At 44.7% G+C, this 576,716-nt stretch overlaps 1 protein-coding gene across 1 annotated transcript; it reads right to left on the bottom strand.

The window, feature by feature from the left end:
• Positions 1–41,136: 41,136 nt before the first annotated feature.
• On the bottom strand, positions 41,137–450,423 carry LOC141087857 (fibroblast growth factor 18-like). Its single transcript, XM_073573681.1, has 4 exons — positions 449,722–450,423; positions 137,863–138,043; positions 42,547–42,653; positions 41,137–41,145 (listed from the first exon to the last, which is right to left on the bottom strand). Exons 1-4 carry the CDS (start codon positions 449,797–449,799, stop codon positions 41,137–41,139), a joined length of 375 nt encoding a protein of 124 aa, XP_073429782.1. The 5' UTR covers positions 449,800–450,423.
• Positions 450,424–576,716: the final 126,293 nt, after the last annotated feature.

The raw sequence follows: 576,716 nt of genomic DNA on the forward strand, positions 1-576,716 counted from the left end.
AGAATACATAGAGGAGGTATATGGAGGTAAGTAAAGTGATGAATGCATATAGTGCCAAAGACCAACCTTGCTGAAATGTGGACAGTGGGACCCCAATGAGCGTTTCGCTTCTTTGCTTCTTCGGGGGGCACGAACCTAGTCTGAATGTGGCATCTAGGTGTCGCTGATTCCCTTTTTCATATTGTTATATATCATATATTACTTATTCTATTAAATTTTTGTAAACAATAAAATTTACGTATTTTATTTATTGTTCTTTGGTCCTATGTTTTCTTTTTGGATTTTTGCTGTACTCTTATGGATGAGCTTTTACGCATTTAGCCTTTTTTGGGATTATTACTCCCATCAGCCTACACCTGCTGCCAGCAATAACAGTAAGGGCAGGAGCCACTGATGGGAGCATTCATCACCCGAGGTCTGCGTTATAAATAAGTAAATAAAAAATCCAGCGTGGGTTCCACTGTATTTTCGATAACCAGCCAGGGAAAACTCACAGCTGGGAACTGCAACCCTCAGCTGTCAGTTTCAGCAAGGCTTGTTGTCTATAATAGAGGGGTTCCCCAGATTGTTTTTTAAAAATATTTAAATCAAAAAATTTTTTTTAAAATACCACATGGGGTCCCATTTTTGACAACCAACCTTGCTAAAGCAATCTGGGGCTGGTATTCTCAGGCTGGAAAGGGGCCATTGATTCAGACACCACTATTACACAGTACACAGCAGGGGCACATTTATAAGATTATCTCAGCACAGGGACATTTTATTTAAATCCATCCAATTGTGGAAGATATTATAATTCTTATTATATAGGGGAAAACCCCTTTAATTCCAGTTTCTTCTCTGCTTTTAACATTGAGTGTTAGAGAAGGTGTTTGACAAAAAAAATGGGAAAGATAAAGACCAACCTCCCTCATCAAATTTTGAATTTCAAAGCCTAAGCTAGAGCGGCATAATGGCGTATACTTAAACCTGTCTGCTAAAATATTAACAAATAATCATTTTTCAAACTCGTTTTTTATTACTAACAGGGCCAGGCAGGGCTCTCTTGGGTCACCTTATATTCCCTAGAAATAGAACCTTTATGAAAAAGATCAGGAGTAATCAAACGATTCAAGGTATATATACTAACGTAAGACAATATAAAATTAATGTGTTTACTGATTACATTCTTGTATCAATACCAGATCCAATAAATTGTATTAGAGCTATATTTGACACTATTGAAACCTTTTCAGAAATTTCTTATTATTAGACTAACTCAGATAACTTCCAAGCACTTAACTTTTTCAATGATGAGACTGAAAGAAAACATTAGGAAAAAATTTAATTTAGGATGGACGAAGAAATCATTGCTTATCTATGTATACAATTACCAAAACCAGGAAATGTCATGATAGAGAATAACCTACAAAAAACTTTTAATAATATTCATGTGGATATTATACATTTTTCAAAACAAGACAAAAGCCAGGTGGGAAGAATTATCACATGCAATATTATTTATCAGTCAAAACTCCCAAGATACCTTCAGTCTAATACCATTACCCGTTTCTAAAATTTAGCTTATGAAATTTCAGACATGGATCTTCAATTTTGTGTGGAACTCAAAACATTCTAAAATGACAACAAATATTTTACAAAAACATTAAGAGAGAGTAAGTCTAAATGTACCAAAGGTTTTAGGATATTGTTAATATAAATTTATTAATTTAATAAAGCAAAGTCAAAACTGGTTAATTCACATCATAAGTACAAGCTGGGAAGATTTGGAAAAATCATTAAATAATAACCTTCCTTTACAATCACTTATTATGGCTCCTTTATTAGACACTTCACTTCCAGCTCCTTCCTTTCCATCATTGGAAGCAACCACATGGAAATACAGTATATATCAATTTCCATAAAAAAAATCAACAATCAATGAACGATTAAAAAGCATTCCAATCTCAGTCAGAGAAGTGGTTAATTCCAGAATTTAATTGAATCTGTCTAAAATATGTGTAAAACAATTAGATATTTTCAAAAATGTTGACACTATTTCCTTTCAATTACTATAAAAGTAAACAATCTCCCAGAAAAGAACTTTTGAAAATGTTGGATTTATGAAAATATATGTAAATAAAAAATGAAAACATAACACACATGTTGTCAAACCAATACTCATCCTTTTATGTAATCCTACTAACAATATAACATGGAAAACCAGAAACATTAATGTCTATTATATGAATGATCTAAACTGTACCAAAACTGCTATTATTGTAAACTGGAAAAAGATTTTAAGAAGTCATTTTCATTAGACCAATGGTTTAAAGCATAACAAAACACGCATTCCTGTATATATGCTACGCTGCAAGAAACACTTTGCAAAATAGAGCTTAAACCCTCAACTTGCAATCATTGCCATAGGATTAGAAGGATTGCCACCTGACATCAGGTTTATTGTGTCACATCACTCCTAGTAACGAAACATCTTTGTTACCAAATGCAAAAACTGAAATCCACCAAATTTTTCAGAAAACACTGTGAGACTCTCATCTCATAATATACTGTACAGTGCTCAGTATAACTAAGTACACCCTAAGAGATGTGTCAGAAAACCTCTAGCTTCTTTTCAGAATCAACATACTCCTATGGGAAATCAAACTGCAAAATACTCCCACGAATGTGCGGCATTAATTGCAGACAAGATTTGTTATTTTGCACACCCAACAACAAAGCACTTTTCAGAGCAAATTCATTCAAGACCATGTTGTAAATATGAGTAGACCCAATTAAGGCGTTAGGAGCAACACTAAAGTTTAGACTACTAAATTCTAATTAGCAAGAATTCAACTGCAGGTAAATCTAATTAAACATGTATCCAGAAATCAGTTAAGTATAAAACTCCTTCCCGTTTCATGCTCTCAGCAACGGCACTACATGAAATAGAAAGATCACAAGACCTGAGAAAGAAAATAATTTCTTTACACAAGCAAGGTAAAGGCTACAAGATGATCAGCAAAGCTTTGCTTATCAGTAAGAATACTGTGCAAAAGTGATACAAAAATTTAACAAAGATGGAACTGCAAACATGACACAGTTGTCCATGCCAACTATGGAAGTTAGATATTAAACAAGAGCATATTTTGATGAGAATGGTTGAAGAAAATCAACCTGCAAGTTCACTGCAGTTAGCTAAAGAAGTAGAAAGCCAAAATGAGGCGAGTATTTCCAGTGACACAATACAGAGCACACTGCAGAGGAATGACGTGAGTGCCGTCTATGAATGAAGACTCTACTAAAGCCAATGCACAAAAATAACATTGACAATTTGCCAGGGTCCATGCTGAAACATATGAATACTGCTGGGACTGTATACTCTAGAGGAGTCATGCGACCAACAGAAATGTTTTTGTATCTGTCATTGGCTTCAAAATTGTATGGTGTTCTAAAGGTAAAGAAAACAAAGAAAAATACATGGTACCAACAGTGAAATAAATGGTGGCAGTGTCCTGCATGATTCCTGCTGGTGTCGGTGAGCTATATTTTATTGATGGTATCATGAATTTGTGGATGTACTGCGCTACTGTATATTGAAAGAAAAGATGCTACTACCATTTGTTGGGAGAAAAGCATCCAGCCCTATTTTAAATATGTCTGCCATTACTACCTCTTGGGCATTCTGCAGTCTCACTACTAACTTCAAAGAGCCCTCTCCTATTTAGCTGCCAGAATCGCATTTCCTCCACACATCATACATGTTCCTTTGTAAGGAAAAAATCATGTGCCAGTCCTTTGTATTTACTACACATATACATATAAATGAGATATACTCTGAGGCATCTTTTAGATAAAGGGAACCTGTCACTCCCCCCAGACGGTTTTAATTACAAGAGCCACCTTGTGCAGCACTAATGCTGCATTCTGTCAAGGTGGCTCTTTTATTTCGCGTCCCTTCCACCGCAGAAATAAGCGTTTTTAAAATTTGTTCGTCATACCTTTAGTTTGTCCAGGGGGCAGGTCTTTCCCCCCCCGGACACAGACGCCTCACATCCGTCACTCATTTCCTCCTTCTTTGTTGGCGCCGCCTCCTCAGTGGTCATTTCTTTTCCTGGTGCCTGCGCTGTAATATTTTTTCTTGGGCATGCACAGTTAGCGCTGCCCATCCTATGACATCACATGATGTCTTGCTTATCGCGCCTGCGTTGATGCGCGGCCCGCTTCCACGCAGGTGTGATAAGACATCATGTGATGTCATAGAACGGTCAGCGCTAACTGCGCATGCCCAAGAAAAAATATTATAGCGCAGGCACCAGGAAAAGAAATAACCACTGACGAGGTGGCGCCAACAAAGAAGGAGGAAATGAGTGATGGATGTGAGGCGTCTGTGTCCGGGGGGAAAGACCTGCCCCCCGGACAAACTAAAGGTATGACAGACAAATTTTAAAATCGTTTATTTCTGCGGTGGAAGGGACGCCAAATAAAAGAGTCACCTTGAGAGAAAGCAGCATTAGTGCTGCACAAGGTGGCTCTTTTACTTAAAACCGCCTGGGGGGTGACAGGTTCCCTTTAAGTTAAACAAGCCCAACTTTTCTAACCACTGGTTATAGGAGAGACATCCAATCCCATATAATAATCTAGTGGCTCGTCTTTGAACTGACTCGAATGTTCCAATATCTTTATTAAAATGTGACGCCCAAAACTGGATCCCGTATTCAAGATGTGGCCTTACAAGTGAGTTACAGAGTAGTAATAAAGTGAGAACACAGCATTTTTTCTATGTATGCATCTTAATATCTTATTTGCTTTTGCATCTGCTGTTCGGCATTGAGTACTGCTGCTCAGCATACTTCTAGCCAGAATACACAAGTCCTTCTCCTGTTCTGTAATCCTTAGTATATTTTCATTTAATGTATATATAACAATATGACACTGCAGCCTATTTTCATTATTTTACATTTATCAACATTTAAAGAGGTGGTCCGAAAATAAAACGCATGTTAATAACAAATCTCTATCTGATGTCATAATCTAATTTTTTTCTAATATACTTTAAGTAAAAAGTCCCTATTGATCCCTCACTACACTGTTTTATTTTTCTTTGTATTACTTCCTGTGTGATGATACTTTGTTTGAAAACCACCAGTACATGTTGGGACACAAACGAGTCATCATTAGGGGCAGAGGCTGCGGTCACTGCCGCAACCTTAGCCCCCACCTTACAACAAATTGTTAAGAGTGACATCTGTTTCATTAGCTGGAGTAGTCCCTGATCTACTGAGCATGCATTGGGTGTCAAGTCCAAGGGATGCTCAGTAGGATCCTGTCATTGTGCACTATTCTTCTCAGCGTGCAATGACAATACACTCTCTCGCCAGCACTGATGAGAAGGGATGAGCTGCCTAAGAGAGGACTCGGTCAGAGTGCGATGTAAGGAGAAAATGAGTGACCGGCGTGGACCCTGCATGTAAAGCTAGTTGTCAGTTATTATGTTGTTCTCTGCAATATAATTTTTCTGGTCATTTCCTATAAATGCTCTTAAAAATTTTGCACACCACTATTGTCAAACTTACTGGATATTAATTACACAGATCCACCTTCTTACCCTTCTTAAATATCGGTACCACATCAGCTATCCTCCAATCCCGTGGAACTGATCCTGTTACAAGAAAGTTTAAGGCAATGACACACAGCAGTCTGTCAATTACTGAGCTTAACCTCCTTAGAAAAGCACTCTCATGAAAATTGCAGTCAATTTTATTATGTAAATACTTGTTGCACATCACTTTATTTACCAATCATACATATCTCCATTCAACAACTGTTTATCACTTGATTACATTTACCTATAACAATTTGTTTTGGCCATCATATGGATATTGTATTTATATATTGCTAGGTAACCCATATGTATTTTTTTCTATTATCACAACCTTATTATTAACTGTTAGGATTACTTTCATCTGTATGGTTTTACACCAGCGGCTATCTCTGGTCTCATCTCCACATCTTATATTAATTTATTTTAAATATCTCTTTTTGATTATTACTAATAAACATTATAAATTTTACTTGGGCTCAGCACGTCTAGCTTTATTTAGGTATTTCTGCAGTAGTATTTTTTTTAGTTGCCCTATTATATTTATAGCCTATCCCTTTTTGGAATTACACCATCAATCCTGGTCAAGTACCCAATGCATTTGGCTGTGAAACTCCATATCATCATGCTTTCTCCACCAAACTTGAAAGTTCTTTCAATTTCACAATCCATTAGCCCCTTTTTCAGTAGTTTCTCCCAGATTAATTTGCACCCATCAGAGCCTAGTCTATTGACTTTTGTCTACTAGCTCAAAATCAACCGTTTTGAATCTTCTACTGTCCACTTTTCATACTTTTTTTTTTTTGCAAATATGAGCTGATGGTTTTTATGACAATATTGGGGTTGAGGCTTCTTCACCTGTTTTCGGGCCACCATTCCAGACTTGTGTAATGTGCGTCGAACTGTGCTTGCTGTGATTTCACTATTAAGAAAAATAAGATCCACCTCCACAACTGTGTTTGTTGTGCCAGAACTGATAGATATTGTGATGAGCCGACTATTTTAATGTGGTATTTTGCCTTGATGTCCTCCTTTTGGCTTTTGAATGGATGAACGCACTTCATTTTGTATTCTTCCAACTGTCACGGCACTCACATGATGCAGTTTGGCTTGCTTGGCAAAGAGACCGCTATTGATGAGTTGGATGATGCTGTTTCTAATTTCTTGGAAAATTTTCTTCATGGCTGATCCTCGATTCAAACCAGTGACCTTTAGCTTGGGAATCAATCTAATAACACACTGAGCTGTTAGGGAATGTGACAACAGGTTGTAATTTGCCATATGCAGGAAGAAAAAGATTTTTCCATCACCAGGAAGAAAACAGTAACAAAGCAGGGACATGATACAAATATGCATTACTAATCATATGCAAAATAGTTGAAAGACAATTTTGTGTATGAGCTAGCTAAGATTATTGTCTATAAAATGATGGTAATCTCACAATTGAAGCAGTAGTGAATGGTGAGCTATAGAGCCTGAAAGTCAAAGTTCAAAACATTGTTACCCTTAGGCTCAGTCAGTGTAAGTCCCCAAGGTGCCAAGGGTTGGTGATGTAAAACCTAGACAGAAGGCTCCAGCACTGATAGTGCTAAGAGGTTTATTTAATGAAGCACAAATTTTTGATTCAGTTTTTAGGAGCAGCAAGGAGAAGTGGGTGGCTGCTCCCATATCTTCAATCTTGGCCTGGCAGCTGAGCTACTGCAAAGTTGCTTGGGAGTAGAGGTGGAAACATCTTTGGTATCCTAGCTAGACTGCCAAGTGTAGAGCTATATTGCTGGTGAGTCTCAGCCAGCGGCAAAAGGTGATTTTGGTTTATAACAGAAAGGGGCTTATCTTCTTTTGCTGAAAAGGTTATGGAATTTTTGTTTGATAAACCTTCATGAGTGAATAAGAGGCTACATGTCTGCGTGAATGCTACTGCTTGCTGAAGCGCAAGTAAATACCTACAACTGGTGTAGAATTCAGGCCCAAATCCTAAAGCGTACAGGCGACTGCCATATAAAGACTGTATGTCCTGGGTAAAGGCAGCTACAGTGTTGCAAACACTGGCAGACAAAATGGAACAGCTTGTTAAATAGCTGGTCCAGACGAATATTCAACAGCAGCAACAGCAGACTCAGCAGGAGACCAACAAACTCCAGATGTAGCAGTTCTTGTTGTGGCAAAAACAATCACAACAGCAGTAGCAACAACAGCAGCAGCACCTGCAGCAGATAGAGCTCCTGGCAGAAGCTGTTTGTGACAGGGAAATCACAGCAATACCAAACTGAGTTACAACATTGAGACATTTCTGATTGTTTCTAAGAGGTTGGCGGATTGGGGGAAGTGGCCTCCGGAACAGTGGGTGGAGGTTCTGGCACCATATTTGACTGGAAATATCGGTACCCTTCAGGATACCAAGAAGTATGTCAAAATCAAGACAGAGATCGTGACTCGTCTAAGCATAACTTTGGCAGTCAGGGCACAATTGGTGCACCACTGGGGCAACTGCAGGGACAAACCTCCCTGGTCACAAAAGTTTGACTTCCTGCAGCCAGACTTATTCCCCAGCTTAGAAAGTGGAGAGAGTGGTAATGGATAGTTTTTCCAGTCTCTACTGAGGCTGGTTCAATACAGGGTTGCCTAAGGAGATCACCAGAACCTCAGATGACCTGGTGGAACTGGAGGAGAGGTACCGGGCAGTCAAGCCTTCTATAGATGATGAAGGGAGCCTTAGAATCCTTTTCAGGGATATCTAAAATAAGGACCAAGGACACTCGGTGACCCAGGAGGAGTCAGGGGAGGATCGAGGGGTACATCTTCAGTCATTATCTGTTGGAAGTGTCATGCCCCAGGGCATATATAAGAATATTTTCCCATGACCTCAGAGCCCATGGACTGCATCCTAGGCCGGTGCTGCAAGTCCCACGCATACCCTGCCTGCAGTGCTATCCTCATCTTGGCGAGGGGCCTCAGGAATGCTGGGTGACTGTGAACAGTGTCCAAGTGACTAGACTTCTGGTCTCTAGGAGTTTAATGAATATGGTAGGGGCCATACTTCCACATGTGCTAGTCTCTTGGAAGGTGGTGTCAGGTGTGTTTATAGAGATGCCAAAAACATTCCTGTGGCCTTAGTCGACATCGGCACAGAATATGATTCTGTATCTAGCAAAGTGGTGGTGGTAAAAAAACTTGTCACACCCTGACGTTCCTTTATTTTTAACAAGTCTGAGAAACCAGACCTGCTTGGTAGCACGGCTGTCAACTAGGGTACACTGATGAAAGGTTGACGAGCTTCCATTGTCGACACTGGTTGGAGACAAGGAGGAGGAAGCATCTCTTGAAACCAATATCACTGAACTGGAAGTGTCCAGGCGAAACTTTGGAAATGCTCAACTCAGGGACTTCATAAAAAAAATACTCTGGGTGTCACGCTGGTGAAACAGAGTACACCAACTCCACTAGATGGCAGCAGAGATGAGATCAAGTTGAATATCCAGCTCACAATCAGACCAGCAGTAACATAGTGCAACAACCACTAGGCGGCAAAAGAATAGTCAGAGAGCCAAATAGTAATCAGAGATTAACGTAGTGCAAAGGGGGAATCCAAAACACTGTGTCAGGGGAGAGCAACAGGTCAGTACTGGTCAGTAGAAGAGGTATCAGAAGGGTGAGACAAATCAAGTCAGGGCCGAGCCAAAGTCAAATACTGGGGAATCCAAACACACAGAGAGATAAGGAGCAGAGGTGGGCAGAAGGAAGGTAAACAGACACGGGTATAGTCAGAGGTACGCAGCAGGATAAATCAGGAACTCACCAGAGCCAGCAACACACGCCAAAGGCAAGCAATATAAATGGCACTGCACACAGGTTGCAGCACAGATATATAGTAGGCCTGACACCGGAACGAGGCAGGGAAAATTAACCCCTGACATGATCAGACTGGGATAGGAGAGACCAAACAAAACCCGGCCTGGATCATGATGACACTGGGAATAGTAAATATGCTAAATGTTGCTCCACAGGAGTCAGGAACTCGCGTTCAGGTTCTGCATTTTGCTAGGCAAAATGATCGGTAATGTCAAGAGACCAAGGTGAAGGGCCAGGCAAAAGAACGCCTCCTCAAGGTGTGAAACAATTTAAGCTTAGAGATTGTGTGCGGGTGTTGGTGACAACAAGTGGCAAGGACTCTATGAAATGATGACAACTATAAAGTTTACCAATCCATGAAAAGGAAGCCCCACCAGGTATGTCATATCAACTTGGTCAAGCTGTGGCTTGACGGAGTTCACTGTTGGATGGTTGAAGATGCCCAACACCTGACTTTAGGCAGAAGGGGGTATGAAATATGGCAACCAGACAAGTCCTGGATGGAATACATATGTCACAGAGGTGCCTAGCTTTGGTGATGTAAAACCCATAAAGTAGACTCCAGTACTGATGCACTGATGGTGCTGAGAGATTTATTTAAAAGACCCGGATTTTTAGTCTGGCTTTTAGGAGCAGCTGAGAGAGCTGTGGCTCTGGCTGCTCCCATAACTCCAATCTAGGCCTGGCAGGTGATATAAAAGGACAGCTGAGCTGCTCCATAGTTGCTTAGGAGTAGAGGTGGAAACACCTTTGTTATGTAAGACTGTCACAAGCTGACCAAGTGTAGACCTGTGTTGCTGGTGAGTCTCAGTTGCAAAATGTGTGTGCATCGTTTAGGAAGGACTCTGTCATTGTTGTCGTTACTATGTCATCTTATATGTTAAGTGTATTAAGGCTGCTGGAGTGCATTGCAGTCACAGATATACAGTGGGGAAAAAAAGTATTTAGTCAGTCAGCAATAGTGCAAGTTCCACCACTTAAAAAGATGAGAGGCGTCTGTAATTTACATCATAGGTAGACCTCAACTATGGGAGACAAACTGAGAAAAAAAAATCCAGAAAATCACATTGTCTGTTTTTTTTTTCATTTTATTTGCATATTATGGTGGAAAATAAGTATTTGGTCAGAAACAAAATTTCATCTCAATACTTTGTGATATATCCTTTGTTGGCAATGACAGAGGTCAAACGTTTTCTGTAAGTCTTCACAAGGTTGCCACACACTGTTGTTGGTATGTTGGCCCATTCCTCCATGCAGATCTCCTCTAGAGCAGTGATGTTTTTGGCTTTTCGCTTGGCAACACGGACTTTCAACTCCCTCCAAAGGTTTTCTATAGGGTTGAGATCTGGAGACTGGCTAGGCCACTCCAGGACCTTGAAATGCTTCTTACGAAGACACTCCTTCGTTGCCCTGGCGGTGTGCTTTGGATCATTGTCATGTTGAAAGACCCAGTCACGTTTCATCTTCAATGCCCTTGCTGATGGAAGGAGGTTTGCACTCAAAATCTCACGATACATGGCCCCATTCATTCTTTCATGTACCCGGATCAGTCGTCCTGGCCCCTTTGCAGAGAAACAGCTCCAAAGCATGATGTTTCCACCACCATGCTTTACAGTAGGTATGGTGTTTGATGGATGCAACTCAGTATTCTTTTTCCTCCAAACACGACAAGTTGTGTTTCTACCAAACAGTTCCAGTTTGGTTTCATCAGACCATAGGACATTCTCCCAAAACTCCTCTGGATCATCCAAATGCTCTCTAGCAAACTTCAGACGGGCCCGGACATGTACAGGCTTAAGCAGTGGGACACGTCTGGCACTGCAGGATCTGAGTCCATGGTGGCGTAGTGTGTTACTTATGGTAGGCCTTGTTACATTGGTCCCAGCTCTCTGCAGTTCATTCACTAGGTCCCCCCGCGTGGTTCTGGGATTTTTGCTCACCGTTCTTGTGATCATTCTGACCCCACGGGGTGGGATTTTGCGTGGAGCACCAGATCGAGGGAGATTATCAGTGGTCTTGTATGTCTTCCATTTTCTAATTATTGCTCCCACAGTTGATTTCTTCACTCCAAGCTGGTTGGCTATTGCAGATTCAGTCTTCCCAGCCTGGTGCAGGGCTACAATTTTGTATCTGGTGTCCTTTGACAGCTCTTTGGTCTTCACCATAGTGGAGTTTGGAGTCAGACTGTTTGAGTGTGTGAACAGGTGTCTTTTTATACTGATAACAAGTTTAAACAGGTGCCATTACTACAGGTAATGAGTGGAGGAAAGAGGAGACTCTTAAAGAAGAAGTTACAGGTCTGTGAGAGCCAGAAATCTTGATTGCTTGTTTCTGACCAAATACTTATTTTCCACCATAATATGCAAATAAAATGAAAAAAAAAAAGACAATGTGATTTTCTGGATTTTTTTTTCTCAGTTTGTCTCCCATAGTTGAGGTCTACCTATGATGTAAATTACAGACGCCTCTCATCTTTTTAAGTGGTGGAACTTGCACTATTGCTGACTGACTAAATACTTTTTTTCCCCACTGTAGCTGTGTCACGTGGACCCATCCTGTGTGACGCGAACAGCAGGTCGGTAACTAAAACAACAGGACGCGGCACGTGATACTGTCTTGTGTGACATGGCTCGCAGGCCGGTAACTAAAGCAAGAAGACAAGGGGTAGGGAAAGGGGACGTGGAGACCTCCTGCTCTCCCCTGAGTCAGTGTCCCTAACGCTCCTAACGCTCCCTATGCCGATTCCGCACCGGGCGCCGATCAGGATACCTAATAACCCTACCACACCCTACACCTATCCCTTGCTAGGGAGCTGGGTGGCGCAGGCACTGGCCCACCGCTGTACTAATTCACACTAAGGAAAAACACAAACAAGGAAACACCACTTCGCTTTACTCTGTTGCACTTGCTCTTTGCAACAGAGTCCACCACCAGAATGCAGCTCTCCTCCTGAAACGCTGCCACCAAGCTATGTCAGAGCTACAAGGAAATCCCCTATGACTCCTTCCACACCAGGGCTAAGACAGTGCTGCAAGGAACGTTCTCCAGCTCCTTCCTACCAGTGACTCTTTTATACCAGAGCCAGCAATCACACCTGCATTATAATCATGTGCACTTAACTAAAGACTAGAGTGCAATGACGCTCACCACCACCGGGGGCGAACTTAGAACAAAAGACACCACAGTGCAATAATCCTACTGGCCACCAGGGGCAAAAACCAAACCCTAAGCACAGCTTAGAAAAAAAAAGGTTACCTGTCCTTTTTATCTGTCCTGATCCCGCATGGATCATGACAGTACCCTCCCCCTAATGAGGGGACTCTGGACCCTCAAGACCGCTCCCCATCAGGGAACCACCAACACCAGGGATGCCCAGACCCAGAGTTCACCCCAGCAACTACCTGCATGTCAGGTTGGTGACAAACGTGCCGGCTGGTATTGGCGTCGTATGTTCTGGAGGCAACGCACATCTCCGGAGTGCTGACCTGGGGAACGGGTTGTGTATATGTATGTTTGGTATGAGCTGGTAACACTCCACAACCCACTTCCACTGGATGTTTTTTGGTGGCCACCCATACACGCTCGTTCACACACAGGTCCGGACCTGAACGTTTATTGCCACTCGTTCGTTTGTCACCACTTGGAGAACTCTTTCTGGGATTGACAACAGAGGTGTCCCCCTGTGTCACCACACTCAGACCCCCGCACTTCACCAAGGGGTACACCCCCCTCAAACCCCTTCCACCAAGAGGTCTGCGCCTCCCAGGGTTGGCCAATGGCGAGGGTTGAGACTTGCCCCTACTCTCCTGCAGCCCATCTGCTGCCCTCACCAGAGAGGAAGGGGTCCATTGAAGAGAGACGGCAGAGACAGTAGTTGCTAGGCAGCAGCCCTCACATGAGTGCCCCCAGCTGACCACTTCCCTCGCCCGCCAATCTATTACCGGGTTGTGTCTTTTCAGCCAAGGGAGGCCTAAAACAATAGGTAATGGCATTGCCTCCAAGACTTAGCATGACAAGGACTCCTCATGATGTCCTATACGCAGATGGATATTCTCTACGACCTTGGTCAAGCTCCCCTGGCTCAGTGGAACAGAGTTTAAGGCCTGGACGCTTATAGGCTGGGCTAGCGTCCTACACCTCAGACCATGAGTCTGGACAAAGCGAGCATCCACCAGGCTGACTCCTGCTCCACTGTCCACAAACACCGGTATCACCTCCGGTAACCCGCCAGCCAAGATCTCTGCTGACATAGTACCTTGGGAGGGCAAATTGGAGGAAATGTATACTCCCTGGTCGCCTCCCTCCAAGCGACCAGGGGAATGCGGCTTCTCAGATGGCACAGATAATTGGGCGTGCAATGGGCAAGCCTTCAGTATATGACCAGTCTGCCCACAGAACAAACATGCCGACACCACTCCCCGAACTGTAGGCAGGCCTGAACACACACTAGCACCTCCTACTGTTAGGAGTGGCGGAAGGCACTAAATAAAAATTATAAATAAAGTGCCTTCGCCACCCGGGGTCCACCGTGCGGCAGATGGTAAGACCGCTGCTAGGAGATGGCAGAATATGAGGCGGTAAAGTGCACGGGGTTAACGTCACCCTGGTGCACTGGGCAAGCTCAGTTTAGCTCACAGAGCTGCCAGGATAAACAGAAATGCAAAAGTGCTGAGTCTGTTTAACTCACAGAGGCTCAGCTACACAGACGCGGTAACTGGTCACAGGAGAGGCGTGAGCTGACGGCACCAACTCCGTCTAGACCTACCGTATATGTCTGTGACAGAGACGTCGCAACTGCGAACGTACACTGTGCTGCTACAGCAGCGCGGCAGGAACGCAACCGCTAAGAAAACGCTGCTATCAGGCAAGCGCAATATGGACGCTAGGCTGCTGAGGCAAGGATGCAAATGGCACGCTGGCACTGTAACTGACTAAGACCGACACACTGTCACCATTCGTAATAACCGAGGGAAGGGGTTTCATAATAAGTCAGTCACCAGTCCATGCATCCATCACCATACACACACAGCATAATATGCTACACTAGCGCATGGCGGAACGGCCATGCACACTTTTTATAGCGCACAGGACCTTCCGGAAATCTCCAGGAGTCCAGGAAGAGCCAATAGGATCCGGAGCGGGACCTGAGCACCTGACTCCCGAAGTCCAATAGGAACTCGTCCCGTGAGCATGCCCAATAGATGGAATAAAGGACTTAGCCTCTGGAGACAGTTGTTGTGAGACAATCTCCTCAGCAATCCCTTCTGCTGCAGCAGATGGGCAAGAGACTGCAGCATGTGAGAATCTGGGTTTCTGTATAGACGTGTCAGAAACCAGATTCCTAACACCTACTTGCATAGGTTAGTCTGGAGACTTGGCACGCACTGGGCAGGCTCTCATGAAATGGCCCAGCTTCCCACAGCAAAAGCATACCCCCTCACGACGACGAGCCACAGACACCCCTTTTTTTGTACCAACAACACCGGGCTGTCTGGGTTCCTCCGTCCGCACTGGTGGGTCCTCCTCCTTAGCGAAGAAATCAGGGGGCATATTTTATGTACAGTGGACCGCTCCCCATCAGGGAACCACCAACACCAGGGATGCCCAGACCCAGAGTTCACCCCAGCAACTACCTGCATGTCAGGTTGGTGACAAACGTGCCGGCTGGTATTGGCGTCGTATGTTCTGGAGGCAACGCACATCTCCGGAGTGCTGACCTGGGGAACGGGTTGTGTATATGTATGTTTGGTATGAGCTGGTAACACTCCACAACCCACTTCCACTGGATGTTTTTTGGTGGCCACCCATACACGCTCGTTCACACACAGGTCCGGACCTGAACGTTTATTGCCACTCGTTCGTTTGTCACCACTTGGAGAACTCTTTCTGGGATTGACAACAGAGGTGTCCCCCTGTGTCACCACACTCAGACCCCCGCACTTCACCAAGGGGTACACCCCCCTCAAACCCCTTCCACCAAGAGGTCTGCGCCTCCCAGGGTTGGCCAATGGCGAGGGTTGAGACTTGCCCCTACTCTCCTGCAGCCCATCTGCTGCCCTCACCAGAGAGGAAGGGGTCCATTGAAGAGAGACGGCAGAGACAGTAGTTGCTAGGCAGCAGCCCTCACACGAGTGCCGCCAGCTGACCACTTCCCTCGCCCGCCAATCTATTACCGGGTTGTGTCTTTTCAGCCAAGGGAGGCCTAAAACAATAGGTAATGGCATTGCCTCCAAGACTTAGCATGACAAGGACTCCTCATGATGTCCTATACGCAGATGGATATTCTCTACGACCTTGGTCAAGCTCCCCTGGCTCAGTGGAACAGAGTTTAAGGCCTGGACGCTTATAGGCTGGGCTAGCGTCCTACACCTCAGACCATGAGTCTGGACAAAGCGAGAATCCACCAGGCTGACTCCTGCTCCACTGTCCACAAACACCGGTATCACCTCCGGTAACCCGCCAGCCAAGATCTCTGCTGACATAGTACCTTGGGAGGGCAAATTGGAGGAAATGTATACTCCCTGGTCGCCTCCCTCCAAGCGACCAGGGGAATGCGGCTTCTCAGATGGCACAGATAATTGGGCGTGCAATGGGCAAGCCTTCAGTATATGACCAGTCTGCCCACAGAACAAACATGCCGACACCACTCCCCGAACTGTAGGCAGGCCTGAACACACACTAGCACCTCCTACTGTTAGGAGTGGCGGAAGGCACTAAATAAAAATTATAAATAAAGTGCCTTCGCCACCCGGGGTCCACCGTGCGGCAGATGGTAAGACCGCTGCTAGGAGATGGCAGAATATGAGGCGGTAAAGTGCACGGGGTTAACGTCACCCTGGTGCACTGGGCAAGCTCAGTTTAGCTCACAGAGCTGCCAGGATAAACAGAAATGCAAAAGTGCTGAGTCTGTTTAACTCACAGAGGCTCAGCTACACAGACGCGGTAACTGGTCACAGGAGAGGCGTGAGCTGACGGCACCAACTCCGTCTAGACCTACCGTATATGTCTGTGACAGAGACGTCGCAACTGCGAACGTACACTGTGCTGCTACAGCAGCGCGGCAGGAACGCAACCGCTAAGAAAACGCTGCTATCAGGCAAGCGCAATATGGACGCTAGGCTGCTGAGGCAAGGATGCAAATGGCACGCTGGCACTGTAACTGACTAAGACCGACACACTGTCACCATTCGTAATAACCGAGGGAAGGGGTTTCATAATAAGTCAGTCACCAGTCCATGCATCCATCACCATACACACACAGCATAATATGCTACACTAGCGCATGGCGGAACGGCCATGCACACTTTTTATAGCGCACAGGACCTTCCGGAAATCTCCAGGAGTCCAGGAAGAGCCAATAGGATCCGGAGCGGGACCTGAGAACCTGACTCCCGAAGTCCAATAGGAACTCGTCCCGTGAGCATGCCCAATAGATGGAATAAAGGACTTAGCCTCTGGAGACAGTTGTTGTGAGACAATCTCCTCAGCAATCCCTTCTGCTGCAGCAGATGGGCAAGAGACTGCAGCATGTGAGAATCTGGGTTTCTGTATAGACGTGTCAGAAACCAGATTCCTAACACCTACTTGCATAGGTTAGTCTGGAGACTTGGCACGCACTGGGCAGGCTCTCATGAAATGGCCCAGCTTCCCACAGCAAAAGCATACCCCCTCACGACGACGAGCCACAGACACCCCTTTTTTTGTACCAACAACACCGGGCTGTCTGGGTTCCTCCGTCCGCACTGGTGGGTCCTCCTCCTTAGCGAAGAAATCAGGGGGCATATTTTATGTACAGTGGGGAAAAAAAGTATTTAGTCAGTCAGCAATAGTGCAAGTTCCACCACTTAAAAAGATGAGAGGCGTCTGTAATTTACATCATAGGTAGACCTCAACTATGGGAGACAAACTGAGAAAAAAAATCCAGAAAATCACATTGTCTGTTTTTTTTTTCATTTTATTTGCATATTATGGTGGAAAATAAGTATTTGGTCAGAAACAAAATTTCATCTCAATACTTTGTGATATATCCTTTGTTGGCAATGACAGAGGTCAAACGTTTTCTGTAAGTCTTCACAAGGTTGCCACACACTGTTGTTGGTATGTTGGCCCATTCCTCCATGCAGATCTCCTCTAGAGCAGTGATGTTTTTGGCTTTTCACTTGGCAACACAGACTTTCAACTCCCTCCAAAGGTTTTCTATAGGGTTGAGATCTGGAGATTGGCTAGGCCACTCCAGGACCTTGAAATGCTTCTTACGAAGCCACTCCTTCGTTGCCCTGGTGGTGTGCTTTGGATCATTGTCATGTTGAAAGACCCAGTCACGTTTCATCTTCAATGCCCTTGCTGATGGAAGGAGGTTTGCACTCAAAATCTCACGATACAAGGTCCCATTCATTCTTTCATGTACCCGGATCAGTCGTCCTGGCCCCTTTGCAGAGAAACAGCCCCAAAGCATGATGTTTCCACCACCATGCTTTACAGTAGGTATGGTGTTTTATGGATGCAACTCAGTATTCTTTTTCCTCCAAACACGACAAGTTGTGTTTCTACCAAACAGTTCCAGTTTGGTTTCATCAGGCCATAGGACATTACCCCAAAACTCCTCTGGATCATCCAAATGCTCTCTAGCAAACTTCAGACGGGCCCGGATATGTACAGGCTTAAGCAGTGGGACACGTCTGGCACTGCAGGATCTGAGTCCATGGTGGCGTAGTGTGTTACTTATGGTAGGCCTTGTTACATTAGTCCCAGCTCTCTGCAGTTCATTCACTAGGTCCCCCCGCGTGGTTCTGGGATTTTTGCTCACCGTTCTTGTGATCATTCTGACCCCACGGGGTGGGATTTTGCGTGGAGCACCAGATCGAGGGAGATTATCAGTGGTCTTGTATGTCTTCCATTTTCTAATTATTGCTCCCACAGTTGATTTCTTCACTCCAAGCTGGTTGGCTATTGCAGATTCAGTCTTCCCAGCCTGGTGCAGGGCTACAATTTTGTTTCTGGTGTCCTTTGACAGCTCTTTGGTCTTCACCATAGTGGAGTTTGGAGTCAGACTGTTTGAGGGTGTGCACAGGTGTCTTTTTATACTGATAACAAGTTTAAACAGGTGCCATTACTACAGGTAATGAGTGGAGGAAAGAGGAGACTCTTAAAGAAGAAGTTACAGGTCTGTGAGAGCCAGAAATCTCGATTGCTTGTTTCTGACCAAATACTTATTTTCCACCATAATATGCAAATAAAATGAAAAAAAAAACAGACAATGTGATTTTCTGGATTTTTTTTTCTCAGTTTGTCTCCCATAGTTGAGGTCTACCTATGATGTAAATTACAGACGCCTCTCATCTTTTTAAGTGGTGGAACTTGCACTATTGCTGACTGACTAAATACTTTTTTGCCCCACTGTATGTCTCTCCCTAAGGTGTCTATCCACCCAGATGGCAAGGGACATGGCGGCCTCCAGCGACCTGGGGGCGGCGTACTGCACCAGAGTATCCTGCAACTTTGGAGACAGACCATGCACAAATTGACTCCTAAGTGCAGGGTCATTCCACTGAGTGTTAGTGGCTCACCTCCTAAACTCTGAGCAGTACTCCTCAGCAACCCGGGCTCCCTGTTTACACCTACGGAGTCGGGATTCCGCCAGGGCGACGCCATCAGGATCCCCATACACTAGCGCCTAAGCCGCAAAAACTCATCCATGGACACCAATGATGGAGAATCGTCCGGTAATGAGAAGGCCCAGGATTGGGGATCCCCTTTAAGAAGGGACATAATGATTCCCACCCGTTGCTCTTCACTCCCTGAGGAACGAGGGTGCAGCCTGAAATATGTTGAATCTATTTTTATTGAAAGAAAAATCAAATAGATAGACAGAGTAAACAAAATAAACATACAAAATGGTAAAGATTGTACATCATCTGAACAATTTCACATTATAACAATCCCTTATAACTTTATCACATCTGCTTAAGGTAAAGTTTCGCATTTTCTGAATAGAATGCATGTTGAGTATACCCAGATCCACTGTCGCTACCTAAGTTCCACCCGAATGATTGGCCCTTAGTATTAATTAACCTCACCATATGGGTTGCATTAAACATTCTGCTTACATAAAATGGTGCAGCCAGGGGAGTAAACCTTCCTCTCATTATCTTAATTCTTAATACAATAGATGGACAGGAACAGTGCAGTAGCGATGGTTCGAAATATCTTTTACATTCCTCAGTGGGGGTGTGTTATAGAAAGAAGGAGAGAGAAGGAAAAAAGAGGGGGAAGAAAGAACACAAAAATTATAATTGGAACGTTTAGGGGTAGTAAAGAAGGGAGAATGTGGGGGGAAGGGGAGAAAGAGGGGAATTGGGCGCTAGACTCCCGATCCGGCCCCTAAGAAGCCTCCTCGACCAGTCGAGGCAGCCCAGCAGTTTCTTTGAACAAGATCCACGGACGCCAAGTACGAATCAAGCGGAAGTTGTCCCCCTCCATCTCGGCCATCAGCTCTTCCATTCGGAAAATTTCTGCAAATTCTGACACCCATTCCGCCATGGTTGGCGGTGATGTTGCCCTCCAATGGCGTGGGATTACCATACATGCTGCAGTTATACAAAATCTGAGAATGCTCCGTTTCTGAGCTGATATGGAGCCTGGGAGGATCGAGAGGATGGTGACTTGTGGGGAAGGGGGGACATCATCACCAGTAATTGTTTGATAAGCCAGAAACACTCTCTTCCAGAAGGGCTGTATCGCGGAGCACAGCCACCATATATGGTATAGTGTGCCCCTCTCAGTTCCACACCGCCAACAAGTGTCCTCCACCGACGGAAAGATAGACTTTAATCTAACGGGGGACAAATACCATCTGGTCAGTATCTTAAAATTTTTCTCCTGTGCGTCCCCGGCCGGGGACATTTTATGTGTAAATAGGTAGGCTTTGTTAAGATCCTCTACCGAGAATCTACATCCCATCTCCTCCTCCCATGCCCGGATATAGCTCGGGATCGTCTCCGAGTTCTCAACATGGAGCTCTCTATATAATAGAGAGATCAAGTGGGAAGGGGATTCTTGTTGCTGTAATAAGTTTTCCAGTCTTGTCTCGGGGAGGCGAGATGTATGACCAGCTATGTGGCTCTGAACAAACGATCTCAACTGATTATATTCCATCCAAGAGAGCCTCTCAGTGGGAAACTGATCTTGTAGAGACCCCAAAGATGGAATATCTCCTCCCACCAGTACTTGCCCCAAGAGTAAATCAGAACTAATATGCCAGCCCAAGAAGCGGTCCCTGAAACGTCCTGGAGGAAAGTCTGGGTTGCCAAAAATTGGTGTCAACGGGTTCAGGGCACTGATTAATCCCTTCTTAATTTTTATGCGATTCCATAGTTGTAATGTCTCCTGTACCAAAAAACCGGTCGATCCCTCAGAGCCGCTTGCCGCAAAATCACAGCATAGGATCCAAGGGAGGTGTCTTAAGGGAATGTCAAAGGATGTCTGTTCCAGTTGGACCCATTGTTTAGAGCGATGGCTGTATCGCCAGTCAAACAGACGTACTAATGTGGATGCCCTATGATAAAGTTCTAAGTCAGGGAGGCCTGCACCGCCTCTGGACTTTGGAGCAGTCAGACTGGCATATTTTAAACGGGGCCTAGAAGCCTGCCAAACAAATTGGATCAGTGCGGATCTGATGGTCTGGAAGAATGCCTTCGGCGGAGTGATCGGGACCGCCTGAAACAAATACAGAAATCTGGGAAGAACATCCATCTTGAAAGAATTCATCCTCCCAAACCATGAGATATTTTTTTGTCCGTATTCCCTCAAACGCCTCAGGGTCGATTCCAGAAGGGGTAAATAATTGAGTTTATAAAGGTCGGTCATGTCAGTAGGAATTTGAACGCCCAAATATTGAATAGCTCCGTTCTTACATCTAAAGGGGAAATTCCCCATTGTTCTCGTAAGTTCTGCTTGTCCCAAGGATATGTTAAGGGCTTCAGTTTTCTGAAGATTTATTTTAAAAGTACTGACTGCACCATATTTTCTAAACTCCATCATTAGCGATGGGAGGGAAATGTGTGGCTGAGATATATACAATAAAAGGTCATCCGCATAAAGAGAAACCTTATAATGGACACGGTCCACCCATAGACTGTGTACACTGGGGTTCTTCCTAATTGCTACTGCCAAATGTTCCATGACCACCGTGTATAAGAGGGGTGACAAAGGGCATCCCTGTCATGTGTCGTTTCCGATAACTATAGGGTCTGACAATGCGCCATTGACCCTAACTCTCGCCAAAGGGCTGGAATATAGAGCCGCAATTCTTTGTAGGAAGCGGCTCCCCAGGCCTATCTGTCGTAAGGCCGAAAACATGAACCCCCAGTGTACCCGGTCAAAGGCTTTCTCTGCGTCAATCGACAGTAGTGCCATTGGTTTATTTTTTATTTTAGCATGTGCAGTCAGGATGAGGGTCTTGTTTATCCCGTCTCTCGCCTCCCTTCCTCGTACAAACCCCACCTGATCCGAGTGTACAGCCAAAGGCAGAAGGGGAGCCAGTCTGTTGGCCAAAATTTTTGCGTAAAGTTTCACATCCACTTTAATGAGTGATATCGGACAGTAATTGGTCACCACCGTAGGGTCCTTACCCGGTTTCGGTATCACTGTGATGAAAGCCTCTAAAGATTGTGGAACAAATGGGGCCTCGCCGGTAATGGAATTAAAGACCTGTGTCATAGTGGGGCTAAGTTGTTCCCGAAACATTTTGTAAAAATGAGGGGAAAAGCAGTCCGGTCCCGGGCTCTTACCGGCCGTAGTGCTCTGAATAACCTCATCAATCTCCTCCATGGTGAAATCAGTTTCTAATGGTTCTGTTAGGTCTGTAGTCAGTGTCGGAAGTGCGGTATCGTGTATGTAAGACTCGATTTGCGGTTGGGGGTCCAGGGGTGACCGAGAGAGGTCACCTCCGTTTATGTTGTACAATGCGTGGTAATATCGTCTCATTATGTCTAGGATTTCGGTTGGCTTCGACGTCGCCTGTCCATGTTGCTTCTGAAGGGATGGAATATATGAGGTCTGACAACGTGGATGTAAAAATCTAGCCAGCATATGTCCACATTTATTAGCTTGGCCATATAAGAGACTTTTAAAACGATTTCTATGAATAAAGGACTTCACATTTAACAGGGTCTTCAGGTCGTCTCTACATTTGATCAAGTCACTTTGTGTCTCTGCTCTTAAGTAATTCTTGTGATTCGTCTCCAGCATTAGAATTTTTTCCGTAAGATCCCTAATTTCCTTATTTTTCATTTGTTTCAGACGGGAACCATGTTTAATAAGTACTCCTCTAAGGACACATTTAAGAGTTTCCCATTTGATGGGCATAGCGGTGTCGTCATGTGTGTGATCTTGTAAAAATGTTGTTATGGTAGTTTTAACGTCAGCTACACATGTAGGATCTTTTCAAAGATTATCGTTCAGTCTCCACGTCCACTGCCTCGTCCCTGAATCAGGGGGGCTGATGTCCAGAAAGACTGGGGCATGATCCGACCACAGAAAACTACCAATAGTCGGTTTTGGATGCCAAGCCAGCGCACAGTGGCTAAGAAGAAAAAAATCTATTCTACTATACGAGTCATGCGGTGTGGAGAAGAACGTGTAATCCTTCACATTGGGGTTAAGGAGTCTCCATACATCGGTGAGGTGCAGGTCATGAAGGTCTTTCTTCAAAGAGGCCATCTGTCGGGGAGAGAGGTAGGACCTCGCCGTCGTAGAGTCTAGTGTCGGGTTAAGAGTCAAATTAAAGTCCCCCCCCAGGATAATAACCCCGTCAGCAAAATCAGCTAAAGTCTTTAAAAAAGACAGCTCGAATTTGATCCCTGCCGGGGGCGTACCATCCCGCTATGGTATACTTTGTTGAAAAAATCTGGATCTTCAAGATCACATACCTCCCCTCCGTGTCAACCAGTGTGTCTAGTATAGTATGTTGGAGGGACTTGTGGAGTGAAATAGAAACCCCTCGCGATCGTGAATCCGGGTTGGCGCTGTGGAACCATGATGTGTAATAGCGGTTGGATATATTAGGAACATGTCCGATCTTAAAATGTGTTTCTTGTAATATCAATACATTAACTTTTTTTTTGTGCATACCGTACAGAACTTGTGACCGTTTGTGGCGTGTTAAAGCCCCTGACATTTAAGGAGCCCAATGTGATCTTTGGTGTGGTAGTCTTACCAGGCATCTTATCTGTAGTCTAGGGTCGAGAGAATCAGGCCTCCTCCAAAGGGGTGGGTCCGTTCCGGGGTCCAGCGCCCGCTGTGGGAGGGGGAAAGGCTAGTGGGGCGAGGTTAGGGTAAACACAAAGGGTAGACAAGGAGTCAGAAACTAGAAAAGCAAAAAGTAACGGTAAAGTTAACAAGTTAACAATGCGGGTGTGATTAAGCACACGCCCACTAATAACATGAAACCAGGTGGAGGTATGTGCTAATTGCTGTACGCCTCGATGGCAAGACAGCACCTCCAAGGGGGTGAGTGTACGGCAAAAAGAGAAATGGAGACCCGTCTCCTCCGGTCCCCAACCTTATAATGAAGTAATATTCGCTTGACCCTGAAGCAAGAAGATCAACCCCTTAAACTTATATTTACCATTTTCAACAGCCCCCTAAATCTTGATATATCGCATCTCGCATTCGTCTTCAGTACCATTAAAACTGAAAGTGATGACAACTTTACAACCAAAAAACCCCATGATACCGGAAACTTCCATTAGTCATATTTCCCGTTAAATTAAACTCTATAAGATGGTGGTCCCACCACGTATCCGTAAATATTCAGCACAAAGACACGTCCATCCAGGAACAATGGGAGGGGGGCTAGGGGAGGGCGGGCAAGAGAGGAAAGAGGGAAAGGAGGAAAGGAAAAAGGAAAAAAGGAAAAAGGAAAGGGGGAGACTGACCACTCACATCATCTGGTGTAGTCCTCTCTCTTACATTGCCAATAAAGCCTATCCCCCATTCCGTCCCCCACCCGCCCACGTAGAGAACCCCTCAAAGTCACAAGAACCCGTTATCAGTTATTTTCTCCCTCCAGCTGTGCTCGTCCACGTCTATTGGGCTGTCTTCCGGGTTGACGCTGTCTCTGGGGAAGCTGTCCTCCTCGAGCGTCATCCATTCTGTAAAGGGATGGTAGGGGTGGCCAGTCGAGGACGTCCACCTCGTGTAGGTCCAGGGCAGCCAACAATGCTGGGATTCCGCTGGGGTGGCTCTGACGGTGCACTCTGCCCCTTTTCTGTACTCGAAGGCAGAACGGGAACCCCCAGGTATAGGGAAGATCCTGCTGTCTCAGCTCCTCCAATAGTGGGCGAAGGGCTCTACGTCTCTGTAAGGTCCATCTGGATAAATCTGGTAGGAGCTGTATGTGGGTATCCAAGTACCTAATGGGTCCTGCTCTCCTCGCCGCTCCCATGACTGCGTCCTTAAGCTTGTACTTATGCACCCGACAGATCACATCTCTCGGTGGGTCCTGTGCATTAGGACGCGGGCCCAAGGCCCTATGGGCACGGTCTAATTCCAGTGGGGTATCCTGGGGTCTATCCAATACCGAATTGAAAATGTCTCTCAAGGTGGTTTTCAGCTCCTGAGGGGGGGACTGATTCGGGTAATCCCCGTATTCTTATGTTATTCCTGCGTCCCGTTTTCAGAATCGTCCAGCATCTCTGCCAGAGTCTGTAGCTGTCTAGCCTGAGCAGCCATGGCAGCTTCCTGAGCCTCTACTCTTTCATTCAGGGAGGTCAGGAGTTGGTTATGAGATTCAACTTTCTCTCCGCATTGCTGGATGTCATCCTTAAGTATAGAAAGCTCCGTTTTATAAGAAGATTCCAAGCGAACAACGTATTGTTCCATATCCTGTTTCGTTGGGATATCCTTTATCTTATTATACCGTAATGCAAGATCGATTCCTGTAGGTAATATAGGCTGTCCCATCGGGAGGGGGGTCGTGGGCCCGCATTGTGAAGTTATAGGTGTAACTAGCTGAGGAGCAGGTGGGGGAGACATGTCAGACGGTAAGTTCTCCTGATGAGCGTTTGTTGTGGAGTAATTAGGCCGCCCTCCTGTTTTGGGGTCCGCTCTCTCCTGAATTGTCTCCTCTCCTATAGTGACAGGATTGCTGCCCGGAGGGTTGGAGCCACGTCCCTGGGAGTATGATGTAGGGTATAGCAGGTGGGCCCTTTCTAGGCCTGTGCTGGCCGCATTGTTGGCTGCATCAGCGTCAGACCTCTCCTGCCTGTCTGCGGGGTCTCCCTGTGGAGCGCATGGTGACAGGGGCTCAGTGGCGCTTCCCTCGCCGCGAGAAATCTGCCCCGCTCCCTTCACAGCCGCCAAGGCCGCCTTACCAGTTCCCGGGGAGGTCCCCCCGCTGTCTCCTCTCCCTCCACTCCGCTCCCTCACCTCCGCTACCTTGCTCCCTGCTGTCGGCGGGCCCGTCTGTCCTCTGCGCGCCGGTTCCAACATGGCGCCTGCGCCTGCAGTCCTCCTCTTCCCCGCTCCTGCAAAGTAGCGGGAGATGCTGTGGGGAGCTTTATCAGATGCCACGGGGCCTGTAGGCACACTCCCCCGGCTTCTCCTTGTGGGCATTGGGGTGCCAAACATCAGGGTGAGTCTCTTTTATCGTTGGTTCTCAGAATAGGAGCGGGAGCTCTCCGGTGTGCGTCCTCACTCCTCGCCCGCCATACCACGCCCCCCGCAGCCTGAAATATAATTTGCAGGCTTGTTGAAGCACCAAGAATTGATCTCTCCCTCCAGAAAATCTGTCAGGGAGGGATATCTTGGGTTCTGGCTGAGCCTGTTCCTGAACCAAGCCCCCAGAGCCTACCAACAGCCGCAGCTGCCGCACCAACCCTCCGCGCAGCCCCCTCATCTCATTAGTAAGGATCTGCAGCATTTGGGCAAAGGGCTGAACTGGGTCCATGGCTCAGCAGGGAAAAAAAAAGTTGTGGCTGGTGATAATGTCACGTGGACACGTCCTGTGTGACGCGACCAGCAGGCCGGTAACTAAAACAACAGGACGTGGCATGTGATACTGTCCTGTGTGACACGGCTCACAGGCCGGTAATTAAAACAACAATACAAGGGGTAGGGAAACAGTTACAACGGTGGGCCCCGCGAGAGGGAAAGTGGATGTGGAGACCTCCTGCACTACCCTGAGTCAGTGTCCCTAAGGCTCCTTACGTTCCCTATGCCGGTTCCGCACCGGGCGCCGATCAGGATACCTAATAACCCTAGCACACCCTACACCTATCCCTTGCTAGGGAGTTGGGTGGTGCAGGCACTGGCCCCACCACTGTGCTAATTCACACTAAGGAAAAACACAAACAGGGAACCACCACTTCGCTTCACTCTGTTGCACTTGCTCTTTGCAACAGAGTCCACCACCAGAATGCAGCTCTCCTCCTGAAACGCTGCCACCAAGCTCTGTCAGAGCTACAAGGAAATCCCCTATGACTCCTTCCACACCAGGGCTAAGACAGTGCTGCAAGGAACGTTCTCCAGCTCCTTCCTTCACCAAGGATGGTTGAAATGAACACTATCACCAACGCTGATTGCAACACCAGTGACTCTTTTATACCAGAGCCAGCAATCACACCTGCATTATAATCATATGCACTTAACTAAAGACTAGAGTGCAATGACGCTCACCACCACCGGGGGCGAATTTAGAACAAAAGACACCACAGTGCAATAATCCTACTGGCCACCGGGGGCAAAAATCAAACCCTAAGCACAGCTTAGAAAAAAAAAAGGTTACCTGTGCTTTTTATCTGTTCTGATCCCGCATGGATCATGACAAGCTGTATTTGCAATGCAGAATAAAAGTAAGTGTGGTCTAAGACAAGTTATTTGCCCTAGGCAGATTTAAGAAAACCCACCATGGGATTTTATTTTTGAAGCGAACTACAGGATAGTAGTGGAGCGGTTCGCTCCCTCCAGGCTGAGTCTTACAAATGGCCCATAGTCACAGATTCCATTCAAAAACCCTGCAGTAAATGGTTGGGTGGGAGTGTCAATCTTGGTTTGCAAACTGGAGAGCAGGTGGCTCTGCCAGGCTCAGCCTGTGTGAAGTAACACGAAAACAAGCAAAGCCAAAAGGCCTGGCACCCTTCAGCATGACACAGTGGTGCAGTTGCCCATGGCAAGTGGTCTCGGATAAGGACTGTCTTGATTCCCAGCTGCAATCTAGAGGATACCATTTGTTTCCCATTTGTGAGTATGTTGGACATTAAATACACTTTGTTTTGAACTTTTCTGTGGTCACTACCTGTCTGTCACACTGCACCAACCCCGCTGCACTACATATGGTTCGAGAATGTGGGCTGTGTGAACTGAGGCATGCCCCAAAGTCTGCTGCATGTCTGTGAGTAAACCTGCGCGCTGCAGCTCAGGCCTGGAAGAACATCCACACCAGCGACCACGTTCCTTTCGGAGGCCCGATACAAAGTCCGGTCAGCACTGAGAAAGATGAGTCCTGAGGATGATTTGGAGGCTTACCTCACTGTGTTTGAGTGCATAGAAGAGCGGGGGCTGAAGTGGTGGCCCCATTCCTGACGGGAGATGCCCAGAAGGCCAACCTGGACCTCAGTTGGAACGATGTACTGGACTATGAGAAGCTGAGAGGTGAGACACTTGACTAACTGGGGGTTAATACATATGTACGAGCTCAGCGGGTGTAGCTGTAACAAAGTGGCACAGGGTGGTAGTCGTGGGCGAGTCCACTAAGTCACAGCCAGTGAGCACCCAGGCCCCTTGCACATAGAAAGACAGATGAAGTCCAGATCCTGCAGCACAGTCAGTTACCTCTATCGCAGGGTTGCGCTCCACACTGGAAAAATGTCCTCAGATACACCACAGGTCACGATTCTGTCCAAATGTTAGAAACTTTTAATGAACATGAGGTAACATGAGGAAAATAAAGTAATGCTTCCTGCGCTTTCCCTGCGTCTACACAAATTATGCAGTATCAACGGCTCCCATCTGGACTCCGGGAACCAATAGTCCTGCTGCAGTCGCTTCACACTGGCCATCAGTCCTTGTCAGTCCTTTATTTCCCCTCCTGATATGTCCTCTGCTTCTGGCAGTGAAGCATGTCCTGCCTCGGGCAAGCCTGCCCAGGCTCTGCTCCAGAAGCAGGCACTTCCTGTCCAGACAGCCTGCTGGACCGGCACCTCTTTTTAACCCTTTCTATACCTAATCTCAATATATGCAACAGATAACATATTCAGCATAGTTTGCACAATACAAACATACACAGCACATTACATTGGTAAAAGATCAGTACATGACATTATACATTAACACAGGGTGAACCATCAGGGTCCTGCATGGGACATACAAACCTGACACATAGATGGGAGAAGGCAGCTGAGGGTCCCCGCCACCTCCTTACATAAGAGTGGTCCTTTGCGGAGTCTCGCCCCGCCAGGTGTCAGGCATATGACTTGCTGCAGCAGGTAAAAAAATGGATTCAGCCAGAGACCATAACTCCTTTCCAGATGGTAGAGAGGGTGGTGGTCGACTGGCTGGTGAGGGCTCTGCCAACTACCATACAGCGTTGGGTGTGGCAAGGAAACCCGGGCACTCTGGATCAGGTGGTGTGACTGGTTGAGCGGTATACGGCCACTCAGGACTTTGTATGGGACACGGCTCCACTTCGGCTGTCACGTCCGGCACTGCCAGCCCAGGAGCCTGTAAAAAGTCCATGACCCTCTGTTGGTGCTAATTAGAACCGAGCCTGTACTGAGGGGGTACCCCTAAGTGAGGGTGACAAAAGTCCTGTTTCCCCCAAACTGATCCCCAGGTCCAGTCGTGCCACCACTATTAGGTGTTGTTGGTGCCAAATGCCCAGACATATGGCTGCCAACAACCCCCTGATGGCTGAACCTATGGACTGCGGGTTTATGCGCAGACTCTCTATGTATATCCAGCCAGTCTGCACTGCACCTACAGGCACTGCCGGCAGCGAACCCCAACTGTGCAAGGTACTGGTCAACGGGTACCAAACGGAGGCTCTCTTGGACTTGGGGACCTTAGTGACTCTGGTCCATGGGTCACTCGTTGCCGGAGACAACCCCAATAAGTGGGGGTGGTGTGTATACATGGGGAACTTCGAGACTACCCAACCGCAGAAATAAAACATGTGTTGGGAGTGGTGAAGACCCTTCTATATGGGACTGTATTGGGAAGAGACTTGCCCCTATTTCGGTCACTGTGGGAGATCAGGGTTAACCTTCCCAGGGTAAATGTTATTCTGGGCATGGAACCCAAAGATCCCGAGTCAAGGATACCTGCCGTTGGGGTAGCCAAACTAGGGACAGAGTGTAACCCTGATAGGTTTCCCCTAGAGGTATTGGCAGGAGAGGTTGAGGAGACACCACCGATCCCCGAGCTGGAAATGTCCCCTGGTAAGTTTGGAACAGCTCAGCTCCAGGATCCCACACATGGCTATCCACCAGGATTTGTTATACAGGGTGGATAAAATCCAGGATGAAGTAGTGGAACAACTGGTAGTACCCCAATCCTATCATCAGTCGGTGATCGAAATGGATTGCTATGGATCTGGTAGGGCCAATAGTAAAATCCCCCCGGGGCTACCATTACATATTAGTGGTCGTAGACTACGCCACCTGGTACCTGGAGGACATTCCGCTTCAGCACACCTCGGCTAACCTTATAGCCCGGGAGTTTGCCATGTTCTGTCACCTTGGGCTACCAAAGGAGATCCTTACTGATCAGGGGACTCCTTTTATGTCCAATGTGACAAAGGAACTGTGCAAGCTCCTCAAGATATAGCAGTTCTGCACGTCGGTGTATCACCCCCAGACCGACGGTTAAGCTGAGCGCTTCAACAAAACTCTCATGTCCATGCACAAAAAGGTAGTCTCCAAGGACGGGAGGGATTGGGACTTGTAATTGCCCTATCTGATTTTCACTATCTGCGATGTACCACAGGCTTCCATGGGTTTCTCTCCTTTTGAGCTATTGTATGGTAAGCATCCGAGGGGGTTGCTGGACGTAGCTAAGGAGATGTGGGAACACTAGCCAACACACCACATACGAGTGTAATCGAGCATGTGGGAATTATGCAGGACCGGATTGCGGCAGTCAGGCCCATAGTAATGGAGCATCTGATGGATGCCCAGGCTGCACAGAGCCACACATATAATAAAAGGGCCACGGTCAGATCCTTTAAAGAAGGGGATCGGGTGTTAGTGATAGTGCCCACCACGGAAGCAAATATATGGCCAAGTGGCAAGGTCAATATGAGGTTCGGGGAAATGAACTACCGAGTTTACCAGCCCGGGAAAAGAAAACCCGAACAGCTATATTATGTGAACCTACTAAAAGTCTGGAAGGACCATGAATTTTTGGTGGCAGAGTCGACCTTGGTCGTACCAGCAGGGAACCCTATTTCACCGGCTAAGGATGAGGCTGAAAGAGAGGTGAAAATAGGAGACACTATCTCGAAACAGTAACGTCGAGAGGTTCGGAAATTAGTACAAGAAAATGTAGATGTATTCTCGGAACTACCCGGTCGTACCTCAGAACCTCCCACTCCTGTCTCCAAGACTTTTCACATGCTGCGTCAATTCTTTGGAATGCACTACCCAGGTTAATACGAATAATCCCCAATCCCCAGTTTTAAGGCTACTTTCACATTAGCGTTTTTTAGTGCTGCGCTTCGTGCGCAATAGAAGTTCCCATAGACTGTAATGTGTTATTTTGGCGCATTCCGTGCGCATGCAATTTTTTGACACAGGTTGGACGGACCAAAAATGCAACAGATGGCGTCCGGCACGCCTAGGCGCACACTACAAAAAAATTCCTGCGCACGAAAACGCATACAAACGCGTGCAAACGCTAGACCATGCGCCCCCATGTTAATCATAGGGGCGCTTGGCGCATCCGCATGGATGCGCACGATGCGATGCGCTAAAAAACGCTAATGTGAAACCAGCCTAAGCGTGCCCTAAAAACGCATTTTTTCAGACTGGCCTATCGCCTCAACGCATTAACCTAAATATCCCTGTGTGGCTCATTCAAAATTTTTTACCATAACCAGGTTCCTCACATCATGTTCTCACATACTTTATGCATTTAATAGCCCTCTGTGTCTGTACTGTTACATATTTAGAATGTTAAGTGTTAACTGGTTCATGCAGCAACAGGAACACCTGATTCTTACACTTTGGCTGGTCCAAACAATAAAAGCAATTGTTACCAACCACCTTTCATATCTCCCCTTTTTCATTATAGATTGTAAGCTTGTGAGCAGGGCCCTCACTCCTCTTGGTAACTGTTTTGATCTATGTGTTTATTGGTATGCTGTAATGTCTATTGTCTGTAGAAGTCCCCTCTATAATGTAAAGTGCTGTGGAATATGTTGGCACTATAGAAATATAATTATTATTATTATTATTATTATTATTATTACCTCTGTTTATTATTACCTCTGTCATCCAGTAAAACATTGTCACCGAGCCTCACGTAAGGGTGCAAATTAAATCATACCGGGTGCCTGAAGTCCAGAGACAAGCCATCGCGAGTGAGGTAAGACAAATGCTTCAGCTGGGAGTAATTGAGGAATCCCGGAGTGACTGGGCTAGCCCGAATGTGCTAATCCCGAAGTCGGACGGATCATTACGGTTCTGTAATGACGTCTGTAAATTAAATGAGGTGTCGAAGTTTGGCCTTTATCCAATGCCCGGGGTGTACGAGCTGATCGAGCCACTGGGTCAGGCCCATTACTTTATCATGCTTGATCTGACCAAGGGTTATTGGCAGGTGCCTCTTACGGAGTCAGCAAAGGAAAAGACCACCTTCATAACACCGGAGGGTATGTACCACTATGTCGTCTTGCCCTTTGGACTACATGGGGCCCCAGCCACGTTTCAGAGGCTGATAGACATAGTGCTAGAACCCCATCGGAAGTATGCGTCAGAGTACTTGGATGACATCATCATCTTTAGTACTGACTGGCATACCTACTTGTCCCGGGTACAAGCCATAGTAGATTCGGTCAGAGCCGCTGGCTTGATGGCAAATCCCAAGAAATGTGCGCTAGGGCTCGAGGAAACCCGGTACTTAGGATACATGATCGGCCATGGGGTTATCAAACCCCAAATAAATAAAATCGAGGCCATTCAGAACTGGCCCAGACCTGTTATCACCAAACATGTGTGAGCGTTTCTCAGAATCGTCGGGTATTACTGGAGGCTTATACCTAATTTTTCAGGGAGAACAACACTCTTAACCGATCTCCTTAAGGGGAAGAAGTCAGTCATGGTTCGGTGGAACCCACAGGTGGAGGGAGCATACCAATCCATGAAGATGGCACACTGCATACAGCCCATCCTCATTAGCCCCAACTTACAGAAATGCTTCATCGTACAGACAGATGCCTCTAACATGGGTCTAGGAGTGGTCCTGTCGCAGGAGGTGAACGGAGAGGAACATCCGGTTACTTACCTAAGCAGGAAACTCACCCCAGTCAAGAAAAATTATAGCGTAGTGGAGGAGTGCCTCACCATTAAGTGGGCCTGAGAGTCCCTACGATGTTTTGCTTGGTGACAGATCAGTCATCTTTGGTATGGATGAGAAATGCCAAGGAGGGGAATGCTCGGGTCACCAGATGGTTTCTCTCTCTGCAGAATTTTAATTTCATTGTGGAACTTCGGGCGGGGTAGTCGCAGAGAAATGTGGATGCTCTATCACAGGCCCCCTGTATGGTGACAAATGTTCATCCCCACAAGTTTGAACAGAGGGGAGGTTTGTGAGGCAGTGACAAGTATTACATGTGAGTGCATTGAAGTCACAGATACAGCAGTGGTTGGAATGCAGAATAAAAGTAAGTGTGGTCTTGGACAAGCTATTTGCCCAAGGCAGATTTCAGAAAGCCCAGCATGGGCTTTTATTTTTGGAGCGAACTACAGGATGGTGGTGGGGTGGTTTGCTCCCTCCAGACCGGGTCATACAAGTGGCCCATGGCCACAGATTCCATTCAAAACCCTGCAGGAAAGGGTTGGGGGAGTCATTTTTAGTTTGCAAACTGCAGAGCAGATGGCTCTATAATGGCTTAACCAAAAGGCCTGGCACCCCTCAGCGTGACACGGTGGTGCAGTTGCCCACGGGAACCGGTCTCAGATATGGACTGTTTTGATTCCCACCTGCGAGTCGGCAGATACCATTTATTTTCCGTTTTTGAGTGTGTTGGACATTAAAGACACTTTGGTTTGAACTTTTCTGTGGTCACTACCTGTCTGTCACACTGCACCAACCCCGCTGCACTACATACGGTTCAAGAATGTGGGCGGTGTGAGCTGAGGCATACCCCAAAGCCTGCTGCATGTCTGTGAGTAAACCTGCAGCGCTACAGCTCAGGCTTGGAAGAACATCCACACCAGCGACCACGTTCCTTTTGGAGGTCCGATACAAAGTCCGGTCCTGACACACTGCACCAAACATGTCTAGTGCTAGGTTATTTGAACAGTTGTAAAGTGGGAGGAGTCCAGAGGATGAATACCTTCTAGAGCATTCAGTGTGGGGTGAGCCTGGAAGTGAAAGTCCTGCAGCTGGATGAATTAGGAGTCTGTTTGCATGGAGCAAGACAACTACAGGACACAGTTTATAGGTGGTAAAGTCTATATTATATCACATGGTGTTTCAAACAGGTGCAGGAAAAACATCAAAGTCTATAAACATACAGTGTAGATATTTAATGCAACTTAGCAAAGTCTGTAGGTAATATATATGCCAGTCCAAATAATATATTAACTCATCCAGGGAGGCCTGGGTAGGAAGTCTCAGGTATTGCAGAGCAAAGCAGCAATCAGCTTACGTGTCACAACAAATGAAGGTGAGAGAGCAACTCGAACAGCCAGAAGCATGAGGAATACTGGAAACCGGAGTATGCAGCAGAAACTCACAGAGCGGAGAAATAGAATATCCACACAGGTTCACAGGAGCAGGTAGAGAGCCAGGAAGCCACCAGGATCAGGAGCTGGACACAGGCTGAATACTCTAGCACAGACTAAAGGTTGGGTTGGAGTTATAAAGCAGGAAGACATGGGGCACATGAGACAAAAGACGCCATCTTGAAAGAAGGCAGGAATGCCCAAAAGGTAATCAGAAATGTTCAAAGCCCTGAAAGCTGAACCTTTTGTTGTTTGTTCCTAAAGCAGACAGATTCCTGTAGCAACAAGGATAGTGCTCTACATTCTTTTTGCTTGCCTGTTAGGCCAGCTTAAACTATATTGCACATATTACTCGCCTGAGTTTTGTAGCTATGTCACCAGAGTTTCCACTTTTATAACCTCACGCCCATAATTTGTATCAGCACACATATCACATCGAGTCCCACTCACATATTGTATTAATCCATGCCCCCTATTTACCACTACTATTACTAAAACTACAATGCAGGAAAAATATATCTTTGAATCGTGTTAGCTAGTAGATAGAAAAATATTACTATTTTAGAGTCACTATAATAAAATCACAAAAAATACCAAATATCCCCCAGCATTCCACATTGACCCCTCTCATTATTTCTTTCTGTCTATAAGACAGGAGAAACTTTGGCTGAGCAGAAGTGACTAGGTCAAAAGGACGATTAGTCCAAGAGGCAGGTCCCTAGATGCTTCTCTTCACTGTGGTGGTCTCCCTATGTGTGTATATATAGGAAAATTTTTGTTATTCAAGGTGACCATGGCAGGGAAAAGCCAACATCGACTTCATTCTTGGAGTAGTAGTCATCCTAGTTGCTCATCCTAGCGGATTATAAAAGTAACAAGCTATGAACCCGTTCTATGCCCGGGTGGCGAGAATTTTTATTGGTGTATGGTCTCCCATCCTGGTATGTGCTGCCCCCCTCCTATCCTGGTATGTATGGCACCCCTCATCACTATCCTGCTATGCATGGCCCCCTTATCCCTATTCTGGTATGTATGCTCCCCCCAATCCTAGTATGCATGGCACCCCCTCATCCATATCCTGGTATTCATGATTAACTCACCCCCCAATCCTGGTATGCATGGTACACCCTCATACCTATCATGGTATGCATGGTTCCCTCACCCCCCAATCTTGGTATGCATGGTCCCCTCACCCAACAATCCTGCTATGCATGGTCCCCTCACCCCCCAATCATGGTATGCATGGTCCCCTCACCCCCAATCCTGGAATGCATGGTCCCCTCACCCCCAAATCCTGGAATGCATGGTCCCCTCACCCCCAATCCTAGAATGCATTGTCCCCTCACTCACCAATCCTGGTATGCCTGGTCCCCTCACCCCCAACCCTGGTATGCATGGTCCTCCCTCATCCCTATCGTAGGATGTATGGTCCTCCTTCACCCGCTAATCCTGGTGTGCATGGTCCCCTCATCCCCAATCCTGGTCTACATGGCACCCCTTACCTCTCAATTCTGGTATACAAGATCCCCTCATCCCCAATTCCGGTATGCATGGTAGCCCTCACCCCCTTATCCTGGTATGCATGTTACCCCTCACCCCCAATCCTGGTATGCATGGTCCCCTCACCCCCCAATACTGGAATGCATGGTCCCCTCATCCCCAATCCTGGTATACATGGCACCCCTTACCTCCCAATTCTGGTATACATGGTCCCCTCAACCCCCCAATCCTGGTATGCATGGTCCTTTCACACCCCTATCCTGGTATGCATGGTCCCCTCACTCCCAATCCTGTTATGCATGGTCCCCTCACCCCCCAATACTGGAATGCATGGTCCTCTCACCCCCAATTCAGGAATGCATGGTCCCCTCACCCCCCAATCCGGGTATGCATGGTCCCCTCACCCACCAATCCTGGAATGCATGGTCCCCTCACCCCCCAATCCTGGTATGCATGCTACCCCTCACCCCCAATCCGGGAATGCATGCTACCCCTCACCCCCCAATCCTGGAATGCATGGTTTCCTCTTCCCCCAATCCTGGTATGCATGATACCCCTCACCCCCCCAATCTCGGAATGCATGCTCCCCTCACTCCCAATCCTGGTATGCATGGTCCTCTAACCCCCCTATCCTGGAATGCATGGTCCCCTCACCCCCCAATCCTTGAATGCATTGACCCCTCACCCCCCAATCCTGGTAAGCATGCTACCCCTCACCCCCCCAATCCAGGAATGCATGGTCCCCTCACTCCCAATCTTGGTATGCATGGTTCTCTCACCCCCCAATCCTGTTATGCATGGTCCCCTCACTCCTCAATCCTGGTTTCATGCTCCTCTCACCCCCCTATCCTGGAATGCATGGTCCCCTCACCCCCCTATCCTTGTATGCATGCTACCCCTCACCCCCCCTCCTCGTATGCATGGTCCCCTCACTCCCAATCGTGGTATGCATGGTTCCCTCACCCCCCTATCCTGGTATGCATGGTCGTCGCACCCCCCAATCCTGGTATGCATGGTCCTCTCACCCCCCCATCCTGGTATGTATGGTCCCCTCACCCTCCACCCTGTGCCGTGATGTCTGGAGAGGGGTGTGTTTTGGTGCCGAACTCGGCACCTGCACAGTCCTCGTTTTCCAGTGCCATTTTCTTGAAGACACACTGTAGTCTTCTTCAACATGGCGGCGGAAAGCGAGGACTGCGCAAGCGCCGAGTCCGCCAACACAATACGCCCACTGCAGACATCATGGCCCAACAACGTAATGATTGGGTATTGAAGCGGGGTCTCGCCATGATGTCAGGAGAGGGCACGCGTCAATACCCGATCGTTAAGTTGTTGTTCCATGATGTCTGGAAAAGGCGTGTTGTGGTGCCGGACTCGGCGCTTGCACAGTCCTCGCTTTCCGGCACCATTTTCTTGAAGACACACTGCAGTGTGTCTTCTACAAAATGGCGGCGGTAAGCTCGTACTGCGCAAGCACCGATTCCGGCGCCACAACCCGCCCTCTCCTGACATCACATCAAGACGCAAGACCCCGTGGCAACAGCAACACGGGATCGGTAAGGTGTTGCTGAGATCGCGGTATGCGTTCAGTGCTTACTCATACCGTGATCTCCTGGGGGGATGCGTCACTCTGTCTGGAGCCAGACTGCGCAGGCGCGTCGCGCTTGTGCAGTCTATAAAGGCTTTGGACAGAGTGACGCTTACAGCGTTAGATTATAGATGTTTTCTATGAATTTCATTTTAGAGTGAAACATACATGGTTGCAATTTATTTATTTTACATAACAATCCAATTGTAAGCCATTTGTTTACTGAACAACCTAGAATTATACACAAATGGTGGTTGGTCTGAAATATAGAAGAAAAAAGGATATCCTATTAAGAATTTTAGCACGTGAACACTGCAGGGGATTTACTTTTAGAATACCCATGTGCAGGGCTGCCACCAGGAATTTCTGGGCCCCATAGTTACAAAATTTTCAGGCCCCCTTGAGACTCTGCCCAGGCTTCTCCCCAGCTCTGTCTCCACCCTGCAAACCTACCCATAGTTCCACTGCCTTCCTTGGAAAACTCCACTTCTGTACCAAGACCTCACCAATCCCAGTTTCCATCAAACACCATATCACATACATAGACATCTGCTTTTGTTTTGGCCAAAAGATTTTTTAAGCTGCCACCATAACAAGATAGAGTCATTTGGCTGGGCCCTACTCTAACCTATTAAACATCTGTTAAAATTCCCAATACTCTTTTTAGGTATATTTTTCTTTTTTTTAAGCGACTGTGTCACATACATTTTTTAAAATGATCAACAATACCACATACAAGGAACAAATATTGTCACACCATGACCAAACCCCATATTACCACCACATAGCGACCAAAAAAAGCCTCATACAAGGAATAGATACCTTCACATCATGACCAGACCACCACATAGTGACCGAATAATACCACATACAGGGACAAATACCACCAAACCATGACCAGACTACATATTACAACCACATAGTGACTGAATACTACAATACTGATCATTAAAAAAACACAATACTAATATTACCATAAGTGCCATAATACACAGGAGCTCAGTACATAATACCTCTTAATCAGCCCATACAGTAATAATGTCCTACATCCTGACACCTTCCTGTAATAATGTCCACAATCCTGATCGCCATATATCTCATTCCTAGCCCCATGTGTCTCCATCCTACTCCCATATATCCTCGCATTATAGCATTATGTGATTCCACCCTGGCCCCATATGTCCTCCCATCCTGGTCCTATATATGTCCTCCCATCCTGGTCCCATATGTCCCCCCAACATGACCCCATGGGTCTCCATCCTACCCCCAAATGTTCTCCCACCCTGGCCCCATATGTCCTTTCATCCAGGTCCCATATATGTCCTCACATCTTAGCCCCTATACAGTATGTTTCCATCCTGACCCCCATATGTCTCCATCCTGACCCCATAGGTCTTCCTCCTGACCCCCATATGTCTTCATCCTGACCCCCACAGGTCTCCATCCTTCCCCCATGTCTTCATCCTACCCCATATAATCTCTATCCTGTCCCCCATATGTGCTCCCAACCTGCCCCCCATATATCTCCAGCCTGCCCCAACCCACATGTTTCCATCCTCCCATATGTCTCCATCCTGCCCCATGTGTTTCCATCTTGCCCCCATTTATGTCTTTTCATTCTGGACCCATATGTCTCCATCCTGACTCCCTTATGTCTCCATCCTTACCCCTAATACATCTCCATCCTGACCCCCATGCCTTCATCCTGTCCCCCTGTATGTCTCCATCCTTCCCCCATATATGCCCTCTCATCCTGGCCCCATATGTCCCCATCCTGCCCTTTATGTCTCCATCCTGCCCCCTATATGTCTTTTTCATCCTACCCCATATGTATCCATCCAGTCTCACCATATGTCTTCGTCCTGCACCCCCACGTTTCCATCCCCCAAATGTCTCCATACTGCCCATATGTCTCCATCCTGCTCTCATATGTGTCCATTCTGCCCCCACATATCTTCAACCTGATCCCCATATGTCTCCAGCCTGCCCCCCAAATGTCTCCATCCTACCCCGCATATGCCTCGATTCTGTCCACTATATGTCTCCATCCTGCCCTCTCATATGTCTCCCCATATTGTGAATTTCAGTGCAAAAAAAAAAGTTTCTCCTTACCTGGCCACAGTCCAGTGGTGTCCTCTTCCTCAACCAACTGAGGTGAATATGTCCTGGTACATGACAGTGACTTCATATGCCGGCAACGTGAGTGCCAAAGTTAGCTGTTGGTCTCTGATTGGCTGGAAGCTCCTATTGCAGGGCAGGAAGTGAGTCCTGCATGGCAGTAGATGGCAACTGAATGTGAGTCCGAGGATGTACGTTCAGTTATTGAGCGAACAGCCAAATCCTGCCTCTGGGGCCCGATGAGGAAGGGGGACAGGAATAGGCCCCCCTCCTCACCGGGCCCCATACGCTAGCAAGGGCAGTAATGCCCTGATGGTGGCCCTGCTCATGTGATAACAAATATGTGTTGTGGTGTAGTGACCACTGTGTCCGCTAGGGGGCACTGTGTGGGTGTCCCAGGATGAATGGATAGCCTTGTCCAGAGTGGTAACAGGACCAGGGTGCTAAAGGATCGTTATGTATCTCAAGGTGGGTGGCCTTGGGATGGAGGCTTGCTTATATGGAGGCTTGCTTATGTGCTGATCAGCAGAGCTGATCTTTCGTTCCAATGTGTCAGGGAGAAGTCTCCAGGTAGCTGGTGAGACGGGCGGACCAGTTACCTACAAACCCTCCCAGGGGGTGTGTTTAAGAACGCTATTGTAAAGTGTGTATGAGTGGTTGAAGGACCTGTGATGAGGTCATAGCCATGTGACCCGGTGGGCATGGCTACGGACCATATAAGGTGGCCAGGGTAGGTCACATGGAGTGAATGCTGGGACCTGGTTGGTCCGTTTTGGAAGGTCACGTCTGAGAGAGATGGGGCTGTCTTCCTGACAGCAAGTGAACGCTGTGTTTAATGGCTGCACGTGCCTGATAGTTCCCTGGAGGGAATGGACGTCTGCAGTGTGGTGAAGCAGCCATGAGGTAAACCCAGAGAGGGGATATAACTGTGAGGCTAAGGGTATATGCACACACTGCGGATTGGGGTGCGGATTTGGCCGCACGGATTTTTTAAAATCTGCAGATAAATCTGCAGGTCAAAAGACCTGCGGTTTTACCTGCGGATTAGCCTGCGGTTTTGCACTAAGGTTTTTCATCTCCACAATGGAGGAGATGGCAAACCGCAGCGGAATCCGCAGAAAGAATTGACATATCAATTCTTTCTGCGGTTTAGAAACCGCAGGAAAACCGCGCGGAAAAATCTGCACCATCTGCACTGCGTTTTTTAATATCCATGGGATATTATGGTACTGTACACCGCAGCAAAAACTGCTGCGGATCCGCAGCGGCCAAATCTGCTGCGGAACTGCAGCAGAATCCGCAGCATGTGCACACACCCAAAGAGAGACTGTGTGCTGGACATGGCACAACCTGTGTGAGTGAAGCTCTGTCATGGACGCTATGCTGTTAATATGAACTTTATGCTGCTGGTCATGGTTTATGATGCCTAAATAAACCGCATGGACTGTGATTATTTTATGGAAAACCCGTGCTGGATGTGGTTATTTGGCTGCCAAGCGAGTGTCCCCTACCCGAATGACAGTGCTACCTTACAATGTATAGAATAGATAGGATGTTTAATAAACCTAAGAAAAAACACAAAATTGAGCTTGGTTTGAGTTGGTACACATGCAGCATATAAATGCATGTTCACATGGCCAAAAAGCATACAAAACCTACAAAAGACAAAATGAAAAAAACCCTGCTATAATTAAATAAGTAAAAAGCAAAAGTGCATTTAAATCATACAGAGTTCTTAGTAATACTGTATTTGATCAAACATAGCATAAAAGCCGTCGATGGTGGGACGGCTTTTATGCTATGTTTGATCAAATACAGTATTACTAAGAACTCTGTATGATTTAAATACACTTTTGCTTTTAACTTATTTAATTATAGCAGGGTTTTTTTCATTTTGTCTTTTGTAGGTTTTGTATGTTTAATAAACCTGTAGCAAAACACATTATTTATATTAGGAAAGGTAAGTTAGATCTTAGTGTTTCTGCCATTATACAGTGCTGCAATAAAGTTCAAAGGCTACAATGTTTTGTATCACAGAAGTGGTTATATTTAAAGGGAAAATTGAAATTCTAATTAGAAAAAGTGCACCAGTCTAAATTATATAGAAAAATGAAATGTAACTATAGCATACATGGCTTAATAAAAATATATAAAAAGTGAGTCCCCCAAAAAGAACGTTGATACACACCTCAGGCGTTGTGACAATAAAGAGAAGGCATATAATATGCTATAAATAATACACAATGGATGGACATAACAAGAAATTGCTGATTGGGTACACCAATTAGACCATGTGGCTGACTGAACAACGCAGCAGGTTGTTTACATGTACAAAAATACAAATAATGACGTAATAAAGGTACTAATATACAGATAAATTGAACTGTATTGCAAAGTACACTACACACAGGGATGCACTAGCCGTGCCAAACACTGGACATGAGCACGCCAGCATGAGGATACCAAAATTACAAGAGGTCGCAAGGAGAGAGAACAAGACTAGAGTGAACCATAGAATCAGTAGCACTAAAGTGCAACATCATATTGTGAATCAAACATGGAGAACATCCAATGAAAAATTCAACAATCATAATAAGGAAATAATAATGAACAAATATAAGATTTTTACAACAAAGGTATGCAGTTACATTATAGCGACTTTGTACATAAGATTAGTGTTGACAAAACGACTGACAGGTTCCCTTTCTTAATTGAAATATAATAATTTACAAAAATTCAAGTACTGTTAGAGTCTATCATTGTGGTTAGGATTCAAGGCTAGAGGATATGATTATGAATTATTCCAAGGATTGATAATACTGGTTACTCTTGGGTAATAAAACATTTTGCTGCTGCAATAATACTTTACTTATAGATTTATCAAGTATAATATATGTTTACACCATAGAAGAAGTTTGGGTCTGAACAAAGTTCAAGATAATATTATAAAAAAGTACAAAACTCACCTTTCCTATAAGCTTCCCTTTTCTATTCATACAAAGGTAAAAATCAGTTTCTTTTCCTTTTATCCGGACTTGACTTCCAAAAGTGTCAGTTTCCACTAGCAGCTGGGCTTGGAAAGAAAGAAAAATATTGATCAATTCACTTATAATATTATAGTGCATTGTAGGATCACAAGCCGAAACTTACGTTTAATGTCCTGTACATGACACTCAGTAAGAGTTTTCACCAGAAATTCTATTGAACTCTGCATTGCCCATAACAACATGTTTGGCGTCAGCCATGCGCTTTTTATGAACTTTGTTATATAAGATAAATACCATACTCGAGGGCTCACTCACATGAGCGTATACATCAGACGAGTGCTAGCCAATATTTTATCGGATAGCTCTCGGACCAATATTATTCTATGGCGCAGTGCTTAGCTGTGGGTTTCTCATGCAATTTGGCCTGAGTAAAAAAACACAGCATGCTGATCACACTCACCCATTCAAGTCTGTGGGTGCGTGGAAAACTTCAGACTGCACTTGGATGACTTCCGCAGACTCACAGAATGGAGAAGATGGAGAAATCTTGTTCTCCATCTTCTGATCACTTAGACTCCAAGATAATCGGATCACACTAAGCTGACACTTGGCTCAAACTATGTATTTACATAATCGATACACTTCTCTCACATGACAGAATCTACTCTCATGTGACCCTCTTTATTGTTGAGGTATAGCATTAGAAACATGGAAAAATAAGTAACAATACAATTAAATGCATTACACTGAAAAAAACAATGATCAGTTTAATGAACTATCTGCTGTCTCAAGAAGACCACCCATATCACATAACTAACTAGCCCACAGGTGTGGAATCTGTACAGTGCCTGAGGGCAGTAACCATGGGAGAGCTGCTGCTCAGTGATGCCTTGGCACTTTACAGAAAAATCATGCATCAGTCCCAATATGCTGACATGTTTGGGGTACGTTACACTCACTGTCTGTAGCTCCGCTATCTCCAGGCCTCAATCTTCAGTAGACACTATACATAACTCAGAGGTCACCCAGTTTCAACACACAGAAGTTTACTGGACAGTTCAAGTTCATCAGATTGTAAAATCGGGCAAAACACTTCTAATTTCTTTCTTCCTTAATATCCTTTCTTCCCAGACTATCCTTACACTCACTGATCATGTCAGCCCCAGAAATTCCCAGTCCAGTTCCAGAGTACACCCGAGACCCGTTACATTCCCTATGATATAGAAGGGTTAATGGTATGCCTTTATATCCCTTTAACTCCCTTTAATACTTCAATTGCCTTTTGCCTTTCATTGCTATGTTTTCTTATTCTTATGACACTGCAGTTTTGGCTGTCTCCTCTTCAAGGGAAATACGCTTCTTATCATGTATGTTCTCAATAATCAGCCACAACGTGTTCTGGGTACATTATAAACAATGTTTGACCCTGAAGTGATGGTGGGGGCCACATGAGCTCCATAGAGTTACATATTGTTGTAAATGGTATAAAAGATTGCCTTGTGTTTCATTACGTCAGATAAAGTGATTTGCCCACAGCCCGTGTGCAGTCTCTTTTGTCTCCAAGCGCTTGTAAATAAAGGGTGTAAAACTCCTAATTCGGCCTCACTGGTGATCTGGCAGAACTGACATAGGTCAGAACGAAAACAGCTACGACAGTTTGGCGCCCAACATTGGGGGTGGAAACCAGCCTATTCGGAATTCGTATGTGGGAGCTTCCTGTTAGGTTGAAACATGCAAAATCCAGCTGCAGCAGGTGAGGAGATTTTATTCTTACATTGATTTTGCATTTTGCAATCTCTCTCTGGATCTCAAAAGAACCCACATCACCAGTGAGCAGTGAGTATGTCCGTATGAAAGTTGATTAATAGAGTAATAAGATAATAATTGTCATCTGTATTATCTGTCAATCTGTTCTGGCAATATACTAATATACTAACTGGTTGTGTACTGGTGTACTGTGCAGCACAGAGCCTGGGATAGACTCCGTGCAGTGTTTATTTTGGATTGGCAGTAAACCATATGAGGCTGTATTTTGTATAGGGCTGTGGTTTTTGGTTGTTTTGGTTTTTGTTGTTCTTGTTGTTTAAGAAGTTGGCTTTGGTGTTCTCAGAGTGTCAGTGGATACTGCTGTAGTTTAAGGTGTTAATTCCAAAGTGCAAAATATGTATGTCTATGAGAACCTCTGAATGAGAGGAGAGATGAGTAATTGAGTATAAGGGATTTTTGTTATCTTCTCTTTGTAAAATCAAATGACCACTGAAAAGTGAAAGGAAAAAGAAAAATCCCTGAATGAGCACGTATGAATGAATCATCACACATCATTTTGTGTCAAGAGATTGTTACCTTTCTAGTTCTTGTGGGAGATCCCGGACAGATGCGTTATAAATATTTCAAATCTACATCTGAGACTGAATGAATTGAGTAATGATATAGCTCGTGTTATATGTGGCATTACATTGTAAAGTTTCCTGGATGCATTTGGCCAGAAAAGGGCAAGGCTCGGTTACTCACATTATACAGTTACCTGCTCTTATAGTGAAATCCCGTGATTTTGAGAGTTGCAGAGATTGATTTTGATTAAGGCTAAAAGAACTACTGCCTTCTGTTACTGTGTGAAGGACGCTACATTTCTAAAATTCTGATGGGAGGGGGGAATGAAATCGCTGCGCGATTGTTTGTGTTTCTCCTCTCCTCTCTGTTATCTCTGCTGAGTGTCTAACGGGAGGATTCACGGAGCTGCGCTCAAGATTCTCTGTGTTTCTGTCCTTGGCGTAAATACTTGCTAGGAGATTTGTGCATTTTAAAGCAACAGTACTTAATTGAAGTGGAATGAAATTTTGTAAGTTGAAGATGGAAGTTGAAAGTAAAATATGGTGCATAATTTAGAAGGAGATTGTAATTGATTGTTTGGTCATTAATGTGTTTGAACCTGCTTCTAGTTGTGTGATTGATTTTTATAGCAAATTGTGGATCAACAAAGGAGGTAGCCGACTGTATGGCTAATAAAGTAGGTTAGTGGCCTATCACACCTGGGCCTTCTTACTTTAGTCAGCGAGTTTTTTTGTTGTGGGTGAGAGGCGAGGGCAAGGAGCCTTCTGGATACACCTTGGCAGGCTCATTCTGACTTGCTATGTGTAGCCTGTAAGACAAAGGTCCCGGCACACAGAAGGCCATTTCAGAACAGAGGTGAGCTGTCTAAGTTGAAGCAGCCTTCCCACATTCCATGGAGCTGGACTGGAAGGAAAAAGGCCTTTTCCTATTCTAGCCAGCTGATCTGACGGGTGAGAGACAGAGAGCCTTCTCGTTACATCCTGTAGGTCTACCGGGTGAAAGGCAAGGAGCCTTCCCGCTACACCTTGGCAGGCTCTCTCTGACTTGCTATGTGTGGCCTGTAAGACAAAGGTCCAGGCACACAGAGGGGCATTTCAGAAGAAAGGTGAGCTGTCGGGAGAAAAGGTTGAAGCCATGGGCAACTTTTTCTGTGTACAGTCGGTGCCCCCAATGGGATCCAAGACAGCTATGCAAATAGTAAAAGATAGAGAAGAAAGGAAGCAGTGAAACAAGTGGGACCAATATTGAAAAGGCCAAAAATACCAGAGTGTGAATATTTAGATGTACAAAAAGGCACAGACAAGGGAAGAAAATAGCAAGTGAATAAATGATGTTTGAGAACATGCAGCAGTATGGAAGGTGTATTATGAATGTTTTGATTGACAAAGTTTAACCAGAGACCCAGACAAAACAGATGGACTTGTAAACACTGTGGTCAGACTCAGACAAACCCAGACTGAATAGCTACTTGTGTGACCTGTGCTACTGACCTAAGCGAGTTGTGCTAAATCCTGTCCAGACAAGATCATATGTAGTGACATAAGAAGCTGACATAATAGTGTGGTTAGTGGGTAGTGGGGACATTGACCTTTGAGGAGTAAGCTAACAGTAGACATCAGATGACCAACCACATCAGGACCTAGAAGGGCGACTAGAATAAGAAAGATGCAGGTGTATTTTCCCTGGAGCCCCTCTGATCAGCTAGCTTTGTTGAAGCAGTTGCCTGACCCTGAAAACCAACCATTCCCGTTTTACAGACACATAAAGGAAATACAGGAGACATATAAGTGTACCTGGGCAGACCTAGAGAGGTTGGTGAGTTTAAAGGCAGGTGACGCACTAGGACATATAATTAAGACACACACAGATGTGGCAAAGAATCAGGCTTGGGGAATGGATGATAAATCTGCACGGTCTGGGGAGACATACTGTGAGTCACTAAAACAGTGGGCTACAGTGGAACAAACAGAGCAGTCTGTACTCCTTGACTAATGTGACACAGCAAAAAGAAGAGAGGGTAGAGATGTACTTTGGATGGTTACAGCTGAAATGGGCAGACATGGGGTAGATCTGCATAAACCCACTTGATGTTAGAATACTAGTGAATGCATTCATTGATGGTATGAACAAAGACTTACGAGACGCAGTACAGCCAGCCAGACCTGAATGGAGATATGTAGATCCGAAAGACCTCCTTAAGGTAGCTAAAGGAGTTGAGCAAACAAGGACGATAAGACAACCTGTCATGTATGCTGGAGCACAAAGAAAACAGTGGAGACGTAATAGGGGACCTAGGGACCTAGAAACAGTGAGGTGCTGGAATTGTGGTGCTTACAAAAGTTATTGTTAGTGACAATACCCCTATGAATTTACTGTCATGATTAAATTGAAAAAAATAAATAAAAGAGGAACCACTCCTCCTTGTTTAAAGCAATACCCCTTGAGCCTAGCCAAATCAATGGCCCTGAGCAGGGGTATTAAAGAGCATGATAAGGCAGGGGTTCTGGTGCAAAGATCTTCCTCCTGCAACACCCCTTTGTATCCCATTATGAAAAAAGGACACAGAATGGTTCATGACTTAAGGGCTATTAATGATGTTACAGAGAGTATAACCTCAATTGTCCCTGACCCACACACATCTGTCACAGATCCCAGTGATGTCAACATGTTTCACAGTCACTGATTTAGCGGGTGCATTTTTCTCTGTTCCCCTGCACCCTGGCTGACAGTATCTTTTTCCTTTACTCATGAAGGTAAACAATATTGTTGGACAGTCCTCCCACAAAGAGGAAAGAAATCCCCTACCATCTAATCAGCAGCGATGGCAGGGATCCTTAAGTAGTGGCAATCACCTCATCCGCAGATTGTGCTGTTACAGTACGTGGATGACCTCTTGCTCTTCTGCCCGGACCAGAGGTCCTGCAGGGAAGCTACAGGTTTCTTGCTATGTTTTTTTTAGCAGAAAAGGGTTGCAAGGTCTCACGTGACAAATTACAGCATTGCAAACAAAAGGTGACATTTTTGGGACATTGTATTGCCGAAGGGACAAGACACCTGACTGAAGACAGGAAACAGGCAATTCAAAATCTCCCTTTACCCAGGTCACATCAGCATCTATGCACCTTCCTAGCTTTGATGACCTACTGCAGGCCTTGGATAAGGTCTGCTTCAAAAATGATGCAACCACTTTATGACTGTTTGCCATCAGACCCCTAATGATCTCACTCAAGAAGCAATTGATTCCTTCCACTCCCTAAAACTGCTCATCGTGTCAGCCCCAGCCGTAGGCATGCCAAACTATGACCAGCCATTTTTCTTGTTTTGCACAGAGCAGGGAGGACATGCTACCGCAGTACTGACGCAACAACATGGAGGGAAACAGAGACCAATAGCCTACTACTCAGCACATTAGACCCAGTGATCAGATGGTCACCTACGTGTGTCTGTGCGGTAGGAGCAGCTGCACTACTACTAGGAAAGGCATGTGAGATCACACTGATGCCTCCTATGACAATTTATTCCCCACATGTCATCCATTCCATACTCGTACAAGTTCAACCAAAACATCTGGCCAGACAGCTCCGACTTGAATGTGCTCTACTCAGAGGCGTAGCTAGGGTTTTGGTTCAGGGGGGCAAAACTTCTGAGTGGGCCCCTAACTAGTTAACTTTGAATACAACTCGGTGACGCACCCTAATAGTGGATGTAGGAGATGACAGCGCTGTTACTGAAAATAATCCCTATATAAACACCAATATTGATATTACCGCTATATGGTCAGTGGTAAATACCAGTCCTACAAAACATATAAGTGATTATTGCACAGTTATAGTTGGTGTCTTACCGCTGACGTTCTTTTTGATGGAATTGTTCACATTTCATGTCTTTTCCATCTGGCCCAGACCGACATGACAGCTCCTCCAGCCATGACTCTGCTACAGAGAATACAACAACGACATCTTTCACTTCTCATATTCCAGCCCCATCTCCATCTATCTCCAACCTGCACAAACCCCTCATCATACTGATACCCCAATGCTGAGCCGCTGCCGCCGTATGTGTCCCTATTACTGAACTTGATAGCCCAATGATGAGCCGCTGCTGACGCATGTGTCCCTATTACTGCACTTGATACCCCAATGCTGAGCTGCTGCTGCCGCATGTGTCCCTATTACTGCACTTGATACCCCAATGCTGAGCCGCTACTGCCGCATGTGTCCCTATTACTGCACTTGATACCCCAATACTGAGCAGCTGCTGCCGTATGTGTCCCTATTACTGCACCTGATACCCCCTATACACACACTGCTCTGCTTCGCACCCCCTATACACACACGGCTCCGCTCCATACACCTTGTACACACTCACCTCTGCTACGTACACGCTGTACACACTCGGCTCCGCTCCGTACACCTTGTACACACCTGGCTCCACTCCGTGCACTTGTACACATGTGGCTCTGCTCCGTACACCTTGTACACACGAGGCTCTGCTCCGTACACCCCGTACACACGCGGCTCTGCTCAGTACACGCTGTACACACGCGGCTCCGCTCCGTACACCTTGTACACACCTGGCTCCGCTCTGTACACCTTGTACACACACGGCTCTGCTCCGCACACCCCGTACACACGCGGCTCTGCTCCATACACCTCGTACACATACGGCTCCGCTCCGTACACCTTGAACACACGGCTCCGCTCCATTCACCCCTGTTATGAATGAGTCACCGTAGGAGGCAAAAACAGAAATACTAGCTATGTCCCGAAAACCAGAGAAGTTGGCAGCTATCAGATTGCAGACCCCTGAACCTAACAACAACAACTAGCAGTAGCCGTGGGGGGTTCCTACGGTGCCCTAGACCCCTCGATCAAAGCCGGAGAACTACATAGCCTAAAGACAGAAAGTGAAATCTAAACTGCCCCAGAGCAGACCCCAAAGCAATAGGCAGCCCCCAACATATAATGACGGTGAAGCAAGATGAAAAAACACTCACACAGATAGAAAGATAGGCTGAGCAAATGATGGGGCCCAAGCTAACTAAATAGGACAGGACAGGAAAGCTGCTGTCTGCAATCCGCCAAAACCCTCTCAAAAACAAGAGCCAACAGACTGATAGGGAAAAAAGCCCTGAAGACGCTAGGCTTCAAAAAGACTATATCAGTACTCAGGTATTATCTGAAGACAGAGCAAAAAGGAATTCAGCTCACCCAGCAGGGAAAGGCAGAAATCCAGAAAAACAAGGCAAAACAAAACCAAAACACAAATGAAAAAAGTAGAGCAGAAAAACTTAGCTTTTGAGGAGCAGAAATCAGACTGGTCTCCAAGAATCCCTCAGAGTAATCACCCGCAAGGCAGAAGGGCGTCGGCTGCCTTATATCCAGTCAGTAATCCCAGTCACCCAGTCTTCATCATTCTGCTCAGGTGCTTTGTAATCAGCCTCACTACCTTCCTTCATCAGAAGAGGGAGTTCATCAGGCCTCAATGGTGAAGGGGAAAATGAACTCACAACAGTACCTCCCCCTTGAGGAGGGGTCACCGAACCCTCATCCATGCCACCAGGGCGATCAGGGTGAGCCCGATGAAAGGCACGCACCAATCTTTTGGTATGAATATCAGAGGCAGAGACCCACGAATTATCCTCCTGACCATAACCCTTCCACTTAACCAAATACTGGAGTCTCCGTCTAGCCAGATGGGAATCCAGTATCCATCATCATTCTGCTCAGGTTCTTTGTAATCAGCCTCACTACCTTCCTTCACCAGAAGAGGGAGTTCATCAGACCTCAATGGTGAAGGGGAAAATGAACTCACAACACACCCCGCACACACACGGCTATGCTCCGTACACACATGGCTCTGCTCCGTACACCCCGTACACACATGGCTCTGCTCCGTCCACCCCGTACACACACGGCTCCACTCCATACACAAACGGCTCTGCTCACCCCATACACACGCCGCTCCGCTCCTCTTTACACCTCATACATGCATATCTCCGCTCCATACACCTTCTACACACACGGTTCCGCTCTGTACACCTTATATACACACGGCTCTGCTACATCCACCCTGTAAAACCCCTCCTGACCCCACACAGAAACTTATTTCACCTCATCCAGCACCATGACAACCAGCACAGCAGAGTCCTGCAGCCACTGATGCCCCTGATCATGTGACTCCGTCCCTCCTGTGACCTCATCACAGGTCCTGTGCGCACAGAATAGCCCAGGACGACATTGCTGGCTGTGAGGTGGGGGCCCACTGCTGGCATCGGGCCCCCCCAACTGCCCTTTCAGGGTCCATATCGGCTGGGCGGCAGAGTAAGGAGATCGATTCTCCCTGCTCTGCCGCAGACTGTAACTGTATGGGCGCGCTGTGCATGCCGATACAGTTACAGTAGCATAGCTCGGTGGGCCCCCTCAGAGCGCGGGGCCCGGGGCCACTGCCCCCTCTGCCCCCCTGGTAGTGACGCTACTGGCTCTACTAATTCCTGAGTATGTCACCCTCAAAAGATGTAACGTTCTGAATCCCGCCACCCTCCTGCCTGTGGATTCAGAAAAGGAGGAATTGGTGACCATATTAGCAAGTGAGGAAGAATACTTTGACATGACGCATGAACATGACTGCATAGAACTGATGAGTCAGGAGATAGTGGGTTTTGCACACGTTCATGAAAAACCTGTTCCTAATGCAGATTTGAGTTTTCTTTTTTGTAGACGGCTCCAGATACCACCACGATGGACGATCCTACACTGGATATGCAGTAGTATCCTCGCATGAGGTAATCCGAGCTGAACCACTCTCTCCTCACATGTCGGCACAGGAGGCAGAGTTGAAGGCACTCACTGAGGCGTGTAGAGCAGCTGCAGGTAAAGTCGCTAATCAGCCGGTAAGCCCATTAAGAATGCAGAGCTGGTGAAACAATTGATGGAGGCATTGATGTTACCAGTCCAGGTTGGCATTGTCAAGGTAAAAGCACACACAAAAGGTGACTCAGTGGAGGTAGAGGGCAACAGAAGGGCGGACGCGGCTGCTAAAGTAGCAGCAAGGCGGCCTAGGGAGCAGTGGATGGTGGCGGGGAGTCAGCGTATTCCATCCACACTGAAATCCCTCCAGCAAAAGGCTGCCCAAACAGAGAAGGTACACCGGGGGAACTGGGAGATGAACTGAACTCAAATGGAGTATGGCAGAATAAGGATAAATTGTGCCTACGGAAGTCCCTGTTCGCAATCATGGCGCAAGCAACACATGGCCCCACTCACGCCTCAAAAAGTCACATGTGTGCCATGGTTGATGCCTTCTGGATCGCTCCTGGTTTCAGTTACGCAGCCGCGAACCTTGTACAATCATGCCTCATCTGTGCACAGCACAACCCAGGTAAAACAGTAAAAGTCCCTAAGAAAGCGACACCTAGGCCTCTCTACCCGTTTCAGAGACTGCAGATTGACTACATACAGCTACCAAGGTAGGAGTGTATGCAAATGTCCCAGTATGTGTAGATCTCTTCTTTGGTTGGCCGGAAGCCTATTCGGTAAAATGTGCAAATGCTAAAACGACTGCAGACAAACTGATGAAAGTACTGATCTGCAGGTATGGTAAAAAAAGAAAATTTTTTCAGCTCACCCCAAAGAAGACAGCTATAAGTCCGATCGGTGCACGGAATGTGGAAACAGGATCCCTCTGCAGCAAAGCGTAATATGGAAAAAATTCCAGCATCCAGATCAGTAATTAGATTAAAAAATTTTTTATTCCTTTATTCCAAAATTTAAAAAAATCATAAGATTCTCCATCATGATAAGAGACGCATCAGGACGTGTAGTTGGACGCGTTTCGGACAAAAAACAGTCCTTATTCTAAGACAACACATAATACATCTGAACACATGCTTATAAAGGGAAACAAAGGAAGTCAAGGAACAATCAAGACTAAACATAGCCAGCTGATTAATAGGAGGTAGTAAGTCAAAATCACACTTACAAACCACTCAAAATCTCACTCCTAATATTCATACCCGTTGGAACTCTGCTTTGTAACAATAACATCCATTTTGCCTCTCGGCGTAATAATAAATCATTTAAATTTCCACCTACCCTTTTTGTCTGCACCTTCTCTATGGCATTAACCCTAAAGTTGCTGAGATCTCCTTTATGTATATGCAAAAAATGTCGAGAAGCAGCAGACAAACTGCGCGTGGTAGTGTGACCTACGTCATAAACGTGCTCGGAAATACGACGTCTCAAGGTGCGTGAAGTATTTCCCACATACTGAATATTACAATCCACGCATGTTATGACATAGATCACACCAGTAGAACCACAGTTCAAAAAAGATTTTATTTTAAATTCCTTTCCATTAACAGAAGATACTATTTTTTCTGTGTTCCACATAAACCTACATAGCCCACAGTTTTTCTGAGCACATTTAAAAGATCCACAAGTGGGTAACCAATTAGTTATACTTGCTGAACTGTCTGAAAAATATTTGTTAGCATGTCTATTGACACTAGTATGATCACTTGGAGATACCTTATTAGCAATAGTTTTATTCCTCCTTGAAACAAATCTAATCCCATCCTTCAGTATATTCTTTAATGTATCATCAACATACAAAATAGGGAGGAATTTTTTAATAATATGAACAATCCTGTAGTAGTCAGTACTAAAATTAGTTGAAAAAACAATAGGTGACCGACCCTCCACAGAATTTGGTGTTTTTCTGCTTTCCTTCTGCAAATAATCCTCTCTACTTTTTTCATCCGTTCTATGTTTAGCTTTCTGAATGTCTACCTTAGTATAACCCCTCTTTATAAAACGTTTACCAATGATCTCACATTGTTTATCGTATAAATTAGGCGTGGTACATGTTCTTTTTGCTCTTACAAACTTCCCTGTAGGTATATTAGCTATAACATGCCGTGGATGGCAGCTAGATGCGTGTAACAGTGAATTGCCTGCCGTAGGTTTTCTAAAAATATCACAATCAATCTTTCTTTCTTCCAAATTTGCCGACAAAAGAATATCCAAAAACGAAATTGTCTTGGCATCAAATTGATATGTGAAACGTATATTGCATGGATTATTATTAATATAGAACATGAAATTCTCAATATTAAATACATCACCATCCCACACAATTATAACATCATCAATAAATCTCAGAAAAAGAAAAATATCAGAAGAAAAAGGATTTTTTTCAGAAAAAATATACTCCTCCTCCCACCAGGCCATAAAAATATTAGCAAGAGACGTTTTTTTTTTGCAGAAGATGTGGAACGTGAAAAAACTTCCAATATCAATGATGAATATGTTGATAAAGTTCCTGAGGAATTTAAGCCTACTTCTTTCCAGGAGCAAGTTACCCTAAAGAATTTGAGGGACTTGTCTGAATCTGGTTCTAGGTTAATGTATTTAACTGATGTTAATTTTTCCTCTAGAGTTTCTAATCCTAGATATTATCCTGAGCAGTCAAAATTGCAAGTTATGGATGATTTTCAATTTCTTGTTGAGGATGAACTTATGAAAATCTATAATGCTAATCAGAATGGTCGTTCTAACATTTCTCGTACTGAGAAACAGGCACTTGATTTGTTATCTGCTAATGTCAATATCGTGGTAAGAAATTCTGACAAGGGGGGATCTGTGACCATATTAGATACTGGGCTGTATGAAAGAGAGGTGAGGGCTATGCTTTTTAATAGTGAGGTATACAAGGGAATTAATTATAACCCTACAGATAACATCAGAATGGAATTACAGGAATTGTTACATAGGGGTTTTAGTTTGGGAATTATTAATCAAAAACAATGTGAATTTTTCTGTCCTTTATATCCCAGAGTTCCTTTGTTACATGCACTTCCAAAAGTTCATAAGGAGGTTTTTCCACCTTTGTTTCATCCTATCATTTCGGGCATAGGATCTCTTAATGAAAATTTGTCAGAATGGTTGGATGCAAGATTAAAACCTCTAGCCACTATTTCACCTAGCTATGTGCAGGATTCCAAGCATGTTCTTAGTATTTTTTCTCAGGTGGAATGGCGAAGTTCCTTTTGTTGGCTCACTTGTGATGTACAAAGTTTGTACACTTCCATCCCACACGATTTGGCTATTTTGGCTCTTACTACTTATTTACAGAAATACAGTAATTTTTCAGAAGATTTACAGATGTATTTGATTGAAGTGACTTATTTTTTGTTAAAAAACAATTTTTTTTCTTTTTTGGATGATCTTTATTTACAGGTGCAAGGCTGTTCCATGGGTTCCAAGTTTTCACCGTCTCTTGCTAATATTTTTATGGCCTGGTGGGAGGAGGAGTATATTTTTTCTGAAAAAAATCCTTTTTCTTCTATTTTTCTTTTTCTGAGATTTATTGATGATGTTATAATTGTGTGGGATGGTGATGTATTTAATATTGAGAATTTCATGTTCTATATTAATAATAATCCATGCAATATACGTTTCACATATCAATTTGATGCCAAGACAATTTCGTTTTTGGATATTCTTTTGTCGGCAAATTTGGAAGAAAGAAAGATTGATTGTGATATTTTTAGAAAACCTACGGCAGGTAATTCACTGTTACACGCATCTAGCTGCCATCCACGGCATGTTATAGCCAATATACCTACAGGGGAGTTTGTAAGAGCAAAAAGAACATGTACCACGCCTAATTTATACGATAAACAATGTGAGATCATTGGTAAACGTTTTATAAAGAGGGGTTATACTAAGGTAGACATTCAGAAAGCTAAACATAGAACGGATGAAAAAAGTAGAGAGGATTATTTGCAGAAGGAAAGCAGAAAAACACCAAATTCTGTGGAGGGTCGGTCACCTATTGTTTTTTCAACTAATTTTAGTACTGACTACTACAGGATTGTTCATATTATTAAAAAATTCCTCCCTATTTTGTATGTTGATGATACATTAAAGAATATACTGAAGGATGGGATTAGATTTGTTTCAAGGAGGAATAAAACTATTGCTAATAAGGTATCTCCAAGTGATCATACTAGTGCCAATAGACATGCTAATAAATTTTTTTCAGACAGTTCAGCAAGTATAACTAATTGGTTACCCACTTGTGGATCTTTTAAATGTGCTCAGAAAAACTGTGGGCTATGTAGGTTTATGTGGAACACAGAAAAAATAGTATCTTCTGTTAATGGAAAGGAATTTAAAATAAAATCTTTTTTGAACTGTGGTTCTACTGGTGTGATCTATGTCATAACATGCGTGGATTGTAATATTCAGTATGTGGGAAATACTTCACGCACCTTGAGACGTCGTATTTCCGAGCACGTTTATGACGTAGGTCTCACTACCACACGCAGTTTGTCTGCTGCTTCTCGACATTTTTTGCATATAGATAAAGGAGATCTCAGCAACTTTAGGGTTAATGCCATAGAGAAGGTGCAGACAAAAAGGGTAGGTGGAAATTTAAATGATTTATTATTACGCCGAGAGGCAAAATGGATGTTATTGTTACAAAGCAGAGTTCCAACGGGTATGAACATTAGGAGTGAGATTTTGAGTGGTTTGTAAGTGTGATTTTGACTTACTACCTCCTATTAATCAGCTGGCTATGTTTAGTCTTGATTGTTCCTTGACTTCCTTTGTTTCCCTTTATAAGCATGTGTTCAGATGTATTATGTGTTGTCTTAGAATAAGGACTGTTTTTTGTCTGAAACGCGTCCAACTACACGTCCTGATGCGTCTCTTATCATGATGGAGAATCTTATAATTTTTTTAAATTTTGGAATAAAGGAATAAAAAATTTTTTAATCTAATTACTGATCTGGATGCTGGAATTTTTTCCATATTATGATCTGCAGGTATGGTATTGTTCATTATTTCTCCCAGAAACCGTAAAAACCGATAGGGGCACACACTTCATGGGAGAAATAATGAGGGAAGTCATGCAGGCCCTGGTTGTACAGCAAGCATTTCATACACCATATAGACCACAAGGTAGTGGGAAAGTGTAAAGACTAAATGGGACACTTAAACTGAAAATTCAAAAGGCTATGGCAGACACAGGAAAGAGCTGGGTAGAGTGCTTGTCTCTTGCACTCTTTTCAGTCAGACACACTCCAAATAGAAACACAGGCTTGTCTCTGTTTGAAGTCCTGTTTGGTAGTGCACCAAAGACTGGTCTGTACTTCCCACAGGTGCTACAAATGCAACACGGTTCTAGAACAGCCTATGTCCAGGCCTTGCAGAAAAGACTTAATGAGGTGCATAAACGTGTTTTCATCCATTCCAGATCCTAATGCCAGTGCAGATGTGCATCAGCTGAATCCAGGTGATTGGTTGGTTATACGCAGACGCGTGAGAAAGAACCTGGACCCATGATTTGACGGCCCCTTGCAAATCCAGCTGACCACATCCACCTCAGTAAAACTTGAGGTAAAGTCCACCTGGATCCACGCCAGTCACTGCAAGAAGGTCCTTTCAACAGCAGAATGATTGTTCTCCTAATCACCTTTCTGGCAGTGGCAGGGTTACTGCACTCTACAGAGACACAGGACAAACTCTTAAATGCTGACTGGGACAACAAACTTATCCGGCATCATGCTCTTCTCATAAAGGACATGGAAGGACAGAAACCGAAAGACTGTTGGATCTGTACACACAGCCCAGTATCTGCAAGGACTATGCCGTCCTTAGCCTTACCTCTGGAGCCATGGAAGGTATTAACCCCACACTGCATACACAATGAGACTTGGACTCAATAAAGGTTTTGGGGAAAAGATGTGCCCCGTGATATACAGTCATATGTAAAAGTTTGGGCACCCCTATTAATGTTAACCTTTTTTCTTTATAACAATTTTGGTTTTTGCAACAGCTATTTCAGTTTTATATATCTAATAACTGATGGACTTATATTTCTGGATTCAAATGAGGTTTATTGTACTAACAGAAAATGTGCAATCTGCATTTAAACAAAATTTGACTGGTGCAAAAGTATGGGCACCCTTATCATTTTCTTGATTTGAACACTCCTAACTACTTTTTACTGACTTCCTGAAGCACTAAATTGGTTTTGTAACCTCATTGAGCTTTGAACTTCATAGCCAGGTGTATCAAATCATGAGAAAAGGTATTTAAAGTGGCCACTTGCAAGTAGTTCTCCTATTTGATTCTCCTATGAAGAGTGGCATCATGGGCTCCTCAAAACAACTCTCAAATGATCTGAAAACAAAGATTATTCAACATAGCTTTTCAGGGGAAGGATACAAAAAGTTGTCTCAGAGATTTAACCTGTCAGTTTCCACTGTGAGGAACATAGTAAGGAAATGGAAGAACACAGGTACAGTTCTTGTTAAGCCCAGAAGTGGCAGGCCAAGAAAAATATCAGAAAGGCAGAGAAGAAGAATGGTGAGAACAGTCAAGGACAATCCACAGACCACCTCCAAAGACCTGCAGCATCATCTTGCTGCAGATGGTGTCACTGTGCATCGGTCAACAATACAGCGCATGCATAATGCCTTTTTGTATGACCAAACAACTCAATCTTTGTTTCATCAGTCCACAGGACCTTCTTCCAAAATGTAACTGGCTTGTCCCAATGTGCTTTTGCATACCTCAGGCGACTCTGTTTGTGGCGTGCTTGCAGAAACGGCTTCTTTCGCATCACTCTCCGATACAGCTTCTCCTTGTGCAAAGTGCACTGTATTGTTGACCGATGACTGTTGACTGTTCTCACCATTCTTCTTCTCTGCCTTTCTGATATTTTTCTTGGCCTGCCACTTCTGGGCTTAACAAGAACTGTACCTGTGTTCTTCCATTTCCTTACTATGTTCCTCACAGTGGAAACTGACAGGTTAAATCTCTGAGACAACTTTTTGTATCCTTCCCCTGAAAAGCTATGTTGAATAATCTTTGTTTTCAGATCATTTGAGAGTTGTTTTGAGGAGCCCATGATGCCACTCTTCATAGGAGAATCAAATAGGAGAACTACTTGCAAGTGGCCACTTTAAATACCTTTTCTCATGATTTGATACACCTGGCTATGAAGATCAAAGCTCAATGAGGTTACAAAACCAATTTAGTGCTTCAGGAAGTCAGTAAAAAGTAGTTAGAAGTGTTCAAATCAAGAAAATGATAAGGGTGCCCATACTTTTGCACCAGTCAAATTTTGTTTAAATGCAGATTGCACATTTTCTGTTTGTACAATAAACCTCATTTGAATCCAGAAATATAACTGAGTTCATCAGTTATTAGATATATGAAACTGAAATACCTGTTGCAAAAACCAAAATTGTTATAAAGAAAAAAGGTTAACATTAATAGGGGTGCCCAAACTTTTACATATGACTGTATCTGTCTCATTGGCAATAATCGGATGGGCCGCTAATCCCTGGTTTCAGTTTAATATAACGCGGCCTAAGGTACAAATGTGAAGGAGGAATGTGTCAAATAATTGGTCCCACCTGTTGTAATTATATCGACCTTGCTGGCAATCTCCAGATCAGGGCCAGTATAGACAAAATTGGTGAACTTAGAGACCAATGGTTAAAACAACACAGTGCAAACAGAGACTCCTGGTGAGGTAACACATTCTTTTTTTTAAATCCAGCAAACTGGTTTAATGGCGTAGCAGGATGGATTTTTGGCATTGTACAGACTTGTATGCAAATTTAGTTGTTTTGCTTATTGTTTTATGTAGCTATAAAAGTGCTAATATATGTATTACTTAAGCTACTGAATAATGTATGCATAAAAAAAGAATCTAAGGCTGAACCTTCTGTAGTGTATCATAGACCCCAGATAGCCATTGCTGATGGGGAAAGTGAGTGTCCACACTGAGGGTGGATGGGCGAAGCAGGTAGGAGGCCACCATATGGGTACTAGACCCATGAGACAGTAGCTCCTTTGTGGACATCAGCTGACCCTGTGGCAAAGGTTATACCATGTACAAAAGGGGGAAATTGATATAGAAGGGTTAATGGTATGCCTTTATATCCCTTTAACTCCCTTTAATACTTCAATTGCCTTTTGCCTTTCATTGCTATGTTTTCTTATTCTTAGGACACTGCAATTTTGGCTGTCTCCTCTTCAAGGGAAATACGCTTCTTATCATGTATGTTCTCAATAGTCAGCCACAACGTGTTCTGGGTACATCATAAACATTGTTTGACCCTGAAGTGATGGTGGGGGCCACATGAGCTCCATAGAATTACATATTGTTGTAAATGGTATAAAAGATTGCCTTGTGTTTCATTAGTCAGATAAAGTGATTTGCCCACGTGCCATGAGCAGTCTCTTTTGTCTCCAAGCGCTTGTAAATGAAGGGCGTAACAGTCCTAATTCGGCCTCACTGGTGATCTGGCAGGCCTGACGTTGGTCAGAGCGAAAACAGCTACGACACCTATATGCAGGTCCAATCCACATCCATCTTCCTGTGTACGCAAGGGGATGACATGCTCTTCATAGCACCATTTTCAAGCCTTTGGCTCCGGACATTGCAGGAATGTTCGCAGGGATTGTATAAGGCTTCGTGCTGACCAGAACATTAAGTTCTCACTTTTGCCGTCAGCCCATTGCACCTTGAACTTAATCCCGTCACCTCATTAAATGAATTCCCTATCCGAAAGCAGTCTCTTTTTACTGGGACTTCCCCCTCTCACTATGGGCTAATCCTCAACTTGAACTATATCTGCTCCCACAGTCTGTAGCTGGGCTGATCCCGCTACACTAACATTATGCATTACATTTCTATACACTTAGAATGCTTATCACACTCTCTTACCCTATACTTATTCTGTAGTGTACAATACCTTATTTACTGAATCTTAACCTATGTCTTATTCTATACTTTATACATTACTATATCGCAATTTATATAAAAAGATGTATAACACTATTCATACATTGCAGACTTTTCCTATAGGATATATTATGATGGCTCTGTTAGTCTTGATATATACTGTTCATTTTTAGGTACCCGTATTTTTCGCTTTATAAGACGCACCTGATTATAAGACGCACCTAGGTTTTAGAGGAGGAAAATAAGAAAAAAAATATTTTGAGTCAAATAATGTGCAAAAACCTTTAATTAAATAACAAAATATTATTTTAACATAGTAGACTCAACAGCAGTCAACAGCAGCATTGTGGGTAACATGTAAGAACAGTCCCATGGTACTGTAAGTAACAGCAAAAACCATGTTCTGGCAATTGGGGAGAAACGTTAATTGTCAGACAGCACAATCTTCTAGTCAGAGAATCCCAGGAATTCCTCATCACTGCTGTCAGAGTCTAGGAAGCTCAGGTCCTCACAATCATTGGTTTCACTTTCTTCACTGTCCTCATATAGCGCACCATCTTCGGTGCCATCTAAGGCATTGCTAATCCCACATTTTTTGAATGAATGTATAACTGTTTCATCCTTCACTGATTGCCATGATGTTTTCACCCACTCACAAACTTGAGTGATACTGGGCCTCTTCATGCGTCCAGTTGGTGTCAGGTCATGATTGCCAGCAGCCATCCATTTATTCCACTCTTCTCGCATGTAGACTTTAAACGGCTTGTTTATAGAAACATCGAGAGGTTGTAGCTGGCTGGTAAGCCCCCCTGGAATTACCGCGAGATGGGTCTTCACTTCTTTAAACACTTTTTTTGTGTTTTCACTAATATGTGCTCTGAACTGGTCTAGCACTAACAGGGATGTTTTTTTCAGAAGCCCTCCAGGACGTTTCGACCACACTTTGTCAACCCACAATCTCATTCCGTTCTCGTCCATCCATCCTTTCTCGTGAACGTGCACAACAACTCCTCGTGGGATAGCTTCTTTGGGCATGTTCTTTCTTTTAAAGATTAACATTGGTGGCAGTTTCGTGCCATCGGCACAGCAGGACAACACAACTGTGTAGTGGTTTTTTTTCGTGTCCTGCAGTTTTTACCGTGATGGTTTTGGCACCCTTTGCATCAACAGTCCTGTTGGATGGCACGTCAAAGGTTAGAGGGACTTCATCCATATTCCCAATCTGGCCTAATTCATAACCATGTTTCTTTCTGCTGTCAATTACAAACTTGTGGAATGACAGAATCTTGGCTTCATATTCTTGTGGCATTTTTTGGGCAATTCTAGTTTTGGTGCGCATAGCAAGGCCACATCTCTTCATGAATCTGAAACACCATGCTGGTGATCCAGTGAAGTCATTGATGCCTTTCTCAGCAGCAATCCGCTTGGCTTCGAATAGGATCATTTTTGTTGAGACAGAAAGGCCATTATTTCTGTGGCGTATGATCCACTCTTTTACGTCCACGTCTAACTCTGGCCACTTTGCACCACGCCTACGTAGACCAGATCTGCTTTTTCCTGCTTTTTGCAGCTCATCCTCCTGCTTCCTCCACTCTCTTATCATTTTTTCAGTTGGAGGCGGTCCAAAATGTCTCTCCGCTGCTCTGTTCCCATGCTCTTTAGCGTATTTTACAACCTCCAGTTTAAAGGGAATTTTGTATGCAAGCCTTTTCTGCTTTGACATGCTTGAAATATGCAGCAGCCAACTGTACGGTATTTTTCTGCAACAAAATACAGTATTGAAACAACTGTCAGCTCTGTCATTCATAGTTATGGGGCAACTGAGAGCATGAATGAATACGGTACTCTTGCTGTAGAAAAGACATGGGCCGCACATCCAAAAATACGGTAACAAGTTGATCTAGTGGTGTTAAGCAAAATGTACTGTATTCATCTGAACAAGAAGTTTTTAGTTTACGGTAACATTATGATCAGACATATAAAGCCTACTGCCAAGTGACGGTGAATGTGTCCATAGCTTTAAATACAGTAACCATAAAGCTGTGGAGTAATGTGCCGACCACCACAACGACAACGAGCAGATGGGTACCTGGTGCCCTACAGTACCCATGCTGCAAGGCAAGGGGTTCCGCCTATTTTTGCTCACTAAGGCCGGATCACACATGCGAGTTAAACAGCCGAGTCTCGCATGGTAATACCCGGCGCTGGCGCGGGGACTCAAGAGCGGGGCGTGCGGCTGCATAGCAATACATGGAGCTGCACGTCCCACTCCTGAGTCCCGGCGGCAGCGCCGGGTATTACCATGCGAGACTCGTCCGTTTAACTCGCATGTGTGATCCCAGCCTAAGAAGTTCGCCGTCATGTGCTAGCGGCTTCATACAGTCTAATCAGAATGTTAAACTAAGAACCTCATGTTTAGTTTCATTTTGCCTAGTGTCATTAGATCAAGTTATGATTTTAGATGTGTGGCCCATGTCTTTTTCTACACCTATGATGAATGAAAAACATTGTTATGGGAGATGTGTTGGGACGCACTGTTATGGGAGATCTGTGGTGATGCACTCCTATGAGGGATCTGTGAGACACTGTTATGGGAGATCTGTGGAGACACACTGTTATGGGAGATCTGTGGTGACGCACTGTTATGGGGATCTGTGGATGACGCACTGTTATGGGGGATCTGTGGTGACGCACTGTTATGGGGATCTGTGGTGATGCACTGTTATGGGAGATCTGTGGTGATGCACTGTTATGGGAGATCTGTGGAGACACACTGTTATGGGAGATCTGTGGTGACGCACTGTTATGGGGATCTGTGGATGACGCACTGTTATGGGGGATCTGTGGTGACGCACTGTTATGGGGATCTGTGGATGACGCACTGTTATGGGAGATCTGTGGAGACACTGTTATGGGAGATCTGTGGTGACGCACTGTTATGGGAGATGTGTGGAGACACAGTTATGGGGTATCTGTGGTGACACACTGTTATGGGAGATGTGTGGAGACACACTGTTATGGGAGATGTGTGGATGACGCACTGTTATGGGGATCAGTGGATGATGCACTGTTATGGGAGATGTGTGGAGACACACTGTTATGGGGGTATCTGTGGATGACGCACTGTTATGGGAGATCTGTGGTGACACACTGTTATGGGGGATCTGTGGTGACACACTGTTATGGGGGATCTGTGGTGACACACTGTTATGGGGGATCTGTGGTGACACACTGTTATGGGAGATGTGTGGAGACACACTGTTATGGGAGATGTGTGGATGACGCACTGTTATGGGGATCAGTGGATGATGCACTGTTATGGGAGATCAGTGGATGATGCACTGTTATGGGAGATCTGTGGTGATGCACTGTTATGGGAGATCTGTGGAGACACACTGTTATGGGAGATCTGTGGTGACGCATTGTTATGGGGGTCTGTGGATGACGCACTGTTATGGGGATCTGTGACGCACTGTTATGGGAGATCTGTGGAGACACACTGTTATGGGGATCTGTGGTGACGCCCTGGTTTGGGGATCTGTGGATGACGTACTGTTATGGGGATCTCTGGATGACACACTGTTATGGGGATCTGTGAATCACAGTACAATGTGTGTAGTAGTGACTACCACCCCCCCTCATCATTAGGAATACACCCATGTACTGTATACATGGGTGTATTCTGAAAGATGAGGAAGGTGGTAGTCACAGTTGCAATAAACACTTTGGGCACTATCCCTAATATGGCTACAACCCCCATCATCCATCAGAATACACCCATTGATACGGTATGAAGGATGATGGGGGTTGTGTTTCCCATCAATGTGTCCACTGCCTCACCTCTCCCAAGGATCTCAGAATAATGTGAGGTAAAATGAAAGTGCTACACTATACATTTTGCAGGGATAGATACCTGATTGGTGGAGGCAGCCCAGCAACAGATCCCTCCACCAATCAATATCCATCCCTGCAAACGAGGAGGAGGAGAAACATGCTTCTCTCCCTCCTCTGCCTTAGGTATCTGTGTGCAGCGGAGCCTCCTGATCCTTCTGCCAGCTTTTAGCCACAGCGCATGCGCAGATCGAGTTCAGTGACCGAGCTCCATCTGCGCATGTGCCGGGTCGGCGGCCATTTTCTTGTAGTCCTGCAGACACAGGCTGTGATACCGGTATTCCATCGGAAACCGGAAACTCACAGCCTGTTCCCGGAACTGTCATGGCGCCGACCAGCACTATCCCGCCCGCGTAACCGCCGGTTAACCCGCAGCGATACCCCCAGCTCCTGGCCTGCTGCATTGCCCACCCGGAGACCCTGAGATGTACCAGGCTGCTCAGCAGCCGCTGCGGCCATCGCTAACGCCGCCATCACTACCGCAGCCGCCACTGCCACGGCAAAAGTAAGTTTTTCCCCCCGATTTTTTCACTATACGATTGTAAGACGCACCCCCATTTCCCCCACAATTTGGGGGAAACAAAAGTGCGTCTTACAATCCGAAAAATACGGTATATGTTATATGGCTCATTTGTTTCCCTGCGTCTGTGCGCCCCTTTTCTTTGCAAATTGTCTCTTCAGAGAGGAAGAGGACTAGAACTCTTGTGCCACCTATTGGAAGTAGCAATCCTAAAAGTCAATGTCAACCCTTTAACGAGCCTTGTCCCATGACTTAGGATAAGAAGTCATGCACTTGTGCAGTTAAGTTGTACTTCATGGTACATGTTTTTCCCCACCTGTGTTGTTCACGGTTTTCAATAAAATTGTAATTTTTTAATAATATTCTACGGACTCATTGGTTGTTTTTTAGGTATTGACAAGTAACCTGTAGAGGTCACTAGCCCATACACAAATTGAGGGGGGAAGGGGTTGTAACAGCGTGTCCCTCCACTGGCTTGTGTTCCTGGACTGTAATGTAATCAGGCCTAGGTCCACTTCACTTGTACTGCATCTAGTGGTGGATTCTGTCTTTGTTCCCCACTGCAGGGGGCATCTTCAACACACAAACCTGTAGACAGACTGCAGACAGGGTTTCTGGAACATTCTTAATCCTAGGAGCTATGTTTAAGGGGGTGGGTGTTAGTATCTCTGCCCAACAAGGGGGCTGACCCCAGGAGTGGTAGGACAATAAGCCACATGTTGAGTTAGTTGATGCTGTGTGCTTTGAAGGACAAGGATCTGCAACTGTGGCTGAATCCTGGTATCATGTATGGAGATTGGAGATCATTTTGCCACATGGAATTGTGATGTCTCACCACCTTACTGGATTTGAGGACTCAATCTAAAAACTGTTGTTGTGTGGTGACTAGCGAAGGGCTGAGATCTTATGCTGATGCGAGATCCCAGTGACCCATTGAATTCACCCAAAGACTATATTTCTATTTTCTTGGCGTCAGATTGCCAGGTGGCGCCACCGGATCTGCTTCCTTTGTGTGGAATCATTGTGGACTCATTACGGACGCTGCAGAATTACTTTCATTTGTGTTTCTCCAGTTCACTGTTCCAATAAATCTTGTTGGATTGTTTATCGGCCTGGTGTCTCTTCCTGCTCTGTCGCATACCCCATCACAGAAAGTATTAAATACATTTCAGTAACTGTGTCCAATACATGTGTAATTTCTCATTAATATACATACAGGTGCTTCTCACAAAATTAGAATATCATCAAAAAGTTAATTTATTTCAGTTCTTCAATACAAAAAGTGAAACTCATATATTATATACAGTAGAGTCATTACAAACAGAGTGATCAATTTGAAGTGTTTATTTCTGCTAATGTTGATGATTATGGCTTACAACCAATGAAAACACAAAAGTCATTATCTCAGTAAATTAGAATAATTGACAAAAAACACCTGCAAAGGCTTCCTAAGTGTTTAAGAATGTCCCTTAGTCTGTTTCTGTAGGCTCCACAATTATGGGAAAAACTGCTGACTTGACAGATGTCCAGAAGGCAGTCATTGACACACTCCACAAGGAGGGGAAGCCTCAAAAGGTCAAAGCTAAAGCAGCTGACTGGTCACAAAGTGATGTATCCAAGCATACAGTTAAGTCCATATATATTTGGACAGAGACAACATTATTCTAATTTTAGTTCTAGACATTACAATGGATTTTAAACAAAACAATTCAGATGCAGTTGAAGTTCAGACTTTCAGCTTTTATTTGAGGGTATCCACATTAAAATTGGATGAAGGGTTTAGGAGTTTCAGCTCCTTAACAAATGCCACCCTGTTTTTAAAGGGACCAAAAATAATTGGACAGATTAAATAATTGTAAATAAAATGTTCATTTCTAGTACTTGGTTGAAAACCCTTTGTTGGCAATGACTGCCTGAAGTATTGAACTCATGGACATCACCAGACTCTGTGTTTCCTCCTTTTTGATGCTCTGCCGGGCCTTCACTGCGGTGGTTTTCAGTTGCTGTTTGTTTGTGGGCCTTTCTGTCTGAAGTTTAGTCTTTAACAAGTGAAATGCATGCTCAGTTGGGTTGAGATCAGGTGACTGACTTGGCCATTCAAGAATATTCCACTTCTTTGCGTTAATAAACTCCTGGGAACTGAAATAACAAATTAACTTATTCTAATTTTGAGAGAAGCACCTGTACTTCTAACTGCATAGTTATCCACTAGCCAGCTTCTCCTGCTTTGGCTGAGCATGATATTTGTAGTTAGTGAAGTCAGAGAGTGGAAATAGGCAGAAGCGTAGTCCTCAGACCCGGAGTGGAGGAGACCAGGGCCCTGTTAAAGGCAGCACTCATGACTATGGGCCAGTGACAGCGCTCATACATTGCAGACACATAGCGTTGTTCTATGCAGCTGTCTCCCTGTATTATGGCTGAGTGCACTCATCTTCACATTTCTTTATGAAACGTGTGTTGCATTCCCAATAGCTTTTAGATAGGATAAATCTTTTTCTTGTGGTAAAATGCCTGTAATAATGAGAATAAACAGCTATTTAATTCTTATCGTGTCATCTTGGAGAAGTCTCAACAGTACCACAAGGTGAAGGTCACAAACTCTTATATTTAGTGAAAGATATTTGCAGTAAGTTTTTCCCTATCTTGTGTCCGAAATATTACCGAGAACAGGAATAAACTGCACAAGAAGAATGAGATTTCTTTTTTCTCTATTCCCAAAATATTTACTATTTTCCTAAAAATGAGTAATACATTTCTTACTTTGCGTAAAACGTGTTGTATTTATAATTGCTTTGCACATAGTTCTGGTTTACTGAAAATGCAAAGTCAAATCTTGTATAACATTTTCTGTTTGCTTTTTTTCACCTACGATTTTTTTTTTGTACAATTGCTATAGTCTAGACATAAGCAGTCTACATTGCACACATTCCTTAAAACTAGATATCTGAACAGTTTCCCTAATGATATATTTTTAAAAGCGAAATCTTCCATTGCATGCTTTACACTTATTGGACCGTTTACTTTAAAACTTCCTGAGAACTCCCACTGGAAGAGGGAATTCCTTAAAATGTCTAAGTAAAGACGCTTCTGCATATTGTGCAATATCTTGCACCTAACATAATACTAAACTTGCACGTTTGAAGTATAAAATCAAAGAGAAAAAGACAAATCAGAAAAGGCAGGAATTCAATCATTTATACAAAATCAGACAGCTTTTACATTCTGCCAAAAAGCTTGCTACGTTTTTAAACATTCCATTAAATCACTTTGTAATTTGGATCTCAGACCCATATGCATATTTCAAAGGCATTCTGGAATCATAAAACCTCACTAGTTGGCGAGGGTTGACTTGAGCAGCTCGACATTTTCTGTAGCAGAAGTTTCCTAGTACACTTAACTAAACATTCTTCGCTTAAAAACCTGGGAAAGAATTTTTCAGTATCAGACATAACGTACCGAGTCTAGCCTCTATTTGTGCCAATTGCAAAGGTCATATTATGCAGAAATAACTTAGTGCATCAGCACCGCAACATTGTTTGAAATCCTAAAGCACATCTACCAAAGAGACTATATTACAGAATGTAACATTAAAAAGTAAAAAAAAAAAAAGAAATACAATGCAATATATAGGATGGAGTCACAAAAAAAACTGTTGGATAACTAAAACTCTGTTAACATTGTTCTAGAAGCAGAGAGAAAATTAATTCATGTGAAACACATTTCTGACATTTGCAAGAAGGGCTCCATAACAAAGTCTGTCAGGTGTCTGTTAACTTTGAGCTTTTCAAGATTTATTTTAATGTTAAAAAAGCATCATGGTTAAAGTTTAGGTTGATTTCATTTGATACGTTTGGTGATGATCATTGCTTCATTATTTTAGTTTTAATATATATGTAAACAATGAAGGAAACCAAACAGCACAGTTCTATTCACTATGCAGTCACTGTGCACAAATACTGCAGTTCAGCTCCTACTGATATACAGCATATAGGAACTGAGCTGGGAACAGTCATTATACAGTGCACTGAGCTGGGAACAGTCATTACACAGTGCACTGAGCTGGGAACAGTCATTACACAGTGCACTGAGCTGGGAGGAGTCATTACACAGTGCACTGAGCTGGGAGGAGTCATTACACAGTGCACTGAGCTGGGAACAGTCATTACACAGTGTACTGAGCTGGGAGGAGTCATTACACAGTGCACTGAGCTTTGAACAGTCATTACACAGTGCACTGAGCTGGGAGGAGTCATTACACAGTGCACTGAGCTGGGAACAGTCATTATACAGTGCACTGAGCTGGGAACAGTCATTACACAGTGCACTGAGCTGGGAACAGTCATTACACAGTGCACTGAGCTGGGAGGAGTCATTACACAGTGCACTGAGCTGGGAGGAGTCATTACACAGTGCACTGAGCTGGGAACAGTCATTACACAGTGCATTGAGCTGGGAGGAGTCATTATACAGTGTACTGAGCTGGGAGGAGTCATTATACAGTGCACTGAGCTGGGAATATTTGGGGGGGTCAACGTCACCTTTGTATTGTCAGGTGACATCAAGCCACGAGGTTAGTCAATAAGACGCCCCCATTACTAACTCCATAGTCATATCATATAAAATCACACCAATCCAGAAAAAAGTCCTTTATACTTATGACATTGCCCATTCCACAGATGTCATTGTCTTCTGCAAAAGAGTTAAAATAACAAACAACAATATTCCTCACATGCCCGCTGAGAATATAATAATCCATTTGTCCCACGACAGGTCTAGCTCTGCTACATCTAGATGGCAGGCTGCATGGTTGCATGATGCAACCATACAGCCTGTCATCCAGCAGAGACACTGAGCAGTGCCTGCTACCGCTGCCCAGTATATCTCCTGTGAACTCCTATTACCTGTCTGTGACATATATGTCAGCGGCATCTTTATATCTATTCTATTCTTTCCTGTCACTCTGTGATTTTACCGTATGCGGCAGATGAACTTCTGGCTTTTATTCTATCTATCTATCAATTTAATATATAGTTCTGGCAAAAATTAAGAGATCACTGTAACATTTTCAGTTTGCGTGATTTTTCTCTTTATAGGTATATTTTCAAGTAAAATGTAAATTGCTCTTTTATTCTATAAACTACTGGCAACATGTCTCCGAATTTCCAAGCACTAAATTTTGTATATATTTTCAGAAAATGAGAAATGGTCAAAATAGCAGTGCTTGCAGACCTCAAATAATGCTATGAGAACAAGTTCATAATCATTTAGAAACAACAATACTAATGTTTTAACTCAGTTAGTTAAAAATCAATATTTTGTGGCATAACCATGATTTTTAATGACAGCTTTCATGAGTCTTGGCATGTTTTCCACCAGTCTTTCACACTGCTTTTGGGTGACCTTATGCCACTCCTGGTACTAAAATTTTAGCAGTTCTTTTTTGTTTGATGGCTTGTGATTGTACATCTTCCCCCTAATTTTGCCACAAAAACTGGGAAAACTTATTGACGCCTAGGGTGGAAAATGCAGCAGCTACTGGTAAATTTCAAAAATAAAAATAGATACCAATAAAAGTAAAATTAATTGAGACATCAGTAGGTTAAATGTTTTTGAATATCCATATTGAATCAGGAGCCCCATATAAAGCTCCATACAGTTCATGATGGCCCCTTAAGATGCGCCATACAAAATATGCCCCATATAATGCTGCACAAGGTTAATAATGGCCCAATAAGATGCTCCATAGAATATGCCGCATATGCTGCTCCATAAAGGTTTTGGCCCCATAAAATACTCCATAGATTATGCCCCATATGCTGCCCCATAAGATGCTCCTTAGATTATGCCCCCATATGCTGCCCCCAGAAGATGCTCCATAGATTATGCCCCCATAAGATGCTCTAAAGATTATGCCCCCATATGCTGCCCCAAAGATGTTCCATATATTATGCCCCCATATGCTGCTCGATAAGATGCTCCATATATTATGCCCCTATATGCTGCCCCCATAAGATGCTCCATAGAATATGCCCCACATGCTGCCCCCATAAGATGCTCCATAGATTATGCCCCCATATGGTGCCCTCATAAGATGCTCCATAGATTATGCCCCATATGTTGCCCCCATAAAATGCTCCATACATTATGCCCCCTTATACTGCCCATAAGATGCTCCATAGATTATGCCCCCATATGCTGCTGCTGCAAATAAAAAAAAATGACATACTCACCTCTTGTCGCTGGGGGCCAGGTGCCGGTGTCCTGAGCAGGCGGTGACACCGGCATGCTATGGGGGACAGGTGCCGGTGTTGCCGCTGGCTTAGGACCCAGCACCTGAGATATTCACCTGTCCCTGGTCCATTACTGCTCGCCGCTGTCTGCCGCATCCTCTGTCAGTGACGTTCAGGCAGCAGAGGGCGCGGCGCACACTAACTACGTCACCGTGCCCTCTGCTGCCTGAATGTCACTTACAGAGGACGTGGCAGACAGCGGTGAGCAGCGATGGTTCGGGGACAGGTGAATATTGCATATACTTACCCCCCTGGCGTGGTCTCTGCAGCCCCGCTTCTTCCATGGTCTCCCTTCCTTCAGCGGTCACGTGGTACTGCTCATTAAAATCATGAATATGCACATATTCATGTCTTTAATGAGCGGTACCACGTGACCGCTGAAGGAAGAGAAACCGTGTGACAAGCAGGGGGGGCTGCAGAAATGTGCCAGGGCGGCAGTATGATCTGACACCCCTGCTCCCCCTCCCCCACCGACCCCCTGGCGTATATGACTCGTGTATAAGCCAAGAGAGGGACTTTCAGCCCAAAAAAATGGGCTGAAAATCTCGGCTTATAAGAGAGTATATATGGTACATTCCAGAGGCCTTCAATGTGGTTCAGGTCTGGAGATTGGGCTGGCCATGACAGGGATTTGATATGGTGGTCCTTCATCCACACATTGATTGACATAGCTGTGTGGCATGGCACATTGTCCTGCTGGAAAAAACAAAACAGTCCTCACAGTTGGAGAGCATTGCCTGAGCAGAAGGAATCAACTGTTTTTCCAGGCTAACCTTGTATGTGGCTTGATTCATACATCCTTTGCAAAGATTAACCTGTCTTAGAAATTTTAAGGATGGAGGCAACTTGACGCTCACTGTATCCCTCTGCTAGTAAAGCCAGAATTGAGCCCTTCTTTTCCTCACTCAAGACTTTTATTTTCAACTCCTTTGGCATGGTTAAAAGATATTTTTTTCATTCTTATTACTTTTGGGATATTACTAGCACTTGTTTTGCCATTCAGCTTGTCCTATTGCAAGAGGATTGTGAACACCACAGCAGAGTTTTTTTTATACTTTCCTTCATTAAATAAGATTTGGTTCAGGTGATCACCTAATCAGAAGCACATTAAGCAGAATGAGGTGTACTCTGATTAGAATTCAACTGACACTGGAATGGAATGTCTGCTCAACATGTAGAGAAGCTGATTTTTATAAAACTGTGAAGTGGTCTCTTAATTTTTACCAGAGCTGTATATATGTGTGTGTGTTGAAGAATATTTCCTTTGAAAATGAAGTGTAAATGACATAGAGAATTGCTCTGCACTCCTGACAGAAGTTATGTCGCTTATCCATGTTATGCAAATAAAAGCTTATAACCTGACGTTAAATTCATCCATTGGTTGTGATTACCGTATTCTTTTGAAAGCTGAAACCCTCCAAAATGTGGTTTAGGTTAAGAAAAGAAATTGCCATCAATGCAGAAATATTGATCATTTAATGGACACAGAATGGTGAGATTTTGGCAAGACAAAAGTTTTGTCGGCCACAGAAAGTAATGTGATATTCAAACAAATAATTAACTTAACCCCTTAGCGACAGAGCCATTTTGCAGCTTAATGACCAGGCCAATTTTTACAATTCTGACCACTGTCACTTTATGAAGTTATAAGTCTGAAATGCTGATTCTGAGACTGTTTTTTCGTGACATATTATACTTCATGTTAGTGGTAAAATTTCTTCTATAAGTCATGTATTTATTTATGAAAAAAACGGAAATATGGCAAAAATTTTGAAAATTTTGCAATTTTAAAACTTTAAATTTTTATGCCCTTAAATCCTCTGATGTGTCACACAAATTTCTTAATAAATAACATTTCCCTCATGTCTCCTTTACATCAGCACAATTTTGGAAGCAAAATTGTTTTTTGTTAGGAAGTTATAAGGGTTAAAAGTTGATCAGCGATTTCTCATTTTTACAGCAAAATTTACAAAACCATATTTTTAAGGGACCACATCATGGTTAAAGTAATTTTGAGGGGTGTACATGACAGAAAATACCCAAAAATGACACCGTTCTAAAAACTAGACCCCTCAAGGTGCTCAAAACCACATTCAAGAAGTTTATTTACCCTTTACTTGCTTCACAGGAACTAAAGCAATGTGGAAGGAAAAAATTAACATTTATCTTTTTTTTGCAAAAAATTTACTTCAGAACCAATTTTTTTTATTTTCACAAGTGTTAAAAGAGAAAATGAACCACAAAATTTGTTGTGCAATTTCTCCTGAATATGCTGATATCCCATATGTGTGGGTAAACCACTTTTTCAGTGCACGGCAGAGCTCGCAAGGGAAGGAGCCCATTTGACGTTTTCAACACAGAATTGGCTGGAATTGAGATCGGATACCATGTTGTGTGTCATGATCCAAGGTGGGTCTGACAAGTAAATGGACAAAGTGAACTTTTTTCCTTTGGCTTGGTGCCAAAGTGGGTTGATTGCCCCCAGTGGCCATTAGAATTATTACATGTGGTGTCGTTTGTTCTAAGTTGCCCCGATGGTGGTGAGTGGTATTACACTTTAGTTTTAATTTGCACGTATTACAAATCAGGTGTGAGGCTCTATAAAAGAGTTTCAGGTGTGTTTGATGATCGTTGGTGATATTGATAGTTCGTCATTTGGGAAGCAAGCCTGGGTGATGAAGGAGCTGAATGAGAGTCCTGGGCAGCCCAGTCAGAGGGGACGAGTCAGCTATGGAGTCTGCAAGGAGTGCTGGCATGGATTGGTGGAGTCCAATGATGAGGTCTGCAAGAAGGGTTGGTGATGGCTTGGTGGAGTCGCAGTTTATGGTGACAGTGGGAAGTGCTTGCATGGCTTGGTGGAGTGGCGACTATGGTGAGAGTTGCACTTGGCATGCTGGACTTGGTTGCTGAAAGCTGGACTCAAGCATGCTTGACTTCTTGGCAGAAAAGTTGGACTCGAGCATGCTGGACTTTTTGGCAGAAGCTGGACTCATCTTTGGGACTCTGTTTACTGGGCAGCTGCAACTGGTGGTGGACTCTGCTCCAAGGCTGCACTAGGGTGATGGATCCGGTTATGGTGATGGATCCGGTTGGAGGAGAAGATGCACGCAGGTGGTGGGCTCTGTTGCTAGGAGCATACGCAACAGAGCAAAGCTAAGTGGTGTTCCCCCTGTATTGTCATTTTCCCTTATGTGTGTTTAGTGTAGTGGTGGGATTAGTTTCCACACCGACCAATTCCCTAGTGAGGGTTTAGGTGCAGGGCAAGTCAGGGTTTGAGGTACGCGTGCGTCGCCCGGTGCGGAACCAGCATAGGGAACGTTAGGAGTGCAGGGACACTGGCTCAGGGGAGTACAGGAGATCTCCACGTCCCTATTCCCTATCGCAGGGCCCACCATTGTTATTGTTACCCAGGTTTCCCCTTTATTATTTAAATTCGCCTTACTGGAGGCGGGGTTTCCAGACTACTGTATATATAACGTGTATTACCTAAATTCGCCAGTTGGAGGCGGTGTATCCAGCTGCACGTTTTATTATTTAAATTCGCCCTACTGGAGGCGGTGTATACAGGGTCACCCGTGTCATGGGTTCGCCTTGCGGTACTCGCTGCGTCCAGACACACGTGGCCGTGACATTGCGTTTGGAGAGCCCCTGATGTTCCTAAACAGTGGAAACCCCCAGCAAGTGACCCCATTTTGAAAACTAGACCCCTTAAAGAACTTATCTAGATGTGTGGTGATCACTTTGAACCTTCAAGTGCTTCACAGAAGTTTATAACGTAGAGCCGTGAAAGTTAAAAATCATTTTTTTCCTCAAAAATGATTTTTTAGCCCGCTATTTTTTATTTTCACAAGGCTAACAGGAGAAATTGGACCATAAAAGGTTTTGTGCAAATTGTCTTGAGTACGCTGATACCCCATATGTGGGGGGAACCACTGTTTGGGTGCATGGGAGAGCTTGGAAGGGAAGGAGTGCTATTTTGGAATGCAGACTTTGATGGAATGGTCTGCGGGCGTCATGTTGCGTTTTCAGAGCCCCTGATGTGACTAAACAGTATAAACCCCTCAAAAGTGATCCCATCTTGGAAACTAGACCTTCGAAGGAGCTTATCTAGATATGTGGTGTGCACTTTGAACCCCCAAGTGCTTCACAGACGTTTATAACGCAGACTCGTGAAAATAAAAAATCATTTTTTTTCCTCAAAAATGATATTTTAGCCCTCTATTTTTTAATTTCCTAAAGGCAACAGGAGAAATTGGATCACAAAAGTTGTTGTGCAATTTGTCCTGAGTATGCTGATACCCCATATGTGGGGGGGGAACCACTGTTTGGGCGCATGGGAGAGCTCGGAAGGCAAGGAGTGCCATTTTGGAATTAAGACTTTGATGGAATGGTCTGCGGGCATCATGTACGTTTGCAGAGCCCCTGATGTACCTAAACAGTGGAAACCCCCACAAGTGACCCCATTTTGAAAACTAGACCACCCCAAGGAGCTTATCTAGATGTGTGGTGAGCACTTTGAATCCCCAAGTGCTTCACAGAAGTTTATAATGCAGAGCAGTGAAAATAAAGTCTTTTTTATTTCCACAAAAGTGATTTTTTTAGCCACCAATTTTTAGACCCCCAAAGTTGGTAAATATTGGAAATCCCTCAATTATTGATCCAACCCTAACCCCAACACACCCCTAACCCTAATCCCAACCCTAACCCTAATTCCAACCCTAATCCCTAATCCTAATTCAAACCTTGTCCTAATTCACCCTAACCCTAATTCTAACCCTAGCCCTAGCCCTAACCCTAGCCCTAACCCTAGCCATAACCCTAGCTCTAACCCTAACCCTAACCCTAGCCCTAGCCCTAACCCTAGCCCTAGCCCTACCCCTAGCCCTAATGGAAAAATGAAAAAAAATATATGTTTGCCTAACTAAGGGGGTGATAAACGGAGGGAGTTATTTACTATTTTTTTATTTTGATCACTATGATAGTTTATCATAGCGATCAAAATGAATGAATGGAATCTGCCAGCCAGAGCCAGCAGATTCCTGGCGGGCGCACTGCGCATGCGCCCGCCAGGAATCTGCAGGCTCTGGCTGGCAGATTCCATTCATTCATTTTGATCGCTATGATAAACTATCTCCGGATCCAAGATGGCGGCACCCACCAGAGGACGCCGGCGGGACGCAGGACCACCGGGAGGGGACCCTGGAGCACGGAGAGATACCGGGGGGATCGGGGACCCTATTTCTCTCTCCTCTGATGTGCGATCACACCAGAGGAAAGAGAATTTAAATGCAAAATCGCAGCTTTTTTTGCGATCACCGCAAAAGCGGGTCGGTAAAAACCAACCTGATTCATGTTCTCTGGGGTCTTGGCTACCCCCTGCAGCCGAGACCCCGGAGAAAATCCGACACTGGGGGGCGCTATTTACTTACTCCACAGCACCGTGAATTCACTGCGCTGTGGTTTAAGCACCCTTAATTACCGCCGTTAAAAGGCATATCGGCGGTCGTTAAGGGGTTAAAATACAAATATATGTTTCATAACATTGGTGAATTGTGGTGCTATTAGAGTCATATTTAATATTTTATATGACTTCCATAAGCTTGAAGGACTGCATCCATGCGGTTCAACAATGATTCATACAATTTATTAATGAAGTCATCAAGAATAGCAAAGAATGCAGTCTTACATGCCTCACAGAGTTCAACTAGATTCTTTGGTTTTGTCTTCCAAGTTTCCGCTTTCATCCTACGCCAAACATGCTCAATGATGTTCATGTCTGGTGACTGGGCTGGCCAGTCCTTGAGCACCTTGATCTTTTTTGCCTGGAGGAACTTTGTTGTAGAGATGGATGTATGAGATGGAGCACCATCCTGCTGCAGAATTTGACCCCTTTTATGATTTGGAATATAAGAGGTAGCTAATACGTCTTGATATTTTAGGCTATTTACATTGCCTTCCACCTTGCATATGTTTCGCACACCCCCATACTGAATGTAACCCCAGACCATTATCTTTCCACCACCAAATTTAACTGTTTTCTGGGTGTATTTTGGATCCTTACGGGCTCCAGTAGGTCTCCTGCAGTATTTGCGGTGGCTGTGCTGTAATTCTACTGAAGACTCATCAGAGAAATCCACCTTCTGCCACTTTTCCAGCGTCCATTTGTTGGGGACTTTGCAAATGCCACACGGTTTTTTATTTGCATTTTGTTTAGTGCTGGCTTCTGGGCACTGATTCGACCATGGAGGCCATTTCGAGACAGAATCCTACACACTGTTCTAGTTGACACAGGGACTTGAGGTGACCAGGCCTGTTGAAGCTCTGCTGCAGTGCAGTGGAAGAGGGGCTTGCTTTGGATTTTCTAACCAACAAACGTTCCTCCTGAGCAGTTGTCTTGCGGGGTTTGCCGGACCTGGGCTTGTCAAATACATCTCCAGTCTCTTCGACTCTTTTTTTAATTCTTTGTACTTGACGCTGAGACACATTAAAGGTGCCAGCCACTTCTGCAGTGGATCTGGTCTTCAGCCTCTTGATAATCCAGGCTTTGGTCGCAGGGTGGATTTTTGGCATGTTGTCAGAGCTCAAGTTGCAGGTCAAGTGAAGGTCTGGGGTGCTGGGTTTCTTTTTATACACACCCACTAATTAACCAATCATTTACTGAGTACAGGTGAGGATGTAAACTAGGATTGGGTGGATTATATGACCAGGTGACAAAACTTTTGTCTTGCCAAAATCTGACCATTCTGTGTCCATTAAATGATCAATATTTCTGTATTGATGGTAATTTATTTTCTTAACCTAAACCACATTTTGGAGGGTTTCAGCTTCCAAAAGAATAATTTATACAACCAATGGATGAATTTAACGTCAGGTTATAAGCTTTTATTTACATAACATGGATAAGCGACATAACTCCTGTCAGGGAGTGTATTAAAAGCTCATGTTAAAATCACATTGCAATTGAACAGCAATCATACTGCACTCACATGTATATCGGATGCTGGGTGTGAAAAATCAGATTGTACTCCAATGACACTCGCATGACACTTGTGCGACTCTCAGTCGTGAGATATTTTTATACGTTTAGTGTGACTACAACCTTAAAGAAAAACAGGTCTGTGAGAGCCAGAATTCTTGCTCATTGGTAGGTGATCAAATAATTATTTAATGCAATAAAATGCAAATTATGTAAAAATCATACAATGTGATTTTCTGTTTTTTTTCCTTCAAATTCTGTCTCTCACAGTTGAAGTGTACCTATGATAAAAATTATAGACCTCTACATTCTTTGTAGGTGGGAAAACTTATTTTCCCCACAGAAGGTATTAAAGCAATTAAATAAATGCTTTACCCACAATATATCAATTGTGGGTCATGTTTGTTTCCATAACATTGCATCACTCAGATTTTATCTCCTATTATTTTATGATTACTTTGCCAGCTGGATGTTACCACTCTTCTAAAAGAAAGCACAAAAAAATATATCATAAAAAATAACTGCAGTTGATTTAATTTGTAAGATAATCTTTAGATGATTCCATTTTTATATGGAAATCATACAGATTAGCCAAATCTTTATCTTTTTTGTGAACATCTAACTTTATTGCAACTTGAATCAAGTATGCACAAATGCGTAGAAAAAATATCACTACTTTAACCACTTAGAAATGTCACTACTTTAACCCTTAAGTGACAGAGCTAATTTTGACCTTAATGACCTGGCCAATTTATTTAAATCTGACCAGTGTCATTTTAAGAGGTAATATCTCTGTAACGCATCAACAGAACCCAGAACCCTATTTTACTTCATGATAGTGGTAAGTAACATTTGGTTGAAATGATTTGCATATATTTATGAAGATATTAATAATGTTTAAAAAAAAATATAAATTTTCAAACTTAAAATTCTTGTGCCCTTAGATCAGAAAGTTATTCCACTCAAAATAATAAATAACATTTTCCATATTCCTACTTTACATGCGCATCATTTTTGTTTGGAAGATAGAAGGGTTAAAAGTTGACCAGCAATTTCTAATTTTTCCAACAAAATGTATAAAACCATATTTGTAGGGACCACATCATATTGGAAGTGACTTTGAGGAGTCTATTTGACAGAAAACTACCAAAAGTGACACTATTCTAAAAACTTCACTCCTCAAAGTCCTCAAAACCACATTCAAGAAGTTTACTAACAATTCTGGTACTTCACAGTAATTAATGGCATATGTTAGAAAAAAATGAACATTATACTTTTTTTCACAAAAAATTTTACATTAGACCCAAATTTTTTCACTATCGCAAGGGTAACAAGAGAAAATAAACTCCAAAATTTGTTGTGCAATTTCATCTGAGTATGTCGATACCTTATATGTGGGGGAAAACTACTATTTGGGACATGGTAGAGCTCGGAATGAAAGATTAAGCAACACTGTTTGACTTTTTAAATGCAAAAAAAGCTGGAATCAAAAGCGGACGCCAAGTCACGTTTGAAGAGCCCCTGATGTGCCTAAACAGTGGAAACCCTCTACAAGTAACCCAATTTTGGAAACTACACCCCTCAAGGATTTTATCCAGATATGGCACAGAATTTGATAACATTAGTAAAGATGAGCGAACATGTTCGGAAAAAGATTCACCAATCTCAAATTCGGCACGAACACAGCACATTCGGATACGTGTTCACTTTCACGAGCATTTGTACTCAAAGTCGGCAAAATTCGGTCACAGCTCTGTAAATCATCACATTTCCACTAATACTTTTGTTTGACTTTGGCTAGGATAATGGTGCTGTATGATAAGCAGGGTAGATGGGCAGATGTATTTGATGAGGGGAGGGAGTGTGGAGTGGTTAAATGAGTGTCTGAAGAGATTACAGGGCGTCACTTTTTTTCCCTCTTAACGTTATGTGTGTTGATTCCGGAAACAAATCAGGGTGCAGAAACCATCCACAACATCATGACACAAGGTCTTCTGTGATTGGTTGCCGAAGTCACATGTCCCTGGCCGTATAAAAAGCGGACATCTTGCTTTGCTGGCACCATCTTGCTTTGCTGGCACCATCTTGCTTTGCTGGCACCATTTGCTCAGTGTCACAGTGCCGAGAGGTCACTCCTGCACTAGTGCTGGTGCTCAAAGTTAACTTGTCAGTGAAATGGACAGCATCCTGTCCTATTTGAAATCGACCTTCCAGCATTGTAGTAGATTGTGCAAATATTGTGCGGCAGTCTCTGGAAGCCCCATTTGCTACTCCAAATTGTTTGTGCTAAAACTGTGCTTCAGTGGCAAGTTAGAAGGCCAGATTTCCACTTAAAAATTGTTAGGCCTAATACAGTGTTAAACCCATGAGGCCCAATTAGCTACTCCTAATCGTTTGTGCTAAAATTGCATTGCAGTGGCAAATTAGAAGGACAGATTTCCACTTAAAAATTGTTAGGCCTAATATAGTGTTGCAGCCACGATGCTCAATTAGCTACTGCAAATTGTTTGTGCTAAAAACTGTGTTTCAGTGACAAATCAGAAGGTTATATTTCCTCTTAAAAATCATTAAGCATAACAGTGTTGTTCACTGTTATTATTCATTTAGTGACAGGTGACTGACAACTGCCAGTCTAAGTATGTGTAATAGCATGGTACAAGCAGGGAAGGCTACTTACAACATGAATGGACAAAAGCAATGTCGTGGTGGAAGGGGTTGGGGGCTTGGTGTTCAACATGTACGTGGGTTAGGTGTTAATGTGAATGAAAGCTCAACTGAACAAACACCATGTCATCATATCCAAAGACCACTGACAACATCTGTTACTGGCCGGCCTACTCAACTCCCTTTCTTTGGCAGCGGCACAGCAGTATGCCTTGTAGATGAGGCTCAGAAAGAGATCCTCTTCTTCCACCTCAGCACCACACAAAGTACAATCCTCAGTGATGGCATCCCAATCACCCTTGTTTCCCCCGCATCAAATATATCCAAATGCTCAACTAACTGTGGGGAACCTCAGATGGGCCATTCTGGGAATTCTGTGACTCTGGTGGCTATAGGGGCATGCGGTTAAGGGGCTGCTCCATAAGTCTTTGAATCTCCAAGGACAAACTTCTGTATCAAACAGTTTCTCCACTGCTTCTGTCTCCTCCACCTACTCTAACGCCTCCATCTGTGCTCTCAACTGCTCCCTTAATCAGACATGCGTTCCAACAGTGCAGATAGAATGTCCCCCTCCTCCCTACTATGCAGCCATGGCTCACTGCAATCTGGCAGTGTTAAGATTAATATTCCTTGGAGATCACAGTCACACAGCTCAAGAGATGTGGACAGGTATACAGGCCAAGTTAGAGCAATGGCTGTCTCTACTAAACCTGGAGCCAGGGAGGGCTGTGTGCATTAAAGGTGCAAACCTGGTGGCGGCCCTGTGCCGTGGCAACCTCACCCATGTGCCTTGCATGGTTCACATCCTCAACCTGGTGGTACAGCAATTTCTCTGCCTTTATCCTGGCCTGGATGTGCTGCTGCAGAAAGCACAGTTGCTGGGTGCTCACATCAGACGATCGCACCTCGCAGGTCATCGACTTGCATCGCTACAGAGATCTTTCAGCCTACCGGTTAACCGTTTGATTAGTGATGTTTCGACACTGTGAAATTCCACTCTGCACATGTTGCAGCGGCTGTGGCAGCAGCAATGAGCTTTGGCGAAGTATGTTCTTTTGCATAGCCTGGGGCAATGCAGTCCGGACGTGGAGCAAATCACATTTGTGGAGAGGGCATAGGTGAAGGACCTCTGCACCCTTCTGCAGAGTTTTGAAATGGCTACAAAGATGGTTAGCGTTGACTCTGCCGTCATCAGCATCACTATTCTGGTCATCTACATGCTGAAGCACAGTTTAAATAGTCTGCATGAGGAGGTGATGGGGCAGATGAAGAGTTGGAAACAGAGGAGGATGCGTAGGGATAACAATATTATAAATTTAAGGACTGTCGTTGCACAACGATCAAGGGTGGGTTATTGATACCAGACAAACTGTTAATGAAGATGAAGGAGACGAGGAACAAATTGAGGACAAGATGATAGATACAGTCAGGAGTCTGTTTTTCATGGTTGGAGGGTGGGGGTGGAGGAAGCAACCTTGAGTATTACCCCACCATCAACACAGCATGGACTTGGACCTCATGGAAGCGCCCAACACATGAGCACCTTCTTGCTGCAACACGATGCTCATGTTCTTAGGGTTAGAAATAGTGCTGACTACAGAGTTGCCACTCTGTTAGATCCACGGTATAAGAGTAAATTTAGCCAGATGCTCCCCCATGGAAAGGGATGCGCACATTCTGAAGTATCAAAATATGCTTGCAGACAATCTTAAGAGTGGTTTTCCCCAAGACAGCAATGAGGCACACAGTGTGCATAGTTGTAGACGTCAAACCCCGGAAATGTCAAGGCGTCATTGCAAAACATTAGCAGCAGGAGCCACTTTCTGGCCCTTTGCGTCTATTTACATGCACATGTATGTTTCGTTTCCAAACAGGTTCTTGTTAATTTAGGGTATCATTATTCCCCATTTTTTAGTATGACTGGGTATGTGTATGGGTCACCTCCCAGGGCTGTGGGGTACTCGGTACCGGGCCGGTCTCTCAAAGGGGAATGTCACAGCAGTGGTGACCCGGTCCGTGGCCCTGGGCGCCCATGTAAAAGGGGTTAAGTGATGGAATAAAGTTTATGAGTGAATGATTCGTGACGCCACCTGTGGTGTTCGGCAATGAAGATGTTAAGCCGACGCTGCAGACAGATCCCCTGGGACAGATGGTGTGGTGCAGCTATGATGTTGTTGCCCTCCACAGGTAGGGCAGTAATCCCAGGGCAGTGAGGATAGGTGTTGAGGAAGAGGGTGTAGAGTCTGGCACAGAGATGTAGCAGTGCTGGAGAGTTTGCAGGAAGGAGGCAAGGACACAATAGGGTGCAGTTTCTTTACCTTTACTTTGCTTTGCAAATGCAGTCCGGGGTCCAGATTACAGATGGCACAGGAGCTGGCTAGCCTGGAAGCAACTTAGGAATCTCTCTATGCAGATGGCTTGTGTAGTCTCCTACCTAGCGCCTATTTTTAGGTACTTGCAGTACTGTGTTACACTGAAGTTCCACTTGCTTATTCTCTTTAGAACTCCCTCGTATGGCAGACAGCTGTAGCCTTCCTCTTCTGGCTCACACGTCGCTGTTGTGCCTCCGAGTCTTATGTGGGAATAGAGCATTTACAGCTTCCTATTCCTCCGGTTTCTGCTGCAGGACCATCAGTGTCCGTACAGCCTTGGAGACTGGGCTCCAGATCATGCGCTATAGCTGGGAATGAGCCTGAACTCTCTGCTCAATCTCCCAGTTCTTCTCCTCCACGTCCACACACATTGCCCTCCTCACACAAACTCCTAATTTTCCTTCCTGGCCCCCAGAGAGTAGCTCCTCCCCCAGGTTTGGTTCAGAGCTCCCTCTGCTAACCTGGAATGGAAACTGTGTTGTGTGTTGTGGTTAACTGCTAGAGAGATTCTTTATTGCTTCCAAGCATGACATCACACTCCCTAGGAGGAAGGCAATGCCACTGTGGCGACCATACTCCTGGGGGCACCACTTTCCCCCCTAGTGCCATTCTGTACTCCCGGACTGAAGAGAAAACATGTAAACATATAAACAATTATAAATATAACAAGATTTCCAAAAATGAAAAAATACAAAAACACAAAGAAAAGAAAAGCCCAAAGCTCAAAAATAGTCCTGATGACGATTAGTCCAAGCGTCAATGTCCATGGTCCAATTCCTGAGTAAGTTGGTAAACTATCTACAAGTAGAGTTTTGACCACACATAGTCCTGTGGTCCAACTGTCCATTAATACAAATAAAATATCCAAAAAGTCTTACAGAGTCTCTGTAGGCACAAAAATTGAAACGTTGCATATTTGCAGATTAACATTTACAAAACTTATCTATATGCAGAACCTTAGGGGTGGAATACCTTGGGTACTACGGACAGACCTACATAGCACTGGTGTGGGTAAACTGGGTAGTAGCCGTCTGCGAACTCTTAGACTCACTATTGGCATGACAGATTCACCACTGGCAGGGTGAGAATTCTCTTGTTCCACTACTGGTGTAGCATCCGCTGCCTGAACTTCCTGATTTTCAGAGTTGTCTTGAGTCTCTGCTACTTCAGTTGCAGTAGGCTGGGGAAAGATTAGGACAGGAACTACGATGGCTTGATCCATTCTTGTCCAGTTTGCAGGAAATTCTCCGAGTACAGTGTTGACCTTTTCTTCTTCTATGGGTTGAAGGTTGTTTTATTCTTTCATTCTGTCCTTTAGTTGGTCAGGGCACAGTTTCAGATGATCCCTCGACACTGCTGATGAAGTTTCCCCTCCATCCTTACTGATAAGGCACACTTTGGTGTTGTCGAAGTTTGATGGTAGGACGGTGTAGGGTTCAGCTTCCCATTGGTCATCCAATTTATGCATCCTTCTTTTCCTCTTTAGGACTTGTTCTCCTGGTGACAAGGGGACTGCAGGTGCATGTGGATTGTAGTTCTTTTCCTGCTTTTGTCTCGCCTGAGCTAGACTTTTTCTACGCACTCTTGTACTCTACGGTACTGCTGCTGCCGTTCTGTATCCCAGCCAGCATCTGGTGATGTTACCTCAGGTGTAAGGACTCCCATATCCATATCAATAGGCAACTTGCCAGGCCTCGCTCTCATTAGGTAGGCTGGAGTGCAGTTGGTGGAATTCACAGGATTGTGATTGTAGAGGTCTACCAGATCTGGCAACTTCTCTGGCCACAGATTCCTCTCTTCCAAAGGCAAGGTCTTCAGTAGATCGATCACCACCTGATTAATCTTTTCACACATGTCATTGGTCTGTGGATGGCACGGTGCTGTCCTGATCTTCTTGCAACCATACAAGTTACAGAATTCCTGCCTCAAAGGCTGGACCTTGATCTGTAAGCACTCGTTCGGGATATCTGTGTGGTCTACAAAAGTGCTGTTGGAATGCTCTGGCTGCTGTCCTGGCTGTTTGATCCTTGACAGGCATGACTACCAGGAATCTCGAGTAGTGGTCAATGATGGTAAGAGCATAAATGTAGCCTGAACGGCTTGGAACCAGCTTCACATGGTCCAGGGCTACCAACTCAAGTGGTTGTTTGGTTATTATTGGCTGCAAAAGAGCTCGCTGGCTGTTACGGTCCTTCCTGCGCAGGTTGCATTGTCCACACTCCCGGCACCAATTTTCAGTGGCCCTCCTCATACCAGCCCAGTAGAATCTTTCCTGGAGAAAGGCCTCCATCTTCTTCCATCCGAAGTGTCCAGCTCCATTGTGGTATGCTTCCAAGACCAATGATGCCTCCCTCTTTGGGACTACCACCTGCCAGACCAACTCATGAGTGCGGGCATTGATACTCCTCCGGCACAGCTTTCCTTCATAGATGAACAGCCGGCCTCTCTCCTTCCACAACTGCTGGGTTTCTTCAGGAGCATCTGGATCTGGGCGTGAGTCAGCTTGTGACAGTAGCTCCTTTACCAGGCGGACTGCGGGATCGCTATCCTGCCTTTCTGCCCAGTCATGATGAGGCAATGGATTTAGGGTGACCAAGGGCTCTGCTGCCCGTATTGCATTGTTACTGACAGTAAGCAGCTTAGCAACTGTGGCATACCGAGGTATTGTGGCCTCCTCCTCCCCACAATTCAAGAGGCGTACAGGTACTCTCCCTTTGCGAACATCAACTACCCCTCTGGCTGTCTGGACAGTGGGCCGGTTATCAGAGTACACTGGCTCTACCAATGCTTAGTAATCTTTTCATCTGAGGCCGATGGCTGCCCGACACCAAGTCAACATTTCACATCTGGGGGGTATCGCAATGGGGAAAGAATCACTCACTCTGACGCTGCCAATTTCTCCGCCAGACAGTTCTACCTGCTGTCTTTGCATCAGGGCCTTGATCTCCTTCTGCAGGACTCGTTGTTCACTGGAACCAGCACTCTCAGCCACCTGTTGCAACAAAACAATAACCTCGGCAAGACAATTTTCAATCACATTAGTACCAAGGGTTATCATTGGGTTACATTCTTGTCGATCAATGTCTACAACTATCAGACCTTGAGATTTTAACTCTACTCACCCCTCTTTAATGGTAATCTCTTTACATCCTACTTGTGGCAAAGACTGACCATTGCTGGCAACTACTGTCAGTTCATCACTTGGGCCGCAAGTAAGTTCAGAGTCAGCCCAATACCGCTTGTAAAGGATATATGGCATAGCTGTCACCTGAGAGCCAGTGTCCAGCAAAGCATTCATGGGGATGCCGTCAATCACCACTGGGAGGATCGGTCGCTCTCCAACATACTTGGCTCACCAGTTCTTGGGCCATGTGGTCCTACTCCTGGGGGTTGGCCCTCTGCCCCAGGGGTTGATCGTTTAAATAACAGAACCTTGCAATGTGTCATGTGGGGCTTAGTCCCACTAAGGCTGTAATACCCGGGGGCCCTGTGATGTCCCTATAACTAGTGGAAACCCTGTCTGACCCTCAACCCAGGGTTTTTGCTGATGGTGCAAACGCCTGAGCCTCCAACCTTTCCTTGTCTCCTGCTCAGCCCTGCACTTAACCCTCCACCCTCCACCCACTGAGGAGACACACCACCAAAGCCCCCACACAAATAAAGACAGACAGGGACAACTTAAACTGCACTGCGCCGCACACACACAGGAATATACAGTAATGTGAACAGGGCACAACTAAACACAAATATGGGAAGGAGAAATGATAACGACGGATCATACGACACCAGATACGAATCTCTCTCTCTGCAACACCTCCACTCCAGACCGGAACCACTTGGTATGAAACACAAGCTATAATCGGCCAGCATGACTATTTAAAGACCGTGGGCGTGACTAACCATCCAACCTGGTCTCCAGCAGGATTAACCCCCGAGAGCCTGAAGATCAGGCCGGCGCCACTGAGGCTATAGTGGCTGGAGGTGGAACTACCTCTGCCTGCCAGACGCTGTGGTGTGAACAGCGTCCGACATGACATTACCCCGTCTTCTACGAGGGACCTCCGGACCCTCAAGACTCATAGGACCCGGCTTGTCTGGATGACGACGGTGAAAAGAACTGACCAGCCGATCCGCATGTATGTCTGAGGCTGGAACCCAAGACCTCTCCTCCGGACCATACCCCCGCCAGTGCACCAAATACTGAAGAGTACGGCGTACTACTCGAGAGTCCACTACCTTAGCGACCTCAAATTCTAAATCGCCATCCACCATGACTGGAGGTGGCATCGGCGTCACGTCCACAGAGCCTACCACCTTTTTCAATAAAGCTCTGTGAAACACGTTGTGTATCTTGTACACCGCAGGAAGTTCCAACCGATACGCCACTGGGTTAATGATGGCAGAAATCCTAAAAGGCCCAATAAACCTTGGACCCAGTTTTAAAGATGGAACTTTGAGTCTTATGTTCTTTGTAGCTAACCACACCCATTCACCCACACACAGGTCCGGACCTGGCACACGTCTACTGTCAGCCACCCGTTTGCACCTGGCACTCATGCTCAACAAACGCTGTTTCACCCGCCTCCAGACTGATGACAATAGGGCTCCTAGCTGATCCTCCTCCGGGACACCCCCCGAGTCACCCTAACGTAAGGTACAAAACTGAGGATGTTGACCGTACACACAAAAGAATGGAGACTCTCCCGATGACTCTTGGCGGTGATTATTTAACGCGAATTCGGCCAGAGGAAGGAAAGTAGACCACTCCTCCTGGTTGTCGGACACAAAGCATCGTAAATATTGTTCTAGATTTTGGTTCATGCGCTCAGTTTGTCCATTAGACTGTGGATGAAACGCCGATGAATGTGACAACTTGATCCCCAAACATGAGCGAAAAGCTTTCCAAAACCTCGCTACAAATTGCGTACCCCTATCAGATACTATGTCCGACGGTACTCCGTGGAGTCTGACCACCTCCTTCACAAATACCTGAGCCAACGTCTTAGCATTGGGCAACGAAGACAATGCCACAAAATGCGCCATCTTTGAAAAACGGTCAACCACCACCAGGATGACCGTGTTCCCCGCCGAGGCTGGCAAGTCAGTGATGAAATCCATGGAGATTTCTGTCCATGGCCTATTGGGTACCCCCAGAGGCTGTAGCATGCCAGCAGGACGGGTACGGGGTGACTTAGCCCTAGCGCACGTGATGCAAGCTGCCACGTATGAGACCACGTCCTGCCGGATTTTGGGCCACCAGAAACGACGCGATACCAGCTCTAAGGTGCCCCTCACCCCTGGATGACCAGCCAGTACCGAGTCGTGGTGTTCCTTCAACACCTTAAGCCGAAGATGCAGGGGTACAAATGATTTGTTGGCGGGAAGTCCTGGTGGTACCTCCTCTTGGGCCTCGGCAATCTCCGCCTCTACCTCCGTCGTGAGAGCCGAGACCACTACCCCTTTCTGGAGGATGGGTACCGGCTCTTCCCGAGGATCTCCCCCCCAGAAAACACCTAGACAAAGCATCCGCCTTGGTATTTTTAGCCCCGGGACGGTAAGTCACCAGAAAATTGAAACGAGTAAAAAACAATGCCCAGCGAGCCTGCCTAGGAGACAGACGCTTGGCCGACTCCAGATAGAGCAGATTCTTATGGTCGGTGATGACTGTGACCTGGTGAGCCGCCCCCTCCAAGAAGTGTCGCCATTCCTCAAAAGCCAGTTTGATGGCCAACAACTCCCTGTTGCCGATATCATAATTCCGTTCGGCCGGCGACAGCTTCTTGGAGAAGCAGGCGCATGGATGCATCTCGCTCAAGGACGAGCCTTGAGACAGTACTGCCCCCACTCCCACCTCCGACGCATCAACCTCCACCACAAAAGGTTTAGACACGTCTGGTTGCACCAGAATGGGGGCTGAAGCAAAACTATTCTTCAGACGCTCAAAGGCACGCATAGCCACCTCAGGCCAGTTCGCCAGATCGGCACCCTTTTTTGTCATGTCCGTGAGCGGTTTGGCGATAGTCGAAAAGTGTTTTATAAACTTCCTATAATAATTTGCAAACCCAAGGAACCGCTGGAGTGCTTTCAGACTCTCCGGCCTCTCCCACTGCAGCACCGCTTGTACCTTAGCGGTGTCCATTTTAAACCCGGCTGCGGACACAATATATCCCAAAAAGGGCAACTCCTGGACAAAAAATAAACATTTTTCCAGCTTAGCATAGAGCTGGTTCTCCCGGAGCAACTGTAACACCTGCCTGACATGCTCCAAATGAGTGTCCCGATCGCTAGAATAAATGAGGATATCATCCAGGTATACAATCACAAATCTCCCCAGGACATGAGCAAATACATCATTAATAAAATGTTGGAAAAAGGCAGGCGCGGTGGTCAACCCAAACGGCATAACCAGACTCTCAAAATGACCCTCAGGAGTGTTAAACGCCGTCTTCCACTCATCCCCCTGACGGACCCTTATGAGGTTATACGCCCCCCTGAGGTCCAGCTTGGAAAACAATTTCGCCCCCGCTACCTGGTTGAACAAATCCGGGATTAACGGCATAGGGTAAGGATCACGGATAGTAATCTGGTTTAACTCTCGGAAATCCAGACACGGGCGTAACCCCCCATCTTTCTTCTTAATGAAGAAAAACCCCGCGGCTACAGGCGAGGACGAAGGCCGGATGTGTCCTTTGCTCAGACTCTCCGCGATGTAGTCTTTCAGAGCTTGTCTCTCAGGACCAGAAATATTAAACATCCTGGCCTTAGGTAATTTGGCCCTGGGTTTTAACCTGATCGCACAGTCATAGGCTCTATGTGGAGGCAGTTCTGAGCAACCCTTCTCAGAGAAAACATCTGCGAAATCCTGCAAAGCCTCCAGCAGGCTAGGCGTCACGGCGGACACACATGTGGCCAAGCAATTGTTTTGGCAAAAACCACTCCATTGTGCTATGTCCTGAGTTTTCCAATCAATTACCGGGTTGTGTCTGGACAACCATGGAAAACCCAGGACCATTTGTGCTGGGAGATTACGGAGGACCCTACATGTAACCGACTCAGAATGTAGGACCCCAATGTGGAGTTTCACCTCTGCCACAAACTCCGTAATCTCCCCTTGAGGGAGGGGAACAGCATTAATGGTCACCACCTGTATGGGGTGAGGAAGTTTTTCAATCTTAAACCCGGCGGTGTGTGCAAACTCCTCATCTATGAGATTGGTGGTGGAACCGCTATCCACAAACACTGATATTGGTAGCTCTCTGCCCGCGATAATAACCTTGGCAGGGAGCATACATTGAGATACCATCATGGAGGATATGCATACGCTCAGTTGGGTCTCCTCCATACCCTCTGAGCTTAACAGTTTTCCGCCGATGTGACCCTCTTAGGTAGTACCGGGCAAACGTTAATATAATGACCTCTTTTACCACAGTAGAAACATGCCCCGGGCTTCCGGAATCCCGGAGCGCGACGCTTAACCTGTGCCACGCCAGCAATCTGCATAAGTTCAGGGGACTCATCTACTTCAACCACACTTGCACCTCTGCTTTCCCCCAGAGGTAGCGTCTCCTGTGCCCCCTGACGAAAACGGCGATCTATACGTATCACCAAACTCATGGCAGACTCCAACGATGCCGGAGTCTCATACATCAGGAGGGCCTGTTTAACCCTCCCTGACACCCCATGCATAAACTGGCTCCGCAGCGCTGGGTCATTCCACTATGTGTCTATGGCCCAGCGGCGAAATTCCGAACAATAGTCCTCTGCCAAGCGCTCCCCCTGACGGAGGGCGCGGATTTTAGATTCCGCTAGAGCCAGTCGGTCAGGATCATCATAAATGAGTCCGAGGGCAGAAAAAACATTATGAACAGAAAGAAATGTAGCAGAGTCAGCTGGTAAGGAAAATGCCCATGCTTGGGGGTCACCACTCAGTAATGACAATACCAGCCCTACCCGCTGGGCCTCATTACCTGAGGAGATAGGGCGCATGCGGAAGTATAACTTGCAGGCCTCCCGAAATACGACAAATTTGCTGCGATCCCCTGAAAAACGTTCTGGCAGCGGAAACTTCGGCTCTGCACCGATACCTGCAGATGCCGTTTGCACCTTCGCTACTACCAGGCCCTGCTGCTGAACTGCCACTTTCAACTCGGAGACCTGTAAGGACAGCGCCGCCAACTGGCGGGTTATGGAATCTAATGGATCCATGGACTCCTGAAAAAATGTGGGCCGATTATAATGTCACATGGGGCTTAGTCCCACTAAGGCTGTAATACCCGGGGGCCCTGTGATGTCCCTATAACTAGGGGAAACCCTGTCTGACCCTCAACCCAGGGTTTTTGCTGATGGTGCAAATGCCTGAGCCTCCAACCTTTCCTTGTCTCCTGCTCAGCCCTGCACTTAACCCTCCACCCTCCACCCACTGAGGAGACACACCACCAAAGCCCCCACACAAATAAAGACAGACAGGGACAACTTAAACTGCACTGCGCCGCACACACACAGGAATATACAGTAATGTGAACAGGGCACAACTAAACACAAATATGGGAAGGAGAAAGGATAACGACGGATCATACGACACCAGATACGAATCTCTCTCTCTGCAACACCTCCACTCCAGACCGGAACCACTTGGTATGAAACACAAACTATAATCGGCGACGCCCATAGGCCAGCATGACTATTTAAAGACCGTGGGCGTGACTAACCATCCAACCTGGTCTCCAGCAGGATTAACCCCCGAGAGCCTGAAGATCAGGCCGGCGCCACTGAGGCTATAGTGGCTGGAGGTGGAACTACCTCTGCCTGCTGGACGCTGTGGTGTGAACAGCGTCCGACATGACACAATGTGGCTTGCCTTGTGGCAGTGACGACAGATGGGATATCCGTCCAGGTCATAGCGATCGTTGTCTCCCACTGGGCGTGGCAGGATCCTCTTCTTCCATAGCCATGGGACATCCTCTGGACTGGAGGCCAGCTGGATCTTCTCCCTTGATGACACCTGAAGGGACTGCACAGTTTCGGCAAGTGCAGCCATATTTTTGGTCAGCTCCTGGACCTGAAGACACAGTTCGACAGATGGGTCTTTGTCCAGAGTCTGTGCATCAGCCTCCACAGGGCTGAGAGGGAAAGATGCTGCTTCTTGATGGTATGTGATCGCTGGGTGCCTAGGGGGCGCTGGACGGCTGACATTTGGTTCATGCAGCACCCGAATAGCCCTGTCTTTGATGTCTGCAAAGTCTAAGTCAGGGTTTTGTAGGGCTATGATGCGCAGCTGTGCTCTGTGGGTACTGGATAGGAGTCCCTCAATAAATTGCTCCTTTAACAGTCTGTCTCCATCTTTCACATTGTCTGGGTCAATCTGCTTTAGGGCTCGCAGCGCCTCCTGTAGGTTAAGTGCATAGTCCCGTATACCGTCCTGCACTCTCTGCTTACACCCAAAGAATCTCATCTTTATTTCAGCTGCAGTGCGGGTGTCAAAGGTGCTTTTTAGCTTAGCTAGGATCTTTTTAACAGTCTCTTTATCAGTGTCCTGCCAGGCTTTTACTTCCCTCTGTGCTGCACCAGTTAGCTGCCCAATAAGGATGTTCACGTTTTGGTTTTCAGACAGAGGATACACCTCAAACAAACTGCACAGTCTCTCTTTGAATTCACTCAGGGTATGTGACTCACCTGAGTACTGCGGTAACCAGGCCGCTCCCGGTATATAGGGCATGGACAGGGGCATTATGGGGACTGCTGCGGTGGGCGCTGATTCTTGTGGCGCTGTTGAGACAGCGCTGGCTGCTGGATGCAGCGGCGCTATGGGAGCCCCTGCAGCTTGTGGCGCTGTGGGGTTTGCAGTGGCGTCCGCCGCTGCGTCTGCTCTTGCTTCAGACATTCTCTTCCCCCCTAGTTAACGTTGGCCAGGCCCTGGGTTGCGCTGGTGATATAGAAGAGTTAATGGTTTGCTTTTATATCCGGCCACCATACAGTACTCTCCTGAGGGTATTACAGTCACAAGTCCCCTCTCAGATAAACATTTGTGTAAGATTGCGGCAATGGTGTATATGACAAAAGCGGTGAAACTAACACCTGACACCAAAATGCCTGAGGATGAGGAAATGGGACAGGTGCCAGACACTGTTTGGGCAAGGGGGGAAAAACTGATGTGGGTCGGCTGCCCATTCCCCCTGTCATGATTAAAATGAAAGAAGGAAACATTCCTTGTTTAAAAGCAATACCCCTTGAGCCTAGCCAAATCAATTGCCCCGAGCAGAGATATTAGAGAGTATGTTAAGGCAGGGGTTCTGGTGCAAAGAAACCCCCCCCTGGACTGCAAAGATCTTCCCCCTGCGACACCACTTTGTATCCCATTAGGAAAAAAAAAAAAAAAAAAAAGGACTCAAGGGTTTGCTGACACTTACAGAAAGGTTCATGACTTAAGGGCTATTAATGATGATACAGTGAGTGTGACCTCAATCGTCCCTAACACACACACACAATACTGTCACAGATCCCAGTAATGTCAGAATGTTTCACAGTCATTGATTTAGCAGGTGCATTCTTCTCTGTACCCCTGCACCCTGACTGTCAGTATCTTTCTCCTTTACTCATAGAGGTGAACAATATTGTTGGACAGTCCTCCCACAAAGGGGGAAAGAAATCCCCTGCCATCTATTCAGCAGCAATCCGGGACCTCTCGCAGGGATCCTTGAGTAGTGGCAATCACCTCATCCGCTGATTGTACTATTACAGTACGTGGATGACCCTAAGGGTTGCAAGGTCTCACGTGACAAATTACAGTATTAGAAACAAAAGGTGACATTTGTTGGGACATTATATTGCCGAAGGTACCAGACACAGGACAGGAAACAGGCAATTCAAGATCTCCCTCTACCCAGGTCACATCAGCATCTATGCACTTTCCTAGGTTTAGTGACCTACAGTAGGCCTTGGATAAGGTCCGCTTCACAAATATTCCAACCACTTTATGACTGCTTGTCATCAGACCCGGGACCTCACACAAAATACAATTGATTGTGTCTGTGCAGTAGGAGCAGCTGCACTACTACTAGGAAAGGCATGTGAGATCACACTGACATTTCTTTTGACAATCTATTCCCCACATGACATCCATGCCATACTCGTACAAGTTCAACCAAAACATCTGTCTATGGCCAGACAGCTCCGACTTGAGTGTGCTCTACTAATTCCTGAGTATGTCACCCTCAAAAGATGTAACGTTCTGAATCCAGCCACCCTCCTGCCTGTGGATTCAGAAAAAGGGGGAATTGGTGACCGTATTAGTGAGTGAGGAAGGATACTTTGACATGACGCATGAACCTGTCTGCATAGAACTGATGAGTCAGGAGACAGTTGGGTTTGCACACGTTCATGAAAAACCTGTTCCTAATGCAGACTTTGAGTTTCTTTTTTGTAGATGGCCCCAGATACCACCAGGATGGACGATTCTACACTGGATATGCAGTAGTATCCTCACATGAGGTAATCCGAGCGGAACCACTCTCTCCTCACATGTCGGGGCAGGAGGCAGAGTTGAAGGCACTCACTGAGGCGTGTAGAGCCGCTGCAGGTAAAGTCGCTAATATTTTCACAGATTCGAAGCCCATTAAAAATGCAGAGCTGGTGAAACAATTGATGGAGGCATTGATGTTACCAGTCCAGGTTGGCATTGTCAAGGTAAAAGCACACACAAAGGTGACTCCGTAGAGGTAGAGGGCAATAGAAGGGCGAACGAGGCTGCTAAAATAGCACAAGGCGGCCTAGAGAGAGCAGTGGACGGTGGCGGGGAGTCAGCGTATTCCAGCCACATTGGGTCTAGATGTCCTGAAATCCCTCCGGCAAAAGGCTGCCCAAACAGAGAAGGTACACCGGGGGAGACTGGGAGCTGAGCTGAACTCAAATGGAGTATGGGAGAATAAGGATAAATTGTGCCTCCCAAAGTCCCTGTTCCCAATCATGGCGCAAGCAGCTCATGGCCCCACTCACACCTCAAAAAGTCACATGTGTGCCATGGTAGATGCCTTCTGGATCACTCCTGGTTTCAGTTACGCAGCGAAACTTGTACAATCATGCCTCATCTGTGCACAGCACAACCCAGGTAAAACAGTAAAAGTCCCTAGGAAAGTGACATCTAGGCCTCTCTACCCGTTTCAGAGACTGCAGATTGACGACATACAGCTACCAAGGTAGGAGTGTATGCAAATATCCTAGTATGTGTAGATCTCTTCTCTGGTTGGCCGGAAGCCTATCCGGTAAAATGTGCAAATGCTAAAATGACTACAGACAAACTGATGAAAGAACTGATCTGCAGGTATGGTGTCCCAGAAGCCACAGAAACAGATAGGGGTACACACTTCACGGGAGAAATAATGAGGGCAGTCATGCAGGCCCTGGGTGTACAGCAAACATTTCATACACCATATAGGCCACAAAGTAGTGGGAAAGTGGAAAGACTAAATGGGACACTTGAACTGAAAATTCAAAAGGCCATGGCAGACACAGGAAAGAGCTGGGTAGAGTGCTTGCCTCTTGCACTCTTTTCAGTTAGACACACTCCAAATAGAAAGAGAGGCTTGTCTCCCTTTGAATTTCTGTTTGGTAGTGCACCAAAGACTGGTCTGTACTTCCCACAGGTGCAACAAATGCAACACGGTTGTATGTCCAGGCCTAGCAGGAAAGACTTAATGTGGTACATAAACATGTGTTCTCATACATTCCAGATCCTAATGCCAGTGCAGATGTGCATCAGCTGAATCCAGGTGATTGGGTGGTTATACGCAGACACGTGAGAAGGATCCGGGACCCACGATTTGACGGCACCTTCCAAGTCCAGCTGACCACATCCACTTCAGTAAAACTTGAGGGAAAGTCCACCTGGATCCACGCCAGTCACTGCAAGAAGGTCCTGTCAACAGCAGAATGACTGCTCTCCTCATCACCTTGCTGGCAGTGACAGGGTTACTGCACTCTACAGAGACACAGGACAAACTCTTAAATGCTGATTGGGACAACAAACTTATTCGGCATCATGCTCTTCTTATAAAGGACATGGAAGGACAGAAACCAAAGGACTGTTGGATCTGTACACACAGCCCAGTATCTGCGAGGACTAAGCCGTACTTAGCCTTACCTCTGGAGCCATGGGAGGTATTAACCCCACACTGCATACACAATGAGACTTGGACTCAATCTAGGTGTTCCCCATGATATATCTGCCTCATTGGCTATAGTCGAATGGGCCGCTAATCCCTGGTTTCAGTTTAATATAACGCGGCCTAAAGGTACAAATGTGGTGGCGGGAATATGATTCAGATGTCGGAAATATGGTCGCCAGGAGGAGGACTGAAATCCCTCACTCAGACCCTATTCCCAATGATGGACGGTGGTTCAGTCTTCAACACACTGGAGCAAATACCTGTGGTGAGGACAATAATTGCTTCCGCATATACACTCATGATCAAACACAGGTTAATAAGACGATGTACCAGGATGGTATTGAAGGCTGTAGAGCATCTACGGGTAAAATAATAAGGAAAGAAAGGGGTAAATGTACATCTGGTATAAGAGGAAAACAAATGAATAATACTTGGTGTGCCCATAAGTCTACAGTAGGTCAGGACTTTTGAGTTTATACCAATGTATACAGACCCCTGGTCACGTTTGTGTTCTCCCTGACTGAGTATTCTTGGTTTGCGGACATCGTGCCTACAGGTGGGTGAGCCCGGACATAAGAGGGGTCTGCACTCTTGCTAAACTGACACCAGCCACTTTCATAGTTCCTCATAGTAAAATAGACACTGCAGCAGTTCCAATTCACACCTCGTATAGAAGGGCTGCAGACAATAAGCCAAATGGTAGGCCGCATCTAGTAGAAATGGGGATAACAAATAAAATATTTAGTAGTATGCTAATATACCCCTTCATAACGCAACTGTGGGATAAATTAGTGGAAGGTACCGACTACCTGGACGATCAGATTTTCCAGATTCTTGAAGTTCTAAATGAGACTAATACAATACAGAGACAATTAATCATAGTTACTAACCAACATACTAGAGTACTAGATTACCTGACAGCAAAAGAAGGAGGAATGTGTCAGATAATTGGTCCCACCTGTTGTAATTATATCGACCCTGCTGGCAATCTCCAGATCAGGGCCGGTATAGACAAAATAGGTGAACGTAGAGACCAATGGTTAAAGCAACACAGTGCAAACAGATACTCCTGGTGAGGTAACACATGCTCTTTCCTAAATCCAGCAAATTGGTTTAATGGCCTAGCAGGATGGATTTTTGGCATTTTGCAGACTTGTATGCAAATTTTGTTGTTTTGCTTATTGTTTTATGTAGCCGTAAAAGCGCTAATATATGTATTACTTAAGCTTCTGAATAATGTATGTGTGGGAAAAAAAAAATCTAAGGCTGAACCTTCTGTAGTGTATCATCGACCCCAGGTAGCCATTGCTGATGGGGAAGGTGAGTGTCCACACTGAGGGTGGATGGGCGAAGGAGGTAGGAAGCCCCCTTATGGGTACTAGACCCATGAGACAGTAGCTCCTTTATGGACATCAGCTGACCCTGTGGCAAAGGTTATACCATTTACAAAAGGGGGAAATTGATATAGAAGAGTTAATGGTTTGCTTTTATATCCCTTTAAATGCCTTTAAGACTTCAATTGCCTTTTGCCTTATTATTGCTAGAATTATTCTTATGTAGACTAGTAGTCTCTGTCTTCAAGGAAACTATACTTGTTATCATATTTGTTCTCAACAACGTGTTCTGGGTATATTGTAAACAAGGTACGTACGACCCTGAGGTGATGGTGGGGGCCAAATGAGCTCCAGAGTCACATATTGTTGTAAATGGTATAAAAACATGTCTTATATTTCATTACGTCAGATAAAGTGATTTGACCACGGCTTGTGTGTTGAAGTCTCTTTGTCTCCAAGCGCTTGCAACAGAAAGGGCGAAAAAACCTCACGATTCAGACTCACTGGTGATCTGGACAGCTGACGCTTGGTCAGAACAAAAGCAGCTACGACACTGGCTTACCGGTTACTGCTCCATCGGCTGGACGATCGGGGGGACGCTGGGGCTGCAGGCCTCCGCTTCTCATTTCTCGCGCGCTGGCCTCTTCCCGCGTGGCGCTTCACTTTCTCGCACTCTCAGACTGGCTCCAGCCACGACGGCCCGCCCCTTTGGTTTCCCGCGCACGCCAAGCGGTGGGGTAATGGCGGCAATTGCACAGAAAGTCTATGGCACACAACACAGTCTCTGGCACACAGGACCCGGGGACACCGGGCTCCGTAAATCCTGTTTGTGACGCCAAAATGGGTTGCCTCCCAGGGCTGTGGGGTACTCGGTACCGGGCCGGTCTCTCAAAGGGGAATGTCACAGCAGTGGTGACCCGGTCCGTGGCCCTGGGCGCCCATGTAAATGGGGTTAAGTGATGGAATAAAGTTTATGAGTGAATGATTCGTGACGCCACCTGTGGTGTTCGGCAATGAAGATGTTAAGCCGACGCTGCAGACAGATCCCCTGGGACAGATGGTGTGGTGCAGCTATGATGTTGTGGCCCTCCACAGGTAGGGCAATAATCCCAGGGCAGTGAGGATAGGTGTTGAGGAAGAGGGTGTAGTGTCTGGCACAGAGATGTAGCAGTGCTGGAGAGTTTGCAGGAAGGAGGCAAGGACACAATAGGGTGCAGTTTCTTTACCTTTACTTTGCTTTGCAAATGCAGTCCGGGGTCCAGATTACAGATGGCACAGGAGCTGGCTAGCCTGGAAGCAACTTAGGAATCTCTCTATGCAGATGGCTTGTGTAGTCTCCTTCCTAGCGCCTATTTTTAGGTACTTGCAGTACTGTGTTACACTGAAGTTCCACTTGCTTATTCTCTTTAGAACTCCCTCGTATGGCAGACAGCTGTAGCCTTCCTCTTCTGGCTCACACGTCGCTGTTGTGCCTCCGAGTCTTATGTGGGAATAGAGCATTTACAGCTTCCTATTCCTCCGGTTTCTGCTGCAGGACCATCAGTGTCCGTACAGCCTTGGAGACTGGGCTCCAGATCATGCGCTATAGCTGGGAATGAGCCTGAACTCTCTGCTCAATCTCCCAGCTCTTCTCCTCCACGTCCACACACATTGCCCTCCTCACACAAACTCCTAATTTTCCTTCCTGGCCCCCAGAGAGTAGCTCCTCCCCCAGGTTTGGTTCAGAGCTCCCTCTGCTGACCTGGAATGGAAACTGTGTTGTGTGTTGTGGTTAACTGCTAGACAGATCCTTTATTGCTTCCAAGCATGACATCACACTCCCTAGGAGGAAGGCAATGCCACTGTGGCGACCATACTCCTGGGGGCACCACATGTATATATTCAATTGAATTAATTTCCTTTCTTGACTTTGAGTGGCTATTCGTTTGTGGCTTAATATGTGCTGGATCTCACTCTTTTATATTGGATTCACAAGTTCCTACCCGTGTGAGTCTATATATAAGATTATATTAGTGTTATTTTTGGCACTTGATTCATTTGGGTTGTGCAGGCGCTATATACTTTTTGTGAGGTTTCTTATTATCGATATATATATATTTTTGCCAGGTTGGTCTGGATTAAATCTCATGTGTAGTTGAAATTAAAGAAGCTTGTTTGACTTAATATCCTCCAGCTTATTTAAGCCTGTTTGCTGTGGTGATTCAAAGCCGCATGCGCTGTGGTGATTTGATTCTGACAGCTTTGTTACCTCCATAGTATTCTGCTGGGCTTATGGACGCTGAAATAGCCGCATGCGCTGTGGTGATCTGATTCTGACCGTCTGGTTATTTCCGCAGTATTCTGCTGGGCTTACGTCATGGACGCTTCCCCTGGTTGTCCGGGTGATTCAGAGCTGCATGCACAATCCCGGTCTTGTGCACACACCACAGGATATATAACTCCTACGTTGCCCGTCCATTGACACGCCCCCAGGAAGAAGCACTTGCGGTGCAAAACGCGTGTCGGGGTCTGTGAGCTCAGCTTGTCACTTGACAATCCATTTGTGGGGAACACCTTTCAGGTAATATGTATTATTTATGGGACCATATGTTTGAATTTGTGCAGCTTAGGCTGGTTTCACACTTGCGTTTTTTTGCGCTTTTTTTAGCGCAAAAAAACGCATGCGGTTTTTTTCCCTATCTTTTACATGGGTGCGCATAGGTGCGCATACACATGCATTCGTACGCGTTTGTATGCGCATGCGTATTTTTGTAGTGTGCGCTCGGGCGCACAAAATGCATCCTGTTGCATTTTTTATGTGTCCGACTTGCCCCAAAAAAACACATGCGCACGCAATGCGTTTTTTTACAGCCAAACACCCATTATAGTCTATGGGTGCGCATAGTAATGCGCACGTATGCGCAAAAAAACGCATGCATTGCTTAAAAAAACGCACCAAAACCTGCAAAGAAACGCACACAAAATGCATGATGCGTTTTTTATGTGCGTTTTTGTACTGCGCACGGTGCGCAGCGCAAAAAAATGCAAGTGTGAAAGTAGCCTTACATGGGTTACTCCTCTGGATATATGAATAATTAGCGGGACTCCATTGAATTTATAAGGTCAAAATGGCAGCAGGTTTTAATAGATTGGTGCATGAATAGCTATTATTGGTATGGATCTGCACTAACATGGCACTTTACTATACTTATATGCACCTTGATTGGGAGTATTTTCCAGCACTGGATTGTTTGAGAATGTTTTGATTTTTCAAAAAAACGCAGTGAGTGTATTAAACCACATTGAAGTGACTTGCTTTTCATGCTAAGCTCGTCAAGAGCAGCGTTTTTTTCTACACATATATGCACTTCATATAGGTTTATTTTCCAGTGCTGATTACATGAGAGTGTTTTATTTTTTAAATAAACGCAGTGAGTGCACTGAATTATATTTATGCGAATTGCTTCACATGTTAAGCTCTTATCAAGTTTTCCTGAATAATAATAATTTTTTCTGTGTTCCTCATATTTGTCTCAACTTTGTCTGGTTTGAGGCACCAACATTTATTCAATTTTATTATAGAGTATTTCAATAAAAATTATTATTGTTTTATGTCTTTTTTAATTCGTTTATTGAACTTCAGGACATAAAAAATGTACAACATACAATTGGCCTATGGTAATAAACATTTTCCACAGAGCATACATGTTTCCGTCCATTATAAAATATAGAGCCAAGAAATTGCACACTATTTAAAGAAAAAAACAAGGTTGCATTGTACATAACCTTCCCAGTATGCGCAAAGCACAGTTGGCTACATATCATAAAACATGTACACTCACTGGCCACTTTATTAGGTACACCTGTCCAACTGTGTGTTAAGACTTAATTTCTAATCAGCCAATCACATGGCGGCAACTCAGTGCATTTAGGCATGTAGACATGGTCAAGACAATCTCCTGCAGTTCAAACCGAGCATCAGTATGGGGAAGAAAGGTGATTTGAGTGCCTTTGAACGTGGCATGATTGTTGGTGCCAGAAGGGCTGGTCTGAGTATTTCAGAAACTGCTGATCTACTGGGATTTTCACGCACAACCATCTCTAGGGTTTACAGAGAATGGTCCGAAAAAGAAAAAAAATCCAGTGAGCGGCAGTTCTGTGGCCGGAAATGCCTTGTTGATGCCAGAGGTCAGAGGAGAATGGGCAGACTGGTTCGAGCTGATAGAAAGGCAACAGTGACTCAAATTGCCACCCGTTACAACCAAGGTAGGCAGAAGAGCATCTCTGAACGCACAGTGCGTCGAACTTTGAGGCAGATGGGCTACAGCAGCAGAAGACCACACTGGGTACCACTCCTCTCAGCTAAGAACAGGAAACTGAGGCTACAATTTGCACAAGCTCATCGAAATTGGACAGTAGAAGATTGGAAAAACGTTGCCTGGTCTGATGAGTCTCGATTTCTGCTGCGACATTCGGATGGTAGGGTCAGAATTTGGCATAAACAACATGAAAGCATGGATCCATCCTGCCTTGTATCAACGGTTCAGGCTGGTGGTGGTGGTGTCATGGTGTGGGGAATTTTTTCTTGGCACTCTTTGGGCCCCTTGGTACCAATAGAGCATCGTTGCAACGCCACAGCCTACCTGAGTATTGTTGCTGACCATGTCCATCCCTTTATGACCACAATGTACCCAACATCTGATGGCTACTTTCAGCAGGATAATGCGCCATGTCATAAAGCTCGAATCATCTCAGATTGGTTTCTTGAACATGACAATGAGTTCACTGTACTCAAATGGCCTCCTCAGTCACCAGATCTCAATCCAATAGAGCATCTTTGGGATGTGGTGGAACGGGAGATTCGCATCAGGGATGTGCAGCCGACAAATCTGCGCCAACTGTGTGATGCCATCATGTCAATATGGTCCAAAATCTCTGAGGAATGCTTCCAGCACCTTGTTGAATCTCTGCCACGAAGAATTGAGGCAGTTCTGAAGGCAAAAGGGGGTCCAACCCGTTACTAGCATGGTGTACCTAATAAAGTGGCCAGTAAGTGTATATCGAACAAATCTCATAAGCCTTTAACATATTATTCGGTAAGGAAATCTAATCAGAAATTCCTAAACTAAACTACGACTACCACTACATCAACCTATATCTACTATTTCGCAACCTAGTATCCTACAGCATACTATCTCGTATGTGATGTCTCAACCTTGCAGGGTAAGATGAGAGGAGTTCCACCTCCCCCAAATCTTTTCAAATTTACCCGGGCATCCCCTATTTTGGTATAACGTGCGCTCATATGGAACAATCGAATTCTCCAAGTCAATCCAAATTCTAAGGGAGGGGGACGAAGTTCCCATCCACCGTAATGCCAGTACCTTCCGTGCCATAAATAACGTCTCACGCAGGAAGACCCCATTATATCGATCCCAGATCTCCTCATCCCATACCCCAAACAAGCAGACCAGTGGCTCTAGAGGGACCAAGGCTTGTACTAGGGATGACAGTAATGATGTCACCTCTCTCCAGTAGTGCAGGACAGTGGGAGACAGCCATACCATATGAATAAAATCTGCGTCTGGAGAGTGGCACCGTAAACATTCTGATGATTGGAATCGACCCATCCTAAAAAGTCGTGTTGGAGTCAAGTACGACTGATTAATTATATTTAATTGTATCATTCTGTTATTAATAGATGGTGATACTCCAATCGGAGATTTCAAAATCTCCTCCCACTCCTCGTCCTGCGTATTAGGGAAGAGTTGTTCCCCCCTTTCTCTTTATAGAACTTATGGCAGATTCTGCTCCTGCTGACAGCATGTATGTGTATAAAGAGGAAATGAGACCCTGAGGGCCCTGCGATTTAAGGATTCCTATCAGAGGTAGAGATGAAATAGTACGGCCTACACCCTTACATCTCACATGCAATTGAAAAGCTGATCTCAGTTGTAAATAGCGGAAAAATTGGGATCTTGGGATATCATGCGTGGCCTGTAATTGCTCAAAAGACTTCAAAAGGTCCCCTGATCATATAAGTCTCCCATCGAAGAAACGTCATGCTGAATCCAAAATTCAGTGGACGGGTGGTTTATCAATTCTGGAAAATAATCATTATTCCACAAGGGCATTTCAGCTAAAAAATCTTTAAACCCAGTCACTTTCTTGATTTGCCTCCATGTTAATCGTGCCAATCAGAGCAAGGGCAGCAGACGAGGGGCATTAGTTCTTTCTAACTCAAGGAAACCCAGTGGGCAATCAGTCTGTGCAGCATGAAGCAGGTGACTTTCAGAGTTGGGAATGTAGCTACCCGGCATCCAGTTACTTAAAGCTTTAGCTTGCCCAGCCAAATAATACAGGAAAAAATCTGGTAGCGCCGCTCCACCTCCCTTTTTAGGTCTTTGTAAGGTGGCCAATTTAAGTTTGGGCCTAGTTTTCCCCCCATATAAAAGATGTGATCTGGGAGTTGAGATTCACAAAGAAATATTTGGGCACCATCACAGCACTGTGCTGAAGGGAGTAGCTAAGCTTGGGAAGTAATATCATTTTAATCAAGTTAATGTGTCCGGCTATAGACAACGGAAGTTTGCTCCAGGATGCAAATTTAACTTTAACTAGTTCCAGCAGTGGGTGGATATTAAGTTGTGAATCAAACGCACTATCACGGGATATGTAGACACCCAGATATTTAAAATTAGATACAAAAGACAGTGAGGAGAGAGCCTCCAGCTGCGGCATCGGGGCATGAGAAAGGGGTAACAGAGCCGACTTCTCCCAATTTATATATAAGCCTGAATATTTGCTGAATCTATCTATAAGGTCTATCACTTGCAGCAAAGTTTCTTCTGCTTCATCCATGAATACCACCATATTGTTTTATGTCTTCTTGAGTGGACACTTCTTGGTCGTTTGGGTGGCCTAGTAGCCACATGATCAATATGTTTGAATTTCCCCTAAAAATTTAGAACGTCTAACTTTCATTAAAATTAATAAGTCATGGATCTCTGATGACTTTTGCACCCCGGTCGCAGATTGGGCAGACTAGGCGATGGTTTCGTTTTTTGTGTCTTGTATTGATCTTGCGTTATTGCAGTCTGTGCTATATTTGTGGTGTCTTCTGTGCCTGCAGTTGCTACTGCTGCTGATGTTACAAACAATTTTTTTAAATGTGGAGACTCAAAGTTGAGTCTCCATCTGGTGGGTTGCCTGTGGTGGAAGGTGTGTCAGAAGTTTATTATAATATTTCTACTCTGTGGAAATTGATGCCACTTTTGTGCTGTGTGACAATTATTTGTTTGAAATGTAGAGACTGCAAATTGGGTGCTCAATCTCGTGGGTTGCCTGTGGTGGAAGGTGTGTCAGAGGCATATTATAATGTTTCTACTCTGTGGAAATTGATGACACTTTTGTGCTGTGTGACAAGTATATTTTTTAAATCTTGAGACTTCAAGTTTGCTCTCCCTCTGGTGGGTTGCTCGTGTAAGTAGGTCTCCCAGTCTGGCAGTCCTGCACTTACTTTCAGTCAACTACTTGTGTTACTTTCCTTGCATTTTGGGGTGTGCATGCACGCATTCTCTCAGCAAACCCTCCCAGCAGCTAAGCATCTAGAAGAAGCAGTTAATCCATGGCAAGGAATTAACATCCTTCTTTCCTTTTCACATAGGTATAGAACTCTGCTTGAGGTCTGTCATCTACTGCCTTAGTATCCTGCAATAACTGTAATGGTATAGAACTCTGCTTGTTGTCTGTTATCTACGCCTTGTTATCCTGCAACAACTTTAATGGTATAGAACTCTGCTTTCTGTCTGTCATCTACTGTCTTGTTACCCTGCAACAACTTTAATGGTATAGAACTCTGCTTGCTGTCTCTCATCCACTGCCTTGTTATCCTGCAACAACTTTAATGGTATAGAACGCTGCTTGCTGAATCCTTGCTATGATTCATCTGTTGCATTGTACTCAATACTCACTGCTGTATATCCATTGTTGGGGCCACTGTAGATATTATCTTGGGAAAGGTGTTATAGCATAGAGATGGAGCCAGGACTAGTGTCTTTGATCATCTATCCACTCCCTGGTGTGTTGAGCAGCTGCTAATTTATCCCAAACCAGCTCCCACAATCCCCCTCTCCTATCCCTGTAGTGTGGCCTATAAATTTAGAAGCATTCTAAGGGGTGCATGCAGTGTGGGGTGCATGCACGCATCCCCTCAGCAAAGCATCCCAGAAGCTAAGCATCTAGAAGAAGCAATTAATCCATGGCAGTTAGTCAAAGCAGGAGACAGGTAACCCACTCTTTGCTCTCCCTTTTAGCCATGTGCTTTATTTCTGTCCTCCTGTGTTCCCTTGCCATCCACATTCACTGCCCCATCCCCCTCCATCACAACTCATAGACATCAGCCCCTCTCTACTTCCCTCTCCCAAGTATAGCTCCCATGCACTTCTCATCTTCCTGAAAAAACATCAGCTCATCACACATTGCACAAAAAAACTTCTTACATTTTCAATAACTACTTGCTCTTTATCTTCCTACTCCTAATGATTTCAGGGGACATATCCCCCAACCCTGTTCCACCTTCCCACAACCTCAACCTCTACCCTAACTCAACTCACATTGAAACCTTACTAACCTTATTAATATTAGTTGCACTTCTTCATCTCCTTTTAATTGTGCCCTCTGGAATCCATGGTCTGTACGTAATGAACTTCCTTTCCTGCACAATTACTTTCTGAACATCTCTCTTAATCTGTTGGCCCTCACTGAAACCTGGATTCAGGGTACTGACACTGTGTCCACTGCTGCCATTTCCCATGGTGGCTTACAATTCTCCCATTCCACGAGACCCACAAACAGACTTGGTGGTGGAGTCGACATCCTCCTGTCCCCACAATGCACTTTCCAGGTCATCTCCCCAGTTCCATCACTCTCATTCCCTTCTTTTGAGGTCTACACCATCAGGCTCTTCCGTCCCCTCTCCCACAGAGTATCGGTCATATACCGAACCCCAGGCTCACCCACCCACTTCCTTGAACATTTCTCTGCCTGGCAGCTGCACTTCATGTCCTCAGAACTCCCAACCCTTATCCTGGGAGACTTCAACATCCCCATTAACAGCCCCACTTCCACATCTGCATCCCAGCTTCCATCACTAATCATTTCTCTCGGCCTCTCACAGCTCTCAACTAGAGTTGAGCGAAACGGGTCGGTCATATTCAAAAGTCGCTGACCTTCACTGAAGTCGGGTTTCATGAAACGAAAACCGACCATAGCGTGAGGTCGGCCATGAGGTCGGCGACCAGAGCGCCAAAGTCGCGTTTCAAAAGATGCTTCCAGCACCCTTTTTCAGCCAATGATGGAGGACGCACACTGTGGGCAATGCGATGACATAGGCATCGGTCACCACCATCTTTGAGAAGGGCATGCAAGTGATTGGCTGGCTTTGTGTGGCGTCACAGGGGCTATAAAAGGGCGTGAACGCCACCGCCATCTTACTTATGCCGATCTTAGCATAGGGAGAGCTGCTGCTGCTTCTGATTCTGTAGGGAGAGCATTAGGCAGGGAAGAAGAACCAAAAAACTGCTTCTGCTGTTAGCGATTTCCACTTACAACACAACACTTTGTGTGCAGTGACAGGGGAGGCTCTATTTTTGTGCATCAGCTCTGTTGGTTATTAGGCTGCCTTATAAGGCTCCCTGATAGCTGCATTGCTGTTTGCACACTGTTGTGCAAACTGTTTTTTTAAAAGCAAAAATACTTTTCTTCCTCTTTTCTGCACAGTTACCAAGCGTTCATTTTTTCACCCTTTTGTGTTTGCACTGTGCAGCAGTCCTGCTTATTAGGCTGCCTGCATCCATATTTGGACTGAGAGCATCATTGTCAGCGTCCTCAAATCTCTAGTGAGATCCAAAATCTCACCAATCCTATAGACACCTTCCACCACCTTGTCATACACCATCCAATTTCAGCCTGTTACATTGAGGTGCAATCTCTCCTGGGCCAGAGACAATAGTTCTGCGTCCTCAAATCTATAGTGAGATCCAAATTCTCACCAATCCTATAGACACCTTCCACCACCTTGTCATACACCATCCAATTTCAGCCTTTTACATTGAGGTGTAATCTCTCCTGGGCCAGAGACAATAGTTCTGCGTCCTCAAATCTATAGTGAGATTCAAATTCTCACCAATCCTATAGACATCCTACACCTTGTCATACACCATCCAATTTCAGTCTGTTACATTGAGGTGTAATCTCTACTGGGCCAGAGACAATAGTTCAGCATCCTCAAATCTATAGTGAGATTCAAATTCTCACCAATCCTATAGACACCTTCCACCTTGTCATTCACCATCCAATTTCAGCCTGTTACATTGAGGTGTAATCTCTACTGGGCCAGAGACAATAGTTCTGCGTCCTCAAATCTATAGTGAGATTCAAATTCTCACCAATCCTATAGACACCCTCCACCTTGTCATACACCATCCAATTTCAGCCTGTTACATTGAGGTGTAATCTCTACTGGGCCTGAAACAATTGTTCTGCGTCCTCAAATCTATAGTGAGATTCAAATTCTCACCAATCCTATAGACACCTTCCACCTTGTCATACACCATCCAATTTCAGCCTTTTACATTGAGGTGTAATCTCTCCTGGGCCAGAGACAATAGTTCTGCGTCCTCAAATCTATAGTGAGATTCAAATTCTCACCAATCCTATAAACACCTTCCACCTTGTCATACACCATCCAATTTCAGGCTGTTACACTGAGGTGTAATCTCTACTGGGCCTGAGACAATAGTTCTGCGTCCTCAAATCTATAGTGAGATTCAAATTCTCACCAATCCTATAGACACCTTCCACCTTGTCATACACCATCCAATTTCAGCCTTTTACATTGAGGTGTAATCTCTCCTGGGCCAGAGACAATAGTTCTGCGTCCTCAAATCTATAGTGAGATTCAAATTCTCACCAATCCTATAGACACCCTCCACCTTGTCATACACCATCCAATTTCAGCCTGTTACATTGAGGTGTAATCTCTACTGGGCCTGAAACAATTGTTCTGCGTCCTCAAATCTATAGTGAGATTCAAATTCTCACCAATCCTATAGACACCTTCCACCTTGTCATACACCATCCAATTTCAGCCTTTTACATTGAGGTGTAATCTCTCCTGGGCCAGAGACAATAGTTCTGCGTCCTCAAATCTATAGTGAGATTCAAATTCTCACCAATCCTATAAACACCTTCCACCTTGTCATACACCATCCAATTTCAGGCTGTTACACTGAGGTGTAATCTCTACTGGGCCTGAGACAATAGTTCTGCGTCCTCAAATCTATAGTGAGATTCAAATTCTCACCAATCCTATAGACACCTTCCACCTTGTCATACACCATCCAATTTCAGCCTTTTACATTGAGGTGTAATCTCTCCTGGGCCAGAGACAATAGTTCTGCGTCCTCAAATCTATAGTGAGATTCAAATTCTCACCAATCCTATAGACACCCTACACCTTGTCATACACCATCCAATTTCAGGCTGTTACATTGAGGTGTAATCTCTACTGGGCCTGAGACAATAGTTCTGCGTCCTCAAATCTATAGTGAGATTCAAATTCTCACCAATCCTATAGACACCTTCCACCTTGTCATACACCATCCAATTTCAGCCTTTTACATTGAGGTGTAATCTCTCCTGGGCCAGAGACAATAGTTCTGCGTCCTCAAATCTATAGTGAGATTCAAATTCTCACCAATCCTATAGACACCCTACACCTTGTCATACACCATCCAATTTCAGTCTGTTACATTGAGGTGTAATCTCTAGAGTTGAGCGATACCGTCCGATACTTCAAAGTATCGGATCGGAATGGATCGGCCGATCTTTAAAAAAAGTATCGGTATCGCCGATTCCGATACCGGAAGTCCCATTCAAGTCTATGGGCCTTCCGGTATCGGAATAAGAAAAACCCTGTTTTTGCCTTGTACAGCCTCTCTGGGGTCTGTACGGGCCTTTCGGGGGGCTGTGCCGGCCTGCCAGGGGGTCTGTGCAGGCTCCGGTGGTCTGTGCCGGCCTGCCGGGGGGCTGTGCCGGCCTGCCGGTGGTCTGTGCAGGCTCCGGTGGGCTGTGCCGGCCTGCCGGGGGGCTGTGCCGGCCTGCCGGGGGGGCTGTGCAGGCTCCGGGGGGCTGTGCCGGCCTGCCAGGGGGTCTGTGCAGGCTTCGGGGGTCTGTGCAGGCATCGTCCGATGGGACTACAAGTCCCATCGGGCGATGCCTGCTACCATGACAGTGATTGACACATTAGCCAATGATGGGACAGTAGTAGTCCCATCATCCGGCTAATGTGTTGAATGTAAAAAAAAAAAAAAAAATAATAATTTACATACATGCTACATACATACAACATGCATACTACATACATGCTACATTCATACTACATACTACATACATGCTACATTCATACTACATATATACTACATGCATGCTACATATATACTACATACATACTACATATATACTACATGCATGCTACATACATACTGCATGCTACATACATACTACATGCTACATACATACCACATATATACTACATACATACTACATGCATGCTACATACATACCACATACATACTACATACATACTACATACATACTACATGCATGCTACATGCATGCTACATGCTACATACATAACACATATATACTACATGCATGCTACATACATACTACATGCTACATACATACCACATACATACTACATGCATGCTACATACATACTACATGCATGCTACATACATACTACATGCTACATACTACATATATACTACATGCATGCTACATACATACTACATGCTATATACATACTACATATATACTACATGCATGCTACATACATACTACATGCTACATACATACTACATATATACTACATGCATGCTACATACATACTACATGCTACATACATACTACATATATACTACATGCATGCTACATACTTACTACATGCTACATACATACTACATATATACTACATGCATGCTACATACATACTACATGCTACATACATACTACATATATACTACATGCATGCTACATACATACTACATGCTACATACATACTACATATATACTACATGCATGCTACATACATACTACATACATACTACATGCATGCTACATACATACTACATGCTACATACATACCACATACATACTACATATATACTACATGCATGCTACATACATACTGCATGCTACATGCATGCTACATACATACTACATACATACTACATGCTACATACATACCACATATATACTACATACATACAATACATTCATACAATACATACATAGACATACAGTACATATAACATAGAGTAACATACTTACCAATACTTGTCACATTGTTCCCCGAAGCCATTGTCTTTTCCGGAATAAATATTAACATAACAAACCACAAAAATACTCACCCACGATCCGAAGCAGTCCACGAGTGTGTCCCACGACGATCTTGGGTAGAGAACTGCAGCATCAGCTGATGCTGCCGTTCTCTACGGGCTGCAGGAATCCAATGACGGAAGGTAGGTATCCTTCCGCACTGTATTCCTCCGCCACTTAAAAAAAAAAGTCCCTAGTCTCACTTTATGCCATTGCTGTGTGGGAATTTCCCACGCAGCAATGGCATAAAGTGAGACTAGGGACTTTTTTTTTTTAAGTGGCGGAGGAATACAGTGCGGAAGGATACCTACCTTCCGTCATTGGATTCCTGCAGCCCGTAGAGAATGGCAGCATCAGCTGATGCTGCAGTTCTCTACCCAAGATCGTCGTGGGACACACTCGTGGACTGCTTCGGATCGTGGGTGAGTATTTTTGTGGTTTGTTATGTTAATATTTATTCCGGAAAAGACAATGGCTTCGGGGAACAATGTGACAAGTATTGGTAAGTATGTTACTCTATGTTATATGTACTGTATGTCTATGTATGTATTGTATGAATGTATTGCATGTATGTAGTATGTATGTAGCATGTAGTATGTATGTAGTATGTATGTAGCATGCATGTAGCATGCAGTATGTATGTAGCATGCATGTAGTATATATGTAGTATGTATGTAGCATGCATGTAGTATATATGTAGTATGTATGTAGCATGTAGCATGTATGTAGTATGTATGTGGTATGTATGTAGCATGTAGTATGTATGTAGCATGCATGTAGTATATGTAGTATGTATGTAGCATGTAGTATGTATGTAGTATGTATGTAGTATGTATGTGGTATGTATGTAGCATGTAGTATGTATGTAGCATGCATGTAGCATGCATGTAGTATGTATGTAGCATGCATGTAGTATGTATGTAGTATGTATGTAGTATGTATGTAGCATGCAGTATGTATGTAGCATGTATGTAGCATGTATGTAGTATGTATGTAGTATATATGTAGTATGTATGTAGCATGTAGTATGTATGTAGCATGTAGTATGTATGTAGCATGCATGTAGTATGTATGTAGCATGTAGTATATATGTAGCATGCATGTAGTATATATGTAGTATGTATGTAGCATGTAGTATGTATGTAGCATGCATGTAGTATATATGTAGTATGTATGTAGCATGTAGTATGTATGTAGTATGTATGTAGTATGTATGTGGTATGTATGTAGCATGTAGTATGTATGTAGCATGCATGTAGCATGCATGTAGTATGTATGTAGCATGCATGTAGTATGTATGTAGTATGTATGTAGTATGTATGTAGTATGTATGTGGTATGTATGTAGCATGTAGTATGTATGTAGCATGCATGTAGTATGTATGTAGTATGTATGTAGCATGCATGTAGTATGCATGTAGTATGTATGTAGTATGTATGTAGCATGCAGCATGTATGTAGCATGTATGTAGCATGTATGTAGTATGTATGTAGTATATATGTAGTATGTATGTAGCATGTAGTATGTATGTAGCATGTAGTATGTATGTAGCATGCATGTAGTATATATGTAGTATGTATGTAGCATGTAGTATGTATGTAGCATGCATGTAGTATATATGTAGTATGTATGTAGCATGTAGTATGTATGTAGCATGTAGTGTGTATGTAGCATGCATGTAGTATGTATGTAGTATGTATGTAGTATTTTTTTTTTTTTTTTTAACATTTAACACATTAGCCGGATGATGGGACTACTACTGTCCCATCATTGGCTAATGTGTCAATCACTGTCATGGTAGCAGGCATCGCCAGATGGGACTTGTAGTCCCATCGGACGATGCTTGCACAGACCCCCGGACATCAGCACAGCCCCCCGGCAGGCCGGCACAGCCCCCCGGCAGGCCGGTACAGACCCCCACAGGGTGCACAGACCACCGGCAGGCCGGCACAGCCCCCCGGCAGGCCGGTACAGACCCCGGGCAGTCCACACAGCCCCCCGGCAGGCCAGCAGAGACCCCCAGAAGGTCCGAAATGACGGCGCATCATGATGCGCACACACCGCGCATCATGATGACGTCAGGCTGTCAATCAACTTTGAACTTCCGATTCCGATGCCGACTTCCGATATTGAAAAAATATCGGAAGTCGGTATCGGAATTCCGATACAGCAAGTATCGGCCGATACCCGATACTTGCGGTATCGGAATGCTCAACACTAGTAATCTCTACTGGGCCTGAGACAATAGTTCTGCATCCTCAAATCTCTAGTGAGATTCAAATTCTCACCAATCCTATAGACACCCTCCACCTTGTCATACACCATCCAATTTCAGCCTGTTACATTGAGGTGTAATCTCTACTGGGCCTGAGACAATAGTTCTGCGTCCTCAAATCTATAGTGAGTTCCAAATTCTCACCAATCCTATAGACACCTTCCACCTTATCATACACCATCCAATTTCAGCCTGTTACATTGAGGTGTAATCTCTCCTGGGCCAGAGACAATAGTTCTGCGTCCTCAAATCTATAGTGAGATTCAAATTCTCACCAATCCTATAGACACCCTACACCTTGTCATACACCATTCAATTTCAGTCTGTTACATTGAGGTGTAATCTCTACTGGGCAAGAGACAATAGTTCATCATCCTCAAATCTATAGTGAGATTCAAATTCTCACCAATCCTATAGACACCCTCCACCTTGTCATTCACCATCCAATTTCAGCCTGTTACATTGAGGTGTAATCTCTACTGGCCTGAGACAATAGTTCTGCGTCCTCAAATCTATAGTGAGATTCAAATTCTCACCAATCCTATAGACACCCTCCACCTTGTCATACACCATCCAATTTCAGCCTGTTACATTGAGGTGTAATCTCTACTCGGCCTGAGACAATAGTTCAGCGTCCTCAAATCTCTAGTGAGATTCAAATTCTCACCAATAGTAGATACACCTTCTACCTTGTTTTACAGTACCATATAGCTGGTGGTATTTTGGGTACATTTTCACAAAAATGAGCAAGTATGGTGGAAGACGCCATGGAAGTGGGCGGGGGTTGCCAGCTGGTCCTGATGGTGGTGGTGGTGTTGCATCTGTTGGTAGTGGCAAAGGCACAATAGCACCTAAGGCAGGAGGTGTAGAGCCTGCGTCATCGTCTGGCTCCACAAGGCCTCGAAGGCTCTCTTTTCTGGGAGTAGGTAAACCACTTTTAAAGCCGGAGCTTCAGAAACAAGTTTTGGCTTACATTGCTGAAACAGCCTCTAGCTCTCTTGCCTCCTCTTCTGAAGTTTCAAAAAATAAAAGAACTGAGTCATCATTGGAGGCTCCTGGTCAGGAACAACACCTTTCCTTGTGCCCTTCACCCCTTCTAAAAGTGAAGGATGTGGCAGGCCACACTACCGATTACTCCATGGAGCTCTTTTCACATACCATGCCTGGGTTAACAAGTCAAATCGTGAATTCCCCAGTCCAAGATGAATCTGACATGGAGTGCACTGATGCACAGCCTCTGCTAGATTTTTCTGCTGGTACATTCACTCAGAGCACTACATTGTCCTCGCAGTGTACTGAGGCAGAATCAGACCCTGATGAAACTCAGGTGCCACTTCCCGCATACTACACCACCTTACACGGTGACACAGAGGAAGGTGCACATGAAATTGAAGAGGAGGTGATGGATGACCCAGTTGTTGACCCAGATTGGCATCCATTGGTGGAAGAGGGTGCCGCTGCCAATAGCTCAGAACAGGAGGAGGATCCGCAGCAGGCAACGACATTGCAACAGCTGTTATCTGGCAGGACCGTAGCAGTCCAAAAACGTGTTAAAAAAACAAAAGAGTTGCAGGACAGCTTGGCCAGACGGTCAAATTAGCACAGCATGCAAGGTCTCAAAATGTCTTCCATAGTAGGAAGAGTGCAGTGTGGCACTTTTTTGAACAAAATCCTTATGATCAGGCAAAAGTTATCTGTTAGAAGTGCGCAAACACCTTTAGCCGAGGGAAAAATCAGAGAAATTTGAATACCAGTTGCATGCTTAGACATCTAACCACCATGCACTTGCAAGTGTGGACGGACTACAAAACATCACATACCACATGTGCACCTGCTCCGAATGAAGGTAGTCAGCAATGCTACATCGCTTCCCCCACTGTAAGCCCACCGGTTAGCACTCCAGCAGCAAATGTCGAGAATCGTCGTAAGGGCAAAGCAGTCATGGAATTACAATGTTATTGCTACGAAAGACTGAATCTAGGCCATCAGCAACACTACCAACACCATCACCATCACCAACCCTCTCTCAGTCTGCCATGTCCACCACTGGTTCCACTACCGGTTGATTAAAAGCAAAGCTTTCTGCGAGCTCATGGCCTACGCAGTACCACGCTATGACCTACCCAGTCGGCACTTCTTTTCGCGAAAAGCCATCCCTGCCCTCCACATGCATGTGAAAGACCACATTGTCCATGCATTCAAGCACTCAGTGAGTGGAAAGGTGCACCTCACAACAGATGCATGGTCCAGTAGGCATGGCCAGGGCCATTACATGTCCATCACTGCGCACTGGGTTAATGTGGTGGATGCAGGGTCCACAGGGGACAGCGGTGGTGGGACAGTGCTGCCTAGCCCAAGGTATAGGAAACAGTTGGCTGTAGGCTTTCGACCCTCCTCCTCCTCCAGAAGCAAAAGCTCGTCCACAGAGCGCAGTCGCACAAGCATTCCATCTGCAGCTGCCAGTGTTGCACACGAGGTGTCCCACTATCGAATAGCTAGTGGTAAGCGTCAGCAGGCTGTGTTGAAGATGATGTGTTTGGGAGACAACAGACACCGCAGAGGGACTGGCCGACTACTTGCAGCGACAAACTGAGTCATGGCTGGGCAGTCTACATCTTGAGGCAGGCAAGGTAGTCAGTGATAACGGCAGGAATTTTGTGGCAGCCGTAGCCCTTTCAAAACTCAGACACATACCTTGCCTGGCTCACACCTTGAACCTGGTGGTGCAGTGCTTCCTCAATAATTATCCGGAGTTCACACCCCTGCTCCATAAGGTGTGAAGACTGTGCTTGCACATCCGCCGGTCGCCCGTACACTCCAGTCGTATGCAGAAGCTGCAGCGATTGCTCCACCTTCCCAAGCACCGCCTGATTATCGACATTGCAACAAGGTGGAACTCCACCCTGCACATGGTTCAGAGGCTGTGCGAACAGAGGCAGGCTGTAATTCATTTGTGGGAGGATACACGGGCAGGCAGTTTGCAGGCAGACATGGAGTTGTCTGGTGTGCAGTGGTCAAAGCTGAAAGACCTCTGTAAAGCCCTTCAGTGTTTTGAGGAATGCACATGGCTGGTAAGCGCAGACGACGCCATCATAAGCATGAGCATCCCACTTATGCGTCTGCTCATGCAAACTTTGACGCACATTAAGGAGCAGGCGTCTGCAGCTGAGGAGGAAGAGGAGGAGGGAAGCCTTGATGACAGTCAGCCATTTTCTGGTCAGGGAAGTTTCGTGGATGAGGTGGAGGAAGAAGAGGAAGAGGAGGAGGAGGATGATGGGGATGATTATTTTGGGGAGGAGGATGCTTCTCAGGGGGCAAGAAAAAATGTTGGCATGGCAAGGTCAGGTACAGGGTTTGTGCGTGGCCAGAGGGATGTGGATTTGCCAGAAAGTGTTCCTCCACCCAGCACTCGCAGTGCATCATTGACACCTGGAACATTGGCCCACATGTCTGATTATGCCTTGCAGATCCTAAAAAGGGACCCCCGCATTGCCAAAATGATGAACGATGACAACTACTGGTTGGCCAGCATCCTGGATCCACGCTATAAAGACAAATTCCAAAACATCATGCCACAGGAGAACCTAGAGTTAATATTGGCTAACAAACAAGCAACTCTGGTAAACCGTTTGTTTGAGGAATTCCCAGCACACAGCGGCAGTGATGTTTTTCCAACAAGCCGTATGGGGCAACATGAAAGAGGTGTTTGTGGTGCACACAGCCGAAGTGGCATTGGACACAGAGGTTTCATAACCATGTTGTGGACTGATTTTTCAAGTATCGCTCACACGACTGGTAATACTGCATCGATCAAAAGTGACAGGAGACAGCAGTTGTCAATGGTAACAAACTACTTCTCCCATATCGATGTTCTCCCTCACCGGTCATTCCCCTTTGACTATTGGGCCAGTAAACTTGACACCTGGCCTGAATTGGCACAATATGCCTTACAGGAGCTCGCTTGCCCTGCTGCTAGTGTGTTATCTGAACGAGTCTTCAGTGCTGCTGGATCAATCCTGACAGAAAAAAGGACCTGTCTGTCGACCCAAAATGTTGATGATCTAACCTTCATTAAAATGAACCATGCATGGGTTTCAAAGGATTTTGTCCCACCCTCCCCTACTGACACGTAGGTTGCCAGAATAATGGCTTGCTTTTGTCCTCCTCTTCCGCGGACTTCTCCAATTACTCCATTTGCAGCTGCTGAATGTCCAACATCAACATATGCCAATTTTTCCACCTCCCTAACTGGGCTGCCTCCCCCCACAGGGCCGGGTCACCACCTGGCGCACGCACCCATGCGAGTGCCGTTGCCCTGGACAGGTGGGTGGGCACACTCTTTGGCAACGGCACTGGCACAAGGTCCCTCATAGTAGAATCAAGTGTCTCTGACGGTGGGGGGTGCATACCCGTCGTCATACACACCAGCGTATTATGAGGGGCCCTGTGCCAGTGCCGTCGCCAACATATGGGCCCCCCTGCTTGCTTAGGATCACAGCACTGGCAAAGTTGAAATACTTACCTCTCCCTACTCCACCGCCGTGACGTCTTCCGCGTTTCCTGACAGTGACATTCTGGTCAGAGAGCGCGATGACATCACGTCTGTACGCCCTCTGCCTAAACAGTCCAAGTGCAGTGAGATGGAAGATGGGGACGACGAGGAGTCCAGACTAGTACAGGGATTCCCTAGCGAGGAGACTTATTTAATTGTTTTCAATGTTAGGACAGCTATTTTTGAGGAGCACTATACTCTGGAGAATGATATATGAGGCCCACCATACACTGGAGCATTCCAAAGGTGGACATTAGACACTGGAGCAGCATTTACAGGCCCCATTATGCACTGGAGCATTAGAAAAGGGGCCCATTATATATGGAGCATTATTTGGGCCCATAACAGTGGAGCTTCATCCATGGGGACCAACATATACTGTAGCATTATGTGGAGCTCATCATATACTGTTTCAAACATTATATGGGACCAATGATTCTGTATGGAGAAATACAGTATATGGGCCTCATTACTCTGTATAGCGCACTATGCGGTGGCCATAATACTGTATGGAGTAATATACTGTCCGTTTTTGGAGCTATTGGAGAATTTAAAATGGATATCAGTCATGAGATGTAAGAAGTGAAGTATTTTTCATTGTACTATACCGCTATTTCTCTGCCGTATCAGAGGATCATGAATTGTGGCATGTGTTAAAGGAGTCCATTGACGCTCTTTGGCCCTGGGCCCACAAAAATCTGGAGCGAGCCCTACCCCCCCAACTTTAGCCAAATAACACCCAGTTTTCAATGCCTAACTATTATTATAAAGTAAATTAAGGTTCACAAGCTTAAGTAATAAGAATTGATGTTTTGGGCATTAAAATGGGCACTGTAGGTGTGTTTCCTGTCCTCCACTCACTGCCGACTTTTCTTCCCCATTGACTAGCATTGGGTTTCGTGTTTCAGTCGGCCTTCGACTTTTCACGATAATTGTCCGATTTCGTTCGACCCGACTTTTGAGAAAGTCGGGTTTCATGAAACCCGACTCGACCCGAAAAAAAGCAAAGTCGCTAATCTCTACTCATAACCTGTGAAACACACAAAGACGGTAAGTAACATCCTTGACCTGGACTGTGTCTGGCTCTGTTCAATCTCCTACCTAGATAACTCACCGCTTCCCCTTTCTGACCACAACATTCTCTCCTTCACGCTCTCAAATCCTCACCCACCCCAGCACACTCCTCCTTCAGTGTTTTGTTTGCTGGCTCCACTTCATCTCCTTTTCCTCTCACTGTTGGGGTACCTCAGGGTTATCTCTATACAGCAGTAAGTGAGGTTAAAAAATAACTTTTAATATGTAACTTCAAAGCTCCAAAACAATAATGTCACCAATAGTGATTAAAAGGATGCCAATAAATGGGTAATCCCAAGGAAGAGATGGGAACACCCAACCGCATCAATCAGGATATAAAACGTTGCTAATGTATCATATCAGGCAACAATTTATAAACAGGATACAGCATTTAACAGTTAGCACACAATGCCATAACCAATTGCATATATGTATATTGTGTTTGGCTAAACCAAAAGAGGTTTATAGCCACGAAATACTGGAAGGTGAGATATATATATTGATGCGGTTGGGTGTTCCCATCTATTCCTAGGGATTACCCATTTATTGGCATCCTTTTAATCACTATTGGTGACATTATTATTTTGGAGCTTTTAAGTTACATATTAAAAGTTATTTTTTAACCTCACTTATTGCTGTATAGATATATTAAGTTTTGGGGTGAGATATATGCGTCATTTTTGACAAAAAATTGGCACTTTTGCTATATTTCTGGTACCTCAGGGCTCAATCCTTGGCCCCCTTCTCTTCTCTCTCTACACGGCTCCAATTGGACAAACCATCAGCAGATTTGGCTTTCAGTACCATCTTTATGCTGATGACAAACAGCTATGCACGTCATCCCCTGGCCTTACCCCCGCTGTACTACAGAACGCCAGTGACTGTCCTCAGTCTCCAACATCATGTCCGCTCTCTATCTGAAACTCAACCTTTCCAAAACTGAACTTCTTCTGCTCCCGCCATCTACTAACCTTCCTAAATCTGACATTTACCTCTTCGTGGGTGGCACCATAATAACACCAAGGCAGCAGGCGTGCTGTCTGGGTATTATGTTTGACATCAATCTCTCCTTCACCTCCCATGTACAATCTTTTGCCCGCTCTTGCCGCTTATACTTAAAGAACATCTCTAGAATCCGCCCTTTTCTCACCATGGAAACAACAAAAACCCTCACTGTCGCCCTGATCTACTCTCACCTGGACTACTATAACACTCTATTAATTAGCCTCCCCTTCACCTGACTTTCCCCTTTTCAGTCTATCCTTAATTCAGCAGCCAGTGTCGTCCATCTGGCTAATCAGTTCTCAGATGCGTTCCCTCTTTGCCAGTCGTTACACTGGCTGCCCATTTATTATAGGATCCAAGACTGCGGAGACCTTTGTGTCTTAAACAGTGCTTCCCCCCTTCCCCCCAGTCCCGTAATGAATACACGGACAGGCCTAGATGGGTTGACACAGGTCATTCACAGTTTATTAATTAGACCAGCAGAGAAAGGCAATTACATTTTGTAACGGGCTCATCGCCACAGGCCCTGTCGGCGAGTCGGTCAATGAGCGGTCACGAACCTTTGTCTCTCTCAACCACTTCCACTGTGACTTAATAACATCAAGTATATGTATATTTTTTTTTAAATGCAACATAAAAAACAAAACAGAGTTCAATATATAAGGGAAGGAGGGTGGGACAACAGCTTCCAAAGGTCAGCCGTAGGGAAAAGTAAATAGGAAATGATCCTGAGGCATCCGAATTAAACCCATGTAGGTGTGGCCAGCCGCCCCTTTCTCTTTCACCCCATTGGTCAGTTGGCTTTCCAAATTTAATGCATCACCTGGGAAAGTAGTGGGAGGGGGGAATTAGGCACTGACTTTAGTTATGAGGTGCTTCGCAGTCAGATTCACCTTCCTTAAGTAGTACCATCCCTGCCAGACTGAGGAGACCCATGTGTCTTAAGCAGTGCCTTCCCCCCTCCCCCCAGTCCCGTAATGAACACACAGACAGGCCTAGATGGGTTGACACAGGTCAGCCACAGTTTATTAATTACACCAGCAGAAAAAGGCAATTACAATTCATAACAGGCTCATCGCCGCAGGCCCTGTCTCCGACCGACAAGCGAGCCGGCCAATAAGCGGTCACGAACCTTTGCCTCTCTCAACCACTTCCGCCAGGGAGGATCATGTGTATTACCTACACAGGACTCCAACCCCCACCCATCAGCCTTAGGGCCTGCTTGACTCCATCCTGTAAACTGGACAAAAATATGTTGAGACCAATGTCCGTGAGGTGAACTCCATCAGGTCTTAATAATGCGTATTATCTCTTTCCAGCTGGTGGTGGCAAACAACAATGCCATATTTTCTCCTTACAAACTTCGCCATCCGTGCGTTGATCTTTCTTCTTGATCGCTCTATGGCTTTTGCGTCCCTTGTTCCATGCCAGACGGCTCGCGGCACTATTTCCGACCACACCAACACCATATTCGGTAACATGCAGGAAATATGCTCTATGTCTCTTGACATCACTGTACCAAACTCCACACTTTTTCGTTTAACCAGATCATTGCCACCAGCGTGTAACACCAAAATCACCGGCCCTTTGGCTGTCTTAGTGATGTTGAACATTTCCTTAAAAATCTGTTGCCATTGGAGGCCTCTGATAACTCTCCAGTTGACCTTTAGTCTCGGGAAGCCTAGATTTTTTCCACCCAGCCGAATCTCAGCCCTTTTTTACGCCCAGTAGACATAACAGTGTCCTAATACCCAAACTGTGAGCTTCCCAACGCCTGTAAGATAGAAAATATGTTACTTAAGCAAATTAGGTCTTATATATCTGGCGAAGCATGCGGATTTCCAACGGCCGATTCTCTGCACTTTTACCTCCGATACTCCTGCTCTAGCTGCTTCCGTTCCTGCGCTGATTCGGAAAGAATTTGTCCCGTATTCTTTTGGATTAGAAACGTTTTTTTCTAAGCATTGATTGAAAATTGCCTGAAACTGATACTTGGTTAAAGGGGTCCCGTCTGTATGTGTGAGAAAAAATCTGCTTGCGTGACTTATTACCGCATAGTGTTTTACTATTTTTAGTGGGCATACTGGGCCGTTTGATGAGCTAGCTAGAGCCTACGCGCCCCTACCGGCGGGATCGCATTTGGATTTCCGAACGCGGATGCGCAAGATGTCGCTGCATATGACTATGTCTTCACTGATTAATTCTCCTTCCGATGATGTTTTTGACCGCGGCACCAACTCGCTAATGTGCAATGCACCGAAAAAGGCGATAGTGAAAGCTGCAGATATTAGGGACGACTCATATTGCGACTTGGGCGACGACATTCCTGACTCGGTTGAAACCTCTTCCAGCCTTTAACGGCTTGTTTGATGAAAAAGACTTTAGTAACGTCAGCCCATCCCATCAGTTGAAAGAAAAAGGCTACTCCTGATAATTGCCGTTGCGCTGATGTCCCCGACGCGCCTCTTTCCCTGAGCCGGTTCAAAAATTCAACGGACACCTCGCATCTCACTTGATCACAGTTATCGACCGGCCTACCCTGAATCAGAGAGCACCACTCTTCCCACGCCTTACCATAGACCTGCCAGGTAGCTGGTGTAACTGAAGCGCGGATTAAAAGCATCAGTGATTGGCAACTGTGTCCCAAAGGGATGGAGAACACTGGACACACAATGGGCACGCCTTGGGGAGGAGAACCTTGAAGGTCTGCCAATCGGAAGATAACAGAGTGTTAACAAGCTTATCGTCTACATCCGTAGTTAATGTTGCTCGACACCAGATGTTGTGTTTCAGGCACAGTAGAGCTAGTCGGCGTAGAAGAGCGAGCAAGGGCGGGGAAGTGGATGACATATTGTTCAAGTTTTTTGCGGTTCCCTGATGTTTGGCTAAAAATCAAATGTTTTTGTTTTCCAACAGCGTACCCCATAATTCGACTGATGATATGATTGCAAAAGTCTCTGATAGAGCTGGATCACGGCCTCAGCTTGATATGGCCCATAGCTGTGGCCACCTGCCTTTGCACCATTGGTTTTTGAAATATTGCTGCAAAGCTGTCTTTGATCTTTCCCCCTACCACGAGCCCTAATTCCTTGTTGGTCTTCTCTTTTGCCATGACGCAGGTATGGCCATTGTAGGATTGCAAGAATGTTTTCCATACTAGTAAGTCTGCTTTCAAGGAGCGAATGATTCAAATTCCACGGCCCGGCTGGGCAATACCCTTTGTTGCCAGAGATAATTGGCGAGAGAAGGCTCTGCCGACCGGCATTGTGCGACAGGCAAATGTCAGCAGACCCAGTAAGGACTGCGTCTGTTGGATGGTGACTTGTTATGAGTTCATTTTCTCCTTCACCTCTGATGTCTGATGAACTCCCTCTGCTGGTAAAAGGAGGTAGTGAAATTGATCTGGATGGGAAGAACCTGTCATCTGAACAGGTGGAGTGTGATTGGACATCCAGAATTTCTGAGTGGATATAAGGCAGCCGACGCCCTGCCGGGGTGCTGGTGATCCTTTCTGCTCTGAGCTCTGGCATCCAGTTTAGTTCCTGTCTACTAAAAGCTAAGTTTTTGCTCTGCTATTTTTCCATGAGATTTTGTCTGTTTATTTAGTGTTTGTGTTCAGCCTGCCCTGGTTGGGACGGACTGAACTCCATTTTTGTCTCTGATCAGTTGATCTCTTTGCTCTTCAGAATATACCAAAATTTGACCAGCAAAACCATTTTATTTTTAGGGACCACACATTTGAAGTCACTTTGAGGGGTCTATAAGATAGAAAATACCCAAAAGTGACACCATTCTAAAAACTGCACCCCTCAAGGTGCTCAAAACCAGATTCAAGAAGTTTATTAACCCTTCAGGTGCTTCACGGGAATTTTTTGAATGTTTAAAAAAATGAACATTTAACTTTTTTTCACAAAAAAAATTACTTCAGGTTCAATTTTTTTATTTTACCAAGGGTAACAGGAGAAATCGGATGGCAAAAGTTATTGTGCAATTTGTCCTGAGTACGCTGATACCTGACATGTGGGGGAGAACCACTGTTTAGGCGCATGGCAGAGCTCGGAAGGGAAGGAGCGCCGTTTGACTTTTTCACTGCAAAATTGGCTGGAATTCAGATTGGATGCCATGTCAAGTTTGGAGAGCTCCTGATGTGCCTAAACAGTGGAAACCCCCCACAAGTGACCCCATTTTAGAAACTAGACCCCCCCAAGGAATTTATCTAGATATGTGGTGAGCACTTTGAACCCCCAAGGGCTTCACAGAAGTTTATAACGTACAGCCGTACAATTAAAAAATCATATTTTTTCCACAAAAATGATCTTTTCATCCCCAATTTTTATTTTCCCAAGGGTAACAGGACCCCAAAAGTTATTGTACAATTTGTCCTGAGTATGCTGATACCCCATATGTGGGGGTAAACCACTATTTGGCAGAGCTCGGAAGGGAAGCAGCGCCATTTGACTTTTTTGGCTGGAATTGAGATCGGACGCCATGTCGTGTTTGGAAAGCCCCTGATGTGCCAAAACAGTGGAAATCCCCCAATTCTAACTCCAACCCTAACCCCAACACACCCTTAACCCTAACACTAGCCTTAACCCTAGCCGTAACCCTAACCCTAGCCCTAACCCTAGCCTTAACCCTAGCCCTAATGGGAAAATGAACATAAATGCATTTTTTAAATTTTATTATTTTTCCCTAACTAAGCGGGTGATAATGGGGGGGTTTGATTTACTATATTTACTATTTATAGCGGGTTTTTATATTTGGCAGCTGTTGCACGCTAAAAGACGCATTTTATTGTAAAAATAGTTTATGCATCACCACATTTTGAGAGCTATAATTTTTCCATATTTTGACCCACCGAGTCATCTGAGGTCTTATTTTTTGCAGGATGAGTTGACGTTTCTATTGGTACCATTTTCGGGCATGTGACATTTTTCGATCGCTTTTTATTCCGATTTTTGGGACGCAGAATGAACAAAAACCAGCGCTTCATGAATTTCTTTTGGAGGGTGCGTTTACACCGTTCCACATGTGGTAAAATTGATTAAGTGGTTTTATTCTTTGGGTCAGTACGGTTACAGCGATACCTCATTTATGTTTTTTTTTATATTTTGGCGCTTTTATGCAATGAAAACAATTTTATATAAAAAATAATTATTTATGCATCGCTTTATTCTGCGAGATATAACTTTTTAATTTTTTTGCTGATGAGGCTGTGTAGAGGCTCATATTTTTGTGGGACAAGATGACGTTTTCAGCGGTACCATGGTTATTTATATCCGTCTTTTTGATCGCGCGTTATTGCACTTTTTGTTCGGCGGTATGATGATAAAGCATTATTTTTTGCTTACTTTTTTAATTTTATTTTTTAAGGGGTTCAATAAAGGGGTTAACTAGTGGGACAGTTTTATAGGGCGGGTCGTTACAGACGCGGCAATACCAAATATGTGTACTTTTATTGTTTTGTTTTGTTTTATTTTCAAAAAATGAATTTATTAGGGAATATTTTATTTTTTTAATTTATTTAGCGATTTTTTCTAAGCTATTTTTACACTTTTTTTTAAACTTTATTATACAGTCATATGTAAAAGTTTGGGCACCCCTATTAATGTTAACCCTTATCATTTTCTTGATTTGAACACTCCTAACTACTTTTTACTGACTTCCTGAAGCACTAAATTGGTTTTGTAACCTCATTGAGCTTTGAACTTCATAGCCAGGTGTATCAAATCATGAGAAAAGGTATTTAAGGTGGCCACTTGCAAGTCGTTCTCCTATTTGATTCTCCTATGAAGAGTGGCATCATGGGCTCCTCAAAACAACTCTCAAATGATCTGAAAACAAAGATTATTCAACATAGCTTTTCAGGGGAAGGATACAAAAAGTTGTCTCAGAGATTTAACCTGTCAGTTTCCACTGTGAGAAACATAGTAAGGAAATGGAAGAACACAGGTACAGTTCTTGTTAAGCCCAGAAGTGGCAGGCCAAGAAAAATAGCAGAAAGGCAGAGAAGAAGAATGGTGAGAACAGTCAAGGACAATCCACAGACCACCTCCAAAGACCTGCAGCATCATCTTGCTGCAGATGGTGTCACTTTGCATCGGTCAACAATACAGCGCACTTTGCACAAGGAGAAGCTGTATGGGAGAGTGATGCGAAAGAAGCCGTTTCTGCAAGCACGCCACAAACAGAGTCGCCTGAGGTATGCAAAAGCACATTTGGACAAGCCAGTTACATTTTGGAAGAATGTCCTGTGGACTGATGAAACAAAGATTGAGTTGTTTGGTCATACAAAAAGGCGTTATGCATGGAGGCTAAAAAACACAGCATTCCAAGAAAAACACTTGCTATCCACAGTAAAATTTGGTGGAGGTTCCATCATGCTTTGGGGCTGTGTGGCCAATGCCGGCACCGGGAATCTTGTTAAAGTTGAGGGTCGCATGGATTCAACTCAGTATCAACAGATTCTTGACAATAATGTGCAAGAATCAGTGACGAAGTTGAAGTTACGCAGGGGATGGATATTTCAGCAAGACAATGATCCAAAACACCGCTCCAAATCTACTCAGGCATTCATGCAGAGGAACAATTACAATGTTCTGGAATGGCCATCCCAGTCCCCAGACCTGAATATCATTGAACATCTGTGGTATGATTTGAAGCGGGCTGTGCATGCTCGGCGACCATCAAACTTAACTGTTTAACTTAACTGGAATTGTTTTGTAAACAGGAATGGTCACAAATACCTTCATCCAGGATCCAGGAAGGCATTAATAGCAACAGGAAGCGACTAGAGGCTGTTAGTTTTGCAAAAGGAGGATCTACGAAATATTAATGTCACTTTTATGTTGAGGTGCCCATACTTTTGCACCGGTCAAATTTTATTAAAATGCAGATTGGCCATTTTCTGTTAGTACAATAAACCTCATTTGAATCCAGAAATATAACTGAGTCCATCAGTTATTAGATATATGAGACTAAAATAGCTGTTGCAAAAACCAAAATTGTTATAAAGAAAAAAGGTTAACATTAATAGGGGTGCCCAAACTTTTACATATGACTGTACTGTCTCAGGGGGGGGACATCACTGTCATGTGACAGATCGCTGATGTGTCACATCACAGATCGCTGTGACAGATCAGCAATTTGACACAGGCGCTGCACAGGCTTCCTCATGCCTGCGATCTGCAGGCAGTGAGGAAGCCAGCTCCCTGCAGGCCCCCGAAGGTCCCTGCTGCCATATTGGATCTGGGGACCTGCAGGGAAGGAGATGACCGTGACCACCCCTGACACTTAGTGCAGGGTGTCAGCTGTGATAATCAGCTGACACGCGGCCACGATCAGCGGTGCTCCCCCGTGAGCGCCGCTGATCGCGCTAGACGTACTATTCCGTCCTTGGGATTTAGGCCCCAGGTCACATGGACGGAATAGTACGTCTAATGTAGGAAATGGGTTAAATGGAACTTGTCACCTACAAAAATGCAACTTTTGAAGCGCAAATTGTCTGGAAAAGATAGCAGATTCCATGCCAAATTTGCAGAGTTCCTGACAGGGGCAGACACTAACAGCTTGGGGCCCTATGCAAGAAATGTGTCTGGGCCCCTTCCTTTTATATAAAGCCACACACATACATATACATATACATATATATATATATATATATATATATATATATATATATATATATATATCTTACATAGTATTATTTATTATGTATCTTGACGTTTCTTATTACACAGTGCTCTCTCTTGTTATGATGTACAGCTCTATCACTTACATATTGGATTATATAGAGAACTGTTCTTTATTACATACCGTCCTGTCTTGTTAGATAGATAATGCAATGACGGCTGATGAAGCATGGGAAAGCTTCTTTTCTAATGGAGGAGCTGATGGACTGGTCGTCTGGTCACTGAATGCTCCATCAGAAGTCATTTTATATCTTGCAAGAGAGGATTAGGTAATAAAAGAGGGAGCTGTGAATAACAAAAATATCAAGAATACACTATTTAAGAGACAGTACTGAACATAACAGCAGAGGAAGCTATATAAAAAGGGACGGCACCATATATAACTACAGAGGATGGTACTTAATAATGGATGGTGTTATACATAATAAAAGAGGAAGCTATGTAACTAAGGAATGTGCTATACATAATAAGTGAGTACACTATATACTAAGAGACTGTGCTACACATAATAAGTGAGTACACTATATAGTATACTAAGGGACTGCTATACCTAAGTGAGTACAATATATAATATATACACATAATAAGGCTACATTCCTGTATCCATGTGCCGGTGTGCTGTGTGCTTTTACAGACGCATTGAGCATGTCCTATTCTAATCCTCAAAATCGGATCAGAAGACAACATTCTCTAACCCTCACCGATCTCATTCTCAGATCCTTGATTTTCACGGATGTGTAAATGTGCCTATAAAACGCTAAAGGTGCTGTCACAAACAGCGAGATCGCTGATTTTGTGATACCACAGTGATCTCGCCAGTGATATCACTGGGTATGACACATATGAGCGACCGGCCCCCCCGCCGGGTATCGCTGATTGTGCAGGAACGTCCTGGGCCATTTTTTGATCGTTGGTCTCCCGCTGGCCAGCGCGCATCGCTGCATGTGACAGCGAGAGACCAACGATCAGCGACGCTGGGAGCTGGTATCCAAGGTAAACAGTGGATATCTAAGAGCCGCGCGGCTCTTAGATACCCGCTGTTTACCTTGGATATCAGCTTGCTCACTGGTCCTGATCGCTGGTGGGTCTGTCTATGTGACAGCTCAGCAGTGATCAGCTAACTATGTCCCAGCGATCCCATCCACGTTGGATCATTGGTAGGATCGCTGGGACATTGAAACGTGTAACGGGGCCCTAAGAGTCTGTGTGCCATCTGATAAAAAAATCTGGAAGCACACAGACATTTCACACAAATATGAGAATGTAGAATAAGGGATTTTACAGATAACATTATCATTCCACGTCACACAGTGCAGATACTGAATAATATTTACATCCAGGCACTTACCGCTGACATCTCGTGGTTTTCTGCTTTTTCTTCTACATCTGGACAGACCTTCATGTCAATATCCCAGCCACAACTCGTCTTGTCATGATGATCGCCGAAGCCCTGAAAATAACAAGGTCACATACATTGTATACATACATGTGTCTCCCCCCCACCCCCCCGAATACAGATATGTACCCCACCATTAAAAATATAAAGTGATAAGCAGCACTGTGCCACCCATTAACTACTGTATAATCTCCATCACTCAATAATATAAACTATTCAGTTTGTGACTCTCCCCAGTTACCTGTAAGGCTATGTGCACACGGAAAATATACAAGATTTTACAGTACAAGCAAAGCGAATGAGATCCCTGAAGTCTCATGCACACGCTGCTTATTTTTTAAAGCAAAGTCAAATAAAAAAAAGTAAAAAATATTGCTTTAGCCCCAAAGTTTTCATTTTTCCAAAAGATAGATGAAAATGAGACAGAAAATTTGGCAAGTAGCAGGGGTCGGAAGAGACGGAGCACCATTTGAGTGTGGGAAACTAAGCAACAATAGCGTGTCAAAAACATTGCAAAAAATGTATTTTACGCAGCGTCCTTCCAGCCAAAACATTAGGATATGCATCAGTTTGTATTGCAAATCCTGAACGTATGAACATAGCCTTAGTCACTGTCCTGTCCCACCGCTCATTCTTTATATACGTCCTTGATAGTATAATGAATTTGAGGGTGGGAGAGGACGTTATTAGGTACTGAAAATCCTCAGCCAACTCCCAAATTCATTACAAGTTCCTGACAGTGTCTTCTCCCACCTTTCAATTCGTTATAAACTGTCCTATTCACCTTAAGGCTATGTGCCCACGTATGCAGAAAACTTTTGCTTCAGAAATGGACTCCTTCCCAGAAAACGCGCGTTCTATTTCCGCGCGTTTTTGCGCTTTTTACACGCGTTTTTAATGCGTTTTTTTCCGCGCGTCTTCTGGACTCATAGGAAATAGCTAAAAACGCTGACTTTTACGCAAAATTAATGCACATGCTGCATTTTTAACCGCTAAGCGTTTCCTATGCGGAGAAAAGCACATCCATTGGCACAAAAAGGCCAAAATGCATTAAAATGACTGGGATGTTTATTTTAAGCGTTTTTGAAGCGGTTTGACCCCGAAAAACGCTTCAAAAATGCTTCAAAAACGCTTACGTGGGCACACAGCCTCATGCCTCCTCTCCCTAATAAATTTTAAGTAACCGAGAGCATCACAATGAATTGTGAGATGGGTGAGGACGCTATCAGGGACTTAGCACCCTCCTACATCACTCGATACATTTTACATCCATACCTAACGTCCTCCTCCCTCTGCCTCTAAGTCCATTATTACTGCCCGTTCCTCCCATCCCAATCCCCCACATCCTTCATTATCCTTCCCCCCACATCCCATCATTGCCCTCTCCTCCACCTCCATCATTGCCCTCTCCACCACCTCCATCTTGGCCTTTCCACCACCCCCATCATTGCCCTCTCCACCACCCCAATCATTGTTCTCCCCCAATGTATTGTTAAAAGGCACACACACACCACCACTCACCTCTCCACACGTTCCCCCGCTGCCGCTGCATCATTGATGCCAGCAACTTTCTCTCTGACACAGGCGCGCACAGAATGCTGGCCTCATCCAGGCATGCGACTGAGTCAGACAGAAAGCGGAGGACGGATCCCTGCAGCTCCGCTGCTATTTTCTCCTGTACGTAGTGAAGCTGCAGGGATCGCTTCCTGCCCGCCGCACATGAGGGCAATCTGGCTGTGGGCCCCTCAAGGCAAGACAAACAGGCCAGATTGCCCTCTATTAGCCGCCCTGCAAGGGCCCCCTCCACCTCCGGGCCCCGATGCAGCTGCACAGGCTGTATGTTTGCCCATGGTCCCTGATGTGCCTAAATACTAGAAACCCCCCAAAAGTGACCCTATTTTGGAAACTACACCTCTCAAGAAATGTATCTAGATGTGTGGTGAGCACTATGAACCTGCATGTGCTTCACAGAATTTTATAATGTTGAGCCGTGAAAATAAAAAATCACAATATTCCAAGAAAAATGTTGCTTTAGCCCCAAATTATTCATTTTTACAAGGGTAACAGGAGAAAACCATATATTTTGTTGTGCAATTTCTTGTGAATATGCAAATACCACATATGTGATGGAAAACCACTGTTTGGCCACACAGCAGAGCTTGGAAGGGAAGGAGCACTATTTGACTTTTGGAGAGTAAAATTGGCTGGAATAAATAGCTGATGGCATGTCGCATTTCCAGAGCCCCTGATGTGCGTAAACAGTGGAACCCCCCCACAAGTAACCCCATTTTGGAAACTACACCCCTCAAGGAACTTAAACAGATGTGTGGTGAGCACCTTGAACCCACAGTTGCTTCACAGAATGATATATCGTTGAGCTGTGAAAATAAAGAAATCACAATATTCCCAGATAAATGCTGCATTAGCCCCAAATTATTCATTTTCACAGGTAACAGGAGAAAATAGAACCAAAAATACATTGTTCAATTTCTCTTAAGTGCACCGATATCGCATATATGGCGGAAAACTACTCTTTGCCTGCACAGCAGAGCTTGGAAGAGAAGGAGCGCCGACTGAAGTCTAGAGCACAATTTTGGCTGGAATAGATTGTGGATGCCATGTCACATTTGAAGAGCCCCTGATATGTTAAAACAGCAGAAACCAACACAAGTGACAGTATTTTGGAAACTACATCACTTAAGAAATTCATCTCGCTGTGTAGTTAGCATTTTTAACACTCAGGCAATTTACAAAATAACATTGGACTGAGTCATTGGAAAATTTAAGTTTTTTTTTGTAAAATGTTAATTTGGAACCAGGTTTTTAATTTTCAAAATGGATAATAGGAGAAAATAGATCATACAATTTGTTGCTCAATTTCTCCTGAGTACACGAATACCCCATATATGGTTGAAAACTACTTTTGAAGCACAGTGGAAAACTCAGAAAGGAAGCAGTGCCATATAGGAGTTCAGATGTTGCTGGAACAGTGATCATATTGACACCACGGGTGTGTCACAAAATGTTATATCATTGGGTAGTGAAGAAAAAATGATTAGATTTTTATCACAAAAGTTTTGCTTTAGCCCCAGATTCCACATTTTCACATGGGAAAATGGGTGAAACTGGCAACAAAATTTGTTGCACAATTGCTGCCGAATACCCCATATGTAACTGTACAGTACTGCTTAGCCAAACGGCGATGCTCGGGAGGGAAGGAGCAGTATTTGACTCTTGGACGACACATTATCATAGAATAGTTTACGGACTCCATTTACAGAACCCCTAAGTGCCAGAAGAACTGAATTCCCCTAGTGACCCCATTTTGGAAATAAAACACCCCATTGGGATTTATCTGCAGGTGTAGTGACGATTTTAACTCCATGTGTGTTTTCCAGAAACAAACAGTAGTTGATATTGCTGATTGAAAATTGCAAATCTGCCATTTTAGTGTTTGTACATTGTGCCCGGCCCGTGCTTCTGGAGTCATGGACCCAGTAAATTAGGCCGTCTCTCATTGCTACAGAAATACCAAACATGTGAACGCTAAATGTGATTTAGGCACACTGTGGGGCTCAGAAGGGAGGGAGAATTCAGATTTGGGGACGCAGAATTCTCTGGATTTCTTTTGGGAGACAAGGAGTCGTAGCATTTTTCCAGAGCCTGTGTACTACCAGTAACGCGAAAGCCCCTTATATTTCCATTGACTGATGTTGGACCTTAGTGGAGATTTGCCTTTTAGGTGGATTGAATTGAAGCTTTTGTTGGGAAAATTTACATAACATTTTGGATCATGTAAAAATGTTTATCCTGTGTTCTACACTGAGCATTTACATTGAGGCTTCCATCTAAGGGCATGTTCACATACTCAGTATTTAGTATTTTACATTAGTATTTGTAAGCTAAAACCAGGAATGAGTGAAAAATGCACAAGTGGTGACATGTTTCTATTATACTTTTGTTCTGATTGTTCCACTCCTGATTTTAGCTTACAAATACTGATGTAAGATACTGACCAAATACTGAACGTGAATGACATGACACAGATAAAACCCCTGAGATGTCCATTCACTATAATGAGGCAGCAACATTACTCTGGCCTCTAGAACGCAATAGGGTAAACGGGCACCATCTCAAATGATATCGTATGTGGGATCTCCCAGTGCATATAAAACTATATAGAAACAGACCAAGAAAAAGTATATGCAACAACTATAGGGATCACCACTAATATTTATAATACAAAAATATATTTTATTTAATTCCAGAAAACACTACATACAAACACATGGTTAAAAATGATTAAGAAAGTCTGTGCAAAGGCAGACATTAGAAAGTGAACAAAGAAAATTGGGTCATAATCACATACAATTCAATATTTAAGGTTCCAAAACCCCAGACAAAATAAAGAGAAGTGCAATTGCTCATTAGTTAATGAGGTCCCATTACATAGAGATATATATTACTATATTTCAATATTTCAAGTACTGATACCTGTATGCATGCTGTTTACAAATAAATACTGTCATAGACATGGGTCGCCCACCCAGGGCTGTGGGGTACTCGGTACCAGGCCCGATGAGCTTCAATGGGAGATGTCACGGCACCTGGGCACCCATTGTAAAAATGGGAAAGTTTATAAGTGATTCGTGACGCCACCTGTGGTGTTCGGCAATGTAGATGTAAGCCGACGCTGCAGACAGATCCTCTGGGACAGATGGTGTGGTGCAGCAGTAATGTTAAAGCCCTCCACAGGCTGGGCTGTAGTCCCAGGGCAGTGTAGGTGAAGTGACACTTAGATGGTGTAGTGTCGGGCGCAAGGGATGTAGCAGTGCTGGGCGGGTTGGCGCAGGAATAAGTGGAGGACACCAGGGCATGTAGTTCCAAAGCTTTACTCACAGTCTGTTGCAGGTACAGGTGCCCGCATCCGTGCTGTGTCCTCCGTGTCAGGAGCTCAGCCACTTCCAGGCAAGATGAAATACTCCTTTCCAACACTCCGCCAACATATGTGCCTTTTCTGATCGTTTCCTCTTACAGCGCCTTTGAATGAAGTACTCCTAGTACTGAGTTACACTGGAGTTCCTCCTGTCAGATGTTCCTATGAACTTTACTTGTATGGCAGACAGCTGTAGCATACTTCGGGGACTCCTTCTACCTAGTCCCGGCTCACACACGTTGCTGTTGTGCCCCAAGTCTGGTGTGGGAATAAAGTGGTCACTACTTCTATTCCTCCGGTGTCTGCTGCAGGACCATTAGTATCCGTACAACCTCGGGGACCGGACCCTGGCCTTGCACTTAGAACTTGAAAAGGGTTCTCCTCTAACCCTGGTCCTTGTCCTCCTATTCTCCTTATGTTCCGTGCTAATCCTTCTTCCCAATGGAGAATCAAGCTTCCTTTCTCTGCCTCTTTCCTGTGCCAAGCAGACCCAGATCACTGTGGCCTGCTGCAGCACTTCCTTCTTCCATCCCTCTCCCGGGGATCTTCTCTTTCTCACTCTCTGTCCTTCTACATCCTCACTCACTGACTGAATGAAAGACTCACTGACTGACTCAACTCTTCCCGCTCTTTTATGTAAACTCAGCTCCACCCACCATGTTTCGTGTTCCAAGCAGGGAGCCACCAAGGGGTGCTATGCTACACTCCAAGCAGGGAGCCGCCGAAGGTGCTTTGCTACACTACTTTGTGGTGAGGGGTGCAGGTGTTGGAGTGTGGTCAGGTGTCTCCATCTTACCTGGATGGTGGGGTACCACACCTCAGGAGGAGGTGCAGTACCTCTGTGGCGACTGAACCCTCAGGGGCGCCACAGACATACAAAATGTACTAGGTGCACGCTTACACAGGAAACCATCAGCAAATATTATTAATGGTACTTCAAGCTCTATTAACATACACCCTGGGACATTCAAATTGCTGCAGCCAATATTAACTCACAGCAGATAGTCAGAGCATATTACCAGCATAGGAGCCCTGGAGGCATAGACAAAAATCTCCCCTGCCTCCAACCATGATACCAGGCAGACCCCAAGTGGAAGCACACAACCGGGTTTTGTGGAACCTAAGACCCACGCGTATCGACACAAAGATGTGTCTTTCTCAAGGTCTCATTGACCATGGTTGGAGGCAGGGGAGATTTTTGTCTATGCCTCCAGGGCTCCTATGCTGGTAATATGCTCTGACTATCTGCTGTGAGTTAATATTGGCTGCAGCAATTTGAATGTATGTTAATAGAGCTTGAAGTACCATTAATAATATTTGCTGATGGTTTCCTGTGTAAGCGTGCGCCCAGTACATTTTGTGTGTCTATGACAGCATTTATTTGTAAACAGCATGCATACAGGTATCAGTACTTGAAATATTGAAATATAGTAATATATATCTCTATGTAATGGGACCTCATTAACTAATGAGCAATTGCACTTCTTTATTTTGTATGGGGTTTTGGAACCTTAAATATTGAATTGTATGTGATTATGACCCAATTTTCTTTGTTCACTTTCTAATGTCTGCCTTTGCACAGACTTTCTTAATTGTTTTTAACCATGTGTTTGTATGTAGTGTTTGCTGGAATTAAATAAAATATATTTTTGTATTATAAATATTGGTGGTGATCCCTATAGTTGTTGCATATACTTTTTCTTGGTCTATTACTCTGGCCTCTGTCGGGCCTCTGTTCAGTGGTGTCCTTCTTTTCAGAAGTGCACAAAACTGTGCTGACAGCATTTTTTTGCACTCTAAAAAAGACAGACACAGCCGAATTATAGGACAGACAGAATGCAAAGTGTCTCCATCTGGCTCATTAGGCCGGGGTCACACTTTCGAGTGTGATGCGAGAAACTCGCAGCAGTCTCTCGCATCAATACCTGGCACTGCTGCCGGCATTTGGACCGGAGTGCAGCTGCAAAAAAAATACATGCAGCCGCACACTCCAGTCCCGCCGGGTATTGATGCGAGAGACTGCTGCGAGTTTCTCGAATCACACTCGCAAGTGTGACCCCAGTCTAGGGAATCTTCCATCAGTGGTTCCATCTAAACCGCATTTTAGAGACGGAAATGTTCACTTGCTATGTGTGCCAACCACTGGGCAGCGCTCATAGCTATTCAGCAATGACAACCACAGTAGTCGGCTGCAGACCACGGGTTGTCAGGCCAACCCATCGGCGATCTGCGGTCAAGTGACATGGGCGCCAATGGGTGGGACTAGTGACGAGCTTCTGGAGCAAGCATGTTAAATGCCGCTGTCAAAGATTGACAGTGGCATTTATCATGTTAACAGACATGGGTGGATTGGGATCCCCCCAGCGGATGTTACGGGGAACATGTCACATGTGCCGGAACAGTCACCGGAGCTCACAGCAAACAGGGGAAAGCAACCTTTGAAAGTAACAATACCTCTAAGGTGGTAAAGGGGTTAAAAAACTGCACACTTCATTGAATTTAAAAGTGCTATCATAAAAAGTGTTAACCCTTCCAGTGCTTCACAGGAATTAAACCAAAGTAAAATTAAAAAAGTAAAAAACATTGCTTTAGCCCCAAAGTTTTCATTTTTCCAAAAGATAATAGGAGAAAATGAGCGAGAAAATTTATTACGCATTTTCTTGCAAATGTGGCAATACCTCCTATATGGTCCAAAGCTACAGTTTTGGCAAGAATAAAAAAAAAAATAAATAAATAAATTGTAGATGCCATGTAATATTTGCAGACCCGCTGAAGAACCAAACCAAAATAAAACTTCCACAAGTGACTCAAATTTGGAATCTATACCCCTCTAGGAAATCATCTAGGGGTGTAGTGACCATTTTCTCACAAGTACTTAACAAAAGTTTTTAACATTGTGATGCAAAAGTATAAAATTATATTTTTTTCCACAAAAATGTTGTTTCAGTATGAAATGTTTCATTTTAAAAAGTATAATTAAAGAAGATGGACCTCGTAATTTGTTGCAAAATTTCTCCAAAACACGGCAATATCCCATATGTAGTCAAAAATTACTGTTCAGCAGGACTCATAAGGGAAAGAATGCAAATTTGGCTTGAATAGATTGTAAACACCATGTCACATTTGTTGCGTTCCTGAGGTTCCAAAACAGCAGAAAAACCCCTTAAGGGTATGTGCACACAGTGTTTTTTGGATCTGCGGATTTTGTAGTAAAATCCTCAGATAAATCCGCAGGACTAAAGTCCTGCGGTTTTTCTGCGGGTTTTGCCTGCAGTTTTACACCTCATATTGGATGAGGTGTGAAACCGCAGCGGTTCTGCACAAAAGAATTGACATGCTGCGGATTGTAAACCACAGCAAAACCGCGCAGAAAAATCCGCAGCATGTGCACAGCGTTTTCCAGTTTACCATTGAAAACAATGGTACTGTACAACGCACCTAAACCTGCTGCGGACCCGCAGCCGCAGAAACGCTGCGGATCCGCAGCAGGATCCGCACCGTGTGCACATACCCTAAGAACTTCATTTAGTGGTGTGGTGAGCATTTGCATTGAAAGGCTCCATGCTCCACATGCTGAAGAACATAAAGAAAAAAAAGATTTCTTTACTAATAAACATGAAAGCAAATTACCTTACCATATTTATCTCCATCTTCGCCCTTAGCACTTATTCTTCTTCCAAGAACCTGAATGTGTTTCCCGCTTGTTCTACTATAGAGTTGATAAAGCCGAAGCTGCTTCCTGCTCACATCATCCCTTCCTCTTGTTTGATTTTCAACATGAATGCGAAAGTCTACATTTTCCTCAGCAGCAAATATCTGATGAAAACATACAAAGATAAGTGTTTGTAGTTATTATAATAATAAAATATTTGTGGGTATAGTATGCGCAAATTAGTTCTCGTTGCCATTATTTTTCATTAACATCCTGTAAAATAAAGCACATACAGTGGGTACGGAAAGTATTCAGACCTCTTTAAATTTTTCACTCTTTGTTTCTTTGCAGCCATTTGGTAAATTCAAAAAAGTTCATTCTTTCTCATTAATGTTTAGTCTTCACTCCATCTTGATTGAAAAAAAACAGAAATGTAGACATTTTTGCAAATTTATTAAAGGGAACCTGTCACGTCTTTTTGCCGCTATAATGCTGTAGATAAGCCCCCAGTCCGATCTGAAAGATAAGAAAAATAAGTTTTATTATACTCACCCAGGGGGGCTGTCCGATGCGATCCATCTGATTCGATGGGTGTCGCAGGTCCGGGTCCGACGCCTCCCATCTTCATGCGATGTTGTCCTCCTGCTTGCTTCATGTCGCGCAGGTGCCGGGAAAGGTCAGAGAGGCCCAGCGTCTGCGTACTGCAGTACTTTGCTTTGCCCTCTACAGGGCAGAGAAGTACGCCTGCGCAGGAGCACGACACGAAGCAAGCAGGAGAATGACATCGCATGAAGATGGGAAGCGCCAGACACGGACCTGCAACGCCCATCGGGCAGGACTGCATTGGACCCCCCCTCCCCGGTTAGTATAATAAAACTTTTTTCTTAACCTTCAGGTCGGACTGGAGGCCTATCTACAACATTATAGAATGCTGTAGATAAGCCATGAAAGGCAGTGGTTGCATCTTATAGCGGCAAAAAGAGGTGACAAGTTCCCTTTAAAAAATAAAAACTGAAATATCACATGGTCATGAGTATTAGAAGCACCCTTTTGGACTAGAACAGCCATGAGTCTTCTTGGGAATGATGCAACAAGTTTCTAATCGCTAGATTTGGGGATCCTCTGCCATTCTTCCTTGTAGATCCTCTCCAGTTCTGTCAGGTTGGATGGTGAACGTTGGTGGACAGCCATTTTCAGGTCTCTCCAGAGATGTCCAATAGGGTTTAGGTCAGGGCTCTGGCTGGGCCACTCAAGAATGGTCACAGAATTGTTCTGAAGCCACTCCTTGGTTATGTTAGCTGTAAGATTAGGGTCATTGTCTTGTTGGAAGGTGAACTGTTATGATTGAGTCACCGTAGGAGGCAAAAATAGAAATGCTAGCTAAGTCCAGAAAACCAGAGAAGTTGGCAGCTATCGGATTGCAGACCCCTGAACCTATCAACACAACTAGCAGTAGCCGTGGGGGGCTCCTACGATGCCCTAGGCCCCTCGATCACAGCCAGAGGACTACATAGCCTAAAGACAGAAAGGGAAATCTAAACTACCCCAGAGCAGACCCCAAAGCAAAAGGCAGCCCCCCACATATAATGACGGTGAAGCAAGAAGAAAGAACAAAACACAGACAGAAAGATAGACTGAGCAAAGATGGGGCCCACGCTAGCTTAGATAGGAAAGGACAGGAAGGCTGCTGTCTGCAATCCGTGAAAAACCCCATGAAAATAAGAGCCAACAAACTGACAGTAAAAAAGGCCCTAAAGACGCTAGGCTTCAAAAAGCTATGTCAGTACTCAGGAATATTCTGAAGACAGAGCAACAGGCAAAAGGAGATTCAACTCACCCCAGCAGGGAATGGCAGAATCCAGAAAAGCAAGGAAAACAAAACACTAATGCAAAAAGGCAAAGCAGAAATCTTAGCTTTAGATGAGCAGGAATCAGACTGGTTTCCTAGAAGTCCACAGAGAAATCACCCGCAGGCCAGAAGGGCATCGGCAGCCTTATATCCAGTCATTAACTCCACTCAGCCAGTCATCATCATCAGCCCCAGGTGTTTGACAATCAGGCTCACTACCTTTCTTCACCAGAAGAGGGAGTTCCTCGGGCCTCAGTAGTGAAGGGGAAAATGAACTTACAACAGTACCTCCCCCTTGAGGAGGGGTCACCGAACCCTCAACCACGCCACCAGGGCGATCAGGGTGAGCCCGATGAAAGGCACGCACCAATCTTTTGGCATGAATATCAGAGGCAGAGACCCAGGAATTATCCTCCTGACCATAACCCTTCCACTTAACCAAATACTGGAGTCTCCGTCTAGCCAGACGGGAATCCAGTACTTTCTCTACCTCATATTCCATGTTACCTTCAACCAATACAGGGTCTGGAGGTGCCACCCCCGGAACAACAGGTTCAACAAACCTCTTCAACAAAGATTTATGGAACACATTATGGATTTTAAATGTGACAGGAAGAGCCAAACGAAAAGAGACCGGATTAATAATCTCCAAAATCTTGTAAGGTCCAATAAATCTAGGCTTAAACTTAGGAGAAGCCACCTTCATAGCAATATTTTTTGATGATAACCACACCATATCACCAATCTTAAATTGGGGACCAATGGTCCTATGTCGGTTGGAAAACCGCTGGGCCTTTTCCTGGGAGAGAGATAACTTATCCACCACTTGGTCCCAGATCTGGTGCATTCTCTCCTCCACAGTGTCAACCCCTGGGCAGGCAGAGGGCTCCACCTGCCCTGAAGAAAATCGAGGATGAAACCCAAAGTTACAAAAAAAAGGAGACATCAAAGTGGCAGAACTAGCTCTATTATTTAAAGCAAATTCGGCCAAGGGCAAAAATAAAACCCAATCATCCTAATCAGCAGAAATAAAACATCTCAAATATGACTCCAAGGTCTGGTTTGTTCTCTCTGTCTGCCCATTGGTCTGAGGGTGAAAAGCAGAGGAGAAGGACAACTGAATTCCCAGCTTGGAACAGAAAGTTCTCCAAAATCTAGACACAAACTGGACTCCTCTGTCAGATACAATGTTCTCAGGAATCCCGTGCAAGCGAACCACCTGTTGTAAAAACAGGGGCACCAATTCAGAGGAAGATGGCAACTTAGGGAGTGGTACAAGATGAACCATCTTAGAGAACCTATCACAAATCACCCAAATAACAGTCATCCTTTGAGAGACAGGCATATCAGAGATGAAATCCATTGAAATATGGGTCCATGGCCTCTTAGGGACAGGCAAAGGCATCAACAACCCACTAGAGCGAGAACACGATTTAGACCGGGAGCACGTCCCACAGGACTGCACAAAATTCCTGACATCACGAGACAAGGAGCGCCACCAAAAAGACCGACTCACAAGATCTCTAGTGCCAAAAATACCTGGATGACCAGCCAAAGCAGAGCAATGAACTTCAGACATCACTCTCTTCTTCCACTGGTCAGGAACATACAACTTTCCACTGGGACAACGCTCAGGTTTGTCCTCCTGGAACTCTTCCAGAGCACGTCTCAAATCGGGCGAGATGGCAGAAAGAACTACCCCTTCGCCTAAGATGGTAGCAGGCTTGGTCACCACAGGAGAATCAGCAAAGAAGCTCCTAGAGAGGGCATCAGCCTTGACATTCTTAGTTCCAGGAAGAAAAGAAACCACAAAATCAAAACGTGTAAAAAACAAGGCCCACCTAGCCTGTCTAGGGTTCAAGCCCTTAGCCGACTCTAGGTAAATCAAATTCTTGTGGTCAGTGAGGACCACGACTTGATGCTTAGCTCCCTCCAACCAATGTCTCCACTCCTCAAATGCCCATTTCATGGCTAACAGTTCCCGATTCCCCACATCATAGTTACGTTCAGATGGAGAGAACTTTCGGGAAAAGAAAGCACAGGGATTCATTTTAGATGTTACAGGATCCTTTTGGGACAAAACAGCTCCTGCACCAATCTCAGAAGCATCCACCTCTACCTGGAACGGAAGTGAGATATCAGGTTGCCGCAAAACCGGGGCGGAGGTGAATCTTCGCTTCAGCTCCTGAAAGGAAGAAGCGGCCTCCAGAGACCAATTTAACACATCAGCACCCTTCTTAGTCAAATCAGTCAATGGCTTGGCAATACTAGAAAATTTTGCTATAAATTTCCGATAAAAATTAGCAAAACCCAAAAACTTCTGGAGGGCCTTCAAAGAAGTGGGCTGAACCCAATCGTAAATGGCCTGTACCTTGGCTGGGTCCATTTCAATAGTTGACGGGGACAAAATAAATCCCAAAAAAGAAATCTTCTGTACTCCAAAAAGGCATTTAGATCCTTTGACATACAGGGAATTCTCCCTCAAGATCCGGAACACAGTCCAAATATGTTCCACATGAGAATCCCAATCCTTGGAGAAGATCAAAATATCATCCAGATAGATAATCAAAAATTTGTCGACAAAATCTCGGAAAATATCGTTCATAAAGCACTGGAAGACAGAAGGGGCATTAGTGAGCCCAAAAGGCATCACCAGGTACTCAAAATGTCCCTCCGGAGTATTAAACGCCGTCTTCCATTCATCCCCATGCTTAATGCGAATAAGATTATATGCCCCCCTGAGGTCAAGCTTGGTAAACCAGCAAGCACCTTTAACTCTGGAGAATAGATCAGAAATCAGGGGTAACGGATACTGATATTTAACAGTAGTTTTGTTGAGAGCACGATAATCAATACAAGGTCTTAATGATCCATCCTTTTTGGCTACAAAAAAGAAAACGCACCTAAGGGTGACAAGGATGGTCTAATATGACCCTTCTCCAACGCCTCCTTAATATAGGATCGCATAGCCTCGTGCTCGGGTACAGATAAATTGAAGAGCCGACCCTTGGGAAATTTACACCCCGGGCTCAGTTCAATAGCACAGTCATAACTCCTATGAGGAGGCAGAAACGCCGACTCATTCTCACTAAATACATCATAAAAGTCCGCCAAATAATCAGGAACATCATGCGACTGAGGAGAGGTGGAAAACACTGGAGCCTCACTAAGGGCACACCGACAACCCCAACTCACCACAGACACAGATTTCCAATCCAAAACTGGATTATGAATTTGTAACCAGGGGAACCCCAGAACAATAGTATCATGCAGATTATGTAACACCAAAAACCTGCAATTTTCTTGATGGTCTGGGGCGACCCGCATTACCACCTGGGTCCAAAACTGAGGTTTATTTTTAGCCAAAGGAGTAGCATCAATGCCCCTCAAAGGGATAGGCGTCTGCAGAGGTGTCATCGGAAATCCACAACGTTTAGCAAAATCCAAGTCCATTAGGTTTAGAGCTGCTCCCGAATCCACAAAATCCTTGGCGGAAAATGTGGACAGGGAGCAGATCAGAGTAATAGCCAGAAGAAACTTAGGTTGAACACCACCAACAGAAAATGTGTGTGCAAAGCGTTTCTTGCGTTTAGGACAGACAGAAATAATATGCGAGGCATCTCCACAGAAAAAACACAACTTATTACGCCTTCTGAACTCCTGACGCTGCTCTCTGGAAAAAACTCTATCACATTGCATAGGTTCAGACATCTGTTCAACAGGTGGCAACACCTCTCGTGCAGCTCTGCGTTCGCGTAAACGCCGATCAACCTGAATGGCTAAAGACATAGAATCGTCAAGACCAGAGGGAACAGGAAATCCCACCATAGTATCTTTTATGGCTTCTGACAACCCCTTCCGAAAGAGAGCAGCCAAGGCATTATCATTCCAGGTAGTAAGTACTGTCCACTTTCGGAATTTTTGACAGTACAATTCTGCAGAATCACGACCCTGGGTCAATGCCAGCAGGGTCTTTTCAGCCTGATCAATGGCATTAGGTTCGTCATACAACAACCCCAAGGCCTGAAAAAATGCGTTCACATTAGTCAGAATAGGATCATCTGGTTTCAAAAAAACGCCCAATCCTGGGGATCGCCACGCAGCAAAGAGATGACAATTTTAACCTGCTGCGCGGAGCTCCCTGACGAGTTAGGCTTCAAGGCAAAAAATAATTTACAATTATTTTTGAAATTCAAAAATTTAGACCGATCCCCAAAAAATACATCAGGTGTAGGAATCTTTGGTTCAGCAGCATGTGAATGAGCAAGGTAGGCGGAAATTCCCCGCACTTCCGCAGCGAGCTGCTCCACACGATCAGACAATTGCTTTATCTCCATTGAGAGAAAAAAAATTCCCCCTACGGCCTCAGAGATATAGAGGAAAAAATATACACACTTTTTTTTTTTTATACAATTCTTTCCTGCTATTGAGTACCGTAGAATCTGTGGTATGGCGGGTGATTCTGTTATGATTGAGTCACCGTAGGAGGCAAAAATAGAAATGCTAGCTAAGTCCAGAAAACCAGAGAAGTTGGCAGCTATCGGGTTGCAGACCCCTGAACCTATCAACACAACTAGCAGTAGCCGTGGGGGGCTCCTACGATGCCCTAGGCCCCTCGATCACAGCCGGAGGACTACATAGCCTAAAGACAGAAAGGGAAATCTAAACTGCCCCAGAGCAGACCCCAAAGCAAAAGGCAGCCCCCCACATATAATGACGGTGAAGCAAGAAGAAAGAACAAAACACAGACAGAAAGATAGACTGAGCAAAGATGGGGCCCATGCTAGCTTAGATAGGAAAGGACAGGAAGGCTGCTGTCTGCAATCCGTGAAAAACCCTATGAAAATAAGAGCCAACAAACTGACAGTAAAAAAGGCCCTGAAGACGCTAGGCTTCAAAAAGCTATGTCAGTACTCAGGAATATTCTGAAGACAGAGCAACAGGCAAAAGGAGATTCAACTCACCCCAGCAGGGAATGGCAGAATCCAGAAAAGCAAGGAAAACAAAACACTAATGCAAAAAGGCAAAGCAGAAATCTTAGCTTTAGATGATCAGGAATCAGACTGGTTTCCTAGAAGTCCACAGAGAAATCACCCGCAGGCCAGAAGGGCGTCGGCAGCCTTATATCCAGTCATTAACTCCACTCAGCCAGTCATCATCATCAGCCCCAGGTGTTTGACATTCATGCTCACTACCTTTCTTCACCAGAAGAGGGAGTTCCTCGGGCCTCAGTAGTGAAGGGGAAAATGAACTCACAACAGTGAACCTTCAGCCAAGTCTGAGGTCCAGAGCACTCTGGAAGAGGTTTGCATCCAGGATATCTGGGTGATTGGCCGCATACATGTTTCCTTCATTTGCAACCAGTCGTCCTGTCCCTGCAGCTAAAAAACAAACCCATAGCATGATGCTGCCAGCACCATGTTTCAAGGTTGGGATTGTATTCGGCAGGTGATGAGCAGTGCCTGGTTTTCTCCACACATACCGCTTAGAATTATCACCAAATAAATCAGAGAATCTTATTTCTCATAGTCTGTGAGTCCTTCATGTGCAAAAATTTCTACATTTCTGTTTTTTTTCAGTCAAGATGGGATGCAGAGTGTGCATTAATGAGAAAAAAAACATGAACTTTTTTGAATTTACCAAATTTCTGCAATGAAACAAAGAGTGAAAAATTTAAAGGGGTCGGCATACTTTCCATACCCACTGTATGAAGGTTGGTCTATTGACCTTTAAATTTCTTCCTTAAAACATGTGTCCTTTCACCCAAAACTTTTGGAAAAGCATATTCCTGCTGCCATTTTCCCACAAGTTAAACTTATTTTTGTTTGAAAGACCTACCCTCACTCCATGTAATCCATTTCAGTGTCTCTTCTGCAAGAGGGACAGCAAGTTAGACTGAAGTAAACTTTGTGGTTTTTTCATGTAAGTGACATGTTGAGTTAAAAGTTGAACTCTATGGACTTGGGTCTACCTTTAACTGATTCTGACAGCTGACACCCCACAATCAGTGCCAGGAGCAGTCCTGCACCATTCCCGGCACTTTAACCACCTAAATGCTGAGATCGAACTAAGGCAGGCAGTGGGGAGAAAGCCCCTCTGTCCTTGGATCGGAGACCCCGCGGGGTCACGATTATGGCCATGGTGACCCAATGACGACATCCGGGTCACGACAGCTAGCAAACTAGCTTGATCATGCTCAGAGCATGATCAGCAACTTCGTCTGTCTGTACAGTGTTGACTGTTTGTGTAGCATAGAAATGTTGCTGCATCTAATGCAAATAATTAAAGTCCCATAACTGAACAAAGTAAAAAAGTTTAAAAAAAGTAAAAAAAAAAAAATTGTAAAAACATAAAAAAATAAAAAATACTTTAAAAACTAAATATATGGTACCCATGAATAAATATTTTTATGAAAAAAATATAGATAATAAAAGTACACATATTTAGTATTGCTGCGTTCTGGCCATTCCGACCTATAAAACTGTACCACTAGTTAACCTCTTTAGTGAACACCTTAAAAAATAAATAAAAAACAAGGCAAAAAGCAATGCTTTATCATCAAACCGCCGCACAAAGAGGGGAATAACAAAAAAAGAAACCCTCACGTTTCTCTGTCGGCCGAAATATAGAAAAATTATAGCTCTCAAAATGTAGTAGTAAATATATAGTAGTAAACATCTTCCTCTATATCCTTGTGAGCTCTCAAAATATGGTGATACAAATGCTAATTTTTGCAATAAAAAGCATCTTTTAGTGTGTGACAGCAGCCAAGCATAAAAATCTGATATAAATCTGGTATCGCTGTAATCGAACAGACCCGAACAACAAAGTCGCCATATCACTTATACCACACGAGGAATGGTGTAAAAAATAAATAAAAATAATTCTTCACCTGCTGTCAATTTGTTCATTCTGCCTCCCAAAGATCGTAATAAAGTTTGATGCCCATTTATCTAGATGAAATACACATCGTGCTCACATTCCTTCTAAATTGAAAGATATCCAACAGTGCCATCAGCTCGAAAACTGGTAGTTTCCAGTGGGAGCCAGCTACACTCTATATACTGCTCGGAGAAGTCTGGCTTGACGTGTTGTTTATAGATGACAAATAGTAGCAGGTGTCCTGGACTGTACATGACATGTTTGGTTGTAACATAAGGCAGTTTCATGAGTGTCTGCTAAGTGGACCATGATGTAGATGCAAGTTATGTGCTGCATTTCAGCAAATGGAGTTGGAGATTTGATTAAGGATAATGATGTCCTCGATGCTGAGAAATGCAGGCAGATACTTATCCATCATGCAGTACCATACCATGTGGTAAATTGAAGTTCCAGGTACATCCTTGTTCACTCAGGTATCTTTCCACACTGGTAATGTCTAGGTTGGAAGGAATTTGGAGTTCTTTCACTGCTCCTACAAAATTTGTGCCTCTGTCAGAGCGAATGTTTCACGATGCCTCTGATGGCAATGAAGCGTAGGAGTGCATTTATGAAGCTTGATGTGTCCATGGATTCAATCACTTCGATGTGGACAGCTCTGATGGACATGCAGGTAAACATAACTGCCCAGCGTTTTGCATTGGTTTGGGCTCTTCTGGTGTGCCGTGCAACCACAGACCACGGCCCGAAAACATCCAGTCCAACGTTGGTAAAGGGAGGATCCATACTAAGTCTGTCTGATGGGATATTGGCCATCTTTGGGCTTTGAGTTGCGCCGCGGAGTTTGCGACAAGTCACACAGTTGAAGATGAGCTTACTCACACATCTCTTTGCTCCGACTATCCATAGTACAGCAGTTCATAGATTCCCTTCGGTAAACAATCGGCCCTGATGTTTCACCAAAACATGATGGTGCTGTACGAGCAGAGTAGTCACATGGTGATGACCAGGAATTATTACAGGGTGTTTTTCCACGAATTCCTCCTTGGCTTCCTGAAGACGACCTCCAATTCTTATCAGCCCATTTTGGTCAACTATTGGATCAAGCTTTTTCAAGACACTGTCTCTAGAAATGGGTTGACCTTTGTTAAGGCTGTCTACTTCTTTGGCGTAACACTCGCGTTGTATGGTACGAATTATCGTGTTTTTGGCGTTTTCCAGGTTCAGAGTGGTAAATGCATGTTTGCAATAGTGCCAACCTTTACAAGACTTCTGACTGGTGGGTGATGTTGTCCTGTAAGACTGAGCCACATGAATTAAACAAGCAATTGCACGAACAAGCGAGGTCCAGGTTGAAAACCTGCTGAAATGGTGGGATTTGAGGTGATAGTCTGAAGTCACCGTACTTAGAGCGGATACCTGAGGGCGGATTTCTTCATCTGCATCTGGATCTACCAGTTCAAAGGTGTCTGATTCGTCACTGTTTGCTATTGAACGGCATAAGAATGCAGGGCCCGTAAACCAGGTTGTGTCCTTAAGGTGTCCAGATTCAACAGATCTAGTTGCGTGGTCCGCAGGGTTGTGGTGTGTGGACACATAGTGCCACTGTTTAGGGCAAGTGGATCTCCTGATCCTTAGCACCCGATTGCTGACGTAAAAATAAAAGCATCGAGTTTCGCTGCAAATGTACCCAAGCACTACCTTGCTGTCTGAGTAGAACTCAACGCCCTTGATTTCCAGGTCAATTTCTGTCGAGATAAGTTCAGCTAACTCTACTGCTAGCACAGCCGCAGAGTTCCAGTCTGGGTATTGTGTGCTCCTGGACTGGTGCTAGATTTGTCTGGCTCATAACAAGCCTTACATGGCATTTATCCCTGATGTCAGTAGTTTTTAGATATGCTACTGCTGCAATCGCTTTGGTCGAGGCACCACAGTAGATACAGAGCTTTCGAGTCTTGACTTCTGTTGATGGCACTGAATCGCATGGTCGTGCCACGTACAGATTCGACAAGGCTTCTAAAGATTTCTTCCATCTTACCCACAGATCTCTCTTCTCCATGGGAAGCAGATCATCCCATTCAGACATCTCTTGGGTGATGTCTCTCAACATCATTTTACCTTGGATAGTTACAGGGGTTACAAATCCTAGAGGATCATACAGGCTGTTTATCACGGATAGGATGCCACTACGTGTGAAAGGTTTTTCCTCTTTGTTGATCCAAAAGGTAAATGCATCTCTCTTCAAATCTCAGAGCAAACCAAGGCTCCATTGCTTGGGAAGGGAGTCCGTATCCAAATCCAAGACTATAGATCAGTTGAGTAATCTTGAGAGGGAAAAGCTGCCATCATTCCTTGGCTGTTGGAAGCAATTTTGTGCAGCCTCAAGTTGGACAAAGCAAGCATTTCTTGTGTCCTCTTTAGGAGACTGACTGCCGATTCATCTGTGGGTGTGGATTTCAATCAGTCCACGTAGAAGTCTTCTACAAACGATCTAACATCCGACCCGTACTTTGCTTCGCCCTCTCTGGCTGAATGTCTAAGACCGTAGATTGCGACGGCAGGGGAAGGGCCGTTCCCGAAGATGTGTACTCTCATCCGATACTCCACGATGTCCTTGTAGGGGTCATTATCGCGGTACCAGAAAAACCTCAAATAGTTTCTATGTTATTTTTGACAAGGAAGCAATGAAACATCTGTTGTATGTCAGCCATGAATGCCACTGCATCTTTGCGGAAGCGAAGACGTACTCCTAGAAGTCTGTTGTTGAGGTCTGGGCAAGACAAAAAGACATAGTTTAGTGAGACACCTTCATATCTGGCGCTTGAGTCAAATACTACTATTATCTGACCAGGTTTCTTAGGATGATACACGCCAAAAATGGGTAGATACCAACATTCCTCGGAATCTTGAAGCACAGGTGCAATTTCTGCATGGCCATTCTGAAGTATTTTCTCAATGAAGGCAAAGAAATGCTCTCTCATTTCAGGTTCCTTCTGAAATTTACGTTTGAGGGAGACAAATCGACCGTAGACAGGTTCTCTGTTGTTGGGTAAGCGTTGCCTCTGGGGTTTAAATGGTAGAGGGGCCATCCAATTTTTTGACTCATCTCTTACCATCTCTCGATCCATGATGTCCAAAAACAGTCTGTCATCTATGGACATTGCTACCTAGTTGTCCTCTCTCGCCGTCACATGAGTGGTCTTCACAGGAAGGATCAGCTAATGGACAAGGTAGAGGAGCAATGTGTGGCAACTCTTTTACCAGGAAGCTACTCTTACATGGCTGGAAGAGAGTCAGATGTCCATTTTCAAGAGTATTGGTAAGCATGCTGTCGAGTAAGGCTGGCTTGTGTGCTCCTCCTAGGCAGACGACTCCTATGATGACCCATCCAAGGTCGAGCCTCTGTGCGTACGGAGCTTCCTGGAGCCGTTTATACATTCTCTAACCTTATGGATTTGTAGAATATCTCTCCCCAGAAGTAGAGCTATTGGGGCTCCTGGATCTAGTTCAGGTATCAGGTGGGCTATACGCTTTAGATGGGGGTGATATGTCGCCACCTCCCGTGAAGGTATTTCTGACCTGTTGTCAGGAATCTGGTTGCACTCCAGGATGGTCGGTAATGATAGGCAGGTCTGGCCATCTATGGACTCCACCTTGTATCCGGTTGCTTTTCTCCCCGTCGTCTCAACGGTACCTGAACATGTCCTCAGGGTGTAGGGAGAACCAGGGCCTACGATGCTGAAGTTGTCAAAGAAGATGGACCTGGCTAGAGACCTGTTACTTTGGTCATCCAGGATTGCATAAATCTTGAAGGCTTCGTCCTTGCGGCCTGCAGGATAGACTCGGACAAGGCAGATTTTTGAACAGGACCTTCCTCCTGTGAGTCCTCTACAGATCTCAGTACATTTAGAGCTGACCTCAGGGGTGTCTTTGTCAGTGTCCGTCTGCTTTCCATCGTGCTCCTCTGCTTGTGACAACACTCGTGGAGGTGATCCAGGGTGCAAGGCTGTATTGTGATCCATGCTGCTGCATTCTGCACATTTCACGCTAGCTTCACAGTTCCTGGCGAAGTGAGAGGTTGCGGCACAACATTTGAAGCAGATGTTGTTCTCCTTGAGGAAACCTTTATGATCCTCTAAAGACTTCTCCCTGAAGGCTCTGCATTTTAGTAGAGGTTGTGGTTTCTTGTGTAGAGGACAATATTTACTGACATCCTGAGGTTTGTTCTCGTCTGGAGGGGTTTATTCACCTTGTGAGGAGGGCCTGTGGAATCAATGTTAGTTTTGTGGACTGCCTCGAGTGTCTTACCAGATTTGACACTAGTGGCAGTGGAACACGACAGAGTAAAATCAAAACTAGGGTCATTTCTAATCCTAGATTGTTTGGTGACAAAATCAACAAATACAGTGAAAGAAGGAAATGATACATTATGATTGTGTTTATACTCTGAACCACATGTAATCCACTTTTCTTGTAGGTTGTAAGGAAGTTTCTGTACTATCAGATTGACACCCCTAGCGGTATTTAAGAATGCCAATCCGGACAAGTCTCCTTCCTGCTGAGCAACCTGCAACTCATTCAACAAATCTCTCAGTTCTCTAAGCTTTAGAAAACCTTTAGGTCCTATCTTAGGAAAATCCTCAATTCTTTTATATAAAGCATTCTCTATGACTTCTACTGTCCCATAGCATTCATTGAGTCTTTCCCACACCTTATGTAGGGCTGTGTGAGGATGCTTTACATTAATGTCTCTCAGTCTTTTGGCATGCTTGACTAACTCACTTCCGAGCCACTTTACCAGGGGATCTAACTCCTCACCACAAGAAAGGTCCAGACCATGAATAGTGTTCCGGAACGAGGCTCGCCATAACCGATAGTTCTCGGGTTTGTCAGTGAACTTTACAAGTCCCTTTGTAACCAGTTCTTGGCGGGCAAGGAACTTTGCAAGGTCCTTGATGGCTCCGTCAGTGGTGGCAGGCACGAGCCGGTGTGTGATAGTCATGTCTAGTGTGTGGTGCATCACCATACCTGTAAGACGCTTGTGACTCCGGATAGCCTGTGCGGTACCTTGTTGGTGAAGAAGGTGACTCTTTGTTAGGAGTGGGATTTCTGCATTTACTAAGCAGGGATCCAGATCCTCACATTCTGCACTCTCCTCCTATTTATCCACTGCAGAGGAGATTGCAGAGGAGATTGCCTTGCAGCAAATCTCTCCTGAGGCTAAGTCCTTCTGTCCTCTTACTGGGCATGCTCATGGGACGATCTCCCATTGGAGATCGGGAGTCATGTGCTCAGGTCCCGCTCCAGTTCTCATTGGTCCATCTCAGAGATCTGGAAGCGTGCAGAAGTTCACGGCTGCTATAAAAGGCGCGCATGGCGGAACAGCCATGCGCTAGTATAGACTTACTTGCTGCTGTGTGTATGAGGACGGATGCATGATTCTGGTGACTGACTCATTTGAAACCCCTTCCCTCTGATATTACGCATGTGGATAGGGACTGAGTTAAAATCAGCACCAGCGCTCCTCTGCTGTAACATCCACAGCTGCAAGCATCCGACATTGCGCTTGCTCCTTGCCTTCATCGTTTAGCGGCAGTGTCCACGCCGTGCTGCAGTAGCAGCCTCCTTTGCGTTCGCAGTTGCAACGCCGCGCACACAGTAGGTCTAGATGGACTAGTGCCGCCATCTTGGGCTACTCTTGTGACCTTATACCGTGTGTGTGTTTTTTACTGAGTACTGTGACTACAACAGGCTCAGTCATTTGTGTTTGTACTTTTTGGCATCTCTGTGAGTTAACTGAGATTGCTCTACGCACCTGGGTAAAGTTTAACCCTGTGTGCATTTCCGCCATATTGCTCCTGCCACCACTTAGCAGCGGTTATATCACCTACTGCACGGTGGACCCCAAGCGGCGAACGCACTTTATTATTATTTTTATTTAGTGCGTTCCGCTGTTCCTAACATTATACTAGCGCCAGAGTCTGGCTAGTGATGGCAGAACAGCAGCAACTCTTACAGTGTATTCGGCAGCTTGAGGACCGGCTGGCCACTCTTTAGAGGGCTCTCTCAGCTGCACAATCCACCAAAGCTGCTGTAAAGGCAATCACAGACGCGGTTTCTCATATGTCCACGTCATCCCCCACGCCGACAGTTACCCGCCTCCCGTTGCCCGATATATTTTCTGGCGATGGCGCCTCCTGTAGGGGTTTCATCAGCCAGTGCTCCATTCAGCTGGAGTTACTGGCTGCACGATTCCCTACGGAACGGGCCAAGGTGGGGTTTATTGTTTCCCTGCTGTTGGGCAAAGCGTTGGAGTGGGCTACGCCACTATGGGAGCGTGGTGACCCAGAGGTCCGGACCGCTGCTCACTTTCTAACAGCTATTAATCAGGTCTTCCTCGGTCCATGGGTCATGTACGATACCTCTCTTCAGCTTCTTGCTTTGACTCAGGGTGCTCTCTCGGTTAGTCAGTAAGCCGTCCGTTTTCGGACACTGGCTTCCGAGTTGGAGTGGTCCGATAAAGCCCTCATCCCTGTGTTTTGGAGAGGTTTGGTGGAGCACGTTAAAGATGCTCTCTCCACTAGAGAGGTTCCTGCCAGTTTGGAAGAGCTGATTGCCATTTCCACCCGCATTGACCTCCATTTTTCGGAGCGCGGTATGGAGCATGCTCAATCCAAACGGAAGGTTACTCCAGCTCCCAATTTTTTTGAGCCTCTGGAACTACCCGAGCCAGAGGTTCCACCCCCAGAGCCCATGGAGGTGTCTCGCGCCGTTCTCCAGGCGTGTCCAGCACAAGACTCCAGTTGCGGTCATATTTGTCAATACGCGGTGTCTCAGGACAACAGTGCCCTGCAACTGCCAAATTCTGTACTGCCGGATAAGACCCTTGTTCCTCCCCACCTTTGGCTGAAGGTTCTTGCCTGGGCACACACGTCCTGGAGGGGTGGTCACTGTGGCTATTTGCAGACCACAAAACTCCTGGCAGGGTCTTACTGGTGGCCGCACAGGGCTCGGGATGTTAAAAAATATATTCGGGCCTGCGCCTTTTGTGCTCGGAATAGCCTCCTTAAGCGAAGAGCGGAGACGCCTGCCGACACACGGTGGCGTTCCACTTTAACTTCCGCTCCCGCTGTCTCCCATGGGTCCCTTCTCAAACCTGGCGATCTTGCCACCCCTGAGACCTTCCACGTGTCCCGGGCCTCTCAGTCACCTTCCGGGACATCAGACTTGCCTGCGGACGAGTCTGAGGCCTATACCTCCTATGGGCACAAGTTGGTGGATCGTAAGGCTCAGGGAGGGGTGGGCCCTAGGAGGGGGGGTAATGTTAGGAGTCGGATTTCTGCGTTTACTCAGCAGGGATCCAGATCCTCACATTCTGCACTCTCCTCCTATTTATCCACTGCAGAGGAGATTGCAGAGGAGATTGCCTTGCAGCAAATCTCTCCTGAGGCTAGGTCCATCTGTCCTCTTACTGGGCATGCTCATGGGATGATCTCCCATTGGAGATCGGGAGTCATGTGCTCAGGTCCCGCTCCAGTTCTCATTGGTCCATCTCAGAGATCTGGAACCGTGCAGAAGGTCCCGGCTGCTATAAAAGGCGTGCATGGCTGTTCTACCATGCACTAGTATAGACTTACTTGCTGCTGTGTGTATGAGGACGGATGCATGATTCTGGTGACTGACTCATTTGAAACCCCTTCCCTCTGATATTACGCATGTGGATAGGGACTGAGTTAGAATCGGCGCCAGCGCTCCTCTGCTGTAGCATCAACAGCTGCTAGCGTTCGACATTGCGCTTGCGCCTTGCCTTTGTCGTTTAGAGGCAGTGTCCACGCTGCGCTGCAGTAGCAGCCTCCTTTGCGTTCGCAGTTGCAATGCCGCGCACACGGTAGGTCTAGATGGACGTATTGCTGCCGTCTTGGGCTACTCCTGTGACCTTATACCGTGTGTGCGTTTTTTACTGAGTACTGTGACTACAACAGGCTCAGTCATTTGTGTTTGTACTTTTTGGCATCTCTGTGAGTTAACTGAGATTGCTCTGCATACCTGGGTAGAGTTTAACCCTGTGTGCATTTCCGCCATATTGCTCCTGCCACCACATAGCAGCGGCTATATCACTTACTGCACGGTGGACCCCGAGCGGCGAACGCACTTTATTATTATTTAGTGCATTCCGCCGTTCCTAACACTCTTTAAGGCGGGATGGGAGCTGTACCTTCTTTTCAGTGGAACGGTAGCTGTAGTCGACCTCTCTGTGCTGGACGTCTTCTCGCCTATGGTAGTGAAGCTCAGGTTTGGATCGCTGGTAATCAGCTTTGACTGATCGATATGATGCGCCAGGGCTGTCATCTACACTGGAATGTTGACGGATGTACTCTGTGACGTGTTGCGCAGGATCTTGCTGCTCTAGATCTAGTCCGAGAATGTTGCTGCGTCTTTCATAATCAGGATCTTTCATAGCTTCCATATTCTCTGCTTTAGCTATTGCGGCTGCTGTCTCTTTGTCTGCCACAAGTCTTTCTAGCTCTGCTTGCAAACGTGCAGTTTCCGCCTCTCTCTCTGCCGGCAAACGTATGGCTTCGACTTGCAGGCGTGCAGCTTCCACCTCTCTCTCTGCCTGCAGACATGCAGTTTCGGCTTGCAGGCATGCAGCTTCCGCCTCTCTCTCTCTGCCGGCAAACGGGCGGTTTCGGCTTGCAGGAGTGCAGCTTCCACCTCTCTGTCTGCCTGCAAACGGGCGGTTTCTGCATCTTGATCTGCCTGTCTCAGCTTTAGATGCATCTCTCGTTCGGTGAAGGAAGATCTTGCTTTGGCTGCCTCAGCCTCGGCGCAAGCGACAGCAGCTTGCTCTGCTAATGACGATCTGCTGGAGCTTGCTTGTGACCTCATTTTGAGTGAGTATATGCTTTTCCGAGACATTGTGCGTTTGGCTGAGTACTGCTGAGTATATTGGAGAGAAACAGTCTGTGTATGGCGGGCTTCCGCGCGGCGGGAAAGATGTAGCACTTCTTGGCGGGATGCAGTGGCGTTCTGCGGCTGTATGACGGCTGCTGTGATACCCATATGCAGAGCAGTGGGTGTTAGCGGTCCCGTACAGTCTATACAATCACCACGTGCAACCGGCAGTCCTTTACTGAGCCCTGGGCTTGTCTCCTGCAGCTGTATGGCGGCTGCTGTAGTACCCGTAAGCGGAGCAGTCTGGGTGATAGCGGTCCCTTACAGCTTGAATTCACTGTCGCAGGCGTATGACGATCTGTTTTACTATTCTGCCTTCAGGTATGCTGACACAATGTGCAATCCAGCATACAGTATAAACCACAGCTCTGTCTTCCAACATAAGCAGACTGTTCTCTGTAGTCTAACTTGTTCATTTGTGAAGAGTACAGAACATGCACAATAAAACTACAAGGAATACAAATAACATGCATAAGTTTTGGGCAGATGATCATAGCTAACACAATCACAGAAGTGTACATTGAGATGCAAACATTATATAGGAATACATTAGTTTATGATTACATTTACTGAGAACTGGCAACTAAAGGGTTAATGGCATCTCTTGGCTGCTAGACAGTAAATAACACCTCTCTGAATCACTGCATTGCAAGAAAGATTAAGCTTACCTGATATGCTTTAGCTGGGTAGTGACTCAAGTAGAGAAGTTGCAGGAAAAACAAAGGTTACACAGGAGGACAAAATAACGTGCATCCTATGAGATCCACAGAAGCTAAATGGCCCTTTTTCATCCCAGAATACATTGCTTCCTTCCCACAAAGCACTGCTTTAATCCCATTTGCATTGCTTCTGTTAAAGTCACAGGCTTTATAATGCTATTGAAGACACTGCTATAAATTCAGCCACCTCTAGATGGTGCTATAATTAACCCAGCAATAATAAAACATTATTTGCCCTATTAAGAGGGCAGAACAAAGAGACAATGGCTCCAGCAGAGATAGTGTTGAGAGGTTTTTCAATGGACCCAGATTTTGAGTCTGGGTTTTAGGAATGACTGGAAGAACTGAGCAGGACTGGTCATTCCTATTCCCCTATCCAGGCTTTGCAGCCCATTTAAAAGGCGGCTGAGCTGCCTCAGTTGCTGTCTGGAAGTAGAGGTGGAAACACCTGTGTTGTTTTGGTCAGTTACAGCTAAGGGGGACGAAGCATTGGAGACCAATGGAAAAACGAGAGCAGCACGTACCTCTGAGAGACTGGTTTACTTTATGTTATACTGTAAAAGGCCATTAGTAGATTTGAGAGAAACAGGTCGGTCAGATTCAAAAATCGCCGACTTTCGCCAAAGTCGGGTTTCGCTCCATAGTGTGAAGTCGGCCATGCGGTCGTCGAGCCGAGCGCCAAAGTTGCATTTCCCATAATGCTTGCACGTGCCTTTTCTCAGCCAATGAGCAAGGACGCACACTGTGGGCAACGAGATGACATGGGCAGCGGCCACCATCATCTTAGAGAAGGACATTGCAGCGATTGGCTTGCTTTGTGTGGCGTCACAGTTGCTATAAAAGCCCTGACCCCCGACTGCAATTTTACTTCTGCCGATCTTAGCGTAGGGAGAGGTTTCTGTCGCTGTTTCTCAGTAGGGAGAGAGTTAGGCAGGAAAGAAAACTGATTCTGTGCTTGTGCTGATAGCAATTGTGCTGTACAGTTAGTGTGCAGTGACAGGGGAGGATTTTGTTGTGTGCAGCATTGCTGGTTATTAGGCTGCCTACAAGTGACAGGGGAGGATTTTCTTTTGTGCAGCAGCAGAGCTGGTTAATAGGCTGCCTGCTAGCTGTATTACTGTGTGTACACTGCTGTGCAGACTGCTTTTTACACAGCACTAATACTTTTATTCTTTTTTTCTGAACACTTCCCGAGCGTTCACTTTTTCCCACACTGTATAGAGCTGTACACTCCTCACACACTACCGTATACTGGCCAGTATCACGGACAAATATATGCTGACTATCTGTGTGTGATTCCGGAAATATATACAGAGATTTACAATTACCCCTAGACTGTATACAGCTGTACGATTATGATACAGTACCCTTTTTTCGCTTTTTACATTCTTGTCAAATTCATACTGAGCCTGAGAGCATCTGTGTGTGACTCCTGAAATATATACAGAGATTTAAAATTACCCCAACACTATATACACCTGGTATCTTCTGATTCAGTACCCTTTTTCAGCTTATTATATTCTTGTCTAATCCATACTGAGCCTGAGACTGTCTGTGTGTGACTGCTGAAATATATACGGAGATTTAAAATTACACCAACACTATATACACCTGGTACCTTCTGATACAGTACCCTTTTTAAGCTTTTTACATTCTTGTCTAATCCATAAAGAGCCTGTGAGCATCTGTGTGTGACTCCAGAAATATATACGGAGATTTAAAATTACCCCAACACTATATACACCTGGTATCTTCTCATACAGTACTCTTTTTCAGCTTTTTATATTCTTGTCTAATCCATACTGAGCCTGAGAGCATCTGTGTGTGACTCCAGAAATATATACGGAGATTTAAAATTACCCCAACACTATATACACCTGGTATCTTCTCATACAGTACTCTTTTTCAGCTTTTTATATTCTTGTCTAATCCATACTGAGCCTGAGAGCATCTGTGTGTGACTCCAGAAATATATACAGAGATTTAAAATTACCCCAACACTATATACACCTGGTATCTTCTGATACAGTACCCTTTTTCAGCTTTTTATATTCTTGTCTAATCCATACTGAGCCTGAGAGCGTCTGTGTGTTACTCTGGAAATATATACGGAGATTTAAAATTACCCCAACACTATATACACCTGGCATCTTCTGATACAGTACCCTTTTTCAGCTTTTTATATTCTTGTCTAATCCATACTGAGCCTGAGAGCGTCTGTGTGTGACTCCTGAAATATATACGGAGATTTACAATTACCCCAACACTATATACACCTTGTATCTTCTGATACAGTTCCCTTTTTCAGCTTTTTATATTCTTGTCTAATCCATACTGAGCCTGTGAGCTTCTGTGTGTTAGTCCAGAAATATATACAGAGATTTACAATTACCCCAACACTATATACACCTGGTATCTTCTGATACAGTACCCTTTTTCAGATTTTCATTTTCTTTTCTAATCCATACTGAGCCTGAGAGCATCTGTGTGTGACTCCTGAAACATATACGGAGATTTAAAATTAACCCAACACTATATACACCTGGTATCTTCTGATACAGTTCCCTTTTTAAGCTTTTTATATTCTTGTCTAATCCATACTGAACCTGTGAGCGTCTGTGTATTACTCCAGAAATATATACAGAGATTTAAAATTACCCCAACACTATATGAACCTGGTATCTTCTGATACAGTACCCTTTTTCAGCTTTTTATTTTCTTGTCTAATCCATACTGAGCCTGAGAGCATCTGTTTGCCACTCCAGAAATATATACAGAGATGTAAAATTTCCCCAACACTATATACATCTGGTATCTTCTGATACAGTACCCTTTTTCAGCTTTTTATATTCTTGTCTGATCCATACTGAGCCTGTGAGCATCTGTGTGCCACTCCAGAAATATATACGGAGATTTACAATTACCCCAACACTATATACACCTCGTATCTTCTGATACAGTAGCCTTTTTCAGCTTTTCATATACTTGTCTAATCCATACTGAGCCTGAGAGCGTCTGTGTGTGACCCCTGAAACATATACAGAGATTTAAAATTACCCCAACTCTATATACACCTGGTATCTTCTGATACAGTACCCTTTTTCAGCTTTTTATATTCTTGTCTAATCCATACTGAGCCTGAGAGCGTCTGTGTGTGACTCCTGAAATATATACAGAGATTTACAATTACCCCAACACTATATACACCTGGTATCTTCTGATACAGTACCCTTTTTCAGCTTTTTATATACTTGTCTAATCCATACTGAGCCTGTGTCTGTCTGTGTTTTACTCCAGAAATATATACGGAGATTTAAAATTACCCCAACACTATTTACACCTGGTATCTTCTGATACAGTACCCTTTTTCAGCTTTTTATATTCTTGTCTAATCCATACTGAGCCAGAGAGAGTCTGTGTGTCACTCCTGAAATGTATATGGCGATTTAAAATTACCCCAACACTATATACACCTGGTATTTTCTGATACAGTAGCCTTTTTCAGCTTTTCATATTCTTGTCTAATCCATACTGAGCCTGAGAGCGTCTGTGTGTGACCCCTGAAACATATACAGAGATTTAAAATTACCCCAACACTATATACACCTGGTATCTTCTGATACAGTACCCTTTTTCAGCTTTTTATATTCTTGTCTAATCCATACTGAGCCTGAGAGCGTCTGTGTGTGACTCCTGAAATATATACAGAGATTTACAATTACCCCAACACTATATACAGCTGGTATCTTCTGATACAGTACCCTTTTTCAGCTTTTTATATTCTTGTCTAATCCATACTGAGCCTGAGAGCGTCTGTGTGTGACTCCTGAAATATATACAGAGATTTACAATTACCCCAACTGTTGTGAGTTCATTTTCCCCTTCGTCACTGAGGTCTGGTGAACTCCCTATTCTGGTAAAGGAAGGTAATGAGCCTGATTATCAGGCACCTGAGCCTAATGAGGATGACTGGCTGAGTGGAGTCACTGACTGGATATAAGGCTGCCGACGCCCTTCTGCCCTGCGGGTGATTTCTTTGTGGACTTCAAGGACACCAGTCTGATTCCTGCTTCCCTAAAGCTAAGTTTTCTGCTTTGCCTGTTTGCATTTATGTTTTGTTTTTGTTTTCCTTGCTTTTCTGGATTCTGCCATTCCCTGCTGGGATGAGCTGAATCTCCTTTTGCCGGTTGCTCTGTCTTCAGAATATTCCTGAGTACTGACATAGCTTTTTTGAAGCCTAGCGTCTTCAGGGCCTTTTTCACTGTCAGTCTGTTGGCTCTTATTTTCATAGGGTTTTTCACGGATTGCAGATAGCAGCCTTCCTGTCCTTTCCTATCTAGGTAGTTTGGGCCCCGTCTTGGCTCAGTCTATCTTTCTGTCTGTGTTAGTGTTTTCATCTTGCTTCACCGTCATTATATGTTGGGGGCTGCCTATTGCTTTGGGGTCTGCTCTGGGGCAGTTTAGATTTCCCCTTTCTTTCTTTAGGCCTATTTAATTCTCCGGCTGTGATCGAGGGGTCTAGGGCATCGTAGGAACCCTCCACGGCTACTGTTAGTTGCTGTGATAGGATCAGGGGTCTGCAATCTGATAGCTGCCAACCTCTCTGGTTTTCTGGACTTAGCTAGCATTTCTGTTTTTGCCTCCTACGGTGACTCAATCATAACACCCAACACTATATACACCTGGTATCTTCTGATAAAGTACCCTTTTTCAGCTTTTTATATACTTGTCTAATCCATACTGAGCCTGTGAGCGTCTGTGTGTTACTCCAGAAATATATACGGAGATTTAAAATTACCCCAACACTATTTACACCTGGTATCTTCTGATACAGTACCCTTTTTCAGCTTTTTATATTCTTGTCTAATCCATACTGAGCCTGAGAGAGTCTGTGTGTCACTCCTGAAATGTATACGGAGATTTAAAATTACCCCAACACTATATACACCTGGTATCTTCTGATACAGTACCCTTTTTCAGCTTTTTATATTCTTGTCTGATCCATACTGAGCCTGTGAGCATCTGTGTGTTACTCAGAAAATATATACGGAGATTTAAAATTACCCCAACACTATGTACACCTGGTATTTTCTGATACAGTACCCTTTTTCTGCTTTTTATATTCTTGTCTAATCCATACTGAGCCTGAGAGCGTCTGTGTGTGATTTCTGAAATATATACGGAGATTTACAATTACCCCAACACTATATACACCTGATATATTCTGATACAGTACCCTTTTTCAGCTTTTTATATGCTTGTCTAATCCATAATGAGCCTGAGAGCATCTGTGTGTGACTCCTGAAATATATACGGAGATTTAAAATTACCCCAACACTATATACACCTGGTATCTTCTGATACAGTACCCTTTTTCAGCTTTTTATATTCTTGTCTAATCCATACTGAGCCTGAGAGCGTCTGTGTGTGACTGCTGAAATATATACGGAGATTTACAATTACCCAAACACTAAATACATCTGGTATCTTCTGATACAGTACCCTTTTTCAGCTTTTTATATTCTTGTCTAATCCACACTGAGCCTGAGAGCGTCTGTGTGTGACTCCTGAAATATATACGGAGATTTACAATTACCCCAACACTATATGCACCTGATATATTCTGATACAGTACCCTTTTTCAGCTTTTTATATTCTTGTCTAATCCATACTGAGCCTGAGAGCGTCTGTGTGTGACTCCTGAAATATATACGGAGATTTACAATTTTCCCCTTCACCATATACAGCTGTACACTTCTGATACAGTACCATATATCTGCTGGTATTTTTGGTACATTTTCCCAAACATGAGGAAGTATGGTGGAAGATGCTGCAGACGTGGGCAGGGGGGGCAGCTGGTACTGATGGTGGTGGTGGTGCATCTGCTGGTAGTGCCAAAAGCACAAAAGCACCTAAGGCAGGAGGTGTTGAGCCTGCGTCATCGTCTGGCTCAAGAAGGCCTGGAAGGCTCCCTTTTCTGGGAGTAGGTAAACCGCTTTTAAAGCTGGAGCATCAGGAACCTGTTTTGGCTTACATTGCCGAAACAGCCTCCAGCTCTATCACCTCCTCTTCTGAAGTTTCAAAAAATGCAAGCACTGAGTTGTCAGTGCAGCCTTCTGGTCAGGAACAACACCTTTCCTTGTGTCCTTCACCCCCACCAAAAGTGAAGGATGCAGCAGGCCACACTTCAGATTACTCCATGTATCTTTTCACATACCATGCCTGGGTTATCAATTCAAATCCTGAATTCCCCAGTCCAAGATGAATCTGACATGGAGTGCACTGATGCACAGCCACTGCTAGATGATTCTGCTGGTACATTGACTCAGAGCACTACATTGCCCTCACAGTCTACTAAGCCAGAATCTGACCTGATGAAACTCAGGTGCCCCTTCCCGCATACCATACCACCTTACACAGTTACACAGAGGAAGGTGCAGATGAAATTGAAGAGGAGGTGATGGATGACCCAGTTGTTGACCCGGATTGGCATCCATTGGAGGAAGAGGGTGCCGCTGGCAATAGCTCAGAAGAGGAGAAGGATCCGCAGCAGGAATCGACATCGCAGCAGCGGTTATCTGGCAGGCCTATAGCTGTCCAAAAACGTGGTAAAAAAACAAAAAGAGTTGCAGGACAGCTTGGCCAGACGGTCAAATTAGCACAGCGTGCAAGCCCTGAAAATTTATACCATAGTAGGAAGAGTGCAGTGTGGCACTTTTTTGACAAAAATACTATTGATGAGGCAAAGGTTATCTGTAAGAAGTGCAGATGGACCTTTAGCCGAGGGAAAAATCTCCGAAATTTGAATACCAGTTGCATGCTTAGACATTTAATCCCCATGCACTTGCAAGCGTGGACGGACTACAAAACCTCAGGTAGCACATGTGCACCTGCTCCGACTGAAGGTAGCCAACAACGCTCCATCGCTTCCCCCACTGTAAGCCCACCGTTAAGCACACCACCAACAAGAAATGTTGAGGTGTCATCGCAAGGCTAAAGCAGTCAGGGAATCACAATGTTTTTGCAATGAAAGACTGAATCTAGGCCATCAGCACCACCACCACCTTCACCATCACCAACCCCCTCTCAGTCCATCATGTCCACTGCTAGTTCCCCCATATGCAGCTCTCAAGTCCAGCTCACCCTACCAGACACTCTGAGTAGGACAAGAAAGTACTCATCCTCTCATCCGTGTACACTGGCTTTGAACGCCTACATTGCCAAACTGATCTCATTAGAGACGATGCCCTTCCATTTGGTTGAAAGCGAAGCATTCCGAGAGCTCATGGCCTACGCTGTCCCACACTATGACCTACCCAGTTGGCACTTCTTTTCTAGAAAAGCCATCCCTGCCCTCCACCTGCATGTGAAAGACCGCATTGTCCATGCACTTAAACAATCAGTGAGTGGAAAGGTGCACCTCACAACAGATGCATGGGCCAGTAGGCATGGCCAGGGCCGTTACATGTCCATCACTGCACACTGGGTTAATATGGTGGATGGAGGCTCCACAGGGGACAGCGGCGGTGGAACAGTGGTGCCTAGCCCACGGTATAGGAAACAGTTGGCTGTAAGCGTTCGACCCCCCTCCTCCTCCAGAAGCGAAAGGTCGTCGACAGAGGCAATCACACGAGCACTCCATCTGCAGCTGCCAGTGTTGCACACGAGGTGTCCCACTATGGAACAGCTAGTGGTAAGCGTCAGCAGGCTGTTTTAAAGATGATGTCTTTGGATGACAACAGACACACCGCGGAGATACTGGCCGACTACTTGCTGCGGGAAACTGAGTCATGGCTGGGCAGTCTACATCTTGAGCCAGACAAGGTAGTCAGTGATAATGGGCGGAATTTTGTGGCAGCCATAGCCCTTTCAAAACTCAGACACATACCTTGCCTGGCTCACACCTTGAACCAGGTAGTGCAGTGCTTCCTAAATAATTATCCAGAGTTAACAGCCCTGCTCCATAAGGTGCGAAGACTGTGCTCGCACATCCATCACTCGCCCAGTCGTATGCAGAGGCTGCAGCGATCGCTCCACCTCCTAATCATAGACATTGCAACAAGGTGGAACTCCACCATGCACATGGTTGAGAGGCTGTGCGAACAGAGGCAGGCTGTAATGCATTTGTGGGAGGATACACGGGCAGGCAGTTTGAGGGCAGACATGGAGTTGTCGGGTGTGCCGTGGTCAAAGATGAAAGACCTCTGTAAAGTCCTTCAGTGTTTTGAGGAATGCACATGGCTGGTAAGCGTAGCCGACGCCATCATAAGCATGAGCATCCCACTTATGCGTCTGCTCATGCAAACTTTGACGCACATTAAGGATCAGGCATCTGCAGAGGAGGAGGAAGAGGAGGAGGGAAGCCTTGATGACACTCAGCCATTGACTGCTCGGGGAACTGCCCTGGATGAGGTGGAGGAAGAGGAGGAGGATGAGGGGGATGATTATTTTGGGGAGGAGGATGCTTCTCGGGGTGGCAAGAGAAAATGTTGGCTTGCCAAGGTCAGGTACAGGGTTTTTGTGTGACTGGAGGGATGTGGATTTAGCAGAAAGTGCTCCTCCACCCACCACTGTCAGTGCATCATTGACACCTGGAACATTGGCCCACATGTGTGAGTAGGTATTGCGGATCCTAAAAAGGGACCCCTGCATTGCCAAAATTATGAAGGATGACGACTATTGGTTGGCCAGCATCCTCAATCCATGCTATAAAGGCAAATTACAGAGAATCATGCCACAGGAGAACCTAGAGCTAATATTGGCGAACAAACAAGCAACTCTGGTAAACCGTTTGTTAGAGGCATTCCCAGCACAAAGCAGCGGTGCAGGTTCTACCACGAGTCGTACTGGGCCAAATGGAAGAGGTGTTCATGGTGCACACAGCCGAACTGGCGTTGGAGACAAGGATTTCATGACCATGATGTGGACTGATTTCTCGAGTACCGTTCACACGACTGTTAATACTGAATCGATTGCAACAGACAGGAGACAGCATTTGTCAACTATGGTTCAAAATTACCTTTCCTCCCCTATCGATATTCTCACTCACAGTTCATTCCCTTTGACTACTGGGCCTGTAAACTGAACACCTGGCCTGAATTGGCACAATATGCCTTACAGGAGCTCGCTTGCCCTGCTGGTAGTGTGCTATCAGAAACAGGCTTCAGTGCCGCTGGATCAATCCTGACAGAAAGAAGGACCTGGCTGTCAACCCAAACTGTTGGTGTTCTCACCTTCATTAAAATGAACCATGCATGGGTTTCAAAGGATTTTGTCCCACCTTCCCATGATGACACATAGGTTGCCAGCAAAATGGCTCGCTTTGTCTTCCTCTTCCTCCGCCTGCTCCAATTCCTCCATTTGCAGCTGCTGAACGTCCAGCCTACACCTCAACATATGCCAGTTTTTCCACCTCTCTAACTGGGCTGTACCCCCCAGGGCCAGCGTCAGCACCTTGTGCACCCGGGCAAGTGGCAGTGCCCTGAGCAGGTGGGGGGCCCACTCGTGGGTGACGGCACTGGTACAGGGCCCCTCACAGTGCGCCGTGTCTCTGATGGTGGGGGGCCCACTCACAGTCAGAGACACCGTCGTACTATGAGGGGCCCTGTGCCAGTGCCGTCACCCACGAGTGGGCCCCCCGCTTGCTCAGGGCACCAGCACTTGCAATACTTACCTCTCCCTGCTCCACTGCTGTGACCTCTTCTGCGTTTCCTGACAGTGACATTCAGGTCAGAGAGCGCGATGACGTCACGTCTGTACGCCCTCTGCCTTAACAGTCCAAGTGCAGAGAGCTGGAATACGCTGAGGGCGCTGAGGAGTCTAGAGTAGAGCAGTGCCCAGCGAGGAGAGGTATTTCATTTTTTTAATATTTGGAGCAAAATATGGGGAGCATTATACACTGGAGAATTATATATGGGGCCCATCACACACTAGAGCATCATAGATAGGGCCCATTATACACTGGAGAATCATATGGGGCCCATTACATATGGAGCATTATATGGGCCCATCATACATTGGAGCATTATAAATGGGGCCCATCATACACTGGAGCATCATCCATGGGGCCCATCATACACCTGCGCATTATAAATGGGGTCCATCATACACTGGAGCATTATAAATGGGGCCCATCATACACTGGAGCATCATATACGGGAACCATTATACACTGGAGCATTATAAATGGGGCCCATTATATATGGAGCATTATACACTGTTTGCATAATTATTATTAGGCAAGTTGTATTTGAGAGGATACTTTTTATTATTGAACAACAACTATGTTCTCAATCAACCGAAAAGACTCATAAATATCAAAGCTTAATATTTTTGGAAGTTGGAGTGGGTTTTTTTAGATTTGGCTATCTTAGGAGGATATCTGTTTGTGCAGGTAACTATTACTGTGCAGAATTATTAGGCAACTTAATAAAAACCAAATATATACCCATGTCACTTGTTTATTTTCACCAGGTAAACCAATATAACAACACAAAATGTAGAAACAAACATTTCTGACATTCAAAACAAAAAAAAGGTGACCAACATAGCCACCTTTCTTTATGATGACACTCAAAAGCCTTCCATCCATAGATTCTCTCAGTTGCTTGATCTGTTTACGATCAACATTGCGTGTAGCAGCCTCCCTGACACTGTTCCGAGAGGTGTAATGTTTTCACTCCCTGTAGATCTCACATTTTATGAGGGACCACAGGTTCTCTATGGGGTTCAGATCAGGTGAACAAGGGGGCCATGTCATTATTTTTTCTTCTTTTAGACCTTTACTGGGCAGCCACACTGTGAAGTATTTGGATGCATGTGATGGAGCACTGTCCTGCATGAAAATCATGTTTTTCTTGAACGATACCAACTTCTTCCTGTACCACTGCTTGAAGAAGGTGTCTTCCAGAAACTGGCAGTAGGTCTGGAAGTTGAGCTTCACTCCATCCTCAACCCGAAAAGGTCCCACAAGTTCATCTTTGATGATACCAGCCCATGCCAGTACCGCACCTCCACCTTGCTGACATCTGAGTCAGAGTGGAACTCTCTGGCCTTTACTGATCAAGCCTCGGGCCCATCCATCTGGCCCATCAAGAGTCACTCTCATTACATCAGTCCATAAAACCTTACAAAAATCTGTCTTAACATATTTCTTGGCCCAGTCTTGACGTTTTATCTTGTTTCTTGTTCAAAGGTGGTCATTTTCCAGCCTTCCTTACTTTGGCCATGTCTCTGAGTATGGCACACCTTGTGCTTTTGATACTCCAGTAACGTTGCAGCTCTGAAATATGTCAAAACTGGTGGCAAATGGCATCTTGGCAGCTTCACGCTTGATTTTCCTCAATTCATGGGCAGTTATTTTGAGCCTTTTTTTATCAACACTCTTCTGGCGACCCTGTTGGCTATTTGCCATGAAACGCTTGATTGTTCAGTGATCACGCTTCAAAAGTTTGGCAATTTCAAGACGGCTGCATCCCTCTTCAAGACATCTCACAATTTTTGACTTTTCAGAGTCCGTCAAATCTCTCTTCTAACCCATTTTGCCAAAGGAAAGGAAGTTACCTAATAATTAAGCACACCTTATATAGGGTGTCAATGTCATTAGACCACACCCCTCCTCATTACAGAGATGCAAATCACCTGATTTACATAATTGGCAGTTGGCTTTCAAGCCTATACAGCTTGGAGTAGGACAACATGTATAAAAAGGATGATGTGATCAAAATACTCATTTGGCTTAAAATTCTGCACACAGTGTATAGGCCCATCATACACTGGAGCATCATCCATGGGACCCATCGTATACTGGAGCATCATATGGGGCCCATCATATACTAGAGCATCATATGGGGCCCAATATACAGTATATGGAGCACTATATAGGCCCATCATACACTGGAGCATCATCCATGGGACCCATCGTATACTGGAGCATCATATGGGGCCCATCATATACTAGAGCATCATATGGGGCCCAATATACAGTATATGGAGCACTATATAGGCCCATCATACAATGGAGCATCATCCATGGGGCCCATCATATACTGGTGCATCATATGGGGCCCATCATATACTAGAGCATCATATGGGGCCCATTATATATGGAGCATTATATAGGCCCATCATACAATGGAGCATCATCCATGGGGTCCATCATATACTGGAGCATCATATGGGGTTCATTATTTATGGAGAATCATATAGGGTATGGAGCATTATATGGAGCACATATGGGGCCTATTCTGTATGGAGCATTATATGGAGCCCATTCTGTATGAAGCAATATATGGGGCCCATCATATACTGTATGGAGCTTTATATGCGACTCATTATACTGTATGGAGCAATATGTGGGGCTCATTCTACTCTATGGGGACCGTCCTATACTGTATGGAACATTATATGGGGACCATCATATACTGTAGCATTATGTGGAGCTCATCATATACTGTATGAAACATTATATGGGACCAATTATTCTTGTATGGAGCAATATATGGGGCTCATTATTCTGTATCGTGCACTATGTGGTGGCCATAATACTGTACAGAGGAATATACTGTCCGTTTTTTGAGCTATTGTAGAATTTAAAATAGATATCAGTCAAATAATGTAAGAAGTGAAGTATTTGTCATTGTACTATACCTATATTTCTCTGCCGTATCGGAGCATCATGAATTGTGGTATGTGACACTCTTTCGCCTGGGGCACACGAAAACCTGGAGCCAGCCCTACCCCCCCACAACTTTAGCCAAATAACCCCCAGTTTTCAATGCGTAACTATTATTATAAAGTAAATTAAGGTTGACAAGCTTAAGTAATAAGAATTGATGTCGTTGGCATTGAAATGGGTACTGTAGGTGTGTTTACTGTCCTCCACTTCCTGTCTACTTTGCTTCCCCATTGACTTGCATTGGGTTTCGTGTTTCAGTCGAACCTCCAACTTTTCCCGATAGTCGGCCGATTTCGTTCGACTTTTGAGAAAGTCGGGTTTCATGAAACCCGACTCGACCCTTAAAAAGGCAAAGTCGCTCATCTCTAGCTATTAGGTTATTTGACTAAAACTTTGCTACCTGTGTCTATCTCAATTGCTGTCAAGGACTGGAATCCCTACAATAAGTGTAAGGAGGATGACCGGACCGTGAGTACGTGCTTGCCAGGGCCGGAGCTATCTATGCTGCATCCCCTGTTCCCTGGGGGAAGCTTTAGCAAGGCAGACCTTCCTCCTGACCAAGGAGGGGCGGGGGCATATAAAACAGGAAGAATGTGCAGCAGATGGGACCTTGGCGCCAATCCAGGGCAGCCGCAGTCAGGTGAGCGGCACATTCCGTTCCCCACACAGAACACCAACACCAGGACAGGCCACATTGAGAGGGTCCCCCGCCGTCTGCAGAGGGATAGCTGTGCTGAGGGAAGTTGTGCGCTCAGCAGCAGCCAGAGAGAACAATGCCACATCCTGCTAGCACCGTCAGTGTGCAGGCCAGTGTTCGCCCTCTCCCGCCGCCAGCAACGGGGACCAGAGAGGGAGACGAAAGTGCAGTGTGTGCTCTGGGACTACAGAGAGAGGTGCAGTGTGCCGGTGACTACAGAGAACAAGGTGACAAACGCTTTGGGCCTGTGAGTACAGCGCACGTACCACATTAGAGTGACTGACTACGGGACTGACACTTGTGCCCTGAGTTTTGCTGGTTTATATTTGCTGAGCCACGTTGAGCTCGTCCAGTACTGTGGTCCACACCCTTGTCAGCCACTGTAGCATATTGGCTAGGCTCAGCGGAAGGTACCGTAGACCAACCACTGCCGCTAAAAGACGAGGCATTGATGCCCAGAGGACCCCATTTGAAAAGACACAGCACCAACCATTGCTGGCGCTATTGACTTCCCAGCAGGAGTCACAGCATGAGGAACTTCTGACACAAGCGTTTCACCAGAACTGCCATTACCGATTCTTCATTCTTGAACTGTGCATATCCTTTTGCAATTAGACTGTTTATTCCCCTGTTAAACCCATTACCTCCCTGCATGGAGTATTCCCTGGTCATAAAAAATTGCTAACCCTTGATCTGCCTCCTGTCCATCACTGCATCACGCAACCTGTTTACAAATGTACGCTCGACTATGCAATACATATTGCAATTAATGTATTGTACTGAATGTATCAATATAATGAAATATATGTAAATATATAATGATATATCAAAATAAAATGTAAAAATAAACAATCTTTTATATTTCTGCATTTACATTTCTACGTACACGGTTAATCAAATAATTTGTAGTAGCGTACCACAGTCTGTAATTACATTAAAATAAGCTAGCTGTGCCCAAACATATAGGCTCCGATTCTTCAAAGTGCTTATGCCAGAAAAACTGGCATAAAACACTCTAAAAAGTCTTTTGGCATTTTCAGTTTTGGTCAGCTCTGCCAAAATGGGCAGAGCTGAGGAGGAACAGGGGTAAGACAAGGTGTTGCTACGCCCACCGCTCAAATTCTTCAAAACTGAGAGCGTTTTTAATTCCAGGTTGGAATAAAATTTCTAGATAGGTGCATGGACATGCACACCACTGAAAAAAAATGCACTAAAGCCGTTAAGTTGATTGTGCCTCTTAATGACCTTAGCACATCTTATTGATACGCGCAACTCATTAAGACTGGCATTCGAAACACGGCTATAGTTGTTAAATTGCTAATTTTGGTATCAGGGCTGGCATCAGCACTCGGCGCACTAAGGCAAGTGCTGGGGCCATGAGCAGGCAGGAGGGCCAATTTGCCATCGGGGACACCGATGCGCTATGGGAGCCCGGTGCCAGGGCTTGCCGCTTGCTCAGCGCCTCGACACTTGCGATGTGATACTTACCTCTCCCCATTCCTGCGCTGTGACATCTTCAGCATCCCCTAACTCTGACATTTCAGGTCAGACAGTGCAATGACATCACGTCTGTGAGCCCTTTGCCTGAACAGTCAGTGCAGAGAGCCGGAAGAGCAGAGCAGCGGCCAGAGAAAAGAGGTAAGTATTTCATTTTTTTTCATGTTTTAAGTATTATATGGGGCCCATTATATATGGAACATCATATGGGGACCATCATATTCTGGAGCATTATATGGGGCCCATTATATATGGGGCAATATATGAGCCCATTTTATATGGAACATTATATGGGGTCCATTATATTGTATGGAGCACCATATGGGGCTCATTATAATGTTTGGAGCATTATATGGGGCTCATTATTCTGTATGGAGCAATATATGGGGCTCATTATTCTGTATGGAGCACTATGTTGTGTCCATAATACTGTATGGAGCAATATATAGGGCTCATTATTCTATATGGAGCACTATGTGGTGCCCATAATACTGTATGGAGGACTATATTGTCCGGTTTCTGAGCTATTGATATCACTCATGTAATGTAAGAAGTCAGTGAAATCTTTAGCATTGTACTATACCTACAGTATATTTCTCTGCTGTATCTGTGCATTATGAATTGTGGTATGTGTTAAAGAGGTCCACTGAGACTATTTCAGCCCGGGGCCCATGAAAACCTGGAGTCAGCCCTGCTTGGTTCATATTTATTTACTAAGTTTATTCACCGATATTTGTTCTTGTAAGCTTCATTGTGGCATTTTTTAACACTGTGCTTAAAAAATGAAATACTTACCTCTTTTCTCTGGCCGCTGCTCTGCTCTTCCGGCTCTCTGCAAAAATCACAAAAATCATTTATTTACTAGACTTGGTTCTAGTCTACTTGCCTATTGTGCTTCTTTTGATACATTTAAACCCTAAAATTATTACTGGGACCATATTCATGGACAGCAGTTGCTTATCCAAAAATAAGATTGGCACTACCTTCTCAAGTAAAATCTGCAATTGAAAATCGAATTCAATCAAACTTACATAAGTTAATTCTTCTGAGTGTTTATAACACGTTTTCGTGTGCATACCTCTTCATCCTTCATCACAGAATTAAAACATGTCTACATCACCGCAGTTTAAAAAGCTCAAAGAATAAAATGTATTCATTCAAGACTTAATAAATTTAACTTCTTCATGACTGGAGCTTTTTTCATTTTTGTGTTTTCGTTTTTTGCTCCCCTTCTTCCCAGAGCCGTAACTTTAGAATTTTTTTGGTCAATATGGCCATGTGAGGGCTTTGTTTTTTGTGGGACGAGTTGTACTTTTGAAAAGCACCATTGGTTTTAATATGTCATGTACTGGAAATTGTAAAAAAAAGTGCAATACGACACTTATTTTTTTGTTTTTTTGACCATGCTCAAAAAAAAAATAAGATTTCAAAAAGATTTTTCCAGAGCCCATGACAGGTTAGTACAGTGCTGAAACACTGTAGATGTGTTGTTAGTCTTTGTCTGGTGAGTCATGTTTTAAAAACTTCCTCCGCATTGACATGCTTAGGTGTTGTTTACATGCGTTTTTTATGTGATTCCACCATGGAAATGCACTTAATCCGCATGTGTGTTTTGACCTGTGAATTTTCTGGATCTAATGTAAGTCTATGCGTAAACTCCACACAGAAAACTCAGCATGCCTGCAAAAGAAATAGACACACTGTGTATTTGAAACACGCACCGCAGGTCAGTTTACACAGCATAATCAAGAAGCACAGTGGGCAGAAGATTTCTATTAGGCTATGAGCCCATGTTAGCGTTTTTAAACGCTCAGGAAACTGTTCCCCTTCCCAGAAAACGTGCATCTTTTTTCCACGCGTTTCTTGCGCGTTTTTTGCACAAAAGATGCTAGTTTTTGACGCGCGTTTTCTGGGAACATTGGGGAAGGCTAAAAATGCTCAGCAATGCAGAAATTAATGAGCATGCTGCGGTTTTAGCCGCTAAGCGATTCCTGAGCGTTTAAAAACAAAAAGACAAAAACGCATGCAAATTAATTTGAAGCTTCTTTTAAGCGTTTCTGCAGGGTCTGAGCTGGCACAAACGCTGCGGAAATGCTTAAAAAAACGCAATGTGGGCACACAGCCTAAATCTCATCCACTTTACTGGTACTATAAAATGCTGCAGTTTCGCTGCAGCGAAAATACGCAGTGTCAAAAATTCACCAAAAGCTCATAGTGGGCATACAGCCTAACGCAACAAACAGAGGCAAAACAAATAGAGTGGGAAAAAAAGTATTTAGCCAGCCACCAATTGCGCAAGCTCTCCCACTTAAAAAGATGACAGAGGCCTGTAATTGACATCATATGAGAGTCAAAATGAGAAAACAAATCCAGAAAATCACCTTGTCTGATTTGGCAAGATTTATTTTGCAAATCATGGTGGAAAATAAGTATTTGGCCATTAACAAAAGTTCATCTCAATATTTTGCTATATATCCTTTGTTGGCAGTGACGGAGGTTGGCACACACTGTTGGTGGTATGTTGGCCCATTCCTCCATGCAAATTTCCTCTACAGCAGTGATGTTTTGGGCCTAGGCAACACGGACTTTCAAATCCCTCCAAAGGTTTTTTATGGGGTTGAAATCTGGAGACTGGCTAGGCCACTCCAGGACCTTTATATGCTTCTTACGAAGCCACTCCTTTTTTTGCCCTGGCGGTGTGCTTATCATGCTCAAAGACCCATCCACGTCTCATCTTCAGTGCCCTTGCTGATGGAAGGAGGTTTGCACTCAAAATCTGTCGCTATATGGCCCCATTCATTCTTTCATGTACACGGATCAGTCATCCTGGTCCCTTTGCAGAGAAACAGCCCCAAAGCATGATGTTGCCAGCCCCATGCTTCACAGTAGGTATGGTATTCTTTGGATGCAACTCAGCATTCTGTCTCCTCCAAACACGACAAGTTTGGTTTCTACCAAACAGTTCTACTTTGGTTTCATCAGACCATATGACATTCTCCCAATACTCTTCTGTATAATACAAATGCTCTCTAGCAAATTTCACACGTACTGGCTTAAGCAAGCGGATTCATCTGGCACTGCAGGATTTGAGTCCCTGGAGTAGTGTGTTACTGATGGTAGCCTTTGTTACGGTGCTCCCAGCTCTATGCAGGTCATTCACTAGGTCCCCCATGTGGTTCTTGGATTTTTGCTCACCTTGCTTGTGATCTTTTTCACCCTATGGGGTGAGATCTTGCGTGGAGCCCCAGATCAAGGGATATCATCAGTGGTCTTGTATGTCTTCCATTGTCTTATTATTGCTCCTACAGTTGATTTCATCACACCACGCTGCTTGCCTATTGCATATTTAGTCTTCACAGCCTGGTGCAGGGCTACAATTTTGTTTCTGGCGTCCTTTGACAGCACTTTGGTCTTCACCATAGTGGAGTTAGGTATGTGACTGTTTGAGGTTGAGAACAGATGTCATTTATATTGATAACAAGTTCAAACAGGTGCCATTACTACAGGTCTGTGAGAGACAGAAATCTTGCATGTTTTTAGGTGACCAAATACTTACTTTCCACCATAATTTGCAAAATAAATCTTGCCAAATCAGACAAGGTGAATTTCTGGATTTGTTTTCTCATTTTGACTCTCATAGTTGTGGTCTACCTATGATGTCAATTACAGGCCTCTCTCTTTAAGTGGGAGAACATGCACAATTGGTGGCTGACTAAATACTTTTTTTCCCCACTGAAAAATGTCACTAAGTAATTATAACACTGATGGCCGGATGACCAGTGGTGTGAAGCTGGAGGTAGTGTTGGGTGGAGTTGAATGATGAGCTGATCAGTGGTCTCTAATTGGCTGCAGCGCTCATGTGAAACATTAATGTCACATCGCCCACCATGAACAGCCGTGCTAATATTGTTGGATTATGCCAATGCAGAAGAAGAGTATACATTGTTTTTATATTGTATGAGATGCTGAATTAATTAAGCACGGTTGTTCCGTTAGTGAACAACCCCTTTAACATTAGCTAATGTGAGAAAGGCCTTTAGTTGCTTAGAGGTTACCTTGTGTTTCTTTGTGACCTCACTGACTATAATACATTGTGCCCTTGCAGTGATCTTTGTTGATCGGCCACTCTTGGGGTTGGTAATAATGGTCTTAAAATAAATATATTTGTATGTAATCTTTTTGACTATGGATTAGTGGAATTTAAACTCATTTGAGATGTTTTTGCAACTTTTTCTAGCCTAAGGAGCATTACCAACTCTTCTTCTGATGACCACAGAAATCTCCTTTGCTTGCACCATGATATATTTCCACAAACAGTATTGTGAAGATCAGACTTTGATAGATCACTGTTCTTTAAATAAAACAGGTTGCCCACTTACACTTGATTGAAAACACCAGACTCTAATTTAACCTTTAAATTATCTGCTCATCCTAAAATTCACATACTATTTCTATACTCAGACATTTGATATTCTGTGATATTGGATCATTTTCCTAATTTAAAAAATGAAAAATTATAATATGTTTGAATTATTTGTTTGATTTGAGTTTCTTTACTTTCAGGTAGTGTGAAAATATGATCAAGTTTATGCAGAAATATTACAAATTCTGAAAGGTTCACAAACTGAGCAAAAATGATCCCTTTTTTGTTTGTGATCAGGCACACTGTTCTGTCATTGCTTGCAAATCTATGAGAACAACTGAAATTTCCTACAAGAGGGCTAACTTGGAGTTCACCTTCCTCAGTCTGTGGTCTACTTGAAATTATTAAGAAGCTGAGATGTACATTACCGTTCATAAGTTTAGGGTCACTTAGAAATTTCCTTATTTTTTAAAGAAAAGCACAGTTTTTTCCAATGCAGCTAACATTAAATTATTCAGAAATACACTCTATACATTGTTAATGTGGTAAATGACTATTCTAGCTGCAAACATCTGGTTTGTAATGCAATATCTTCATAGGTGTATAGAGGTCCATTTCCAACAACCATCACTCCAGTGTTCTTATGGTACTTTGTGTTTGCTAACTGTGTAAGAAGGCTAATGGATGGTTAGAATACCCTTGAAAACCCTTGTGCAAGTATGTTAGCACAGCTGAAAACAGTTTGGCTGATTAGAGAAGCTATAAATCTGACCTTCCTTTGAGCTAGTTGAGAATCTGGAGCATTACAATTATTGGTTCCATTAAACTTTCAAAATGGCCAGAAAAAAAGAACTTTCATGTGAAACTCGACAGTCTATTCTTGTTCTTAGAAATGAAGGCTATTCCATGTGAGAAATTGCCAAGAAACTGAAGGTTTCCTACAACAGTGTGTGTACTACTCCCTTCAGAGGAGAGCACAAACAGGCTCTAACCAGAGTAGAAAGAGAAGTGGGAGGCCCCGCTGCACAACTGAGCAACAAGACAAGTACATTAGAGTCAGTAGTTTGAGAAATCGACGCCTCACACTCACACGTCCTCAACTGGCAGCTTCATTAAATAGTACACACAAAACGCCAGTGTCAATGTCTACAGTGAAGAGGTGACTCCGGGATGCTAGCCTTCAGGGCAGAGTGGCAAAGAAAAAAACATATCTGAGACTGGCTAATAAAAGGAAAAGATTAATATGGGCAAAAGAACACAGACATTGGACAGAGGAAGATTGGTAAAAAGTGTTATAGATAGACGAATCCAAGTTTGAGGTGTTTGGATCACACAGAAGAACATTTGTGAGACACAGAACAACCGAAAAGATGCTGGAAGATTGTCTGACGCCATATGTCAAGCATGGTGGAGTGTTGTAAGTTCATTTTCTGGTCCACCAGTTGTGAGTTCTCCTGCCAGGCTCCCTCTGGTGGTAACAGGAGGTAGTGAGGCTGATTTAATCAGTAGAGATCTGCCACCTGATAATGAGGATGACAATTGGACCTCAGGAATCTCAGACTGGATTTAAGACAGCCGACTTCCTATTCTGGTGCTGGTGATTCCTTCTGGCTTGTCAGGTCTTGGTTTTCAGTTCTGTTCCAGTCATCTAAAGCTAAGTTTTTCTGCTAATGCTTTCATCTTGTTTCACCGTCAATACATGTGTGGGGGCTGTCTTTCCTTTGGGGTCTGCTCTGGGGCAGTTAGTTTTCCCCTTTTCTTGCTTAAGGCTTATGTAGTTCTCTGGCTGTGATGAAGCATCTAGGATCATCGTAGGTACACTCCATGGCTGCTGCTAGCTGTGTGGTTAGAATCAAGGATCTGCAATCTGCATAGTTACCAACCTCTCTGGTTTTCTGTGACTTAGCTTGTTTTGTTTTTTTCTCCTCGGTGACCCATTCATAACAGAATCACCAGCCATACTGCAGATTCTAGGGTACTCAAAAGCAGGAAAAAGTTGTTAAAAAAAAAAAAGTGTCAGAATTTTTTTTATATATTTTTTCCTCTTTTTCCCTGGGGCCATAGGAGGATTTTTTTTTCCTAATGGAGATTAAGCAATTGTCTGATCATGTGGAGCAACTTGCTGCTGAAGTACAGGGAATTTACACCTACCTTATTCAGTCACATGCTGCTGAACCCAAGATTCCTACTCCTGATGTGTTTTCTGGGGATCGGTCAAAATTTCTGAATTTTAAGAATTGTAAATTATTTCTTGCCTTGAAACCTAACTCATCGGGGAGCTCTGTGCAGCAGGTTAAAATTGTCATCTCCTTGCTGCGCGGCGATCCCCAGGATTGGGCTTTTTCTCTGACACCTGAAAATCCTATTCTGACTAATGTGGATGCATTTTTTTCAAGCCTTGGGGTTGTTGTATGATGAACCTAATGCTGTTGATCAAGCTGAGAGAACCCTGTTGGCATTAAACCAGGGTCAGAGTTATACTGTCAAAAATTCCGAAAGTGGGCAGTCCTTACTACATGGAATGATAGTGCATTGGCAGCTCTCTTTCGGAAGGGTTTACCAGAGACCGTAAAAGATGTTATGGTGGGATTTCCTGTTCCCTCTGGTCTGGATGATTCTATGTCATTAGCCATTCAAGTTGATCGGCGTTTACGTGAGCACAAAACTACATGGGAGGCGCTGCCACCTTTTGATCAAACGTCTGAACCTATGCAATGTGATGGGGTTTTGTCTAGGGCGCAACGTCAGGAGTTTAGAAGGCGCAATAAGCTGTGTTTTTTCTGTGGGGACGTCTCTCATACTATTTCGGTCTGCCCTAAACGAGAGAAATGTTTTGCACACACATTTGCTGTGGGCAGTGTACAACCTAAGTTTCTTTTGGCAATTACACTTATCCACGTTTTCCACGAAGGCTTTTGTGGATTCAGGAGCAGCGTTGAATCTGATGGATTTGGACTTTGCTAAACGTTGAGGTTTTTCCATGACGCCTCTGCGGACGCATATTCCTTTGAGGGACATTGATGCTACTCCTTTGGTGGAGAATAAACCTCAGTTTTGGACCCAGGTGACAATGCGAGTTGCCCCAGACCAACAAGAAAATTGTAAATTTTTGGTGCTGCATAATTTGCATGATACCATTGTTCTGGGTTTTCCTTGGTTGCAAACTCATAATCCAGTTTTGGATTGGAAATCTGGGTCTGTGGTGAGTTGGGGTTGTCAGTGTGTTCTTAGGGACGCTCCTGTATTCTCCACCTCTCCTCAGTCTCATGATATTCCTGATTATCTGGTCGATTTTTCTGATGTATTTAGTGAGAGTAAGTCTGCATCTTTGCCTCCTCATAGGAGTTATGACTTTGCAATTCAGCTGATGCCTGGGTGTAAATTTCCCAAGGGTCGGCTTTTCAACTTATCAGTACCCGAACATGATGCTATGCGATCCTATATTAAGGAGTCATTGGAGAAGGGTCATATTAGACCATCCTCGTCACCTTTAGGTGCTGGGTTTTTTTTGTGGCCAAGAAAGATGGTTCATTAAGACCGTGTATTGATTATCGTTCCCTTAACAAGATGACGGTTAAATATCAGTACCCATTACCTCTGATGTCTGATTTATTCTCCAGAGTTAAGAGTGCCTGCTGGTTTACTAAGCTTGACCTCAGGGGGGGCGTATAATCTTATTCGCATCAAGCATGGGGATGAATGGAAGACGGCGTTTAATACTTCGGAGGGACATTTTGAGTACCTGGTGATGCCTTTTGGGCTCACTAATGCCCCTTCTGTCTTCCAGTCCTTTATGAATGATATTTTCCGTGACTTTGTGGATAAGTTTTTGATCATCTATCTGGATGACATTTTGATCTTTTCTAGTGATTGGGATTCTCATGTGGAACATGTCCGGACTGTGTTCCGGATTTTGAGGGAGAATTCCCTGTTTGTTAAGGGATCGAAATGCCTCTTTGGTGTACAGAGGATTTCATTTTTGGGATTTTTGGGATTTATCTTGTCTCCATCGACTATTGAAATGGACCCGGTCAAGGTACTGATTATGATTGGGTTCAGCCTACTTCTTTGAAGGTCCTCCTGAAGTTTTTGGGTTTTGCTAATTTCTATCGTAAATTTATAGGTAATTTTTCTGGTATTGTCAAACCACTGACTGATCTGACCAAGAAGGGTGCTGATTAGTGTTGAGCATTCCGATACCGCAAGTATCGGGTATCGGCCGATACTTGCTGTATCGGAATTCCGATACCGACTTCCGATATTTTTTCAATATCGGAAGTCGGCATCGGAATCGGAAGTTCAAAGTTGATTGACAGCCGAAATGACGTCATCATGATGCGCGGTGTGTGCGCATCATGATGCGCCGTCATTTCGGGCCTTCTGGGGGTCTCTGCCGGCCTGCCGGGGGGCTGTGCCGGCCTGCCGGGGGGCTGTGTGGACTGCCCGGGGTGGGCAGTCCACACAGAAAATTCCCACACAGCAATGGCATAAAGTGAGACTTTTTTTTTTTTAAGTGGCGGAGGAATACAGTGCGGAAGGATACCTACCTTCCGTCATTGGATTCCTGCAGCCCGTAGAGAACGGCAGCATCAGCTGATGCTGCAGTTCTCTACCCAAGATCGTCGTGGGACACACTCGTGGACTGCTTCGGATCGTGGGTGAGTATTTTTGTGGTTTGTTATGTTAATATTTATTCCGTAAAAGACAATGGCTTCGGGGAACAATGTGACAAGTATTGGTAAGTATGTTACTCTATGTTATATGTACTGTATGTCTATGTATGTATTGTATGAATGTATTGTATGTAGTATGTATGTAGTATATATGTGGTATGTATGTAGCATGTAGTATGTATGTAGTATGTATGTAGCATGCATGTAGCATGCAGTATGTATGTAGCATGCATGTAGTATATATGTAGTATGTATGTAGCATGTAGTATGTAGTATGTATGTAGTATGTATGTGGTATGTATGTAGCATGTAGTATGTATGTATGTAGCATGCATGTAGTATGTATGTAGTATGTATGTAGTATGTATGTGGTATGTATGTAGCATGTAGTATGTATGTAGCATGCATGTAGTATATATGTAGTATGCATGTAGCATGTAGTATGTATATAGCATGCATGTAGTATGTATGTAGTATGTATGTAGTATGTATGTGGTATGTATGTAGCATGTAGTATGTATGTAGCATGCATGTAGTATATATGTGTTATGTATGTAGCATGCATGTAGCATGCATGTAGTATGTATGTAGTATGTATGTAGTATGTATGTGGTATGTATGTAGCATGTAGCATGCATGTATGTATGTAGTATATATGTGGTATGTATGTAGCATGTAGTATGTATGTAGCATGCAGTATGTATGTAGCATGCATGTAGTATATATGTAGTATGTATGTAGCATGCATGTAGTATATATGTAGTATGTATGTAGCATGTAGTATATATGTAGTATGCATGTTGCATGCATGTAGTATATATGTAGTATGTATGTTGCATGTAGTATATATGTAGTATGAATGTAGCATGTATGTAGTATGTAGTATGAATGTAGCATGTATGTAGTATGCATGTTGCATGTAGTATATATGTAGTATGTATGTTACATGTAGTATGCATGTTGTATGTATGTAGCATGTATGTAGCATGTAATTTTTTTTTATTTTTTTTTTTACATTCAACACATTAGCCGGATGATGGGACTACTACTGTCCCATCATTGGCTAATGTGTCAATCACTGTCATGGTAGCAGGCATCGCCCGATGGGACTTGTAGTCCCATCGGACGATGCCTGCACAGACCCCCGAAGCCTGCACAGCCCACCGGCAGGCCGGCACAGCCCCCCGGAGCCTGCACAGACCACCGGCAGGCCGGCACAGCCCCCCGGAGCCTGCACAGCCCCCCGGCAGGCCGGCACAGCCAACCGGAGCCTGCACAGACCACCGGCAGGCCGGCACAGCCCCCCGGCAGGCCGGCACAGACCACCGGAGCCTGCACAGACCCCCTGGCAGGCCGGCACAGCCCCCCGAAAGGCCCGTACAGACCCCAGAGAGGCTGTACAAGGCAAAAACAGGGTTTTTCTTATTCCGATACCGGAAGTCCCATAGACTTGAATGGGACTTCCGGTATGGGAATCGGCGATACCGATACTTTTTTTTAAGATCGGCCGATCCATTCCGATCCGATACTTTGAAGTATCGGACGGTATCGCTCAACTCTAGTGCTGATGTGCTGAATTGGTCTCCTGAGGCTGTCTCAGCATTTCAGGAGCTTAAGCAGAGATTTACTTCAGCTCCAGTTTTACGGCAACCTGATGTCTCACTTCCATTTCAGGTGGAGGTAGATGCTTCTGAGATTGGTGCAGGAGCTGTTTTGTCCCAAAAATACCCTGTGACTTCTAAGATGAATCCCTGTGCCTTCTTTTCTCGAAAGTTCTCCCCATCTGAACGCAACTATGACGTGGGGAATCGGGAATTGTTGGCCATGAAACGGGCATTTGAGGAGTGGAGACATTAGTTGGAGGGAGCTAGACATCAAGTTGTGGTCCTCACCGATCACAAGAATTTGATTTATCTGGAGTCGGCCAAACGCTTGAATCCTAGTCAGGCTAGATGGGCCTTGTTTTTCACGCATTTTAATTTTGTGGTCTCTTTTCTTCCGGGCACTAAGAATGTTAAGGCAGATGCCCTTTCTAGGAGTTTCTTTGCCGATTCCCTTAGTGTGACCAAGCCTACTACCATCCTAGGTGAGGGGGTAGTTCTTTTTGCCATTTCGCCCGATTTGAGACGCGCCCTGGAGGAATTTTAGGAGGATAAACCTGAGCGTTGCCCTATGGGAAAATTGTATGTTCCTGACCAGTGGAGAAAGAGAGTGATGTCTGAAATTCATTTCTCCGCATTGGCTGGTCATCCAGGTATTTTTGGTACCAGAGATTTGGTGAGTCGGTCTTTTTGGTGGCCTGCCTTATCTCGTGATGTCAGGAATTTTGTACAGTCCTGTGGGACTTGTTCTCGATCTATACCCTGTTCACGTTCTAATGGGTTGCTGATGCCCCTGCCGGTGCCCAAGAGGCCATGGACCCATATCTCAATGGATTTTATTTCTGATCTACCTGTCTCTCAGAGGATGACTGTTATCTGGGTGATTTGTGATAGATTTTCGAAGATGGTCCATCTTGTACCACTCCCAAAGTTGCCATCTTCCGCTGAGTTGGTGTCCTTGTTTTTACAACAGGTGGTTCGGTTGCATGGGATTCCAGAGAACATTGTGTCCGACAGAGGAGTCCAGTTTGTTTCCAGATTCTGGAAAGCCTTTTGTTCCAGTCTGGGAATTCAGTTATCCTTCTCCTCCGCGTTTCATCCCCAGACCAATGGACAGACTGAGAGAACAAACCAGACCTTGGAGTCTTTTTTGAGATGTTTTATATCTGCTGATCAGGATGATTGGGTCTCATTTTTGCCCTTGGCCGAATTTGCACTGAACAATAGAGCTATTTCTGCCTCTTTGATGTCACCCTTTTTCTGTAATTTTGGGTTTCATCCTCGATTCTCTTCAGGGCAAGTGGAATCTTCATCCTGCCCAGGTGTGGACACTGTGGTTCAGAGAATGCAGCAGATATGGGACCAAGTGGTGGATAAGTTGTCAGTCATCTAAGAATATTCCTATGAAGGTTGCATCTCCAAAATTTAAGCCAAGATTTATTGGACCTTATAAGATTTTGGAGATTCTTAATCCTGTTTTTTTTCGATTGGCTCTTCCAGTTATGTTCAAGATCCATAACGTATTTCACAAATCTCTGTTGAAGAGGTTTGTTGAGCCAGTGGTGCCTATGGCAGCACCTCCTGACTCTGTGTTGGTTGAAGGCAATGTGGAATATGAGGTAGAGAAAATATTGGATTCTCGTTCGGTTAGATGGAGACTCCAGTATTTGGTCAAATGGAAGGGTTATGGCCAGGAGGATAATTCTTGGGTCTCTGCCTCTGATATTCATGCCAATAGATTGGTTCGTGCTTTTCACTGGACCCATCCTGATCGGCCTGGTGGCATGGATGAGGGTTCGGAGACCCCTCCTTAAGGGGGGGTACTGTTGTGAGTTTTTTTTCTGGTCCACCAGTTGTGAGTTCTCTTGCCAGGCTCCCTCTGGTGGTAACAGGAGGTAGTGAGGCTGATTTAATCAGTAGAGATCTGCCACCTGATAATGAGGATGACGACTGGACCTCAGGAATCTCAGACTGGATTTAAGACAGCCGACTCCCTATTCTGGTGCTGGTGATTCCTTCTGGCTTGTCAGCTCTTGGTTTTCAACTCTGTTCCAGTCATTTAAAGCTAAGTTTTTCTGCTAATGTTCACACTTGATTTTGTTGTTCTATTCAGTTTTTTGTGTGGTCAGCCAGCCCCGGCTGGGGCTGTGCTGAATTTCCACTCTTATTTATCTGTATTTGCCAATTTGCTTTTAGTCCCTTATTAGATTGGCCTCTTTTTGCTCTGTCTCAGAATATTTCAGAGTGCTGATATAGTGGGAGAAGTCTAGTGACTTCAGGGTTAATTTTGCTATCAGAAGTGTTGGACATTATTTTTGTAGGGTTTTTTTGCAGATTGCAGACAGTGTCTTTCCTTTCCTATCCTTTCTAGTTAGTTTGGGCCCCATCGTTTGCTCAGCCTATTTTCTGCCTGTGTTTGTGCTTTCATCTTTCACTGTCAATACATGTGTGGGAGCTGTTTTTCTTTTGGGGTCTGCTCTGGGGCAGTTAGTTTTCCACTTTTCTTGGTTCAGGCTTATGTAGTTCTCTGGCTGTGACAAAGCGTCTAGGATCATCGTAGGTACGCTCCACGGCTGCTGCTAGTTGTGTGGTTAGGATCAGGGATCTGCAATCTGCATAGTTACCAACCTCTCTGGTTTTCTGTGACTTAGCTTGTTTTGTTTTTTCTCCTCGGTGACCCATTCATAACAGTGGAGGTAACGTGATGGTCTGGGGTTGCTTTGGTGCTGGTAAAGTGGGAAATTTGTACAAGGTAAAAGAAATTTTGAATAAGGAAGGTTATGACTCCATTTTGCAACGCCATGCCATACCCTGTGGACAGCGCTTGATTGGAGCCAATTTCATCCTACAACAGGACAATGACCCAAAGCACACCTCCAAATTATGCAAGAACTATTTAGGGAAGAAGCAGGGAGCTGGTATTCTATCTGTAATGGAGTGGCCAGCGCAATCACCAGATCTCAACCCCATTGAGCTGTTGCGGGAGCAGCTTGACTGTATGGTACGCAAAAAGTGCCCATCAAGCCAAACCAACTTGTGGGAGCGGCTTCTGGCAACATGGGGTGAAATTTCTCCAGATTACCTCAGTAAATTAACTGCTAGAATGCCAAAGGTCTGCAATGCTGTAATTGCTGCAAAGGGAGCATTCTTTGACGAAAGCAAAGTTTGAAGAAGAAAATTATTATTTCAAATAACAATCTTTTTTTCGAACCTTGTCAATGTCTGGACTAGATTTTAAATTCATTTGGCAAATCATTTGATTAATAAAAGAATGAGTTTTCATGGAAAACACAAAATTGTCTGGGTGACCCCAAACTTTTGAATGGTAGTGTACCAAAGAGAAGAAAGACGAAGAATTTTTTATTTAAAAAAATAGCTTATGTTTTGTACCCAGACTGGTTAAGGGTCCATACTGGGCATAGTCCTACCTGGAGAATTTCACCACAAATGATGCCTCTACACAATTAAGGGTTTTTTTCAAAAATGAATTGACCTGGTGTCATGATCCTGGCTGGGTTTTGTATCCTGTCTCTCTTTCCCGGTATGATCATGTCAAGGGTTAACTTTTCTCTGCCTCTTTCTGGTGTCAGGTTGGCTATTTCTCTCCACTGTATCCTGCAGGCAGTGTCAGTTATAGTTTCTGCCTATGACGTGTGTAGCTGACTCTGCGTTCCCTGATTCGTCCTGCTGCTTTTTCTGACTGTACCCGAGTCCGTTTATTCCCCTCTTCCCGTCCCATCTCTGTGTTCCCCTTTTGTGTTTGGACTCCCTGGTTCTTGACTTGGCTTTCACTCTGACCTGTGGTTTTGTCTCTTGTCTTTGGCATATCTGCTCCTGACCGGTATTAACCCATCTGGCTTGTTTCTGATTCTGTGCTTGTTTATTACTTTGGTACTGCGCTACAGACTAATATCGACCTGGCTTGTTTAACTATTCTGCTGCCACATGTTGGTGGCCTCGCTGCTGTGCTGCAGGTCTGCTTCTGCTGTGTGCAGTCCGCCCTCCACTCTATTGTCATCTAGTGGAGCTGCATCTACCTGCATAGCAGCAGCGTGACACCTGGCAGCTGAGTCATCACAATATCTCCTTTGGCAAAATCAGTCAGCATTTCATGCTTATCCATTTATTTCGGTCTCCCACACATCCTCTTTAAGAACTGACCATTCAGCTACAAAACCAAGAAAGGTGATATTGTAACATGATAATTAATGTTATTCTCCATCTATCAATGGTTTTAATATTATGGCTGATGCACACACACACACATTAACAAATCAAACAGTAATAAAAGGGAAATCCCAAAGGATTCAGTTTTATGCATTAGTCACATAGCAATTTTATGAGCCAGATCTTCGCTTGAGTATAATTATTTAAAGATGTTATTCTTTGTGTATGTCCTTCATTTTCCAACTTTTTATTTTCACACCCTGCCTTTTATACTGGGTGGTCCTATTGACTTTCACTGATACTGGCAAAAACGCTCATTCTGTGGAGTGCTGCCAATACTGGCAACAGATCCTAGACCATGAATTAGCTACTCGAAGTAAGGTCACCTATAATTGCTTTCTGATGCTCAAAAATCTTACTAGTTTGGCAGTTTCAATTTTACAGTTTTTAGTCACTAGCTGATAAGTTGCTCATATTTTAAACACTAACTTTCTTGATAGACAGAGAAATTCCTAATGTTCAGAAAACAGTGCACAAGTCAGTCTTTTTCCTAAATAAACAGTTACTTTCAAATATGTCACCAAGAGTTAAAGGGAACCTGTCATCAGTTTTGGCCGACATAAGATAAGGCTGTCACCTTTCAGGACTGATATACAGCATTCTATAATGCTGTATACTGACACCCAACCCGACCTGTAAAGAAGAAAAATAACTTTTATTATACTCACCTGCAGGGTGGTCCGGTCCGAGGGGTGTCACTCTTTTTGGTCCGGCACCTTCCATCTTCTTGCAATGCCGCCCTCCTGCTTGCTTCGTCCCTGCGTCATCCACACAGTCTCCCCGGCATCGTGCTCCTACGCAGTGGGGTTGCCAGGGGGAAGACTTTTGGACCTGGACCAATTGCATCATGGGCCTGTCAGTAGCAGTGGGGAGGAGGAAGTGACGCTAGACAGGAAGGAGGCCGGGCAGAGAGCGGGAAAAGCACGCGAGCAGACCTCAGAGCAGCCTGGGCAGCGGACAGGACTAGACGCAGCTGCAGACTGGGGGAGAGAGAGAGCTCCCATTCAGAAGACAAAGGCTGGGGGACCACACAGAGAGACTGTAGCCCTTGACTGTGAAGCTGGAGTCTGCAGTGACAGATGAGGTGTGTCCTGACCCCCCGTGTAGAGACTGTGTCCAGCGCAGAGACAACAGCTCATGCAGAGACAGCAGCCTGTGCAGAGATCGCAGCCCGTGCAGAGACAGCAGCACATGCGGAGACAGCAGCACGTGCAGAGACAGTGATCTGTACAGGGACCATGACCCCCGCGCGTAGCCCCAGTACCCGCGGTTCTTGTGCAGAGCTCCTGATTCCTGCTGAGAGATCTAACAGGGGACATAGTGTTGTTTCCCCTGGGAGAGGCTGTTGTGCTTATACAAAAGACTCAGAGCAGAGGGGACCCCGCTTGTCCAGTACCCCCTCTGCCTCCTGCAGTAACCCTTCAGACCCCAGCGGAGGATTGTAAAGACCACAGAGTACAGAGAGACTTCAGACGACAATCGCCACTGGTGATTTGGTGCCAACGTGGGAGAAGTCCGACTCTTCAATCAAGACCCCTTCGGACTGATAAGTTCCTTCATAAGAAAACTCTGTATAATACTGTTTAATTCTGGTTATGCCTTTTTGACTGTTTTCCTATTACCAATATTTGCACTGTTATTTTGCCAATGTTAATCCCTGTAAATAAACCTCCCCTTTAACTGTTGGTCTGTCTGTTCCGTGGTGACATACGAAGCAGCTGCACTTTATTACACAGGCGTACTTTATCTGCCCTGTTGAGGGCAGAGCAAACTACTGCAGTGCGCAGGCGTTGGGCCTCTTTGACCTTTCCTGGCCCCTGCGCACTGCAGTACTTTGCTCTGCCCTCAAAAGGGCAAAGAATTACGCCTGCACAGGTGCGCTACACGAAGCAAGCAGGAGGACGGCATCGCATGAAGATGGGAGGCACCAGACGAAAAAAAGCGACACCCCATGGATCGAACTGCCCTGCAGGTGAGTATAATAAAAGTTATTTTTCTACTCTTAAGGTACCGTTACACTTAGCGATGCACCAGCAATCCCGACAATGATATGGATCGCTGGTGCATCTCTAAGTGGTCGCCAGTGAGCTGCCAAACAGGCAGATCTCACCAGCGACATAGCAGCGGTCTGGGGTCACTACTTACCTGTCAGACGCGGCGATCCTGACGTCCTCCTGCCCATGTCCACGTGTCGCTCGTCGGCGCCACAGGAAGACCAGCAGGAAGCGCCCGACGAGAAACGGCCCAGGACGTTCTCGCGCGATCAGCGATAATCAGCGGGGGAGCCGGTCGGAGGTAAGTATCATATATAGCGATATCGCTAGCAATATCGCTGCTACGTCACAAAACCAGTGACGTTACAGCGATATTGCTTGCAATATCGCTATGTGTAACCCCTTTACAGGTTGAGTTGGGGGCAGATATACGGCATTATAAAATGCTGTATATCAACCCTGAAAGGTGATGGCCGTAACTTATATCGGCCAAAACTGCTAACAAGTTCCCTTAAGGCTGTGTGCCCATGTTGCGTTTTTGTAAGCGTTTTTGCACCGTTTGTGCCTGATCAGGCGCTGCAGAAACGCTTACAAGATGCTTCCAATTAATTTGCATGCATTTTTGGCTTTTTGTGCCAATGCATGCGTTTTTAACCGCTCAGGAATCACTTAGCGGCTAAAAACGCAGCATACTCATTAATTTCCGCATAGCTGAGCGTTTTTAGCATTCCCCCAATGTTCCCAGAAAACGCGTGCCAAAAAACGTATCAAAAACGAGCGGCTTTTTGACAAGAACCGCGCAAGAATCGCGGGGAAAAAGACACGCATTTTCTGGGAAAGGGGATGCGGTTCCTGAGCGTTTAAAAACGCTAGCGTGGGCACATAGCCTTAAGGGGCCTCACATATAAAGCACAAGTCTCTGTTCCTGTGAGTTTCTGCTATCTGCTGTTGGTGATAAACTGGTGACATTAAATTGCTAAGTTTTATTTGTCTTTTGAATCATAAAGGATAAGATTTTAATTTTTCTCTTCAGGGCATGTGAAATTAATTTCTAGCTGATCCCTGTGTCTCTGAAACCCCTTTACTTGAGGCCTGATTCTGATTTTTATAAAGTACATCTTGGATTATATCATGATAATTGTAGATAATAAAGTGATAGAACATGATTCTAGAATAATAAATAATATACTGATGTGCTATCACATTTGTTCATCATCTTTGCTATTGCTTGTGTTTTATAGAGGTAGTCTTGTTGCTGCTACATTCTATTAGATAGCACATCATTTTTTCTGTGTATCATAAGGGCTCATTCAAATGTCAGTTTTTCACATACGAGTGCTATATGTGTTTTCTACTAGTCTATGGGTCCGTGGAAAAAATCGAAACAGCACTCTAATGCCATAAATGTGCTGTCTGTTTCTCATTGCCTGATAGGACAAAGTGGGGGTGCTTTGTTCTCATCAGTGAGACAATCTGATGAAGCTCTGACCAAACTCTGATTACACTCTTATGGAAATATGATAAAACTCTGATGAAAAGGGCGCAGTAAAACACCCATCTAAATTGGACTGAGAGCGGATCACAATTTTCAGACTGGCTGGCAGCTCTCCCGACCCAAGGGTGACAGCTATATAAAAATACATGAAGCTGTCAAACTCGGGTCGGGAGAGCCGCAGACCAGTCCGTGCACAGCATTTTTACCTGGGTCCAATTTATACAATTGCATGACTGCACCCTAAGTCAAAAAACTGATGTCTGAATGAGATCTAAAACAAAGGCTATGTTGAGAATTGCAGCGGGGTGAATTTTTAATTTTGATTTTCAACAATCATGACAAAAAATGCAGCTTTTTGCTGCAATTTTCTGCCTCAAGACACAAAATGTTCAATTTCCTGCTTTCAATGTTTTTGGAAGTGTAGAAATCTCCCGTACTTTGTCGTATCACTAGATACATTCTGGGACCTATAATCCTGACTCTCCGTTAAAGTAGAACATATTATGTGCATAGTATCTAAATAGCAAGTCGAAACTAAAAAGTCATTGGCAGTGAAGCAAGCAAAAGTAATTAAACTGTAACTCTGATCATTTTTCTTACATTTCACTTACTCCGAAAGGAAAACTGTATCTTGTATGTTCCCAAGTGTGTATAATGAGGCTCTTTATAATGACATTTTAATGTAATTGACAAACAAAGGTGATTTCTTGAGTGTTGTTTCCTGGCATGAGATGTATCGAAGTTTCCTATTTTTGGGTGTGTATGTACATCATCTGTTTATATTTTTCATCTTTTCCTTTTAGCTACTTTGCAATTAAGTTCATCACTAACAGCAGTCTGGAAATATGGATGCCTCACATTATAAACACAATGCTGCTGATTTATTATTACTCTCTTAAAATTAGATTGCTTAAAACTAGGCTTGGTTGACAGGAGATGTTCCAAATGTACCACAGTGCTACAGTGGGTACGGAAAGTATTCAGACCCCTTTAAATGTTTCACTCTTTATTTCATTGCAGCCATTTGGTAAATTCAAATTCAGACACTCATATTTAAGTCACATGCTGTCCATTTCCTTGTGACCCTCCTTGAGATAGTTCTACTCCTTCATTGGAGTCCAGCTGTGTTTAATTAAACTGATAGGACTTGATTTGGAAAGTCACACACCTGTCTATTTAAGACCTCACAGCTCACAATGCATGTCAGACCAAATGAGAATCATGAGGTCAAAGGAACTGGCCAAGGAGCTCAGAGACAGAATTGTGGCAAGGCACAGATCTGGCCAAAGCTATGAAATAATTTCTGCTGTACTCAAGGTTCCTAATAGCACAGTGGCATCCATAATACTTAAATGGAAGAAGTTTGGGACCACCAGAAGTCTTCCTAGACCTGGCCGTCCAGCCAAACTGAGCAATCATGAGAGAAGAGCTTTGGTGAAAGAGGTAAAGAAGAATCCCAAGATCACTGTGGCTGAGTTCCACAGATGCAGTAGGGAGATAGGAGAAAATTCCACAACGTCAATTATCACTGCTGCCCTCCACCATTCGGGCCTTTCTGGCAGAGTGACCTGAGGGAAGCCTCTCCTCAGTGCAAGACATATGAAAGCCCGCATAGAGAAATAAGATTCTCTGGTCTGATGAGACGAAGATAGACCTTTTTGGTGATAATTCTAAGCGGTATGTGTGGAGAAAACCAGGCACTGCTGATCACCTGCCCAATACAATCTCAACAGTGAAACATGGTGGCAGCATCATGCTATGGGGTGTTTTTCAGCTGCAAGGACAGGACAATTGGTTACCATTGAAGGAAACAAAAATGCGGCCAAGTACAGAGATATCCTGGATGAAAACCTTTTCCAGAGTGCTCTGGACCTCAGAATTGGCTGAAGGTTCACCTTCCAACAAGACAATTACCCTAAGCACACAGCTAAAATAACAAAGGAGTGGCTTTGGAACAATTCTGTGACCATTCTTGACTTGCCCAGCCAGAGCCCTGACCTAAACCCAATTGAGCATCTCTAGAGAGACCTGAAAACGGCTGCCCACCAATGTTCACCATCCAACCTAACGGAACTGGAGAGGATCTGCAAGGTAGAATGGCAGAGGATCCCCAAATCCAGGTGTGAAAAACTTGTTGCATCATTCCCAAGAAGACTCATGGCTGTACTAGCTCAAAAGGGTGCTTCTACTCAATACTGAGCAAAGGGTCTGAATGGTTATGACCATGTAATATTTCAGTTTTTCTTTTTTAATAAATTTGCAAAAATTTCTACATTTCTGGGTTTTTTCAGTCAAGATGGGGTTCAGAGGGTACATTAATGAGAAAAAAAATGAACTTTTTTAAATTTACCAAATGAAATGAAACAAAGAGTGAAAAATTTAAAGGGATCTGAATACTTTCCATACCTGCTGTATATGCTGTTGTGTGACCAATATGGCACATCTTTCTATTCAAGCATAACACAAAAACAACGTCAAGCTCAATTAATCACCCATGTAGGCACAAAGAGCACTAGGCAGTGTTTTAGGGTAGGTAGTTGTGCACACAATGTGTTTTTCAGGTAGATTCGGCTTGGTACTCAATTGTAAAAGCACTAAAAAAACACCAAAAAGTGCGAACATATACTCAGCTATGTCAAAACAACTTGCTTTGCATATGTAAAGCAGGAGACCGAATACAACGCACAGGAAGCTCGAGACGAGAACAGTCAATGAACGGTTTAATCCCTTCAAATAAAGTGATATTATTAACCCCTTAGTGACAAAGCCATTTTGCAGCTTAATGACCAGGCCAATTTTTACAATTCGGACCACTGTCACTTTATGAGGTTATAACTCTGGAACGCTTTAACGGATCCCGCTGATTCTGAGAATGTATTTTTGTAACATAAACCAAGAATTAAAATACACCTGCGCTGGCTGACTATATCCTGCAATGATCACCAGAGTGGGTCATGAATGAATAATGTATAATGTACTTACTTCCCATGAACTGAGGGGCTGCAGATAAATCCAGCATATGCCATGTGAAAAAATGGCTGTGCCCCAATGGAGACCGGAGACGCAGCAACTAGAAGCTTCTAGTTTGGCCTGTACACGCCCCCGTCCTTCTATCCCCGGTGACGTCACCTGATCTCTTCCCCCTTGCCGCTGCACGCCGGCGGCGCCTCTCGGCCGGAGTGCGCCGCCATCTTTTCAGCGTGTCCAGCGGCCGTCAGCTGAAGGGACGCTCCTGCACCATCGTTTACAGGAGGGACGCCTCCTAGGTGCTGCGTCTCCGGTCTCCATTGGGGCACAGCCATTTTTTCACATGGCATATGCTCGATTTATCTGCAGCCCCTCAGTTCATGGGAAGTAAGTACATTATACATTATTCATTCATGACCCACTCTGGTGATCATTGCAGGATATAGTCAGCCAGCGCAGGTGTATTTTAATTCTTGGTTTTTGTTATTCACTTTTTCTTGGGTGTGCACAGACCCGGGGTATTCACCAGCAGCGGCTGTTTTGCACATATCCATCATTACTTGGTAGCGCCGGTGTATATTTGTTATTTATATTTTTGTAACATATTTTACTTCATGTTAGTGGTAAAATTTCTTCTATATGACTTGTGTCTAGGTATGAAAAAAACAGAAATATGGCGAAAATTTTGCAATTTACAAACTTTAAATTTTTATGTCCTTAAATCAGAGAGATATGTCACACAAATTTCTTAATAAATAACATTTCCCACATGTTTACTTTACATCAGCACGATTTTGGAAACAAAATTTTTTTTATTAGGAAGTTATAAGGGTTAAAAGTTGACCAGCGATTTCTCATTTTTACAACAAAATTTACCAAGCCATTTTTTTAGGGACCACATCATATTTAAAGTCATTTTGAGGGGTGTACATGACAGAAAATACCCAAAAGTGACACCATTCTAAAAACTAGACCCCTCAAAGTGCTCAAAACCACATTCAAGAAGTATATTAACCCTTTACGTGCTTTACAGGAACTGAAGCAATGTGGAAGGAAAAAATTAACATTTAACTATTTTTTGCAAAAAATTTACTTCAGAACCAATTTTTTTATTTTCACAAGTGTTAAAAGAGAAAATGAACCACAAAATTTGTTGTGCAATTTTTCCTGAATACACCGATACCCCATATGTGGGGGGTAAACCACCTTTTGGGCACACGGCAGAGCTTGCAAGGGAAGGAGCGCCGTTTGACTTTTTCAACGCAGAATTTGCTGGAATTGAGATTGGACACCATGTTGCGTTCGGAGAGCCCCTGATATGCCTAAACTGTGGAAACCCTCAACAAGTGACCCCATTTTGGAAACTAGACCCCTTAAGGAACTTATCTAGATGTGTGGTGAGCACTTTGAACTTACAAGTGCTTCACAGAAGTTTATAACGTAGAGCCGTGAAAATTAAAAAAAAATTCCACAAAAATGATCTTTTTGCCCCCAAATTGTTATTTTTAAAGGGTAACAGGAGAAATTATACTGCTAAAGTTGTTGTGCAACTTGTCCTGAGTATGCCCATATGTGGGGGTAAGCCACTGTTTGGGTGCACGGCAGAGCTCAGAAGGGAAGGAGCACCATTTGACTTATTCAATGCAGAATTGGCTGGAATTGAGATTGAAGAGCCCCTCATGTGCCTAAACAGTGAAAAAACCCTACAAGTGACCCCATTTTGGAAACTAGACCCCCCAAGGAACTTATCTAGATGTGTGGTGAGCACTTTGAACCCCCCAAGTGCTTCTCAGAAGTTTATAACGCAGAGCCGTGAAAATAAAAAATTATTTTTTTCCCTCAAAAATGATTTTTTAGCCTGCTATTTTTTATTTTCCCAAGGGTAACAGGAGAAATTGGACCACAAAACTTGTTCTGCAATTTATCCTGAGTACGCTGATACCCCACATGTGGGGGGGAACTACTGTTTGGGCACATCGGAGAGCTCGGAAGGGAAGGAACGCTATTTTGGAATGCAGACTTTGATGGAATGTTCTGCAGGCATCATCTTGCGTTTGCAGAGCCCCTGATGTGCCTAAACAGTGAAAAACCCCACAAGTGACCCCATTTTGGAACTAGACTGCCATCGGAGCTTATCTAGATGTGTGGTGAGCACTTTGAACCCCCAAGTGCTTCACAGAAGTTTTTAACGCAGAGCCATGAAAATAAAAAATCTTTTTTTTCCACAAAAGTGATTTTTTAGCCCCCATTTTTTTTATTTTCCCAAGGGTAACAGGAGAAATTAGACCCCCAAAGTTGGTAAATAGTGGAAACCCCCCAAATCTTGCTCCAACCCTAACCCCAACACACCCCTAACCCTAAACCCAACCCTAACCCTAATCCCAAACCTAACCTTAATGCTAATCCCTAACCCTAATCCTAACCCTAATTCCAACCCTAACCCTAATTCCAACAGTAACCCTAATTCCAACCCTAACCCTAATTCTAACCCTAACCCTAATGGAAAAATGAAAATAAATATATTTTCTGTATTTTATTATATGTACCTAACAAAGGGGGTGATAAACGGGGGGGGGTTTACTATTTTTTTATTTTGATCACTATGATAGTTTATCACAGTGATCAAAATGAATGAATGGAATCTGCCAGACAGCAGATTTGCAGAGGGCGCACTGCGCAAGCGCCAGCCATTTTCTTCCAGGACCAAGATGGCGGCGCCCACCAGAGGAGGCAGAAGGGACCCAGGACCACCGGGAGGGGACCCAGGATCACCGGGAGGTATCGGGGGGTCGGAGATCCTATTTCTCTCTCCTCTGATGTGCGATCACATCAGAGGAGAGAGAAATTAAATGCAAAATCGCGGCTTTTTTTGCGATCGCTGTTATAGGGTTAATAACGGCGATTGCAAAAGCGGGATCGGCAAATACCGACCCAAATCATGTTCTCTGGGGTCTCAGCTACCCCCGGCAGCTGAGACTCCAGAGAAAATCCTACGCTGGGGGCGCTATTTACTTTCTCCACAGCGCCGTGATTTAACGACGCCGTGGTTTATGTACCATTTACTACCGCCGTCAAAAGGTGTATCGGCGATCGTTAAGGGGTTAACTATCTCCAAATTACTGTATATTTTACAACCATTGCTAACAATAAACCATGAAACAATACAATTAGAATACCAGGGAAAGTCTCTTAAGAATTATGTCAATGTTCTTTATACCTAGTTGGTATATCCATTTCTGGGAGTTACCACGTTAGCTCTACCTGCAACAATGACCCTAGTGGGGGGTCACTGGGTTTTCCCACTAGAATGCAAGTCCTCCTAACATCTATCAGAGAATGCTGAACCTCATCTGCCCCAACCATCCCCCACCCCACTTGTTGTCCTAACCCAGGTTGACCCCTGTACCGTATGTTATGGCTAGAAGTGACAACTCTGATCACTTGCGCCGTCCCCCTGTAACCGCAGGCATCCTCCTCTGGTTGACGTCTTCTCGCAGACATTTAGTGCTAGACCGTTGGCGTGCATCTCCTAGGCCTGGGGCAGAGAGGGCAGGGTCCCAACTCATGGTCTGGCTTCTGAAACTTGACAGGTGTGGGGTGAAGTTTCTGGTCTTGACTTGTGCAGCCTGGACTCTGGGCTTTGATAAGCGCAGGTCGAGACTCTGGGTCTCGACATGCATAGTCAGGTCTCTGGATTTCACTGAGCATCATCTGGGCCTTGTCTGGTGGTGACCAGCACCATGCTTTCCACTGTGGCCTGTCACACTGGCTTCAGCATTGTCTCTGGTCCACATCTGCACTGCTGCTCTCCTTGACGCCAAATCTTGTGTGATTTGGCACAGAGTTTTTATATCCAGGAATTAAGTCATGCAAGGAAACTGACCAGATCCCACACAAGAACTCACTCCCCCTGCAATACTTCTGATGCCAATTGGTATCGTCCAGACAACACATGGCAGTTTTTCCTTACTAATGTCACATCATGTAGGGGCTCTTTAGAAGCACCATCGCTTCCTCTTAAACATATATTCCGTTTTTTTTCTCTTGTAACTGCTTCAAGTCGTGAAAAAGCTAAAATAGGTGACCTGACCATTCTTCAGGTAACTAATTATTCATGAAATAATAAAAAAGAATAATGCACAACACATTGAAAAAGGTGACTGAGGAAAAACATATCTACTGTAAAAGATGTCGCGTACACATATCCTAAGCAGGGCCGACATTAGGGACAGGCATCTGCCTAGGGCCCTCGTTCCCACAGGGCCCCCAGCCAGTGGCATGCCGCTAATAGCTGCACACCATGGGCCACTGTGGGGTCTGCGAGTCAGGGGGGCCCGTCAGGCACCAGCGCCACCCCCCTGCATACACTTGAAAGCAATAATGTAGGAGAAAGTTTCAGATAACGCTCACTATCCCACCATTCCCCCTCTGCCTCTGACACAGCAGGTGCGCGATGACATCACTTCATCATGCACCATGCTGTCTGCCGGGCAGTGCAGCTTCTGAGACTGGAGCAGATCATGGAGCAGTGGGAGAAACGAGGAGGAGAGGTGAATAGCGTATATTTATATATATATATATATATATATATATATATATATATCAGTGAGTAGTGGTAGCCATAACACTGTAGGACTGTGGGGCTGGAATATATTCTATGGGGGGCTACATTATATTCTATGGGTGGCTGTATTGTATTCTATGAGGGGGCTGCATTATATTCTATAGGGGGCTCCATTATACTATATGAGGGGGACCGCATTATACTCTGTGAAGGGGCTATATTATATTCTATGCGGGGGCTGCATTATGCTCTATAAGGGGGCTACATTATATTCTATGGGGGAAGCATTATACTCTATGTGGGGGTTACATTATACTATATGAGGGGGGCTGAATTATACTATATGAAGGGGGCTACGTTATATTCTATCGGGGGCTGCATTATACTCTATGAGGGGGCTGCATTATACTCTATGAGATGGAAAGGAATGGTCTGCTGGTGCCATGTCTCGTTTCGAGAGTCCCTGATGTGCCTAAACAGTGAAAAAAACCAAAGTGACATTATTTTGGAAACAGCTAGACCCCTCAAGGAAAGTATCTAGTTGTTTGGTGAGCACCTTGAACCTCCAGCTTCTTCATAAAAGTTTAGAGCAAATCACATTTTTCCCACAAAAAAGTATTTTAGCCCCAATATTTTATTTTCACAAGGATAGCAGGAAAAAATGGACACCAAATTTTGTTGTGCAATTTCTCCTGAATATGTTAATACCCCATATGTGGTCAAAAACTACTTTTGAGGTACAGTGCAAAGCTCATAAGGGAAGATGTGCCATACTGGCATTCACATTCTGCTGAACTGGTTTGAGGTTGCCATGTCACATGCACCGATCCCCTGAGGCACCAGAACAGCAGCACCGCCCATAAGAGACCTTATTTTACAAACTACACCTATCAATGAATTTATTTCGGGGTGCAGTGATCATATTGACACTGCAGGCGGGTCACAGAATTTTATACCATTGAACAGTGAAAAAAAATAATATTTTTACCAAAATTTTGTTTTTGTTCCAGACTTTACATTTTCACACTGGGAAATAGGTAAAATGAAGCCAAAATTTGTCCCACAATTCCTGCTGAATATAGAAATACCCAAGATGTTGCTGTACAGCACAGCTTAGCCGTACGGCGAAACTCTGGAGGGATGGAGCACTATTAGCAATTAGTGCTCCATCCCTCCCGAGTCTCTCTGTATGGTTAAGCAGTAGAGATGAGCGAACATCGTCGACTCCTTCCTTATTCGGCAGGATATAGCGCTTACCGAGGAAGCTGCATCAGGAACCCGGATACCTGGAGCACTCCCGATAATCAGCTGTTCTGCACCCCAGCTGAACGTGTCGCGGCTGTGTGACAGGCTCTCCTTACATGTGTTGTAACTGTCACACAGCCGCAACACATGCAGCTGCGGCGCCAAACAGTTGATTATAGGGAGCGATCTAGGTTTCTGGGTTCCCGATGCAGTTTCCTCGGTAAGTGCTATAGCTTGCCGAATAAAAAGGGAGCCGACGATGTTCCCTCATCTCTACTAAGCAGTACTGGTATACAGGAGGCATCCTGGATTCCAGAATTTTTTATAATAGCTTGCAGACTCCATATACAGAGCAAGTGCTACAAGAGCAGAATTCCCCCTCAAGTGGCCCCATTTTGGAAATTTTACCCGTTTGGGAATTTATCTACAGGTGTAGTGACAATTTTGACTCCAATGGAGTTTTCCAGAAACAAGCAGCAGTGGATATTGCTGAGTGAAAATTGCAAAATGACGATGCAGTGCCCGGACATTGTAGTGCCCAGTACGTTGTGCCCACTCATGCACCCGTAAATTAGGCGGGCTCTCACCACTACAGATAAGCCAAACACGTGGATGCGAAATGTGAATTAAGCAATTAAGCACACTGGGGCTCAGATGGTAGAGGGGATTTGGATTTGGGAGCACAGAATTTGCTGAATTTCTTTTGGGGGCGAGGGCCATTTTGCTTTGTTCTACCAATAACGTGGAAGCCCCTATATTTCCGTTAACAGATGACAGACCTGAGTGGGGAATTTTTTTGTGGATTGAGTTGAACCTTTTATTGGGAACATTTTACATAACAATTTGGATCACATTTATCATTGAAAGTCGAGAATACTGAAAAAGCATTTCAGAAATATAAAGATCTAAATAAGAAATGTAGAAAAGAAATCAAGCTGGCAAAGCTATCTATAAACAAATTGCCAACAACATTAAAATAAAAGCCCAACACTTGTATAAATAATAGATCAATGCCAAAAAGAAAAAACAGATGACCCCTTAACATATGATAACAAAATAATTAAAGACAAAGAGAGGCTGAAATATTAAACAGGCACTTTTCATCCGTGCTCACCTAAGAACTGTCTGTTGCAGGGATCATTCAACAAGGCAAAAATCAAAGTTTGCCACCTGATATAACTAGTTTAACACAAAAAGAAGAAAGCCTACATCTGAGCAATTTAAACCCTGACAAATCCCCAGGCCCAGATGGCATTCATCCATGGATACTGAGGGAATTGAGTTCAATAATTGACAGACCTCTGTATTTCATACTCTTAGACACACTTGTAACAGGGGTGGTGCCATAGGATTGGAGGATGGTACCGATATTTAAGAGAGGTAAGTAAGAAGGTGGATCCATGCAACTACCGTCTGGTAAGCCCGACATCAGTAGTGTGCAAACTTGAGGGCATTATAAGAGATGACCTGCACAAATATATTGCAGAGAATAATATAATGGATAACCAGCATGGATTCATGAAGGATAGGTCATGTCTAACTAACATGTTGGGGTTCTATGAGGAGGTAAGTGCAAATCTGAATGTTGGTAATGCGGCCGATGTGATTTATCTGGACTTTGCAAAGGTATTTGATATTGTTCCACAAAACAGCCATATACTGAAGCTACAGAAGCAGTGACTGGGGGAAACTATATGAAGATGGGTAAGGAATTGGCTAAATGACAGGAAACAGTCGTCATAAATGGTATGTTCTCTAAATGGGATATAACCAGCAGTGGGGTCCGCAGGGATCTGTGCTAGGACTGATTCTTTTTAACCTCTTTATTAATGACCTAGTGGACGGGATTGAGACGACACCAAACTAAGTAGGATACTGAAATCTGACCTTGACATTACAATATTGCAAAATGATCTGGATAAGATGTCCGAATAGGCAAACACTTGGCAAATGAGATTAAATGTGGATAAATGTTAAGTAACGCTCCCAGTATGGAATAATCCTATTGCTCCATATATAATAAATGGCAGTATACTTGGGACTACAGAACAAGAGAAGGACTTGGGTATTCAGGTTAGAATTAAGCTGAGCAGCAGTACTCAGCAGCAGCAAAAGCAAACAAGATTTTAGGATGTATAAAAAGAGAGATAAAATCCCGTGATCTCAATGTATTGTTACCCCTTTATAAATCATTCGTGAGGCCACATCTAGACTATGGGATCCAGTTTTGGGCTCCATATTTTAAAAAAGGACATTCAGAAGTTAGAATCAGTTCACAGACGGGTAACTAGATTATTACAAGGGATGGAAGGTCTCTCATATGATGAAAGGTTGGAAAAGTTGGGCTTGTTTAGCTTAGAAAAAAGATGTCTCAGAGGAGATCTCATTTACATGTATGTGCTTTCAGTACAAAGGACTGGCACATGACTTATTCCTTCCACGGACCATACAAAGGACCATGGGTCATTCATTACGGGTGGAAGAAAGGTGATTCCGGTAGCTAAATAGGAAAGGGTTCTTTACAGTTATAGCAGTCAGACTGTGGAATGTCGACAACAAGAGGTAGTAATTGCAGACACTATAACAGTGTTGTGAGTTCATTTTCTGGTCTACCAGTTGTGAGTTCTCCTTCCAGGCTCCCTCTAGTGGTAACAGGAGGTAGTGAGGCTGATTTAATCAGTAGAGATCTGCCACCTGATAATGAGGATGACGATTGGACCTCAGGAATCTCAGACTGGATTTAAGACAGCCAACGCCCTACTCTGGTGCTGGTGATTCCTTCTGCTTGTCAGGTCTTGGTTCTCAGCTCTGTTCCAGTCAGCTCAAGCTAAGTTTCTCTGCTAATGTTCACACTTGATTTTGTTGTTCTATTCAGTTTTTTGTGTGGTCAGCCAGCCCCGGCTGGGGCTGTGCTGAATTTCCACTCTTATTTATCTGCATTTGCCAATTTGCTTTTTGTCCCTTATTAGATTGGCCTCTTTTTGCTCCGCCTTAGAATATTTCAGAGTGCTGATATAGTGGGAGAAGTCTAGTGACTTCAGGGTTAATTTTGTTATCAGAAGTGTTGGACATTATTTTGTAGGGTTTTGGGCAGATTGCAGACAGAGTCTTTCCTTTCCTCTCCTTTCTAGTTAGTTTGGGCCCCATCGTTTGCTCAGCCTATTTTCCTGCCTGTGTTTGTGTTTTCATCTTGTTTCACCGTCAGTACATGTGAGGGGGCTGTCTATTCCTTTGGGGTCTGCTATGGGGGAGTTAGTTTTCCCCTTTTCTTGCTTTAGGCTTATTTAGTCCTCCGGCCGTGACGAGGCGTCTAGGTTCATCGTAGGTACGCTCCACGGCTGCTGCTAGTTGTGTGGTTAGGATCAGGGATCTGCAATCTGCATAGTTACCAACCTCTCTGGTTTTTCTGGGCTTAGCATGTTTAGGTTTTTTCCTCCTCAGTGACCCATTCATAACAGAATCACCAGCCACACCGCAGATTCTAGGCAGGAAAGCAGGAAAGAGTTGTTTAAAAAAAAAAAAAGTGAATTTTTTTTGTATGTATTTTTTCCTCTTTTTCTCTGGGGCCGTAGGAGGATTTTTTTTTGCCCTAATGGAGATTAAGCAATTGTCTGATCGTGTGGAGCAACTTGCTGCTGAAGTGCAGGGAATTTCCACCTACCTCATTCAGTCACATGCAGCTGAACCTAAGATCCCTACTCCTGATGTGTTTTCTGGGGATCGGTCTAAATTTCTGAATTTTAAGAATAATTGTAAATTATTTCTTGCCTTGAAGCCTAACCCATCGGGGAGCTCTGCGCAGCAGGTTAAAATTGTCTCCTTGCTGCGCGGCGATCCCCAGGATTGGGTTTTTTCTCTGACACCTGAAAATCCAATTCTGACAAATGTGGATGCATTTTTTCAAGCCATGGGGTTGTTGTATGATGAACCTAATGCTGTTGATCAAGCTGAGAGAACTCCGTTGGCATTAAACCAGGGTCAGGATTCTGCAGTTATACTGTCAAAAATTCCGAAAGTGGGCGGTCCTTACTACATGGAATGATAGTGCTTTGGCAGCTCTCTTTCGGAAGGGTTTATCAGAGACCATAAAAGATGTTATGGTGGGATTTCCTGTTCCCTCTGGTCTGGATGATTCCATGTCATTAGCCATTCAAGTTGATCGGCGTTTACGTGAACGTAAAACTACACGGGAGGCGCTGCCATCTTTTGAACAAACGTCTGAACCTATGCAATATGATGGGGTTTTGTCTAGGGCGCAACGTCAGGAGTTTAGAAGATGTAATAAGCTGTGTTTTTTCTGTGGAGATGCCTCTCATACTATTTCTGTCTGCCCTAAACGAGAGAAACGTTTTGCACACACATTTGCTGTGGGCAGTGTACAACCTAAGTTCCTTTTAGCAATTACTCTGATCTGCTCCTTATCCACGTTTTCCACTAAGGCTTTTGTGGATTCAGGAGCAGCGTTGAATCTGATGGATCTGGACTTTGCGAAACGTTGTGGTTTTTCCATGACGCCTCTGCGGATGCCTATTCCTTTGAGGGGTATTGATGCTGCTCCTTTGGCGGAGAATAAACCTCAGTTTTGGACCCAGGTGATAATGCGAGTTACCCCAGACCACCAAGAAAATTGTAAATTTTTAGTGCTGCATAATTTGCATGATACTATTGTTCTGGGTTTTCCTTGGTTGCAAACTCATAATCCAGTTTTGGATTGGAAATCTGGGTCTGTGGTGAGTTGGGGTTGTCAGTGTGTTCTTAGGGACGCTCCTGTTTTCTCCACCTCTCCTCAGTCTCATGATATTTCTGATTATCTGGCCGATTTTTCTGATGCATTTAGTGAGAGTAAGTCTGCATCTTTGCCTCCTCATAGGCAATTCAGTTGATGCCTGGGTGTAAATTTCCCAAGGGTTGGCCTTTCAACTTATCAGTACCCGAACATGATGCTATGCGATCCTATATTAAGGAGTCGTTGGAGAAGGGTCATATTAGACCATCCTCATCACCTTTAGGTGCTGGTTTTACTTTTGCGGCCAAGAAAGATGGTTCATTAAGACCGTGTATTGATTATCGCTCCCATAAAAAGATGACGGTTAAATATCAGTACCCGTTACCTCTGATGTCTGATTTATTCTCCAAAAGTTAAGAGCGCCTGCTGGTTTACTAAGCTTGACCTCAGGGGGGCGTATAATCTTATTCGCATCAAGCACGGGGATGAATGTAAGACGGCGTTTAATACTCCGGAGGGACATTTTGAGTACCTAGTGATGCCTTTTGGGCTCACTAATGCCCCTTCTGTCTTCCAGTCCTTTATGAATGATATTTTCCGTGACTTTGTGGATAAGTTTTTGATCATCTATCTGGATGATATTTTGATCTTTTCTAGTGATTGGGATTCTCATGTGGAACACGTCCGGACTGTGTTCTGGATTTTGAGGGAGAATTCCCTGTTTGTTAAGGGTTCGAAATGCCTCTTTGGTGTACAGAAGATTTAATTTTTGGGATTTATCTTGTCTCCATCGACTATTGAAATGGACCCGGCCAAGGTACAGTCCATTTATGATTGGGTTCAGCCTACTTCTTTGAAGGCCCTCCAGAAGTTTTTGGATTTTGCTAATTTCTATCGTAAATTTATAGGTAATTTTTCTGGTATTGTCAAACCACTGACTGATCTGACCAAGAAGGGTGCTGATGTGCTGAATTGGTCTCCTGAGGCTGTCTCAGCATTTTAGGAGCTTAAGCGGAGATTTACTTCAGCTGCGGTTTTACAGCAACCTGATGTCTCACTTCCATTTCAGGTGGAGGTAGATGCTTCTGAGATTGGTGCAGGAGCTGTTTTGTCCCAAAGAGACCCTGTGACTTCTAAGATGAATCCCTGTGCCTTCTTTTCTCGAAAGTTCTCCCCATCTGATCGCAACTATGACGTGGGGAATCGGGAATTGTTGGCCATGAAATGGGCATTTGAGGAGTGGAGACATTGGTTGGAGGGAGCTAGACATCAAGTTGTGGTCCTCACAGATCACAAGAATTTGATTTATCTGGAGTCGGCCAAACGCTTGAATCCTAGACAGGCTAGATGGGCCTTGTTTTTCACGCGTTTTAATTTTGTGGTCTCTTTTCTTCCGGGCACTAAGAATGTTAAGGCAGATGACCTTTCTAGGAGTTTCTTTGCCGATTCCCTTAGTGTGACCGAGCCTACTACCATCCTAGGTGAGGGGGTCGTTCTTTCTGCCATTTTGCCTGATTTGAGACGTGCCCTGGAGGAATTTCAGGAGGATAAACCTGAGCGTTGCCCTATGGGAAAATTGTATGTTCCTGACCAGTGGAGAAAGAGAGTGATGTCTGAAATTCATTGCTCCGCATTGGCTGGTCATCCAGGTATTTTTGGTACCAGAGATTTGGTGAGTCGGTGCTTTTGGTGGCCTACCTTATCTCCTGAGGTCAGGAATTTTGTACAGTCCTGTGGGACTTGTTCTCGGTCTAAACCCTGTTCTCGTTCTAGTGGGTTGCTGATTCCCCTGCCGGTGCCAAAGAGGCCATGGACCCATATCTCAATGGATTTTATTTCTGATCTTCCTGTCTCTCAGAGAATGACTGTTATCTGGGTGATTTGTGATAGATTTTCGAAGATGGTCCATCTTGTACCACTCCCAAAGTTGCCATCTTCCGCTGAGTTGGTGCCCTTGTTTTTACAACAGGTGGTTCGGTTACATGGGATTCCTGAGAACATTGTGTCTGACAGAGGAGTTCAGTTTGTTTCCAGATTCAGGAAAGCCTTTTGTTCCAGTCTGGGAATTCAGTTATCCTTCTCCTCTGCGTTTCATCCCCAGACCAATGGACAGACTGAGAGAACAAACAAGACCTTGGAGTCTTATTTGAGATGTTTTATATCTGCTGATCAGGATGATTGGGTCTCATTTTTCCCCTTGGCCGAATTTGCGCAGAACAATAGAGCTAGTTCTGCCACTTTGATGTCACCCTTTTTCTGTAATTTTGGGTTTCATCCTCGATTCTCTTCAGGGCAAGTGGAATCTTCGTCCTGCCCAGGTGTGGACACTGTGGTTGAGAGAATGCAGCAGATATGGGACCAAGTGGTGGATAAGTTGTCATTCTCTCAGGAAAAGGCCCAGTGATTTTCCAACCGGCATAGGACCATTGGTCCCCGGTTTAAAGAGGGTGATATGGTTTGGTTGTCATCTAAGAATATTTCTATGAAGGTTGCATCTCCAAAATTTAAGCCAAGATTTATTGGACCTTATAAGATTTTGGAGATTCTTAATCTTGTTTCTTTTCGATTGACTCTTCCAGTTACGTTCAAGATCCATAACATATTTCACAAATCTCTGTTGAAGAGGTTTGTTGAGCCAGTGGTTCCTATGGCAGCACCTCCTGACCCTGTGTTGGTCGAAGGCAATGTGGAATATGAGGTAGAGAAAATATTCTGCATGTGTGGGGGCTGTCTATTCCTTTGGGGTCTGCTATGGGGCAGTTAATTTTCCCCTTTTCTTGCTTTAGGCTTATTTAGTCCTCCGGCCGTGACGAGGCGTCTAGGATCATCGTAGGTACGCTCAACGGCTGCTGCTAGTTGTGTGGTTAGGATCAGGGATCTGCAATCTGCATAGTTACTAACCTCTCTGGTTTTTCTGGGCTTAGCATGTTTAGGTTTTTTCTTCCTCGGTGACCCATTCATAACAAACAGCTTTTAAAAAAGGGCTAGACAGTTTCCTTATACATAACATTGTGGGTTAACCCCTTAAGCCCCAAGGGTGGTTTGCACGTTCATGACCGGGCCAATTTTTACAATTCTGACCACTCTCCCTTTATGAGGTTATAAATCTGAAGCTCTTTCATGGATCCCGGTGATTCTGACATTGTTTTCTCGAGACATATTGTACTTCATGTTAGTGGTAACATTTCATTCATATAACTTGCGTTTATTTGTGAAAAAAACGGAAATTTGTCGAATATTTTGAAAATTTCGCAATTTTCCAAATTTGAATTTTTATGCCCTTAAGTCACAGAGATACGGCACACAAAAAACTTAATAAATAACATTTCCCACATGTTTACTTTACATCAGCACAATTTTGGAACCAACATTTTTTCTTGTTAGGAAGTTATAAGGGTTAGAAATTGACCAGCGATATCTCATTTTTGCAACACCATTTTATTTTTACGGACCACATCACATTTGAAGCCACTTTGAGGGGTCTATATGATAGAAAATACCCAAAAGTGACACCAATCTAAAAACTGCACCCCTTAAGGTGCTCAAAACCACATTCAAGAAGTTTATTAACCCTTTAGGTGCGTCACAGGAATTTTTGAATATTTAAAAAAAAATGAACATTTAACTTTTTTTCACAAAAAAAATAATTCAGGTTCAATTTTTTTTATTTTAGCAAGAGTAACAGGAGAAACTGGACTGCAAAAGTTATTGTGCAATTTGTCCTGAGTACGCTGATACCTGATATGTGGGGGGGAACCACTGTTTCGGCGCATGGCAGACCTCAGAAGGGAAGGAGCGCCGTTTGACTTTTTCAATGCAAAATTGGCTGGAATTCAGATCGGACGCCATGTCGCATTTGGAGAGCCCCTGATGTACCTAAACAGTGGAAACCCCCCACAAGTGACCCTATTTTGGAAACTAGACCCCCCAAGGAACTTATCTAGATATGTGGTGAGAACTTTGAACCCACAAGGGCTTCACAGAAGTTTATAACGTACAGCGGTACAATTGAAGAATCATATTTTTTCCACAAAAAAGATCTTTTCACCCCCAATTTTTATTTTTCCAAGGGTAACAGGACCCTAAAAGTTATTGTGCAATTTGTCCTGAGTACGCTGATACCCCATATGTGGGTGTAAATGACAATTTGGGCACATGGCAGAGCTCGGAAGGGAAGCAGCGCCATTTGACGTTTTTGGCTGGAATTGAGATAGGACACCATGTCGCGATTGGAAAACCCCTGATGTACCAAACAGTGGAAACCCCCACAAATGACACCATTTTGGAAACTAGACCCCCCAAGGAACTTATCTAGATGTGTGGTGAGAACTTTGAACCCCCAAGGGCTTCACAGAAGTTTATAACATACAGTCGTACAATTAAAAAATCATATTTTTTCCACAAAAATGATCTTTTCACCCTCAATTCTTATATTTCCAAGGGTAACAGGACCCTAAAAGATATTGTGCAATTTGTCCTGAGTGCGCTGATACCCCACATGTGCGGGTAAACCACTATTTGGGCGCATGGCAGAGCTCGGAAGGCAAGCAGCGCCATTGACGTTTTTGGCTGGAATTGAGATCGGACACCATGTCGCGTTTGGAAAGCCCCTGATGTACCAAAACAGTAGAAACCCCCCACAAATGACAGCATTTTGGAAACTAAACCCCCCAAGGAACTTATCTAGATGTGTGGTGAGCACTTTGAACCCCCCAGTGCTTCACAGAAGTTTATAACGCCCGGGCGTGAAAATAAAAAAATCGTATTTTTTCCACAAACATGATCTTTTAGTCACCAATTTTTTTATTTCCCATGGGTACAAGGAGAAATTGGAACCCAAAAGTTGTTGTCCAATTTGTCCTGAGTACGCTGACACCCCATTTGTGGGAGAAAACTACTGTATGGGCACACGTCGGGGCTCGGAAGGGAAGTAGTGACGTTTTGGAATGCAGACTTTGATGGAATGGTCTGCAGGTGTCATGTTGCCTTTGGAGAGCCCCTAATGTACCTAAACAGTGGAAACCCCCCACAAATGACCCCATTTTGGAAACTAGACCCCCTAAGGAACTTATCTAGATGTGTGGTGAGCACTTTGAACCCCCCAGTACTTCACAGAAGTTTATAACGACCGGGCGTGAAAATAAAAATATCATTTTTTTTCAACAAACATCATCTTTTAGTCCCCATTTTTTTTATTTTCCCAAGGGTAACAGGAGAAATTGGACCCCAAAAGTTGTTGTCCAATTTGTCCTGAGTACGCTGACACCCCATTTGTGGGACAAAACTACTGTATGGGCACAGGTCGGGGCTCGGAAGGGAAGTAGTGACGTTTTGGAATGCAGACTTTGATGGAATGGTCTGCAGGTGTCATGTTGCCTTTGGAGAGCCCCTAATGTACCTAAACAGTGGAAACCCCCCACAAATGACCCCATTATGGAAACTAGACCCCCCAAGGAACTTATCTAGATGTGTGGTGAGCACTTTGAACCCCCAAGTGCTTCACAGAAGTTTATAACGCCTGGGCGTGAAAATAAAAAAATCATTTTTTTCCACAAAAATGATATCTTTGCCCCCAATTTGTTATTTTCCTAAGGGTAACAGGAGAAATTGGACCCCAAAAGTTGTTTTCCAATTTGTCCTGAGCATGCTGATACCCTATATGTGGGGGTAAAACACTGTTTGGGCGCATGGCAGAGCTTGGAAGGGAAGGAGCACCATTTGACTTTTTCAACGCAGAATTGGCTGGAATTGAGATCAGATGCCATGTTGCATTTGGAGAGCCCCTGATGTGCCCAAACAGTGGAAACACCCCAATTATAACTCCAACCCTAACTCCAACACACCTCTAACCCTAATCTCTGCCCTAAAACTAGCCCTAACCCTAGCCCTAGCCCTAACTCTAACCCTAGCCCTAACCCTAATCCTAGCCCTAACCCTAACCCTAATGGGAAAATGGAAATAAATAAATTTTTTTTATTTTATTATTTTTCCTTAACTAAGGGGGTGATAACGGGGGGTTTGATTGACTATTTATGGCGGTTTTTATGTTTGGCAGCTGTCACACGCTAAAAGACGCTTTTTATTGTAAAAATAGTTTTTGCATCATCACATATTGAGAGCTATAATTTTTCCGTATTTTGATCCACCGAGTCATGTGAGGTCTTATTCTTTGCGGGACGAGTTGACATTTTTATTGGTACCATTTTCGGGCACGTGACATTTTTTGATCGCTTTTCATTCCGATTTTTGGGACGCAGAATGAACAAAAACCAGCGTTTCATGAATTTCTTTTGGGGGGGTGTGTTTACACCGTTCCGCTTGCGGTAAAATTGATAAAGCGGTTTTATTCTTCGGGTCAGTACGGTTACAGTGATACCTCATTTAGGTCTTTTTTTTATGTTTTGGCGGTTTTATGCAATGAAAACTATTTTACATAAAAAATAATTATTTTTGCATTGCTTTATTCTGCGAGCTATAACTTTTTTACTTTTTGCGGATGATGCTGTATGGCGGCTCGTTTTTTGCAGGACAAGCTGACGTTTTCAGCGGTATCATGGATACTTATATGCGTCTTTTTGATCGCGTGTTATTGCACTTTTTGTTCGGTGGTATGATAATAAATCATTATTTTTTGCTTCGTTTTTTATTTTTATTTTTTAAGAGGTTCGCTAAAGGGGTTAACTAATGGGACAGTTTTATAGGGCGGGTCGTTACGGACACGGTGATACCAAATATCTGTACTTTTATTGTTTTTTGGTTTTTTTCAAAAAATGAATTTATTGTGGAATATTTTTTTTTTTTTTACTAATTTAGTTAGCGATTTTTTTTTAATTATTTTTACACTTTTTTTTTTTAACTTTATTACATTGTCCCAGGTGGGACATCACTGTCCTGTCACAGGCACTGCTGCAGACTTCCTCATGCCTGCGCTTTGCAGGCAGTGAGGAAGTCAGCTCCCTACAGGCCCCCGAAGGTCCCCGTCGCCATCTTGGATCCTGGGCCTGTAGGGAAAGAGCCCCCCGCAGCAGCGCTGCACATTTCGCTGCCGTGGGGGGCTCAGGGAAGCACGGAGGGAGCCCCCTCCCTGCCGATGCTTCCCTTTAACTCCAGATACACCGCGATTGTGTTTGATCGCGGTGTACAAGGGGTTAACATGTCGGGGACGGTCCGTGACCGCCCCTGACACATTGTGCCGGGTGTCAGCTGTGATAATCAGCTGACACCTGGCCACAATCAGCGGCGCTCACCACGTGAGCGCCGCTGATCGCTATGACGTACTATCCCGTCCCTGGGTACTAAGTCCCAGGGCACATGGATGGGATAGTACGTCTCATGGCAGAAAGGGGTTAAAGTTAAATTAGTGACTAAATGTACAGTTGTTGAAGGAAGGTTGAACTTGATGAATCTAGGTATTTTTCAACCTATGTAACTATAGCTAACTAACAATCCGGGGCTCTACGCTGAGCACTTATATTGGAATTTCCCTTTAAATCTTCGAGTGTAATTCACATGAAACCCTTGAGAGATCCATTTACTATAATGAGGCAGCAGAGCTTGGTCTGGCCTCTGCTCAGTGGCGTCCTATTCAGAGGTACAGAAAACTGTGGCTGACGGCACTTTTATGCACTGCTAATAAAAAGGACACCGCCGCATCACAGGTCCTATGGTAGATGTGTACCACCTGCCATGCAGAGCGGTCACATCTCCCGATGTGACTGTTCTACACGTGAGATCATCGTGGGACACTCGGTAAATGGACTATGGCAGACAGGATAGTATTATTTTTGGTTTATTAATTTATTTTTGTTGCAGGAGACGAGGGAGTCAGGGATTAGGTTTTTCGGTAAGTATGGTTAATTAAGATTAATAAAGGACTTTATTCTAGTTTTGTCTTTATTTACCATATAACTATAGAATTAGTAATGGATAGGTGTCTTATATACACTTGAAAATTGCATGGGCTCCAGCTTAATTTTCATAACCATCAGATGTTAATATTCTGGAAAGGAGCCAATAGTCATAAAGTTTCCCAGGCTATCAATATCAGCTCACAGATGTTTGCTTAGCCATTACTGGCTATTTTACAAGGTAACCCAGGAAAAAAATTGACATGGGGTCCCCCTGTGGGATTTGCAGGTACGCAGGATGCAGTGACGAGTTGCGAGACAACTTGGTGCTTGCTAAAATAACGTTTATAGGACTAGAGGGAACTTTCCTCAGTCACGGCCTGATCACACAAAGGGGTAACACGTGTTGCCCTCGCAGGGGCTCTAGACAAGCGAACACAAAAGAGTAAAACACGACTACTTCCAGCAATAGCCGGTCACTATAGGGCCACGGTTTGGCCGACTACGGGTCCTTAATTGAAAAGTCAACTTAGCTGCTGTCCAGACGTCCCTCGCCATTCGGGTTGGTGGTCTTTTGGCGTAGTAGTTGCTGGGCCCAGTTGCTGAGGCGTTGACGAAGTCTTCGCGCCCTCCGGCGTGCTAGTGACACTGGGGCCCCACAGGCCCGGTGGAGTCCTTGGATGGATGGATCTCAGCCCCCGGACTGGGGCAAGCGGCAGAGATGTGTGGTGGCGGCTGACAGGCCACCTGCGCAGTTAACGGCTGCGATGGGAAGTCCGCGGTTAGCAGAAGCCCGGCCCCTGCTGCGGACCGGAGCGGGATGGTAGGGGCCGCCGACGGCACGGCACTTGCCGCGGCCACGGGCGAGAGTGGGGCAGCTGCGGGTGGCGGGGAACAGGCCGAAGCCACTGGCTGAGGGGAGGCGGCAGCGGCCGCAGGTGACCGCGGGTAGGCCGCAGCCGCGGGCTGAGAGGAGGTGGCGGCGGCCACGTGTGGAACTGGGGCCGCAGTGGCCGCGGGCTGAAGCAGGGCAGCAAGTCTCGGACGATCACCTTGGCACCGTCCCTCTGGAGTCCTCAGTGAGCGTCCTCTCTCGCACTGGTGAGTCGCTCTAGCTTCCCGTCGCTCCCACGCTCTCCTGCAGTCTCTGTCCCAGTCTGCTGACTCATCGTCCAGGGAATTCCCTGCCTCCTTTATATTGGTTTCTCCCCCAGCCCATCTGTCTGTCAGAACGGTCCGTCCCCGATTTCTGTCTCCCGGGGCTAGTTTTCCCCGGAACCCAGATGACGGCTCCCCTGGTTCCGGCCCGGATACTCGACGGGGGGGGGGCGTTCCTCCCACACTCCCCTGCCCTGCATGCTCGCCAGTCCTCGGGCGAGGGTATTTGTAGACTTGTGTTAGTCTTTGGAGATGATAGTTCTTGTTGCCATACAAACTGGTCCTGTTTGTAACGTTCAGGGGGTTTGCCAGCTGTTGACGGCTCGGAGCGTCAAAGATCGGGTGTAGTGGAGTCTTCTGGGGTGGTGGAGGGTGGTCGACTAGTTGGTTCTGGTGGGATTTCCGGGTCTATTGTAGTGCCACTACCAGGGCGCCCCGCAGATGTGATGGGGAAGTCCCAGACCATGGGCAGGGGGTCGGGGACCTGGGGGGTCGGTTCAGGCCGTGGGGGATTGGTAGACGTACATGGTCGTAACATGTTACGGTGCACAACCTGAGTGAGAGGCGCGTTGTTTCCTTCAGATTGTATTTCGTATACAGGCCCGTTGGGGCTTATTCAGCGTAACACTCGGTATGGGTTCACCTCCCACCGGGGTTCTAACTTGTTTTGGGGATGTTGATCAAGTACAAGTACCCGATCCCCAGCTTGTAAGTCAATGGGTGGGGGCAAGGCTCCCCCTTGGTGTTCTAGATCCTGGAGTTTCGTATGGACGATACGGTGGAGGGTCTGCATCGATGCCGGTGGTTTCGGACCCACGAGGATACCCCGGTCCAGGGTTGTGGTTCTTCTGGGTTCAACTCCACTTCTGTAATTCCTTTGCCTTCTTGTCCGAACAGCAATGAATAGGGGTGTAACCAGTCAATCGATGCACCCGATTGTTATATACCCAATCGATGCACCCGATTGTTATATACCCACACTAGCTCGGGGACACATTCAGGCCAGCGGGCCTTGCGGTCGCTCTCCAGGCTGTGCAGCATTTGGATTAGCGTACGATTGAATCGCTCGCAGGCTCCGTTTCCCTGCGGGTGGTATGGCGTAGTCCGCGATTTATCGATACCGTAAAGATGGTGTAGCTCTTCCATGACTTTTCCTAGGAAGCATGCCCCTTGGTATGAATGTATTCATTGTGGACAGCCGTACACTTGAATATAGTTCTTACAAATCGCATAGGAGGCCGACTCCGCTGTTTGGTCTCGGGTGGGGGTGACCACAACGAACTTGGTGAAATGGTCCACCATAACGAGACAATGTTCATACCCCTGATAGGCAGGACCTATTTTCAGGTAATCCACCGTAAGAAGCTCCAGAGGGCCAGATGTTACAATCGTTTGCACCGGGGCTCGCTGCGCAGGGGGTTTGGCGAGCTCGCACGGGCGGCAGGTTCGACAAACTTCTTCTACAGCAGAGTGCAAGCATGGGTGATACACTATCTGCTGCAACCATTGTATAGTCTTTTGAGCACCAAAGTGAGCCCCCTTTTCATGGGCTTCCCAGGCCAGTTGGGTGAGATGGGCCCCGGGCACGATCACCTGCCATATCGTAGCCGACGTGGTTCGTGACAAGGTCATTCGATATAAAAGTCCCTTTTTGATGACTAGTTTCTCCCACTGGCGCAGCATCAGCAACATATCTTGGGTCAAAGTCTGCCTTTGCGAGCCCGTGGGCAATTTACCGGTGGCCACCCATTGGCGCAGGTGTCCAATTTCTGTATCTTCCTGTTGCTGCTGGATCCAGTTGTCGCGGGGTTGTCCCAGTATCCCTCCGAGGAGTCCCGGATGAGGCACTTCTTGCTTGTTGACTATAAGCGCGGCAGTGGGGAGGGCGAACACCGTCTCATCTGCTTCTAATTCGTCATCTCAGTTTCTCCCTGGGGTGGTGTGTCGGATTCTGGAGAGCGCGTCGACGTGCACATTTTCAGCTCCCCGTTTGTAGATGATCTTATAATTAAATTTGGCCATCCTAGCCACCCACCGCTGCTCAAGGGCCCCTAGTTTGGCATTCTCCAAGTGGGCTAATGGGTTGGTACCGGTCCACACTACTACTTCGGAGCCCGCCAGATATTCTGCGAATCGCTCTGTCATTGCCCATACTACCGCGAGGAGCTCAAGCTTAAAGGGGCTGTAATTGTCCGGGTTGCGTTCTGAGTCGTGTAGCGACCGGCTACCATAGGTGATTACTTTCTCCCGGCCATCCTGCACCTGTGACAGCACAGCTCCAAGTCCTTGGAGGCTCCCGTCGGTATGCAGGATGAACGGTTGTGAAAAATCCGCATATGCCAGTACCGGGGCGTCCGAGAGAGCAGCTTTGAGGTCTTGAAACGCATACTCTTGCGGTTGCTGCCACTGGATCTTCCGTCCATTTGCCCCAGCAGGAGCCCCCTTCAGCAGGTCCTGCAGGGCTCGGGCTCGGTGTGCAAAATTCTTCACGAACCGACGGTAGTAGCCAGCCAACCCCAAGAAGGCCTGCACGTCCTTCACCGTCTCGGGGGTAGGCCACCACTGGATGGCAGCGACCTTTTCCAGGGATGGTCGAACGCCCTCTGCCGAGACAGTATGCCCCAGGTACTTGATTTGGGTGCGGAACAGGTGGCATTTCTGGGGCTTCACCTTTAACCCGTACTTCTGCAGCCGGCCGAGCACCTGCCCCAACCGCTTCAGGTGGTCCTCGAACGTGGCGGAATAGATAATGATATTGTCCAGGTATATCAACGTGGCTTCAAAGTTGAGATCTCCTAGACACCGCTCCATCAACCGCTGAAAAGTTCCGGGGGCGTTGGCCAGCCCAAACGGCATCCGATTGAACTCGAACAGTCCCATGGGTAAGATGAATGCTGTCTTGGCTCTGTCTTCCTCCGACATTGGCACCTGCCAGTACCCACTGGCCAGGTCAAGGGTCGAGAAGTACGTTGCGTTTCCCAAGGCGGAAAGAGACTCTTCTATGCAGGGCAGTGGATAAGAATCCTTGATGGTGCAGGCATTCAACTTCCTGTAATCCACGCAAAAACGTAGCGTGCCGTCTTTCTTCTGAACCAGGACAATATGGGCCGCCCACGGGCTTTGGATTTCACGTATGATCCCCTTCCGGAGCATCTGGGCTAATAGAGTATTCACTTCCTGGTATAGCTGTGGTGGTATTTGCCGATACCGTTACGGGATAGGGGCCGCTCCCGCCGTGGGGATCCCATGCGTGATGGCCGTGGTACATCTGAAGTCGTCCTCATGGCTGGCGAAGACACTGTAAAATTGTCCAAGGAGTGTCTCTACTTGGAGAAGCTGGGCTGGTGCTAGGCCGGAAAGTTCAGCCCGCATTCTCTCCAGAATGACTCGACCTTTTTCTTGGGCCACGGATACGGCAGCCTGTTGGGTTCATACCGTTACTGCCCAGGGATCTTCGGGTTGCATCCGCATTTGGACTGCGGGGTCCGTCAGCAGCTCCTCCAACAGCCTTACAAGTTTGGCCATTTTGGCCCGGGGCTTCAGGGTGATATCCTGATCTTCCAGGTTGACTCAACGTACCAAGACGGTCCCCTCCCGCACTGTGGCCAGGGAGCGGGCCACCAGGATGCCAGGGTGCAGGCGCTCTGAGTAACATGGTTCCACCTGCACCTCCACGCCCTCCAGTGGTATCGGGGCGCGGATTGGCAGAGCCACCACCGTCTGCCCTGGAGGGAGCACAAGCGGGGGGCCCGCCGGCGCGATGACCTTGCCCAGCGCCTCACCCTCCTGACACTCCTGGAGTACTCGCGCCTCCCACACCAACCGCTGGAAGACCTGCCCCTGGGCCGTGCGAGAACCCCACTGACTCAGGGTCTCCTGCGTGGAATCGTTGAGGAGTAGATTGCCGAACTCCCGCAGTACATTCATGCCCAAGATGATCAGATGAGGGTTGTTAGTCTCTCCTTAAGTCAGGACCACTCCCCGGCGACCGAGGGATTTACCACACAATGTCATCTGAAGCCATACCACCCCGGCAACTGGTACCGGCAGTTGGTTGGCGGCCACTAGTCGCATCATGGGCCCCCACTGAGGCCTTGCCGCTTCCGGGAAATGCTGCCGGAAGTACGTTGCTGGCATGGTCGTCACCTGCGACCCCGTATCCACTAAGCACCGCACAGCATGACCCTCAACTTCGGCCCATACTATTGGGCACTTTGCGACCAGTTCTTCGGGACTTCCACCACCATCATGCCCTGCTCTTGCTCTCGCACCAGGGCCTGACTCCCCACTTCGGAAAAGGCTAGACGTGGGTTCACTCGGACATGTTCCCGCAATGCCTGCTTGATTAGCGGGTCCCGGAGTCCAGTCACTAGCAGGTCACGCAGGGTAATGTCGATGGGCCCTACCCCTATTCCGTCCTTTCTTTCTATGGCGGTGTGGAGCTCCTGGAGGGCGTTCATATACTGGGTGATGGTCTGCCCCTACCCCTGCATCTGACTGAACAACCGGGTTCTCAACTCCCCCACGTCTGTTGGATCCCCGTGGGTCTCTTCCAGGATCTGTAAGACTCTGGCAAAGGTGTTACGATGCCCCGGGGGTCTCAACATTACCGACTTCCGGGCCTCCCCAACTAGTGCCATGAGGGCCATCTCAGCCTCTAAATCAGGGGTCATGGGGTGCATGCGGAAAAGGCCCCGCATACGCTCTGTCCAGCTCCACAACAGCGTGTCAGAGCCAGAAAACCGGGGCAGGTTACTCAGCATAGCCCCCAGGCAGATGCTGGAGCGGGGACCCCCATCATCAGCAGCGTGAGCAGGCCCACTCTGATCAGGCGCACCGCCATCTGCGCTCAGAGACTGCATCCTGCTGACTACACCAAATGTGGAATTTGCAGGTACGCAGGATACAGTGCCGAGTCGCGAGACAATTTGGTGCTTTCTAAAATAACGTTTATAGGACTAGAGGGAGCTTTCCTCAGTCACCGCCTGATCACCAAAAGGGGTAACACGTGTTGCCCTCGCAGGGGCTCTAGACAAGCGAACACAAAAGAGTAGAACACGACTACTTCCGGCAATAGCCGGTCACTATAGGGCCGCGGTTTGGCCGACTACGGGTCATTAATTGAAAAGTCAACTTAGCTGCTGTCCAGACGTCCTTCGCCGTTCGGGTTGGTGGTCTTTTGGCGTAGTATTTGCTGGGCCCAGTTGCTGAGGCGTTGATGAAGTCTTCGCGCCCTCTGGCGCGCTGGTGACACTGGTGCCCCATAGGCCCCGGTGGAGTCCTTGGATAGCGGCAGAGATGTGTGGTGGCGGCTGACAGGTCACCTGTGCAGCTAACGGCTGCGATGGGAAGTCCGCGGCTAGTAGAAGCCCGGCCCCTGCTGCGGACCGGAGCGGGACGGTGGGGGCCGCCGACGGCATGGCACTTGCCACGGTCATGGGCAAGAGTGGGGCGGTTGTGGGTGGCGGGGAACAGGCCACAGCTGAGGGGAGGCGGCAGCGGCCGCAGGTGACCACGGGTAGGCCGCAGCCAGGGGCTGAGAGGAAGCGGCGGTGGCCACGGGTGGAACTGGGACCATAGTGGCCGCGGGCTGAAGCAGGGCTGCAAGTCTCAGACGATCGCCTTGGTACCGTTCCTCTGGAGTCCTCGGTGAGCGTCCTCTCTCGCACTGGTGAGTCGCTCTACCTTCCCATCGCTCCCACGCTCTCCTGCAGTCTCTGTCCCGGTCTGCTGACTCATTGTCCGGGGAATTCCCTGCTTCCTTTATATTGGTACCTCCCCCAGCCCATCTGTCTGTCACAACGGTCCATCCCCGAATTTTGTCCCCAGGGGCTAGTTTCCCCCGGAACCCAGATGACGGCTCCCCTGGTTCTGGCCCGGACACTCGACGGGGGGGCATTCCTCCCATACCCCTATGAAATCAAACCAGCAACGGCTAGGCAGACAGCTGTGGGCTGATATTAATAGCCTGGGAAAGGGCCATGGATATTGGCCACCAGGCTAAAAACATCAGCTCTCAGCCATGCCAGAAATGGCGCATTTTATAGATGTGCCAATTCTGGCACTTAGCCTTGCTCTTCCCACTTGCCCTGTAGTGGTGGCAAGTGGGGTAATAATTGTGGGGTTTATGTCACCTTTGTATTGTGACGTGACATCAAGCCCACGGCTTAGTCTATAAGACACCTATCCATTACTAATCCTATAGTTATATGGTAAATAAAGACACAGCCAGAATAAAGTCCTTTATTAATCTCAATTAACCATACTTACTGCATTGCCTAATCCCTGACTCCCTTGTCTCCTGCAATAAAAATAAAATAATAAACAAACAATAATACTATCCTGTTCGCGTAAGTCCATTTACATGTCCAATGTTGATCTCTAGTGTAGAACAATCATATCGGGAGATGTGACTGCTCTACATGGCTCCGGTGATACACTGACAGGAGGTAATATCTCCCACAGTATCTCACTGCGCCGCTGTCAGAGTTCACTGGAGTTCATCACTCCGGTGCCCTCTCTTTACGGCAGTACCGCTGTGAGAACTTTCCCACGTAGCGGTACTTTAAGTGACAGCACGGAGCCAATCAGCTGATACACTGTAGGGGTGATTATCTCCTGTCAGTGTATCGCCGGTTGGGTAGAGCGGTCATATCTCCCGATGTGACTGTTCTACACATGAGATCGCCGTGGGACAATCTGGATTACCTTGGACTACAGCAGACAGGGAGTATGTATTGGTTTATTATTTTATGTTATTTCTAGGAGATGAGAGCATCGAGGATTTGGTGTGCGATTAGTATAATATGTTTTTATTTCTGTGTGAGTATGTATATATTATGTATGAATATGTATGCATTATTTGAATAATGAATATGTATGTAATTTTACCTTTTTTTAAGAGGGAGCACAGGTGTCAGTAGCTGATATTACTCTCCCATCAGCGGCACCTGTTGTCACTGTTATCAGTGACACCAGAGATAGCCGGATGGGAGCAGTAGTCTCATTGGCCCACTTAAAATCCTATGGTTTAATACTGATTTTACTCACTTATTTAACACCATTAATCTCACAGCGCTTTACCGACATCATCATCTCTGTCCCCATAGGAGCTCACAATATAAATTACCTATCAGTCTTATTAAATGAGCCATACAATTGCTCGGATTACGACAACACATACATTTGCCCACATGCTTCAGACTGGCCAGGGACCTTAGTAGTACCAGGAAAAATGTACAAAAAAAGCATGTTTAAAACTGATATGTAACCAATCACTGGCTGAATTTGCTGACATGTGGCCTGCACAGGTTGCAAAATTAAAGAAAAAGAGATATGCCAAAGAGAGGATTCACCTTACACTGACAAATGTTTACTGATTACATATAGACAAAAAAGGACAGATAACTAGAGTTGAGCGACTTTTGGTCTTTTAGGGTCGAGTTTCGTTTCGTGAAACCCGACTTTTCCAAAAGTCGGGTCGAGCAAGATCGGCCGATTATAGGGCAAAGTCGGGGTCGTCCCGAAACACGAAACCCAATGTAAGTCAATGGGGAATAAAAGTCGGCTGTGAGAGGAGGACAGGAAACACACCTACAGTATGCCAAAAGCATCAATTCTTCTTTCTTAAGCTTGTCAACCTTAATTAACTTCATAATACAAGTTACGCACTGAAAAATGGGGGTTATTTGGCTAAAGTTGTGGGGGGGTAGGGCTGGCTCCAGGTTTTCATGTGCCCTGGGCGAAAGAGCGCCCCTTTAACACATACCACAACTCATCATGCTCCGATACGGCAGAGAAATAGCGGTATAGTACAATGAAAAATACCTCACTTTTTACATCTCATGACGAGGCCCATCTATTTCTCCATACAGAATCATTGGTCCCATATAATGTTTGAAACAGTATATGATGAGCTCCACATAATGCTACAGTATATGTTGGTCCCCATGGATGAAGCTCCACTGTCTTATGGGCCCAAATAATGCTCCAAACATAATGGGCCCCATTTCTAATGCTCTAGTGTATAATGGGCCCTGTAAATGCTGCTCCAGTGTCTGATGTCCACCTTTGGAATGTTCCAGTGTATGGTGGGCCCCATCTATCATTCTCCAGAGTATAGTGCTCCCCAAAAATTGCTGTCCCAACATTGAAAACAATCAAATAAGTCTCCTCGCTAGGGAATCCCTGTACTAGTCTGGACTCCTCGTCATCCCCATCTTCCATCTCACTGCACAGTATTTCAACCTTGCAAGTGCTGTGATCCTGAGCAAGCAAGGGGGGCCCACTCGTTGGCGACGGCACTGGCACAGGGCCCCTGATAGTACGGTGGTGTGTCTGATGGCGGGTGGGCCGAACCTGCACTTTCATCTGCAGCTTCCTCTTTGTCACCGTGTAAGATGGAACTGTATATGGGTAGGGTAACCTGAGTTTCATCAGGGTCAGATTCAGGCCGTGTAGCGTGCGAGAGGAATGTAGTGGTCTGGGTCAATGTACCAGCAGATTCATCGAGCAGTGGCTGGGCATCAGTGCACTTGTGTCGCCCCCAGGAGTACGGTCGCCACAGTGGCATTACCTTCCTCCTAGGGAGTGTGATGTCATGCTTGGGAGCAACGAAGGATCTCTCTAGCAGGTTAACTGATTGGGCGGCGTTATTCCCACGAGTCATGACCCTCCAAACAGCGTTCATGAAGGCAAAGTGTTTGTTTTACGTGGGCAGTATGGTTGCAAAGCTGAACCGTAAAGGAATGTCCAGAAGGGCACCACCAGGAGTGGAGCCTACGGTTAAATTCGACTCCACCTGGGAAACCTCAACCATGCCAGCTACAGAACAGATGCACACATTGCAAGCTTAATTCCGTTAACGAACGAGACTCCGTCATGCCCCGCGGTCCGAGTCCGGCTTACTAGAGGGACACGTGAGGCTCTGGCACATGAGATTGGCCAATAACTGGTGTGTCATGCCCTTACATGTCCATGGCTGCATGTGCGCTACACTGAAAAGGCCAGCGTTTGTCGCTTACAGGTGCAGATAACCCGCTGAACAACGTTAGTGATGGGGATCACTGATTACAATTATTACCCGCGAACGATGATTTCCCAGTAAGTGCAGGTCAACCGCAGTTCCGGAATTAGGCCTAACCGTCATTCCTGAAAAAATGAAAAACTTACGTGTGCAAACCACAGGTGCTGTAGCTTGCTTAACAGCTCGCCAGCCGTTCTCACGCCCAGTATGGATTACACGTGATTGCACAAAGGTGAGAAAGGGTACCGTATCCCCAGATAACATGTATGGATAGCGTACACATTCAAAATATATGTCTATACATCAGAAGGCAGGCTCAGACGGTGTTAGGCCCATTATGGCTTGCACGTGATTGCACAAAGGTGAGAAAGGGTACTGTATCCCCGGATAACATGTATGGATAGCGTACACATTCAAAATATATGTCTATACATCAGGAGGCAGGCTCAGACGGTGTCAGGCACAGTATGGATTTGACGGCCCAGACTACACAGCGGAGGAGCAGGGAGAGGTAAAGATTGCAAATGCTGGGGCCCTGCCCAAGCAAGGGGGGCCCACTCGTTGGTGTCGGTACTGGCACTGGGCCCCTCATAGTACGGCAGTGTGTCTGACGGTGGGTGTGCACCACCACCGTCAGAGACACTTGATTGCACTATGAGGGACCCTGTGCCAGTGCCCGCACCCAAGAGTCGGCCTACCCACCTGTCCAGGGCAACGGCACTCGCACGGTGTCGTGCGCTAGGTGGTGACCCCGGCCATGGAGGGGGGAGGCAGACGCCTGCTCCTTAAGGTGCGTCAAAGTTTGCATGAGCAGACGCATAAGTGGGATGCTCATGCTTAGGATGGCGTCATCTGCGCTTACCAGGGTCGAACGCCTACAGCCAACTGTTTCCTATACCGTGGTCTAGGCAGCTCTGTCCCACCACCGCTGTCCCCTGTGGACCCTGCATCCACCACATTAACCCAGTGCGCAGTGATGGACACGTAACGGCCCTGGCCATGCCGACTGGACCATGCATCAGTTGTGAGGTGCACCTTTCCACTTACTGACTGCTTGAGTGCATGGACAATGCGGTCTTTTACATGATGGTGGAGGGCTGGGATGGCTTTGCGAGAGAAGAAGTGGCGACTGGGTAGGTCATAGCGTGGTACTGCATAGGCCATGAGTTCGCGGAAAGCTGCGCTTTCCACCAACCGATAGGGCATCATCTCAAACGAGATTAGTTTGGCAATGTGGGCGTTCAAACCCAGTGTACGCGGATGAGAGACTGAGTACTTTCTTGACCTACTCATAGTGTCTGGGAGGGTGAGCTGGACTTGAGAGCTGCATATGGTGGAAGTAGCGGTGGACAGGGCGGACTGAGAGAGGGTTGATGATGGTGATGGAGTTGGTGTTCTTTCTGATGGCCTAGATTCAGTATTTCGTTGATATAACAGTGGGATTCCCTGACTGCTGTGGCCTTGCAACGACACCTCAACATTTGCTGCTGTGCTAACTGGTGGGCTTACAGTGGGGGAAACAATGTAGCATTGCCGACTACCTTCTTTGTGATCAGTTGCACATGTGGCACTTGAGGTTTGGTGTTGTGTCCACGCTTGCAAGTGCATGCTGGTTAAATGTCTAAGCATGCAACTGGTATTCAAATTTTTCAGATTTTTCCCTCGGCTAAAGGTCTTTGTGCACTTCTTACAGATAACCTTGGCCTGATCATGAGGCTTTTGTTCAAAAAAGTGCCACACTGCACTCTTCCTACTTTGGCAGACATTTTGCGGCCTAGCATGCTGTGATCTTTTGACCCTCTGGACAAGCTGTCCAGCAACTCTTTTGATTTTTGGAACCTGTCTTTGGAGTGCTCCGGGCCTGCCAGATAACAGCTGTTGCGATGTCGATGTCTGCTGTGGATGCTCCTCATCTGAGCTATTGGAAGCAGCACCCTCTTCCCCCAATGGATGCCAATCTGGGTCAACAACTGGGTCATCTATCACCTCCTCTTCAATGTCATGTGCACCTTCCTCTGTGTCACCGTGTATGGTGGTATAGTGTGCGGGAAGGGGCACCTGAGTCTCATCAGGGTCAGAATCTGGCTCTGTACACTGCGAGGACAATGTAGTGCTCTGAGTGAATGTACCAGCAGAATCATCTATCAGCGGCTGTGCATCAGTGCACTCCATGTCAGATTCATCTTGGCCTGGGTAATTCACCATTTCACTTGATAATCCAGGCATGGTATGTGAAAACAGCTCCATGGAGTAATCAGTAGTATGGCCTGCGTCATCCTTCAATCTTGGTTGGGGTGAAGGACACAAGGAAAGGTGTGGTTCATGAACATGAGCCTCCAATGACGACTCAGTGCTTTTACTCTTTACAACTTCAGAAGAGGAGGCGATAGAGCTGGAGGCTGAGTCAGCAATGTAAGACAAAACTTTTTCCTGATCCTCTGGCTTTAAAAGCGGTTTGCCAACTCCTAGAAAACTAAGCCTTCGAAGCCTTATGGAGCCAGACGATGACGCAGGCTCAACACCTCCTGCATTCGGTCCTATTTTGCTCTTGCCAACTACCATCAGATCCACCACCAACACCATCATTACCAGCTGCCATCCCCCGCCCAATTCCACGGCCTCTTCCACCAGCCTTCCTCATTTTTTGTAGAAATGTAGACAAAATCCAACAAACTATATAGTAATGTAAAACAAGGTACAAGGTGTCTATAGGACAGGGGAGATTTTGAATTTCTGCACACACTAGTGGACACTGGACACTTTTGGATTGTGTGAGGCCCACTGAATATCAGAGCGCTATGTCACAGGCTCGATGGCACAGGTGTGAAAAAAGTGACTACAGGATAAGGGAGATTTTGAATTTCTGCACACACTAGTGGACACTGGACACTTTTGGATTGTGTGAGGCCCACTGAATATCAGAGCGCTATGTCACAGGCTCGATGGCACAGGTGTGAAAAAAGTGACTACAGGATAAGGGAGATTTTGAATTTCTGCAGACACTAGTGGACACTGGACACTTTTGGATTGTGTTAGGCCCACTGAATATCAGAGCGCTATGTCACAGGCTCGATGGCACAGGTGTGAAAAAAGTGACTACAGGATAAGGGAGATTTTGAATTTCTGCACACACTAGTGGACACTGGACACTTTTGGATTGTGTGAGGCCCACTGAATATCAGAGCGCTATGTCACAGGCTCGATGGCACAGGTGTGAAAAAAGTGACTACAGGATAAGGGAGATTTTGAATTTCTGCACACACTAGTGGACACTGGACACTTTTGGATTGTGTGAGGCCCACTGAATATCAGAGCGCTATGTCACAGGCTCGATGGCACAGGTGTGAAAAAAGTGACTACAGGATAAGGGAGATTTTGAATTTCTGCACACACTAGTGGACACTGGACACTTTTGGATTGTGTGAGGCCCACTGAATATCAGAGCGCTATGTCACAGGCTCGATGGCACAGGTGTGAAAAAAGTGACTACAGGATAAGGGAGATTTTGAATTTCTGCACACACTAGTGGACACTGGACACTTTTGGATTGTGTGAGGCCCACTGAATATCAGAGCGCTATGTCACAGGCTCGATGGCACAGGTGTGAAAAAAGTGACTACAGGATAAGGGAGATTTTGAATTTCTGCACACACTAGTGGACACTGGACACTTTTGGATTGTGTGAGGCCCACTGAATATCAGAGCGCTATGTCACAGGCTCGATGGCACAGGTGTGAAAAAAGTGACTACAGGATAAGGGAGATTTTGAATTTCTGCACACACTAGTGGACACTGGACACTTTTGGATAGTGTGAGGCCCACTGACGCTGTATGGTGTGAAAAAATGCACACTCAGTACCTCAGCAGGACAAAAAAAAAAATTGGGATTGCTTTTAAAAAAGCAGTTTGCAGAGCAGTGGGTAAACAGCAATGCAGCTGTCAGGAAGCCTTAGAAGGCAGCCTAACAACCAACACCGCTGATCCACCACAATATAGCCTCCCCTTGCACTGCACACACAGTGACTGGTGTGTTGTACAGGCACAATCGCTAGCAGCAGAAGCAGTTTTTTTTTCTTCTTCCCTGCCTAACGCTCTCCCTACAGAATCAACAACCTCTCCCTATGCTAAGATTGGCAGAAGTAAGATGGCGGTCGGCGTGCACGCCCTTTTATAACCCCTGTGACGCCCACCAAAGCAAGCCAATCACTTGCATGCCCTTCTGAAAGATGGTGGTGACCCCTGCCTATGTCATCACGTTGCCCACAGTGTCCGTGGATCCTGATTGGCTGAAAAACAGCGCAAAACAAACTTTTGAAACGCGACTTTGGCGCGTAAGTCGCCGACCTCGTGGCCAACCTCATCCTAGGGTCGGGTTTCGTTTCATGAAACCCGACTTTGCCAAAAGTCGGCGACTTTTGAAATTTTTCGACCCGTTTCGCTCAACTCTACAGATAACATATACCACTAAAAACATTTAATAACCCAAGGGAATTACAATGCCATAATTCCTGACCTGCTCATGATAAAGCTAGTGACAGAACCACCAGTAACACCTATGGATAGTAAACCATAAATATAATTATAAATTAGATACCTATACAAATGTAAAGTGAATAGTGGAGAAATATTAAACATCATGAACAGAAAAAATTACAAATAGAATGGCACTTAGATCTTAATGTTGAGCCACGTTACACAATCTGAAGCAAGGAACAAGTAAAAGTAGAGTAAACTACTACTGAGAGACACCATAGATATTTATATACACTATCAGCACAATGCATGGGAGTGATATTCATAAAAAGTCCTGGATATTGAACAGAATTTAAAGTTATCCATGAAAAATTCAGACAGGCAGTGGTGGTGGAAAAGAAAACCCTACATAGGTAGCAGTTCATAAATTACTTAATAAGGCTATGTTCACACTAGGCGTTTTTGCTGCAGTTTTTTAATGCTAATTTTCAGCTGCTTTTTTCACAGTACCAGCAAAGCCTATGAGATTTCAGAAAACTTATGCACACACATTGTTTTTTTGTCATCAGGATTTTGTGCTTTGCTTTCTTTTTTTGACATACAGCTTGCCACTTCTTTCAGAGTTTTTTCAGCTTTTTTTCACTCATTGACTTGAATGGGTGGTGAAAAATGCTGCAAAAACGCACCAAAAATGCAGGTATAATTTTTTGCAGCGTTTTTTGCTGTAGAAAAGTTAAGGACAGCAGGATGTGACCTCACAGTCAGCTACTGCTACATGATGCAACCATACAGCCTGACATCCAGCAGTGACACTAAGCAACGTGTGCTCAGTGTCTCACAGTCTCTGTCTGATGTCACCACGAGCATGGAAAAGTTCTTATTTGCTGTGCCCTCAGAAAAGGTCCTTGGAGTTCACAGCCAATGAATTCACTTCACCTGACGTCAGCACGAGCGCCATTGGAAAACGGCGCTAGAGCAGACGTTAGTTGAAGGTTATAGGAGTTCATCGGAGACACTAAGCAAATGCTGCTTAGTGTCTCTGCTGGATGGCAGGCTGTATGGTTGCATCATGCAACCATACAGCCTGGAATCTAGATGTAGCAGAGCTAGACCCATTGTGGGACAAATGGATTATCATCTCAGTGGACAGATGAGGTATATTGTTGTTTGTTATTTTAACTCTCTTGCAAGAGACAATGGTGTCACTGGAATGGGTGAGGCAGTAAGTATGGTTTAATTAAGATTTACTAAAGGAGTCTGTGTCATTCTTTCAATTAAAGGACTTTTTTCTGTGTGTGTGTGTGTGTGTGTGTTTTTATACAATATAACAATGGGGTTAATAATGGGGGTGTCTTATAGACGCCTCCCCATTACTAACCTTGGGGCTTGATGTCACCTGACAATACAAAGGTGACATCAACCTCCAACTGTTACCCTACTTGCCACTACATCAGGGCAAGTGGGAAGAGCAATGCTAAGTGCCAGAATTGGCACATCTTATTGATCTACATCTTTGTTCATGTTTCAACATGACTGTGTTACAGTGCACACAGCACACAGAGTGGAAAAAATTTAACAAATTATTTTATCTTTCCACTTTTTTTCAAAATCATTTTATTGAAAAAGTAGCACCCATAACAGTAGAAAAAAAAGTAAAAAAAACATAATTATATTCATACAATATTACTATCCCTGAAGAAGGAAACCGACAGATTTCTGAAACGCGCTGGATTTTGCTCCTACTTGCTCACCGCACTTGGCCGCGTCAACATCGCATGATCGTGAGCGTCCCGTGAATGAAGACGCCACCCAGGTCCTACAAGAACGTACATGTACACATGGGTACTGCCGGACTCTGTGTATGAGCGCTTGTCTTTACAGGTTCCACAGCCTACAGCATGGCTGTGTGCCTATTATTTCTCAATTCTGGGTAGTTTCAGTGCACAAACCAACATCAAAGAACGCATCAAAGAACCCAAAGGAAGCATGGACTTCCACACAGCAACTTCCACACAGTATATTGTAGTGTGCTCCATATTTTTTCTATCAGCCTGGTTCAAACCTTAGCGCCACTATACAATATAGTATCTGTCCTGCTAACCCTTTCTTCACTTGTCATTTTTCCAACATTCACCACTATGCACATTTAACCATAGTGCAAACTATCTTCACTTTGTATTTAGCCTCTTATTGACCTATATGGTTTACGATCCTAATTTGCAGCTAGTTTACGTGCACATACAAGTGCCGCCATGCAAACCATTTTATCAATATTACTATCTGCATGTAAATCATTGGCAATCAGAGTTACACAAAAACTTTCACCAATACCAACTGTTCATACTATAGGCTTAGGCTACTTTCACACATCAGGTTTTCGGCGTCAGGCGCGATCCGGCGTCGTGCCGGAGCGCCGGATCCGGCAAATATTTCGTAAAACCGGATGTGACGGATCCGTTATTCTGCCGGATCCGTCTTGTTCTTCACAGACAAAACCGGATCCGTCTCATCCAGTTCATCCGGTTTTTGTTCCGTTTTTCGACGGATTACGCCGGATCCGGTTTTTAAAATCGCCCCTTGTGGCCTTCTGAACGGGATTGGCTACTGAAAAACTATATATAGCATATTCCTACAGCCCTTCTTTGACAGGTTGGAGAGGAGAAAGTGCAGGTTGGAGAGAAGAGCAAGTTACTGGCGAAGATGGATGTTGTGATTGGAAATATTTTGAAGAATTTGGCGGATTTTACAGCGGAGGCGAATCGTTTGAGGGTGATTGTTCTGGAGAAGGAGAGAGCGAGACAGCAGCGCATCAGGCATCGTAGACGACGTTTGTGGATCCACCCCATCACAGCCAAGAGAATGACGCGTGGGGTCTATTCTACACTCTGCATGGACCTTCGACGAAACCCGGATAAATTTTTTGGATATGTTAGGATGAAAATGGAGAATTTTGATTACTTGGTGGAGCGCATTGCACACCTCATAAGAAAAGCGGACACCTATTGCCGCTTCTCCGTTTCACCCGCAGAGCGTCTGATGGTGACTTTAAGGTAAGCCACATTTATTGGATGTGCTCGCATCAGAGCACACTTTCACTGCAATCTTGTTGGTGGTAGGTTGCAGCTCCAAGTGTTATAGCTGAGTTTTGGTATGTAATGCTGTGATTTTAAACTAATTGATTGTTTTTTAATTCCCCACAGATTTCTTGCAACTGGAGAATCCCTTTCGTCACTGCATTTCCAGTACAGACTCGGGATTTCCACCATATCTGGAATAGTGAAGTACACATGCCGTGCACTGTGGGACTCCTTAGCTGAAGAGTTTTTACCAGAGCCCACAACAGAGAGGTGGATTGAAATTTCAGAAAAGTTTCAACAGATATGTCAGTTTCCCAACTGCTTGGGCGCTGTGGACGGGAAACATATCCGCATTGTAAAGCCAGCCGGATCGGGATCGGAATATTTCAATTACAAAAAATATTTTTCCATTGTCCTCATGGCCATCGCTGACGCGGAATACAAATTTATTGCTGTTGATATTGGGGCCTATGGCCGCTCCAATGACTCTCAAGTTTTCAAACTGTCTGCCATGGGGCGTAAACTGTATGGAAACACCTTCCAGTTCCCACCCCCTAGACCGCTGCCGCAAACATCTGGTCCACCTATGCCATTTGTCTGTGTAGGGGATGAAGCCTTCCAGCTGTCAGAACACCTTTTGAAACCGTACTCTAGCAGAGGATTGTCAAGAACAAAACGCATTTTTAATTACCGCCTCACAAGAGCAAGAAGAATGGTTGAATGTACCTTTGGTATTCTGACAGCCAAATGGCGGGTCCTATTGACTGCGATCAACCTCAAGACAGAAACTGTGGACGAGGTGATCAAAGCTTGCGTGGTACTCCACAATTTTGTTATCTGCAAGGAACCCATTTCCATTGAGGACACCTCTGAAGAAACCACCTTGCAAGATTACCATGACATTACCACTAGAAGTTCTGTGACGGTTTCAGTAATGAGGGACAATTTTGCACTATACTTTATGTCACCTCAAGGCAGAGTACACTGGCAGGATGACAGAGTGTGAAAGATTTGTGCCCTTAACCAAACTTGTGTACCAACAGTATATACCTTTGCCAACCAAAGTTGGCTATCTTGTCATGGTCTTACTATTTTTACCTTTAGGCCACAGGTGTGTACCTGGTTGTGTTTTATGCAAAGTATTTCACCTTTTAACAAAAGTTGTGTACATTGTTAGGAAATCACCAACAATAAACACAACTTTTTAGGTGAAATACTTTGCTTCCAACACAACCAGGAACACAACTGTGGCAAAAAGGTAAAATATACCCACAGTTATATACCAGGTTTTGAATACCTTTTGACCTTTGAAATTATTTAACCTTTTTTTGTAAACATATTTCGCCGCAGAAAGAAATGACAGACAACCATTGTAAAAGTAATTTAACTTTTATTTAAAATTTTTTTTTTTTTGTAAAATGTTTTTAAAGTTAGTTAAAAAAACTTTTTGAATAAATGTTTGAAAACAAACAAATGGGCATTTTTATTAAAAAAAAACATTACAACTCGGTGTAGTGTGGGGTGGAAATACTGCTGGAGGGGCTGCGGGACACTTCGACACTGGGAGTGTGGAGAGAGGACTGGGATCGTGGTGGGGAAGGAACAGTTAGAGGTGAAGGTGTGGAAAAAGCTACAGAATGGGTGGACATGTGGGAGGCAGAAGAGGTGGTGGGCGGTGGAGTGGAGGGTTGGGCAGGGACTGTAGGAGCAGATGATGTTGATGGCAAGTTGTATGGGGAAGGAGTTTGGTACGGGGAAGGAGTTTGGTACGGGGCAGGTTGCTGGAAGTGGGGAGATGTCTGGTACTGGGGAGGTTGCTGGTACTGGGGAGGTTGCTGGTACTGGGGAGGTTGCTGGTACTGGGGAGGTGGCTGGTGCTGGGGAGGTGGATGGTATGTAATAGGAGGGGGAGGATGGAAAGTGGCTGGAGGGGGTGCAGGTGGAGGAACTACTGTGGTGGGAGGAGGAGGTTGGGAGGTAACGTGCTGGAGAGCACTGTGGCATGAATGCATTACATGCATCTGCTGGGTAGGAGAGAGCGTTTCCATGCGCTCCACAACAGACCTGAAAAAGGTGTGGTTTGGCGAAGATCTTGCTTCTGAATGCATGGTTTGCAGAAGTGTCTTCACCTCCAGAATGCTGGAGTTGATCTGCTGAAAGCCTGCGGAGATTTGCTCTGACAAGACTTTTAGACAGTTCTGGAAAGATGCATTCAGATGCAAGAACTCTGGCGCATAAGTCTTTTCCTGACCCCTCTGCCGCTGCCGCCCAGTACTCGCAGGTGTACTAGAGGTAGCAGGGGCAGAAGGGTGGGGTAAAGGGAAAGCGATCTCCTCACCAGCAGCTTCATGTAATGTAGGCGGCCACGATGCTCCTGTGCTGGTGGATGGGACAGATGGGTCGAATGTGTGGGAAGGCTGGGAAGGTGCAGATGTACCGGGGCGGTCGAAGTGTCCCTCGGTGCCGGTCTCCTCAGGGATCGCCTCAGAAGGGTCCAATCGTGCAGGCTCCCGAGTGCTGCTCACCGTGCTGTGGAATAAAGAGAAAAAAAAACAATTAAAATAGTGACATGGTATGGCCCTGGCTGAAAAAAAAAAGTTACATCTAAACATTTTTTTGTCACATGTGGTGTGTAATATTTACCTTCTGGTGACCATTGTATCCCGGAGGAACGACAGGGCTCGTGCGTACTTGTACTTGCTCCTGCGTCCTCCAGATCCACTCGGGGCCCGCATCTCTTTATTGAACTCCTTCTTGAAACGATCCCTCACAGACCGCCACCGCTTCACAATTCTCTCCCCTGAAACGAGAAAGGACAAAGTGGTTAGTATACAACATCAGTGTTTCCCAAACTCCAGTCCTCATGGTCCCCAGGGGTCATGTTTTCAGGATTTCCAAAGTAAATAGAAATCCTGAACACATGATCCGTGGGGACCACGAGGACTGGAGTTCGGGAAACACTGGTTTAAATCAAGCAACCGGTACTGTATATACTTATGCTCTTTAATCTGGGCCCGAGCATCGAGGTCCTCCCAGCGGTCCACAAGGAGCGAACAGATTTCCTCCCAGAGTCGTCGGGTAACGATAAGGTCAGCATGGCGGCGGTCAGCCATATTCCAGAGCGGCTCCCTTTCTCTGACGAGATCGATGAGGTGGTCCACATCGATTCCTCCATCCTCACCGTCAGAGTCGGTAGCACGCTGTGAAGGCTGTTAAAGAAAAAGACAAAAATAACATAATTAGCCTCCACAAAAGAAATGAAATAAAAAGTGCAAAAAAACAAAGCAAAAATATTTATACTTACACGCTGGTGACCGCCGCGTTGCTGTCACCGACGACCCTGGGAGGCACTGCGAGGACCTCTTGGCCGAGCACCAGATTGGGAAGACTAGAGAAGAAAACAAAAAATGTTATGTCTTTGGATGTAGGCATTTGTTTGCTGTGTGTGGTCTGCAGAACATTGTTTTCTATGTGTTGTGTGTAGTGTGATGTTGTGTTTCTGCGTTTGATGCAAAAATCTTACCAATTGTGAGCCCACTCCAGGTGTCTGTCCACCCCTTCCTTCTTCTTCTGGGAGCTCCTTTTCATCTTGTGATTCCTGTTTTGAAATAAAAGGCAATGAATAGACATTTATTACAGAGATGATGGATTTTGGAAATAAAAACTTACCGTCAAACGCTGACGATGCGAGGGAGGGCTCCCAGAAGAAGATGTGCTGTCTTCCTGCTGGCCAGACTCCATGGCTGTGGGTGGTGTTGCTGCTGCCAGTGCTGCCATTGCTGCTGCTGCTGCTGCATCTCTTGGGCGGCTGTTGAATAAAGAGAAACAAAGGGGCAATGAATATCTTGATATTCCATGGCCCTAGTTTGGAGGAATGGGGATTTGATAATTACCGTCTCTCATCTGCTGCTGGACTCCCCTCCCGTTGTTCAGCATGCTGCTCCATTTGGGGTGGTGGTGGTGCTGATGGTGCTGCTGCAGATGTCTCCTGCCTTCTCCTGCACCTGGTTCTTGTCTTGGGTGGCATGTTGGGTGTGGCTGAGGGTCCCACTGTCTTGCTTTTATATATGTGTCTTGTGGGCAGAGCTACTGAGCATGCTCAGACCAAAAAAACCGGATCCGGCCACCGGATCCGGCTGTCGCCGGATCAGGCGCATTGCGGCGCTCATAGGCTTTCATTGTGTGAAAAAGCCGGACACGCCGGATCCGGCGTGTCCGGCTTTTTCGCCGGAGACAAAAAACGTTACAGTAGCCATTTTTTCCAGACGCCGGATCGCGACACATTGCCGGATCCGGCGAAAACTGGATGAAACGCATGGCCATCCGGCTCGATCCGGCTCTAATGCAAGTCAATGGGGGAGAAACCGGATCCGGCATTGCATTTCGCCGGATCCGGTTTTTGTCAAAAGCGCCGGATCGCGCCTGACGGCAAAAACCTGATGTGTGAAAGAGGCCTTATTGAGACACCAGTACTTTCCACATAAAAATGTACTGATTATTCTGATCAGACATTGATCAGAATTTTATCAGAATTTGATTCGTGCCATCAATTTCTCTCATATATGGATAAAAAAAAGTTTATCCACGTCCTCCATTGTGACAGACTGTGAAAAATAGATTTGCATCGCCGATTTTTATCCACAAGAGTTGAGTTGTTACGTGTGTTGTCCAGCTATCTTTTTCTGAGTTTATAACTATTATAAGGACTAAGGCATAATATTTTGTTTCCCTTAAGGTGATGGATGTACAGTATTTGTTGTCCTCTGCTTCCATCTACTGGCCTTTGATATTATATGTTCTCATGTATTGCTGATGTAATCTCTCATCATGTGTCACTCTCTCTGTAACTCCTATCTTTTTCGTCACATCCTTTCTTCCTGGCCAGTGCCATCTCTGCAAAAGCATGCATCAGAGCTGAAGAGAGGAGTTTCCTGTTACCTCTATCCTCCAACCTCCATCTTCTACCTCATGTACAATGTCCATTTTAGGACGACACTGTACTCATGCTCATCCCTTCGTCTCCTCATAATTTGTCATGGTACTGTGAATAAACTCCCTAATATTTCGGCTACTGCATCTCCCTTTTCTGGATCATCCATGTGCAGCTGGTCAGGCTATGGAGGTGAGGATAGTGAGTAACCTATCTTCCATTGCTTGTACAGAGATGTGTGGTCACATCCTTCAGACCAGGGGTGGGCAATTCATTTTTCAAAGGGGCCACATAAGAAACTGGGGCTGTTGCGGAGGGCCAATCCAATTGGCTGATCATAATACTCCTTAAAGCTATGTTCACACACAGCCTATTTGCTGCATTTTGTTTCTGAAGCCAAAACCTGCTCTCTTGGCAGTGGAACTACTGGGTTCAAAATGCCAATTTTGCTGCATACGTTTTGCTGTGTTCTATTGGGTGGGAATTACACGTGTGCTTTGTCTACATAACTTGTTTAATAAAGTTGGTTTTATTTCCCAAAAATGCTTAAAAAATGCTGCAAAAAAACAGTTCCTGCGTATTTTGCAGCATTTTTGCACTTTCTCATAAATTTCTATGGGTGAAACAGTGAAAAACGCTGAAAGAACTGACATGCTTCAGACTAAAAAATGCTGAAAATCCCACTGCATATGAACATAGCTCAACAGAGACAACACTGATTATATCAGTTTATAAGAAGGAGTAAGTTATATGCTTTTAATTTGCTGCCAAGACCCATAGCAGCATGTATTAGCCATTAATAAAAGGGGTTTTCCAATTTCAGAAAACCCTTCTCATTAGCTGCAGTTATAAAAAAAAGTTTTTTTCCTCCCCCTCCTGGGACCAGTGCTGAGTCTCCGTGACAGTTCCTGATGCCTGTTATTGTCTGAAGTGCTCATGTCACGATTGCAGCGCTGCAGCCAGTTGCTGAGCTCACTGGTTGTGGGAGACTCATGACGTCCGATCACGTGAAGCTGCCTGAGCTCAGTTACTGGATCCAGAAGTGTTGAAATGACGTCTGTTCTGCAGACAATAACAGGCACCGGAATCAGCGGCAGAACCGGGGAAGGTGAGTAAGAGCCATTCCATTCAGGGAACAGTGAGTTTTCTGACTGGAAAGTCCCTTTAAGAAACAAAAATTCAGGGCACTTGAAAAATTCATTGCTCATCGCTCATATGTGGGGAGGACGTGACAGACAAGCGGTAAGAAGTCTTCCTTTCAGTTCATGGAGTGGAGAAGAGACGTACGCACAAACACAGACACGCCCGCACACACAGACCAGCCACCAGAGTACATGGGGCACACACACAGACACGCGCACACAGACCAGCCACCAGCCACTTTACTTGAGTTATATTTGCCTAATATTTAAATTTGGTGATCTGAAACATTTAAGTGTGACAAACATACAAAAGAATAAGAAATCATGAAGGGGGAAAACACTTTTTCACACAACAGTATAACTAAGTATTTGATATACTGCCGATTTCGTAAACTTTCCCACATACAAAGAATGGAAACACCTGTAATTTTTTATCGTAGGTGCACTTCAAATGTAGGACAGAATTTAAAAATAAGAACCAGAAAATCACATGATATGATTTTTAAATAATGAAATTGCATTTTATTGCATGAAATAAGTATTTGATCACCTACCAACAAAAAAGAATTCTGTCTCTTGTAGACATGTTAGTTTTTCTTTAAGAAGCCCTCCTACTCTGCACTGATTACCTGTATTATTTGCACCTGTTTGAACTCTTTGCCTGTATAAAAGACACCAGTCCATACACTCTATCAATCACACTTCAACCTCTCTATCATGTCCAAGACCAAAAATGTCAGCCAGAGCCACTGGACAACTACCACTAATATCCCATATCATCCTGTCACAGCCGCCGGACTACTACCCCAAATATCCCACATCATCTCGTTAGAGCCATCGGACTACTACCACTAATATCCCACATCATCCCGTCAGCCAGAGCCACCGGACTACTACCCCTAATATTGCACATCATCCCTTCAGCCAGAGCCGCCGGACTACTACCCCTAATACCGCACATCATCCCATCAGCCAGAGCCACCGGACTACTACCCCTAATATCCCGCATCATCCTGTCAGCCAGAGCCACCGGACTACTCCCCCTAATATCCCACATCATCCCATCAGCCAAAGCCACTGGACTACTACCCCTAATATCCCACATCATCCCATCAGCCTGGGGTCAGAACCAGAGCGTTGAGTGGAACGGTCCTAACTTCCATACCAGTGTTCCCTTTAAGAGAGGCCTGGCGTCAGAACCAGAGCGCTGAGTGTATTTGCCTTGACTTCTATACCAATGATCCCTTTAATAGAACCCTGGGGTGAGAATCAGAGCGCTGAGGGATTTACCCTAACTTCCATACCAGAGATCCCTTTAAGAACGCTTGGGATCAGAACCAGAGCACTGAGTGGATTTGCCCTGACTTGCATACCAATGATCCCTTTAATAGAACCCTGGGGTCAGAACCACAGCGCTGAGTGGAACGGTCCTAAGTTCCATACTGCAGATCCCTTTAAGAGAGCCTGGGGTCAGTACCGAGCATTTGAAGGCAATTGCCCTGACTTCCATACCGAGGATCCCTTTAAGAGAGGACTGGGGTCAGTACCAAAGTGCAGATTGTATTTGCCCTCACTTCCATACCGGGGATCCCTTTAAGAGGGGCCTTGGGTAAGAATCAGAGCGCTGAGTGGATACGCCCTAACTTCCATACCGAGGATCCCTTTAAGAAAGCCTGGGATCAGAACCAGAGCGCTGGATGGATTTGCCCTGACTTGCATATCAGTGATCCCTTTAATGGAACCCTGGGGTCAGAATCAGAGCACTGCGGGATTTGCCCTAACTTCCATACAGGAGATCCCTTTAAGAGAGACTGGGGTCAGTACCAGAGCATTTGAAGGCAATTGCCCTGACTTCCATACCGAGGATCCCTTTAAGAGAGGACTGGGGTCAGTACCAAAGTGGAGATTGTATTTGCCCTCACTTCCATACCGGGGATCCCTTTAAGAGGGGCCTTGGGTCAGAATCAGAGCGCTGAGTGGATACGCCCTAACTTCCATACCGAGGATCCCTTTAAGAAAGCCTGGGATCAGAACCAGAGCGCTGGATGGATTTGCCCTGACTTGCATATCAGTGATCCCTTTAATGGAACCCTGGGGTCAGAATCAGAGCACTGCGGGATTTGCCCTAACTTCCATACAGGAGATCCCTTTAAGAGAGACTGGGGTCAGTACCAGAGCATTTGAAGGCAATTGCCCTGACTTCCATACCGAGGATCCCTTTAAGAGAGGCATGGGGTCAGAACCAAAGCACTGGATGGATTTGCCCTGCCTTCCATACCGGAGATCCCTTTAAGAAAGGCCTGGGGTCAGTACCAAAACGCTGAGTGGATTTGCCCTAACTTGCATACCATTGATCCACTGGAGGGGGGGATTCATTTCTGTCATGTGCTCTGTGCTCCTTTCAGGGGGGCAGACAATGGCTGGGAGCTTATGTTCCTGGGGATGCTAGATTTCACCCACCATGTCAGTGTCTGCTGAGGTGTTGTCAAGTGGGAAATCTTGCTCATAGCAACCAATCACAGCTCAGCTACTTTTAACCAGCTCTGGTAAATTGAGAGATGCTTAGTGATTGGTTGCAAGGAAAACTGTTGCCCATAGCAACCAATCACAGCTCAGCTTCTTTTGAACAGCTCTGGTGAAATGAAAGATGCTTCGTGATTGGTTGGTGATACACACATACATACATTCAGTTTTATGTATAGAGATTGGAAGAAACACAAGATGACTTCCAATCTTCCTTGGTCTGCTGCTCCATGCAAAATTTTGCCTCGTGGGTTAAGGATGATTCTGAGAAAGGTCAGGAATCAGCCCAAAACTACTTGGGAGGACCTGGTCAATGACCTAAAAAAAGCTGGGACCACAGTCTCAAACATTACTGTTAGCAACAGACTACGCCGTCATGGATTAAAATCCTGCAAGGCACACAAGGTCCCTCTGCTCATGCCAGCATATGTCTAGGCCCTTTTAAAGTTCACCAGGTTGTGATTCTCGGATCAACTGGCCTTGAACCTTGTATGGACTCACTGGACTGTCATCTTCCTACGCTTGTCATTACCTACTCACTGAGTGCATGCCACAGATGGAGTGACCAATCCTGGAAGATGAAGCCAGGTTGGGATTCTCGGATCAACTGGCCTTGTATGGACTGAATGGACTGTCTTCCTAAGCTTGTTATCTCCTCTCTGTCTGTGTGTGCCACAGGTGGGGTAGTGACCCTGGAAGATCTGAAGGCACAGCTGTTATTATCCTGGCGAGTCAGCGTAAGTGTGAGACTCTGTAATGTTCACCCTCTTGGGTACTGTGCTGGGACTGTTATATGTGTTATCTGCCTCTTTTGTGGTTCAATAGAGTATTGCCACACTGTTTTACCCTCACCCTGTGTTGTCTGAGTACCATTATGCCCACGTTAAAGGGAGAGCGAGCGTTAGGCGGGATGATCCCTGGTCCATGCGGTTCTGGCTAGCGGACTTGGGTGCCCTCTGACCCCCTGTGTCTCCACACATATATTCACCAAAACCAGCTAAGTCTCAGCACTTTTTACGGAACCTCCCTCAATCAGTAAGAAGGGTTTCATAGAGAGAGCTGAAACATAGCTGGTGTTGGTGAATAAAGGATCCTTGTCATTTCACTATTTTGGATGTGCGGTCTCCTTTTTCATGTGCGTATGTATATATATATATATATATATATATATATATATATATGTATATACAGTACAGACCAAAAGTTTGGACACACCTCATTCAAAGAGTTTTCTTTATTTTCATGACTATGAAAATTGTAGATTCACTCTGAAGGCATCATACCTATGAATTAACTGTTAGACGTCAGGTTCCTGCAGCTGCACAGCGGGAATCAAGAGCCTTGCATCCAGCGGTCTCCCATTCTCCACCAAGATGGAGGCTATGTGACAATATATCCGGGAGAACCTGGCAAGAGGTTTTATCAGAAAATCGGTGTCGCCGGCTGGTGCAGGGTTCTTCTTCGTGCAGACGAAGAGTGGAGAGTTGCGTCCCTGCATTGAGAGGTCTCAACGCCATTACTGTAAAAAATAAATACCCTCTTTCTTTGATCTCTGAGTTGTTTGACAGGTTGCGAGAGCCCGGGTCTTTATGAAATTGGATCTATGGGGGGCGTACAACCGGATCCGCATACGTGAAGGAGACCAGTGGAAGACAGCCTTTGATACCAGGGATGGCCACTACGTGTATTTGGTCATGCCCTTCGGCCTCTGTAATGCGCCTGCTGTCTTCCAGGACTTTGTAAATGACGTCTTTCGCGATATGCTTTCCACCTCGGTGGTGGTCTATCTGGATGACATTCTCATCTTTTCTCCAGATTTGACCTCTCACCGGAGAGAGGTCTGCAAGGTCTTCAACTGTTTGCGGGCGAATTCTGTCTTCGCCAAGCTGGAGAAATGCCAGTTTGAGCAGGAGTCCTTGCCGTTCCTGGGCTACATCATCTCGGCCCAGGGGTTGGCTATGGATCCTGACAAATTGCAAGCAGTAATGGACTGGCAGGAGCCCCATTCTTTGAAAGTGGTGCAGTGCTTTTTGGGGTTCGTTAATTATTATTGTCAGTTCATCCCCCATTTCTCCACACTGGTAGCTCCTTTGGTCGCTCTTACCAAGAAAGGAGCCAATCTTAAGGTTTGGTCAGAGCAGGTCTCCACGGCCTTTTCTTCTCTGAAGTCCCATTTTGCTGGCGCTCCTATCCTCCACCATCCCGATGTGGATAAACCCTTTATCCTAGAGGTGGATGCATCATCCGTCGGTGCAGGAGTAGTCCTTTTCCAGAAGGATGCTCAAGGACGGAAGCATCCCTGCTTCTTTTTCTCAAAAACCTTCTCGCTGGCGGAGAAGAATTACTCCATCGGGGACAGGGAGTTGCTGGCCATGAAACTGGCCTTTTCTGAGTGGAGACATCTCCTGGAGGGAGCCCGGTTTCCCTTCCAGGTGTACACTGACCATAAAAACCTGGTCTATTTGCAAACGGCCCAGCGCTTGAACTCTCGTCAAGCTAGGTGGTCGCTCTTCTTCTCCCGCTTCCGTTTCACCTTGCACTGTCTGTCTGGAGAGAAGAACGTCTGTGCGGATGCTCTCTCTCGCTTGGTGGTCTCAGCGGAGGAAGAGGAGGCGAGCCTTGGCTAATCATCCCCACGGAGAGCCTGAGGACCGTGGCTCCGGTTGCTCTTGAGGCAGTTGCGCCGGGCAAGACCTTTGTCCCTCCTCGTCTGCGGCCGGAGGTCCTCGCGTGGGCACATGCGTCCAGGGTGGGTGGTCACTTTGGCATTAAGCGGACCACAGAACTCCTGTCAAGGTCTTATTGGTGGCCGCACATGGCCCGGGACACAAAAGAGTACATCAAGCATGCGTCTCTTGTGCTCGAAACAGGTCCTCTAGGCGAGGCCGGCTGGGTTACTGTGTCCCTTGCCGATGGCAGACAAACCCTAGGAGATGGTCGGCATGGACTTTGTGGTCGGCTTGCACAAGTCCGGTGGCAGCATGGTCATCTGGGTGGTTACCGATCATTTTTCTAAAATGGTGCATCTAGTGCCACTTGCATGGCTGCCTTCCGCTCGCGGTCTTGCCATACTGTTCATAAAGCATGTTTTTCGATTGCACGGTATGCAGGACAAAATAGTCAGTGACTGAGGTCCCCAATTTGAGTCTCGGTTTTGGAGAGAGCTCTGCAGTCTACTCAGTATCGAGCTAAACTTGTCCTCCGCCTATCACCCTAAGATGAACGGGTTGGTTGAGAGAGCCAATCAGACGCTGGTCACGTACCTGCGACATTTTATCTCTGACAGGCAGAATGACTGGGCATCCTTACTACTGTGGGCTGAATTTGCCCTGAATAATGCAGTGGCTGATTCCACTGGTCAGACGCCGTTCCTTCTTAATTACGGCCAGCATCCGCGCGTCCCTGTCCCGATGCCAGTGTCTTCCACTGATTCCAGGGTGGCAGACTGGGCAGTGGATGCTCGCGACATTTGGGATCGCACCCTGGATGCTATTCGAGACTCTAAAGAGAGAATGAGAGCGTCCGCCGACACACATCAGCGTCCCGCTCCAACTTTTGCCCCTGGCGACTTGGTGTGGCTCTCTGCCCGAAATATCAAGCTGCTGGCCGAGTCCAGCTCCGAGATACATTGGTCCCTTCAAAGTCCTCGAGCGCATCAGCTCAGTGGTCTCCCATCACATTTGGCCATATCTGACGTCTTCCACGAGTTCCTTCTCAAGCCTGTTCGCATGGCTCAGTTTTCTGAGTCATCTGCCGGGACATCAGATCTGTCCTCGGATGAGTTTGAGGTGAATGCCATTGTGGGACGCAGGATTTTGCTTTGATTACTGCTTTGCACACTCTTGGCATTCTGTTGATGGGCTTCAAGAGGTAGTCACCGGAAATGGTCTTCCAACAGTCTTGAAGGAGTTCCCAGAGATGCTTAGCACTTGTTGGCCCTTTTCCCTTCATTCTGTGGTCCAGCTCACCCCAAACCATCTCGATTGGGTTCAGGCCTGGTGACTGTGGAGGCCAGGTCATCTGGCGAAGCACCCCATCACTCTCCTTCTTGGTCAAGTAGCCCTTAGACAGCCTGGAGGTGTGTTTGGGGTCATTGTCCTGTTGAAAAATAAATGATGGTCCAACTAAACGCAAACCGGATGGAATAGCATGCCACTGCAGGATGCTGTGGTATCCATGCTGGTTCAGTATGCCTTCAATTTTGAATAAATCCCCAACAGTGTCACCAGCAAAGCACCTCCACACCATCACACCACCTCCTCCATGCTTCACAGTGGGAACCAGGCATGTAGAGTCCATCTGTTCACCTTTTCTGCGTCGCACAAAGACACGGTGGTTGGAACCAAAGATCTCAAATTTGGACTCATTGGACCAAAGCACAGATTTCCACTGGTCTAATGTCCATTCCTTGTGTTCTTTAGCCCAAACAAGTCTCTTCTGCTTGTTGCCTGTCCTTAGCAGTGGTTTCCTAGCAGCTATTTTACCATGAAGGCCTGCTGCACAAAGTCTCCTCTTAACAGTTGTTGTAGAGATGTCTGCTGCTAGAACTCTGTGTGGCATTGACCTGGTCTCTAATCTGAGCTGCTGTTAACCTGCGATTTCTGAGGCTGGTGACTCGGATGAACGTATCCTCCGCAGCAGAGGTGACTCTTGGTCTTCCTTTCCTGGGGCGGTCCTCATGTGAGCCAGTTTCTTTGTAGCGCTTGATGTTTTTTGCCACTGCACTTGGGGACACTTTCAAAGTTTTCCCAATTTTTCGGATTGACTGACCTTCATTTCTTAAAGTAATGATGGTCACTCGTTTTTATTTACTTAGCTGCTTTTTTCTTGCCATAATACAAATTCTACCAGTCTATTCAGTAGGACTATCAGCTGTGTATCCACCAGACTTCTGCACAACATAATTGATGGTCCCAACCCCATTTATAAGGCAAGAAATCCCACTTATTAAACCTGACAGGGCACACCTGTCATGAAAATAAAGAAAACTCTTTGAATGAGAAGGTGTGTCCAAACTTTTGGTCTGTACTGTATATATATATATATATATATATATATATATATATATATATATATATACACTGCATATATATATATACTGTATATATATGCACACAAGTCTCTTCCTGATATCTTGGCTGATTGGCTGATTTCTTCAGAGTTTCCAATGATGCTACACAAAGAAGCAGTGTGTTTCAGGTGTGCATTAAAATACATCCACGTGTGTGTCTCTAATTAACTCAGATGTGGCAAAAAAAAAATATCAGAAGCTTCCAAACACGACATCATCATCTGGGCTTTCCAGAATTGTTTAAAGGCATAGTAATCTTAGTGTATGTAAACTTTTGACTTTGCAGTAAGCAATAAAAATGCCTTAGAACATTCTCTCTCATTATTCTGGTATTCGGCAAATATTTATAATTATGGTAATCCTAATGGACCTAAAACGGGAAAGGTTTATTCTGATTTCATATCAGATATTGAGAAAAACATATAGATGTGTCTTTTTATATAGTGTATGTAAACTTCTGGTTTCAACTGTATATATATTCAAAATATTGTGAACAAAGTGTAGTTGTTGTGGTAATCCTGCACTCATAAAAGCTCTGCACACAGTGCAAAGCCTTCCACAAATTAAAAGCAGGGTCATCCATACACCCTTGAAGGCACCAACTATAGTGCCTCATTCAAAAATTATGAAAGTGTAGTTGTGGCATTCTTACTCTCATATAGGTTTGGCACACAGTGCAAAGCCAAAAAAAACTATAAGGAGGGTCATCCAAAGACCCTTAAAGGCAACAGCTGGAGAGTGTCATTCCAATATTAGGAAAGTGTAGTTGTGGTACTTCTACACTCGTAAAGGCTCTGCACACAGTGCAAAGCCAGGAAAAAAATATAAAGAGAGTCATCAATAAACCGTTGAAGACAAAAAATGGAGGGCCTCATGCAAATATTTAGAAAGTGTAGTTGTGGTACTTCTACACTCATAATGGCTCTGCACACAGTGCAAAAACAGAAAAATATTATAATGAGGGTCATTCAAAGATCCTGGAAGGCAACAACTGTAGTGCCACATTCAAATATTGAAGGTTGAAAACACTTTATGTGCTTCTGTCATCTGGTCATGTGGAAAAGTCATAGCTATTCCAGGTTTGGTTCATTTTTATCAGAGTGAGCCTGTCAGCATTTTCTAGATAGCCACTAAAAGAGACTCAAAGCCTACAACAATTCATTTTTAAACAGCAGACAAAAAGGCAGCAACACTTACCTGACCATATCTTGAAAAAATGCCCATAAAGCAAGATGTTAGCAACACAGGTACAAAATACCGGATCAACAGCCACTCTCCACTCCATTCCTGGAGGTGGTGACTGCCCAGTATACAATTGCTCAATAAAGGCACACATAGGGCGTTGTTCACACAAAGGTGCTGCACAGTGTCTGGTTCACAGCCTATTGGTCACACCCCTACTTTTCAATTAGGCGGGCTGGCCAGCACACTCAGTGCATAGCTTTGTGAACACCTCTCATTTGAGACCAGGCGTGTCTGGGCTTGGCTGCACCCTGAAAGATATAGTGCAAAAAAATACAAACATAGTGAGGTATTAGTTGATATTTTGGCCAAAATACGTGAGCCCATAACCTGTGCCAAAGGTCCTCACACTTACATGTTGTGAGCTCATTTTCTCGTTCATCTTTGATGTCCGATGAACTCCCTCTGCTGGTGAAAGGAGGTGGTGAAACTGATTTGAATGGGAGAAACCTGTCACCTGAACAGGTGGATTGCGATTGGACATCCGGAATCTCTGAGTGGATATAAGGCAGCCGACGCCCTGTAGGGTTGCTGGTGATTTCTCTGCTCTGAGCTCTGGCCTCCAGTTCAGTTCCTGTCTTCTAAAGCTAAGTTTTGCTCTGTTATTGTTTCATGAGAATTTGTCTAATTTGCTTAGTTTTGTGTTCAGCCAGCCCCGGCTGGGGCTTTGCTGAATTTCCATTTTTGTCCCTGATCGGTTAAATCTCTTTTGCTCTGTCTTCAGAATATATCGGAGTGCTGATATAGGGACTTTGAAGTCTAGTGACTTCAGGGCCGTTTTTCCTATCAGACGTGTTGGGACATTTTTGGTAGGGTTTTTGCGGATTGCAGCTAGCATCTTTTCTGTCCTTTCCTATCTAGTTAGTTGGGCCCCATCGTTTGCTCTGCCTGTCTTTCTGTCTGTGTTTTCATCTGTTTTCACCGACAATACATGTTGGGGGCTGTCTATTACTTTGGGGTCTGCTCTGGGGCAGTTTTGATTTCCCCTTTCTTTCTTTAGGCTTATTTAGCTCTCAGGCTGTGACGAGGTGTCTAGGATCACCGTAGGAACACTCCACGGCTACTGTTAGTTGTGTGAATAGGATCAGGGGTCTGCAATCCGCTAGCTACCAACTTCTCCGGTTCTCTGGACTTAGCTTGCATTTTTGTTTTTTCCTCCTCCGGTGACTCATTCATAACAGAATCACCAGCCATACCGCAGATTCTAGGATACTCAATAGCAGGAAAGAATTGTGAAAAAAAAAAAAAATGTCAGAATTTTTTTTTTTTGTATATTTTTTCCTCTTTTATTCTGGGGCCGTAGGAGGAATTTTTTCTTAATGGAGATTAAGCAATTGTCTGATCGTGTGGAGCAGCTTACTGCTGAAATGCGGGGAATTTCCGCCTATCTTGCTCATTCACATGCTCCTGAACCAAAGATCCCTACTCCTAATGTGTTTTTTGGGGATCGGTCTAAATTTTTGAATTTTAAGAATAATTGTAAATAATTTCTTGCCTTGAAGCCTAGCTCATCGGGGAGCTCTGCGCAGCAGGTTAAAATTGTCATCTATTTGCTGCGCGGCGATCCCCAGGATTGGGCGTTTTCTTTGAAACCTGATGATCCTATTCTAACGTGGACGCATTTTTTCAAGCCTTGGGGTTGTTGTATGATGAACCTAATGCTATTGATCAAGCTGAAAAAGCCCTGTTGGCATTGAGCCAGGGTCAGGATTCTGCAGAGTTGTACTGTCAAAAATTCCAAAAGTGGGCGGTCCTTACTACCTGGAATGATGGTGCCTTGGCAGCTCTCTTTCGGAAGGGTTTGTCAGAAACTGTAAAAGATACTATAGTGGGATTTCCTGTTCCCTCTGGTCTTGACGATTCTATGTCATTAGCCATTCAGGTTGATCGGCGTTTACGTGAACGTAAAATTACACGAGAAATGTTGCTACCTGTTGAACAAATGTCTGAACCTATGCAATGTGATAGTTTTTTCTAGGGCGCAACGTCAGGAGTTCAGAAGGCGTAATAAGCTGTGTTTTTTCTGTGGAGATGCCTCTCATATTATTTCTGTGTGCCCTAAATGAGAGAAACGTTTTGCACACACATTTGCTGTGGGTGGTGTTCAACCTAAGTTTCTTCTGGCAATTACTCTGATCTGCTCCCTGTCCACATTTTCCGCTAAGGCTTTTGTGGATTCAGGAGCGGCTCTGAACCTGATGAACTTGGATTTTGCTAAACGTTGTGGGTTTCCTATGACACTTCTGCGGATGCCTATCCCTTTGAGGGGTATTGATGCTACTCCATTGGCGAAGAATAAACCTCAGTTTTGGACCCAGGTGGTAATGCGGGTCGCCCCAGACCTTCAAGAAAATTGCAGATTTTTGGTGTTGCATAATTTGCATGATACCATTGTTCTGGGGTTTCCCTGGTTGCAAATCCATAATCCAGTTTTGGATTGGAAATCTGTGTCTGTGGTGAGTTGGGGTTGTCGGTGTGCTCTTAGTTACGGTCCTGTTTTCTCCACCTCTCCCCAGTCGCATGATGTTCCTGACTATTTGGCTGATTTGTATGATGTATTTAGTGAGAATAAGTCTGCGTCTTTGCCTCCTCATAGGAGTTATGACTGTGCAATTGAGCTGAGCCCTGGGTGTAAATTTCCCAAGGGTCGACTTTTCAATTTATCTGTACCCGAGCACGAGGCTATGCGATCTTATATTAAGGAGTCGTTGGAGAAGGGTCATATTAGAGCATCCTCTTCACCCTTGGGTGCTGGGGTTTTTTTCGTGGCCAAGAAAGATGGTTCATTAAGGCCTTGTATTGACTATCGTTCCCTTAACAAAATTACTGTCAAATATCAGTATCCGTTACCCCTGATTTCTGATCTATTCTCCACAGTTAAAGGTGCTTGCTGGTTTACCAAGCTTGACCTCAGGGGGGCGTATAATCTTATTCGCATTAAGCATGGGGATGAATGGAAGACGGCGTATAATACTCCGGAGGGACATTTTGAGTACCTGGTGATGCCTTTTGGGCTCACTAATGCCCCTTCTGTCTTCCAGTGCTTCATGAATATTTTCCGGGACTTTGTGGATAAATTTTTGATCATCTATCTGGATGATATTTTGATCTTTTCCAGGGATTGGGACTCTCATGTGGAACATGTTCGGACTGTGTTCCGGATTTTGAGGGAGAATTCCCTGTATGTTAAGGGATCGAAATGCCTTTTTGGTGTACAGAGGATTACATTTTTGGGATTTATTTTGTCTCCGTTAACTATTGAAATGGGCCCGGCCAAGGTACAGGCCATTTATGACTGGGTTCAGCCCACTTCTTGAAGGCCCTCCAGAAGTTTTTGGGTTTTGCTAATTTTTATCGTAAATTTATAGCTAATTTTTCTGGTATTGCCAAACCATTGACTGATTTGACTAAGAAGGGTGCTGATGTGCTGAATTGGTCTCCAGAGGCTGTTTCTTCCTTTCAGGAGCAGAAGCGGAGGTTCACTTCTGCTCCAGTTTTACGGCAACCTGATGTCTCACTCCCGTTTCAGGTAGAGGTGGATGCTTATGAGATTGGTGCAGGAGCTGTTTTGTCCCAAAAAGATCCGGTAACATCTAAAATGAATCCATGTGCTTTCTTTTCCCGAAAGTTCTCCCCATCTGAACGTAACTATGATGTGGGGAATCGGGAACTGTTAGCCATGAAATGGGCATTTGAGGAGTGGAGACATTGGTTGGAGGGAGCTAGACATCAAGTCGTGGTCCTCACTGACCACAAGAATTTGATTTACCTTGAGTCGGCCAAACGCTTGAATCCTAGACAGGCTAGGTGGGCCTTGTTTTTCACACATTTTGATTTTGTGGTCTCTTTTCTTCCAGGCACTAAGAATGTCAAGGCAGACGCCCTCTCTTGGAGTTTCTTTGCTGATTCTCCTATTGTGACCAAGCCAGCTACCATCATAGGTGAGGGGGTAGTTCTTTCTGCCATCTTGCCCGATTTGAGACGTGCTCTGGAAGAGTTTCAGGAGGACAAACCTGAGCATTGTCCCATTGGAAAATTGTATGTTCCTGACCAGTGGAGGAAGAGAGTAATGTCGGAAGTTCATTGCTCCGCATTGGCTGGTCATCCAGGTATTTTTGGTACTAGAGATTTGGTGAGTCGGTCTTTTTGGTGGCCCGCCTTATCTCGTGATGTCAGGAATTTTGTGCAGTCCTGTGGGACTTGCTCCCGGTCTAAACCTTGTTCTTGCTCTAGTGGGTTGTTGATGCCTTTTCCGGTGCCCAAGAGGCCATGGACCCTTATTTCAGTGGATTTTATTTCTGATCTGCCTGTCTCTCAGAGAATGACTGTTATCTGGGTGATTTGTGATATATTCTCTAAGATGGTCCATCTTGTACCACTCCCTAAGTTGCCATCTTCCTCAGAGTTGGTGCCCTTGTTTTTGCAACAGGTGGTTCGCTTGCATGGGATTCCTGAGAACATGGTATCGGACAGAGGAGTTCAGTTTGTCTCTAGATTTTGAAGGACTTTTTATTCCCTGCTGGGAACTCAGTTGTCCTTCTCCTCTGCGTTTCACCCTCAGACCAATGGGCAGAAGGAGGGAACAAACCAGACTTTGGAGTCTTATTTGAGATGTTTTATCTCTGCTGATCAGGATGATTGGGTCTCATTTTTGCCCTTGGCCGAATTTGCTTTAAATAATAGAGCTAGTTCTACCACTTTGATGTCACCTTTTTTTGTAACTTTGGGTTTCATCCTCGATTCTCTTCAGGGCTGGTGGAGTCTTCTGCCTGCCCAGGTGTTGATACTGTGGTGGAGAGAATGCACCAGATTTGGGACCAAGTGGTGGATAAGTTGTCTCTCTCCCAGGAAAAGGCCCAGCGGTTTTCCAACCGGCATAGGACCATTGGTCCCCGGTTTAAGGTGGGTGATATGGTTTGGTTGTCATCAAAGAATATCTCTATGAAGGTGGCTTCTCCAAAGTTTAAACTTAGATTTATTGGACCTTACAAGATTTTGGAGATTCTTAATCCGGTCTCTTTTCGATTGGCTCTTCCTGTTACATTTAAGATCCATAACGTGTTTCATAAGTCTCTGTTGAAGAGGTTTGTTGAGCCAGTAGTTCCTGTGGTGGCACCTCCTGACCCTGTATTGGTTGAAGGTAATGTGGAATATGAGGTTGAGAAGATACTGGATTCTCGTCTGGCTAGACGGAGACTCCAGTATTTGGTTAAGTGGAAGGGTTATGGCCCGGAGGATAATTCTTGGGTCTCTGCATCTGATATTCATGCCGAAAGATTGGTTCATGCTTTTCATCAGGCCCATTCTGACCGGCCTGGTGGCGTGGATGAGGGTTCGGTGACCCCTCCTCAAGGGGGAGGTACTGTTGTGAGCTCATTTTCTCGTTCACCTATGATGTCTGATGAACTCCCTCTGCTGGTGAAAGGAGGTGGTGAAACTGATTTGGATGGCAGAAACCTGTCACCTGAACAGGTGGATTGCGATTGGACATCCGGAATCTCTGAGTGGATATAAGGCAGCCGACGCCCTGTAGAGTTGCTGGTGATTTCTCTGCTCTGAGCTCTGGCCTCCAGTTCAGTTCCTGTCTTCTAAAGCAAAGTTTTGCTCTGTTATTGTTCCATGAGATTTTGTCTGATTTGCTTAGTTTTGTGTTCAGCCAGCCCCGGCTGGGGCTTTGCTGAATTTCCATTTTTGTCCCTGATCGGTTAAATCTCTTTTGCTCTGTCTTCAGAATATATCGGAGTGCTGATATAGGGATTTTGAAGTCTAGTGACTTCAGGGCCGTTTTTCCTATCAGACGTGTTGGGACATTTTTGGTAGGGTTTTTGCGGATTGCAGCTAGCATCTTTTCTGTCCTTTCCTACCTAGTTAGTTGGGCCCCATCGTTTACTCTGCCTGTTTTTCTGTCTGTGTTTGTGTTTTCATCTGTTTTCACCGACAATACATGTTGGGGGCTGTCTTTTGCTTTGAGGTCTGCTCTGGGGCAGTTTAGATTTCCCCTTTCTCTCTTTAGGCTTATTTAGCTCTCCGGCTGTGACGAGGTATCTAGGATCACCGTAGGAACACTCCACGGCTACTGTTAGTTGTGTGAATAGGATCAGGGGTCTGCAATTCGTGAGCTACCAACCTCTCCGGTTTTCTGGACTTAGCTTTCATTTTTGTTTTTTCCTCCTCCGATGACTCATTCATAACACTTACGGGTCCCTACACTAAACTAGATAGCAGAGCCACTAAAGAAGACTCAAAGTCTCCAAAAATTCATTTTTAAACAGCAGACAAAAGGGCAGCAACACTTACCTGCCCAAATCTTGAAACAAATGCACTGAGTCTTTAGTGGCTTTGCAATCTAGTTAAGTGTAGGGACCCGTAAGAGTGAGGACCTTTGGCACAGGTTATGGGCTCATGTATTTTGACCAAAATATCAACTAATACCTCACTATTTTTGAATTTTTTGCACTATATTTTTCAGGGTGCAGCCAAGCCCAGACACATCTGGTCTTGAATGAGGGGTGTTCACAAAGCTATGCATTGAGAGTGTGCTGGCCAGCCTGCCTAATCAAAAAGTAGGGGCATCACTAATAGGCTGTGAACCAGAAACTTGTGTGAACAACGCCCTATGCGGCCCTTTATTGTGCAATTGTATACAGGAATGAGTAGGTGGAGAGTGGCTGTTGATCTGGTATTTTGCACCTGTGATGCTAACATCTTGCTTTATGGGCTGGCTGCACCCTTTAGTGCATTTGATTCAAGATTTGGGCAGGTAAGTGTTGCTGCCTTTTTGTCTTCTGTCAGCATTTTCTGTTGACAGGCAAAAATGTCTGTCAGTTATGACCTCTGGCGGAAATAAAAACATGCTCAGATAAGATACTAGCAGTAGGACAGCACAACCAAACACCTCCAAGGCACAGAGGGACAGCTCATGCCAGGTGTCAAGCTTTGGGACCCAATATGGAGTACGCTGGTTTGGTCGGCCAGGTATTGCTTAACCATCTTTAAAAACATTCCCTTTTTAAAATTACCACGTCATCAGGGCCTTGACCATGGCATGGTGTCATAAAATTGTCCCAGGCCTTTTACAGTCTACCCCTGCCTCTGCTGTACCTGGTGTGTGTCTCCCTTGTGTCTCCTCCTTGGTTGGGAAAGGAAGATTGCCCCCTGCCGCTAGCATTGTCTGATGAAAATTTTTTTTAACATATTTTACATATTGGCCTTCTGGTATAGCACCATTTTCAGTAGAGTTCTACGCCTTAGAAAGGAGAGATAAAAGGTTCTTTTTTGTTCAAGAAGAATATAAAGTGAGGTTTTAGGGAAAGTCAGTGCTACATAAAGTCAGCCATATGTACCAAGCTCTTACAGCCAACACTTTCCTTCTTCATCATGATGATGACTCTACATCTCTTCCTCCCTCTGTAAGGATTCCGTATTTCCCTTTTGAGCCTTTTTGCCCTTATCCAAGATGGTGTCTTGTATCTCGCCCTGTCATGGAACTTCCTGTCTGTCCTGTTATTTAAGTCAGGGTCATATGTTCTTCCTTGCCTGAGTATTTTGTGCTGTTGGCTCCTGAGCTCCTGCCAGTTGTACTGGTGAACTCCCTGCTACTGCTGCTCATTACTCGGTGGTCTGCCTCGCCTCATTCCACTGCCTTCCATTTTCTTTGTGCTCCTGGATCCTGACCAGGGTTGCCTATTGACCGGAATACCTGGGTGCTGCCTCTCACCTCAGAAGCTGCTGCGGCAAGTAGTGTAACTTCTTTATATCTTCTGGACTACATCTTTTGGGCTGTGGTGCGGGACTTGTCAGTCCTTAAAGGTACCTTTAGAGACCTACCCCTGTCTACGCTTCTTCTATGTATTATTGGACTCCCACAAACAAGTGCCGTACGCACGTGTGATCAAGCTATTGCTGGACTCCCTCATTTAAGTACTATGTGCATTTCCACTACCCCCTTGCTGGATACCCACATTTAAGTACTGTATGCATACCCACTGATATCTTTAATGGACTTCAACATTTAAGTGTCTCACGCACTTCTGTGTCATATCCTTGCTGGACAGGTTCGTATTAGCGGTCGCATCCCACTATTCAGTTTGCTATGATTTACTATATTGTGCTGAGCACCTCATTTCAGTTGCAGGAATATCTGTGTTAGTTCTGTTTACATTTCTGTTTTGTGATTTACTATATTGTGCTTAGCATCTCATTTTAATTGCAGGAATATCTGTGTTAGTTCTGTTTTGCTTAAATACATCTTTTTGCTGCAGCTTTGTTCTCAGACTGGTTTTATCCCACGATATCAGATTACTTAGTACCTACATAATTGTTACACCCTCTCTTCCTCCTCATTCCCCTCCTAAGCCCATCCACGTAGGAGAGATGGGGCAATGCTTTTGTGGGTACTAGCCTCTGTTGCTGTAGCAACCATCTCGTGTTCCTCCTCCTCAGCTTCCACCTCCTCATTGCTACCCAATCTGCGCTGAGTACAAGTTGACATTGGGCTGGGTAGTATCTGTCTCACGTATTCCTCCATCTCAACATTGTCCACTTGCAAAGTTTCATGTTTAATTGTGAGCAGTAGGCACAGAAGTGGAATCATTGCACTGAGTATGGCATCATCACCACTCACCATCTTTGTGGAGTCCTCAAAATCTTGGAGAACAAAACAAATGGACATCCATGCCCATTCTTCAGTTGTTATGTGCAGATGCTGAGAAGAATACCGTGTTGAGGCTGGTATTCACAACAACTGGCTTCTGCTACTCAAAAAGCCTTGCCAGCATGTGCAGTGTAGAGCTCCAGGACATGGTCACGTTGCACACCAGTCACTGAGCTCGCATTGGCATGCACTGCTGCACTACTGCCAGAGCAGCAGCAGCTGTACCTGACTTTTGGAAATGGGCACTGACATGCAGTACCTTGACCAGAATCTCTGGCAAATCTGTGTAGGTTTTGAGCATGTGGACCAAGCATGGTACATGTGTGAGCTTGCCAAGCTTCAAAGACACCACCAAGTTATGACCATTATCACACACATCCATGCCTGGTTGTAGGTTCTGCGGTGAGAGCCACAGATCTATCTGGTTTGTTATTCCTTTTAATAACTTTGCCGCAGTGTGTGATTTGGCTTGTAGACAAATTAGCTTGAGCAGAGCCTGTTGACACTTCACTGAGGCAGTGCTGCAAGGCTTTCAGGCTGATGTGGACGACTTGTACTGAGATACCAAATCGGACATGTTGGATTAGGAAGAGCAAGAGGGGGTGCATGAACTGGTGTAGGAGGTGGAGGAAATGTTGACAGAAATGGGGCCAGCATATTTCGGCGTCGGTAGCACATGTGCCATTCCAGTGTGCGACTTGGCCCAGGCCTCCACCATGTTCTCCCAATGTGCCATCAGGGAAATGTAGCATCATTTGCCACAAACGCATGTCCATATGTCGGTCGTTAAGTGGACAAACCCTTTAAATGCGTTGGTAATGGCACAGTTGATGTTCCTGGACATGTGCTCGTACAAGGCAGGGACACCATACCAGAAGAAATAGTGGTGGCTGGGGACCAAATATTGGGAGATGACTGCTGCCATGAGTTGGCAGAAATCTTCTGTGTGTGCAAGCCTAAACATCAACATTTCCATGGCATGCAGCCTAGAAATTGCCAGTTTACCATTTGGGCCATTGGGTGGGTGGCTGGGAACTTTCTTTTTTGCTCCAAGGTAGGGACAGCTGAATGCTGTGCTGGGACAAGGATTTGGAAGTGCCTGATGATGGTACCTCAGAATGTGCATGGACAGGTGCAGGGCGGGAGGCATTTGCACCAGTATCATGGACAGGGGATTGGCAAGCACCTAACACAGGGGAAAAGGCAGTGATGTCACACCCCAGGCGTTTGGCCTACCGAGTCGGTGCTTAGATGACATGTGCCTGATCATGCTGGTGTCAGGTACCTGCTGATATTGGCATGGCAAATTTTGTTTAAGGAAGTATATGATAATGAGACACAGTTGACGAAAAGTTAGGTTGTTGTTAAGTCATCAAGTCAGGAGGACCAGGGTGTGGCAGTGGAAGACGAGGTGGTGGATGATGACGTCACTGACCCAACCTGGGTCATGCCATGCAGAGCGAGGCCAACAGCGCTGAGGAGGGATCACCAGTACCAAAACAGGCAGGATGAGGCAGGTGGTTGACCAGAGGGAGAAGGCGGGTAACTGTTCCGCAGAGCACCGACACCCATGAATTTCTCTGTTAAAGAGTTAGGTGCTCCCCAATCTGGGACTTTTTTAAGAGAGTACTGAAACCAAAAAATGGTAATTTGCTGGCACATGACCATGGCACATTATACTATATGGGGGCTATTACACTATTTGACGGACTATGTGTGTCCCATTATACTACTGTATATGGGAGCCATTATACTATATGGAGAGCTATATGGGGATGGGGATCATCATACTATTTGGAGGGCTATGTGGGAGCCATTATACTATATGGAGAGTTATGTGGTGGAACATTATATGGTTTTCATTGCTATGTATCTATTATTCTGTTTTCAGAGCTATATGTTGGCCAATATACTGTTTGCAGTTAAGTGCACATGCTTCACAGCTCTACACTTATAGGAACAGGACAGGACACTTGGCACATCGCCTGGCTCAGTGGCGAGGGAGACCAAAATCTTGGATTCTCTCACTTGTTCCTAGACGGCTGTTAGCTATGCACAGCTCAAAGTAAAAACCAGTGTGACAGTCATAAACAAGGAAGATATTGAGGAGAGGCAGGTAACACAGACATCGTTCCATCCACAAGATGGCGGTGGGCTTCCACTGAAAAGTAAGTATATAAATAACCTATTTTAAACAGATACTGACTGCTTTGAACGTCAATATCTATTTAAAACATGGGAGCACACATATATAAAGTAATTGCATTTTTTATTTTTAAATAAAAGTTGATTTTTTTCTGAGACTATGTAATTAAAGGGTTAATATTCCAACTTTAGTGTAGTCTTCCTCAAGGGCAGACACTGCTTACGTGGTTACATAAATCTGGGCCATAAACCTGACATATAAGGGAATGTGCCCACCATCCGGAGTTGATGCGAATTTATGCAGTGTCAAACCTGCAGCTGCCATATGTTACTGCTTAGTTACTGCTTAGTGCCCAATGCGTGCATAGTCGCCTGTGGATCAACTGCGGACACTGACATGCGGCGCATCTTTCAAGACCGCAGCATGTCAATTTTTATTGCGGAGACGCTAGTCTGCACAACAGAAATTACATCACTAAAATGTATTGAATGCGGTAAAGCCGCACGGTTCAGTGAACACATGTGGATTTACATGAGTTCAATAGAAGGCAGCACTTTGGAAGCAGCGAACATACCCTATGTCCAAAGCGCAGCTACTTCCAGATCATTGGCACCCGGCCTAAGTGGTGTAATCACAGCCATACTATGTTTTTTATTCATATTAGTGGCAGCATGCAGTAATCTGACCTATGATCTCACTGAACCATCTGTATTTTCTCATTCAGAGTCTATGGAAGTATGTCTGCATTAGTGTTTGAATGCATGACAAGAATTTTGTTGTCATATGATTCACTTGATAGCAGAGTATTGATCCAATCATTGTAAAATTTCAGGTCAATATATTAAGATGCATGGAAGCAGCAAGGAGAAATTAACTTTTATTAACTTACCAATTTTAAGTAGAATTTTATAAAGTTTGGTCTAGGATTAAATTCAACAGAAACCCGTCAGCAAATGTGGTAATTTGTTAAAGAAGTCCAAACGGCGCTTCGGGTAGATTAAGGAGTGCACATATTGTATAAGGTGAGACCGGTATCCAGATGAGGTTCCTAGTAGATAGTCACATAAGCAATTGCTCAGCAGATTAGAATAACAGGTTTCTTTCACGCATAATATATGTAAATATGTGTGACAAGATAATCTTGGGAAAGGAAGGTTTTTACCTTCTGTTAAGTGACTGCGCAGAAGATGCCTGAAGTTCGCTGTCTTTAGTCCTTGGGAGCGGTGAGAGAAAGTGTTGTGATGGACTAGTCCTGCTGCTGTGTCACTTTGTCTCGGTAATGCACCGCTAACAGATCATGGAGAGTGACATTACTAAAGTCCTGACACAAAGTCAGGCTGGTAAGACTCTCAAAGCCTAACACCGTTAAGGGCGCTTGGCATTTGCCACAGAACACCAGGATTAGAAAATTCGCCACTGGCGTCCTGTGTTCTTCACAGATGAAAGCAGGTTCACACTGAGCACATGTGACAGAGTCTAGAGATGCCGTGGAGAGCGATCTGCTGCCTGCAACATCCTTCAGCATGACTAATTTGGCAGTGGGTCAGTAATGGTGTGGGGTGGCATTTCTTTGGAGGGCCACACGGTGTTGGGCTGTGAACACGACCCCCATCTGTGGACGTCAGGCACTCAGACCATCCTCATGGAGTTGGTTTCTAACTGTTTGTGCAGACACATGCACATTTGTGGCCTGCTGGAGGTCATTTTGCAGGGCTCTGGCAGTGCTCCTCCTGTTCCGCCTTGCACAAAGGTGGAGGTAGCGGTCCTGTTGCTGAATTGTTGTCCTCCTACGGCCCCCTCCATGTCTCCTGGTGTACTGGCTTGTCTCATGGTAGCGCCTCCAGCCACTGGACACTATGCTGACAGACACAGTAAACCTTTTTGCCACAGCTCGCATTGATGTGCCATCCTGGATGAGCTGCACTACTTGAGCCACTTGTGTGGGTTGTAGAGTCCGTCTCATGCTACCACAAGTGTGAAAGCACAACCAACATTCAAAAGTGACCAAAAAATCAGCCAGAAAGCATTGGTACTGAGATGTGGTATGTGGTCTCCACTTGCAGAACCACTCCTTTATTGAGGGTGTCTTGATAATTTCCAATAATTTCCATTTCTATTCTATTTGCACAACAGCATGTGAAATTGATTGTCAATCAGTGTTGCTTCCTAAGTGGATAGTTTGATTTCATAGAAGTTTGATTTATTTGGAGTTATATTCTGTTGTTTAAGTGTTCCCTTTATTTTTTTGAGCAGTGCATATATATATATATATATATATATATATACACAGTATATATATATATATTTATATATATATATATATATATATATATATAGTGAGGCAGTGACCGGTGTCATATGCGAGGGTCGCGATGTGTCCACAGGATGCACTCAGAAGTGTATTAGATTCGTTGGAGTGGATTGTGGTCACAGCAGGATGCCTGTGTGTCACAAGGCACAATAAAAGTAAGATTGAACCTGGTCAAGCTATTTTGACCAAGGAGTTGTTCAGGAAAACCTGGTATGGGCTGTATTTTTGAAACGGACTGCAGGAAGGTAGTGGAGCTGGTGCGTTTCCTCCAGCCCGGATCTAACTAGTGGCCCATAGCCACAGAATCTAGTGGAGATAAAAAAAAAACGTGCAAGAGGGTTTTTTGTTATGAATGGGTCACCGAGGATAGCAGGCCAGACTAACACAGAAAACCAGAGAGGTTGGTAACTAAGCAGATTGCAGACCCCTGATACTGTCCACACAACTAGCAGTAGCCATGGAGCGTACCTACGATGATCCTAGACGCCTGGGCACAGCCAGAGAGCTAACTAAGGCTAAAGCAAGAAAGGGGAAATCTAAACTGCCCCGGAGCAGACCCCAAAGGAATAGATAGCCCCCAAACATATATAGTCAGTGAGACAAGATGAAAACACAAACGCAGGCAGAAAAATTAACTGAGCAAATGATGGAGCCCACACTGACTAGACAGGACAGGAAAGCAAAGACACTGTCTGCAATCACGCAAAAAACCCTGCAAAAAGTCCAACACGTCTGATGCACAAAAACACTGAAGTCGCACAACTTCGCCCCCACTATATCAGCACTCTGGTATATTCTGAAAACAAAGCAAAAAGAGACCAATATAACAGGGAACAAAACAAACTGGCACAAGCAGTAACATATGGGCGGTGATTCAGCACAGCCCCAGCCGGCGCTAACTGACCCGCACAAAGCAGAGATAGACAAAACCAGATCAAATGCAAACAGAATAGCAAATGAACCACTTAGCTGAACCATGCAGGGAAAGAGCAGGGGACATCAGACCTCAGAAGGCACAGGAAGAAAATCACCAGCAGGGATAGAGGGAGTCAGCTGTCTTAAATCCCAATCAGAAACCCCAGATCTCCAATCATCTTCCTCATTATCAGGTGGTAAGCCTCTGTCAATCAGATCAGCTCCACTACCTCCAGTAACCACCAGAGGTAGCCCAGAAAGAGAACTCGCAACCCTTCTGTCAATCTGGCCAGCTCCACTACCTTCAGTAATCATCAGAGGGAAGCCAGAGAGAGAATTCACAACAGTTTTTGGTGTGTTAGTGTTGGTCTTGGAAGCAAACCGAGCAAGAGGCTTGTGCAGAGCTCTTTCTGTGTGAGGTAACAGAGCCAAGTGAAGCCAAAAGCCTGGCACCCCAGCATATACAGTGGTGCAGTCGGCCATGGCAACCGACCATGGACTGTCTTTGTTTTCCCGGCTGTGACCGGAGGATCCATTTACTTTTCTGTGTTGTGAGTATGCTGTGCATTAAACAAGACCTTATTTTGAACTTGCCTGGATCACTGCCTTCTCACTGCACAGTAAGGACACCGCTGCACTACAATATATATATATATATATATATATATACAGAGAGAGAGACAACTATCTATATCTATATATATATATACACTCACTGGCCACTTTATTAGGTACACCTGTCCAACTGTGTGTTAAGACTTAATTTCTAATCAGCCAATCACATGGCGGCAACTCAGTGCATTTAGGCATGTAGACATGGTCAAGACAATCTCCTGCAGTTCAAACCGAGCATCAGTATGGGGAAGAAAGGTGATTTGAGTGCCTTTGAACGTGGCATGATTGTTGGTGCCAGAAGGGCTGGTCTGAGAATTTCAGAAACTGCTGATCTACTGGGATTTTCACGCACAACCATCTCTAGGGTTTACAGAGAATGGTCCGAAAAAGAAAAAAATCCAGTGAGCGGCAGTTCTGTGGCCGGAAATGCCATAGGTCAGAGGAGAATGGGCAGACTGGTTCGAGCTGATAGAAAGGCAACAGTGACTCAAATTGCCACCCGCTACAACCAAGGTAGGCAGAAGAGCATCTCTGAACGCACAGTGCGTCGAACTTTGAGGCAGATGGGCTACAGCAGCAGAAGACCACACTGGGTACCACTCCTCTCAGCTAAGAACAGGAAACTGAGGCTACAATTTGCACAAGCTCATCGAAATTGGACAGTAGAAGATTGGAAAAACGTTGCCTGGTCTGATGAGTCTCGATTTCTGCTGCGACATTCGGATGGTAGGGTCAGAATTTGGCGTAAACAACATGAAAGCATGGATCCATCCTGCCTTGTATCAACGGTTCAGGCTGGTGGTGGTGGTGTCATGGTGTGGGGAATTTTTTCTGGGCACTCTTTGGGCCCCTTGGTACCAATTGAGCATCGTTGCAACGCCACAGCCTACCTGAGTATTGTTGCTGACCATGTCCATCCCTTTATGACCACAATGTACCCAACATCTGATGGCTACTTTCAGCAGGATAATGCGCCATGTCATAAAGCTCGAATCATCTCAGATTGGTTTCTTGAACATGACAATGAGTTTACTGTACTCAAATGGCCTCCTCAGTCACCAGATCTCAATCCAATAGAGCATCTTTGGGATGTGGTGGAACGGGAGATTCGCATCAGGGATGTGCAGCCGACAAATCTGCGCCAACTGTGTGATGCCATCATGTCAATATGGTCCAAAATCTCTGAGGAATGCTTCCAGCACCTTGTTGAATCTCTGCCACGAAGAATTGAGGCAGTTCTGAAGGCAAAAGGGGGTCCAACCCCTTACTAGCATGGTGTACCTAATAAAGTGGCCAGTGAGTGTATATATACAGTATATATGCAGTATATATATATACTAGCTGAAGAGCCCGGCGTTGCCTGGGTATAGTAACTAAATGTGGTTAGTTATAACAAATTATACTGATTACATTCCGCATAAAAAACATTTCACATCACATATTCAACACTACAGATTTTCAACACAAATTAACTAAATGATTACCCAAGTACTGATAGTATTTTATTTTCAACTCTTTCAAGAGCCTTTTGATAAACATTTTTGGTTTTTCCTTTCGATGCAAAGATGAACAGATTTTTTGAACAGGCCACGTAAAGTTGACCATAAGAAAAGCATGGAGATTGCAAATCAATCCCTACTACTTTCAAGGACTCTCCCTGTGCATTGTTAATGAACATTGCAAGTGTCAGTTGAACTGGAAACTAGAAGCGTTTAAAATCAAAAGGCAAATCAGATGGAATGAGTGGAATTCTTGGAATGAAAATGTCATCTCCTTTGGGACACCCTGTTGCAGAGCTGTGTATCTACTCCTATTCTGTGTGACACTATCTGCTAAGCCATGTATCTAAATCTATCCTGTTTGATACTGTCTGCTGAGCCGTGTATCTAATCCTATCCTGTTTGATACTGTCTGCTGAGCCGTGTATCTAATCCTATCATGTCTGATACTGTCTGCTGAGCCATGTATCTAATCCTATCCTGTGTGATACTGACTGCTGAGCCGTGTATCTAATCCTATGCTGTGTGATACTGTCTGCTGAGACGTGTATCTTATCCTATCCTATGTGATACTGGGTTCCCCCTGCAGTCTGTGTCCGAGGTGGCACGGTAATAAATTGTGTTATTTCCAGCTTTGCAGAAGGACGATAGCACCATAGAAATGATAAGAATAATAGGCCTCAGTTACCACAACTGTCCACAAGGAAAAATGTTGCTCATAGCAACCAATCACAGCTCAGCTTTCATCTTTTAAACAGCTCTGGTGAAATGAAAGATATGCAGTGATTGGTTGCTATGTGGAGTGGGTGTTGCTTGATACACACACACACATACATACATACATACACTCAGTTTTATGTATCTACTATATAATCGTCTAATTCTGTCTGTCTGTCTGCTTGTAATGGAAATCCCGCGTCGCTGATTGGTCGCGCCCGGCCGGCTGTGACCAATCAGCGACAGGCGCAGTCCAGCCGCGAATTCCGCGTCGCTGATTGGTCGAGTCCGGCCGGCCGCGACCAATCAGCGACAGGCGCAGTCCGGCCACGAATTAGCACAGAATTCGAACAATGCACACCACCCCTACCGTCGGGAGATCTGCGGCGCTAGCCGCTGATCTCCCGACGGTTGCCGCAGGTTATCTCCTGCAGTTGTATTAAGTTCTATGAGCAATAACATTTAATGATAATGTATTTATTTTAGCTGGAAAATCCTGTGTATGCATTGCATTATTCTTAAATCTTCATAAATGAACTACATACATATTTGTGGTGCTAATAAAAAATATGGATATCTTATAGCCTACATATTGTAATATATTGATTAGTCTATATTGAAATTAACCTGTAATGTCGGCATTTGAAGGCCCCATATCCAGTTCTTGGAAACCAGGGTTCATGAGGTCAGACCCGCAATGGCTATTGAAATGCAGCCTTAGTGTTGAGTATACTAAAAGACAATGCTTGTTGAAACAGTATGTTTAAGCTTGATTACTGGAAAGGATTAACCTTTGTGTACGCTGTTGACTTACTTGAATTTTAAGAGCAGTGAATGGTGTGAGTATATTGACAAAGTATTACCTGATATTTGTAGCATACGGGGGTTAAAAGTGGACTAGGCATATAGACAATTGCACATTATTGTACATAAGGCTATAGAAATATGGCTGGGGAAGCCTAATGTAGAACCAGAAATATAGTTGGTGATCTGAAACCATTATAGTGTATTCAATCTTAAAGATCTCTTTAACTGTAGTCTGAAATATATATTTTGTGCTAGGGTTCTGATCATAGCATGTTGTTGGAAACTTTGTTCTGGTGTATGATTTACTCTTATTAAATGTAAATGTTAGGGCAAGAGTAAATAGTCCGAAGAGGCAAGTCTTGTTTGATGTTATTTATTCATGATAGCTGGCCACTGTCGTGATTGGAACATCAAACAACTAACTTGTGTATTTTCATGTTTACACAATATTATATTGTGTAAACCTTTGTTTAAAGCATATAAAAGCCGAGGAGGCAGTCAGAAGAGGCAGAAGCTTTTGTGGACCTGTGTAAGGGGATGCTCTTCACAGTGTAGATCCTAGGAAGCATTCTCTGTCTTCGCTGACCGCTCCTCCAGCTGAAGTATTTCCGGACAGATGTAAATGCTCCTAGTGAAGATTCTTTTCTCTTCTTCTTTCTGATGTAAGTATATGTACTAAAATCTTTGTAGTTTGAATATATAAGTATACGCAATATCCTATTTTCTATTTCCCTTAATTGCTATATCATTGTCATATATTTCATTAATTTGGTGCTTTATCATTTAAATTAATCATTGTATAATAAAATTGTGTCATATCCAAGTAGTAGCCTTCTTTAAAGCCATATCCAAACCTTATTGCTAAACAGTTGGCAATACATAAATTGGCGTAGTCAGCAGGATACGCAGAAGGCTCAGAAGTTTTTTTTCTTTGTTGGGATAAGAAATAATCCTCACATCCTAACTTATTTTAGAGTAAGAGAATAATTTGTTGGCACTAGGACAAAATGTTTGGGTTTTTGGCACAAAGTCAGAAAAACAAAATGTTTAAGAAAGGGAAAAAGAAAGAGGATGGCTGTGTGGAGATCCCTGGCTGGACCAGGGCTCCATACAATTTTATAGCGCAGGAAATGCATTGTTGTGGATTGGCAGAACCCTAGAAGAATGAGCTCAAAGGGTCAGCACCCACTGATGTTGTTGATGTTCTCAGGGGTGTCCCTGCTAAAGCAGGTGATGTAGTGTCTTTAGGACGGCGTATGTGGATTTTACTCAGTGCATACCGAGATATGTATGAGCAAAACACCCATATGCAAAGAAAGTTGTCAGAAATGGAACAAAAAGAGGTTGTAAGTGAGTCTATTGAGACTCCAGGGTGGGAGGAAACCCAAACCCTGTATGATATGTTGGCGACTATGTGGTCGCACAGTGTTGGTTCAAGTGAACATTGGTACAAATATGGGCAAGATGCAGAGCCTGCTGAAATAGCAGAATGCTTGCAGAAAGTAGAAGTAGAAAAAGGGAAAGAATTTTGTGCTCTTGGTAAGTGTGGCTGGATCCTGCAAAGAATGTTAACTAAAGTGCAGGAATTGGAAATACAGCTATGTGAGGCCCAGGATGCATTGGTGGCAGCACAGGGTCAGAATAAGTTAGTAATGGACAAATGTGTTGGAACTCTGCATGATGCAGAACAGGCTGCTGTATGTGTAAAACAGTATAAGAGCAGAAAGAAGAGGGGGAAGGTGAAAAGGAAGAAAGCTTTGGCCATGGCCAGAGCAGAGATGGAGAGGAACCCAGATCAGAGAGATTGTGATGCACAGGAGTCAACTGACTCCGAAACTGTCACCAACCCAGAACAGGGGATGATCATTTTAATGGGGAGATGGAAATGGATCCTCTTCTTAGCCCATTAAAACCTCATCGCATTTGCCAGACCCAGGTTGTAGAGACAGCTACAGGGAAGCAAAACCAGAATGAGGTAGAAGATTGCAGTGTGTCTAATAGATTTGAGTTGCAATCTACCTTAAGTAGAAGAAATACTAGGGGTGGCAAGACCCCGGCAATGTTCAGATTCAGGCGATCTGATGATCCCATGTTGTTCTGTAGTAATTATTTGGCATTGTACAGAAATGGTTGCAGTCATCCAGATATGTCTCAGAATGATCCTAGTTTTCTATTTTCAATGGCAAATCATTCTAATGTAGATTATGCCACAAGAGCGTCTCTAAGAAATACCAGTTCATATGAAAGATTTGTAAAACTATTAACTGAGTGGTGTCTACTCTTAAGTCAAAAGAGCAGGATGAAGTATCAGAGAATTTGTCTGCTGTTTACAGGCCTAGGTATTGCTTTAAATGTGGGAAGATAGGCCACATTAAACGTTATTGTAATACCAAACCAGAGAGCCATTCATTGCACCAGAATATTGATAGTATTGAGAATAAGGAAGAACTTGCCATCTATGATACTGAATTTACAGACTCATGTAAAGAAGCCGACTTTGCTACAATTGCACAAAAGTCGCAAGAAATGCAGATCCCAACGGTGGATAAGAGTGAGACTGGGAAAGAGCAGAATTTATCATATTGTAGACCCCAAAAAGACGGTGCTACTATTCCTGTGTTCTGTCTATGGGGCTGGATCATTTTACATTGGTCACCAGTCATCATTCCTGGGTTATTTTTTAAGGCAATGGAGTGAGGTTGTTTGTTTGTTTTTGTACTGATAGGATAAGGACAAAGTGCAGTATTTGACTTGTACCTATTATAACCTTTTCTTTGTTTTTTTTTGAGACTGGACAAACCAGTTTTTCAGAGGAATCGGATTCAATGTATTTAGCTATATATAAGACATGGGGGTAGACTAATGAGCTCAAAGGTAAAGGTTAAAATAATTGTTTGCAAACAATTAAGTAATCATCCCATTGTGATGAATCGGACTGTATTTAGCTAAAAGTTGTGGTTTGTTTTTATGTATGTTTTTAATCTTTATTTTCAATTAGGAACATAATAGGTTTGTAAAATCCATTTGTAAGTTGCATCTTGAACAGTTATGTTTGATATTTCAATGAATAGAGGTAATGTGATAGATCAGATTTATCCAGGAGAAATGTATGAATATTGAGTAAAGTGACATGTCAATAATACAGAGAGAAGCTAGAATAGCTCAGTCAGTGGATTTCTAAAATTTGGTGGAATCAGTTAGGTGTCCTGAATCTTCTCAAGTTATTTCTCAAGTAGCAATTAATGTGATCTCAGATAATAATGTTTTTGTTTTCCCTTTAGATCAAAATCTGATCTGTAAGTGTTGCATTATTGCTTTCATCTTGTGCGACTGCTTTCAAGAGCCAAGCAATCTTCAGACAGATGCCAACTATGGAAAATGTGGATTTCTGAAAACCAAACAGGATCTATGGCTTTACTTGGCTCAGTGGATGAACAGATGAACACTAGCCATTTTTGAAGGGCAAAGACCAAGAAGATGTGACCCAAAGTGTGAACTGTACTGAAGAAAATGTCTAATGGGAGAAATGATTAACAGAAGGATTCCAAGAATTATGCCAGCTGATCCGTGCTGTCAGTGGACTTGTGATAAATATTTAAATATGATGAATCAGACTGGGGATGGGGAGAGGGCTATTATATGTGGCTCCATTTATGAGGGCAGGCAATAGTGATCTCTCCATCATTTACAGAACATGTAAGATTGCCTAGAGGTGGGATGTTTTCCTTGGGAAATATCACTTTTCGTTATATTCCAACTAATATAACTAGTGGGTCAGGTGTTAGCTCTAGGATAGCTTTAAGGAGTAATTTGTATTATGCATGTATTGGTTTGTTGTTGTTGGATAAATAATGTGTGGCTATAAGATATCCAAGGGTGGATTGTGGTGCTAATAAAAATATGGATATCTTATAGCCTACATATTGTAATATATTGATTAGTCCATATTGAAATTAACCTGTAATGTCAGCATTTGAAGGCCCCATATCCAGTTCTTGGAAACCAGGGATCATGAGGTCAGACCCGCAATGGCTATTGAAATGCAGCCTTAGGGTACCGTTACACATAGCGATGCACCAGCGATCCCGACAACGATATGGATCGCTGGTGCATCGCTAAGTGGTCGCTAGTGAGCTGCCACACAGGCAGATCTCACCAGCAACATCGCAGGGGTCGGGGATCGCTACTTACCTGTCAGACGCGGCGATCCTGACGTCCTCCTGCCCGCGTCCACGCGTCGCTCGTCGTCACAGCAGGAAGCGCCGCAGGAAGGTGACGACGAGAAATGATCCAGGACCTTCTCGTGCGACCAGCGATAACCAGCGGGGGAGCCGGTCGGAGGTAAGTATCACATGTAGCGATATCGCTAGCAATATCGCTGCTACGTCACAAAATCAGTGACTTTACAGCGATATTGCTAGCGATATTGCAGTGTGTAACGGGGGCTTTAGTGTTGAGTATACTAAAAGACAATGCTTGTTGAAACAGTATGTTTAAGCTTGATTACAGGAAAGGATTAACCTTTGTGTACGCTGTTGACTTACTTGAATTTTAAGAGCAGTGAATGGTGTGAGTATATTGACAAAGCTCACCTGATATTTGTAGCATATGGGGGTTAAAAGTGGACTAGGCATATAGACAATTGCACATTATTGTACATAAGGCTATAGAAATATGGCTGGGGAAGCCTAATGTAGAACCAGAAATATAGTTGGCGATCTGAAACCATTATAGTGTATTCAATCTTAAAGATCTCTTTAACTGTAGTCTGAAATATATATATATTGTGCTAGGGTTCTGATCATAGCATGTTGTTGGAAACTTTGTTCTGTTGTATGATTTACTCTTATTAAATGTAAATGTTAGGGCAAGAGTAAATAGTCCGAAGAGGCAAGTCTTGTTTGATGTTATTTATTCATGATAGCTGGCCGCTGTCGTGATTGGAACATCAGACAACTAACTTGTGTATTTAAGGGATATAAAAGCCGGGGAGGCAGTCAGAAGAGGCAGAAGCTTTGTTGACCTGTGTAAGAGGACGCTCTTCACAGTGTAGATCCTAGGAAGCATTCTCTGTCTTCGCTGACCGCTCCTCCAGCTGAAGTATTTCCGGACAGATGTAAATGCCCCTAGTGAAGATTCTTTTCTCTTCTTCTTTCTGATGTAAGTATATGTACTAAAATCTTTGTAGTTTGAGTATATAAGTATACGCAATATCCTACTATTTTCTATTTCCCGTAATTGCTATATCATTGTCATATATTTCATTAATTTGGTGCTTTATCATTTAAATTAATCATTGTATTGTGTCATATCCAAGTGGTGCCTTCTTTAAAGCCGTATCCGAACCTTATTGCTAAACAGTTGGCAATACAATATTCTAGAATACCCGATGCATTAGAATCAGGCCACCATCTAGTATAGCTATATAGATATATATACAGCTCTCTCTGGCAAAAATTAAGAGACCACTACATCAAAACCATGTCGTGGGCAGCCCAGTCTCCAGACCTGAACCCCATAGAAAACCTCTTGAATGTAACTAAGAGGATGATGGATAGTCACAAGCCATCAAAGAAGAACTGCTTAAATTTTTGCGCCAGAAGCAGTGTGAAAGACTGGTGGCAAGCATGCCAAGATGCATGAAAGCTGTTTTTAAAAATCATGGTTATTCCACAAAATATTGATTTCAGAACTCTTCCTGAGTTAAAACATTAGTATTGTTGTTTCTAAATGATTATGAACTTGTTTTCTTTGCATTATTTGAGGTCCGAATGCACTGAGGTTTTTTTAATTCTGACCATTTTTCCTTGTCAGAAAAAAAATACAAAATTTAGTGCTTGGAAATTCAGAAACATGTTGGCAGAAGTTTATAAACTAAAAGATTTTTGCCAGAGCTCTCTCTCTCTCTCTCTCTCTCTCTCTATATATATATATATATATATATACTAGCTGAAGAGCCCGGCGCTGCCCGGGCATAGTAACTAACTGTGGTTAGTTATAGAAAATTACAATTATCCTCCATCCCATAGTCCCATGCCCATATACCCATCATACATATCCTCCATCCCATAGTCGAGTGCCCATATACCCATCACACATCCTACATCCCATAGTCCCATGCCCTTATACCCATCACACATCCTCCATCCCATAGTGCCATGCCCATATACCCATCATACATATTCGCCATCCCATAGTCGAGTGCCCATATACCCATCACTCATCCTTCATCTCATAGCTTGAGCTTTATATATTAGATATAGATATCTATAGATAGATAGATATATGCCAGATTTTCCAATCAGCAGCCTCAGTATCTATATTGTATACTATAATAATAAATGCCCTAAGCAGCTTCCGGTTGTAACAACTTCCGTCCATTTGTAACCGGTGACGTCACCGCACACCTCTTTCCATGTTAACCCTCAACACACCACTCCTCCTCAACACACACTCCTCTCATCTTTCACCATCTCCACTCACGTCCACTCACTCTTTCACTCCACATACGACCCTTTCTCTCACTCCATCTCTCATACTCACGCCGTCATCGCCGCTGATCCACGATCCCCGACATCTTCTTCCGCCGGCGATATCCTGGATCCAGACGTCCTCCACGCCGGCGACATGTTCTTGCGGCGATGCCATTTTGGATAGGCGATTTCCTGCGATACTCAAGATGGCGTTGCCGCAAGAACATGTCGCCGGCGTGGAGGACGTCGGGATCCAAAATGGCGTCGGCGAAATCTCGCGAGATTTCGCCGACGCCATTTTGGATCCCGACGGCATCCACGCCGGTGACATGTTCCTGCGGCGATGCTATTTTGGATCGGCGAAATCCCGCGATACTCAAGATGGCGTCGCCGCAAGAACATGTCGCCGGCGAGGACGACGTCGGGATCCAAAATGGCGTCGGCGAAAACTCGCGAGATTTTGCCAACGCCATTTTGGATCCCGATGTCATCCACGCCGGCGAAATGTTCTTCCGGCAACGCCATCTTGGGTATCGCGGGATTTCACGATACTCAAGATGGCGTCGCCGCAAGAACATGTCGCAGGCGTGAACAATGTCTGGATACAGGATGGCGCCGGCGGAAGAAGATGTCGGGGATCGTGGAGCAGCGGCGATGACGGCCTGAGTAGGAGAGGAGGAGTGAGAGAAGGGGTCGTATGTGGAGTGAAAGAGTGAGTGGAGATGGTGAAAGGTGAGATGAGTGTGTGTGTGAGGGTTAACATGGCAAGAGGTGTGATGCTATCGCATCCTCCCGATGCGTAGCATCGGGCCATAATCTAGTATATCTATATATGTCCATTACATATTATCTGATCACCTATTGAGGATGTCTGGTCACTTAGAGTAGTGGAAGTCGACAAGGAGTGAGGTCACCATACCATTTTAACTTGGTGTGCCAACCTCCGCTTTAAGGAAGGGAAATGTGAAGGGCAAAATCAGTCCCTATCTCCCCTCATTTCTGCTTTTTTTTTTTTAAATCACTCTTTTTCTGTGCAAATGTGTGTGCATTTAAATATCTCTTTATGTATTGGGTTTTTAACCCCTTACCTACAATTGACGTAATATTCCGTCCATGTGACCATGGACCTAATTACCATGGACGGAATATTACGTCATCGCGATCAGCGGCGCCCACGTGGTGAGCACCGCTGATCGCGGCCGAGTGTCAGCTAATTATCATAGCTGACACCCGGCACAATGTGTCAGGGGCGGTCACGGACCTCCCCCGACACGTTAACCCCTTGCACACCGCGATCAAACGCGATCGCGGTGTACCGGGGGTTAAAGGGAAGCATCGGCAGGGAGGGGGCTCCCTCCGTGCTTCCCTGAGCCCCCCACGGCAGCGCAATGTGCAGCGCTGCTGCGGGGGGCTCCTTTCCTCCAGGCCCCCGAATCCAAGATGGCGACGGGGGCCTTCGGGGGCCTGAGGAAGCTGGCTTCCTCAGTGCCTGCAAAGCGCAGGCATGAGGAAGTCTGCAGCAGTGCCTGTGACAGATCGCTGATCTGTCACAGTGATCTGTGATGTGACAGATCAGCGATCTGTCACAGGACAGTGATGTCCCACCTGGGACAAGGTAATAAAGTAAAAAAAAAAAAAAAAAAAAGTGTTAAAAATAATTAAAAAAAAATCGCTAAATAAATTAGTAAAAAAAAAAAAAATATTCCCCAATAAATCCATTTTTTCAAAATAAAAAAACCCAAAAACAATAAAAGTACACATATTTGGTATCGCCGCGTCCGTAATGACCTGCCCTATAAAACTGTCCCATTAGTTAACCCCTTTAGCGAACCCCTTAAAAAACAAAAATAAAAAACAAAGCAAAAAATAATGATTTATTATCATACCACCGAACAAAAAGTGCAATAACGCGCGATCAAAAAGACGCATATAAATATCCATGGTACCACTGAAAACGTCATCTTGTCCCACAAAAAACGAGCCACCACACAGCATCATCAGCGAAAAAATAAAAAAGTTATAGCTCGCAGAATAAAGCGAAACAAAAATAATTATTTTTTATATAAAATTGTTTTCATTGCAAAAAACCGACAAAACATAAAAAAACGACCTAAATGAGGTATCGCTGTAACCGTACTGACCCGAAGAATAAAACCACTTTATCAATTTTACCGCACGCGGAACTGTGTAAACGCACCCCCCCAAAAGAAATTCATGAAACGCTGGTTTTTGTTCATTCTGCGTCCCAAAAATCGAAATAAAAAGCGATCAAAAAATGTCACGTGCCCGAAAATGGTACCAATAAAAACGTCAACTCGTCCCGCAAAAAATAAGACCTCAAATGACTCGGTGGGTCAAAATACGTAAAAATTATAGCTCTCAATATGTGGTGATGCAAAAACTATTTTTACAATAAAAAGCGTCTTTTAGCGTGCGACAGCCACCAAACATAAAAACCGCCATAAATCGTAAATCAAACCCCCCGTTATCACCCCCTTAGTTAGGGAAAAATAATAAAACTAAAAGAAAATGTATTTATTTCCATTTTCCCGCTAGGGTTAGGGTTAGGGTAGGGTTAGGGCTAGGGTTAGGGTTAGGGCTAGGGTTAGGGCTAGGGTTAGGGCTAGGGTTAGGGCTAGGGTTAGGGTTAGGGCTAGGGTTAGGGCTAGGGTTAGGGCTAGGGCTCAGATTAGGGTTAGGGGTGTGTTGAGGTTAGGGTTGGAGTTATAATTGGGGGGTTTCCACTGTTTGGGCACATCAGGTGCTCTCCAAAGGCAACATGGCGTCTGATCTCAATTCCAGCCAATTCTGCGTTGAAAAAGTCAAATGGTGCTCCTTCCCTTCCAAGCTCTGCCATGCGCCCAAACAGTGTTTTACCCCCACATGTAGGGTATCAGCCTACTCAGGACAAATTACAAAACAACTTTTGGGGTCCAATTTCTCCTGTTACCCTTAGGAAAATAAAAAATTGGGGGCAAAAATATAATTTTGCGGAAAAAAATGTTTTTTTTATTTTCACGCCCAGGCGTTATAAACTTCTGTGAAGCACTTGGGGGTTCAAAGTGCTCTCCACACATCTAGATAAGCTCCGTGGGGGGTCTAGTTTCCAAAATGGGGTCACTTGTGGGGAGTTTCAATAGTTTAGGTACATCAGGGGCTCTCCAAACGCACATGACACCCGCAGACCAATCCATCAAAGTCTGCATTCCAAAACGTCACTACTTCCCTTCCGAGCCCCGACGTGTGCCCATACAGTAGTTTTCTCCCACATATGAGGTATCAGCGTACTCAGGACAAATTGGACAACAACTTTTGGGGTCCAATTTCTCCTGTTACCCTTGGGAAAATAAAAAAATTGGGGACTAATTGATCATGTTTGTGGAAAAAATACGATTTTTTTATTTTCATGCCTGGGCATTATAAACTTCTGTGAAGCCCTTGGGGGTTCAAAGTGCTCACCACACATCTAGATAAGTTCCTCAGGGGGTCTAGTTTCCAAAATGGGATCATTTGTGGGGGGTTTCCACTGTTTAGGTACATTAGGGGCTCTCCAAAGGCAACATGACACCCACAGACCATTCCATTAAAGTTTGCATTCCAAAACATCACTACTTCCCTTCCGAGCCCCGACGTGTCCTCATACAGTAGTTATCTCCCACATATGGGGTGTCAGCGTACTCAGAACAAATTGGACAACAGCTTTTGGGGTCCAATTTCTCCTGTTACCCTTGGGAAAATAAAAAAATGGGGACTAAAAGATGATGTTTGTGGAAAAAATACGATTTTTTTATTTTCACGCCCGGACGTTATAAACTTCAGTGAAGCACTGGGGGGTTCAAAGTGCTCACCACACATCTAGATAAGTTCCTTGGGGGGGTCTAGTTTCCAAAATGGTGTCATTTGTGGGGGGTTTCTACTGTTTTGGTACATCAGGGGCTCTCCTAACGCGACATGGTGTCCGATCTCAATTCCAGCCAAAAACGTCAAATGGCGCTGCTTCCCTTCCGAGCTCTGCCATGCGCCCAAATAGTAGTTTACCCCCACATGTGGGGTATCAGCGTACTCAGGATAAATTGCACAATATCTTTTAGGGTCCTGTTACTTTTGGAAAAATAAGAATTGAGGGTGAAAAGATCATTTTTGTGGAAAAAATATGATTTTTAATTGTACTGCTGTACTTTATAAACTTCTGTGAAGCCCTTGGGGGTTCAAAGTTCTCACCACACATCTAGATAAGTTCCTTGGGGGGTCTAGATTCCAAAATGGTGTCATTTGTGGGGGGTTTCCACTGTTTTGGTACATCAGGGGTTTTCCAATCGCGACATGGTGTCCGATCTCAAATCTAGCCAAAAACGTCAAATGGCGCTGCTTCCCTTCCGAGCTCTGCTATGCGCCCAAATAGTCATTTACACCCACATATGGGGTATCAGCGTACTCAGGACAAATTGCACAATAACTTTTAGGGTCCTATTACCCTTGGAAAAATAAAAATTGGGGGTGAAAAGATCATTTTTGTGGAAAAAATATGATTTTTTAATTGTACCGCTGTACGTTATAAACTTCTGTGAAGCCCTTGTGGGTTCAAAGTTCTCACCACATATCTAGATAAGTTCCTTGGGGGGTCTAGTTTCCAAAATGGGGTCACTTGGGGGGTTTCCACTGTTTAGGTACATCAGGGGCTCTCCAAACGCGACATGGCGTCCGATCTGAATTCCAGCCAATTTTGCATTGAAAAAGTAAAACGGCGCTCCTTCCCTACTGAGGTCTGCCATGCGCCGAAACAGTGGTTCCCCCCCACATATCAGGTATCAGCGTACTCAGGACAAATTGCACAATAACTTTTGCAGTCCAATTTCTCCTGTTACCCTTGGTAAAATAAAGAAAATTGAACCTGAAGTATTTTTTTTGTGAAAAAAAGTTAAATGTTCATTTTTTTTTTAATATTCAAAAAATTCCTGTGATGCACCTAAAGGGTTAATAAACTTCTTGAATGTGGTTTTAAGCATCTTAAGGGGTGCAGTTTTTAGAATGGTGTCACTTTTGGGTATTTTCTATCATATAGACCCCTCAAAGTGGCTTCAAATGTGAAGTGGTCCCTAAAAATAAAATGGTGTTGCAAAAATGAGAAATCGCTGGTCAATTTTTAACCCTTATAACTTCCTAACAAAAAAAAATTTTGGTTCCAAAATTGTGCTGATGTAAAGTAAGCATGTGGGAAATGTTATGTATTAAGTTTTTTGTGTGCCGTATCGCTGTGATTTAAGGGCATAAAAATTCAAAGTTGGAAAATTGCGAAATTTTCAAAATTTTTGCCAAATTTCCGTTTTTTTCACAAATAAACGCAAGTTATTTGAATGCAATTTTACCACTAACATGAAGTACAATATGTCACGAGAAAACAATGTCAGAATCACCGGGATCCATGGAAGCGTTCCAGAGTTATGACCTCATAAAGGTACAGTGGTCAGAATTGTAAAAATTGGCCCGGTAGTTAACGTGCAAACCACCCTTGGTAGTGAAGGGGTTAAACTAACTAAATAGATAATGTTTTAAGGGTTTTTTGTTATGGTTTAAATTTATAAATGCCCCCTAGGTTGATTGCATTGGTTGTTGATTGAGGGGGTTGTTTTAGGGCTCATTTTGTATTTATACAAAAAGGCGTTATGCATGCGCTGTATTGTTGACCGATGCACAGTGACACCATCTGCAGCAAGATGATTCTGCAGGTCTTTGGAGGTGGTCTGTGGATTGTCCTTGACTGTTCTCACCATTCTTCTTCTCTGCCTTTCTGATACTTTTCTTGGCCTGCCACTTCTGGGCTTAATAAGAACTGTACCTGTGTTCTTCCATTTCCTTACTATGTTCCTCACAGTGGAAACTGACAGGTTAAATCTCTGAGACAACTTTTTGTCTCCTTCCCCTGAAAAGCTATGTTGAATAATCTTTGTTTTCAGATCATTTGAGAGTTGTTTTGAGGAGCCCATGATGCCACTCTTCATAGGAGAATCAAATAGGAGAACTACTTGCAAGTGGCCACCTTAAATACCTTTTCTCATGATTTGATACACCTGGCTATGAAGTTCAAAGCTCAATGAGGTTACAAAACCAATTTAGTGCTTCAGGAAGTCAGTAAAAAGTAGTTAGGAGTGTTCAAATCAAGAAAATGATAAGGGTGCCCATACTTTTGCACCGGTCAAATTTTGTTTAAATGCAGATTGCACATTTTCTGTTAGTACAATAAACCTCATTTGAATCCAGAAATATAACTGAGTCCATCAGTTATTAGATATATGAAACTGAAATAGCTGTTGCAAAAACCAAAATTGTTATAAAGAAAAAAGGTTAACATTAATAGGGGTGCCCAAACTTTTACATATGACTGTATGTCCACTATGCGTCCACAGTCGCCTGTGGATCATCTATGGAGACCGACATGCAGCGCGTCTTTCAAGACCGCAGCATGTCAATTTCTCTTGCGGACATGATAGTCTCTGTAACAGAAATATAATCAATACAATGTATTGAACACGGCAAATCAGCATGGTTCAGTGAACACATGCCTGTGTTCCAGGGGCGGACACTGACAGCTTGGTGCCCCTGTGCAAGAAATGTGCCTGGCCTCTTTCCTTTTATGGCGTCAAAGATGTGTATATATATATATATATATATATATATATACTGTATATATATACACATTGCCACGGGAGGTTCAGATATCGGTCAGATACCGGAAAGGCCTGGGCTGTGAGGAAGATTTGTTCTCTGTGCCAGTAGAAGACTGTAAGCAGCACCAGGCTTGGTAGACAGTCCGGCTGTAGCAGAGGACTGTTCCTGTGGGCCATTGCTTCCACTGCAGGCGTACGGTACAGAGTATGGGCTGGGGCTGTGCTTCATGGTACGGCGATGGCCAGTGTATATCCTGTGACTCTCATATCTAGGACTTGAGGCCTAGCGGGAAATACCGGTGACCCCCGCTAGGGCCAGTGTAACGATCACAGGAGCTTATAGAGACTGATGGGGACAGGCCTAGTAATGAGAGTGACACCCGTCAACACGTAAGGCCTGTTTCACACTTCCGTTTCTTGCCATCAGTCAAAATCCGCCAATTTTTTTAAAAAACGGATCCGCCAAAAAAAGGGGCGGATCCGTTTTTTTCCCCCATAGACTTACATTATTGGTGGATCTTGACTGACGGTCGTCTGTGCCACCCGTTTTTTTACGGATCCGCCAAGATTTTAGCGACTCCCGGGCGGATGAGACGGACCCTGCAACGTTTTTTTCTTTGACGGTCCGCTATTTTGAACCGCGCATGCTCGGAATCTTAACTCCGGGAAGCATTAAAACCATTTCGGGAGCCGCACTCGTTACATACCGCGTACAATCCCCGAGATCACAGCCATGAGGAATGAATCACGCTCTTATCGCGGCCATAAGATCAATGCCGCCCCCGAGATCGCAGCCATGAGGAATGAATCGTGCACTTATCGCGGCCATGAGATCAATGCCGCGAGATCGCGGCCATCACTTATCGCGGCCATGAGATTAATGCCGTGAGATCGCGGCCATGAGATCAATGCAGCGAGATCGTGGCCATCACTTATCACGGCCATGAGATCAATGCCGCGAGATCGCAACCATCACATATCGCGGCCATGAGATCAATGCCGTGAGATCGCGGCCATGAGAAATATCGCGGCCTTAAGATATTGCGACGATGGGCAACGTCGCGAGATCACGGCGAAATTCCAGCCCGCGGTCACTTTAAATCCTGCCGCTTTCCATCTTCCACGGATCCACACTGCAACGTGGTCCGCTGTCATCCATACGTCACGAAACGGCGACGGATCAGTTTTTTTTCACCTTTGGTGGATTTCAGCTGACCGCCGACAACGGAAGTGTGAAAGAGGTCTAAAGGCATAAACAGCCATTTAACTGCTAGAAAATAAGACCATTCAGAACAGTGTATATAACAGAACATAGTGTCGGACTGGGGTGCCAAGGGCCCACCAGTAACATTGACTTTGGGGGCCCACTTTTCACCTGCATACAAATATTACATGACCCTGGTTAACAAATTTACCTATATCTCTATATAATAATAAATTGGGCAGTTTGGTTAATGAATGATGAGATGCCGCTTTTTTTCTGAACAGAGTGAATAAAGTGAATTAAGACAAGTCCTGCCCATACAGTAAGGTTGCGGGCCCTGATTTGCACAGGGGCCCCTGTTACCCTATGGGCCAGTCCGAGCCTGATAGAACGTGTCATAGATGTTATAGTGCTTTGCAATAATATACTGTAGTGACCCTGTTAGTGTAACCCGCCATATAGTGCTTATTTATATACACTTATACCTAGATTTTCCTTTTTGTGTTAGTTAGATGGTGCTGGCTAACGTCCACCATCTCCTCACTGTCCGCACTGTTACATCCAAGTAACCTGCTCATATGTGGAAGGAAACCGAAGCACCCAGAGGAAACACCCAAAAACTCCGTGCAGATGTAGTCCTTGGTGGGACCCCAGTACTGCGCTGCCCATTCTCTGACTTATCACTCAGCACTGTCTGGCATGGTTATAATTGGAGATTTGGTGGCGCCATGACTTAGGTTGTATGACACAGTAATAACTGAAATATTAGATGCCGGTACTGGCACTTTCTTTGCCCCTATAATATGTACATCTGGGAACACTATTATTTGGGCACCACATGCAGTGTTACCATGGTGGCATTATATGGTCCCGGACTCTGCGGGACTGTCCTACATTAGTGGGCTACGCAAAGAGCAGTATTCTGTGTGGGGGGCTGCCGCAGTGACTGTGCCTCTTTCTTGGCTTGGTATTATGGGGGTTAGGCTTATCTCCCTTTTCCCTACAGAAAGTTAGAGGTTTTGCTTCTCTCCTGTGTGGGCTGCTACCAGAGAGTAATAGCTGTCTGGGGGTGCCAGGACACAAAGGTCAACATACATATATACACCTACACACACATCCATACATACACACACACACACATTCATACATACACACACACATACATACAAACATACATACACACATTCATACACACATACATACACACATACATACACACATCCATACACACACATCCATACATACATACATGCACACACACACATCCATACATACAGTCATATGTAAAAGTTTGTGCACCCCTATTAATGTTAACCTTTTTTCTTTATAACAATTTTGGTTTTTGCAACAGCTGTTTCAGTTTCATATATCTAATAACTGATGGACTCAGTTATATTTCTGGATTCAAATGAGGTTTATTGTACTAACAGAAAATATGCAATCTGCATTTTAACAAAATTTGACCGGTGCAAAAGTATGGGCACCTCAACATAAAAGTGACATTAATATTTTGTAGATCCTCCTTTTGCAAAAATAACAGCCTCTAGTCGCTTTCTGTAGCTATTAATGAGTTCCTGGATCCTGGATGAAGGTATTTGTGACCATTCCTGTTTACAAAACAATTCCAGTTCAGTTAAGTTTGATGGTCGCCGAGCATGGACAGCCCGCTTCAAATCATCCCACAGATGTTCAATGATGTTCAGGTCTGGGGACTGGGATGGCCATTCCAGAACATTGTAATTGTTCCTCTGCATGAATGCCTGAGTAGATTTGGAGCGGTGTTTTGGATCATTGTCTTGCTGAAATATCCATCCCCTGCGTAACTTCAACTTTGTCACTGATTCTTGCACATTATTGTCAAGAATCTGCTGATACTGAGTTGAATCCATGTGACCCCCAACATTAATAAGATTCCCGGTGCCAGCATTGGCCACACAGCCCCAAAGCATGATGGAACCTCCACCAAATTTTACTGTGGGTAGCAAGTGTTTTTCTTGGAATGCTGTGTTTTTTAGCCTCCATGCATAACGCCTTTTTGTATGACCAAACAACTCAATCTTTGTTTCATCAGTCCACAGGACCTTCTTCCAAAATGTAACTGGCTTGTCCAAATGTGCTTTTGCATACCTCAGGCGACTCTGTTTGTGGCGTGCTTGCAGAAACGGCTTCTTTAGCATCACTCTCCCATACAGCTTCTCCTTGTGCAAAGTGCGCTGTATTGTTGACCGATGCACAGTGACACCATCTGCAGCAAGATGATGCTGCAGGTCTTTGGAGGTGGTCTGTGGATTGTCCTTGACTGTTCTCACCATTCTTCTTCTCTGCCTTTCTGATATTTTTCTTGGCCTGCCACTTCTGGGCTTAACAAGAACTGTACCTGTGTTCTTCCATTTCCTTACTATGTTCCTCACAGTGGAAACTGACAGGTTAAATCTCTGAGACAACTTTTTGTATCCTTCCCCTGAAAAGCTATGTTGAATAATCTTTGTTTTCAGATCATTTGAGAGTTGTTTTGAGGAGCCCATGATGCCACTCTTCATAGGAGAATCAAATAGGAGAACTACTTGCAAGTGGCCACCTTAAATACCTTTTCTCATGATTTGATACACCTGGCTATGAAGTCCAAAGCTCAATGAGGTTACAAAACCAATTTAGTGCTTCAGGAAGTCAGTAAAAAGTAGTTAGGAGTGTTCAAATCAAGAAAATGATAAGGGTGCCCATACGTTTGCACCGGTCAAATTTTGTTAAAATGCAGATTGCACATTTTCTGTTAGTACAATAAACCTCATTTGAATCCATAAATATAACTGAGTCCATCAGTTATTAGATATATGAAACTGAAATAGCTGTTGCAAAAACCAAAATTGTTATAAAGAAAAAAGGTTACCATTAATAGGGGTGCCCAAACTTTTACATATGACTGTAAATACACACACATACATATACACACACACAGTGACAGCACCTGTCCGCAGCATCACCGCCTCCGGCTGCTTCGGCTTCCTCGCTCTCGCACAGCGGCCGCTGAATGATGACGTCATTCAGCGGCACTGCTTTCAGAGACAGGAAGCGCTGGCGCCAGGCAGGAATGATCCTTCAGCTCCGCTCCTGCTTCCTGCCCGCCGGACATGAGGGCAATCTGGCCAGGGGCCCCCCGGAGCCTCAGGCCCGGAGAAACCGGCCAGATTGCCCTTATCATTAGCCACCCTGCAGGGGCCCCCTAGAGCCTCTGGGCCCCGGTGCACTGCACTGGTTGAACCGGCGGTATGTCCAACCATGCTGTGTTCAATAGAAGGCAGCGCTTTGGACGCAGCGAACATACGCTGTGTCCAAAGCGCTGCCAGTTCCTGATCGTGGGAACATGCCCTTACAGAACTCTTTTGTACATTAAAATGTTTTCCTACTTGGGAATGAATTGTATATTTCCAAATATAGCACCACTCTAGTATATCAGAATAAGCTGCAAAATCACAAACTCTCTGTGACACACAGTAAAACTGTGAGAACAGACCATTTTTACTAATGTACAAATAATTTCAATATATTCTAATAATTTTATCTCAGTTTTCTAAAGATTAGCCCCCTAGTTGACAAGGTACCCTGAACCAATATCTCTGTCACTTCCAACCAATTTCAAGGGTACATTCACTTCTCACGATCAGGAATAGTAGTGTTTTGGAGGCAGCATCTAATGACAGTCTATTCAGTGAAAGTATGCAGAGGAGACTACCGTCTCCACAACAGAAATTAACATGCTGCAGCTCAGAAACCTACACCGTAGGTCAGCTTACGCAAGTATTAAAAAGAAGCACAGTGGACATGGGATTTCTAAAAATCCCATCCACTGTGCTTGCAATGTGGAACGTAGCATTTTGGTTGCAGCGAAAATATGCTGCATCCAAAATGCTGCTCTCTCTGATTGTGGGCATTTACCTAAAGCCTTTAGGACCAGGCGATATTTCATTGCTGCACCTTCATTTTTTTCTTCCCCTTCTTTCAAGAGCTATAACTTTACTTTCCGTCAATATAGCTGTAGTAGGTCTTGTTATTTGCGGGACAAGTTGTTGTTTTGAATGACACCATTCGGTTTATCATACTATTCCTGATCGTGAGAAGTGAATGTACCCTTGAAATTGCCGATACCGTTGAAACAACGCAGGCACAGGAGGTGAGTATAGGCTTTATTTTTTTATGGGGGCCAAGCAAGGGGTATGAGAAGTTGTCCAAGTAGTGGACAACTTCTTGAAATAGTACTATTTGACTTTTGCAGTGTAAATTTTGATGAAATAGATTGCTGACTCCATGTCGCAATAGCACAGAGCCTTAGGTAGTATAACAATAAAAAAAACACAAAAGTTACCCTATTTTGGAAACTATAACAATCAAGGAGTTCATCTAGAGGTGTAGTGAGTATTTTGAATCCACAGTGTGAAAATAAAAAATAACATTTTTACCACAAAAACTGCAAATTTATTCCGCAATTTCTCCTGAGTGCAACAACAACCATATTTGTGGTTGGCTACACAACAGTGATAGAAAGGGAAGGAGTGCTATCTGCATTTTTGAAGCACAGATCTTTATGGACTAGATTTCAGGTGTAATTTGCAAAAGCACAAAGGTGCCATAAAAGCAAAAAAAAAAAAAAAGCCCCTCTTTTGAAGCTTACACCTTTCAATAAATTCATCTATGGATGCGATTATTTTTGTCTTACAGGTGATTTCCAGAAAAACACATGGAATTGATCTTGCAGAGTAATTTTTATGACCACCATACATTTTGCCAAGCTTCCTAGCTGGAGGCACTAACCCTTTAAATTGTTAAGTGGGTTCTTCTTGCTGCATTAATACCATACATGTGGACTCAAACTGCAATTTACGCAGACTGTGGGGCTCAAGCGAGAAGGTAAGGGGGTATTTGGGTTTGGTAGAACAGAATCTACGTGATTGTTTTGTTTAGTTTTTCTTTCATTTTTTTGTTTGTTGTTTTTTATGGGGTAAGCTGCTTTTACAGCTAAAAGTAATGCGGAAACCCCCCATTTTTCCATTGACAGATGACGGACCTGAGTGTAGATTTATTTTTTTAAAGTTTTTATTGGTAACATTGTCAAGTACATAACATTTTTTTTATTGCTTTCGGTATGGGCTAAGGTCACATTTATACTTTGCGTTAAGCTGAGCACTTAATTCTGGAGATTTCTGTCTAAATCCTCAAAACATGTGATTCAGACAAAAACATTAACATAACCATTTTCTGTAAAGAGGCTGATGGAGTCACTTTGGACTTCATTTAGCATCTGTTCCGGTGGTGTCCATCATTTTATGTGTGCACCAAAATGAGGTCAACTACATTTACTTGTGCTAAAAAAATGCCTCAAATGATGGAACACCGCTGGAACTGATGTCAAAAGATGTACAAAGTGACAACTCCATCTGCCTCATTATAGTGAATGGGTCTGCCGAGGGCTTAGTCTGAATCACGTAATTGAAGGGATTTTGACAGAAACCCCAAGGTAAGTGCTCAGTGTAGAGCACAGGATCAATGTGAATCTAGCCTTATTGCAATCTTTGGGAGGCAGAATTACTGTGCAGTATCAATGAGCAATGAGACAGGTTTATTTTTCAGGTTTACAAAGACACCAAATTATACATATATATATATATATATATATATATATATATATATAAGAGAGAGAGAGAGAGAGTATGTAAATTATTCAGACCCCTTTAAATTTTTCACTCTTGGTTTAATTGCAATTGGTTTAAATTCAAAAAAATTATTATTTTTTTCATTAGTGTACACTCTGCACCCCATCTTGACCCAAAACACCCAGAAATGTAGAAATTTTTGCAAATGTATTAAAAAAGAAAATCTGATATATCACATGGTCATAAGTATTCAGACCCTTTGCTCAGACACTCATATTTAAGTCACATGCTATCCATTTCCTTGTGATCCTCCTTGAGATGGTTCTACTCTTTCATTGGAGTCCAGCTGTGCTTAAATAAACTGATAGGACTTGAAATGTAAAGGCACAGACCTGTCTATATAAGACCTCACAGCTCACAGTGCATGTCAGACCAAATGAGAATCATGAAGTCAAAGGAACTGGCCAAGGAGCTCAGAGACAGAATTGTGGCAAGGCACAGATCTGGCCAAGGTTACAAAAGAATTTCTGCTGCACTCAAGGTTCCTAAGAGCACAGTGGCCTCCATAATCCTTAAATGGAAGAAGTTTGTGACCACCAGAAGTCTTCCTAGTAGTGATGAGCGAGTATATTCTTTGCTCGGGTTTTCCCGTGCATGCTCAGGTGTCCTCCGAATAATTTGGAGTGCTCGGAGATTTAGTTTTCGTCGTCTCAGCTGCATGATTTGTGACTTGTAGACAGGCTGAATACATGTGGGAATTCCCTAACAAACAGGCATTCCACACATGTATTCAAGCTGTCTAGCAGTCGCAAATCATTCAGCTGAGACGACAAAAACTAAATCTCCGAGCACGCCAAAATACTCGGAGGACACCCAATCATGCTTGGGAAAACCCGAGCAACGATTATACTCGCTCATCACTACTTCCTAGACATGACCGTCCAGCCAAACTGAGCAATCGTGGGTGAAGAGCCTTGATGAGAGAGGTAAAGAAGAATCCCAAGATCACTGTGAATGAGCTCCACAGATGCAGAAGGGATATGGGAGAAAGTTCCACAAAGTCAACTATCACTGTCACGATCCATTTTTAGATCTGTTGCAGATCTGGCTCTTTATATTAAAACTTTTTTCCTTTCAGGCCATCGGGAGTTAATGTCAGTTTTTTCCCCCCCGATGGCTGCTGGTGTAATTACATTGCTACTGAGTTTGCTGATGCAGGTGGTGACCACTCCCACCATCCTTCAAAAGGTCACCTAATGCATCAGCTGACCGTCGGTATTAGAGTTCATGCTACAGTGACCTAGCTGGAGGAAGGAGCTTGCTGGGAGCGGTGGTGCCTCAAATGTTTATGGTGTATCTGGTGTTGGGATCCTGCTGTGCGGTGCTTTACAGCAGAAAGCTAAGTGTTGTATTTTTGTTACCCTGTTCCTTTTGCTGTCTGTCTATCCTTACCTTGTGTTGTCTTAGTGCAGCGGTGGGACCAGTGTCCTCACTTGCCAATTCCCTACTTAGGGATAGATGCAGGGCAAACGAGGGCTTAGGATTCCTGCTCGGCAACAGGTTGAAATAACCTGTATAGGGATGTTAGTAAGATCAGGGCACTTCCTCAGGTGAGTGCAGGAGGTGTCCATTTTCCCCGTTCCCTACCGACAGTGCCCACCATTGTTAAAGTTTCCCTTGGTGTTTCCTGGTGTGTTTTTTATTTTTCTGTTTGGTGACCGACCAATTGTTGGGTAATGTCGCACTGACAATCACTGCAGCCCTCCACCAGTCGGGCCTTTATAGCAGAGTGGCCAAACGGAAGCCTCTCCTCAGTGCAAGCCCGCATAGAGTTTGCTAAAAAACACATGAAGGACTCCCAGACTATGAGAAATTAGATTCTCTGGTCTGATAAGACAAAGATAGAACTTTATGGTGATAATTCTAAGCGATATATGTGGAGAAAACCAGGCACTACTCATCACCTACCCAATACAATGCCAACAGCGAAATATGACTTGGCTGAAGGTTCACCTTCCAACAAGACAATGACCTTAAGCACACAGCTAAAATAGCAAAGGAGTGGCTTTAAAACAACTCTGTGACCATTCTTGACTGGCTCAGCCAGAGCCCTGACTTAAACCCAATTGAGCATCTCTGGAGAGACCTGAAAATGGCTGCCCACCAACGTTCACCATCCAACCGGACGGAACTGGAGAGGATCCGCAACGAAGAATGGCAGAGGATCCCCAAGTCCAGGTGTGAAAAACTTGTTGCATCATTCACAAGAAGATTCATGACTGTACTAGCTCAAAAGGGGGGTGCGTCTACTCTATACTGAGCAAAGGGTCTGAATACTTATGACCATGTAATATTTCAGTTTTTCTTTTTTAATAAATTTGCAAAAATTTCTACATTTCTGTTTTTATTTCAGTCAAGATGGGGTGCAGAGTGTACAATAATGAGAAAAAAAAATGAACTTTTTTGAATTTACCAAATGGCTGCAATGAAACAAAGAGTGAAAAAGGTAAAGGGGTCTGAATACTTTCCATACCCACTTTATATATAATATGTTTCACTACATTTACATGCCAAAATCTATTTTTATTCTATTTAAAAAAATTGTTTCCACGGCAGAACTGCATATAGGCTTCATTTCTTATGTTTTTCTTATTTTTACTTGATAATATTGTCATTATTTTTTTCTTTTTCATTTTTTACAAATTGTTCTTAATATATAAAACAATTTTTGTCAGTTTTATACTGACACTTTTTCCTGACTCTGTTTATAGAGGGGCCTGACTAACAGGCCACCATAGCTGGAACCCCATAAGGCCATTACTTGGCCTCAGAGTTGCAATGGTAACCAACTGAAACCCCGACTCGAATTAACTCCTTTGATGCTGCTTTCACTATTGACAGTGACGTCTAGGAGGTTAAAATGCCAAGATCGGTAATGACACTGATTGTGACTGAAGCAAGAGGGTGTATAACATGTAAAACAGCTGCTGCATTACCTGACAGCTGGCTCTGATCTTCTCTGTGACATCAATGGGAATGTTGGAGCTTGATTGCCAACTGACCAGAAATTTCTGGACTATCTGTAAAAATAAGGCACTTTTTTGCCCTTCAGTCTAAGGGTAAGTGCACGCGTAGTTTTTTGGTTGTGCGGATTTTGTAGAGAAATCCGCAGGTAAATCCGCAGGACAAAAGTCCTGCGGTTTATCTGCGGATTAGCCTGCAGTGTTGCCCTGCGGTTTCACACCTCATAATGATAAGGTGTGAAACCGCAACGGAACCCGCACAAAGAATTGACATGCGCAAATCCGCAGCATGTGCACAGAGTTTTTTTTATTTACATAGGAAACAAAAAGGTACTGTACAACGCAGCAGAATCTGCTGTGGACCCGCAGAGCCAAAACCACTGCGGATCCGCAGCAGAATCCGCACCGTGTGCACGTGATTGTTTTTTTTTTTTAAGCTAAAGAAACGTATACAGATTATTTTGCCTGTATTCATTTTACAGCTTATAGTGAATGCAGCTGGTTTCTTTACATCAGAATTATGGGCTGTAAACATGTATCACATATAATCATGATGATTTGTTATGGTTTTCCAAAGTATCCATAAAAAATATTCTGTGATGTTTTGATAAGCAGTCCAGAAGATGTCCAGAAAAAATAAAAAGTCAACCCTGGATCAAAGTCAGAAAAGCAGACTAAACCTTCACTGTGATTGCTCTTTAAGATCAGCATTATCCCCTTTACAACATGCGCTGTACATATATGAGGCTGCGGTAGCTGCATTACAGCAAAGCGCAAAATATGTATGGTGCTGCTATTTCCAGTCTATGTGCTGCAACCAGCTTAAGATGGCTGTCTCTGACAGCAGGCCATCCTTGTGTAACAAGGTGGCACAGGGTGGTAGTCATAGCAGAGTCCACTAGGTTACAGTCAGTGAGAACCCCGGCTCCTTGCACATAAATAGAGAGTTCCAGTCCCAGCCCCAGGTCACAGTGGGTTACCTCAGAATCACGGCTGCTCATCATGTTGGAGCGGCATCTGGTGGATGCACAACACGTCACACTCTTTAGGGCCCAACAGTGGCAACTTGTTTAATGAAGATAAAGTATAGAAGATAACAATTCCTGAACTGTCCCTATTCAGAGATGCTGCTTTCAGCTGCAGCAGCAAAAGTATCAGCTCCCATCGGCTCCTGGAAGCTCACAGTCACCTGGAGGGCACTATCACAGTTCCAGTGCCCTGTTCCACTGCCTGTCAGTCGTTGGCATCTTGAAGTCCCCAGCCAGTGGTCCCTTCTGTCCCAGACGTGGATCGACATATACCCCAAATGGGGGTCCTCACTGTTCCAGAAGGGAACACACTTATGCCCCAGACGGGGGTCTCTTCTGTCCCAGAAGGGGATGCACATATGCCCCAGACAGGGGCTTCTTCTGTCCCAAGCGGGCACGCACCTGTGCACCAGATGGGGACACACACCCTGCCTCAGGCCATCCTGCCAGGGCTCTGCTGCAGAAGCAGGAACTTCCAGCTTTTTGGAGGCTGCTGACCCAGCCCCCTTAATTAACCTCTTGCTGTCCCTAAGCTGCAGACATTACAGTGTACAATAACAGAGCATTAGGACAAGTCAAACACAGCACATACATGAATACATCAATGCATAACCCACTGTCAAAGTACCGCATGGGAGTCCATATACAGGGAAGAAGAGAGGGAGCAACCGAGGGTCCCTGCCATCTCCTTACACCTGTAACGCCCCCCCCCCGTACAGCCATTTTTTTCAGAAAAATAATCTTTTATTAATTAAATACATGTAAAGTAAGCTGCACACACACTGTACTAATTGTATATGCCACTGATATCTATATATCTATCCTATATGTGTTTACTGTATATAATCCATCTATTCTATCCTGTCAGCTCCTGCTGTGATTTTACAGTACACGGCACATGAATTGCCTGCTTTTCTTGTATCTATCTATGTAATATAAATACATATATACAGCTCTGGCAAAAATTAAGAGACTACTGCAAAATTTTCAGCTTGTCTGATTTTTCTCTTTAGAGGTATATTTTTTGAGTAAAATGTAAATTGCTCTTTCACTCTATAAACTACTGACAACGTGTGTTCAAATTTCTAAGCACTAAATTTTGTATTTATTTTCAGAAAATGAGAAATGGTCAAAATAACAAATAACTGCAGTGCTTGCAGACCTCAAATAAAGCTAAGAAAACAAGTTCATAATCATTTAGAAACAACAATACTAATCTTTTAACTCAGGAAGAGTTCAGAAATCAATATTTTGTGGAATAACCATGATTTTTAATCACAGCTTTCATATATCTATGAATTCTATGTGTATATAAAGTATCTATTCTATTCTAACCTATCAGTGTGATTTTACTGTATGCGGCACATGAATTGCCGGCATTTCAAAGGACAATGGTGCGTAAAAATCGGACTGCACTCGCATGGTCCGAGTGCTGTGCGATTTTTTATCGCACCCATTGACTTCTATTGCGGGATACGATCCGATTTCCGATTACAATCGCAGCATTTTTTCTAGGCCGATTATGATCTGATATAAGCTGAAAAAAATGCAGATGAACACACAATGACAGAATAACATTGGTCCGAATGCAATCCAAGTGCTGAGAATATAGATTCAGATAAATGTGATCCGAAATGTTATGTAAAATGTTCCTAAGAAAAACTTCAAATCAATCTATAAAAAAAGCAAGTCCCCACTCAGGTGCATCATCTGGAAATACAGGGTGCTTCCCCCTTACTGGTATTACAAAGGCTCTGAAAAAGCAAAATGGCTCCTTGTCTCCTAAAGAAATCCAGCGAATTCTGCGCTCCCAAACCCAAATGTCCCTCTCCCTTCTGAGCCCCAGTGCGCCTAAACCACATTTAGCGTCCACATGTTTGACATTTCTGTAGTGATGAGAGCCCACCTAATTTATCGGTGAATGTCTCCGGAAGCACAATGTTCTGCTCACTACAACGTAATGATCACTACTAGAGTTGAGCAAAACGAGTCCATCAAATTCATAAGTCGCCGACTTTCGCTGAAGTCGGGTTTCATGAAACGAAACCCGACCATAGCGTGAGGTCGGCCACGAGGTCGGCGACCAGAGCACCAAAGTCGCGTTTCAAATGATGCTTCCAGCACCCTTTTTCAGCCAATGATGGAGGACGCACACTGTGGGCAACGCGATGACATGGGCATCGGTCACCACCATCTTTGAGAAGGACATGCAAGTGATTGGCTTGCTTTGTGTGGCGTCACAGGGGCTATAAAAGGGCGTGCACACCGACCGCCATGTTACTTCTGCCGATATTAGCATTAGGGAGAGGTTGCAGCTGCTGATTCTGAATAAGGGAGAGCGTTAGGCAGGGAAGAAGAACAAAAAAACTGCTTCTGCTGTTAGCGATTTCCACTGTACAACACAACAGTTTGTGTGCAGTGACAGGGGAGGATATATTTTTTGTGCATCGGCTCTGTTGGTTATTAGACTGCCTTATAAGGCTCCCTGATAGCTGCATTGCTGTTTGCACACTGCTGTGCAAACTGCTTTTTTAAAAGCAAAAATACTTTTCTTCCTGTTTTCTGCACAGTTACCAAACGTTCATTTTTCCACACTTTTGTGTGCAGCAGTCCTGCTTATTAGGCTGCCTGCTGCCATACTTGGACTGAGAGCATCATTGTCAGCCTCCTAAAATCTCTAGTGAGATTCAAATTCTCCCCAATACTATATACACCTTGTACTTTGTCATACACCAGCCAATTTCAGCCTGTTAAATTGAGGTGTAATCTATAGTGGGCCTGAGATAATAGTTCAGCCTCCTAAAATCTCTAGGAAGCTTCCAATTCTCCCCAATACTATATACACCTTGTACTTTGTCATACACCAGCCAATTTCAGCCTGTTAAATTGAGGTGTAATCTATATTGGGCCTGAGTTAATAGTTCAGCCTCCTAAAATCTCTAGGGAGCTTCCAATTCTCCCCAATACTATATAAACCTTGTACTTTGTCATACACCAGCCAATTTCAGCCTGTTAAATTGAGGTGTAATCTATAGCGAGTCTGAGATAATAGTTCAGCCTCCTAAAATCTCTAGGGAGCTTTCAATTCTCCCCAATACTATATACACCTAGCACTTTGTCATACACCAGCCAATTTCAGCCTGTTAAATTGAGGTGTAATCTATATTGGGCCTGAGATAATAGTTCAGCCTCCTAAAATCTCTAGAGAGATTCAAATTCTCCACAATACTATATTCACCTTGTACTTTGTCATACACCAGCCAATTTCAGCCTGTTAAATTGAGGTGTAATCTATAGTGGGCCTGAGATAATAGTTCAGCCTCCTAAAATCTAGGGAGATTAAAATTCTCCACAATACTATATACACCTTGTACCTTGTTTTACAGTACCATATAGCTGGTGGTAATTTGGGTACATTTTTCCAAAAATGAGGAAGTATGGTGGAAGAGGCTGTGGAAGTGGGCGGGGGTTGCCAGCTGGTACTGATGGTGGTGGGGGTGGTGGTGCATCTGCTGGTAGTGGCAAAAGCACAATAGCACCTAAGGCAGGAGGTGTTAAGCCTGCGTCATCATCTGGCTCCACAAGGCCTCGAAGACTCCCTTTTCTGGGAGTAGGTAAACCACTTTTAAGGCCGGAGCTTCAGGAACAAGTTTTGGCTTACATTGCTGACACAGCCTCCAGCTCTATCGCCTCCTCTTCTGAAGTTTCAAAAAATAAAAGCACTGAGTCGTCAGTGGAGGCTCCTGGTCAGGAACAACACCTTTCCATGTGTCTTTCACCCCTACCAAAAGTGAAGGATGCGGCAGGCCACACTACAGATTACTCCATGGAGCTCTTTTCACATACCATGCCTAGGTTATCCAGTCAAATGGAGAATTCTCCTGTCCAAGATGAATCGGACATGGAGTGCACTGATGCACAGCCAATGCTAGATTTTTCTGCTGATACATTCACTCAGAGCACTACATTGTCCTCGCAGTGTACTGAGCCAGAATCTGACCCTGATGAAACTCAGGTGCCTCTTCCCGCATACTATACCACTTTATACGGTGACACAGAGAAAGGTGCACATGAAATTGAAGAGGTGATGGATGACCCAGTTGTTGACCCAGATTGGCATCCATTGGGGGAAGAGGGTGCCGCTGCCAATAGCTCAGAAGAGGAGGAGGATCCACAACAGGCATCGACATTGCAACAGCTGTTATCTGCCAGGCCCGTAGCAATCCAAAAACGGTTTACAAAAACCCAAAGAGTTGCAGGACAGCTTGGCCAGACGGTCAAATTAGCACAGCATGCAAGGCCTCAAAATGTCTTCCATAGTAGGAAGAGTGCAGTGTGGCACTTTTTTGAACAAAATCCTAATGATCAGGCAAAGGTTATCCGTAAGAAGTGCGCAAAGACCTTTGGCCGAGGGAAAAATCTGAGAAATTTGAATACCAGTTGCATGCTAAGACATTTAACCACCATGCACTTGCAAGCGTGGACGGACTACCAAACCTTACGTACCGCATGTGCACCTGCTCCGAATGAAGGTAGTCAGCAACGCTACATTGCTTCCCCACTGTATGCCCACCGGTTAGCAGACCACCACCAGCAAATGTTGAGGTGTCGTCGCAAGGCCAAAGCAATCAGGGAATCACAATGTTATCGCTGCGAAAGACTGAATCTAGGCCATCAGCAAGACCACCAACACCATCACCATCACCAACCCTCTCTTAGTCCGCCATGTCCACCGCTAGTTCCACCATATGCAGCTCTCAAGTCCAGCTCACCCTACCAGAGACTCTGAGTAGGACAAGAAAGTACTCATCCTCTCATCCGCGTACACAGTGTTTGAATGCCCACATTGCCAAACTAATCTCGCTAGAGATGATGCCCTACCGGTTGGTTGAAAGCAAAGCTTTCCGTAGGCTCATGGCCTATGCAGTACCACGCTATGACCTACCCAGTCGGCACTTCTTTTCTCGAAAAGCCATCCCAGCCCTCCACCTGCATGTGAAAGACCACATTGTCCATGCACTCAAGCAATCAGTGAGTGGAAAGGTGCACCTCACAACAGATTCTTGGTCCAGTAGGCATGGCCAGGGCCGTTACGTGTCCATCACTGCACACTGGGTTAATGTGGTGGATGCAGGCCCCACAGGGGACAGCGGCGGTGGGACAGTGCTGCCTAGCCCATGGTATAGGAAACAGTTGACTGTAGGCGTTTGACCCTCCTCCTCCATAAGCGAAAGCTCATCCACAGAGTGCAGTCGCACGAGCACTCCATCCGCAGCTGCCAGTGTTGCACACGAGGTGTCCCACTATCGAACAGCTAGTGGTAAGCATCAGCAGGCTGTGTTGAAGATGATGTGTTTAGGCGACAACAGACACACCGCGGAGGTACTGGCCGACTACTTGCAGCGACAAACTGAGTCATGGCTGGGCAGTCTACATCTTGAGGCAGGCAAGGTAGTTAGTGATAACGGCCGGAATTTTGTGGCAGCCATAGCCCTTTAAAAATTCAGACACATACCTTGCCTGGCTCACACCTTGAACCTGGTGGTGCAGTGCTTCCTCAATAATTATCCGGAGTTAACAGCCCTGCTCTATAAGGTGCGACGACTGTGCTCGCACATTCGCCGGTCGCCCGTACACTCCAGTCGTATGCAGAAGCTGCAGCGATTGCTCGACCTTCCCAAGCACCGCCTAATTATCAACGTTGCAACAAGGTGGAACTCCACCCTGCACATGGTTCAGAGGCTGTGCGAACAGAGGCAGGCTGTAATGCATTTGTGGGAGGATACATGGGCAGGCAGTGTGAGGGCAGACATGGAGTTGTCTGGTGTGCAGTGGTAGAAGCTGAAAGACCTCTGTAAAGTCCTTCAGTGTTTTGAGGAATGCACATGGCTGGTAAGCGCAGACGACACCATCATAAGCATGAGCATCCCACTTATGCATCTGCTCATGCAAACTTTGACGCACATTAAGGAGCAGGCGTCTGCAGCCGAGGAGGAAGAGGAGGGAAGACTTGATGACAGTCAGCCATTGTCTGTTCAGGGAACTCCCCTTGACGAGGTGGAGGAAGAGGAAGAGAAGGAGGATGATGGGGATGATTATTTAGGGGAGGAGGATGCTTCTCAGGGGGCAAGAGAAAATGTTGGCGTGGCAAGGTCAGATACAGGGTTTGTGCGTGACTGGAGGGATGATTTGCCAGAAAGTGCTCCTCCACCCAGCACTTGCAGTGCATCATTGACACCTGGAACATTGGCCCACATGTGTGATTATGCCTTGCAGATCCTTAAAAGGGACCCCCCGCATTGCCAAAATGATGAACGATGATGACTGCTGGTTGGCCAGCATGCTGGATCCACGGTATAAAGGCAAATTCCAAAACATCATGCCACAGGAGAACCTAGAGCTAATATTGGCTAACAAACAAGCAACTCTGGTAAACCGTTTGTTTGAGGCATTCCTAGCACACAGCGGTGGTGATGATTCTCCCACGAGCCGTAGGGGGCAACATGGAAGAGGTGTTCGTGGTGCACACAGCCAAAGTGGCGTTGGACACAGGGGTTTCATGACCATGTTGTGGACTGATCTTTCAAGTACCACTCACACGACTGGTAATACTGCATCGATCGAAAGTAACAGGAGACAGCAGTTGTCAACTATGGTAACAAACTACTTCTCCTCCCATATCGATGTTCTCCCTCACAGGTCATTCCCCTTTGACTATTGGGCCTGTAAACTGGACACCTGGCCTGAATTGGCACAATATGCCTTACAGGAGCTCGCTTGCCCTGCTGCTAGTGTGCTATCCGAAAGAGTCTTCAGTGCTGCTGGATCAATCCTGACAGAAAAAAGGACCCATCTGTCGACTCAAAATGTTGATGATCTAACCTTCATTAAAATGAACCATGCATGGGTTTCAAAGGATTTTGTCCCACCTTCCCCAGCTGACACGTAGGTTGCCAGAAAAATGGCTTGCTTTTGTCCTCCTCTTCTGCGGACTTCTCCAATTACTCCATTTTCAGCTGCTGAATGTCCAACATCAACATATGCCATTTTTTCAACCTCCCTAACTGGGCTGCCTCCCCCCCAGGGCCGGGGTCACCACCTGGCGCACGCACCCATGCGAGTGCCGTTGCCCTGGACAGGTGGGTGGGCCCACTCTTGAGCAACGGCACTGGCACAGGATCCCTCATAGTACAATCAAGTGTCTCTGACGGTAGGGGTGCACACCCGCCATCAGACACACCGGCGTACTATGAGGGGCCCTGTGCCAGTACCGCCGCCCATGAGTGGGCCCCCCTGCTTGCTCAGGGCCCCAGCACTTGCAATACTTACCTCTCCCTGCTCCACCGCTGTGTAGTCTGGGCTGTTAAATCCTTCACTGGGACTGCCAATAGAAATTTGGTGAACTGATAGATGATGGTTAAGACGTAGCTATGCCCTGTCCTGCTGGGCTCTATCTTCAGATGATCAATGGCTTCCATTTGTTTTGGACGTCGACTCACAATGAGATGCAGTGGTGGTTTATCATCAGCTTTCACAGTTTTCCTACTCACAGATGTGTGACATTCCTGCCCTCATTTTTAAATGTGTCCTCTCATGCCAATCCAATAGAATCGCCTACGGCCTGTGGCTTCTGTCTTTTGCAGTCCAAAGTTACCTGACAGATCATGATAGGCAGTGAGGACAATGTCTACATCTCTCCGTGATCACTATTTGATGGAGATGAGTAACGGTGATGGGATCCACAGTACTGCGATACAGCAAACCTTTCTTCACAAGAACTGTTTTCGCTGTCTCCACAGACAAAGTAATTGAGGGTCAGCATCGCCTCTGAGAATTCTCCCGGGAGTTTTTCCCGTGATTAGTAATTCCAAAATTTCTGCAATCACTCGACTTTCCGTCTGTACTTGTATCCATCTCGTTACCTCTTGCGGAGAGTCTGGACTGTCTTACTGAGACTGAAATATATATGAAGATTGAAAAATACCCCAACAGTGTATACTGGTGTACACTTCGAATACATTACCCTTTTTCTACTTTTTAGATTCTTGTGTAATCCATACTGAGGCTGTGAGTGTCTTTGTCGGACTACGGAAATATACACAGAGATTTTTAATGTTTAAACTATGCTATATATACCTGGTATCCAGTGATACTTTACACTTTCTCAACTTTCTACCATCTTGTCGAATCCATACTGGGCCTGAGACCGTCTGAGTCTGCCTCCTGATATATAGACATAGATTTTTAATGTGTAAACTATGCTACATATATACCTGTTATCCGGTGATACTGTACCCTTTCTCAACTTTCTACAATCTTGTCGAATCCATACTGGGCCTGAGACCGTCTGAGTCTACCTCCTGATTAGAGATGAGCGGTGTTCGAGTCGACTGTTCGCCAAGTTCAAATTCGAGCTGTTTTGGGCGGTGTTCGAGCCGTTCGTCGAAAACGAGCACATTGCTTAAAATTCGGCTGTTCGAGGTTCCGTTCGAGAACGGATCGTTCACCAAAAGCGCAACTTTATTTTCACATTAGTAATGGTTTTCAATGTTAGACAGTTTCATGGCATAGTAGCGGTGTCTGGTAGCCAGCGGTGTAGTGCACCTGTCAAGTAGCTACACCGTGTGTGTTTCTAATAATTTTTTACTGCATCTTGTCCAGAAAATCCTTTTGGGCCTTGTAGCACTGTCTGCTACTCAGCAGAGGAGCCCACCCGTGATCCTAGCTATGCCGCCTGTTTATGAAAGAACCAGTTTTTGACTGCATTTAGCCCAGTTAATACTTTGGGCTTAGTAACTGTGCCTGCTACTCATCAGAGGAGCCCACCCGTGAACCAAGCTGTGCCGCCTGTTTATGTAAGAACCATTTTTTTACTCCATTTATCCCACTGAATACTTCAGGCCTAGTACCTGGGTCTACTGCTCAGCAGAGGAGCCCACCCGTGAACCTAGCTATGTCGCCTGTTTATGTAAGCACTGTCTGCTACTCAGCAGAGTTGCCCACCCGCGAACCAAGCTATGCTGCCTGTTTATGTAAGAACTGCGAGCTGCTCAGCAGAGGAGCCCAGCTGTTAGGCAAGCTACAGCATCTGTGGTTTGGACATTTAATTTTTTCACATTCTTTCTGGAATGCCGGTTAGGCCTAATTCCGGAATTCCGGTAGACCTGCAGTTACTGGGAAATCCTCATTCACGGGGAAGAATTGGAATCCCAGATCCCAATCACTAATGGGGTTCAGCGGGTTATCCGCACCTGTAAGCGACACACGCTGGTCAATTCAGTGTAGCTCGCATGCAGCCCCGGACATGTAAGGGCATGACAGACCTGTTATTGCTTGATCTCGCATGCCAAAGCCTCGCGTGTCCCTCTAGTAAGTTGGATGCGGACCGCGGGGGCATGCCGGAGTCTCGTTCGCTAACGGAATTAAGCTGAAAAATCGCTAGCACAACTAAAAACGGCCATGCACCACCACCCACAGAATCGACAAAGCTTGCAATCTGTCCATCTTTTCCGTGGCTGGTATGGTTGAGGTTGCCCGTGTGGAGTCCAATTAAGCCGCAGGCTCCACTCCTGGTGGTGCCCTTCTGGACATTCCTTTAAGGTTCAGCTTTGCAACCATACTGCCCCCGGAAATCAAACACTTTGCCTTCATGGACGCTGTTCGGAGGGTCGTGGGAATAACGTCGCCCGATCGGGAGATGGCATAATTTATGGTGGGAAGTCCGACGGTATATGATCGTCTTCGATTTTAGAATTTTAGATTTTTTTTTATTTTAGATTTTTAGTCCAGCCTTTCTTGACTTTATAAGGGCATGATATGCCTATATCTGTCTCCTCCTCCTCCTTTTACTCCTCCACCTATTTTCTATATGTAGTTGCCCTTTTCCATATGTTATTTTTGTCTTCTGTGCATTTTGTCTGTTTTGGGACACCTTTTAAGGAGTTTTGTAATTGTTTTCTATTTGTTTGTATGTGTTTGTGTTTGCCTGCCATTGTTTTCAATGGGGCTCGACGGTGTTCGTCGAACGTTCGATGAACTTGCCTCCTGTTCAACGAACCGAACCGAACTCAAACACTAGCGGGGTGGCTCAACACTACTCCTGATATATACTGTAGACGTACATTTTTAATGTTTAAACTATGCTATATATACCTGGTATCTGGTGATACTGTACCCTTTCTGCCAGGAAGTCCTCCTACACCCACCACTCTAAGTGTATCATTGACACCTGGAACATTGGCCCACATGTGTGATTATTTCTTGCGGATCTTCTTTTAATATTGTGGTGTGATCCATCCTGAGCGTGTGAGAGTCTGTGGGTTACTCCTGCAATTTATATGTAGATTTAAAAATTACCCCAACACTGTATACATCTCTACGCTTGTGATACATTACCCATTTACTGCTTTTTATATTCTGGTCTAATCCAAACTGACCAAGTGAGAGTCTGTTTCTGACTGTGGAAATAAATACTGAGATTGACAATGACCCCTACACTGTGTACAGCTGTATGCTTCAGATCCATTTCCGTTTTACGGCTTTTTATATTGTGTTGTAATCCATACTGAGCCTGAGAGCATCTGTGTCTGCCTCCTGAAATATATACAGAGATTTAGAATGTTTAACCTATACTATATATACATGGTATCTGATGATACTGTACCCTTTTTCTACTTTTTATATTCTTGTCTAATCCATACTGAGCCTGTGAGCATCTGTGTGACTCATTAAATATATAGGGAGATTGACAATTATCCTTTGACTGTTTAGAGCTGTACGCTTCTGATACAGTACCATATATCTGATGTTATTTTGGGTACATTTTCTCCAAAATTTGGAAGTATGGTGGAAGAGGCCGCGGACGTGGGCGTGGGAGGGCCAGCTGGTACTGATGGTGGTGGTGTATCTGCTGGTAGTGGCAAAAGCACAATAGCAGCTAAGGCAGGAGGTGTTGAGCCTGCATCATGGTCTGGCTCCGGAACGCCTGGAAGGCTACCTTTTCTGGGAGTAGGTTAACCGCTTTTAAAGCCGGAGCATCAGGAACTGGTTTTGGCTTACATTGCCGAAACAGACTCCAGCAAATATGCCCTCCTCTTCTGAAGTTTCAAAAAATGCAAGCACTGAGTCGTCAAGTGCAGGCTCCTGGTCAGGAAGAACCCCTTTCCTTGTGTCCTTCACCCCCACCAAAAGTGAATGATGCAGCAGGCCACACTTCACATTAGTCCATGTAGCTCTTTCTATCATACCATGCCTAGGTTATCAAGTCAAATCGTGAATTCCCCAGTCCAAGATGAATCTGACATGGAGTGTGGGTGGCCAGCCAGGGCAGTCGGGTTAATCGGTACCGGGCCGGTGTCTCAGAGGGATGTGTCACGGTGGTGGTGACCCGGTCCGTGGGCCTGGGCGTCCATGCAAAGGGGTGAATAACGTTTATAGGTGAATGATACGTGACGCCACCTGTGGTTTCTGATCAGATTGACCAGCGCTGCAGTGTCGCTTCTCTGGGACAGATGTTGTGGTGCAGCTAAGATGTAGAAGCCCTGCACATGTAGGGCCGTAGTCGCAGGGCAGATGAAAGAGTTGGTAGATGGTGTGCAGTGCAGGATGTAGCAGAGCTGTGCGACAGGCGCAGGATAAAGATGACAGACACAGTCGTGCAGTTCCTTTACCTGTACTTGGTAAGAGCCGTACAGGACCCAGAGTACAGATGGAGGAGTTGGTCAGCCTGAAAGCAAATTAGGAATTCTCTCTCTGCAGATAGGTAGTGTGGCCTCCATTCTAGCGCTTATCAGAGGTACTCGCAGTACTGAGTTCACTGAAGTTCCCCCTTTTGACTCTCTTTTGAAACTTTCTCGTATGGCAGACAGCCGTAGCCTTTTCCTTCTGGCTCACACACGTCGATGCTGGGGCCTCCGAGCCTTAGTTGGGTACAGAGCATTTATAGCTGCTACTTCCCCTGGTTTCTGCTGCAGGAATGTCAGTGTCCCTACAAACTCGGAGACCGGAATCTGGACCATGCGCTCCAGCTAGGAGTGAGCCTTAACTCTGCTCATCCTCCAGCTCCCCTTCTCACGTCCACATACTTCCCCTTCCCTGCACAGAGTGCCCTAACTTACCTCCTCCCGACCACAGAGAGCAGCTCCTCAGCAGTCAGGTTCAGAGCTCTCCCTGCTGGCCTGGAGTGGGAACTGTGTTGTGTGTTGGTTTGACTGCTAGAGAGATCCTTCGTTGCTCCCAAGCATGTCATCACACTCCCTAGGAAGAAGGTAATGCTACTGTAGCGACCGTACTCCTGGAGGTGCCACAAGTGCAATGATGCCCAGCCACTGCTAGATGATTCTGCTGGTACATTGACCCAGACCACTACATTCCCCTCGCACTCTACACAGCCAGAATCTGACCCTGATGAAACTCAGGTTCCCCTTCCCGCATACTATACCACCTTACACGGCGACAATGAGGAAGATGCAGATGAAAGTGCAGCTTACTTGAGGGGGTGGGGGGGCATACTCATGGGCGACGGCACTGGCACAGGGCCCCTCATAGTACGCAAAAGTGTCTCTGCCGGTGGGGGGCCCACGGGGGGCCCACCCGCCGTCAGATACACCGCCGTACTATGAGGTGCCCTGTGTCAGTGCTGTCGCCAACGAGTGGGCCCCCCCTGCTTGCTCAGGATCACAGCACTTGCAAAGTTGAAATACTTACCTCTCCCTGCTCCACCGCCATGACGTCTTCCGCGTTTCCTGACAGTGACATTCTGGTCAGAGAGCGCAATGACATCACGTCTGTACGCCCTCTGCGTAAACAGTCCAAGTGCAGAGAGATGGAAGATGGGGACGACGAGGAGTCCAGACTAGTACAGGGATTCCCTAGCGAGGAGACTTAATTGTTTTAAAGGTTGGGAGCAATTTTTGGGGAGCACTGTACTCTGGAGAATGATATATGGGGCCCACCATATGTAGGGAAGGTGACCTGACGGACAGACAGACTTGTCAGAATGGACAAAGGAAGGTTTGCACAGTTTGGACAGGTGTCGGTTACTACAGTGGGGAAACAGCTGAGAAAGTGTAGTGGACGTGCAGTACCTTGGGTTGACCATTAGAGGGCAGGGAGGAGTGTGAGCAAAGGACTTGACATCAGCTTAGGGCTTAGGAATCTGTTGGTCATGGGGGGTGGAGTTACAGGGAACCGGGAATGATATAAATTTGACAGGTGGGTTCCAGAAAGTTCCGGTCCCCAGAGGGAGCTCCAGTGACAGGAGGACTACGACAGTTTGTGCACTGTGAGGAAAACCAAACCAGGGGGACTGAGGAGAGACAAAGTCAGGGGGGGTGGTCCTCACACCAGAGTACCGCAATATAGACGAGGCACTGAGGTAAAGCATACCGTATTGAGAGAGAGACGACATCAGTAAAAGTGCTATTGGTTTACGGGCCTAAGGCGGCCACAGTGACGGATCTGACAGGAGCGTCGAAGAGTGACGAGGGGACGGTGCGTAAATGTACGTCCCCGGTGTATAGTATGGTGTGTGGGAAGCGGCCCTGGAAACGGGGGGCCGATAAGTGAAGTGAAGCAAAGTGAATTGAAGTGCGGTGTACTCCGGAGACCGTCAGTTGGACGGCAAGAGAATAAACTTAGACCTGTTGTAACCGAAACTTGCCTCATCGTGTGTCTGTACGTCCATGGAGTCAAAATCATCACTACACCTGTAGATAAATTCCCAAAGGGGTATAATTTAAAAAATTGAGTCACTTGAAGAGGGATTCTGCTCTTCTAGCACTTAGGTGCTCTGTATATGGAGGCCGCAAATTATTCCAGGAAAATCCGTGCTTCAGGAGGCAAATAGTGCTCTGTCCCTCCCAAGTCTCACCGTATGGCTATGCAACACTGTACAGCCACAGATAGGGTATTTCTAATTTCAGCAGAAATTGTTGGACAAATTTTGGTGCCATTTTTGCTCATTTCCCCTTGTGAAAATGTAAAATCTGAGGCTAAAACTAAATTTTGGTGGTAAAAATTTATTTTTTCTTCAATGCCCAATAATATAAAATTCTGTGAGGCACATGTGGTGTCAATATGATCACTGAACACCTAGATGAATTCATTGAGAAGTGTTGTGTGTAAAATGGGATCACTTATGGGGGTTCTGCTGTTCTGGAACCTCAGGGGCTCCGTCAATGTGACATGGAACCCTCAAGCCAGTCCAGAAAAATGTGAACTCCAATATGACGTTTCTTCACTTCTGATCTTTGCACTGTACTTCAAAAGTAGTTTCTAACCACAATTTTCACCAAAGTTCCTATATTTTCACAAATAGTTGTATCAAACAGATTTTTCCATTATTATGAAGTACATACTCGTGTATAAGCCTAGTTTTTTTTTTTTTTACTTTTTTTTGTGCTGAAAACACTCCCCTCAGCTTATACATGAGTCAATTGTCCCAGAGAGACAGCGGGGGAGGGTGAGCGGCGGAGCAGCAGGTCACAGATGCAGGAGCTGGTGGCTGTAGCTGAAGCCTGTGCAGCTGCTGTTATAGCGCACAGTAACAGCAGCAGCCGCCGGCTTTCAGCACATATCCTACTCACCTACCTGCACGCCCTCGCTGGCACTGCATCTTGTTCATTCTGATGCCAGCAGCTTTTCCGGCCAAGCAATCACGTCGCCCCGCTCATTAAGGTAATGAATATTCACGCCTCTCCACTCCCATAGGCGTGGAGTGCATATTCATTACCTTAATGAGCAGGGCCACGTGATCGCTTGGCCGGAAGAAATGCTGGCAACGGAACGAGATGTAGTGCCAGCGAGGGCGCACAGGAAGATAAATAGGATGTTGTGTTTTTTTAACAGGAACCATATATACAAAGATAGGGGATAAGGAGCTATGCATACCAGGACAGCGACGGGGGAGCCATGCATACCAGGCTAGCGACGGGGGAGCCATGCATACCAGGCCAGCGATGGGGGAACCATGCATACAATGACAAGGATGGGGGAGCCAGAGGTGTATCTAGGCTCTCTGGCACCCAGGGCAAGAATTCGGTTCGGCGCCCCCCCCAAGCAGACATGCGATTTGCACACTTAGTCATGTACCAACGAGCTGTTCTCCCTAATGTTCTCAATGTTCAGTGAAAAACTGAGAGAAGCAGGAAGAGAAGCTCGTTGTCACAGGACCATAAGTAAGAAAATCGCATATGAGTGAAGTGTCCATGTGATGACTACTGGAACCTGCAGAGCTGAATCCTGACATTGCAGGCTTCTGAATTCTCACAACGAATGCACTGCACACTTTTAGGATTCTCCCTTACCGGTGGCAACAGTACACGGTCATGTCAGCACAAGCATGTGATTTATATACTTCTGGCCACATTCCGACTTGACGTGCTCGGCCTCGCTCCGTTCATTTTCATTGAGTGAGGCCACACATGTCTAGTGAGCATGTGACCGCATGTATATAAATTACCGGCACAAGATAATCCTAACAGCGTTCAGTAAGCACTGTGAGAATTCAGAAGTCTGCAGTCACATAGACTTTAATGCTCCAAGCAAATAAAAACATGAGAATTAGTCAGTATCACAAATAATATTTACATCCAGGTACCTTATAGATGATGACATCTCTGGAGTTGTTTTCCTTCTTTTCGTCTTCTAGTCCAGACTCCATGATGAGTTTTCTCATTCACATCTCGTCTCTGCAGACATCCATCTTCTCTGGTCTTCTGCAGCAAATCTCCACACAATGCCCTTAAAGATAGAAGTGTCATCATAATTCTCCTAAATAAAAATATCTGCAATATACTGTCAACTCACACTATTCCCTTCCCTCCTCATACTGTCTCCTCTAACATCCCACCTATTCACCATACTGTCTTCTCACATATTTACCCCCTCACTCTCTAGACTGTCTGCTCACACATACCCGTGACTCCCCATACTGTGTCTGCACACATCCCATCACCCTCACTCCCCATACTGTGTCCATACACATTTTTCCCATCGCTACTCATACTGTGTCCAGATACATTTACCCGTTTGCTCCCCATACTGTCTGCACCCATCCCCCCACTCACCATACTGTGTCTGCACCCATCCCCCATACTGTTTCCTCATACATGCCCTCAAACATACATACATACTCTTCATTTTGTGTCCTCAAATCTCCCCACACACATTAAATCTCCCCATCCCCAAGCTAAATCCCTCCACACACATTAAATAATCCCCCATCCCCACTCCAAATCCCCCCTCACATAAAGTAATCCCCAATCCCCACTCCAAATCCCCCACACATAAAGTAATTCCCCCATTCCCACTCCAAACCCTCTCACACAAAGTAATCCCCCCATCCCCACTCCAAATCCCCTCACACATAAAGTAATCCTCCCCATCCCCACTCCAAATCCCCCACCCATAAGTAATCCCCCCATACCCACTCCAAATCCCCCCACACATAAAGTAATCCACCACCCCAAATCCCCCACACACATAAAGTAATCCCCCCACATAAAGTAATCCCCCATCCCCACTCCAAATCCCCCCACACATAAAGTAATCCCCTCATCCCCAGTCCAAATCCTCCCACACATAAAGTAATCCCCCATCCCCACTCCAAATCCCCACACACATAAAGTAATCCTCCCCATCCCCACTCCAAATCCCCCACACATAAAGTAATCCCCCATCCCCACTCCAAATTCCCCACATAAAGTAATCCCCCATCCCCACTCCAAATCCCCCACACATAAAGTAATCCCTCACTCCAAATCCCCCTTACATAAACTAATCCCCCCATACATAAAGTAATCCCTCATCCCCACTCCAAATCCCCCACACATAAAGTAATCCCCCATCCCCACTCCAAATCCCCCCACACATAAAGATATCCCCCCATCCCCACTCCAAATCCCCCACACATAAAGTAATCCCCTCATCCCCACTCCAAATCCTCCCACACATTATGTAATCCCCCATCCTCACTCCAAAACCCCCACACAAAGTAATCCTTCCCATCCCCACTCCAATCCCCCCACACATAAAGTAATCCCCCACTTCAAATCCCCCCACACATAAAGTAATTCCCCCCACATAAAGTAATCCCCCATCCCCACTCCAAATCCCCCCACACATAAAGTAATCCACCCTATCATCGGTGGTTTCATCAGCTCCACAGTGGAGCACACTTACCACCAGTGTTCCCCCTTCTGGGCGCCAGCAAGTAACGTCAGCAGCGTGATCACATGTACTGTCATCTGTATAGACACTAGTACCATTGATCCTTGGGAGCCAAAACATGGCAGTTTCTCTATGCCGGCTGTCAACTTGACAGCCGACACAGAGAACGGCTGACTCCCAGGCAGGGGGGCGGCAGAATGCAGCTGCCAGGGGAGACACTGCGGACCGCAGCATTAGGCGGCCCGACTGCACCCCCCTGCTGGCTGCGCCTTGGGCACATACCCCGGCTGCCCCCCCTAGATACACCTCTGGGGGGGATCCATGCATACAGTGACAGGGATGGGGGAGCCATGTATACAATGACAGCGATGGGGGAGCCATGCATACATTGACAGGGATGGGGGAGCCATGCATACAATGACAGGGATGGGGAAGCCATGCATACAATCACAGGGATGAGGGAGCCATGCATACAATGACAGGGACGGGGGGGAGCCATGCATACCCGGCTTATACTTGAGTCAATAAGCTTACCCAGATTTTCATGGCAAGATTAGGTGCCTCAGCTTATACTCAGATCGGCTTATACTCGAGTATATACGGTACAATATGTCATGAGGAAACAATCTCATAATCGGTGGGATCTGTTGAAGCCTTCAAGAGATATTACTTCATAAAGTGACAATGGTCAGAATTGAAAAAAATGGCCTGGCAAGGATGATGAAAACAGACTTCTGGGTAAAGAAATTAAAAGTTTAACAGCAGCTGATGTTAGAGGCAGATGATGAATTAATACCGAAGCTCTGATCTGCTGGTAATTGGGCTGGCTAAGCTCCTGAGCCCGCTTTATATTCTTGTTCCCATCTTGCACTGTTCATTGCCAAAAGGGTTAAATCAGTGTAGTTTTGAATACTGGAGACTTGAGTCAAAATTTGTATAGTTCTAATGAATTTTATTCTATAGATTGATATACGTTGATCAGCATAAATGAGAACACCCAAACAGTTTTCTCAGAAAACATTTTGCCTTACTTCAGAATCATCATTTTCTATAGGATATGTGATAAAACACTCCGGGATCACCTTTGCTGGGGTCAAAGGTCACGTGCATTCAGCATGAAACTCAGGCGCAGAGCTGGGATTCGTGTATAACTGACCCTGGGTCAGGTTTATTAACGGTGAAAGCAATGCAAAAGGAAATAAAACATAAAACAAATCCTTGCCTGTCCAGCACTAACTAAACAATGGACAACCTAACTTCCAACTGGCGGGCTTCTCCCGTCCAGCCAAACCACAGTTGCAGTGGGCACTGCTTCCACTCACGTGTGTCTCTCACACAGACAGACTCTCTGTGTTCCCAGGCTGAGACACTCACACAACCACCTTGCATCCTTTTATATCCACCTCCCATTATCCATTAGTAAGCAGGTGCGATACTGACCAGACTAGGCCACATAGGAAAGGAATCTGGGCGAGATATACCTGCCCTCATCCACTATTCCCACATGATTCTCACAGATACCATATTCCAAAATATGACCACAAATAAGGACCTGGGATATTGACTGCAAACAAGATTTGTTCGTTTTCACACACAAAAAAATAATTTTCCTAGCAAACGTATTCAAGATAATGTTGAAAAAATGAGTACACCCCCATGAAAGTCTTATGAACAAAGTTAAAGTCTAGAACATAAAAATCTAATTAATAAGAATTCAACCACAAGTAAGTCTAATTACTCATTAAACAGATGTACGTACTGCAGTGAGTTAGCTATAAAAAGGCATTACTTAGCAAAAAAAAAGTTCCCATTTCATGCTGTCAGCAATGGCACCACATGTATAAACTATCATAAACATGTAAAAACTATCTTAAGACCTGAGAAAGAAAATAATTAAAAAAGTAAAGTCTACAAGAAGATCAACAAAGCTTTACAGTCAGAATATTGTAGCAAAATTAATACAAAGATTTAACAAAGAAGGAACTACAACCATCTCATAGAGACATTGAGGCCGTCCATGGAGTTTAACACCTAAATAGGAGCATCTTCTCATGAGAAGGGTTGAAGATAATAGCAAGTTCACTGCAGTTTAGCAAAAAAAAAAATTAGAAATCCAAACTGGGGAGAGTGTTTCCCATGACTCAATAGGGTGTACATTGCAGAGGAATGGCATGTATGGGTCCATGAAGGAAGACTCTCCTAAAGCTAATGCACAAAAAAGCCCACCTGCATTTTGTCATGGCTCATGGTGAACATATAAAAACTACTGGGATTCTATACTCTTGAGTGATAAGACCATCATATATATTTTTGGAACTCAATGGCTTTAACACTGTATGGTGTCGCAAAGGTGAAGAGAACAAAGAAAAATATATTGTGCCTACAGTAAAACATGGTGGTGGCAGTGTCCTTATGTGAACCCAATCGAACACATATAAGGACTTTTGAAGAGACAAGTTGAGCATTACTCTATACCAGGAATCAGGCTCTAAAAGAGGTAATTCTTCGAGAATGAAAAAAATAGATGTAGCAATGTGTTATCAACTTGTTCATCTCATGCCTAGAAAACTCGATAGTGTCCTTAAAAATCATATCGGTCATAAAATCCACTAGATGTAGTAGTTTTTGATGTGGGGTGTATTCATATTTACATCAACTATTTTGAGTAAAACTGAATATTTTGTAATGAAAGTTAAATTATTAACCTTACTTTCATGTTATGGGTTAAAATGATGTTCTATGAAACTCCATCTTGTCAAAATTTTGGGATTTGTTCTTGTAAACTATTGATTTAAATCTTACTTTTCAAAGACGGTATACTCATTTATGCTGAACACTAAATACATTTGACAAAGAGAAAGAAATACTGTATAAAATCACAAAATACTAAAATACTTTTTTTGTTGTATTTACACTGTTATTTAACAAGTTTTTATTGTCATCTAAAAAACCCTAATTATGTTCCAAATGTTCTGAAAGCTAGAATTAATACTATATATCATGTTTCAGAATATGCTGCATGGCAGGGAAAAATGGATAAGGAATTAAAAATAAAGACAGATGTTCGTGTAGACTACCTACTGAAAAAATATCACTTTTTAAAATGTATTTCTCAAATAAAGAAAAAAGTCAATAAATTAAATTTACTATCTATATACTGTAATAGAACACCTGACTGTATGTACAACAAGGTAATGCACAAATGCTTTACACAAGTCTCAGTATTGCCTTAATTTAACTTCTCACTTCATCTTACATGCATACTCCAAGACACAAGATCTGTTCTCAATTAAAATACTTTATGTGTCTGTTTTTTCAGCTTTAGATTGAGTATAATTCTGCAGAGAATTACAAGTGAATTTCAAATACATTCTTTTGTCTGGTCTTTGTAATCAGTGTGCGAATTTATGTGCACATTCTATCCTTGGATACAGATTAAAATGCACTTATCAAGCATTTATAAACATTCATTACAGTGTATGCATAAAACAAATACAAATAAAAAGCATTCATGCATAAACTATTATACTATATCATTTGTAGTGATGGGTGAACCCCTAGACGTTCGGGTACAGCGGGTTCGGACGAATAGAAAAAGATGTTTGCTTTGGGTACCAGAACAGTACCTGAACCCAGACCCCACTCCAGTGATTAAAGGTGGCACAAACATTCATTGCTTATAACCCTGTCATCTTCCCTGATCAGCGTTAACATTTTTACAGTCAGTCGTAGAGCTGCGGTCAGAGGACAGTGTGATACGGCAGCTATGACTGGAGGTAAAAAGTTTATCTCCAGTCACAGAGGCATTGGCTGAAGAGAGAGTACTACTCTCATCAGTGTATGCCTGCTGCTGTTAATAACAGCAAGAGTAGGTGGCGGCTTATAGGAGGATACATCAGCCGACACCCGCACTATAAAAAAATACATTTTAAAAAATTGATGTGGGTTCCTCTTTATTTTTGATAACCAGCATGGCAAAACTGACAGCTGTGAGCTGCAACCCTCAGCTGTCTGCTTTATCTTAGCTGGTTATCAAGAATAAAGGGGTCCCCACGCCATTTTTTTAAAATTGCTTAAATAATTTAAAAATACCGAGTGGGGTCCCCCCATTTTTGATAACCTGCCAAGCGAAAGCAGACAGCTGGGGCCTGGTATTCCCAGGCTGGTAAGGGCCATGATATTGCCCCCCCAGCCTAAAAATAGCAGTCCGCAGCTGCCCCAGAAAAGGCGCATCTATTAGATGCACCAATTCTGACGCTTTGCTCTTCCCACTTGCCCTGTGATGGTGTCAAGTAGGGTTCAGATTTGTGGGGTTGATGTCAGCTGTTTTATGGCCGGTGACATCAAGCCCACAAGATAGCAAAGGAGAGGCGTCTCCATTACTAACCCCATAGTCAGATTGTAAATTAACACAATACACAGCCAGAATAAAGTTCTTTATTTAAAATAAAAATACATACTGTTTTACTTTTTAATTAAGAAATAACAAACACAGTTATATTCAACTTTTACCCATTTCATTGAAGTCCTCTTCCCCTGTAAAAAAAACCCCAGAAAATAATAAACAACAATAATATTAACCTAACGCTTATTCCATTGAATCCCTGGTAAAAAGAACAAAATTAAAAACCAACATACTGTACAACTCTGTAGTCCATGTCTGCGATAAGTGGTTTTAAACTTGGATGGTGCCAAGATGCGACAGTCCAGGTTGAAAACCACAGGAGAATGAGCTGCTGCGAGCACATCGTCAGTGACTACTGGTGACATCATTAAGGTTACCACAAGTCACTGAGTTACCACAATTTCGCCGCTCACTTCGCTGTGAACCAGGCCAATGAACTTAAGTGACCACAGTTAGATCATTGTTAGCACTGTGAGAAAAAGTCTCACTCTGCAGCCTCAGTGATCTGCAGTAACCTCAATGATGTCACCGCTAGTCAATGACCCGTAAGGTGAGGATAACTTTGTTTTTTATTTTTAAATAAAAAAGTTAAACGCTGTGCATTTTTATTTTAAATAAAGGACTTTATTCTGGCTGTGTGTTTATTTACAATCTAACTATGGGGTTGGTAATGGAGAAGCACCTTACAGACATCTCTCCATTACAAACCTGTGGGCTTGATGTCAGTGGCAATAAAACAGCTGACATCAACCACACAAATATTAACCCCGCTTGCCACCGCCACAAGGCAAGTGGGAGGAGTTGCAGCCCACAGCTGGCAGTTTTGCAACGCTGGTTATTAAAATTAGAGGGGAACCCAAGCCATTTTTTTTAAAGTGCCAGCTGTTATTATCGGCAGCAGGCGGAGACTGATGGGACTAGTACTCCCAACAGCCAATGCCTCTGTGACTAGAGGTAAAATTTTTACTGCTAGTCACAGCTGCTTGTTCACGCTATCATCTGAGCCGCAGTGATCTGACAGGTAGTAATAATCTTACTGCCGATCAGAGCCACCAGCGTGTCTCGCAATGTCCTTTCCAGCGTGGGAAACACCCGATGTTCAAGGTGCCGAACCCGAACATTGACATCCTGGAGAGGTCCGTGTTCGAGGTCATACAGACCAGACCGAACAATAGGTGTTTGGTATGGACCCCAAAATTTATTGTTCAGGTTCGCCCATCTCTAATCATTTGCAGGCTACACAACCCCTACAGAGAGGGTGACCCCTGACTGATGGAGATATTGAATTCCATAGTGACACTATGTCGTCATGGCTGCTTCATTGCTATACCTTACAACTGCGATCAGACTGCAGAAATGGAAAGTTCCATAATGGGACTAAGTAAAAAAGTAGAAAAAAAAGTTGTAAAAATATTTGTTTAAAAATCACAAAATAAAAATAAAAAATATTTTGTACCCATAAATAAATATTATTATGAAAAAAGAAACAATAAAAGTACATATATTTTGTATGCTGTGTCCAGAATGACCCAACCAATAAAACTGTCCCACTAGTTAGCCCCTTTAATAAACACCATAAAAAAGAGGCAAAAAACGATGCTTTATCATCATACTGCCAAACAGAAAGTGGAATTAAACGTGATAAAAAAGACGAATGTCAAATAAAAATTGTATAGCTGCAATTGTCATCTTCTCGCACAAAAATCAAGCTGCAATACAGCTCCATCAGATGAAAAATAAAAAAGATATAGCTTTCAGAATAAAGCGATGCAAAAATAATTATTTCTTCAATAAAATAGTTTAGTAAAAGTGCCAAAACATAAAAAAGACATACCATATTTTTCAGATTATAAAACGCTCCTTAATTTAAATTTTGAGGAGAAAAATAGGAAAAAAATATTTTTTAACAAAATGGTGGTGCTTTTTGTATTCAGTGTGTCTTATTGCTTACCGGGGGTGGTGGCTGCGGTGAAGTGGGGTCCCAGTGTCACTGCTGGATGAGGCAGGTGTGGCGTGGTGCTGCAGGCCGCAGGCTGGGAGGGGGTGTCCGATGTGCAGTGCACTGCTGCAGGTATCCGATGCTGCGGGTGTGTCTGGCAGTGCTGAAGGGGTTTCCGATGATTCTGTGGGTGTTTCCAGTGTTGTGGACGTTTTGCCTACATTTTGTGAAAGGTCAGAGCCACCCGTGGTTTCCTGTGCGGTGGACTCTGGGAAAATGACCGCCGGGGGTTGGCACATGCGCAGATGGAGATCTCAGCATCATGATCTTGGGAGATGAGATTTCACTGCTGAAATCTCTTCTCCCGAGATCTTGGTGCCAAGCTCTTCATCTGCGCATGGGCCGCCACCCGGCAGCCATTTTTCTGGAGTCCACTGCACAGGAAACCACGGGCCTGGGGAGGCTCTGGCCTTTCACAAAATGTCGGCAGAGCCCCTCGCAGCACCGCAGACCCCCGCAGCACCGCCGGGGACCCCCTCATCCCTGCCTGCAGCAACGGTATCGGTAAGGTATATATGCATTATAAGACGCACCCCCATTTGCCCCCCATTTGGGGGGGAAGTGCATCTTATAATCCGGAAGATATGGTAATTGAAGTAGCACTGTAATCGTACTGACTCAAACAATAAATCTGCCTTATCAATTTTACCACACACAGAATGGCATTTAAAAAAAGGCCAAAGACTTACAGCATTGTTGTTTTTTGTTTATTCTGCCTCCCAAAAATCGTAATAGAAAACAATCAAAAAATGTCATGAGCATGAAAATGGTACCAAAAAAATTAACTTGTTCTGCAAAAAAAAAGCCCTCACATGAGTTTGTCAACAGAAATATGGAAAAATTATAGCTCTCAAAATATGGTGATACAAAAAACTAATTTTTCAAAACAAAAAAAGCATCTTTTAGTGAGTGACAGCACCAAAATATAAAAACCTAATATAAATCTAAGATCGCTGTAATCACACAGACACAAAGAATACAATCATCTAATCACTTATACCGCATGAGGAACAGCGTAAAAAATATATAAAACAAAATCTTCACCTGCTATTGATTTGTTTATTCTGCCTCCAAAGATTGCAGTAAGGCTCGGCTCACATTTATTCTGTGCTTAACACTTACATCGGGGTTTCTGTGTAAATCTCTAAAATATGGGATTCAGATGGAACCCCCAGAGGAAGATCCCATAATAAGGCAGATGGGGGCACTGTGGATGCAGGCTGACCTGTGATCCGACGGTGTCCGTCTTTTTATTAGGTGTGCATAAAAGTGTCGTCGGCCACAGTTTTCTCCACCTTTGAAGAAAAGGACACCGCTGAACAGAGTCCATAGTAACTCTGCTGCTTCATTATAGTGAGTACCTACCTCAGGGTTTTTCATCTGAATTACGTCACTCAAACATTTAAAGGGAAACCCCAATATGAGTGTTCAGTGTAGAGTGCCAGATAAATGTGATCCAAATTCTTATGTAAAATGTTCCCAATAAAATCTTCAACTTAATCCACAAAAAAGCAAGCCCCACTCACATCCGTCATCTGTTAATGGAAATATAGGGGGCTTCCATGCTACTGGTAGCACAAAGGTTCTGGAAAAACAAAATGTCCCTCGCCCCACAAAAGAAACTCCCAAATCCAAATGCCACATGTTTGGTACTTCTGTAGCAATGAGAGCCCACCTAATTTACAGATGCATGAGCTGGGCACAACATACTGGTCACTACCAGTGGATACTGTGTCGCTGATGTCTGTACAGCACCTCCACCCACCCAGGTACTATTTGATACAGGCTCCATGCCCAGTGCCTAGTGCATGACCAGGCACATTTAAAGTGACAATGGGGTCACTTCTATTATCACACTGAATGTGATTAACTACTATACTGCAGTCTGTTACTGATGAAGGCCAGTGAGGCCGAAATGTCTATTATTTTCTGGCTGCATTAAAAAATCCAAAAAATACTCTAGAAGTTGAGTGCCAAGTTTTCTTTATTTTTCATGTATGGTGTGGGGCCCTACTTGAGCACCGTCTGAAGTTGTGCATACGGTGTTTTTCCTAATTTCCAAAATGGTGTCATTTGTGGGGGATTTCCACGGTTTAGGCACATTAGAGGCTTTCCAAACACAACATGGCGTCCACTAATAATTCCAGCAATTTTTGCATTTAAAAGTCAAATGTCTCTCATTCCCTTCCAAGCCCTGATGTGTGCCCAAACATTAGTCTTCCCCCTTATATGTGGTATCAGCGTACTCAGGAGAAATTGTACAGCAGATTTCATGGTGCTATTTTTCCTGCTACCCTTGTGAAAATGCAAAATTTGGGGGTAAAAAACTTTTTTGTGGCGGCAATGTGATTCTTTTATCTTCAGGTCTCAATGTTATAAACTTCTGTGAAGCACCTGGGAGTTCAAGGTGATCACCATACATCTATTTAAGTTTCCTGATGGGTCTAGTTTCTAAAATGGTGTCAAGTGTGGGGGGTTTCTATTGTTTAGGCACATCATGAGCTCGACAAATGTGAAATGGTGCTTGCTAATTCATTTGCGTTAAAAAGTCAAATGGTGATCCTCCCAAGCCCTGCTGTGCGCCCAAACAGTAGTGCATCAGGGGCTTTCCAAATGCAACATGGCATCCGCTAATTAACTTCAGAATTTTTTCCATCTTTAATGGCACCCATAATTTGTACAAATCCATTAAGAAATAAACAATTTTGAGGTGGAAAATACGAATACAATAAAACAATGTGGATGGATAAGTGTGCACATCCTTTTATAATTTGGGATGTGGTTATGTCCAGAATAATTAAATCACATTTAAACTCAGGTTAAATGTATGTAAAGCACTGTGGAATTAATGGAGCTATATAAATGAGTAAACTAAATAAATAAATAAATAGTAGTCAGTGCACAGGTGACATCATTTAGGCTGTGTGCCCACGATGCAATTTTTAAGAGTTTTTGCCGCGATTTTCGGAGCGAAAACGTTTAAAAATCGTGTACAGAACGCCCCCCATGCATTCCTATGGCATTCCGCACATGCTGTGCTAATGCTGCGCTTTTTTCCGCGGCGGAATCGCATCGTGGAAAAAATCACAGCAGGATCATTCTTTTGTGCGGAATCGCAAAGAATTGCCGCAATTCTGCACCCATAGGAATGCATGAGAATCGCTTACTTCCCGCATGTGGCTATGTCCACCATGTGGGAAGTTAAGCGACTCATGTGCGGTTGGTACCCACGGTGTGGAGGAGAGGAGACTGTCCTCCAGGCCCTGGGTACCATACCCCTGTAAAAAAAAGAATAAAAAATAAAAAATCGGGGTATATTTACCTTCCGGCGTCACGCGCTGCATTCCCGGCCTCAGCGTTCCCAGTAATGCCTTGTGGCACGGTCCAGTGATGACGTAGTCTCGCGTGACTCTAGCGGTCTCGCGAGATCGCTATAGTAACGCGAGACCAACGTCATCACAGGTCTCGCAAGGCATCGCTGGGAACGCTGAGGCCCGGGATTGCAGCGCGGGACGTCGGAAGGTAAATATACCCCGATTTTTTATTTTTTTATCATTTTTAACATTCTATCTTTTACTATTGATGCCGCATAGGCAGCCTCAATAGTAAAAAGCTGCTCACACTTGTCAAACACTATGTTTGACGAGTGTGACCAACCTGTCAATCACTTTCCAAGCGATGCTTCAAATCGCTTGGAAAGTGCTTGAGAAAATCGCGGCAAAATCGCGAACAGAATCACGGTAAAATCGCTGTGAAATCGCGCAGAAAAAAACGCGCGATTTCTGGGAAGGAGTCCGGTTTTCACTGTGCGTTTTAAAACGCTACGTGGGCGTCAGGATTTTCCTGACATTTACTCATTAGCATTTTATAGCAAATGCCATAGTTCGTAAATACTTTACAACACTGCAAGTCTTTGTTGAAACTTATTACGAGAAGGGTATAAAAAACATTTCCAAGGTATTAGATATACCATGATGCACTGTGAAGGCGGTCATCAAAAAGTGAGTGACATTACCTAGGAATGGAAGGACCTCAATATCTGATAAGGAAAGAAAAAAATTGTTCCAAGAGGCTGCCAAATAGCCTACAGCAACATTAACCCCTTCGCCCTGAAGCCTGTTTTCACCTTCCTGACCAGGCCAATTTTTACAATTCTGACCACTGTCATTTTATGAGGTCATAACTCTGGAACGCTTCAATGGATCCCACTGATTCTGAGAATGTTTTCTGGTGACATATTGTACTTCATGGTAGTGTTAAAATTTCTTTGATATGACTTGTGTTTATTTGTGAAAAAAATGGAAATTTGGTGAAAATTTTGTAAATTTAGCAATTTTCAAAATTTTAATTTTTATGCCCCTAAATCAGAGTCCTATCGCACAAAATAGTTAATAAATAACATTTCCCATATGTCTACTTTACATCAGCACAATTTTTTAAACATATTTTTTTTTTTTGTTAGGATGTTTTAAAGGTTAAAAATTGACCAGTAATTTCTCATTTTTAAAACAAAATTTACAAAACCATTATTTTTAGAGATCACCTCACATTTGAAGTGCCTATTAGGGGCCTATACAGTATGACAGAAAATACCCAAAAGTGACACCATTCTAAAAGCTGCACCCCTCAAGGTTCTCAAAACCTCATTCAAAAAGTTTATTAACCCTTCAGGTGATTCACAGGAATTTTGGGAATGTGGAAGGAAAAAATAAACATTTACCGTACTTTTCCTTCACAAAAATTTTCCTTTAGACCTATTTTTTTTACTTTCTCAAGGGTAAAAGGAGAAAAAGGACCATGCAATTTGTTGTGTAATTTCTACTGAGCATGTTGATACTCTATATGTGGGAGAAATCTACTGTTTGGGCACACGGCAGGGCTTGGAAGGGAAGGAGCGTCATTTCACTTTTTGAATGTAAAATTCGCTGACATAATTAGTGGAGGCCATGTCATGTTTGTAGAGCTCCTGATGTACCTAAACAGTGGAAACCCACCACAAGTGACACCATTTTGGAAATTAGACCCAATTGGGAACTTATCTAGATGTGTATTGACCACATTGAACTCACAGGTGCTACACAGAAGTTCATAATGTTAAGCCATGAAAATTAAAAAAATCCCATTTTTGCCGCAAAAATCTTTTTTAGCTACACATTTTGTATTTTCACAAGGGCAAAAGTAGAAAATGGACCCCAAAATTTGTTGTGAAAGTTCCCCTAAGTTTCCTATATATCATCGAAAACTACTTTTGAGGTGCAGTGCAAAGCTCAGAAGGGAAGAAACGCCATATTACAGTGCAGATTTTACTGCACTTGTTTGAGGGTGCCATGTTACATTGGCAGAGCCTCTGAGGTGCCAACACAGCAAAAAAAAACCCATAAGCGACCCCATTTTACAAACTAAACCTCTCAATGAATTTATCTAGGGGTGCAGTGATTACATTGACACTACAGGTGTGTCACAGACATTTATACCATTGGGCAGTGAAGAAAAAATAATTTACATTTTTACCACCAAGTTGTGTGTTAGCCCCAAGTTTTACATTTTCATACTGGGAAATGGGTAAAAAATCACACTAAAATTTGTCCCACAATTTATACTGAATGTGGCAATACCCCAGATGTGGCAGTACAGTATAACTTAGCCATACGGAGAGACTCTGGAGGGACGGAGAGCTATTTGCCTCCTGGAGTGCAGATCTTCCTAGAATAGTTTGCAGACTTCATATAGAGCCCCTGTCAGGGACACCGCACTGTACATACCACCTGAGTCAGTGCGCGTGTCCTGAGCTGAGCTGGCAGAGCCCGGAGATTAGGACCCCATTGAACAATTTCCCCAGTTTCCCAATTGATGACTGGATTGTGGCGTTGTAACCACGGCATCCCCAACACCAACCCCGCAGGCAGATTTTTCAAAACAAAACTTATTTTTTCAGCAGGAGCTGAGACCACCTTGAGTAAAAAGACCTCAGAGACATAGAGAATCCCTTCTTTGGTGAGAGGAGAGGAGTCAATGGCCACCACTTTAACCGGAGTCTCAAGCCTAACTGTCCCTATCTTGCATTGAGATATCAAATGGGAGTCGACCAAATTGATGGATGAACTGCAATCAACAAAAGAGGTAGAAAAAGAAGGGCAATCGTCCACCAGCAGTTCCACTTGCAGCAAAACTTTCGAAAATGAGGAAAAATGTACCTGAGGGTCTGGGTAGACTCCTTGACAACTGCCCAGACCTAGTAATTTTCTGACACCTTGGCCGATGAAGGACAGGAGGGACAGTCCTTCCTCCAGTGTCCCGATTCACTGCAATAAAAGCACAGCTGCATCTCTCGATGGCGTCTCTATCTCTTTCTCTGTATAGGCAACGGCGCCCACTTCCATAGACTCAGCTGTGGACAGGGTTTTGCTCGTACTGAGACATAACGGGGTTTCCAGCTGCATCACCCCTCTCGCACGCAGCCCACGGTCCACAGGAACAGCCTCCGTCATGGAGTCCTCCAGGGAATCTGGTGGAGGGTGTAATGCCAATGCATCCTTCAAGCACTCAGACAGTCCTCTGCGGAACAAACCCCTGAGAGTGGCGTCGTTCCAGGAAACCTCAGCAGCTCAGTGTCTGAATTCGGAACAATTACACTCGGCTGAGTGCTTCCCTGAGTAACACTTATAATCATGTCCTCAGCCAGATGCACACGATCAGGCTCATAATAAATGTGCCCAAGGGCCTCAAAAATTCCATCCATTGACATTCTCTCAGGGGCCAAGGGGGAAAGAGAAAAAGCCTCCCTTTTCCAGAGAAATTATGACTCCCACCCTCTGGCTCTCATCCCCTGAAGAATGGGGTCTTAATGAGAAAAAGTTTACACCCTTCCCTGAAGGTTCTAAATTTCTTTTTGCCCTCAGAGAAGACGTCAGGCAACTTAACAGGAGGTTCAGGGGAATTAAGAGTAATATCACTGGCACCAGACCCCCGATTCCCCGAGGACAAAGCCACTTGCACGGCATCAGTAACCTGTTACTGAGAATGGGCAAGGGCTTTCTGTTCAACAGTTAATTTTTGCATCATCTGAGTAAGCGTATTCACCTGCTCATAGAGAGAGTGTATAGAAACCATATTACCCCCCCGGTTAGGACACACACACAGGAGAAAACTGTTTTTGGTCAGTGTTAATGTCAGGGACACCGCACTGTACTTGCAACCTGAGTCTCCTAAGGTCTCCTGGAAAGCTTTATAGTACAAGTTTGTAAGACCGTCTGGGCCAGGGGCCTTTGCCTCTGGGAGAGAGTTAATCACTTTGGTCAATTCAGTCTCCGTCAAAGGTGCGTTTAAGATTTCTAACTGGTCTGGTGCAAGAGTTGGGAGATTAATGCTTGACAAAAACAGATTTGTATCAGGGGCTGTTGGGCCACGGAGGTCTGCTCTTTGATCTAAGTTATACAAAGAAGCATAGTAATCCTTAAATTTATTGGCGATTTCCCAAGGAGTGTATATCTTAGAATCGGGAGATAAGTTCCTCAAAAAGGGGATCTTAGTTTTAGAAGTTTTAATTTTCACTCTGGATGCTAGCAGTTTACCCGCTTTATTATTTTGGGAGTAGTAATGGTCTTTGGTGATCATAAGATTTTTTTCATAATTGTGTAAGAGTAATTCCCGCAATTCCAGTCGGAGATCATGTAGTTTACACATTTGGGCAGAGGATGGGGCTCTTTTATTCATGTATTCCAGTGAACTGATCGATGCTGTAAGGTCTGATAAGCATTTTTCTCTTTGCTTTTTAAGGATATGGCCTATTTTAATAAAGTGGCCCCTGATAAACGCTTTATAGGCATTCCATACTTGGAAGTAATTAGTGATAGAGTCCGCATTGAGCTCAAAGTATTCTTTAAGAGCTACTTTTGTTTGTGCCACTAAATGGGGGGTATTTAGAATAAAGGGGTTCATCTTCCACGGGGAGTAAAGGGGGCACTCAGATTCTTCCCGAATAGACATCTTTATGGGGGCGTGATCCGACCAAGTTATTATACCTATTTCTGATGAGTTGACAATATTAAGGAGAGACCTGCTAACCATGAATAGGTCTATCCGGGAGTAGGAGTGATGTACCTGTGAAAAGTAGGTATAGTCCTTCTCACATGCATGAAGAACCCTCCATATGTCATATAGGTCCTCCCGAAAGGCTAAGGGGGGGAGAACAGGCGGCCTCCTGGGGGTTGGGGTGGAAGAGTCCAGAGAATTATCAAAAACACAATTAAAATCCCCACCTAGGATTACGTGGCCCTTTTAACCTTATTGATTCTAGTTAATAATTTTTTGATAAATCTAGTCTTCGCTTGGTTTGGAGCATAAATGACGGCTATAGTATATAAAACATTATTTATGGTGCCCACTTGTATGAGGTATCGACCTGCAGGGTCAAGTTCTAGATAAGTCGAGGACAAGGCAACAGACCCCTTGATAGCTAACATCACCCCTCTCTTTTTTTTTTCGAGAAATTAGATTGGACCACATATGGAAAGAGCCGATGAGATAGTCTGTGAGAGTCTTTCTCCAATAAGTGGGTCTCCTGGGCACAAAACACCTCACATTTAGCTGCGACCGCCTCTTTCCACATATAAAATCTTTTATGAGGGCTGTTTAGACCTCTAACATTAAGTGAGCATATTGTAATAACCATATTGTAAACATACGGATGCTAGTATGACTAATGGGTTGCCCATTACACCTGTCAGAATTCCCTGCAAAGCGGGAAAATGCTGGACCCGAATAAACCACAGGTATGCAAAAGGATAGGAAAAAACAAAAACCAAACACAATGCAAACTAATAAAATCAGAAGTAAAGTCATGAAACAGACCGAGGACTGCACTTCGCTCCACAAAACGCGGGAGTAGGAAATCCGCGGGGGGGTATATCACTGTCCGCACCAACCAGTCAGGATGCCACCCTTGTTAAAAGATAGTAAAATATAGATAATGATTATATCTTCAGCACCTGTTTCTTTTTGGGAGGATTTTCTGCCATGTCTCCTCTGCCCTTACAGGCGGCTCTCTTTGTTTCTGAGGTTGTTCCTGCACTTGTTTATCCCAGGTACGAAGCAAATCTCTTCCTATTTAATATGAAGAGACAGTATGCCACGATCCTTTGTTGTTAATGAGCAATTTCTTGGGGTACCCCCACCTGTACGCCACCTGAGATTCTCTGAGGGCTGCAGTGATGGGATTCATTAGTCAGCGGAAGCGCAGTGTCTCTGCCGAGAGATCAGCATAAATTTTGATTTGGTGGAAAGGTGAAGGTAGAGATCCTTTCTTTCTGGAATAAGACAGAAGTTCCTCTTTAATATGATAGCAATTAATGTGTGCACCAATATCCCTCGGAACAGTGTCTGGCAAGTGGCTTGGGCGAGATACTCTGTGCGCTCAATCAATAATTTATTCATATGGTGAACAGGAGGGGGACCACCGCTTGGATTAAATCTTGCACATAACCCCTCAGCTCAGAGGGTGTGGTGGTTTCTGGTACACCCCTTAATTTCAGGTTGTTCCTGTGGTTACGATCCTCCAAGTCCACAAGTTTATTATATATGGCTTCAATGTCTTCTGCCATGTCATTGTGAGAGTCAATAAAGTTGTTATGGGAAGATGCAAATTCTCCCATTTTGTCCTCCACATAGGACACTCTCTCCTCCACCTCCTGAATGTGAGATGTAACAGGTTTTAGCATTAAAGAAAACTCCTTTAGCATTGCGGTGCTAAAAGCCATCAGCATATCTTTAATTAAAGTTCCTGAAGCAGGGAGATCTGTTGTAGGAAGTTGCTGTAATACTGCAAGAGATTTACAATTGTCCCCTCCAGAATCCCCTTTCTCTGCAACATCTCTCTTGTTATTGTGGGAGTGCAGGGGAGGTGTGCATTGCTGCATATCCATCCGCCGGCCTGCTGGAACTACATTTCCCTCGTGTCCCTCCGCAAGTGGGGAAAATCTAGATCCTGGTGATGGACCCGGACCCCGGAATTAAGGTGAGGTGGGTGTTGCCTCATCCTGCACCACAGCGGTGGTCTTTGCTGGGCTCAGGGGCAGTGGAGAGGGGGACTCTCCCGAGGAGCAGGAGACTCTGCTTACTGAGGGGCCATCTTGCCTGGTATCCCTGTTGAAGAAAATCTCCAATTTGCTTTGGTTTTTGAAATTTCTCTTAGCCCTTGTCATCTTGCCAGTGATCAGTGAGGATTCGGGCAGCCGGGTGGGTTGATTAATATGCAGGAAAGGCGCTGAAATTGTCACTTTGCAGGGCCTCAGGGAAGGAGCATTCAGCTCATGCAACTGGCATCCTAGGTATCCAGGCCACGCCCCTCCACATGACAATTTTTGATCACTTTCTATTCCGATTTTTGGGAGACAGAATGAACAAAAACCAGAAATTCACAAATTGCTTTTTAGGGGTCTATTTTATACTGTCCCGCATGTAGTAAAATTGGTAAGACAGCTTTATTTTTCGGGTCAGTACGATTATAGCGATACCCAGTTTATGTAGCTTTTTTCATGTTTTGGCGCTTTTACACAATAAAAACTATACTGCTCTAGGGAACACTAGACACTCTTACTGAGCAGACACATGGATATTAGTGATCTTCCTATCATTTCTACCTGTTGTTTATTCCATTGGCACAACAGGGGGAGAAATGGAATTGTGGCGCCCCTGAGGGTTCAGTCGCCACAGAGGTACTGCACCTCCTCCTGAGGTGTGGTACCCCACTATCCAGGTAAGGTGGAGATACCTGACCACACTCCAACACCTGCATCCCACACAACACAGTAATGTAGCAAAGCACCTTTGGTGGCTCCCTGCTAGGAACATGAAGAGTGCTGGGAGGTGGGTGGAGCTTAGAATATTAGGAAAAGGTCAGTCTGTGAGAGAAGATCCCCTGAGAGGGATGGAGTGAAGGAAGTGCTGCAGCAGACTCCTGTGACCTGGAGCTGCTGGCACAGGAAAGAGCCATAGAAAGCCTGATTCTTCAGAGGGAAGAGAGTTTAGTACGGAACGTAAGGAGAAGAGTACTAAGGACTAGGGTCAGAGCAGAGCCCTTCCTCAAGTTTGAAGCGCATGGCCGGGGTCCGGTCCCCGAGGTTGTATGGATACTGATGTTCCTGCAGCAGAAACCGGAGGAATAGAAGACGTCACCACTTTATTCCCATCTAAGACTTGGGGGCACAACAGCAACGTGGGTGAGCTGGGAGATGATAGCAAGGAGTCCCCAAAGTAAGCTACACCTGTCTGCCATACAAGTAGATTTCTAAGTAACATCAAGAAGGAGGAACTTGAGTTTAATACGTACCTACAAGTACTTCAGATTAGGCGCTAGTGTGGAGACGTTCAGAGAAGGCACATGTTGGAGGAGTGCTGGAAAGGTGTACTTTAACTTGCCTGGGAGTTGGCTAAGCCTCTGACCTGGAGGACACGGCACTGAAGCGGGCATCTGTGTGCACCAGACTATGAGTAAAGCCTTGGAACTACATGCCTTTGTGTCCTCCACTTATTCTTGCGCCTTACACCCAGCTCTGCTACATCTACTTCTTTACATCATCTCCCCACTTGCCAACCTCTTCCACTCTGCCCTGGGACTATAGCTCCACCTGTGGGGAGCTTCAACATCATTGCTGCACCACACCATCTGTCCCAGAGAAGCAACCCTGCAGCGCTGGTCAAACTGACCAGAAACCACAGGTGGCATCACGAATCATCTCAACAATTTTATCCCCATCACTCTCCCCCCTGATACATTGACCGCCTGAGGCCACGGACCGGGTTACTGCCACCGTGACATCTCCCATTGAAGTCAACGGGCCCGGCACCGAGTACCCCACGACCTCTGGGGGCGAGTCAGAATCACAATCAGTGTCGATATCACAGAAGTGTGACTGACTTGGAGTTACATTTTGTTGTTTAAGTGTTCCCTTTATTTTTTTTGAGCAGTATATGTAACAGAAAAATTAATTATTTTGCATTGCATTATTTTGAGAGCTATAACCTTTTTATTTTTCCCTGATGGAGCTGTATGGTGGCTTGTTTTTTGTGGGACAAGATGATATTTTCAGCGGCACCATTTTTACTTACATTCGTCTTTTTGATTGCGTTTTATTGCACTTTTTGTTCCGGTTATGATGATAAACCATTGTTTTTTGCCCCTTTTTTAATTACAGTGGGCATTGAAGGGGTTAACTAATGGGACTGTTGTATAGAGCGGGTCGTTACGGACGTGGCGATACCAAATATGTGTACTTTTATTTGATTTTTTTTATTTACATAAAGAAATGTATTTATTGGAAAAATATTTGTTTTTCTTTATTTGGGGATTTTTTAAAAATATTTTCACACATTCCAATTTTTTAAAAACGTTTTTACATTGTCCCAGTATGGGACAATACTGTATTACATCAGATCGCTGATCTGATGTTCTGCAATGCATCTACATCACATCGCATTGTCCTGATGGATGCTCCTCAATGTCACTGTCACTAGTGACATCAGAGGGGTTAAATGCCCGTGATCATTGCTAGAACCGATCGTGGGTGTTGCTGACACCCGCACCCGATCACTGCAGCGCTCAGAGTGAGGCCGTGCAATCGGTGCGCCGTACATGTACTGTTCTTTGTGGGAACGCAGCTCCCACAGAGCAGTACATGTACGGTGCATGTCGGGAAGGGATTAAAGGAGATATTGCTTTTCCAGAGTCTTTGTTCTACCAGTAACGTGGGAACCACCTATAGTTCCAGTGACAGATGAATGACCTGAGAGGGAGCTGGTTTTGTGCGGGATAAATTAGGGGTTTTATTAGTAACATTTTGAGGTACATAATATTATTCAATCACTTCCAGAACAATGCTGGGATCACATTTTTGTGTTCTACGTTGAAAACTTACGTGGGGGTTTCCATGTAAAAATCACACAAAAATGCAATTAAGATGACACCCCCGAAGGAACAACACCCCATGATGCAGATGGAGACACTTTATACTCCTATTGGAGTCTGCTCCAGTGGTCTCCATCTTTTAGGTGTGCACAGATCTGTGGTCGCCCACACTTGTGTGCTAAAAAGTTGGGTCGCCCTCCCAGGGCTGGTAGGGTACTCGGTACCGGGCCCGCAGATTTCCAAGAGGGGGTTTTGTCACGGCAGCTGTGACCCGGTCCGTGGCCCTGGGCGCCCATTGTAGAGAGCGGAAATGTTCATTGCACGTGTGGGCAATGGTTGAAATTTGGTATAGGAATGATTCGTGACGCCACCTGTGGTGTTCGGCAAGAGAGGTGTTAAGCCGACGCTGCGAACAGATCCTCTGGGACAGATGGTGTAGTGCAACAATGATGTTGTGGCCCTCCACGTTGTGACCCTCCACAGGTAGGGCAGTAGTCCCAGGGCAGTGTAGGTGAAGAGATAGAAAGGAGACGTAGATGGTGCAGTGCCAGGCACAGAGATGTAGCAGTGTGGAGTGTGTTGGCGCAGGTATAAGCGGAGGACACCAGGGCATGTAGTTCCAAAGCTTTACTCAGTCTGTGATGGTACAGGTGCCTGCATCCGGGCCGTGTCCTCTGGGTCAGGAGCTCAGCCAATCTCCAGTGTTGTGAGTTCATTTTCCCCTTCGTCACTGAGGTCTGGTGAACTCCCTATTCTGGTAAAGGAAGGTAATGAGCCTGATAATCAGGCACCTAAGCCTAATGAGGATGACTGGCTGAGTGGAGTCACTGACTGGATATAAGGCTGCCAACGCCCTTCTGCCCTGCGGGTGATTTCTCTGTGGACTTCTAGGACACCAGTCTGATTCCTGCTCGTCTAAAGCTAAGTTTTCTGCTTTGCCTGTTAGCATTTGTGTGTTGTTTTTATTTTCCTTGCTCTTCTGGATTCTGCCATTCCCTGCTGGGATGAGCTGAATCTCCTTTTGCCGGTTGCTCTGTCTTCAGAATATTCCTGAGTACTGACATAGCTTTTTTGAAGCCTAGCGTCTTCAGGGCCTTTTTCACTGTCAGTCTGTTGGCTCTTATTTTCATAGGGTTTTTCACGGATTGCAGACAGCAGCCTTCCTGTCCTTTCCTAGCTAGTTAGCTTAGGCCCCGTCTTTGCTCAGTCTATCTTTCTGTCTGTGTTAGTGTTTTCATCTTGCTTCACCGTCATTATATGTTGGGGGCTGCCTATTGCTTTGGGGTCTGCTCTGGGGCAGTTTAGATTTCCCCTTTCTTTCTTTAGGCCTATTTAATTCTCCGGCTGTGATCGAGGGGTCTAGGGCATCGTAGGAACCCCCCACGGCTACTGTTAGTTGTTGTGATAGGATCAGGGGTCTGCAATCCGATAGCTGCCAACCTCTCTGGTTTTCTGGACTTAGCTAACCTTTCTGTTTTTGCCTCCTACGGTGACTCAATCATAACACTCCAGGCAAGATGAAGTACTCCCTTCCAACACTCCGCCAACATGTGCCTTTTCTGAACGTCTCCCTTTTTGCGCCTATAGTGAAGTACTCTCAGTACTGAGTTACACTGGAGTTCCTCCTGTCAGATGTTCCTATGAACTCTACTTGTACGGCAGACAGCTGTAGCCTGCTTCGGGGACTCCTTGCTACTAAGTCCTGGCTCACTCACGTTGCTGTTGTGCCCCCAAGTCTTGTGTGGGAATAAAGTGGTGACAACTTCTATTCCTCCGATGTCTGCTGCAGGACCATTAGTATCCATACAACCTCGGGGACTGGACCCCGGCCTTGCGCTGTGAACTTTGGAAGGGTTCTGCTCTAACCCTAATCCTCAGTGGTCCTCTTCTCCTTATGTTCGTTCAAAACTGTCTTTCTTATAAAGAGTCAGGCTTTCCATCAATGTCTCTTTCCTGTGCCAGCAGACCCAGGTCACTGAGGTCCGCTGCAGCACTTCCTTCGTCCATCCCACTCCGGGGATCTTCTCTCTCCTTCTGACCCTGTCAAACTGACTAAATCCTAAACTCTTCCCAATCTTTTGGTGCAGACTAAGCTCCACTCACCTCCCAGCACTCTTCGTGTTCCAAGCAGGGAGCCACCAAAGGGTGCTTTGCTACACTACTATGTTGTGCGGGATGCAGGTGTTGGAGTGTGGTCATGTGTCCCCACCTTACCTGGATAGTGGGGTACCACACCTCAGGAGGAGGTACAGTACCTCTGTGGCGACTGAACCCTCAGGGGCACCACAAAGACGCCTAAAATGATGGGACACCACTGGAACACACACCAGTCCAAAGTGACTCCATCTGCCTCATAAGTTTGTGGTTGCGTCAGGATTTTGTCTGAATTGCGATTTTTGGGGAATTTACACTGAAACCTCGACGTAAAATGCTTTTGTAGAAAATTTGAGTTTTTTGTTGCCAATTTCTGAGAGCTGTAACTTTTTTTGGGTACCAGTTTGGAGTGCATAACAATTTTTGATCGCTTTTTATTAAAATTTTTTCAGACACAGAATGAACAAAAACCGGCAATTCGTTTATTTTTTTTGCGCCATTCATCGGTAAAAGTGATAAGACCAATTTGTTCATTGGGCCGGTACGATTACAGTGATACCAGATTTATTTATTTTTTTATGATTTGCTATTTTTGCACACTAAAAACAATATTTTAGCAAAATGAATTTGTTTTTGCATTGTCCTATTCTGAGAGCTGTAACTTTTTTATTTTTTTGCCGAATGAGTCATATTAGTGCTTGTTTTTTGCAAGATGGTTTGCCGTTTTTATTTGTATCATACTTTTTTACATTTCACTTTTTGATCGCTTTTTATTCACTTTTTTTGTGAGTCACTATGATTAAAAAGCGTCATTTTTGACGTGTTTTTTATTTATTTTTTACGTCGTTCGCTAAACAGAATGAATAACATGCCAATTTTATAGAGCAGGTCATTAAGGACCTGGCGATACCAATTACATGTACTTTTTTTATTTATTATTGTTTTATCAGAAAGGCTGCGTTTTGAGAGACAAAACAGATTTTAGTGATTTGTGGATGCATTTTTGAGTGTTTTCTTAACTTTTTTACATATTTTATTTTCCTTTTTTTTCACTTTTTTGCACATTCTCATTGTGGGACATGTCTAACTTTTACTTTGATCACTGGTATCATACACTGCTGTACTCATGTTCACCATTACATGAGAGCAGTCAGTGTCTCACTGACACTCACTGACTTATTGCTGGATCACACTGGATACTGTACCCTGGGGTCATCACATGACCTCAAGGTACCACGGTAAACATCGGGACCCGTGACTGTCATCGGGGGGGTCCGATGATTACTAAGGGTGTCTTGTGACCCCCCTTGTAACAACTTAAATACCGCTGTTGTGACAGCGGTATTTAAGGTGTTAATTGGCCCCGATCGGTCACAAAACCGATTGGGTCTGATACTGCAGGGTGTCAGCTGTCACATACAGCTGACATCCACAGACATCGTCACCGCTCAGTGGCGCTATTCCCTTATTCCTCCGTGCCGTTAAAAAGCTCTGAGGAAAAAGTACCCTTAATAATCGCTGTTAAAAGGTGTCGTTATGGGGTTAAAGAAATGAGGACAAAGTTTTACTTACATTCATCTTGCTTTCAATACTGGAGATTTTTTCTTTGAAATGCTTGTAGATGACCTGAAGAGGGCGGTACACAGGAGATGCAAGAGTGGGCAAAGATTACCAATTCTAGATGTGCCGCGCTGATCGACTCCTACATAATAAGACCAAATGCTGTGATAAATTCAAAGGGGACTTCAATAAAATATTTGTTTAAGGATGTGCATATTTATGCAATCTTATTATTTTAGTGCTTTACTTTTCTTTTTCACCTGAAAAGATGTCAGATTGTTTTTTTAATTTAATTGTGCAGATTATTGTTGATATTAAAGGTGAAAATAATTTCCAAATTATTCTTCTTGCTATGATTTTTTAAAAAGACAACTTAGCCTTTTTAACCTAGCCTTTTAACAGATGTGTATAGAATTTTATATAACCTGTAAAAATTGTAGGAGGCGCTTTCTCTTTAGTAGCCCCCTGGAGACTGCATTTGCTTGCAGAGGTAAATTAGATCAAAAGTTCCTTGCCACCTTGCAAACATGTGTGTTGGCAAAATGGGAGAGGTGGAAATGTTGTTTAAATGGATTCTATTACCAGGTTTTTGCCACCTAGTCTGAGATCTGCATATCATAGACACAGAGACCCAATATCCCACCGGCTTTATACTCGTAGTATCCCCACAGAGCAGTGCTAACATGGAAGAACAAGCCATCACTTTTCAGTCATCTGTAGAATTATAGCATTCCTCTGTATAAAATCCACTGACAGTTTTGTCCCTACTGCTGCAGTGGATGAAGAAGACCAGTAGTTTTTTATCATGCATCAGAGCCACAATCTATTAGTGACCACCCTTTGCCCCTTGTGGTGCAGCCCTCATCAATAATCACCCACCATATGTCAAGTTCACACAGAAATACACCTCTTCATCATCCTGGGGTTGGCAATGACACAGATGCCAGGAATCTGTGACTACCAGCTCAGTGGTCGCTCTAGGTTCTCCAGGAGGCATAGATTATTCAGTTTTTCCAGATGGCACTCACAGTACTCTCCAAATGAGTCTCTTCAGCTGCATCAGCCGCTGCTGTTTTTATATAAATGTAGAAAGTTGGAGCCTACAAGATCATCTATGGCTGTGAGGCTGGGTAAGTGGGTCCAATAGTGATATAAATGTGAAGGTAGAATCTGCCCTTACGACCCTCCTTCACAAGTTCCCAGTTCTCAACACTCAGCAACCATCTAAAGTGGCTTTGCAAAAAAAGGCCCAAGGACTTTGGTGAGTATCCAAAGGGAAGCATTTTATTGTGGGGTAGTTTGTAGGTTTACTCGTGGATGAGGAGACTAAAGAAAAAATATGGAGTATGAGTACATAAATATATATGGTCCTTAGTTTCGGTAGATTAATTAACACACAGTGGATAAAGAGCGTAGAACAGCATTCAATAAATGTTATTATAGAGAGATGAAAGTACATGAAGACAAGAAAAACTGGTTACACTTATACTGAAGAAACCATGCCTTGACCCGATTTCTATATCCTGCTTTCATCCCATTTCATTGCTCCTGTTCGCCTCCAAAATTCTCTAACAGCATGTTCATGCTGAACTTTCCTGCCACCTCTCATATAACTTACTCTTTAACAACCTCCAATCTGGCTTCCATCAACACAACTCTAACAAAACTGCCCTAACCAAAATTACTAATGACTTACTGCCAAAGCTAAGACAATTCTCTATACTTCTTCTTCTAGATCTTTCCTTTTCCTTTGACACAGTTGACCACTCCCCTCCTAGTCTAAATCGTATCCTCCCTTGGAGTCAAAAACCTTGCCCTCTCCTGAATCTCGTCATAACTTTCTAAACACATGTTTAGCATCTCCCATTTCCATACTACCTCCTAATTCCAATCTCTCTCTGTTTGTGTCCCTCATGGCTCAGTCCTGGGACCCCTACTTTTCTCAATCTATACCTTTGGCTTAGGGTAATTCATAAAGTCCCATGACTTCCAGTGCCACCGATATACTGATGACAGTCAGATCTAACTCTCTGGCCGAGGCATCACCACTCTGCTGTCCAGAGTGCCATATCCTAGTTCTTCTCCTTTCGCTTCCTAAAACTCAACTTGGAAAACATTGAACTCATCACCTTTTCTCCATCTCACCTAAGTCCTCTACCTTATCTGCCACAATAAATTACATCTCGCTTTCCCTTGTACCAGAAGTCCATTGCCTCGGAGTAACCCTCAACTCTACCCTATCCTTCAGACTGCACATCCAAGCTCTTGCCATCTCCTGCCATCTCTAACTCAAAATATTTCCAGAATCCGTCTTTTCCTCAATCCTCAATCTACTAAAATATTAGTGCATGCCCTCATCATTTCCCTCCTACTGCAATATCCTTCTCTGTGTCCTCCCTGCTAACACACTTGCACCTATCAGTTCATCCTTAAAGGAAATCCATCAACAAGGTTTTTACTACCTCATCTGAGAGCAGTGTAATGCAGGTAAAGAGAAGCTGAATCCAACGGAGCAGAGTTGAGAAAGCTAATCCCACCCACCTCAGCCTCTCTATATATAAAATCCATAGACAGTGAGGTGCTTATTACAGGGGAGGGGCATTGATGGACTAGTGTAGGCTGGCAAAGTTAATCTGTTAGTGACAAATTCTTCACACCTAGTAAACAGCATGCACTTTGACAAGTGACAAATCTCTGAATTCTGTGTTTAAGCCTCTATCTCATCCTGTCTCCAGATTACATGGCAGAAATCTGCTGACAGATTCCTTTTAACTCAGTTGCCCGACTAATCCACTTCTCTCCTCGATACTCCTCCTCTTCTCCCTTCGGCAAATCCCTTCTTTGCGTCCCAGCTCCCCAATGTATCCTTTTCAAACTACTAACATTGACCTTCACAGCCATCCATAATGTGTCTCCTTCATATATCTCTAAATTGATATCCCAATATCTTCCAACACGTAATCTTCAGCCCTCCCAAGACCTTCTCTCCTCGTCCACACTCACGTGTTTGTTCCTCACCCAATCGCCTCCAAAAATTCTCCTGAGTGTGAAGGAAATATATAATCAACAAGGGAAAGCATAACAGCAGTACAGTTACATTTAGTTGATAAAAGGGTGAAACTGGATGTACCAGTATCTTGCTTGTGGTCTCATAGGACTGTTTTGAATGATGTCTGGATGTACCAGACATCGTTCTAAACAGACTTACGAGACCACAAGCAAGACACCAAACAAACAGATGGCAACCCACAGAAATCTGCAGTGAGAGCCCACAGAGAGTGCAAAACTCGAGACTAGAGTTGAGTGAAACGGGTCGAAAAATTTCAAAAGTCGCCGACTTTTGGCAATGTCGGGTTTCATGAAACGAAACCCGACCCTAGGATGAGATCGGCCACGAGGTCGGCGACTTAAGCGCCAAAGTCGCGTTTCAAAAGTTTGTTTTGCGCTCTTTTTCAGCCAATCAGGATCCACGGACACTGTGGGCAACGTGATGACATAGGCAGGGGTCACCACCATCTTTCAGAAGGGCATGCAAGTGATTGGCTTGCTTTGGTGGGCGTCACAGGGGGTATAAAAGGGCGTGCACGCTGACCGCCATGTTACTCATGCTGATCTCAGAATAGGGAGAGCTGCTGCTGATGATGATGATTTTGTAGGGAGAGCGTTAGGCAGGGAAGAAGACACCAAAAACTGCTTCTGCTACTAGCGATTTTGCCTGTACAACACACCAGTCACTGTGTGTGCAGTGCAAGTGGAGGCTATATTTTGCTGGATCAGCGGTGTTGGTTGTTAGGCTGCCTTCTAAGGCTTCCTGACGGCTGCATTGCTGTTTACACACTGCTCTGCAAACTGCTTTTTTAAAAGCAATCCCAATTTTTTTTTTTGTCCTGGTGAGGTACTGAGCGTGCATTTTTTCACACCATACAGCGGTGCACACTCCTCACACAGTACCGTGTAACGGCTGTTATCACAGCCACAGTGAAGCTATCTGTGTGTCACTCTGTAAGGATAAGTCGAGGACATGTTCCGTTCTTACAAACCTGCACCTTCTAGTTTTGTCTAGCTTTCAAACAGTTAAATATATTTGCTGTTTGATCACATTCAAAACTATAGAGAGACAGCGTGTGTCAGACCGTATACTTAAAAAACACGGAGCTTGACAATTTTACGTACACCGGACATCCGTGTACGTGCACGCTCCTCTCTCAGTACCGTGTAACGACTGTTATCACGGGCACAGTAAAGCTATCTGTGTGTCGCTCTGTAAGGATAAGTCGAAGACATGTTCCGTTCTTACAGACCTGCACTTTCTAGTTTTGTCTAGTTTTCAAACAGTTAAATATATTTGCTGTTTGATCACATTCAAAACTATAGAGAGACAGCGTGTGTCAGTCCGTATACTTAAAAAACACAGAGCTTGACAATTTTACGTACACCGGACAGCCGTGTACGTGCACACTCCTCTCTCAGTACTGGGTAACGGCTGTTATCACGGCCACAGTGAAGCTATCTGTGTGTCGCTCTGTAAGGATAAGTCGAGGACATGTTCCGTTCTTACAGACCTGCACCTTCTAGTTTTGTCTAGTTTTCAAACAGTTAAATATATTTGCTGTTTGATCACATTCAAAACTATAGAGAGACAGCGTGTCAGTCCGTATACTTAAAAAACACGGAGCTTGACAATTTTACGTACACCGGACAGCCGTGTACGTGCACGCTCCTCTCTCAGTACCGTGTAACGGCTGTTATCACGGCCACAGTGAAGCTATCTGTGTGTCGCTCTGTAAGGATAAGTCGAGGACTTGTTCCGTTCTTACAGACTTACACTCTAGGGAGATTCCTATTCTGCCCAATTCTATATACACCTTGTAGTTTGTCATACACTAGCCAATTTCTGCCTGTGACATAGCGCTGTGATATTCACTGGGCCTCACACAATCCAAAAGTGTCCAATGTCCACAAGTGTGTGCAGAAATTCAAAATCTCCGTTATCCTCTAGTGACATTTTTCACACCTGTGACATTGAGCCTGTGACATAGCGCTGTGATATTCAGTGGGCCTCACACAATCCAAAAGTGTCCAGTGTCCACAAGTGTGTGCAGAAATTCAAAATCTCCGTTATCCTCTAGTGACATTTTTCACACCTGTCCTATAGACACCTTGTACCTTGTTTTACAGACATCGACATCGAAACAGCTGTTATCTGGCAGGCCCAGAGCACTCCAAAGACAGGTTCCAAAAATCAAAAGAGTTGCTGGACAGCTTGTCCAGAGGGTCAAAATATCACAGCGTGCTAGGCCGCAAAATGTCTGCCAAAGTAGGAAGAGTGCAGTGTGGCACTTTTTTGAACAAAATCCTCATGATCAGGCCAAGGTTATCTGTAAGAAGTGCGCAAAGACCTTTAGCCGAGGGAAAAATCTGAAAAATTTGAATACCAGTTGCATGCTTAGACATTTAACCAGCATGCACTTGCAAGCGTGGACACAACACCAAACCTCAAGTACCACATGTGCAACTGATCACAAAGAAGGTAGTCAGCAACGCTACATTTTTTCCCCCACTGTAAGCCCACCGGTTAGCACAGCAGCAAATGTTGAGGTGTCGTTGCAAGGCCACAGCAGTCAGGGAATCCCACTGTTATATCAACAAAAGACTGAATCTAGGCCATCAGAAAGAACACCAACTCTATCACCATCATCAACCCTCTCTCAGTCCGCCCTGTCCACTGCTACTTCCACCATATGCAGCTCTCAAGTCCAGTTCACCCTCCCAGACACTATGAGTAAGTCAAGAAAGTACTCAGTCTCTCATCCGCGTACACTGGGTTTGAACGCCCACATTGCCAAACTAATCTCGTTAGAGATGATGCCCTATCGGTTGGTGGAAAGCGCAGCTTTCCGCGAACTCATGGCCTATGCAGTACCACGCTATGACCTACCCAGTCACCACTTCTCTCGCAAAGCCATCCCAGCCCTCCACCATCATGTGAAAGACCGCATTATCCATGCACTCAAGCAGTCAGTGAGTGGAAAGGTGCACCTCACAACTGATGCATGGTCCAGTCGGCATGGCCAGGGCCGTTACGTGTCCATCACTGCGCACTGGGTTAATGTGGTGGATGCAGGGTCCACAGGGGACAGCGGTGGTGGGACAGTGCTGCCAAGCCCACGGTATAGGAAACAGTTGGCTGTAGGCGTTGGACCCTCCTCCTCCAGAAGCGAAAGCTCGTCCACAGAGCGCAGTTGTACGAGCACTCCATCTGCAGCTGCCACTGTTGCACACGAGGTGTCCCCCTATCGAGCAGCTAGTGGAAAGCGTCAGCAGGCTGTGTTGCAGATGATGTGTTTGGGCGACAGACACACTGCCGAGGTGCTGGCCGAGTACTTTCAGCGACAAACTGAGTCATGGCTGGGCAGTGTACATCTTGAGGCAGGCAAGGTAGTTAGTGATAACGGCCGTAATTTTGTGGCAGCCATAGCCCTTTCAAAACTCAGCCACATACCTTGCTTGGCTCACACCTTGAACCTGGTGGTGCAGTGCTTCCTCAATAATTATCCAGAGTTAAAAGCCCTGCTCCAGAAGGTGCGAAGACTGTGCGCGCACATCCGCCGGTCGCCTGTACACTCCATTCGTATGCAGAAGCTGCAGCGATTGCTCCACCTTCCCAACCACCGCCTCATTATCGACATTGCAACAAGGTGGAACTCCACCCTGCACATGGTTGAGCGGCTGTGCGAAGAGAGGCAGGCCGTAATGCATTTGTGGGAGGATACACAGGCAGGCACTTTGAGGGCAGACATAGAGTTGACAAGTGTGCAGTGGTCGAAGCTGAAAGACCTCTGTAAAGTCCTTCAATGTTTTGAGGAATGCACACGGCTGGTAAGCGCAGACGACACCATCATAAGCATGAGCATCCTACTTATGCGTCTGCTCATGCAAACTTTGACGCACCTTAAGGAGCAGGCGTCTGCAGCCAATGTTGACGAGGAGGAAGAGGTGGAGGTAATCCTTGATGACATTCAGCCATTGTCTGCTCAGGGACCTCTCCTGGACGAGGTGGAGGAAGAAGAGGAGGAGGAGGATGATGATGGGGATGATTACTTAGGGGAGGAGGATGCATCTCGTGGGGCAAGTGAAAATGTTGGCGTGACAATGTCTGGTACAGGGTTTGTGCGTGCCTGGAGGGATGTGTATTTGCCAGAAAGTGCTCCTCCACCCAGCACTCACAGTGCATCATTGACACAGGGAACATTGGCCCACATGTCAGATCATGCCTTGCAGATCCTAAAAAGGGACCCACGCATTGCCAAAATGATGAACGATGACGACTACTGGTTGGCCAGCATCCTGGATCCACGCTATAAAGGCAAATTACAAAACATCATGCCACAGGAGAACCTTGACCTAATATTGGCTACTAAACAAGCAACTCTGGTTAACCGCTTGTTTGAGGCATTCCCAGCACACAGCAGCGGTGATGGTTCTCACACGAGCCGTACGGGTCGGGGGCAGCTTGGCAGAGGTGTTCGTGGTGCACACAGCAGAAGTGGCGTTGGAGACAGGGGTTTCATGACAATGTTGTGGACTGATTTTTCACGGACCGCTCACACAACTGGTAATACTGCATCGATGGAAAGTGACAGGAGACAGCAGTTGTCAACTATGGTTAACAACTACTTTTCCTCCCATATCGATGTTCTCCCGCACAGGTCATTCCCCTTTGACTATTGGGCCGCTAAACTGGACACCTGGCCTGAATTGGCACAATATGCCTTACAGGAGCTCGCTTGCCCAGCTGCAAGTGTGCTATCGGAAAGAGTCTTCAGTGCAGCTGGATCAATCCTGACAGAAAAAAGGACCCGTCTGTCAACCCAAATTGTGGATGATCTAACCTTCATTAAAATGAACCATGCATGGGTTTCCAAGGATTTTGTCCCACCTTCCCTTGATGACACATAGGTTGCCAGAAAAATGGCTTGCTTTGGTCCTCCTCCTATTCCGCGAACTTGACCTATTTCGCCTTTTGCAGCAGCTGAATGACCCACATCTACATATGCCACTTTGTAAACCTCCCTAAGTGGGCGCCCCCCCCCCCCCCCATGGCCGGGGTCACCACCTAGCGCACAAAACCGTGCGAGTGCCGTTGACCTGGACAGGTGGGTAGGCCGACTCTTGGGCACGAGAACTGGCATAGGGTCCCTCATAGTGCAATCAAGTGTCTCTGACAGTGGTGCACACCCGCCGTCAGACACACCGCCGTACTATGAGGGGCCCAGTGCCAGTACCTACGCCCACGAGTGGGCCCCCCTTGCTTGGGCAGGGCCCCAGCATTTGCAATGTTTACCTCTACCTGCTCCTCCGCTGTGTAGTCTGGGCTGTCAAATCCTTCACTGGGACTGCCACTACAAATTGATTTAACTGAAAGATGATGGTTAAGATGTAGCTATGCCCTGTCCTGCTGGCCGGGCTCTAGCTCCAGATGATCAGTGGCTTCCATTTCTTATGGACGTCGACTCACAATTACATGCAGTGGTGGTTTATCATCAGCTTTCACAGTTTTCCTACTCACAAACGTGTGACATTCCGGCGCACATTTCAAAATGTGCCCTCTCATGCCAATCAAATAGAATCGCCTACGGCCTGTGGCTTCTGTCTTTTGCACTCCAAAGTTACGTGACAGATCATGATAGCCAGTGAGCACCATGTTTACATCGCTCCCTGTGATAAAAAATGGATTGAGATGAGTAACAGTGATGGAATCAATGGAAGTGCGATACAGCAAGACTTTATTCACAAAAAAATGTTTTCACTGTCTCAACACACAAATTAATTGAGGGTCAGCATCGCCTATGAGAATTGTGAAGGAAGTTTTTCCCGTGAATAATAATTCCTAGATTTCTGCAATCAATAGCCTTTATATCACTAATTGTATGCATCTCATTTCCTATTGCGGAGAGGCTGGACTGTATTACTGAGACAGAAATATATATGAAGATTTAAAAATAACACCAAAAGCATATAGTTGTGTACGCCTCAAATGCATTTCCTTTTTTCCACTTTTTAGATTGCTGTGTAATCCATACTGAGAACACGGAGATTTTACATGTTTAAACTATGCTATATATACCTGCTATCCAGTGATAAAGTACCCTTTCTCAACTTTGTACAATCTGGTCAAATCCATACTGGGCCTGAGAACATCTGAGTCTGCCTCCTGATCTATAGACATATATTTTTAATGTCTAAACTAGGCTACATATATACGTGTTATCCGGTGAAACAGTACCCTTTATCAACTTTCTACAATGTTGTTGAATCCACACTGTGCCTGAGAACGGCTGCCGAGCTGTTAAGCAAGCTACAGCACCTGTGGTTTGGACACGTAATTTTTTCAGGAATGACGGTTAGGCCTAACTCCGGAATTGCGGTTGACCTGAACTTACTGGGAAATCATCGTTCGCGGGGAATAATCTGAATCCCAGATCCCCATCACTAATGGAGTTCAGCAGGTTATCTGCACCTGTAAGCGACAAAAGCTGGTCCTTTCAGTGTAGCGTGCATGCAGCCCTGGACATGTACTGGAATGCTAGACCTGTTATTGCTCGATCTCACGTGCCACAGCCTCGCGTATCCCTCTAGTAAGCTTGACGCGTACCGCGGGGCCATGCCGGAGTCTCGGTCGTTAACGGAATAAAGCTGAGAAATCGCTAGCACAACTACAAACGGACATACCACACCACACACAGAATCGACAAAGCTTGCAATCTGTCCATCTTTTCTGTAGCTTGTATGGTAGTGGTTTCCCGGGTGCAGTCCAATTAAACCACAGGCTCCACTCCTGGTGGTGCCCTTTTGGACATTCCTTTAAGGTTCAGCTTTGCAAGCATACTGCCCCCGGAATCCAAAAACTTTGCCTTCAGGGATGCTGTTTGGAGGTTCGTGGGAATAACGCCGCCCGATCAGCAGTCGGCATATGGGTCGCCCTCCCAGGGCTGTGGGGTACTCGGTACCGGGCCGGTGTCAGTGGGATGTGTCACAGCAGCGGTGACCCGGACGGTGGCCCTGGGCGCCCATGTAAATGGCGTGGTATAATGGTAAAGAGTTTATATAGATAGTTTGACGCCACCTGTGGTGTTCGGCAACATAGATGTTAGGCCGACGCTGCATGCAGATCCTCTGGGACTGATGGTGTTGTGCAGCAAAGATGATGAAGCTCCCCACATGTGGAGCTGGAGTCCCAGGGAAGTGTAGATGTAGTGATGGGGGAAAGGCACAGGCGGTGTAGGTGCTGGTACCGAGATGTAGCGGTGCTGGAATAACTGTAGGACACCAGAGCGTGCAGTTCCGAAACTTTACTCACAGTCTGCAGGTTACACAGATGCCTGCCTCCGTGCTGTGTCCTCCGGGTCAGGACCTCTGCCAACCTCCGGGAGCAGAATGGAAAGCTCCCTACCAACACTCCGCCAACATGTACCTTCCTGAACGTCTCCTTTCTAGCGCTTGTGGGGGAAGCACTCACAGGACCGTGGTTCACTGAAACACCTCCTGTCTAACAGATGTTCCTCAGACTTTACTTGTATGGCAGACAGCTGTAGCCTTTTCCTTCTGCCTCGCACACGTCGATGCTGGGGCCTCCGAGCCTTAGTTGGGTACAGAGCATTTATAGCTGCTACTTCCCCTGGTTTCTGCTGCAGGAATGTCAGTGTCCCTACAAACTCGGAGACCGGAATCTGGACCATGCGCTCCAGCTAGGAGTGAGCCTTAACTCTGCTCATCCTCCAGCTCCCTTTCTCACGTCCACATACTTCCCCTTCCCTGCACAGAGTACCCTAACTTACCTCCTCCCGACCACAGAGAGCAGCTCCTCAGCAGTCAGGTTCAGAGGTCTCCCTGCTGGCCTGGAGTGGGAAATGTGTTGTGTGTTGGTTTCACTGCTAGAGAGATCCTTCGTTGCTCCCAAGCTTGACAACACACTCCCTAGGAGGAAGGCAATGCCACAGTGGTGACCGTACTCTTGGGGACGCCACAAGTGCACTGAGGACCAGCCACTGCTGGATGATGCTGCTGGTACATTGACCCAGACCACTACATTCCCCTCGCACTCTACACAGCCAGAATCTGACCCAGAGGAAACTCAGGTTCCCCTTCCCACATACTATACCACCTTACACGGTGACAAAGAGGAAGGTGCAGATGAAAGTGCAGGTTCCTTGAGCAGGTGGGGGGGCATACTCATGGGCGATGGCATTGGCACAGGGCACCGCATAGTACGCAAAAGTGTCTCTGCCGGTGGGAGGGCCTAAACAGCCAAGTGCAGTGAGATGGAAGATGGGGACGACAAGGAGTTCAGAGTAGTGCAGGGATTCCCTAGCAAGGAGACTTATGTAATTGTTTTCAATGTTGGGACAGCAATTTTTGGGGAGCACTATACTCTGGTGATTGATATATGGGGCCCACCATACACTGGAGCATTCCAAAGGTGGACATCAGACACTGGAGCAGCATTTACAGGGCCCATTATACACTAGAGCAGTAGAAATGGGGCCCATTATATATGGAGCATTATTTGGGCCCATAAGACAGTGGAGCTTCATCCATTGGGACCAACATATACTGTAGCATTATGTGGAGCTCATCATATACGGTTTGAAACATTATATGGGAATAATGATTCTGTATGGAGAAATATATGGGCCTCATTACTCTGTATAGCGCACTAAGCGCTGGCCATAATACTGTATGGAGTTATATACTGTCCGTTTTTGGAGGTATTGGAGAATTTAAAATGGATATCAGTCATGAGATGTAAGAAGTGAAGTATTTTTCATTGTACTATACTGCTATTTCTCTGCCGTATCGGAGCATCATGAGTTGTGGTATGTGTTAAAGGGGCGCTCTTTGGCCCTGGGCCCACGAAAACCTGGAGCCAGCCCTCCCCCCCCACAACTGTAGCCAAATAACCCCCATTTTTCAGTGCGTAACTAGTATTATGAAGTTAATTAAGGTTGAAAAGCTTCAGTAACAAGAATTTATGCTTTTGGCATTCAAATGGGCACTGTTGGTGTGTTTCCTGTCCTCTCACTGCCGACTTTAATTCCCATTGACTTACATTGGGTTTCGTGTTTCGGGACGACCCCGACTTTTCCCTATAGTCGGCCGATTTTGCTCGACCCGACTTTTGGAAAAGTCGGGTTTCATGAAACGAAACTCGACCCTAAAAAACCAAAAGTCGCTCAACACTACTGGAGACCACAAGCCCCACAGCGGCAGCACAAAATTACAGAGGGCAGCAACATGGCAGAAATATGGACACTCATCAACACATTGTGCAGCAAACTGATGGGACACCCCTAAAACATGCCACCTAAATCCACCACTCAAACTGTTATTTCCTATGAAAATCTTTCTCCGTTATAAGGTATATCGACTAAGCATGATATCCTTAGTTATCAGTAGCTGGAACATTCAAGGATTGAATGCTTCAGCTTTTGGGTTCAAGATAAATGATCCAGACTTCAAGCAAAAGCTAAAGAACATTGACATCCAGATCCTCATGGAGACATGGGCCCAAGCAGAGGAGGAATCCCTGGCACCCCTGGGATACAGGGAATTATTTCTCTCCGCCAAGAAAAACAAGAACACCAAACAGGGCCGCTGCTCAGGGGGCATACTACAAGGAGGAGATCAAAGAATACATCAAAACAATGAAAAGAGGAGACAGCCATCTCCGGATAAAGATAAGCAGCTCCATCCTCACCTCTCAGCAGGACATCAACCTCGGTGAGGCTTACATCCCTCCATGCGAATGCCTATACTTTAAGTCAGACATCTACGAGGTCCTACAGAGGGAGGCAGCCCAATTCCAGCCCAAGGGTAAGGTTCTCCTCTGTGTAGACCTCATTGCCAGCGACCGGAGTCATATGTGATGGTCGCTATGTGTCCCCCGAATGCGCTCAGAAGTGTATTAGATCCGCTGGAGTGCCCTGTCGTCGCAGCAGTGTGCCTGTGACTCACAGGGGAGAATAAGTGAGTTTGAGCCTGGTCAAGTTATTTGGACCAAGGAGTTTATTCAGGAAAACCCGGTATGGGCTTTTATTTTTGAAACATACTGTAGGAAGGTAGTGGGGTCCGGTCCGTTTCCTCCAGCCCAGGTCTTATAAGTGGCCTATGGCCACAGATTGGAGAAAGGAAAAAAAACCCAGCAGAAAGGGTTTGGGTGTGTCAGTTCTGACTTGCACAACGACAGGGCAGTGGTCTGCAGAGCTCCCTGTGTGAGGCAACACAGGGCCAAGCTGAGCCAAGGTCTGGCACCCCTTTCTTACCCGGGCAGCATGGTCGCTCACGGTAACTGGCCACGGACTGTTTTTGTTGCTTCCCGGCTGCGATCCAGAGGATACAGCGTGTTGTGCACTGTGAGTGTTTTTTTGTGGACATTAAACACATTTTTGTTGTTTGAACTTGCTGGGTCACTGCCTCATCACTGCACAGCGTGGACACCGCTGCTTTACAATGGGTACAGAAAAGGACTATCTGTCACCAGACGGAAACACATACGTGCTGGGAGATGAGTCCTTCTACAGAAACTCAGTACAGACAGCAAGAAACAGCTATGACAGAGTGGTGAACAAAAGGGGCAGAACACTGCTGAACCTGTGCCAGAGCCTAGGGCTGTATATACTGAATGGGCGCATCAGGGGGGACTCATTAGGGAGATTTACACTAAACTCCTATGTGGGTAGTAGTGTGTTGGATTATGCCATAACAGATATGAACCCCGCACACATAAATGCCTTCATAGTCACCCCCAAAACCCACTTGTCAAAGCACAATCAGATACTGCTGTATATGAGATCCACGGACAAACCACCCACAGAAAACCCCCATCTGACCGATCTCCACAAACTACCACCATTCTTCAAGTGGCCTAAACAGTTAGGCACTGAATACATCAAAATGAGCAATAGAACCAAGATCCAAGATCTACTTATACATTTTAACACAAGTAGCTACACATCAAACCAGCAAGGGGTCAACCTGGTAGTGAATGATTTAAACAAGATCCTATTTTCCATGGCAGAACTAGAAGGCCTCAGAAAAACCAACCCCAAGAGACCTACAAATAAAAAATGCCAAAAATGGTTTGACAAAGAATGCAAGGCACTACGCAACTCCCTAAGGTTGGCCTCAAACCAAAAACACAGAGACCCCAACAATAGAGATAGTGGCCCATGACACCCTACAGAGGCAATACAAGTACATCCTCAAGGAGAAAAAACAGAGGCACATCTCCCAGAAACTACAGGAGCTTGAAGACTCCCTCCAAGACAACTCATTCTGGGAGACCTGGAGTTATATCGGCACAAAGCCAAGCAGAACACTCTCCACATCCAAAATGGCAACATCTGGCACAACTACTTCGAGAGCCTCTAGAGGAACATACCAGAAGAAGACCTATCCCCAGAACAGCAACATCTGACCAATAAACTGAGGGACATGGAAGAAACAATCAAGAACTTCCAAAACCCTCTGGACACACCAATCAGTGTGCTTGAAATAAAGGATAGAATCAGACTTATGACATGCAAGAAGACCGGGGGCAGTGACGGAATCCTGCCAGAGATGATCAAATACAGCTCCCTAGACATACATGCAGCACTTGCAAAACTCTTCACCCACGTCTTAAGCTCCAGCTACGCTGGAATCAAGGTCTCATTACGCCCATCTACAAGAATGGACCGATACAATCCAGCAAACTACAGAGGGATTTGTGTCAACATCATTCTGGGAAACTGTTTAACAGCATCATTAATAAAAGGATCAACAACTTCATCACCCAGTGTGACATCCTCAGCAGAAGCCAAACTGGGTTCATGCCAAACCACTGCACTACCGATCACATCTACACCCTGCACAGTCTCATCAAGACCAACGTCCACAGAAAAAATCAGGGGAAAATATTTGCATGCTTCGTGGACTTCAAGAAGGAGTTTAACTCAGTGTGGCACCCCGGCCTGTTTCTGAAACTCCTTTAGAGAGAATAGGTGGCAGAACCTATGATGTCATCAAGAGCTCATACACTGAGAAGCATTGCAGCGTGAAGGTGAACGGGAAGAGGAGAGACTTCTTCCAGCAGGGCCATGGGGTCATACAGGGCTGCAGCCTGAGCCCAACTCTATTCAACATCTACATAAATGGACTGGCAGCAGCCCTGGAATCCTCCTCCACCCCATGCCTCAGTCTGCACGACCGAGAGGTGAAGTTACTGCTGTACGCAGATGACTTCCTGCTACTCTTCCCAACCGAGAGAGGCCTCCAAGATAGCCTGGCAGTGCTGGACACATTCAGAACCACCTGGGCGCTGCCCATCAACCAAAAGAAGACCAAAGTCATGGTGTTTCAGAAGAGGAACCAGAATAAAATTCCCACACAATCCCTCACATTAAATGGTTCCACACTGGAGAATACCAACAGCTATACCTACCTCGGTCTGGAGCTAAGCCAAAACAGGAGCCTCAAGCAAGCAGCAGAGGCCCTGAAAGGAAAAGCGTGCAGAACCTTCTATGCCATCAGAAGACAATTGTACCACCTCAAACCACCAGTGAGAGTTTGGCTTAAGATATTTGATAGCGTCATCATTCCTATACTGCTGAATGGTAGCGAGGTTTAGGGCCCAGCAACTTACCCAGACCACACAAAGTGGGATTCCAGCCCAACCGAAGTCTTCCACCTGGAGTTCTGCAAATATCTCCTCCAAGTACATCGCAGCACCCCAAACATAGCCTGTTGGGCAGAGTTGGGCTGATTCCCCTTATGGCTAACTATAAACATGAGGGCGCACATACAGAGCAGCAACCCCAGCTCCTACCATTATAAAGCCCTACTGAGCCAAAGCCCAGAGCAAGCCACGAACCCCAGCAGCCAGTCCAGCCAAAGTCAGCAACACACCCTGACAAAAGCCAAAATAAAGAAGATCTCAGAGAGCCGCAAGATGCAATATGTAGAGGGTTGGCAGAGTGAATTAGAGAACTCCCAGAAACTCACTATCTACCGGTCACTGCGGAGGGACTATTCTCTGACCCCATATCTGGAGAGGTTACATCACCCCAAAGACAGGCAGACCCTGAGTCTACACAGACTGAGTGCCCACAGTCTAGAGGTGGAAACAGGTTTGCACTGACAGCCATACAAGCCACGGGGGAACAGACTGTGCCAGCACTGCTAGCAGGGGACACTGGAGGATGAGGCACACTTCCTGCTTCACTGCAACAAATACTCAGCAGTGAAAGCCTCCCACTTCCAGAGACTCTCCATTCACAACCCAGACTTCCCATCCATGGATGAGGAGAGGAAACTCTGCACCCTACTGGGGAAAGAGGAATCAACAGGAGATCACCGCCCAATACGTCACCATATGTCATAAGCTGAGGGGAACGTAAAACCCCCAAATGGACTATTATTTCCCAAATTGTACCTCCAAAACCTCATTCCCATAATCCCCAATCCTCTTCCCTGTCACATCTATTTTCCTTGCTTTGGCAACACTAAATGTATTTTGGTCCTGCCAATAAAGCCTATTTGAGTTGAGTTTGAGTATTACAAACACAAAGGGGCTTTTGCTGGAGGTGTCAAACATAGCACCTTAGCTCCTGGACCCTGGGCTTTAAAGGGGTTAGCAAAGGGTCTGTACTAAGCAAAATGTTTCCTATTGACTGTATAGAGCAGAGTGGGGGAGACACGGGATATTTGAAATGCAAGACCACAATTAGCCAGTTAAAATCTGACGTGTTTATGGTAACAGCCCTTAGTCATAGAAAAGAGCACAATATACATGATTGCATTTATATGTAAATAGACCATTTAGAATGATTATATGAAACAGCCAATCATGAACTTCCATACAATTATTTAAATGTAGAAACTCTCACACAAGAGGCATAATAAAAAAATAAATACCGTAAATACTCGTGTATAAGCCAAGATTTTCAGCCCATTTTTTTGGGCTGAAAGTCCCCCTCTCGGCTTATACGCAAGTCATATACCAGGGGTGGGTGGGGGAGGGGGAGCGGGGGGGTTGTCAGAGACCATACTCACCTCTCCTGGCACTTCTCTGCAGCCCCTGCATCTCCCTCTGCCGTCTGCTTCCTGCATTCAGCGGTCACGTGGTACCACTCATTAAACTCATGAATATGCGCATATTTATGAGTTTAATGAGCGGTACCACGTGACCAGCTGAATGCAGGAAGCAGACGGCAGAGGGAGAAGCAGGAGCTGCCGCTGCAGAGACCTTTCGCTAGGAGGGGTGAGTATGACGGGGGCAGAGTGATATTCACCTGTCCCCTTTCCAAGCCGTGCACCGCTGTGTCTCCGGGTCCTCCTGCTGTGACAGCAGAGGGCATGATGACATAGTCAGTGCGCTCCCTCTGCTGTCAATGCAGAGATCCGGGAAACACAGTGGTGCACAGCTTGGAACGGGGACAGGTGAATATCGCCACTGCCAGGGGCTCAGGACACCGGCACCTAGCCCCCAGTGATGGAGAGGTGAGTATGTCATTTTTTTTTATTGCAGCAGCAGCAGCAAATAAGGGGTATTTATGGAGCATCTTATGGGGCAGCATTAACCCTTGTGGAGCAGCATGTAGGGGGGTATTTCTGGGGCAGCATTAACCCTTGTACAGCAGCATATGGGGGGTATTTATGGTGCATCTTATGGGGCAGCATTAACCCTTGTGGAGCAGTATATGGGGGGTATTTATGGGGCAGAATTAACCCTTGTGCAGCAGCATATGGGGGTATTTATGGAGCATCTACTTGGGCCAGCATTAACCCTTGTGCAGCAGCATATCGGGGGATTTTATCTATGGAGCATCTTCTTGGACCACCATTTAACCCTAGGCTTATATGCGAGTCAATAAGTTTTCCCATTTTTTTGTGGCAAAATTAAGGGAGTCGGCTTATACACGGGTCGGCTTATACACGAGTATATACGGTATACAAAGATTGAACAAACAGAAACCAGTAAGCATACATCATTTTTGATATTTCAATAAATGTAAAAAAGATCATTCTTTAGATTCATGCCGTATGGATAGTTAATATTCAAAGTAAGAATCCAAAAGTCTCCATGTGTGAGTAGTTGCTTTTGCCAGCTACCACCTCTATCTGGACATTTAACCCTTTCTAAACCATAAGAAAAAAATAGTTAATATTGCTGTTATGTACTGTTACAAAGTGCTTTGCGATTCCAGAATATGTGCTGAGTTTATTTTTAATTTTAGTGAGATGCTCTGCTATATGTTTTTTTTTAATTTCCTAAAAGTTTCTAACAGTTTTGGTTATGTTTTTGGGATGTATTGTTATGCAGAAGTTTGGCCCCCAAAAAAGTAGTAATAAGTAGGTTGGTGTAGGAGCTTAACCCCTTAATGACCGCCGATACGCCTTTTAACGGTGGCAGTTAAGGGTACTTATTCCTCAGCGCCGCTGAGAAGTGTATAGCGCACCTCAGCGTTGGAAATTTTCTGGGGTCTTAGCTACTGAGGGTATCTGAGACCCCGGAGAACATGACTCAGGTCAGTTGTAAAATAGACATGTGAGAAATGTTATTTATTAACTATTTTGTGTGACACCACACTCTGATTTAAGGGCACAAATAAAAAAAAGAAAAAAAAAGGTGTTTGTATATTCTTTCCTCTATATCTCTGAGGCCGTAGGGGGAATTTTTTTTTTTCTCTCAATGGAGATAAAGCAATTGTCTGATCGTGTGGAGCAGCTCGCTGCGGAAGTGCGGGGAATTTCTGCCTACCTTGCTCGTTCGCATGCTGTTGAACCAAAGATCCCTACACCTGATGTATTTTTTGGGGATCGATCTAAATTTTTGAGTTTCAAAAATAATTGCAAATTATTTTTTGCCTTGAAGCCTAACTCGTCAGGGAGCTCCGCGCAGCAGGTTAAAATTGTCATCTCTTTGCTGCGTGGCGATCCCCAGGATTGGGCGCTTTCTTTGAAACCAGATGATCCTATTCTGACTAATGTGAACGCATTCTTTCAAGCTTTGGGGTTGTTGTATGACGAACCTAATGCTATTGATCAGGCTGAAAAGAACCTGTTGGCATTAAACCAGGGTCGAGATTCTGCAGAGTTGTACTGTCAAAAGTTCCAAAAGTGGGCGGTCCTTACTACCTGGAATGATAATGCCTTGGCTGCTCTCTTTCGGAAGGGTTTGTCAGAAGCCGTAAAAGATACTATGGTGGGATTTCCTGTTCCCTCTGGTCTGGACGATTCTATGTCATTAGCCATTCAGGTTGATCGGCGTTTACGTGAACGCAGGATTGCACGAGAGGTGTTGCCACCGGTTGAACAGACGTCTGAACCTATGCAATGTGATGGAGTTTTGTCTAAGGCGCAACGTCAGGAGTTCAGAAGGTGTAATAAGCTGTGTTTTTTCTGTGGGGATGCCTCGCATATTATTTCTGTTTGTCCTAAACGAGAGAAAAGCTTTGCACACACGTTTTCTGTTGGTGGTGTTCAACCTAAGTTTCTTCTGGCAATTACTCTGATCTGCTCCCTGTCCACATTTTCCGCCAAGGCTTTTGTGGATTCGGGAGCAGCGCTAAACCTAATGGACTTGGATTTTGCTAAACGTTGTGGATTTCCGATGACACCTCTGCAGACGCCTATCCCTTTGAGGGGGATTGATGCTACTCCTTTGGCTAAAAATAAACCTCAGTTTTGGACCCAGGTGGTCATGCGGGTCACCCCAGACCATCAAGAAAATTGCAGATTTTTGGTGTTGCATGGTCTGCATGATGTCGTTGTTCTGGGGTTTCCTTGGTTGCAAATTCATAATCCAGTTTTGGATTGGAAGTCTGTGTCTGTGGTGAGTTGGGGTTGTCGGTGTGCCTTTAGTGAGGCTCCGGTTTTTTCCACCTCTCCTCAGTCGCATGATGTTCCTGACTATTTGGCAGACTTTTATGATGTAGTTAGTGAGAATGAGTCTGCGTCCTTGCCTCCTCATAGGAGTTATAACTGTGCAATTGAACTAAGCCCGGGGTGTAAATTTCCCAAGGGGCGGCTCTTCAATTTATCTGTACCCGAGCACGAGGCTATGCGGTCCTATATTAAGGAGGCGTTGGAGAAGGGTCATATTAGACCATCCTCTTCACCCTTAGGTGCCGGGTTTTTTTTTTGTGGCCAAAAAGGATGGTTCTTTAAGGCCTTGTATTGATTTTCGTGCCCTCAATAAAATTACTATTAAATATCTGTATCCGTTACCCCTGATTTCGGATTTATTCTCTAGAGTTAGAGGTGCTTGCTGGTTTACCAAGCTTAACCTCAGGGGGGCGTATAATCTTATCCGCATTAAGCAGGGGGATGAATGGAAGACGGCGTTTAATACTCCGGAGGGACATTTTGAGTACCTGGTGATGCCTTTTCGGCTCACTAATGCCCCTTCTGTCTTCCAGTGCTTCATGAACGATATTTTCCGAGACTTTGTCGATAAATTTTTGATTATCTATCTGGATGATATTTTGATCTTCTCCAAGGATTGGGATTCTCATGTGGAACATATTCGGACTGTGTTCTGGATCTTGAGGGAGAATTCCCTGTATGTCAAAGGATCGAAATGCCTTTTTGGAGTACAGAGGATTTCATTTTTGGGATTTATTTTGTCTCCGTCAACTATTGAAATGGACCCGGCCAAGGTACAGGCCATTTATGATTGGGTTCAGCCCACTTCTTTGAAAGCCCTCCAGAAGTTTTTGGGTTTTGCTAATTTTTATTGGAAATTTATAGCAAAATTTTCTAGTATTGCCAAGCCATTGACTGATCTGACTAAGAAGGGTGCTGATGTGTTGAATTGGTCTCCGGAGGCTGTTGCTTCCTTTCAGGAGCTGAAACGAAGAATTACCTCCGCCCCGGTTTTGCGGCAACCTGATGTCTCACTCCCGTTCCAGGTAGAGGTGGATGCTTCTGAGATTGGTGCAGGAGCTGTTTTGTCCCAAAAGGATCCTGTAACATCTAAAATGAATCCCTGTGCTTTCTTTTCCCGAAAGTTCTCTCCATCTGAACGTAACTATGATGTGGGGAATCGGGAACTGTTGGCCATGAAATGGGCATTTGAGGAGTGGAGACATTGGTTGGAGGGAGCTAAAGATCAAGTTGTGGTCCTCACTGACCACAAGAATTTGATTTACCTAGAGTCGGCTAAACGCTTGAACCCTAGACAGGCTAGGTGGGCCTTGTTTTTTACACGTTTTGATTTTGTGGTCTCTTTTCTTCCTGGAACTAAGAATGTCAAGGCAGACGCCCTCTCTAGGAGTTTCTTTGCTGATTCTCCTGTGGTGACCAAGCCTGCTACCATCTTAGGCGAAGGGGTAGTTCTTTCTGCCATCTCGCCCGATTTGAGACTTGCTCTGCAAGAGTTCCAGGAGGACAAACCTGAGCGTTGTCCCAGTGGAAAGTTGCATGTTCCTGACCAGTGGAAGAAGAGAGTGATGTCTGAAGTTCATTGCTCTGCATTGGCTGGTCATCCAGGTATTTTTGGTACTAGAGATCTGGTGAGTCGCTCTTTTTGGTGGCCCACCTTGTCTCATGATGTCAGGAATTTTGTGCAGTCCTGTGGGACTTTCTCCCGGTCTAAATCTTGTTCTCGCTCTAGTGGGTTGTTGATGCCTTTGCCGGTCCCCAGGAGGCCATGGACCTATATTTCAATGGATTTCATCTCTGATATGCCGGTCTCTCAAAGAATGACTGTTATTTGGGTGATTTGTGATAGGTTCTCTAAGATGGTTCATCTTGTACCACTCCCTAAGTTGCCATCTTCCTCTGAGTTGGTGCCCCTGTTTTTGCAATAGGTGGTTCGCTTGCACGGGATTCCTGAGAACATTGTATCTGACAGAGGAGTTCAGTTTGTGTCTAGATTTTGGAGGACGTTCTGTTCCAAGCTGGGAATTCAGTTGTCCTTCTCCTCTGCTTTTCACCCTCAGACCAATGGGCAGACAGAGAGAACAAACCAGACCTTGGAGTCGTATTTGAGATGTTTTATTTCCGCTGATCAGGATGATTGGGTTTCATTTTTGCCCTTGGCCGAATTTGCTTTACATAATAGAGCTAGTTCTGCCACTTTGATGTCACCTTTTTTTTGTAACTTTGGGTTTCATCCTCGATTTTCTTCAGGGCAGGTGGAGCCTTCTGCCTGCCCAGGTGTTGACACTGTGGTGGAGAGAATGCACCAGATCTGGGACCAAGTGGTGGATAAGTTATCTCTCTCCCAGGAAAAGGCCCAGCGGTTTTCCAATCGACATAGGACCATTGGTCCCCAGTTTAAGATTGGTGATATGGTGTGGTTATCATCAAAAAATATTGCTATGAAGGTGGCTTCTCCTAAGTTTAAGCCTAGATTTATTGGACCTTACAAGATTTTGGAGATTATTAATCCGGTCTCTTTTCATTTGGCTCTTTCTGTCACATTTAAAATCCATAATGTGTTCCATAAGTCCTTGTTGAAGAGGTTTGTTGAACCAGTTGTTCCTGGGGTGGCACCTCCAGACCCTGTATTGGTTGAAGGTAACATGGAATATGAGGTAGAGAAAATACTGGATTCCCGTCTGGCTAGACGGAGACTCCAGTATTTGGTTAAGTGGAAGGGTTATGGTCAGGAGGATAATTCCTGGGTCTCTGCCTCTGATATTCATGCCAAAAGATTGGTGCGTGCCTTTCATCGGGTTCACCTTGATCGCCCTGGTGGCGTGGTTGAGGGTTCGGTGACCCCTCCTCAAGGGGGAGGTACTGTTGTGAGTTCATTTTCCCCTTCGTCACTGAGGTCTGGTGAACTCCCTATTCTGGTGAAGGAAGGTAGTGAGCCTGATTATCAGGCACCTGGGACTAATGAGGATGACTGGCTGAGTGGAGTCACTGACTGGATATAAGGCTGCCGACGCCCTTCTGCCCTGCGGGTGATTTCTCTGTGGATTCCTAGGACACCAGTCTGATTCCTGCTTCCCTAAAGCTAAGTTTTCTGCTTTGCCTTTTGCATTTATGTTTTGTTTTTGTTTTCCTTGCTTTTCTGGATTCTGCCATTCCCTGCTGGGGTGAGCTGAATCTCCTTTTGCCTGTTGCTCTGTCTTCAGAATATTCCTGAGTACTGACATAGCTTTTTTGAAGCCTAGCGTCTTCAGGGCCTTTTTCACTGTCAGTCTGTTGGCTCTTATTTTCATAGGGTTTTTCACGGATTGCAGACAGCAGCCTTCCTGTCCTTTCCTATCTAGGTAGTTTGGGCCCCGTCTTTGCTCAGTCTATCTTTCTGTCTGTGTTAGTGTTTTCATCTTGCTTCACCGTCATTATATGCTGGGGGCTGCCTATTGCTTTGGGGTCTGCTCTGGGGCAGTTTAGATTTCCCCTTTCTTTCTATAAGCCTATTTAATTCTCCGGCTGTGATCGAGGGGTCTAGGGCATCGTAGGAACCCCCCACGGCTACTGTTAGTTGTTGTGATAGGATCAGGGGTCTGCAATCCGATAGCTGCCAACTGCTCTGGTTTTCTGGACTTAGCTAGCATTTTTGTTTTTGCCTCCTACGGTGACTCAATCATAACAGGTAACCCTCTACAGCTACGGACTACGCAACTATATTTCTAAATTTTCGCTCTCATTCATACTTACTTTTATTCAGCAAGTTGTTTGGCACGTTTTAAGTCGCTTCCTGTCAAAATCAGATATACCTAGGACATTTTATCCTGTGGCGAAGACTGCGGCCTGCTAAGATGGCGTCAGTTGATGCCGTGTCACTGTGAGAGGCCCTGTCTGAGGTAAAAAAGACTCAAAGACTGCCTCTTTTTTCTTTTTAAAAATTTTATTTTTCATCCTTCATTACATTTGTGTGGATTTATAATCATTTTCACACAATTTTTATATTTTTGGCGGTTCTGCCAATTTTCAGTGACATTATCGTTATTTTGGTACTGTGCCAATTTTTTGCAAAACATCCTCTTGGACCTTCTCTATGTATGCCCCTGTCCAACCGGAGGGTTTTGGCCCTCTTTTGACTGTGTTAACCCTTGGCAAACCAGGGGTGAAGATCCTGTCAGAGGCTGCTCTGGGTGCCATCTTCCTCCCCTCAGTGACGTCACCGCTATTTAAGGGATATATCAAATTACACCAAAACGCCTTCCAGGGCCCTCTCTAGGTGTACCCCTACCCCACTGGGGGGTTTTTTTGCCCCCTTTTGATTGTTTTTTCTCTTGGAACTCCAGTGTTGAAGTTCTCATCAAAGACAGCTCCAGACGTCTTCTTCCGCCTCCTTGGTGATGTCACCGTTATTTGCATAAGTGACAAAGTGCCCTAAAACACCTTCCTGGTCCTTCCTCTGGTGTGACCCTACCCCACCGGGGGGTTTTCGCCCCCTTTTGAAAGTGATTACCCCTGGCACATCGGGGGTGAAGTCTCTGCAGCAGACCGCTCTGGGCGCCAGCCCCCCTCACTTCAGTGACATCACTGCTGGGCGGGGGGTGTACTAAATTAACTCAGAACACCTCCTGGAACCTTCCTATACTGTGCCCTTGCCCTTCAAGGGAGTTTTTGACCTCTTCTGAATGAGTTTACCCCTGGCACACTGGGGGTGAAGTTTCTACTGCAGCCTGCTCTGGGTGCCGTTCCCCCTCCCATTTAGTGACATCACCGCTAATCAGGCGGTACACTAAATCAATACAGTTTACCTCCTGGGACCTTCTACAGCTGTGCCCCTACCCAACTGGGGGATTTTCGCCCTCCTTTAAGTGTTTTTACATAGGGCACAGCAGGGGTGAAGCTTTCTCTCATAAGAGCTTCAGGCGCTGGCTCCTCCCGCTTTTGGTGACGTCACTGCTACCCGGGTAGGGTGACAAATTGCTTTTAAACATGGCACTGGATCTTCCCTGAGTGTGCCCCTACCCCATTGGGGGTTTTTCGCTGGTTTTTGGATGAATTTACTCCTGGCACACAGTGATTTTTCTTACTGTATAGATCGCTCCATGCTCCTTTCCTTCAGTGACGTCACCACTGCCTCCAACTTCCTGTGAGTGGCTGAGATCTTTTTGGATTGATCTCCTGTATCTTCTCTGGAGTTGCCCCTGGTGGACCGGGGTGTCTGGACCTTCTTTTGAGCCTGTCTTCATTGGGCACACTGTCTGGGTGGATCTTACCACAGACCGCTATCTTCCTATGTGCTCCAGCCTCTCCTCCTCTGTCTGTGACGTCATCGTTGGATCTGTGCCAACTTTCCTGCATTGTGGATCCTTACAGCTGCTCCCTGTCAGTGTGGATGGAGGTGGTACCTTGAAGTACGCCTCTGAAGACTGCTAACTTGCATAATCTGTTTATTAAAATTGATTTCTAGGGACTTGATTTTATTGGATCTACTATTACACTGCACAAAATAATATATTATTTAGTGATATTACTTCTAGTTATAATAAATATATAATTAGCTTCTACTGTTGATTTTTGTATCGACAGTCTTCTCTCTAACAGGATATTTTCATTTATTAATATAAAATATACAGATACTAATTATTAGAATAAATATCCAGCTTATTGATTTTAATTTAGACACATATATAATAAAAAATAAAAAAATAAGTAAATATATAAAAAATAATAAAATATATAACGTCATTTCATAAAAATAAATAATTAATAAATCTATTATAAATAATTAATAACAATTATATAGAATACAATATAATTGTTTAACTGTTCTTATTTCTTTGCTAGCTTAAATTTTTCTGCTTTTTCATAGAAAATATAATTATTTAGGCATAAACTATATATAAGACGTAAATATTGTATCAAAAATAACAAATACACGACGTTCTGGATATATATTAAGCAATATTTTGTTTTGATTGGTGATCACTCCCTTGGCTTTCCTTTTGGAGCTGGGGCTGTGATTGCCTAGCCAACTGGTCATTATACAGGCGCATTTTTGAGGAATCTTGTTTTCTGTATTCGCGGCTTGCAATTTTCCTCTCTTCTGGTCCGGGTAATGTCACTTGCCAAAATGAGTCAATCTAACTCAAAATTGCCTACGACTAGATCGGCAAGCGCCTCTAGATCTCAAAAGCAAAATAAAGAATCAAAATCCAATTATGGGTCTTCCAGGGACTCGGCTAATCTATTAAGTCCGCCTAAGTCCCGTTCTCCGATTGATAGAGATCTCATACAGTCTACTACTAACCCCAGGCCTCCCTCGGTGTCCTTGCACAATGCTGACTTTACAAAACTGAGTGGGGTATGTCCTTCCTCGATTTCACATATTGAGACTATGGATCTTTCTTCTTCTTCAAAGAGGAAGGGCTCCTCGGGGTGGGAAAGCGCACAGTCTTCCAATGCCAATTCCTCAGGGGAAGATTGTAGTTCTTCATCCCCCAACCCTGCACCAAAAAAATCCAGGCCGAAGCCTGAGGAGATGTCTGGTGCCTTCCCTGCTGCTTCATCCCTTGAGGCATATATGAACACATTAGTTGAAAAACTCAGTGCCAGGATGTGTATCGACATGGCTAACCAGACAAAACTTTTTCAAGACACTCTTGAGCACTTTACTGCCCGGCTGGATAACCATGAGTCTAGGTTGGGAGAATTGGAAAAATCACAAACGTTATCTCTAAAACACCACTCGGAGTCCAAGTCTGAGATACACCACTTGCTACTTAAATTAGCAGATCTGGAGGACCTCTCCCGCCGCAACAATATTAAAATCAGGGGCATTTCAGAGGATATTTCACCTGTCAAGCTTTCTGACTATGTTAAGGGTGTTTTTAGGAGAATGAGTCCCAATCTTTCGGATGCTGATCCTATTATTGATCGTATCCATCAACTTCCTAAGCCTCCTTCCATCCCTAAGGACCTTCCCAGAGATGTGATTATGAAAATCCATTTCTACCATATAAAAGACAAAATTCAGAATGTGGTGAGAATTAAGGGAGGCTTCCCGGAACCATATCACCATCTTAAATTGTTCACTGATCTATCTAAAGCAACTATAGAAGGTCGGAAACTTTCGATCACTGACCTCCGTTTTGAGGGAGAAAGGCCTTCCTTATAAGTGGGGCTTTCCTCTACGCCTCATTTTTAATTACAAAGGGAAGAATGCAACTTTTCTTTCACCTGAAGAAGGGTTCATACTTTTGAAATCTCAGGGTGTCCTGTCCTCTGTTCCTAGTTTCCTCCGCTGGTCCAGGATATGTCACCTGAGCCTATTGTGATGTATGTCTATGGGTTATCTGATATTGTATGATTTAACTGTGTTTAGCTTGTAGAACTGTCTAATTGATATAGGTGTTAATGAGGGTTTCCTTAGCCTTGCGCTGCACGGACTTTTCCCCCGGTGCAAGTAGGAGAACCATTTTCTGTGGCTTCCCTCTCAGGGTTCTAACACTGTACAATTTTAAGTTTGTACTTATTATTTAGTTACAGTATTTAGTTTTGTAGTGTTTTCTTTTTTGACACTTTCCAGCCGGTGATTGTTTTTTAACACCAATTTTTCTTTCTCTTTTTTTATGGTACTTACATTAGTTACTTATAACGTTAAGGGGCTTAATAGTCCAAATAGGCGTTTTTCCTTTCAGAGAGAAATTAATAAATCTGCAGCAGATGTCGTGTGCCTCCAGGAGACTAAATTTAAAATTAATAATCACCCCACGTTTTCCCTAAAAAATTACCCTCATGTTTTTGAGGCCTCAGGTCCCTCTAAAAAGGCAGGTGTCATGACCCTAGTCAGGGACTCCTTGTCGTTCGAACTGCTGGAGGAATTGGTTGATGTGAACGGTCATTTTCATGTCCTTGTCTGTTCTATAAACGCCCAAATTTATACCATTATCAATATCTACGCTCCTACTAAAGGTTAAATTAGGTTTTTGAATAAATTACTAAAAAAAACTTGAACTGCTAAAGAGAGGCATTCTTTTATTCTTAGGTGATTTTAATTTGGTCCCCGATAATTCCCTTGATGCCTCTTCTTCAAATAGACTTAATGTCCCCTCTTTAAATAATTGGCTTTTCACTAATGAATTTTTTGACGTTTTCGTTGTCTCAATTCCACCTCAAAAGAATATAAATTTTTTTCTGACTCTCTTTTATCTGCCTCTCGTATTGACCTCATTTTGTCAGATGTATTTTCTCTCCCTAGATTTTCCTCAGTTTCAATAGGAAATAAATCTATTTCAGATCAAGCTCCTGTTATTGCCAAATTGGTGGAGGGGCACTCTGTTAATAATCAGCAGTTGTGGAAGTGTAATGCTTCTATTTTTAAAAATCCTACTTACCATGAGGAAATATCTAAATCTCTCAATTTTTATTTTTCAGAAAATATATTTGATCCTTCCAAATTGTTCATCCAGTGGAATGCTCAGAAGGCGTTTCTACAAGGCACTCTTATTCGTATATCCCCCCGTATAAAAAGTTTTAACCGTCAAAAAATTAAAAATTTACAGGCTTTGATTAAGGAGAAGGAGTTGGAATTGTCCTTATCTAAAAATCCCTCCTCTAGCTCCACATCTCTAGCTGATTTATCCCATCTTCGAAATGAATTAAGGGCCACAATTTTTTCGTTCTATGATTCGGCAGTAAAGCAATCAAAATTTCATCATTATATGTCCCTTAATAAACCCACCCGTTTTATGTTTAATCGAATAAAGAAGCTTAGAGTACGTAACCGCATTGACAAAATTACTTCTTCTAAGGGATTGTCTCTCACCCACCCACAGGACATTGCAAATAAATTTGCGAAATATTTTAATCAACTGTATAATTTGAGGTCTGATCCCTCTCTTCCCGCTCCAGATGGGGACTCTATTAATAATTTTTTATCTTCGGTTAACCTTCTAAATCTCAACTCTGTGGATGCAGATTTTTTTATCTGCTCCTTTTACTGCTGAAGAGATTGGTGACACCATTAGTCAATTAAAATCATATAAAGCCCCTGGTCCCGATGGTTATAGTAATTATTATAAGTCTTTCCGCGACATTCTTGTCCCCCATCTAACTAAACTTTTTAATGCCGCTGCGTCTGTTGGTTCCTTCCCTAGAGAAAATTTAGATGCTACAATTGTACTAATTCCCAAGCCCAATACTAATCCTGATCAAATTCTTAATTATCGTCCCATTTCATTAATAAATACTGACCTCAAAATTTATTCTAAAGTTTTAGCTAATCGTCTTAATCTTATTCTGCCTAAATTAATTTCCACGGACCAAATTGGTTTTATCAAACACCGGCAGTCCATTGAAGGGACCAGATGGCTGATAAATATTATAAAGTTAATTAATCCCCAAAAACTTCCTTCTGCTCTAATTTCATTAGATGCAGAAAAAGCATTTGATCGCTTGAATTGGACCTTTCTCAGATGCTCCCTATTAAAATTTGGATTTAATTTAGATTTTATCACCAAAATTATGGCTTTATATTCTGACCCTCAAGCAAAAATTTACATTAATAATCACTTTTCCTCCACATTTTCAATTTCTAATGGCAACCATCAGGGTTGTCCTCTCTCCCCATTGCTTTTTGCCCTTGCAATAGAACCGTTAGCCCAATTAATCAGAGATCATTCCTCCATAGAGGGTGTTCGAACAGATCGTCAGGAATTTAAGATCAGTCTATATGCTGATGATGTCCTCCTGTCTCTCACTAATCCCTGCTCCTCTATTCCACATTTACAATCCCTTCTTAAAAAATTTTCCTCCTTTTCCTATTTTAAGATTAATGAGTTCAAATCTAAAATTTTCCAATTTAACCTCACCAATGCTCAAATCAGGAGTATAAAGGCTGTCTCTTCTTGGGGTTGGGCGGAGAGGGAAATTGTTTATTTAGGTCTGCGGTTTTCTAGAAACCTTGGATCTCTGATTTCCACTAATCTAGATTCCCTAATCACCTCCATTTCTAAAGGCCTTAATTTTTACGCGGACAAAGAATTATCCTGGTGGGGAAAATGTCTAGCAGCCAAATCAATATTCCTTCCCAAAATCCTCTATGTTTTCAGAACACTTCCTCTGCTTATTTCCACTTCTTATTTAACTAGTCTGCAGACACGCCTTAATTTATTTATTTGGGGAAATAAAAAGGTCTGTATTGCTTGAAATCAGTTATACAAACATAAGTTACATGCCTAACATCTCAGCTTATTATTACTCTAATCTTATTAAACAAAGTCTATGTTGGTGGTCAACTGGCCATATACAGTCATATGTTAAAGTTTGGGCACCCCTATTAATGTTAACCTTTTTTCTTTATAACAATTTTGGTTTTTGAAACAGCTATTTCAGCTTCATATATCTAATAACTGATGGACTCAGTTATATTTCTGGATTCAAATGAGGTTTATTGTGCTAACAGAAAATGTGCACTCTGCATTTAAACAAAATTTGACCGGTGCAAAAGTATGGGCACCTCAACATAAAAGTGACATTAATATTTCGTAGATCCTCCTTTTGCAAAAATAACAGCCTCTAGTCGCTTCCTGTAGCTATTAATGAGTTCAGGTATTTGTGACCATTCCTGTTTACAAAACAATTCCAGTTCAGTTAAGTTTGATGGTCGCCGAGCATGGACAGCCCGCTTCAAATCATCCCACAGATGTTCAATGATATTCAGGTCTGGGGACTGGGATGGCCATTCCAGAACATTGTAATTGTTCCTCTGCATGAATGCCTGAGTAGATTAGGAGCGGTGTTTTGGATCATTGTCTGGCTGAAATATCCATCCCCTGCGTAACTTCAAATTCGTCACTGATTCTTGCACATTATTGTCAAGAATCTGGTGATACTGAGTTGAATCCATGCGACCCTCAACTTTAGCAAGATTCCCGGTGCCGGCATTGGCCAAACAGCCCCAAAGCACGATGGAACCTCCACCAAATTTTACTGTGGGTAGCAAGTGTTTTTCTTGGAATGCTGTGTTTTTTAGCCTCCATGCATAACGCCTTTTTGTATGACCAAACAACTCAATCTTTGTTTCATCAGTCCACAGGACCTTCTTCCAAAATGTAACTGGCTTGTCCAAATGTGCTTTTGCATACCTCAGGCGACTCTGTTTGTGGCGTGCTTGCAGAAATGGCTTCTTTCGCATCACTCTCCCATACAGCTTCTCCTTGTGCAAAGTGCGCTGTATTGTTGACCGATGCACAGTGACACCATCTGCAGCAAGATGATGCTGCAGGTCTTTGGAGGTGGTCTGTGGATTGTCCTTGACTGTTCTCACCATTCTTCTTCTTTGCCTTTCTGATATTTTTCTTGGCCTGCCACTTCTGGGCTTAACAAGAACTGTACCTGTGTTCTTCCATTTCCTTACTATGTTACTCACAGTGGAAACTGACAGGTTAAATCTCTGAGACAACTTTTTGCATCCTTCCCCTGAAAAGCTATGTTGAATAATCTTTGTTTTCAGATCATTTGAGAGTTGTTTTGAGGAGCCCATGATGCCACTCTTCATAGGAGAATCAAATAGGAGAACTACTTGCAAGTGGCCACCTTAAATACCTTTTCTCATGATTTGATACACCTGGCTATGAAGTTCAAAGCTCAATGAGGTTACAAAACCAATTTAGTATTTCAGGAAGTCAGTAAAAAGTAGTTAGGAGTGTTCAAATCAAGAAAACGATAAGGGTGCCCATACTTTTGCACTGGTCAAATTTTGTTTAAATGCAGATTGCACATTTTCTGTTAGTACAATAAACCTCATTTGAATCCAGAAATATAACTGAGTCCATCAGTTATTAGATATATGAAACTGAAATAGCTGTTGCAAAAACCAAAATTGTTATAAAGAAAAAAGGTTAACATTAATAGGGGTGCCCAAACTTTTACATATGACTGTACCTTCATGGGCTGACTTGGAATTTTATTTTAATAAAAATTCCCCTCCTTGTTCTCTTATTTTGAATCTATTGACATCTAAGCATTTATCTCAGTCTAATCATCCAATTGTTATGGCTGCTATTGTGGCTTGGAGGAAGTTTTTTACATTTAAGGCTACTTTCACACATCAGTTTTTGTGCATCAGGCGCGATGCGGCGAAAAGTGTGAAAACCGGATCCGGCGCCTGTTGCCACCGGATCCGGTTTTTTCCCCATAGAGTTTCATTATTGCCGCATTGCGCCGGATGCCTATGCGGCGTATCCGGATTTTGCTGGATCCGGCAAAAACAGCCGGTCCGGCGTCTGGAAAAAACGTTACATGTAACGTTTTTTGTCTGCGGTAAAAAAACGGAAGACGCCTGATCTGGCGACATACGTTTTTTTTTATAATGGTAGTCTATGTTCGCCGGATCCTGCGGCATCCGGTTTTTGCCTGATTCCGGCGCCGGATCCGGTTTTTGCACTGAGCATGCTCCAAAAAGTATCAAATTTGGGGAAAAACACCTGCCAATCTCCACCCACCCTATAGGAAAGGTAGAGAGAGGGCATTAATCACCCTTAATACAGAGGAGAAAGGGCTACTGGAGACACACAGCCACTGGATTCTGCCACATATACACCAGCCAGTCAGACATCCAGCAACCAACTGGATTTTTGACAGCCATCCACTATTGGACCTCCAGCAAGCAGGAGTTTGAGTGTGAGTATAAAAATTTTCTTGCAAGCATAGGTTTTCGTTTTGTCTGTGTGACTGCCGATACCTGCGCACCCATCCCCGTCACAGCCAGCGACTGTCTTGCCGCCTTCCCAGATAAACTTGTCACCACCATGACCCCCACAACCGCCACTTGAACCCTCTGCCGCAGAACCCCCATCACTGCTGTCACTGCTAGCCACCACGCTGGAGTCCCATGCTGTACCTGCTGCTGCCTGCCCAGCATGTATATGTATATATACACACACACACATGTATGTTGTTCATACATTGTACTATTGTTTTTAAAAAGTTTCAGGTGTGGTCATCAGTGTGGGGGGGATTCTAATTATGAAGGACAGTGTGAAGTAGTTTGCGTGGGTGGGTGTGTGAATTTATGTGTAAATACTGTAGGGGGAGGTACTGTATATATTCGTGTATATGCCAAGATGTTAGGCCCATTTTTGGTGTTAAAAGTCCCCCTCTTGGCTTATACACGGGTCATCTCCCTGTGGGTCAGAGGGGGAGCAGGGGTGTCACAGATCATCCTGCTGTCATATCTGTAGCCTTGCTTGCTTCTCCACTGTCTCCCTTCCTGTCTTCAGTGGTAACGTTACCATTCCTGAATCTGTGCGTTGCAAGCATAGTGATATCCACCTTTCCTGGGTCCATTGCTGCTCACTGCGGTCTCTGCTGCATCCTCAGTGGGTGCGTTGATGTGAGAAGTGCGTGTCCCCCTCTGCTGGATGAACAGTCACTGACACAAGAAGTGGCAGACAGGGGCGATGGACCCACAATAGGTTTTTTTTTTTTTTGGCATATGGGGGCATATTCTATGGAACAGCATATGGGGCCATAGTGTATGGGTTACACACTGGGCTTATGTGTTCCCAATTTTTGGGCCGGTGCGGCTTATACACGAGTATATACATAGTAATTTTGCGATGGTTTGTTGTCCAAGCTGCATTTTATAGCGTGGTGAGAGTGGAATTCAAAAAATCTTTTTTTTTACTATTTTTGTTGTTTTGTTTGATTGTAAAAATAAATGTTGCACACAGCACAAATCTAAACTACATCGTGCTTTTTTCATGCAGGAACTTGCCCAGGACACTACTGCAAAATCCTAATTTGCAACCCATATTGTAAGTATACAGGCCTGAAAGCTTTGAATATGGTTAGTGTTGTAGGTAACAATTGTTTTCATTACAGAATTTCAGCCAGACATGTCTTCTTCTGGGAGCCCTCCCTCACATCGCCAGCGAAATGAGGTATTTTTTTTTTTTTTATTATTGCCAGAACATTCTTGGTACACATAACCCTATATATGCATTCTTGTTTAATAGGAAGCTGAACCAGAGGGTCTCTCAGAAGGAGACGGGCGTAGCAGAGAAATGCCTGGAGTGGGCTCCCCGCATGTAAGTATCTTTGCATTAATTGCACTAAAACATGTTCTTACACATCACTGGACCTAAAAACAAGATCAACATAACAGCATTTAATTTTCCTTTTCTTCTTTTTTTTTTTCATTATAGGCTTCTGAATCTGTGGCTCGTCCGAGAGTTCCTCAAAGTGCCTCCCAGAGTCGTCGGCAACCACGCCGGGGCGGTCGCCATAGAGTAAGGATTTTTTTTTTTAGGACTTTTATAAGGTTTGTACATAATGCTGTGATTGTTATGTTTACCTTTTTTGTCTTTAAACAGGCTTCACAGCGTGCTCACGATTCCGACAGTGAGGATGTGGCTATTGATGTGGACCTCTTGATTGATATGGTGAGAGATCGTGAGCCGCTCTGGAATATGGCGGACCGCTTCCATGCAGATGCTAGTGTTACTAGACGACTCTGGGAGGAAGTGTGCCAGGCTGTGGTATCTAACTGGGAGGAACTCCATTCTCGGGCACAGAAAGAACAGCGTAAGTATTCACATTTCAGTAATGTTTCCGGATGTATTGTGCTTGATCCTAATCATTTTGTGTTTTCAATTTTCAGGGGAAAGAGTTCAGTTGCGGTGGCGGTCAATGCGGGATCGCTTCAAGAAGGAGTTCAACAAAGAGATGCAGGCTCCCAGCGGATCAAGAGGACGCAGGAGCCGCTATAAGTATTCTGAGGCCCTGTCATTCCTGAGATCAACTATGGTGACAAGAAGGTAAATATTCCTACCAGAAGTGACTAAATAAAAAATGGTCAAATGTGTAATCTTTTTTTTGGCAGCCAGGGCTAATGAATATCATGATATTAATGTCTATTTTTTTCTACTTTTTTCAACAGCACCTTCAGCAGCATGCGGGAGCCTGCATTGAACCCTTCTGGAGCGATCCCCCAGGAGGCCGTCACCATGGACCACAACATACCCAACCCCTCTGCACCCTCCCTGCCTTCCCTTGTGTGTGATCCCTCAGCCCCATCCACCTCTGCTGGAGCATCTGTGCAGGCTTCATTACATGAAGCTGCTGTTGACGAGGTAGGCTTTCCTTTACCTCACCCCTCTGACACAGCTGCCCTCTATAGAACACCTTTGAGTTCTGGGCGGCTGCGTCAGCGGGGTCAGGAAAAGCAGTTGGCTGCAGAGTTTATGAATCTACATGCATCCTTTCAAAACACTATGAAAGTCATGACCCAGCAAATGTCTGCTGGGTTCAATCTTGTTACTAGAGAGGTGCTTGATTTAGGCACGCGTGTTGAAAGGATGCATCTAGATGCAAATAAAGCGCCGCATCATTCTTTTTTCAAAGCTGTGATTGAGCGGCTGGACAACCTAACTCCTGAACAGCAGCTACATGTAATGCAAGCCTGCCAGGTGGCCTTAGCACAGGTGACATCAGCAGCCCCTCCAACAGGCCCAGTAGTTGCTCCAGGCCCGGTCCTTCCTACCCCTCCTGTACCATACCATTTTACCCAGTACCAACCTCCTGCCCCTTTCCAGTCTGATTCCCCGTACCAGTTCCCAACTGCATCCGTGCCTCCACTCCCTTCCCAACCTACACTCCCTTCCCAACCTACACTCCCTTCCCAATACATCCAGTCTCCTTCCACATCCCAAATTCAAGCGTCCTTCACCCACAGTTTAGTTTCCCCCCGTCTATTGTTTTCTCCACCCCTTCATCAGCTTTATCCACCCCTTCACCTTCTTTCTCCATTCCTATACCTTGTCCTTTGCTATCTGACCCCTCACAAACTACATCCTCCCACAACACCCCTGTTGAAGTGGTCCAAACTGAGAGCCCCTCCAATACTATTTCTGCTACACATTACACCAATCTTTAATGTGTTTTGTTGTTACCAATAAAAAAGTTTTATTACAAAAATATAAAAGAAAAAATTCCAGCTAAAGCTGATAAAAATAAAAAAAAATTTTCAGTCTATCAAATGTTTTTGTTTGTTTTACTGTTAATATAACATGTCGATGTATAAAACTCAATGAGTGTGTGTGTGTGAGTGATTGTGCGAGAGTAGGTGTGTGTGAGTATGTGAATGTATGGGAGTGTGTGTACAAGAACATGTATGAGTAACGTACGTGTGTGGCGGTGGGGGGAGGCCTGCTGGTGGGCAGTACTGTGGAAGGTCCTTGGATACCGCTTTATAGCCCCTATATTATTTTCTACACACCACACTACATGATTTAGTAGAAAGTTTTTTACTAAATGATAATTTTTGTTCAATTTTAAAAGAGCTTTGTCAGGAATTTAAAAAATGGGAATATTTTGGTACAAAAAATAGGTATTAAAACAATATAGAATACTGATACAAAGGTACTAATACTTTACCAAAATTGAAGCTAACAAGGTACAGTAACTTAAACCACAGAAATGGTTTGGTACAACAAGGTTAAAAATTGGTTTTAACATCTCAAACCATGTCATCCTGCCATTCAACTCTACCTTCAGGTGACATAAAGTACTCGGCAAATGTGTCCCTCATTCTGGACACTGCTAGAGTACTTTGCACATTAACACTGCGATAATCATGCAATGTGGTTTCAACATCATTGTCTTCGATGGCAATCTGTTCCTTACTAATAACCAAATTGTGTAGCACAACACATGCTTTTACCACCTCATCCACATTTTCTGTTTTCAAGTTAATTGCGGTCAACAGTACTCTCCATTTAGCGGTAAGAATTCCAAACGAACACTCCACCATCCGCCGTGCTCGTGTCAGGCGATAGTTGAACACTCTTTTTGTTGGTGTCAAGTCTCTGCTTGCGTACGGCTTCAGCAGGTGTTCTGACAGTTGAAACGCTTCATCACCTACGCAGACAAATGGCAGTGGTGGCCCAGAAGTTTGAGGAAGCGGTCTTGGAGGTGGGAATTGGAATGTGTTTCCGTACAAATTACGTCCCATTGCTGAAATTTTAAAAACTTGTGAGTCATTGGAGCATCCATAGGCCCCAATATCCACCGCAATGAATTTGTACTTGGCGTCTGCAATCGCCATCAGGACTATTGAGAAATATTTTTTATAATTAAAAAACTCAGATCCCGATCCTGCTGGTTTAGTGATCCTGATGTGCTTGCCATCAACTGCACCCAGGCAATTCGGAAACTGACAGATGCTGTAAAATTGGTCAGCTATTTCGAGCCACCTCTCTGTTGTGGGCTGTGGGATAAACTCTTCATGTAGACTGTCCCACAATGCGCGGCATGTGTACTTGATGATACCTGATAATGTTGAAATCCCAATCCTATACTGGTACTGTAGCGACGAAAGCGATTCGCCTGTTGCAAGGAATCTGTGGGAAAAGTTAAAAAAATAATTAATGCAAAATAACTGCAACAACAGGAGGAGACACATTTCCAGTATACTGAAGTCTGCTTTGAAGGACAAAGAATAACAATTGCTTACCGGAGAGTGACCATCAAATGCTCCGGTGGTGAGATGGAGAAGCGGCAGTAGGTGTCACGTCTCCGGATCAGTTCTCCAACCCTGTCCAGCAAAAAATCAAAAGTTTCCACTTTCATCCTCGTATAATGAAAAAACTTCTCTGGATTTCCTCGCAACGACAGATATAACGTTGCAAACACTCCCAGTGTCAGCCTCTGTGCAGTTATAGGGTGAATCCAGAAACAACGTCGGCGCAGACGCATGATACGCTGCCTTTGTCCCTCCTTCGCCATGACAATTGCTGCCAAAGAATTGGCCTCAAAAGTGAAATCAATGTAAGCCTGAGCGATGTTCCCAATAATGGCTTCCATCTTGCTCCAAAACAACAACCTCTCAACAGGGTGTATACCAAGGTATATATAGGATTTTCTGTAAATGCCAGTAGCCAATGGTGGCTTTTGGGCGTTTTTTTAAAAACCGGATCCGGCAAAAAAACGGACAAAACGGATGGAAAAACTGATAAAAACTGATGCACCGGTTCCGGTTTTTTGCCGGATCCGGCATAATCCGTTGACCGGATCCGGTAAAAAACCGGAACCGGTGCATCAGTTTTTTCACATGTTATGCCGGATCCGGCAATGCGGCACGGCGCCGCATCGCGCCTGATGCACAAAAACTGATGTGTGAAAGTAGCCTAAGAGTGGTTTTTCTAGTATTCAACTCCTGTTGAGGCTTCCTCTCTCTTTTCTGGCCTCTGTTTATTCATTCAATTTGCATTCTACTTGGGCTGACTGGGGTATTTCTAAATTAAATGACATCTTTGATGGTCATAAATTTGCATCTTTTTCTCATCTTAAGAGTAGGTTTGGGGTTCCCTCCTCTGCTTTTCTACACTTTACTATGTTGAAAGAATTTTTGTCTCCACTGGTGACTCGTTGCCCTCTGCTATCGGAGCCATCGGTCAATATTTTATGTAACTCAGGCCATAATATTTTTTGGTCCACTCGTTATATCTACCAGTGGTTCAACAACGATTCTGCATTTATAAAATCCCCATGTATGAAAAAATGGGAATCGGTTTTGAATTTTTCTGTTACTCCAGAGGTTTGGGAACTGACCATGTCCCTAACCTATTCTTCTACCATGTCTATGGCTCTCCATGAGTCTTACTTTAAAATCATATTGAGATGGTATTACTCGCCATCTTGTCTAGCTTTTATCAATCCTTCCACCTCCCTTCTCTGTTGGAGGGATTGCGGGCAACATGGCAGCCTTTCCCTTTATTTTGGTTTTGTCCACATCTTCGGCATTTTTGGGACGACATCTCCTCTCTTATTTCTCATATATTAAATCAATCAGATTTTTCACTGACTCCTCAGTTCGCCCTGCTCTCGTTGGATGCAAGTTGTTTGAATCCTTCTGTTAGGAAATTGGTTATTCATTTACTTTTGGTTTCTAAAAATGAAATTGCGTTTTATTGCAAATCCACTCGAGTGCCCACTTCACTAGATATCATTGCAAAGCTGACTTTACATAAGTCATATGAGCAAAAATTGGCGTTGCTGAATGGCTGTCTTCCTTCCTTTATAAAGAAATGGTCTCGCTGGCTGGAAATGTTTCCATGAGTTATTATTATTATTTATAGTCTGGTTGCTTTTTATTTTTTTCTTTCATCTGTCATGAGTGCCTCACGATATTGCATTTATGTATGCTCTGTTATAAAATGTTAATAAAATTGTTTGGAAAACAACCACTAGAAACTAGCTAATTAACTGTCACTATATCAGTGGTTGTAACCATGGATACCTAAGGCCCTGCAATGCCTGCACATGAAGAAAGAGACATAGCAAATCAGAAAAACTATACTACATTTATAATTGGAGGTATTTGCTAATATTATTATTACTAGAGTTGAGCGAAACGAGTCGAAAAAATTCAAAAGTCGCCGACTTTCATGAAACGAAACCCGACCTTAGCGTGAGGTCGGCCACGAGGTCTGCGACTTTAGCGCCAAATTCGCGTTTAAAAAGATGCTTTAGTGCCCTTTTTCAGCCAATCAGGAAGAATGGACACTGTGGGCAACGTGATGACATAGGCAGCGGTCACCACCATCTTGGAGAAGGGCATGCAAGTGATTGGCTTGCTTTGTGTGGCGTCACAGGGGTTATAAAAGAGCGGGGACGCCGACCGCCATGTTACTCATGCTGATCTCAGAATAGGGAGAGCTGCTGCAGCTGCTTATTCTGTAGGGAGAGCGTTAGGAAGGCAAAAAGAAAAAAAAACTGCTTCTGCTGCTATTGCTTTTCACTGTAGTTACTGTGCAGTGAAAGGTGAAGATTTTTGCTTTTGTGCAGCAGCGCTGGTGGTGATTAGCCTGCCTTTTAAGGCTAGCTGCATTGCTGTGTGCACACTGGTGTTCAAACTGCTTTTTTAAAAGCAATCCAAATTGTATTGTTTTGTCCTGGTGAGGTAGTGAGCGTTCATATTTTCACACACTGTACAGCGGTGTACGCTCCTCACACAGTAACGTGTAACGGCTGTTATCATGGCCAAATTGAAGCTATCTACATGTGTGACTCTGTAAGGAAAAGTCAAGGAGTTTGTCCGTTCTTACAGACCTACACCTTATAGTTTTGTCCGTTTTTCAAACAGTTTAGTATATTTGCTGTTTGATTACATTCAAAACTAGAGAGAGACAGCGTGTCAGTCCATATACAAAAAGACGGAGCTTGACAATTTTACATACACCGTACAGCGGTGTACGTGCACGCTCCTCTCTCAGTACCGTGTAGCGGCTGTTATCATGGCCAAATTGAAGCTATCTACGTGTGTGACTCTGTAAGGAAAAGTCGAGGAGTTTGTCTGTTCTTACACCTTATAGTTTTGTCCGTTTTTCAAACAGTTTAGTATATTTGCTGTTTGATTACATTCAAAACTAGAGAGAGACAGCGTGTGTCAGTCCGTATACAAAAACACGGAGCTTGACAATTTTACATACACCGTTCAGCGGTGTACGTGCACGCTCCTCTCTCAGTACCGTGTAACGGCTGTTATCACGGCCAAATTGAAGCTATCTATGTGTGTGACTCTGTACAGAAAAGTCGAGGAGTTTGTCCGTTCTTACAGACATACACCTTATAGTTTTGGCCATTTTTCAGTTTAGTATATTTGCTGTTTGATTACATTCAAAACTAGAGAGAGACAGCATGTGTCAGTCCATATACAAAAAGACGGAGCTTGACAATTTTACATACACCGTACAGCGGTGTACATGCACGCTCCTCTCTCAGTACCGTGTAACGGCTGTTATCACGGCCAAATTGAAGCTATCTGCGTGTGTGACTCTGTAAGGAAAAGTTGAGGAGTTTGTCCGTTCTTACAGACCTACACCTTATAGTTTTGTCCATTTTTCAAACAGTTTAGTATACTGTATTTGCTGTTTGATTACATTCAAAACTAGAGAGAGACAGCGTGTGTCAGTCCGTATACAAAAACACGGAGCTTGACAATTTTGCATACACCATTCAGCGGTGTACGTGCATGCTCCTCTCTCAGTACCGTGTAACGGCTGTTATCACGGCCAAATTGAAGCTATCTACGTGTGTGACTCTGTAAAGAAAAGTTGAGGAGTTTGTCCGTTCTTACAGACCTACACCTTATAGTTTTGGCCATTTTTCAAACAGTTTAGTATATCTGCTGTTTGATTGCATTCAAAACTAGAGAGAGACAGCGTGTGTCAGTCCGTATACAAAAACACGGAGCTTGACAATTTTACATACACCGTTCAGCGGTGTACGTGCACGCTCCTCTCTCAGTACCGTGTAATGGCTGTTATCACGGCCAAATTGAAGCTATCTACGTGTGTGACTCTGTAAAGAAAAGTCGAGGAGTTTGTCCATTCTTACAGACCTACACTCTAGGGAGATTCCAATTCTGTCCAATTCTATATACACCTTGTAGTTTGTCATACACTAGGCAATTTCTGCCGGTCACATTGCGGTGTTATAGACACAGGGCCTGACAGAATCTAACTGTGTCCTGAAGTGTAGAGAGATTCCAATTCTCCACAGTCCTCTATCCACCTTTCTTACAACATCTAGAATCTGCCTGTCACATTGCGGTGTAAAATAAACAGGGCCTGACAGAATCCAACTGTGTCCTGAAGTCTACAGAGATTCCAATTCTCCACAGTCCTCTATCCACCTTTATTACACCATCCAGAATCTGCCTGTCACATTGCGGTGTAAAATAAACAGGGCCTGACAGAATCCAACTGTGTCCTGAAGTCTACAGAGATTCCAATTCTCCCCACTACTATATACACCTTGTACCTTGTTTTACAGCACCATATAGTTGGTGGTTTTTTGGGTACATTTTCCCCAAAAATGAGGAAGTGTGGTGGAAGAGTCCGTGGAAGTGGGCGGGGGTTGGCAGCTGGTAATGATGCTGTTGGTGGTGGATCTGCTGGTAGCGGCAAAAGTAAAATAGCACCTAATGCAGGAGGTGTTGAGCCTGCGTCATCATCTGGCTCCACAAGGCATCGAAGGCTCCCTTTTCTGGGAGTAGGTAAACCGCTTTTAAAGCCGGAGCTTCAAGAACAAGTTTTGGCTTACATTGCTGACTCAGTCTCCAGCTCTATCGCCTCCTCTTCTGAAGTTTTAAAAAATAAAAGCACTGAGTCATCATTGGAGGCTCATGTTCATGAACCACACCTTTCCTTGTGTCCTTCACTCCAACCAAAATTGAAGGATGCGGCAGGCCACACTACAGATTACTCCATGGAGCTGTTTTCACATACCATGCCTGGGTTATCAAGTCAAATCGTGAATTAGGCAAAGATGAATCTTACATGGAGTGTACTGATGCACAGCCACTAATAGATGATTCTGCTGGTACATTCACTCAGAGCACTACATTGTCCTCGCAGTGTACTGAGCCAGAATCTGACCCAGATGAAACTCAGGTGCCCCTTCCCGCATACTATACCACCATACACGGTGACACAGAGGAAGGTGCACATGACATTGAAGAGCAGGTGATGGATGACCCAGTTGTTGACCCAGATTGGCATCCATTGGAGGTAAAGGGTTCCGCTGCCAATAGCTCAGCGGGCATCGACATCGCAACAGCTGTTATCTGGCAGGCCCGGAGCAGTCCAAAACCGGGTTACAAAAACCAAAAGAGTTGCAGGACAGCTTGGCCAGATGGTCAAAATAGCACAGCGTGCAAGGCCTCGAAATGTCTTACATAGTAGGAAGAGTGCAGTGTGGCACTTTTTTGAACAAAATCCTAATGATCAGGCAAAGGTTATCTGTAAGATGTGCGCAAAGACCTTTAGCCGAGGGAAAAATCTGAGAAATTTGAATACCAGTTGCATGCTAAGACATTTAACCACCATGCACTTGCAAGCGTGGACGGACTACCAAAACTCACGTACCATATGTGCTACTGCTACCAGAGAAGGTAGTCAGCAACGCTACATTGTTTCCCCCACTGTAAGTCCACCGGTTAGCACACCACCAGCAGCAAATGTTGAGTTGTCGTCGCAAGGGCAAATCAGTCAGGGAATCACACTGTTATTACAACGAAAGTCTGAATCTAGGCCATCAGAAAGAACACCAACTCCACCACCATCATCAACCCTCTCTCAGTCTGCCATGTCCACCGCTAGTTCCACCATATACAGCTCTCAAGTCCAGCTCACCCTACCAGAGACTATGAGTAGGACAAGAAAGTAATCATCCTCTCATCCGCATACACTGGGTTTGAACGCCCACATTGCCAAACTAATCTCGTTAGAGATGATGCCCTATCGGTTGGTTGAAAGCGCAGTTTTCCGCGAACTCATGGCCTACGCAGTACCACGCTATGACCTACCCAGTCGCCACTTTTCTCGCAAAGCCATCCCAGCCCTCCACCTTCATGTGAAAGACCGCATTGTCCATGCACTCAAGCAATCAGTGAGTGGAAAGGTGCACCTCACAACTGATGCATGGTCCAGTAGGCATGGCCAGGGCCGTTACGTGTCTATCACTGCGCACTGAGTTAATGTGGTGGATGCAGGGTCCACAGGGGACAGCTGTGATGGCACAGTGCTGCCTAGCCCACGGTATAGGAAACAGTTGGCTGTAGGCATTCGACCCTCCTCCTCCTCCAGAAGCGAAAGCTCCTCCACAGAGTGCAGTCACTCGAGCACTGCATCCGCAGCTGACAGTGGTGCACACGATGTGTCCCCCTATTGATCAGCTAGTGGAAAGCGTCAGCAGGCTGTGTTGCAGATGATGTGTTTGGGCGACAGACACACCGCGGAGGTACTGGCCGACTACTTTCAGCGACAAACTGAGTCATGGCTGGGCAGTCTACATCTTGAGGCAGGCAAGGTAGTGATAATGACCGGAATTTTGTGGCAGCCATAGCCCTTTCAAAACTCACATACCTTGCTTGGCTCACACCTTGAACCTGGTGGTGCAGTGCTTCCTCACTAATTATCCGGAGTTAACAGGCCTGCTCCATAAGATTCGAAGACTGTGCTCGCACATCCGCCGGTCGCCGGTACACTCCAGTCGTATGCAGAAGCTGCAGCGATTGCTCCACCTTCCCAAGCACCGCCTAATTATCGACGTTACAACAAGGTGGAACTCCACCCTGCACATGGTTGAGCGGCTGTGCGAACAGAGGCAGGCCGTAATACATTTGTGGGAGGATACACGGGCAGGCACTTTGAGGGCAGACATGGAGTTGACAAGTGTGCAGTGGTCGAAGCTGAAAGACCTCTGTAAAGTCCTTCAATGTTTTGAGGAATGCACACGGCTGGTAAGCGCAGACGACGCCATCATAAGCATGAGCATCCCACTTACGCGTCTGCTCATGCAAACTTTAACGCACATCAAGGAGCAGGCGTCTGCAGCCGAGGATGATGAGGAAGAGGAAGAGGGAAGCCTTGATGACAGTCAGCCATTGTCTGTTCAGGGAACTGTCGTGGATGAGGTGGAGGAAGAAGAGGAGGAGGAGGAGGATGATGATGGGGATGAGTATTTAGGGGTGGAGGATGCTTCTCGTGGGGCAAGAGAAAATGTTGGCGTGGCAAGGTCTGGTACTGGGTTTGTGCGTGACTGGAGGGATGTGGATTTGCCTGAACGTGCTCCTCCACCCAGCACTCGCAGTGCATCATTGACACCAGGAACATTGGCCCACATGTCAGATTATGCCTTGCAGATCCTAAAAAGGGACCCCGCATTGCCAAAATGATGAACGATGATGACTACTGGTTGGCCAGCATCCTGGATCCATGCTATAAAGGCAAATTCCAAAACATCATGCCACAGGAGAACCTTGACCTAATATTGGCTAACAAACAAGCAACTCTGGTAAACCGGTTGGTTGAGGCATTCCCAGCACACAGCAGTGGTGATGGTTGTCACACGAGCCGTAGGGGCCGGGGGCAACTTGGAAGAGGTGTTGGTGGTGCACACATCAGAAGTGGCATTGTAGACATGGGTTTCATGACCACATTGTGGACTGATTTTTCAAGTCCCGCTCACACGACTGGTAATACTGCATCAATTGAAAGTGACAGGAGACAGCACTTGTCAACTATGGTTACAAACTACTTTTCCTCCCATATCGATGTTCTCCCTCACAGGTCATTCCCATTTGACTATTGGGCAGCTAAACTGGACTCCTGGCCTGAATTGGCACAATATGCCTTACAGGAGCTTGCTTGCCCAGCTGCAAGTGTGCTATCGGAAAGAGTCTTCAGTGCTGCTAGATCAATACTGACAGAAAAAAGGACCTGTCTGTTGACCCAAATTGTGGATGATCTAACCTTCATTAAAATGAACCATGCATGGGTTTCCAAGGATTTTGGCACACCTTACCCTGATGACACATAGGTTGACAGAAAAATGGTTTTCTTTGGTCCGCCTCTTCCTGGGACTTGACCAATTTCGCATTTAGCAGCAGGTGAATGTCCCACATCAACATATGCCATTTTGTAAACCTCCCTAACTGGGCTGCCTCCTCCCCCCATGGCCGGGGTCACCACCTAGCGCACGCAACCGTGCGAGTGCCGTTGCCCTGGACAGGTGGGTGGGCCGACTCTTGGGCGCGGCACTGGCACAGGGTCCCTCATAGTGCAATCAAGTGTCTGACGGTGGGGGTGCACACCCGCCGTCAGACACACCGCCATACTATGAGGGGCCCAGTGCCAGTACCGACGCCCACGAGTGGGCCCCCCTTGCTTGGGCAGGGCCCCAGCATTTGCAATGTTTACCTCTCCCTGCTCCTCCGCTGTGTAGTCTGGGCTGTCAAATCCTTCACTGGGACTGCCACTACAAATTTGGTGAACTGATAGAAGATGATGGTTAAGACGTAGCTATGCCCTGTCCCGCTGGCCGAGATCTAGCTTTAGATGATCAATGGCTTCCATTTCTTATGGACGTCGACTCACAATGAGATGCAGTGGTGGTTTCTCATCAGCTTTCACAGTTTTCCTACCCACAGACGTGTGACATTCCAGCGCACATTTTTAAATGTGCCCTCTCGTGCCAATCCAAATGAATCGCCTATGGCCTGTGGCTTCTGTCTTTTGCACTCCAAAGTTACGTGACAGAGCATGATAGGCAGTGAGCACCATGTTTACATCTCTCCCTGTGATCAAAATTATATGGATATGAGTAATGGCGATGGGATCAACGGTACTGCGATACAGCAACTTTCTTCACAAAGAAAGGTTTTCGCTGTCTCCACACACTAATTAATTGAGGGTCTGCATCGCCTCTGAGAATTGTGACGGAAGTTTATCCCGTGAATAGGAATTCCTAGATTTCTGCAATCACTAGACTTTATGTCAGTAATTGTATGCCTCTCATTTCCTATTGCGGAGAGTCTGGACTGTCTTACTGAGACAGAAATATATATGAAGATTTAAAAATACCACGAAAAGTGTATACTGGTGTACGCTTCAAATACATTTCCTTTTTTCTACTTTTTAGATTGTTGTCTAATCCATACTGAGCTAATCCATACTGAGAACATGGAGATTTTAAATATTTAAACTATGCTATATATACCTGCTATTCAGTGATAATGTACCCTTTCTCAACTTTGTACAAGCTGGTCAAATCCATACTGGGCCCGAGACCGTCTGAGCCTGCCTCCTGCTCTATAGACATAGGTTTTTAATGTGTAAACTATGCTATACACACAGTCACAGTTTGGGCACCCCTATTAATGTTAACCTTTTTTCTTTATAACAATTTTGGTTTTTGCAACAGCTATTTCAGTTTCATATATCTAATAACTGATGGACTCAGTTATATTTCTGGATTCAAATGAGGTTTATTGTACTAACAGAAAATGTGCAATCTGCATTTAAACAAAATTTAACCGATGCAAAAGTATGGGCACCCTTATCATTTTCTTGATTTGAACACACCTAACTACTTTTTATTGACTTCCTGAAGCACTAAATTGGTTTTGTAGCCTCACTGAGCTTTGAACTTCATAGCCCGGTGTATCAAATCATGAGAAAAGATATTTTAGGTGGCCACTTGCAAGTAGTTCTCCTATTTGATTCTCCTATGAAGAGTGGCATCATAGGCTCCTCAAAACAACTCTCAAAAGATCTGAAAACAAAGATTATTCAACATAGCTTTTCAGGGGAAGGATACAAAAAGTTGTCTCAGAGATTTAACCTGTCAGTTTCCACTGTGAGGAATATAGTAAGGAAATGGAAGAACACAGGTACAGTTCTTGTTAAGCCCAGAAGTGGCAGGCCAAGAAAAATATCAGAAAGGCAGAGAAGAAGAATGGTGAGAACGGTCAAGGACAATCCACAGACTACCTCCAAAGACCTGCAGCACCATCTTGCTGCAGATGGTGTCACTGTGCATCGGTCAACAATACAGCGCACTTTGCACAAGGAGAAGCTGTATGGGAGAGTGATGCAAAAGAAGCTGTTTCTGCAATCACGCCACAAACACAGTCGCCTGAGGTATGCAAAAGCACATTTGGACCAGCCAGTTACATTTTGGAAGAAGGTCCTGTGGACTGATGAAACAAAGATTGAGTTGTTTGGTCATACAAAAAGGCGTTATGCATGGAGGATAAAAAACACAGAATTCCAAGAAAAACACTTGCTACCCACAGTAAAATTTGGTGGAGGTTCCATCATGCTTTGGGGCTGTGTGGCCAATGCCGGCACCGGGAATCTTGTTGAAGTTGAGGGTCGCATGGATTCAACTCAGTATCAGCAGACTCTTGACAATAATGTGCAAGAATCAGTGACGAAGTTGAAGTTAAGCAGGGGATGGATATTTCAGCAAGACAATGATCCAAAATACCGCTCCAAATCTACTCAGGCATTCATGCAGAGGAACAATTACAATGTTCTGGAATTGCCATCCCAGTCCCCAGACCTGAATATCATTGAACATCTGTGGGATGATTTGAAGCGGGCTGTCCATGCTCAGCGACCATCAAACTTAACTGAACTGGAATTGTTGGTCAAATTTTGTTTAAATACAGATTGCACATTTTCTGTTAGTACAATAAACCTCATTTGAATCCAGAAATATAACTGAGTCCATCAGTTATTACATATATGAAACTGAAATAGCTGTTGCAAAAACCAAAATTGTTATAAAGAAAAAAGGTTAACATTAATAGGGGTGCCCAAACTTTAACATATGACTGTACCTGTTATCCTGTGATACTGTACCCTTTCTCACCTTTGTCCAATCACGTCTAATCCATACAGGGCCTGAGACCGTCTGAGCCTGCCTCCTGTTATATAGACATAGGTTTTTAATGTGTAAACTATGCTACATATATACATGTTACCCGGTGAAACTGTACCCTTTATCATCTTTCTAGAATCTTGTAGAATCCATACTGGGCCTGAGAACGGCTGCCGAGCTGTTAAGCAAGCTACAGCAACTGTGGTTTGGACACGTAATTTTTTGCATTTTTTCAGGAATGCCGGTTAGGCCTAATTCAGGAATTGCGGTTGACCTGCACTTACTGGGAAATCATCGTTCGCGGGGAATAATTGGAATCACAGATCCCCATCATTAACGGTGTTCTGCTGGTTATCTGCACCTGTAAGCGACAAAAGCTGGTCCTTTCAGTGTAGTGCGCATGCAGCCCCGGACATGTAACGCCATGATAGTGCCAGAGCCTCGCGTATCCCTCTAGTAAGCTTGACACGCACCGCGGGGGCATGCCGGAGTCTCATTCGTTAACGGAATAAAGCTGACAAATTGCTAGCACAACTACAAACGGACATACCACACCACACACAATCGACAAAGCTTTCAATAAGTGCATCTTTTCTTGAGGTGGCATGGTTGTGGTTTCCCGGGTGGAGTCCAATTAAGCCGCAGGCTCCACTCCTGGTGTTGCCCTTTTGGACATTCCTTTAAGATTCAGCTTTGCAATCATACTGCCCCCGGAAAGCAAACACTTTGTGTTCATGGACGCTGGTTGGAGGTTCGTGGGAATAACGCCGCCCGATCGCCAGTTGGCATAATTCATTGGTGGGAAGTCCGACGGTATATGATCGTGTTCGATTTCAGAATTTTTTTTTTTTGGTTGGTATTTTACATTTTTATTCCAGCCTTTCTTGACTTCTTAAGGGAATGACAAGCCTATATCTGTGTCTCCTCCACCTCCTCCTTTTACTCCTTCACCTCCTTTCTAAATGTAGTTGCCCTTTCCCATATGTAATTTTTGTCTTCTGAGCATTTTCTCTGCTTTGGGACACCTTTTAAGGTGTTTTGTAATTGTTTTCTATGTGTTTGTATGTGTTTGCCTGCCATTGTTTTCAATGGGGTTCGACGAACATTCGACAAACTTGCCTCCTGTGTGACGAACCAAAACACTAGCGTGGTGGCTCAACACTACTCCTGATATATAGACATACATTGTTAATGTTTAAACTATGCTATATATACCTGCTATCTGATGATACTGTACACTTTGTCTACTTTTATATTCTTGTCTAATCCATAATGAGCCTGTGAGCGTCTCTGTGTGACTGATGGAATATATATGGAAATTGACAATTATCCTTTGAATAGAGCTGTACATTTCTGATACAGTGCCATATATCTGATGTTATTTTGTGTCTATTTTGTGCAAAATGTTGAAGTTTGGTGGAAGAGGCCGCGGACGTGGGGGGCCAGCTGGTGATGATGGTGGTGGTGCATCTGCTGGTAGTGGCAAAAGCACAATAGCAGCTAAGGCAGGAGGTGTTGAGCCTGCCTCATGGTCTGGCTCTGGAACGCCTGGAATGATACCTTTTCTGAGAGTAGGGTAACCGCTTTTAAAGGCGGAGCATGAGGAACTGGTTTTGGCTTACATTGCCGAAATAGACTCCATCAAATATGCCCACCTCTTCTGAAGTTTCAAAAATGCAAGCACTGAGTGGTCAAGTGCTGGCTCCTGGTCAGGAAGAACCCCTTTCCTTGTGTCCTGCACCCCCACCCAAACTGAATGAGGCAGCAGGCCACACTTCACATTAGTCTATGTAGCTCTTTCTATCATACCATGCCTGGGTTATCAAGTCAAATCGTGAATTCCCCAGTCCAAGATGAATCTGACATGGAGTGTGGGTGGCCAGCCAGGGCAGTGGGGATAATCAGTACCGGGCCGGTGTCTCACAGGGATGTGTCACGGTGGTGGTGACCCGTTCCGTGGCCCTGGGCATCCATGCAAAAGGGTGAATTACGTTTATAGGTGAATGATACGTGACGCCACCTCTGGTTTCTAATTAGATTGACCAGCGCTGCAGTGTCGCTTCTGTGGGACAGATGTTGTGGTGCAGCTAAGATGTAGAAGCCCTGCACAGGTAGGGTCGTAGTCGCAGGGCAGATGAAAGAGTTGGGAGATGGTGTGCAGTGTAGGATGTAGCTGAGCCGTGCGCAGGCGCAGCAGAAAGATGACAGACACAGTCGTGCAGTTCTTTACCTGTACTTGGTAGGTGCTGTCCAGGACCCAGAGTATAGATGGAGGAGTTGGTCAGCCTGGAAGCCAATTTGGATTTCTCTCTCTGCAGATAGGTAGTGTGGCCTCCGTTCTAGTGCTTATCTGAGGTACTCGCAGTGCTGAGTTCAATGAAGTTCCCCCTGTTGACTCTCTTTTGGAACTTTCTCGTATGGCTGGCAGCCGTAGCCTTTTCCTTCTGGCTCACACACGTCGATGTTGGGTACAAAGCCCCAGTTGGGTACAGAGCATTTTCAGCTGCTACTTCCTCCGGATTCTGCTACAGGAACGTCAGTGTCCCTACAAACTCGGAGACTGGAATCCGGACCATGCGCTCCAGCTAGGAGTGAGCCTTAACTCTGCTCATCCTCCAGCTCCCCTTCTCACGTCCACAAACTTCCCCGTCCCTGCACAGAATGGTCTAACTTACCTCCTCCCGATCACAGAGAGCGGCTCCTAAGCAGTCATGTTCAGAGGTCTCCCTGCTGGCGTGGAGTGGGAAATGTGTTGTGTGTTGGTTTACCTGCTAGAGAGATCCTTCGTTGCTCCCAAGCATGACATCACACTCCCTAGGAGGAAGGTAATGCCACTGTGGCGACCGTACTCCTGGGGACGCCACAAGTGCACTGATGCCCAGCCACTGCTAGATGATTCTGCTGGTACATTGACCCAGACCACTACATTCCCCTTACACTCTACACAGCCAGAATCTGACCCAGAGGAAACTCAGGTTCCCCTTCCCACATACTATACCACCTTACACGGTGACAAAGAGGAAGGTGCAGATGAATGTGCAGGTTCCTTGAGCAGGTGGGGGGCATACTCATGGCCGACGGCACTGGCACAGGGCCCCTCATAGTACGCAAAAGTGTCTCTGCCGGTCTGCCGGTGGGAGGGCCCACCCGCCGTCAGACACACCGCCACACACTGCCGTACTATGAGGGGCCCTGTGCCAGTGCCGTCGCCGAGTGGGCCCCCTCTGCTTGCTCCAGATCACAGCACTTGCAAAGTTGAAATACTTACCTCTCCCTGCTCCACCGCCATGATGTCTTCCGCGTGTCCTGACAGTGATATTCTGATCAGAGAGCGCAATGACATCACATCTGTACGCCCTCTGCCTAAACAGCCAAGTGCAGTGAGATGGAAGATGGGGACAACAAGGAGTCCAGACTAGTACAGGGATTCCCTAGCGAGGAGACTTATTTAATTGTTTTCAATGTTGGGACAGCAATTTTTGGGGAGCACTATACTCTGGAGAATGATATATGGGGCCCACCATACACTGGAGCATTCCAAAGGTGGACATCAGACACTGGAGCAGCATTTACAGGGCCCATTATACACTGGAGCATTAGAAATGGGGCCCATTATATATGGAGCATTATTTGGGCCCATAAGACAGTGGAGCTTCATCCATGGGGACCAACATATAATGTAGCATTATGTGGAGCTCATCATATACTGTTTCAAACATTATATGGGACCAATGATTCTGTATGGAGAAATAAATGGGCCTCATTACTCTGTATAGCGCACTATACGGTGGCCATAATACTGTATGGAGTAATATACTGTCCGTTTTTGGATATCAGTCATGAGATGTAAAAAGTGAAGTATTTTTCATTGTACTATGCCGCTATTTCTTTGCGGTATCGGAGCATCATGAGTTGTGGTATGTGTTAAAGGGGCGCTCTTTGGCCCAGGGCACATGAAAACCTGGAGCCAGCCCTACCCCCCCCACAAATTTAGCCAAATAACCCCCATTTTTCAGTGCGTAACTAGTATTATGAAGTAAATTAAGGTTGAAAAGCTTCAGTAATCAGAATTGATGTTTTTGGCATTCAAAAGGGCACTGTAGGTGTGTTTCCTGTCCTCCACTCCCTGCCGACTTTGATTCCCCATTGACTTGCATTGGGTTTCGTGTTTCAGTCGGCCTTCGACTTTTCACGATAATCGGCAGATTTCGTTCGACCCGACTTTTGCAAAAGTCGGGTTTCATGAAACCCGACTCGACCAGAAAAAAGGCTAGGTCGCTCATCTCTAATTATTACACCTGTAAGAAGATAAGCCATTGAGGATGGAACTATCAGTACTGTCACCCCTGTGCCGGGAGAGGGTTCTTCTGGGAGGGGTGGACCTTCACGCTGGGCAGCTGGGGGCACGGGGATTCTAAAAAGGACTGCGTGCGGGAACGGGTCAGACTTGGTGGGAAAGCGACAGTAGGTTGACTTCCTCTCCGCTGCTTTGACTGCTAACTCCATGCCATTCATCCCACAGCGTACTTACTATAAAATTGACTGTGTCATGACTGAGCTATCTTCTGACCCTGCCTCTTTGGATGGCTCTTTCCTGCCTGCAGTCGCAGATAAGCTGACTTGCTCCATTCTTAGAGACTACTCCAGAGGACCGCCCGCTGCTGCGGTCTGTGAGCGTGCCCATGGTTCGTGTTCGGCGCCATCCCTGAGAAATCTACACAAAGGACTGTTTCTACGTTTCAGCGCACTCAAGCCAAGCACTACCGGATACATCAGCACCGTCGGGAGACAGTGCTTCTCGTTCCTCTGTAACAGAGCCATTGTCCATGATTTGCGACACCATCGGGAGATATTCCAGCCTTTCCCCTGCAAGAACTGTAAGCGATAAGTTACCTTGTGTTTTGTATATCTTTCTCTCGAGCACTGTGTTTGTGTGCAATTCCCGTCTTTGCCGTTACTAGTCTTGCCTCCATGCGTGGAGTATTCCTTGTTTAATTACCTATTCAGTAAATCCTGTTAACCCCTTCTCTGCCTCTAGCTCTTCACTGCATCCAACGATCCTCTATTCTTTACACACCTACTACATATTGGGATAGGATCTTGAGGATGGGAATATCTCTTTAAATACTGTAAATATAGAATATAGCAATTGAGAATATATAGAACAGGTCATTTTTAAAGTTCTTGACTCCTGGATCTCTAGTGTCAATTTTTAATATCCAGAAGGCTTCATATAACATGAGGCATTTCTGTCAACTGCCTTCTCTAATAAGTGACTCTCTCTATTCCATAGAATTTAAAGTGCATAATGTCACCATTGTGTATGGTAACAAAATGCTTAACTGCACCAGAGTAAGTATTAGCAAGATGTCGGGTTTTTTGTATTTTATCTGAATTTGGAATAAAAGTTGTGGATTATTACATCCTTCATAGCTGGATCTTTTCTTCAAGAATATTTGCCATGCATCATCTTACAGGGAAGTGATCTGTGCTCCGAAGGAATCAGGAGTGTTCAAGGGGTGAGCTGAACATATCTTTCTTTGCATAAATAGCATATCACTAGTGATCAAGGATAAGAGCACACTATGTTATATAAAATGTCAATATTTCAGGCTTACATAACAAAAGTCTGTTTTCTTGACCAACCAGAAATCAAAACATAGATAAGTCTATTCTTCTTGGCTTGCTAAAAATAGTTGTCTGTTTAATTAAGATACACTGCTGTGTCTTCACACATGTGATGCTCGTTCAAACTCACATGTGGAAAGTAACAGGTGTGGGCAACATGAAAATCACCGCTGAAACTATGACTCCCATTCTGTTGCAAAAAATCCAGGTTCAAAATGGGAAAGACCTACTCTGAGAACTCCCTCAAACAACGCCAGATGAGGTGGGGGGAAGAGAATACGGAAGAAACATTCACAGGAGATACACAGCCAGGGATTTCCTATAAATCATTATCGGGACAATGTCTTGATTTTGACCCAACAGTTTTGTCTGTCACTCAAATATAGAAATTATGGCTAAGGCTCTCAATTTTTTTTTCCTAGCCAGAATTTCAATTTACTTCATACTATACAAGACATGAACAAACATGCTCATAATTTAACAGTTAAAAGACATTTCTTTTAAGGGGGTCTTTGATAAGCCGGATTTTTTGGATGTGCCATATTGTACTAATGAGATTTCTGATTTGTCCATTAAAGAGCAAAATGGACTAGTTTGTTTACAACAATTACAAACAGAAAATCAAAGCATAGATGATATTGAGAACAATGATGTGACCTTAAAAATAAAAAATCCTACATATTATGCATTAGAATCTAGGACTTCTTGTTGGCATATGCAACAGATCAGGACTTATTATAAGTTAAGGGAGGAATTTAAACTAGCCTGACAGCAGATGGCGATAGTGTGAAGTTATATGTTTGCTGTATTGTGGGGCGGGAAGTTCTCTATTGTTGTTACTTTTACTTTCGCTTTTGCGTGTATTATGGCAGAAGCATGGACTGTGTGCTACTGAATTCTTATCTCATGTTTACCCATATGAAGTAAATACTGTTTACTCAAGAAAACTTGCTCAGTGAAGTTCTCTTATGTTCCGGTGAGGATTCTCAGAAGATACACTCTGCTACAGGTTATGGGCCCAGGAGGAAGCCCAGAAGATAAGCCCAAGAGATAGCCCCAGAACACAGAATCCCAGAAGATAGTTCCAGGCAATAACCTCAGACACCAGAGAAGCAGATAAGCTCTGTAAACAGAAGGAGATAAAACCCAGTGAATGGAGGCTGAAAAAAAAATCCAGATACAGAGGGACAAAGGAATTTATGATCCAAAGGAACTGGAGGAACGCACACTGGAGATAATTACAGAATCACTACACACAGGATATACAGGAACTCTCAAGAAGAAAGAAGAATATCTTCACTACAACTCTAAAACAAGTAAGGCTATATAAAAATTATGTGCAGCACTGAGCTGAAACTCAAAGTAGCTAAGCTGAACAGTGAAAATTATCAGTTATGGAAATTCAAAGTAGAGATGTTGTTATCTAAGGACTATTTATGGGAAGTTATCATTACAGATAAACCTGATGCTGATGAAGATAATCAGACATGGGATAAGAAAAATAGAAAAGCGAGAGCCACCATTAGCTTATTAGTGGATGATGCTCAATTAATACACATTAGAGATGAAGAAACAGCTAACGGAATGTGGGACACATTAAGAAAATTACATGAAAGACCCAGTTTAAATCACAAGTTATTTCTATTAAGAAAGCTTTACAGTGTGAGATTGAGTGCAAATGATGACATGCAGAAGCACATATTCTCAATGATGGAAGTAATATCACAGCTAAGGTCTATTGGTGAAGACATTAAGGAAAGTCATGTAGCAGCAATATTATTGTGCAGTTTACCAGATTCGTATACAACCTTGATAAATGCCCTAGAGACAAGACCTGAAAAAGACATCACATTAGATTTTGTGAAAACAAGACTAATAGATGAACATCAGAGAAGAGAAGAATGAACAAATAATTCTTCTACTGAAAAGGACAGTGGAAACGCTCTTAAACCTATAGAATTTTAAAAAAACCCTATAATAAAGAGACAATAGAATGTTTCAGATGTAAGAAAAAAGGTCATTTAAAGAAAGACTGTACCATATGGAAAGCAGAACAACAAAAATTACAACATAGAGAGCATACACAGAAAGTGAAAAACAATTTCCGATTCATGTGAGAATAATTGGAATGGCACATTTAAAGTAACAGACAAGAAATCATCACTTGGTTGGTTTATTGATTAAGGAGCAACGAGTCATACGACAAGTGACAAGAATTTCTTCACTGATCTAGATTTAGATAAGAAAGAAACCATTTATCTTGCAGATGGAACCAAAATAACCGCAGAAAGTATAGGACAAGGCATGCTAAACTGTTCAAACAAGTTCGAACAAGATTCAAAGATACTAGTACAGGATGTGTTGTATGTTCCAAAATTGGAAGGCGGATTGTTATCTGTGAAGCATTTAACAGCCAATGGAATCAATGTAAAATTCAAAGACAATGAGTGTGCAATTCTAGCAGGAAACAAGGTGATAACCAATGTCAAGGCAGATGAACAATTATATCATCTTGATACACCAAAGGAACAGATGAAGGTATGTACACATGATCACAAGAACTGTATTCACGTGTGGCATAGACGTCTAGGACACAGACACCCTGACAATATAAGGGAACTACAAAGAAAAGAATTTACAAAAGACCTAAAGATATCAGATTGCTCAATTACCGTAAGATATGAATGTTGCATAAAATCTAAAGCCACAAGAATATCTATTCCAAAAGAAAATGAGATGAAAAGCAAAAGACCACTTGATTTGGAGCATACTGATGTATGTGGACCCATGAAAGTGACTACATCAGGAGGAAATAGATACATGGTGACTTTCATAGGTGACTACTCAAGATACACAGTCACATACTTAATTAAGAACAAAAGTGAAGTTTTTGATAAACTTGTAGACTACGTAACAAGGTCAAGTAACACATATCAAAGGAAGCCAATTGTCATCAGAAGTGATAATGGAGGTGAATTCACAGGTCACAAAATAGAAAACTACTTAAGACAGAATGGACTAGAACATCAGAAAACTGTTCCATACACACCTGAACAAAATGGAGTAGCAGAAAGGAAAAACAGAACTCTGACAGAAATGATGACATGTATGCTGACAGATTCCAAACTACCAGAGAAATATTGGGGTGAGGCAGCAATGACAGCTACATATCTACAGAGCAGACTTTTTTCCAGAAAAGTGAAGAAAACTCCATATGAACTGTGGCAAGGTATGAAACCAAGTGTCAATCATTTAAAAGTTTTTGGATGTAAAGTTTTTATATTCATTCCAACAGAAAAACATTCCAAACTTCAAAACAGATGCATGGAGGGAATATTTGTTGGATATAGTGAAAATTGCAAGGGATACAGAATCCTAGATCCCAAAACAGTCACGGTGAGTAACAGTGTGATATTCATTGAGGATCTAAATGAAGACACTATGATTTCACTGGAAACAAAAAATGAGAAAAACAGCAGTGACATAGCTGAAGAGGTATCTGATGAGAAAGTAGTTGAAATTGATGAAGAACAGAATACTGAAAATGAAGAAATACAACTACAAACAGACACAGAACCAAAACATTCAATGAGAGAAAACAAAGGTAAAGCACCAAAACGTCTCTCATACAAGACAAGCACAAGTAAAATTTATGAACCCACCTCTTGGGAAGACATATTTAAACTCCCTGAAGAAGAAGCTAATAAATGGATAGAAGCAACAGAAAAAGAAATGAAATTCATGCATGACTCAAATACATGGACACTGACAGATTTACCAGAAGGAAGAAAGCCATAGGATGTAAATGTATTTTCAAAGTAAACTACCAAACAGATGGCACATCTGAAAGATACCAAGCAAGACTTGTAGCTAAATGGTATTCACAAAAATATGGAGAAAACTATGATGAGACATTTGCTCCAGTTCTCAAACATACTACAATAAGAACTTTACTTACAGTTGCAGCAATGAAACAGATGGAACTGATACATCTGGATGTAAAGACAGCATTTTTGAATGGAGATTTAACAGAAGACATTTACATGGAACAACCTCCAGGATTCAAAGATAAAAGAAACCCAAACAAAGTTTGCAAACTACAGAAAAGCATATATGGCTTAAACCAAGCAGCTAAAGCGTGGAATGACAAAATCACAGAAGTGCTTACAAATGAAAAATGTCAAAGACGCAAAGCTGACTCATGTTTATACACAAAAAGACTGATGAATAGATGGATTTATGTACTCATATATGTAGACAACATTTTTGTTTTGAACAAGAAAGGGATAAAGAAAACATTCTTAAAATCCTGAAGCGACATTTAGAAATCAAAGACTTGGGAAATGTGAAACAGTACCTAGGAATACAGATAGAAAGGGAAGAAGACGGAAGTTTCCTACTGAACCAAAATCACATGATTCAAGACATAACAGAAAAATTTGGATTGAAGGATGCAAAAACAGTAAAGTCTCCAATGGAAACTAATTATCTTAAAGAGATGAAAAGTGAGAACAATATGTTACCAAATAATGAGGAGTACAGAACAGCAATAGGAAAGCTACTGTATCTGGCGACTGTTAAAAGGCCAGACATCGCAGCAGCAGTAGGAATCCTGAGTAGAAAGGTGTCAAAACCAAATAAAGCTGACTGGAATGCTGTGAAGAGAGTAATGCATTATTTGAAAGGAACCAGCAACGTTAAGCTCAAACTACCCACAAGTGATAATTGCATTTTGACAGGATATGTTAATGTAGATTGGACTGGAGATCCAACTGACAGAAGATCTACCAGTGGACATATTTTTTTCCTCTCAGGTGGACCAATAAGTTGGACAAGTAAGAAACAGTCAATTGTGACACTGTCTTCAACAGAAGCAGATTATGTTGCCACAGCACATGCAAGTCAAGAAGTTCTGTGGTTAAGACAATTGTTAACAGACTTAGGACAACCACAGTTGGAACTGACAAAATTGAAAGAGGACAATCAAGGATGTCTTGTTCTTGCTCAGATGGAAAGAGTCAACACAAGAACCAAGCATATTGATGTAAAGTATCATTTTTTGAGAGATCATCAGGAACAAGGAGTCTTGAAGTTAAAATATTGTCCTACTGAAGAAATGACAGAATACATCTTCACGAAGGCGTTGAATGCTGATAAACACCAGAGACTAAGAAAAAAGTTGGGTTTGATTGAATAAGTCCTTACTGTTGAGAAAGGGTGTTGGCATATGCAACAGATCAGGACTTATTATAAGTAAAGGGAGGACTTTACACTAGCCTGACAGCAGATGGCGATAGTGTGAAGTTATATGTTTGCTGGATTGTGGGGAGGGAAGTTCTCTATTGTTGTTGTTACTTTTACTTTCGCTTTTGAGAGTATTATGGCAGAAGCACAGACTGTACGCTACTGAATTCTTATCTCATGTTTACCCATATGAAGTAAATACTGTTTACTCAAGATAACTTGCTTAGTGAAGTTCTCATGTTCTGGTGAGGATTCTCAGAAGATACACTCTGCTACACTACTGACCTAAATAGTTTCCAAGCATTGGTTGAACGAGATTTGAAAATTCTTCATGCCCAAACAACAAAATCAACTGCACACAAAAACCTAGAGATCAATTTACATCCATTAATGAATTTTGTTCTAATTCTAATCTTGTAGCCCGACAATTGGCAAGGCCGGATGTGTGGTGTGGTAGTTTTAGATGCCGCACTATATGTTAAACAGATTTTATCCATTTTGAGTGATACCAGTACATATAAAAATCTTGCCTCTCAAACTACCTTCATTCTTTAAAAACACATTGTCAAATGTGATCATCCAATAATTAATATATTTCATGGTTTACCAAAAACCCACATAAACATTTTTCCTCCCTCTTTATGTCCTATTATTTCAGTGACTGGATTACTAAATGAAAGTCTCAGTGAATGGTTAGACAAATATCTACAACCAACTACTAGGATACCGGGTTATTTAAAAGTCAGATCATCTGTCCTGCAAGGTTTTTGACAAATTCAAATGGAAATCTAGTTAAACATTTTGCATATATGATTTAGTTACTTTGTATTCTTTATTCTTGTATTGCCCATTCTTCTGCTATTTATGCCATTCAGCATCATTTGGACTATTATAGTTCTTATACCAAGGGTGGGGAACCTTTTTTCTGCTAAGGGCCATTTGAAAATTTCTACCATCATTTGGGGGCCACAAAAAATTATCAACTTGAAAATTACCTTATTATATTTGGTCAAACAATTAATTAACTCACCCTTAATGTGGTGACTAGAACTGCTTCTCTTTGGTGCGGCTTTGATGTTAGATGATACTGAGCATGTTGCTTCTCACAAATGCTTTTCAGGTTTGCATTGGTCTGGAGCTCAGTCAACTCTTTGTGATAAGTTTTGTGAAGCATATACATCAAATAGGAGACACTGGGACTGCTGTATATACATCACATAGGAGGCACTGAGACTGATATATATATATTTCTAGTTTTTGGAATTATAACCCTTAATAGTGGCGGTGGAATTGTGAGGGAACCATTTTAGCAATAAACACATGTTCCTGGACATACAACCTAAGTTTAGTTACATTGTATTAACAGAATATCTTCTGTTTCCCTTCCTGTCTTTTCACTGATTAAACATTTATTCCTAAAATGCTTGCAGCTCAAGTATTTGATTCAAATCCTGCCATATACTGGGCATGGAAAATAAGATGGCGGACATGTTATGACATATAAGTTGGCAGAATTTTTAATTGTTACACCAAAAAGCGGACTCAGGAGGTTTTCTCTGCTCTCTCTTGGTGTAAACCTTGTGGTTCTCAGCATACGGAGATGGTGAGATAAAATTAGTGACACCTACTATATGGCAGCACTGTGCTAGGAGTCATGACTATATGTTACTTTACAGCAGTGTTCCCCTGCCTTTCTGACCTTGACAGTCACATTCAGCTCTGAAAGAGGGTAGCGAGCCACATCCAAAAAAAACCCTCCTCCCACAGCAGTTACTCCCAGAGCCCATATTATCGATCTAAAGACAACCAAAGCTTCTCCACAGAAATCACATCTAAGCAGAATACTTACATCCAGAGATTCCCACCTTATCTTCATTCGATATTCTTACATCAAGCATTCCCACCATGCTAACACATCCAGATTTAACCACCCCTCTGTCTAGCAGTTTAAGGAGGGGGGGGGATTTCTGAAGCTCATCATGCCATGCCATCCATTCTGTCTAGCTTCATAACTTAACTCCTTTAGGCAGTACAGCCTAAATATTCTGTCTCGTTATGAGGTTCTAATTTCAGGAGGTTTTTTTTTGCGTAGCTAACATTGGTACTAATCCTAATGGAATTGGTACTCCAAACAGAAGTTTCTAGACCAAACCTACCAGAGTCTGAAGTTCTACCTATTCATAGGTGGTGACCGGATTACTATGCTGGAGTTGCTACTTTGAATATGAAGAATAAAACTCCCATGTACTCTACATCCCCTTTGTTTTCACTCATTGTAGGTGGTGTTTATTCGACAATATGGCTATTGGGCCTTAGCTTTACATTTTGAGCAGCTCAGAGTTCAGAATTTCAATACTACAAAGTCTCTAATTGCTCAGGAAATACCTGTATTACACTCTGAGGTCTTCTAAAGCTGTACTGAACTTTTTTGAGCTCTTTAACTCAAACAGAGTCTTAGTAATATCTAAGTGACCTTGACATATTTGGTTAGAAGAAAACGGAAACTGGTGGTAAGTAAAAGTTCATGTAACAACGCTGCAGTAACAAACTTTTAGAGCTACTGGAGTTGTAACAACAGTCTAAAAACTGTCCATTTTTGAGGGCAGATGCCTTACTATCTGGAGTTTATACAGAAGTGGCTCTTTCACAATGAATGGTGCAAATATAATACCTGTTTGTTCAGTATTAAAAACTTTGTTATTTAGTAAATAAATAAGTGATAGCCTTGCACAAGCCAACCCCATATTATCACTTTATTTAGAGAGCATGAACAGGAGTGCTGTTAAGAAATTGGAGAAGTGATGGCTTCTCAACTAGGAGTAAAAAATTCTTCATACTTAGGGGTATGCAACAGATTTGCTATTTTCAAAATGACCTAACAATTATAATGGCTTTTTATCAAGCTATCATAAACATATACCTTTATTTAGAGAATAGGAACAAATTAGGTCTTTTGAGAAGGAAAAAGCAATGGTTTGTCAGCAGTCTGGTAAAAAACTATCCCTATTTTGACTTTAGCTTTATGTTTGTGCACCCCGAAGAGGGTACATACAACATACAGCTACATGGTTTTACAAAAGATTGCTCATGTCAAACTTATCTGATAAGCTTTTATAAGAAGGTAAGTGTAACGTCAGAGGCTATTGGCTCAAAAAGACTACCACAGACAAAATTTGTCACTATCCACCCTGGCAAATTCCAGAGGAACCCTTCATTTGCCCTTAAAGCATTGTAAAGGCATCTGGACTTCCAATGGGGTCCATTGGGTTGCTTGCACAGAGGACAAGGAAGCAAACCAAGGACAAAAGAAGTCTAGTTTGCTGGGTCAGAAACTGGAGTGACAAGACAAGGACAGAAACAGAAATAAAAAACCATAGTCAAAGGAGTAACTGGGGTTAGATGCCAGGTAATCAGTCAAAGCATAGTCAAACAAGTAGAGAACAGAACAGGGGAGATAACAGACCAAAACAAGGTCAAGTACAAGCTGAGTCAATCACAGGAATTCAAAAACAAGCAGACACCAGAGTCCAGGGAACTTCCAGGCACAATATTTGGAAACTGAAGCAGGAATTTGTGAATTTACATAGGGTGGAGTACCACAGTGAGGAAAGATTACACCTCCTAGCAGCTGGACAACAACACACCTAACCACAGCTGAAAATGTCTGATTATTCTGTGCATTCCTTAAGTAACTTCCGATTGGATGTGCTTTAACCTATCTAGAGACTTTTAGACTTTGGGGTTATCCATCATGGTGGTTGAAAAGGAACTAAAATGAGTTTTAATGGATTCTTGATAATGATTATTAGTAGCAAATTTTGCAGATGAAAGATCTTCCACCAATCTGAATGATAATAAGAGACGTAACACCAAAGATATAGCTCAAGTGTTTAATAAGCTGTGTCTGACCATTGGTCTCTAGGTGGTAAGCAGAAGAATAAGAAAATTCAATAGGGTTGAGGGTCAGGCAATCCAGATAGAGTGAGACCATTACAATGTTTACTAAACATGTCTACCATCACCCAGATAACCATCTTCCCTTTTGAGGGTGGGAGGTCAGTAATGAAATCCATGAAGAAGTAGGTCAAAGAACTCTAAGAATTTTGTAGCACCTAGCCAAAACTAGTGTCTAAGTTCAGGAACAAATTTCCAAAGAGTACAGATTTCCCTACAGTCTTTAACTATGGTTGGCCACTGAAAATCCTGGTTACCAATTGGACAATATTGCTAATTCCAGGGTGATCTGTAAGCATAGAATCATGTGAGTCCTGAAGAATATGGAGATGAAACTAGACAGGAAAACATAATTCTTGGATAGAAGTAGCATCAGGGGCTAACTCTTGGGATCTATGTATCTCCGCTACCAGATCTAGGAAAACAGAAGATACATCTATAACTTCGGGCACAATAGGAACTGGTTCAGAGTCCTCAGGCTGATACAAACAGAAGCTTTGCTAAATAAAGCTTTTTAGTAAATAAAGAATTGGAGTATTTGGAGTATAGTACATACGTGTGGTTTCTGTCACTCAAGATAAGGTGAACAAAACCAAGATGTCATCCAGATGAACAACCACATATAGACTTAGAATATGTAATTAACAACATTACTTAGCCCAAAAGGCAAGACAATATACTGATATGAAAATAGCATCTTCAGAGAGGAAGAGGACTTGATGTAACAGTCCTAAAAGTCAACATTGACCCTTTAATGAAACTTGCCACATAACTTACGGTAAGAAGCTAAATCAGAAACACCATTTCCAGACATATGTTTTGGGGGGTCTGTCCCTCCTCAGTGCAAAGCAGGAGGTCTGATTTGGTTCAAGTAATTTTCTTTTCTGAAGGGGCTATTTGCATATTTACAGTCTCAGAGGAGCATTGCATGGCCTTCTTATGCTGGCTTGGCATTTTCCTTAAGAAGAAACTTTCCCCCTTAGAGACCCTTTCAAAGGCCTCTCACCCAAAAAAACTGATCTCTTTCTTTGACAGTAAGTTACAGACTATATATGGAGAGTGTCTATGTGGACTTTTTCAGGGCATTTTAAATAGTACTAAATAAAAGGTTGGTTCACATAATGAGAACAATGGGAGAAAGAGAAAATATTTATATTTAGGTTAACAACTAGCTCAGTGATCGGAAATAGAAGATGACTGTTAATGGAACACACTCTGAGTCACAGTTAACAGCATGGAAACTATAGAGGTCAGCATTGGGATCTCTTTTTTTAAACTGTAACCATTTAATGACCAAGCCTAATTTGATGTAAATCTCCACACTTTTTTTGCATTTTTTTATTCGCACATTCATAGACCTTTATTTTTCCATCACCGTACCTGTAAGAGGGCTAGTTTTTTTTCCAAGATGAGTTGTATTTCTCAGTGACAATATTGTGGGGTCATACAAGGAAATTCCTAACTAGAGTTGAGCGACTTTGGTCAGATCGGGTTTCGTGAAACTCGACTGAAACAAAATTTGAGTCAGATGAAACTGGTCTGACTAGGGCGAAAAAAAGTCGGAGTTTCGTCCGAAACCTGACCCCAATAGAAGTCAATGGGGAATAAAAGTCGGCATTGAGCGGATGACATTCATCCACTCAATGCCGACTTTTATTCCCCATTGACTTACGTTGGGGTCGGGTTTCGGATGAAACTCCGACTTTTTTTGCCCTAGTCAGACCAGTTTCATCCGACTCAAATTTTGTTTCAGTCGAGTTTCACGAAAGCCAATCCGACCAAAGTCGCTCAACTCTATTCCTAACTTTTAGTAACTCATTATTATTATTATTATTATTTATTTATATAGCATCATTGATTCCATGGTGCTGTACATGGGAAGGAACAGGGAAAAACAACACTTAATAATAATTATAATAATAATTTTATTTCTATAGTGACAACATATTCAGCAGCACTTTACATTTTAGAGGGGACTTGTACAGACGATAGACATTACAGCATGACAATAAACACATTGATCAAAACAGATCAAAACAGAAACCAAGAGGAATGAGCGCCCTGCTTGCCATCTTCACTGTTACCATTTAAGGGTACATACTACTTTTGATCACAGCATAAATAAATTAATATACTTGTAGATACAATTTTATTGTACAAATCAATATAATTACAGTAACACCCAATGTGTAACTTTTTATGTTTTACTAGTTTTGCACAAAATAATACTTGAAAGAAATATTATGCTTTACAGTGTTTGAACGATATACAAACTTAGTAAAAAAACAAAAATAGCTTTGTGCTGCCAGCTTTCCTGATGATGGAGCAGTATGCCATTTTTTTAAAAAGTTTTTATTAAGTTGTAGTTTTTGTTGCTATCAGTTTTGGCTGCATGCAATATTTTGATCTCTTTTTATTCCATTTTTTGTGACACAATGTTATTTATAAATAGCAATTCTGATATTTCTCTTTATGGTACCTTGTGAAGACAGAAAACGTTTGCTCTCTATCATTGCCAACAAAGGATATATAACAAAATATTGAAATTCTTTTGTTAATGTCCAAATACTTATTTTCCACCATAATTTGCAAAATAAATGCAGCTAAATCAGGCAAGGTGATTTTCTGGATTTGCTTTCTCATTTTGACTCTCATAGTTGTGGTCTAAACTTGGTGAATGTTTTCCCAGCAATATGCGCTCCTGAAGGATGATGATGGAACTTGATATTTAGATTCAAGGATGATTTTTATTTTTAATTCAAAATAGAATACAACCGGATTCGACTGCTAAGAGTCTCTGCTGAAGACTCTAAGCAATCGAAACCGATTGTATTCTATTTTGAATTAAAAATAAAAATCATCCTTGAATCTAAATATCAAGTTCCATCATCATCCTTCAGGAGCGCATATTGCTGGGAAAACATTCACCAAGTGTTATAACCTATGAAAGCACTGTCCAGTGCTCTCACTAGTTCCCAGATCTTTGCAGCAAACTGAATGGAAAGAGGAATGGAGTGATCCAGGGACTGGATCTACATGCAGTATCTCAATACACCAAATAGGCGAGTGTATTCACACTGAGTATATACCTTTGATAACTAACTACTACACTAAGAAGCTTGCGCTTCACATTTTTCTCCTTATAATCCCCTCTTGTTTCATAGTTGTGGTCTAGCTATGATGTCAATTACAGGCCTCTCTCATCTTTTTAAGTGGGAGAACTTGCACAATTAGTGGCTGACTAAATCATTTTTTTCCCCACTGCATTTACTGGGTAGTTTAAATAGCATGATGTCATGCAAATGCCTCCTGAGGATTTGCGTAGACATTGTTTAATGCATTTGACTTGGTGAGTGATATATAGTATCACTTGTAGTACAGAATGGACCACCATGAGCCATTTTTTTAATCTGATGAAACCACGTGGATAACGGCCATTAAGAGGTTTTCACAAGGGAAGGTTACCATATATACTCGCGTATAAGCTGAGTTTTTCAGCCCCTTTTTGGCCTGAAAAAGACCCCCCGGCTTATACACGAGTCACGGTAGCAACTTACATTTTACTGATGCAGGGAGGAGGTCCCCGTCGTCTCCGGTACATGTCCGCGGCCCCCTGCAGCCTCTGTCAGTGTCCCGGTGGCTGACAGGGCCAGCGGTCGGCATTGGCAGCGGGACAATTGCCGCTGTCCTGAGCTGGCGGAGACACCGGCGCTCTATGGGGACAGGTGCCGGTGTCGCCTCTAGCTCAGGCCCCCGGCACTTGCAATATTCACCTGTCTGCATTCCACCGCTGCGCACCGTTCTGCTGCCTTCCGTCCTCTGGCAGTGACGTTCAGGTCAAAGGGTGCGATGACGTAGTCAGTGCGCGTCCTCTGCTGAACGCCACTGCAGAGACCCACTGATTCACACTATAGGAACGGAGAGAAGCGCAAATAGCGTCTTATCCGATAAATGGTACAAAAGGATTTAAAATTCTACTCACCTGATAAAGGAGAGGTATAGCGCATGAAACTAACAGTCAGCTGCTGCACATCCAAAGGTCAAACCAGTGACCGCCGAAACATACAGTTTAATGGAACTTTTTATGGATTTTGTGTGCTGCTTGACATAACACACCAGTACTCGTGCATTCAAAGTTCGATGTTTTATTCATTTCCCAACGCGTTTCGAAGTATAAATCACTTCTTCCTCAGGGGTATATCATCCCCTGAGGAAGAAGTGATTTATACTTCAAAACGCGTTGGGAAATGAATAAAACATCGATCTTTTAATGCACGAGTACAGGTGTGTTATGTCAAGCGCGCACGAAATCCATAAAAAGTTCCATTAAACTATACTGCAGAGACCTGGGAGACAGAACGGCGCCCTGCGAAGGAACAGGGACAGGTGAATATTGCCAGTGCCGGGGGCCTGAGACAGCGGTGAAACCTGGCCCCCAGCGACGAGGAGGTATGTCATTTTTTTTTTTAATTGTAGCAGCAGCGGCTGCAGCAATACATGGGGGTATTTATCTATGGAGCATCTTCTTGGGCCACCATTAACCTTTGTGCAGCATTTTATAGGGGGTATTTATCTATGGAGCATCTTTTTGGGCCACCATTAACCCTCGTGCAGCATTTTATGGGGGTATTTATCTATGGAGCATCTTCTTGGGCCACCATTAACCCTTGTGCAGCATTTTATGAGGGGTATTTATCTATGGAGCATCTTTTTGGACCACCATTAACCCTTGTGCAGCATTTTCTGGGGGGTATTTATCTATGGAGTCATTAACCCTTGTGCAGCACCACCCTCGGCTTATACTCGAGTCAATAAGTTTTCCCAGTTTTTGTAGCAAAATTAGGGGGTCTCGGCTTATACACGAGTATATTCAGTACACCAGTCCTAGTCATGTGATTAAGGTCGTGTCAGGAATAACAGCAGGGGAAATAGCGCAGATATCACCGCTATCACCATTTTGTCAGTTAACTCAACTCCACTGTTTCCAGTTGTCAGGAAAATTATGCAATTGACTGACAAGTGATGGACGAGACCACGGTTGTTTTCTCTACTAGGCCACTTATTGGGGAACTCACAGTAAGCGTATAATATATAAACAACTGATTCCAACGTATGGAACATATATATATATATATATATATATATATATATATAATATACCCCCCAATATGATGACTGCCAACTGCACAATTACAAAAGATACTGTTAGCTGCGACCATTTGTTTATAACGGCCGATTGGAGACCCATTACAGGTAGCATATGGCTTCAGGAGTGTGGTTAACAGAGCAAGAGGAATGAGGCTATTACATTTTATATATTTAATTTGGAATGGTGGGCAGTGCTTATAAAAAATATATAAAGATGTTACAAAATGGGAACAAAACACTATGGTTTATACAATCACATACAGTGAAAGGGATAGCAAAAGAAAAGTACTAAACCTGTGTCACGGAAATGTCACAGAGCTTAGCAGAGGGAAGTACTCCTTTTTAGGAAAATGGACAGAACCACCGCAAACTGTACCTTCCTGGACTGAAAAAATGCAAAAATTCAAACTCTGCTTTTTACTAGATAAAGGTTAGACCCACACACCTCCCCTTGGTAAGCTCAAATTGGGGTGCTGGTCACGTGATGTGCTAGGTGTTTTAGAAGTTAATGAGATTCCCAACTTCCATGATATCTTCACCTCTGGACGTCCCAGGCGGGAGATATTGTTGTCATGTTTCCTATCACAATTTTACTTTTATATAGGGAGGAAAAATGGCATGGATAGCATTATCCATCTGTCTGATAGTTAATTGGATGTGTTCTGCCGGCCTTACATTTATGTGAGTGAATATGTTAAGTTCATCCCTTCGTTATGACACCGAAAATATATCTCCCATAAATATCAGATCAATGCCACCCCCATTATCCATCACTGACCACTGGCTCCAGAGTGTCTGAGACAAGCCTTTTGAACAGAGGAAGCTCTTGTTTCGGAAGTGTACTTCTCTGGCTTTAAGTATACGAATCCTACACTTGCTGGCTGGATCTCAGAGATGATTTGGTGTAATCACAAGTGATGAGCAAACGTGCTCGGATAATGTGTTATCCAAGCATGCTCGGGTGTTTTCAGAGTATCTTGGGTGTGCTTGAATAATATGTTCGAGTCTCCATGGCTGCATGATCCGTGGCTGTTACACAGCTGCAACAAATGCTTGCAGCTGTTTGTTAGGCAATCCGCACATGTGTTACGCCTGTCTTACCGCCGCAAAACATGCAGCTGCAGGGACTCAAACGTATTATTTCAGCATGCCTAAGATACTCGGATAACTCCAGAGTGTGATCAGATAAAATGTTTGCTATTGCTAGTAATTACCTTTTTATGAAAAGAGGTCCTACTTCAATGGAGGTTGAATATTCACCTCTTTCTAACTACCAGTTATAATTAATCCCATATGTTCATTGTGAGCATTCTATTGCACAACTCCGGAGATGTCTTTATGAATTTTACAATTTTTTTCTATGACAGGTGGCATAATGTATGGTAGCTGAATCCTTCTAAGCTAAACTAACCGCTCCTCTGTACATTGATTCGGTCATGGAACCAGTGGTACAGCCAATTTTCCAAAGTATCAAAGGAACAATTTTTCAACATGACAATGTCTTGACACGTTTCTTATGCAACTGAGAGCAGCCTGTGAGGTCTAAATGAACTACCATAACCTGCCGCATCTCCAAACCTGTTTTCCATCGAAAATATCGAAAACATCATTGTCTGCCCAAGTGCATTTAAGGTGGTAGAACATTCTTCAGACAACCTTTAATAACCTCATAAATAGCATGCAAAGGTATGTAAGTATATGTATTGTGTTACAAGAAGCTCATACTCAATACTGAATCAAGATGCTTTGAAAATTTGCCAATCGATCCTGTGATTTTCATAATTCCATGACTTTTCCTTCCTGCTGCTACAATTTGTAAGTTGAATGTATTTTATCATTATTTACAATAAAATTAAGATTAAAAAATTCAATATGGCAACACATAAAAATATTTTAAAAGATGTAATATTTTTTATCTTTCCATCAATGGAGTTGTATGAAAATGTATTTTTTGTGTAATGAACTATAGTTTTTATTTTACCATTTTGAGTTCATGAGACTGATTGCTTTTTATTCAATTCATTTAAGCAAAATGATCACAAAACAGCAATTTGTTTTGTTTATGGTTTTTATTGTGGATATATAGCATGCACGTTTTATAGTGTAGGATGTTATGGAAACGGTGATACTAAATATGTATTGTTTATACTTTATTATTTTCTTCCAAAAAAAATCTCATTAAAAAAAGGAATTTTTTTTTTTTTCAACAACTGGTGTATAATTTTTTTGTGGGCCAAACTGTAATTTTAGTTGGTATAATTTTTGTGCTTCACAGAATCCACTGTGAGACATAAATGTAAAACTATTTGTGATGCTGAGCCAAAGGCTACACTGAATAACCTCTCATGGATAAGCCGTGAGGCGGGGAAGTCAAGGAGTCTGAGGTCAAATGCCAGGAGAGTACGTCAAAGACAAAAGGAATAAGAAAAACGAATAGTCAAAGGCAAAGTCGAGGGGCAGGCAACGGAGGTCAGTTAAAAGCAAATGGGGTAATATTAGCGAGTAGTCAAAAATGCAAATCTGAGGTCTGGCAACAAAGATCAGGATATCAGAAAACAGAGCACAAAGCAACACATCACTGAGCAATGCTACGGCTGACAATGGTCTGACTACTGCCAGCCAGCTAAATAGCCAAGTAATAACCCTGAAGGAGTGACACCTAGAGGAAACCACGCAGGCCAGAATGAGTAAATGAGCTGTCACTCACAATACTGACAGCCCAGCATGCCCCTGATCCTATAGGGAGGCTGAGCTGTCACTCACAGCATCCCTAGCACACTATGAGTGGTGGAATCATGACACTATTGTTATACTTAGGGACATTGCATTCAAAATTATGTGACATATGTGTAGGTCCTTTTTCAATACTAAAGGACTTAAAATAAAAAAATGTTTATTTATAGTTTTACATGAGTTTTTTAATTTTCAAAACACGTCTTTCAACTTTGCAGACGTGATAAATAAAACCTAGTATGTATTACACAGGGACTACAGGAGTCTTCAAATTGTTTTCAATTGAATTGTACAGATTTTGGGTGACATTAAGGCTAAGTACACACTTGCGTTTGGCAAGAGTGCAGAGAGCTGCGTACTTCCTCCCTTAAGCCCCGCCTACTTCCGCACTCTTCCCTTACACTCCTCCTAGTTCTGCATGCATCCTGCGTACCTATCTTTAACATTGGGTACGCAGAGACATGCGTTGTATGAGGATGCGTCGTTTTGACGTGCCCGCCGACTGCACGGGAACGCAATGTTGAGGTTTTCGACCGAACCCCCGAGCAAAACGGGATTTGGACGCACAAACCGATGCGGCCATAGACTGTAATGGTGCCAAGAGAGTGAACGTGCACCATTTTCGCCGTATACGCCTACTGGAGGTGGATACTCAGATGTAGTAGACTGTATCTCACCGTCTGTATCCAGTAGACATATACAGCAAAAATGATGCAGGTCAAAGCGCACGCTCACTCTCTCGGCACCATTACAGTCTATGGCCCCTTCAGCCTATATGTCGCAGGGGGTTTCAGATGTAAGCCCTCATGGGACCAACAAACACGTGACAAAACGCAATGTGAAACTACCTTAAGCTCATGAGGTTCGGACCCAGTCTGCCAATGTTAGTTTGTTTACTGTATTTTGTTAACTGTGTTTTATATATCAATTGCTTTAAAAATAAATAATAATACTAATTTTCTTGGCAAAGTTTAAACCTCATTGTATTTTATTGTATTGTATTGTAAATGCACTGATCTCCTGAGTCTCCTCTACTTCCCTTCTTCTGGAGTAACACTGGCTCTTTAAACAGCATACATGGGTGGTCCTACAGAAGGAGCATGTGATATAGGAAAGACATCATTTCCCAGGAGCACACTGTGACCCTGAGTGTGCTGAGCATTCTCTGTCTAACAGTACAGTTTGGATATTACAGAGTGTGCTGCTGAACCTGTGCTCAGGGGAAACAAGAACATTGTACCAATTGTTTGTGTTTTTGAAATTATATAAAGTTGCCCTTACTCTCTCTCTCTCTCTCTCTCTATATATATATATGTATATATATTACTAAATGGCAATAGCACAAAAAGAGTACTTGAAAATCCTCCAAAAATTCAAAAATACAGCAAAAAAGGCAGAGATACAGGATGCAGTGGACCCATATAGTTAAGATGGCGGCAACACAGGTGCAAGAATACCAATGAGACAACTGCTCACATCCTACCAATCCATGGAGGGGGCGGCTGCTTGGTATATAAATGCACAATGAAAACTTGTATGTGGTTCTGTTCACACTATGGCAATGCACAGCATCCAGGCTAACAGCCTATCTATAATAATAAATGCCCTTAGCAGCTTCCGGTTGTAACAACTTCCGTCCAGTTGTAACCGGTGACGTCACCGCACACCTCTTTCCATGTTAACCCTCAACACACACACTCCTCTCACCTTTCACCATCTCCACTCACGTCCACTCACTCTTTCACTCCGAGATTTCGCCGACGCCATTTTGGATCCCGACGTCGTCCACGCCGGCGACATGTTCTTGCGGCGACGCCATCTTGACTATCGCGGGATTTCACGATACTCAAGATGGCGTCGCCGCAGGAACATGTCGCCGGCGTGGACAACGTCTGGATCCAGGATGGCGCCGGCGGAAGATGTCGGGGATCGTGGAGCAGCGGCGATGACGGCGTGAGTATGAGAGACGGAGTGAGAGAAGGGGTCATATGTGGAGTGAAAGAGTGAGTGGAGATGGTGAAAGGTGAGAGGAGTGTGTGTGTTGAGGGTTAACATGGCAAGAGGTGACATTTTGTTAGCTATACATTAATCCTTTCACCTCAGTTAATTATGCATCTTATATATCTCTATCTATATATATCTATGCATTTATCTGTCTGCCTGTCTACCGATCACTTTTGTTTTCCATTACTCGATCTATCCATCTTATATATATACTGTATTTACTAGCTGAACAGCCCAGTGTTGCCCAGGCATAGTAACTAACTGAGGTTAGTTATAGCAAATAACGGCAGTAGTTAAGGGGCCTTATTCCTCCTGCACCTCACACTCCTCCTTTATACACAGCATTTTTCTGCAGCACAGCTTTTATACACACACAGTGGATGCCAGTGTCACCGGGCAGACAGCGCTGTCCTGTCCCTTCCATGCCAGCACTGCCCCATCCCCTCCATGCCAGCACTGCCCTGTCCCCTCTATGTCAGAACTGCCCCATCCTAGATGCGAGAACATGGGCAGCTAAAGGACCTGTGATGATATCATAACCATGTGACCAGTCATGTGCTTGGGAGGAGTCAGACGCAGGGCTGTGCTGGTGCTGGAGTAGAAGTGTCAGCTCGTGTCACAGTGCAGGGTCTTATATCACATCACTGGGGGAAGTATAGTAACCCTGTAAACATGGGATCAGAGGGTCCCTGCAGAAGATGTATGTCACAACTGTTGTCGGGTGTTCATGGACCAGGTTCTCTTTCCCTGTGGCTATGCAGAGTGGCTGGGGCTCTGTGGCATGGGCGTGGCTTAATACATATACACACATACACTCTGCTTTATATATACAGCTCTGGCAAAAATTAAGAGACCACTGCACAGTTTTATAAAAATCAGCTGCTCTACATGTCTGACAGCCATTCCATTCCAGTGTCAATTGAATTCCAACCAGAGTACACCTCATTCTACTTAGGGTGTGTGCACATGCTGCAGATTCTGCTGCGGTGTACAGTACCATTATTCCCTATGGGAAATGGAAACCGCAGTGCAGATGCTGCGGAATTTTCCGTGCGGATTTTCTGCAGTTTCTAAACCGCAGAAAGAATTGACATGTCAATTCTTTCTGCGGATTCTGCAGCGGTTTACCATCTCCTCCATTGTGGAGATGGTAAAACCGCAGGGCAAAACCACAGGATAATCCGCAGATAAACCGCAGGACTTTTGACCTGCGCATTTATCTGCGGATTTTAAAAATCCGTGCGGATCAATACGCAGCAGATTCCGCAGCGTGTGCACACAGCCTTAATGTGCTTCTGATTTGGAGATCACATGAACCAAATCTTATTTAACGAAGGAAAGTATAAAAAAAAACCCTGCTGTGGTGTTCATAATCCTCTTGCAATAGAACAAGCTGGATGGCAAAACAAGTGCAAGGAATATCCCAAAAGTAATAGGAACACAAAAATAACTTTTAACCATGCCAAAGGAGTTGAAAAGTCTTGAGTGAGGAAAAGAAGGGCTCAATTCTGACTTTACTAGCAGAGGGATACAGTGAGCGTCATGTTGCCTCCATCCTTAAAATTTCCAAGACGGCAGTTCATTACAACAAGGTCAAGCAGCAGACATTTGAGGATAACAAAGCCACAGACCGGCAGAGGGCAAAAACGACTCACACTGACCGGGATGACCGTTATCTTATTTGAATGTCACTCAGCAACCGCCGAATAACATCAAGTGACCTACAAAAGGAATGGCAAATGGCAACTAGGGTGACGTGCATGGCAAGAACAGTTCATAACATGCTCCTAGAGGCAGGGCTCATATCGTGTAAAGGTAGAAAAAAGCCTTTCATCAATGAAAAGCAAAGGAGAGCCAGGCTGTTGTTTGCCATAGACCATAAGGATTGTGTCACGGTCACGTGTGTCTGGACACTGCGAGTACCGCAAGTACGTGACCCTGGATACACCGCCTCCAGTGTGCGAATTTAAATAATAAGACATGCAGCTGGATACGCCGCCTCCAACAGGCAAATTTAGGTATTACACGTAAATCTGGAAACCCCACCTCCAGTAAGGCGAATTTAAATAATAAAGGGGGAACCTGGGTAACAATAACAATGGTGGGCCCTGCAATAGGGAATAGGGAAGTGGAGACCTCCTGAACTCCGCTGAGCCAGTGTCCCTGCACTCCTAACGTTCCCTATGCCGGTTCTGCACCGAGCGACACACAGGAACCTAAAAACCCTAGCTCGCCCTGAACCTAAACCCTCACTAGGGAATTGGTCGGTGTGGAAAATAATCCCACCACTGCACTAAACACACATGAGGGAAAATGACAATACAGGGGAAACACCACTTAGCTTTGCTCTGTTGCGTACACTCCTAGCAACAGAGCCCACCACCTGTGTGCATCTTCTCCTCCACCCGGATCCATCACCATAACTGGATCCTTCACCATAGTGCAGCCTTGGAGCAGAGTCCACCACCAATTGCAGAAGTCCAGTAACAGAGTCCCAAAGATGAGTTCAGCTCCTGCCCAAAAAGTCAAGCATGCTTGAGTCCAGCTCTCAGCAGCCAAGTCCCGCATGCTGAGTGCAACTCTCTCCATAGTCGTCATTCCACCAAGCCATGCAAGCACTTCCTGCCGACACCATAAACTGTGACTCCGCCACGCCATGCCAGCCCTTCTTGCAGACCACATAGCTGCCACTCGTCCCCTCTGGCTGGGCTGCGCAGGACTCATGTTTAGCTCCTTCATCACCCAGGCTTGCTTCCCAAATGACGAACACACAATATCACCAACAGTGATTGAACACACCTGGCTCTCTTTTATAGAGCCTCACACCTGAATTATAATTCCGTGCACTAACCAAAGAAACTAAAGTGCACTACCACTCACCACCACCGGGGCAACTTAGAATGAACGACACCACGTGTAATAATTCTAATGGCCACCGGGGGCAAACACATCACTTTGGCACCTAGCCAAAGGAAAAAAAGTTCACTTATCCCTTTAAACTGTCAGATCCACGCTGGATCATGACAGATTGGACCATAGAGGACTGGAGTAAGGTAATCTTCTCTGATGAGTCTAATTTTCAGCTTTGCTCAACACCTGGTCATCTAATGGTTAGACGGAGACCTGGAGAGGCAAATAAGCCACAGTGTCTTGCACCCACTGTGAAATTTGGTGGAGGATCGGTGAAGATCTGGGGATGCTTCAGCAAGGCTGGAATTGGACAGGTTAATCTTTTTGAAGGACGTATGAATCAAGCCGCTTACAAGGTTTTCCTGGAAAAACATTTGACTCCTTCTGCTCAGGCAATGTTCCCCAACTTGTGAGGACTGATTTTTCCAGCAGGACAATGAGCCACGCCACACAGCTAGGTCAATCAATGTGTGGAATGAAGGACCACCACATCAAATCCCTGTCATGGCCAGCCCAATCTCCAGACCTGAATTCCATTAAAAACCTCTGGAATGTAATCAAGAGGAAGACAGATAGTCACAAGCTACAAAATATTGATTTCTGAACTCTTCCTGAGTTAAAACATTAGTATTGCTGTTTCTAAATGATTATGAACTTGCTTTCTTAGCAATATTTGAGGTCTGCAAGCACTGCATTTTTTTGTTATTTTGACCATTTCTCATTTTCTGAAAATAAATACAAAATTTAGTGCTTGAAAATTTGAAGACATGTTGTCAGAAGTTTATAGAATAAAAGAGCAATTTACATTTTACTCAAAAATATACCTATAAAGAGAAAAATCAGACAAGCTGAAAATTTTGCAGTGGTCTCTTAATTTTTGATGAACAGGTTGGTGACATATATAGCCCCCAGAAAAGTTGAATCTGTTACCACTTGCTCTGTGGCTAGAAAATGGAGTTAATATTTGTGGGGTTGATGTCAACTTTGTATTGTCAGGTGACATCAAGTTCACTTGTTAGTAATGGAGAAGAGTATATAAGATACCTATCCATTACTAACCCCATAGTTACACTAGATTGTAAATATAAACACCGAAAATAAAGTCCTTTATTTGAAATAAAAATCCACACCCTGGTTTACAGCCTCCAGCTGCCTGCTTTAGATTGGCTGGTTGTTAAAAATGGGGCATGCCTTTTTTTAATTATTTCTTTAAATAATTAAAATAAAATGCATGGGGACCCATCTATTCTTGATAACCAACCATGATAAAGTTGACAGATGAGGGTTGCAGTGGTCAGTTTTGCCATGCTGGTTATAAAAAATAGAACAAACCCCACGTCATTTTTTTAAATTTATTTATTTATAATGCAGGCACAAAAATACTCCCATCAGCAGAGTCTACTCACGCTGTTATTAGCAACAGTAGGAGTAGGTTAATGGGAGTAGTAGACTCTCATCTGCCGAAGCCTCTGTATCCAGAGTTGGTAAAGTTTCTACTGCTGGTCACTGCTGCTGTCGCTGTGACTGACAGTAATAATCTTACTGCCGATCAGAACCGCTAGTGTTTCTCGCACTGTCACTAAGATGACAATGTAGAAAACACCCGAAGTTCAGGGTGCCAAACCCAAACAGTAACAAGGACTTCCTGGAGAAGTCCATGCCTGAACAGTAGGTGATCGGTACAGACACCAAACTTTACTGTTCGGGTTCACCCATCACTAATGTGGTGCCATTGCTGATAGCATGAAATAGGAAGGGGTTTTCTTTGTTAAGTAATGCCCTTTTATAGCCAATAGTCTGCTGGACACCTGTTTAATGAATAATTAGATTACCTGTGGTCGAATTCTTGTTGATTAGTATTTTGTAGTGTAAACTTTTTACTACTGCTCCTTAGACTTTTATTGCGGTGTACTCATGTTTCCAGCATGGATGTAGCAGACAGATTGAGCTAGTCGAGGTTGCCAACCTACCATTCAGATTTTACTAAACAACTGGATCAAAATTCCCATTCGGTACACAGTTTTTGCGGAAATTTGCTTCACCTATTAATAATGATTATGCTCCTATAAAGACCATGCCCCCTAAACCACATGGAATAAGAGCAGATACTAAAAATTACACCTAGCACATTGGGTTTCCACTCTTACGTAAATATACAAAGAGTCTGTAAAACCCAGGTGCTTTTTTTTGTTGTGTAGCGTCTGGCAGAAAAAGCGTTAGAGAGTGGAGCTTTGTTAGTTACATATAGAGTGAGTCTCTTAGTTTGCACTTGTTCACACATGTTTTTCTGTTTGGAAGTGACAGTCAGTTTTTTTATATTTGTATACACATGCCTTCTGATTGAGCACTCCACCAATCATAATATGGTGGTTTTAATCACAGCTTGATCCTACCTACCCATATACAGTAATTGTAGGGTTTCAGTCCAGGAGAAGTATCATATTAGGTGTCATTGACTATTGTGAACACATGAATTGGCCAATTTATGCGCTAAGTATCTTCATATTAAACTTATTTTCTATAGCAGTAATGGAATTTCGATTCCATATATTCAATGTTTGCATACTATAATTATCAAATTTTGTTCCTATTAGTGTTAAACTACCCTATAACAATTAGGTAATACTTAAACTGAATGAATTGTTAATCACAAAAAAATACCTATTATTGAGTATCAGCATGGTAAAAAGAGAAAGTACAAATTTCATTCATAAAAAATGATATTTATATAATGCTAAAAACAATCCCTTAATGACCGCCGATACGCCTTTAAACGGCGGCAGTTAAGGGTACTTATTCCTCAGCGCTGCTTTTTAATGGCACTGAGAAATAAGGTTATAGCACCTCCTCAGTGTCTGAAAATCTCCAGGGTCTTGGCTATCGTGGGTTGCTGAGACCTCGGAGAATATCATTTGAGTTGGTTTTTACCGGCCCCAGTGTTGCGATCACCGTTATTCAAGGAACGGCAACTGCAAAAAAAAGTCCGATTTCCTATTTATTTCTCTCTCCTTTGATAAGATGTAGAACATCAAAGGAGAGAGAAATGGGGTCCCACGCAACCCTCCAGTACCTCTAGTGTCCCCCGGTCCCTCAGGCTGTGTCCCCCGGGCCTCGGTGTCTTCTTCCGGGAAGAAAATGGAGGAGGCATGCGCAGTGCGCTCGTCGAGATCTGCTGGCCGGCACCAGGCAACAATAGATTTTTAATATTGGTTCATTTTCATCAAAATAAAAAAAATAGTAAATCAGACCCCCCCTTTATCACCCTCTTAGGCAAAAATAATAAAATAAAAAAAAAAAGATTACTTACCGGTAATACTTTTATAAAGTCCACGACAGCACCCACTGGGAGAGGGGATCCGCCCCTAGGAACAGGAAACCTACAGAGAGATAAAAGGGGCGGTCCCCCTCGCTCCCTCAGTTGGATTACAGAGAACAAGAGGAACCGCCATACATGTTTTAGTGCAGGGGTGGGGAACCTCAGGCCCCAGGGCCATTTATCGCCCTTGATGACATTTTATCAGGCCCCTGAGCAGATTTTCAGGAAACGCATTCTTGGGCAAGGAGCTGTATTTTGAGTGCAACCAGCTCATTAATTTCTTCTTGCTCTGTTAGCACACACACAGTGTTCACTACTGAACACTGAAGATCATACAATGTAAGATTATGTCCTGACACCAGTGCCAGAGTCAGTATGTACTTTGTGGGTGGAGTTTGTATGGCCCCTGAAGGATGGTATAAATATCCAAATGGCCCTTGGCAGAAAAAAGATTCCCCACCCCTGTTTTAGTGAATAGTTAGGCAAGCGATTCAAACCTATACGTCCTTATAAGCTTGCTATACATATCTACACATTAATCTATAATTCTATTCTCCAAAACCAGAGAAAACCATGTGTCAATCAAGGGAGGGAAGTGAGCGGGTGCTGTCGTGGACTCTATAAAGGAGTATTACCGGTAAGTAATACGCTTTTTTCTCTTCGCCTTGACAGCACCCACTGAGAGATTTTCAGAGATAATCACCTGGGAGGGCGCACCATGTCAAGGACAGATCTACCAAAGGCTATGTCATCGGAGGAAGATAAATCTAGCCTATAGTGACTACAATAGGTAGATGGAGAAGACCAGGTTGCAGCCTTACATATTAGCTCAATTGTGACATTCGCCCTCTTGGCCCAGGAAGATGATATGGCTCGAGTAGAGTGTGCCTTTATACCCTGTGGAGGGTCTTCTTTTGCCGAATATGCCATCGTGATCGCGTCCCTGATCCACCGGGACAGCGTGCCTCTCGTAACCCTGGACCCTTTCTTGTTACCCTGGAAGGAGACAAAAAGAGCCCTGCTCTGCCTCCAGGGATTGGTCCTATCTAAGTAGGCTAGGACTGCTCTCTTCACGTCTAAAGTATGATATCTATCCTCTTCTGGTGTTGCTGAGCTCTCACAGAAGGAGGGTAGGCAGATTTCTTGGGATCTATGAAACCTAGTAGCTTGTTTGGGAAGATAAGGTCCGTTCTTAACACTAGTCTGTCCTGGACTACTTGTTAGGAGTGGTGGAAGGCACTAAATAAAAATATAAATAAAGTACCTTCGCCACTCGGGGTCCCCCGAGCAGAAGATGTAATAACTGCGGCTAGGTGATGGCAGAGCAATCTGGCGGTAATGTGCACAGGGGTTAATGCCACCCATTGTGCACTGCTCAGACTCTGTTGAACTCACAGAGTCACAGAAACAAAACACAAAAAACGCTGAGTCTGTTTAGGACACAGAACTACAGTGCTGCACCCGCGCTATCTGGTCACAGGAGTAGCACTAGATGGCGGTACTTACTCCGTCTAGTCCTACTTACAAGGATCGGGTGTAGAGCGTCGCAACCGCGGACGCACGAAGAGCTGCAACTGCAGCGCGGCAAAGACAGAGCCGCTGTAAAGACACTGCTAACTAGCAGGCGCAAAGCTGACGCTAGGCTGCTGAGGCAATGGAGCAATAGCGCGCTGGTGCTGGCGCTGATACTGGCAATAACTCAGGCACTCTCACAAATGTAGTATCAGAGGGTAGGGGTTTCCAATGAGTCATTCACCAGTCCATGCATCCATCAACAAACATACAGCAGCAGTATGGCTATACTAGCGAATGGCGGAACAGCCATGCACGCTTTTTATAGCGAACGGGACCTTCCGGAAATCTCCAGGTCTCCAAGAGGAGCCAATGGGATCCGACACAGGACCTGAACACCTGACTCCCGAACTCCAATGGGAGCTCATCCCATGAGCATGCTCAGACGCAGGAGTAGAGGACTTAGCCACTGGACAGAGTTGCCGCAAGGCAATCTCCTCTGCAGTCTCCTCTACAGCAGATGAGGAGCAGGAGACTGCAGAATGTGAGAATCTAGATTTCAGCAAAGGAGAGGCGGAAATCTGACTCCTAACATTACCCCCCCTCCTAGGGCCCCCCCTCCCTGAGCCTTCCGGACCATCAGCCTGTGCCCTACAGTGGCATAGGACTCAAACCCGCCCAAAGGCAAGCTTGGTGTCCTGGTGGGTGATACAGTGAACCGGGACACATGGAAGGCATCAGTGGAGGCAAGGTCACCAGGTTTCAGAAGGGACACCTGGGAGATAGCGGGAGCGGCCGATGCAACAGCGCCGCCGTGAGTCGGCGGCCGTCACCACTCTCCGCCTAGGAAGGCTATCCTGAGCACATGAGGCGCAGGCCTGAATAAATTTTTTGATGTCCCGAGCCCTGTGGGGCCACCAATACGCGCCGGCCAATAGCTTCGTGGTTTGCATATAGCCCCGATGGTTGTGCGCATTGGACGCGTGTGCCCAGGTGAGGACCTGAGCCCTAAGATGAGAAGGAACAAAGGACTCATCAACCAGCTCAGAGTCCGACCATTGCGGGGAGCTGGCCTCCTGAGAAGCAGCACACACATGATGACAACCGCAAATGGACACTTGAGCCGGAGCTGTATCAAAACTGGTACAAGACACCTCCATGGGCTCTGGGGGTAGAACCTCTGGCTCAGGCAGCTCAAGAGGCTCAAAAAATTTGAGAGCCGGACTAGCTCTCCGCTTGGAGTGAGCATGCTCCATACCACCCTCCGAAAAACGGAGGTCAATACGTGAGGAGACAGAAATTAGCTCCTCCAACGTAGTGGGGATCTCTCTGGTAGAGAGAGCATCCTTGACATGCTCCGCTAGCCCTCACCAAAAAACGGGAATAAGGACCTTATCGGACCATTCCAACTCGGAAGCCAGTGTCCGAAAATGGACGGCATACTGGCTAACCGAGAGGGATCCCTGAGTAAGAGCGAGTAACTGCAGAGAAGTGTCGTGCGTGACCCGTGGGCCGAGGAAAACCTGCTTGATAGCCATTAACAGGTTACCTGTGGTCCGAATATCAGGGTCACCGTGCTCCCACAAAGGTGTAGCCCATTCCAAGGCCTTGCCCGACAGTAGGGAAATAACAAATGCCACCATGGCCCGTTCCATAGGGAATTGCGCGGCCAGCAACTCCAGGTGGATTGAGCACTGGCTGATAAAGCTCCTACAGGAGGCGCCATCCCCGGCAAAACTTATCGAGTAACGGGAGGCGGGTGACTGTCGGTGCGAGGGTGGACACGGACATACGGCCTACCGCATCAGTTAGAGCCTGTACAGCAGCATCAGTAGCTTGTGCAGCGGCGAGAGCCTTCTCAAGAGTGACTAAACGATTCTCAAGCTGCCGTATGCATAGCATAAGTTGCTGCTGATCTGCCATCACTAGCCAGACCCTGGCACTGGTATAATGTTAGGAGTGGCGGAAGGCACTAAATAAAAATATAAATAAAGTACCTTTGCCACTCCGGGTCCCCCAAGCAGAAGATGTAATAACTGCTGCTAGGTGACGGCAGAGCAATCTGGTGGTAATGTGCACAGGGGTTAATGCCACCCAATGTGCACTGCTCAGACTCTGTTGAACTCACAGAGTCACAGAAACAAAACACAAAAAACGCTGAGTCTGTTTAGGACACAGAACTACAGCGCTGCACCCGCGGTATCTGGTCACAGGAGTAGCACTAGATGGCGGTACTTACTCCGTCTAGACCTACCGACAAGGATCGGGTGTAGAGCGTCGCAACCGCGGACGCACGAAGAGCTGCAACTGCAGCGCGGCAAAGACAGAGCCGCTGTAAAGACACTGCTAACTAGCAGGTGCAATGCTGACGCTAGGCTGCTGAGGCAATGGAGCAATAGCGCGCTGGTGCTGGCGCTGATTCTGGCGCTGATTCTGGCAATAACTCAGGCACTCTCATAAACGTAGTATCAGAGGGTAGGGGTTTCCAATGAGTCATTCACCAGTCCATGCATCCATCAACAAACATACAGCAGCAGTATGGCTATACTAGCGCATGGCGGAACAGCCATCTGCGCTTTTTATAGCGAACGGGACCTTCCGGAAATCTCCAGGTCTCCAAGAGGAGCCAATGGGATCCGACACAGGACCTGAACACCTGACTCCCGAAGTCCAATGGGAGTTCATCCCATGAGCATGCTCAGACGCAGGAGTAGAGGACTTAGCCTCTGGAGAGAGTTGCCGCAAGGCAATCTCCTCTGCAGTCTCCTCTACAGCAGATGAGGAGCAGGAGACTGCAGAATGTGAGGATCTAGATTTCAGCAAAGGAGAGGCAGAAATCTGACTCCTAACACTACTGACAGGAAGGGGGTATCTACCAACAGGGCTTGGAGATCACTTACTCTTCTCACTGAGACTAGAGCTACCAGTAGAGCAGTTTTCAATGAAAGGCATTTTATCAATGCCGAGTGTATGGGCTCGAACGGGGCCTGAGTGAAGGCATCTAAGACTAAGCTAAGGTCCCATGATGGCAGCTGAGGAATGTGGACTGGGTTCGCTCGCTGACAAGCCAAAATAAACCAGGCCACCCACTTATTACCTGTCACATCGTAATTATATAGGGCCCCTAGAGCCGATACATGGACATTTAGAGTGTTAACTGAGAGTTTCAACTCTCAGTCTAAAATGGCCGAGATAGGCACTTCGCTGGAAAGCTTTGCTGGGTGAAAAGCTTAAAAAATTTTCCACACTCTAGTGTATATCCTCGTCATGGATTCCTTCCTACTCTATAGGAGGGTGTCAATCAGATTACTTGAGAACCCCCTCAATTTTAATAACTCCCTTTCAAATTCCATGCCGCTAGGCACAGGGCTTTGACCCGAGGGTGGTAACAGGGTCCTTGTGAGAGAAGGTCCCGATTTAGTGGGAGAATCCATGGGTTGGTTACCGACATGTTTCTCAGCCATGAGAACCACGGCCTCTTGGGCCATAACGGGCTATTAGGATGACCTTTGCACCTTCTTCCCTTATTTTTCTGACCACCATTGGCAACAGTACCTTTGGAGGGAAGGCGTAGGCCTGTTGGAATGTCCAGGGTGCTTGGAGGGCGTCGAACAAGTCTGGATTGTCCGCTCTGTATAGAGAAGCGAACCTTTCTACACACCTGTTGGCTCTTGTTGCGAACAGATCTATCTCTGATATGCTCCACCTGGCCGCTATCATCTCGAAGATGTGCCGGCTGAGCACCCATTCCCCCTGATATAATGTCTGGTGGCTGAGAAAGTCTGCCCTGGAATTGTCCACTCCTCTGATATGGAGCGCAGACAAGGAGCGGAGATTTAATTCGGCCATCTCCAAAAAAAATTTCCGCGATAGACATGAGCGGTCCTGATCGCGTGTCTCCTTGCCAGTTTAGGCAAGCTACTGAGGTGGTGTTGTCTGATTGGATTCTTGTAGCATAATATATTGCTGTTAGTTCCCTCATATTAGATGAATCCCCTACTTCGGACTCGGACCATTGTCCCTGCACCATATCCTCCTCTAGGTGGGCCCCCCACCCCGAGGGGCTAGCATCCATAGTGACTACTTTAGAGGGGACAATCCACCATGGAACTCCCCCACGTGACATTGCTTGGGTCTAACCGCCACTCTAGGGAGCTGGTCACCTCTGATGGTAGGGACATCCTGCCTTCCAACTGCCCCTGCAACCTATCCACCTCTTGCAAAATCGCCCATTGCAACTTTCTGGAATGGAATTGGGCCCATTGAACAGCCGGAATGCATGATGTCAGGGATCCTAACAAGGACATGCCTTCTCTCAAGGACATCATAGGTTTACCGATTGCCATCCGTACTTTATTAATTATGGCTCGTGTTTTTGTTTCTGGTAGGAAGCATTTTTGACTTACAGAGTCTAGTTGAAGGCCTAGAAACGTCTGACAGGTTACCGATTGTAGTCTGGATTTTTCCCAGTTGATCAGCCAGCCTAGTGTCTGCAGGGATGAAATAATATCAGCTATCCTGCTCTTGCATTGGGAAACAGAATTCCCTACTATGAGCAGGTCGTCTAGGTACGGGACTATTAAGGTGTCTTTCAGTCTTACATGTGACATCACCTCCAGCATTAGCTTGGTAAATACGCGAGGTGCCGTGGATAAGCCGAATGGCATTGCAGTAAACTGGAGATGTCGTATTCGACCTTTTAACGTGACTGCTACTCGTAGGAATTGTTAGTGCTCTTTGCATATGGGGAGATGGTAGTAGGCAGCTTTTAGGTCCAAGACTGCCATATAGCAACTAGGAAACAAGAGTTTTATCGCTGATCGTATAGATTCCATTTTAAAGGACCGCAGCCTCAAAAAGGTATTAAGCTTCTTTAAGTTAATTATGGTTCTAAAAGAGCCATCCGGCTTAGGGACTAGAAACAGGGGAGAATAAAACCCCGTTCCTCTTTCGTCTCTTGGAACGTCTACTAGAACGTGTTTAGTTAAGAGGCCTGCAATCTCCAATTCCAATGCTTCCTGCTGAGCCGGGGACTTCAGAGAAGTCAATAGGAAGGAGTCCGGTAGATACCGAACAAATTTTAGTCTTGGGCCCGATGTAACAATATTAATGGCCCAGGGGTTAGCCGTTATTGCTTCCCATTGGTGGCTGAACTATAGTAACCTGCCACCTACCGGTGAATTGGTGCTACCGGAATCTATCCCCAGATCTGAAGGGACGGTTTCCAAATAGACTGCCCCTTTGTTTGGGATCCTTGCTGCCCCAGCGGTCTTGGGGCTTGTAATCCTTTTTATTGCCAAATGGAGGCTTCCTGAAGGCCCTCCTGTAGAAGGGAACGTACGGGTTAGGGAATCCTTTCTTTCTCTCTCCCGCTTTTGTCAGGATTTCATCAAGTACTATGCCAAACAGGTACTTACCCTGATAGGGCATAGCGCAGAGCTTGGATTTTGTCTGCGTATCACCTCTCCACCCCTTCAACCAAAAGGTCTGCCGGGCTGCGTTGGTTAAGCCTGCCGCTCTTGCAGATAGTAGGAGGGAGTCAGCTGAGGCGTCAGATAAGGAGGCTGCTGCACCTTTTATTAGGGGAATAGAGGAACGAAGCTTGTCTCTAGACGTTCCATTTTTTATTTTCTCCTCCAACTCATCTAACCATATCAACATGGACCTCCCCGTGCACGTGGCTGATATTGCCGGCTTGAAGGCCCCCATCCATGCCTCCCAAGATCGTTTGAGGAAGGTATCCGCCTTGCAATCTAAGGGATCAGATCACGTTCCCGAATCTTCCACTGGCAGGGAAGATCGGCGAGAAGTGGAGGCCACTGCCGCATCCACCTTGGGGGCTCTTGATCAAGACGTCAATTCGTCATCATCAAACGGGTATTTTCATTTGGATGTTAAGGGGAGAAAGGTCCTTTTCCCTGGTTTTCCCACTCCCTTTTCACCAGCTCCTTTATCGCTGGAACTACCGGGAAGGTTCGGACCTTCTTTTGGGAGATACCCGCAAACATTATTTCCTGCGAGGTTTTGGGGTCTTTAGTATCGATAACCCCATAGTATTACGCACCAACTTGACCAAATTATTAATACTGTCCGTGGGGAAGCAAGCCTGCTCCTCTTCCTCTGAGGTCAGGTATTCTTGGGATATATCTGAGTCAAGCTCCCCAACCTCTGAAGGTGATCTAGACACCGGTGAGGTTATCCCTCTGCCGGAGGTTTATCCTCCTAGACTATTGAAACCCCCTAAGGCCCACAGTTCCTCTCTGATTATCGCACAGATATCCTCAATTTTTCCTGAGGATTCCTCCCGCAGGGTTTGTCCGATACAGCTCTGACACAACCTCTTAGAGTAGCTATCCGGGAGAGGTTGGGAACATAAGGCACATTCCTTGTGCTTAGATTTTTCCATTATTTTGGCCTAAGGGGTATACAGAAAAAGGGCGCCATCAGCTAGAAGCATGACTAAAAAACACTCACCCGTGAATTTTGTCAGCATACTTTAGTACCGGCTGCGGGGTTCGAGGCACAGGCTGAGGCGAGGCGTGAAATGGCTTTTTCTTCCATTTTTTCTCTGTGGGCTTGCTCTGTCTAGAGCGCCTGCTGCTATTCCTCCTGGTGCTGCCACTTCTTCTGGTGCTGTCACTTCTCCTAGTGATGCCACCTCTTTTGGCTCTCCCATGTGGGGATTCCCCTGGCTGTTCCATTTGGAGCAAGACCAGGTCGTTTGTGGATGACATAGCTGCGCATCTGTATGCCTCTAGCCAGTGCTTTTATGCAGCTTCCTGGTCTCGCCTCCTTTTTTTTTGTCTTTTTTTCCCCCTGCGCATGCACGATCGCTTGCCAGGCGATACCGCGACCTTTGCCTCCTCCCCCAGAAGTTCTAGACATCCACTTCCGGGTTGCCCTGTCTCAGTACAGGACCGCTGGCCTAATACCCACTGAGCGCCTCCCGACGCCGCTGCCCCTGCATCGCCGGAGCAGAACATACCGCTGACCCCCGTGCGTCAGGTATGACATTCTCCCCTTCAGCGCTTTGGCACCTTACCGCATCCCCGTGAGCTCAGGGACATCATTTCCTGGCCTCGCAGTGTTCGGGGGGGAGAGCTACTACCATAGCAGCCCCGACGCTGTGCCGCTCTCAGTAATGCTGCGTCTCTCAGAGGGAGTTACCAGGTGCCGGCTCCTGCCACCCCATGCACCCGTATGCGAGCCAGGCACTCCATACCAAGGCCTTACGTCGCATTACCAGCTGAGGGGGGAGTTGAATCGCTGATCTCCCCTGATGCTGCTTCCAGCTCTGGGGCCCCTGCCACTCATATAATGCTGCGCGGGCGGCAACCAGGCCAAGGCATCCTCTTCTCTCTATGGGTTCCTTTTAGGAACAGGAAACCAACTGAGGGAGCAAGGGGGACCACCCCTTTTATCTCTCTGTAGGTTTCCTATTCCTAGGGGTGGATCCCCTCTCTCAGTGGGTGTATTTATTTACATTTTTGCATTAGGGTTAGGGATGGGGATAGGGTTGGGGCTAGGGTTAGAGCTAGGGTTAGGGTTGGGCTTGTGTTAGGGTTGGGGCTAGGGTTACGGTTGGGGCTAGGGTTGTGTTGGCATTAGGATTGTGGTGTTGGGGTTAGGGTGTTGTGGTTAGGGTTATGGTTAGGGTTGGGAAAATGAAAGTTTGGTTCCAAAGTAAAATTTTTTGTAAAAAAAAGTAAAATGTTCATTTTTTCCTTCTTCATTGCTTTAGTTCTCGTGAAGCTCCTGTAGGGTTAATAAAATTTTTGAATGTGCACCTTGCGCACCTTGAGGGGTGCAGTTTTTAGAATTGTGTCACTTTTGGATATTTTCGGTTATATTGACCCTCCAAACTCTCTTCAAATGGGAAGTGATCGCTAAAAAAAAAATGGTTTTGTAAATTTTGCTGGAAGAATGAGAAATTGCTGGTCAACTTTTAACCCTTATAACGTCCTAACAAAAAAAATGATATTTCCAAAATTGTGCTGATGTAAAGAAGACATATGGAAAATGTTATTTATTAACTATTTTGGGCAAAATGACTCTCTGATTTAAGGACACAAAAATTAAAACTTTGAAAATTGCAAAATTTTAGCAATTTTGGCCAAATTTCCATTTTTTCATAAATAAACACAAGTCATATCTAAGAAATTTTACCAGTAACATGAAGTACAATATGCCATGAAAAAACAAACTCAGAATCAGTGAGATCTGTTGAAGCACTTCAGAGCTATAGTCTCATAAATTGGCTCCGTTACTATGGGGTTAATATTATTCTGTATCTGCACTGTGTAATTCGGAGTGACAATTTTATTTGTAAAATCTCTTACTCTACAGTCTCACATATATGTGAAATGTCCGTGTGCTTCCAGGTTTTTTTATCGGATGGCACACAGGCTTGCAGAGTTTTATAGGTCCATTCACACATACTGTACATGAAAATCACGGATCTGAGGATGAGATCTGTAAGGGTCAGAGAATGTATTGTTCTGATCCGATTTTGAGGATCAGAATAAGATATGCTCAATGTGTCTGTAAAAGCTTGCAGCACACTAACACTGCACACAGGTACAGGAATGTAGCCTTATTATGTATAGCACAGTCCCTTAGTATATAGTGTACTCATTATATATCGCACAGTCCCTTAGTATATAGTGTACTCACTTATTATGCATGACACCATCCTTAGTTACATGGTTCCCTCTCTTATTATATATAACACCATCATTTATGATGCATCACCATCTCTAGCTATATATGGTGCCGTTCCTTAATATATAGCTTCCTCTGCTGTTAAGTACAGTGCTGTTTCTTACATAGTGTATTCTTGCTATTTTTGTTATTCACAGCGCCCTCTCATTGCACAGCCCCATCTCTTGTTAGATATAAAATAACTGCTGATGGGTGACCAGATGACCAGTCCATCTGCTTCTCCATTAGAAAAGCTTTCCCATGCTTCTTCAGCCGTCATTGCATTATACAGTGGGTAGGGAAAGTATTCAGACCCCTTTGAATTTTTCACTCTTTGTTTCATTGCAGCCATTTGGTAAATTAAAAAAAAAGTTCATTTTTTCTCATTATTGTGCACTTTCACCCCATCTTGACTGAAAAAAATGTAGAATTTTTTGCAAAATTATTTAAAAAAGAAAAACTAAAATATCACATGATCATAAGTATTCAGACTCTTTGCTCAGACACTCATTTAAGTCACATGCTTTCCATTTCCTTGTGATCCTCCTTGAGATGATTCTACTCCTTTATTGGAGTCCAACTGTGTTTAATTAACCTGATAGGACTTGATTTGTAAAGGCACACACCTGTCTATATAAGACATCACAGCTCACAGTGCATGTCAGACCAAATGAGAATCATGAGGACAAAGGAACTGGCCAAGTGTAAAGGTACTGTCACACTAAGCGATATCGCTAGTAATATCGCTATAACTTGTGGCGTTATAGCGATATTGCTAGCGATAGTGCTGTGTGTGATACTTACCTACTAACCGCTCCCCCGCTGCTTATCGCTGATCGCGCGAGAACGTCCTGGTCTGTTTCTCGTCGTCAGCTTCCTGCGGCGCTTCCTGCTGTGACTACGAGCGACGCGTGGAGCCGGGCGGGAGAACGCAGGATCGCCTGGTGTGACAGGTAAGTAGCGACCCCCGTCCCCAGCGATGTCGCTGGTGAGATCTGCCTGTGTGGCAGCTCACTAGCGACCACTTAGCAATGTATCAGCGATCCTGACTGCGTCATATCGCTGGTCGGGATCGCTGGTACATCGCTAAGTGTGACAGTACCTTTAGGCATCGGATTCCTGCAGCTACACAACAGGAATCCAGAGCCTCACATGCTGCTCTGCAGCAAGTCATTCCTGAGGCTAAGTTCCTCTGCCACTCCACTGAGCATGCTCACGAGACGATCTCCCATTGGGAGTCGGGAGTCACGTGCTCAGGTCCTTCTCCAGATCTGATTGGTCCATCTCAGAGATCTGGAAGGTCCCGGCAGCGCACGGCTATAAAAGGCCCGCATGGCCTGTCTCAGCCATGCGCTAGTATAGACTCTTCTTGCTAGATGTGTGAATGGTGATGGATGTATGACTCTGCTGACTGACTTATTAAGATTCCCCTCCCTCTGATATTACGCATGTGGATAGGGAACTATAGAAAGAGTCAGCGCCAGTCAGTGGCAAGCCATAAGCCACTGTGCACACCGCACCTCTACACTAGCGTCCGGTGGTGTCACGTCTCTCACGGCACTATCGCATAGCGACTGTGTCCGCCGCCGCGCTGCATTCAGCAGCACTTACCGGCGTCTGCAGTAGCGACACCGCACGCACGGTAGGTCTAGACGGACACCGTCCCCTGTCTTGGACCCGTGTCCTGTGACCAGATATCGTGCGTGCAATTTCGCTGAGACCTGTGAGTCTAACAGGCTCGGTGTTTATGTTACAGCGCCTCTGTGAGTTAACAGAGTCCGCTCTGCGCACATTGGGTGACATTGAACCAGTGCGCGTTATACCGCCATATAGCACATCTGCCATTAATTAGCAGCAGTGTTAACACCTTCTGCACGGTGGACCCTGAGCGGCGAACGCACTTTATTATTTATTTAGTGCATTCCGCCGTTCCTAACACCAAGGAGCTCAGAGCGAGAGTTGTGTCAAGGCACAGATCTGGCCAAGGTTACAAAATAATTTCTGCAGTACTCAAGGTTCCTAAGAGCACATTTGGGACCACCAGAAGTCTCCCTAGATCTGGCCTGTAATAATTATGAAGGTACTATGGAATCTGATTGTGTGGGATAAGACGAATCTGAGACCAAGGTTGAGACAAATAAACTGTATTAACAAAGCAACGAGTATAACATAAACAAAACGGAGAAATTCCTGAAATTACAGCGAAGTGCAACCAGCACAAAACAACCGCAAACACAAGCAAGTCCAGAAATTATATGCGGCAAGAGTGTGACCTGCACTCATACATGGTAGTCCAGAAATATGCAATGAAGCCGGCACCTTTCATGGAAGTCCAGAAATATGCAGAGGGTGAACTACAAGGAGAAGGTTTTCCAGTGTACTTCTTTTAGGGCTGAAAAAGTCCCGCTAAAGTCCAGCACCGCAGTCAGCACAGACACAGTCCAGGTGTAAATACTCAGATAATAATAATGTCAAAAAGTCTTACAGACCACAGCAGTTCCAGAGATGTGTAGCTCCTCTCCTTAGAAGTCTGGACAATAGGTAGCATAGCCTGGATCAGGAGGCAGTGCAGAGGACTGAAGGCAGCTGGAAGTGATGAGTCAGAGCACAGAGTAAATGAGCAGCAGTAGGAACTCCAGAAGCAAGTCAGGAGGAAACTCAGAAGCCACCAGCAAAAAAATACTCAGGCAAGGAATACTTCCTGAAGCAGACTTAACAAAACAGACAGGAAGTTCAAAGAAAGCGCGAAGTACCAGACTCCAGCTTGGGTGAGGGCAAAACAGGCTCCATGGAACATCTGGAATCAATACATTACTCCCAACTTAGAAGTGGCCTTAGGACGATGCAGGTCCAGGTTTCCCATGATATTTTGGATGAAACAGAGCAATCTTTTGCGATGCACATATATTACTCACAGGCTCCCAATAGTTCTCTTCAGATGAATATCCCTGCCACTTAATGAGGCTGATTCCTGCGGATTCTGGAGTCCAGATTCTCCACAACAAATTGTTCTTGCCAGTCCACCAACACAGGCTGAGGAGGAGGCACAATACGACCCTGAAAAGTATTCAGAGACACAGGTTTTAATGAGACAAGGAACACAGGATGTACTCTCATGGTCCTTGGTAACGTCAGACGGCAGGCAACGGAGCTCACGATACCAGAGATCTTGAATGGACCGGTTAATTTTTGTCCCAGTTTCTGTGAGGGAATATTCAATTTCAAATTCTTAGTGGATAACCACAGAGTCTCCTACCTTAAACATGGGTGCAGAGTTTCCAGATTTTGTTTCATCACTGCCAACCTCTCACCTACTGCAGGCACCGAAGCATCGATTGGGATCTGGGAAAAATACTAGGATGGCAAAGAAGGGTGTTACCTTAGTAGATACACTCTGCAAGTTACTGTAAGAGAACTCTGCTAGAGGAAGCAACTCCGACCAGTCATCCTGCGAGTGGCTAATATAGCACCGAAGATACTGCTTCAGAGTCTGATTAGTCCGCTTCGTTTGAGGATGATACGCTGAAGACAGACAGACATTGATAGCAAGCGCAGAACAAAATCCCTTCCGGAATCTGGAGGTAAACTGCACTCCCCAATCAGAGATGATCTCATCTGGAACTTCATGCAGCCGTACCACATTCTGAATGATCAGATTTACTGTCTCCTTAGCTGAGGGAAGACCAGTACAAGGAATGAAATGGGCAGCTTTAGTAAGGCAATCTACTATAACCAGAATAGAATTATTTCCCCCAGAGGTGAGCAATTCCACTATAAAGTCCATAGCAATAGACCCCCAAGGGCGAGCAGGAACGGGTAGTGATTGCAGTAATCTAGAAGGTGATACACGAGGAGTCTTAAAACGTGCACATACCTCACAAGAAAGAACGTAGCTCTTCACTTCCCTCAGACAGATAGTCCACCAAAATAAACTGCTCAGGAACTCCTATGTCTTCTGTACCCCCTGAAGACCAGCCATCTTGGAGTCATGGACAAACTTGAGGACCTGCAGCCTTATGACCTCCTGAATGTATAAACATCGATCCCGGACCCACATACCGTTCTTGAGAACCAAGTTCACATCATCTGTCGGATAAGCGAAAAATGGGTCTGCGTCATAGGCCTCCTTAATAGTCTTCCATAAGTCTTTATTCTGGACTACTCTGACAAAGTTGGCATCCGACAAAATGGTCTTGGAAGGGGTCCCAGGTACGGAATCTGTGGCAAGGATTCGGGACAAATTGGGCAAAAACAGTGCATATGAGATGCTGGTAATAATAGAGAAATGGAACATCCAAAGAGAGGGGCGCCCCTCGAGAAAGCATACGTGAAACAGTCGTCGGGGTCATCAGCCTGCACCTGTGAGGTAATGTGCCAACTCTATTTTGCATTCACTTTTAGGTTACTTACTCTCTATTTGGATTTCCCATTTCTTTATTATTACCAGCATCTCATATGCACTGTTTTTGTGTAATTTGCACATGTAATGATTAATATATATGCACTATGTACTGATGTCTTTCTGGTAATGGATTTCATCTGTTGTATCATAACATTAATACATTTGGCTGTTCTTATTTTGATAGGAGGTTTTACTTTAACCCCTAATACATTTTTATGGCCTATTATCTATTAATTTATCTATTTATTTATCTGCTTGTATACTTTATATGATATCCATTTGTATACTCTATACTACATAGGCGCTTTTATGTAACCTATTTTGCACTTTACTGCCACAGTGCGACTTTTCATTTGCTTATAGTGTCCGTACTTATTTTATGTATACCCTTCCTTGTTGAAAATTACAGATTTTTTACTCAATTCCAAAAAAGTATCATATAATTTTAGACATAGCTTCCTTTTCTCTTTTGTGATGTTCTTGTATATTTGAAGCTGTCTTCCCTAGTCATTTAATTTTGAATTTATACAGACAAAAGAAATGGGACAGCTTCAAATTACACCTGCAGGAGCTTTTATGACATCACATTGCAAATCCATTAGCACCAATATGGAGTTGTTTTGACCTTTGTAGCTATAATAGCTTCCACTCTTCAGGGAAAACCTTCTACAAGATTTGGGAGTGAGTCTGTGGAAACTTTTGCTTATTCATCAAAAAGAACATTTCTGAGATTTGGTACTGTAGGACGATGTAAGACTTAGAATTAGGAAGTCTGTCTCTCAATCTCTGCTCTATTTCATCCCAAAAGTGTTCATGGTGTAAAGGGTGAAAGAAGACACAAGTCCATCGCGTTAAAATTATAACCTAACATGTGGATCCAGAGGAAGGCAAAAAACACATGTGGCAGATAATTGCCACATATTTGGGAAAATATTTCTTCACGAATAAATACATGTCAATTAGTCTATTTCCCTGGATCAAAATCACATAACAGAATCTAGTTCCAATAACCTGTAACATATTTATCATGTAAGGTATCCAGTTCCTGAGCTTCCTTAGTGAATTGACATTACATCATATTGTGGTAGAGAGCTCCAGAGTTTCACTGCTTGTACAATAAAGAACTGTGGTCAGTAGTGTTGAGCATTCCGATACTGCAAATATCGGGTATCGGCCGATATTCGCTGTATCGGAATTCCGATACCGAGTACCGATATTTTTTCAATATTGGATACCGGAATCGGAAGTCCCCATAATGCAATGAGCCACTGTTGTGGCTGTGATTGGCTGCTGAAATGATGTCATCATGATGCGTGGTCTGTGCGCATCATGATGCGCAGTCTGTGCCGACTGCGGGGGGTCTGTGCCGACTGTCGGGGGTCTGTGCCGGCTGCCAGTGGTCTGTACGGGCCTCTCGGGGGTCTGTACAGGCCTGTCGGGGGCCTGTGCCGGCTGCCGGTGGTCTGTACGGGCCTCTCGGGGGCCTGTGACGGCTGCCGGTGGTCAGTACGGGCCTCTCGGGGGTCTGTACAGGCCTGTCGGGGGCCTGTGCCGGCTGCCAGTCATCTGTACGGGCTTCTCGGGGGCCTGTGCCGGCTGTCGGTGTTCTGTGTGGGCCTGCCGGGGTCTTGTGTGTGTGCAGGCATCGTCCGATGGGACTACAAGTCCCATCAGGCGATGCCTGCTAGAATGACAGTGATTGACACATTAGCCAATGGTGGGACAGTAGTAGTCCCATCATCCGGCTAATGTGTTGAATGTAAAAAAAAAAAATACTACATACATACTACATATATACTACATTCATACAACATACATACTACCTACATACTTCATATATACTACATTTATACTACATTCATACAACATACATATATACTACATACTACATACATGCTACATATATACTACATTCATACAACATACATACTACATACATGCTACATATATACTACATTCATACAACATACATATATACTACATACTACATACATGCTACATACTGTATATACTACATTCATACAACATACATACAAACTACATACATGCTACATATATACTACATTCATACAACATACATACATACATACTACATATATACTACATTCATACAACATACATACATACTACATACATACTACATGTATACTACATTCATACAACATACATACATACTACATACATACTACATGTATACTACATTCATACAACATACATACTACATACATGCTACATATATACTACATTCATACAACATACATACAACATACATACTACATACATGGTACATGTATACTACATTCATACAACATACATACATACTACATACATGCTACATATATACTACATTCATACAACATACATACTACATACATACTACATGTATACTACATTCATACAACATACATACTACATACATGCTACATATATACTACATTCATACAACATACATACATACTACATACATACTACATGTATACTACATTCATACAACATACATACATACTACATGCTACATACATACATACTACATACATGCTTCATATATACTACATTCACACAACATACATACATATTACATACTACATACATACTACATACATACAACATGCTACAGACATGCAACATACATACATACTACATACTGCACACATACTACATACATACTGCATACAATACATTCAGTACATTCAGACAATACATACATAGACATACAGTACATATAACATAGAGTACATACTCACCATCACTTGTCACTTTGATCCCCGAAGCCAGTGTCATCTATGAAAAAATTTGAAAATAACAAACAAGCCATATTCTCCCTGATCCGCAGAAATCCACGAGGGTCCCACGGACTATTTTTTACAGTGGCGGAGGAATACAGTGCGGAAGGATACCTGCCTCCCTTCACTGGATTCCTGGAGCCCCGTAGAGAGCGGTCGCATCGGTTGATGCTGCTGTTCTGCACAGGAGATCGGCGTGGAACACGCGTGGATTTCTGCGTATCAGGGAGTATATTGTTTGCTTGTTATTTTCATATTTTTCCACAGATGACACTGGCTTCGGGGATCAAAGTGACAAGTGATGGTGAGTATGTACTCTATGTTATATGTACTGTATGTCTATATGTATGTATTGTATGAATGTATTGTATGCAGTATGTATGTAGTATGTATGCAGTATGTAGTATGTATGTATGTTGTATGTCTGTAGCATGATGTATGTATGTGGTATGTATGTAGTATGTATGTATGTTGTATGAATGTAGTATAATAATAATAATAATCTTTATTTTTATATAGCGCTAACATATTCCGCAGCGCTTTACAGTTTGAACATATTATCATCACTGTCCCTGATGGGGCTCACAATCTAAATTCCCTATCAGTATGTCTTTGGAGTGTGGGAGGAAACCGGAGTGCCCGGAGGAAACCCACGCAAACACGGGGAGAACATACAAACTCCTTGCAGATGTTGTCCTTGGTGGGATTCGAACCCAGGACTCCAGCGCTGCAACGCTAACCACTGAGCCACCGTGCTGCCCTATGTATATATGAAGCATGTATGTAGTATGTAGTATGTATGTATGTTGTATGAATGTAGTATGTATGCAGCATGTATGTAGTATGTATGTATGTTGTATGAATGTAGTATATATGTAGCATGTATGTAGTATGTATGTATGCTGTATGAATGTAGTATATAAGTAGTATGTATGTAGTATGTATGTATGTTGTATGAATGTAGTATATATGTAGCATGTATGTAGTATGTAGTGTTGTGAGCTCATTTTCTCATTCACCTTTGATGTCCGATGAACTCCCTCTGCTGGGGAAAGGAGGTGGTGAAACTGATTTGGATGGCAGAAACCTGTCACCTCAATAGGTGGATTGCGATTGGACATCTGCAATCTCTGAGTGGATATAAGGCAGCCGACGCCCTGTAGAGTTGCTGGTGATTTCTCTGCTGAGCTCTGGCCTCCAGTTCAGTTCCTGTCTTCTAAAGCTAAGTTTTGCTCTGTTATTGTTCCATGAGCTTTTGTCTGATTTGCTTAGTTTTGTGTTCTGCCAGCCCCGGCTGGGGCTCTGCTGAATTTCCATTTTTGTCCCTGATCGGTTAAATCTCTTTTGCTCTGTCTTCAGAATATATCGGAGTGCTGATATAGGGATTTTGAAGTCTAGTGACTTCAGGGCCGTTTTTCCTATCAGACGTGTTGGGACATTTTTGGTAGGGTTTTTGCGGATTGCAGCCAGCATCTTTTCTGTCCTTTCCTATCTAGTTAGTTGGGCCCCATCGTTTGCTCTGCCTGTCTTTCTGTCTGTGTTTGTGTTTTCATCTGTTTTCACCGACAATACATGTTGGGGGCTGTCTATTGCTTTGGGGTCTGCTCTGGGGCAGTTTAGATTTCCCCTTTCTTTCTTTAGGCTTATTTAGTTCTCCGGCTGTGAAGAGGCATCTAGGACCACCGTAGGAACGCTCCACAGCTACTGTTAATTGTTGTGAATAGGATCAGGGGTCTGCAATCTGCTAGCTACCAACCTCTCCGGTTTTCTGGACTTAGCTTGCATTTTTGCTTTTTCCTCCTCCGGTGACTCATTCATAACAATGTAGTATGTATGTATGTTGTATGAATGTAGCATATATGTAGCATGTATGTAGTATGTATGTATATTGCATGAATGTAGTATATATGTAGCATGTATGTAGTATGTATGTTGTATGAATGTAGTATATATGTAGCATGTATGTAGTATGTAGTATGTTGTATGAATGTAGTATATATGTAGCATGTATGTAGTATGTAGTATGTATGTATGCTGTATGAATGTAGTATATATGTAGTATGTATGTAGTATGTATGTATGTTGTATGAATGTAATATATATGTAGCATGTATGTAGTATATAGTATGTATGTATGTATGTATGTTGTATGAATATAGTATATATGTAGTATGTATGTAGTATGTCTTGTTTTTTTTTTACATTCAACACATTAGCTGGGTGATGGGACTACTACTGTCCCATCATTGGCTAATGTGTCAATCACTGTCATTGTAGCAGGCATCGCCCGATGGGACTTGTAGTCCCATCGGACGATGCCTGCACACACACAAGACCCCCGGCAGGCCCGCACAGACCCCCGGCAGCCGGCACAGGCCCCCGGCAGCCGGCACAGACCACCGACAGCCAGCACAGGCCCCCGAGAGGCCCGTACAGACCACCGGCAGCTGGCACAGGCCCCCGACAGGCCTGTACAGACCCCCGAGAGGCCCGTACAGACCACCGGCAACCGGCACAGGCCCCCGACAGTCAGCACAGACCCCCGAGAGGCCCGTACAGACCACCGGCAGCCAGCACAGGACCCCGACAGTCGGCACAGACCCCCGAGAGGCCCGTACAGACCACCGGCAGCTGGCACAGGCCCCAGACAGTCTGCACAGACCCCCGAGAGGCCCGCACAGACCCCGCCCGCACACACAGACACGCACAGTATCCGCCCACGCACTGCCCACACTCTTCCCCCCTCCCGAACAGGATGTACAAGGCAAGAAAGCGTTTTTTTTAATTCCGATATTTCTGTCCCATTGACTTAAATGGGACTTCCGGTATCGGAATCGGCGATACCCGATACTTTTTGTGTATCGGGCCGAACCAATCCGATCCGATATTTCTGAATATCGGATGGTATCGCTCAACACTAGTGGTCAGTGATGATGATTAAACCTTTTTTCCTCTAGACATAGTTGATGTTCCGTTATCATTATTGCAGGCCTAGGTGTAAAATGATCATTAGAAAAATCTCTGTACTGTTCCTTCCTATATTTGTTCATTGTAATAAGCCTTCCTTTTCCCAAACTGAATAACCCAAAGTTTGATCAACTGTCTTGGTATAGCATTCCCCCATTCCCTTAATAAGTTGAGTTGCTCTTCTCTGCTCCAACTCTAGTTCAGCCATGTCATTCTTATAGACTGGAAGCCAAAACCGTGCACAGTATTTTAGCTGTAAAGTCTGGAGGAAAATGTTGAACCTTGGGTGCTACTGGTAGAGAAAGTATGGATGGAATGAAAAGTGGATCCAACAAAATATAGATTAAGTGAGTATTTTATTGTTAAAAAGTTACTCAAAAGTAAAAAAGCAACAAAGCCCATGCACCTTGTTTGAATGCCAGAGTGGAGACTTCATGATGCCTGATGCTGATACTGATCTGGCGTTGAAAACGCATTCCATGGACTCTTTACCTCCCTTTTCATGCATGTTTGTTGCTTTTTACCTTTTTTTGAATAATTTCTTAACAATAAAATACTCACTTATTCTACATCCCGTTGGATCCACTTTTCATTCCATCTGGATTTCATCAACCAGAAGCACCTAAGGCTCAATATTTTCCTCCAGACTTTATTTGATGTATCTGTGTGGATGCCCAGGCATCACAACTGCTCCTGAGTGCCTGCTGCAGATGGTTCCTTATGGACTCGGATATACACTGTAAGCTGACCCCAAGTGTTCTGCCCCCTCCCCACACAACCTCCTAAGGTGAGCAACACTGCTATGGGTTTCCACTAGCCTGGGGTTGCAAACCCATCTTGAAGTTATTAAAGTAGGAGGCGTCGTGTTTTCCCCATTTTTATTTCCAGCTCTTTTCAGTATTCTAAGTGTTGATAAGAATTACTGAAAGAATGCATTGTATCACAGGAGAATAAATATAGTTAAATTGACACTAAACAAACAAAACCCAATAAAATAGCTATTTCTATTAGATATACATTAAAATCCATGTATGAATTGTACAATAAATTATTGAGATACCTAAATATAACAATAGTTTTCCTATAACATGTAACAACAGGTGACAGTCTGGCATTAATATACAATGGGTATGGAAAGTATTCAGACCACTTTACATTTTTCTCTCTTCTTTTCATTGCAGCCATTTGGTAAATTCAAAAACGTTCATTTTTTTCTCATTATTGTACACTCTGCACCCGATCTTGACTGAAAAAAAACAGAAATGTAGAAATTGTAGCAAATTTATTAAAAAAGAAAAACTGAAATATTACATGGTCATAAGTAGTGTTGAGCATTCCGATACCGCAAGTATCGGGTATCGGCCGATACTTGCTGTATCGGAATTCCGATACCGACTTCCGATATTTTTTCAATATCGGAATTCGGCATCGGAATCGGAAGTTCAGTTGATTGACGGCCTGACGTCATCATGATGCGCGGTGTGTGCGCATCATGATGCGCCGTCATTTCGGGCCTTCCGGGGGTCTCTGCCGGCCTGCCGGGGGGCTGTGCCGGCCTGCCGGTGGTCTGTGCACCCTGTGGGGGTCTGTACCGGCCTGCCGGGGGGCTGTGCCGGCCTGCCGGGGGGCTGTGCTGATGTCCGGGGGTCTGTGCAAGCATCGTCCGATGGGACTACAAGTCCCATCGGGCGATGCCTGCTACCATGACAGTGATTGACACATTAGCCAATGATGGGACAGTAGTAGTCCCATCATCCGGCTAATGTGTTAAATGTTAAAAAAAAAAAAAAAAAAAATACTACATACATACTACATGCATGCTACATACATACTACATGCTACATACTACATATATACTACATACATACTACATACATGCTACATACATACTACATGCATGCTACATACATACTACATGCTACATACATACTACATGCATGCTACATACATACTACATATATACTACATACATACTACATACATGCTACATACATACTGCATGCTACATACATACTACATACATACTACATACATACTACATGCATGCTACATACATACTACATATATACTACATGCATGCTACATACATACTACATGCTACATACATACTACATATATACTACATACATACTACATACATGCTACATACATACTGCATGCTACATACATACTACATACATACTACATACATACTACATGCATGCTACATACATACTACATGCATGCTACATGCATGCTACATACATACTACATGCTACATACATACCACATACATACTACATACATACTACATACTACATATATACTACATGCATGCTACATACATACTACATGCTACATACATACCACATACATACTACATACATACTACATACTACATATATACTACATGCATGCTACATACATACTACATGCCACATACATACCACATACATACTACATACATACTACATGCTACATACATACTACATATATACTACATGCATGCTACATACATACTACATGCTACATACATACCACATACATACTACATACATGCTACATATATACTACATGCATGCTACATACATACTACATATATACTACATGCATGCTACATACATACTACATGCTACATGCATGCTACATACATACTACATACATACTACATGCTACATACATACCACATATATACTACATACATACAATACATTCATACAATACATACATAGACATACAGTACATATAACATAGAGTAACATACTTACCAATACTTGTCACATTGTTCCCCGAAGCCATTGTCTTTTCCGGAATAAATATTAACATAACAAACCACAAAAATACTCACCCACGATCCGAAGCAGTCCACGAGTGTGTCCCACGACGATCTTGGGTAGAGAACTGCAGCATCAGATGATGCTGCCGTTCTCTACGGGCTGCAGGAATCCAATGACGGAAGGTAGGTATCCTTCCGCACTGTATTCCTCCGCCACTTAAAAAAAAAAGTCCCTAGTCTCACTTTATGCCATTGCTGCGTGGGAATTTCCCACACAGCAATGGCATAAAGTGAGACTAGGGACTTTTTTTTTTTTTAAGTGGCGGAGGAATACAGTGCGGAAGGATACCTACCTTCCGTCATTGGATTCCTGCAGCCCGTAGAGAACGGCAGCATCATCTGATGCTGCCGTTCTCTACCCAAGATCGTCGTGGGACACACTCGTGGACTGCTTCGGATCGTGGGTGAGTATTTTTGTGGTTTGTTATGTTAATATTTATTCCGGAAAGACAATGGCTTCGGGGAACAATGTGACAAGTATTGGTAAGTATGTTACTCTATGTTATATGTACTGTATGTCTATGTATGTATTGTATGAATGTATTGTATGTATGTAGTATATATGTGGTATGTATGTAGCATGTAGTATGTATGTAGTATGTATGTAGCATGCATGTAGCATGCAGTATGTATGTAGCATGCATGTAGTATATATGTAGTATGTATGTAGCATGTAGTATGTATGTAGCATGCATGTAGTATATATGTAGTATGTATGTAGCATGTAGTATGTATGTAGCATGCATGTAGTATATATGTAGTATGTATGTAGCATGTAGTATGTATGTAGCATGCATGTAGTATGTATGTAGCATGCATGTAGTATGTATATGGTATGTATGTAGCATGTAGTATGTATGTAGCATGCATGTAGTATATATGTGTTATGTATGTGGTATGTATGTAGCATGCATGTAGCATGCATGTAGTATGTATGTAGTATGTATGTAGTATATATGTAGTATGTATGTAGCATGTAGTATGTATGTAGTATGTATGTAGCATGCATGTAGCATGCAGTATGTATGTAGCATGCATGTAGTATATATGTAGTATGTATGTAGCATGTAGTATGTAGCATGCATGTAGTATATATGTAGTATGTAGCATGTAGTATGTATGTAGCATGCATGTAGTATATATGTGTTATGTATGTAGCATGTAGCATGCATGTAGCATGCATGTAGTATGTATGTAGTATATATGTGGTATGTATGTAGCATGCAGTATGTATGTAGCATGCATGTAGTATATATGTAGTATGTATGTTGCATGTAGTATGAATGTAGCATGTATGTAGTATGTAGTATGAATGTAGCATGTATGTAGTATGCATGTTGTATGTATGTAGCATGTAATTTTTTTTTTTTTTTTTTTTTTTTTTTACATTTAACACATTAGCCGGATGATGGGACTACTACTGTCCCATCATTGGCTAATGTGTCAATCACTGTCATGGTAGCAGGCATCGCCCGATGGGACTTGTAGTCCCATCGGACGATGCCTGCACAGACCCCCGGAGCCTGCACAGACCACCGGCAGGCCGGCACAGCCCCCCGGCAGGCCGGCACAGCCCCCCGGCAGGCCGGCACAGCCCCCCGGAGCCTGCACAGCCCCCCGGCAGGCCGGCACAGCCCCCCGGCAGGCCGGCACAGCCCCCCGGAGCCTGCACAGACCACCGGCAGGCCGGCACAGACCACCGGAGCCTGCACAGACCCCCTGGCAGGCCGGCACAGCCCCCCGAAAGGCCCGTACAGACCCCAGAGAGGCTGTACAAGGGCAGGAAAGGGTTTTTCTTATTCCGATACCGGAAGTCCCATAGACTTGAATGGGACTTCCGGTATCGGAATCGGCGATACCGATACTTTTTTTAAAGATCGGCCGATACCATCCGATACGATACTTTGAAGTATCGGACGGTATCGCTCAACTCTAGTCATAAGTATTCAGACCCTTTGTTCAGTATTGAGTACAAGCACCCTTTTAAGCTAGTACAGTCATGAGTCTTCTTGGGAATGATGCAACAAGTTTTTCACACCTGGATTTGGGTATCCTCTGCCATTCTTCCCTGCAGATCTGTGGCGCCCCCAGGGGTATGGTCGACACAGTGGCATTGCCTTCCTCCAGGGTGGGTGATGTCAGGCTTGGAAGCAATGAAGGTTCTCTCTAGCAGTTAACCATGTCATGCAACACAGTTCTCACTCCAGGCCAACAGAGGGAGCTCTGAACCAGGATTGGGGGAGGAGTGCTCTCTGAGGGCCAGGAAGGGAGTGGGAAGTTAGTGTGAGGAGGCCAAAGTGTGTAGACGTGCGGAGAGAAGCTGGAGCTTGAGCTGAGGATAGAGAGCTCCCTCCCAGTGATAGCGCATGATCTGGAGCCTGGTCTCCACGGTTGTATGGATACTGAAGGTCCTGCAACAGAAACCAGAGGAGTAGGAAGCTGTAAATGCTCTATTCCCACCTAAGACTCGGAGGCACAACAGCGACGGGTGAGCCAAGAGAGATAAGGGGCTACAGCTGTCTGCCGTACGAGGTAGTTCTAAGAGAAGATAAGAAGGAGGAACTTCAGTGTTACACAGTACTGCATGTACCTCAAATAAGCGCTAGGAAGGAGACTACACAACCTATCTGCATAGAGAGATTCCTGAGTTGTTTCCAGGCTAGCCTGCTCCTGTGCCATCTGTAATTGGGACCCTGGACTGCATTTGCCAAGTAAAGGTAAAGAAACTGCACCCTGTTGTGTCCTTGCCTTCTTCCTACAACCTCTCCGGCACTACTACATCCTTGTGCCATACACTGCACCCTCATCCCCAATACCTTTCTACACTGCCCTGGGACCAACAGCCCTGCCTGTGGAGGGCTACAACATCACAGCTGCACTACACCATCAGTCCCAGAGGATCTGCATGCAGCGTCAGCTTAACATCTCCCTTGCCGAACACCACAGGTGGCGTCACGAATCATTCATAAACTATATTCCCATCACTCAATCTCTTTTGCATGGGCGCCCAGGGCCACGGACTGGGTCACCGCTGCTGTGACATTCCCCTCTGAAGGACCGGCCCGGTACCGAGAACCCCACAGTCCTGGGAGGGCGACCCAGATCCTCCTCAGTTCCATCAGGTTGGATGGTGAATGTTAGTGGACAGCCATTTTCAGGTCTCTCCAGAGATCCTCAATTGGGTTTAGGCCAGGGCTCAGGCTGGGCCAGTCAAGAATGGTCACAGAATTGTTCTGAAGCCAATCCTTTGTTATTTTAGCTATGTGATTAGGGTCAATGTCTTGTCGGAAGGTGAACCTTCGGCCAAGTCTGAGGTCCAGAGCACTCTGGAAGAGGTTTTCATTCAGGATATCTCTGTACTTGGCAGCATTCATGTTTCCTTCAATTGCAACCAGTCATCCTGTCCCTGCAGCTGAAAAACACCCCCATAGCATGATGCTGCCACCAACCATGTTTCACTGTTGGGAATGTAATGGGCAGGTGATGAGCAGTGCCTGGTTTTTTCCACACATGCTGCTTAAAATTATCACCAAAAAAGTCTGGAGTCCTTCATGTGTTCTTTAGCAAACTATATGCAGCTTTCATATGTCTGGCACCGAGGAGAGGCTTCCATTGGGTCACTCTGCCATAAAGGCCTGACTGGTGGTGGGGTGCAGTGATAGTTGACTTTGTGGAACTTTCTCCCATCTCCCTACTGCATCTGTGGACAGCATGTGACTTAAATATGATTGTCTGAGCAAAGGGTCTGAATACTTATGACCATGTGATATTTCAGTTTTTCTGTCATAATAAATTTTCAAAAATTTCTACATTCCTGTTTTTTTCAGTCAAGATGGGGTGCATTAATGGGAAAAAATGAACCTTTTTGAATTTACCAAATGGCTGCAATGAAACAAAGAGTGAAAAATTTAAAGAGGTCTGAATACTTTCCGTACCCACTGTACAGGTCACTCATATACATCACTCAGAGATACCAGTTCTAATGTATCAGCATAAAACAATCATATAGGACAACCAATAAATACTGTATATATCAAGAAAACAAAAATGTAAATATTTCTTTTAACTGTATGATGTTTCTCAAATTTACATCAGTTATTGTTAGTATGGTTCCAAATATAGGGTTAAACCAAAGTTAAATTAATCCTTACCAATAATTTATAATGTTAGACCCAATTTCTCTCGAGTACTTACTCCTTCCTATCCATCCAGGTTGGTTCCCTAGGTCAATGACCAGTGTCGCCCACAACGTCAAATGCCCCAATAGGTCATATCTTTACTATAAGAAAAACATTTTAAAAAAAACCCAATCGCATCAACTATCACTACAGCTTAAGAATTACCAAAGATATACTGTATAATGTAAAGAAAGCAAGATTGCAATGACTTGGAAATCTCTTGTACCCTTATTTTATTCACAATAGAACACATTTCGATGAAAGTTAGACATTTTTCCATTTTATTTGAAAAAACTTTCAGCTTCGGTCATGATTTATGCGCAGCAAAGCTGGAGTCCTTGGTTCAAATCACACTAAGGACAACATCTGCAAGGAGTTGCTTCCTATAACCGTCAACTCGCTTCTTACACCTTTCAACTGCAATTTTGGACAATTGCTCCAGGTCTCTCATATTTGAAGGGTGCCTTCTCCCAACAGCATTTTTAAGATCTATCCACAGGTGTCCAATGGTATTTAGTTCCGGACTTATCGTTGGCCACTTCAAAACTCTCGGCTTTTGTTTCCATCCATTTCTTGGTGCTTTGTGAAGTATGTTTGGAGACAATGTCCTGCTGGACGACCCATGACCTAGCTTTTTGACACTGGTCACTACATTGCGGCCCAACATCCTTGGGTAACCTTCAGATTTCATTATTCCTTGCACACAGTCAAGGCACCCAGTGCCAGAAGCAGCAAAACAACTCCAAAATATCTTTGAATCTATACCACATTTGACAGAAGTACTGAGTTCTTTTCTTTGTAGGCCTCATTCCATTTTTGGTAAACAGATGAATGATGTGTTTTACCAAAAAGCTTTATCTTGTTCTCATCTGTCCACAAGAAGCTTTCCCAAAAGGATTTTGGCTTACTCACGTACATTTTGGCAAACTGTAGTCTAGATTTTTTATATCTCTGTGTCAGCAGTGGGATCCTCTTGGGTCTCCTGCCAAAGTGTTTCATTTCATTCAAATGTCAATGGATAGTGCGAACTGATACTCATGCATCCAGAGCCTGCAGGACAGCTTGAAATTCTTGGAACTTGATTGCGGCTGCTTATCCACCATCTGGACAATCCTGCGCTGCAATATTTCATACATTTTTTTCTGCCCTCCATGTACACGGAAATTATCTGCAGTGTCATGAGTTGAAAACTTCTTGATTATGTTGTGCACCGTGGACAAAGGAACATCAAGGTCTCTGCAGTCTCTGCTGATCGCCTTGTAACATTGAGATTGTTGATATTTTTCAACAATTTTGGTTCTCAAGTCAGCAGACAGTTCACTTCTCCTCTTTCTGTTTTCTATGCTTAGTGTGGCACACAGACACACAATGCAAATATTGAATCAACTTCTCCCCTTTTTATCTGGTTTCAGGTAGGATTTTCATATTGCCCACACCTCTTACTTGCCACAGAAGAGTTTGAACGAGCATCACATGCTTGAAACAAAGCTGGTTACCCACATTTTTTGAAAGGGGCCAACAATAATGTCCAGCTCATTTTGAGGGTTTTAGGTGAAATTCTGTCCAATTTGCCTTTTTTTCTCTGTCTCTTTTTTGAGTTGTTACAATACACACAAAGGAAATAAACATGTGTAATTGCAATCATTTTCAAGGAGAAATACTTTATTTTCTGGAACAATTTCAAGGGTGCCAACTCTTTCGGCCATGACTGTATATAATAATATCACGAAACAATCACTGACCTATCCAGATGTAGCCAGAATCCTACTCCACACTGATGAGGGGCAACACCCCGAAACAGCTGTCTGTGGATGGATACTTGGCCTTGGTATTTCCTTTATCATATCTATAAACTCATAAAGACCTGGATATTGACTTAAAGGGCCACTTAATATGGTGGTAATGGTGGTTTCCGAAAGGAGCCACCCCTTGGCTGGGTCCTTCCCTGGAGGAAGAGTTGGCTAGTCCCGTGTTTGAGATTCTTAAATGAGGCTCCACGGACTTTATTTGTATATAATAATATAGGAGACACTGAGACTGCTATATAAATTGTGTGGGAGTTACCGAGACTCTTGTATATACAAAAACAAGACACTGGTACTTTTGCAAATACATTACATGAGAGACATTAGGACCGGTGCATATACGTCACATAAGAAAAACTGAGACTAATGAATACACATCACATAGGATACACTGGTATTGGTGTATATGTATCATATAGGAGACATTGGGCCAGAAGCACATACATCACATTTGAGACATTGTTGCTGGAGCATTTTCATTACACAGGATGTACTGGCACTGGTGAATACTGTATAAATCACTTAAGAGATGCTATGGCTGGTGTATATACATCACATAGGAAACACTTCAGCTAGAACACATACATCACATATGAGATGCTGGCACATATTCACCAAATACATTAGTATTGGTCTATATATCATATAGGAGACACTGGATCTGAAGCATATACATCACATATGAGATACTGGGGCTTGAGCCTATGCATCACATAGGAGTCACTGGGGCTTGAGCATATGCATCACATAGGAGACTCTGAGGCTGCTGCCTTCTTAATAGAAATGGGACGTGAGAGCAGAGCGCGCTATCTCCAGTCTCAAATAATGTCTTGAAGCTGGCACTAGCCAGCGTTAGGACACAATCCTTCATTGCATGCACTACAGAATTTAATAGTGAAAGTTGTGTTTTGTGATTTTATTGCTCTCAAAAACCGCAGTGTACATAGAATCCACAGGACCCACTAGCAAAATTCTTAAGTGGGTCTCTACCTGTCTCTACACTCCAAAAAATATTTGGCAGAATAGACGGGCTCATACCGGACATGTTTTGTGACATGCATATCGTTATTATGCCCCTACTGATTATACCCCTTTCATGGCGCCCATAAAGTATGATGCTCACAAAAATTCCACACACACAGTATGATATCCCACGCTGTGAATTCCCCCACAAAATTTACACCCACCATAACCCAAAGAAGGAGAGTTTGATGCTCCCACAGTGCACAAACAAATGGTTTGTTGCCCACCTGACTCACAGGTCCCATAAAAATCTCATTGTCTGCCACAATGGGCACTATGCCACTGGTCAAGAGGCTATTTCTATTGTTGGACTTGCAGGTGTTTTCTCATCAATTTATATCAGGATAGTGGAAGTCTATCATAACAATAAATTTGTCTTGATTTTCTACCTCATCTATTTACTTTATGAGTAGATTTTCTGCTGCTTTCATTATACTTGAATACTTATAACAAACCCCTATCAGTGTTTTAATTCTCTCCCCACTTATTTCCACCCCAAAGAACTCTACATTTTCATTTGCCCATATAAATTACTACGCAGGATGGGTTTTGGGGAAGCTTTTAGATATAAACAAACTCCTCCCCTTTGTTTATTTGTATGATCATTCCTAAACACATGATAACAGTAATGTTACAAGCCAGTCATAGGTGTCCTCCAGCTGTTTCCCTGTTATCCCACAATAGTCTAAATATCGTCCATCAATATTCATTCTAATTAATCTAAAAGATATAATTATGTACTAAATGGTAAAACACTGGGTAAAACTGCCACTGAAAAAGACGGGTATATGGGTGGACGGCAAACTCCACTTTAGTGATCAGTGTCAGGCACCTGCTGCCAAGGCAAATAAAATAATGGGATGCATTAAAAGAAATATAGATGCTCATGACAAGAACATACAGTAGTTTTGCCTCTATATACAAGTCACTAGTACGGCCACACTTAAAATACTGTGTACTAAAATGGTCTCTAGTGTATAGGAAGGATATAGTTAAACTAGGGAGGGTGCAGAGAAAAGCAATCAAGGTTATTAAGAGAATGGGTGGACTGCAATATCAAGACAGGTTATTAAACTTGGGGCCAACTTTTGCCAATGAACTGCAGTGACCTCCCTCTGATGAGATCACCACTAGCACAGTAAGGAAAAGTCTCACGGTGCAGAGGTGAGTTCATCTAAGTTCATATTCACCATGGTGAAATTCTACCGGTAAACTGTGATGAACTCACCTCTGCACCGTGAGACTTTTTCTCACATAGCAGATGTTACCGCAGTTCAGGGGCCTGGCTGGGAAAGCAGCCTCAGTGACTGGGGGTAACCTTGATGATGTCACTGATGCTGCGCTCGCAGCAGTGCATTCATCAGTGGTTCTCAGCCAGGACGATCGCATCTTGGCACTGTCCAGGTTGAAAAGTATTAATCCCCCAGACATGGATTACGGCATGGGACAGAACATCAGAGAGGTCAGTAATATTGTTGTTTTTTTTTTTGCTAATTACAGGAGATGAGGGATTCAATGGAATGGGAGTTAAATGAGCATAACTGTTTGTTCTTTTTAAATAAAAAAAGGAAAAGTGTGTTTTGTTTTTATTTCAAATAAAAGACTGTATTCTGGCTGTCTTTATTTATAATATAGCTATATTATTAGTAATGGAGAGGTGTCTTATAGACGCCTCTCCATTACTAATCTGTCAGCTTGATGTCACCAGGCAATACAAAGGTGACATGAACCCCACTTTTCACCGCAATAGGGCAAGTGGGAAGAGCCGAGCAAAGTGCCAGAACTGGCGCATCTAATAGATGTGTATTTTCTGGGGTAGCTGCGGGCTGCCATTTTTAGGCTGGGGGGTCAATTTCCATGACCCCTTATCAGCCTGGGAAAACCAGCCCCCAGCTGTCTGCTTGTAAAAAATGTGGGAATGCTACACCATTTTATTTTTAAATTATTTATTTAAATAAATAGCATGGGAACCCCTCTATTCTTGATAACCAGCCTTGCTAATGCTGACAGCTGAGGGTTGCAGCCCTCGCTATCAGTTTTTCCTGGCTGGTTATCAAAAATAAGGGGGAACTCCAGGTTTTTGCTTTAATTATTTATTTAGAGCGCAGGCGCTGGATGATGAATACTACCATCAGCCGCCACCTGATCTCACTTTTATTAGTGGCAGCAGGCATAGGCTGATGGGAGCAATAGTTCCATCAGCCAATCCCAGTGACCAGAGGTAAATCTTTAACCCCCGATCACAACTGCGGACTCACGCTGTCATTTAACAAATTGTCGGAATTGCATCTCTCTGATCCGCCGTAATGATTTTACCGCCAATCAGAAGCAGTGTTTGCCGCAATGTCATGTACATGAAAGCGCAACAAAAATCCGGTGTTCAGCTGGGGGCCGTAGCGGAGCAGTAACACGGACTTCCTGGTGTAGTCCGTGCCCGAATAGTAGGTGTTCGGTACGGATGCCAAACTTTACTGTTCTGGTTCGCCCATCTCTACTTAGGGGCAATCTTATTACAATGTACAAATATATGAGGGGACAGACAGAAATCTTTCTAATGATCTTTTTACACTTATACCTGCAACGTGGCATCCTCTATGTCTAAAGGAAAGGTTTAAGCATAAAAGATGCAGATTCTTTACTGTAAGAGCAGTGAGACTAAGGAACTCTGCCACATGATGTTGTAATGGTCGATTCACTTCTAAAATTCAAAAGGGGTCTGGATGCCTTTCTTGAAAAATATAATATTACAGGTTATGGACACTAGATTCTGTGATGGGATGTTGATCCAGTGAACCAGTCTGATTGCCATATAGAGTCTGGAAAAAATATTTCCCCTAATATGGAGCTATTGATGTCTGCCTCATAGGGTTTTTGCCTTCTTCTGGATCAACAGGTTAGGTGTGACACTAGTCACAACCTATGGCTAGGCTGTGAATAAGCGCAGTCAGACGTTCCGGGGTCAATACCAAAAGATCACGTTGTAAACCAAGGGAAAATACAAAGTCTCAAGTCAGGTCACATGCCAGGGTCAGAATGCCAGAGAAACAGTGGATAAGGGGAGATAACAAATGGGTAGTCTGAACATGGTCCAAAGGTCAGCAGCAAAATATCAGATGCAAAGAGGCAATGACAAGTGGATAGTCTGAACACGGTCCAAAGGTCAGCAGCTGAATATCAGATGCAAAGGGGCAATGACAAACGGGTAGTCTGAACACAGTCCAAAGGTCAGCAGCAGAATATCAGATGCAAAGGGGCAATGACAAACAGGTAGTCTGAACACGGTCCAAAGGTCAGCAGCAGAAGATCAGAACTTACAGCACAGGGTACAGGCGAATACACCAGAGCGCACAAGCTTGGAACAAGCTTTTGACTGGCAATGATCTGGGCCAGATAGCTCTCCTAAATAACAGGGCAATTACCAAGAATATGGAGCACCTGTGGAAGTCTCTGCACCTGCCAGTCAGATAGGTCAACCAAGCTGTCAATCAAAGCATCGATAGTTCAGCAAGCCCCAGCACAGGGTAGGATGTCAGAGCTGTCCGTCACAGAGTCCCAGACACTCTGAGCAGAGGAATCATGACATTAGGTTATAGGTGGAACTCGATGGACTTAAGTCTACCTTCAACCTTAAAACTATGAAACTATGAAAAAGTATATATTTTCAATGTCTTTAATGGTCACACTTTTCCCTAGAAAAGGTGTACCACTAGACGCAAAATGTGTTGTAAAATAAGACCCCAATAAATACTGCTTAGTATTGCGTGCTTGTATTTGCTGGTCAGCTGAGCCTTTTGAAGTTTTTGATATCGATGTATTCTTTTGTGTGAGTATCAGAAGTCTGTGAGAGCTGTCAGCACGCTCCTGTCACTGTGTGTTTACAGTTTGATGCATTAGGAAAGTGTATTTTGCAGAGTAGGATCTATTACAAGACTACAACATACATTTTCGGGACTGGAGGGGAATTTGTTAAATTCTCTACCTGATAACTAAGGGCTATTTAGAAATGAACAAACAACACCTCATCACTTATTACTAGATTTGTACCATGTTAGGGGATTCCAGTTCAATTGAACTTTTCCTCTTTTGAGTAAGAAAATATGCTACAAAAAATATACTATAAGGGATCGCCTTATCATCCGTCTCAACAATTTCTTCCTGTTCGGGTAGAATATGAAGTCTGCAGCAGATCAGCCCAACGTTGATGCCAACAGACCAGCAGGGGACACAGCAGGGGAGTGCAGGGGAGCGGAGCCAGTGAGTATAGGATTTTTTTTTAAAACCACCCTGGGCCCATAAAGTATAACTTGTAGAGTGGGGGACAACTCCATGTATGCTTGTAAATCAATTGTGTACTTTTTGACTGATCTAATAGTTGTGACCATCACATAGTGAAATACTGTAACAAACAGTTTGAAACAATTTTTTGCTTAAAAAAATGTAATTTACACAAACATTCAGACAGTCATTTGGATCTAACAGTATACAATATCGCATATGTTTTTAAAGGCTCTGAAATTTGATATTCAACATTTTTCACTTTTTTTTAATAGATCTGTGCAGCAAAAGACTATTTAAAAAAGCATAAAGTTAGACTACATAGTTTAAACACGCACCAAATGTATCCTGTTTAATAACTTTGGTGCATCTACAGCCTTTATAGCCTAAGTTTACACCACCTTTTGCCTGGCTAAGGCTAGCTTTACATCCACTGTCAGGAAAATACTGTATGCTTAGGAGGTGTTTCCAACAGTGGGCACAATCAGGATGGATATACCCTATGGTATATGTTTCTTTTTAGTAGCCTTCTGTATAAGAAAGAGCAATCTACTATGATTTCCTATATAGTTATACAAGTGCATGTATGCCAGACGAAGATCACACTTTTATTTCCATCTGGTGACTGACCGGCTAACGCAACGTTACAATATACAGGTGCATCTTACAAAATTAGAATATCATCAAAAAAGCTAATTTATTTCAGTTCTTTAATACAAAAAGTGAAACTCACATATTATATAGAGTCATTACAAACAGAGTGATCTATTTCAAGTGTTTATTTCTGTTAATGTTGATGACTATGGCTTACAGCCAATGAAAACTCAAAAGTCATTATCTCAGTAAATTAGAATACTTTATAACACCAGCTTAAAAAATGATTTTAAAATCCGAAATGTTGGCCTACTGAAATGTGTATTCAGTAAATGCACTCAATACTTGGTGGGGGCTCCTTTTGCATCAGTCTGTGGCACTGCTGAGGTGTTATGGAAGCCCAGGTTGCTTTGATAGCAGCCTTCAGCTGGTCTGCATTGTGGGGTCTGATGGCTCACATCTTCTTCTTTACAGTACCCCATAGATTCTCTATGGGGTTATAAGGTCAGGTGAGTTTGCTGGCCAATAAAGCACAGTGATACTATTGTTTTTAAACCAGGTATTGGTACTTTTGGCAGTGTGTACAGGTGCCAATTCCTGCTGGAGAATGAAAGGTCTATCTCCAAAAAGCTTGTCGGCAGAGGGAAGCATGAAGTGCTGTAAAGATTCCTGGTAGACGGCTGCGCTGACTTTGGTCTTGATAAAACACAGTGGACTTACACCATCAGATGTCACAGCTCCCCAAACCATCACTGATTGTGGAAACTTCACACTAGACCTCAAGCAGCTTGGATGGTCTGTCTCTCTACTCTTCCTCCAGACTCTGGTACCTTGATTTCCAAGGTTTAGTGTGAAGCATCCACAATCAATTATTGTATCGAGAGCCATGTCATCTGCTGTTGTAGGTCCACTCTGTTTTTTCACAAAGCGTGTTTCTTCAGCTCCAACAGTTGGTGTGCCTTTTATTAAGTTATTTAAATATATTCTTTATATTAATAAAGTACCGGTATTTTCCTTCTATAAGACTTTTGTATCATCTTTTTGGTTTATTTTTTGGTTTGGAGAATATATTTGGAGCCAATCACATTTCTCCCTGATAGTATCGGGTAAATAGGCAATGTTGAGGACCATAGATGCCGTGCCCAGCCAAGGAAACTTAGTAAAGCGGATGAAAGATCATGATTATTTTTCTTTGAAATCAAAAGATATCCAGCAGTGCCATCAGCATTTAACTGGCAGCAACCACTGTGACCCAGTTACACCTATCTAAACTCTGGAGAAATCTAGCCAGAAGTGGTCTTCATGGAAGAATTGCAGCTGAAAACCATAACTTTGAAATTAAAACAAGGCCAATTGAATCAAGTATGCATGAAAACATAGGAACTGAGGTGCAGAAAATAGGTAACAGGTGCTCTGGACAGATCAATCAAAAATTTAAATATTTGACTATAACAGAAAGCGGTTTGTTTATTGAGAGTGGTGCAAAAATGAGTGTCTGCAGGCAACAGTAAAGCATGGTGGAGATGCAAGTTTAGGGCTTTATTTCAGCAACTGGAGTTGGGGACTGGGTCAGCATTAATGCTGAGAATTAGAGGCAGATGCTTCTTCCATCATGCACTACCATCAGGGATGTCTGTGATGAGTGGAAAATTTATTACACATTAGGACAACAACCTTAAATATACAGCCAATGTCATTAAGAACTTCTTCATCATAAAGAAGAACAAGTGATGATAAGGTCATATCTCAACATCTTTGCATCTGTATGGGATTATATGAAGAAAAAGAAGCATTTGTGAAAAACTATATCAACAGAAGAACTCCAATGTGTTTCGAACAACCTTATTGCCGAGTGCCTTCAAAAACCATGTGTAAGTGTACCTAGAAGAACTGATGCGGTTTTGAAAGCAAAGGGTGATTATATCAAATAATGGTTTACGATTTATCTTTTGTTCATTCACTTTGCATTTTAATTGATAAAAATCAAATATTCACACTTCTATTTTTTATATCTTTCATACTCAGCATTTTTTCCACACTTGCCTGAAACTTTTGCAGAGTATTTTATATCCAGTAGATTTATCTATATTTATATGGGGCACCATGGTGGCTCAGTGCTTAGCAAGGAGCATCTTCTCCCCACACACATCGCCATACCGGAATTTAGATTGTGAGCTCCAATCGGAACAGTGATGATGTTTGTAAAGTGCTGTGGAATATGATAGAGTACAAGGTGCTGAATTTATTAAAAGGCTCATGCCACTTAATTAATTCGGTGTATTCTATAAGTGGCATGCATCTTTGCGCGCCGTGCCAGAAATACTAGTCCAGTCAGTGAAACGCCAGAACTTTTGATGAATTGGATAAATTGGTGTGGTCATGCTCTGTTCCAGCTCCTCACCAGCAAAACCTGTTTTGGCAAAGCGTATTCATAATGTCATGAAAACACCAAAAGTTGCTAACTTTTGTGTAATTACAACTTGTGCAAAAATCATGCAGCTTTTCAAAGCTTTTACGACAATCTTCTGGTGTAAACGCTTTGATGTATCATCTTCATTCTAACTCACTAAACACCCTTACCAGAACTATCAATTCTATCTCACTAGTCTGCTCCTTTAGCATACATTCAATCTCTTGCCATTTCTTGCCATCTCGACTCTTTTTTTCCTTTACTAATGTCTATACTCTGTTCTCATGCCTTTGCGGAGTATCATGACATTACCTTTTGAATGCATATGCAACTTATGATTTATCTAGTTGGCTTACAAGTTGTGATACTGTATACACTGTCTATTTTTGTTGGACAATTTAGTGTGTCCTAGGGACAGCTGCCGTTGAGCAGTGGAGCCATACTCGCAAACATAGGGTGCCAAGTTCAGACAAGGATTCAGACATTTGGCCAAAAATATGGATTATTGGTCCTTTCCAGCTATTGTATATTGCTTCTGGTTATCTGAGATACCTGGATGTATTCTCCTTTCGTATAGGATCCCCCTTGGGGCTCCAATTTGCTTAATATGTGTATTTTTTTATGGAGCATGTTCTTGATTGTAAACACTATAGTATTGCCTGATTGTAGCACCTCTGTTTATGACATGGTTGTGCATCTGGTGAAGTAATTTTTTGGTAAAAAATTTGGTTAATATTGATGATGGAATACTAGGGAAATAAGGCATAGCCGTAGAGGAGGAAAATAGAAATGGAACCAGCTCAACACACCAGAAAAAATAAAAATACACAAAATTTTTATTGGAAATCCTTTAAAAATAAAATTGATGAAATAAAAGTTGGGCATCTCAGACAACAAAGCGATAAAGAGGGGTGGTGTGTATAAAAGAGATCAATCCATATGCGTTTCAAGCTACATTTGTCTTAAACACTGGATAGCCGTCGAGGAGCAGGGGCGCCATGTCGCATACTAAAGGGTGCCAACCTCCTCTGATAGGCAGGTGATCAAGATTTAGGGTCAGTTCAGGATTACCTATTTTTATTGTGTGTCTTTCATGTTATTAGTATATTTTATATATGATTAATAAACGTTATATTTTAATTAGGGGTCTCTATATGTGAGCCAATACAACTAGACCTTGTTTCCTCCTAACAAAATAATTCCTTTTGCCATCTTGACTCCCCAAAATTTCTAAAATCCGCTCTTTTTTTCAAACTTCAAGAACTCTTTGATATATTTCATGAGGTTCAAATCTATTTTCTTCTCTTCAGATTTCACTTTGAATTTCACATTCAGCTTCTTCCTTCTTTATACTCTGCCATCAATCCCATGATGCATCAGCACTGCATCACATGGACGGCTACCGGTACAGCCTGTGTAAAACTAATTAAACTCTCATTGTATTTTACAGATTTATGTATCTTGATATATAAAGAAAAAAAATCTGGTCCTGAGAAGGTTTTAAGATGTCCATGTTAGTCTTATCTGTCCAAAGGACATTGTTCTAGTTGTCCTTTGGTTTGTTCAGATGCTACTTTGAAAAGTTTGGCTGTTCTGGAAAAAATATGCCTCTAGAGTTGGAGCTGTTGGTCTTGGTTTTTTTGCAATTTCTCTGTTCGATGCACAGTCTGACCTTGAGATGATTATGATAGGACGTCCACTCCTGAGAAGGACAACTTTTATGAATGTTTTGCATCTGTGAATAATCTTTCTCATTCTAGAAAGATGGAATCCAAATTGTTTGGAAATGGATGTTTGGAAATTGTTTTATAACTATTCCCAGATTGATGGGCAGCAACAAATGTTTCTCCAAGATCATTGCTATTGCCTTACCTCCTTGGTATTTTGTTAATACACACCTCAATGCTCTAGACCAGAAAACTGCAAAAACTTCTGCTTTTATATAGGTGGTCACTACTGCAGATGAATTACTCAATGGTATTTTTTGGCAACACCCTGCTGCTGCTTACCATCTTACTTTCCATGACAGTAGTAAGGATGTACATAGTTTTCACATGCTGCTTCTTCATTTTGGCTTAAATTATGTTAAATTAATAATGACAAGTTGTAACTTATCCTGTGCTGTTGTTCATCTAAAGTTGTATTTATCTTCTAAGAACCAGATTTTTTTTGTTATATTCTGATATTTATAACCATCAAAATGGGTGCACTTAATTTTGGTCATGACTGTATAGGGAGACTAGTGACAAAGTGAAATAAAAATATCGGAGTGTTACTTTAACTCAACAAAAATGCTCATGTATTCAGGAACAGGAAGTCTCTTTTCCCTGCATGAGTCATCCCCCTCTTCAACTCCTGACCCAGCTGCTCTGCATCTCTCCTGCTGCCAGGGACCTTGCAGTGATATAGGATTGTAGTTCTAGTGATGACTCATGCAGGGAAATGAGACTTCCTGTTTCTAAATGGAGCTTAGAAGGATTCAGATAGTCTGTTTTTAGTCATGTGCTGTCATAGACCTAATGGAAAAGAGAATAATTAGCTGGGTAGAAAGGCAAAATAAGCAATTGTAAGTATACAATGCTATGACGACTGCAAAATTTTAAGATGATAAAAATTTTGATGGGAAGAGTGCTTCTTTAATTTTAAAATACAAACAATGGCTTTGCACATGTTCCCTCCATATACCTCTTCCCTAATCGCTCAATACTTCCCTACAAGTAATCTCAATCTCTCAGAAGACTTCTTTCTTTGCTTTGCTTTTGTCTGATCCTTACACCAATGAACTAAGAATCAACCTCTTCTCTAGCCAAAACACGAAGACAACTTTGATTATTTTTCTGCTGAAGCCATAGGGGTCACTGTTAGCCTTGCTACTGGTTCTTTGGTATCTTCTGTTATTATCCTCTTACTTAACCCAGCTTTACCTCGGACTTCCCTCTTTCCCGACGATTTTGCCTATGTTTCTTGTTTGCCTATTTTCTTACGCTGCTTTCCGGACTTCCCCTTACCTGTCTGTCCTACTGGCCTTCCATCCAGCAGTAAAGCCCATGACAGTAACCATGATTAGTGAGGTATCAAAAAAAAGTGTTTGTGTCTAGTAGAGATGGAGTTGGGTGGTTAGTGTTAGTGAGATAATTAATAGATTAAAAAAGCATTATCAGCATTATTTTCTTTATTCTTATCTGAATATGCATTAACCCCTTAACCCCCGGAGCTTTTGTCGGTTTTGCGCTTTCGTTTTTGCTTCTCTACTTCCCAGAGCCATAACTTTTTTATTTTTCCATCAATATAGCCGTGTGAGGGCTTATTTTTTGTGGGATGAGTTGTACTTTTGAACAACACCATTGGGTTTACCATGTTGTGTACTAGAAAACAGGAAAAAAATTCCAAGTGCGGCGAAATTGCAAAAAAGTGCAATCCTACACTTGTTTTTTGTTTGGCTTTTTTGCTAGGTTCACTAAATGCTAAAACATGACCTGCCATTATGATTCACCAGGTCATTACGAGTTCATAGACACCAAACATGCCTAGGTTCTTTTTTATTTAAGTGGTGAAAAAAAAATACAAACATTGCTTAAAAAAAGCGCCATTTTCTGATACCCATAGCGTCTCTATTTTTCGTGATCTCGGGTTGGGTGAGGGTGTATCTTTTGCGTGCCGAGCTGATGTTTTTATTGATACCATTTTGGTGCAGATACGATCATTTGATCACCCATTATTTAATTTTAATGCAATGCCGCGGTGAACAAAAATAGTAATTCTGGCGTTTTTAATTTTTTTCTCGCTACGCCGTTTAGCGATCTGATTAATCCTTTTTTTTATTGATAGATCGGGCGATTCTGAACGCAGCAATACCAAATATGTCTATGTTTGATTTTATTTTTATTGGTTTATTTTGAATGGGGCAAAAGGGGGGTAATTTGAACTTTTATATTTTTTTTATATTTTTAAACTTTTTTTTACTTTTGCCACGCTTCAATAGTGTCCATAGAGGTTAGAAACTGGCACAACTCGATCGAGTTTGACAGCGGCATTTAACTAGATAATAGCCGCGGGTGGATCGCGATTCCACCCGAGGCTATTGCGGGCATTTGTCAGCTGTTCAAAACAACAGCGTAATAATACGTCAGATGTTGGTAAGGGGTTAAAGTAGCATAAGTGTATTCAAAAATTTATTGACCGCTGCCTTCCATCGTTTTCAGCCTAATTTCCGACTTCTTCTGGACCATGGGACTTAAAATGAGAGTAGCCAGCTCATACTGGGTGTTATGTGTGGACCAGAAGTCACTTTTTCATTGTAAGTGTACGGTGCTTTGTTCTGAGTGTCATAGCCTTACATTGGAAAAACGGCTACCACTCTACACAGTAGACTCTGAGCTGGCAAAGATGAAGTGTGGATGCGTTGTCCAGAAGTGGACCGGGCAGCACTGGAGACAGTGGAAGAGGGCGATCAGTAAGTATTTTACAACACATATTACATGACATACACATTTAGAGAGGATTAATTATAAAATTACTGGCTTCTTTAATAAAAATACTGATTGAGGGTGCGCTTACTTATTTAGTGTGGTCTCTGTGAGTCAGAGTGGAGACGTCTATTAAAGATTATATGTTAATTTCATGGGTGTTATTTTAGCAAAAATAACAAAATAAGCGCACTTATACCCATGTAAACAAATCTTGTCTCTCTGCTTCTGCCCACTGTCTTTGTTGACTCAGCTGCAAAGGAGACATCATGACTACAGCATGTGACCGCTGCAGCCAATCCATGAACCAAGCAGTCACTCTGATGTAGTTGGCAGGAGCACTCAGAGCCAAGTGATTGACAGCAGCAGTCACATGCTGTCGCCATGACATCACCGCTGTAACTGTGTCAACAAAGTCCTGGGACAGCAGCAAAGAAACCAAACATTAACCCCTTAGATGGGAGAATAAAGGGACAAGAATGAGACTGGAGAGAGCGGGGCTCTGGTGAGTATGTGAGATGACTTAGTGAGTCTTGGGTACAGTAGTGGTTTCCATTGTTGTTAGAGATATTTATTGAAAACAATAAATATATGTTGGAGAAGAGAGTGCAATCAATAAGTTAATGAATTGAAAAGCTGAACATTGGCAGGCATCTATATGAGTGTGTGTAGATAAAAGCAAAACATTCAAGGTCTACCATCTCTCCTTACACGGGACATAATGCAGCAGAACCTCTAAAAGTTACTGTTCCTCTGGTAACAGTGCTTACTATCAGGAGCAGCAACACCTCATCCGACTGCCGTGTCAGAAGTGAGGTGGCTTCTCCCATCCTCTTCCTTCGTCTGCCTGACGTGTACTCTTACCTATAGACAGCTGACAGAGACTGAAGCCTCCATAGCAACAGACTACAAACTGCCACTACTTACATGACATTAAAGGCTTACTTACATTTTGCAGTCTGTTGCTAAGGAGGCGAGTAGCAGGTGTCTGAGAAACTGCTACTACTCTCCTGTCTCTCATGAAAGTCCATTTTTAAAGGTGTTGTCCACTTTTGTGGTCCTCCTGAGGAAGTTTGTTAATTTCTAAATACATTGAGAATAAAACCGCACTGGCACCTTGATACCGCGTATTGGATCTTTATTTTGTATGCTAAACCTGCAGCGCAGAATATCCACATATTCCACTACTTCATTACCGCGTTGGCTCTACGAACCTGTGGCGCTACAGCAGCTGGAACACCTCTTTTCTAAAGCCTCATTAGTGTTACAAGACCATACAATATGAGCAGTTACCACTTTTCCTTATACACTCGTACACTGGATCAAACCCTATTGCGCTTAATTTGTCCGCACAGCTATAGGGCTCATACTCACTTGCGAGAGACTCGCACAATTCTCGTGTGAGTCTCTCGCATGAAAACCTGGCACTGCCGCCGGCACTCGGACCGGAGCGTGAGGCTACATGTAATTCTATGCAGCCGCACGCTTCAGTCCCAGTGCCGGCGGCAGTGCCAGGTTTTCATGCGAGAGAATCGTGTGAGTCTCTTGCAAGTGAGTATGAGCCCTTAGTCAGTGTACAAGAGGCGCGGACAGTTGTAGATTTCATAGGATACCTCACAAAACAAAGGGCATGGCAATGGATAGCTGTCAATCTCTTCATATAGTGTATGTTAAGGAGAAAAAAAACAAAACAGAGGAACACTACAAGCAGGTTTCTTAAGAAACTCTGCACCCGTATAGTTTTGGGGAATACAGCGACTTACTAAAATCGAGATGGCAGTAGATCCGCCAGATATTCTTTAAAAGCTAGAATCACAGAGAGTAACAGCAAAGCATTTCTTCAGTCCTAAACGCTTACTAAATGTTGGAAAAAAAGTTCATCTTGCCAATGTTAAACGAAAAACCTTCACTAACGTGTTGTGTGAATCTTTGAAGCGTGGTTCTAATAGACACCATGTACATTTTATTGCTTTGGAAAACTCCAGGTTCCAACTGTATAAATGCCAATAATGTCCAATGCTTTAAAGCTGCTATAGTAGAAGATCAGATTTTAGCAAGTGCTTTCTAGGCAATACGCCAAATTTCGTCAGATTCACTGAAAGGAATAAGAAAAAAGCCCTGATTAATGTCCTGTTCTGCATTACCAAAGGGGTACCTCTAGGCGCGGAGCACAATATACAATATCAAGCCAGAAAAGCCTAGATCAATCTTTGAACAATCAAATCTCCAAACCGCATTTTATCCAGAAATCAGTGTGCTAGCACTTTTCTAATGTGTATTCCCTGTGTTGCAATCTGCTTACTGGCAGCTCTCGGAGTTTGCAGTTTCAAAGAATTCCCGACGTATTATACAATCCGCACAATGTTTTTACAAAGTGTTTCAAATGCCACTTAGAAAATCAGTGCTTAAATTACAGCCACTGATGGCTAATACAGCATCGCCTAGCTCCAGCAATCTGGCAAATGTCATATCTAGTCTTACTCATGCATTTTTCCACTTATTTTGCACATTACAGGACACACTTAATTCTCAGATGTCATTAACAAGACAAGTCAAACCCGTTCCAAGCGAGGCTTTCTCACAGCATGACACCATACGCTTCCAGAGGACAGGAAAGTCTATTTCTGAACGGCAGGTGTACATAACACTTCGTTGGCGCCTCAATCTCTCATTTCCTAACTTCTTACCAAAAGAAAAAAAGAAAAAAAAAAGTGCCAGATTGTGGAGAAGACATTCAATGAGGGTGGGAGGGCCGCCATAATATTTGTAAGCACCACGCTTGTCCTTGCACTGGAAGGGGTTAAATAAGAACACTGAAAGACGGGATAATGGGGAGAAAAGCCCAAGTACGTCATTTGCCAGCCTGGCCCCCAGGAGACTATAAACTACAGATGTGACACATGAAAGCAATGGTGTAAGGGCAGCGACGTGCCAACCTCCATCAGGTCATGCAGAGGGTGTGTGCCCACATGGTAGGAAGCCCTGCCATGCCAAGACCACCTCTCCAGCGTTCGGGGGCGCTCTCTGCCCTGGCTGGAATGTTGCTGCACTATAAATAAGGAGGTTTTTACTCTTCTCCTGGAATCTGCTTCCATTTATTGCTTCTCCCTTTCAACTCAACTTTCTTCTGTGGTCACATAATTAAAATCAATTTAGGGGAAAAAAAAAATCTCATCTCCTCTGGAAAGTAAAAAAGCAAAAAAACGGAAAAGGGAGTAGTCCTTCCCTGGCAAGAAAAATGTGGATTTTAGGCAAGTTCCTAAAATGTTCAGAATGAAGTGTTCCCATGTCCGCGGGCTCCTAGGACAGGAGTGACCCCACAATACACAGCCAAGACCCCCAGGAGCTGACACTAGAGCCATGACACGCGCATCCATCCCGTCTAGGACGAGTCCTTACCTGCACCCCGCAGCACACGAGCAGGAGGACGGGCAGACATCTGCAGGGGTCAGAGCGGCGGCCAGCCCGTGCCATCATCTCGGCTCGGCTCACACGGACGGGGCTCACTGCCGGGCGCAGGGCGATCTAGTAGATTCCCGGGGATCCCGCACGGCATTCACAGGAGGTGATAAGTTCACTTGCTCTCCGCGCTGGAGACTGACTCCCAGGCATCAGCTCGTCTTCTGTATCCCCCTCCTTTACACCCCCTCAGCCTGTGCAGAAGTGAAGGCACGGGAGCTGTCACTAACGGGACTGGATGCAGAGGAGAGCTGAACAAAGAATGCAGCAAGTTCAGTGCCGAGGAGCGCAGCTCGTAAAGATGGCGCTCGCATTACCGTAGCTGTCCATCCTTTTCTCGCACCGGGCGCCGTGTGTCAGGCGCTTCTCTGTCAGCCGCATGGGCCGTCCGGGTCGCGTTACCTGGCGCCTCCTGCAGTGTCCTCCCCTCACACCGGCCGGCAATGGTGGCCCCACTATTGTGTCCCCAGCCTGGGGCTTAAGGAAACATCTCCCTGCATCCAGGGCAGCTCGTCATTCCTGGTCCAGACCAGCGAAATAAAAACAAAAGTTCAAATTTCTAACATGAGGGATGAATCATCTGGAGAAAGTGCTGGGCTTAGCCAGGGTGGGAGCTCTCCTGCCACAGCTCAGGAACAAGAGGGAGACATTCGCTTTCTCTCTACAACAATCGCTTGTCGCCATTCATTACCTGACAGACGTGAAATAACGCATCGGACGGCTGAAGGCGTTACCTAAGACTTTCCGACGCAGACCTGAGGCGATACGCACCGCGTTTCGCAATGATCAGAGGAGTTTTCGTTGTTTGCCATGTGAGCAAGTTAGGCAAAATTGCTAATCAAATAATATTCCTCCTGATTCCCTGCACTGGAGCTGCCGGAAATGTTGTAATTGTTGCCATAAACAGAAAGATTTGGCCCTAATCACATACAGGCAGAGGAGGAAATCATTCCAGTCATTGTAAGATGATCCCACATTAACGCATTGCCTTACAGCGTGGAATGCTCCACTACGACTGCTAAATGGTCGCTGTACGTTCAGACATCATGATCTCACTAAGCAGGCGATCTGCAAATCACTGCATGAAAAAAGGGATATTTTGTCTTAACCCTAAAAAAATACTTTAAAATGTCAGTCACTTGGTCACTGCCTGTTGTCAAGTGTTATCTCTCGTTAACAACAGAGACGCTGAGATGGAATACGGCAAGTGGGAGCAGGTCTTCTCTCTCTGCTTCTACTCTCCTTTTTGCCAACTGCATTCACAACAGCTGTTCATGCTGGGACATGAAGGTAACATGCTGGGTAGGCAGAGGTGCAATAAATTCTGGACAGTTTATCATGGTTGCCAACAGCCCTAAATTTGCATGTGTGGCACCCCTGAGGCTTCAGTCGCCACAGAGGTACTGCACCTTCTCCTAAGGTGTAGTGCCCCACCATCCAGGTACGGTGGGAACTCCTGACCACACTCCACACCTGCATTCCACACACAGGATAGTTCAGTGGGGCCACCTAACAGCTTCAGGCTGGGGGTTAGCACCCCTCGTGGAACCCTGCTTCGTAACACGAGATGTGCTGGGAGGCGGGTGGAGTGAGATGATATAAAAGAGTGGGAAGAGTGAGAGTTAGAGGTTGGTTAGTTGGTTAGAGGAGAGAGAACAGAGAAGATGGGTCCAGAGAGCACAAAGGCTGGGGCCCGGTCCCAGAGGTTGATTGGATCTTTATGTCCGGCAACAGACACCGGAGGAGTAGTGAGCCGCTAACGCCTTGCTCCCATCTTAGACTTGGGACACAACAGCAACTGAATAGAGAGCCGGGACGCAGTGAGGAGTCCCCGAAGCAGGCTACAGCTGTCTGTCATACAAGTAAAGACTAGGAACACCTAGAGAGAGGCATTCCAGGGTAACTAAGTACTGGAGTGCTTCGCACCTAAAGGCGCATTGGAGGAGTCGTTCAGTAAGGTACATGTTGGCGGAGTGTGGAAGGGAGAATCCTACTCTGCCTGGAGGTTGGCTGAGGCCCTGACCTGGAGAACACAGTGCAGAGGCAGGCAGTTGAGTGAACTGCAAACAGTGAGTAAAGCTTTGGAACCGCACACACGGGTGTCCTCCAGTTATTCCCGCACCACTACACCTGCGTACCAGCATCTATACCATCCTGCGCCTCTCCTCATCCATTGCACCTACACTGCTCTGGGACTACAGCTCCACCTGTGGGGAGCTATACCATCTCTGCTGCACCACACCATCAGTCCCAGCGGATCTGTATGCAGCGTTGGCTTACCATCTTACTTGCCAAACACCACGGGTGGTGTCACAAACTATTCATATAAACTATAACACCATTAACATCACCGCCATTGATATTGGGCTCCCAGGGCCACGGACCGGGTCACCGCTGCTGTGACACATTCCCACCTTGACACCGGCCCGGTACCGAGTACCCCGCTGCCCTGGGTGTGCGAGGGCGACCCACATGCAAATCCAGTTATTTCCCAATCAAACAATAAGCAGGGTTTACGTAAACCGTGCCTAAACGTATTTCTGGCCCATTCATCATTTGTAATTTATGGAAGTCACTTTTCTTTCATTGTCTTGTGGTATTTGTCAATTTTTTTTGTGCCAAATTCTTCAAAATCGTTCTCATCACTCATGAATTTGGTGTAAAATAAAACATGCTTCTTTTTCTCTTCCCATAACCAGTCTTTCCACAAACCTTATGTTGAGGCAAGGGGGTTCAGCGAGTGTTCTCATCTGCTGGCCCAAGACCGCATGGACCAAGGCTCATGCCGCTGAACGCCCGCTCTCCTTTCCCCATGGGCATAACACTACTCAGATAACACAGGGGGTAGGGGTAAAACAGCGTGGCAATACTTTATTGAAGAAGGACAAAAGGTAGGGGGCACAGCTGAAGGGCATATAACGTCAGAGATTAAATAAACGGGTGCTGCATAATGCACGGAATAGAACATGGAACAATTAGAGAAAAAGATCCATGAACAAAAGAGCACACACCCATGAGTAAAAATATGTATAGACCATGATACGTAAGAAAGTGTATAAACAATTTTTATTAGTAGACAAAACAAACCACAATAAAATCAAATAAAAAGACAAAACACATCAGCTAGGCCCCATAAAGCAGCAATATAGCACACCACAATATAATATAATTGGGTGAAACAAGAATCTCCAAGACACTTCCCCTGACGAAGCTGCGGTCAGCAGCGATACGCATGGGGCTCCCCACCTCACCTTTGGTCCCGGGACCATTGTCCCATTTGCCTTGCTATCCCTGACGCCCCGACATGTGCCCTCCTGGTTGATGATTTGCTGGTTATTTTAGGCCTAAGCCTTACCTTGGTGCTTTCTTCTATGCAGGTTATTTTCATTTTAGGGGGTATTCCCTTTTCTTAGGGGCACCATCTTTACAGGTATCTCATGCAAATACTCTGATCTCATACAGGGCTCTGTCTCTCTTTTTTTGCCTTCTGAGAACGTCCAGATTGGCACTATTTCTGCAAGTATTCAGGATTCTTATATATACTACTTTGTCTTGGGGATTCTTGTTTCACCCATATATTGTGGTGTGCTATATTGCTGCTTTATGGGACTTATGTGATGTGTTTTGTCTTTTTAATTGGTTTTATTGTGGTTTGTTTTGTCTACTAATAAAAATTGTTGATACACTTTCTTACGTATCATGGTCTATACATATAATTACTCCTGGGTGTGCGCTCTTTTGTGCATGGATCTTTTTTCTCTATTTGTTGCAATACTTTATTGAAAGAACCAAACAGCCAGTAACATATAGGACAGTCCCAGCAAAATACCCATGATGGGACAAAACTACAGAGTCTCATCCTTCGGCTGACTCGTTGGAATTAGAGCACCTGAAACTTCTGGGCTTCCAGTGCCGACTAACCACACCTGTGACACCCACAGAGATGAGATAACACCAAGCTTAGGTAGCTGACAGTCTATTGAGGCACATGGCCACATGACTGGATGGTCACAGCCTGGCTTCTCAGAAGATCTCCACGGAGCCAAGTGACCTGTACAGCGTCGGACTGGCTCACCGGAGAACCGGAGGATTCTCCGGTGGGCCCTGGCATCTGGTGGGCCCTGGCACCTGCTGGCATACAGGGCCAGCAGTTGCCTAGGGCCCCCGCTGCTCCAGGGGCCCCCAGCCAGTGGTGTGTCGCACACCATGCAGCTGCTATGGGGGCCCCTGCCAGCGGAGCAGCAGCGGGTGTCAGGAGGCAGGAGCCCCTGTCCCCGCTGCTAAAGAGAAATGAATATTCACTGCGAAGCAGTGAATATCATTTCAGGTCTCCACCCCCAGAGGCCCCGCCCCCAGCCCAGTAAGCCGCTCTGCATCAGGGCCGGCGCCGCCCTCAGTCCTCTCTGCTCCTGACTCACAGCTAGTGCGCGATGACGTCACTACATCGCGCACCCGCTGTGTGTCTGGCAGAGGGGGCAGCTCCTGACACTGAAGCCGGGATCAGCGTGGGAGCGAGGAGGAGAGGTGAGTATTGTGTTTTGTTTGTTTTTTTTATATCTCTCTCACTCTATCTGTCTCTATCTATCTCTCTCTATATATCTCTCTCTCTATCTCTCTTATACCTATCTATCTTTCTATCTCTATCTATTATCTATATCTATCTTTCTATCTATTATCTATATCTATCTATCTCTATATCTATCTCTATCTATTATCTATATCTATTTCTATCTCTATCTATCTATCGCGCTATCTTTATATCTATCTTTCTATCTCTACATCTATCTCTATATCTATCTATCTCTATATCTTTCTATTATGTCTATCTATCTATCTCTATATCTATCTATTATGTCTATCTATCTCTATATCTATTATCTCTATATTTATTATCTATCTAGCTACCATCTATATCTATCTATCTTTATCTATATATATATATATCTCTATCTAATATCTATATCTATCTATCTCTATACCTATCTATCTATTTATCTATCCGTTATCTATCTCTATATCTTTTCTCTGTATCTATCTATCTCTATATCTATATCTCTCGCTATATCTCTATATCTTTCTATCTCTACATCTATCTCTATATCTATCTTGCTATCTATCTCTATATCTATCTATATCTATATCTATCTATTATGTCTATCTATCTACACTCACTGGCCACTTTATTAGGTACACCATGCTAGTAAGGGGTTGGACCCCCTTTTGCCTTCAGAACTGCCTCAATTCTTCGTGGCAGAGATTCAACAAGGTGCTGGAAGCATTCCTCAGAGATTTTGGACCATATTGACATGATGGCATCACACAGTTGGCGCAGATTTGTCGGCTGCACATCCCTGATGCGAATCTCCCGTTCCACCACATCCCAAAGATGCTCTATTGGATTGAGATCTGGTGACTGAGGAGGCCATTTGAGTACAGTAAACTCATTGTCATGTTCAAGAAACCAATCTGAGATGATTCGAGCTTTATGACATGGCGCATTATCCTGCTGAAAGTAGCCATCAGATGTTGGGTACATTGTGGTCATAAAGGGATGGACATGGTCAGCACCAATACTCAGGTAGGCTGTGGCGTTGCAACGATGCTCAATTGGTACCAAGGGGCCCAAAGAGTGCCCAGAAAAAATTCCCCACACCATGACACCACCACCACCAGCCTGAACCGTTGATACAAGGCAGGATGGATCCATGCTTTCATGTTGTTTACGCCAAATTCTGACCCTACCATCCGAATGTCGCAGCAGAAATCGAGACTCATCAGACCAGGCAACGTTTTTCCAATCTTCTACTGTCCAATTTCGATGAGCTTGTGCAAATTGTAGCCTCAGTTTCCTGTTCTTAGCTGAGAGGAGTGGTACCCAGTGTGGTCTTCTGCTGCTGTAGCCCATCTGCCTCAAAGTTCGACGCACTGTGCGTTCAGAGATGCTCTTCTGCCTACCTTGGTTGTAACGGGTGGCAATTTGAGTCACTGTTGCCTTTCTATCAGCTCGAACCAGTCTGCCCATTCTCCTCTGACCTCTGGCATCAACATGGCATTTCCGGCCACAGAACTGCCGCTCACTGGATTTTTTTTCTTTTTCGGACCATTCTCTGTAAACCCTAGAGATGGTTGTGCGTGAAAATCCCAGTAGATCAGCAGTTTCTGAAATACTCAGACCAGCCCTTCTGGCACCAACAATCATGCCACGTTCAAAGGCACTCAAATCACCTTTCTTCCCCATACTGATGCTCGGTTTGAACTGCAGGAGATTGTCTTGACCATGTCTACATGCCTAAATGCACTGAGTTGCCGCCATGTGATTGGCTGATTAGAAATTAAGTCTTAACACACAGTTGGACAGGTGTACCTAATAAAGTGGCCAGTGAGTGTAGCTATCTCTATTATCTATATCTACCTATCTCTATATCTTTCTATCTTACTCTATCTCTATATCTATCTGTTATCTCTATATTTATTATCTATCTTTATCTATCTCTATCTGTTATCTGTATCTATATCTATCTCTCTATCTATTTATCGACCTCTGTATCTATCTCTCTCTATATCTATCTCTCTCTCTCTATCTACCGCTCTCTCTATCTCTATCTATCTTTATATCTATATCTATCTATCTCTATATCTATCTATTATCTCTATATCTATCTACTTATCTATCTCTATATCTATCTCTATATCTATCTCTATATATATCTCTATATCTATCTCTATCTCTCTATAGCTATCTATATATTATCTCTATATCTATCTATCTATCTATCTATCTCTATATCTATCTATCTCTATATCTATCTATCTCTATCTCTATATCCATATCTATCTCTATATCCATATCTATCTCTATATCTATCTATCTCTATATCTATCTATCTCTATATCTATCTTTCTATCTAACACTATATCTCTGTATCTATCTCTATATCTCATTATCTATCTATCTCTATCTCTCTCTAATTATCTATCTATCTATTGATCTATCCATCTATCTCTATATCTATCTATTATCTCTATTATCTATATCTATCTATCCATCTATCTATCTAGCTATCTCTATCTATCTCTATATCTCTCTCTATATCTGTCTATCTTTCTAACTCTATATCTATCTATCTCTATACATATCTCTATATCTAGCTATTATCTCTATATCTATCTCTATATCTATCTATCTATCTATCTATCTATCTCTATATCTATCTATCTCTATATATATCTCTATATCTATTTTTATTTATAGCCATCTATCTATATATATTTATCTCTATATCTATATATGTCTATATTATTATTATTATTATTATTATTATTATATCTGTATATCTCTATCTATTTCTATCTATTATGTATCTCTATCTATATATCTATCTCTATATCTTTCTATCTATAGCTATCTATCTCTATATCTATCTATCCATTATCTATTTTCTATCTATCTCTATATCTATCTACCTATCGATCTATCTATCTATCTAAATTTCTTTCTATATCTATCTTTATATCTATCTCTATCTATCTCTATGAATCTTTCTATCTATATCTATCCATTATCTACTTTCTATCCATTATCTACTATCTATCTCTATATCTATCTATTTCTACATCTATCTTTCTATCTATATCTATCTAACTCTATATCTATATATCTATATAGCATTATATCCTATGAGGGGGTGCATTATTCCCTATGAGGTGGGCAGCATTATACCCTATGAGGTGGGCAGCATTATACCCTATGAGGGGGCAGCATTATACCCTATGAGGAGGCAGCATTATACCCTATGAGGAGGGCAGTATTATACCCTATGAGGGGGGCAGTATTATACCCTATGAGGGGGGCAGTATTATACCCTATGAGGGGGGCAGTATTATACCCTATGAGGGGGTGCATTATTCCCTATGAGGGGGGCAGTATTATACCCTATGAGGGGGTGCATTATATCCTATGAGGGGGTGCATTATACCCTATGAGGGGGTGCATTATTCCCTATGAGGGGGGCAGTATTATATCCTATGAGGAGGGCAGTATTATATTCTATGAGATGGCTGCATTATATTCTATGAGATGGCTGCATTATACTATGTGAGGGGGCTGCTTTATATTCTATGAGGGGGCTACCCCAACTCCTGCTACATAATTAAGACATGTACAACCTTATACCCGGATATTAGCGTGTTTTACCGCATAATTGGTGGTCTGGTATTTAACTCTATGCAGCTACATAGTGGGCCCCAAGAATGATTTTCTCTGGTGGGCCCAAGGTGTTCCAGTCCGACGCTGGACCTGTAGGTAACAATCCTGGGTTCCCCAAATGTATCCATGTGGTTCAGGTGACCAGAAGGTCCAAATCCAAGGTTCCCCAAATGCATCCATGGGTTCAGTGATGGTCAATGGAGCAGATCTGCATTCATTCTGCTGAAGCCATGGTCTCATAAGCTGGCATCCTGTAGAATGTCAAATCTGTGTCCCTCGTGATTGAGCCATGATGTACTGACTGCTGTCCTATAGAAATAACAAAAGACTGACTAGCACATCCAACCTGTCCTGTAGAGTGTTCCTGGCTGTGGTTTTGTAAAGAGTCTCTGATGCTCTCAGAAGGATAGAAAATCCCTTTTTATACCCACTTCTGTGGCTCATGTCATCACAAACACTCATCCACACATCAGGGGGGAAGTGGAGTGAGTTTATCTTTCATTGTTTGAGTATTTTATCAATCTGCATAGTTAATCCTTCTCTGTTTTGCAGGTCAACAAATTACCGTACATACTTGAGTATAAGCCAACCCGAGTATAAGCCGAGGCACCTAATTTTACCTAAAAAAAATGTGGGAAAACTTATTGATTCGAGTAAAAGCCTGATTTACATTGGCCCCTTATCCCCATCTTGGTATGCACAGCCTCCTCTTGCCCATCCTGGTGTAAGGAGAAGGATCGGATCGGGCGCACCTTTTCCGTGACGGATCCGGAACTGTCGGGGCTGTCACCTATGATGCACGGGGGAAAGCTTAAGGCCCCGGACTGACCTTTACACTCTGAGGTAGGGGCGCAGGAAAGCTAAAAAACAGCGGTGTGCGGGAAACCAGGCAGTCTCGGCGGGAACGTACAGCGCGCAACAGGACAGTGACAGCGCTCCGACATCAGAGCACCAAGATGGAGCAGGCCTAAGTCTGGGGGGGCCGCAGATCCACGACTTGTCCCATGTCTGCTGACACCGCTGATACCACTGACAATGTTGACATCGCTGACCATGAGTGACAAGGTCCACAGTCAGAGCATGAGCGAGTGCACGTACCAGCAGGGAAGCAGGGTGACCCGCTCTGAACTGTTTCCTGATAAGTCCTCATTTAACCGCCAAGTATCCCTAGACTCTGCCAGGGTAAAATACTTTAACCTCGCTTGTTCTTCGCCTTCTGGACCCAGGACCCCCTTCGGGACCACAAGGAAACACTGTCACCTCCAGGATCCAGGATGCCATCTAGTCCAGGACTACACTGGACCCCCTTATGTGCCACAGCCTTGGCGCCACCGCCTGCATCCAGGGATTCAACTTCTGACGTTGTCAGACTGATAAGTATATTACCCCTGAACTCTTTGTCTTATTTACCGTCTCCTGTTTTTCCCAAGTTTCAAATTCCCTCCTTAATTCAACCCTACCTGTCTTCTCCAGGCGTGGAGTATCATCTGTTAAAATAAACCCCACGTTAGCCCTTGCTTTGCCACCGGTCCATCACTGCATCCCGCGTTACCTGCAATTTCTACACTGGTATGCACGGGCCCCTCATCCCTATCCTGGTATGCATGGCTCCTCATCCCTATCCTGGTATGTATTGTCCCCTCATCCGTATCCTGGTATGCATGGCTCCTCATTCCTTTTCTGCATAGCTCCTCATCCCTATCCATGTATGCATGGCTCCATTTCTATACTTGTATGCATGACCCTATCCTTATCTCTATATGCATGGCTCCATCCCTATCCTTGTATGCATGGCCCCATCCCTATCTGTGTATGCATGACCCCATCCTTATCCTGGAATGATTGGCGCCCATCAAAAAACATAAAAAAATAAACCATTACACTTACCTTCCTGCACTCCCTCTCAGCGTCTTGTTCCGGTGCCATCAGGGAGGTCATGCGCTGCTCACAAGCAGAGCACAATGTAAGGATTCTAGACTTTCCTTTGTGCCTGTTTGCCTTTATTTAAGATGGAGTCTTCTATCTCGCCCTGTCATAGAACTTCCTGTCTGTTTTGTGATTTAAGTCCAGGTCGTGTGTTCCTCTTTGCCTGAGTATTTTGTTCCTGTTGGCTTTTGAGCTCCTGTCTGTCTACTGGTGGACTCCCTGCTACTGCTTCTCGTTACTCGGCTCTCTACCTCTCCATGCTCTGCTCCCTACAGTCCCATGTGCGTCTCCCCAATAACTGCTATCTGTACTTCTAGTGAGGAGCTGTTCGCCTCTGGATCTGCTATGGCCAGTAAGGAATCCTAACATCACCATCTCCTCTTGGTCTGTGTTTGTGTGGGCTGCTGTGCTAAACTTGTGTGTGACTTTCAGCCCAAAAGGTACATGTGGTGACCTTCTCCTGTAGATGCTACTTCTGTGTATTGCTGGACTTCTACATCTAGGTGCCGTGTGCATTTTCACCTATACGATTGCTGGACTTTTACAAGTTAGTGCGGTGTGCGTGCTCATCCATAATATCGCTGGACTTCCTCATTAACCCCTTTCTGACATTAGATGTATTATCCCGTCCACGGTACCGAGGCCCCTATGACCAGGGATGGGATAGTACGTCTAAGCGATCAGTGACGCTCCCAGGGATTTAAAAAAAATGCTGGATTTCAAAAAAATGAGCGCCAACAAGTCAGATGGTGCAGTGTCAAAGTTCAATAACATCACGTAGTTAACAATTCAAGTGGAATATATTTACAAAGATATGCATAGCATAAAAGACTGATGATTTATCTTGCATTTCCAGGAAATAAGTCCGGTTTACGGTTTTACCAGAGAAAACGAAAACAGAAAAAAGAGGAGAAAAAAAAAAGGAAAGACTGGATATCTACTTGAATGGACAAGAACCTGTAAAAAAAGGGTTATTCTAGTTCAAAGGTGGATGTCTTACAAATGGACTATCTTGTGGAACCAGCAGGCTACTTTTTCACAGAACAAAACATTGCAATCTTTATAGAAAACTAGCTGAAGAGCCCGGGCATAGTAACTAACTGAGGTTAGTTATAACAAATTATAATTATCCTCTATCCTACAGTCCCATGCCCATATACCCATCATACATATCCACCATCCCATAGGCCCGTGCTCATATACCCATCATACATATCCCCATCCCAAAATTGAGTGCCCATATACCCATCACACATCCTCCATCCCATACTCCCATGCCCATATACCCATCATACATATTTTCCATTCCATAGTCCCATGCCCATATACCCATCATACATATGGGTCGCCCTCCCAGGGCCGTGGGGTACTCGGTACAGGGCCGGTGTAAGTGGGATGTGTCACAGCAGCGGTGACCCGGTCCGTGGCCCCGGGCCCCCAAGCAATGGCGGGGAACGGAAATGGTGGAATGTAGTTAATGGAATAGTTCGTGACGCCACCTGTGGTGTTCGGCAAGGGAGGTGTTAAGCCGACGCTGCAGACAGATCCTCCGGGACAGATGGTGTGGTGCAGCAATGATGTTATAGCCCTCCAAAGGCAGGGCTGTTGTCCCAGGGCAGGATAGGTGAAGAGACACTTAGATGGTGTAGTGTTTGACGCAGGGGATGTAGCAGTGCCAGGCGGACGGACGCAGGAAGGAATGGAGGACACCAGGGCATGTAGTTCCAAAGCTTTACTCACAGTCTGTAGTGCCCGCTTCTGTGCCATGTCCTCCGGATCAGGGACTCAGTCAACCTCCAGGCAAGATGGAATGCTCCCTTCCAACACTCCGCCAACTTATGTGTCTTTTCTGAACCTCTCCTTTAAGTGTGAAGATCTCCTAGTACTGAGTTACACTGGAGTTCCTCCTGACAGATGTTCCCAAGAACTCTACTTGTACGGCAGACAGCTGTAGCCTGCTTCGGGGACTCTCTACTCCTGAGTCCCGGCTCTCTATCCAAATTGCTGTTGTGCCCCCAAGCCTTAGATGGGAGTAGTGCATTTACAGCCCACTACTCCACCGGTGTCTGCTGCAGAACCATTAGTGTCCATAGAACGTCGGGGACCGGGCCCCGGCCTTGCGCTTAGAACTTCTAGTCAGGGTTCTTCCTCTAACCCATGTCCTCTGTGTTCCCTTTCACTCCTACGTTCCGTACTTGTCTTTCCCTCCTATGGAAGCTCAGGCTTCGGTTCAATGTCTTTCTCCTTCTTTCCTTTCCTGTGCTAGCTGGCTCAGATCACTGAGGCAGCTGCAGCACTCCTTCCTCCATCCCTCTTCCATGGATCCCCACTGCTCTCCGAGTGGCTTCCTCTCTCAGACTCCCCATCTGACTGACCCCTAATCCTAAAACCTTCCCACTCTTTTATGTGTATTCTCAACTCCACCCACCTCCCAGCACGTTTAGTGTTCCAAGCAGGGGACTACCAAAGGTGCTCTGCTTCTCTCTAAGCAAGGAGCCGCAATGTGGTTTTGCTGAACTACTCTATTGTGTGGGGTGCAAGTGTTGGAGCGTGGTCAGGAGCATCCAACTTACCTGGATGGTGGGGCACCACACCTTAGGAGAAGGTGCAGTACCTCTGTGGCAACTGAGACTCAGGGGCACCACATATATCCTCCATCCCATAGTCCCGTGCCCATATACCCATCATACATATCCGCCATCCCATAGTCCCGTGCCCATATACCCATCATACATATCCTCCATCTCATAGTCCAGTGCCCATATACCCATCACACATCCTCCATCCCATAGTCCCGTGCCCATATACCCGTCATACATATCCTCCATCCCATAGTCCAGTGCCCATATACCCATCACACATCCTCCATCCCATAGTCAACCATTATGACATCATAATGAGCGGCGGGGCTTGCAACCTATGATGACATCAGCGTCACCATGGCAACCATAATGACATTATAATGAGGGGCGGGGCTTGATACACACACACTTTTTCCCCATTATGTAGATAGGGGCAAAATTGTTTGGTGAATTGGAATGCGCGGGGTTAAAATTTCACCTCACAACATAGCTTAGGACACTCTCGGGGTCCAGACGTGTGACTGTGCCAAATTTTGTGGCTGTAGCTGCGACGGTGCGGATGCCAATCCCAGACATACACACACACACATAAATACATACACACACTTGAGCTTTATATATTAGATGTTTTGTTCTGTGAAAAACTAACTACGTGAGCAGCCGCTACCTACATGCTCTTATCTCATCCTAACCAGGTGAGCAAATTTCATGATATACTTTATCCTTTGTAACGTGGATAAGACCCTATTGCGCTTTTTGTCTCCCCCCTTTTTTATGCAATAGATCAGTGATCTGACACTTTACAGTGATGTCCCCTCCCCCGGGACAATGTAATAAAGTAAAAAAAAAGTGTAAAGATAATTTATAAAAGATCGCTAAATAAATTAAAAAAGAAAAAAAAAATATTCCCTAATAAATTCATTTTTTGGAAATAAAAAAACAAGCAAACAATAGAAGTACACATATTTAGTATCACCGCCTCCGTAACGACATGCCCTATAAAACTGTCCCATTAGTTAACCCCTTTAGTGAACCCCCTAAAAAATAAAAAACAAAGCAAACAGCAATGCTTTATCATCATACCGCCGAACAAAAAGTGCAATAACACGCGATGAAACAGACAGATATAAATAACCATGGTACCACTGAAAACGTCATCTTGTCCCGCAAAAAACAAGCCACCACACAGCATCATCAGTGAGAAAATAAAAAACTTATAGCTCGCAGAATAAAGTGATGCAAAAATAATTATTTTTTTATATAAAATTGTTTTCATTGCATAAAAGCGCCAAAACATAAAGAAAGACATAAATGAGGTATCGCTGTAATCGTACTGACCCGAAGAATAAAACCACTTTATCAATTTTACCACACGTGGAACGGTGTAAACGCACCCCCCAAAAGAAATTCATGAAATGCTGTTTTTTGTTCATTCTACGTCCCAAAAGTCGGAATAAAAAGCAATAAAAAAAGTCACATGCCCGAAAATGGTACCAATAAAAACGTCAACTCGTCCCGCAAAAAATAAGACCTCACATGACTCGGTGGGTCAAAATATGGAAAAATTATAGCTCTCAAAATGTGGTGATACAAAAACTATTTTTACAATAAAAAGCGTCTTTTAGCATATGACAGCTGCCAAACATAAAAACCCGCTAAAAATAGTAAATCAACCCCCCTTTATCACCCCCTTAGTTAGGGAAAAATAATAAAATTAAAAAAAAAAAGTATTTATTTCCATTTTCTCATTAGGGTTAGGGCTAGGGTTTAGGGTTAGGGCTAGGGTTAGGTAAGGGCTAGGGTTAGGTAAGGGCTAGGGTTAGGGCTAGGGTTAGGGCTTAGATTAGGGTTAGGGGTGTCTTGGGGTTAGGGATGGAGTTAGAATTGGGGGGTTTCCACTGTTTAGGCACATCAGGTGCTCTCCAAACGCAACATGGCGTCTGATCTCAATTCCAGCCAATTCTGCGTTGAAAAAGTCAAACAGTGCTCCTTCCCTTCCAACCTCTGCCATGCTCCCAAACAGTGTTTTACACTTATGGCATATCAGCCTACTTAGGATAAATTGCACAACAACTTTTGGGGTCCAATTTCTCCTATTACCCTTTGGAAAATAAAAAATTGGGGGCAAAAATATCATTTTTGTGGAGAAAAATATGATTTTTTAATTTTTATGTGTTCACCACACATCTAGATAAGTTCCTTGGGGGGTCTAGTTTCCAAAATGGGATAACTTGGGGGGGGTTCCACAGTTTTGGCACATCAGGGGCTTTCCAAACGCGGCATGGCGTCCGATCCCAATTCCAGCCAAAAAAGTCAAATGGTGCTGCTTCTCTTCCGAGCTCTGCCATGCGCCCAAATAGTGGTTTACCCCCACATGTGGGGTATCAGGTACTCAGGACAAATTGCACAATAACTTTTGGGGTCCTGTTACCTTTGGGAAAATAAAAATCGGGGGTGAAAAGATCATTTTTGTGGAAAAAAATATGATTTTTTAATTGTATGGCTGTACGTTATAAACTTCTGTGAAGCCCTTGGGGGTTCAAAGTTCTCACCACATATCTAGATAAGTTCCATGGGGGGATCTAGTTTCCAAAATGCGGGCAGTTGTGGGGGGTTTCCACTGTTTAGGCACATCAGGGGCTCTCCAAACGTGACATGGCGTGAGATCTGAATTCAGCCAATTTTGCTGTGCAAAAGTCAAACGGCACTCCTTCCCTTCTGAGCTCTGCCATGCGCCGAAACAGTGGTTCCCCACCACATATCAGGTATCAGCGTACTCAGGACAAATTGCACAATAACTTCTGCAGTCCAATTTCTCCTGTTACCCTTGGTAAAATAAAAAAAATTGGACCTGAAATAATTTGTTTGTGAAAAAAGTTAAATGTTCATTTTTTTTAAACATTCAAAAATTTCCTGTGAAGCACCTGAAAGGTTAATAAACTTCATGAATGCAGTTTTGAGCACCTTGAGGGGTGCAGTTTTTAGAATGGTGTCGCTTTTGGGTATTTTCAATCATATAGACCCCTCAAAGTGACTACAAATGTGATGTGGTCCCTAAAAATAAAATGGTGTTGAAAAAATGAGAAATCACTGGTCAACTTTTAACCCTTATAACTTCCTAACGAAAAAAAATGTGGGTTCCAAAACTGTGCTGATGTAAAGTAAACATGTGGGAAATGTTATTTATTAAGTTTTTTGTGTGCCATATCTCTGTCATTTAAGGGCATAAAAATTCAAAGTTGGAAAATTGCAAAATGTTCAAAATTTTCGCCAAATTTCCGTTTTTTTCACAAATAAACGCAAGTTTTATCAATTAAATTTTACCGCTAACATGAAGGACAATATGTCACGAGAAAACATTATCAGAACCACTGGGATCCATGGAAGCGTTCCAGAGTTATTACTGCCTCTTTATACAGATCCTCTCTTCCTTTGGCATCAAAGACCTTGCCCTATCCTGGATCTCATCATACCTCTCCAACCGCACATTCAGCGTCTCCCACTCCCGCACTACCTCCTTATCCCACCCTCTCTCTGTTGGAGTCCCCCAAGGCTCTGTTCTAGGACCCCTACTCTTCTCAATCTATACACTTGGCCTGGGGCAACTCATAAAGTCCCACGGATTCCAGTACCACCTTTATGCCGATGATGCCCAGATCTACCTCTCTGGCCCAAACGTCACCTCTCTGCACTCCAAAATCCCGGAGTGTCTATCAGCCATATCCTCCTTCTCCTCCAGCTTCCTCAAACTGAATATGGACAAATCTGAACTGATCATCTTTCCCCCATTTCACAGATCTTCCTTACCTGACCTATCTATAACAATTGACGACATCACGCTTTCCCCCATACCGGAGGTCCGCTGCCTCGGAGTAACCCTTGACTCTGCCCTGTCCTTCAAACCACACATCCAAGCTCTCTCCACTTCCTGCCGCCTCCAGCTCAAAATTATTTCCAGAATCCGTCCCTTCATCAACCCTCACTCTACTAAAATGCTTGTGCATGCCCTCATCATCTCCCGTCTCGACTACTGCATCATCCTTTTCTGTGGCCTCCCTGCTAACACCCTCGCACCTCTCCAGTCCATCCTTAACTCTGCTGCCCGACTAATTCATATCTCTCCTCGCTACTCCTCCGCAAATCTCTACACTGGCTCCCACTCCCTCAGCGTATCCAATTCAGATTACTAATACTGACCTACAAAGCCATCTATAACCTGTCTCCTCTATATATCTCTGAATTAATCTCCCGATATCTTCCCTCATGTAATCTCCGATCCTCCCAAGACCTCCTTCTCTCCTCCACACTTATTCGCTCCTCACCCAACCGCCTCCAAGACTTCTCCTGAATAGCCCCCATCCTCTGGAATTCTTTACCACAACACGTCCAGCTATCAACCACACTCGGATCCTTCAGACGGAACCTGAAAACCCAACTCTTCAGGAAAAGCCTACAGCCTGCAATGATCCCCGCTGCCCCCTCACCACTACTGGAGCCGCTGCCTCACCATCACTGGAGCTGCTGCAACCCCCCAACCTACTGTCTTCTTCCCCACCATCCTGTAGAATGTAAGCCCGAAAGGGCAGGGTCCTCTCTCCTCTCTATATCAGACTGTGATTGTTAGTTTGTTTACTGTAAGTGATATCTATAATTTGTATGTAACCCCTTCTCATGTACAGCACCATGGAATCAATGGTGCTATATAAATAAATATTAATAATAATAAAAATAATAACCACACTAAAAGGATTTTTAACTACAGACTGACCAAGGCCCCAAGAACAGTTGAGTGTTCCTTTGGGATTCTTGTCTCAAAATGGCACATCTGTGTGGTTCTCCACTATTACATAATGGCTAAGGAGCGACCCAACATTGAACTGGATGAACTATTTGCAAATCCATTGCCAGATTACCAGCATCACCCTCTGCAGTCAACACTTGAAGTTATCCACATGAGGGACCAATTTGCTGCCTACTTTGTTTCTGACATCGGACGTGTGGCATGGCAAGATGATATTGTGTAAAATATTCTGTTGGGTTTGGGTATGTACCAGTTATGTTTAAAATGTTCCTAATGTTTGTTGTTAATAAAAAACGTGTTTTGATACCTGTACCGACTCTCCTATGTCTTTCCTCTCAAAACCACTTATTATGTGAGTGCTATAGTAGTTGACGTCATTACATCCTGTGTCTCTTCTGCAATATCTATTGGACGCAGACTGAAGAGACGATGGAGGTATAATACAAGGCATATCTATACTCAACATACCATGTGTCAGAAATAGTGAGTTCATTGTTAGCGTGGGTGGTCAGGAGCCGGAATCTCCAGGAGTGGACCCTCTGGGCCGTGGCACGGAGGGGCCCCGGGCGAGCTGCCAGGTGGAACCGACCCTTATACAGGAACCGTTAGGAGCAGGCCCAGGGGTTCAGGTACCACGGTAGCCGATACCGAGAGGGGCGGCTCAGGATGGACTGGAGTAGGACAGTGGGATTGAAGTGTAGATGACAGAACAGGGCTGGCACACAGGAGACAGGAATGGAGTAAGACTATAGACTGGAACGTGGAAGAACTGAAGTGTAGGATGACAGGATAGAGTTGGAACACAGGAGACAAAAATAAAGGAGGACAGAAGGACTGGAGCAGGATGGATCAGGAACACCGGAGGCAGGAGACGGAGGAAACAGGAACACTGGAGCAGGACTGAGAGTAACTGTTAGCGAACACGGAAGACAGGCTGTGAGGCTGCTGCAGGAAACACTGAGGACGGCACCGAGAGACTGTAGAGAGCACAGGAGGAAACAGAGCCCAGTGTGCAAGGTAACACAATGATCAGGCGCCTCCCTCAGGGGGAAGCAGCCTGATATAGCCCCGTCTGGTCTGCCATTGGTCCAAAGGTACTTCTGGGTCAGGGCACAGCTGGAGCACAAGAAGCAGCAGGGAGGCGTGGCCGCGGCCTATGGCGCATACGCATTGCATGCAGGGATGGCGTCGGCCACGAGCCCATCAGAGGTGACCGCCGTGGCCGTCGGGTGGAGAGAGGCTGCGGCGTGGGACCAGAGGCCGGCTGTGGCGTGGGAGCGGAGGCCGGGAGAGTATGACGGAGCGGTGTAACAGTACCCCCTCCCCTAAGCTGCCCTCCCCGGAGATTAGCAAGAAATCTCTTGAGGATACGGGGAGCATTGATATTCTCCCGAGGCTCCCAGGATCTCTCCTCAGGACCAAAGCCCTTCCAATCAACAAGAAAAAATGTCCTACCTCTAATCCTCTTCATAGCGAGAATGTCCTGCACTTCAAAGACATCATCGGCACCCACCGGCTGAGGACCAGGATCAGGCAAGGAATGCAAGCGATTCAGCACCACAGGTTTCAGGAGGAAGGCATTTGGAACCCGGAGCGAAGCAGGCAACCTCAATTTGTAGGCGAATTCGTTGATACGTCTTAGAATTTCAAACAGACCGATGTAGCATGGTCCCAACTTGTAGGAGGGCAATTTCAACCGGATGAATTTGGAGGAGAGCCAGACTTTGTCCCCAACACGATACGGTGGAGGATCCAATCTCCTTTTGTCGGCATAATTCTTCATCTGATCAGCGGACCTCTTGAGTGACGTATTGGTCTCGGCTCAAATCTTGGAAAATTCAGAGGACAAGGCGTTGGCCACGGGTACCTCAGAGGCAGGGGTTATCGGAAAAGGAAAAACAGGATGTCTGCCAAAAACAATGAAGAACGGAGACTTGGCTAAGGACTCGCCAGCATGGTTGTTATAAGCAAACTCTGCCCAGGGGAGTAAGTCGACCCAATCGTTCTGGTGGGCGTTGGAGAAATGACGTAGGTACCCCGTCAATGTCTGGTTGGTAAGCGCTACCTGTCCGTTGGACTGTGGATGGTAGGCCGAGGAGAAGTTGAGGGAAATGTTCATGAGCTTGCAAAGTGAACGCCAAAACTTGGAGGTAAACTGAACCCCTCGGTCAGACACAATGCGCTGAGGTTGTCCATGGAGTCTGAAGATTTGGTGAATGAAAACTTTGGCCAGCTCCAGCGCCGAGGGAAGACCGGGAAGAGAGACGAAGTGGGCCATCTTGGAAAAAACGATCCACCACCACCAAAATGACTGTGCAGCCCGAAGAGCGGGGTAGGTCGGTGATGAAATCCATGGCGATGTTTTCCCAAGGAACCGTTGGAACGGGCAACGGGAGCAACAAGCCGGACGGAGGTCTTCGTGGTACTTTGTTTTCAGCACAGGATGGACAAGAAGCCACAAAGTCGAGTACATCTTGGCGAAGTGTGGGCCACCAGTGCTGACGCGTGATAAGATCAAGGGTCTTCTTAGTTCCGGCATGGCCGGCCAGTTTGGAGGAGTGCCCCCATAGGAGGGCCTTTCGCTTGAGGTTCTCAGGCACAAGTGTCTTGCCTGGAGGAGGAGTAAGCCAGTTCACTGGAGCCACTGTGATGATCCTAGTGGGATCAATGATATGCGAAGGTACCTCCGTTGTTTCATGTGGCTGGAAGACCCTGGACAGGGCGTCAGCTTTGGTACTCTTGTTGCCAGGACGGAAACAGAACTCGAAGTCAAATTGGGTGAAAAATAAGGACCATCTGGCCTGACGAGGGTGGAGTCTCTGGGCAGACTGGAGACAGGCCAGATTCTTGTGGTCCGAGAAGATGACAAAGGTGTGAACAGCTCCTTCCAGAAGGTGACGCCATTCCTCCAAGGCCAACTTGATGGCTAGGAGTTCCCGGTCGCCGATCAAGTAGTTACACTTGGATGGAGAGAAGGCCTTCAAGAAGAAGCCACAAGGATGCAGGTGACCGGAGGCGGTTCTCTGGGACAATACTGCCCCGGCACCTGTCGAGGAAGCGTCCATCTCAAGTACAAAAGGTCGATTGCTCTCAGGACGATGCAGGACCGGAGCCGTGGAGAAAGCCCATTTTAGGGTCAGAAAGGCCTCCTCCACCTCAGGAGTCCAATCTTTGGGGGTAGTTCCTTTACGGGTGAGAGCAGAAATAGGTCTTGTGATCGCGGAGAAGTGGGAGACAAATTGCCGGTAATAATTGACAAATCTGAGAAATCGTTGTATCGCCTTTACTCCGACGGGGCGAGGCCATTTGAGAATGGCAGACAACTTCTCGGGATCCATCCTTAGACCAGCGTCGGAGATAATGCATCCCAGAAACGGCAGAGAGGTCTGTTCGAAGAGACATTTCTCTATCTTCGCATACAGGCGGTTCTCCCGAAGATGCTGTAGCACCAGGTGGACACTCTTTCTGTGGGACGAGAGGTTCGGCGAGAAGACGAGGATGTCGTCTAAGTACACGACCACACAGGAATACAAGAGATCCGTGGAAGATCTCATTGACGAACTCTTGAAACACCGCAGGAGCATTGCAAAGACCAAAGGGCATGACCAGGTACTTGTAATGGCCGTCTCGAGTGTTGAAAGCGGTCTTCCACTCGTCACCTGCACAGATACAGACCAGATTATAGGCTCCTCTGAGGTCCAGCTTGGAGAAGACCTGAGCCCCTCTGAGACGGTCAAACTGCTCTGGAATGAGTGGAAGAGTGTACCTGTTCTTGATGGTAATCTCATTCAAGCCCCTATAGTCAATGCACGGCCGTAGAGTTCCATCCTTTTTGATGAAGAAGAACCCGGCTCCCGCGGGCAAAGAGGATTTCCATATAAAGCCTTTGGCGAGATTCTCTCAGATGTACTCGGACATGGCGGTGGTCTCTGCGGGAGACAAGGGGTAGATTCTGCCCCTTGAAGGGGTTGAACCGGGAACAAGTTCAATTGGGCAGTCAAACGGCCGGTGTGGAGGAAGGACCTCCGCTTCCTTCTTATCAAAAACATCGGCGTAAGACCTGTAGGCTGGAGGAAGACCCGGAAGGTCTGGAGGTGACCGAGGTGCGGCCGCCAGGCGGACAGGAGTCTGACAGCGAGCTTGGCAAGGGTGCCCCCAGCGGAGTATCTCCCCAGAAGACCAGTCGAGAACAGGCTGATGAGTCCTTAACCATGGAAGACCGAGTAGAATGGCGTGAGAGAGCTTCGGCAAAATGTAGAAGGTTATCTTCTCTCAGTGTAAGGCTCCGACTTGCAACTCCACTTCTTCAGTGACCAAGGTGACGGTCACCTGTAGCGGTTTGCCATCCACTGCGGCAATCTGGATAGGGTTAGATAGAGTAACCATGGGAATTTGGTATTTGTCCACCTCTTCAGGTCGAATGAATTTACCTGCCGAGCCCGAATCCACGTAAGCCACCTTGGAACCACGTCTCTCCCCTGAAACCAAAAGCACAGAAATCATAAGAGGTTGAGAGGGATCATGATCACCTAGGGGTCTCTTACCTGACCTAGGTGGAGAAGTTTCCCTGTCTCTTAGGACAGGTGCGGACATAGTGTGATGAATCACCGCAACAGAGGCACAGACCTTGTGCCCGCCTCTCTCTCTGACGCAACTCGGCCAACTTTAGGTGATCTATCTGCATGGATTCGACCGAGGAGGGAGAAGAGGACCCGGCCGAATGGGGACTGGCAGAACAGGTGAAAAGGGAAACTGGCCTGGTGGACATCCTGTCTCTTGCTGACTCGCGAGCACACTCCTGGAAGCGTAGGTCAATGCGGGTAGCCAGCGAGATAAGGTCCTCTCAAGTCGACGGGGTATCTCGACCTGCGAGTTCATCTTTTATTCTGCCTGAAAGACTGCGCCAGAATGCCCCTACCAAACCACGTTATTCCAGTTGAGCTCAGAGGAGACAGTGCGAAAGCGAATAGCATACTGTCCGACCATGAGAGAACCCTTATGTAAGTTAAAGAGTGACTCAGTGAGAGAGGCTAACCGGCCCGGCTCATAGAAGACCCTGCGAAAAGAATCCAAGAAAACCGGGAGACTCGAGACTACAGGGTCGTCACGTTCCCAGAGGGGATTCAACCAAGACAGAGCCTCCCCCTCCAGATGGGACAAGATGAAGGCCATCTTGGCCCGATCAGAGGGATATTGCTGCGGCAACCATTCAAAGTAGAGGCTACACTGATTTAAGAACCCCCTACAGAGCTTGGGATCCCCGGTGAAGCGAGGCGGTTTGGCAAGGCGGGGCGTCGGGAGAGCTGTAGATGCGGAGGGAGGAGTCGGGGCTGCGGTAGCAGCCTGGAGGGCCGACAAACGACTGTCATAGGAGGCCATGTAAGACAAAATGTGGGCTTGAGTATCTTGTTGCTGACCCAGCTCCTGTTGGAGACTGGCCAGTTGAGTGGCATTTCCAGGATCGGCCACCTGCAGGGCCGACAAACGGGTGTCCATAGACTTCATGATCGACATAATGCGTCCCTGATTCTCCCGCAGGAAGAGCAACTCTTTCTGAGTAGCAGCAGTAGCACCGGCGGAGTCCATTGCCTGATCGTACTGTTAGCGTGGGTGGTCAGGAGCCGGAATCTCCAGGAGTAGACCCTCTGGGCCGTGGCACCGAGGGGCCCCGGGCGAGCTGCCAGGTGGAACCAACTCCTATACAGGGACCGTTAGGAGCAGGCCCAGGGGTTCAGTTACCACGGTAGCCAGTACCGAGAGGGGCGGCTCAGGATGGACTGGAGTAGGACAGTGGGATTGAAGTGTAGATGACAGAACAGGGCTGGCACACAGGAGACAGGAATGGAGTAAGACTATAGACTGGAACGTGGAAGAACTGAAGTGTAGGATGACAGGATAGAGTTGGAACACAGGAGACAGAAATAAAGGAGGACGGAAGGACTGGAGCAGGATGGAACTGGAACACCGGAGGCAGGACTGGAGTAGGACGGCAGGACTGGAACAGGATGGAACCAGAACACTGGAGGCAGGACTGGAGTAGGACGGCAGGACTGGAGTAGGATGGATCAGGAACACCGGAGGCAGGACTGGAGTAGGACGGCAGGGCTGGGGCAGGATGGATCAGGAACGCCGGAGGCAGGACTGGAGTAGGACGGCAGGACTGGAGTAGGATGGATCAGGAACACCGGAGGCAGGACTGGAGTAGGACGGCAGGGCTGGGGCAGGATGGATCAGGAATGCCGGAGGCAGGACTGGAGTAGGACGGCAGAGCTGGAGCAGGATGGATCAGGAACACCGGAGGTAGGAGACGGAGGAAACAGGAACACTGGAGCAGGACTGAGAATAACTGTTAGCGAACACGGAAGACAGGCTGTGAGGCTGCTGCAGGAAACACTGAGGACGGCACCGAGAGACTGTAGAGAGCACAGGAGGAAGCAGAGTCCAGTGTGCAAGGTAACACAACGATCAGGTGATTCCCTCAGGGGGAAGCGGCCTGATATAGCCCCGTCTGGTCTGCCATTGGTCCAAAGGTGCTTCCGGGTCAGGGCACAGCCGGAGCACAAGAAGAATCAGGGAGGCGCCGCCTATGGCGCATGCGCATTGCATGCAGGGATGGGGTCGGCCGCGAGCCCGTCAGAGGTGACCGCCGTGGCTGTCGGGTGGAGGCCGGCTGCGGCGTGGGAGCGGAGGCCGGCTGCGACGTGGGAGCGGAGGCCGGCTGCGACGTGGGAGAAGAGGCCGGCTGCGGTGTGGGAGCGGAGGCTGGGTGAGTATGACGGAGCGGTGTAACATTCATGATGCACAAAAACCCAGCATCATGAATTCACTATTTCTGACACCTGTCCAGGTGAGTATAGATATGCTTTGTATGATCTCCATCATCTCTTCAGTCTGCATCAAATAGGCTACATAAACTGAAGAGGCATATCTATACTCACCTGGCCAGAAATAGTGAATTCAGGATGCACAAAACCCAACATCCTGAACTCACTATTTCTGAAAAATGGCCTGGTGAGCATAGATATGCCTTGTACTACCTCCATTGTCTCTTCAGTTTACGTAATCTATTTAAAACAGACTGAAGAGATGATGGAGGTCATAAAAGGTATATCTATACTCACCTGAACAGGTGTCAGAAATAGTGAATTCATGATGCTGGGTTTTGGGCATCCTGAATTCACTATTTCTGACAGCTGGCCAGATGAGTATAGATATGCCTTGTATTACCTCCATTGTCTCTTCTGTCTGCGTCACATACATTAAGCATACTGAAGAGATGCTGGAGAAAATACAAGTCATATTAGTTTTTGACAACTCATAGCTCCACAGACACAAGAAGCAAAGCTGCAGTTTTTAAGCTGTGTCACTCCTGGAACTATGTGGTATCAAATACTTAAAGTGTATGGCGCATTGGTTTTACGGTGCACGGTGTGTGTTACCGGCGGCGAAATTCACAAAAAAACAAACAGTATTGGGGGCAAAAAAAATTAAATTTATTTACAAAAATAAAATATTAACTGGAGCGGCTGGGGGTAGAGTGACGTAACTGGGGGGTGTTAAGTTGGGACACCTGGCTGGGTAAAGACGACACAGAGGTTGCAGGAGAAGGGGCGATCAAACTAGTAGGGTCAGGGAGGTCATGGATGGAACTGGAGGCATGGGAACGGAGAGACACACTGGAAGGAAGAAACAAATCTGACATCACAGACACATTGGGAGGTGAGGGGGAGGAAGTGCTAGAGTCCTTGTTTTTTTTCCTCTTTTGTTGGGATCTGCGCTGGTTTCTGGGGAGCCTGGGTGTGGTGTCTTCCTGCGGCCTGGTCATGGTGGACGGCCTGGCAGGGTCCGGGTGCTGCTGCTGCATGCTGGTGGTGAAGGTCCTGCCAGGGTCCGGGTGCTGCTGCTGCTGGGACCTGGTACTGAAGGCCACCCTGTCAAGGTCCAGGTGCTGCTGATGCTTGCTGGAAGTTGTGGTGGTGAAGGTCCTGGCAGGGTCCAGGTGCTGCTGATGCATGCTGGTGGTGGTGGAGGATGTCCTGCCAGGATCCGGGTACAGTTGTCGCATGCTGGTGGCGGTGGAGGATGTCCAAGCAGGAGCTGCACTTGGCATGGCGGTGGCGGTGGGCTGTCCAACAGCACTTGGCATGGTGGTGGCACTGTAGTGGTGTCCGGCAAGGCTTGGAAATGTGGTGGCCGTGCAGTGGTACGCAGCAGAGCTCAGCAATAAGGTCAAGCATGTCAGTGATGGCACAGGTGGAAATGCCACCACTGACTGCTGAAAATACAGAGTCTGCTGCATAGCCTGCACATAAGTAGCATTGCAGGCCTGCATGACATTCAGCTGGAGATCAGGAGTAAGGTGTTCTGACATGCCCTGTGCAATTTGATTGAAAATATGATGTGCTGGCCTCTGGAGATCGGCTTTCACTTGGTCAAGGCTTCAGTTGACATCCTGGATAACTGTCTTCATAAGGTTGAAGCCATTATCCAGTCTGTCTCCCATCGCCTTGAGTCCATCATGAAAGATCGAGCTCAATTGCAAAAACTCGGACATGAGTGTCCTGTCGTAGGCCTTCTGCCGCTGGCGGGGATACGCCGAAAAAGAAATGGCAGAGGCCTGGGACAGGGGAACACCTGATGGACCAGCTTCCTGGTCTCCAGTCTGTGTTGCCTGCCCACTTGCTGCTTTGATGCAGGATGGCTGGGATGGGTCCGTGGCTGTTCGCTGAAGGACTGCTCCAGAACCAGGCTCAATTGTGCTGCTCCAGGTGCTGTGAAAAGAAAAGAAAAACATTAGTACCAAACATTTACAATAGTTAAAGCTCCAACTCCTGTGGAATAGAAAAATACAGATTAGGCAATTCAACACAATCCAATAGACCACAAAAATACTTACGTTCTCTGGGCAAGGACCAGTCTCAAAAATGCCAGCCTGCGGTGGTATTTATATTTTCTGATCCTTTCTCCAGAACCACTGGGAACCTGGTTCTCCTGACGAAGGTCCTTGTTGAAGCAATCCTTCATCGAACGCCAACGTGTTTTGACTTTGAGCACTGTAAAAAATAAAAAATGTTTAGACAATGCACTTTTGGCCGGGATCACACAACTGTGTGTGATGAGAGAAACACTAAGGAGTTTTTCACACACAGTTGTTTGATCCTAGCCAAGGTCACTGCTGCATCACACAGCATTGCAATACTTACAAAATGCCTTGCGGACCCGATCCAGGGCGTTGTCCCATCCATCATTGTTTGGGCCACCTCATTTCATAGTCGCCGGATCCACAACGGGACTCGCTCATGGACCAGGGATATGAGGATGTCATTATCAATGAGGTCTTCATCCCTTCCTGAAACCTAGAAAAGAAAGAAATACATTAATGTTGGAGAGATTAAAAAAAGGAAAAGAAAGAAAACAACAGAGACAGAAAACAGGCAATAAGTAAAGTAAAAAAAAAAAAAGAACAACAGTAGTCAAGACCAAAAAGGTAAAGAAATAAGCAAAGTGAAGAAATGAACAGGCAAGAATATTACTGTAAGGAAACAATAAACAGAGTACAATCAGTCAGGTATACTTACACGCCGCCTTGCCACCCGAACTTAACCTTGCTGCTCCTGCTCGCCCTCTGCTGCAGTTGAAGAACTGTTCTGAAAAAGAAAAAAAAATTTGCCACATGTGTAGATGTGACAGAGAATACTTACCAATCTGTAGAGGTTGGTCACTTTCCTGTCCACCATGTTCAGGGCCAGGGCGCTCCTCTGAAGAAGAAGGTGAAGACATTCTGATGAATGCTGCAAGAAAAAAAGAGACAGAAATTATTAGTACATATATAGAGAGATAAAAGAAAATGCAGACATTGGCTTTAATACTCACATTGTCCAAAGCTTCAGAGCTTCTTCTTTTCTTGTTCCCAGTCTGCAGAGTTGTGGACTGCCAATGCACACTCCTTCTTTTTATTTAGGTTTGTGTGGGGGGTGGGCTAATTAGTATCTAGACAGGTTTATTCAGGAAAAACGTGCGTTCACAAATGCAAACAAACACGTGAGCTTGCGAACGCATGCGTTCGCATAGACTGCAATGCATTGTTTCGACTCATTACTTCTGCAATCAACCACATACGTTTCTAGGCGGCAAATTGACGCCTCCAAAATTGTTACATGATGCATTTACCACGCCTAGCCGAAGACGATGAAACAACGCATGCGTCGTCAAATGCGGCAAAAAGCATCCAATCGCATGTACCCGTGTTCCTAATGTTAAGAGAGGAAAACAAGAATGCAGAAGTATGCGGTAGAAACGCTGCGTACACAACCGCAAATGTGAAACTATCCTAATCATGTTACCTCCCGAGCTCTCGCGTGGGCTAATCCGCTTATGGAGACTCATGACCCTCGTTTGAATAACCTTGATTTTCCTGCTGCAATGTCTATGATTTTTGATGATCCTAATCAGAGTCAGACTGAAGAACATTGGGCCCACCGGAGGATTTGATTCTGAGGGCCCACCTTTCTCCCCCACTGAAGAGCCCAATAGTATCTGCAAGGTTTTCACTATGAATTCTCCTGAAGGAGAAGCCAGGGCCCACCAGAGGATTCTCCAGTTCTCTGGTGGGCCAGTCCAACACTGATCCTAATCGTCGCACAGCTGCTGAAACCACCTTGTTATCATTACATCAGGGTAATCGTTCTGTCATTGAATATGCTACCGAATTTAGACGGCTGGCGATTGATACGATTTAGGACTGTTATACCCAATTACTCATCTTTAAGAGGGGATTGTCTAGTGTAGCAGGGTGAGCGGCTGGGGAGGTGGTCCTCTTACCACCGCAAACAGACTGAGATGGAGACTGAAGTGCGTCCAACAGGTCCTCTTTATTGGCCATCCTCTTGACGACCGCAGCAACACAGCAGCAGCTAGACACTCTCCGCACTCAGGCCCGGGTACCTTCGCTTCCTTCTTACTTCTGTATGACGGCCCTCGCGGCTCACTGCAGCTGCCCTAGGCCTACCACTACAGTGCTTCGCCTGCCCGAGTCTGTCCATCTTGTGGTACTCTCAGTCTGCGGCTTCTTGTGTTTTTCTGTCTGTGGCTTCTCCTGTCTCTCTGTCTGCGGCTTCTCTTGTCAGGGCCACCCCCCTGACTGTCTCAGATGTCAGTCCCTTCTGGAGCTTCACCACTGTACTTCTCTTCCTACGGTCTACTCTTCTCCTCAGCTCCTCTACCTGGACTGACCGCTTCCAGAACTCTCTACCTGCTTTTTATCCCTCTCCTTGAAGATTCCTCCCAGAGTTCCTGTAACCCCGCCCCCATGACTGTGCGGTTTCGTAGCCATAAGCTGATGTTAAGTCCATTTCTCACAACACTCTCTACTCCCATCTTGTGGCCAAACCATAGTATTGCACCCTTCTCACTATTTCAGCTGTCTCCCATCTATAAATGCAACAGTCACACTATACCTTTACCTTCCCACTGCAGACAGGTCCGTACGTCAGTCCACCTCCCCTACACTCCCCCTTCCTTTGACCATTGTCATCCTCGACAATCTCATTTCCTCTCTTTGGTCTTTCTGAAGCTTCCCCTCCTCCTTTTTTCGGACCGGTTGTTGAGCCAAGCCCGTGATACGCGGGGGGCTGAACCAAACCGGGATGTTGTGAGTTCATTTTCCCCTTCGTCACTGAGGTCTTGTGAACTCCCTGTTCTGGTGGAGGAAGGTAATGAACCTGATTATCAGGCACCTGAGTCTAATGAGGATGACTGGCTGAGTGGAGTCACGGACTGGATATAAGGCTGCCGACGCCCTTCTGCCCTGCGGGTGATTTCTCTGTGGACTTCTATGACACCAGTCTGATTCCTGCTCCCCTAAAGCTGAGTTTTTTGCTTTGCCTGTTGCATTTGTGTTTTGTTTTTGTTTTCCTTGCTTTTCTGGATTCTGCCATTTCCTGCTGGGGTGAGCTGAATCTCCTTTTGCCTTTTGCTCTGTCTTCAGAATATTCCTGAGTACTGACATAGCTTTTTGAAGCCTAGCGTCTTCAGGGCCTTTTTCACTGTCAGTCTGTTGGCTCTTATTTTCATAGGGTTTTTCACGGATTGCAGACAGCAGCCTTCCTGTCCTTTCCTATGTAGTTAGCTTGGGCCCCATCTTTGCTCTGTCTATCTTTCTGTCTGTGTTAGTGTTTTCATCTTGCTTCACCGTCATTATATGTTGGGGGCTGCCTATTGCTTTGGGGTCTGCTCTGGGGCAGTTTAGCTTTCCCCTTTCTTTCTTTAGGCTTATTTAGTCCTCCGGCCGTGATGAGGCGTCTAGGTTCATCGTCCAGGGCTACCAACTCAACTGGTTGTTTGGTTATTATTGGCTGCAAAGGAGCTTGCTGGCTGTTACGGTCCTTTCTGCGCAGGTTACATTGTCCACACTCCCGGCACCAATTTTCAATGGCCTTCCTCATACCAGCCCAGTAGAATCTCTCTCGGAGCAAGGCCTCCAATTTCTTCCATCCGAAGTGTCCAGCTCCATTGTGGTATGCTTTCAAGACCATTGATACCTCCCTCTTTGGGACTACCACTTGCCAGACCAACTCATGAGTGCGGGCATTGATATTCCTCCGACACAGCTTTCCCTCATAGATGAACAGCCGGCCTCTTTCCTTCCACAACTGCTGGGTTTCTTCTGGAGCATCTGGATCTGGGCGTGAGTCAGCTTGTGACAGTAGCTCCTTTACCAGGCGGACTGCGGGGTCGCTATCCTGGGTTTCTGCCCAGTCATGATGAGGCAATGGATTTAGTGTGGCCTCTTTCACGATAGACCGTCGGTTTCTCAGTCCTTGGGCACGTTGGGCCGCAATTGGCTGGTGGAAGGCAGGTAACTCTATTTCTTCAAGTGCCTCATGGTCTTCTCCTGCATCTGGCAGATTGGGCATTCTGGACAGCGCATCAGCATTGGCATTCTTGTGCCCCGCTCGGTATTTGATGGTGAATTCATAGTTAGACAGCCGGGCCATCCCTCGCTGCTCCAGTGCACCTAGTTTGGCAGTTTCCAAGTGAGTCAACGGGTTGTTGTCCGTGAAGATGGTAAACTTGGCTGAAGCTGGGTAATGCTTGAATCGTTCAGTTATGGCCCAGACTATGGCAAGGAACTCCAGTTTGAAGGAACTGTAGTTGTCAGGGTTCTTTTCAGTGGGACGAAGCTTCCTGCTGGCGTTCTGTACCTGTGACAGTACTGCTCCCAGTCCCACGTTGCTGGCATCAGTATACTGAACAAATGGTTGGTCATAATCTGGGTAAGCCACACCTTCATCTCCTGTGAGAGCCATCTTCAGTCGAGTGAAGGACCTCTCCAGTTCCTTATTCCATTCAAATGGAGGACTCGTCTTCCTGGCTTTCTTGGGCTGGCCCACCAGAAGATTTTGCATAGGCGTGACTATCTCAGTGAAGCCTTTGAAGAACCTTCGGTAGTAGCCTACCAACCCGAGGAATTGACGTACTTCATGGAGGTTGCTGGGCTTCTGCCAGTCTCGGATGACAGTGACTTTGTCAGGATCTGGTGCCACACCTTCTGCACTCACTACATGACCGAGGTACTGTACCTTGGGCTTCAGGAGGTGGCATTTGGATGGCTTCACTTTCAGGCCAAAGTTGGACAAGGCTTCAAACACCTCAGCCAGGTGCTTTAGATGGTTTTTATTAGTCTTGAAGAAAACAATGACATCATCAAGGTATAACAGAACTGTCTCGAAGTTCTTTTGTCCAAAACAGCACTCCATTAGCCGTTGAAATGTCCCTGGGGCGTTGCAGAGCCCGAACGGCATGTAGTTGAACTCACAGAGACTCATTGGGGTGGTAAACACTGTTTTCTCCTCGTCTGCCTCTGCTACGGGAACCTGCCAATACCCACTAGTGAGATCTAAGGTGGAAAAATAGTTAACAGTTTTAAGTGTGGCTAATGATGCCTCAATTCTGGGTAATGGGTAGGCATCCTTATGTGTAATGCTGTTAATGTTTCTGTAATCAACACACATTCTCAAGGTACCATCTTTCTTTTTCACAAAGACTATTGGAGCTGCCCAGGAGCTACAACTGTCTCTGATCACCCCAGCTTCCTTCATTTCTCGCAACATACTTTTGGCACATTGGTATTGTGTTGGGGGTATAGGCCGGTACCTTTCTTTAATGGGTGGATGATCTCCAGTGGGGATATGGTGTTGAACCCCTTTTGCCTTCCCAAAGTCTAGAGGGTGTTTACTGAATATCCGCTCATACTCCTGAGTCACTCGGTAAACCCCACTCTTTTGGTATGAAGGGGTGGAGTCAGTCCCCACCTGCAGCTGCTGATACCACTCCTCCAGCTGCTTTACAGAGCCATTGTCTTCCACCTGGTTGGATGAGACCAAGGGCTCTGCTGCCTGTATTGCATTGTTACTGACAGTAAGCAGCTTAGCAACTGTGGCATACCGAGGTATTGTGGCCTCCTCTTCCACACAGTTCAAGAGGCGTACAGGTACTCTCCCTTTGCGGACATCAACTACCCCTCTGGCTGTCTGGACAGTGGGATGGCTATCAGAGTACACTGGCTCTACCAATGCTTGGTAATCTTTTCCTCTGAAACCTATGGCTGCCCGACACCAAATTAGCATTTCACATCTGGGGGGGTATCGCAATGGGGAAAGGATCACTCACTCTGACACTGCCAATTTCTCCGCCAGACAGTTCTACCTGCTGTCTTTGCATCAGGGCCTCGATCACCTTCTGCAGGACTCGTTGTTCACTGGAACCAGCAGTTTCAGCCACCTGTTGCAACAAAACAATAACCTCGGCAAGACAATTTTCAATCACATTAGTACCTAAGGTCATCATTGGGTTACATTCTCGTCGATCAAGGTCTACAACTATCAGACCTTGAGATTTTAACTCTACCCTCCCCACTTTAATGGTAATCTCTTTACATCCTTCTTGTGGTAAAGACTGACCATTGCTGGCAACTACTGTCAGTTCATCACTTGGGCCACGGGTAAGTTCAGAGTCAGCCCAATACCGCTTGTAAAGGATATATGACATAGTTGTCACCTGAGAGCCAGTGTCACAGCGTTCACGGGGATGCCATCAATCACCACTGGGAGGACCGGTCACCCTCCAACATACTTGGCTCGCCAGTTCTTTGGGCCTTGTGGTCCTACTCCTGGGGGTTGGCCCTCTGCCCCAGGATGGCAGAATCTTGCGATGTGGTCTGCCTTGCAGCAGCGACAACAGATGGGACGTCCGTCCTGGTCTTAGCGATCGTTGTCTCTCCCTCGGCGTGGCAGGATCCTCTTCTTCCGTAGCCACGGGACATCCTCTGGACTGGAAGCCAGCTGGATCTTCTCCTTTGATGACACCTGCATGGACTGCACAGTTTTAGCAAGTGCAGCCACATTTTTGGTCAGCTCTTGGACCAGAAGGCGCAGTTCTATAGATGGATCATTATCCAGAGTCTGTGCGTTAGCCCCCACAGGGCTGGGAGGGAAAGATGCTGCTTCTTGGTGATATGTGATCGCTGGGCGCCTAGGGGGTGCTGGATGGCTGACATTTGGTTCATGCTGCCCTCGAATAGCCCTGTCTTTGAAGTCTGCAAAGTCTAGGTCAGGGTTTTGTAGGGCTTTGATGCGCAGCTGTGCTCTGTGGGTACTGGATAGGAGTCCCTCAATAAATTGCTCCTTTAACAGTCTGTCTCCATCTTTCACACTGTCTGGATCAATCTGCTTGATGGTTCGCAGCGGCTCCTGCAGGTTAAGGGCATAGTCCTGTATACTGTTGTGCGCTCTCTGCTTACACCCAAAGAATCTCATTTTTATTTCAGCTGCAGTGCTGGTGACAAAGGTGCTTCTAAAGGTACTGTCACACTAAGCGATATCGCTAGCAATATCGCTATAACTTGTGATGTTATAGCGATATTGCTAGCGATATCGCTGGGTCTGATACTTACCTCTGACCGCTCCCCCGGTGGTTATCGCTGATCGCGCGAGAACGTTCAGGACCGCTTCGTGGAGCCGGGCGGGAGGACACAGGATCGCCTAGTGTGACAGGTAAGTAGCGACCCCCGACCCCAGCGATGTCGCTGGTGAGATCTGCCTGTGTGGCAGCTCACTAGCGACCACTTAGCGATGTACCAGCGATCCTGACCACGTCATATCGCTGGTCGGGATCGCTGGTACATCGCTAAGAGTGACAGTACCTTTAGCTTAGCCAGGATCTTTTTAACAGTCTCTTTATCAGTGACCTGCCAAGCTTTTACTTCCCTTTGCGCTGCACCAGTTAGCTGCCCAATAAGGATGTTCACTTTTTGGTTTTCAGACAGAGGATACACCTCAAACAAACTGCACAGTCTCTCTTTGAATCCACTCAGGGTATGTGACTCACCTGAGTACTGCGGTAACCAGGCCGCTCCCGGTATATAGGGCATGGACAGTGGCATTATGGGGACTGCTACAGCGAGCGCTGATTCTTGCGGGGCTCTGGAGGCAGCGCTGGCTGCTGGATTCTGTGGTGCCATTGGAGCCAGAGCTGCGCTGGCCCCTGCATCTTGCGGCGCTGTGGTGGCGTTCACCGCGGCATCTTCCCTCAGACATTCTCCTCCCTCCTAGTTAACGTTTGGCCAGGCCCTGGGTTGCGTTTGCTTACCGGCTGCCGCTTTGCAGGCTGGATGATCGGGGGACGTCGAGACTGCAGGCCTCGGCTTCTCACTTCCCGCGCGCTGGCCTCTTCCCGCGCAGCACATCACTTTTTCACGCTCTTTGGCTGGCTCCGCCCATGACAGCCCGCCCCTTTTGCTTCCTGCACGCGCCAAGCGGCGGGGTAATGGCGGCAATTGCACAGATAGTCTATAGCACAAAACACAGTCTCTGGCACACAGGACCCGGGGACACAGGGCTCCATAAATCCTGTTCGTGACACCAAAATGGATCGCCCTCCCAGGACAGTGGGGTACTTGGTACCGGGCCGGTATCTCAGAGGGAAGTGTGTTATGATTGAGTCACCATAATCAGGCTCACTACCTTCCATCACTAGAATAGGGAGTTCACCAGGCCTCAGTGACGGAAGGGAAAATGAACTCACAACAGAAGTGTCACAGTAGCGGTGACCCAGTCCGTGGCCGTGGGCACCCATGTAAAAGGGGTTAAGAGTGGCTGGTTAAAGTTTATAAGTGGATGATGCGTGACGCCACCTGTGGTGTTCGGCAATGAAGGTGTTAAGCCGAAGCTGCAGACAGATCCTCTGGGACAGATGGTGTGGTGCAGCAATGATGGTGTAGCCCTCCACAGGCAGGGCTGTAGTCCCAGGGCAGAGTAGATGAAGAGCATAGGTGTTGAGGAAGAGGGTGTAGTGTTTGGCACAGAGATGTAGCAGTGCTGGAGAGTTTGCAGGAAGAAGGCAAGGACACAATAGGGTGCAGTTTCTTTTACCTTTACTTTGCTTGGTAAATGCAGTCCAGAATTCCAGATTACAGATGGAACAAAGGCTGGCCAGCCTGGAAGCAACTTAGGAATCTCTCTATCAGATGGGTTGTGTAGTCTCCTTTCTAGCGCTTATCTTAGGTACTTGCAGTACTGTGTTACACTGAAGTTCCACTTGCTTGTTCTCATTTAGAACTCCCTCGTATGGCAGACAGCTGTAGCCTTCTTCTTCTTCTGGCTCACCTGTTGCTGTTGTGCCTCCAAGTCTTATATGGGAACAGAGCATTTACAGCTTCCTATTCCTCCGGATACATCAGTGTCCATACAATCTTCGATACCGGGCTACAGATCATGCGATATAGCTAGAAGTGAGCACTGAACTCTGCTCAATCTTCCATCTCCTCTCCTCACGTCCACACACGTTTCCCTCCTCAAACGAACTGACTAATTTCCCCTTCCTGGCCCCCCAGAGAGCAGCTCCTCCCCCAGTTTTGGTTCAGAGCTCCCTCTGCTGGCCTGGAGTGGGAACTGTGCTGTGTGTTGTGATTAACTGACAGAGAAACCCTTTATTGCTTCCAAGCATGACATCACACTCCCTAGGAGGAAGGTAATGGCACTGTGGCGACCATACTCCTGGGGGCACCACACATCACTTTCCCATCAAGGGAAACACCAGTAACAAGCCAGGCAAATTCTCGGGATACGGAATGTACCACTGAGGTATTGTTATTACCATCCATTTATAGCGAATTCTCGGATATTTGTGAAAAGAGAATGGCAGACCAGCTTCCTCCTCACAGACCCTATAATTGTCCCATTGAACTGCTTCCAGGGGCAGCTATTCCGTTCAAGAATGTCTACCCACTAGTAGCTCTGGAGCTGCAGGCATTGAAGGAATACATTGATGAGAATTTGGCTAAGGGTTTCATTCGTCCCTCCTCGTCACCGACTTTTTCGTAAAGAAGAAGGATGGAACTCTCAGACCTTGTATTGATTACACTGTGTTACCAAGGTTTTGTCCCTTGGACAATTTTGAGTGTTCCTGATAGATTTTTTCATGCTGATTTCAGAAATGACTTCAGATTTTTCCTATCACGTAAGGTTTTTGAGAAATGATACGAAACACTATAATATTCTGTTATAATTCTAAAAACTCATATATGAGCTTTTTCTTAAACAGTATATTCTGAATTTTCCACTGAAATAACATAAATCTCTGATCTACACATATGCAAGCACTTATTATGCGAATTCCGTGCAGGCGCAGTGAATCATTCGGCTGACCGTGTACGGAGCATACCACATCTCCTGGGCAGGGGAGGAATCAAAAGACAATACTGACATACTTAGAGCATGGCTGAATGGATCACAACCTTCAATGCCGTTCGTTCTCCCAATGATATGGAGAGAGCAGAAAGATCATGTAAGGTCACACTGCGCTATGGCAGTCCGTTAAAGAAGGTATTTTTATTGGCCCACAGATCTGAGATATAATGAATGACAGTAGCTTTGATGGTCTTTTGCAAGGTGCTGAACAAGTGGCATGGAGAGCCTTTAAAGATGTGACCTTCAACTTCCTTGGCAACAGCAGGGCACCGAACTTTGAACAACTCGTGGACAACATGCTCACAGCATATCATTTGATGAAATGCAATATGTCACTAAAAATACATCTTCTACATTCTCACGTGGACTTTTTCCAGCCAATCTTGGTGCCGTTACCGATGAACACGGTTAAAGATTTCACAAGGACATTGCGCTGATGGAGAAAATGTACCAGGAAAAGTGGAGTACGTCAATGCTGGCTAACTATTGCTGGATTCTTATTCGAGAAGCATCTGACAGATTATAAACGAAAGTCATCTGCAAAACACTTTTGAACAATTGCTTTTGCTACTGATATCGATGCACATGTATGTAGTGTCTTGGACTATAAACTTTTGTTCCTTAAAAACCTTAAGTGATACAGACTTTTACGTGTTCAACATATCAAAATCTTTAAGATACAAAAAAAATTTCTCAGGGAACAATAACTTCTTTGAAATTTGTTGCGCAGTGATATATTTCACAATTGATGCAGAATCCAACCAGAGGAGCAGCACTTTTAGACCTAATACTATCTATTAGACCTGACAGAATAAAAAATCTGCAGGACGTAGGGCATCTAGGTCCATACAATCAGGGCAATTGTTACCACCCACCTTTCGTGTCTCCCTTTTTTCTTCCTCATAGACTGTAAGCTTGTGAGCAGGGCCCTCATTCCTCTTAGTATCTGTTATGAACTATGTGATTATTGTTACTCTGTAATGTCTATTATCTGTACAAGTCCCCTCTGAAATGTAAAGTGCTGCGGAATATGTCGGCGCTATAGAAATAAAATGTATTATTATTATTATCTAGGAAATAGTAACCACAATATTGTACAGTTTCACTTATCTTTCACTAGGGGGACTTGTCAGGGAGTCACAAAAACACTGAACTTTAGGAAGGCAAAGTTTGACCAGCTTAGAGACAATGGCTCTGTAAATCAGCTGGAAGAATGGTGCCAGCAACTGCAGGTGGGGACTGACTCCACCCCTTCATACCAAAAGAATGGGGTTTACCGAGTGACTCAGGTGTATGAGCGGGTATTCAGTAAACACCCCCTAGACTTTGGGAAAGCAAAAGGGGTTCAACACCATATCCCCACTGGAGATGATCCACCCATAAAAGAAAGGTACTGGCCTATACCCCCAACACAATACCAGTGTGCCAAAAGTATGTTGCGGGAATTGAAGGAGGTTGGGGTGATCAGAGATAGTTGTAGCCCCTTGGGCAGCCCCAATAGTCTTTGTGAAAAAGAAGGATGGTATCATGAGAATGTGTGTTGATTACAGAAAAATTAACAGCATTACACATAGAGATGCCTACCCATTACCCAGAATTGAGGAGTCATTAGCTGCACTTAAAACTGCTAACTATTTTTCCACCTTAAATCTCACTAGTGGGTCTTGGCAGGTTCCCGTGGCAGAGGTAGACAAGGAGAAAACAGCGTTTACTACCCCAATGGGTCTCTGTGAGTTCAATTACATGCCATTCGGCTCTGCACTGCTCCGGGGACATTCCAACGGCTAATGGAATGCTGTCTTGGGCACAAGAACTTCGAGACAGTCCTGTTGTACCTTGATGATGTCATTGTTTTCTCCAAGACTTACAGTATGAAGACCATCTGAAGCACTTGGCTGAGGTGTTTGAAGCCTTGTCCAACTTTGGCCTGAAGCTGAAGCCTTCCAAATGCCACCTCCTGAAGCCCAAGGTTCAGTACCTCGGTCATGTGGTGAGTGCAGAAGGTGTGGCACCGGATCCTGACAAAGTCACAGTCTTCCGGGACTGGCAGAAGCCCAGTAACCTCCATGAAGTACGTCAATTCCTCGGGCTGGTAGGCTACTACCGAAGGTTCATCAAAGGCTTCACTGAGATAGCCAATCCTATGCAAAATCTTCTGGTGGGTCAGCTCAAGAAGGCCAGAAAGCAGAGTCCTACATTCGAATGGAATGAGGAGCTGGAGAGGTCCTTCACTCGACTGAAGATGGCTCTCACAGGAGATGAAGTTCTGGCCTACCCAGATTATGACCAACCCTTTGTGTTGTATACTGATGCCAGCAATGTGGGACTACGAGCAGTACTGTCACAGGTACAGAATGGCAAAGAAAGAGTGATCTCCTACGCCGGCAGGAAGCTTCGTCCCACTGAAAGGAACCCTGACAACTACAGTTCCTTCAAGCTTGAGTTCCTCGCCATAGTCTGGGCTGTGACTGAACGATTCAAGCATTACCTAGCTTCATCCAAGTCTACCATCTTCACGGACAACAACCCATTGACTCACTTGGAAACTGCCAAGCTAGGTGCACTGGAGCAGTGATGGATGGTTTGGCTGTCTAACTATGAATTCACCATCAAGTACCGAGCAGGGCACAAGAATGCCAATGCTGATGCACTGTCCAGAAAGACTAATCTGCCAGACGCAGGCGAAGACCCTGATGCACTTGAAGAAATAGAGTTACCTGCCTTCCACCGGCCAATTGCGGCCCAACATGCCCAAGGAGTGAGAAACAGACGGTCTGGCTTGAAAGAGGCCACCCTAAATCCATTGCCTCATCATGACTTGGCAGAAACGCAGGATAGCGACCCCGCAGTCTGCCTGGTGAAAGAGCTACTGTTACAAGCTGACTCACGCCTGGAGTCGTATGCTCCTGATGAAACCCAGCAGTTGTGGAAGGAAAGAGGCCGGCTGTTCATCTATGAAGGAAAGCTGTGTCGGAGGATTATCAATGCCTGCACTCATGAGTTGGTTTGGCAAGTGGTAGTCCCAAAGAGGGAAGCATCAATGGTCTTGGAAGCATACCACAATGGAGCTGGACACTTCGGATGGAAGAAGTTGGAGGCCTTGCTCCGAGAGAGATACTGGGCTGGTATGAGGAAGGCCATTGAAAATTGGTGCTGGCAGTGTGGACAATGCAACCTGCGCAGAAAGGACCGTAACAGCCAACGAGCTCCTTTGCAGCCAATCATAACCAAACAGCCACTCGAGTTGGTAGCCCAGGACCATGTGAAGCTGGTCCCAAGCCGTTCAGGCTACATTTATGCTCTTACCATCGTTGACCACTACTAAAGATTCTTGGTAGTTGTGCCTGTCAAGGATCAGACAGCCAGGACAGCAGCCAGAGCCATCCAACAGCACTTTTGTCGACCACACGGATATCCCGAGCGAGTGCTTACAGATCAAGGTCCAGCTTTTGAGGCAGAAGTGTTCCAGGAATTCTTTAACTTGTACGGTTGCAAGAAGATCAGGACAACCCCGTACCATCCACAGACCAATGGCATGTGTGAAAAGATGAATCAGGTGGTGATCGACCTACTGAAGACCTTGCCTTTGGAAGAGAGGAATCTGTGGCCAGAAAAGTTGCCAGATCTGGTAGACCTCTACAACCACATTCCTGTGAATTCCACCAACTGCACTCCAGCCTACCTAATGAGAGCGAGGCCTGGTAAGCTGCCTATTGATTTGGATATGGGAGTCCTTACACCTGAGGTGACGTCACCAGATGCTGACTGGGACACAGAGAGGCAGCAACAGTATCGAAGAGTACAAGAGTGTGTAGAAAAGAGTCTAGCTCAGGCAAGACAAAAACAAAAAAGGCACTACAATCACCATGCACCTGCAGTTCCCTTGTCACCAGGAGAACAAGTCCTAAAAAGAAAGAGGAGGATGCATAAATTAGATGACCAATGGGAAGCTGAAACCTACACCATCTTACCATCAAGCTTCGATAACACCAAGGTGTGCCTTATCAGTAAGGATGGAGGAGAAACCTCAGCAGCAGTATCAAGGGATCATTTAAAATTGTGCCCTTACCAGTTAAAAGAAATAATGGAAGAGCAAAACAACATCCAACCCATAGAGGAAAAAGAAAAGGTCCGCACTGTACTTGGAGAATTCCCTGCAAATTGGACTAGAGCAAATAATGCCATAGTGGTGCAAGTTTTGACCTTTCCCAAACTGGTAGTACAAGAAGTGACTCAAGAGAACTCTGAAAATCAGGAAGTTCAGGCAGCAGATGCCATACCAGCAGTGGAGCCAGAGAATCCTCGCCTTGCCAGTGGTGAATCTGTCATACCCATGGTGAGTCTAAGAGTCCATAGACTGTATAAAAAGGTGTGGGGTGCACCAAACAATCAATGGGTTCTATATATGAGGGTGCAAAAGCCTTGCATGGAGAGAACCATGAAATGTAAGAGAAAAAAGACCAAGCAAAGAATGGCCGGAACACCAATTAAATCTGATAACACATAATAACCGTAGAAAAATGCTTTATTGGAAAACACAACACACGTGTTAAAAACAATTAAAAAGGACAAAGGAAGTCCATGTAACACCCCTGCATATAATAATCACATACAGCCATAATAGGTATAGAGCCCTTTTTTTATCATTAAGAGTACAGACAATGAAAAGCCATCTCAATACACCATGTGTGCAGAGTTTTTTCTGAGACATATGTAGTCTTCAAATTGATTCCTATATACCAGCCCAATGTACAAACTTTCCAGGACCACAATTCAGGAGCCTGCAAACAAATAAGGCTGTTAAAATGTAAGAGAAGTTGTAGCTACATACTCACTGAACCACCTAATGAGCAAAAACCCTGAACGCCAGCTCAATATTGCCAGATGATGTGCTGGTGGATGGCCAGGCACCCATGAAGTCTGTGGATAGCCAAGGGAATAATGCCCATAGGCATCCAAAATAAAGCTAACACAGCGCTGAAGACATGGAGCAGGGGTATGAGGAGCAACCCCACACGTATCGCTTGCTTAAAGCAGCTTCATCAGGGGAAGTGTGCTTGCTGGCCCAAACTCAGCATTTAAATAGCATGTAGATAATACCTTAAACGTCATCTGGTGTGTGAAAACTCCCCAGCGGTCATGGCCCTGCAGATGTCTTGTGCAGCCCGGTGTTCACACCAAAATCTTGCGAGAGGACCGCTGGATTGTCCCATCTCGCCGAAATCTCGCGGGAAGACCGCAAGATCATTCCATATACCGCTGTATTGGTTTGTTTGCGCCTGCGCAGTGTATTCAGTTTATTCAGACCGGTTTGATACAGCAACTAGTGTTGCTGTGTATAAACGGATGCAAACCAGAGGCTGCAAAGCCTTCAGCACAAATAAAAAGTATCCTTTGCCTTCGTATAATCACTAACCTGGCACTGTCTATGCATCACATGGTAGAAAAATGTATATAATCCATCAAAATCATGCAAAAACACAGTACCTCCAACATCTAAAGAGAAAAGAAAAAAAAAAAATAGAGCAAATCAGCCAAAATGTATTTTTATGCGCTGAAACCAATCAGTGCGCAAAAAAGGTAATCACTATGCACACATGAAGTGTGTATATACACATACACTGAAAATAAAATACATATATATACACACACACATGTATACATATGTATGCACAATAATGAATGTACAATAGATAGTTAAGAATATATATAGACCTCCATGGCTTTATTTTGGATGCCTATGGGCATTATTCCCTTGGCTATCCACAGACTTCATGAGTGCCTGGCCATCCACCAGCACATCATCTGGCAATATTGAGCTGGCGTTCAGGGTTTTTGCTCATTAGGTGGTTCAGTGAGTATGTAGCTACAACTTCTCTTACATTTTAACAGCCTTATTTGTTTGCAGGCTCCTGAATTGTGGTCCTGGAATGTTTGTACATTGGGCTGGTATATAGGAATCAATTTGGAGACTACATATGTCTCAGAAAAAACTCTGCACACATGGTGTATTGTGATGGCTTTTCATTGTCTGTACTCTTAATGATACAAAAAGGGCTCTATACCTATTATGGCTGTATGTGATTATTATATGCAGGGGTGTTACATGGACTTCCTTTGTCCTTTTTAATTGTTTTTAAGACGTGTGTTGTGTTTTCCAATAAAGCATTTTTCTACGGTTATTATGTGTTATCAGATTTAATTGGTGTGCAGGCCATTCTTTGCTTGGTCTTTTTTCTCTTACATTTTAAGAGTCCATAGACGGCTACTACCCAGTTTACCCAGTTTACCCACACCAGAGTTATGCAGGTCTGTCCGTAGTACCCAAGGCATACCACCTCTCAGGTTTCGCATCTAAATAAGTTATGCAAATAATGCAAATGTTAACCTGTACATGTATATATGTAACGTTTAAGTTTTGTGCCTACAGAGTCTCTGTAAGAAATCCCCTTTTTGAATTTTCCAGTTTGTTTTGATGGACAATTGGGCCACAGGACTAGGTGTGGTCAAAAACTTCTTTTGTACATAGTTCACCATTTGCCCAGGAATGGACCATGGACATTGACTCATGGACTAATCGTCACAGGACTATTTTTGGAGCTTTTGGTTTTTGTAATTTTTCATTTTTCTTAAATCTTGTACATTTATCATTGTTCATTTGTTTATGTGTTCATTTGTTTTTTTTATCAGTCCAGGAGTACTGAATTGCACTAGGGGGAATGTGGCGCCCCCAGGAGTCTGGTTGCCACAGTGGCATTGCCTTCCTCCCGGGAGGGTGATGTCAGGCTTGGAAGCAATGAAGGGTCTCGCTAGCAGTTAACCATAGCATGCAACACAGTTCCCACTCCGGGCCAGCAGAGGGAGCTCTGAACCAGAATTGGGGGAGGAGTGCTCTCTGAGGGCCAGGAAGGGGAAATTAGTCAGTTAGTGTGAGGAGGCCGAAGTGTGTAGACATGGAGAGAGAAGCTGGGAGACTGAGCGTAGTTGAGAGCTCGTTCCCAGCTGGAGTGCATGATTTGGAGCCTGGTCTCCACGGTTGTATTGATACTGACGGTCCTGTGTTATGAATGAGTCACCGAGGGAGGAAAAAACAAAAATATACAAGCTAAGTTCAGAAAACCGGAGAGGTTGGTAGCTATCGGATTGCAGACCCCTGATCCTATCCACAACAAGGGTAAAGAGTGAGTAACTAAGCTCGCGCAGTGCTTAGTTACCCGCTGTTTACCCTGGATACCAGCTCGCAGCGGCTGCTTATAGGGCTGGGAGTTCGCTGATCGTTGGTCTCCCGCTGCCACACGCAGCGATGCGTGCGGCCATCAGGAGACCAATGATCAAAAAAAAGTCGCCCAGGACATTTCTGAATGATCAGCGATACCCGGCGGGGGGGGTGGTCGCTGATGCGTGCCACACACACCGAGATCGCTGGCAAGATCGCTGATGCGTCACAAAATCGGTGACGCATCAGCAACCTCGCTAGCGATCTCGCTTAGTGTGAAGTACCCCTTACATGCACCCGAATAAGCCTTTGAAGCCACATACTGGATGGCCATATGCAACCAAGGCCTGCCCAAAAATTGCACACACTCCAATCTCCCAAGGAGGAAATGTGGAGGATGACCTCCGAAAAATGTTTTCCCAGTTTAAAGGAGCGGGCCTCCTTGTCTTGCTAAATTTTCTCCCAAATTAGGTTATTTACCTTAACTTACGTAGCGCTCACTGGCATCCCAACCAGGCAAAGATTATTGACAATCTTTTATTTCAGCAAGCAATCATTTTGTTTTACATAGCACATGAATAGTCTCAAGATTTAAAAAAAAATGACAGTTATGACATGAAAGATTTCAGCATCAATAATAATTACCGAGTTATTGTAGCATCACCCTTCGCATCGGGGGACCTCGATCAGCGGGAAGGGGTTTTCCTCGGTCAGCATCACAGACTAAATGCGTCCACTTGAATCGTCTGGAAAGTCCCTACCCGCTGAGGAGGTCAGTACTTTTTATAATATTAATTGGAATGATCACGCACTGACATGCGCAGTAACTTGTTTCTTTTTCACATTCCTCCTTTATCTCAGTTGGTTTGGTTCTCACATTCCTCCCTTCCAACTCCCACAACAATGCCTGAGCAGGTGGTTGCTTTTCACATTCCTGAGTGTGTGCTCTCCTCATGGTAGGAAAAGTTCAGATTCCGGTCACAATCCATAGTATCCAAATGGATGTTTCAATGTACTGCAATCACTACCTTATTGACTGGATGCCTATCTATACCAGTCTCTCACTCATGCATATCCCATTTGTATCACAATCGGTCCTTGATTGCAGTCTTTTAAACACCATCTTTATAGGACACCATGAGCACTTGTGGTTTCTTGCAACACATTTTATAAGCTATATAGCAATTCCATATGGATAATAGAATCACTACAATAGCCATCACCAACACGGGATGAATCAGCCAATTCAATAATTTGGTAGCTGAGGGCGAATACCCTAGAAAAATATCATACCAATGATGAGAGGTAGCATCAGCAATAATCGATCCCATTTTTAACAATTTTCCCTGCCACTATGGTGGTACTAACAACATGATATTGTATTGTTTTATTTAACATTTGAATTATTCTATTCCCTTCTTCAGATGTCTCCATAATATTCCTGAGCCGGGTCATATTCAATTCCCAGTTGTTTACCTGCAACTTGGTCGGTTGCCACCGCATTGTTTTCTGCACCTCCCGGTCATGAGTGAGAAGGAAGGTTTGGCCCTCCCACTGTAAAGCGGAAACATTCTGTAAACACCCCACATAAGGAACTTTCATCCCAGGAATAATAGGGACATCAGTTATTACACAAATTTCTTGTGAACCTATCTCCACCAACATCTTGTAGGATACTGGTAGAATGGTGAACTCACAAATATTCACAGTCTCTTGTAGCAAACATGGTTCATATACAGTAGAATGCAACCTACAAATTTTACCTTCTAATGTGTCTTCACATAAGCTTAAATCATGCGTGCGATTATTGTCATCAATATATAAGCCATTCATTTTAGGCATCCACAACCATTGATCCCCTAGGGGTCCCAATAATAGTGGTAAAACTACATATCTACACATTACTTGCTGGTTGGTTACATTATATATATTCAATATCCCTTGACATACTGTGTCATTGCAAACCATTTTGGGAGCTTCAATTTTAAGCCATGAAACTCCAGGGATTGTGTTATTAAACATAGTCCTCCATACCCATTCATTTCCTGTCATAAGACGAGTCTGCATTGTTGCCTTCTGCTGCATTTGATAAATAGCCTGCATTGTACACATAGTCCAATTAAGAATCGCACTAATATTTGATCCTTCCTTGAATACAAAAGAATTTGAAATATTCTGCATATCTAGTAAAAATGTATCTGCTTGCCAAGCTTGTGTCAGTGGGTGCCATATTGTAGGCATCCATTTACCTTGTAAAGTTAAAACATCTTGTATTCCTGCACCTGCTTTACTCATGCGATTTGCTAGAGTTTCAATATCAAAATAATTCAAAGTCCCAGTAACAGTTCCCACTCCCCCCAGCAACGTATCATACCATGCCCTTTTTGTCTTATAGGGCAGAGAACGTTAGACGGAAATATCACTATAGCTGTTACTACAGTCTTTTGTGATTGAGTTCCAGTCTTTACACAGGACGAGGGGATCCTCTTCATATGTCCCGGATCCGTTTTTGACGAATTCATATTAACAAACGTTATACTTTGTGCCCAAGTACTTCTATTCGTTATACTAGTAGCATTATGACAAAGTAAAGTCTGTAGGACATTAATACTGAATACTAATTCTGTTCCACTTCCAATGGTGGGGGTGCAATTCTTATAGATCCGTATTTGTTGAGTTGGATACAAAGACTCAAAACCCTCACCGGCATTACAACATGTTAAATTCACCTTAGCGGTAATATTCGCAGTTCCGTGCATATTGTGTAACATATATGCTACTTGAAATGAGGTGGCCCCACGGGGGCCTATCCATACATATCCTTCCACTGTTACATTAGCTATGTTACAGCTCTGTCCTTCTGGGCAAATAAAGTCATCTTGTTTTCGTTCTTTTGCGCTTTCCTTCCACAACCACCTTATCCGACTGGTGTTTTGACTTTGGATTTGAGTACCCGGTGTTCATCCTTCAACTTTCACCAAACACTCACTTCCAAGGCTTCCAATAATTCCACATATTCCCATAAATATCTGTTAGGGAAAAAAAAAAAACAAAGCATGATTTTATTCACGCAAATAACATTTTTCCTGGGGAACATATTCCCATTTCTCCACTCCTGATCTCATGATTAGCAAAGTATGATCCTTGCCCACAGCAATAACTTCAGCCGCCGATGGCGGTCCTTGAGGACTCTGTACCCAAATTCTAGCTCCTACATTGGTCACATCTGATGACCCAAATGCTTTATCCCCCCGTAAGGAGAGTTCTAGTGGAGCTTGTCCTTCAATGGCTTGATCTAAACTAATAGGTATTACCAACATTTGAGCCATCTTTTGTCCTTTGGAAATAACTAGCGGCTCTTGTCCTAAATTGGACATAATAACTTTCATTTCTCCTTGATAATCAGCATCAATTACTCCTCCCACCACTATGGCCCCACTTAAAGCAAAACTAGACCGAGTTGCCAACTGACCATAATGTCCTTTAGGCATTTGACATCCCAATCCCGTCGGTATAGGAACAGTCTTACCTGGCGGCACAATAGTCACCTCTATTGCGCTGAGATCCAATCCCGCAAACAGGGGAGTTGCTCTTTCAGGAATTTTAGCCTCTTGATTCATCTTCCACCAAGTGATTGTATGTACAATATGAGTTTCGTGTATGGTAAGATTGGGTGTCAGCATTCTCATCAATGGTGTCATGGAATCAGTTATAGGCCTATTGTTGATAATTTGTAAAGCCTCACTCAAATTGTCTCTCCACTGGCCATATTCTCCTTCCTTATTGTGTATCTTTTTCAGAGTGGACTTCAAGAGTCCATTCATCCTTTCCACCAACCCTGCAGCTTGGGGATAGTAGGGCATATGATATACCCATTGGACATTATGCTCATTAGCATAATCCTTTATCTGTTGACCAGTGGAGTGTGACCCATTGTCAGTCTGTATCTGCAGTGGAACACCATAGTATTGTGTGATAATCTCTAATGTACGTAATGTGCTCCATTGTGTGGCTGCTTTGCAAGGGAATCCTATCATAAATCCTGAGTAGGTATCTACTGCTGTGCAGACATATTTACATCCCCTACTCTCAGTGAGTGGACCAATGAAATCCATCTGCCAAATTTGAGCTGGTAATTGTCCTCGAGCTATGTGTCCCATTACTGTGTGTGGAACTTCCCTTTTTTTGTGAATGCTGGCATGCTGGACACTGTGCAATGACTTGTTTTATTATGTCCATAGTTAGTGGAACACCTCTTTCTTAGGCCCACCTGTAAGTGGCTCTTTCTCCAAGGTGTCCACTCTTGTTGTGCGCCCAAACGGCTGTACCTTGCAGCCAGTTTTCTTTTTCTTGATCAACTTCAGAAGTCTGTCTAATGGCGGCGGCTTTATCTCCTTCAGAATTGAACAAACGATCAAGTGAGTCAGCAGACATATGTGCATCAACATGAAAAACAGTAGTAAGTGTGATTTGAACCATTTCTTCTATAAATTCCCACACCTCTCTTCCCCACACTTCCTTACCATGTATTAACCAACCATATTTCTTCCATCCCATCATCCAAGTTGCAAGACCATTAGCCACAGACCATGAGTCTGTGAAAAGGTGACACTCCTTCCCTTGTTCAAAACTCAATGCCAGAAAGATAGCATATAATTCTGCATATTGACTACTTTTACCGTGACCTTCCATAATCAAATGTTTTTCCAGTTTCGGGTTATAAGCCACACTTTTCCAGTGTCGCTTTCCATTGACATATCGAGCTGACCCATCAGTGAACCAAGCATGTTGCTGTTGTTGTTCTGTTAAATCTTCATAAGATTTTCCCCATTTTACAGGGGACTCTTCCAGGACAGATGGTTTCCCAGGGGATTTGATTTCTTCCTTTATTTCAGCTATTTTCTCATGGAGGGAGGCGATCCCACCTTCTCCTTTCTTTGCTCTTTCAGAAATGTACCATTTCCATTTTATGATACTTTGTTCCTGTGCATGTCCTACCCTATTGGTTTTAGGGTTAGACAATACCCATTGCATTATAGGTATTGCTGGTCTTAATAAGACTTCATGTCCTAAAGTTAGCTGTTCTGTTTCTACCAATGCCCAATAACAAGCTAGCAATTGTTGTTCAAATGGAGTATACTTTTCTCCAGCATCAGGGAGTTTTCGATTCCAAAATCCTAAGGGGACTCTTTTTCCCCCTTGTTGTTGCCATAATGACCAATTTGCATACATATTTTATACTGATACATGCAATTCTACACTCCCCGCTGTCATTGGCCATAACTCTACAGCTTGCTGTATGGCCTCTTTTACCATTTCAAAGGAGGTTTGTTGTTCTTCCCCCCAATGAAATTCATATTTCTTCCTCGTAACTTTATACAAAGGGGACAGCATCTGTCCTAAATGAGGTATATGCTGTCTCCAAAATCCAAATAGCCCAATATAAGATTGAGTCTCTTGCTTAGACTTGGGAGTAGGGAAATTAATAATCTTCTGTTTTACTTTTGGTAAAATTTCCCTATGTCCTTTCTTCCATTGTATTCCAAGAAATTTTACAACTTGAGCCGGTCCTTGGACCTTTGCTTCATTTATTTCCCATCCTTTGCTCCTCATATGCACCAAAAGTTTTTCCAATTGTGATTTCACTGCCTGCTCCTCATTTCCTTGTATCATTATATCATCAATATAGTGTGAAATTTGCATATCTGAGGGCAAGGAGAACTGATCTAGATGTTCTGCCACCGTCCGGTGACAAATAGTAGGGCTATGAAGCCATCCTTGAGGCAATCTGGTCATGGTATACTGTCGACCTAACCAGGTAAAAGCAAATTGATCCTGCGCCTTTTCCTCTATTGGAATTGTAAAGAAGGCATTAGCCAAACCAATCACTGCATACCAAGTTCCATTATGACTCTGTATATTTTCTATTATAGTGATAGTATCTGGCACTGCAGCTGTTAATGGAGGGGTACATTTGTTCAATTCCCTGTAATCCACTGTCATACGCCAGGAGCCATCACTCTTTTTAACTGGCCAGACTGGATTATTCCATGCAGTAGTAGTGGTACGCATGACTCCTGCGTCCACCAGATTTTTAATTGTTTCAGTAATCTCTTTGTGTCCCCCTGGTATTCGATACTGTTTCATTGCCACCATTTTAGTAGCAGGAGGGATATGTACAGGGGGCATTTTTACTTTTCCTACCATTACAGGTCTCATTTGTATTTCTGCCCTTTTTACTCCAAAGGAGAATTTTCCAGCCGATAAATTTAAAGTCATTCCTTTTAAAACATCAATTCCCAATATATATTCTGGAATGGGTACTACTAAAACACGGTAATTTCTTATCGGTAAGTTTTCTATTTTCAAAGCAACTTGTGCTTGTACTCCGGTGATTACCTGTCCTCCTAGTCCGGCAATTTTAATTTTTGGACCTTTGAATTTTGTGGGAATACTTTTTCTTTATTAATTTTTCCTCTTCTCTTGCGATATTTATTTTGAGCAACTATGATAGCAGCTTTCTCTGCTACACTCTGGTAATGTTCCAACTTATCTTTGAGCAGATGGGTATTGCAATCCAGCACCACTTTCTGCCCTCCTAGCTCTGCAACTTTTTGTTCCAATTGAGAGCACTTCCTCTGCATTTGTTGATTCCGCTCATGCATCGCGCGATATGCTCTGAGCAGAATCCAAGTTCGTCGCCCAAGCGACACAACATCACCCGCCTTGGCGGGGACACCCCTAAGTACATTAACAACATCCTGGGTTGACTGCATCACCTGCCTTTGCAGGGAAAACCTCGAGTAACTAAACAACATCGAGGGGTTATCTGCATCACCTGCCTTTGCAGGGATCCCCATGAGTAAACCAACAACATCATGGGTTGACTGCATCACCTGCCTTTGCAGGGAAAACCTTGAGTAACTAAACAACATCGAGGGGTTATCTGCATCACCTGCCTTTGCAGGGATCCCCATGAGTAAACCAACAACATCATGGGTTAACTGCATCACCTGCCTTTGCAGGGAAAACAAATCCACATACGCCGTCCTAAAGACTCTACATCACCCCTGAGTACTTTAACAACATCAGTGGGTTCACTACCTTTAAGCTTACTAGACCACTGTTCCGCCAGTCCAGAACTGCTCAACTCATGTGCCAATACATTATACGGTGCCTCAGTCCAACCGGGCACATCCACAACATCCTCCTGCTTTTCCTTTCGTTTCTTAAACATATTGAAAAAAAAAAGATCCTGCCGACTACGCCAATTTATGTCTTGCTAAATTTTCTCCCAAATTAGGTTATTTACCTTAACTTACGTAGCGCTCACTGGCATCCCAACCAGGCAAAGATTATTGACAATCTTTTATTTCAGCAAGCAATCATTTTGTTTTACATAGCACATGAATAGTCTCAAGATTTAAAAAAAAATGACAGTTATGACATGAAAGATTTCAGCATCAATAATAATTACCGAGTTATTGTAGCATCACCCTTCGCATCGGGGGACCTCAATCAGCGGGAAGGGGTTTTCCTCGGTCAGCATCACAGACTAAGTGCGTCCACTTGAATCGTCTGGAAAGTCCCTACCCGCTGAGGAGGTCAGTACTTTTTATAATATTAATTGGAATGATCACGCACTGACATGCGCAGTAACTTGTTTCTTTTTCACATTCCTCCTTTATCTCAGTTGGTTTGGTTCTCACATTCCTCCCTTCCAACTCCCACAACAATGCCTGAGCAGGTGGTTGCTTTTCACATTCCTGAGTGTGTGCTCTCCTCATGGTAGGAAAAGTTCAGATTCCGGTCACAATCCATAGTATCCAAATGGATGTTTCAATGTACTGCAATCACTACCTTATTGACTGGATGCCTATCTATACCAGTCTCTCACTCATGCATATCCCATTTGTATCACACTCCTATACTTCTAATGCCCATACAATAGGTGTATGGGCTGACAAACTTTTCCCCCTGGGGGTACACATCAACATACTGTATAAAAAATTTTTGTTACGGCCATCATAAACACCCTTGCAAGCAATAACGTGGTTTCCTACACAGTTGCTGGTGAGAAGGTGCAGGTTTTTAGCAGAAATATGGCGGACGATTCATTGGATGAAGTGATTAGGAAACGGGGCATGGTGACGGCAGGAATGGGAACGTACAGGATTAATTACAGGGGGGTTATAGGAGGTATTTGATCCAGGATCCAGCCTACAATGAGTAGTCATTTGCCCACCACCAATTACGAGAATGCGTTTGATGCCCGTCAGAAAAGAGGTGTAACAGATGCGCGTCTGAAGCTCGGCCTAAAAGATGCTAGTGAGAAATAGGCTGCCAAAGATGCACGTGTCTGAATAAAGGGTAAACTGCAAGATGCTCAGTAATGTAAGATATGTCTGTAAAGAATAATGTTTCTGTAACATGCTAGAAATCTCCCATTTCACTCTACTGAGGACATTGTAGCCTGTCACAAGCTTGCAGCATCCTCCTTCCCCCTCCTCTTTTCGCCCACAGCTTACACACATACACACACACACACACACACACACAGACCAGTGCCCCCCTGCTTGCAGCTCTGTGAAATCTGAACTCATACCGAGGAATTCTCCCCTCCCCTCCCCCTCCAAGGGATGTTAATTAAGCTGAGTGAAAAAGAATGTCTTTGTTTGAGACATGCAGCTGAATAAAACTATGAGAGATATTAAACTAAGCTAGCACAGGCTCCAAAATGAAACAGACATTTCTGTGATCTGAGTAGACCCGGCTTCGCTACGGTGGCTCTTGCAAAGTTCTCAGACCCCCAGAAACTGAGATATGGATTGCTCCCAAATGGAGTGTCTTAATTATGGCATGCTTGGTTTTGTTTTATTATATTCAATAAACTGGGAAACATGATACCATCGGCGTGTTTGTATGATCTTCCCTCGTTAAGATATAGTTATTATAAGTTTTACAGTGAAATTGCAACTTGGAGAAAGGGGGGCTGAACTTCCCCAGACTGCCCCTTTCGTGATGTAACCGACCCTAGGCTATAAGATATCCCTCCCTTGAAATTCTTCAGTTGGAGCTGCAGAGTCCATGCTGACAAGAACACCAGATGAGTGGAGACAAGTGGCTCCACCTTCTTTCCCCACATGGCTTGCCTAAAGACCATTAAGCAACTGTAAGTGTTGATCTATGTTAATCCCATTTATTTTATATTTGCATTGTACATATCTAATGTCTCAACTTTGTAACAACTTTTATCTGTGTAATCACTGCCCACATTTTGGGAATAAATGATAAATTTATTAGTTTGTCTTCATGCTCTAAGAATCGAACTTTAGCGCCTTTAGATAATCGCTACTAATTTGGGGGTTTGCTACGGACCCTCTTAATTCTTTGATTAAGTGAATCGTGGCTGGTGGCAGCGTGGTGTGTTCGTCTGGTTGGGCAGCTGGCAGTACGGAAGGGTCATATATGCTGAATGAGTGGCTGCGGCCAAAGCATTGATAATTCCCTTACTGCAGTACTCTAATTGCCCGTGCACAACAAGCAGCCCATCCGGCGACTAATTATCCTAGGTGCAGTTCCCTTACTGACCTGAGGGTAAGGGGGGGTGCCGGAGAGCTGCGATTTCCAAAGTGGAACTGAGAAAGTGGGATATCCATAAATCCCCGCAGTTCTTGGAAGGTTGTTAGCAGTGGTGGGGCATGCAAAATACCCCCCTGCGATAAATTGTTAGGGCAAGATTAGCTTGCTGTATATTTTTGTCACATGGTGCCAGTGGTGGGATAACTAAGATAAGCCCCCACTGTGCCTGTGATAGCCGTGTGCCGGCAGTGCGTCGCGTCCCTCCGTCCGCTGACATACCGGTGTCAGCGGTGGGATCGCGACATATTGGTGGCAGCGGTGGGATCGTGACATATTGGTGGCAGCGATGGGATCGTCACATGCTCGTGAGTTGCTTAATTCTATAAAGCAGCAGATTACAGTTGGAGGTAAACCAAATAAACTGATGGCTGCTCTTGCAAAACAAAGTTTAAAAGAGGAGTGCATCGGCCGTAACTATCAACACACCCGTGGCACAAGGTTCTTCATCTTCACCCATACATATTACCAAGAACATCCAAATTTAACATCCGAAAATGATTTGTTCTGGTGTAACGAACACTGTTATAGGAATGCCAATAAACATGTTTAACCCCGAACCTGTGAAACAACAGATTTCCTCTTTACAAGATATGGACGATGATGGTTTTGATGATGACTTGGAACTTTCCAAAATTCCAATCAAGAAGATGACAGCTGCCCACAATGTGCAAAAAAGGCTGTGAATGTCTGTAAATTATTTTTCTGTTGGCCAAACTTTACCTCTTAGTAAAGTGGTACAGAATGATGCATGCACAGCTCCCATGTCTACTCAGCACGAGACTTCGCCACCTTTATTGCACACAAAGACTGTAACCAATGTGTCGCAGACACTTGTCACAAAGGTGGCAAGTTAATCAGTAGGGCCCACTCCAAAAGAGTCTGTCTTTTGCCCTTTCGAAGGCACAAAAATGACCATTAATAATTTGCATCCGAGAGTGACTGAGGAAGATATCATGGAGCTTTTCTGTGTATGCCGTGCTTTGAAGCACACCTGCTTGTTGAGTTCTGGATTTGCAGAGGTTGTGTTTGTAGGAAAGGAAGATGCAGTTGGTGCCTACAAAAATCCAAGAACAGATACCTAGATGGACAACCAATGAAATGCAATCTTCCTTTGAATGGTAGTGTGATAACCTTACAACAGCCCATACTTCTAAGGTTAAGTAACACCCCATCAAAGAAGGAAGGTGAATGTAGAAGAAACAGAACCTCCTCCTTCTCCTCCAGTGTTGCTTAAAATCCTCCAGCTGAAGATGATCCTCATACTATCTTAAAAGCAATCTTTAAATCCTCAGGGTTATCAGTAGTCATCCAACCACCTGCATTTAAGATTAAGCTCGGATGACACCAACAGAACTTGGAGATTGTAATAAGAGAGATTCACAATTCACATATGGGCACAGAGACACCTTTAAAAATAAAAAAGCACCCCACTTTGTGGTCCGAACCTCAGGCTCTAGGAACAGTGTCTGCAGATGAGACCACTGCTTCTTCCACTGTTGTGCGTGGAAGCCATTCCCCTGTTCTTGGTGCATGCAAAGATGCCTCCTGCCCTGCACCTGTCATTGGCCACACTCAACTAGCACCGTCATCAAGCACATCCACGTCCTTGTCCCAATGCAGCCTTCAGTTGTCCATACTCCAGCCATTGCAACGCAAGAGAAAATACGCAGCCAACGCCCCACAGGCCACAGTACTTAATTCAAACAAATTTTGTCTGCTTTTGCATGAAAGGACATGGACAACTGCTTTTGGGCAGGGATGGTACATCTCGCTGACGGTACACTGGGTTAACATAGTGGAAGCTGGGACCCAATCTGACCTTGGTACACCATGTCACAGATGTATGGAGGAGACAGGTTGGGGATGGCTTGGTATGTCATAGTTAGGGTTTTTGAACCTTAGCCTCTGGGCAATAGGAAACCAGTGAAGGGCCTAGCACAGAGGAGAGGCTGTGGAATGACGGTACTTGGGATGGAACACATCGTCCCGATGCTGACGATTGTGGGCCCTACATCAATCTGGGTTGTCCCCTCAGTCTACTGATTGGGTCACCGAGGAGGAGAGCAAGACCAAGCTAAGCCACAGAAAACCAGAGAGGTTGGTAACTAAGCGGATTGCAGACCCCTGATCCTATCCACACAACTTGCAGTAGCCGTGGAGCGTATCTACGATGATCCTAGATGCCTCGACACAGCTGGAGAGCTAAATAAGCCTAAAGCAAGAAAGGGGAACTCTAAACTGCCCCGGAGCAGACCCCAAAGGAATAGATAGCCCCCAAACATATATTGTCGGTGAGACAAGATGAAAACACAAACACAGGTAGGAAAATAGATTGGGCAAATGATGGGGCCCACACTAACTAGACAGGACAGGAAAGGAAAGACACTGTCTGCAATCACGCAAAAAACCCTGCAAAAAATATCCAACACGTCTGAAAAATACTGAAGTCGCACGACTTCGCCCACTATATCAGCACTCTGGTATATCCTGAAAGCAGAGCAAATAGATGCCAAACTAATAAGGGACAAAAACAAACTGGCACAAGCAGTAACATATGGATGGAGATTCAGCACAGCCCCAGCCGGAGCTGGCTGACCACACAAAACTGAAATAGACAAAACCAGATCAAATGTGAACAATAGCAAAAGAACACTTAGCTGAGCATACAGGGATTGAGCTGGAAACTAAGACCTCAGGAGGCAGGAAAAAATCACCAGCAGGGATAGAGGGAGTCGGCTGTCCTAAATACACTCAGAAACTCCAGATCTCCAATCATCCTCCTCATTATCAGGTGGCAAGCCTCGGTTAATCAGATCAGCTCCATTACCTCCAATAACCACCAGAGGGAGCCCAGAAAGAGAACTTGCGACCCCTCTGTCAATATAACCAGCTCCACTACCTTCACTAGTAACCAGAGGTAGGCCAGAAAGCGAATTCACAACAGTCTACAGCTCCTGCACCTCCTCCTTTTCAACCTCCGTCTCCCAAATGACCACATCAGTCACAAGCTGGAAGCACTGCAGCACTGCCTCAGCCACATGCTTTGCTGAAGATAATATGCTTAGGTGACAAACCATACAATGCTGAAGAGTTAAAAAATAATTCTGATGAACATCATAGGTGGTAAAAGAGTAAATGTGGATCTCTATATATAACACTATCTTATAAAACCACCATAGTGTGGACATAGTATGGACAACTGCATGGAAGAACCAATGCCAGCCGGGCAGCCGAACGCTGGAAACACGTGGGGCCCCACGTGACCCGGAAGCCGGCACACCGCTGAGTCACATAGCGTCGGACAGAATGGGACCACAGAGCATGCACACTGCAAGCAATTATCAGAAGGGAGTCATATTGACTGATGGCAATTTATGGGCATGGGGGGGTACTCAGGAACTAATTATTGCCCAAATCAAATACACAAAGCCCCAATTACCTCAGTATCATACATAAAAAACAATTACCTTAATATAGAATCATATGCAAAGTATAGTAGGATTTTATACCTTCACATAGAATTACAGCATAATTTGTATAGGGGTAAAGCTATACTGGTAGCAGCTATAGGGGGTCCTATACCTAAGTATATATAAGAATATGGACCACAAACATAGTAGTGCATGGAGACATACATGTATATATGTATATATAGAGATAAATTATCAGCAATATTAAATGTCACATGCATAGATCACCTAGTAATTACAATTTATACATACAGATGTTATTCAAAGGGAGGATATATATATATATATATATATATATATATATATACAGTATACATACAGATGTGGCCAAAAGTATTGACATCCCTGCAATTCTGTCAGATAATACTCAGTTTCTTCCTGAAAATGATTGCAAACACAAATTCTTTGGTATTATTATCTTCATTTAATTTGTCTTAAATGAAAAAACACAAAAGAGAATGAAGCAAAAAGCAAAACATTGATCATTTCACATACAACTCCAAAAATGGGCCAGACAAAAGTATTGGCACCCTCAGCCTAATACTTGGTTGCACAACCTTTAGACAAAATAAGGTTGTCAGGACATATGAATACAAGAATAATAGAACACCTAAACACAGAAAAAGAAGAGAAAACATGTTAAAAAACAATAAAAAAACAAAAGATGCGGGAATACATCATTGCAGTGAGGCGGTGACTACAAGAATGATGTGAAGCTAATATTTTCATTGAGCCCCAGGGGGTGGATGGTATTGAGGGTTCAAATCCAGCGTGTTTCTATCTGGCCAAGGCGTTTAAATAGATTACCCCCTCTAATATTAATGTCTAAAACATCAATGCCACGCACTCTGAAAAGAGTGCTGTCACATTGATGAAAAGACTTGAAGTGTTTAGGAATGGTTTTTAGGGTGGTCGTGTCCAGCCGCCTGGATCCCCAGGACACGCTCCCTAAGACGGACTTTCAATTGTCTTGTTGTCATCCCAATGTAGATAAGTCCACACGGACATGTTGCAAAATATACGACATATCTGGTGGTACAAATAATCCACTTCCTAATTTTATAATCCCTCGTACCATCAGAGTTAGTGAAGGAGTTACATCTATCTACACTGGGACATGCGACATAATGACCGCACGGGATACAAACACCCCCAATCGGGACCGTATCCAAAAATGTTTTTGGTCCTTGTCCTGTGTAATGACTTTTAGTCAGGTAGTCTCGCAAATTTTTGGCACGCCTGAATGTAATTAATGGTCGTTTTGGGAAAAACCTCCCAATGACCAGGTCCACTTGTAAGATGGGCCATGTCTTGGCCAGTGCAGATCTCACCCTAACTGAATATGGATGGAAAGTTGTGATGAACCTAAGTTGGCCCTCCCCACCAGATCCCCCATCTCCCCGTTGTTTGTACAGCAGGCGGTTACGTATAGAGTATTTAGCCCTATGGTACGCTTCCTTAATAATACGCCTGCTATACCCACATTCAAGGAACCGTGTGTTAGGTGTCAGATTCCTGCCTCTGCACAGGAGGAATCCTGAGCCTTGCCGTCTGCGGTCTCCCATTCCTCTCCGGCTGCAGAGGAGCCTGCTCAGCAGAGACGTCATTCCCAGTGTCTTGCTCAGTCTACTGCTGTTGGCTTGGTTACTGCTGCTAATCAAGGGTCAGCTATAGTAACCTGCAATAGCCAGCAGTGAGCAGCTCTTGGGACTAAGTCCTTCTTTCGGGCCACTGAGCATGCCCGTAGGAAGTCCTCTCATTGTACATCAGAGGTCACATGCTCAGGTCCTATTGCTGCTCCCATTGGACCACTAGGAAGGTCCCGGAAGGATGCCGCTATAAAAGAGTCGCATGGCCGCACGGCCATGCGCTAGTATAGACTCTTATTGTATATTTTGTGATGGATGCATGTATCTGGTGACTGACTCATTATGACTCCCCTCCCTTGGATACGTATGGTATAGGACTATAGAGTTAGAGCCAGCGCCTACTAGTGGCTTGGTCTGCGCCACGGTGCTTCCACATCTCAGCACCTCACTCAGCGCCATATGGTGTCGTCCAAAGCTGGGCACCTTCAGTATCGCATTAAGCGGCTGCATCCGCCAGTGTGACGCCGTGTGCAAGTCTAGCGCTTTCCTCCATTGTTCCGGGTGGTTAGTGGCATCCGCCAGAGCGGTGCAGTTCGCACAGTGTGCTTTAGTTATTTGTTTCTTCCTGGAACCACTGTTGCGGTGCCGATCACTAGTGTGACTAGAGGGACTCTAACCCAGTGTCTCAGGGATAGAGTCTTGTGTCTATACACCAGTGCTCACATTGCCGAGCTCTATGAGCATAAACAGGCTGCAGCATTTGTGTTTGGCGGTCAGGCGGCTCTGTGAGGTAACAGAGTCCGCCTCTGTACACACTAGGTGGAGTTAACCCAGTGTGTTCCTCTATTGTACCGCCATATAACATCTGCCATTACCGAGCAGCAGTTACCATCTCTGCACGGTGGACCCCAGGCTGCAAACCTATTTACCTTCCTTATTATTTGGTGCATTCCGCCAGCCCATAACATTATACTAGTGCCAGGGTCTGGCTAGTAATGGCGGACGAACAGCGACTGCAGTGGTACGTCCAGCAGCTGGAGGGCAGGTTGGCGGCTCTCGAGCGCTCAGCCTCAGCTGTGGATGTTACCACGGTCGCTGTTCAGGCAGCCACGGAGGCTGTCTCCCGTGTGTCCCCTGCCATCCCTGCCCCGACTTTGTCCCGCCTCCCATTGCCCGAGAAGTTCTTGGGTGATAGTGCTTCTTGTAGGGGTTTCGTTAGCCAGTGTACCATACACCTGGAGCTGCTGGCTGCATGATTCACCTTTGAGCGGGCTAAAGTGGGATTTGTCATTTTCCTCTTGTCGGGCAAGGCTCGGGAGTAGGCCACACCGCTGTGGGAGCGTGGTGATCATGTGGTGCAGAGTGCCTCGCAGTTCTTGGGCGCTCTGAAGCAGGTCTTTCTGGGACCGTGAGTCACCCATGACACCGCGCTCCAGCTGCTGGCATTATCGCAGGGCTCATCTCTGGTCAGCCAGTATGCCATCCGTTTCCGGACGCTGGCTTCAGAACTGGAGTGTTCAGATAAGACCCTTATTCCGGTGTTCTGGGGAGGTCTGGCTGACCACGTAAAGGATGCCCTGGCCACCAGGGAGATTCCCGCCACACTGGAGGAGCTTATCACCATCTCCACCCGCATTGACCTTCGTTTTTCGGAGCGAAGGTTGGAGCGGTCCCAGTGTAGGCAGAGGTTTAGGTTGGCACCCAGTTTTGCTAAACCTCCGGAACCTCCCAATTGGGCGTCCGAGTTCCAAGAGGCCATGGGGGATTCTCGCGTGGGATTTAGGTCCCGGTCCGCGCGAGCACCCATGGTCTGTCACATTTGCCGGCAGTCTGGTCACCCTGCCAACAGGTACCCACAGCGGCCAGGAAAACGCTCGTGTCTAGTGGCCGCCGGAGGAAGCCTACTAGATACTGCAATGTTTTCCTCCAAGCTGTCCTTTGAGGGGACGCTTGAGTTTGGCTCTTCCACTCTGGCGGTGGAGGTTTGCGTGGACTCCGGGGCGGGGGGCAATTTCATGTCATCTGCCTTTGCCCAACGGCACGCAATTCATCTGGCTTTACTACCTCAGCCAGTCACCATCACAGTGGTGAATGGAGCGACACTACCCTCTCAGAATACCCACCAGACCGCCCCACTGATACTCTCTCTGTCTCCTTCCCATCAGGAGACTCTATCTCTCCTTGTCATGCCCGAGGGTATTGAATAGGTCCTCTTATGGGTCCCCTGGTTGCGTCATCATTCTCCCCATATACAGTGGTCCACGGGGAGAATTATTGGAGTAAATCCTGTGAGGGTAGATGTCAGAGGGAGTGCGTTCAGGTTGCCTCCACTGAAGTCACCACAGATCTCTCCTTTATCCCTAAATACTATCGATAGTATGCAGACGTGTTCTTCAAGAAGGCGGCGGAGACCCTTCCGCCTCACCACCCCTACAACTGTCCTACTGACATCTTGCCTGATGCTGAGCCTCCCCGGGATCGAGTCTATCCCCTATCTCTCCCGGAGAGAGAGGCCATGTCTCAATATATCAGGGAGAATCTGGCAAGGGGATTCATTAGGAAGTCAGTGTCACCAGCGGGGGCAGGATTCTTCTTCGTCCAGAAGAAGAATGGAGAACTACGTCCCTGCATCGATTACAGGGGTCTTAACGCTATCACCATTAAGAATAAGTATCCTCTGCCCCTGATATCGGAACTGTTCGATAGGCTACGGGGAGCAAGAGTGTTTACTAAAATTGATCTGCGGGGGGGCTAACATTCTGATTTGCATCCGTGAGTGGGACGAATGGAAGACGGCTTTTAACACCAGGGACGGGCACTATGAATACCTGGTGATGCCCTTCAGGACCTGTAATGCCCCAGTCGTCTTCCAAGACTTTGTGAATGACATCTTCTGGAGTATGCTCACCACCTCAGTTGTAGTCTATCTGGATGATATCCTCATCTACTCTCCATATATTGACTCTCACCGGAGAGATGTTTGCAAAGTTTTCGACCTCCTACAGGCAAACTCCCTCTACGCCAAGTTGGAGAAGTGTGTGTTTGAGCAGGAGTCCTTGCCTTTCCTGGGCTATATCATCTCCGCCCAGGGATTGGCCATGGATCCTGCCAAGCTACAGGCGGTGATGGATTGGTAGGAGCCCCATTCTCTCAAAGCGGTGCAGCGCTTTATGGGGTTCATAAATTATTATCGCCAATTCATCCCCCACTTCTTGACTTTGGTAGCCCCCTTGGTGGCCCTCACTAAGAAGGGTGCAAATCCCAAGTTGTGGTCTGAACCTGTCTCCAAGGCTTTCTCCTCCATTAAGTCCCATTTCGCTAGCGCTCCCATTCTACATCGCCCCGATGTAGATAAACTCTTCATTCTGGAGGTGGATACCTCTTCTGTCTGTGCTTTTCCAGAAGGACATGCAAGGCCGGAAGCACCCATGCTTCTTTTCTCTAAGACCTTCACACTGGCAGAGAGGAATTATTCCATCGGGGACAGGGAGTTGCTAGCGATGAAGTTGGTCTTCTCGGAGTGGAGACACCTCCTGTAGGGGGCTCGCTACCCTTTCCAGGTGTTCACCGACCACAAGAATTTGCCGTATTTGCAGACATCCCAGCTGCTAAATTATCGCCAGCCGAGATAGTCCTTGTTCTTCTCCCGGTTCCACTTCACCCTCCATTTTCTCTCCGGTGAGAAGAACGTCCGGTCCGATGCTCTCTCCCGCTCCGTGGTGTCAGCGAGGGAGGAGGAGCCTCGGCTGATCGTCCCGTCCGAGAGCCTGAGGACCGTGGCTCCGGTCGCCCTTAAGTCAGTACCTCCGGACAAGACATTTGTCCCTGCCTGTCTGCGACCGGAGGTCCTCTCTTGGGCTCACTTGTCCAGGGTGGGTGGAAATTTCAGGACAAAACGGACCTCTGAGCTTTTGGTGAGGACGTACTGGTGGCCGCATATGGCCCTTGACGTCGGAGACTATATTCGGCCGTGCATCTCCTGCGCCAAGAATAGGTCTCCTCGGCAACAGCCTGCGGGGCTGCTTTACCCCCTGCCGGTGGTGGATACAGGCCCTGGGAGATTGTCGGTATGGACTTCGAGGTGGGCCTACCCAAGTCCAGTGGCAGCACGGTTATCTGGGTCATCACACACCATTTCTCTAAAATTGTGCACCTGGTGCCTCTCTCTCGGCTACTTTCTGCACGGGGCCTGGCAGCGCTGTTCATCAAACGCGTCTTCCGCCTACACGTCATGCCGGACAAGATCGTCAGTGACCGGGAGCCCCAGTTTGCGTCTCTGTTTTGGAGAGAAGTCTGCCCCTTGCTCAGCATTAAGCTGAATCTCTCCTCGGTCTATCATCCCAAGATGAACGGGTTGGTAGAGAGGGCCAACCAGACCTTGGTCACATACCTACAACATTTTGTCTCAGCCTGGCAGGATGACTGGGCATCCTTGCTGCCGTGGGCGGAGATTGCCTTGAACAACACTGTGGCCGATTCCACCTGTCAGGATCCTGACAGCGCCGGCGTACAGCCTCCGCTGAGCAGGGACTCACCTGCACTGTAGGGACCCCTGGGGACAGGAACAGCCGGGAAGTACAGATGCACAGGACCTGAGCGCAGAAGTTTAGCAAGCCGGCACAGGACCTACGGTCATGTGACTGCAAGGGGGCAGGGCTTAGCGTCCTGCTTTCAGAGAAGGTAGAAAACTCAGAGTCGGGCCAAACGGAGGTCATAGACAGTACGGGCAAATGAGGTACAGGAGGGATAAACAGACGGGAGGTCAGACAAAGCCAAAGGTCATACACAAGAGGGGGGTGCGGTACCAAAGGGACGAGCAGAGAGCAGTCGAGTCACAAGCAGAGAGTCATACACGAGAGAGCGGTGCGGTACAAGAGGGGCAGGCAGAACTCATAACAGGGACAGAACCGGATCACAACCAAACAAGCAACAAGTTATCAGGCACAAGGCACACGTATACAAGAGGTCAACTAACTCAGCCGAGGGCAGGAGTGTAACTGACACTGACCTAGATCCAGTGAGCATTAAATAGCCGCCCTCTGCCAGAGAGAGGCAGAAACAATTAACCCCCTGTCTGACCAGGACGGGCCAAAGTGAAACCCCGTCCTGGATCATGACAGTACCCTCCTCTCAATGGGGGGCCACCGGACCCCCAGGTCTCTCAGGGTACTTGGCATGAAAGGCCTGGACCAACCAATCCGCATGAACCGATCGAGCAGGAACCCACCAGCGTTCTTCAGGACCGTAGCCATTCCAATGTACCAGATATTGAAGGGTACGACGGACCAACCTGGAGTGAACAATTCATTCCACCTCGTACTCCGACTGCCCATCTACCAAAACCGGTGGCGGAGAAGCTGATGATCCCTCCCCACCGTACATCACGTTTCAAAAGGGCCCTATGGAAAACATTTGGGATCCGCAGAGATGGCGGGAGACGCAACCGAAAAGCCACAGCCACCGGGTTAACTGCTTCGGTAATTTCATAGGGACCTATAAACTTAGGTCCAAGCTTCGCAGAGGGGACCTTGAGCCTTATATTCTTGGTGGACAACCATACCTTATCCCCAATCTGAAACACCAGTCCCGCGGATCGTTTTTTGTCTGCAAACAATTTAAATTTGTCCTGGGCCTTCGTAATGTTACTCTGGACCTCCCGCCATACCTCCCCCAACCGCTGGATCGTCTCATCCACCCCAGGACACCCAGAATTCAAACGGGAAAAATCTCCAATATGAGGATGAAACCCATAATTGCAGAAAAAGGGAGATGTACCTGTAGACTGGTTAATGCGGTTGTTAAATGCAAACTCAGCCAACGGTAACACAGAACACCAATCATCCTGTCAGGCTGAGGTCAAGCAGCGCAGAATTTGCTCCAGAGACTGATTGGTCCGCTCGGTCTGCCCATTAGTCTCTGGATGATAAGCGGATGAAAAGGACAGACCAATACCCAACCTCTTACAAAAAGCCCTCCAAAATCTGGAAACAAATTGCACTCCTCTATCAGACACCACATTCAAGGGTACCCCATGCAACCGCACCACATGCTCAACAAACAATCTAGACAATGTTTCCGCATTAGGTAGAGCTGCCAAAGGTACAAAATGTGCCTGCTTACTAAACCTGTCCACCACAACCCAAACGACGGTACTACCCTTGGAGGGGGGAAGGTTGGTGATGAAATCTATGGACAAATGAGTCCATGGTCTCTCAGGAATTGGCAGTGGTACCAATTCCCTGGCCGGCTGGTTATGGGGGGTTTTCGCACGGGCACAAACATCACATGCAGACACATATTCCCCAACATCAGAGGCTAAAGAAGACCACCAGAATACTCTAGTAATAGCCTTCCGGGTAGCCGAGATCCCTGGTCGTCCACCCAGAACTGAGTCATGGAATTCCCGGAGGACCTTGAGACGAAACTGAGCTGGCACGAAAAGTTTATCCACCGGCTTAGCCGGAGGTGCAAGAGACTGGGCTTCCCGAATCTTCCGTTCCAAAACATTTGAAATACCTGCCACCACCACCCCAGGCTGAAGAATGGAGGATGGAGGTTCGGGGGGAGACACCGGATTCAGACTGCGTGACAAGGCATCAGCTCTGACATTTTTGGATCCTGGCCGAAAAGTGATCGAGAAGTTGAATCGGGAAAAAAAAAGTGACCATCTAGCCTGTCTGGGAGTCAACCTTTTAGCTGACTCAATGTAAGCTAGGTTTTTGTGGTCTTTAATTACGGTTATAGGAAGGACAGCCCCCTCCAAAAAATGCCTCCATTCTTCAAAGGCCAACTTAACGGCCAGAAGTTCTCGATTCCCCACATCATAGTTTCTCTCCGCAGGGGAGAATTTCTTAGAGAAAAAGGCGCAAGGTCTCAAATTGGTCAAAGTGGCGGGTCCCGGGGACTGTACCGCCCCCACCCCTGCCTCTGAGTCGTCTACCTCAACAATAAATGGTTCAGACGGGTCCGGTTGAATAAGAACCGGGGCAGACATGAAACATTTTTTCAAAAACTGAAATGCCGCTACCGCTGCGGTTGACCAATTCTTGATATCGGCCCCCTTTCGAGTCATGTCTGTGAGGGGTTTAACCACCTGTGAGAACCCCCTTATAAATTTACGATAATAATTAGCCAACCCTAGGAAATGCTGCAGAGCCTTCAAATCACAACTCGACAATGGCCTGCACCTTATTAGGATCCATGCGATACCCTTCAGCAGACACGATAAACCCCAGAAAAGACAGTTCTTGAACAAAAAAGAAACATTTTTCTAGTTTAGCAAAGAGACAGTTCTCTCGGAGCCTTTGGAGAACTGCCCGAACATGACCAATGTGAGCCTGTTTATCAGGAGAGTAGATCAATATGTCATCCAAATATACCACCATAAAACGTCCAATAAAATCAGAGAACACGTGATTTATGAAATTTTGGAAGACCGCTGGAGCATTGGTCAGGCCGAAAAGCATGACCAAATTTTCAAACAACCCTTCAGTAGTGAGAAAAGTGGCTTTTCACTCATCTCCGTCCCGGACTCGGATAAGGTTATACGCTCCCCGTAGATCTAATTTTGAAAACCACTTAGCTCGGGACAACTGGTTGTATAAATCAGGAATAAGTGGAAGGGGATACGTATTGCTCACAGTTATCTTGTTTAACTCACGAAAATCGAGGCATGGGTGTAAACCACCGTCTTTTTTCTTTACAAAAAAGAACCCCGCCGCTACGGGAGAAACAGAAGGACGAATGTGTCCCTTACAGAGACTCTCGGAAATATATTCCTTCATCGCAGCCCGTTCTGGACCCGAAAGGTTATACAAGTGGGCTTTGGGCAATTTAGCATCTGGAACCAGGTCAATGGCACAATCAAATGGGCGGTGTAATGGTAAAACCTCAACCTCCTTTTCGGAGAAAACATCCATATAGTCTTTCAGGCTCTCCGGAATACCTTCCAGACCCACGGACGACACAGACACAGTAACAAGACATTTTTCAGAACAATAGGGACCCCATCTAACATTGTCCCGATATTCCCAATTAATCACAGGATTATGCAATTGTAACCAGGGGAACCCCAACACCAGTCCCGCAGGCAGGTTGATCATCACAAAACATGAAATATGTTCCTGGTGCAAGGAACTCACTTTGAGAAACTCTTCAGTACGAAACATAACGTCATTCTTAACCAGTGGTGTTTTGTCAATGGCAACAATGTGAATAGGAGTCTCCAACCTAACTGTCCCTAACTTACACCTGGGCACTGTTATGATTGAGTCACCATAGGAGGCAAAAACAGAAAAGCTAGCTAAGTCCAGAAAACCAGAGAGGTTGGCAGCTATCGGATTGCAGACCCCTGAACCTATCAACACAACTAGCAGTAGCCGTGGGGGGTTCCTACGATGCCCTAGACCCCTCGATCACAGCCGGAGAATTAAATAGGCCTAAAGAAAGAAAGGGGAAATCTAAACTGCCCCAGAGCAGACCTCAAAGCAATAGGCAGCCCCCAACATATAATGACGGTGAAGCAAGATGAAAACACCAACACAGACAGAAAGATAGACTGAGCAAAGACGGGGCCCAAGCTAACTAGATAGGAAAGGACAGGAAGGCTGCTGTCTGCAATCCGTGAAAAAACGCTATGAAAATAAGAGCCAACAGACTGACAGTGAAAAAGGCCCTGAAGACGCTAGGCTTCAAAAAAGCTATGTCAGTACTCAGGAATATTCTGAAGACAGAGCAACCGGCAAAAGGAGATTCAGCTCACCCCAGCAGGGAATGGCAGAATCCAGAAAAGCAAGGAAAGCAAAAACAAAACACAAATGCTAACAGGCAAAGCAGAAAACTTAGCTTTAGAGGAGCAGGAATCAGACTGGTGTCCTAGAAGTCCACAGAGAAATCACCCGCAGGGCAGAAGGGCGTCGGCAGCCTTATATCCAGTCCGTGACTCCACTCAGCCAGTCATCCTCATAAGGCTCAGGTGCCTGATAATTAGGCTCATTACCTTCCTTTACCAGAATAGGGAGTTCACCAGACCTCAGTGACGAAGGGGAAAATGAACTCACAACAGGGCACCAAGTCAGAGTCAATAAAGTTCAATGACGATCCGCAATCCACTAAGGCAGAAGTGGATGTGGAGACCCTCCCACCTCAAAGTTCCACTTGCAGCAACATTTTTGAAAAGGCAGAAAAGGGTACCTGAGAGCCTCGGTGACCTCCACGACAATCACCCGGGCTCAGTCGCTTGTTGGCCAGTGGACGGGAGAGGCAATCCTTTTTCCAATGTCCAGAATCGCCACAGTGAAAACAGCATTTTCCCAAGCACCATTGTCTCCTTTCTTTCTCCTTGAGGTCGATGGTTCCCATCTCCATGGTTTTCAATGTAGGACTGGCTCCCCTTCCTTGGGAAAATAACGGTGTCTCAATTTGCATCACTCCCCTCGCCCGTAGCCTGCGATCCATTCGGACGGCCTGTGTCATAGCCTCCTCCAGGGAATCAGGCGGAGGGTGGAGAGCCAAAGCATCTTTCAGATGTTCAGACAGACCTCTACGAAACAAACCCCGGAGGGCGGCATCATTCCAGCAGACCTCAGCAGCCCAGTGTTTGAACTCTGAGCAAAACCACTCGGCTGAGTGCTTCCCCTGGCACACACTCAGCACCATGTCCTCCTCCATACACATCCGATCAGGCTGATCATAAATGTTCCCCAGGGCCTCAAAAAATTCATCCACAGTCATACGCTCAGGGGCCGTGGTCAGAAGGGAGAAAGCCCAAGCTTGGGGGGCTCCCCTTAACAGACATAACGACCCCCATTCTCTGACTTTCATCCCCAGAAGAGTGTGGTCTCAAAGAAAAAAAAAGCTTACAGCCCTCCTTGAAAACTCTGAACCCCTTTTTATCTCCAGAAAAGGTATCCGGTAACTTAACCGGAGACTCAGGGGAAACTAATGTAACATCCCGAGCTCCCGATGAAAACACCCCCTGCACAGTGTCAGCGATCAGCTGCTGAGACTGTGCCAGGACTCTTTGTTCTCCAAGGAGTTTCTGAGACATCTGAGTCAGGTGCTTTACCTGCTCAGAAAGAGCGTGCATAGGATCCATCACACACACAGGAGAAGGGGAGCAGAGAGAAAAAAAATGGTAGCGGTCAGTTATAATGTCAGGATCCTGACAGCACCAGCGTACAGCCTCCGCTGAGCAGGGACTCACCCACACTGTAGGGACCCCTGGGGACAGGAACAGCCGGGAAGCACAGATGCACAGGACCTGAGCTCAGAAGTTTAGCAAGCCGGCACAGGACCTACGGTCATGTGACTGCAAGGGGGCAGGGCTTAGCATCCTGCTTTCAGAGAAAGTAGAAAACTCAGAGTCGGGCCAAACGGAGGTCATAGACAGTATGGACAAATGAGGTACAGGAGGGATAAACAGGCGGGAGGTCAGACAAAGCCAAAGGTCATACACAAGAGGGCGGTGCGGTACCAAAGGGACAAGCAGAGAGCAGTCGAGTCACAAGCAGAGAGTCATACACGAGAGAGCGGTGCGGTACAAGAGGGGCAGGCAGAACTCATAACAGGGACAGAACCGGATCACAACCAAACAAGCAACAAGTCATCAGGCACAAGGCACACGTATACAAGAGGTCAACTAACTCAGCCGAGGGCAGGAGTATAACTGACACCGGACCTAGATCCAGTGAGCATTAAATAGCCGCCCTCTCCCAGAGAGAGGCAGAAACAATTAACCCCCTGTCTGACCAGGAAGGGACAAAGCGAAACCCCGTCCTGGATCATGACACCACCGGTCAGACCCCATTCCTCCTTAATTACGGCCAGCATCCACGCGTCCCTATGCCCATGCCTGTGTCCTCCACCGACTCTAGGGTGGCAGACTGGGGGTGGAGGCACGTGACATTTGGGACCGTACCCAGGATGCCATCCAGGCCTCCAAGGAGAGAATGAGGGTCTCCGCAGACGCACACCGGCGCCCTGCTCCGACCTTCGCCCCTGGCGACTTAGTGTGGCTCTCCGCCCGTAATATCAGGCTGCAGGTCGAGTCCACTAAGTTCACGCCTCACTATATTGGTCCTTTCAAGGTCCTCAAACAGGTTAACCCTGTGGTCTATCTTCTGGCTCTTCCTCCACACCTGGGTATCACCGACACCTTCCACGTGTCCCTACTTAAGCCCATTCACATGTCCCGGTTTTCGGAGTCACCTACCGGGACATCAAGCTTGTCCTCGGACGAGTATGAGGTGAACGCCATCGTGGGGTGTAAGGCCTCTTTCACACTTCAGTTTTTTACAATCAGTCACAATCCGCCAGGTTTTGAAAAAAACGGATCCTCAATTTTCTTTTGAGGATCCGTTTTTTTTCCCCATTGACTTCCATTACTGGCGGATTGTGACGGATTGCCGTCCGTTGCATCCGTTTTTTTTGTGGATCCGCCAAAAGTTGCTGTCCGTCACCATCCTCAAAGATTTCAAAACGGAGCTTGCAACGTTTTTTTTCTGGCGGATCCTCCAGACACTAATTTAACCCGAAATTCTTTCTGGGTGCAGGACAAAAATAACATATTCTCTCTCTCTCTCTCTCCTTTTCCCAGCGGTTCCTTTAAATTTCCTCATTTTCAGGATCCGTCTGAACACGGATCCTGTGCCATCCGTTCACATCAGTTGAGAACGGATCCGCTTGTCTGCCTTTTTGGCGGATTTCAACTGATGCAAAAAACTGAAGTGTGAAAGAGGCCTAAGGTGGTACCAGGCAAACAATATTATCTAGTGGACTGGAAGGGTCATGGCCCAGAGGATAGGACCTGGGAACCTCTGGAGAATATTCATGCTCCCTTGCTCATTGCGGCCTTTGAGCATAGTGAGGCACAGGGGGGAGGGGGCCCTAGGAGGGTGGTAATGTTAGGCATCGGATTCCTGTCTCTGCACAGGAGGAATCTGGAGCCTTGCCCTCTGCAGTCTCCCATTCCTCTCCAGCCACAGAGGAGCCTGTTCAGCAGAGACTTCATTCCCAGCATCTTGCTCAGTCTACTGCTGTTGGCTTGGTTACTGCTGCTAATCAGGGGTCAGGTATAGTAACCTGCAATAGCCAGCAGCGAGCAGCTCTTGGGACTAAGTCCTTCTTTCGGCCCACTGAGCATGCCCGTAGGAAGTCCTCTGATTGGAGGTCTGAGGTCACATGCTCAGGTCCTATTGCTGCTCCCATTGGACCACTAGGAAGGTCCCGGAAGGGCCACACGGCCATGCGCTAGTATAGACTCTTATTGTATATTGTGTATATTGTGTGATGATGGATGTATGTATCTTATGACTGACTCATTATGACTCCCCTCCCTTGGATACGTATTGTATAGGGCTATAGAGTTAGAGTCAGCGCCTACTAGTTTCTTTGTCTGCGCCACGGTGCTTCCACATCTCAGCACCTCACTCAGCGCCATATGGTGCCGTCCAGAGCTGGGCACCTTCAGTACCGCATTAAGCGGCTGCATCCGCCAGTGCGACGCCGGGCGCAAGCCTAGCGCTTTCCTCCATTGTTCCGGGTGGTTAGTGGCTTCCGCCAGAGCGGTGCAGTTCGCACACAGTGTGCTTTAGTTATTTTATTTTCTTCCTGTGTCTAGAGTCCTGTGTCTATACACCAGTGCTCACATTGCCGAGCTCTGTGCGCATAAACAGGCTGCGGCATTTGTGTTTGGCGGTCGGGCGGCTCTGTGAGGTAACAGAGTCCGCCTCTGTACACACTAGGTGGAGTTAACCCCGTGTGTTCCTCTATTGTACCACCATATAACGTCTGCCATTACCAAGCAGCAGTTACGATCTCTGCACCTTGGACCCTGGGTTGCGAACGCACCTAATTACCTTCCTTATTATTTGGTGCGTTCCACCAGCCCGTAACATTGTGTCTTTAATTCCTTTCCCACCTCTCAAAATCAGTGTCAGTTGAGCAGATACGGCTTAGATGGAGAAATTGTCCCACGGGTATAGATGAGACCATATGGCAGGGATGGCAGGAGGAAGCATGTAACAATGTATTTGTGGCAGTTGCCTTTAGAAAAATATCCGTATGCACATTACCACTGTGGTCCTTACTGATAATGACATCCAAGAATTAAATTTTTGCCACATCCCACTCACAAGTGAACGTGATATTAAGGTCATTACTGTTGAAGCATCCTATAAGTTGTGTAAGGTCGATGGCCATACCCTGACAAACAGGATGTCATCGTTATACCGCATCCAAAAGGGGACACGGTCTATCGACAACAGCCGGTCTGACAGAAATAGGTCCCTCTGCCCCAGCTCCAGGAACAGATTAGCATAGGCTGGCACAAAGGCGGCCCCCATAGCTGTTCCCTGGAGCTGTAGGAAGAAGGACCCCTTGAACACAAAGAAATTGTGAGTGAGGGTGAACTCCAGTAGTTCCAGCAGGAGTCCTCTAAGGCCAATAGATAAAGTTGGTGTTTCTAAAAAGAATTCGACTGCAGCAATACCATCTTTATGCTTGATGTTAGTGTATAGGGACTCCTGTTATGATTGAGTCACCGTAGGAGGCAAAAACAGAAATGCTAGCTAAGTCCAGAAAACCAGAGAAGTTGGCAGCTATCGGATTGCAGACCCCTGAACCTATCAACACAACTAGCAGTAGCCGTGGGGGGTTCCTACGATGCCCTAGACCCCTCGATCACAGCCGGAGAATTAAATAGGCCTAAAGAAAGAAAGGGGAAATCTAAACTGCCCCAGAGCAGACCCCAAAGCAATAGGCAGCCCCCAACATACAATGACGGTGAAGCAAGATGAAAACACCAACACAGACAGAAAGATAGACTGAGCAAAGACGGGGCCCAAGCTAACTAGATAGAAAAGGACAGGAAGGCTGCTGTCTGCAATCCATGAAAAACCCTATGAAAATAAGAGCCAACAGACTGACAGTGAAAAAGGCCCTGAAGACGCTAGGCTTCAAAAAAGCTATGTCAGTACTCAGGAATATTCTGAAGACAGAGCTACAGGCAAAAGGAGATTCAGCTCACCCCAGCAGGGAATGGCAGAATCCAGAAAAGCAAGGAAAACAAAAACAAAACACAAATGCTAACAGGCAAAGCAGAAAACTTAGCTTTAGAGGAGCAGGAATCAGACTGGTGTCCTAGAAGTCCACAGAGAAATCACCCGCAGGGCAGAAGGGCGTCGGCAGCCTTATATCCAGTCCGTGACTCCACTCAGCCAGTCATCCTCATTAGGCTCAGGTGCCTGATAATCAGGCTCATTACCTTCCTTTACCAGAATAGGGAGTTCACCAGACCTCCGTGACGAAGGGGAAAATGAACTCACAACAGACTCCACATCTGCTGAAACTAGTAGAGATTCACCCTCTAGGCATAGGCCATCGACTTTACGCAATAGCTCCCCTGTATCTTTGAGGTACGATGGAAGCACCGATACGAGGGGTTGTAGGTGGAAGTCAATCCATCGATTAACATGTTCTAGGAAGTTTCCCCTCCCCAACACAATGGGATGCCCAGGCGGTGACTCAATATCCTTATGGATATTTGGGAGGAGATATAATGTTGCCACCGTAGGTTCATTCACAAGTAGTGCCGAAGCCAGCTCCTTGGTAATAATGTCATCCTGTATTGCCCTCTGTAAAATAGTATCTAACTGGCCAGAATAAGCACTCAATGGATTATATGTTAATTTCCTATAACAGATATTATTATTGAGCTGGCGGAAAGCTTCCTTTTCATAAAGTTTTGTTGGCCACAGGACGACATTACCACTTTTGCCAGCCGGCTTCAGCACCATGTCGGGAAGATTTTAAAAGAACTTTGACCTAATACGCTCCTCTTTGGTCAGATTATCTGATTTGGAAAACCTGGGAATCTCAACTCTTGAGTCACCATCTGAACAGTTCAACATTAGAACATGTAGCCGGGGGGGAAACTTAGTTGAACATGAACGGATCGAAGGAGGAATCTTACCTCCTTCATGGACATGCTCCACCACCACCGCCAGAGTGCGTGGCATTGATGTTTTAGATACTAATATTAGAAGGGGTAATCTATTTAAACGCCTTGGCCAGATAGAAACAGGCTGGACTCTCAACATGTTTTTTCTTCTTTTTCTGTGTTTAGGTGTTCTATTATCCTTGTATTCATATGTCCTGACAACTTGGGAGCTGTTTATCATCTGGGATTTCTTAATTTTACTGTAACGGATTATCATTCATATACTTAATGTGTTCTGACATTTATCTGAGTTTTCTGCGCATAATGGGAGAGTGATATATATTTATACACATGCATATACAGAAAATGTGGGGGGTTATGACATGTATCATGTGACACATGTATTCTGTAATTTGGTGCTCTGTACATATGGGGATGAGATATATATATATATATATATAATATATCCTCCCTTTGAAAAACTTATTTGTATGTATAAATTGTAATTTATATGCGATCTATGCATGTGACATTTAATCTTGCTGATAATTTATCTCTATATATACATATATACATGTATGTATCCATACACTACTATGTTTGTGATCCATATTCTTATATATACTTATGTATAGGACCCCCTATAGCTGCTACCAGTATAGCTATACCCCTATACAAATTATGCTGCAATTTTATGTGAATGTATAAAATCTTATACTTTGTATATGATTCTATATGAAGGTAATTGCTTTTAAATGTATGATACTGAGGTAATTTGCGCTTTGTGTATTTGATTTGGGCATTAATTAGTTCCTGAGTACCTCCCATGCCCATAAATTGCCGTCAGTCAATATGACTCCCTTCAGACGATTGCTTGCTTACATTCTGTCCAACGCTGTGACTCAGTGGTGCGCCGGCTTCCATGTCACGTGGGGCCCCACATGTTTCCGTCATTCGGCTGCCCGGTTGTGCGCGACTCGGTGGGCATAGTGGGATCCACAGCAACATGATGCGCATTCAATTTGCGGGACGCAGATACTTAAGCCAAGCGCCCAGTTAAGAAAGGCACTGCTGAAACACGCGTAGGGGTGGGCGGGTCTGTCCTGGAGAGCGGTCCACTTTACATAAGATATCATTCATACACTATGTAATTTTTCAGATATTTGAGCAAGAAATTATTGTTAGAGTGAAATTCTACTGTGTCATATATTTTCTCTAATGTGGACGCTATGACTCTTATGGACATACCCACCTTGGGCACATTGTTTGATGCTGGTGTCATCAGGTTACCATCTTTTTAGCCCTGTATGTATGTTTGTTTGGGAGATCTTGTTATATGTTTTATAAAGATAATGTTACATGTTGGACTTTATGACTGCCTGCTTCTTTAGTTTCATTAATGCTGAAGAGTTGTCGACATGGACAGCTCTGAAAGAGCAGGCAGATCTGTGGCTGACACCGCTGAACCTACAGCTAGGCATGGTCATGTGTGACAATGGCAGGAAACTGGTGGCGGCTCTGAGGTGAGGCGAGCTCACACATGTACCATGCCTGGACCATGTGCTTAACCTCATTGTTCAGCGTTTTCTACAAAGCTACCGAGAGCTGCTGGATCTGCTTGGAAAAGTACGCCGCCTGTGTGCCCAGTTTAGAAAGTCAGCTAAAGCTTCAGCCGCCCGTGCCGTACTTCAGCAGCATTTGCAGCTTCAGGCTCACCAACTGGTGTATGATGTGACTCCACACGCATTGGAACTCTACACTGGAGATGTTGGAAAGGATTTGTAAGCAGAAGAAGGCACTGGATGACTACCATCATCAGCAAAGCCCTTGCAATTCAGTGCAGACTCCACACATATGACCTCAGGACCTTGGGTGACAGGCAATACTGATTGGTGACACTTCTAGACCCACGCTACAAGGAGAAATTTATATCTCTTATTCCTGAGGCAGGCAGGTGTACTAAAATGTTGCACTACCAGAGGGTCCTTCTTGCAGAATTATCAAAAAAAATTCCCATATGAAAACACTGGTGGCAGATGTCACAGTTTGTTGGACAACCAAGGAGTACAGGTGAGAGAGACCCAACTTAAACTCAGCAGAGGCAGTGGAACACTGGCAAAGTTCTGGGACAGTTTTATCAGACCCTCCCATCGCCCTGGACCAGAGGCACGGGATACTCTCACAAGGAGTGCAAAGTTTTTAATGATGCTGAGGGAGTACCTTGCTGACCGTACCAACGTCCTCCGTGATTCCTATGTGCCTTATATTTATTGGGTATCCAAGCTGGACACATGGCATGAACTGGCTCTCTCCGGCACACGTGCGCTGTATTCACAGTCATGGAGCACACGGCACCTTGCTCTCTGGCGATCACCGGGCACACGTCACCTTGCTATCTGCCAGATCCGCTGTTAGCGGCAGGAGCTGAGGAAGAGTCCTTTGCGGCACCAGTGCTTGAAGGACGGAGCACGCTGCTCAGCCTCCTACGCACTGCTTGTACCCGTCAAAACTCTCTGCTGTCTTGCACACTTTCTCTTTGCCTCTCACCCTGCCTCTAGGTGACCGGTTCTGTCTGCTGCAGTCCGTCGCAGCACCGATGTTTCAGGTGTGTAGCACGCTGCCCTCCTTGCTGCTCGCATGCTGACAGCGGGGGACTCGCTCCTGCTTTGCGCACTTTTTCCCTCAACTTCCTTGCAGGTTCTCTGTCTAAACACGCCCCCTCTTCCTGGGTAATGGGCCCTGTCCGTTCCCCTATTCCTTCCCCCGGGAAACAGGGGACGCAGCCTTGACAGTTCCGAACCCGGCGCAGCACAGGTACCTGCAGCCCGGTCTTCCTGAGTCCGTACATATCTGGCCAATCAGTTCTTTAATGCAAGCACCATAGAAGGCATGTTCTAATTTTCTAGAACAAATTGTACATTACATCCAGAACAGTTTCATTTTGAAAGACTGACTCACATCAATCCACAAGATGATAATAGTCTCATATTTCAAAATTTTGGTGGTAAATCATTGCCACACAGATAGATTGTATGTTCTGACTTCTGTAACATCATTTGGGTGATAATAATTCATACCTATTTGCTTCTTATTGTTCATTTTCTTCAAGGCTTCAGAATATAATATTGTAAAAATAAAAGCAAGTTAGTGAAGTTAGTGGTAAGTAGTTTGTGAAAGTTATTGTAATCTTTAATATTTCTCAGTTGCATGTGCAGCTACACACCTCATTGTTCTTATTTTGTCTCTTTGGCAAGAAAAGAACAGCTCTATCAAAAGCACATGCTTTTCCTATTAATTCATCATGCTGGAAAAGTAGAGGTGACCTTAGGGATCTACATTCCATGGACTGTAGTCAACATGGTACTGGGACAAGACCCGCTAGTGTCTAGCAATCAATTTGACATAGTTTGTGCACAGCTGAATAGAGTTGACAGAAAAAAAAACAGATTTTGATTCTATGACATTTTGGATGGATTGTCTAGTGGAATCACCCATATCATGGTAGTCATGTCTACGACCACCACATTCTCCAATTGACACATCTTGAAATCCAGCTAAAATGTCAAAATCTTTAGCTTCTGTTCTACCAACGGTACTCCTTTTTGAAGTCATAGTCGTACAAGTTCAGTATTACTAGGTAATGGCTTGTTAGATTTCGGCCCAGGAACACCAGGCTTGGGTGGTTGCGAGTCCTGGCACCGTGCTCTTCCACATGCTCTTGCTCTGGCTCTTCCAGTCATGATTTAATCTAGAAGCTTTTGACTTCGTAATCTGCTGACAGAGTACAACACTGCCCAAGCGTTCACCCTCTGCTCCTCATACTTTCTATCTGCGCAGTAACTGACTCTAGGCAGAAAATGATGGTGGTAATAGTTGTTGCATTTGAACCCCAGTCATGAAGCAGCAGTAAGAATTTGAAACAGAAGTCTTTTTACTGAAGGTAATGGGGCAAATTATTATTTACAAACAGCAGTAAACTGAGGTATGGGTTTATGATTGCTGTGTACCTGCAGCGAGGCAGATATTAGTAACCTCTGGTTTTATTAACTCTGAATATCTCTTCTTCAGCACTATGCTCTGTTTGTATATTGTTTTGTATTCTTCCTCATACGAAGACTATTAACTCCCTTTTTCCTGTCAGTCCACTTTTTAAGCAAAGCCATAAGGGAGCAAGTAGGTAATTCCTTCACCTACAAAATGGCCTCCTCTTATGAAGATGTCCAATCACAAACTGCCACTTCAAAATGTAAAACTCTGTCCCAGGACTTGGCTCATTCCCCTTCTATGTAACGTAAGAGCTGCAGTCATTGGTTGACTGCCCTGAGTCATTTTTCAAGAACCTTTGGCATATTAAACAGAGCAGAGTCACCTGATCAAGCCTGGGAGGAGAAGATGAACCCTTTAGTGCTGTCTGTCAGCAGGTCTGACAATGTATTTAAAATGCCCAGTCCCCATAAACATTCACAGCATACAGTATATATGACAACACACAACACACTATATATCCGGTATCCCATACAAATGGCCACTTTGTGGGATTTCATAGTAGCACACAGCAAAAACAGTTCAAAATAGGCCTGAAATGCCACAATTTGTAGCCCATAGATAGATCAGGAGTCTGATGGAGATACCAAACTGTTCAATATGTGGCCTGAATTTTTTTTAATTTTTCCTCCTAAATAATGTATAGAACTAGTGTTCTGCCCTCTGATAGGGCAAATATGTTTACATTATGTGCTGGTTATGTGCTGGGTTTAGTTATAGCACCATCTAGTGGTGGCTGAATTAATAGCTGTGTCTGAAATAGCATTTACAGCCTGTGGCTTTAACAGAAGCAATGCACTGTGGGATTGAAGCAATGCATTTGGGAATGAAGCAGTGTATTCTGGGATAAAGAAGATGCCATTTTCTTCTGCGTATTTCATAAGGAAACACGTGTTTATCTGTCTTGTAACTCCCCTACTTGAGTTCGTTAGCCGGGTAAAGCATATCTGGTAAGATTACTATCTTTCTTACAATGCAGTTTTGTTTAGAGATGTTATTAACTGTATGGCAGCCAGTGCACAGCAGATGTAATTAGATACCTGTGTGTTTCTATGTAAAGTTTGCATCACACTGTTATACTTCCAGTAATTGTGTTAGCTGTGTGATCATCTGCCCAATACTTACCCATGTTATTTGTATTCTTTATAGTTTTGCCGCATGTTCTATACTCTTCACCAATAAACAAGTTAGACTACTTCTTCACACCACCACAGTCAAGCTTTATGGTCTAGTGGACTAATACCTTCCATTTGCATTTTATGAGCCAGGTTCTAATACCCCTTGAGGACTCACCTTTTTTAACTATAGCCATGTTTTAACCCCGTGATCCATAGCACTCTGTTTTATATTTTAATTTTTTGTACTTTTACATATTTTTATTTTTTCTTTTATATATATACTCTTATTGTTGTGTTTTTTATGCTTGTAATAAAGTTTCATTGTTTGGTTTTGTTTTTTTTTTGTTTTTTTTTAGACCTTTGCTGATTCTGTTTGACCCTGTATTGGCGCCTTTTTTGTCTATAAGTATGTTTCACTGTCTTCCAATGTAATCTGCCCTGATGAAGTGAGCCAGCAGGCTCAGGAAACGCGTTGGCTGAATAAAGAACCCTTTACTCTACCAGAAGCAAGCGCAGTCCTTATTGCACTTCCACGTCATTTCTGCAATACTTACCCATGTTATTTGTATTCTTTATAGTTTTGCCGCATGTTCTATACTCTTCACCAATAAACAAGTTAGACTACAGAGAACAGTCTGCTTATTTTGGAAGATAGAAGGTGGTTTATGCTGTATGCTAGATTGCACACCGTGTCAACGTGTATGAAGGCAGAACAACTAGTGTAAGACACAGAAAAAGAAGGTGAATGTAGCCCTGAAATGCCACAATTTATAGCACACAGATAGATCAGGCGTCAGACAGGAGATACCACACTGTTCAATATGTGGCCTGTATTTATCTATTTTTTACCCCAAAATAGTGTATAGACTTAGGGTAACAGACAGCAAGTACAGTAGAATGGAGGTCTGAAATGACACAATTTCTAGCCCACAGATAGATTATGCGTCTGACAGAGATACCACACTGTTCAATATGTGGCCTGTATTTATCTATTTTTTACCCCAAAATAGTGTATAGACTTAGGGTGACAGACAGCAAATACAGTAGAATGGAGGCCTGAAATGACACAATTTGTAGCCCACAGAAAGATCAGGCGTCTGACGGAGATACCATACTGTTCAATATGTGGCCTGCATGTTTGTTTTTTACAGAAAAATACTGTATAGAATTACGGTAAGACACAGCCAAAAAATGACAATGGAGACGTGAAATGCCACAATTTGTTGCCCACAGATAGATCAGGCATCTGACGGAGATAGCAGACTGTTCAATATGTGGCCTGTATTTTTATTTTTTTTGCCCAGCCTAATTGTATCAACAAGTAGGCTAACATAAGACACAACAAATCAATTCTATGGAGGCCTGAAATAGCACAATTTAGAGCGCAATGATATGCGATCCATGTGGTGGACAAAACAAGGTGTAAAATATCTGCTCTGAAGCTAAATATTTTTTTGGCAGCTAAGTATTTTTGGGCAGCAAAATGGTGTCAAGAAATTCTATAAGACACTCCAAAAAAATTTAACAGTACCACAAAAATGTCAGAGATTTCTGCACACTCAGATGTAATGGCTGGGATGGGCAAGCCCGTTTAAAATAGCTGGATTTTCACACTCTACTGTGAAAAGGCTATGGGTATATTCTGCAGTGTCAACAAGCAAATGGAGAAAAAAAGGGGGGCTCTGGATTGCTTTGGAATAAAATAATCAGTATTAAGATGCCAAAAAAATTGTTCCTGCCCACTGATACTTGGTGCTATATACAGTATATACGGTCAATATATGTAATAGGCAGCAGCAGCAGACAGTAATGGAATGGACCCTCTTGATGTATGCAATGAAGTATGGCACATACAATGCCTGCCTGCTACTGATATCCATATAGCCACATACAGAGTCTGCATGCCTTGTACTGATATGTTTATACGCACATATACTCCCTGCCTACCTAGCACTGCAATCTATACACCCTGTAATTAGTCATTAGAAGGACTGTTGGTTTAGCTGGATATGTGGATTCAGCGATGGTATACCCACACTAACTAATAAAAGCTCAAATCTCTCCCTATCTACAGTATGAATGCAGCACATTCGGATTCGTGTTCACTTTCATGAGCATTTTTACTCAAAATCTGCAAAAGTCGGTTACAGTTTGATAAATCATCGCGTTTCCACTAATGGTTTGGTATTACTTTGCCTGTGATAGTGGTGCTGTATGATGAGCAGGTGGGATGTGGGGGGGCGTGTTTGATGATAGGAGGGGTGTGGAGAAGTTAAAGGAACATCTGAAGAGATTACAGGAGCGGCACGCGCTTTTTTTCCCCTTGAATTTTGTGTGTTGATTCTGGCAACCAATCACGGTGCAGAAACCATCCACAATGTCATGACACAAGGTCTTCTTGTGTCACATGCCCCCAGCCATATGAAACGCGAACATTTTGTTTTGCTGGTGCCATTTGCTCAGTGTCACAGTGTAGAGCGGTCGCACCTGCGATAGAGCTGGCACTGCTGAAAGTGAACTTGTCTTTTGTGAAATCGATCTTCCCGCATCAAAGTAGAAAAAAACTGTGAAAATACTGTGTGGCAGTCTCTGGAAGCCCCATTAGCTACTCCAAATCGTTTGTGCTAAAAGTATGTTTTAGTGGCAAATCAGAAAGTCAGATTGCCACTTAAAAAGCGTTAGGACTAATATTGGGTTGTAGCCTAGAGATCCAATTAGCTACTCCAAATCATTTGTGCTAAAACTGTGTTTCCGTGGCAAATCAGGAGGCCAGATTTCCACGTAAAAATAAATAGGCCTAATACAGTGGTGCAGCCATGAGGCCCAATTAGCTTCTTCAAAACAGTTTGTGTTAAAACAGTGTTTCAGTGGCAAATCAGAAGGCCAGATTTCCACTTAAAAATCATTAGGCCTAATATAGCGGTGCAACCACAGGGCCCAATTAGTTACTCTAAAATTGTTTTTGCTAAAACTGTGTTTCAGTGGCAAATGAGAAGGCCATATTTCCACATAACAATCGTTAGACCTAATATAGTGGTGCAGCCACGAGACCCAATTAGATACTCCAAATCGTTTGTGCTAAAACTATGTTTCAGTGGCAAATCTGAAGGCCAGATTTCCACTTATAATCATTAGGCTTAATATAGTGGTGCATCCACAAGGCCCAATTATCTACTACAAATCATTTGTGCTAAAACTGTGTTTCAGAAACAAATTCAAAGGCCAGATTTCCACTTAAAATGCCATTAGGAATAACAGTGTTGTTCAGGCACACTATCTAAGAAAATAATTAGTGATTGTTCGTTTAGTGACAGATGAATGACAGCTGTGGGACAGCAAGGTACAAGAGGGGAAGGCTACTTGCAACATGAGTGGGAAAAACTAGGTTGTGGTAGAAGGGGGAATAGGCTTGATGTTCGACGTGTACGTGGGTTAGGAGTTAATGTTAATGAAAGCTCAACTGAACAGTCTCATCCTATTCCAAAGACCACTGACGACATCTGTTACTGGCCAGCCTACTTGACTCCCTTTCTTTGGCAGCTGCACAGTGGCATGCCTTGTAGATGAAGCTCAAAAACAGAATGTGCTTGAGTGGATGTCAAGCGCTGCATCAAGTAGCCTTTCTTCCTATTCCTCCACCTCAATATCACACACAGTACAATCCTCAATGGTGACACCAGAATCACCCTTTTTTCCCCCCCCCGCTTTCAAAATTTCCAAACGCCCAACTGACTGTAGGGAACCTGACATGGGCCATTCTGAAGAGCTATTCACATATTGTATTCCATGTGCATCAGAGGCCTGCTCCACAGAATTACAGAATCCAGAGGAGGAAAGCATGTGCACCAATGCCCACATTTTTTTCATGTTGGATCTGGGGCCGGATGAAGTAGGATCCGAGCAGAATCCAGACCCTTGTCACCGGACATCAACCACGAAGATTGAAGGTGTTTCTGAGGAAACTCACATACCAGAGGTGCACGCAGGCTGTACTGTGGTGTCAGGGTAGGAAGAGGATGAGGGTGACTCTCAGGGTGAGGAGTGTGAAAACAGAGAATAATGATGAGGCTGTAGATCCCACATGGTGTGAACCCAGAGGTATGCAGCTGAATAGCTCATCAGAGGAGGTGGAGGAGGAAGAAGAAGAGGAGGTTATGTTGCAGTTTCCCATGATAAGCACTGCATCTTCAGCCCCAACTCTGTCTGTGGCCAGCACTGGTCGCTTGTATGCAGTTTGCAGGGGCGGCAAGAGTTGCCTAGCCTGGCATTTTTTGAGACCACAAAGGATGACTCACATGTTATCTGTCAAATTTGCAATAATTTGACAACTACATGCGTGAACCGGCACATGCGCGATTAACATACCTTAACCCCTTTCCTACATTGGACGTAATATTCCGTCCATGTGACCTGGGCTCTAAGTCCCATGGACGGAATATTACATCTAATGCGATCAGCGGTGCCCACGTGGTGAGCGCCGCTGATCGCGGCCGGGTGTCAGCTGATTATCACAGCTGACACCCGGCACAATGTGTCAGGGGTGGTCACGGACCGCCCCGACATGTTAACCCCTTGCACACCGTGATCAAACACGATCGCGGTGTACCGGGGGTTAAAGGGAAGCATCGGCAGGGAGGGGGCTCCATCCGTGCTTCCCTGAGCCCCCCACAGCAGCGCAATGTGCAGCGCTGCTGCGGGGGTCTCTGCCTACAGGTCCCCGGATCCAAGATGGCGACGGGGACCTTCAGGGACCTGTAGGGAGCTGACTTCCTCAGTGCCTGCAAAGCGCAGGCATGAGGAAGTCTGCGTCTATGCCTGTGACAGATTGCTGATCTGTCACAGTGATCTGTGATGTCACAGATCAGCGATCTGTCACAGGACAGTGATGTCCCCCCTGGGACAACCTAATAAAGTTAAAAAAAATTTAAAAAGTGTAAAAATATTTTTTTTAAAAATCGCTAAATGAATTAGAAAAAAAAAAATATACCCAAATAAATTCATTTTTTGGAAATATAAAAAAAAAAAAACAATAAAAGTACACATATTTGGTATTGCCGCGTCCATAACGACCTGCCCTATAAAACTGTCCCATTAGTTAACCCCTTTAGCAAACCCCTTAAAAATTAAAAATAAAAAACGAAGCAAAAAATAATGATTTATTATCATACCGCCGAACAAAAAGTGCAATAACGCGCGATGAAAAAGACGCATATAAATATCCATGGTACCGCTGAAAACGTCATCTTGTCCAGCAAAAAACGAGCTGCCATATAGCATCATCAGCGAAAATATAAAAAAGTTATAGCTCGCAGAATAAAGCGATGCAAAAATAATTATTTTTTATATAAAATAGTTTTCATTGCATAAAACCGCCAAAACATAAAAAACGACATAAATGAGGTATCGCTGTAACCGTACCGACCAGAAGAATAAAACCGCTTTATCAATTTTACCGCACACGGAACGGTGTAAACGCACCCCCCAAAAGAAATTCAGGAAATGCTGGTTTTTGTTCTTTCTGCGTCCCAAAAATCGGAATAAAAAGCGATCAAAAAATGTCACGTGCCCGAAAATGATACCAATAAAAACGTCAACTCGTCCCACAAAAAATAAGACCTCACATGACTCTGTGGGTCAAAATATGGAAAAATTATAGCTCTCAATATGTGGTGATGCAAAAACTATTTTTACAATAAAAAGCGTCTTTTAGCGTGTGACAGCTGTCAAACATAAAAACCCACCATAAATAGTAAATCAAACCCCCCGTTATCACCCCCTTAGTTAGGGAAAAATAATAAAATTAAAAGAAAATGTATTTATTTCCATTTTCCCATTAGGCCTAGGGTTAGGGCTAGGGCTAGGGTTAGGGCTGAGATTAGGGTTATGGGTGTGTTGGGGTTAGGGTTGGAGTTAGAATTAGGGGTTTCCACTGTTTGGGCACATCAGGTGCTTTCCAAATGCAACATGGCGTCGGATCTCAATTCTGGCCAATTCTGCGTTGAAAAAGTCAAATGGTGCTCCTTCCCTTCCAAGCTCTGCCATGCGCCCAAACAGTGTTTTACCCCCACATATAGGGTATCAGCGTACTCAGGACAAATTGCAAAACAAATTTTGGGGTCCAATTTCTCCTGTTACCCTTAGGAAAATAAAAAATTGTGGGCAAAAATATCATTTTTGTGGAAAAAAATGATTTTTTTTATTTTCACGCCCGGGCGTTATAAACTTCTGTGAATCACTTGGGGGTTCAAAGTGCTCACTACACGTCTAGATAAGTTCCGTGGGGGGTCTAGTTTCCAAAATGGGGTCACTTGTGGGGAGTTTCAATAGTTTAGGTACATCAGGGAGCCCCTGATGTACCTAAAGCCAGAATTGAGCCCTTCTTTTTCTCACTCAAAACTTTTGTTTTTAACTCTTTTGGCATGGTTAAAAGTTATTTCTACATTCCTATTACCTTTGAGATATTACTAGCACTTGTTTTGCCATCCAGCTTGTCGTATTGCAAGAGAATTGTGAACACCACAACAGGGTTTTTATCATACTTCCCTTTGTTAAAAAGATTTGGTTCAGGCGATCACCTAGTCAGAAGCACATTAAGTAGAATGCTCTGGTTGGAATTCAACTGACACTGGAATGGAATGGCTGTCAGACCTGTAGAGAAGCTGATTTTTATAAAACTATGCAGTGGTCTCTTAATTTTTCTAGAGCTGTGTCTATATATATTAGCTATTGTATCCATTCTACGCCCGGGCCGCGAGCATATATATTGGTATATGGTCTCTATACTGGTATGTGCTGCTTCCATCCTGCGCCCTAATATTGTCTTTTTCTGCTACCATCTTGCGCCGCCATCCTGTCATATGCTGCTCCCTTCCTGTGCCCTCATCCTGTTTTGTGCGCCTCCATCTTGTCATGGGCTACTCTATTCCTGTGCCTTCATCCTGTCATGTGCTCCCATCCTGCGCCCCAATCAAAGGGTAGCACATTGGGTCACAGAGTCTACTCAGGATAGATATATTTTGTAAAATCCCACTTTTTGGATGAATGGTAATGTCACGGTTTTCTGGGGGTGCACCATCTGCGCTGTGGAAAGTGGCAGCATTTTCCCCTCTGGCAATTGAAGCATTGATTCTGCCGGGGTGAATAGTATTTACTTTTTCTCTCACGAAAGTCATGCTATATTCAATAGGCATTCGGTTTTCCAGATTTGCTTTTAGCATTTCTTCTTGTTAAAATTGCAACATATTTTTGTATTCTCTGGAGAAAGGATTGATATCTTCGAGAATTCTTTGTAGATTTTCCATAACATTACGAATGCATCCACTGTTGGCTGGATTTTGCATTCTTTCATTCAAGGCTTGAGCCGAATCCAGAATATATAACTGGGCGTATGTTGGTGATTCACCTTGGTTAGGGTGCAACGCAGATGTTGCATGGTAAATTTGCCCATGGATTCTGTAGCAGAAAGGACCTGATCGCCTGTTAATTGATTGGTCAATTTGTGCGCCCATTGATGCATAAGCGTTTTTTGCACTATTGAATGATCTTTTGTTTTCCATAAAATTCTTGGAGTTTGGTTCCAATCTCTTCATGCAATTAGTAATATAGGGATTCATTCATACTTCTTCCAGTATGATGGTTCTATTATGACAACAGTTTGTTGTAATTTAATTTTGGAAATGGTTGGCATTACGAAATGAGCATTTGTTGTTCATTGGGCCAAGATAGCATGTTTTAATGTCGTCTTCATTGAAGTTTTCAGCAAGCAAAGCAGTGTTGCAAAATCTTACGTTCTTACCCCCAGTGGGCAGGTTGTTTAGTACGAGCTACTCTTTTTGTCTCAGCATTCGCTTTGCGATCCTGCTGAAGCTGACCTTCTGTCATACTCTCTTGGGCAGACCTATGTCTTCAGCGTCAGCTTTGCGCATCTGTTGACGCTTTTTTGGGTGAGATTATGACAGGCAGCCCTTCTTCTGACAGTATTGTCTTCACGCTGAAATTTAAGGTGCTGTTTTTTAACCCTACTTCTACGAACCTTTTGAGCTTCAGCCCTTTTTTTACTTTTTTGCCTGAGTTTCCTCCAGAGAAAGAACTTGCTGGGGTTTAGGGGGCATTATTATGAAATTACGGAATGAATAAGGTTGTAAACGTTCATTAAAATATTTAGATTTCAGATTCCTCAGTGGTTGGCACCTTTCAATGGCTAACTGCAAAGATGATGTCTACTGGCTAACACGGTACAAAGATAAAAAAAAGTGGCTGGATTGCTCTGCTGACGTATTTTCTATATATATTCAGTAGAAAGTGGCTGGATTGCTCCGCTGACGTTTCTATAAAAATGACGCTGGCACGGTCCACAACCCGCCCTCTCCTGACATCATGGCCTTATATCAATAACTTCCGCCCACCAACAAAATGGCTCATGAAGTGCGCTATACGCATGCACCATTTCCGACGGAGGATTCATATCCCGGCCTCAAGAGACCATGCGGCAATACCAGATAGGTACATTGTTGTGCCGGAGATGGCGGTATGCGTTCAGTGCTTACGCATACCACCATCTCCTGGGCCACAATACTCATCCCTGGATGCGTAACTCTGTGGGATCCAGACTGTGCAGGCGCGTCGCGCAGGCACATTGCGCTTGCACAGTCTATAAAGGCTTCAGACAGAATGACGCTCCTAGCATTATATTATAGATAGGTTTTTTTATTTAGTTTTTCCCACATACTACTATTACTGTGAGACCAAAGCTTAATTTGTGAATATTAATAAGCATACTATTTGTCATATAAGATGTAATGGTCTGTTTTTCTTCTCTTCTGTCACTGTATGTACAGGTGTGATGACACCAGTGGTGTCACTGGCACTGCCTAGGGGGGCGCTATCAGGGGGCACGTGCACGAGTACAGGAACAAGGCATGCTGTGCACAAGGACCTGAGACTAAGCAGTGAACAGCGTACAAGACCTGGCACTGAGCAGTCACGTGACCAGGAGGGGCTGAGCCATCACACTTGAGTGCAGGGAAGGCAACTAAATGCACAGAGTGCAAGGCAACGATAATGCACGTGGTAAAGGAAAGCTGATGGTTAAGCCAGACGAGAGCATAGTACCTAGGGATAAGTCAAAGAGTAAACAGAGACAAGCCAAGGAGTCATATAACCAGGAGACTGTTACAAGTATATAGTGGCACAACTGTGTTGGTGCACAAAAGAAGGTTCCCACACCAGAAAAGATACCAGAAAAAAAATTTTGGCACTCAACTTTTTGTCATAAGTGAAGAGTTTTATTTGCAGTCACATATAAACGTTTTGGCTGTAACAGTAAGCCTTCATCAGTACACTGCAAGGTCAATAAAAATAAATACAGACAAATCAGATGCTACAAATAGGATCAGTAACCAAATGAAAAACAAAACAAAAGAAAAAACTTTAATCAGTGCACAGTGCATTAGTGCTTGGGAGGATGGGTTAAACAATAAAAGGTGAGGTTTGGACAAAGGAAGAGAAAGAACAAAGCGAACCTACCAAGACTGCTCTTGTTCACTAAACTGCTGAACGTCTGAAAATAAATGTCAGCACAAATGTATCAAATATTTATGTCATCATATCTGAGATTATGGATGAGGCTCATACAGAAGTAAACCAACATATATTCACTAAGATAGGGAGCCACTGTAATAATGGGAGTGATGAGTAAGTAATGTGCCATCCACACTGGATTACGAGGCCTAGAGACCTGAGTGTAAGAAATGTGTGGGTAAATCCTTAATGTGTCCCACTTGAATAAACAAATATAATAAAAAATATATAATAATAAAAATTATGAATATATGAATCAGACCTAAGAGAGAGGGGACGCTAGATCAGTGTCCACAGCAAATGGAAAATAGTGGAATCAATCTTCTATGAGGTCTGGTAAGAAAACAGAGAGTTAAATCTACCAGCAGATGTCTCCTGTCAGCAGATTAGTGACAGAGAAAAAAAAAAGGGGTTCTTACCCACGTTTAGTCTGGGGATGGAATGGACTCAGATGTAGCTAAGCGGCCTCAGGAACAGGTATGAATATATGGATGGCCTTGTTCATGTAATTAAATGAATAGCCGTTTCTGTGGGTAAATAAAGGCGAGGGTTAAGACGGCAGTCTGCAGCAAATAAATATGTGTACTATGGAACCAATATTATACCGTTGGTGGTGGCGCCGTGTGACCTGGAGCATATGCGGAATCCACCGCTAGTGTGACAGGCCAAGGTGGTGTGTAATGCCGCGGTATAAGAAGGCAGGGGGCGGGACCATCCTCTGAGGTGATTGGACAGCATCACAGGAAGTCATGCGGTAGAGCGTGTCATCGCTCAGAAGCCCTGTGAAGCAGGGCGGTGAATGAGGGGCGTTCCTGTGTGTGATATGTAATGGGGATGGCACGGACATGCGCATTCTGTATGCCTGCACTCAGTGTCTCAGTGTCTCATTAAGGATGGCATAGTGATCTGTGAGCTGACTTGTGTCAGTGCATGTGTGTCTGCACCACAAATAAAATAAGGATGGCGTGGACCTGCGTCTGCTATGTGCCTGCTATCTGTGTGCTACCTTGTGTTAGAGCACACATGTCTGCACTATCGCTCTATATCTCTATGTCTGTAGTGCCTATGCATGTTAAAGAAAGAAAAAAAAGAGCAGAAAGGGAAGGGAAAAAAAAAGGGGGAAGAGTGGTATTTAGAGGACAAAGAAAAAAAGGAAAAAAAATTGAATAAAGGGATACGGGAGCGGAGAGTCCGAGGGGTAAACAAGACCTGGAAGGTGACAATTGCGTGACGTTTCAAGAAAGACGACTGTGGAGATAAGACAATATGTTAGAATTATCATATATTATGCAAATGAGTTCAATGACAAAAATCAGATCCACACAATTAATGTAACCACATTGTAACCTTATGGGTTGGAGTTAAATTAATCAGCTATATTATTATAAACTAGATTAAGGCCCGATGCTATCGCATCGAGAGGATAGTGACACACCTCTTGCCATGTTAACCCTCAATACACACACACCTCCTCAACACACACTCCTCTCACCTTTCACCATCTCCACTCACATCCACTCACTCTTTCACTCCACATACGACCCTTTCTCTCACTCCGTCTCTCATACTCACACTGTCATCGTCGCTGCTCCATGATCCCCGACATCTTCTTCCGCCGGCGCCATCCTGGATCCCGACGTTGTCCACGCCGGCGACATGTTCTTGCGGCCATGCCTCTTGAGTATTCTGAAATCCTGCGAGTGGACATTAGTGGAGATAGTGAAAGGTGAGAGGAGTGTATGTTGAGGAGTGGTGTGTTGAGGGTAAACATGGCAAGAGGTGTGCTGTGACGTCACCAGTTACAACTGGACGGAAGTTGTTACAACCCGGAAGCTGCTTAGCGCATTTATTATAGTAGATTAAGGCCCGATGCTATCGCATCGAGAGGATAGTGACACACCTCTTGCCATGTTAACCCTCAATACACACACACCTCCTCAACACACCACACCGCCTCAACACACACTCCTCTCACCATCTCCACTCACGTTCATTCACTCTTTCACTCCACATACGACCCTTTCTCTCACTCCGTCTCTCATACTCACTCACACCGTCATCGTCGCTGCTCCACGATCCCCGACAACTTCTTCCGCCGGCGCCATCCTGGATCCCGACATTGTCCACGCCGGCGACATGTTCTTGCGGCCATGCCATCTTGAGTATTCTGAAATCCTGCGAGTGGACATTAGTGGCTCACCATTGTCATTTTGAAACACGACTGCTACTTCACTGACAGTGGGATTATTGTAGCGTCGAGGGTCTTGAGTACGATCTTGTTTAATAGCCATAGTGATGTTTGGCATGACAGTTCCGTTTTGTAGAGATTTCATTTTTTCTTGTTCTTCCACATCACGTAACATTTGATAAGCTTCCACAAAAGGATTAATAGTTTGGATTTGAAGGGCAATAATGTTCATCAATGTAGGATGACATTTTTGATTTTCTTTACATCGTAAGCGTTGTTCGTTTGCGGTACTGGTATCGAGAATGTAAAGTTGGGCAAATGCGCGTTGCTGGTCATCTGAGGGATGTAGTGTTTCAGTTCTATGATAGATCTGGCCATGTATGCGGAAACAGTATGGGCCATATCCAGGAGGTGGTGAAATATTTGCACCCATGGAGGCAAAAGCAAAGGAACTGTTAATACTTCGAATATTATCCATGAAATTTTTGCTAAATTCACTTTGCCCTTTCAGCAAACGTGTAAAGACATCAGGATATTGTAGTATGGGTACATGGACTTTACCCTTCTGACAGCAGAGCGTAAAGTTGTTATCAGAAGGTATCTCTGCTACAAAATGCAAAGCTTAGCAATGCTCACATACATGGGTCATGTCACCACAGCTGTGTTCGGTAATACTATTTTCATCATTAGTGAAAATGTGAGGTTGTAGTAGAAGTGCATGTCCAACCGATGGGGTGCGCCTAGTTTTGAGACCAACGTATATTTGTCTTGGTTGCACTTTCTGCGGGCTAACTGCAGCTTGTATGTGAAGAAACTGTGCGTTGGTATTGAATGGTGGTATTGATAGGGAAGAAACAGATTGCTGATTAGTTATGTCAGTGAACGGCATATAGGATGAAGTGTGGTAGTAACTTGTTCCACATGCTGATGTGGAAGCATCCTGTTGTGAGTCTACTAATAATGATGAGGAAGAAGCCGTCTGTTGTTGGCGGTGATGGCGTGTAGAGGCTTCTTCAGCCAATGTAATAGATTTAGAGTTAGGGGATTTGTGTGTGAGACGACGGCGTTTATAAGCCTTAATCTTGTCAAGTCGATGCTGTTTTTCCTCAGGAGTCTCATTAGCACGGCGTTGTTTTTGTCGTAGTGCTAAAGCTGCTTTCCTTTCACTGGCATTGGCATACTGTGCATCGGTATTGAATGGTGGTATTGATAGGGCAGAAACAGATTGCTGATTAGTTATGTCAGTGAACGGCATATGGGATGAAGTGTAGCAGTAAATTGTTCCACATGCTGATGTGGAAGCATCCTGTTGTGAGTCTAATAATAATGAAGAGGAAGAGGCCGTCTGTTGTCGGCGGTGACGGCGTGCAGAGGCTTCTTCAGCCAATCTTATGGATTTAGAGTTAGGGGATTCGTGTGTGAGGCGACGGCGTTTATAAGCCTTAATCTTCTCAAGGCGATGGTGTTTTTCCTCAGGAGTCTCATTAGCACGGCGTTGTTTTTGTCGTAGTGCTAAAGCTGCTTTCCTTTCACTGGCATTGGCATACTTTTTGTTATGACTCATGTTGGCACAGGTAAAGGAGTCTATTTGGCAGTTATCTGGCAGTGAAGAAGGCGTCCTGGAGTATTGTAGAGTAAACAGATACTAATTGACCCTGTAATTGCCCAGCAGTAGTTATGAAGTGGTAGTGGCAAATTGGCCCTGTAGTTAGACACCGGCAGAGGAGCAAGGCAGCAGTAGTTATGGCGGTAGAGGCAAATTGGCCCTGTAATTAGACACCGGCAGAGGAGCAAGGCAGCAGTAGTTATGGCGGTAGAGGCAAATTGGCCCTGTAATTAGACACCGGCAGAGGAGCAAGGCAGCAGTAGTTATGGCGGTATTGGCAAATTGGCCCTGTAATTAGACACCAGCAGAGGAGCAATGCAGCAGTAGTTATGGCGGTAGAGGCAAATTGGCCCTGTAATTAGACACCGGCAGAGGAGCAAGGTAGCAGTAGTTATGGCGGTAGAGGCAAATTAGCCCTGTAATTAGACACCGGCAGAGGAGCAAGGCTGCAGTAGTTATGGCGGTAGAGGCAAATTAGCCCTTTAATTAGACACCGGCAGAGGAGCAAGGCAGCAGTAGTTATGGCGGTAGAGGCAAATTGGCCTTGTAATTAGACACCGGCAGTAAACAGGCAGATGACCAAAGCAGCAGTAGTTATGGCGATAGAGGCAAATTGGCCCTGTAATTAGACACTGGCAGAGGACAAAGGCAGCAGTAGTTATTATGGCAGTATAGGCAAATTGGCCCTGTAATTAGACACCGGCAGAGGACAAAGGCAGTAGTTATGGCGGTATAGGCAAATTAGCCCTGTAATTAGACACCGGCAGAGGAGCAAGGCAGCAGTAGTTATGGCGGTAGAGGCAAATTGGTCCTGTAATTAGACACCGGCAGAGGAGCAAGGCAGCAGTAGTTATGGCAGTACAGGCAAATTGGTCCAGTAATTAGACACCGGCAGTAAACAGGCATAGGACCAAGGCAGCAGTACTTATGGTGGTACAGGCAATGCCAAGCGTCCGCACAGCAAGTCGGCGTGAGGTAAATGACGCAATTTCACGAATGCAAGATGGCGTCGGCGAAATCTCGCGAGATTTCGCCGACGTCGTTAACACCTCTTGCCATGTTAACCCTCAACACACCACACCGCCTCAACACACACTCCTCTCACCTTTCACCTCCACTCATGTCCACTCACTCTTTCACTCCACATACGTTCCTTTCTCTCACTCCGTTTCTCATACTCACACCGTCATCGTCGCTGCCCCGACATCTTCCTCCGCCGCCGCGATCCAGGATCCAGACGTTCTCCAGGCCGCCGACATGTTCTTGCGGGACGCCATCTTGGATTTCGTGAAATCCCGCGATATTCAAGATAGCGTCGCTGCAACAACATGTCGCTGGCGTGGACGACATCGGGATCCAAAAAGATGGCGTCGGCGAAATCTCGCGAGATTACGCCGACGCCATTTTGGATCCCGATGTCGCCCACGCCAGCGACATATTCTTGCGGGACGCCATCTTGGATGTCGTGAAGTCCCGCGATATTCAAGATGGCGTCGCCGCAACAACATGTCGCTGGCATGGGCGACATCGGGATCCAAAGTGGCGTCGGCGTAATCTCGCGAGATTTCGCCGACGCCATCTTTTTGGATCACGATATCGTCCACGCCAGCGACATATTGTTGCGGCGACGCCATCTTGAATCTCGCGGGATTTCACGACATCCAAGATGGCGTCCCGCAAGAACATGTCGGCGGCCTGGAGAACGTCTGGATCCTGGATCGCGGCGGCGGAGGAAGATGTCGGGGCAGCGACGATGACGGTGTGAGTATGAGAAACGGAGTGAGAGAAAGGAACGTATGTGGAGTGAAAGAGTGAGTGGACATGAGTGGAGGTGAAAGGTGAGAGGAGTGTGTGTTGAGGCGGTGTGGTGTGTTGAGGGTTAACATGTGCGTGTGTGTGTGGTGACGTCACCGGTTACAACTGGACGGAAGTTGTTACAACCAGAAGCTGCTTAGGGCATTTATTATTATAGATACCCCAAAATATGGATGAATAGAATCTAATGGCCAGGACACATTTCACTCACTGTGGCCCATACCTATTAAATGAAAGATAATAAGTCATATTCTCTATTTAGACCTTTTGGAGTTAGGGTCTGTAATTCATGTATCCAAAAGGCTATTGTCTTATCTCCACAGAGTCATCTTTCTTGAAACGTCACGCAATTGTCACCTTCCAGGTCTTGTTTACCCCTCGGACTCTCCCCTCCCGTATCCCTTTATTCAATTTTTTTTTCCTTTTTTTTCTTTGTCCTCTAAATACCACTCTTCCCCCTTTTTTTCCCTTCCCTTTCTGCTCTTTTTTTTCTTTCTTCAACATGCATAGGCACTACAGACATAGAGATATAGAGCGATAGTGCAGACATATGTGCTCTAACACAAGGTAGCACACAGATAGCAGGCACATAGCAGACGCAGGTCCACGCCATCCTTATTTTATTTGTGGTGCAGACACACATGCACTGACACAAGTCAGCTCACAGATCACTATGCCATCCTTAATGAGACACTGAGACACTGAGTGCAGGCATACAGAATGCGCATGTCCGCGCCATCCCCATTACACATCACACACAGGAACGCCCCTCATTCACCGCCCTGCTTCACAGGGCTTCTGAGCGATGACACGCTCTACCGCATCACATCCTTTGATGCTGTCCAATCACCTCAGAGGATGGCCCCGCCCCCTGCCTTCTTATACCGCGGCATTACACACCACCTTGGCCTGTCACACTAGCGGTGGATTCTGCATATGCTCCAGGTCACACGGCGCCACCACCCACCAACGGTAAGATATTGGTTCCATAGTACACATATTTATTTGCTGCAGACTGCCGTCTTAACCCTCGCCTCTATTTACCCACAGAAACGGCTATTCATTTAATTACATGAACAAGGCCATCCATATATTCATACTTGTTCCTGAGGCCGCTTAGCTACATCTGAGTCCATTCCATCCCCAGACTAAACGTGGGTAAGAACCCTTTTTTTTTTTTTCTCTGTCACTAATCTGCTGACAGGAGACATCTGCTGGTAGATTTAACTCTCTGTTTTCTTACCAGACCTCATAGAAGATTGATTCCACTATTTTCCATTTGCTGTGGACACTGATCTGGCGTCCCCTCTCTCTAAGAGGTGGATCACACTTCCGTTTTTTGACATCCGTAAAAATCCGCCGTTTTGCAAAAAAAAACGGATCCGCCATTTTTTTGGGGGCGGGTCCGTTTTTTTCCCATAGACTTGCATTAGTGGCTACAGCGAATCTATCCAAAAAACAGATCCAGTAGCATCCGTTTGTGGCAAAACGGAAACGGATCCGTTTTTCACACTTTGGCGAACGCCAAAAAACTGAAATGTGAAACAGGCCTTAGGTCTGATTCATATATTCATAATTTTTATTATTATATATTTTTTATTATATTTGCTTATTCAAGTGGGACACATTAAGGATTTACCCACACATTTCTTACACTCTGGTCTCTAGGCCTCGTAATCCAGTGTGGATGGCACATTACTTACTCATCACTCCCATTATTACAGTGGCTCCCTATCTTAGTGAATATATGTTGGTTTACTTCTGTATGAGCCTCATCCATAATCTCAGATATGATGACATAAATATTTGATACAAGTGTGCTGACATTTATTTTCAGACGTTCAGCAGTTTAGTGAACAAGAGCAGTCTTGGTAGGTTCGCTTTGTTCTTTCTCTTCCTTTGTCCAAACCTCACCTTTTATTGTTTAACCCATCCTCCCAAGCACTAATGCACTGTGCACTGATTAAAGTTTTTTCTTTTGTTTTGTTTTTCATTTGGTTACTGATCCTATTTGTAGCATCTGATTTGTCTGTATATATTTTTATTGACCTTGCAGTGTACTGATGAAGGCTTACTGTTACAGCCAAAACGTTTATATGTGACTGCAAATAAAACTCTTCACTTATGACAAAAAGTTGAGTGCCAACATTTTTTTTCTGGTATATAACCAGGAGAGACAGGGCAGTACAAAGCAGGATACAGAAGCGAGAGTTAGAGGACGGACCGGGTCATACACAGCAGGGCACACAAGCACACAGGCACAACAATTACAGAAGTAACCTGGGTCAGCAACCACTAGCCGATTACCGACACCAGACCCAGAAACTGCCAGCATTAAATAGCCGCCCCAGAACCAAAGAGAGGTGAACTAAAGTTAACCCTGACCTGTCATGACACAGGTGCTTCTCAGAAAATTAGAATATCATCAAAAAGATAATTTATTTCAGTTCCTCAATACAAAAAGTGAAACTCATATACAGCTCTGGCAAAAATTAAGAGACCACCACATCAAAACCCTGCCATGGCCAGCCCAATCTCCAGACCTGAACCCCATTGAAAACCTCTGGAATGTAATCAAGAGGAAGGTGGATAGTCATAAGCCATCAAACAAAGAAGAACTGCTTTAATTTTTGCACCTGTCTTAAATAGAAAGGGTTTTTCTTATTCTTCCTATGCTAATTATCTGGCTTTAAAATGTGTCAAATTACAATTTTTAAAAAGTTTTTCCTTTTTTCTTTTTTACGCCACTTTTTTTTTTTAAACCATTGCAGACCGAGCTTAGCGATCACTGACAATTTAACAAATTTACTATAAAGTTTACTCCAGATATTTGTGTAACTCTTAATCTAAATCTACACCTGTCTTCCAGCTCTTTTTGGTAAAAAGCCTAGGGCCAGTATATAAAATATTGGTCTTACAGGGAGTCTGCCCAAACTGTCAGCATAAACTTAGCACATAGCCTTAAGGGAATATAGTACCTATAAAAAATGCACTTTTAGTATTCTAATTGCTGCCTATCCTTTGCAGAAACTGATTTTTAAACAAATATGGTCATTCGAATTATTGTTGGAGCCTTGGTGCGGCCAACAGACCCGATGAAAAATCGCTTGCACTGGTTTTGCAAATCCCACATCTCTCACTGGAGATTAACTGGGCTGGCTTGCGTGGAGCAAACACTATCAGCAGAGAAGTCTCAAGCAAGTCAACACAGTCAGTAATGAGTGACGCAGGGGCATGCAAAACCAATGTCCAGAATGGTGCACTTACCCTCTCGTCAAACCAAGGCTGTGCTGATCACCATAATGAGCAAAACTGCTTAAACGTCAGTTTCTGCAGTGCATAGGTAGCAATAAGTTCATTAAGGCCTTGATTCATCAAAGTGTTTTCAACAAAATTCTGCTACTTTTGACATTTTCATGATATTCCCAGACCGATTTGACAAATTGGGCTGAGGATGACCAGGACAGGGCATAGCAAAGCCAATCCATCAAGTTCTTCAAAAGTTACACTACTTTAGTGGCGCATGTCAGTTGTAATATGCTAATCTACTAAGAAGTGTAAAATTCTTATTTAGGCGCATTTTACTCCTTCACACTCAGGGACAAGCTGATTCTGGGGGCAGAGGGGCATATGTCCACCCAGCCACTCCCCCAGCATCTGTACCTGCGGCGGGTGCAGGACCACTGCTTCTTCTTTAGACGGGCACTGCGCCTTTAATCTTGTTTCTGCTGGGCTGGCCTCGTCACAGCTTGCGGACACGACATTGTGCATGGCCGTGTCTGCTAAAGTGACATCGTAAAGTGCGCCCTGCCCTGCCGCTTCTCTCTGGAGAGGAGCTAAATGGGAGACAAACCGGGGGATAAGGGGTTATGGTTTCCCCATGTAGAAATACCCTTAGTGTGTCTGTGTGTACATATATGAGTATGTATATCTATATATGTCTGTTTATATGCATTTGTGGCACCCCCAGGAGTATGGTCGCCACAGTGGCATTACCTTCCTCCTAGGGAGGGTGATGTCATGCTTGGAAGCAATGAAGGATCTCCCTGTCAGGTAAATCCAGCACACACCACAGTTCCCACTCCAGGCCAGCAGAGGGAGCTGTTAACCAAACTGGGGGAGGAGCTGCTCTCTGTGGCCAGGAAAGGGAAGTTAGTTCAGTTCATGTGGAGAGGGAAAAGAGTGGAGATGTGGAGAGAGGAGCTGGAGGATTGAACATAATTCAGGCTCACTTCTAGCTGTAGCGCATGGTCTGGAGTTCGGTATCCGAGGTTGTATGGATGCTGATGGTCCTGCAGCAGAAACCAGAGGAACGAGAAGCTGTAAATGCTCTGTTCCCAACTAAGACACAGAGGCACAGCAGTAACGTGTGTGAGCCAGAAGAAATAGGAGTCTACGGCTGCCTGCCATACGAGGGGAGTTCTAAAGAGAGCAAGCAAGGGGAACCTCAGTGTAACTCAGTACTGCAAGTGCCTCAGATAAGCGCTAGAAAGGAGACTACACAACCCATCTGCATAGAGAGATTCCTAAGTTGCTCCCAGGCTGATCAACTCCTGTTCCATCTGTAATCTGGATCCTGGACTGTTATGATTGAGTCACCGTAGGAGGCAAAAACAAAAATGCTAGCTAAGTCCAGAAAACCCGAGAGGTTGGCAGCTATCGGATTGCAGACCCCTGATCTTATCACAACAACTAACAGTAGCCGTGGGGGGTTCCTACAATGCCCTAGACCCCTCAATCACAGCCGGAGAATTAAATAGGCCTAAAGAAAGAAAGGGGAAATCTAAACTGCCCCAGAGCAGACCCCAAAGCAATAGGCAGCCCCCAACATACAATGACGGCGAAGCAAGATGAAAACACCAACACAGACAGAAAGATAGACTGAGCAAATACGGGGCCCAAGCTAACTAGATAGAAAAGGACAGGAAGGCTGCTGTCTGCAATCCGTGAAAAACCCTATGAAAATAAGAGCCAATAGACTGACAGTGAAAAAGGCCCTGAAGACACTAGGCTTCAAAAAAGCTATGTCAGTACTCAGGAATATTCTGAAGACAGAGCAACCGGCAAAAGGAGATTCAGCTCATCCCAGCAGGGAATGGCAGAATCCAGAAAAGCAAGGAAAACAAACACAAAACATAAATGCAAACAGGCAAAGCAGAAACTTAGCTTTAGGGAAGCAGGAATCAGACTGGTGTCCAAGAAGTCCACAGAGAAATCACCCGCAGGGCAGGAGGGCGTCGGCAGCCTTATATCCAGTCAGTGACTCCACTCAGCCAGTCATCCTCATTAGACTCAGGTGCCTGATAATCAGGCTCATTACCTTCCTTTACCAGAATAGGGAGTTCCCCAGACCTCAGTGAAGAAGGGGAAAATGAACTCACAACACTGGACTGCACTTACAAAGCAAAGTAAAAGTAAAGGAAACTGCACCCTGTTGTGTCATTGCATTCTTCCTGCAACCCCTTCAGCACTGCTACATCTCTGTGCCTAACACTGCACCCTCTTCCTCAACACCTATTACTACTGCCCTGGGACTACAGCTTTACCTGTGGGGAGCTATTACATCTTGCTGCCTTATACCATCTGTCCCGGAGGATCTGCCTGCAGCGTCGGCTTAACCCCTTCATTGCCGAGTACCACAGGTGGCGTCACGTATCATCCACCAATAAACTTTATTCAGCCACGTTTCACCCCTTTTGCATGGATGCCCAGGGCCACGGACCGGGTCAACACCACCATGACACATCCCTCTGAGACACCGGCCCGGTACCGAGTAACCCCACTGCCCTGGCGGGCGATCCACATTTTCATGTATGTCTTCAAATATGTACAACTCTGGCAAAAATTAAGAGAGCACTGCAAAATTTTCAGTTTGTCTGATTTTTCTCTTTAGGCTGGCGGCAGTGCCGGGTATTGAGATGCGAGACTCATGCGAGTTTCTCGCAAGTGTGACCCCGGCCTTATACTGTATATGCCTCTGTGTGTCTTTGTATATGTCTGTATATATGCTTGCGTGTTTGCACATTTCTGCAACGCATGTGTATGCATAACAGTGTGCGTATGATTGTGACTGTGTTCATGACTGCTTGAGTTTGTGTGCATGACTGCGTGTCTGTGTTTGCATGACTGTGTGTGTGTGTGTGACTGCATGTGTCTGACTATGAGCGTGACTGAGTGTGTGCATGATTGCGTGTGTGTGCGTGACTGTTTGTGTATGTGTGACTGTGTGCGAGCGTGACAGTGTGTGTGTGTGTGTGTGTGTGTGTGTGTAAGGAGGTGGCAGGTCCCCTCAAGTGCACTCTCTCCCAGAGGTGTATCTAGGCCTTCTGGCACCCGGGGCAAGAATTCGGTTCGGCAACTCCCCCCTCCCCCCCAAGTACACATGCGACTTGCACACTTAGTCATGTACCGACGAGCTGCTCTTCGTAGTGCTCTCAATGTTCAGTGAAAAACTGAGAGAAGCTGGAAGAGAAACTCGTTGTCACAGGACCATAAGTATGATAATCGCATATGAGTGAAGTGTCCATTTCATGCTGAAACCTGCAGATCTGAATCCTGACATTTCAGGCTTCTGAATTATCACAATGAAAGCACTGCACACTTTTAGGATTCTCCCGTACCAGTGGCAAGAGTACACGGCCATGTCAGCACAAGCAAGTGATTTATATACCTCTGGCCACATTCCGACTAGACGTGCCCGGCCTCGCTCTGTTCATTTTCATTGAGTGAGGCCACACATGTCTAGTCAGCATGTGACCGCATGTATGTAAATTACTGGCACGAGAGAATCCTAACAGCATTCAGTGAGCACTGTGAGAATTCAGAAGTCTACAGTCACATAGAATGACTGCAGACTCAGCACAAACCTGTACAACCCCTTTAATGTTCCTAACATAAATAAAAACATAAGAATTAGTCAGTATCACAATTAATATTTACATCCAGGTACCTTATAGATGACGTCATCTCTGGAGTCATTCTCCTTCTTTTCTTCTTCTTGTCCAGACCCCATGAAGAGTTTTCTCATCCACAGCCATCTCAGCAGACTTCCATCTTCTCCGGTCTTCTGCAGCAAATCTTCACACGATCCCCTTAAAGATAGAAGTGTCATTATAATGCTCCTAAATAAAAATATCTGTAATATACTGTCACCTCACACTATTCCCTCCCTCCTCATACTGTCTCCTCTAACATCCCACCTGTTCACCATACTGTCTCCTCATATATTTACCCCCTCACTATCTATAATGTCTGCTCACACATACCTGACTCCCCATGCTGTGTCTGCACACATCCCATCACCCTCACTCCCCATACTGTGTCCACATACAGTCACCCGTTTGCTCCCCATACTGTCTGCACCCCCAGTCACCCCCATACTGTTTCCTCATACATACTCTTCATTTTGTGCCATCCTCAAATCTCAGCACACACATTAATTCCCCCATCCCCACTCCAAATCCCCCCACACATTAACCCTCCATCCCCATTCCAAATGGCCCCACACATTAAATAACCCTCCATCCCCACTCCAAATGGCCCCACACATTAAATAACCCTCCATCCCCACTCCGAATCCCCCACATAGTAAATACCCCCCATCCCCACTATAAATCCCCCCATACATTAAATAACCCCCCAATATATATAATCCCCCCATCCCCACTCTAAATCCCCCCACATATAAAGTGCCCCCATCCATTAAATAACCCCCCATCCCCACAAAATCACCCCCACAAACATAAAGTGCCCCCATCCATTAAATAACTGTTGTGAACTCTCTTGATCTGATGTCTGAGTTGGGGCTCCCTCTGATGGTTGATGCGGGTTGTGGAGCTGCTCGTGTTGACAGAAGTCTATCACCTGAAGACAATGATTGGAAGTCAGGGGTTACAGACTGGGAGGATTTAAGTGAGCAAGCTTCCTTCAGTTGCTGCTGGTGATTTGGTTTCTCTTCCTGTGCATTGTGAAGTCTGCTTTTTCCCCTCCTTGCATCATTCAGATAAGTTATTTGTTTTCTGGAATCTTTTGAATTTGATATAGTTTTTGCCTTTCTCTGCTTTGCTGTGTGGGTTCAGCATTATTCCCTGCTGGGATTTGTGCTGGACCCTGCTCATATGTCATATGACACAGATTATGTCATTCTGTTCAGTATTGTTAATTCCCTGTTATGTTAGTATCTTTTGCTTTGCTGCCAGTTCACACCAGATTGCTGATCTAGTGGGGGAGAGGTTGTGTGGCCACAGTGTTTTTGTATATCAGACGTGTTGGATTTTTTAGGGTTTTTGCGTGATTGCAGACAGTATCTTTTCTGTCCTGTCCTATCTAGACAGTTTGGGCCCCATCATTTGCTCACTCTATTTTCTGCTTGCATTTGTGCCTCATCTTGTCTCACCGACAATATATGTTTGGGGGCTATCTATTCCTTTGGGGTTCTACTCCGGGGCAGTTTAGCTTTCCCTTTTCTTGCTTTAGGCTTAGTTAACTCTTTGGCTGTGCCGAGGCGTCTAGGGCATCGTAGGCACGTCCCACGGCTAATGCTAGTTGTGTTGTTAGTTTTAGGGGTCTGCAATCCGCTAAGTTGCCAACCTTTCTGGTTTGCTGGTTGCTTAGTTGAGTCCCCGGTAATCCTCCTCAGTGACCGAATCATAACAGAATCACCAGCCAAAACTGTAGACTCTAGGGTACTCTAAAGATCGTCTGCTGTAGAACCAAAAATTCCTATTCCTGACGTATTTTCTGGGGATCTATCTAAATTTTGGAACTTTAAGAATAATTGATACAGGAAAGATGTATATCTTTGTACCGTGTTAGCCAGCTTCACGTCACTTGTCTTAGCTATTGTATTTTTTCTGTGCTGTGTTGTGCATAAATATGTGATTCTTCAGATTTTGTATTAGTCAATGCCTGATGAAGAGACCTGAGTAGTCTCGAAAGCTTGCAAGGTATTACCATCTTTTCAGTAAGCCATTAAAAGGTATCAACCACTGAGGACTCTCAATTCTGAATATTTTTCTAAGAATAATTGTAAACTGTTTTTTGCCTTGAAACCTAACTCCTCGGGGAACTCGATGCAGCAGGATGAAATTGTCATCTCCATGTTGCGCGGCGATCCAATGGACTGGGCTTTTCTCTGACACCTGGGAATCCTATTTTTGCTGATGTGGATGCGTTTTTTCCAAGCTTTGGGGTTGTTGTATGATGAACATAATGTTATTGATCAAGCTGAGAAAACCTTATTGGCATTAAACCAAGGTCAGGATGCGGCAGAATTATATTGTCAAAAATTCTGAAAGTTGGCGGTCCTTACTAAATGGAATGATGACGCCGTAGCAGCTCTCTTTCGGAAAGGTTTGGCAGAAACCGCAAAAGATGTTATGGTGAGATTTCCGGTCCCCTCTGGTCTTAACGACTGTCACTAGCCATTCAAATTGATTGACGTTTACGTGAGCGTAAAACTATGCGAAAGACGGTGCTGCCTTTTGAACAAACTTCTGAGCCCATGCAATGTGATAGGGTTTTGTCTGGGGCGCAACGTCAAGAGTTTAGAAGGCGTAATAAGTTATGCTTCTTTTGTGGGGACGACTCAAATGCTATTTCTGTTTGCCCTAAGCGGGAAAAACGTTTTGCCCACTCATTTGCTATGGGCAGTGTACAGCCTAAATTCCTTTGGGTGGTTTCCTTGATTTGCTCCTTGTCTTCATTTTCTGCTAAAGCTTTTGTTGATTCAGGAGCAGCTCTGAATCTGATGGATTTTGACTTTGCCAAACGTTGTGGGTTTCCCATGATACCCCTGCGGACCCCAATTCCTTTGAGGGGTAGTGATGCTACCCCCTTGGAGGAGAATAAACCCCAGTTTTGGACCCAGGTGATAATGCGGGTAGCCCCGGACCACCAAGAGAATTGTAAATTTTTGGTGTTGCATAATTTACATGACATTATTGTACTTGGTTTTCCTTGGTTGCAGACCCATAATCCTGTTTTGGATTGGAAATCTGTGTCTGTGGTGAGTTGGGGTTGTCAATATGTTCTTAGTGACACTCCTGTTTTCTCCACATCTACCCAGTCTCATGATGTTCCTGATTATTTGGCTGATTTTTCTGATGCATTTAGTGAGAGTAAGTCCACGTCTTTGCCTCCTCATAGGAGTTATGATTGCGCGATTGACTTAGTGCCTGGTTGTAAATTTCCCAAGGGTCGGCTTTTCAACTTATCTGTACCTGAACATGATGCTATGCGATCTTATATCAAAGAGTCATTGGAGAAGGGTCAAATCAGACCATCCTCTTCACCTTTAGGTGCTGCTTTTTTTGTGGCCAAGAAAGATGGTTCATTAAGGCCATGTATTGATTATCGTTCTCTTAATAAAATCACTGTTAAATATCAGTATCTGTTACCCCTGATTTCTGATTTATATTCCAGAGTTAAAGGTGCTAGTTGGTTTACCAAGCTTGACCTTAGGGGGTGTATAATCTTATTCGCATCAAGCACGGTGATGAATGGAAGACGGCGTTTAATACTCCTGAGTAGAGATGAATGACTTTGCCTTTTTTCGGGTCGAGTCGGGTTTCATGAAACCCGACTTTCGCAAAAGTTGGGTCGAACGAAATCGGCCGATTTTTGTGAAAAGTCGAAGGCCGACTGAAACACGAAACCCAATGCAAGTCAATGGGGAAGCAAAGTCGGCAGGGAGTGGAGGACCGGAAACACACCTACAGTGCCCTTTTGAATGAACATCAATTCTTATTACTGAAGCATTTCAACCTTAATTTACTTCATAATACTAGTTACGCACTGAAAAATAGGGGTTATTTGGCTAAATTTGTGGGGGGGTAGGGCTGGCTCCAGGTTTTCATGTGCCCTGGGCCAAAGAGCACCCCTTTAACACATAGCACAACTCATGATGCTCCGATACGGCAGAGAAATAGCGTATAGTACAATGAAAAATACTTCACTTTTTACATCTCATAACTGATATCCATTTTAAATTCTCCAATAGCTCCAAAAACGGGCAGTATATTACTCCATACAGTATTATGGCCCCCGCATAGTGCGCTATACAGAGTAATGAGGCCCATATATTTCTCCATACAGAATCATTGGTCCCATATAATGTTTGAAACAGTATATGATGAGCTCCAGATAATGCTACAGTATATGTTGGTCCCCATGGATGAAGCAGCACTGTCTTATGGGCCCAAATAATGCTCCATATATAATGGGCCCCATTTCTAATGCTCTAGTGTATAATGGGCCCTGTAAATGCTGCTCCAGTGTCTGATGTCCACCTTTGGAATGCTCCAGTGTATGGTGGGCCCCATATATCATTCTCCAGAGTATAGTGCTCCCCAAAAATTGCTGTCCCAACATTGAAAACAATTAAATAAGTCTCCTCAATTAAGTCTCCTCGCTAGGGAATCCCTGTACTAGTCTGGGCGTACAGACGTGATGTCATTACGCTCTCTGATCAGAATATCACTGTCAGGAAACACGGAAGACGTCATGGCGGTGGAGCAGGGAGAGGTAAGTATTTCAATCTTTGCAAGTGCTGTGATCCTGAGCAAGCAGGGGGGGCCCACTCGTTGGTGACAGCACTGGCACAAGGCCCCTCATAGTTCGGCGGTGTGTCTGACGGCGGGTGGGTCGAACCTGCACTTTCATCTGCACCTTCCTCTTTGTCACCGTGTAAGGTGGTACAGTATATGGGAAGGGTAACCTGAGTTTCATCAGGGTCAGATTCTGGCTGTGTAGAGTGCGAGGGGAATGTAGTGGTCTGGGTCAATGTACCAGCAGAATCATCTAGCAGTGGCTGGGCATCAGTGCACTTGTGGCGCCCTCAGGAGTACGGTCGCCACAGTGGCATTACCTTCCTCCTAGGGAGTGTGATGTCATGCTTGGGAGCAACAAAGGATCTCTCTAGCAGTTAAACCAACACACAACACATTTCCCACTCCAGGCCAGCAGGGAGACCTCTGAACCTGACTGCTGAGGAGCTGCTGTCTGTGGTCGGGAGGAGGTAAGTTAGGGCAGTCTGTGAAGTGAAGGGGAAGTGTGTGGATGTGAGAAGGGGAGCTGGAGGATGAGCAGAGTTAAGGCTCACTCCTAGCTGGAGCGCATGGTCCGGATTCCGGTCTCAGAGTTTGTAGGGACAGTGATGTTCCTGCAGCCGAAACCGGAGGAAGTAGCAGTTGTAAATGCTCTGTACCCAACTAAGGCTTGGAGACCCCAGCAGCAACATGTGGGAGCCAGTAGCAAAAGGCTACGGCTGCCTGCCATACGAGAAAGTTCCAAAAGAGAGTCAACAGGGGGAACTTCATAGAACTCAGCACTGCGAGTACCTCAGATAAGCGCTAGAACGGAGGCTACACTACCTATCTGTAGAGAGAGAATTCCAAATTGGCTTCCAGGCTGACCAACTCCTTCTCCATCTGTACTCTGGGTCCTTGGTACTTACCAAGTACAGGTAAAGGAACTGCACGACTGTGTTTGTCATCTTTCTCCTGCGCCTGGAACACGGAACGGGTCACCACCACCGTGACACATCCCTGTGAGACACCGGCCCGGTACCGATTAACCCCACTGCCCTGGCTGGCCACCCACACTCCATGTCAGATTCATCTTGGACTGGGGAATTCATGATTTGACTTGATAACCCAGGCATGGTATGATAGAAAGAGCTACATGGACTAATGTGAAGTGTGGCCTGCTGCATCATTCACTTTGGGTGGGGGTGCAGGACACAAGTAAAGGGGTTCTTCCTGACCAGGAGCCAGCACTTGACGACTCAGTGCTTGCATTTTTTGAAACTTCAGAAGATAAGGGCATATTTGCTGGAGTCTGTTTCGGCAATGTAAGCCAAAACCAGTTCCCTCATGCTCCGGCTTTAAAAGAGGTTAACCAACTCCCAGAAAAGGTAGCCTTCCAGGCGTTCCGGAGCCAGACCATGACGCAGGCTCAACACCTCCTGCCTTAGCTGCTATTGTGCTTTTGCCACTACCAGCAGATGCACCACCACCATCAGCACCAGCTGGCCCCCCCACGCCCACGTCCGCGGCCTCTTCCACCAAACTTCAAAATTTAGCACAAAATAGACACAAAATAACATCAGATACAGTGATATGTTAAAGTTTGGGCACCCCTATTAATGTTAACCTTTTTTCTTTATAAAAATTTTGGTTTTTGCAACAGCTATTTCAGTTTCATATATATATAATAACTGATGGACTCAGTTATATTTCTGGATTCAAATGAGGTTTATTGTACTAACAGAAAATGTGCAATCTGCATTTTAACAAATTTTGACCGCTGCAAAAGTATGGGCACCTCAACATAAAAGTGACATTAATATTTCGTAGATCCTCCTTTTGCAAAAATAGCAGCCTCTAGTCGCTTCCTGTAGCTATTAATGAGTTCCTGGATGAAGGTATTTGTGACCATTCCTGTTTACAAAACAATTCCAGTTCAGTTAAGTTTGATGGTCGCCGAGCATGGACAGCCCGCTTCAAATCATCCCACAGATGTTCAATGATATTCAGGTCTGGGGACTGGGATGGCCATTCCAGAACATTGTAATTGTTCCTCTGCATGAATGCCTGAGTAGATTTGGAGCGGTGTTTTGGATCATTGTCTTGCTGAAATATCCATCCCCTGCGTAACTTCAACTTCGTCACTGATTCTTGCACATTATTGTCAAGAATCTGCTGATACTGAGTTGAGTCCATGCGACCCTCAACTTTAACAAGATTCCCGGTGCCAGCATTGACCACACAGCCCCAAAGCATGATGGAACCTCCACCAAATTTTACTGTGGGTAGCAAGTGTTTTTCTTGGAATGCTGTGTTTTTTAGCCTCCATGCATAACGCCTTTTTGTATGACCAAACAACTCAATCTTTGTTTCATCAGTCCACAGGACCTTCTTCCAAAATGTAACTGGCTTGTCCAAATGTGCTTTTGCATACCTCAGGCGACTCTGTTTGTGGCGTGCTTCCAGAAACGGCTTCTTTCGCATCACTCTCCCATACAGCTTCTCCTTGTGCAAAGTGCGCTGTATTGTTGACCAATGCACAGTGACACCATCTGCAGCAAGATGATGCTGCAGGTCTTTGGAGGTGGTCTGTGGATTGTCCTTGACTATTCTCACCATTCTTCTTCTCTGCCTTTCTGATATTTTTCTTGGCCTGCCACTTCTGGGCTTAACAAGAACTGTACCTGTGTTATTCCATTTCCTTACTATGTTCCTCACAGTGGAAACTGACAGGTTAAATCTCTGAGACAACTTTTTGTATCCTTCCCCTGAAAAGCTATGTTGAATAATCTTTGTTTTCAGATCATTTGAGAGTTGTTTTGAGGAGCCCATGATGCCACTCTTCATAGGAGAATCAAATAGGAGAACTACATGCAAGTGGCCACCTTAAATACCTTTTCTCATGATTTGATACACCTGGCTATGAAGTTCAAAGCTCAATGAGGTTACAAAACCAATTTAGTGCTTCAGGAAGTCAGTAAAAAGTAGTTAGGAGTGTTCAAATCAAGAAAATGATAAGGGTGCCCATACTTTTGCACCGGTCAAATTTTGTTTAAATGCAGATTGCACATTTTCTGTTAGTACAATAAACCTCATTTGAATCCAGAAATATAACTGAGTCCATCAGTTATTAGATATATGAAACTGAAATAGCTGTTGCAAAAAACAAAATTGTTATAAAGAAAAAAGGTTAACATTAATAGAGGTGCCCAAACTTTAACATATGACTGTATATGGCACTGTATCAGAAGCGTACAGCTCTATTCAGTCAAAGGATAATTGTCAATCTCCAAATATATTCCATCAGTCACACAGAGACGCTCACAGGCTCAGTATGGATTAGACAAGAATATAAAAAGTAGACAAAGTGTACAGTATCATGAGATAACAGGTATATATAGCATAGTTTAAACATTAACAATGTATGTCTATATATCAGGAGTAGTGTTGAGCCACCCCGCTAGTGTTTTGGTTCGTCGCACAGGAGGCAAGTTCGTCGAATGTTCGTCGAACCACATTGAAAACAATGGCAGGCAAACACAAACACATACAAACACAGAAAACAATTACAAAACACCTTAAAAGGTGTCCCAAAGCCAAAAAAATGCTCAGAAGACAAAAATTAACATATGGAAAAGGGCAACTATACGAAAAGAGGTGGAGGAGTAAAAGGAGGAGGTGGAGGAGACACAGATATAGGCTTGTCATGCCCTTATGAAGTCAAGAAAGGCTGGACTAAAAATGTAAAATACAAACCAAAAAAAAAAATTCTGAAATCGAACACGATCATATACCGTCGGACTTCCCACCAATAAATTCTGCCAACTGGCGACCGGGCGGCGTTATTCCCACAAACCTCCAAGCAGCGTCCATGAAGGCAAAGTGTTTGCTTTCCGGGGGCAGTATGATTGCAAAGCTGAACCTTAAAGGAATGTCCAAAAGGGCACCACCAGGAGTGGAGCCTGCGGCTTAATTGGATTCCACCCGGGAAACTACAACCATGCCACCTCAAGAAAAGATGCACACATTGAAAGTTTTGTCGATTCTGTGTGTGGTGTGGTATGTCCGTTTGTAGTTGTGCTAGCAATTTGTCAGCTTTGTTCCGTTAACAAATGAAACTCCGGCATGCCCCCGCGATACGCGTCAAGCTTACTAGAGAGATACGCGAGGCTCTGGCACGCGAGATCAAGCAATAACAGTTCTATCATGGCCTTACATGTCCAGGGCTGCATGCGTGCTACACTGAAAGGACCAGCTTTTGTCGCTTACAGGTGCAGAACACCGTTAGTGATGGGGATCTGTGATTCCAATTATTCCCCGCGAACGATGATTTCCCAGTAAGTGCAGGTCAACCGCAATTCCTGAATTAGGCCTACCCGGCATTCCTGAAAAAACGCAAAAAATTACATGTCCAAACCACAGGTGCTGTAGCTTGCTTGACAGCTCGGCAGCTGTTCTCAAGCCCAGTATGGATTCGACAAGATTCTAGAAAGTTGATAAAGGGTACAGTTTCACCGGATAACACGTATATATGTAGCATAGTTTACACATTAAAAACCTATGTCTATATATCAGGAGGCAGGCTCAGACGGTCTCAGGCCCAGTATAGATTAGACGTGGTTGGACAAAGGTGACAAAGGTTACCGTATCACTGGATAACAGGTATGTATAGCATAGTTTACACATTAAAAATATATGTCTATAGGTCAGGAGGCAGACTCAGACGTTCTCAGGTCCAGTATGGATTTGACCAGCTTGTACAAAGTTGAGAAAGGGTACATTATCACTGGATAGCAGGTGTGTATATATAGCATAGTTTAAATATTTAAAATCTCCATGTTCTCAGTATGGATTAGACAACAATCTAAAAAGTCGCAAAAAGGAAATGTATTTGAAGTGTACACCAGTATACACTTTTGGTGATATTTTTTCATCTTCATATATATTTCTGTCTCAGTAAGACAGTCCAGACTCTCCGCAATAGGAAATGAGATGCATACAATTACTGACATAAAGTCTAATGATTGCAGAAATCTAGGAATTACTATTCACGGGAAAAACTTACGTCACAATTCTCAGAGGCGATGCTGACCCTCAATTAATTAGTGTGTGGAGACAGCGAAAACCTTTCTTTGTGAAGAAAGTGTTTCTGTATCACAGTACCGTTGATCCCATCGCCATTACTCATATCCATATAATTTTGATCACAGGGAGAAATGTAAACATGGTGCTCACTGCCTATCATGCTCTGTCACGTAACTTTGGAGAGCAAAAGACAGAAGCCACAGGCCGTAGGCGATTCATTTGGATTGGCATGAGAGGGCACATTTAAAAATGTGCGCTGGAATGTCACACGTCTGTGGGTAGGAAAACTGTGAAAGCTGATGAGAAACCACCACTGCATCTCATTGTGAGTCGACGTCCATAAGAAATGGAAGCCATTGATCATCTGAAGCTAGATCCCGGCCAGCGGGACAGGGCATAGCTACGTCTTAACCATCATCTTCTATCAGTTCACCAAATTTGTAGTGGCAGTCCCAGTGAAGGATTTGACAGCCCAGACTACACAGCGGAGGAGCAGGGAGAGGTAAACATTGCAAATGCTGGGGCCCTGCCAAAGCAAGGGGGGCCCACTCCTGGGCGTTGGTACTGGCACTGGGCCCCTCATAGTACGGCGGTGTGTCTGACGGCGGGTGTGCACCCCCACCGTCAGACACTTGATTGCACTATGAGGGACCCTGTGCCAGTGCCCGCGCCCAAGAGTCGGCCCACCCACCTGTCCAGGGCAACGTCACTCACACGGTTGCGTGCGCTAGGTGGTGACCCCGGCCATGAGGGGAGGAGGCAGCCCAGTTAGGGAGGTTTACAAAATGTCATATGTTGATGTGGGACATTCACCATTCACCTGCTGCTAAAGGCGAAATTGGTCAAGTCCCAGGAAGAGGCGGACCAAAGAAAGCCATTTTTCTGTCACCCTATGCGTTATCAGGGTAAGGTGTGACAAAATCCATGGAAACCCATGCATGGTTCATTTTAATGAAGGTTAGATCATCCACATTTTGGGTCGACTGACGGGTCCTTTTTTCTGTCAGGATTGATCCAGCAGCACTGAAGACTCTTTCTATGATTCCGATAGCACACTTGCAGTAGGGCAAGCGAGCTCCTGTAAGGCATATTGTGCCAATTCAGGCCAGGTGTCTAGTTTAGCGGCCCAATCGTCAAATGGGAATGACCTGTGAGGGAGAACATCGATATGGGACGAGAGGTAGTTTGTAACCATAGTTGACAAGTCCTGTCTCCTGTCACTTTCAATCGATGCAGTATTACTAGTCGTGTGAGCGGGACTTGAAGAATCAGTCCACAACATGGTCATGAAACCCCTGTCTCCAATGCCACTTCTGATGTGTGCACCACCAACACCTCTTCCAAGTTGCCCCTGGCCTCTACGGCTCGTGTGAGAACCATCACCGCTGCTGTGTGCTGGGAATGCTTCAACCAACCTGTTTACCAGAGTTGCTTGTTTGTTAGCCAATATTAGGTCAAGGTTCTCCTGTGGCATGATGTTTTGGAATTTGCCTTTATAGCGTGGATCCAGGATTCTGGCCAACCAGTAGTCATCATCGTTCATCATTTTGGCAATGCGGGGGTCCCTTTTTAGGATCTGCAAGGCATAATCTGACATGTGGGCCAATGTTCCCGGTGTCAATGATGCACTGTGAGTGCTGGGTGGAGGAGCGCTTTCTGGCAAATCCACATCCCTCCAGTCATGCACAAACCCTGTACCAGACCTTGCCACGCCAACATTTTCTCTTGCCCCACGAGAAGCATCCTCCAACCCTAAATAATCATCCCCATCATCATCCTCCTCCTCCTCTTCTTCCTCCACCTCGTCCACGACAGTTCCCTGAACAGACAATGGCTGACTGTCATCAAGGCTTCCCTCCTCCTCTTCCTCATCATCCTCGGCTGCAGACGCCTGCTCCTTAATGTGCGTCAAAGTTTGCATGAGCAGACGCATAAGTGGGATGCTCATGCCTATGATGGCGTCGTCTGCGCTTACCAGCCATGTGCATTCCTCAAAACACTGAAGGACTTTACAGAGGTCTTTCATCTTCGACCACTGCACACCTGTCAACTCCATGTCTGCCCTCAAAGTGCCTGCCCGTGTATCCTCCCACAAATGCATTACGGCCTGCCTCTGTTCGCACAGCCGCTCAACCATGTGCAGGGTGGCGTTCCACCTTGTTGCAATGTCGATAATAAGGCGGTGCTTGGGAAGGTGGAGCAATCGCTGCAGCTTCTGCATACGACTGGAGTGTACCGACGACCAGCGGATGTGCGAGCACAGTCTTCGGACCTTCTGGAGCAGGCCTGTTAACTCCGGATAATTATTGAGGATGCACTTCACCACCAGGTTCAAGGTGTGAGCCAAGCAAGGTATTTGTCTGAGTTTTGAAAGGGCTATGGCTGCCACAAAATTACGGCCGTTATCACTAACTACCTTGCCTGCCTCAAGATGTAGACTGCCCAGCCATGACTCAGTTTGTCGCGGAAAGTAGTCGGCCAGTACCTCTGCGGTGTGTCTGTCGCCCAAACACATCATCTTCAACACAGCCTGCTGACGCTTTCCACTAGCTGATCGATAGGGGGACACCTTGTGTGCAACACTGGCAGCTGCAGATGGAGTGCTCGTGCGACTGCTTTCTGTGGACGAGCTTTCGCTTCTGGAGGAGGAGGCGGGTTGAACGTCTACAGCCAACTGTTTTCTATACCGTGGGCTAGGCAGCACTATCCCACCACCGCTGTCCCCTGTGGACCTTGCATTCACCACATTAACCCATTGTGCAGTGATGGACACGTAACGGCCTTGGCCGTGCCTACTGGACCATGCATCAGTTGTGAGGTGCACCTTTACACTCACTGATTGCTTGAGTGCATGTATAGTGCGGTCTTTCACATGAAGGTGGAGGGCTGGGATGGCTTTGCAAGAAAAGTGGCGACTGGGTAGGTCATAGCATGGTACTGCGTAGGCCATGAGTTTGCGGAAAGCTGCGCTTTCAACCAACCGGTAGGGCATCATCTCTAACAAGATTAGTTTGGCAATGTGGGCGTTCAAACCCAGTGTACGCGGATGAGAGGATGAGTACTTTCTTGTCCTACTCATAGTCTCTGGGAGGGTGAGCTGGACTTGAGAGCTGCATATGGTTGAAATAGCGGTGGACATGGCGGACTGAGAGAGGGTTGATGATGGTGATGGAGTTGGTGTTCTTTCTGATGGCCTAGATTCAGTCTTTCATTGCAATAACAGTGTGATTCCCAGACTGATTTGCCCTTGCGACGACAACTCAACATTTGCTGCTGGTGGTGTGCTAACCGGTGGGCTTACAGTGGGGGAAACAATGTAGTGTTGCTGACTACCTTCTTTGGGAGCAGTTGCACATGTGGTACGTGAGGTTTGGTAGTCCGTCCACGCTTGCAAGTGCATGGTGGTTAAATGTCTTAGCATGCAACTGGTATTCAAATTTCTCAGATTTTTCCCTCGGCTAAAAGTCTTTGCGCACTTCTTACAGATAACCTTTGCCTGATCATTAGGATTTTATTCAAAAAAGTGCCACACTGCACTCTTCCTACTATGGAAGACATTTTGAGGCCTTGAATGCTGTGCTATTTTGACCGTCTGGCCAAGCTGTCCTGCAACTCTTTTGGTTTTTGTAACCTGTTTTTGGACTGCTCCGGGCCTGCCAGATAACAGCTGTTGTGATGTCGATGCCCGCTGCGGATGCTCCTCCTCCTCTTCTGAGCTATTGGCAGCGGCACCCTCTTCCCCCAATGGATGCCAATCTGGGTCAACAACTGGGTCATCCATCACCTCCTCTTCAATGTCATGTGCACCTTCCTCTGTGTCACCGTGTATGATGGTATAGTATGCGGGAAGGGGCACCTGAGTTTCATCAGGGTCAGAAACTTGTTCTTGAAGCTCTGGCTTTAAAAGCGGTTTACCTACTCCCAGAAAAGGGAGCCTTCGAGGCCTTGTGGAGCCAAACGATGACGCAGGCTCAACACCTCCTGCATTAGGTGCTATTTTGCTTTTGCCACTACCAGCAGATCCAACACCAACACCATCATTACCAGCTGCCAACCCCTGCCCACTTCCACGGATTCTTCCACCACACTTCCTCATTTTGGGGGAAAATGTACCCAAAAACCCACCAACTATATGGTACTGTAAAACAAGGTACAAGGTGTATATAGTAGTGGGGAGAATTTGAATCTCTCTAGAATTCAGGACACAGTTGGATTCTGTCAGGCCCTGTTTATATTACACCGCAATGTGACAGGCAGAATCTGGATGGTGTAAGAAAGGTGTATATAGTAGTGGGGAGAATTTGAATCTCTCTAGATTTCAGGACACAGTTGGATTCTGTCAGGCCCTGTTTATATTACACCGCAATGTGACAGGCAGATTCTGGATGGTGTAAGAAAGGTGTATAGAGGACTGGGGAGAATTTGAATCTCACTAGACTTCAGGACACAGTTGGATTCTGTCAGGCCCTGTTTATATTACACCGCAATGTGACATGCAGATTCTGGATGGTGTAAGAAAGGTGTATAGAGGACTGGGGAGAATTTGAATCTCTCTAGACTTCAGGACACAGTTGGATTCTGTCAGGCCCTGTGTATATTACACCGCAATGTGACAGGCAGAAATTGCCTAGTGTATGACAAACTACAAGGTGTATATAGAATTGGAATCTCCCTAGAGTGTAGGACTGTAAGAACGGACAAACTCCTCGTCGTTTCCTTACAGAGTCACACACTTAGCTTCAATTTGGCCATGATAACAGCCGTTACACGGTACTGTGAGAGGAGTGTACACGTACACCGCTGTATGGTGTATGTAAAATTGTCAATAAGGTGTTTTTGTATACGGACTAACACACGCTGTCTCTCTCTAGTTTTGAATGTAATCAAACAGCAAATATACTAAACTGCTTGAAAAACGGACAAAACTATAAGGTGTAGGTCTGTAAGAACGGACAAACTCCTCGGCTTTTCCTCACAGAGTCACACACTTAGCTTCAATTTGGCCGTGATAACAGCCGTTACACGGTACTGTGTGAGGAGCATAAACCGCTGTACGGTGTGTGAAAAAATGAACGCTCAGTACCTCACCAGGACAAAACAATAAAATTTGGATTTGCTTTTAAAAAAGCAGTTTGACCACCTTTGTGCACACAACAATGCAGCTAGCCTTAAAAGGCAGGCTAATCACCACCAGCGCTGCTGCACAAAAGCAAAAATCTTCACCTTTCACTGCACAGTAACTACAGTGAAAAGCGCTATCAGCAGAAGCAGTTTTTTTTTTTTTTCTTTTCGCCTTCCTAACGCTCTCCCTACAGAATCAGCAGCAGCAGTTCTCCCTATTCTGAGATCAGCATGAGTAACATGGCAGCCGGCGTGCACACCCTTTTATACCCCCTGTGATGCCCCACAAAGCAAGCCAATCACTTGCATGCCTGTTATGAATGGGAAACCAAGGAGGAAAAACAAGACAGCAAGCTAAGTCTCAGAAAACCAGAGAAGTTGGTAACTATGCATATTGCAGATCCCTGATCTTAACCGCACGACTAGCAGCAGTCGTGGAGCGTTCCTACGTTGGTCCTAGACGCCTCGTCACAACCGGAGAACTACATAAGCCTAAAGCAGGAAAAGAGGGAAAACTAACTGCCCCAGAGCAGACCCCAAAGGAAAGACAGCCCCCCACATGTGTTGACGGTGAAACAAGATGAAAATACAAACAAAGACAGGAAAACAGGCTGAGCAAACGATGGGCCCCGGCTAACCAAAAAGGACAGAAGAAGAAAGACACTGTCTGCAATCTGCCAAAAAAAAACCTACAAAAATATTGTCCAACACTTCTGATAGCAAAATTATCCCTGAAGTCACTAGACTTCTAAACCTATATCAGCACTCTGAAATATTCTGAGACAAAGCAAAAAAGAGGCCAATCTAATAAGGGACAAAAAGCAGATTGGCAAATACTGAATAATAGGAGTGGAATTTCAGCATAGCCCCAGCAGGGGCAGGCTGATTACACCACATACTGAATTGACCAACAAGCGCAAGTGTGAGCATTAGCAAAAAACAAACTTAACTTGAGAAGACTGGAAGAGAGCTGAAGTCCAGGACCTGAGAAGCAGACTGAATCACCAGCACCCGGATAGGGCGTCGGCTGTCTTATATCCAGTCTGATACTCCAGAGATCCAATCATTATCTTCCTCATCAGGTGGCAAATCACTACCACTTAAACCAACCGCACTACCTCCTGTCACCACCAGAGGGAGAACAAAAGGGGAACTCTCAACTGGTGGAGCAGAAAATGAGTTCATCTCCAAGATGGTGGTGACCGCTGTCTATGTCATCACGTTGCCCACAGTGTCCGTTCTTCCTGATTGGCTGAAAAAGGGCGCTAAATCATCTTTTGAAACGTGACTTTGGCGCTAAAGTCGCCGACCTCGTGGCCTACGTCACGCTAAGGTCGGGTTTCGTTTCATGAAACCTGACTTTGGCGAAAGTCTGCGACTTTTGAATTTTTTTCGACCCGTTTCGCTCACCTCTACTCCTGAGGGACATTTTGAGTATCTAGTGATGCCTTTTGGGCTCACTAATGCCCCTTCCATCTTCCAATATTTTCCAGGACTTTGTGGATAAATTTTTGATCATTTATTTGGACGATATTTTGATTTTTTCCAGTGATTGGGATTCTCATGTGAAACATGTACGGACTGTGTTCCGGATTTTGAGAGAAAACACTCTGTATGTTAAGGGATCAAAATGTCTCTTTGGCAAACAAAAGATTTCGTTTTTGGGATTCATTTTGTCCCGGTCTGCTATTGAAATGGACCCGGCCAAGGTCCAGGCCATTTATGATTGGGTTCAGCCCACTTCCTTGAAGGCCCTCCAGAAGTTTTTGGGTTTTGCTAATTTCTACCGTAAATTCATAAGTAATTTTTCTGGTATTGTAAAACCACTGACGGATTTAACCAAAAAGACGTAGAGGTGGCAGTCTCGGCGTTCCAGGAGCTAAAGCAGAAATTCACTGCTGCTCCGGTCTTACGGAAACCTGATGTTTCACTCCCATTTCAGGTGGAGATAGATGCTTCTGAGATTGGTGCAGGAGGTGTTTTGTCTCAAAGAGATCCGGTAACCTCTAAAATAAATTCTTGTGCCTTCTTTTCTCGAAAATTTTCCCCATCTGAACGTAACTATGATGTGGGGAATCAGGAATTGTTAGCCATGAAGTAGGCTTTTGAAGAATGGAGACATTGGTTGGTGGGAGCCAGACATCAAGTTGTGGTCCTTACCGACCACAAGAACCTGATCTATCTCGAATCAGCCAAGCGATTGAACCCTAGACAGGCTAGGTGGGCCTTGTTTTTTACGCGTTTTAATTTTGTGGTCTCCTTTCTTCCGGGCACTAAGAATGTTAAGGCGGACGCCCTTTCTAGGAGTTTCTTTGCTGATTCTCATGATGTGACCGAACCTACTACCATTCTAAATGAGGGTGTGGTTCTTTCCACCATTTCACCCGATTTGAGACTTGCCCTGGAGGAATTTCAGGAGGCCAAACCTGAACGATGTCCTATGGGGAAATTGTATGTCCCTGACCAGTGGAGGAAAAGAGTAATGTCTAAAATTCACTGCTCCGCATTAGCTGGTCATCCTGGTATTTTTGGTACCAGAGACTTGGTGAGTCGGTCTTGTGATGTCAGGAATTTTGTGCAGTTCTGTGGAACTTGTTCTCGGTCCAAACCCTGTTCTCGTTCTAGTGGTTTGTTAATTCCCCTGCCAGTGCCCAGGAGGCCATGGACCCATATTTCAATGGATTTTATTTCTGATCTCCCTGTTTCTCAGAGAATGACGTTATCTGGGTGATCTGTGATAGATTTTCTAAGATAGTCCATCTTGTACCACTCCCAAAGTTGCCATCTTCTTCTGAGTTGGTACCCTTGTTTTTGCAACAGGTGGTTTGTTTGCACGGTATTCCTGCAACATTGTGTCGGACAGAGGAGTTCAGTTTGTTTCCTGATTTTGGAGAGCTTTTTGTTCTAAACTGGAAATTCAGTTGTCTTTCTCATCTGCATTACATCCTCAGACCAATGGGCAAACTGAGAGAACAAACCAGACTTTGGAAACCTATTTGAGATATTTTCTATCTGCTGATCAAGATGACTTGGTCTCATTTTTGCCCTTGGCCGAATTTGCGCTAAATAATAGGGCTAGTTCTGCCACTTTGATGTCTCCTTTTTTCTGCAACTTTGGGTTTCATCCTCGTTTTTCTTCAGGGCAGGTGGAGGCTTCGGCCTGCCCAGGTGTGGATTCTGTGGTGGAGAGAATGCAGCAGATTTGGGACCAAGTAGTGGATAAGTTGTCTCATTCTCAAGAGAAGGCCCAACGGTTTGCCAACCGGCATCGGACCACTGGTCCCCGGTTTAAAGTGGGTGACGTGGTTTGGTTGTCCTCAAAAAATATTCCTATGAAAGTTGCGTCTCCAAAATTCAAGCCAAGGTTCATTGGACCTTATAAGACTTTGTAAGTTCTTACTGTTTGGCTCTTCCAGGAACATTTAAGATTCACAACATTTTTCATAAATCTTTGTTGAAAAGGTTTGAGGAGCCAGTGGTTCCCATGGCTGCGCCCCCTGATCCTGTATTGGTTAAGGGTAATCTGGAGTATGAGATAGAGAAGATATAGGATTCTGGTATGGCTAGACGGAGACTCCAGTACTTGGTCAAGTGGAAAGGTTATGGCCAGGAGGATAATTCTTGGGTCTCTGCTTCTGACATTCATGGTTCGTGCTTTACACCGGGCCCATCCTGATCGGCCTGTGGTGTGGATGAGGGTTCGGTGACCCCACCTCAAGGGGGGGTACTGTTGTGAACTCTCTTGATGTGACTTCTGAGTCGGGGCTTCCTCTGGTGGCTGATGCGGTTAGTGGAGCTGCTCGTGTTGACAGAAGTCTATCACCTGAAGACGATGATTGTTAGGGGTTACAGACTGGGAGGATTTAAGTGAGCAAGCTTCCTTCAGTTGCTGCTGTTGATTTGGTTTCTCTTCCTGTGCATTGTGAAGTCTGCTTTTTCCCCTCCTTAGGCTGGTTTCACATTTGCGTTTTTTAGCGCTGGAAAAAAACGCATACGTGCGCATGCGATTTTCCCCCCCATATTTAACATGGGTGCGCATACCTGCGCGCTTGTAAGCGCATGTATGCGATTTTCATGCGCTGCGTTTTTTTGGGGTGTGCGTTGGTATTTTCCAGACGCAGCATGTTGCATTTTTTGGCCCTGGAAAAAATCGCATGCGCACGTATGCGCACGTTTTGCGCTAAAAATGGCCATTATAGCCTATGGATGCGCATACGTGCGCACTGGCATGCGCAGGTATGCGTTTTTTTTAGCGCTGCGTTTTTTGGGTGGTGTCCACTTTTTATCCTAGTTAGAATCTTCTAAAGTCAAAAAAAAAAAGTCTATATAAAGGAGGTGCCTGCCAAAACTCTGCCACTACTACACTGACAGATTGAAGAGCAGACAGTCAACCAAGAACCCATTATATCAGCGAAGAATGTGAGTATATTACATTATATGCCTGTCCTTTTAAATTATGTATGTACTAATGATTTTTATTATTTTTACATGCAGTATGTCTTCAGAATCCGAGTATTCCCCATCGCGGCAGGAATTGGCGCAAGCAGACCGTGAGGTGATTATTTTCGTGCATCTGGTAAGTATATCTGCTGCTTCTCCAAATCTCTTACGTTTTTTTCAACTTTCTTAAGACATCGTCATCATCATCTGCGGACGGGACTAGTGAGGGCGAAGAGCAGGAGCAGCGAAGCCAAGTCCCGGTGGTGATACGGAATGTAAGTATCAAATGATTTGTAATGTTCTTTATTTTTTATCTGCTATTTTTACTCTTTTTTTTGTTTCTTTTTTTGTAACTTTTTATTCAATTTAAATTTGATTATTCTAATGAATGTGTTTTGTCTAGGTTCCACAACGGGATGAAGACGTCTACCTGGATAATGAGCAGCTCATCAGCCTGGTCCAGGAGCGTTCGCCGTTGTGGGACAGCCGTGACCGGCTGTACAAGGACAATGTGGTGACCCGGCGGCTATGGAATGAGGTGGCCGCAGCGTTGATGGATGGCTGGGACAGCGCCACAGCATCCTCCAAAAAGGCGTTTAGTGAGTATTTCCCTGCTCTGTATTGTGCCGCAGTGACTGTTGTCCTTGACGGCACTGTTGGGTTTCGTGCTAGGCGTATTCTAGCAGGAAACCCAACAGTGTCATCGGGGTCTACAGTGACTGCTTTGAGTATTGTATTGCTACATTGTGCCGCAGTGACTGTTGTCCTTGACGGCACTGTTGGGTTTCGTGCTAGGCGTATTCTAGCAGGAAACCCAACAGTGTCATCGGGGTCTACAGTGACTGCTTTGAGTATTGTATTGCTACATTGTGCCGCAGTGACTGTTGTCCTTGACGGCACTGTTGGGTTTCGTGCTAGGCGTATTCTAGCAGGAAACCCAACAGTGTCATCGGGGTCTACAGTGACTGCTTTGAGTATTGTATTGCTACATTGTGCCGCAGTGACTGTTGTCCTTGACGGCACTGTTGGGTTTCGTGCTAGGCGTATTCTAGCAGGAAACCCAACAGTGTCATCGGGGTCTACAGTGACTGCTTTGAGTATTGTATTGCTACATTGTGCCGCAGTGACTGTTGTCCTTGACGGCACTGTTGGGTTTCGTGCTAGGTGTATTCTAGCAGGAAACCCAACAGTGTCATCGGGGTCTACAGTGACTGCTTTGAGTATTGTATTGCTACATTGTGCCGCAGTGACTGTTGTCCTTGACGGCACTGTTGGGTTTCGTGCTAGGTGTATTCTAGCAGGAAACCCAACAGTGTCATCGGGGTCTACAGTGACTGCTTTGAGTATTGTATTGCTACATTGTGCCGCAGTGACTGTTGTCCTTGACGGCACTGTTTTTTTTTATCAACAGTGGACAAAGTCCGAACACGTTGGCGTTCGATCAAGGACCGCTTCAACTGTGATGTTCGTGCTGAGGGCCAGGTTCGCAGTGGATCTGCGTCAAGGACCAGAACTAGATACCGTCACTATCACGCGTTGCAGTTCCTAAGACCGGTCCTTGCCACAAGATCGTAAGTATTATACATTTTGGGTTTTTATTTTTATTAATCTGTGTTTTTCTAATCCACAGCTGATGCTTCTTGTAAAGGCATGGTAGTAATGATTTTCCTTTCTTCCACAGCACCTGGAGCAGCACCCTGCAACCTGGCCCTGGAGCGGTCCTTCCTCGGACGTCCTCTGACCCGTCCCAGCCATCCGACAGCCAGGAAGCACCTTGCAGGTCAACCACACACACAGCTGGTGACCAGGAAGCTGGGCCATCAGGTGTTCCCCTGTCCCAGGTCTCTGCCACTGGTTATGCGGGCACTACCCGCCAGCGGCAGAGGGCCTTGGACAGGAATGTCTTGCCCGAGTTTATGCATTTGAGCGAGACATTTAATTCCAGCCTCAAGTCACTGTCCGACAGAGTTGAAAGCGGTTTTGCACTCATGGAACGTGGTTTTAACCACTTTGAACACCGCTTCAATTCTGTAGAACAGCGCCTTGACCGTCTGGAGGCCGACCTCAACAGACCAGCACACCATTTTTTTAGTAAGATTGAAAAGGGCATGGCTGAACACCTTAGTCCTGATCAACAGCTGAATGTGCTGCAGGCCTTCAACAATGCTTTCTTGCAGGCTATGCAGCATAATCGGTACGGTCAGCAGTCAGTGGTGTCCTTTCCACCTGTGCCACCATTGACTCGCTTCACCTCACTACCTACTTGTGCTGCATACCACTGCACGGACACCTCTATTCAAAGCCAGGACACCCACCGTTACACCACCACAAGTCTGAGTGCAGCTGGTCACTTCACCGACACCACCATGGCAAGCGCTGCTCCTGTCTGGAGCACCACCGCCAATCCCATGCATGCGTGGAGCTCAGCCACCACTAGGCAAACATGGAACAGCCCTGCCGCTACAACAACATGTAGTAGCCCTGCCACCACCACTCTGCAAACCTGGACCATCACTGCCGCCACCAGTCCTCCTGCAAGGACGAGCACTGACAACGAAGAGCAGCAGCAGCCACCTCAGCATCAGCCGCCACCTCAGCAGCAGCAGCAACCACCTCAGCAGCAGCAGCAACCACCTCAGCAGCAGCAGCAACCACCTCAGCAGCAGCAGCAACCACCTCAGCAGCAGCAGCAACCACCTCAGCAGCAGCAGCAACCACCTCAGCAGCAGCAGCAACCACCTCAGCAGCAGCTGCCGCCACCTCAGCAGCAGCTGCCGCCACCTCAGCAGCAGCTGCCGCCACCTCAGCAGCAGCAGCCGCCACCTCAGCAGCAGCAGCCATACCAGCAGACGGGGGACCTACATTCCATATTTGCCCCTAGTTCAAGGCGAAATCAATCAAGGCGGGCATTGGGCCAAAGTCGGTCCAGGCACATAAGCCTACGGCGACATGCCATTACAACTAATGTACCTGAACAGATTTCCTCTCCTACAAGTGTTCCTAGTTTAATTCCCTTAACTGGACTACCTTCCCCCACAAGTTTTGTTGCCCCTTCCCCTCAAACACCGTCTTCAACTGCAAGTGTTGCATATTCCCTGCACACCCCCAAATTGAAACCATCTGCCCCCAAACGCCGTAAAAAATAATTTTTAGGTTTATTTTTGTGATAAAAAATAAATTTACATTTGTGGTTCACCATTACTAAGTTTCATTAATGTTGTTTGCGCCGCTCACACACACTGATGGGTAAATACATGTTAAAAACCAACCCAAGGCCTAGTATAGTCATATGTGAAATAACATGGACTAGTATAGTCATTCCAAGGCCTAGTGTAATAACTCTAGTTTTACCAACTAGAATCTGGTTTCATGAAAAACAAACTGTTGAAACTTGTCTAAAAAATAAGTTTCTTTCTAGTTTCACCAGTTTGTTTTTTGTGAAACAAGATGCTAGTTGTTAAAAATCGAGTTATTACAGTAGGCCTTGGTATGACTATACTAGGCCGTGGTATTTCACATATTACTATACTACTAGCCCCAAGGCCTACTATACTCATATTTGAAATACCACGGACTAGTATAGTCATTCCAAGGCCTAGTGTAATAACTTGTAAGTTGGAATGGAGCAGATTACATTCATCCACTCAATGCTGACTTGTATTCCCCATGGACTTTCATTGGGGTTGGGTTTTGAGGGTTGTGTTTTGAGAAAATCACATACTTTGTTTTCAACTAGTTGCACAACTTTCTCTTGAAAAAAAAATGGTTTCCTGATTCATGGCCTGCAGCTTTGCTCGTTCCAATATATTTCACGCAGACTAGCAATGCTGCATTTTAACTCATATGTGTATTTACCTGCCCAGGTGTGTGAACATCAAAAAATTCAGTTATACATGGGAAGTTTTTTATTAAATTGGAGTTTAAAAAATATAGTGCACTCAGTAATGGTATCAAATAAGGTTTTTTATTACCATAAACAAACAAAAACATTACACCATTTCATCTTGCCAGTGCACCCGTCCTACATCAGAAATAAAGTAGGCCGCAAATTGGTCCCTCATTTGGCCAACTTCAACGGATGACCTGAGAGTGTGCTGAGTGAATTCAGGCAATGGGTTAGGAGCATCATCGTCCAGTTCAAAGGTCGGGTGCTCTTTAGCCATCACAAAGTTATGTAGAACCACACAGGCCTTCACCACCTCATCGACTGTTTCAAGTTTAAGATTAATGGCCGTGCCCAGAATTCGCCATCTGGAAACAAGAATCCCAAAAGCACACTCGACAGTTCTTCTGGCCCTGGTCAGCCTGTAATTAAATATTTTTTTGGTGTGGTCCAAGTCCCGGCTGGAGTAAGGTTTCAGTAAGTTTCCGCACATTTGAAAAGCCTCATCGCCAACCATTACAAAGGGCAGTGGCGGAGCTTCGGTGTGAGGAAGAGGCCGTGGCATAGGGAAATTAAATTGGTTGCCATACAACCTCCGGCCCATGTCTGAGTTTTTAAAAGCCTGTGAGTCATTACCACGGCCAAATGCTCCAATGTCCACTGCTACAAACATACATCCGGCATCCGCAATCGCAATGAGTACTATTGAAAAGTACTTTTTGTAATTATAGTACTCAGATCCCGTTCTTTGGGGTTTGATGATCCGTATGTGTTTACCATCAACAGCTCCCAAACAGTTGGGAAAATTGCATACTGTCCAGAATTTGTCAGCAATTTCCATCCACTTTTCAGCGGTGGGCAGGGGCATAAATTCTGGGCAAAGAACATTCCAGAGAGCCCGGCAGGTGTCAGCAACAATTCCAGACAAGGTAGAGATTCCAATACGGTACTGGAAGTGTAGTGAAGATAGGGTTTCTCCAGTCGCCAGGAATCTGTGAACAGACAAAGAAGTAAAATTAATATTTATGTATATTATTTTAAAAAACTATAAAATAAAATATTAGTACATTCACGAAAACTAATTACCCAAGGTTTTGAATACTAAATTTAAAAAAAAAACCATCAGACCGCACCCCTTGGTTTTTAAAACATACCGTAATGTCACCAGTAGCCGTTCCTCAGGAGGAATCGCACGACGGAGCTGTGTGTCCTGTCTCCGGATGGATTGTTGGACACGAGCAAGCAAATCCAAGAAACTTTCGTGGGACATCCGGATATAATCTGTAAATTTCTCCGGGTTTGCCTGTAGCTTGCTGTAGAGGGTGTGGTATGCCCCACGGCTCTCCCGGAGTTCAACAATCAGATGTATCCACATACGCCGCCGTCTTCGCTGCCTCTCTCTCTTCCTTTGTTCATGGCAAGCAACTGCATACGCCTGAGCCATCGCGATGTCCAAATCCAAGTTGAAGTGAAAACTCTTCCAGCGCAGATCCATGGTCACGAGAAGAATCAAGCAAATGTGAAGAATACTGTAGACAGGGTCTATATATATTAACATACCACACCCACAATGAAGTCCCATTGGTCTTGTGTGTTGTTGAATGGTTGTTTTTTCTTTTTTGTGGGGTTTTTCCAAAATCTGTAAAAAAACGCAAACGCACAAAAAACGCATACAAACGCGCAAAAACGCTGCGTTTTTTTCCTGCATGCGCATTAAAATGCTGGAAAAAAACGCAGCGTTTGTATGCATTTGTATGCGTTTTTTTAATGCGTTTTTTTGCGGGAAAAACGCGCTGCAAAAAAAAGCAAGTGTGAAACTAGCCTTAGTCTTGCATCATTCAGATAAGTTATTTGTTAGTTGGAATCTTTTGAATTTGATATAGTTTTTGCCTTTCTCTGCTTTCTGCTTTGCGGTGTGGGTTCAGCATTATTCCCTGCTGGGATTTGTGCTGGACCCCACTCATCTGTCACAGCTTATGTCATTCTGTTCAGTACTGCTAATTCCCTGTTATGTTAGTATCTTTTGCTTTGCTTCCAGTTCACACCAGAATGCTGATCTAGTGGGGGAGAGGTCGTGTGGCCTCATTGTATTGGTATATCAGATGTGTTGGACTTTTTAGTGTTTTTGCGTGATTGCAGACAGTATCTTTTCTGTCCTATCTAGACAGTTTGGGCCCCATCATTTGCTCACTCTATTTTCTGACTGCATTTGTGCCTCCTCTTGTCTCACCGACAATATATGTTTGGGGGCTATCTATTCCTTTGGGGTTCTACTCTGGGGCAATTTAGCTTTCCCCTTTCTTGCTTTAGGCTTAGTTAACTCTTTGGCTGTGCCGAGGCGTCTAGGGCATTGTAGGCACGTCCCACGGCTAATGCTAGTTGTGTTGTTAGGTTTAGGGGTCTGCAATCTGCTAAGTTGCCAACCTTTCTGGTTTCCTGGTTGCTTAGCAAATCCTCCTCAGTGATTGAATCATAACAAATAACCCCCCCATCCCCACGCCAATTCCTTTCACACATTACATAACCCCCCATCCCCACTCAAAATCCCCCCGACACATAAAGTGCTCCCCACACATTAAATAGATGTCTATATCCAGACCTGGTTGGCCTTTATCTGCGCTCACTTCTTCTGGCTCCATGGGAGTGATTCAGTAATGTTTCAGGTACAGATTGCATTCAACATGGTCTTTCTTTTAATGCATTTAGGAGACCGTAAAGGCTCAGTGAATATAAAAATGTAGAGTAGGACTGCCCCATATGAGATTGCCTTGGCGCGGTGGGGTGGCTCAAATGATTGATCAATTTTTTGCCAAATATCTCATTTTGAATACAGTTCGAAATTAATATGTGCATATGCACTTTATGTATTGCGTTCTGACCATAAGCAGCACTGGCTTCTCCCCTTTTTTTTCTTGATGTTGGTTTGTGCTAACCACCACTGTTGCTGTGTGCGCTTGGTTATGTTCACCATTTTTTTTCTGTGTTCACTGTGATGGATCTAGGCTGCTGTGCACACACAGCAGCCCTGCCCTAAGCTCTATTTAATTGTGCACCTGTGTCTGCACCTGTGTTACCCACCCTTCATCTGTGTTTGCTGGTCAGGTGAGTGTGGAGGTTAAACCTGAGATGTCTATATCCAGACCTGGTTGGCCTTTATCTGCGCTCACTTCTTCTGGCTCCATGGGAGTGATTCAGTAATGTTTCAGGTACAGATTACATTCAATATGGTCTTGCTTTTAATGCATTTAGGAGACCGTAATGGCTCAGTGAATATAAAAAACGTAGAGTAGGACTGCCCCATATGAGATTGCCTTGGCTCGGCGGGGTGGCTCAAATGATTGATCAATTTTTTGCCAAATATCTCATTTTGAATACAGTTAGAAATTAATATGTGCATATGCACTTTATGTATTGC

This window comes from Dendrobates tinctorius, unplaced genomic scaffold (genome assembly GCF_039654945.1).
Source record: "Dendrobates tinctorius isolate UK_male_01 unplaced genomic scaffold, ASM3965494v1 ptg000036l, whole genome shotgun sequence".
NCBI lineage: Eukaryota > Metazoa > Chordata > Amphibia > Anura > Dendrobatidae > Dendrobates > Dendrobates tinctorius.

Excerpts from the sequence above, each read along its gene's own strand:
- LOC141087857 (XM_073573681.1), bottom strand. The coding sequence starts at position 449,799 with ATGATGGCACGGGCTGGCCGCCGCTCTGACCCCTGCAGATGTCTGCCC. Across the intron at positions 138,044-449,721 it reads TCGTGTGCTGCGGGGTGCAG|ATATTTGCTGCTGAGGAAAA; the intron begins GTAAGGACTCGT and ends TGTTTTCATCAG. Across the intron at positions 42,654-137,862 it reads CGAAGATGGAGATAAATATG|CCCAGCTGCTAGTGGAAACT; the intron begins GTAAGGTAATTT and ends TTTCTTTCCAAG.